Source organism: Pleurodeles waltl, chromosome 9 (assembly GCF_031143425.1).
Source record: "Pleurodeles waltl isolate 20211129_DDA chromosome 9, aPleWal1.hap1.20221129, whole genome shotgun sequence".
Lineage (NCBI taxonomy): Eukaryota > Metazoa > Chordata > Amphibia > Caudata > Salamandridae > Pleurodeles > Pleurodeles waltl.
The window spans coordinates 978,320,925-978,776,392 of record NC_090448.1 but is presented as its reverse complement, the minus strand read 5'-3'; the positions used below and the strand labels follow the sequence as shown (position 1 = coordinate 978,776,392).

Genomic DNA, 455,468 nt, shown 5'->3' with positions numbered 1-455,468 from the left:
ACCTTTCATGAAGGCCAATCCATCACCTTGACTACGTTTTACGCACCCCCTCACATCCTTATAAAGAAGAGGAGAAACTACCTACTGGACCCAAAAAGTGTTGGCGTTCTACCTTGATTATCCAAAAAAGTTCAGGGTAGATGATCAATTGTTTGTTGGTTATGTGGGTGCAAAGAAATGTTGGGCAGTGCAGAAGCGGACTATCTCCTGATAGGTTGCACTCTGCTTTAAGATCTGCTTTAAGATTTGCTAGGCACTGGACAAAAAGCAACCCCCAGAGGGCTTGCATGCTCATTCCACTAGAGCTACAATGGCAACCACTCTATTAGCACGTGGAGTTCCAGTCCTTGATATAGGTCAGGCGGCAACGTGGGCATCTTTGCACACGTTCACCAAACACTACTGTCTGGACATCAGGTCCGTAGGGATGGATACTTTGCCCGTTCTTTCCTGCAGGACTTTCTAGTGTGATCTTGGTTTGCTGGCCCGCCTCAGGTGATGGTATTGCTTTGGTATCTATTTACAGGTTTGGAATCTGCAACTAGATGTCTGTATCAGATGAACAATTTAAGCACCTTTGGTAGCACCTTATCTGGTAGAGACATATTGTAGTTGTAGATTCTGTACTGACCCCCCCCACCCTTCCCGCAAACTGATTTCTAAGGCCAGGGACTCCCCTTTCAGGGCCTTAGTTTTGACACACCCGTAGTCAAGTGTGCATCATGCCTCTGAGCTTCTGGCGTGGAAAGTCGTGAAAAGAAACTGACGTGGGCGTCAGGTGGTGCCTCTATAGGAACTGCAACATCATATCCAGCGTGGTCACCGCCGGATGCAGAGTCAATCAACGCCACTGATCGACTTTGCTCAGAAAATTCTCCGGTTCAAGCTGACGCCTGGGGAAAATTCACAGGTAAGGAATCTGCAACTAGAAGGTGTCTCTACCAGATAAGGTGCTACCGAAGGTAAATAATTTCATTCAGAGCATTCCAGACTGCTGGGCAAGTCAGCAGAGGCTATCTCTCCATCTTTGGTGGAACACTGTTGCAATGGTTTTGGTAAAGATAGTAAATATTGTCCAATGGAAGCGATATTTCTTGTGCCTGCTTTACAAATTCTTTTGTTTTCTGAAAACAATTTTTCAAGGGGGTGGGGGATTATTTTTGGAAAACAAAAAGGTGCCCCTCAAATGCAGGGATTGAATTTCCTGTTAATGACATTGTAGGTTTTCCCTACCTGGGAGCTCCATGGCAGTTGTGGGTGGGGGAAACAAGGGATCGGCATCCAAACCTAAACAGAGAGGGGAAAGAATTACTGCGATGTGGCAGCTTAGTGGCAGACTGGCCACAGGGTTAGACTTTTTTGTCAGTGGAGCCAGCGGAGGCACCATTGGTGCAAATCCAGTGCTTCTACCATCTCTACCTAGAGCAGGGGAACTATGTGTTTGATGGCGAGGAAGAACAACCAATTTACAGTGGTCCTCCCCTTCTGCCAAAATCTACATGACCCTCTGAGATTGGATTAATGTGTCTTCTCCCATAGATTGGTAACTGGTTGATGCAAAGAGATTTGAACGATATTCTTCTAGCAGCTGAGTCAGTGCAAGGCTTGAGAACTAGATGATGTGGTGGCATTTGCTTGGTTTTGGCACTTAACTAGGTGCAGCAGTCTGGGTTTGTTGTAATTGGCTGATTGGGTGTTTATAGAGATCCGTGTATTATCTAATGGAATAGTAGAGGTGTGAGAACAGAAATTTTGTGGCCAGGACCCTGTGGAAGAGTCCCAGGTATGTGAAGATCCTGCAGAGGATAGAAAGCACTTTTGATCACTGAATTAACCTGAGATTATAGTGAGAGTTTAGAGTTCATGATAATCCCAAGGTTCTTTTTTTAGGAGACATTATGAGGAGTGGCAGACAGTGTTATATTTTCCATACTCCATGCTTCATTGGCAAGGACTTATGTTTTTGAGTCATACATTTTTGAAGTGTTCAGCATCATGTAGTTATGTAGCATCCGACATCTACAATATCTACAGCCGGCAAGCATTGGCTGAGTCTTGGCAAGATTAGGTCTGATTATTTTTCCACCTGTAGGATGACATGGATAGGATGACATGGATGTCTTCAGCTTAGTTACAGCAAGTAGTTTAAAGTACAAGTTACTTACCTTCATACCTTCGGTAACGACCATGGAATATGAAGCACCCTCCTCCATAGCCACGCTAGGAGGAGAGAGCATACCAGTGTCAGGGGAGGTGGCTAGACCACTGGCATCACCCAAATCCTGCACCCAGTTCATTTGGGAGTCAAGCTGGTATTTTAAAGGGTCCAGCGTCCCCTCCATACTCTCCCCGTATCCATACCCACAAGAATAAGGGTCTGGATCAACCCTGGGCCCAGGAGAGCCCACAGAGAATGGAATCCGGGTAATCGGGTATGAGGATGGGATCAACGTCGATTGTGGGCCCAACCGATGTCAGGAGCGTCGACGTCTGACCCGACGCTGGGGAAGGTCGCCATGGCACGACCGGTGTCGGGACGGATCTGCGATTGGATCTGGAGGGGCCCTCTGGAGCCGTGGCCGAAGCCGATGACTTTGAACCCGAGGGAGCCCCAAACGACTCACCTGTGCCCGAAGGCGGGTCGGACTGCTAAAAAATTACGCTGATGGCCTTGTAAAATTCTTTAAGTTGGGCAGGAGTGGCTCGGGCTCAGTCGGGGAAGCGCGGAGCCAACCCAGATGAAGGTTCCATTGATGGAGGCCTAGAGCGTTGACGCTCTTCCCACTTCGCATCATCCGATCGACGGGGTAAAGTCGAAGAATGCTTGTCCTTCTTCGACTTCTTCTTTTTGTGACCCGAATGTCCCGATGACTTGGAGGACGAGGAGTGGTGGTGAGTCCGGGGCCGGTCTCAAGACCTTCCTTTCAAACGAGACCATGAGCGCGGCGGAGTCGAGTGTTGGGCCGCCATGAGCTTTAGGTACCGCTCCCTCAAAGCTTTCAGGTTCATGGCCCGACACTCGGAGCACGACTTTGGGTTGTGATCGCACTCCAGGCATCAAAGACACACCAGGTACGGATCCGTCACTGACATAGTTTAGTGACAGGAATCGCAGGGCTTGAATCCGGTCTTGCGGGCCATCCCTTGACGCATCCACAAACTCATCCAAAACTTCCACAAAAGTGTTGACGTAGTAAAAAAATGACTGAGGTAGCTCAGAGGTACTGCTCGAAGAAAAGTCTCTGGATCCAGTCTGACGCCTGGGGAAATTCAAAGGTAAGGAATCTGCAACTAGAAGTCTCTCAGATAGAGTTGACAAACTCTAAGGCCCATATTTATACTTTTTTTAGCGCCGCACTTGTGCCGGTTTTTGACGCTAAAACGGCGCAAACTTACAAACTACAATTGTATTTTGCAAGTTTGCGCCGCTTTTGCATAAAAAAAATGACGCAAATGCGGCGCTAAAAAGTATAAATATGGGCCTAAGTGTTCGTACAGATTAAAAATAACAATAATACAAATTACAAAGAAGGGGGAATCCTTGAACCTTGAGAGATGCCTACCTTGTGTGTGGGTGGTACACAGAAATGTCATGGCATCATGATTTATACTCTGCTAGGTAGGTCTTAATCCAGTTAACGGCAGTTCTTAGGATCCCAGTGTCACTCACCCTTTGCAACAGCATTGGAGGTGAAAGGCAGGTTGAGAAGAAAAAGGGCTGCAGCATCATTAGTCTACTGTGTTTTTCAGGTCACTCCAGTTTGCAATTTGAGGACAATCAGTGCCTCATCTGGGACAGAAATGTATTTATCTTCTTTGAATTAGTTTTCATCTAGAAAATTAAAGATTGGATGAAGATGACCTGTTTCTGGTTGCTCCAAGGGTTAAAAAAAAAAAGAAAAAAGTATATAAATATTTTTTGGTTTTATTCCTAGAGCAACCATCACGTGGTCATCTACCTAGGTCTCTCTCCAGAACATGTCGAGACATCATGCAAAGCTTGCCTCAACTTCTATTCCATTTAAACCGAGGTTCTGGAAGGAAAGAAGGTGGGCATATCACAAAATGCAGAGACAAGTCTTGTTGGAGATGCGCAACATTTTCAGAGCCAAAGGTATGATGGCTGCTGAGGAAGAAGATGCTGGTCCTTCCAGCAATTCCAGTGGGCCAAGAAGAAGATCCAGAGGTGGTGTTCTCTGAGCCCTCAGACACGGAGGAAGAAGTCAAGTTCCTTGATCCAGTTACAAGCACATGCCAGCTTCAGGGCTGAAGGCAAAGTCAGCGCCATATGCACATACTAAACATCAAGATCAGTCTTGAGCCCATAAGCACACATCAACTGAGACGGAGCACTGCTCCCACAAGTGTTGGGCATCAAGCCTGGAAATGGCACAAACATGCAGGCTCCACATCTCCAGCTGGGTTGCCCAATTTATGGGAGGCTTAGTCAGTGCAGTGTAAGGCCCCACCTAAGGGCCATATACTGTAGGTCCCAGACGTTTGCAGCTTGTTTTTGTTCAAAGAAGTTTGAGTCCCAACACATATTGTGATTCTATCTTTAGTCCACAATGCACCAGTACACTGGCTCCATCTAAACTGGTTTTCCCCTCAGCGGGTAAGTAGCGTAAGTGGCGTGCAGTGTCTAAGACAAAGTGTGCTATGCATAATGAAGGGAGTAAAGGACATTGCAAATAACATCTGTAATCATGTCTGGCTTCCGGGAAGGAGGGTGGGTGCATGCGAATCTACAGCCCTCCATGCTATGAACAGATAGTTGCATAGCAAGTAACATTTTCCATTAGTAGCTGTAGATACACAGGCTCTGCATAGACTGTGAAGTAGCCCCTCTACAAAGTTGTCCTCAGTCAATTATGGTTTAGGAAAGTGCCCCCTCCACTTTGTGTCTGGTATTGATGCTAACTTGACTGAGTGTGTGCTGGGATCCTGCTAACCAGGCTCCAGCACCATTGTTCTTTCCCTAAACGTAACCATTGTTTCCACAATTTGCACACCCCTGTCACACTGCTAAGCCCCTTGTAAAAGGTACCAGTGGTACCAAGTGCTCTGTGGCCGGGAGGGTACCTAAGGGCTGCAGCATGTATTATGACACCCTAAAGGACCCCTCACCAAACACATGCACACTGCCATTGCAGATTGTATGTGTTGGTAGGGAGAAATGTCAACATGGCATCCCTCCCAGGGTGCCATGCCTACAGACCATTGCCTGTGGCATAGGTAAGTCACCCCTCTAGCAGGTTTTACAGCCATTAGGCAGGGTGCACTGTACCACAGCTGAGGGCATAGCTGCATGAGAAATATGCCCCTACAGTGTCTAAGTCCATTCTTAGACCTTGTGAGTGCAGTGTGGCCATATTAAGAACATGGGCTGGGAGTTCGTCATTCTGAACTCCACAGCTCCATTATGTCTTCACTTAAGGCTGGGAGGTTTGGTATCAAACGTCTCAGCACAATAAACCCACACTGATGCCAGTGTTGGATTTATTTCAAAATGCACAAAGAGGGCATCTTAGATATGCCCCCTGTATTTTACCCAACCCTTTAGTGCAGGGCTGACCAGTCTGTGTCAGCTTGCCACTAACAGACCAGTTTCTGACCCCATGGGGAGATAGCCTTTGTGCTCTATGAAGTCAGGAACAAAGCCTGCTGTGGGTGGAGGTGCTTCACACCTCCCCCCTGCAGGAAATGCAACATTTGGTGGTGAGCCTCAAAGGCTCAGGCCTCCTGTTACAGTGACCCAGGGCACTCCAGCTAGTGGAAATGCCCGCTCCCAGACCAAGTCCCACTTTTGGCGGCAGGTCAGGTGGGAAAATTAGGTAAAACAAGAAGGAGTGGCCACTGCAGCTAGGACCACCCCTAACGTGTCCAGAGCTGAAGTGGCCCCCTCCTTGTAGAATCCTCCATCGTGTTTTGGAGGAGAAGGACCAATAGGATAGAAATGTGCCCTTCCCAAAGCGAGTGGGCACAGGAAATGGGTAGCCACCCTCAGGGACAGTAGCTATTGGCTACTGCCCTATGACCCCTGTAAAACCCCTAAATCTCATATTTAGGTGCACTCCTGAAACTTTCTCACCAGATTCCTGGTGACCACAAGAACAAAGAAAGAAGAACTGCAAAGACGACCTCAGCTGTGAAGACTCCAGACAACAACTCACTTGGCCCCAGTCCTACTGGCTTGCCTGCATCTTCAATATTCCTGCTACAACGAGGTAATGCATCCTGCAGCACCAGCGACCTCTACAAAAACCCAGAGGACAGCGGCCCTGTCCAGAAGAAACCTTCCAAAAGGACTCCAGAACTGCCCTGGATCCGCGAGATGTGCCCACTCTGCACCAGACTCCCATTGCCCGAGTCCAGGTGGCCCACCGGCCCAGAGAAGGTCTCCGGGTGATTCAGACCTCAAGTCCACCCTGGGTTGACTCCTCCTGGCCACCACGCCTGAATCCAGAGGACCACCCCTGACTACGACCAGCTCTGATGAAGATTCCTGATGCCCAAAGGTACCCCTGCATCGGCAGCCGCCAGGCCTTGGGGAATCCAACTGACCATCCAGCAACGTCCCATAGGCACCTCTCCTACTTGTCCAGCCTTTGGTTTTCCAGACTCTACCCCCTGGACCCAGCCTGCAGCATTTTTGTGACCTCTGGGGTTCCCCCATTGAAAAGCATTGGGCACCAGAAGCTGTGTTTGCCCCCTGCACCTGGCCACCCCGTGCCGCTGAGGGTGCATGTTTGGTGTCGACCTGTGCCCCCCACCAGTGCTGACCCAAACCCCCCAGGCCCGTGACCTGAAACCAGCGGGACTTACCTGCAATTCATTTTCTTCCAAGTGCCCTCAGTCCTCATAAGATTCCATTGAAAACCCAACACCAACTTTGACCTCTGCAACCGACCGGCCCGGTGTTGCTGATGGTGCACTTTTGGGGTCAACTTGAACTTTGACCTGTGGACGTCCTAACCCCCGAAGATTGGGATCGTATGCCGAGTACTTACCTGTTAAATGTGTTATTACTTTTCCTCCCCTAGGACTGCATTGATTCCTGTGAAAAACTGCAGTGTCAACTTTTTAAATTGAAAAGTGTTCCTTACTTGTAAACTGCTTTATGTGCAAAACTCAAACAAAGCACATTTGATACATATGTCTGGTACCTACTTACAACTGTACTTACCTGCAACAAAGACCTTTTGGTCCTAGTAATAAAGTAAGAAAATATATTTTGGTATATAAAAACACTGGCCTGGAGTTAGTCATTGAGTCTGTTCCTCATTTCTTGACTGTGTGTGTACAACAAATGCTTTGCACTACCATTTGATAAACCTAACTGCTCGACCACACTACCACAAAAGAGAGCATTATTATTATCTACTTTAGCCTCTGGGGAACCCCTGGACTCTGTGCACACTATGCCTCGTTTTGGTTTAGTATATACAGAGACAGCTTCCTACATATGGCACCTGCTTGGTGCTCCTCTCCAGGTCACAGGGCAGCTTCAGGACCTAGCATGGTCAAGTACAGGCCTAGGACTCTGTGTTCATGCCTAAATTAGCATGACGTTAGAGCCAAAAAGAAAAGTCAGGATACCAGATACACAGTCAGGGACTTGAGGCAGGTACTGGATATCAAAGGGCATGGGCTGGGCACACTGTAAGATGCAGGCCATGAGTCGCCTGAGGCACCAAATATCTTCAATGAGGAGGATATCTTCGGTGCCAAGGGAGAGGAGGCAGGCCCATTGAGTTTTGCCTCAATGTAAGAGCATGCAAGCACGTAGGTGCTGTGCATTGAGGCCTTGATATCAGCGCATGAGGATAAACAGGCCTTTGCTCAAAAGCCCACGGGCCCTAAGACAAACATCCTACCCAGGGCCCATAGTCTTCCTTACATGGTAAAGGGGCAAACCTACATGATTCAACTTTGAAAACCTCCACAGACTGAGACAGAGCACACCTCCTGAGGGAGTCTGGTATCGAGCCCCAAGACATGCCTCGAAAGGCATTGTCCGTTGGATCCAGCTACAGAAACTGAATCCAAGAGTCTTCTTGGACTTCTAGCATGCGCAGTGAAAGGTGCTGAGCTAGGTCAAACTGTCAATGCCACCTCAACAAAGAGGAACCAACAAACCTGCCTTGGATCTGAAATAGACTCTGTGACTGCCATCCAGGCGTGACCTCAGGGAACACTCAACTTAGATGTCAGACTCTTGCAAGAGAATGATCACCCTGCATCTCCTGGAGACCCACTACGCTAAACATGGGATGATTTTCATAGATCCATCTACAGGGAAGATCCTCCACATGCCCTCTTCACCAGAGGACCCAAATACACTATTCCAAATTCCTAAATAGGGGAGGCTTTCTTTGAGGAACAGCTACAATATGAGCCAGCCACTCACTCATTCCAAAGATGATTAGGGACAAGGCCACTAGCACACCTCCAGTATACCTCTGTCACTAAGGTTCCTACACATCCATCTCACCAATCTCCACAGTCCCCTCCATATTTCGTCCACACAGATTCTGATCAGGAAAGCCCATATCCAACTGGGGACCCCTATTTTGAACCTGTATCTCTCGGGGGAAAACCACCACATTGCCCCTCAAGATGATCCAGACCTGGGCTCCTATTTAGTTAAGGCTTCCCCTCCTAATGACACTACTGCATACCACTTGGTAATACAGAGGGCTGCACAGCATCATAACGTGAAGATGCTTGTAGTACAGGAGGAGGCTGATTTAGAATTGAGATCCTCTGTAAAACTTAGAGGTCGTGCAGTATGTCCCAATTCTTAGTGGTATGCTAAAAAACAAAACAGATAAGGAAAACATTAAGGACCCTGTAAAAGCAAAAGTTGTTAATTCCCCGGGTTGAGAAAAAGTTCAAAGCGTCACCGGATGACCCTGTCTAAATCAAGGGCCATATCATACCAGGCTCGTCAATGTTCTATATGGAAAGAAAACTAGCCTCAGCACAGACAGCAGATAGTCTTCCCCAGAAAAGGAGAGCAAAAGGATAAATACAGCAGGTAGGCGTGTGGTAGTGGGGCCCACCACACAATTGAGGATTGCAAGTTCTGCCAGCTTGCTTTTCCAATACGATCACCACCAATGGGAGAAAATGGGGGAGTTGTTCAAGTACCTCACTGACCTCTATTGTAAAAGTAGCCAGAAACTAGCAGGCGAGGGTAAGGTAATTTCCAACACAAACCACGTGTGCACTGTTTACTGCAGACACTGCCTCTCAGGAACTCAGTACAAATATACCCCCACAGCACCATGCATGACTGAGAAGAGAAAACTAGCTTCAGCACTGGGGGTTGGGTGAAATATTCTGTTCTGCCGGTGGAATTTTCTGATTCCGTTCTGTCAAAATTCTGCCAATCGCTGCTTTATGGATTTGTTTCTCGCATGTGACTCTAGAACGGTAAATTGGCGAGCAAATTTTGGCATACCCTAGCACAATTTTCAGTGGCAAGATTTTTCCAATGTGGGTGGTCACAACTGTTTGTGGTCAGAAGGCTGTCACTCAAGTAGAAATGTGGCAGCAAAATCAACTAATGTGGTTGTGCCCCCTGACGCATCATGCAGTGCCGTCTGTGCTGATCTGTCTGCGTAGAACATGCTCTCAGCACTAAATCACAGTGCAACATGCCTATTTGCGCCTATTGGTGGGACTCTGCGTTAATCTCACAGAGTTTTTATGTAACTCCACAGAGGTGTCCCAGAGCTTTTTTCCCCCATGACAGTGTGGCAATGAAGTTTTGTCCTTGTGTTTCGTAATGCCCCAAAATAATGCATCTCTCTAGGTAATCCTGGACCTTAAGCCTTTGAAACACTACATCTTGTCAGAACATCCACAACCTGCAGGCAACATCATGTTGGGGCCCTTTGGTGCGGATATGTGATAATGTCTTTCCTTATCTTGACGACTGACTGATAAAGAGCAGAAGCAGGGAACAGTTTCCTAACACCCACTCAGACAGCAGTGTCTTTGCTCCATGGGCTAGGGCTCACCATCAATGCCACAAGGTGTCACATTCAGCCCATCACGTCATGCCGTTTGGGGTTTGGTTCTAAATGCTGTCACAGGGAAATCATACTCAAACCAGTAGAGGGTAATGGCATTCCGAAAGCTGCTGCCTCTGTTTTCAGGCAGGATGTCCTCTCACCTACGAACACTGATCAGGTTGTTGGTGGTGACAGCTTCATGTACCGCAATATACCAATGTACAGTTGCACCCACTGGTACAGTGTGTGGCAATGCAGTGGTCACAGGAAGTAATCGTGAGGATCTAATAATGGTAAAGGCCAAGACTTGGCACAATCTCCTTTGGTGAAACAGCAATAACTTGATATTTGATAGGCTTTTTCTTGGTCTATTTCCACATTACACCATCGCCACAGATGGTGCTTCATTCCTTGGTTGGAGAGTACACTGTCATTGCATGACTGCACAGGGTACCTTAGAGGGGGTTAGAGTAGGGAAAAAATGAACGAGTTACTTTCCCTCTGTAACACATTATGTGGTAGAGACAATATCTAGCTGCATATTCCTTACCTTTCAATTTCCTAGGCGACAGACTGGATCTTGCAACTTTTGTATTAGTAGTACCCCTGCACGCTTTTGGGTGGCTTTTTGGTTCTGCGCAGCGCCCTTGCACCGGAAGTGACGTTGCGATCACCTATGTGAGTGCTGCCCAGGTGCAAGGACGTCGGTTACTTTTCATGACTTTCCACCCCAGGAGCGCAGAGCCATGAAGTGAACTGAAAAGTGTGTATCCAAACTAGGGCCCTGAAAGAGGAACAATCCTAACCCTAGAAATCTGTCCACAGAGCAGGAAGGCATGGGAGGTTTGTAAGGAATCTGCAGCTAGAAATTGTCTCTACCAGATAATGTGTTACCGAAAGTAAGTAACTTGTTTTTCTAGCTGCAGATTCCTTACCTTTGAATAGATACCCAAGCCATACGATCTTGGCAGTGGGCTGCGGACAAATTGACTGTACTAAAAAGTCCTGCAGGATCGAATGGACAAAATGCCTATCTCACAGACCTCACTGTCCAGGCAGTAATGGCAGAGATACCCACGTTGCTGTCTGATCATGGTCGCAGCTTTTTCTCTGGTGGAATGGGCTCATAAGCCCTCAGGTGGCTGCTTTTTAGTCTGGGCATAGCAGATGTTGACACTGAGAACAACCCAGCTTGAAATGGTTAATTTCTATACTGCATGGCCTTTTTCAGCTCCTACATATCCTACAAAGAGTTGGTCGTCCACCGGGAACTCTTTTGTGCGGTCAAGGTAGAACGACAATGCTCTTTTTGGGTCCAGATGGTGGAGTTGCTTCTCTTCTTTAGAGGGACGTGGAGGAGCTTAAAAAGTGGACAGAGTGACAGATTGTCCCAAATTTAATGGGTCACCACCTTAAGTAGAAAAGATGCCTGGGTGCGAAACACCATCTTGTCTGGGAATATCGTAAGATACGGTGGCTTGAATGATAGAGCCTGCAACTATCTCATCCTCCAGGCAGATGTTATTGCCACCAGAAAGGCTGTCTTGATGGTAAGCAGCCAGAGAGGACAACTTTGTAGTGGCTCAAAGAGAGCACACATGAGGTACGTGAGAACCAGGTTCAGATCCTACTGAGGCATGATAGAAGGTGAAGGGAAAACATATTTACAAGCTTTTCAGAAACCTATTTACAGTACGGGACTTAAAGAGGGTTGGTCAGACAGCCACGGGAAGGTGGACCGAGCAGAGACAGAACCCTTGCAAGTACCCAGAGCGCTGCTGGGCAAGTGTAAGAATGGAGAGAAGAATATCAGAAAGAGAGGCAGAAAGAGGGTCGATAGACTTCTCTGTACAATAGTTTACAACTTTTTGGCAACAGCAGGCATTTGCCATTTCGGTTTGCCGTTTCCTGGCCGCCAAAATAACTTTACAGACTTCAGGAGGAAGGTCAAAAGCTATCAACTCGCTGCTCAATCTCCAGGCAAGGAGGCAAAAAGTTGACAGGTTCAGGTGGAGGACCCTCCCCGCTGCTGCAACAGAATATCCTCCCAAAGGGGCAGCCTGATCGGAGGTTTGATGCTCATTTTCAGAAGCTCGGGATACCAGACTCTCTGTGCCCAGTCCGGAGGCACAAGAATGACTTGACTTGGGCCTGGTCGTTCCTGATCTTCTTGAGAACTCTAGGCAGAAGTGGTATGGGTGGAAAAGTGTATAGTAGGCCTGAGCTCCACTCGAGACAAAAAGTGTCTCAGAGTGATAGCTGCATTGGAAACTCCAATGCACAATACTGTTAACATTGCGCGTCCTCTTCAGAGGCCAACAGATCTAACCAAGGCTATCCCTACTGCTTAAAAAGTCCTTGTGCCACCTCCGAATGGAGACACCAGCTGTGATCTGCTAGGCATTGACAGCTGAGTTTGTCCGCCGTGGATTTCAGAGAACCTGCCAGGTGTTGAACCACCACGGTTATTCCCTACTGTTCCTGCCTTGTCCAGAGACGCAGGGCCTATTGACAAATGGTCCATGACCCCACCCCGCCCTGCTTGTTGTAGTACCACATGGAGGCGCTGTTGTCCGTGAAGACTTGCACTAACTTCCCCTTGAAAGAGGAAAGAAATGCTTTCTATGCTAGCCGAATCGCCCAGAGCTCAAGCAGGTTGATGTGGAGCCTGGAGACCAGAATACTCCGATCTCCACCTCTTCCAGAAGGCTGCCCCATCCCAGGAGGAGTGATGCATCTGTCACTACTGTCAGATCTGGATGGGGAAGGGAGAGAAGTCTGCCTTTGACCCAATCGCGGTTCGTAAGTTGAAGTTCCCTTTGAGATCTGGACCATGTCAGAGAGATTCCCCTGATGCTGCGCACACTGAAACTTCAGGTCCCACTGCAGAGCCCGCATATGCTATCTGGCATGATTCACCAGCACGATGCAGGAGGCCATGAGGCCCAGCAGCCCCAGAGTCATTCTCACCAAAATCAAGGATAGAGGCTCAAACATCGGTATCATAACCTGAATATCCTGGACTCGCTGCTCAGGAGGATAAACCAGAAACTGCACTGTGTCCAGAACAGCTCCAATGAAAAGGAGCATCTGAGAAGGAGTTAGGTGTGACGTAGGCATGTTTATAGTGAACACCAGCAAATGCAGGAGGCCCACCTTAGTCTGGAGGTGGAAGACCACAGTCTGGGGTGAGCCTGCCTTCAACAGCCAGTCGTGGTGGTGGGGGAAGATGGAGACCCCTAACCTGTGCAGATGAGCTGTGACCACCGCCATCACCTTGGTGAACACCCAAGTGGCGCTAGTAAGACCAGTAGGAAGCACAGTAAACTAAAGGTGCTTATGCCCAACCTTGAACCACAGGTAACACCTGTGGGCAGGCAGGATGGGGCTGTGAAAATATGCACCTTGCAAATCCAAAGCTACCAGCCAGTCTCCTTGGTCTAGGGCAGACAAGACCTGAGCCAAAGTGAGCATCCTGAATTTATCCTTTTTGAGGAAGAGATTGACAGTTCGCAGGTCTAGAATACAGTGAAGACCCTTGTTCTTTTTGGGAATCAGAAAGTAGCGGGAATATAAACCACTGCGTACTGCTGATATCAGAACTCTTTCTAGAGCTCCCTTGGCCAATAGAGCTGTAACTTCCTCTCAGAGCAGAAATAGATGATTCCCCCGCAGCCGTTCTTGAGTTGGCGGTATAGGGTGAGGGAAAGATGGGAAATTGAGGGTGTAGCCCCTCTGAATGATCTGCAAGACCCATTTGTCCGTTGTTATGGGCAGCCAGTGGGAGAGATGATGTTGGATTCTCCCTCCAACTGGCTCCCATGGTCTTGCAGACCCAGACTAGTAGGGCATAGAGGCTGCAGCTGCTGGGGGTGGATGCTGGCGGACGACTTCTGAGTACCAGAGCCACGGGTTGGAATGCACCACGTCCTCGCACAGCTTGGGAAGATTGCGCAGGACAGTGAATGGGAAATGGTTGGCACAGTGGCATGCCCCTTCCGTAGCCACGAAAGGCAGACTGGAGGGCGATGTGTCACTGAGAGGCCCAAGGACTTGGCCATAGCCGGAGAGTCCTTGAAAGGCTTGAGCACTGAGTCTGCCTTTTCTCTGAAGAGACGAGTCCCATCAAAGGGCACGTCCATGAGGTTGGCCTGGACATCACCCAAAAAGCCAGATGTTCTCAGCCAGGCGTGGCGCCGTAAGGCCACTATCAACAAAACCGCTCTGCCCAGCAAGTCAGTTACATAAAAAACACACCTAATAGTGAACTTTGTTGCATGCCTCCCATCTTCCACTGCTTGGGAGAGAATGGCACAGGCTCTCTCTGGGTCCTGTGGCAGCACTTGCGCAACGGTATCCTTGAAGCGCTCAAGCATACAGTCTGCCTGATTTTCAGAAGAGATGAGTCTCATCAGAGGGCATGCCCATGAGGTTAGCCTGGACATCACCCAAAAAGCCAGATGTTCTCAGCCAGGCGTGGTGCTGTATGGCCATCGTCGGTGAAACTGCTCTGCTCAGCAAGTCAGTTGTATCCAAACCACACCTAAAGGTGAACTTTGCTGCGTCCCTCCTGTTTTTCACTGCTTGGGTGAGGATGGCCCGTGCCTCCTCCGGGACCTGTGGCAGCACTTGCACATCCGTATCCCATAGTTTATGGGAGCAACAGCCCATAAGGCATGCAGTGTTCACTGACTGCAATGCCAAGCCGGTGGAAGAAAATATCTTCTTCACAAGTGTGTCCTGCCTCTTGGATTCCCTGTCGTGGGGAGAGGCAAGGAATGCACCTTGGGAAGTTGAGGCTTAGATTGCCAAGCTGTCAGGGTTGGGGTGTTGGCTGAGGAAACCAGAACACTCGAGGCAGCGCGATGGCAGCGGGCAATTGTCCCTTTTACAGGAACTCTTGTGCTGGGTTTGGACCAAGTGCCCAGCAGGACATCAGTTTGGCTGATGAAGCCCCAGGCTGAAACACTTCTGTCAAGAGGTTAGTCTTGACTGCCACAGAGGGAAGTTCAAGGACAAAGAACCTCTGCTGCCCTCTTCACCACCAATGCATAAGTCTCTCCCTCCTCCGTTGCTACAGTAGGTGGAGAGAGTAAACCAGTAGAGGTGTCCAGTCCACAGGCATCTCCCAGTTGCTCATACCAGTCCAAAGTTTCACTAGGGGTGGCTAACTGGTATTCTAAAGAGTCCAGGGACCACTCCCACTCTTCCCCCATGCCTGGCTGCTCCACAAAATGCTTAGACAATGACTTAGAGCCACTGGGTATTGCTAGAATTGGTGTTGATCAATGTCATATGGACTTTGAGTCGTCAGGGAAGAGAATAGGGCTGGTGGCACCGGTTGCGCAGGGAGCATCGTCATTGGGATCGGCACTGGAGAAGGTTGCATTCGCATGACCAGTGCTGATCTGGATCCGAAATCACACCCATGAGACTTCGTCAAGAGTTGTCGTCGTGGAACCTGATGGGGCCTCCTCTGACCCCATGGGGCCAGAACGTGCTCCGGTGGTGTTGGCCCACTTGAATACTTGGCGTATAACCTCGTAAAAATCCTTGATTTAAGCAGGGGTCGCTCTTGCTCCCAGGAAAGGGAGATGGGCGCAGAGTCAGATCTGGCAATGGCTCTGCAGAACTGTGCCTGGAACGCCAATGTTCCCCACTGGTCTTGTCAGCTGATGGACGAGGTGGAGTCTAAGGGGCTCATTATGACCCCAGCGGTAAAAACCGCCTACCGCCGCGGTGCCGGCCGCCAAAAGACCGTGGCCGCGGCTGCCAGCCGTCTTCCAAATTATGACTACAGCCGGATTTCTGCCAGAAGGATGGTGGAAATCCAGCTGTGGCCATGCCGGCGGATGGTGGTAAGGTGGCCAGCAGCAGCGCCACGGCAGTAGACCGTCGCCGGCCGTATTATGATAATAATACAGCCTGGCGGTGTTCTGCTGGCGGATGCTGGTGCTGGCAGCAGCGCCTCATCCCGGCTCCTGCCGGAGGACCTCCTGGATCCAGATAAGTGGGTGCTCCGACAGGGGAGGGGGTGGGGGGTGTTGTGTGTGGGTGTGGGTGTGTATGTCTGTGTGTGCGTGTATGCGGGTGTGTGTTGCTTGTTGTATGTGTGTGCATGTTTGGGGGTGTGCGTGCGTGTATGTTGAGTTGTGTGAATGCATGTCTGCGTGTATGTATGTATGTAAGTGTGTGTGGATGTGTGTGTGAATGGATGTATGCATGCGTGGATGAATGTTGGAATGGGCGTGTATATGCGTGTGTGCGTGTGTGAAGGGAGGGGCATATATGAAGGGGGGTCTGGAGAGGAAGGGGGAGTGGGGGAACCTGGAGAGGGGGAAGGGGGACGGGAAGACCCCTATCAGTGACAGGAAGGCATTCCCTGTCACTGATAGTGCCTACTGCTATGATTTTCGTGGCAGTAAGGATTCCACGAAAACCGTGGCGGTAGGCGGGGTCATAATCCCGCAGTTGGGCAAGTGACGGCCGATGTGGCGGTCGGTGTGGTACATTGGCAGTTTGGCTTCAGCCAAACCCCCAATGTCATAATATGGAGGAAAGTGCTGCCAGCCTGTTGGCCGTACTTTCCTCCATATTAACGCCGGGCTCATAATGACCCCCTAAGTCCATTTTTACTTCTTGTGCCTCTTCCTCGAATGTGATGAAGAGGACTTGGGGTTCCTGGACCGGTCGCGTGACCTACTTCTTGATTGGGACCAAGACCTCCTGGGAGTTGCGTAAGATGGCACCGACTACCGGGCCACAAGCACCTTCAGGGGCAGCTCTCTCAAAGCTTTTGGTGCCATGGCCCGGTAGTCCAAGTAAGACTTCGAGTGGTGGTCGTGCTCAAGACACCATATTCACACTAGGTGCAGGTCTGTTACTGACACAGCGCAGTGAGAGGCACCACACAACTTAAACCCTATTTTCCTAGATGACATTCTCGACCACACTTCACAAAAGTCAGTGTGCATGTGTAGCGCCCATACAGGTGACCATGACATCACTTCTGGCGCCAACGACACAGACGAACGAGTTACTTACCTTCGGTAACGACTTTTCTGGTGGATACATTAGCTACCTGTGGATTCCTCACCTAATGAATACTCCCATGGCGCCAGCATTTGACGGAAATCTTCTTCCCAGCTTCTGCACGTCGACGAGGACGTCACATTAGCCCACGCGACGCCGTCTGACGTCATACAGGCAATAAGAGGTCCTCGCCGACGTGCCGACGTCAGTACCAACATTTTTTACGTGCATGAGAACAATAACCCTTTGCAATGAGAGATCAAGGCAACATCTGATAACATTGTAAAGTACACAACATTTCCATGAAAAGGCCATAGATTTAATAGGACTCTTGTTTCTTTCTAAAACAAAACATTTATATATATCAAATCTGCATGTACGCAAGGAAATATATATATATACATGAACAAGTATCCATATATACAAAATCTATTACAGCCCCAAAGACCAAGAGGAGCACACTCAAGGATTACTTGGTTAGACCAGACAGGCAACGGGGAGGCGGGTGGGACCGTGAGGAATCCACAGGTAGCTAATGTATCCACCAGAAAAGTCGTTACCGAAGGTAAGTAACTCGTTCTTCTGATGGATACAACTACCTGTGGATTCCTCACCTAATGAATAGAGTCCCAAAGCAGTACCGCACTCGGTGGTGGGTACCTGTATGGTCAAACCAAGAAATCCTGCAGCACTGACCGTGCAAAATGGCCGTCCTTTCTGACTTCAGAGTCCAAGCAGTAGTGCTTCACAAAAGTGTGAAGGGTCGACCAAGTTGCGGCCTTGCAGATGTCGACCACAGGAACACCCCTAGCCAAAGCCGAAGTGGCCGACTTAGCCCTGGTGGAATTAGCTCTAATACCATCAGGAGGATCCTTCTTTGCTAAAGAGTAACAGATTTTAATGCAAAGAACAACCCACCTGGAGAGTGTTCTCTTGTGGACTGCCTTTCCTCTCCTCTTGCCCACGTATCCGATAAACAGCTGATCCTCCAGCCTGATATCCTTCATTCTGTCAATGTAGAAGCTTAACGCCCTCTTTGGGTCCAAGCGATGTAGTCTTTCTTACTCCTTTGAAGGATGAGGCGGAGGATAGAACGTGGACAAAGTGATTGTCTGGGCCAAATGGAAGGGTGAAACAACCTTCGGAAGGAAAGCAGCCTTGGTCCTCAACACCACCTTATCCGCATAAAAAGTTGTATAAGGGGGTTTTACTGATAAAGCCTGCAACTCACTCACTCTCCTTGCAGATGTTATGGCCACCAGGAAAACTGTTTTAATAACTAAATACCTTAAGGAGCAGGAATGCATAGGCTCAAAAGGGGACCCCATAAGGAAAGTCAGGACCAAGGACAAATCCCATTGTGGCATAACGAATGGTTTTGGAGGATATTTATTTAGAAGACCCTTCAAGAATCTACTAACAATAGGAGACTTAAACAGTGTTGGTTGGTCTGGCAGACAAATGAAGGCTGACAAGGCAGACAAGTAACCTTTAATAGTAGCCACTGCACAACCTTTCTGCGCTAGAGACAAAGCAAAAGATAAAACATCTGACAAATGAGCACGTAAGGGATCAATCTGTCTCTCTCCACACCATACCACAAATTTAGACCACCTATTAGCGTAGATAGTTTTAGTGGAGTGTCGCCTGGCCGCTAAGATAACATCCACTACATCAGGCGGGAGAGAGAAGGAACTCAGGTTGCCCCGTTCAATCTCCAGGCATGAAGGCGCAGGCTCTGGAGGTGGGGGTGGGGGTGTAAAACCTGCCCCTGCGACTGCGAGAGGAGGTCTGCCCTGAGAGGGAGACGGAGCGGAGGGCACACTGAGAGTTGGAGAAGATCGGAATACCATACCCTCCTTGGCCAATCCAGAGCTATTAAGATTACTTGGGCCCGGTCTTGGCGAATTTTCCTCAATACTCAAGGAATCAAGGGTATGGGGGGAAACGCGTAAAGCAACTGGTCGCACCAGATCCTCTGAAACGCGTCCCCCAAAGCCCCCTGCACTGGATACTGGAGACTGCAGTATAACGGACAGTGCGTGTTCTCCCGGGTGGCAAACAGATCTATCCGAGGAACCCCCCACAACTGGAAGATTAGACGGACTTGATCTGGATGGAAACGCCACTCGTGGTCGGCCGAGAAATGGCGACTGAGATTGTCCGCACGTACATTCAAGACTCCGGCCAGATGATTTGCTACCAAGCAAATCTGATGGTCCTTTGCCCAGGACCATAGTCGAAGAGCTTCTCTGCAGAGAAGGTACGACCCCACTCCTCCCTGTTTGCTTATATACCACATCGCGGTAGTATTGTCCGTCAGGACCTGAACCGACTGACTGCGAAGGGAAGGGAGGAAGGCCTTGAGAGCCAGACGTACAGCCCGCAACTCCAACAGATTGATATGAAAAATCTGTTCCTCTGGAGACCAAAGCCCTTTGATCTCCAGATCCCCCAGATGAGCTCCCCACCCTAGAGTGGAAGCATCCGTTATGACCGTGGTCACCGGTGGTGACTGCGCAAACGGCTTTCCTTGAGAAAGATTTTCGCCTGCAATCCACCACTTCAAGTCCGCAGCAGCATCTCTGGAGATTTTGACGGAACTTTCGAGATCTCCTTTGTGTTGAGACCACTGCCTTCGGAGGCACCACTGAAGAGCCACCATGTGCCAGCGAGCATGGGTGACCAACAGTATGCAGGAGGCAAACAGACCGAGCAGACGAAGGACCTTGAGGACTGGAATGACCGCTCCATTTCGAAACATTGGAACCAACTCCTGAATATCTCGAATCCGCTGAGGCGGAGGAAAGGCTCGATCCAATGTTGTATCCAGTACTGCCCCTATGAACAGGAGACGTTGAGAGGGCTCTAGGTGAGATTTGGGCACGTTCACCGAAAAGCCCAGGTCGAACAACAACAGGATTGTTGACTGTAGATGATGCGACGCAAGCTCCGGGGACTTGGCTTGGATCAATCAGTCGTCCAGGTAAGGGAATACTGCTATCCCCTTTCTCCTGAGCTCTGCCGCAACCACCGACATCACCTTCGTGAAGACTCAAGGTGCTGAAGTAAGATCAAATGGGAGGACCGCAAACTGATAGTGCTGCGACCCTACCACAAACCGGAGATACTTCCTGTGCGACTTAAGTATCGGGATATGAAAATAAGCATCCTGCAAGTCGACAGACACCATCCAATCTCCATTGTTCAACGCCAAAAGCACCTGAGCTAGGGTCAGCATCTTGAACTTTTCCTGCTTGAGGAACCAATTCAAGATCCTGAGGTCCAGAATTGGTCTCAATCGACCATCCTTCTTGGGAATCAGGAAGTATCTCGAGTAACAACCTTGACCCCTTTCCTGCTCTGGGACCAACTCCACCACGCCCTTTAAAAGGAGGACTTGAACTTCCTGTTCTAGCAACAGGAGATGTTCTTTTGAACAATACGATGGGCGGGGCGGGATGGGGGGCGGAAACTCCCGAAAGGGAAGGGTGTAGCCTTTCCCCACAATGCTGACAACCCAAGTGTCCGATGTAATAGTCTGCCACTTGTGAAGAAAGTGTCGTAACCTTCCCCCTACAGGAGAGGAGTGAGTTGGGACTGGTGGAAGCCTAAGGCTGCTTCCCCTGCTGCACCCCTCCAGAGGACGAGGAAGAGGCAGAGTGCTGCTGAGAGGCTCCCCTGGTGCGGATCCTACCTCTCCCTCTAATCGATCTAAAGGTGAGAGAAGAGGCAGGTTGCTGGTATCTCCCCCGAAAGGAAGAGGAGGAAGAACCCCATCCAAAACCACAAAACCTCCTAAAAAACCTAGAGGAGGAAGAAGAAGGGGCTTGCAGTCCCAGTGACTTGGCTGTGGCTCTGCTCTCTTTAAACCTTTCCAAGGCCGAATCCGCTTTGGCTCCAAACAGTTTGTCCCCATCAAACGGGAGGTCCAACAGGGTCGACTGCATGTCCGCAGAGAACCCTGAGTTGCGGAGCCAAGCCTGTCTCCTCGCCACCACAGCCGTGCCCATCGCCCTAGCCACCGAGTCGGTCGTATACAACCCAGACTGGATAATCTGGGTGGCGGCAGCCTGGGTATCCGAAACAATACCCAAAAGTCCTTGGGGAAGCTCCGTATACGAAGATGATATGTCGTCCATAAGAGCATGGATGTATCTCCCCAAAATGCAAGTCGCGTTGGTGGCCTTCAACGCCATACTGCAGGACGAAAAAATATTTTGGGATTGTGCATCCAACTTTTTGGAGTCCCTGTCCCCTGGTACCGTCGGGAAAGATCCAGGCGCTGATCTAGAAGAACAGGAGGCTTGCACCACCAAGCTCTCCGGAGTAGGATGTCTAGACAGAAAGCCAGGGTCAGATGGCGCAGCCCGATATCTCCTGGCCACAGCCCTAGGAACAGCCGAGGAAGATACTGGCTTCTTCCACACCTCTAACACCGGATCAAGCAAAGCCTCATTGAATGGCAAAAGAGGCTCCGCTGCAGTAGAAGCCGGATGTAGCACCTCAGTCAGCAAATTCTGTTTCGCCTCTGCCACCGGCAAAGGCAGTTCCAGAAAGTTAGCTGCCTTTCTTACCACAGCGTGAAAGGTAGCAGCCTCCTCCGTATACTCCCCTGGAGATGATAGGTCCCACTCAGGGGAAGTATCCAGCCCACTGGCTGTATCCAGACCATGAAGTCCATCACCAGAGTCCTCAATCTCTCCTTCCTCCAAGACTCGTTGGTATTCCTGCTCTTCCAAAAGACGGAGAGCACGCCTTCTAGAGTGCAGCCTTTCTTCGATACGCGGAGTCGACATGGCCTCCGCCGAAGTCGAGGATCGGCGCCGATCTCCGGATCCATCCGACGCCATGTCCGGCGCCACAGGCAGCTTCGGCGCCGAAGTAGGAGCCGGACAAAGAGAGTCGCGTCTTGGAGCTTCTGATGGTCCCGCCGGAGTCACAGGTCGAAATCCAGAAGTCGACGGGATGGAAACCTCCGGGGCCAAAACCTCTGGAGCCACCGGAGCGGCCACCGACGCCGACATCGGCGCCGAGCCCACATTCCCTAAAGGGAGAAAGGGCATAAAGGGTGTCGGCCGTAAAGGCGCCAAGGAAAAAGCCAACGGCCCCGACGGACCAACTGGAGCACCTCCTGGAGCCATCTGCTGAAAGATGGTATACATCGCATTAAAAAATGCGGTATTATCGGCTCCAGGGGCAGGAAAAGCTGGATACTGGGGTGCCTGGATCGAAGGCGACCCCGACGCCAGCCTCGACGTCTGCGACGCCGGAGAAAACACCTGAGGCTGCGTCACCTCAATCACTGAAGTCTGTCCAGGCGAAGTCGGTGACGCCGGAGAAGGCAACGGCGTCGAAGGATGTGGCTTGACCATGGGACTGACCTCCCAAGTCTTTCGACGCCGAGCCGAAGGCGACCTCGAACGAGACTCCTTGCTGGAATGACGCCGTGAATCCCTACGGCGCCAGGAGTCTCGATGAGACCTCGGCGAGGAGGACTTCTTGTGATGCCTTTTTTCCTTCCTCTTTGACTTCGCCATGAAGAGTTTAGCCTCTCGTTCTTTTAGGGCTTTTGGATTCATGTGTTGACATGAATCACATGTTGCGACGTCGTGATCTGAGCTTAAGCACCATAAACAGTCGGAGTGAGGATCAGTAACAGGCATCTTGCCCCCACACTCCCGACAGGGCTTGAAGCCCGACTTTCTCTGAGACATAATAACCGCAGAGAAAATTCACACAGCAGAAAATATATACTGTAACCACGAAAGTAACAGTAGCTCCTCGAAGATAACCGTTTCGAATGCACGGAAAAAAGGGAACTGACGTCGGCGAGGACCTCTTATTGCCTGTATGACGTCAGACGGCGTCGCGTGGGCTAATGTGACGTCCTCGTCGACGTGCAGAAGCTGGGAAGAAGATTTCCGTCGAATGCTGGCGCCATGGGAGTATTCATTAGGTGAGGAATCCACAGGTAGTTGTGTCCATCAGAAAATGCTGTGTGGAACTGAACGAAGCCACCCACTGCATGCAGGGGTACAGGTCACGCAAAATCTTCTGCATCCAGTCTGATGCCTGGACAATTCAAAGGTAATGAATCTGCAGCTAGAAGTTTTTATCAGATAACTGTTGTTTTACGAAATGATTTTATCCTATCAATGTTGTAAATGAGGGCCCTCTTCACATTAGCGTGTGAAGTGCTCTTTCTGCTACTGAGTGCGAACAGAACGGGGGAATTAGATTGTCTCGTTGAGGTAGAAAGGAGAGATCACCTTAGGTAGAAACTTTGGGTTAGGACCCTGTCAGCGTGATCAGAAAAAAATGGCTCTTTCAACATGAGAACTTGCATCTCGCCGACACGCCTGAGGGAAATGATTGTGACTAGAAACGTAACTTTCCAAGACAAAAATTGGAGAGAGCAAGAATGAAGGTGTCAAAAGGGGTCCCATGAGCCTAGTGAGGACTACACTGAGGCTCCAGGACACTACCTGGGAGTATCCTGAGAGGGATAACTCTCTTAAGTACATCCAGGAATGATTTAATGACAGGGACTTTTAACAAGATAAGTGTCCTCTGTTCTGTAAGTATGCTGCCAGTGCAGCCAGATATAAATGAATAATTGGGTAACCCATACCTGAGCATTGGAAGTAAAATGGGTAACAAAAAATGTCTTGCACTCTTGGCTTTAGCGGATCAATGTGTTTGGGAAGGCAGTAGTGGACAAACTTTTTCCACTCTGCTGCATAGCAGGCTTGAGTAATGGGGTGGCAAGCCTCTGTGAGGATGGACATACATTCACGGGGCAAACCGAGGTAACAAAACTGTAGGACTTCAGGAGGTTCTGGGGTTGGGATGCCCAAGTGTGCCCTGCTGTTGAATGAGACGGTCCGGCCTTTTGGGGAGCTTCTCATGCAGGACAACTCAAGGAGGTTGTAAACCACAGATGCATGGCCTATGTAGGGGCCACCAGGATGATGGTGAAGGAGTCTGTTGAAGCTTTCAAATCACATATGGAAGGAGTCGGAGAGGAGGAAAAGCATAGACGAATATCTCGGACCAGTTTATCCATAGTGCATTGCCCATGGACTGTGGGTGTAGGAGACTGGAGACGAAGCTTGGGCATTTGGTGTTTTCAGTGTTTGCGAGCAGATATATGTTAGAAACTGGCAAGGTCGGAAATGGGGGAGCAGGACTTTGGGGTGGAGTTCCCACTTGTGGCCTTGTTGCTGCATCCTGCTAAGCAGGTCTGGGAAGTTGTCGTCTGAACTCTGAAGTTATTCTGCCAGCAGGTGTATCTTGTGGTGGATCGCCCAAAGCTAAATGTCCTGCGTTAATGCCGAAAGTTGGGAGAAGTGTGTGCCCACTTGTTTTTGTAAGTAGTATATGTCAGTCGTTTGATCAGGGATGACTTGTGATGTATGTGGCAGTTGAAGGCCTTCAGAGCTACCTGAACTGCTAACAACTCCAGTTAGTTTATGCGGAGGGTCTGCTGAAAGGATGTCGACAAACCCTGAACAGTTATGTATGTAGATGTGCCCCCCCAGCCCTCGAGGGAGGTGTCCATGGTGATGGTCACTTGGGGAGCTGGGTATAGAAAAGGCCTGCCTACGACAGATTGTTTCTATTTGACCACTGCAGAGGGCAGTAAGTGCTGGCCCAAATCAACACTAGATCTTCCAATAGCCCTCCCCTTGTGACCACTGTGCTGCTAGGCACTCTTGGTGCGGATGGATGGGGAATAATAATGATGCAGGAGGCCATCATGCCGAAGAGGCACATCACTGTCCTCACTGTTTGCTGCTGATTTGGCTGAAAAAAAAGCAGCAGCAAAGGAAAGGTTTGGACTTGTGCAGGGAGGGATAAGCTTTCCCGGTCACTGAGTTCAGTATTAACCATAGGAAGGGTTATATTTGTAAGGGTTGGAGGTGGTATATGCCCACGTTGATGGTGAAACCCAGATCATGGAGATTTTGTCAGAGCGTGTTGCATATTTAAGTCATCACCCACAAGGTCAAAGCCCAGCTGTTGCTTGAGCAGCATGCCCCAACACTCCTCTGCATCCATCGTAACACCATCGGCACCAAGTGAATGCAATAGCGCAGGGATGAACACAAGGGAAAGGTGTTTGAGGACAACTGATAAACTAAAATAAGCTAAAATAAAAGGCTATAACAAGCGACCAAAATAATAAATGCGTAGAACAGCTAGCTTCCAGAGTTTCTCATTTGGACCTATAGAATGAGTAATCGAAGTTACAGCATTAGTATAGATGGCAGGAAGAGTAATTCTCAAAGGGGCACTGACAAATTCTAGCTACTGGGAGTTTAGCGCCCGCACAAGGTTAGGAGCAGGAGGAACAGGATCCAGCACCTTTTATACCAGCACACTGAAGGTTGAGCACCAAACTATGACTTCACTATGGTGCAAACATGCAAGAATATCACAAGGTTATACTCTGAACACACATTACAAATCACAACACACGTTGTGTAATAACCTGCGTATCTAGTAGATGCGTTCTCTCTACTAGTACACCGAAAGATTGCAGACAAATGTTTGTGTTTTCTCATCACACATTAGCACACAATTTGCACAGTAGTCAAGGACTCTTAAGAGTTTTGCAACATACACAATACACTCTTTTGAACAACCAAAGTAGCTGTGCAGCTTAAAATAGCGTTGCTGTCTAGAATGTTCAGCAACAATGTTGCCCAGCAGAGTTCTCTCCAGTGGCGAGAGATACAATGTTTCCTTTGATCCAATGTTCATGGCTGACGGACCAAGCAAATGAGACCAGCCTGTCCCAATGAGCATGGTGGCAGCCTAATATCCAAGCGGATGTGTTCTAAGTAGAGTAGCATTTTTCCTGAAGGAGATGAGCATCCGAAATCTGGAGCCTGGCAAAGGGGTGCACCAAGTCTGGATTCCTCGATATGAAGCATCGAATGCTCTGGAAGCAGGCTTCTTATAGTTTTGAGGCTCCAAAATGGTCACGTAGACTTTGATGTTTCACAAGAGTTCCGCCGGCCTCTTCATGTTGTTTTGGAAGGCTCACCAGTGTTGAGGCTCTATCAAAAGCCTTTGGGGACAATCTGAGGCACAAGTCATGCAAAGTAAGATCCCAGTAACAGCCACCCTGCCAGAGGCATAAAGGCCCACTCACCCCACTATACATGTGCATGGATTCGGATGTGGAAATAGGTGTCTTTTGTGTTGAAGGAGGCCAAGAAATCACCTTTCTGCAATAGTGGTTTGACGTCCTGGAGCGTGACGATATGGAAATGCTCCGACAGGATGTACTTGTTGAGGTGTCAGAGGTCTAGTATGGGCCCCAGGGACCCTGCTTTCTTGGGCATTAGAAAGAACAGTGAGCGCACCCCTTTACTGTGTTGTTGGGGCGCCACTGCCTCTATGACTCCCTTGAGCAAAGGTGCATTTACCTCCTTTGGTGTTGTGATGAAAGGGTGCGTTTTTGGTGGGGGAGGAATGTTTGATGGTGGGGTAGTTCGCTCTCGACAGTAACCCTGCTCTACAAGGGACAGTACCCATTGGTCTGCGGTGATGTTTCACCGTTGTGGAAGGAACCCCTGCAGACGTCCTCGACAGGATATGTGATTGGGGGACAGGGAGAGGGAGTCATTGCTGGGTGGAAGGCGGGGTGGCTCCCTTAGCCACTCCACCTCTACCCCTGTTTGGCATTATTTCCCCCATAGCCACCCCTGGAATATCCCGAGAGGCTTGTAGTTGGTGCTGCTGCCTCCGGTAGGAGGAGGCAGTCTTAGGGGAGGTAGTCTATGCTCCACCATGGAATTGTGATCAGCGAAAAGTGGCTTGGGGCAGTGGAAACTGAAGAGCACCTATTGCTTTGGTTGTAATCTGTGTCTTTTTTATTTTCTTCATCATCTGATCAACTTGAGGCCCAAAGAGGTGTTCTTCATCAAAGGGTATGTTGATCAGATGCTATTAGCCTTAGGATGCTTGAATTTATGCCTTTGGTGGCGGTGTCTGCCACATCAAGAGCACACCTGATGGTGGTGCTGGAGACTGTTTGTCCTTCAGCTACAAACTCCTGTGCCCGTTGCTTTCATTGGTTGAGGAGATGTTGGATGAGGTCCCCCATTTCATCCCAGAGGGCACAGTCAAATCTCAACAACCTTACAGAGTCAACAATACACCGGTGAGTTGCAGACTGTGAGGCAAATCCTTTTCGTGCAGCATCAATCTTTTTATTCTCATTTTCAGGTGTTGGGGCATCCCCAGTACCGTGAGCATTTGTCTGCTTACAGGCGGCGTGCACCAACAATGAGTCTGGTGGGAGTTGACTTCTAATGTAGGGTGGGTCACAGGGTGAGGGCTTGTGTTTTCTTTCAACCCTCTGGGTGACCACTCTGGCCTTGACTGGATCTTTGAAGACCTCTTGCATAGGCTTAAATATTACCCTAAGCATAGGCAAAAAGTGGGTTGCATGCTGGGTGTGGGAACGTGTTTCCAGCAGGAAGTCCTCCTCTTCTTGAATGGTATGTAGGTCCACCTTGTGAAAAGTGCCCCCCGTGGATTACCTTGTGCTAACCAGTGGCATTGTTGAGAAGGGAAGGTTTGACAGGGTAACGGTCAGGGTCCTTGTCACCTAGAGGGACAGCCCCCAAATCATCCCATGAGTCATTCAGAGGTTCCAGGTCATAGGGAGCATCATAAGGATTTAAGAGCTGAGGGCTCCACTCCTTATAGGAGAAAACTTCAGGGGAAGGAGACAGGGGCCCTTGTGGCGGTGGTGGTGGTGGTGGTGAAGGAGGAGGAAGAGGAGGAGGAAGGGATGTAGGAACAGGTCTTGGGGGCAGTGGACTGGTGCCCCAGTCTTGATGCTTCTTGAGCTTTGGAGTTGGAATGTTCCAATTCTAATTGCTCCTCAAAAGTCAACTTCCTCTTAAAAGGGAGAGTCTCCTGCACCTGTGGTGGAGGCTTTAAAGTGATTTTCCCCATCTGGGGATGAATGAACAATCTTGGCTGCCGAGAGTCCAGATCCTCCTGAAGGCATTGAAGAAATTGTAAGCTCCAGTCCTCGGAGTCTGCTGTGTACAGCAAACTGAGCGCCAAAGGATGTTCTGTTTTGAGGCCCTTTACAATGGCAACTGTTGTCTCGGCTTTGCGGTGTCCACTGTAGAACCCCCACAGTTTGTTGGTGAAGCTCTTGCGGTAGGCCAAGTCTTGCTTAGGGGCAGAGTCGAAGTCAGCGCCGAAGCCTCATATCTGTGCCAGCCATGGCTGTGAACAAATACAAACAGAATGTGGACCCAATCAAACATTCACCACCAGTCACACATCTGGGTTTAATCCATCAATTCTTTTGTTCACCATGCTACCCCAGTTTGGACCCAACCATATGCAAATCAGACTTGACCCTGTTACCCATGGAACAGTCCAGCCCGAACTGCCAGGCCAGGTCATACATAGACCAGAAACAAGCATCCTGGGACCGGTTTCAGGGTATCACCCTTCATCAGCCAGGCTAGCTTGAATCCAGCGGCATAGTGAGTCTGGGACCCACATCTAGGCATACCTGACGCACTTAGGATGAGAAAAGCAAACAAACACAAACGGTTGATGGTATGTGGAACTAAACAAACATTTACCCCCAGTCACATATCTGGGTTTAATCCATCAATGATTTTGCTCATCATACCACCCCAGTTTGGACCCAGCCATATGCAAATCAGTCTTGACCCTGTTCCCCATGGGAACAGTCCACCTCGATTTGCCAGGCCAGGTCCTCCCTCCCCACCACTGTGAGACAGTGGCAGCCCAGAAGGCTGTGTTCCCGATTGTGGGCTCGACACAGCCCCCAGAATGGCTGTGAGTGGCTTGATGTGAACTCGTACTCACAGTACCTATCTTCTGGTGCTGGCTTAGCATGGGCTGCACGTCTTGGACTTTGGGATCTGAGGGGGAATCAGGTTCCAGAATGAAGGATGTGACCTGTTCCACCTCAACCTGTCCTTCCACTTCTTCCTTTTCAACATCTTTCCTGGTGCATCATGAAAGTCCATGATCACAACGGTTCTGGAAGGTCTTTTTGGAGTGGAAGGCAAATGCAGCCAGAGGCCTTGTTATGCTCAGGGGACAGGCAGAGATTGCAACCTGCATATTGATCTGCCCACGAACGCTCGGAATGGCACTGTGAACAGTAGTGAAAGGGCATCTTTCCTTTATGGTACTTGCACTCTTAGCAGAGACTCGACAAAAGAGGCCTGAAAAGGACGAAACCCAGAGCAGGGCATTGATGAACCCAAAGATGCGGATCCAATGGAGGGAGCCGCAATGGAATAGAAAGAAAGAAATTTGGAGCACCAAAGGATTGTTCTAAGGCTACCAGGAATGCAGAACTCAAGTGGCCCGAATGAAGAGCCCACGTGGCACCAACTCAAAGCCTTGGCAAAGCACATCAGGCCCGGATGGCAGAGGAAAAGAAAGTATGGAGTTGATGCCCATGCGCAGTGTACTCCATGACTCTAACAACTGCGAAGAAGAACAAGTTGGAGTGCAGTAGTCTCTCCCCTGCATCTGCAGGCACCTAAAGCAATGACGACCGGCTGCTGGGATCTTCTGACATCCGGCTCCAGGAGAATTTCTAACACAAGTGGTGGGCCTGAGTGGTCCCCTTGGTCCTTTCTACCTGTTGTCCAACTTGGGAGACGGTGAGCCCTTGCCTCTCCTTGCAGGACAGTACCCCTCCCTGTGCATCATGACGTTTGCAGCAACCAAGGGTTGTTGACTCCTGCTCCAAGGGATCTTCAGGCTCCAAGTAGCCCTGGCTTCCAGCACTTCATCCTTGCAAGGACAGTCTCTTCTCTGCTGCTCCAGCGACATGGGACTCCTCTTAAGGCGTGCTGATTGGGCCTCATTGCAACTTACTGTGCCTGCTGCCAGTGGGTTGCCTGTGGGGGATGTGACTGCTTCAGCTGGCTCTCCCGACTGCTGAGGGTCAGCCCGGGCTCCCCTCCAAGGGTCGAGTCCCCTGGACCTTGCTGGTCCTCCTGACCACTGACCATCTGCGACCGACATGGGACATCATCTGCACGGCTCCAAGGACTTCTCTGCAACTCCTGGGCTCCACAGCTTATCTTCTTTTACACCCATCGACCTGGATCTTCATCCACAGAAGGGTGGGTAGTACCCCATGGACACTACTTTGTGTACTGGACTCTGTTCCCTTCTTTTTCAGGTGCTCTTCTTCCAGAATCCACCGTTGGGTTCCACAGGTCTGATCTTGGTCTTGCAATCCGCTTCTTTCCAAGTCCCCTTGTTAGTCTTTGGGAAGACCAGGTACTTACCTTTGCTGTCCTGGCCGCTGGGTTCACCTAGCTACTCACCTCTTAGGGTTCCAAGTTCTCCCAGTTCCCCTTTAACTACTCCACATCCTTGGGTGGGCGACTTCACTTCACATTCCACTATTTTAGTATATGGTTTGGCCCCCCCATATGGTCCTAACTATTTTTCACTAATTTTTGCCAATACTTGTTGTTCCTATATGCGTATTCCTAATAATTACTGTGTGTATATATAGTGTGTACTTACCTCCAGTTGGGGGACTGCCTAGAAGTAATCTAGTTCAGTGTTACTATAATAAAGTGCCTTTATTTTTGCAGCATTGTGTGGTTCCTTTCAGGTGTTAAAAGTTACTGTGCGACTGCTGTGGTATTGCAAGTGCTTTACACTCCTCCTAGAGAAGTCTTGGCTGCTCACCACAGCTACCATTAGAGAGCCACAGCTTCCTAGACACTGTCTTCATTCACTAATAGGGGTTGCCTGGACCAGGTATAAGGTATAAACACCACAGGTGTCCACCACACACCAGGCTAGCTTCCTATAAAGTCCACTTGGAGAGAGCCGACATGTGCCCTATTTACAAAGATATGATGCATTTCTGCTCTCCCTGAGCTAGTGCACTGTGTGCTGCCTATCGCCAATGCAGGAACCCTTCCGCCATGGTTCCTTTGTTAAGAGCAGGATTGTGTTTGTGAAAAAAGGGATGCCTTCCTTCACAAAAATCATCTTTAAAGACCTATTCCTCTTACTAGGTGTGCTGTAGAATGCAGCACACATGGAGAGAGTAACAAGAAGTTGTTTAAATATTTATTCTCTTTACCACTGGGTCTGGTATGTGCACCATGTTGACGCAATCCCCGGTTTACTGACTTCAGTAAATCAGAGATTGTCTCGAAAACCGTGGGTGAATGTGTGGGAATGCCCATACTCCACGCGTGTAAAGCCTCCCTGCCATAACGTAATGCAAGGCATGATGTCTTTTGTTACTTTGGGTTTACTAAAGCACGCAGTGCTACGCAGGGTGGCTTTGCGTGGCTTAGTAAATCGCACAATAAAGACTTAAGTTGCCTTGTGACAACTTTGGTCACACAACGGCAATGGAAGCCGTAAGTAAATCTGCCCCCAGGGGTCCCCAACGAACCTCCGAGCATGAAGGTGGAGGTTGGAATGGAGGTCTTGCCTCTCACACTGTGAGAGGACATCCACCCTGAGAGGTAGATAGACCAAGGAAAACAGGAAGTGGTGCAGAAATGCATGCTTCTCGACCAGTCTGGGACAATGAAGTTGCCTTGGGCCTGGTCCTAGTGAATCTTCCTCATAACTCGAGGAATCAAGGGAATGAAAGAAAAGGTAAATGAAGTGTAAAGCACCACCTCCATCGAAATGTGTCCCCCAAGCTCCCAGCAGTGGATACTGGATGGCACAGAACTGCGAGCAATGTTGAGTGGCAAAGAGGTCCACTCAACCCGACCCCTACAGGACAAAGATGTACTGGACCACTTCTGGATGGAGTTGCCTAGTGCTTAATTTGCACAATTAGATTTGCTGGCGCCAAAAGATTTCTCAGAATCCCACAGCCGGTGCTTCCGAATTTGGGGGTAAGCAAATACTAAGGCTGTGCAGTCTTGATTCCACTTCATGCTTCTGTCAACCACCCACTCCTTGCCAATTTATTTCAGTCTTGCAGGCTCTTTTTCTTCCCTCCTTTCTCTCTTTGTCACTGTTATTCTCTTTCTCCTTCTTTACCCTGTATGTGTTGTTCTCTCTCTTGCTCTGGGGGAAAGTCTTATGATGAAAAATAAGTGCTGTTCACTAAAAATAAATGTCGGTGGGCCCTACATACAACCACTGTTTTCAATTTAACACTGAAGATGCCACAAGTGGTCAACAAGATGTTAGCAAGACAGTTGGCTAGATGGTCGGTGACTAGCTAGATCTCATGATGGTGCCACCAAATCTATAGCCTCAGTGTTTCTCAACAGAGAAGAAAGTTAGTTACTTACCTGTAACTGTAGTTCTCCAATATTGGTATCTTTCATAGATTCACATGCTTGAATCATTCCCCGTCGTCGAAGTGGGAGTCCCACTGCACTATAATAAAGCAATGTGCATTACTATAATAGATTGACTTGCTTTGAACCATAGGTTTTATAGCTTATCTATGACCTTTTTAAAAAAGGACCAAACCACAAACTTTAGCCAATCAGGCCACAGCACCCTCTAGAACACCCCCAACAGAGGCTGATTCCCTCAGATTTTCATGCACAAATGTGAAATTAATAAGTCTTATGTCTGAGAGGAGCCTCTGAGGGGAGCCTGTAAGGGGAGGAGGACTGGTGGCATGTGAATCTATGGAAGATACCAATACTGGAGAATTACAGTTACAGGTAAGTAACTAATTTACTTTTTCAGTATTGGGTGTTTCATCGATTCACATGCTTAAATCAGAATAACAAACAATAAAGTACAAGAAGGACTCTCATATCATTGTAATATACATTTAGCGGATGGTGAGAAAAAAAAATGCTCACCTTATTTAAAAAGATGTCATAACGCTGCCTGTCCCACAGCTGCATCAGTCTTATGAGCTTAATCCAGGCAATAATGCTTCGTAAATGTGTGTCTGGTAGACCACGTTGCTGCTCTGCAGATATGCTGTATCTGTACTCCAGCAAAAAGAGCTGTAGATGTGGAAGCAGCTCTGGTGGAATAGGCTTTAACCTTGTCCTGCAACAGCTTTCCGGCTTGTGAATGGCAAAATTGTATAGTTGATGTAATCCATCTGGCAATGGTCTGCTTGATTACCGGAAGACCCTTCCTGATACCTCCATATGCCAGAAACTGTTGCTCTGCGTTCCGGATCCGACAGGTACTGTGTAAGTAAAACTTGAGGCATTGTTTGATGCAGAGAATTTTTCTGCAACTGTCTGAGGATTTGGAAAAAATGTTTGTAGATCCACTGGTTCATTCAGGTGGAAGTCTGATGACACTTTCGGAATAAACTTAGGGTTGGTTTGAAGTATAACACTGTCCGATGTAAAGTGAAGAAAAGGTTCTTAGATGGTAATAGCCTGAATGTCACTTACTCTTTTGGCAGATGTGAGAGTGACTAGAAGTGCTATTTTCCAATTAAGATACGTCAAATCTGCTTTAGATATTGGCTCAAATGGTTGTTTCATGAGCTGTCCTAGCACTACATTCAGGTACCACAATGGTGGGGTTTTCGTACAGGAGGAAAAGCCCTGAAGAGTCCTCTGAGAAACTGTTTCACAATGCGACTAGACCATAAAGAAGGTGCATTACCGGAATGTCTAAACCTGGAAATTGCTGTCAGGTACACCTTTAGTGATGAATGAGACAGTCCAGATCTTGCCTGGTGTAGCAGATATGGTAGGATTTGCTCTATAGGGAGGATGTTAGAGTCTACACACCAAAAGTGTAGGAAGCTGGCCTGTTGTGTGGTGAGCACCTATGGACTTATACCAGGTCCATGTATCCCCTATTAGTGAAGTGTAGGCAGTGTCTAGGAAGGCAGGGCTCTATAGAGGTAGTTGTGGATGAGCATCCAAGTATTATCTAGGAGACATGCAAAACGTACGCAATACCACTATAGTCACACAGCACTTACACCTGAAAGAACCACCCAGTGTTACAAAAGAACAAGTTACTTACCTTCGGTAACGCTTTTTCTGGTGGATACACTAGCTACCTGTGGATTCCTCACCTTATGAATTCATCCTTGCGTTAGCATCCGACGGAAAGTCTTCTTCCTATCTGTCCACGTCGACGAGGACGTCATAATGGCACGGCTCCACGTGACTCCGTCTGACGTCAACGTGCCAATAAGAGGTCCTCGTCGGCGTACTGACGTCAGTTTCACCTCATTTTTTACGTGCCTTTGAGGCGAACAGGTGAGAACCGACCCATCAAAAACGGTAAAGAATAACTTTTTCCATTGAACGCATATATTTACATAGATACATAAAATATATATATATATATATACATATAAACATATCTCCAGATAAGCAAAAATCAACCACTACAAGATAACTGTGAAATCAGGCAGGCAACAGGGAGGCGGGAGGGACTGTGAGGAATCCACAGGTAGCTAGTGTATCCACCAGAAAAAGCGTTACCGAAGGTAAGTAACTTGTTCTTCTGATGGATACAACTACCTGTGGATTCCTCACCTTATGAATAGAGTCCCAAAGCTGTACCGCACTCGGTGGTGGGTGCCCGCCTGATTACATCAAGAAATCTTGCAATACCGAGCGAGCAAAATGACCGTCCCTCCTCACTTCAGAGTCCAAACAATAATGTTTCACGAAGGTATGGAGGGACGCCCAAGTTGCTGCTTTGCATATGTCTACTAATGGAACTCCTCTCGCTAGGGCCGAGGAAGCCGACTTAGCTCTAGTAGAATGGGCCCTGATGCCTTCAGGAGGAACTTTCTTCGCCAGAGAGTAACACATTTTAATACACAGGATGACCCACCTGGAGATTGTTCGTTTCTGGACCGCTCTTCCCTTTCGCCGTCCAACATACCCTACGAACAGCTGATCATCCAGACGAAAGTCTTTTGTCCTCTCCAGGTAGAAACTCGGCGCCCTCTTAGGGTCCAGCCTATGGAGCCTCTCTTCATCTTTAGAGGGGTGGGGAGGAGGGTAGAACGAGGGAAGTGTAATAGACTGCCCTATATGAAAAGGAGTGACAATTTGTGGCAGAAAAGCCGCCCTGGTTTTCAACACCACTTTATCAGGGAAAAACATGGTAAAGGGAGGTTTAACAGAAAGGGCTTGAAGCTCCCCATCCCTTCTAGCAGATGTAATCGCAATCAAGAAAACAGTCTTTAAGACCAAGTATCTCAACGGACATGAATGCATGGGCTCGAAAGGCGAACCCATCAAAAACGTCAATACCAGATTTAAGTCCCACTGAGGCATGTGAAAGGGCATGGGAGGAAACTTATTAACTAAACCTTTAATAAATCTATTTACAATCGGAGATTTAAACAAAGAAGGTTGGTCCGGAAGGCAAAGAAAACCCGACAGAGCCGCCAAATAACCTTTAACCGTAGCTACCGTACAGCCTTTCTTTGCTAAATTTAGAGCAAACAAAAGAATATCTGAAAGGTGGGCCTTCGAGGGACACCAAACCACAAATTTTGCCCACCTACCGGCATAAATGATTTAGTGGAGTGTCGCCTGGACGATAGAATAACATCCACTACATCCGGTGGGAGAGAAAATGAACTCAGGATGCCCCGTTCAATCTCCAGGCATGAAGGTGCAGGCTCTGGATGTGGGGGTGTAGAACCTGTCCCTGCGACTGTGAGAGGAGGTCTGCCCTGAGCGGGAGACGGAGCGGAGGGCACTGAGAGAGTTGAAGCATGTCTGTATACCATACCCTTCTCGGCCAGTCCTGTGCCACCAAGATGACTTAGGCCCGGTCCTCACGAACCTTCCTCAGAACCCGAGGAATCAAGGGTATGGGGGGAAACGCGTAAAGCAACTGGCCGCTCCAGGACATCTGAAACGCATCCCCCAATGCTCCTTGCAACGGATACTGGAGGCTGCAGAACAACGGGCAATGCGCGTTCTCTCAAGTGGCGAATAAATCCACCTGAGGGGTACCCCACATCCCGAAGATGTAGAGGACCAGGTCTGGATGGAGACGCCACTCGTGATCTATCGAGAAGTGACGACTGAGACCGTCCGCACGTACATTCAGAACACCGGCCAAATGATTCGCTATTAAGCAAATCTGATGGTCCTGAGTCCAGGACCAAAGTCGCAGAGCTTCTCTGCAGAGAAGGTACGACCCTACTCCTCCCTGCTTGTTTATATACCACATCGCGGTAGTGTTGTTTGTTAAGATCTGAACTGACCGACCGCGAAGGGAAGGGAGGAAGGCCTTGAGCGCCAAACGTACTGCCCGCAATTCCAACAGATTGATATGCAACTTCTGTTCCGCTGGAGACCAATGACACTTGACCTCCAGGTCCCCCAGATGAGCTCCCCACCCTAGAGTGGAAGCATCCGATATCACTGTGGCCACCGGAGGTGGTAGTGAAAACGGTTTTCCTTGGGAAAGGTTGCCGTCCACTGTCCACCAATGAAGATCCGCTACAGCGTCCTTGGAGATCTTTATTGAATCCCTGAGATCTCCTTTGTGCTGGAACCACTGCCTGCGGAGGCACCACTGAAGAGCCCTCATATGCCAGCGAGCGTGAGTGACCAACAGAATGCAAGAAGCAAACAGACCTAGCAGGCGTAAGACCTTGAGGACTGGAACTGCCGTTCCAATTTGAAACAATGGAATCAGCGCCTGAATGTCCCGAACCCGCTGAGGCGGGGGTAGGCCCGAAACAATGTTGTGTCCAGTACTGCCCCTATGAACAGGAGGCATTGAGAGGGCTCCAGGTGGGATTTGGGCACATTTACAGAAAAACCCAGATCGAACAACAACTGGGTTGTCATTCGCAGATGAGACAACACAAGCTCTGGAGTCTTGGCTTTGATCAACCAATCATCCAGGTAGGGAAAAACCGCTACTTCCCTCCTTCTGAGATAAGCTGCAACAACCGCCATCACCTTCGTAAAAACCCGAGGTGCTGAAGTAAGTCCAAACGGAAGGACCGCAAACTGGTAGTGTTGCGTTCCGACCACAAACCGGAGATACTTCCTGTGCGACTTGATTATCGGAATATGAAAGTACGCATCCTGCAAGTCGACAGACACCATCCAGTCTCCTTTGTTAAACGCCAATAGCACCTGCGCTAGGGTCAGCATTTTGAATTTTTCCTGCATGAGGAACAAATTCTAAATCCACAAGTCTAGGATCGGCCTTAGACGACCATCCACTTTGGGAATCAGGAAATATCTTGAATAACACCCCTGACCCCTTTCCTGCAACGGCACCAACTCTATAGCGCCCTTTGACAACATCGCCATAACCTCCTGTTGCAATAACAGAAGATGGTCTTCTGAACAAAAGGGGGGACGGGGGGGAAGGGAGGAGGGAACTCCTGAAAGGGGAGAGCATAACCTTTTTCCACAATTCTTAAAACCAACGAGTCTGTTGTAATCGACTTCCACTTCTATAGAAAAAGACTCAATCTTCCCCCTACAGGAGAAGTATGGATGATAAAGTGGGGAAAACTAGGGCTGCTTCTGCTGTTGTCCACCGGAGGAGAAGGATGAAGATGACAGCTGCTGAGCTGGACCTCTGGCTCTACCCCTACCCGCCCTCTAAAGGCACAATAGGGCGGATTGGCAGGCTGCTGGGCGAAGGACAGCGACCTCTGAAAGGCAGAGCCACGAGTGAATCCCCGAAACCTGCGAAAAGGTCTATAAGATGTTGCAGCAGAGGTCTGTAAGCCTAAAGACTTAGCTGTCGCCCGACAGTCCTTAAACCGTTCAAGGGCAGAGTCCACCTTGTCTCCGAACAGCTTTTCCCCATCAAATGGTAGATCCATTAAGGTGGATTGAACATCCGAAGAAAAACCAAAGGACCTTAACCAGGCATGCCTCCTAGTAGCCACAGATGTTCCCATGGCCCTGGCTATCGAATCCGAAGTGTCCAGGCCAGATTGTATAATTTGTTGTGCAGCCACCTGTGCATCCATAAAAAGGGATCCAAACAACCTTTGCATCTCCTGTGGCAGATCCTTTGCCATTTCCTTAGCGGAGTCCATAAGGGCGTGGACGTACCTGCCCAGCACACAGGTAGAATTAGTAGCCTTAAGCGCCATACTACATGATGAAAAGATCTTCTTCGAAGACTGCTCCATCCTCTTGGACTCCCTATCAGTTGGGACTCCAGGGAATGTTCCATGAGCAGATTTCGCGGAGCAAGACGCCTGGACTACTAAGCTTTCCGTAGTTGGATGTCGTGACAGGAAAACCGGATCCCCAGGTGCGCCCCTATGTCTCCTCGCCACTGCCCTGTTCACTGCAGGAGTCGTTACAGGCTTCTTCCACAAGTCCAATATAGGCTCAGTTAAAGCCTCATTGAAAGGCAACAAAGGGTCAGCACTGGACGCAGAAGGATGCAGTACCTCTGTGAGCAGGTTAGTTTTCACCTCCGCCACAGACAAAGGCAAGTCCAGAAATTCTGCTGCCTTCCTTACCACTGTATGGAAGGAAGCGGCCTCTTTCGTAAACTCCCCCGGAGATGCAATGTCCCACTCCGGGGTAGTATCCAGACCACTTGCAGTGGCCAGACCCTGGAACTCATCCGAAGGCTCAATCTCACCTTCCTCCAGCTGTCTATATTCCTCCTCCTTCAAAAGTCTTAATGCCTTCCTACGAGACCGAAGATGAGTCTCTAGGGCCGGCGTCGATAAAGAGTCCATCGACGCCGACGACTTCGAACCTCGGAAAGGCCCAGGAAGAGATGGATGACTCCTAGTCTCACCCGGCGCCGGCACCGGTGCTGACACGGAGTCCAACGATGACCTCCGTGGAGTCGGTTGGCAGGAAGGCGATGGAGCCGGTCTGGAAGGAGACATCATCGACGTCGGATGGCACGGTGATGGAGTCGGCTGATGCGATGGTGGATCCACCGTCACAAGTGGTGAACTCCCACTAGGGGATACCCTCGGCGCCGATCCGACAGTCTCCGTAGGGCAAAAGGGCATGAATGGAGCCGCCTTGTACGGCGCCGGAGAGCCCAAATCAAACGCCAATGGCCCCGTGGGACCCGCCGGTGCACCAGCAGGGGCCATAGATTGAAACACGGCATACATTGCATTAAAAAATGCAGCTGGATCCGTCCCTGGAGCCGGGAAAGCCGGGTATTGCTGAGCAAAGGTCTGCTGTACATCAGGCTCCCTCGACGCCGGCGAAAATTGAGGGCTATGATGAACGACCTCAAAGACAGATGGCGCCGGCGACAACTCCGGACTCCTGGGCTGAGGCGTCACAGTAGGGCTCATCTCCCATGTCTCCTGGTGATGAGAAGACCGAGACCGAGACCTCGATCGGCTCCGCTCCGACCAGCGCCGAGAGTCATGACGGCGCCGAGAATCATGATGACGCCGCTCCTTATGCTTCTTGGGTGAAGCATGGGAGGAATCCTTTTTATGGCCCTTCTTCTTCGCTTTTGCTAGGAAAAGCTTCGCCTCACGCTCTTTCAGAGCTTTAGGATTCATGCTCTGGCACGAAGAGCATCCTTCAATATCATGCTCTGAACTAAGGCACCAAATACAATCCGAATGAGGGTCTGTCACTGACATCCGACCCCGCATTCTCTACACGGCTTGAAACCGGACATTTTTGGAGGCGACATTGTAACCACCAAAAAATGCTACAGTTATCAACGAGCCAGGAAGAAAAACCGTTGGCGTCGAAGGCATGGAAAAAAGGAAAACTGACGTCAGTACGCCGACGAGGACCTCTTATTGGCACGTTGACGTCAGACGGAGTCACGTGGAGCAGTGCCATTATGACGTCCTCGTCGACAGCTAGGAAGAAGACTTTCCATCGGATGCTGACGCAAGGACTAATTCATAAGGTGAGGAATCCACAGGTAGTTGTATTCATCAGAAAGAAAGATACTTTATTAGGGTACACAAATACTAGAATACTGAACAGGCAGTACCCCAACTGGAGGTAAGTATACACACTAATAGCATAGAGAGCAATAAGCATTGGTAAAAGGTATAGCAAATAGTGAGGACCCTAGGGGAGGGCCAAACCATATACTAAAAAAGTGGAATGTGCAAGGTAGTCTCCCACCCTAAGGAAATGGAATCGGTAGAAGGGAGCTGGAGGAACTAGGGGCCCCAAGAGGTGAGTACCAGAGTTACCCCCAGAGATCAGGAGAGCACAGGTAAGTACCTGGTTTTCCCCAAAACCAACGGAGGACCTTGGAAAAAGATTGTGCAAGACTCAACAAAGACTGGAAGAACCCAAAGGTGGATCCTGTCAAAAGAGAACCTGCAAAGGAGGGGGACCAAGCCCAGTTCGAGTTGGAGTGTCCAGTTGTGACAGAAGCCACTACCCACCCTTCTGTGGATGCAGGACCAGGTCGAAGTGGACGAAGGAGATCAGCAGTGTAGCACAGGAACTGAAGAGGAGTCCCAGAAGTGATGGAAGTGATATCCCACATCGGCGGTTGAGATGCAGTCAGTTAGTGTTGCTGGAAAACCATCAACAAGCCTTGATAAATGCAAGAGATGGAGAAGAAGGTTTGCAAGGCTGAAGAGGACCAGCAAGGTCCAGGGGACTCGACCCAGGGAGAGGAGTCCGGGGTGACCCTCAAAAGCTGAGAGAGTCACAAGAAGAAGAGGCAGCCCCCATAGGCAACCCACTGGCAGCAGGCACCGAAGACGCAGTGAGGCCCACTCAGCACACCTGAACAGGAGACCCATGTAGCTGGAGTAGCAGGCAGGAGACTGCTTTGCAGGAAGGAGTGCTGAAGGCCGGGGCTACACAGAGCCTCAAGATCCCCTTGAGGAGGAACAAACAAGCCTTGGTAGCTGCAAGAGTTGCGGTGCACAGGGGTACTGTCCTGCAAGGATAGGCAAGGGCTTACCTCCTCCCGAGTTGGACAGCTGGTAGAGAGGACCACTCCAGACCACCACCTGTGATGCAAGATCCATACAGCTCCGGAGTTCGTGCCTACGGATGAAGGGGAGTGACTCCTTCGCTCCAAGGGAGATTCCTTCTTACTTCTTGTGCAGGCTGAAGACTCGTCACCCTCAGAGGATGCATAGCTGGGGGAAACGTTGCAGTTGCTCAAAGGAGCCGGAAACGCAATGTTGCAGAGCGGAGTCGTCGCTGGAGTTGCAGATTGTCGGTTCCTGGAGGGTCCAGTTGCAGTCCCAGCAGCCAGAAGATGAAGTAAACGATGCAGAGGAGTCCTGCTGGAATCTTGCACGTCAAATCTGAGGACCCCCCCAAGAGGGAGACCCAAAATATCCCAGGAAGGGAGATTGGTCAGCTAGCAAGGTGACCACCTATCAGGAGGGGGCTGTGACATCACCTACCTGACCTGGCCAGTCAGATGCTCCCAGGGGCCTCTGCCCACCTTGGATTCAAGATGGCAGAATCGAGTGGCCACCTGGAAGAGCTCTGGGCAGCACCCCTTTCCTCTGTCCACCTTCACGCCAGAGCAGGGACCGGGGGTTCCTGGACTGGTGCAAACTGGTTTGCGCACGAAGAGCACCAAATGTGCCCTTTAAAGCATACCGGTGGCTTGGGGGGGGCTACGCCTAACAAGCGATGTAACACCTATTTCCAAAGGAGAGGGAGTTCCCTCCATCTCCCACAGGAAATCCTTTGTTCTGCCTTCCTCTGCCTGAGCTGGTCAAGCAGCAGAAGGGTAGAACCCTGTCTGAGGGCTGTCAGCAGCGAAAGCTACCTGGAAACTCCCAGAAGACTGGTAGGAGCAATGCTGGGTGTCCTTTAAAGAGCCCCCAGAGTGCATGGAATCATACAATCAATACTGGCAACAGTATTGGGGTATGACTCCGACATGTTTGACACCAAACATGCCCAGGTTCGGAGTTACCATTATGTAGCTGGACACTGTGTCCAGTACGTGGGTAAAATGGCTTCCCCGCACTTATGAAGTCCAGTGTAGTGAATCTGGAGTTTGTAGGGACACCTCTGATCATGCAGGGGTGCCCTCACACACAAGTACCTGCACCCTGCCTCTGGGCTAGGAGGGCCTACCATTGGGGTGACTTATAGTGACCTGGTGCAGTGACTTGTAGTGAAAGGTGGGGCATACACCTTTTCACACAGGCTGCAATGGCAGGCCTGCAGACACATTTTGCATGGGCTCCCATGGGTGGCACAATACATGCTGCAGCCCATGGGGAACCCCTGGTGTCCTACTGCCCTGGTTACCTAAGTACCATATACTAGGGACTTATATGGGGGCACCAGTATGACAATTGTGGGTGTGCAAAGTCCTAAGCAACCAAATTTAGAGGGAGAGAGCACAATCAGTGGGGTCCTGGTTAGCAGGATCACAGTCAAAACATACTGACAGCAGGCGAAAAATGTGGGGGTAACCATGCCAAAAAGAGGGTACTTTCCTACAAAAAGCAGAAGCTTTTCCACTTAAATTTATAAGTTCTGATTGTTGTGTCCGCTATTGCTTTGGCAAGAATTTCCCTGCAGTCTGATGGAATATCTATCATGGAGAATTCCTTTAACTCAGGATGCAGGCCAATAAGTGTATTGATGTCGGGTCTGGGTGCTGGATCTAGCTGTGGTTCATGGTTAACAACTCTGGTGTTGTCTTGAGTTGGACATGGGATTGTTTTGAGGGGAGCAGGAGTTCAGTGAGACAGAATTGTCTGGGCCACTTGGTGGCTATGAGGAGAAGACAGCAAGGTTCTCTCTTCAATCTGTTGAGTACCTTTGGGATCAATGGGATCGTGGGAAAACGTAGGCAAAGATTCCTGACCAACTCATTGAAAACGCATTCCCCCACAACCTCTTTTGGGGATGCCAACTTGCAAAGAATGGGTATTTCTTGTTCTCCCTTAAGCGAATAGATCTAAGTTTGGTTTGCGCCACTGGTGGAAGAGTTCGTCCAAAACTTGCTGATTTAGTTCCCATTCATGGTACGAAACGGTGGTCCTGCGAGTCTGCGAGGAGGTTGGACACTCCTGGTACATGTCCTACTTCAAGCGATATTTGATGTTGAAGCGCCCATTTCCATACGTCCTGTGCCTGAGCAGATAATGCTGGTGAGCATTTTCCTCCTTGCTTGTTGAGACAGAACATACTGGTGGTATTGTCTCTGCGTATGAGGACCGATGATTTTTTTATCCTGGGGAGAAACAACTTCAGTGCTAAGGCAATAGCCCTGAGCTCCAGTGGATTGATGTAAAGTTTTGTTGCATCTGGGCTCCACTTGCCACTGAGTTGTAGGTCCTCGAGGTGGGCACCCCAACCTTCTAGTGAAGTATCTGTTGTTATGATAAAGTTGGGAATTTGTTGTAGCTACGAGAGCCCTTTGGAATGATTTGAAGCTTGTGTCCACCGAGACATGGCTGTTTTCATTGTTGTTGTTATCTGGAACAGGTCCTCAAGTGAACCTTGTGCTTAGAGCCATTGTTTGTCCAGTTCTTCCTGAAATGAGCGCATATGCAATTGGCAATCTGGGACAAGAGGGTTGCAAGAAGAGATCATTCCTATCAATGATTTGTAGATCTGAACAGGAACAGACTTTCTTGTGGATAGTCTGTAAGCTAGTTGTTGAATCTTCCTCATTCTGTCTTGGGAAGGAAAGGCATTGTTTTTTTTTTACTGTGTCTAGAACATCCCCCAAGAATGCTAACCTTGTTGTGGGTTGTAAGTGAGATTTCTGGGGTTGGCAGATGGACGTGGCTTAATGATGCAGAGAAGCTTTTATGAGCTAATTGTTCAAGTATGGAAAAACTTGGATTCCTTGTTGTCTGAGATGAGCTGCTACTAGGGCCAGCATCTTGGTAAAAACTCTGGGGGCTGATTTTAGTCTGAATGGGAGGACCTTGAATTGTAAATGGGTACTGGCTACCTGAAAGCGGAGGACTTTGTGTTTTTTGGATGTATTGGGACATGGAAGTATGCATCTTGGAGATCCAGTGACATCATATGATCTTCCTTGTTCAGAAGGTGTAATATATAGCTTGACACGTCGCCATGCGAAAAGATTGTTTAGGTCGAGAATGGGACGTCAATCCCCTGAGGGTTTCTTGATGAGAAAGAAACGGGAGAAGAATCCCAGTCCCTTCTGAATTTTCGGAACATGTTCTATTGCTCCTTTTTATATCATGGTAGATATCTCCTTGAGGAGCTATTTTAAGCGAGAGAGAGGTGGTCCTTATGGTGGGGTGTTTGGAGGTTTTTGGAGGAATTCCAGGGTGTGTCCTCTGGAGATCACATCTAGAACCCACTTGTCTGATGTCATTGTGGACCACTGGTGGAAATGGTGTGTAATGCGACCACCAATCCGGGATGTTGGAGAGTGTGGGGTAGTCGGCACCAAAATGTGGTCACTGTTTTCTGCTTGTATCTCTGCCTTGGACAGACAATTTTCCTCTGGTGGAGTGCTTATATGCAGCCACTGGTGTTTCCTCTGGTGGAGTGCTTATATGCAGCCACTGGTGGTTGCCCCTATTGCTGCTGCTGAAGAGACTACGGGCGTTATTGTGTCTGGCCTGACTGATACTGTCTGTAGGATTGGTAACCACCTCTAAAAGATTAAGCAGTGGAACTTCAAAACATTTGGCTGCGCTCTCCATTGAATTATAGAAACCGCCAATGTCCTCTGGCAGAGAATCTACTAGTTCCGCCACTGGTTGGGGTGAAGTAGGGATGAAGTAGTGATCCCACTCATTGGGTTCTGATGTAAAGTCTCTTATTTCTCCCTCTTCTCTGTCTTTGTCAGTAGATGGAGCATCGTCAGCAGGGGGCTGAGGTAAAGTACTTGTTAACTCTGGTACAGTGGTTGCAGGTGTCTCAATTACTCCTATGGGTCTTAGCAACAGTGTAGGGGTTTGCAACAATTGCACAGGTTGTGGTGCTTGTGGCATAGGTGTTGCAGGAGCAGATGGTGGAAATCTGCGACAATAGTCTTGGAGCATACTTTGTAAATTAGTTACTAGTGACATAGGCATTGATCCAGATGGCTCTTCTTGGTCTTGCATTGAATATTCCTGATGGTATGGTTTTGCGTGTTCCCTAGCAGACTAATAGTCTTCCTGATATTCTTCTTCCTCATCTTCAAAGTCCTGGCATTCTACCTGTAGCTGGGATGGACAACTAGCTACTCCAAAGGGAACTCTGTCATCGGAGTCTTCATTCTCATCCAAAAAGGTGTGCAGATGGATAGGGCAACACCTTACTTGGAGAGGTGTGAATTGGCAGGATCGTAGATGAAGACGACTTATCCTTTACCGACATTAAAGACAATGGAGGAAATGTTATCTTTGTAGGTGTTTTTCTCCTAATTTTGATTTTTCCATCGTCGGTGTTCTGTTGGTCGACTAAAAGGTCATTGGCGATTGGATCATCAACAGTTGCATCGTCAATTTTATCATCAGTGGTGCCTTCGTCGACGGGGTCGTTGATGGTATCATCGTCGACAAGCTCATCATTGTCGACTGTATCATAGTCGACGAGTCCTTCGTCAACTGTATCATCGTTGATGAGTCCATCGTCAATGGTACCATCGTTGAACACGGCGTCAACGGGATCTTTGTGGTCGATGGTAAGTTGAGGAAGGAGGTTGCCGACAGTGTATTTGTCAACTGGCCATTCGGTATCCTTGTTGAAATAATAGTCATCGATGACAGTGGTGATGACGAGATTATCATTGGAGAAGCTGCTGTTGTAAAGGTCGATGTAGCCGCTGTTGTTACTGTAGATGCGGTTGTCGACGAGCGTGTTGTCAACGAGGGTATATTTTCTTGACTTTAGTCATCAACAACACAGATTGTGAAGTTTCCTTTGGAAGTGTTTCTTTCAGGTAAGGAGTAGTAGGCTCGGAGTGAGTCTTTTCTGAGGCAATTCTTTCTTTCTTGGAGGATGAAGGAAGGTCCTCCTGCCTCTTTTCGTGCCCAGCAGCACTATGCTTTGATTTTTTAATGACCTTTGCAGGTGGTTCTGAGGTGATTTTACCCAGATTTAGATCTATTAAGGGAAGATGAAGTCTGTGAAGAGTCATCACTATCCTCCTCATAATGGACACTCTCTAGTCTCTAGCTTTTGTAGCCACATCAAAAGTCTACCTTCCCTGTTTTTTAGGGTCTTTTGAGAAAAGGTGCAACACATTTTACAGTCTCTTACCTTATGCTCTGGATAGAGGCAGTATATGCATTCTTTATGTGGATTATCCGAATGAAGTCTCTTCTTCCCACAGGTGTCACAGGCTCTGAAAAGTCCTTTCTTTGTGAGTCGGGACATAGTGTCCAGTCAAAAACCGTAGAAAGCAGAAGAAATGGTGATGTTTGGAAATAAATTCCTTTGAAAAAGCTGAGAGGAAACAAGTAATCTGAGCAGAGCTCAAGGAGACTCGCATCACACGATGTGTGGTAGAATATCTGAGGGAATCAGCCTCTGTTGGGAGTGGTCTAGATGGTGCTGTGGCCTGATTGGCTAAGGTTTGGTCTTAAAAAGGACATAGGCAGGCTGTAAAACCTACGGTTCAAAGCTAGTCTATCTACTATAGTAATGCACATTGCTTTATTATAGTACCATCGGACTTCCAGTTGGATGACGGGGAATGATGCAAGCATGTGAATCTATGAAAGATCCAATACTGGAGAAGGTCCCCCCCCACCCTCCTGTTTGTCGATGTACCACATCGCAGTTGTATTCTTTGTTAAGATCTGTACTGACTGATAGCCAAGAAACGCAGGGAAGGCTTTGATAACTAACCAAACTGCCTCAGTTCAAGCATTTTGATTTGCAGCACCTGCTCTTCTGGAAACCAGAGACCTCTGATCTCCAGTTCCTTCAGATGAGCACCCCAACTGAGGGAGGATGCATCTGTCACCACCATGGTCACAACTGGTGGAGGGTAGAAGTACCTCGCTTGGGACAGGTGCTCCTCCACTGACCAGCAGAAGATGTCCATCACAGTGTCCCTGGAGACCGTGATGTAGTCTGACAGATCTTCCTTGTGCTGGATCTACTACCTACGGAGGCACCACGGGAGAGTCCTCATGTGCCATCTTGCACATGAGACTGTAAGGAAGCCAGTAGATCCAGCATGCAAAAAAAACATCAGGACTGGAATTCGAGCTCCCTCACGAAACATCTGAATCATATCATGTATGTACCAGACCCGGTAGGAGGGAAAACTTGAAGTAACGTCATGTCCAGAATGCTGTCCTGTACTGCCCCTATGAACATGAAGAACTGAGGGGGCTCTGGACAAGATTTGCGTATGTTGATTGAGAACCCAAATTTTAACAGCAGGGAGGCTTCTGTCTACAGGTGATCAACACTACTTCAAGCTGGCATGAAGCAGCCTGTTATCTTGGTACAGGAATTCAGAGATCCCCAACTTTCTCAGATGAGATGCAGCACCCACATCACCATGATAAAGACTCAAGGTGCCACTGTCAACCAAAATGGGAGGACTGCGTAGTTGTAATGAATGGATATTACCACAAAATGCAAGTACTTCCTATGAGACTGCAGGACAGGTATGAGGAATTATGCATTCTGAAAATCTAGGGACGTCACACAAACTTTGAGCGCTTGCAGACCCTGAGCAAGGGACATCATCTTGAACTCTTCCTTGGAAAGGTACATGCTCAAGACCCTGAGGTCTAGGATTGGGTGGTTGTACTTCTTGGGAACCAAATTGTAGCACCTCTGCCTGATGTAGCGCTCTGGAACCAACTCCCCTGCTTCTCTCTGCAGAAGGGCTGCTACCTCTTGTTGAAAGATGGAAATGTGGTCCTCTGAACGAAGGGACCTGGGGAAGGGTCTGCTAGACAGGAAGGACATACACCCTTTCTATAATGTGTAGTACTTTGTAATGGCCCTCCAAGCCTGCAGAAAGGAAGATACCCTTCGGATTTACAGGTGGCGCGGGGAGGACAAGGAAGAGGAGAGTTGCTAGGCCTTTTTCCCTTTGGGCCTTTGTACTGCTGAAGAAACTGTTTAGGGTGTTGGATGGGCAGGGGTTGGCAAAAAGGGAAATGCCTTGTAATAGCCCAGAAACTATCTATATTATTTGTGTTAGTCCCAGGCCGAAAACACCAGTTCCGGGAATTATGCAGTATCTCTGTCTGCCTAGAATTAGCCTTTTCCCCGAACAGATGAGAACCCTCATATAGCATATCCATGGGACTGACCTGGTTGTCACCAGAAAAAATAGAGGACCTTAACCAAGCATGTCTCCTTAGGGCTACTAAGTAGCTTATGGCCCTGGCCATGGAATTAACTGTGTACAGGCTGGCCCTGCTAATCTGCCTGGAGGCATTTTGTGCATCCCTAACCACTTTCTGGAAAGCAACAATTTAAATGGTCAGATAGGAGCGGCACCACCATGCTTGCCATTTCCCACAGTGTGGAGGTTTATCTCATCAATAAGCATGAGGCATTTATACAATGTGAGGCCAGAATACCAACCGAAAACACCTTTTTCTGCGATAACCTACATTTTCTTAGGTTCCCTATGGCGGCACAGCGGCGAATGCTCCTAGGTTCTGTCTGGAACACGAGGATGCTTGAACCACAAAGCTTTTGGGTGACGCATGCGTCAACAAGAAGTCTGGTTCTCTTGGTGGCAGGTTATATTGGCAGGTATTCAGTGTTCTCACTGATAGGGAATATCTCAGCTTGTCCCAAATTGCTTTGATTGGATCAAGCATGGCATCATTGAATGGTCGCACAGGTTTGGATAGTGCTAAAGTGGTCTCCAATATCACTATCAGAATACTAGATTTTGCCTGTACGGTAGGGAGCGGTAACTTTAGCATGTCTTTTTTTTTAAACGTCATTGAAGGAGGATACCTCAGGAGATGTCGGCCCTGAAGTGCACTTCATCTCTGTTTCCAGAGAGGTGTTGAGACCGTTGGCATTTTGAAGCACCTAATAGTTTGCAGTGTCTGATGGTGGAGGGAATAGCAAACAACATACTTCTCAGGGTGACGCAAAATAATTGTTTTTTAAGAAAAACATTTCTGAACAATAGAAAGGTGACAAGGTCCTGGTATTTCGGGTCCTTGAAAGTGTAGATGAAAACTACACGTCACTGCACTGCATTTTGGGCTCTTGAAACATGCTGCACCTTTAAAGTGGCAACAACAAATTACTTTTATGTGTGGTTTAAATTTCTCTATCCAAATTATGCGTTTTCTTTTTATTGTGAAAGAATTCAAACTTTGTTTTAATCTCGCTAAAGGTTTACCAGTCCTTTTATCTCTAATAGCTGTTTTATAAATAAACAAGGTGAAAAATATTAAATAATTTTTCTGAAAGTGTTCTTTATGAATTATGTGTTTCTCTGATCTCACCCATTGGTGTATATATTCAGTTTTCATTAATTAAATGAAGATTATATGATGGAGAAACCAAGGTGGCTATCAGGGACTGGTAGTTTAACTGATTTGGAGACAGGCTCAAAGATTACTCTGTCACAATAATATCACAGACACGTTTGGCGATTATCCATGAGACGTCTAAAGGGATACAGACCTGTGTTAGACTCTGCTTCCTTTACCAGCTTATTCTGGACCAAAGTGAGGGGACAGAAGTGTTATGCAGTGCAGATGCCTAACCTTCAAAACGTTTATTTCCCTCCATATTTTTGACAGACAAGAAAAATTGCATTAAAGAAGCACTTGATGTCTGTATGTATTTAATCTTTTGCTACACCAGTCGATACAAATTCAAAACTAAATCATGAAAACAAGCATTTTATGAAAACAAAACACGCTATTTGCATTTGAAAGACTGTAAAGCTGATAGTCTAGGCTTGCATAAATGCAATAATTATGCACTAGTTAATCTGCTTTAAAACAGACTGGCTTAGCTTACAAGGCAGCACGTAGGGCCAGGCTCAGTGAGTTGACTGCAAGACGGTCTATTAGCCCTGTGGAGCCTTTGTTATTCTGCACTTCCCCTGAAGGCAGAGAGATGCAGGGCTAACGACCTAGAAATTACAAGAAAACATAAGCAGAGACGAATCAAACATTACATGCCTGTAAAACTATCATTAAAAAAACTTAACACTAAAATAATTCATTGTGGAACTAAAAGCATGTTTCAGTCCTCAGGAAAAAAGCCCTGTGCTGCCCTGAGGCACCTTTGGTTTGATGGAGCTCTGTATCCCCTATGAATGCTGTGAGAGTTGCCAGAAGGAGGAAGATCATTGGAACTTCATTTAGTGTTGTCTAACCTCCGAGCTCCACTATGTGTTCTTGCCGTCCCACAATAGTCCCATCACATCAAGGGGAAGCATAGGCCTCTCATACCATCTCACAACCGTTGGGCATCTAACAAACTAATTGTACTGTACCATTGTGTAGTCCAAAATCTGACATTCAGAAGTCGGCATTGTTTATCAAATAGAATGTAGCCGGCAACTGGGCCATCTTTCCTTATTAATCAATATTTGGCATGGTTTGGGACCTGTGTTTTGATTGGAAGGGCTCCCTGTGAAACCAAGCAATCTTCACACAAGGTTTTGAAATGGATCTGGAACGGTGTCCTATCTCCAAATATCTTTTGCTACATTTCACCTGCCTGAAAAATACAAGGTCAGAGAGATGGGGAGTGCAGTTTTATTTACCGCTCCTAGTCTCCGACGCCACAAGACAAAGACACATGTGTGCATTACTAAAGCACGCCTTTGGCACAAATATAGGATTGATGAGCATAACGGTGGAATATGGTTTTGCTGTACAATTTAGAGATCAACTGCAGCCTCATCTTCTGTGTAAACTCGTGCAGGAATATTATGGAGCATCATTACAAAGGGCACTTTCTCTGTTTAGATCCCAGCTGCCTTTAAATAATAAGGCACAGTAGTCTTCTGTACAATTAAGTATCAACTTCCTGCAAAGAATTGTTCTGAAAAGTGCTTCTCAACTTTGGTATAGTAGTTTCCAAGTTGCTTAACATCCAGTCTATGAGGGATGACAACATTCTTTCATAGTCCCAAGTGGGTGCTGGTATGTAATGTGAATGAAGAACTGTGAAAACGAGACAGGTGAGAGCTAAGACTGGCTGATGACTGGCATCAGATGGTTCTCTCAACCTCCCTTTGTGGTCCTTTCAGGGTGTTGCCTGGTCCATTCCAAATCTTGCCAGCAGGCAGAGATGGTCAGATGAACAGAAGGGGTTAGGAAGGCCAACAGCTGCCCAGAGGTCTTCTTCAGAGAGGAGCGAGAGGCGTCCGATTAACCTGAGTGCTCCATTACGGTAGGGCCTGCGACCTACAAGTAAAAACAGAAATGAAGGATTTTAACAAGAACAATGGAGTGACAAAAGTCTTGTAAGAGCATGCAAGTAATTTACTCTGTAGAAGCAGACATACCATGCACAGGGTAAAGAAAGAAGAGCATAGATGGGACCTGCTTGGAATGCACATTGTGGGAGTCTGCTCTGCAGCTATCCATGGTCCTTCTGAAGACTGTGCTAGGTGTTATACCAATTTAATGGCAAAAACCAGGTACCAAGGCCATGTAAACTACGGGCCAGGGTTGTGAAAGTGTTCTCTTTGGGCTAGATGAATATGTCCCCAGTGAGTTAGACACTTCACAAACAAGCTCCTCAATGAAGAATTTATACTGAAGCCCAAGCTTCTGCCTTATCACAAGGTGGTGATACCTTACGTTGAAACCATTAATGGTTAAAGATCTCATGGAGCGACTTATAGCTCTATTGCGATAGACCTTTTGCTCTATCCCGAGGAGGAGGTGATGCCTTTCATAGAAAGCGGAAATGTTTAAAGATTCCATGGACAGATAAAAACATCCCCAAACCTATGTGTACTGACTTATAATAAGAAGCAGCTTACTGAACTACTTTTGGGCCATATGCTTCGACCCAAGCCCTTGGAGCAGGTCAAGTACACACTCAGCAAGAAGAAAGAAGAATATTATTCGAGCTCAGTGACGCTAAGTCTAAAAACTTAAAGATAGTTGGTTAAAGCATTTACCTGTTGGAACAAGATCTAAATGCACTGGCTTTCTACTTTTTCTCTGTATCTCACTAAAGAGGAAGGTGTAAATGAAATCTATGTTCAGATATGTTAGCAACAACGTGGTTTGTGGATTTAAGTTACCAGCATCAGCACTAAAGCAGTTCAGTAGAGTTCTTCAGAGTTTGCATGTGCTTGCAACAATCATAATTCCAACTCCATTGTGTACGACATTGTTAGACAAAAACTTGTGTGCATCCTGACACCAATGGCCAAAACCAATATAAACTTAAGGCATGCTTCTTAGGTCACGTGCCGTATTTTGGCAAGGGGCTCCCACGCAGGATGGCAAGGGGCTCCCACGTTGGATGGGCAGGGGTTGGCAAAAAGGGAAATGCCTTGTAATAGCCCAGAAACTATCTATATTATTTGTGTTAGTCCCAGGCCGAAAACACCAGTTCCGGGAATTATGCAGTATCTCTGTCTGCCTAGAATTAGCCTTTTCCCCGAACAGATGAGAACCCTCATATAGCATATCCATGGGACTGACCTGGTTGTCACCAGAAAAAATAGAGGACCTTAACCAAGCATGTCTCCTTAGGGCTACTAAGTAGCTTATGGCCCTGGCCATGGAATTAACTGTGTACAGGCTGGCCCTGCTAATCTGCCTGGAGGCATTTTGTGCATCCCTAACCACTTTCTGGAAAGCAACAATTTAAATGGTCAGATAGGAGCGGCACCACCATGCTTGCCATTTCCCACAGTGTGGAGGTTTATCTCATCAATAAGCATGAGGCATTTATACAATGTGAGGCCAGAATACCAACCGAAAACACCTTTTTCTGCGATAACCTACATTTTCTTAGGTTCCCTATGGCGGCACAGCGGCGAATGCTCCTAGGTTCTGTCTGGAACACGAGGATGCTTGAACCACAAAGCTTTTGGGTGACGCATGCGTCAACAAGAAGTCTGGTTCTCTTGGTGGCAGGTTATATTGGCAGGTATTCAGTGTTCTCACTGATAGGGAATATCTCAGCTTGTCCCAAATTGCTTTGATTGGATCAAGCATGGCATCATTGAATGGTCGCACAGGTTTGGATAGTGCTAAAGTGGTCTCCAATATCACTATCAGAATACTAGATTTTGCCTGTACGGTAGGGAGCGGTAACTTTAGCATGTCTTTTTTTTTAAACGTCATTGAAGGAGGATACCTCAGGAGATGTCGGCCCTGAAGTGCACTTCATCTCTGTTTCCAGAGAGGTGTTGAGACCGTTGGCATTTTGAAGCACCTAATAGTTTGCAGTGTCTGATGGTGGAGGGAATAGCAAACAACATACTTCTCAGGGTGACGCAAAATAATTGTTTTTTAAGAAAAACATTTCTGAACAATAGAAAGGTGACAAGGTCCTGGTATTTCGGGTCCTTGAAAGTGTAGATGAAAACTACACGTCACTGCACTGCATTTTGGGCTCTTGAAACATGCTGCACCTTTAAAGTGGCAACAACAAATTACTTTTATGTGTGGTTTAAATTTCTCTATCCAAATTATGCGTTTTCTTTTTATTGTGAAAGAATTCAAACTTTGTTTTAATCTCGCTAAAGGTTTACCAGTCCTTTTATCTCTAATAGCTGTTTTATAAATAAACAAGGTGAAAAATATTAAATAATTTTTCTGAAAGTGTTCTTTATGAATTATGTGTTTCTCTGATCTCACCCATTGGTGTATATATTCAGTTTTCATTAATTAAATGAAGATTATATGATGGAGAAACCAAGGTGGCTATCAGGGACTGGTAGTTTAACTGATTTGGAGACAGGCTCAAAGATTACTCTGTCACAATAATATCACAGACACGTTTGGCGATTATCCATGAGACGTCTAAAGGGATACAGACCTGTGTTAGACTCTGCTTCCTTTACCAGCTTATTCTGGACCAAAGTGAGGGGACAGAAGTGTTATGCAGTGCAGATGCCTAACCTTCAAAACGTTTATTTCCCTCCATATTTTTGACAGACAAGAAAAATTGCATTAAAGAAGCACTTGATGTCTGTATGTATTTAATCTTTTGCTACACCAGTCGATACAAATTCAAAACTAAATCATGAAAACAAGCATTTTATGAAAACAAAACACGCTATTTGCATTTGAAAGACTGTAAAGCTGATAGTCTAGGCTTGCATAAATGCAATAATTATGCACTAGTTAATCTGCTTTAAAACAGACTGGCTTAGCTTACAAGGCAGCACGTAGGGCCAGGCTCAGTGAGTTGACTGCAAGACGGTCTATTAGCCCTGTGGAGCCTTTGTTATTCTGCACTTCCCCTGAAGGCAGAGAGATGCAGGGCTAACGACCTAGAAATTACAAGAAAACATAAGCAGAGACGAATCAAACATTACATGCCTGTAAAACTATCATTAAAAAAACTTAACACTAAAATAATTCATTGTGGAACTAAAAGCATGTTTCAGTCCTCAGGAAAAAAGCCCTGTGCTGCCCTGAGGCACCTTTGGTTTGATGGAGCTCTGTATCCCCTATGAATGCTGTGAGAGTTGCCAGAAGGAGGAAGATCATTGGAACTTCATTTAGTGTTGTCTAACCTCCGAGCTCCACTATGTGTTCTTGCCGTCCCACAATAGTCCCATCACATCAAGGGGAAGCATAGGCCTCTCATACCATCTCACAACCGTTGGGCATCTAACAAACTAATTGTACTGTACCATTGTGTAGTCCAAAATCTGACATTCAGAAGTCGGCATTGTTTATCAAATAGAATGTAGCCGGCAACTGGGCCATCTTTCCTTATTAATCAATATTTGGCATGGTTTGGGACCTGTGTTTTGATTGGAAGGGCTCCCTGTGAAACCAAGCAATCTTCACACAAGGTTTTGAAATGGATCTGGAACGGTGTCCTATCTCCAAATATCTTTTGCTACATTTCACCTGCCTGAAAAATACAAGGTCAGAGAGATGGGGAGTGCAGTTTTATTTACCGCTCCTAGTCTCCGACGCCACAAGACAAAGACACATGTGTGCATTACTAAAGCACGCCTTTGGCACAAATATAGGATTGATGAGCATAACGGTGGAATATGGTTTTGCTGTACAATTTAGAGATCAACTGCAGCCTCATCTTCTGTGTAAACTCGTGCAGGAATATTATGGAGCATCATTACAAAGGGCACTTTCTCTGTTTAGATCCCAGCTGCCTTTAAATAATAAGGCACAGTAGTCTTCTGTACAATTAAGTATCAACTTCCTGCAAAGAATTGTTCTGAAAAGTGCTTCTCAACTTTGGTATAGTAGTTTCCAAGTTGCTTAACATCCAGTCTATGAGGGATGACAACATTCTTTCATAGTCCCAAGTGGGTGCTGGTATGTAATGTGAATGAAGAACTGTGAAAACGAGACAGGTGAGAGCTAAGACTGGCTGATGACTGGCATCAGATGGTTCTCTCAACCTCCCTTTGTGGTCCTTTCAGGGTGTTGCCTGGTCCATTCCAAATCTTGCCAGCAGGCAGAGATGGTCAGATGAACAGAAGGGGTTAGGAAGGCCAACAGCTGCCCAGAGGTCTTCTTCAGAGAGGAGCGAGAGGCGTCCGATTAACCTGAGTGCTCCATTACGGTAGGGCCTGCGACCTACAAGTAAAAACAGAAATGAAGGATTTTAACAAGAACAATGGAGTGACAAAAGTCTTGTAAGAGCATGCAAGTAATTTACTCTGTAGAAGCAGACATACCATGCACAGGGTAAAGAAAGAAGAGCATAGATGGGACCTGCTTGGAATGCACATTGTGGGAGTCTGCTCTGCAGCTATCCATGGTCCTTCTGAAGACTGTGCTAGGTGTTATACCAATTTAATGGCAAAAACCAGGTACCAAGGCCATGTAAACTACGGGCCAGGGTTGTGAAAGTGTTCTCTTTGGGCTAGATGAATATGTCCCCAGTGAGTTAGACACTTCACAAACAAGCTCCTCAATGAAGAATTTATACTGAAGCCCAAGCTTCTGCCTTATCACAAGGTGGTGATACCTTACGTTGAAACCATTAATGGTTAAAGATCTCATGGAGCGACTTATAGCTCTATTGCGATAGACCTTTTGCTCTATCCCGAGGAGGAGGTGATGCCTTTCATAGAAAGCGGAAATGTTTAAAGATTCCATGGACAGATAAAAACATCCCCAAACCTATGTGTACTGACTTATAATAAGAAGCAGCTTACTGAACTACTTTTGGGCCATATGCTTCGACCCAAGCCCTTGGAGCAGGTCAAGTACACACTCAGCAAGAAGAAAGAAGAATATTATTCGAGCTCAGTGACGCTAAGTCTAAAAACTTAAAGATAGTTGGTTAAAGCATTTACCTGTTGGAACAAGATCTAAATGCACTGGCTTTCTACTTTTTCTCTGTATCTCACTAAAGAGGAAGGTGTAAATGAAATCTATGTTCAGATATGTTAGCAACAACGTGGTTTGTGGATTTAAGTTACCAGCATCAGCACTAAAGCAGTTCAGTAGAGTTCTTCAGAGTTTGCATGTGCTTGCAACAATCATAATTCCAACTCCATTGTGTACGACATTGTTAGACAAAAACTTGTGTGCATCCTGACACCAATGGCCAAAACCAATATAAACTTAAGGCATGCTTCTTAGGTCACGTGCCGTATTTTGGCAAGGGGCTCCCACGCAGGATGGCAAGGGGCTCCCACGTTGGATGGGCAGGGGTTGGCAAAAAGGGAAATGCCTTGTAATAGCCCAGAAACTATCTATATTATTTGTGTTAGTCCCAGGCCGAAAACACCAGTTCCGGGAATTATGCAGTATCTCTGTCTGCCTAGAATTAGCCTTTTCCCCGAACAGATGAGAACCCTCATATAGCATATCCATGGGACTGACCTGGTTGTCACCAGAAAAAATAGAGGACCTTAACCAAGCATGTCTCCTTAGGGCTACTAAGTAGCTTATGGCCCTGGCCATGGAATTAACTGTGTACAGGCTGGCCCTGCTAATCTGCCTGGAGGCATTTTGTGCATCCCTAACCACTTTCTGGAAAGCAACAATTTAAATGGTCAGATAGGAGCGGCACCACCATGCTTGCCATTTCCCACAGTGTGGAGGTTTATCTCATCAATAAGCATGAGGCATTTATACAATGTGAGGCCAGAATACCAACCGAAAACACCTTTTTCTGCGATAACCTACATTTTCTTAGGTTCCCTATGGCGGCACAGCGGCGAATGCTCCTAGGTTCTGTCTGGAACACGAGGATGCTTGAACCACAAAGCTTTTGGGTGACGCATGCGTCAACAAGAAGTCTGGTTCTCTTGGTGGCAGGTTATATTGGCAGGTATTCAGTGTTCTCACTGATAGGGAATATCTCAGCTTGTCCCAAATTGCTTTGATTGGATCAAGCATGGCATCATTGAATGGTCGCACAGGTTTGGATAGTGCTAAAGTGGTCTCCAATATCACTATCAGAATACTAGATTTTGCCTGTACGGTAGGGAGCGGTAACTTTAGCATGTCTTTTTTTTTAAACGTCATTGAAGGAGGATACCTCAGGAGATGTCGGCCCTGAAGTGCACTTCATCTCTGTTTCCAGAGAGGTGTTGAGACCGTTGGCATTTTGAAGCACCTAATAGTTTGCAGTGTCTGATGGTGGAGGGAATAGCAAACAACATACTTCTCAGGGTGACGCAAAATAATTGTTTTTTAAGAAAAACATTTCTGAACAATAGAAAGGTGACAAGGTCCTGGTATTTCGGGTCCTTGAAAGTGTAGATGAAAACTACACGTCACTGCACTGCATTTTGGGCTCTTGAAACATGCTGCACCTTTAAAGTGGCAACAACAAATTACTTTTATGTGTGGTTTAAATTTCTCTATCCAAATTATGCGTTTTCTTTTTATTGTGAAAGAATTCAAACTTTGTTTTAATCTCGCTAAAGGTTTACCAGTCCTTTTATCTCTAATAGCTGTTTTATAAATAAACAAGGTGAAAAATATTAAATAATTTTTCTGAAAGTGTTCTTTATGAATTATGTGTTTCTCTGATCTCACCCATTGGTGTATATATTCAGTTTTCATTAATTAAATGAAGATTATATGATGGAGAAACCAAGGTGGCTATCAGGGACTGGTAGTTTAACTGATTTGGAGACAGGCTCAAAGATTACTCTGTCACAATAATATCACAGACACGTTTGGCGATTATCCATGAGACGTCTAAAGGGATACAGACCTGTGTTAGACTCTGCTTCCTTTACCAGCTTATTCTGGACCAAAGTGAGGGGACAGAAGTGTTATGCAGTGCAGATGCCTAACCTTCAAAACGTTTATTTCCCTCCATATTTTTGACAGACAAGAAAAATTGCATTAAAGAAGCACTTGATGTCTGTATGTATTTAATCTTTTGCTACACCAGTCGATACAAATTCAAAACTAAATCATGAAAACAAGCATTTTATGAAAACAAAACACGCTATTTGCATTTGAAAGACTGTAAAGCTGATAGTCTAGGCTTGCATAAATGCAATAATTATGCACTAGTTAATCTGCTTTAAAACAGACTGGCTTAGCTTACAAGGCAGCACGTAGGGCCAGGCTCAGTGAGTTGACTGCAAGACGGTCTATTAGCCCTGTGGAGCCTTTGTTATTCTGCACTTCCCCTGAAGGCAGAGAGATGCAGGGCTAACGACCTAGAAATTACAAGAAAACATAAGCAGAGACGAATCAAACATTACATGCCTGTAAAACTATCATTAAAAAAACTTAACACTAAAATAATTCATTGTGGAACTAAAAGCATGTTTCAGTCCTCAGGAAAAAAGCCCTGTGCTGCCCTGAGGCACCTTTGGTTTGATGGAGCTCTGTATCCCCTATGAATGCTGTGAGAGTTGCCAGAAGGAGGAAGATCATTGGAACTTCATTTAGTGTTGTCTAACCTCCGAGCTCCACTATGTGTTCTTGCCGTCCCACAATAGTCCCATCACATCAAGGGGAAGCATAGGCCTCTCATACCATCTCACAACCGTTGGGCATCTAACAAACTAATTGTACTGTACCATTGTGTAGTCCAAAATCTGACATTCAGAAGTCGGCATTGTTTATCAAATAGAATGTAGCCGGCAACTGGGCCATCTTTCCTTATTAATCAATATTTGGCATGGTTTGGGACCTGTGTTTTGATTGGAAGGGCTCCCTGTGAAACCAAGCAATCTTCACACAAGGTTTTGAAATGGATCTGGAACGGTGTCCTATCTCCAAATATCTTTTGCTACATTTCACCTGCCTGAAAAATACAAGGTCAGAGAGATGGGGAGTGCAGTTTTATTTACCGCTCCTAGTCTCCGACGCCACAAGACAAAGACACATGTGTGCATTACTAAAGCACGCCTTTGGCACAAATATAGGATTGATGAGCATAACGGTGGAATATGGTTTTGCTGTACAATTTAGAGATCAACTGCAGCCTCATCTTCTGTGTAAACTCGTGCAGGAATATTATGGAGCATCATTACAAAGGGCACTTTCTCTGTTTAGATCCCAGCTGCCTTTAAATAATAAGGCACAGTAGTCTTCTGTACAATTAAGTATCAACTTCCTGCAAAGAATTGTTCTGAAAAGTGCTTCTCAACTTTGGTATAGTAGTTTTCAAGTTGCTTAACATCCAGTCTATGAGGGATGACAACATTCTTTCATAGTCCCAAGTGGGTGCTGGTATGTAATGTGAATGAAGAACTGTGAAAACGAGACAGGTGAGAGCTAAGACTGGCTGATGACTGGCATCAGATGGTTCTCTCAACCTCCCTTTGTGGTCCTTTCAGGGTGTTGCCTGGTCCATTCCAAATCTTGCCAGCAGGCAGAGATGGTCAGATGAACAGAAGGGGTTAGGAAGGCCAACAGCTGCCCAGAGGTCTTCTTCAGAGAGGAGCGAGAGGCGTCCGATTAACCTGAGTGCTCCATTACGGTAGGGCCTGCGACCTACAAGTAAAAACAGAAATGAAGGATTTTAACAAGAACAATGGAGTGACAAAAGTCTTGTAAGAGCATGCAAGTAATTTACTCTGTAGAAGCAGACATACCATGCACAGGGTAAAGAAAGAAGAGCATAGATGGGACCTGCTTGGAATGCACATTGTGGGAGTCTGCTCTGCAGCTATCCATGGTCCTTCTGAAGACTGTGCTAGGTGTTATACCAATTTAATGGCAAAAACCAGGTACCAAGGCCATGTAAACTACGGGCCAGGGTTGTGAAAGTGTTCTCTTTGGGCTAGATGAATATGTCCCCAGTGAGTTAGACACTTCACAAACAAGCTCCTCAATGAAGAATTTATACTGAAGCCCAAGCTTCTGCCTTATCACAAGGTGGTGATACCTTACGTTGAAACCATTAATGGTTAAAGATCTCATGGAGCGACTTATAGCTCTATTGCGATAGACCTTTTGCTCTATCCCGAGGAGGAGGTGATGCCTTTCATAGAAAGCGGAAATGTTTAAAGATTCCATGGACAGATAAAAACATCCCCAAACCTATGTGTACTGACTTATAATAAGAAGCAGCTTACTGAACTACTTTTGGGCCATATGCTTCGACCCAAGCCCTTGGAGCAGGTCAAGTACACACTCAGCAAGAAGAAAGAAGAATATTATTCGAGCTCAGTGACGCTAAGTCTAAAAACTTAAAGATAGTTGGTTAAAGCATTTACCTGTTGGAACAAGATCTAAATGCACTGGCTTTCTACTTTTTCTCTGTATCTCACTAAAGAGGAAGGTGTAAATGAAATCTATGTTCAGATATGTTAGCAACAACGTGGTTTGTGGATTTAAGTTACCAGCATCAGCACTAAAGCAGTTCAGTAGAGTTCTTCAGAGTTTGCATGTGCTTGCAACAATCATAATTCCAACTCCATTGTGTACGACATTGTTAGACAAAAACTTGTGTGCATCCTGACACCAATGGCCAAAACCAATATAAACTTAAGGCATGCTTCTTAGGTCACGTGCCGTATTTTGGCAAGGGGCTCCCACGCAGGCTTACATGCATCATAACTCACACAAAAATGATTAACAGAACATATTTTTTTAAAGCAAACAAATCGTATAAACTTTAAGGTGCATAAAGTGATACATGAAAGTGCTACCAAACTGTGAAAATGTGTCTCATATCCATATTTAGAAAAATGTAGATTTCTGAAATATCTTTTTTCTAAACGTGGATATGTTAACAATCTGGCATAGACCCAGCTCTCCGGGAAGAGTTTGCAGAACCCTGCACTAGTCTCTTAAATTTACAAACTGGTTTAATAATACTTAAGAGTCAGGGAGGCAAACTGACACATCTCAGTTAAATGTAAATTAAAAAGGTACAATGTTCCACAGAACACAACAGAAATCCACTAGGCACTTCGCAAACCAGAAGCAAAAACTCTCACACATCCATTAGGATGTCATTCTTTATCATAGGGTATGCTCTTCGTCAGACTGACGCTGCAATGTCTGACGGGCTCCTCAGGGGGGCTCTTTGCCAGAGATCTTTATCTAGTAGTGAGTGCCGTGATCAGAGGACAATATGAGTAAATTTAGACCTACAGTCAGGAAGAAAGGATTAAAATTGGCTAAAGAACCTCACAAATCTAAATTTTATTGATCGTCAAGGGTTTTGGTCAAGGTTACAAAATGTACTGGGTTGGAAATAATGTTCCACCACTCAACCAAAATATATAAAGGTGAGAAAGAAAACTTTCTTCAATCACCATAGAAGGTCAACATGTTTCATGCCTAAGGTGTCCTTACGGATCAGATGCCAACCTGGGACTGACTTTGCCTAATTAAGGGTGAGAGTCCACAGCGGGGAACCTACCCTCCGGCCGCATTTCCCAAATGGGTTGGCACTATCCCATGGAGCACCGTCCCTAATAGAGGATGGCACACATCTACTTAGTTTATTAAGTGCGTGGCTCTAAAAGTAGGTTTAATTTTTTTATACCTCCAGTATACATTTTTGCATTTAGCACAGCGTAGGATTCAAGTGGTTTGTTTTTGGTTCTGATGAAATGCCATCTGAGGCATTGGCTATTTTAACTGTGTCATCTGCTAGAACGTTAGCTCATTTCCCACACAGAATTCTATTTACAAACCTCCTTATCAAGAGGAGCTGGAGAAGATGTTGAGATTCCTCAATTGGCTTTTTGAGGCTGCCGAAACAATTGCGAATCTGCCTCACTCTAATCAAGAATATAGGCAGGAGCAGTGTCAGCTGCCTTATTCTTCATTTTTATTAAGAACAGATTCGCTGTAGCAGCAGCTGGATTCTTCATCATTAGCAGTGTCTCATCCCATACATGGTCTAGGAAAGAGATCGTTCTCACACCCCTACAAGATTTCTGCTTATAGTTGAATAGGAAGCAAGATTTCTATAAAGCAGAGACAGGTACAAGGAACTTCTGATAAGCTTTCTCCAATAGAGCATAAAATATGCCCAAATGATGCAACGGACAAACATCTGCTTCACTTTTGCAGTGATCATATATTGTAGATATTTTACTAATGCCAGCATCTTGAATTAAATCTCCTTCACATTGACTATCGCTGAGTCTGAATCATCGCAGTCACTATCAGCATCACTGTTTTCCATCCTTCATGATGACTTCAGTGAACTGATGTTGCCGATTTTGGTGGGCGATCATTTGCAACCTACTGTTTTTGGAGTGATGGTGTAAACTGGATGGTTAAGTCGCAGCACTAATTCTGGATATGGAGAAGCTATGCCTGGGAGGTGGGCCTGGAGTGGTGTGGGGGTTTAATGTATGGTTCAAGGCAAAGGGGTAACATCTGATAAATGCCATGCTTGGTCATGTGGTCAATAACTCAAGCAGTATTTGTACCAGAGACAACAGAGGCGTAAAACCCCTGAGCATGATGCAGTCATATCAAAGGAATCTCTGCATGGCATCCACACTTGGCTGCATACATACGTTTAGCCTCTTAATCCTCATCCAATAAATCTAAACACTGGATGTGTAAATCAGCTGGTGTCATAGCTCCTACATCTTCCAACTAGTCATAACCTTCGCTAAAGAAGGATTCTATTTGATCCAGGTCTGTCATCTCATCTATGTAATCAACTTTCTGCCCCAATGATGCACACTGCAAAATCTTCTTTGGGTGCAGCAGTTACACTGGCAACACTAGTGGAGGGTTGTAATTGAAGGCAATAATTAAATTAAGATACTGATAATACCAAAGAAACAAGATGAGTTGGTGCTTAAAAACTGGAGAAGGTTACAAAAAATCCATCATCATTATTATAAATGTAGTCAAATAGACCATCAAAGGTGGGAAGTCTGTCAGTATTAAGATAAATTTCATTAATGAGGGCACTTTCTTTGTCAACGAGCAGAAAAACACCACAGACTACAGCATCATAGACCACGTTGTGGTGACCATCGCTAGATGTTTTGTCGATAGAGTGCTGACTGTTGTCTACGACATTGCTGACAAATGGGTCAATGGATGCTTGGTTGTTGGAATCAGCTTTGCTGGATGGTCTTTCATTGACAGGCTGCAGGACTGACCAGCCAGTGGCTTTGTTGACTTTGTTAAATCTGTCACATACAACACCGTTGCTTTAGACAACCTCATAGTGGGCATAGTCTTTGAACTGACAGAACCAACAAAGAAGACATTGTAAATTTCTTCTGCAACAATTTGGGGCTAGGAGACACTGACCATTTGTTTTTTTCCTGGCACTCTTTCTGCCTGTCCCTTCCACGCTGACAACTGATAAGACGTCTGACTCTTAACAGCATGGTCAGAGGTTTCCTTAAGAGTAGGAGTCCTAGGCTGAGGCAGTTTAACTGCCCTTGATTGCACTCCTGAGGTGGATTGCCAGAGCCAACCTTCCTTTCTTCTCCTGCTGTGTCTTTGTGAAGAGGGTCTTGCACGTTTCTGTAAGAAAGTTTGTTTGGTCATTGCCAGCATACCGGCAGTCAAGACTATGGCAAGAGGATCACAAATGTAAATCTTCCTCTTTCAAGGCCTTAAACAGAGATTGTTCCTCTGAAGCTTCTACCTCCGAGTCTTGAAATTGAAAGAAAAAAAGAACACTCCTTCACTACCAGAAAGCAGAGCTAAAGCCAACAAGTTGACATTTAAGTGAAAAACACTGCAGAAGCTCACATAGAGACATAACTCAAGGGGATTTGCTATTAATGCACATGCTGCAGAAAATGTGGCATTTGGAAGCTTTTGTCAGGTAAACAGCTGCTGGTCCTGGTGCCTGACTGGCTGATGTTTGGGGCATACAATTCAGTAGAATAGTTTTATGTAGAATATGGCTGTTTTAAATGTCATTAAGTGTAATGGTACACTCATATGCTATCATCGAGTTGGCAGCTTGACGACGGAGAGTAATTCAAGCATGCAAATCCATGGAATATTCAATGCAGAAGAATAAAAGGTTACTCGGAATGGTGCCCAAATCAGTCCTAAATCTCTCTTAAGCAACTGTGACATAAAATGTTAGATCACAAAGCGCACGTCTCTTGCAGCACTGGATTTACCTTTGCACTGACAGATAGCTTGTCCAGGACAGGTACTTGCTGGATGAAAATTCACCAAACAAGAAACACAAGTCCTGTGAGAATCAGTCTGTGTGAAGAAACCACTGTGCTGTATTCTAAAAGCACGCAAGAAGAGTGTCAACCACCTTTTAAGCTAACTGAGAATGTGAAATAAACCACAAAAAAGGAGAGGAAACAGAGAGAGAGAGACAACGCATAGGAGGAATTTCCATGCAATAGAAATTTGCTGACATGGCCGGTGCACATGTGGAGGCTACTGGCACTGGACCTCTTTGCAAAGTGTTAAACTGAAAACATAATTTGAAGTCGCTTTTTTGATCCTGCTGGCAAAGGATGCACTCCCCATACGATGGGAATGAGAGACAGCAAACCTACAAAAGGGCTTTTCAGTTACAAATAAAAAATGTTTTATTAGTACACTCTTCTCACCTCTTGAAGGTGAAAAATGTAGAGAAAAACATGAAGTAAAAGTACCCTTTACAAGCAAGAATCTCATTATGAGCTCCACCGTATTAAGGTGCCCCACGAGGAAAAAACAATACATAATGTATTCATGGAACACTATCTTTAATGGTATCACTACATTTTAAGAGTGGAGTCTACTGGAAGAAATGTAAACTCTATGTAATTGGTCTGGGGTCTTGCTTGAGGTTACTGGATACTCAAGGTATGTGCATCTATGAAATATCCACTTCTGAAGTAGCTACATTTAGGCACCTGGGAAAGTGCACTAGACTGCTGCATTCCAACAGATGGTCTTTCATAAAAATAGAGAAATTTGCGGTGAAGTTTCAAGATTTGGATGTAAAAATAGATATTTTGTTGGGCTACTGTATGCAGCCAGTTTCTCTTCGGAAAGGACACTAGTACCTGGACCAATTTCCCAACACATCTGGCATCCTTGCTAAACTTGCAATGAATGAACAAGTTACTTACCTTCGGTAATGCATTATCTGCTAAAGAAAATATCTAGCAGTTTCCTTACCTTTGAATATCCCAAGCGTCAGACTGGATCCGGAAACTTTTGCGTGAGCAGTACCCCTGTGTGACGTCAGGTGGCTTTTTTTGGTTCCGTGTGCTGTCCTCAGTGTCGCTGGCACTGGAAGTGATGTCGAAGTCACCTATTCAGGAGGATAGTTACTTTTCATTACTTTCTTCGCCAGGAGTGCAGAGTCAAGAAGGGAACTGACGAATGTGTGTCTAAACTAGGACCCTGAAAGGGAAACAACTCCAGCCCTAGAAATCTGTCTTGATTGTAAGCAACCAGAGGGGACAATTTTATAGTGCTAAAAGGGAGCACATATGTAGTGAGAACCAAGTTCAGATCCCGCTGAGGCATAATGAAGGGCAAGGGGGGAAAGATATGTCAAGCCCTTTCAGAAACTGCCACAGAGGGGAGTTCTAGGTCAAGGACCTACACTGCCACTCTTCACCACCACTGCATAAGATGCTCCCTCCTCCATAGCCATGGTGGTGGAGAGTAAACCAGTATCTGGAGAGGTGTCCAGTTCACTGGCGTCTCCCAGTTACTCATACCAGTCAAATAATTAATTAGGTGTGTACAACTGGTTTTCTAAAGGGTCCAGTGACCTCTCGCACTCTTCCCCCATGCTTGTTTACATCACAAAAAGCAATGAGTTAGAGTCACTGGGCCCTGTCCGCGCCATTCTGACTCTGAGTCATCGGGGATGAGAATGTAGCTGGGGCCACCAGTGGATGCCGGAAGCATTATGATTGGTGCTGGAGAAGGTCACGTTGGCATGATTGGTGATGATCTGAAATCGGATCCATGGGACCCCATGTGAGCCGAGGCCAGAGCCGATGGCACAGAACCTGATGGGGCCTCTTCTGACCCCACAGGGCCCAAAGGCGCTCTGGAGGGGTCAGCCTGCTCGAATACTCAGTGCATGGCCTAGTAAAAATCCTTTATTTGAGCAGGGGTCACTCCAGCTCCTGGAAATGGGGGGAGGTATGGAGTAAGACTTGCAATCGCTCCGCAGAACCATGCATGGAACGCTAATGTTTCCCACGCGTTGCTACCTCTGACAGACAAGATTAAGTCGAAATCAGTTAAGACTTCTTCTTGTGCCTCTTCTCTGAGTGTCCCAAGGACCTCGAGTATGATGAAGATGACTTGAGGCTCCTGGAGCGGTCCTGCGACCTTCTGCTCAATCGGGACCAAGACACCCTAGGAGTCGCGCGAGATGGCATTGACTGGTGGCCTGCAAGCAGCTTTAGGGACCGCTCCCTCAAAGTTTTTGGTGCCATTGCTGGGCAGTCCGAGCACGACTTCGAGTCACGTACGTTTTAGCTCCGCATTTGCAGCATTTTCTTTTATGCAAAAGCGGCGTAAACCTACAAAATATCATTGTATTTTGTAAGTTTGCACTGCCTTTGCGTCACAAAATGATGCAAATGTGGCGCTAAAAAGGTATAAATATGGGCCTAGGTGTGAGATATGGTGCGGTGACAGGTGCACGCGGCTTAAACTCTACCCTCTTAGATGACATTCTCAACACACTTCACAAAACATATTTGACAAAATGTAGAAAAAAGTCTGTCGAAAAGAGAAAGAGGGGTCGCTCCACTCTGGATCAGCACTAACTTATGCAGAAAGAAAAAAACTAACACCTGCGTGCCTATATATGTGTCCCCGACATCACTTTTGGTGACAACTACGACAACCCGCAAAACTGAATTAAGCCATCTGACAGCCCGCACTTTTGCACTGTTCATGCAAAAGTTTCAAGATCCAGTCTCACACCGGGGAAGTTCAAAGGTAAGGGATCTGCAGCTAGAAGTCTCTATCAGATAAATAAAATAAATAAGTCTGGAATGTGTAAAGCATGGCAAATCACCTGTGAAGGTCTCAAGGGGCTGAATTGTAGGCACAGGAAGATTAAGTGATTTGCCCTGAATCACAGAATGTTGAGCAGACGCCAAGACTTGAACCTGGTTCCCCCGGCTCCAAAGTTGACAGTTCAGACGGTTGCACCATATCCTCTCCTTTTTGTTTGGTTTAGTTCCTCATCATGCTTGCTAAGCTTTCTCTGACCTTCACACTTACTTCATTTAGACTTCTTTCACTTCAGTTCCACTTCACTGGTGCCCCCTTGACTTACATATGCATGTTTCCATCCTAACACTAACCTTGCTTGTAATATTTATTCCTCTGGAACCTTACTTGCTGGATTTCACTTTTCCTTTCTCCCTTGAATTCTCCTGCCTAAGAACTATAAAATCCTTGCATCATGTTCTATTCCTAGGCTTTTGCCATTTTCAAATTCTCACACTTTCCCTTTTCCCCTCTTCTTAAACTTGTCTGCTTGGTTTTGCTGCCATCAACAACACAAACCTTTTGATTGTTCCTTGACAGCAATTTTTTTATATGTCCCGACTTCTCCGTATTAATTTTCCTTCTTTCTTGTTTTTACACTCTGTAAGGAAATGCCTCCTTGGCATGGTTACCCCCTGACTTTTTGCCTTTGCTGATGCCAAGTTATGATTTGAAAGAGTGCTGAGGCCTGCTAACCAGGCCCCAGCACCAGTGTTCTTTCCCTAAAACTGTACTTTTGTTTCCACAGCTGGCACACCCTGGCATCCCGGTAAGTCCCTTGTAACTGGTACCCCTGGTACCAAGGGCCCTGATGCCAGGGAAGGTCTCGAAGGGCTGCAGCATGTCTTATGCCACCCTGGGGACCCCTCACTCAGCACAGACACACTGCTTACCAGCTTGTGTGTGCTGGTGAGGAGAAAATGACTAAGTTGACATGGCACTCCCCTCAGGGTGCCATGCCAACCTCACACTGCCCATGGCATAGATAAGTCACCCCTCTAGCAGGCCTTACAGCCCTAAGGCAGGGTGCACTATACCATAGGTGAGGGCATCAGTGCATGAGCACTATGCCCCTACAGTGTCTAAGCAAAACCTTAGACATAGTAAGTGCAGGGTAGCCATAAGAGTATTTGGTCTGGGAGTCTGTCATACATGAACTCCACAGCACCATAATGGCTACACTGAAAACTGGGAAGTTTGGTATCAAACTTCTCAGCACAATAAATGCACACTGATGCCAGTGTACATTTTATTGTGAAATACACCCCAGAAGGCATCTTAGAGATGCCCCCTGAAAACATACCCGACTTCCAGTGTGGACTGACTAGTTTTTCCAGCCTGCCACACACATGACATGTTGCTGGCAACATGGGGAGAGTGCCTTTGTCACTCTGTGGCTAGTAACAAAGCCTGTACTGGGTGGAGGTGCTTCTCACCTCCCCCTACAGGAACTGAAACACCTGGAAGTGAGCCTCAAAGGCTCACCCCCTTTACTACAGCGCCACAGGGCATCCCAGCTAGTGGAGATGCCCGCCCACTCCGGCCACAGCCCCACTTTTGGCGGCAAGGCCAGAGGAGATAATGAGAAAAACAAGGAGGAGTCACTGGCCAGTCAGGACAACCCCTAAGGTGTCCTGAGCTGAGGTGACTCTGACTTTTAGAAATCCTCCATCTTGCAGATGGAGGATTCCCCCAATAGGATTAGGGATGTGCCCCCCTCCCCTCAGGGAGGAGGCACAAAGAGGGTGTAGCCACCCTCAGGGCTAGTAGCCATTGGCTACTAACACCCCAGACCTAAACACACCCCTAAATTGAGTATTTAGGGGCCCCCAGAACCTAGGAAAACAGATTCCTGCAACCTAAGACGAAGAAGGACTGCTGACCTGAAGCCCTGCAGAGAAGACAGAGACACCAACTGCTTTGGCCCCAGCCCTACCAGCCTGTCTCCCCACTTCGAGAGAAACTACAACAGCGACGTGCTCCCCAGGGTCCAGCGACCTCTGAAGCCTCAGAGGACTACCCTGCATCTAAAAGGACCAAGAACTCCCGAGGACAGCGGCCCTGTTCCAAAGAAACTACAACTTGCAACAAAGAAACAACTTTTAAAGGACTGCACGTTTCCCGCCGCAAGCGTGAGACTTTCCACTCTGCACCCGACGCCCCTGGCTCGACCTGCGGAGAAACAACACTACAGGGAGGACTCTCCGGCGACTGGGACCCTGTGAGTAGCCAGAGTTGACCCCTCTGAGCCCCCCAGCGACGCCTGCAGAGGGAATCCAGAGGCTCCCCCTGACCGCGACTGCCTGCTTCCAAGAACCCGACGCCTGATAAAGACACTGCACCCGCAGCCCCCAGGACCTGAAAGATCCGACCTCCAGTGCAAGAGCGACCCCCAGGTGGCCCTCTCCCTTGCCCAGGTGGTGGCTACCCCGAAGCACCCCCCCTTGCCTGCCTGCTTCGCTGAAGAGACCCATGGGTCTCCCATAGAAATCTATTGCAAACCTGACGCCTGTTTGCACTATGCACCCGGCTGCCCCCGTGCCGCTGAGGATGTACTTATTGTGCTGACTTGTGTCCCCCCCCCCCCGGGTGCCCTACAAAACCCCCCTGGTCTGCCCTCCGAAGTCGCAGGTTCCCCCCCCCCCCTTCTCCATTGAAGCCTATGCGTTTTGGGCACCACTTTGACGTCTGCACCTGACCAGCCCTGAGCTGCTGGTGTGGTAACTTTGGGGTTGCCCTGAACCCCCAACGGTGGGCTACTTTGGACCCAACTTTGAACCCTGTAGGTGGTTTACTTACCTGCAAAACTAACAAATACTTACCTCCCCCAGGAACTGTTGAAATTTGCAGTGTCCAGTTTTAAAATAGCTTATTGCCATTTTTGCCAAAACTGTACATGCTATTTTGCTGATTCAAAGTTCCTATGATACCTGAGTGAAGTACCTTTCATTTGAAGTATTGATTGTAAATCTTGAACCTGTGGTTCTTAAAATAAACTAAGAAAATATATTTTTCTATATAAAAACCTATTGGCCTAGAATTGTCTTTGAGTGTGTGTTCCTCATTTATTGCCTGTGTGTGTACAACAAATGCTTAACACTACCCTCTGACAAGCCTACTGCTCGACCACACTATCACAAAATAGAGCATTAGAATGATCTCTTTTTGCCACTATCTTATCTCTAAGGGGAACCCTTGGACTCTGTGCATGCTATTTCTTACTTTCAAATAGTACATACAGAGCAAACTTCCTACACACTCACTTCTAGGCTTTCCATCATTGAAACACTTTTTTGGGCATTTTAAGGCAAAGAATCAAGCAGCCAAAGACTTTGACAGGTTGGTGTACCCTTTAAACAGAACGTTCAGCCCTGAATATTTCCCAAAATAAGCTTCACTTTTCCCCCCTTTTGTTTCTCAAGTTCCTACACTATTCCATCTGCTCAGATGAGCAGTGTTACAAATCATATTGACTCACTCTTCTTCACTTGCTAAAAGAATTGAACAAAATACCATTTTTAGAGGCATTTGATCTAACGAATGTCTTACATAGTTCATTTATTCTCGAAAATGTTGACACAAGTAGTTGAACTTTGACAGGGTCTGTAAAATATCAGGCATGGAATGTAACCCCTTCCTCTCCGAAAATGATAACTGAAGCTCTGCATCTATGGTTCTCAACCTCACAGTCGCATCCAAAGCTGTATTAATGCACACACTAACCTCCTTGGATCACATCGTGGAAGGGCTCAGCGGAAAAGAATATGTAGTCTACAGTAGCACCAAATCCCATGGGCATGGTAGTGACCTCTGCACGACCTTTAGCTGGCAGGAAGTGATTGTACACAGATGTCAGGCTTAAGCCATGCTGTATAGTACCAGGTGCCCTGCAGATCACAGGAAAGAGGATTTACTAATATAATAGATTAATAAAACCACAGGCAACACAATCAGTTTCAATGTAATCAAGTGCAGAGATGGGACACGTGGCCTTAGTGGTCAACATCTTTCATTGCCAAGAATATCAATTACCTCAGTGACGATCCTTCGGAATCTGGAGTATTAACTTTTGTTACACGCTGTGACCAGTCTTCTGGAGGCACTGAAAAACAGTATTAATTAGTGTCTGAACACCAAAGAAGATAAGATTAATCCATCATCCCTCAAAATAATAACAAGTGGTACGTAGTAAAATCAGCTCTTTCATAGAACGCAAGCAGAATAAAACGCAGGAGCACACAGAAAAGATGCAATAGTTATTTACCTGTAATCCTCGTTCTCTTCCGATGGAAGCTTTATTGTAGACATAATGCACGGACATGCCCCGTTCACATGCGCGATCTCAGAACACATTTGATAAAACAAGTATTGCATTTATCATTTTTGAAAAGTCAACTTTTAAAAGCAAGAAAGCAACCGACAGTCTAAAGTATGCTATGTTGGCTCATTTCCATTAATTTTCTTTAAAAGCAATGTAAGCCACTATTTAAATCAAGGTGAAAAAAACACTTTCACAAATATTTGTTCCACCACGCCCTGCCAGTGACTATAATTCTAGTTCGATTTTTGCAGGAATCAAGAGTCCGGAGGTAAAAACAGCCACTGTCCCATAGACGAGGAGAGTTGTTTATGACTCTAATGAAGCTACTCCCGGAGGAGAGCTAGAATTACACATACTCTTTCCTTTTCTAGGGCATCTTTATTTCTAGTCATACGCAATGAGCAGAACAGCAAAGAAAATAAGTATTCTATCTTAAAAGATTTCCTGGTGTTGGCCCATACGGGACTACGACTTGGAATATGAAATAATGTCTCATAAGGGTATGCAAGGGCTTTTGAGTGGCAACTTTACATATACCGGAAAGGATCCTTTGCCTTAGTATTGCAGCAGTAGTTACTATGGCCCTCATTACAACTTTGGCGGTAAAAGCTGCTTACCGCTGTGCAGAAGACCGCCAACACATCGCCGCGGCCGCGGAATTCCGCACAGCTATTATGACCCACATTCGGAATCTGCCAAAATTCAGACACCCACACAAGTCCACCACACCAAAGGTCAGTGATAAACTGGCGAAAACAAAACCTCCACCGTCACGCCAACAGAAATACGCCTACACTATCACGACACACGAATCCACGCGGCGGTCTTTCAACCGTGGTATTCCATTGGCTGTACACACTGTTGCGCTCAAAATACACACACACATACAAAACACTACCACATTGGACAGTTCGAAATACACACACCTGATACACATACACACACCACTCCCACACACCCATTACAATATAAAAAACACACCCACATCATCCACAAACCCCTACTACCAAAAATTCAGAAAGAAGGCCAGAGAGAGACAGCACCAGCAAGAACAACAGCATCCACAGGCACACAACACCATCACCCACAGAACTTCCACGCACCTCACACAACACACCAATACATATCAGCACACTTATCACCACACACTCCACCCCACACATCACCTACACCCCCCATGGCGCGGCAAAGACACCCCAGGTTCTCGGAGGAGGAGCTCAGGGTCATGGTGGAGGAAATCGTCCGGATAGAGCCACAGCTATTCGGATCACAGGTGCAGCTCACCTCAATTGCAAGGAAGATGGAGCTATGGCGAAGAATAGTGGACAGGGTCAACGCAGTGGGATAGCACCCAAAAAATCGGGAGGACATCAGGAAGAGGTGGAACGACCTACGGGGGAAGGTGTGTTCCGTGGTCTCAAGACACCACCTGGCGGTTCAGAGGACTGGCGGCGGACCCCCACCTCCTCCCCCACAACTAACAACATGGGAGGAGCAGGTCTTGGTGATTCTGCATCCTGAGGGCCTTGCAGGAGTAGGTGGAGGAATGGACTCTGGTAAGACAAATCTTAACTATTACATCCCCCACCCTACCTGCATGCCAGCACATACCCCCACCCTCACCCTCACCCCCAGCACTCCAACTCCTCGCATATGTCCCAACATCACAAACCACCCATCCCAACACCAAGCCCTGCATGCAACAACAAAGCATGGACAACCATCACTAAAGCATGCCCACTGCACATACCCATACAACCCCCTAAACCATCATCACACAAGGTCCCACACAGGAATGCAAGCACTGGGTACACGGTCACCCACCAATTGCACACCATGACACAGACAGATGTAATAACCATCCTTTTATACCCCTGCAGGACCCCTACCCAACGTCACCGGACAGAAGGGTCTACACACGCCGGCGCTAGTGGACAGGACGCCCCGCTACAGGACCACCACAACAGCACCCCACCCCCTGCAGAGGGAGAACCACCCCGCAAACGGTCCCTGAGATCCAGGAACAAGACAGAGCTCAATGCCAAGACCCCCGCCAAGAAATGAGACCACCCTGATTGTCATCCTACTGCCCCACTTTGTCACCTTGTCCATACTTAAACTGCCCCAGCTCCACTTCCTATGCCCATATGGGCAATGCACCTATGAGACTAATAGACTGGACTCTGCCATGGACATTCCTCCGCCATCACCCCTCACCATTTTACTACCCCCTCCAATATTGAGCACTTAAATAAACACACTTAAAGCACAAACCAATCTGGAGTCTGTCTGTGCTTTCGAAATAGTGTATTAGCAATTACAGTGACAAAATGCTCTTTCAATTGTAATGTCAACATACCTATGCCACACAGCTCTAGTCCATGAGGAATCTAAGCAGATGTCCCACAGTGGGACCCACATCTGTGAAATCGTAAGGGAAAGTGACAACTCAGTGACCATACACTGGGTGAAAACGACAGACAGTAGAGAGGTAGTAGTGTGAAAGTACATGTAGTAGGCAGGTCTGTACTTTTACCTATGTCTCACTGGAAATATTGCTGGATCACTGAGTCTCTGTTGTTCATGTCTTCTTCCTCTGCTTCCTCGTCTTCACTGTCCACAGGCTCCACAGCTGCTACAACACCACCATCTTGACCATCCTCCTGCAGAAAAGGCACCTGTCGCAAAGCCAAGTTGTGAAGCATACAGCAGGCCACGATGATCTGGCACACCTTCTTTGGTGAGTAGAATAGGGATCCAGCTGTCATATGGAGGTACCGGAACCTGGCCTTCAGGAGGCCGAAGGTCCGCTCGATCACCCTCCTAGTTCGCCCATGGGCCTCATTGTAGCGTTCCTCTGCCCTTGTCCTGGGATTCCTCACTGGGGTCAGTAGCCATGACAGGTTGGGGTAACCAGAGTCACCTGCAAATGGCGAGGGACAACTGTTAGACACGCACTAACCTGGAGGGATATCCCCAGACTCAGACAACCATTCCCACTGTCTTGCTTCCAGGTGCTCACCTAATAGCCACACACGGTGCCTCTGGAGTTGACCCTTCACATAAGGGATGCTGCTATTCCGCAGGATGTAGGCGTCATGCTCTGAGCCAGGGAACATGGCATTCACATGGGAGATGTACTGGTCTGCTAAACATACCATCTGTACATTCATCGAATGATAACTCTTCCGGGTTCCGTACACCTGTTCACTCCTGTGGGGGGGGACCAAAGCCACATGGGTCCCATCAATGGCACCTATGATGTTGGGGATGTGTCCCAGGGCATAGAAATCACCTTTCACTGTAGGCAAATCCTCCACCTGAGGAAAAACAATGTAGCTCCGCATGTGTTTCAGAAGGGCAGACAACACTCTGAACAATACGTTGGGAAACATAGGCTGGGACATCCCTGATGCTATGGCCACTGTTGTTTGAAAAGACCCTCTTGCAAGGAAATGGAGCACTGACAGCACCTGCACTTGAGGGGGGATTCCTGTGGGATGGCGGATTGCTGACATCAGGTCTGGCTCCAACTGGATACACAGTTCCTGGATTGTGGCATGGTCAAGCCTGTATGTGATAATCACATGTCGCTCCTCCAATGTCGACAGGTCCACCAACGGTCGGTACACCGGAGGATGCCTCCATCTCCTCACATGTCCCAGCGGACGGTGCCTATGAAGGACAACAGCGAGCACAGAGTCAAACAACTCAGAGGTACATACCCACAGTTTACACAGAACACCATTCAAACACAAAAGGTGGCCTGTATGTGTTTTGAGTCTAGGCCTAGGTATGTGTGACACAGTTGAAAATGAAGCCATGTGGGCCCCTGAAATGGCGGCTGCCTGACCTCTAAAGTGGGACAATGGGATGTGAGGTAACCGCGCTGGCGTTGTACACCGTCGCGGTAGGCGGTCGAAGACCACAGCGCAATGCTGCATTGGTTAACATTGGACCCTATTGGGTCCCAGGAGCCAATGATGATGTACGTCGGCGGTGACGGTACGCACCACCGCGGACGTCACCGCCATTTTCTATCTGTTCAATCACTCGATACCTGATCTTCGACAGGAGAGGACCTACACTACAAGTGCTGCTGTGACCTCAGTCTGGAAGAGACAATGGCTCGAGTGTCTGGGGAAAGGGCCCCTGCCTTCACATCAGAGGAGTTGGAGAAACTCGTGGATGGGGTCCTCCCCCAGTACACGCTACTCTACGGTCCTCCAGACACACAGGTAAGTACACAGGGAGCATGTTGTATGGGCTATGCCTGTGTGGAGAGGGCTGGATGTAAGAAGAAAGGGGGGAGAGTGCTGCGTGCATGGAAGACGGTGAATGCATGTGCCACATGGCAAGGGTAGAGATGGGGGCCAATCAGTTTGACGGTGCAGTTGGTAATAACTTCTCTTTTTCCCCTGAACTTTTCATGTAGGTCAGGGCCCACCAGAAAAAAGATATTTGGCGTGCCAACGCCAAGGATGTCCGGACCCTGGGGGTCTACCACAGACGGAGCACCCACTGCCGGAAAAGATGGGAGGACATTCGCTGCTGGAGCAAGAAGACGGCGGAGGCTCAGATGGGGATGGCCTCCCAACGTGGGAGGGGTGCCCGTCGTACTATGACCCCACTGATGTTCAGGATCCTGGCGGTGGCCTTCCCGGAGTTGGATGGGCGCTTGAGGGCATCACAGCAGCCACAAGGGGGTGAGTACACTCTCATTCTGCTGACTTTGCGCGCAGTGGAGGTGTCTGGGTGGAGGAGGTGGGCTGTGGGTTTCCCTAAGCCAGGAACAATTCCGTAGGCAAGGCCCCTCCGTAAGGCAGGCCATGTGGCACCCCACCTCTGTACAGTGACAACTACACCTAGTCATGCCCCTGTGTCATCTATGTGTGCAGATGTTGTCCATAGCCTTGTATGCATTTTCCCAGGAATTGAACAGTGGAGCCCAAGAGCGCGCCGTAGTGCAGGGGGCTTCTGTGTCTGTCGTGTCCGCCAACGGTAGCGGTAATGCATGCACCCAACATGTCTTTCTTCTGTCGTCCCCACCCTTTTTTTGGTCTCCCTGTTCTTGTGTGCATTAGCATCATCAGGCGGAGGAGCAGTGGCACCGGAGCACCAGGGGGCTGCATCCCACATGGACATGGAAGGCCATACTACGGAATCGGACTTTACCAGTGGGACGGAGGGCGAGGGGAGCTCCACGGCGGGGACAGGAGCTGACACCAGTGACACGGACTCGTCCTCTGATGGGAGCTCCCTTGTGGTGGCGGCAACATCTATGCCACCCCCATCTACAGGTACAGCCGCCACCCCCCCTTCCAGCACCGTCCTCGCAGCAGCCCCTCAGCCTTCGCCCCGTGCCCGCTCACCCGGGAGGGTGGGCATCACCTTCGCCCCAGGCACCTCAGGCCCTGCCCCAGTCACCCCTGCTGCCCTCAGTGAGGAGCCATTGACCTCCTCAGGTCCCTCACTGTTGGGCAGTCTACCATTCTGAATGCCATCCAGGGTGTAGAAAGGCAGTTGCAACAAACAAATGCATTCCTGGAGGGCATTCATTCTGGTCAGGCGGCCCTTCAGCGAGCTTTTCAGACTCTGGCCTCAGCACTGATGGCAGCCATTGTCCCTGTGTCTAGCCTCTCCCCTCCAACTTCCTCCACCCCGACCCAATCCCCTGTACCTCAGCCTATCCCAAGCACACCTACTGACCAGCATGCACACACGTCAACACACAAGGGAAGCTCAGGCAAACATAAGCACCACACACTCCACAGGCACTCACGCAAGCATCAGACACATGCAGACACACCACCATCCACTGCCTCCACTGTGTCCCCCTCCTCCTCGTCTCCCTCCTCCCTCCCAGTCTCGTCTACACCCACACCTGACACAAATACAACCACCTACCAACAGCACAATCCTTTGCTAGCACGACAAGACGGCTACACTTTGCGACGCTAATACAAAAGAGAACTGCACACACATATCCAAACTACCTATTCATCTCACACGCAACACATACCACGCAACCCCAGCACATCACATATCACCCTCTGCGCAACCTACACACACCACACAACACCTATGTCCCCACAAAGGCACCCCCGTTTCACCGATGAGGAGTTGCAGGTCATGGTTGAGGAAATAGTCAGGGTAGGGCCACAGCTGTTTGGAGCACAGGTCCAGCAGATATCCATTGCCAGGAAGATGGAGCTATGGTGGAGGATCGTGGACAGGGTAAATGCTGTTCGACTACATCCACGCACAATGGACGACATAATGAAGAGGTGGAACGACCTACGGGGGAAGGTGCGTTCCATTGCAGCAAGACACCAGCTCGCCATGACCGGCAGTGGACCCCCACCTACTCCCCCACAGCTGACAGCATGGGAGGAGTAAGTCTTGGCAATCCTGCATCCTGAGGGACTCACTGGAGTAGCTGGAGGGCTGGACACTGGTGAGTCAACATTTACTATCTATCACCCCCTCAATACCTGCATGCCACCACCACCCCTCACCCTGACACCCATCACCCCACTCCATCCCACACAGTGCACCAACACAATTAACAAACCAAAATGTCAAGCCCTGCATGCCATACCCACTGCATGCCATCCCCTCTGCAAGCACATCCCTTCCATTCCTGCATGTACACCCAGCACCAATGTATGCACAGCATGGAGAAATAACAATCCCACAATCCATCACCATACACAAACAAAGGTGGCAGGGCAACAGCAATAATATTGGGGAAGCTAGTGATGGAGAATATGTCACAGACATGTAGCATAATAAACCACTTACATCCCCACAGGTGCCCCAGCCAATCTCAGCAGCAAGGAGGTGCCATGGCTACCCAATCCCCCACCAGAAGATGCCCCCAATGATGACAGCAACTCTGGAGCTCTGGATCTGGATGAACTCCCTGGCACATCAGGGATCACTGGTCAGTCGGTCCACACCCAGTCCACTACAAAGACTCCCCCTCAGAATCCAACACCACAGCTGCCACCCAACGTCCCCAGACCTCTGTCCCCAGGACAGGTCAATCAGTAGTGTACCCACCTGTACCGTGACCCAGGAGGCACTCACTAATGTCCTGGGGGCTTACCAAGAATCCTAGGACAAGATAGGTCAGGTGATAAACATCATGCAGGAGAACCAGCAGCTGCAGAGGGAACACCACCAGGAGCTCAAGCAAGAATTGCAGGCCCTGAACACTACCATGGTCTCCATTGCAGGGGTTCTGAGTGATATGGCCAACATCATGAGGGACTACACAGTGCACCAGTGGACCCCTTCCACTAGCCAGTGTACTGGCCAGCCCTCCACATCTGCTGAGGCTAGTGGACAGGAGACCCTGCCATAGGACCCACAGGCCACCAGCACCCCGCCCCCTTGCGACCCAGACAGACACCAGAGGCAGTTGCCGAGACCAAGACCACCACTAAGAAATGAGCCCTTCCTGAATGTCCACCTTGTGTTCTACTGTGTCACCTTGTCCACTTTGAACTGCCATTTCTCCCCTTTCCATGGCCTCTTGGACAATGGACTTGGGCTAGAAACAGACTGTCCCACTACAATGGACTATTCCCAACCATCACCCCACTCTATTGCACTTTGCATTGTACACAAATTTGTTGTAAACACCCTTGGACACAACTTGAGTAATAGTGCTTTATCTGAAGGTAATGTACAATGTACTGAACTGTAATGAACTGCATGATCCTGTGTAAATGTCCAGTAATATGTAGATCCATCCTACAAATGTGTCTCAGCAGTCTGCATACATCACAGCATTACACAGTTGTAACCACAGCAGAATCTGCAATAAGGGAAGGCATGGGTGACAGCCAGGTGGGATGCAAAGGTAATGACTAGCATAATGCTACAGCCACACAACCCAACACTGAAATAGAGTAATGTTTAGTTCAACAGTCTTACCTGAGCGTTATTGGAAGTGCTGCTGGATCATATGTGTTCTGTTGTCCACATCCTCCTCCTATTCCTCCTCCTCACTGTCCTCAGTGTCCACTGCTGCCAGAGCTGCATTGTCACCTCCCTCCTTTTACGGCTAGGGCACATGCCATCTGAGGGCCAAATTGGGGAACATGCAGCACACAACAACAATCCTGCAGACCTGCTCAGGGGAGTAGCATAGGGATCCACCTGTCAGATGGAGGCACCTGAAACTAGTCTTCAGGAGCCCGAAGGTCCTTTCAACAATCCTCCTAGTATGCCCATGAGCAACACTGTACCTATTCTCAGTCCCTGTTCTTGGATTCCAGGACAGGTTTGGGTAGCCGGAGTCACCTGCAAAAAGTGAGGGACACACATAAGCCCTGCACAATGGCACGGGGCATGACTCCTGAAGGCATACACGGACATACATTGGGTGGGGCCTCAGTCCCACCTATAAGCCACATTCTGTGCCTTTGTTGTTGTGCCATCAGCTATGGGACACTGCTATTCCTCAGGACAAAGGCATCATGCACTGACCCAGGATACTTGGTAGCACTGTGGGAGATGAAAAAGTTACTTACCTTCGGTAATGCCTTTTCTGGTGGATACATTAACTACCTGTGGATTCCTCACCTAAAGAATTTTCCCCCACGCGCCAGCTTCGGCGAAAATTTTTCTTCTACCTCTGCACGTCGACGATGACATCACAATCGCCCGACTCCACGCGACGCCGTATGATGTCATCCAGGCAATAAGAAGCCCTCGTCGACGTGCTGACGTCAGTTATCACCATTTTTTACGTGCCTTTGAGGCGAACAGGCGAACATTGACCTTGGAGAGAAACATAATTACATCAAGCCAAATTTTTTTTTTTTTTTTTAAATATATTTATTGGTTTTATATTTCGAAATATGATACAAATTGTTCAGTTTGCAACCACAGGATAAACCAAAACAATGGTTAATTATCTAAGTCTTGAAACAAATACACACAACCCCTCTATGCACTTCACGGAACGCTTCTGGTCTTGCAATATCATTCCTGGCTGCACCCTCCCTAGGTTTATCCTTCACTGTTTATTTTATATAGGCATTCGTTTGAGACCTGTGTGAACCTTGCTTTACGTGCATGGGTTCCCTGAGTGTCTGAGGGAAGGGGCATCAGCTAGGTTAGTGTATACGAGTGGCTCCCCTGGTTTTCTGCTCCCCGCGCCGCGCTACCACTGTGGTGACATAGTCTTAGTGGGCATTTATTACTAGAGAGATGGGCGGATGTGATGCATGTGCACTGTGTTGTCTGGGTGTCTTATGAATTCTGTTCCCGTGATGAGGGGTGCAGGTGAATTTATGCTGTGGTTGTAGCGAATACGCGCGCCCCAATTTAAGGAGGCTTTTCATCGTTTTTGGCCTCCAGCTTTGTTACCATATCCTCCCATGTAGAGCAACCTGTGTGTTGCCGCCCTTCACGCACCATTCTTTTTAGTACCTGATATTCAGTGCGCGCCCAGCGTGTTATTAGAGAGTGCCAGGATTTCAGATCGGGAGCCATAGAGGCTTTCCAATGCATTGCTATTAACCTTTTATACATTAAAAAGGCCAGGTCTATAAATTTATGTAAATGTCTTTGTTTTTTTGGTCTCTTCCTAAGTCCCAACAGGCAGGACCCGGGGTCTGCTACCAGTGCCAGTCCCGTAAGCCCAGATACCTCCTCTACCACCTCCGCCCAGGCCGTTTGTATATTCGGGCAATCCCATACCATGTGGAAAAAGGATGCTGACTACATCAAGCAAAATTATATAGCAAAATTTATTGCAATAAGAGAAAATGAAACTAATGGCAAGAACACCCTCATGTAGAAACAAATATATATATTCAAGTTCAAACATGTTTCCTTTGAAAAATACCATACCATATATAGAAAGAAATACATATATACATGTCATCATTATATACAAATATACAAGAAAACGGTGCTCACCCAAGGAATTCGTGGTAAGACCAATCTGGCAATGGGGAGGTGGGTGTGACCATGAGGAATCCACAGGTAATTAATGTATCTACCAGAAAAGGCGGTACCGAAGGTAAGTAACTTGTTCTTCTGATGGATACACCTACCTGTGGATTCCTCACCTAAAAAATAGAGTCCCAAAGCAGTACTACCTCCGGATGTGGGTGCCTGAATAGTCAAACCAAGAAATCCTGCAGCACTGAGCGTGCAAAATGGCCCTCCCTCCTGACCTCAGAGTCCAAACAATAATGTTTGACAAAAGTATGGAGGGACGCCCAAGTTACCGCCTTGCAGATGTCAACCACAGAAACACCCCTAGCCAAGGCCAATGAAGCAGCCTTTGCTCTGGTGGAATGAGCTCGTAGCCCCACAGGTGGTTCTTTCTTTGCTAAGGAATAACAAAGTTTGATACAGAGAATGACCCACCTGGACAGTGTTCTCTTGTGGACTGCTCTGCCTCTCCTCTTCCCCACGTATCCAACGAAGAGCTGCTCGTCTTGTCTGAACTCCCTCGTCCTGTCGACAAAGAAGCTCAATGCTCTTCGTGGATCCAACCGGTGAAGCCTCTCTTCCTCTTTGGATGGATGAGGAAAAGGGTAAAAGGAAGAGAGAGTAATAGACTGCCCCAAGTGAAAGGGTGTAACAACCTTCGGGAGGAAAGCCGCCTTGGACCTTAACACCACTTTGTCTCTAAAAAAGGAAAGATAAGGGGACTCTACACTAAGAGCCTGGAGCTCACTCACTCTTCTGGCCTATGTTATGGCCACTAGAAACACAGTCTTTAAAACTAGGAAACGTAAAGAACAAGAGTGCATCGGCTCAAATGGCGAACCCATTAGAAATGTCAATACTAAATTAAGATCCCACTGTGGCATAACAAACGGAGTGGACGGAAACTTATTCGTGAGACCCTTAATGAACCTCAATACCAAAGGTGATTTAAACAGAGAGGGCTGGTCTGGGAGGCACAGAAAAGCCGATAGCGCTGATAAATAGCCCTTAACTGTGGCAACTGCACAACCCTTCTGTGCCAAGGAAAGAGCAAATAACAATATGTCAGACAAGTGAGCCTTCAAGGGATTAATTTGGCTCTCTCCACACCAACTGACAAATCTGGCCCTGCTGCTTCCATAGATCGATTTGGTGGAGTGTCGCCTGGCCGATAAAATAACATCCACCACTTCCGGCGGGAGAGAAAAGGAACTCAGATTGCCCCGTTCAATCTCCAGGCATAAAGGTGCAGGCTCTGGAGGTGGGGGTGTAGAACCTGCCCCTGCGACTGTGAGAGGAGGTCTGCCCTGTAAGGGACATGGAGCAGAGGACACAGAGAAAGTTGGAGAAGGTCTGAATACCACACCCTTCTTGGCCAATCCGGGGCTATTAAGATGACTTGGGCCCGGTCTTGACTGATCTTCCTCAGAACCCGAGGAATCATGGGGGGAAACACGTAAAGCAACTGACTCTTCCAGGACATCTGAAACGCGTCCCCCACAGCTCCTTGCACCGGATACTGGAGGCTGCAATACGACGGGCAGTACGTGTTCTCCTGAGTGGCAAACAGATTTATCTGCGGGTATCTCCACATCTGGAAGATGTAAAGAACCAGATCCGGATGAAGACGCCACTCGTGATCGATCGAGATGAGTCGGCTGAGAACATCCGCATGCACATTCAGAACTCCGGCCAAATGATTTGCTACCAAGCAAATCTTGTGGTCCTGAAGCCAGGACCAGAGTCGAAGAGCTTCTCTGCAGAGAAGATACGACCCCACCCCTCACTGCTTGTTTATATACCACATTGCAGTAGTGTTGTCTGTCAGGAACTGAACCGACTGACCGCGAAGGGAAGGGAGGAAGGCCTTGAGAGCCAGACGTATCGCCCGCAATTCCAACAGATTTATGTGAAACCTCTGTTCCACTGGAGACCTTTGATCTCCAGGTCCCCCAGATGAGCTACCCACCCTAGAGTGGAAGCATCTGTTACAACTGTGGCCACTGGCGGAGGCAGCGAGAACAGCCTTCCTTGCGACAGGTTGCCGATCGCACCCCACCTTCGAAGATCCGCTGCAGTGTCTCTGGAGATCGTGATCGAATCCTCGAGATCTCCTTTGTGTTGAAGCCACTGCCTGCGGACGCACCACTCAAGAGCCCTCATGTACCAGCGTGCATGAGTGACCAGCAGAATGCAAGAAGGGAACAGACCGAGCAGACGAAGGACCTTGATTACTGGAACTACCGCTCCATTTCGAAACATTGGAATCAACGCCTGAATGTCCTGAACCCGCTGGGGCGGAGGAAAGGCCTGATTCAATGTTGTGTCCAGTACTGCCCCTATAAACAGGAGGCGTTGAGAGGGCTCCAGGTGAGATTTGGGCACATTCACTGAGAATCCCAGGTCGAACAACAACTGAGTTGCTGACTGCAGGTGACACCGCAAGAGCTCTGGAGACTTGGCTTTGATCAACCATTCATCCAGATAAGGAAATACCGCTATCCCCCTTCTTCTGAGCTCTGCTGCAACCACCGCCATCACCTTTGTGAAGACTCGAGGTGCCGAAGTAAGACCAAACGGAAGAACCGCAAATAGATAGTGCTGCGACCCCACCACAAACCGGAGATACTTCCTGTGCGACTTGAGGATCGGAATGTGGAAGTACGCATCCTGCAAATCGACAAAAACCATCCAATCTCCTTCGTTCAACGCCAAAAGAACCTGTGACAGGGTCAGCATCTTGAACTTTTCCTGCTTGAGGAACCAATTCAAAATCCTCAGGTCCAAGATTGGACGTAACTGACCATCCTTTTTGGGGATCAGGAAGTACCTTAAATAGCAGCCTTGACCCCTCTCCTGCTCTGGAACCAACCCCACTGCGCCTTTCAACAAAAGGGACATTACCTCCGTTTGCTATAACAGAAGATGGTCGCCCGAACAGAAGGAGGGACGGGGAGGGAAGGGAGGAAGAAATTCCCGAAAGGGAAGAGCATACCCCTTCTTCACAATGCCAATGACCCAGGAGTCTGATGTTATAGACTGCCACATGGGATGACAGTGGGCAAGTCTCCCCCTACCGGAGACATGTGAGCAGGGTGGTGGAGGACTAAGGCTGCTTTCCCTCCTGCACCCCTCCTGAGGAAGAGGAAGAGGCAGAGTGCTGCTGGGTGGCTCCTCTAGTTCGTACTCTACCCATGCCCCTGAAGGATCTGTAAGGTAGGGTTCCTGCAGGTTGTTGTCCTGCCGCATAGAGCCTGCCACGAAAGGAGGTGCCACGACCAAAACCTCTAAATTTCCTAAAAGATCTAAAAGTAGAGGAAGTGGCTGCCTGAAGTCCCAACGACCTCGCCGTGGCTCTACTCTCTTTAAAGCGTTCAAGAGCAGAATAGGCTTTTGCCTCAAAAAGTTTATCTCTGTCAAATGGCAGGTCCAGGAGAGTAGTCTGTACATCCGGGGAGAAGCCTGATGAACGCAGCCAAGCCTGCCGCCTCGTCGCTATAGATGTACCCATAGCTCTTGCCACTGAATCCGAGGTGCCCAGCCCAGATTGAATCACCTGGGTCGCCGCCGCCTGAGCGTCCGACAATAGGTGCAATACCTCCTGTGGCAAACCAGAGTGACCCTTAGCCTCCTCCATAAGGGCATGAATATGCAATCGCATTGGTAGACATTAATGCCATGCTGCAAGAAGAAAAGGTATTTTTTGCTGCCTGGTCCATTTTCTTAGACTCCCTGTCCGCAGGGGCCCCGGGGAACGAACCAGGAGCTGAACAGGAGGAGCATGACGCCTGAACAACCAAACTCTCCGGAGTTGGATGCTTGGTGAGAAAGTCCGGATCACCTGGGGCCACACGATAGCGTCTCGCTACCGCCCTGTTGACAGCTGCCGAAGTCACTGGCTTCTTCCAGATGTCCTTAATGGGGACCAAAAGAGCCTCACTGAAGGGCAAGAGAGGCTCCGCCACCGCCGACGATGGATGCAGCACTTCAGTCAGAAGGTTTGTCTTCACCTCAGCAGCCGGAAGAGGAAGGTCTAAAAAGTCTGCAGCCTTCCTCACTACAGCATGAAATGAAGCAGCCTCCTCCGTATACTCCCCTGGGGAGGCCAGATCCCATTCAGGAGAAGTGCCCCGGCCACTTGCTGTATCTAAGCCTTGGAGGTCCCCCGAAGGCTCCATGATCTCACCTTCCTCTAAATGCTGCCTGCTATAGTCCTCTTCCTCCAGGAGTCGTAAAGCCAATCTCCTGGATCGGAGTCTGGACTCGTGCCCCGGCGTCGATAAGGCGAAGGCCGACACCGAAGATCTTCGTCTGCGCCGCTCCTCGGATCCATCCGATGCCGGACCCTCCGGCGCCAAAGACAACTTCACAGACGAGTGGATCTGTGGTGAATCCATCGGCGCCGGGACAGCAGACGTCGTCGGCGTCACAGGCCTTCTGGGCGACGCCAAGGGCATAGGCGCCGAAGCGGCTCCAGAAGGAAGAAAGGGCATAAAGGGTGTCGGCTTGTAAGGAGCCGCAGCACCCAAGTTAAAGGCCAAAGGACCTGACGGACCCGCATGCCCTCCATCAGGAGCCATGGTGGCAAAGATGTTAAACATTGCATTTAAAAATGCAGCTGGATCCGTACCCGGCGCCGGGAAAACTGGATAAGTCTGAGGAACCGGCACCGGAGGAGAAGCCGATGATGGACCAGGCATCTCCTGCTCCGGAGAAGCCGTCGGCTCCTGATGAGGCTCGACTTCAAACACCGACAGAGGAGACATCGGAGAAGCCGGAGTCGTCGGAGGTGGAGGCGTGACAGTCGGGCTAATCTCCCACGTCGCAGGAGCCGAGCTGATGGAGATCTGAATCGGTCCCTGCTCGATCGGCGCAGTGATTCGTGACGACGCCAAGAGTCCACATGGCGTTGATGAGTCTTCAAAGATCGCGAAGAAGACTCTCTCCGATGACGACTCGCCTTCCTCTTCTTTGGACGGGCCAGAAACAATTTTGCCTCTTGTTCCTTAAGTGCCTTAGGATTCATGTGTTGGCATGAGCCGCATGACTCGACACCATGGGCGGAACTAAGGCACCATAAACAATTATCATGGGGGTCCGTGACCGACATTCGACCCCTACACTGGCTACAAGGTTTAAAAACAGATTTTCTCGGCTGAGACATAGTTACACCGAAGTGAAACTGTAGCTTCCTGGTAGCCTCAAAGAAAAAACGTTACTCGAAGGCACGGAAAAAAGGGAATTGACGTCTGCACGTCGAGGAGGGCTTCTTATTGCCTGGATGACGTCATACGCGTCGCGTGGAGTCGGGCGATTGTGACGTCATCGTCGACGTGCAGAGCTAGAAGACAAATTTCCATTGAAGCTGGGGCGTGGGGGAAAATTCTTTAGGTGAGGAATCCACAGGTAGGTGTATCCATCAGAAGTACTGGTCAGCAAGGCACACCATCTGGGCATAGAATGAGTGGAAACTCTTCCTATTCCTGTACACCTGTTCATTGGCCCTGGGGGGGGGGATTAAGGCTGTATAGGTCCAGTGAACGGCCCCAATAACATGTGGTATATGTCTCATTGCATAGAATCCAGCCTTCACAATGGGTAAATCATCTACCTGGGGGAATGCGATGTAGCTGCACATGTGTTTGAGCAAGGCTGGCAAAACCCTTGCAAGCACAATAGAGAACATTGGCTGTGATATTCCTGCAGCCAAGCTCACGGTCACCTGAAAAGAGCCAGTTGCCAGGAAATGGAGCACTGAGGGTACCTGCACAAGAGAGAGTATTACTGTTGTGCAATGGATAGCAGGTAGCAGATCAGGCTCCAATTGTGCACACAGCCCTGTGATTGTGGCCTTCTCCAGACGACAGGTGAGTATGATGTGCCTGTCCTCCAGTGTAGCCAAGTCCACAAGTGGTCTGTACATGGGTGCTTGCCTCCTCCTCTTATTCCTCTGCAGTGGTTGGTACCTAAGGGACCCAAAATTAAGAAGGGAGTGGCAACAGGAACTATGAACGCACTACAGCAGTGTACACAGAGAATGCTTGTATGTTGGACACTGGAATTGTCTAGGTGAGTACATTCGACTACAATGACGCACTTATTAATCTGTGCATGTGTACTAGCTTTAGAAAATGGCAACCGCATGTCCTGTATGCAGGGACAATTAGAAATGTCCTCCCTCCGCTGGCGTCCGCGTCATGGTGGGAGGCGGCCTGCACCGCCATGCAATTCCTCATTGGCTAACATGGCTCTTTATGGAGTATGGGAACCAATGATGATCAACGCTGGCGGTGAAGGTGTTCACCGCCGTGGATGTGACTGCCATTTTGTTTCTACCACTTCACTTGATTCCTGACTTTCCACAGGACGACATCTCCACTGCGTGCGCTGCCATGACCTGTATCTGGAACCTGCCACAGCCCGTGCAACAGGGGAAAGGCTCGTGGATGGGGTCCTACCCCTATATGGGCAGTTGTATGGGTTTCCAGACCAACAGGTGAGTACACCATGGGTACGATGCATGCAACATAGCTGCATGGAGATGTGTGTGTGTGTGCTGGCAGTGTGTCATTTGGGGGGGGGGGGTATGGCTGGTGGCAGTGTTAATGCCGGGGTACGGGTCATGTGTGTGCCTGATGAGGGGCAAATGCAGTTTGTAGGCCATATGTGTGACAGGCTGGATTGTCTGGTTCATGGTGTCCCACTGCTTGTGTTTCCTCTGCAGGTCAGCGCCCATCAGAAGAAGGAGTTGTGGTATGCCATTGCCAAGGACGTGTGGACCCTGGGGGTCTATAGCAGGCGGAGCACCCACTGCAGGAAACAGTGGGAGGACCTGGGATGCTGGGCCCGGAAGACCGTGGAGGCCCAGCTGGGGACGGCCTCCCAACGAGGGATGGGTGCCCGTCGGAACCTGACCCCCCCTGATGGCCTGCATACTGGCAGTGGCCTAGCCAGAGCTCGAAGGGCACTTGAGGGCATCACAGCAGCCACAAGGGGGTGAGTATAGAGTGCTTGACAACCATCTCTGTTGCCTGGCATGGGATTTGGGTGCAGGGTATTAGTCAGTGGAGCCCCAATATGCCAGTTTAGACATTGCTGTGTGGTCCAGCTTAGGTTAATAGGGTGAAATGCATGTTTGTGATAGCTAGGTAGCTGGCTTTCCATGGCAGACAGGGCTTAGTTGGTCCCACTTGGTGTGTAGCTGGCAGTATTTGGCTCCTACCTGCTGTGGTACTTAGCCTATGGTATGCCAGTGTGGTCCATATTGCCCAATCTCAGTCTCAGTGTGTGACAGTGATGTGTATGCCATCTGTGCTGTTGGTGCTGTGATTGACCCTATACTCCCAATCGTTCTCCCCCCTCCCCCTCCTTTTGTCATCCTGTCCATGTGTGCATTAGCATCAACTGACGAGGGAGCAGGGGCACTGGCGAGTGAGGGAGCTGTAGCCCACGGGACACAGGAGACAGAATCCACCAAAGCCGAGGAGACTAGTGGAATGGAGGGCGAGGGGAGCACCACGGCGGGTACTCAAGCTGATACCACTGACTACGATTCCTCATCCGATGGGAGCTCCCTGGTGGTGGTGGACTTCTCTGGGACCACCCCAGCTACAGATTCTATTGCCACCCTGTACCAGCACCACCGTCGCAGTAGCCACCCACTGAGTTGCCTGTGCCTGCTCACCCAGGAGGGTGGGCATTTCCTTCACCCCAGGCACCTCAGGCCCTGCCCCAGTAAGCCCTGCTGCCCTCAGCGAGGAGGCTATTGACCTCCTGAGATCCATCTCTGTAGGTCAGTCAACTATAGTGAATGCCATCCAGGGGTTGGCATCCCAGATGCAGCAATGCAATGCCATTCAAGGTGGCTTGGTGGCCCTACAGAGATCATTTCAGACTCTGGCCCCTTCACTGACAGCAGCTAGTGTCACTGTTCCTTCCGTCCCCCCCTTCAACTACCACTTCCCAGTCCCAATCTCCTCATCCCCAACCCATCCCACGCACAAAGTCAGACAAGCATGCACACAAAACATCACACAAGACTCGCACAGACAAACACAGGCAGCACAATTCATTCCACAAGCACTCACACAGCCAACACACAGATACACACACAACATCTTCCACTGTCTCCACTGTCTCCCCCTACTCCTCCCTCACAGTCACATCCGCACTCACACCTGCGCGCAATGCATCAACAGTCCCTGAACCTGCCACCTACACAGCCTTGCCCACAGTCACCACAACAGCAGACCCGCAGACATGCACCCCACACACCACATGCGCAGTCACCATCACCATCACCACATGATGCACTTGCAGACACCACCACATCCATCCACACGTTCTGTTTGTCCTCCCCCACCCTGTCTGTTCCCCTCCCAAAGGCACACAAACGCTTGCACTCAGACCCCCAACAGCCATCCACCTCACACATGCACAGTATCCATGTACCTGCACTCAAGTCCCAGTGGGCAAGGAGCCCCCTCCAGAACCAGAGGGCAAGGAGCCCTCTCCATCAGCAGAGGGCAAGGACCCCCCCTCCAGAACCAGTGGGCAAGGAGCCAACTCCGTAACTAGTGGGCAAAGAGCCCCCTCCAGAACCAGTGGGCAAGGAGCCCCCTCAGTAACCAGTGGGCCAGGAGCCCCCTCAGAACCAGTGGGACAGGAGCCCCCTCCAGAACCAGTGGGCCAGGAGTGCACTCCCAAAGAGAAGAACGCCCCCTGAGGTGCCTGCCCTTTTCCAACATGGTGCCCCTGAACAGTGGAGTCCCGATGTTGTCAGGAATCAAGTTGGGGGTTGGACTTTACCCTGTGGGTATTAGAGTCTTTGAATTGGCCTTTGGCCCTGCATGTACCTATACAGTTGTGTATGTTTTTGGATTTTGAATTTTCATCCAACATGATTACAGTGGTTGGAACAGAGGTATGTGTCCTGACTTTATTTGCTCCTGGGTACTGTTACAGTCAATTTAATCTGAAGTTGGTTCTGGGTGTGTGGTGTGTGTTGTGCATGTGTGTCACTTTCCCCTCTCTCTCTCCCTCCTTTGTGTGCTAGGCGGCTGTACTCACTGTTGTTGTCTTCGTCGGCATTGGTGCTCCAAGACGGCCATGGCGTGGTACAGCATCGGGAAGACTTGCAGTTCTGGTTCTATGGCGGCCACTGACTCCTCTGTATCCCTGGAGGTGAGTGTCTCATTTTAACTGATGTGTTTCTGCCAGGCTTTTGGTGTCTTTGCTACCGCCCCAGAAAACCTGGTGGTGTGCTATGTCATAATATGGTGGGTGGATCTTTGTCTTCCGCCTGCCTGTAGGTGGCTACCGCCATGTTCAGTGGTTATACTGCACTGGCAGTTGGTGTGGTGCATTGGTTGTCTATGGGAGGGATCATCGCCATGGTCAATATCCGGCCTGGCAGTAACCTGACCACCAAGGTCCTATTGACCACTGTAGTGGGCACAGGGTCCAGGGGTTCCCCAGAGGCATAACAGAGGCTAAAGTAAATAATACTAATGGTCTCTTTTGTGGTAGTGTGGTTGAGCAGTTAGGCTTATAAGAGGGTAGTGCAAAGCATTTGTAGACACACACAGTCAAGAAATGAAGCACCTACTCAATGACTAACTCCATGCCAACTGTTTTTATATAGCAAACATATTTTTTGTTACTTTATTTCTAGAACCAAAAGATTCTCGTTGCAGGTAAGTACAGTTGTAAGTATGTATCAAGTATATGTATCAAATGTATTTTGTTTAGGTTTGGCACATGAAACAGTTTACAGGCAAGTAACACATTTCACTTTCAAAAGTTGACAGTGCAATTTTCATTACAGTCCTAGGAGAGGAAAAGTGTTAGTGCAGTTTTGGGTAAGTAATCGACTTACAGTTCCAGTCTCCAAGGGTTAGGATGTCCATTGGTCAATGTTCAAAATGATCCCAAACATACACCACCAGCAACACGGGGCAGGACGAGTGCAGGGGTCAAAGTTGGCGTTGGATTTAGAATAGGACCCTATAGAGACTGGGGGAACTTTGAAACAGATCTGCTGGTAAGTAGGTATCTGCGACTTTGGGGGGCAGAGCATGGGTGTTTAGGTGAGCACCAGTGGAGGGCCAAAGGTTCGTACCAAACACACACCCTCAGCGGCACAGGGGCGGCCGGGTGCAGGGTGCAAATACAGCGTCGGGCTCTGAATGCTATTCAATAGGGAGACCCCGGGGTCACGAAGATGCTACATGCTGGGTCCAGGTGGTCGCTTCAGGAAAACCAAAGGCTGGATAAGGAGGAGGGCCGCCTGCTGAACATTGCTGGGCCGTCGGTCGGATTCCCCAAGGCCAGGGGGCTGCGGGTGCAGGGGTACCTGTGGGCGTTCGGTATCTTCGTCCGGTGCTCTTGCGGTCAGGGGAGGGGGCTCTGGATTTAGGCTGCAGGCGTCATCGTGTTGGCCAGGAGGCGTCAACCCAGGTTGGATACAAGGTCGGAATTGCCTGGGGACCTCCTCTGGATGTGTGGGCCACCTGGACAGGGGCCGTGAGCTTCAGGTGCAGAGTGGGCAGGACTCGCAGATCCGGGCGGTTCTGGAGTCCTTCTTGGAGTTTCCTGTGGACAGGGCAGCTGTCCTCTGGAGCTCTTGGTCCTCTGGTGGGCAGGCAGCCCTCAGGGGGTTTGGAGAGGTCGCTGGTCCTGCAGGATGCATCACCTTTTTGAAGCAGAGTCCTTGAAGCTGGAGCCAAGTCAGTTGTCATCTGGAGGCTTCACTGCTGGAGGGTTGGCTTAGCAGTCCTTCTTCGTTCTTCTTGTCTTGAGGTCACCAGGAATCTAGTGAGCTAGGTTCAGTGGTGCCCTTAAATCCTAGATTTAGGAGTGTTACAGAGGTCATAGGGCAGTAGCCAATGGCTACTGTCCCTGAGGGTGGCTACACCCTTTCTTTGCCCACTCCCATAGGGGAGGGGGACACATTCCTAACCATATCGGTCCCTGTCATCCAAACCAAGATGGAGGATTACGCAGGGAGGGGATCACTTTAGCTTTGGACACCTGAGGCGTGGTCCTTGCTGAAATGGTCACTCCTCCCTGTTTTACCTAATTTTCCCGTCTGACTTGCTGCAAAAAGTGGGGCTTCGTCTGGGGGGGGGGGGGGGGGGGGGGGGGGCATCTCTACTGGCTGGAGTGCCCTGGGGTAATGTAACAGGAGGCCTGCCTTTGAGACTCACTGGCAAGTGTTGCAGTTCTTGCAGGGGGGAGGTGTGAAGCACCTCCACCCAGAGCAGACTTTTGTTTCTGACTCCAGAGAGTACAAAGGCCCTCACCCCATGGGGTCAGAAACTTGTATTTTATTGGCAGGCTGGCACAGACTGGTCAAACTTACACCAAAGGGGTTGGTTAAAATACAGGGGGCATCTGGCATCTCTAAGATGTGCTCTGGGTGAATTGTACAATAAATCCAACACTGGCCTCAGTGTGGGTTTATTGTGCTGAGAAGTTTGTGCCGCACCCCCCCGTTGAAAAATAAAAATCATTGGGTGCCCCTTCAGAATTATTTTACAAATATTTTGTAACGGTGCCAATGTTTAAATATGTCTAGACCTATTTAAACACTGCAGTTAAGTAATGTTACCTTTTAAAAAATCCAATAACATGCTTCTGCCTAAATAAAGGCCTCTTATCTGTATACTGCTTCTTTTGGCCAGAGTCTGGCACCCCTCTGGGATCACTTGAGGCCCCCCTGGGGGGCCCGCCCCCCATTTTGAAGACCTCAGCTGTAGGGGCATATTCCTCATGCAGCTATGGCCTCATCGATGGTATAGTGCACCCTGCCATAGGGCTGTAAGGCCTGCCAGAGGGGTGACTTACCTATGCCCCAGGCAGTGGTTGGTGGGCATGGCACCCTGAGAGAAATGCCATGTCGACTTTACTGTTTTCTCCCTACCAGCACTCACACTCTGTAATGGCAGTAAGCATGTGCTCAATGCGGGGACCCTTAGTGTGCCACAATACATGCCGCAACCCTTAGGGACCCTCCCTGGTCACAGAGCCCTTGCTACTACTGGTACCTTTTACAAGGGACTTAGCTATGTGCCAGGGGTGTGCCAATTGTGGGAACAAAGGCACAATTTAGGGAAAGAAAACTGGTGCTGGTGCCTGGTTAGCAGAATCCCAGCACACACTCAGTCAAGCCAGGAGGAAGGGAGAGGGAGAGGGAGAGAGAGAGAGTGTGTGTGTGTGTGTCTGTCTGTGTAACCATGCCAAAAGGGGCCCTTTCCTACACGTATTACATGTTCCATAGGCTATAATGGAATTTTAATATGGCAGGTGGGATATCCGGCACATTTGTGACAGAGTAACCCCCTCTGCCAAACTCTAAATCATACACTGTGTATTTTGCTCTTCAGGAACCTCACACTTTGGAATGAAATGTGTGTTAATCAAATACTAAAGAAATTAATAACTATGAGTCTATCAAATGCACATTCTTTAACATGTTTTATTCTGCAACTTTTTCATTCAAATATGATAAGCAATCGTATGTGAATGCATTAAAGTTATGTAATCATAAACAGAGCTTCTACAAGGTTACTGATTGCATGTTACCTTACACTGTTTAATAAATTAAAAATACATGAAGGTGCATCGTGCTACTTCATACTGATTATTTACTCTTGACAGTTTTCAACAGGCCTCTGATTAAATATTAAATAATGAGTGCAAAGAGTTAAAGAGTAGACCTTCATGGCCTTCATTGGCTGCCATATTGGCTAGGTTTATTCTTTGAAACACACTGCTGCTCTGTGACAGAAATAAAAGGATTGTTATTCAGACCGAGCACTGGACTCTTTCGTTCAGAGTAAGGTATTCAACTCTGCACCAATTTTGAAACTGAAAATAGGCTTGCTTTTATTAATCTTTCAGAACTAGCACGGTGGCCTGGAAGTAACAAACTAGGTTGGATGTTACTGCTAGAAAAACAATCACCATGTCAGAATATTTCCTACTGTTCACATTATTCATTTATTTTTTCACTGCATTAGTATTTATATTCGGTGTGGCCACAATTCACATTTGTGTGGACTAGGTAAGGCTTTTTTTTATAAGTAATCATTTTGCAATGCATCTTCTGTTTCTTAGTGCTCCATAAGTATGTGATGGATTTATTAATTAAAATTTGGGTTTTCACTAAGTGTCCTTGTCTTGTCTCACGGGACTGATTGTCAACCGAAAAATATTTTAGGCAAACTTTGCTCTGCGGGTTGTGTACTGGCTGCAGTCCGACTGATTTTCTGATTCAGGATGGCACATTGACTGAGTTCTTAGTGCTAGGGGGGAGAAAATTAAACTCTGTTGTTCAAGGAAACATATCCAGCAGACATGATGGCTGCAAGGAAATCTGCTTTGCAAGATAAAATGTTGTATGGTAGCCTTATGAACTGGCTCTAAAGCAGTACACATTAATTTTGAGAGCACTATATAAAGCTCCTTGGGAACTCTGATAAAGGATGTTTGTGAGGACACTTCCTATAGCCTGTAATGGCTGTAGGCTGCGGCGTTGCCTGGCCAAGTCGTTTCATCCTGAAGCATAAGTCAGGTCGATATACTTCTGGATGCACATGCAATTTGAAATCACAGGACGCCCGGATAGATAGTCACCTAGCCTCCTTTACGATGTCTATGCTTTTCTGTGCACAATTTAAGAGTCCAAACTACAAGAGTTAGAAGACAGGCTCAACAATAGAAGCATCTGAACCCCTCAAACTTGAGACCAGGTCTCTGGAGCAGTCTCATGTAAGGACTCTCAAAGATGTGTAGCAGGCCAGTGTTTCACCACAGACGCGCCATATTTGAATCATCCAAGCCTTGTCCCTTATCGACTTCATGATGACAACTGGGATCTGCAGAAATGCATAAACCAACATTTTTGACCGGTTCATCATGCCTATTCTCCACAAGCCTGTTTTGTAAAACCTTAAGGAATAGTTTGGGCATTTCCTGTATTCTGCCTTTTTGAACAAATCCATCTGGGGGAAATCCCCATTCATATTAGATGTCGTGCAGAACCAGGTCTTACCCACAATCATGATTTTCTTGAAAGATCTTGAGTCTGCCTTCGTGTTTTTAACTCTTGAAAGATGGGCTGTCATAATGTGAGGATCATTGTCAATCAACCACTTCCAGATAGTTTGTGCTGTGAGAGAGAAATCAGGATCAAATATCTCCCTGCTTGTACAGGTAATGCATTGTCACTGTGTTTTCTATGTGAACCAAAAGTGAATTCATACATCACTACAGTTTGTGAAGGTGCATAAAAGAAAAATCTTTCAAAAGGTTTTCGATCTGCACTACCATGTAAAGACTAGGCTGCAGCTTTTTGTGAGCCTTAACTTGCCCTTCCAGCTGCCCGAGAGTTGGCACCACTGTACCTCTAGACATTGTTGCAACGTCTCATACAAAATCGAGTGTGAGAGAATAGATGCTACGGACCAAAATGGAAAAGATAACTAAGGAGCAGTCAGATGCAATAGCGTTAGAAGTTTGCAACACTGCAGATGGACAGAAGAAAGTATCTCCTTCAAACTACACACTTTTGCTGACTTTGTAACTAGGGTACACAAAAAGTGATGGATGGAATGCTTGAATTAATCTCAGCTACTTGTAATTACTCAGGGCTGCATCCCAGTCCACTGTAATGTTACACACGATGACACCTCAGTTTGGACCCAGTTATATGCAAATCATTCTTGCGTCATTCGGAACAGTCCAGTCTGAACTGCTAAGACGAACACTGCCAACACTTTGGTAAGCTAAGCAGTATTTGCCATTTTAGTTAAGGTTACTTTCATGATCTACATTTCTTTGAAGTACTGCTTTATATTGTTTTTATGTTATGGACAACTACGGAAAGGGGATCCTTGCTACTCTATTTTACGTTTATGTCTATCAGTGAGGATATCTACAATGGAGAAGGACATGTTAATTGCAATGCTAATTCTACATGGTAGGTATACTCACTGAAGTCATAATCAACCCTCTCTCTCTGGTTGTCAATAGCACTATTAATATAATTTTATTCAGTAGCATTTTCATCTCCTATTTCATCACATATTGCCATTTGAAAGAACTGAGGCTGTGAGGCAAACGGCCAGTACAGTGCATGACCGGACACGGCAACTGCTGTCTCATTAAATACTATTTACAGTAAGAGCACTTTTGACTTGTGATTGCGGTTTATTGAGGATAATGTAGCATATTCTAACTGCTATATAAGGAAGTTTTTTTCTTTTTACATAGTAAATGTAGTAAAAGCTATCCTTTCTATCTATTCATGGAGGTATCACAAGAATGTGAACATTGAGGAGCTTACCTCCAACTACAGACTGACTATGTTAGATTAAAAATGAAGTGCTCCTGGGTTCCCCACAAGTAGGAGGTAATATTCTTTGTTTATGACTTCAGTGAGGATCCTATTAAGCAAAAATAAACATTTAGCTGGTACTGAGAGCTCTAAAAAAACAAACCAAAAGGTCTACAACTCATATCCCTCATGCATAATGTTCTATAGACCGAGCCAACCCGCCCCTCACAGGTTTACACATACTTCTTTCTGGACACACTAGGTGACCTCATCTGACTATCAATGAAAAGCGTTAGTGAGTAGCTGTTGACAACAGATGAGAGACTAGTGTACTGAAGTCGCCATCAATGTAAGTTTATTGTACCACTACCCAGATGTTATTGCCTACTCATGGCAATAAATTCCCAATTTCCGGGAGATTGTGTAAGCCATACACACACATTAAAAAAAAAAAATTGTATGTGTTTTCAACAATAATAAACAAAAAAAAGAGAAACACACGAGTAACAGTGGCATTTGTGCTATTTTCGGGAGTCCGGCCACACAGAATAGCACATTAACCGTTACACACAGCAGATCACTGTAACAATTGGTGCTGAAAGGTTGAATTGGTGCTGAAAGGTTGCAAATGATTGCCTAACAGGATATATACAGACAATCAGCATTAATAGCATGAAACTCACTACATATCTCATTCAAAAGATGGAGCCTCTACAACATTGCAAGTAGGTCTTGGAAATAAAGAGAAAGACTATGAATCAATGTGTTGAGAAACTTATATTGCTTTGTTCTAGAAACTGTCTCCAAATGTTTAGGCGTATCAGACGTAGAGTCAATGGTATGATCCAGAACATAGATGTTATGCCCACATTTGTAGCTGTTGCTAATGCACTTCTAGCAAGCATTTGACCAAATCAAAGGTACACAATATGTATGCAGTTTGAGATTTGCACTGCACAGGAAATATAAGAAAGCAGTGGTTTCGACGGCTCAAAGATTTTGCGGTTTCTAGGGAAGGCAAGATGGCGGCCGAGTGATTTGTCGTACTGTGCTCCCCCCCATTCCTCCCGACCTCCAGGATATGGATATGGATGCCCCACCCGCCCACGGTCCTGAACGTGTTGCCAGCTATGAGCGCTTTCAGGCCTAACTATCGGCGGGACGCAAGTTCATATCGGCTTTGGGGTTTTGTTGGCTTTTCAATGCGCCCAGCAGCGAGCGTGTTACATTGTTTCACTGCTCTGGTGAAGAGACGCGTAACACGGATGCGGTGAGAGGATCAAAGGCGGTCCCCGCTGGAGCTAGAGCCACTGGGAGGCAGGAGAGAGCCCATGGCTCTGGTGGTGCAGGAGAATGCAAGATGGTGAGAGCTTCCATACCGATGGCAGGTGAGCCTGACAAAATGAAGACAGCGGCTAGTGCAAAAGTAGTGAGTGCTCCCTTAGGGAAATACTTTAAAATGAAAGCACGCTCTGATCTGGCAGTAAAACATAATGAGAATACTGGCAATATTGCAGATACTGGTGGGACTGTGGAGTCAAGTGAGAATACACTGAGTGGTGACTTTTTGGTTGAGCGAGTGGACGGAGGGGTACACAAAGAGCCTCTATAAGCAGTAAAGAGTGGCCCTGCCCCATCCCTACACGCATAAATTTGCCCACTGAGGAAACAGCTGAAGTAGTATACGAGGAGGGCAGGAAATCTGAACCAAGTAGCGATTCCGCTTTATAGACACTTCGGCCCAGGTAGGGGCTCAGGTTCTGACTCAGGCCCTGGTTCAGGAATTATCACCAGTAAATATGGGCAAGAAATTACAGAAGGGCAAACAAATCTGGGGCAAAAGGGGGCTGACCCTGAAAATTGCTCAGGATACAGATCTGGGAGATACATTTTTCTCTCTATCAGACCAATCTAGCTGGACCAGTGATGAAGCTACTGAATCTAGGGAGGGGAGCAGTCCGACTTGGAAAACCTCCTGGGCCGAAGCTGGCTCTGAGACAACCATGCCGGGTGAGGATGAAGATGAGAACTCTGAATGGGGGAAAGGGCCAGGTCAACCTGAAAGTTTTAAAGCTTCCACAGTTAAAAAAAAAAAAAAAGATGAAGAAGAGAACTTCTTGCTCAGGCTCAAATGCCCATCAACTCGCCGCAAAAGCATCTAAAGCCTTACACAATGGAATTACTCCTCTGCGTCTGGGATTGGAGGCCTTGGCTCTCTGGTTGACTCTAACTGATATAGCCCAAATTTCCCTGGAGATGATACACCAGAGTATTATGGAGCATCGGGAGGAAACAAAGGCTGAGAGACGCAGAACACAACTAGCTTGCCGCAAAATGCAGGGAGCTATTCGACGGGTGGCTAAGACTTGCACCGAGACTGAGACCCATCTATCGAAATTGGAAGGTGGTTCCTCTGCGCAAGGGGAGATTAGAGAATCTTTGAGAAGCCAAATGGAGGATACTCATTGGAAACTGGCAGATCTTGAGAACAGAGCAAGGCAAAATAAACTTCGAGGCCTGGGTATTCCAGAAGGGGTGGAAGGGGCAGACCCTCGGAGATTTGTGGTGAATCTCTTTAAGGAAGCTTTTCCAGATCTAGCGCAATGGGATAGGGAAAAGGAAGTTCAGAGAGCCCATAGATTCCCCTTTAAACTGAAAAAAACAGATATGGAAGGAGGGAAATCCAGGGTTATATTGATATGCCTTCATAACTTCCTGGCAAGACTGGCGGTGTATGACCTTGCTCGTCCAGATCGCAAACATACTGCTTTAGGATGTGATTTTTTTTGTCAGGCCGGATTATTGTTATGCCACAGTGGAGAGAAGATGGAGGCTTAGACAATTAATCTCACCGTTGCAGAACCAGGGAGCTCAGGCCTTCTTGATGAACCCAGCCAAACTGAAAGTGATCGCTGGTGGCAGGACTCTTTTTTTTCTTTCAGAAGTAAAGGCTAAGGAGTTTCTGGACTCACTTTGACACTTCACCGAATCGGACAACGGGGGGTTATAAGGCTGCTATTACTGTGCTAGGTTTTCTCTGGCAATAGATGAGGGGTGGCAATATAGTTTTGATAATATGGTGTTAAGGAAGATGGGTTGTGGTTCAGGGGAGATAGGAGGGGGCACAAATTCATCAGGGGAAGGACCTGTTTGTTCCTGTGACTTCTAACAGGTGGAGGGGGTGGGGGGAGCTCAGGGGGCAAAAGCGTTGGGGGAGGGGTTGGTAGGGAGAAAAGGGAGGCAGCTGGGGAGGGTTGGGGGAAAGTCGGGGTCAAGGAAGGCCAAGGAGAATAACCACATGACGATTTATAGACAGGATGTTTTTATTGGGATTGTAGTAAAATGGGATGGCAAAAGACGTTGGATGATAAGCTGTTTGGGACAATAGACTATTGCTAAACTAGGGACTTTGGGACATCCAGAGGAAAGAATATGGCTCATAGGTTAAGAATATGCTCTGATGAATAACCCCCAAAAGAGAAAAAAGGTGGATGTGGCTATAAGAACAATGCAAGCTGATCTGGTCTGCCTACAAGAGACCCATATTCCCTGGGGGAGAGAGGAGGTATTGAGAGGGTTAGGAATGACACTTTTAGCCTGTACACAGCAGATGGGGGCAACACAGGGAGTGGCGATTTTGGCCAGAAGCTCTATATGTAGTCCACGTCCTTCGTTGGTAGATAAAGGCAGCCGTTTTGATCATTACAGAATGCCAAGCAGGCACAGCTAGATTTACCCCTTGCACCGTTTATGGCTCTAACTTTGATGAAGCTGAAGTACTTGATGCATTAAATTTAGAATTAGCCTCCTGGCCACTCCCTTTGGTAATTTGTGGGGATTTTAACATTCACCTTGAAGTCAACAAAGGGTTTACTGTGCCGGATAGATATTATGGACGCAAACCCAAGGTGTATAAGGCTCTGTGCGATTTGACACAAGGTCATGCCCTGGTGGAAGCATGGGGAAAACTCAAATCTTCGGACCCTGGTTATACAAACTACTCTTTCCCTTACAACAAGGTGGTACACCTTGATTATTTTTTTTATCTCATTAGCACTAATTTCTGGAGCAGAGATAGAATTTACCTCTAGAATTTTATCAGATCACAACCCATTGTGTCTGCCTATACCGCTGACTGGATTCTGTAGGTTGCGCCGTGTTTGGACATTTGATAAAAACTACTATGGGAGCCATCCTATGTATCCCATATGCGAACATGGCTGATTCCGTTTTTAGATGATAACAGATGATACTGCAGCTCCAGGAATGCAGGAGATGCATTAAAGGCTGGGATAAGAGGGGAGACTTTGAGCTTTGGCTTATAACTGCAGAAAGAGAGGGAGGCTGAGGTTAGGAGTCTAACTCAAGAGCTCATGCAGGCTGAGAGGAAACTGTTACAGAGCATAAAGAGGGGGGAAGAGGCCAGCTCTGCTGAAGCCAAGGTAACAATACTTAAGGCAAAGTCCAACCAGCACCTTAGCAAGGCAGTAGCAGAGAAGTACCAGATGTCTATGGCTATGCCACGAGTACGGGGAAACCACAGGTAAAATCTTAGTCAGGCGAGTTAGGCAGAAGGCCTTAGACAAGGATATATCAGAGATGGTGGACTCTCACGGGTGCAAGGTGGACAAGCCGGAAGAGATTATGAAAGTCTTTAGAGACTTTTATAAGAAGTTATACTCTGATGACGTACAACAACTAGCTGGGGGTTATGGGGGATCTGTGCAGTTCCTAAGTTACACTGTTAAGTGAATGTGTGATTGGACTTCCAAGTAGCCTCCTTACAAATGCCACTTATAAGCAGACTTCTAAGACATGCTGTAGTGGCTGCTTTTCCTCTGGTTGAGCAAGTTCTAGGCTTGCCTAGTAATGGGTTATTGGCTGATTCATAACATAGCATGATGCAAGATACTATCCATCTAGCTAAAGATTGCTTAGATGTGGCAAAATTAATACAAAGTTGGGATGTTTTTCTCAAATCTTTTGTCTTGTCCAAGCAGAATAGTAATATCCTTATAACATCTAAAGTGCAAAGCACTATCTGCGAGTGTTGAAGGATAGGGAAAAATGTGGGAAGAGTAATGGTTTGATTTAAATGAAAATCAAAAACCATCTTAGGGAGAACAGAAGGATGTGTTCTCTCGTAGGGGATTTCCATGTATAGTCATAAGCACTGAATAGTTCCGCGCGCCTGCGGGGACCCCGGAGCACTGATGTGAAGTATATTCTTAAGTGTAGATACCAGCCCTTTGAAAAGGGTCTGTCAAAACCACTTAAGAATAACACTGTGCAGCCTATGTGAACAGCTACACAGGTCAAATTGTTGAAAAGAAAACAGCTGTAGTGTAAATTCACGTTCAAACACCCATTTATTCTAGAAATGTAATAAAAAATACATTCTCATACTTCATTTACACCTTTCATGAGAATAAAACAATGCAGGACAGTGTAGCCCATAGGCTGCCATTATACAGAATGTAAATAAAGCTGTGCCTTTAAGAAAGTAAAGTCTTCCTGTATCCCATCATGCACAGCAAAAGGCAGTTGCCTCAGTTCTTTTTTCCGGCTCCTTTTGACAGGACCCTGAAGCATTGAGCTCCACCTCACAAAGCTTTTTTTGACAGAAAATTCAATTAAAACCTTTTGAATTTCAATTTCACTCGACGTTTTTAATATTGAGTGAACATTTGCTAACCTTTTCTGTCAAATTCTGACAGAAATTTAAGGTTTTTCTACTCTAAGAATGCCTTCACTTTTTGATAAATGTCCTTCTTGTGGCAGAAAAAAGGCTAAAACAGACCCACACCAGGTCTGTATAATTTGCCTTCCATCCAGCCACAAACCTGACTCCTGTGACATCTGTAGAACTTTCTCTAGAAGAACCCTTCGTGATAGAGAGAAAATTCGACTTCAGGCAAGAGAGGACAGGAGAAGAAGTGGTCAATCTGCCACAGAGCGAGGAGAAGCTCAGTCTTCTACCAGGGCTCACCCTGTTTCCTCTGCAACTTCTGCCAGACCTGCTCATAAACGGCATAGGTCTCCGACGACGTCGAGGGCATCGACGTCGAGGCCAGGAACGGCGCCAACATGCTCGCCGTCGAGGACCGGCTCGCCGTCGAGAAAGAGGCATCGCTCGACGTCGGCAGCCGTTTCGCCGTCGAGACGGCGTGGACACTTGCCTCCGAGAAGATCTTGGTCCGGGTCACCGTCGAAACGACGAGGACGATCGGCGTCGAGGGAGAGTGCTCGCCGTCGAAGACGGTCGCCGTCATCACATCGACGTCGAGAAAGATCGTCGTCGAGAGGATCTCTACGACGAGGGGAATCAACGGCAAGAGGCACCCGCCGTCACCGTACTTCGACGTCGAGGAGTGTGTTGACGTCGAGGAGACAGTCAAAGAGGCCTAGAAGGGTTTATACCACTTCAGAATCCTCGGCCTTGCTCATCCTACTTCCAGCTTCGCCTTAGCTGTCTCCTCAACAGCCGCCGTTGCCGCAGACACCAGTAACACCTACGGCTCCTCTTCCGGCTCCCCCCTTCAGAGTCTGTTCGGGTGACTCCAGCAGAATCCATAAGACATTCCAGGCATTCCTCTAGACGTTCATCTTCCTCTCGGCACCATCGACATGAGTCACTTCAGAGATCTTCACATTCAAGTCATAGACATTCCTCTTCGTCTACACGGGATTACTCTCCAACCCTCTCGGACTCACCGTCCCGAGAGTGTCCCCCATAGATGACGTGAATACCTTCCAAGAGGTTCTCGTGCGCGGGGCGACCAAACTAAATATCCCGCTGGCAGTACCCGCCCCATCGACCTCGGTGATTTTCGAGACTTTACACCAGAGAACTTCCTCAAGACCTTTACTTCCACTGGTCCCGGGTCTTCTTGAACCGGCAATGGATATTTTTCTGACACCTGCCACAACGAAATCTGCTCCTTCCAGGCTTATTAAAAAGTATCGCCCACCGGAACAAGACCCCCTATTCCTAAGGTTGGACCCAGTGCTGGACTCGGTGGTTATAGTAGCGGCAAAGAAATTACACTCTACATCTCCATCTTCCTCCTCGCCTCCGGACAAAGAGAGCAGAAAGATCGATGCCGCAGGCCGAAAAGTATGCTCTACCGCAGCTATCACAATGAAAGCAGCCAGTGCTACTGCTTTATTGGGAAGATATGATCGTGCTCTTTGGGACTCTATGCTACAGTTTGCGGAGCACCTACCCAAAGACAAAAGGGAAAATTTCTTGGAGGTCGTGGGTGAGGGTGCCATGGTTTCCAACCAGGTGATAAGCGCTGCTGCTGATTCTTCTGTGCTGTCGGCACATAACTACGCTCATGGGGTAGCTTTAAGACGACATGCTTGGTTGTGATTGACATCTCTCAAACCAGAGGCACAGCAGAGAATTCAGAATTTACCATTCTCAGGCTCCACCTTGTTCGGCTCTCATGCCGATGACGAGATGTCAAGAATGAAGTCTGAGCTAGACACTTTAAAAGCGGTAGGCATCGAATGCCCAAAGGAACAACGAAAAGTATTCCGTCCCTACCAGCGAAGGCTATTCACCCACAGGTATCAGACACCACACTGGATGTCCTCACGTCCCCAGCAGCAACAACAGCATCAAAGGGCCTTTTCGACACAGCGAAAATCGACAAGGGGTCGTTCCACGCCGCAAACTCAGGCAACTCGCCAGGCCCCCGCGTCTAAGCCCTGAATCTTCGCTTCCCCCTCCTCCGTTATCCACTCCGGTAGGGGAAGTATCTCAAATCATCTGGACGAGTGGCTACGCATCACATCAGACGCCTGGGTATTGAATATTGTGCGAAATGGTTACGCTCTCAGATTCATCAGTCCTCCTCAATCTGTTCCACCCAAACCAACCAGCCACCACCTCGAAGCTCTTCAGTTAGAAGTAGCAATCCTTTTACAAAAAAGAGCAATAGAGCCCGTCCCGATCAACCAACGCGGGAAAGGGATTTATTTGAGGTATTTCCTAGTGCCAAAGAAGGACAAACAAGAGTTTCGTCCCATTCTAGACCTAAGGACAGCAAACAAGTGGATTCGCAGAGAGAAATTCAGGATGCTATCCTTGCACCAAATTTACCCGCAACTGCGTCAGGGCGACTGGCTCTGCGCGATAGACCTTCGCGACGCTTATTTTCACATTCCGGTGAGCGAGAAACATCGAAAATTCCTAAGGTTCACCGTCGGCAAAAGTCATTACCAATTTGCTGTTCTACCCTTCGGCCTCAAATCAGCACGAGAACCTTTTCCAAATGCATGGCGGTGGTAGCCGCCCATTTGAGGAAGCATCGAATATTTGTCTACCCCTATCTAGACGATTGGCTCATAAAGGCCTCCAACTATCTAGAGGCTCAACAACATTTCAACTGGGCTCAACATCTGCTCCAAAATCTCGGTCTTCAAGTCAATCTTCTCAAGTCCACAGCAACGCCTGTTCAGAGGCTGCATTACTTAGGGGCCATTATAGATACCAATCAAGGAAAGGTGTTTCCTTCGGAGGAACGACGATTATCGATTCTCCAAAAGTGCAAACAACTGGAGAGAACACCACAAACCACTGCAAGAGTAATATCCTCTCTTCTGAGCTCGATGGCGTCTTGTATCCACCTCGTTCCCAATGCTCGCCTCCATATGAGACCCTTACAGGAGTGCCTGGAGGATCAATGGTGCCAACTGATGGACGATTGGGAGAGCAGAGTTCTTCTTTCTCCCCACGCCCTACAATCCCTCAAGTGGTGGTGTTCACCCAACAATCTCTTGGTGGGGATTCCTTTCCAGCAACAGCCTCCAGCTCAAACCATCGTAACAGACGCATCGCTACTCGGATGGGGAGCTCACATGGATCATCTTTGAGTCCAAGGCAAGTGGTCACAGAGAGAGAGTCTCTATGATATCAACCTGCTGGAGCTTCGCACAGTCCATCTTGCGCTCAAGGCCTTCCTACCTTCTCTGAAAATGGAAACTCTCCTCCTCCAGACGGACAACGTGGCCACCATGTATTACGTAAACAAACAAGGAGGCACCAGGTCCAGGATATTATCCAGAGAGGCTCAGACAATCTGGCATTGGCTTCTGGCCAGGAACCTGTCGTTAGTGGCAACTCACCTGCCGGGCAGGCAGAATGTTCAAGCGGATGCTCTCAGCCGCGTAATGGACGAGAACCACGAATGGGTATTACACAACGACGTCGTTCATTCCATTTTTGCTCTATGGGGTACCCCCTCTATAGACCTATTCGCAACCCCAGAAAACAAAAAATGCCGAAGCTTCGCCTCCAGATATTACCATCCAGGGACGCTGGGGAATGCCCTGTGGATAAGCTGGTCAGGAGCATTTCTTTACGCCTTTCCACTGCTTCCCCTGATACCGGCAGTCCTCCAGAAGCTATCCAATGCTCAATCCAAAATGATTCTAATTGCTCCAGAATGGCCACGCCAATGGTGGTTTCCAGACCTTCTTCACCGGTCACTCAAGCCACACATCAGACTGCCTCATCGTCCAGACCTTCTCACGAAGTTCCGAGGGCAGATATCTCATCCCAACCTCTCATCGCTGAGTTTGGCAGCATGGCTCCTGAGTTAGTGCAATATGGACACTTGAACCTACCTCAGGACTGTATGGAAATCCTAAGAGAAGCAAAGCGCCCTTCCACACGATCGGCTTATGCATGCAAGTGGAAAAGATTCTGTGTGTGGTGTTTGGACAACAATGTTGACCCGATATCCTGCGGAGAGGAAACTATCGTGCCATACTTGCTAAGTTTGGGAAAATCGGGTTTACAATTGACATCAATAAAAGTGCACTTGGCGGCTCTAACGGCATATAGAAAAAGCCCCTCTCAACCCTCCTTTTTTAGGATACCAATTATCAAGGACTTCCTGGAGGGCTTAAAAATGGTCTTCCCTCCCATTAGGAGACCATCTCCTCCTTGGGAACTGAATGTTGTCCTCTCGCGTCTGATACTACCTCAGTTCGAGCCAATACATAAAGCATCACTTCAACATCTCACGTGGAAAACTGCTTTTCTGGTTGCGATCACATCAGCGCGTAGGGTCAGCGAAATCCAGGCCCTTTGCGCTCAAGAACCCTACACGGTCTTTCATTCTGCGAAAGTAGTGATGAAGACGCATCCCAAATTTTTACCAAAAGTCGTTTCCGACTTTCATGTGAACCAAACCATTTCATTACCAACTTTCTTTCAAAATCCAACTACTCCTGCCGAGAGAACCCTGCATTCTCTGGATGTAAAGAGGGTTTTGAAATTTTACTTGGACAGGACAAAATGCTTGCGTAAATCACAGCAGCTCTTTGTTAACTATGGCCCAGTTAGAACAGGATTGGGCACGTCTAAGCAATCGTTATCCAGATGGATTGTTTCATGTATACTGTTGTGTTAACAGTTAGCGAACAAATCTCTTGGGGGCAGGCCAAAAGCCCATTCTACTAGAGGAAAGGCAGCTACTGCGGCCTTAATGAGAAATATTCCTTTGGCAGAGATATGCAAGGCAGCCACTTGGAAATCGGTCCATACCTTTACACAGCATTACTGCCTTGATACAGATGCTAGGGCAGATGCGCAGGTTGGACAGGCCTCGCTTAAGAATTTATTTGCATGATTCATGTTTTTTTCAATATTATTATGTCTACTCCGCCGCGGTTATGGGGATGGGCTTGCTAGTCTATTCAGTGCTTATGACTATGCATGGAAATCCCCTACGAGAGAAGGAATGGTTTCTTACCTGTAACTCCAGTTCTCTCGTAGGGGTATTTCCATGATAGTCATAAGCAACCCTCCCTCCTCCCCGGTGGAGTTGACATAGGAAAAGTTGTCATAGTAGTATCGATGTTGGTACTCCAACAAATGTTTTGTTCCTTCATGTCAGGTTACAAGCCTCCAAAAAGAACTGAGGCAACTGCCTTTTGCTGTGCATGATGGGATACAGGAAGACTTTACTTTCTTAAAGGCACAGCTTTATTTACATTCTGTATAATGGCAGCCTATGGGCTACACTGCCCTGCATTGTTTTATTCTCATGAAAGGTGTAAATGAAGTATGAGAATGTATTTTTTATTACATTTCTAGAATAAATGGGTGTTTGAACGTGAATTTACACTACAGCTGTTTTCTTTTCAACAATTTGGCCTGTGTAGCTGTTCACATAGGCTGCACAGTGTTATTCTTAAGTGGTTTTGACAGACCCTTTTCAAAGGGCTGGTATCTACACTTAAGAATATACTTCACATCAGTGCTCCGGGGTCCCTGCAGGCGCGCGGAACTATTCAGTGCTTATGACTATCATGGAAATACCCCTACGAGAGAACTGGAGTTACAGGTAAGAAACCATTCCTTCTCATCACTACTCTGTTAAAGTGAAAAACTGTGTATGGTTTAGTAATCAACATTGTTTGCAACTCACTCTCCTTTCTGAAGTTATAAATATTAAAAATGCTGTTTACCCAGATAATTGCTGCAAAGGATGTATATATTGGTTCAAAAGGTGAACCCATTACTTTAGAGCAGGGGCCTGTAGTGAAAGCTACTTCTGATCAGTGAAAATCATCATGAGCTACTGAATGAAGGCTAATGAACTTGTGCATTCTTACCAGACATCATCGCTCCCACCATATACAGGCTTCCTTAACTTTAAAAGGAAAATGCAACATCAAGATAATTTATTGATCCGCCCTTATCTGAAAATGAACTCAAGGCTGGGAGCTATTCTGAAAGTGTCAGTAAGCTACCAGTAGCTCGCGATTGACAGGTTCTCGTCACCTGATTTAGGTAGATCTGTAATCAACTCCCAGGATGGAGAGGTCTGTTGGAGAGGAACGCATACTTTTTTAGTCCTATGACTAATATTATAGAATATCTGTGTGCACAAGCTATACGGATATGAAAATATGCATCTTGTAATAAGTCTATCACAAACATACATCCCCCTTGTCTAAGCGGAGGGTAAATCTGATAGAGGGCTAGCAGTTATTTAAAAAAAAAAACTTTTTATGTACCTGAGATCTAGTGCAGGTTCTAAGTTTCTTTTGCTGACCTTTCTGAAGTAAACCCGCAGACGTTTTTGGCTTGTAGGCACATACTCTACGGATCTTTTTCTCAACAGAACAGATGTTTGTTTCATAAACATTGTTGAGTGTTTTCACATTGGTTTTAGTGGAATCAGAGGTGAATGAATTTGAAATGTAGATAATATCCGCATTCTACAATACTGACCACCCATTTGTCGTTAGTGATTAAAGTCCACTCTGCATTTGTCAAGGTACCGTCTTTGGCCACTAGAGTGGGCTACAGACAAACAAGTATTAAATGATCACTGCCTTGTACCCGATGGATGTTGTCCTCTAGAGGGGATTTTGCCTGAGCTATTCTTGCCTAGATGACTGAGGTTGATAACAGTATCTTTGATTCCCTGGATACCAGTGATGTTATTGCTATTATTGGTATACTGTCAATGTGGAGTTTGAACCATCCCTCCACTGGTAAAATCTGTGATCCCTTATCTATACTGAGATAAAGAATTGTTCTGCTCTAGGCCTACTGCTTTTTAAGTGTTCATTATCTGCACTTCTCAGTGTGCTAACCAAACAGCAGTGTTCCTGAAAACGGAAGGTTCATAATCTTGTTGTCGGTGCTTTGGAAGATTGCATTCCTTTATACATCTAGCTTTGACAGCGATCTAGAAGGGCAGTGGCACGTAGTGTCCTACCAACAGTGTCTATGTGTGTGCTTTCATGCTCTGGATAAGCTGGTATCTCTGTGGCTGATTCATGTCTTTTTCTGACTGATGTCACTATGAGCAAGTGTAGTTTAGGCTTTGATCTTGGAAACTATGGGTTGTATAGGTTTGTATTTCTTAAGTATCCTTGGAGTTGCAGCTTTAACTGTAGCACATGTCAAGAATTTCTAATGAACTTTTACAAGTAATCCTGGAACCAATGGTTGCAGAGTTTTAGAAGAAATTCTATTTTGCAAAATCTCCAAAATAACAAAAGCTGTATGTTGCAGCACGTCTAGAGGGATATTTAGTTTAGTGGCTCCTCTGACCGAGACTTCTTCGAAGGTTATAATGTCATCCATCAGAGATGTTTTAGTGGGAGAAGACGTAGGTGAAGTTGGAGTATATGAAGCGGTATTATCTGACGCAGTCAAAATTAGAGGTTTTGTTTGCCATCTGCGTCCTCTTTCTGGTAACTGATCTGAAGGTGGATTAGAAATTGGCCATTTCTTACTTATTGGAGAATTATGTCAACCTCAGCAGGAGGTTTAGGGGATGCAATTGTTCCAGCAATGAATTCTACAAAGGAATTATTGGCTGCAATGCCCTTAATGGCAAAGGATCTGGTTTATTTGCAGGTTTAAAAGTGGTCTTCAATATAGGTTTGTCCTTATTTTGTGGTGTCATCATGAGCAATGACATGGAGAACCTTTGTCTAGGAACACTCATCTGAGGTGAAGAAAATTGTGGAGTGTTGTAGTGCTATCAATGATTTCCGTGAAACAGCAGAAGGAGATGGAGAACTTTGTATGTTCTTTGACGTCGACAGTAAAGGTTATTGACGTCGACTTACTACAAGGCAAGCAATGCGTGGTCTTTGATGACAACGGTTTTCCACCACAAGATCCAGGACATCTATGACAGCTTTTTGTCACCTGACAAAGGAACCTCTGACCGACCCACCCGCCCAGACCATCCACGACTGGTCCACGTTCACCACAGAGGAAAAAGTCAACATCATGAACAGCACCCACTCCGGAGCCCCTCTCTTGAAGAAACCTTCGGCCGACCCATCAAAACTAAAGAATTTCCAGCCCCTCTCGCTGCTACCCAACCCCGCCAAAGTACTAGAGAAAGCAATCAACACACAACTATGGAATTTCATTGAGGCCAACAACTTCCTGGACAGCTCCCAGTCCGGCTTACGCAGCAATCACAGCATGGAGACAGCACTCCTGGCAGCCACTGATGACATCCGATTACTCCTAGACCACAGCCACACCGCAGCACCCATACTCCTCGACCTCTCAGCAGCTTTCGACACAGTCTCCCACAGCACTCTGCGCACCAGACTCCATGACATAGGAATCCGCAGAAGAGCCCTCGAATGGATCCACTCCTTCCTCTCCGGGAGAGGGTCAGGTGCCCGCCTTACACCTCCAGACCCACAGGAGTCAACTGCGGAGTACCCCAAGGATCCTCACTGAGTCCCACACTGTTCAACGTATACATGTCCCCTCTTGCTGCCATCGTCAGAAGCCACGGTATGAACATTGTGTCATATGCCGATAACACACAATTCATCATTTCTCTCACCGAAGATCCGGCCAAAAGGAACTTTCACGCAGGAATGGAAGACGTTGCCACATGGATGAGATAAAGCTGCCTCAGGCTCAACTCTGACAAGACGGAGCTCATCATCCACCTTCGCTTGGGACGACTCATGGTGGCCCACATCCCTCAGCACCCCCACCCTGCACCGACTGAGCACGCCCGCAACTTAGGAATCATCCTCAACTCCTTCCTATCCATGACCCACCAGGTAAACTCTGTCACCTCCTCCTGCTGAAACAGACTCCACAAACATGGGTGAGTAGCCACGCTTTACAAATACTGATTGATTGATTGTTTCAAAGTCAATATGTTTTGTTTCGAAATCAGCGTCAAGTGATGTCCGTGGCTTGATGTCAACTGATGTTTCTTTGATGGTGATCTCACCTCCTTTTCTGAGTGTCGTGACTGTGACCTCAAACCTTCTTCACGGCCGATGACCTCGATGTTGACACCAAAATCTTTTATACTGTTTATCCAGAATTAGGTTATTGGTGATGACATTTTTCGAACTTTCCAGCTTTAGATCTCCCTCTTTGGGAGTATGTGTAGGCAGGCTGTTTTTAGATGGAGCATGAGAAGTGGATTGCTCTATTTTTCTTAAGTTCTTCTTTTCTTCTCGTGTCTTTCAGGAAGCCCCTCAGCCTACCTTCCAGACCTCAAGAGTAAATATATTAATTGTAATGCATTGTAATGCAGATGTTACAGTCTTTTAGAGAAAGGTCTGTTCGAAGGCACACCACACAAACCTTGTGAAGGTCAAATACCACCTTCTTTCAGCCGCATGAAGGGCACTTCTGAAAAATAGAGGGCATGCTGAAGAAAATTCCTCTCAGGAAAATGGAAATGTCAATGTCACTCAACAAAACAGATGTATAAACACATGAAAGCTGAAAAAAATATATTAATTTGTTAGGACTGTGCTCCTAAGTGCATGCTCACATGAGCCAGAAATGAGGATGGAGCTTATCTGAGACAAACTGCCAGTATGGTGCACTATGGATAGAGTAGTCTCATGGATCCTTAAAGGGACAGTACACTTTTCAGCTGTTTTATAATATAAACTTATAAGGCTACATTTTATCTTTCAATTTCTTCATACATTTTCAACTTTCTGAACAATGCTGCTGCTGGTTCCACTTGGTGGCAGCGCAAAAGGTCCTATGTCCATCTCATTCCTTTACATTCCATAATGTCACAAAAAGCAAACCCCTCATCAATAAGTATTAGCCACTCACATATGTCACCATCACTGTAAGAAGGGAACGAGTAACCCTTCGTTACCATATTGGGGAAGTTAGCGGTCTAGTGCTGCACGCTTTAGCATGCCGAGATGCAAGGGCTGCTGCACATTTAAACTCGGCTCCCATGTGAGCATTCAAGATTCAGACCCCGGGGAGATGAGCATTAGATACAGAGCGGGAGTTTCACTTTGAGGAAGTAAGTGTCTTTTGAACATTGTTTACATCATGCTACAGATACCGTAAGATGAATCGATTCTAAAACTTTGCCAAATCTTTAGAGTGTGACTACAAGCACACACCCCTCCCGGAAGAGCTATGATGTGAGAGTCCAAATAAGACCGAGTAGGTTACACATGCACCATGTGTGTGCTGTTTGGTGTGTTTCACATGTTTACATGTTTGAAAGTGTTAAATGTAGTATGTCTTGTATTGTTCATTGTGAGAGTACTTTGGTCTCTCATTTCTGATATTCATGAGTGCCGTTTCCCACGAGTGGGGTGCAGGTTACAAATATGTAGCACCACACCCACCAACAACATATATAGCAGCTCCTTACAAATGAGGGCTATGATAACTATGCCTCTCTTGTATTTCCAAAGGTATCAATGACGGACACCATAAACGATAGGTATCATCTTATGGCACCACATTAGTTACGTGAATTGCACCATATCACTGGGCATGTATTATTTCACTTTCATTATAGATAGTCAAACTAGGAGTGGCACCAGGGAGTAAGGCTCCGAAACATGTAGACTAGGAAGTCAGGTATATTACATATCCCACTTCCGCAGCCCCCTTTTTAATCATACCGACTCCAAGAGATCTATTAAATCATTGGAATTACTAGGAGACAGGTATTTTTAAGTCACCCAAGACTCCGCCATTCCTATCTCTCCTGTGATTCACACTGACGGGACTACATCAGTGCTCCTACGTATCCCGTAGGTTGTAGCACGCCCGCTCCGTAGCAGAACGGGAAGAAACACAGTGATGAAGCATGCCACTAAGGGGTAACCCTGATTGGTGAGGGTTTTTCTAACAGGAAAATCCTTTTTCTTACCCATCCTGTGACAGTTCTTGTAGCTGGGCCTTTGTTGTAATTTTATAGGCTATAAGGAGGACAGATCCAGTTCCACAACCTCCTTCTCCCTCTTTGTTTTTGTATAAAACAAAGTTTTTCTTGTCACTAGTTTTCCTTTAATTACTTTTCTAAATTAAAATTGGCTGCCTTTAAAAAAAAAGTGCAATAAATATAAAGTGGCTAATGTACCAAAAATTGGCTTTTCTAGCAAAAAGCGTATATTTTTATTTTGTACAGAGCTCTGAGATTCCACATGTGGGTGGGATAATTCAGAGTTTAACATTATCAATGGAGCTCCCCGAGGAGAAGTGCACTTACAACCGAACAAACATGTTGAGCTGGGACAACCAAACCCATTTCACATGGTATTGGGCAAACAAGGCCTTCTAAAGCAGTGACAACTTGTGCAGAAGGCTTTGTTTTTTTAAGTGAATAGTTTCTTAGTCAAATTAAATTAACAACATGAATGCATTTCAAATCTAATACAGCACAGAAGCTAGATGTAGTAATATGCTTTGGACATGTCCCACCGAGATCATATTTCAATTAATGAAATAAAGAAGAAAAGCATTGCAATAATGATATAAAGTCTGTTTTAACTACAATAAAAAGGGGATGTGAATAATGCCTACAAACTCTGTTGCTGGCAATATGGATGGGCAAAGACCACTGATAACATAGAAGCCATCTCCTTACCAGGTTTAGCATCAGTCACTCCATCAAGACGAAGGAGATCAGGTGGGCGTTGGCAAGCAGCCTCACAAAACTGAAACTGAAGCAAAAAGTCTCGCCCGTACTTCAGCCGATCTGAGAACAGAGAACATATATTACAATAGCAGATTTTCTCATTATCATGCCAGATATGTAGATCATTACTTGTCCTCACAGCCAAACGAAAATACTAAAACATTTTTACTATTGCTCCAGGATCGATAAAAGAAGACTGTGGTCAGTCCACTGGCGACTCGTGAATGAAATTTCAGTACAGCCACAACTACAGTTCTGACAACATGTAACCAATAACTAAAGCATTTTTCTACATATATTTTACTCTCTGTGATTAATGAAAAAACAGAGTGAAGAAAGTATAATAGCACAGGGTGCCTTAACTTTAGACAGATTTGCAATCATTGCTTGAAAAAATGAGTGTATGCCCATGCCCATGCTCTAATGTGTATAGGCAGCATCAGTAGAAAGGAAAACAAGCATTTGCAATGTAATGGGCCTAGCATTAGATTGTGTTAGAGCTATTGACATTGTAAATTCATAACTGGACTTTGCCTGCCACATAAATTGGTCAACCCTCTCTCATAATTTCGTCTTTTCCTACCATATAATTCCAGTGGCCCTGCATATAACTAACGTTAAGGGCAAGAGGTCAGTTAGAAAGTCCTATTTTGCCTTAATACAACAATATGGTTGGAGATATTTATGTACTCTAATGTGTAACACCCCTACCAGCCCCCCAACAATATTTGTTTATAGGGACCATCTACTTAAGTATGTCACAAGAGGGTGTACGTCGAACTAGATGTCATTGAACAAAGAGACATTACAGAACGTTATTGTTGGAGATTTTGATGATGGAAGAATGGGTAGAAGAACACTGTCAATAAATGTAATGCAGTCCTACAGAGAAGTGTTACTGCTGTTCCACTTGAAGTGAGGAGTCCACACAAAGAGGTGCTAGTGTTATACTACCAGAAGTAGAGCAGCTGGGATCAAAAGTGATAGTAATGAGCTGTGAATAGTTAATCACCTCTGTTGAGAAGTCTCAATGTAATCCTGTAAAATGAACAGCAGTCCTTACGAGGAGTGCCAGGTTTTCTGAACTAACAGTGCTGCAACTTGCCAGTATTGTCCCAATTAAATGATTACAGCCACACTGAAAATCTGCAGTGCTGGCCAGTTAAAATTATCAGAGCCTTCCTTGCTGCAAAGATCAATACGGGTGCACATAACGTACACCCGCACTGCTGAGAACGTTAGTCCCCATTCATTAAAGGTATAGCAGGCAAAAGTGAGAAGTACCACTACTGACCTACAAAAACATGTGAAACCCTGCTGAGGAGTGCCGGTACCGTCATACTAAAGAAACTGCTGTGCCTCTGCTCTTACCGACAGCCTGCTGTCTATTAAAGCTGTGATGTTCAAGGGCAAATCACACTTTTTTCAAAGAAAAGAAATTGAAAAGCACTACGCACATCCATGTTGGCGCTCACCAATGGTGACGTACTTTGGAGTGCTCCTCAAAATGTTATCCCGGGCTAAAGTCCTCTATTTGCCTTAGGGAACTCCCGGAGCTCAGTCTCGTGGCCCAGGCCCTGCTCTGCCTCCTTCAGTGCGGATGTGCACTGCTGGCTGGACTGCATATCATGGCACCCAACCCAAATTTTTTAAAAATGAACATCCAGTTGACTACAAAAAGGTAAGCACAAAGCATGGGGACTCTGCGGGCATGGTGCGCGGCAGGTCCCCATGCAGACCGCTTCAGTCCGTGTGTGACAAAAGGGTGGGGGAAACTGGGCAAACAAGAGGAGGCGAGACCCCATCCTGCCACATGGTGCAAAGCTATTAAAAAAAAAAGCAGCACAGAAGTCATGCGCCCGATCAACCTTGCACGCTTATCTTGTAATGCCTGGAGAATGAGCAGGACAGAACAAAAGAAAGTCATGCAGCCTCCAGAAGTGGCACCCATGATTGAAGATGAAGCGAGGCAGCTGTGAAGCGACGCCATGTTGATGTTAACCAGAAAGTAACAATGGGGCATGTGCACAAAATAATTAATACTAGTTTTTAAAAAATGTCAGCAACATAGGAGGAGATGGGAGGGACTAATGCTGCAATAAAATGCAAGCAGCTCCTTCTTGAAACACCCATAGAGCTACCAGCCTGAAACACCCACAGCGTAAGAGGAACAACAAAGAAATTAAATTGTCCATCAAAGCAACAGATAAAGAAACAAAGCGGAACTATACAGTAGTTGGTCCCTGCTCTGAAAAAGAAAAAGGAGGGACAAAGAGTCAGAAATAAACACTAGTGAGCAAGGATTTCTAAAAGATACGGCAACTAGCAAATGAAATTGCTTTAAGCCTACCGTATAAGTATAGTTAAAAGTATATAAGAGGTCGTACGCTTACGCTTGACCTAAAAATGTACTTACCTATAACCCCGATTCTCCAAATCATTATCCCCGCTTGTGCGACAGGGAACCTCCAGAAATAATATTAATACAACTGAGTACATTTACACTTAATAACATTGTATTTCTTAGTTTGTATTATCTTATGAAAAAGGAATCCCAATACTTAACAAAACAACATAGAAATATGTAGCACAGTGTACTGCTTTCTTGCCACTGCACGCTACATCCATTAGCCAGATGGAGGCCTGTGGGTGGGAGCTTTCTTCCAAGCAAACATTAATATTCATTAAGCCAGCTACATCAGAACTGTAGATAATCTCCTAGCTGGTCGAGTGAGAGGTTTGGTAATTCCCAGTAGCAGCAGCTAAGGAGTGCATTCATTTTGCAGTTCCGTTATCTCCCCTATCATTTGTACTATGTCAAACAAGTGACCTCTAATTTGTGGGCATTTTCATGCTAAACGGAAGAACCCTGCAGAATTCAAACCACGTCTATTGCATAGTGAGGTTCTGGTGGAATCAATTTTATTTAATGAGTGTGCAGAGTAGTACAAACAATTAAAGAACTTATAATGAAGACGCTTGTGTCTGTTAATGCATATCAATTTCGTTTTGAAACAACATTATTACCAGAGGCTTGCCTTTAGGGTCTCATTTAAGTCGGTTTTCCATTGTTTAAACTCCTTACTTTCTACCAGGGGTCATAATCAATATAAATGCCATACAAGAGTGATATCCAGCCGAGACCTTGCGTACGAATCATGTGGAAGCAACTCTTATCAGCTCGTCTGGAAACGAAGGTTACCACACTGAGATGGCATGCAAACCTTGGTAGTATGCAAAGACGTCTGGAGCTGTAAAGTACAAGTGACTTACCTTCAGTAACAAAATATCTGGTTGAGAGATTTTCTAGTTGCAGATTCCTTACCTTAGAATATCCCCCAGGAGTCAGTCTGGATCCGGAGATTTTTCTTTGAGCAATACCCTTGCGCGTCGGTAGGTGGCGTCGGTCGACTCTGCAGGAGTCGTAGTCGCCGTGATGACATCGCGAGTAGTACATAGACGCCGCCTTCGGGCAGTGATGTCAGTTTCCCTTAACGACTTTCCACGCCAAAGCACAGAGCCACTAAGAACACTGAGATTGGTGTGCCAGAGCTAAGTAACTGAAGGGGGAATCCCTGTCCCTAGAAATCAGTTCGCAAGCGGGGAGGATTGGTGGTCAGTAAGGAATCTTCAACTGTAATATGTCTCTATCAGATATTTGGTTACAGAAGGTAAGTAACTTGTACATCTAATAGAGACTTGTAGTTGCAGATTCCTTACCTTAGAACAGATACCCAAGCAATGCCATCCTTGGAGGAGGGCTGCGAACCAAGATCATACTAGGAAGTCCTGCAGGACCGAACGACCAAAGTAGCCGTCCCGACGGACCTGACTGTCCAGGCAGTAGTGTTGAGCAAACGTGTGCAGGGACGCCCACGTAGCTGCCTGGCAGATACCAGGACAGGAACTCTGCATGCTAACGCAGTGGAAGCAACAGTTGCCCTGGTGGAATGAGCACGCAAGCCCTCAGGGGGTTGCTTCTTGGCCAAAGCGTAGCACGTTTTGATGCAAAGAACGAGAGCTGGTACGTTTTTGCACTGCCTTCCCTTTTTTCACACCCACATACCCGGCAATATTTAGTACGATTAAGATAAAACACCAACGCTCTTTTTGGGGCCAGACGGTGGAGTCTCTCCTCCTCATGAGAAGGATGTGGAGGTGCGTAGAAAGTAGGCAGGGTGATGGACTGGCCTACATGAAAAGGCGTAATCACCTTTGGAAGAAAGGAAGCCTTAGTGCGCAAAACCACTTTGTCAGGGTGCACAGACAAGTATGGAGGTTTAGACAAAAGGGCTTGAAGCTCACTCACCCTGCGAGCAGAGGTGATGGCAACAAGAAAGACAGTTTTGAAGGTGAGGAGCCGTAAGGGACAATTGTGCATCTGCTCAAAGGGAGTACACATTAAATAAGTAAGGACAAGATTGAGGTCCCACTGAGGCATGATAAATGGAGTGGGAGGAAATAAATGGGTGAGGCCTTTTAGGAATCTACTCACAATAGGAGATTTAAAAAGTGAGAGCTGATCAGGTAACCTAAGGAAGGCCGAATGGCAGATAAATACCCTTTAAGGGTGCCCAAAGCAAAGCCCTGCTGGGCCAAAGAAAGAATGAACAGAAGAACCTCAGATAGAGGGGCAGAGAGGAGATCAACAGATTTGTTGGTGCACCATGCCACAAATTTTTTCAACGACAGGTGTATACAGTTTTGGTGGAGGAATGCCTGGCTGCGAAGATAACATTGCAGACATCGGGCAGAAGATCAAAAGTCGTCAACTGTCGAGGCTCAATCTCCACACATGAAGGCGGAGGTTGGACAGGTTCGGGTGAAGGACTGTCCCCTGTTAGTGCAACAGAAGATCCGCCTGAAGAGGCAGTCTGAGTGGAGGATCGATGGACATACTCAATAGCTCTGGATACCAGACTCTCCGTGCCCGGTCCAGAGCCCCCAAGATGGTTGGGGCCCGGTCATTCCTGATCTTCTTGAGAACTCTGGGCAGAAGTGGTATAGGCAGAAAGGCGTAAAGGAGGCCGGCATTCCACTCAAGAAGAAAAGCGGCTCAGAGCAAGTGCCGCCTTGGAAACACCAACGTGCAAACCAGCTGACATTGCGCGTTCTATGCAGAGGTGAACAGATCTAACCAAGGCTCTCCCCACTGCAGAAAGAGACCTTGTGCCAACTCCGGATGGAGACGCCAGTAGTCAACGGCTGAGTTTGTCCACTCTGGCGTTGAGAGAACCCGCCAGATGTTGAACGGCCAGGGTAATGCCCTGATGTTCCAGCCATGTCCAGAGACATTGTGCCTCCTGACAAAGGGTCCAGGACCCTACTCCGCCCTGTTTGTTGCAGTACCACAAGGCGGTAGTATTGTCTGTGAACACCTGCATAAGATTGATAAGGAGCCCAGACTCCGCCTCTCCCATTTGGCCGACCCAAACCAAGAAGTGACGCATCTGTCACTATAGATAAATGTGGTTGGGGAAGGGAGAGAGATCTGCAGTGGACCCAATGTGGATTCGAAAGCCATCACTGCAGGTCTTTCGCAGTCCCCTCCGAGATCTGGACCCTGTCAGAGAGATTTCCCTGATGCTGTGCCCACTGGAACTTCAAGTCCCACTGCAGAGTCCCATATGCCATCTGGCATGTGTCACTAGCAGGATGCAGGAGGCCATGAGGCCCAGCAGCCTCAGAGTCAGTCTCACCGAAACTCAAGACAGAGGCCGAAAGATCGGAATCTGAATGTCTTGGACTCGCTTTTCAGGAGAATAAGCCCGAAACTGCACTGTGTGCAGAACAGCCCTGATGAAGGGCAGCGTCTGAGAGGGGGTCAGGTGTGACTTTGGCACATTTATAGTGAACCCCAGCGTGTGTAGGAGATTCACCATAGTCTGAAGGTGGAAGACGACTTTCTGGGGAGAGCCTGCCTTCACCAGCCAGTCATCGAGGTAGGGGAAGACTGATACCCCTAGCCTGCGCAGATGAGCTACAACCACTGCCATCACTTTTGTAAACACCCGAGGGGCGCTGGTAAGGCTGAAGGGGAGCACAGTAAAATGAAAGTGCTTGTGACCTACCATGAATCATAGGTAACGTCTGTGGGCAGGCAGGATGAGGATGTGGAAATAAGCGTCCTGCAAGTCCAACGCTACCCTGAGCCAGGGTGAGCATCTTCAATTTCTCCTTCTCAAGGAAGTAGTTTAGGCCCGAAGGTCTAGGATAGGACGTAAGCCCTTGGCCTTTTTCGGCACCAGAAAGTAGCGGGAATAGCAACCACAACCTACTTCGGGCACAGGGACATTCTCTATAGCTCCCTTGGCCAAGAGAGCTGCGACTTCCTGGTGGAGGAGTGCCAAATGATCCTCTGGAAGGTGACTGAAGGATGGAGCCATGGCTGGTGCAGCAGATTCAAAAGGGAGGGAGTAGCCCTTGCGAACGATCGGCAAAACCCACCTGTCTGTAGTGATGGATTCCCTGTGGGGCAGGTGATGGCGAATCCTGCCGCCAACCGGATGGGAGTGAAGGGACGGACTAGGAGGGTTTGGAGGCTGCAGCAGGGGCAGAGGTGGACTGGGCAGACCCCTGGGTCCCTGTCCCACGCCTACGTGGAATTACGCTCCCTCGGTCACGCAGAGGCTGGACAGCATGGGTTGCAGGGTGGCTGGGCAGAGGACGCGAAAGGAAGCCCCTTCCGTGGCCACAAAAGGGGTGAAAAGCGGACTGCGGGGAGTGAGGGGCAGAGGAAAGACCAAGGGACCGAGCCGTAGCCCAGGAATCCTTGAATCTCTCCAAGGCAGAGTCCGCTTTGTCTCCAAAGAGACGGGAGCCATCAAAGGGAATGTCCATGAGGGACTGTTGGGCATCCCCAGAAAAACCAGAAGATGGCAACCAGGAGTGGCATCTCAAGGCCACCGTCGTAGCAACGGATCTGCCCAGAGAGTCGGTCATGTCCCACCCACAATGGATTGTGAACTTCGCCACATCTCTCCCATCGTTCACAGCTTGGGAGACGATAGCACGGGCCTCCTCTGGTATCTGCGGCAGGACCTGTGTAACTGTATCCCAAAAGAGCGGGTATAGCGGCCTAAAAAGCATGTGGTGTTTACAGACCGAAGCGCGAGACTGGAGGAAGAAAACAACTTCTTACTGAACTGTTCCAGCCTTTTTGATTCCCTATCCGGGGGTGTGGAAGGGAATGCGCCTGAAGAAGAGGAAGCCTGGATGACAAGACTCTCAGGCGTGGGGTGTTGGGACAGGAATTTAGGGTCGTTTGGAGCGGGCCGATTATGGTGTGCGATAGTCCTATTCACAGGAGCCCCTATGTTGGGTTTGGACAAAATACCCAAAAGAACATCGGTGAGGGCTTCATTGAATGGCAAAAGGGGTTCGGATGTGGAAGTCCCTGGCTAAAGCACCTCCATCATGAGATTGGACCTGACCTCTACAGTAGGAAGCTCAAGGCCAAGAACCTCAGCTGCCCTACTGACCACCATACCATAAGTTTCTCCCTCCGCCGTAGCCACGGTAGAAGACTGAATGCCAGCATCTGGAGAAGTATCCAGACCACTGGTGTCGCCCAATTCCTGAGCCCAGTCCAAAGATGGGTCATCCTGGTACTCATAAGGGTTCAGGGACCCCTTCAATCCTTCCCCGAATTCGTACCCATAGGAAAAAGTGTCAGAATCTGACCTAGGGCGAATAGGCCCCATCGAAGACAAAGGCGGCGCCAGTTGACGCCGCTCCAACTCTGAGTCATCGGGCACTACCGATGTCAGGAGCGTCGACAATCGATTCCGGGGAAGGTCTCAATGGTGTGACCGGTGCCGGTGCGGATGCGCAAGCGGATCAGGAGGGGACCTCAGTGGCTGGTGCCGAAGCCGCCAGTGCGTAACTCGAAGGCTCCTCAATCGAACCCCTTGGGCCCGAAGGTGCTGTACCGGGGTCCGTCCACCCAAAGATGAGGCGCATGGCCTCACAGAATTCTTTAGGTTGGGCTGGGGTCGCTACGGGAAACTCAGGGAAGCACAGAGCGGACTCGGACACAGGCTCTGAGGATGGAGGCATTGACTGTCGATGCTCCTCCCGCATCGCGTCAGCTGAGGGACGGGGTGAAGTTGGAGAGCGATGGGACCTCTTTGTATTCTTCTTTTTCTTACCTGCACCCGAAGATTTCGAAGACGAAGAGTGGTAATGACTCTGCGCACGGTCTTGAGACCTTCCTTCTCGATGGAGACCGGGACATAAACGCGGAGTCGAGTGCCGGGCTACCATTAGTTTGAGGGACCACTCCCTCAAGGCCTTCGGGTGCATGGCCTGGCACTCGGAGCACGACTTCAGGTCGTGGTCGCGCTCGAGACACCACAAACCAGATACAGATTTGTCACCGACATCATGCGGTGACAGTCCTCGCAGAGCTTGAAACCGGTCTTCGGGGACAACCTCGACACACCAAATATCTCACGAAAACTCAACAAAACAGTCGAATTTGTTCAAAAAGAGACCAAGGTAGCTTTTCTCCGGATCAGTGTGTGGCGCGGAAAGAAAATAACTGACGTCACTGTGCAAAGGCGGCATCTATGTACTACTCCCGACGTCATCACGGCGACTACGACGCCAATGCCACCTGCGGAGTCGACCAACGCCACCTACTGACGTGCAAGGGTATTGCTCAAAGAAAAATCTCTGGATTGAGTCTGACGCCTGGGGGAAATTCAAAGGTAAGGAATCTGCAACTAGAAGTCTCTATCGGATACCTCTGTTTCCTTTGAAATGATCTGGAACCAAAAGCTCCCTCCTGGATACAGCTGGTCTAAGTGCTTGAGGTCAGTCTTCTCCAGACTACAACTTTATCTAGTGTGGGGGTGTAGGAAGTTGGCTCTGTATGTACTATTTCAAAGGAAGAAATAGCATGCACAGAGTCGAAGGGTTCCCCTTAGAGGTAAGATAGTGGCAAAAAGAGATAATTCTAATGCTCTATTTTGTGGTAGTGTGGTCGAGCAGCAGGCTTATCAGAGGGAAGTGTTAAGCATTTGTTGTACACACACAGGCAATAAATGAGGAACACACACTCAAAGACAATTCCAGGCCAATAGGTTTTTGTATAGGAAAATATATTTTCTTAGTTTATTTTAAGAACCACAGGTTCAAGATTTACAATCAATCCTTCAAATGAAAGGTACTTCACTTAGGTATCATATGCACTTTGAATCAGCAAAATAGCATATACAGTTTTGGCAAAAATGGCAATAAGCTATTTTAAAACTAGACAGTGCAAATTTCAACAGTTCCTGGGGGAGGTAAGTATTTGTTAGTTTTGCAGGTAAGTAAACCACCTACAGGGTTCAAAGTTGGGTCCAAGGCAGCCCATCGTTGGGGGTTCAGGGCAACCCCAAAGTTACCACACCAGCAGCTCAGGGCCAGTCAGGTGCAGAGGTCAAAGTGGTGCCCAAAACACATAGGCTTCAATGGAGAAGGGGTGCCCCGGTTCCAGTCTGCCAGCAGGTAGGTACCCGCGACTTCGGAGGGCAGACCAGGGGGGGTTTTGTAGGGCACTGGGGGGGACACAAGTAAGCATAAAAAGTACAGTTACAAAAAGTTTTACAGTTCCTGCAGGGGGAGGTGAGAAGCACCTCCTCCCAGTACAGGCTTTGTTACTAGCCACAGAGTGACAAAGGCACTCTCCCCATGTGGCCAGCAACATGTCTGGTGTGTGGCAGGCTGGCAAAACTAGTCAGCCCACACTGGAAGTCGGGTATGTTTTCAGAGGGCATCTCTAAGATGCCCTCTCGGGTGTATTTCACAATAAAATGTACACTGGCATCAGTGTGCATTTATTGTGCTGAGAAGTTTGATACCAAACTTCCCAGTTTTCAGTATAGCCATTATGGTGCTGTGGAGTTCGTGTATGACAGACTCCCAGACCATATACTCTTATGGCTACCCTGCACTTACAATGTCTAAGGTTTTGCTTAGACACTATAGGGGCATAGTGCTCATGCACCTATGCCCTCATAGGTATAGTGCACCCTGCCTTAGGGCTGTAAGGCATTCTAGAGGGGTGACTTATCTATGCCATAGGCAGTGTGAGGTTGGCATGGCACCCTGAGGGGAGTGCCATGTCGACTTAGTCATTTTCTCCCCACCAGCACACACAAGCTGGCAAGCAGTGTGTCTGTGCTGAGTGAGGGGTCCCCAGGGTGGCATAAGACATGCTGCAGCCCTTAGAGACCTTCCCTGGCACCAGGGCCCTTGGTACCAGGGGTACCAGTTACAAGGGACTTACCTGGATGCCAGGGTGTGCCAATTGTGGAAACAAAGGTACAGTTTTAGGGAAAGAACACTGGTGATGGGGCCTGGTTAGCAGGCCTCAGCACACTTTCAAATCGTAACTTGGCATCAGCAAAGGCAAAAAGTCAGGGGGTAACCATGCCAAGGAGGCATTTCCTTACAGGGGGGGATTGTCGAGTTGATGGTAAGGTGTGCAGCAGGGGAGTAAAGCTGCATCAGATCTGCTATACAGGCCATAAGCCAGCTAGACCACCTAACAGTGTATATGAGTAGGGTTGCCCTGGGCAAGAAGGTGGAGATGGCAGTGCTAAGTAAACAAATGATGCATATTTGCTACTTCTCAATATATGGGTGTGACACACTATTTTTACTGTCATATCATATATTGCATAGTGTGCTGGTGCGACATGATACTACATTTTTTAAATAAGGGACTTCATATCCACTTTTATTATACAATAACACAAGGGATTACCATTTTAGCCTGGAGTTTTTTCCTCCCCTAACCTACCTGATCAGCTTAGACAGCAACTAGAGGAAACACCTTTTATTGAGGGTGTTGAGAATGTTGGCGAACAGACAAAGAAATCTGTAAAGCACTATCACTTTAAGCAGGGAAATCCTGCTTACTATTGACAAACGCAGCTTTAAACTTCTGTCAACTTGGCTAATAAACTTGCCGAATGGCTGGCCCCAGTTATACCATATCAATAATTATTTTTCTCAATTAATAAAGACTCACAGATATTTGATCGAGCCCTCACAGTATAGTAGAGGGTATTAAAGGTCAGGTTAAGTTCTGGCTTTGGTTGGGGTAAACATTTCAGATTTGGACAATTTAATATGGATGCCAGAGACACTGTCAAAATGGTCTTACCTAAGGAATGATCTCTGGATTTCTTCCAAAGACCAGGATATCATCGGCACATAGTGACAAAAGTGCATGTTGAGCCAGGAAGGCAATGTTCTTAAACATAACCCCAGCGACTTCATGGCTATGGTAACAGGAGGAGTGAGAGGGGGAACCCCTTTAGTGTGCCCTGAAATGGTGGAAGGTATAGCCAATGTGTCATCCTCGGGCCAAGGGTTCAGTATACAGCAGCTCAGTCAAACATATGATGCTTGGTGTAGGAAGCTGGCTCTGTATATACTATTTCAAAGTAAGAAATAGTGTGCACAGAGTCCAAGGGTTCCCCTTAGAGGTAAGATAGTGGCAAAACAGATCATTCTAATGCTCTATTTTGTGGTAGTGTGGTCGAGCGATAGGCTTATCAGAGGGTAGTGTCAAGCGTTTGTTGTACACACACAGGCAATAAATGAGGAACACACACTCAAAGACTTACTCCAGGCCAATAGGTTTTTATATAGAAAAATATATTTTCTTAGTTTATTTTAAGAACTACAGGTTCAAGATTTTCAAGTAATACTTCAAATGAAAGGTATTTCACTCAGGTATTCTAGGAACTTTGAATAATCACAATATCATGTCCAGTTTTGACAAAAATGGCAATTAGCTATTTTAAAAGTGGACACTGTGCAAAAATCAACAGCTCCTGGGGGAGGTAAGTAATTGTTAAGTTCACAGGTAAGTAAAACATTTACAGGGTTCAAAGTTGGGTCCAAGGTAGCCCACCGTTGGGGGTTCAAGGCAACCCCAAAGTTACCACACCAGCAGCTCAGGACCGGTCAGGTGCAGAGGTCAAAGAGGTGCCCAAAACACATAGGCTTCAATGGAGAACAGGGGTGCCCCGGTTCCAGTCTGCCAGCAGGTAAGTACCCGTGTCCTCGGAGGGCAGACCAGGGGGGGTTTGTAGGGCACCGGGGGGGACATAAGCAGGCACAGAAAGTACACCCTCAGAGGCACAGGGGCGGCCGGGTGCAGAGTGCAAACAGGCGTCGGGTTTTGTATTGAAAGGAATGGGGAGACCCAGGGGTCTCTTCAACGATGCAGTCAGGCACATGGGGGGGCTCCTTGGGGTAGCCACCACCTGGGCTAGGCAGAGGGTCGCCTGGGGGTTGCTCCTGCACTGGAGTTCGGTTCCTTCAGGTCCTGGGGGCTGCGGGTGCAGTGTTGGTTCCAGGAGTCGGGTCCCTTGTTACAGGCAGTCGCGGTCAAGGGAAGCCTCTGGATTTCCTCTGCAGGCGTCGCTGTGGGGGCTCAGGGGGGTCAACTCTGGCTACTCACGGGCTCGCAGTCGCCGGGGAGTCCTCCCTGTAGTGTTGGTTTTCCGCAGGTCGAGCCAAGGGCATCGGGTGCAGAGTAGAAAGTCTCACGCTTCCGGCGGGAAACGAGAAGTCCTTAAAGTTGCTTCTTTGTTGCAAAGAAGTTGCAGGATGTTGAACAGGGCCCCTGTCCTCTGGAGTTTCTTGGTCCTTGGTTGCAGGGCAGTCCTCTGAGGCTTCAGAGGTCGCTGGTCCCTGTTGGATGCGTCGCTGTTGCAGTTTTCATTGAAGTAGGGAGACAAGCCGGTGGGGCTGGGGACAAATCAGTTGTCGTCTCCGTCTTCACTGCAGGGCTTCAGGTCAGCAGTCTTTCTTCTTCTTTAGGTTGCAGGAATCTATCTTCCTCGGTTCTGGGGGCCCCTAAATAGTGAATTTAGGGGTGTGTTTAGGTCTGGGAGGGCAGTAGCCAATGGCTACTGTCCTTGAGGGTGGCTGCACCCTCTTTGTGCCTCCTCCCTGAGGGGAGGGGGGCACATCCCTATTCCTATTGGGGGAATCCTCCAAAATCAAAATGGAGGATTTCTAAAGGCAGGGGTCACCTCAGCTCAGGACACCTTAGGGGCTGTCCTGACTGGTGGGTGACTCCTCCTCGTTTTTCTCATTATCTCCCCTGGACTTGCAGCAAAAAGTGGGGGCTGTGTCCAGGGGGCAGGCATCTCTACTAGCTGAAGTGCCCTCGGGCATTTTAACACGAAGCCTGAGCCTTTGAGGCTCACTGCTAGGTGTTACAGTTCCTGCAGGGGGGAGGTGTTAAGCACCTCCACCCAGAGCAGGCTTTTGTTTCTGTCCTCAGAGAGCACAAAGGCCCTCACCACATGGGGTCAGAAACTCATCTCTCAGCAGCAGGCGGCACAGACCAGTCAGTCCAGCACTGAACAATTGGGTAAAATACAAGGGTCATCTCTAAGATGCCCTCTGTGTGCATTTTTTAATAAATCAAACACTGGCATCAGTGTGGGTTTATTATTCTTGATACCAAACTTCCCAGTATTCAGTGTAGCCATTATGGAGCTGTGGAGTTCGTTTTTGACAAACTCCCAGACCATATACTTAATATGGCCTAACTGTACTTACAATGTCTAAGAAAAGACGTAGACACTGTAGGGGCATATTGCTCATGCAGCTATGCCCTCACCTGCGGTATAGTGCACCCTGCCTTAGGGCTGTAAGGCCTGCTAGAGGGGTGACTTACCTATGCCACAGGCAGTATTTTGTGTGCATGGCATCCTGAAGGGGGATGCCATGTCGACTTTGCCTTTTTCTCCCCACCAACACACAAAATCTGCAATGGCAGTGCACATGTGTTAGGTGAGGGGTCCCTTAGGGTGGCACAACATATGCTGCAGCCCTTAGGGACCTTCCCTGGTCACTGGGCCCTTGGTAACACTGGGGGTGACTTACCTATGCCACAGGCAGTATTTTGTGTGCATGGCATCCTGAAGGGGGATGCCATGTCGACTTTGCCCTTTTCTCCCCACCAACACACAAAATCTGCAATGGCAGTGCACATGTGTTAGGTGAGTAGTCCCTTAGGGTGGCACAACATATGCTGCAGCCCTTAGGGACCTTCCCTGGTCACTGGGCCCTTGGTAACACTGGTACCTTTTACAAGGGACTTATCTGTGTGCCAGGGGTGTGCCAATTGTGGAAACAATGGTACATTTTAGGTGAAAGAACACTGGTGCTGGGGCCTGGTTAGCAGGGTCCCAGCACACTTCTCAGTCAAGTCAGTATCAGGCAAAAAGTGTGTGTGTGGGGGGGGGGGTAACTGCAACAAGTAGCCATTTCCTTACACTTAGGCTAATGCCCCTCTTGCTTAGGACTGTGAATATGAAGGGCTATTTGAGTGAGTTGAAGGCCCTCTCTGCATGAAGAAAAAATGAGAGGGCTCTTATTTGTGGTCTGATCTGGTGTATCGAGGAAAACAGGGTGCACAGGTAGTCCATTAATGGCCGTCATAACCTCCCGGGCATCAATAGGCTATTGTATGCACAGCCTTTTATATACTGTGAGTGTTTCCCGCACTTTTGTAAACAATTCAATGGAACCCACACTAGTGATGAAGAATGAATTTATTAACAATTGTAATTTAGGCTTGAAAAGAATGTCTATGAAGGCACTGGATGAGAAAAGCCAGGTATATTGCTTTTTTATGAGTCCTGGTTATGCTATCATGACAACAACTGGAGAGTGCTCAGACAAAGATCAACGTGAGTATTCTATATCTGTCACCCATAGATTTGTCTCAGTGGAGGCAAGACAAGATTTGATCCACAAAAGGGTACTGTGTTTTGCGGAGTAATAGGAATAGGCTCTGTAAGCACCTCTCCTCTTGCGCCAAACATTCTTCAGCCCACATGAGTTCAGTATATGTCTCAGTGTCTTATCAGAGCCAGTATGGTTAGTCTCACACATATTATTGCTAATTAGCACAGGTTGGATGGGTAGGTTAAAATCACCTCTCCATATAATGTTTTGCGCATGTTGCTGTCTACAGAAAAATGACAGAGAATCAACATGCGGGGCATATGTGTTTATCAGGTTGAGATGAGTATTGTGTAGTGTTCTCTTCAGGAACTGTGGTCTGCCCAGAGTGGTCAAATACACAAAAGGAGGTTTAAAGCAGATGGAGCATTTTATTAAAATCAAATCATCACCAGAATACGTGCCAAGAGAAGCAAAGTATTATTTGAGCCAGTTAGAGGCAAAGTTGCATGGTGTCTACTTTCTCATGTGGGGTTCTTGTAGCACTGCCACTTTCATACCATGTCTCTCTAAATATGCTAGGATTGACCTTTTCTTGGGATTACCAAGACCCCTGATGGTGCCAAGGGAGGCAAAGTATTATTTGAGCCCCAGTTAGAAGCAAAGTTGCTTGGTGTCTGCTTTTTTATGTGGGGTTGTTGTAGCACTGCCACTTCTATACCATGAAAATAGTGGGAAAAGGCCCTTTTTAATATCTGCAACACAATGCCATAGAAAAAGGCTGCCCTTGACATAGACAGCATGAGAGGAAAAAACAGCCTGATAGGCTAACACTGAAAGCTTGAAAAAACAGGGACCCCAGAGAGACCCCTTCCCACAATGCCCTGCAGTGGCAGTTTGCCTGGGAGAGTCAATTTTTTTTTACATGATGCACAGGATGTTGTTGTTGTCTGACAACCAGGGAAGGGAGAGAGTGTTTATGACTATAGTGAATATCCTTACGATGCAGAACTATGGCTACAGGTATGCAACTTTTCTTTCTGACTCGTAGGATCTTCTTTGATAGTTATAAACTTAGAACAGAATGGCAAGCTAATAGAAAACTTTAAACTAGAATTCAGACCCAAGAGAGCAAGACAAACTATTTGAAAAGGTTTCATAATGTTTCTTATCCAAATCTAGACTCAGCTAGAGTATCAGTTTCTAGGCAGGAGTGTTTTGTGAAAGTGTGTAACAACCTCTAAGTAGCTGCCTTACAAAAGTACATTATAGGGACGTGCCTCATCTAAGCCGTGTAATGGCTGTGCCTCTTGTTGAGGTCATGGTTTATTCGCTATCTGATAACATAAAGAGATGCAAGAAACAATCCAGCTAACTATGGATTGTTTGGAAATTGCTAGACCTTGTCTTTTAGAGCCATAATTAAAAAATAAATGAGTAGAATTCCTTATGGATTTTGTTTTGTCTAAATAAAATCGACTGACCCTTTTAAGATCTAGGGATTGTAGTGCTTTCTCCACATAGGTAGGATTTGGAGGATTTGGAAAAAAGGTAGGTAGAATGATATATTCAGTAATATGAAAATTCTGATACCATTTTGGTTAAAAACTGTGAACGGTTCTACTGGAGAAAGAGCCTGCAATTCACTAACTATCTGAGCTGCGTTGATTACAGGTAGAAAGGTGTTTTTCAAGACAAGTGCTGTAGAGTGTCCTTATGTTAAGGTTCAAAAGGAGGACCCATTAGTTTCAACAACACTCAGGCCCTGATTATGAGTTTGGCGGGAGGAAAAACCCGTCTGCCAAACTCCTGAGGTCGGGTTACCGCATATGTGGCAGCCCCCGCAGCCCCTATTACGAGTATCCCATCATAACGGATGCTTTCACTCTAGGGTGGGGTGCTCATCTGGGGGATCTGGAGATCGAAGGCTTTTGTTCTCCAGTAGAACAGATGTTTCACATCAATCTGTTGGAATTGCAGGCGATACGTCTGGCTCTCAAGGCCCCTCCATTTGCGGTCAGTTGGTACAAGTCTTGACGGACAACACTACCGCAATGTGATACATCAACAAACAGGGAGGAGTAGGGTCATACCTTCATTGCAGAAAGGCTCTGTGGCTCTAATCCTGGGTTCAGGACCATCTGATTTGCATAGTAGCAAACCATTTGACCGGAGTTCTCAATGTACCTGCGGACAGTCTCAGCCAGCACTTTTTTCAGCCAATCACTAGTGGCGCCTCCATCCGGAGGTGGTTCTTCACGTCTTTGAGTGGTGGGGAACGCCTCAGATAGACCTGTTTGCCCCTCGTGAGAACACGCACTGCCCGTCGTTCTGCAGCCTCCAATATCCCATGCGGGGGGCATTGGTGGACGCATTTCAGCTGAGCTGGAAAAATCAGCTGCTTTACGCGTTTCCTCCCATACCCTTGATTCCTCAGGTTCTGAGGAAGATTCGTCAAGACCGGGCCCAAGTCATGGTAATGGCCCAGATTGGCCAAGAAGGGTGTGGTATACAGAACTTCTTCAACTCTCACTGTGCCCTCTGTTCCGTCTCCCTCACAGGGCAGACCTCCTCTTGCAATTGCAGTGGCAGGTTCTACACCCCACCTCCAGAGCCTACATCTACATGCCTGGAGATTGAACAGGGCAATCTGAGTTCTTTTTCTCTCCCTCCAGAAGTGATGGATGTTATTTTATCAGCCAGGAGACACTCCACTAAGTCTGTCTATGTTGGCAGATGGGCCAAATTTGTTAATTGGTGTTACGAGAGACACACACTGACCCGTTAACGGCCCATCTGTCGAATGTGTTACAGTTTGCTCTTTCCTTGGTGCAACAAGGTTGCACAGTAGCGACAGTGAAAAGCTGCATCACCTGGATCCGAAATGGGCCCTGATCTTCTACACAGAAAGGATGAAGGACTTCAGATCTGATGATCAGCTCTTCATTGGCTACATGGGCAAAAGGAAAGGGAAAAGCTGTCCTCAAGAGGTCACTATTAAGGTGGGTCACTCTTTGCATAGATATGTTATCCGGGGGTAAAGATGGATCCTCCTGCGGGCATTAGGTTCATTCCACCAGAGCTAAGTCTGCCACTTCGGCTTTAGCTAGAGGTGTGCCTATTGCTGACATTAGTAAAGCAGCAACTTGGGCTTCCCTCCACATTTTTGCAAAACATTATTGTTTAGACTTGGAAGTGTGGAGGGATGGTAATTTTGCCCGTTCTGTTTTGCAGGACTTCTTGGTTTGACCAGTCACGCACCCTCCTCTGAATGCTGGACTGCTTTGGGATTCTATTCATAAGGTGAGGAATCCACAGGTAGTTGTATCCATCAGAAGAACAAGTTACTTACCTTCGGTAACACTTTTTCTGATGGGTACAGTACCTACCTGTGGATTCCTCACAGTCCCACACACCTACCCGTTGCCTGACTGGTCATACCAAGAGTAATATTTTTATTTTATTTATTTATACAAATTTACATAAACCAACAACAACAGCCCAAAGAGCTCCAGATATAACACAAGGAGTCCATAAGTTTGTACACAAGAAAAGCCAGGATAACAAAAGAAAAAATCCAAGGAAACAGGGAACCCAGCGGGGTCGAAGCCCTAAGTTCAATACCATCCCATACACATGCCGATAGGAACAACATGAAGCACACCCCCAGCGGAAATCTAAATACAGAAGTACTTGGGGTATAAACTAACAACAATCACAACAGCAGAAGAATGGAGATGGCCAAACAGACACACACACAGCAGGATCGTCCACCAAACAGCGGGAGCAATACCCAATCCAAACAGTCATACACGTGACCTTGCACCCACCGCAAAGACTCTCAATTTAACCAGTGGATTCCAAAAAGGAGCGGAAAGGCGCCCAAATGCCTCTTGGGCGACAACGCGCCGGGGCCATCTCCCAAAAGATATACAGCTGCTCCTGACAGAATGCAGCATCTCGCAGCCAATCATCCTTCCGTGGAGCCCTGCCCCGCCCCCCAGCAGAGCGCAACTCCTCTTTTCACTAACAAGAGCAACATACCCACGAGGTGTCTCCACTCCGACGGCACCCCGTCCAGCAGGCCCAACAACGCCACCACAGGAGAGAAAGGCAGATTCAAGCCAGTCATGCCGGTTATCGCATGCATCACTTCACCCCAAAAGATGCGCACCTCAGCACAAGTCCATGGCAAGTGCAGAAAATCAGTGTCCGGGGCAAGGCAGCGTTCGCAGCGCGCATCGTCGCGCAACCCCATAGCGTGTAGACTGAGGGGGGTATAATACACTCTCATGTGCGCACAGCAGCTTCTCCACATAGCATCAGTAATCTCCTCCCCAGCATCCCTCTCCCATTTGACTCTAGCAGCCTCCACCACCGCCCGCTGCTGCTCCTGCATGCATCTATAGAGTTTGGTAATAAGCTGACGCGGGGACTGCGTGCGCCAAAGTAGCTCAAGCACCTGAAAAGTTTGAGGCATAGTCAGAAGATCAGTAAATCGCGCCCGAAGCATCGCGAATACCCGCAACAAATACAACCTATGCAAAACATTATCAACTCCATCACTTAGCGCCTCCTCTGGCGACCGCAAACGCTCATTCACAAACCAGTCCCCCAAACAGAGACAACCCGGAAGCAGAAAGAAAATCCCGCAATCGCACATCACTGGACATTCTTTCATTTGCAACATCCAGCACCGGCATCATAGGCGCAAAAGGCTCACATCCATCCGACTGACACAGCAGAGCGGCCCAAGCCCCAGAAGTGCACGCAACGGTGACCACACCTCTAGGGTGAGTCCGGGTCATACATCCAAGCACCCTTGGCAGCCGGTCCGGCCACACCGCATCACTCTCAGCCGCAAGATGGGGTAAATATCGCACCAGGCGGATCAAAGGTACTCAAAATGGGCCTGAGCACAGTAATAATACAATTCCAGATCAGGGGCGGCAAGCCCCCCTAGCTCAAACGGCAGCGGCAGCTTCTCCCATGCGATCCTGGGCTGCCCGCCTGCCCACACCAGCAGCACCAAAGCCGATCGAAGCCTCCGCAGGAAGCTCATGGGCAGCACCAGCGAAAGGTTAACAAAAAGATACAGAAATTTGGGTAAAAACCATCTTGGCAATGCCAATGTGCCCAATCAGCGAAAGCGGCAGGGAGCGCCACATCTCCCACCTGTCCTCCAACCTACCATAATTAGCAAGCCAAAGGGTCTCAACGTCACAACTGAGCCATATACCCAGATAGCGGACTGGGCCCTCCGATCACTCAACAGGATAACGCGACAAAGCGCGCCGTACTACTATTAAGAGGGAGCACCACCAACTTGGACCAGTTCATCACTATGCCGGAGAAGGTGCCGAAGCAGACAACCTCAGTGAGCAAAATATTCAAATTCACACTCAGCTCCCGCATATACAGCGCAATATCATCCGCGTACATTGAGACCAAAACCGGGCGCTGCCTAAACTGCAGCCCCCTGTGGTTTTGATGTTGCCGCAAATAGGCCGCGAGCGGCTCCATCGCAATAGCGAAAAGGAGCGGAGACGGAGGGCACCCCTGACGAGTGCCACTGGGAAGGGGTCCGATATGCATCTGTTCAACCGGAGCCTCGCCACCGGATCCGTATAAAACAAGCGGATCAATCCTATAAAGCGCGCACTCATACCAACCCTGCCCAGCAGCGCGAATAGATAGGGCCAGGACAAGGAATCAACCGCCTTTGTCGCATCCAAAAACACTGCAGCAGCCTCATCTCCCGCCGTGAGGCTACCCAGCACTGCAAAAAACGTGCGCAAATTGGGTGCCGTCGATCGCCCAGACACAAAACCAGACTGATCCGGGAGCACCAGCCGCGACATCAACGGCTGCAACCGGAGTGCAATCAACTTGGCCAAGATTTTATTGTCAACGTTAATCATGGAGAGCGGGCAGTACGAATCGCAGGTACAAGGATCCTTGCCTGGCTTAAGTATCGTGATCGGGGAGAGAGCCCGCTTCCAACGCCTCAGCATAGACCTCCAACAGGTAGGGAGCCAGGATATCGGAGTACTCCTTATAAAAGGCAGGAGTCAAGCCATCGAGGCCCGGAGCCTTATCACCAGACAGTCCACTAATTACTGCCTTGACCTCCTCCACCGAGAAGGGCACATCAAAATAGTCTCTATGCTTGTCATCAAACCAGAGCAGACTGATCTCAGCAAAATAAGCCTGCGCCATATCAAGGTTCGGTTCAGCAGGGGCCGAGTACAGGTCCTCAAAATACCGTGCAAAGACCTGCATAACCCCTGCCGTTCCAGCCACCCGCTGGCCCCCCTGCTCGTCTATTTCAGTGACATACCCACTCGCCCAAGGTTTGCGCAGCATGTTCGCCAGTGTACGACCCGCCCTGTCGCCCTCCCCATAGCGCCGGACCATGGCATATTTCCCCAGGAAACAAACCTCGCGATCAGAGGCCTCTTCATATTGGGAGACCGCATCCCGCAAAGCCGCCAACGTTTCACCAGCCTAGTCCGTCGCCAATTTCGCCTCCAACTCCACTATCTGAGACTCCAGCTCAGCTAATTCACGATGCAAGGCACGAAGCACGCCATGCTGCTTAGAGAGGCACACCCCTCGAATGAACACCTTGAAGGCCTCCCAGAGCGTTCCGACCTGTGGTTCTCAGCAAAGAAATGCAAAACGGCTTCCTGAACCTCCTCAAGAAACACTGCATCTCGAAGATGTCCCTGCGCAAGTGCCAAGCAAACGCAACCCCCGGAGTCCCAGGTATCGATGGCTGCAGTGTCACCGGAGAATGGTCCGAAAGGGTCCGGGCCAGATGCTCTACCGATTGCATCCACATCTCCACGTCCCTAGTCCCCAACCATCGGTCCAGGCGAGACCAGCTATTATGAACATAGTTAACGCACGTGCCCTCCCTCAGATCCCCATGCTTAGCTCTCCATAAATCAACCAAAGCGCCATCACTCATCACATTCTTCAGGGCAGCAGCAGCAGCAAAATGTGGAGGTCTAGTCGAGCTCTCCTGATCACTCTCTGGATCCAAGACCACATTGATCACAGCCCCACTGCCCAACGATTACACCAAGCGCCACACCTCACAGAAGAATCCTGGATCATCCACATTACTGTAAACTGAAACAACTGACAGGGCCTGTCCAGCAATGTCCCGGCCAGCAGCACATATCGCCCATTCGGATCCACTATCACACGATGCATATGCCATTGCAGCCCCTTGCGCAGCAGAATCGCCACTCCTCAAGCGTAGCTCGAAAACACCGCTCCATGACACTCTCCAATCCACCCCGCCCTCAGCCGTTTCAACGTATACCTAGAGTAATATTGATTGTGTTTATGATTGTATTATAGAAAATATGTTTTTTTTTAAAGAAGGAATGTTTATTAAATGATGTGCACACACATATTTATATATATATATATATATATATATATATATATATATATATATATATATGATTTTTGTAACTAAAAGATTTTTTATGTTTATATTTTAGTTGGCGCATGTTGTGCTTGTGATGTTGGTATTCACCCGTTCGCCTCGAAGCCACTGTAAAAAAGTGGTGAAACTGACATCAGCACGCCAGCAAGGTCTTCTTATGGTTCCGATGATGTCAGACTGCGTCGCGTGCGGAGCTGTACTATTATGACGTCCTCGTCGATGTGGAGACCTAGGAAAAGGGAAGGGCAACACCATTTCTCACTATGCTCAACGCCCATGAGTCTAATGTTATTAATTCCCACTCCAGGGGAAAATGTAACAACCTTCCCCCTACGGGCAGCCCATACTGGTGAAAGAGGAGAGAATTAGGTCTGTTTTTCCCTGACTGGTGTCCTGCAGAGGATGAAGGGGAGGAGGAAGGCTCCTGGGTGGCACCTCACATTCTAATTCTTCCACGACCTGTAGAGGGTGTTGGCAGGCTTTGGAGGTGGAGCTGCTATCTCCCAGGAAAGGAATGAACCTCGTCCAAACCCTCTGAACCTATGGAATGGTCTGTAGGTCATAGATGATGACTGCAGGCCCAAAGATTTCGCAGTGGCTCTGCTATCTTTGAATATTTCCAGGGCCGAGTCCGTCTTTGCACCAAACAGCCTGGCATAATCAAAAGGAAGGTCCACCAATGTACCCTGCATGTCCGAGGAAAAGCCAGAACCTCTGAGTGAAGCATGTCTCCTAGTAGCAATTGAAGTCCCCATGGCTCTAGCCACAGAGTCTGCAGTGTCCAGTCCAGGCTGCCGCTTGACTGTCCTGTAACAGTTCTGCAAAATGGCCCTGTACATCCTGCGGCAATTCAGGGACCACCTCTTTCGCTGTATCCATTAACGTATAAATGTATCTCCCCAGTACACAGGTTGCATTCAACAATTTTAAAGCCATGCTCCCAGAGGAGAAGTTCTTCTTTGCTGACTGCTCCATGAGCTTCGATTCCCTCTCCACAGGAGTTAATCATATTTCTTCAATATTTCCAGCAATCACAAAGAGAATGGCATATCAGACAGTCTAACATTGAAGTTATACAAGAAATTAACTTGGATTTAAGACATTCTACAATGTAGCAGGGAGTTGTTCAGCGTTTTTGCTACCTATAAAGATCCTACGAAGCAGAACTAGTATTAGAGATAGTATTAGAGATAAGTAACTAATTTATTCTCCAGCATTTGATCTTCCATATATTCACATGCTTGAATCAGATTATCAAGCAGTTCTTAACAATCATAATAATTTAAGAAAGGGCTCACCTTAACTGAAACAAGTTACAGAGGACCACCTGCTCCATTGCTTAGTTGGCTTCTGCACTCATGTAAAGGCAGTAGTGCTTTGTGAACATGTGCCTGTTCCTCCAGGTAGCTCTGCAGATATCCTGTTAAAGGCAAACCAATGTAGACTGCTGCTGTCGTAGTCATGCTCCTAGTCATGCTCCTGGTGGAATGCGCCCTCACATATTCCTGTGGTGGACACTTGGCCTTGTTGTGAAAGAAGTTGATCCAATCTGATGGGCTATTCCTTGAATGGACAAGGGTCGGCCTATCCTTGGATGGTCAAATGATACAAACCGCTAGTCAGAAGAGCGAATGTCTTTCATCTGTCTATGTAGAACTTATGAACCTGCACACATCAAGAGAGTGCAATTACTTTGCTGTTGTGGGATTTGGTAAAAAAAAAAAGCACTGCAGAATGATAGGCTTATTCAAACGGAAGTCAAAAGGGACCTTGGGTATAAGCTTCGGACTGGGCTGTCAGATGATTTTGTCCATACAGTAACAAAGAAAGCGTTCTTTCATCATAAATGCGTGTATTTCCCCTACTCTTTTTAAAAAAAAATGTTATTCAATGAATGCAATGTCAACAAAAATGTTTCCCCTATTCTTCACGCTGATGTAGGCACTAAGAGAAGGACTGTTTTCCAGGAAAGGAACTTTAAATGCGCTCAATGGATGGGCTCGAACAGAGGCAATATGAGCTGGCTCAGCTCAGTATTTAGTTCCCAGGGTACTAGTGGATCTCACACTGGGGGGAAAAGCTCTGAAAGTCCTTTAATAAATTGCTTTATGATTGGCTGTGAGCACAGAGTGTTTTAGTTGCTTTGCGTTCTCCCAAATCATGGGATTGCTATCAGGTGGATTCTTATTCATGAGAATTTTAGACCATTTTTAGACAAGCTCTGAAAATATGAAAGGTTTTTAGGGGGTTGGGAGGCTGTTATTGTTACTGCATGTATTCCTTTGGACCTGCTTTAGACAGAAAAATGCTTCCATTTGGCGTTAGAAGTTGCTGTGGCAACTGGTGCCCGGGTTACTTTTCTCTGTTGTGAGTTTCAGATGCCTCTACTCTAAGCCTTGAGGTCCCATGCCGTGAGGCTCGAAGACTGGAGGTCTGAGAATGCTCAGACTGTGCCAGGAGAGGAGTTTGGGATGCTTCTTCAATGGTATTGATAGGTGTACAGAGAATTTCAAGAGCTCCATGAACGAGAAATGACGAGGCCAGGCTGGGGCAATGAGAATCAAAATACAATGTCCGCCATAATTTTCCTCAGGACTCTAAGGATCAAGGAAAAGACAGGCACAAGCAAAGAAGATGGACCATTTGATCGAAACAACTTTGCCCTTATACACTGTTTGTCAAAACCTGCTGGTATTATACTGGTGTTTCGTGTTGTTCTGGGTGGCAAACAAGCCTAATGTGAGGCTACCCCATTTGTGGAAAACAAAATCATCTTGTTGTTTGTGGAGGACCTATTTGTAGCAGTCTGATAGTGTTCGAATGTGCAAGTCTGGCTGATCGTTTTGCTGTCCAAGGAGATGCTCTGCTGTAATATCCATGTAATGGGAGATGGTCAAGCAAGATCCAGAGTAACAACACCTCTTCTGACAGATGTCAGGATCTTGCTCGTCCTTGATTGGTGATGTAAAACATTGATGTTGTGTTGTCTGATTTTACGAGGACTGCTTGACCTGCCAGCCTTGGAAGGAATGCATTGAGACCTTGTCTTAGGCATGGAATTCCAGGATGTTGATGTGGAGCTTCTTTTCTGCAGCTGCCCATAGCCACTTGGTCGACATTCCTTGCATATGAGTTCTCCAGCCTTCCATGGAGGTATCTGTTGTGAGTACCACTCTATCTGGTGAAGGATGGAATGGAAGTCCTGCCTTGAAATACGTAGGGATCCGCCAACATACCAGCACTTTCTTTAAACATCTCGAGAGTGTGTTGTCCTACGTCCCACAAACTTGTTTCCACTGGCTCTCCTGTTCTTGTAGGATGGAGCTCATCTGGCACCTGTAATAGAGTATGAGACCTATGCATGATGACATCTGGCCTAGCAGAGATTTGTACTATCTGACTGTAAACCACTGTTTGACATAGAAGGTCTTTTGAAGGACTGAAGTTTTCTTAGTGTTTCTATCAAGGGGAAAACATTTCCCAGCTGTGTGCCCAGTATTGCCCCCAAGAACTGCACCTTTGCGTAAATTTCGGAGGATGACTTGTTCCTTGTTAGTACTAGTTCATGAAAAACAGAGATGCAGGCACACGTTGAAGCATTTGCCTTTTCCTTTGATAAAGCCTTGACAAGCCAGACACCCAAGTACTGGTATACTTGGTGACCATGTTGCCTCAGGTTAATTAGCAACTAACACTACGCACTTGGTAAAAATCTGAGGTGCTGATTTAAGGCTGAATTGTAGCTCCGTGAATTTGTAGTGCTGCCTCGCAATGGCAAAGCATAGGTATTTTTCTATGCTTTCAGTGTTATAGGATGTGGAAATAAGCATCTTGAAGATCCAGGGACATATGATAATCATTTTACTGGAGCATCAGGGGGACTTTCTGGACCTTTATCATGTGAACATTTTTGGTTCTTCTGAATCTTGCTCAGCTCTTTGAGGTCCTTAATGGACTGTTTCTTCTGCATGATAAAGAATCTGGAATAAAAACCCCTGATTGCTTTAGGATCTTGAAACCATCTCTGTAAGGAAATGCCTCCTTGGCATGGTTACCCCCTGACTTTTTGCCTTTGCTGATGCTATGTTTTGAATTGAAAGTGTGCTGAGGCCTGCTAACCAGGCCCCAGCACCAGTGTTCTTTCCCTAACCTGTACTTTTGTATCCACAATTGGCACACCCTGGCATCCAGATAAGTCCCTTGTAACTGGTACCCCTGGTACCAAGGGCCCTGATGCCAGGGAAGGTCTCTAAGGGCTGCAGCATATCTTATGCCACCCTGGGGACCCCTCACTCAGCACAGACACACTGCTTGCCAGCTTGTGTGTGCTGGTGAGGACAAAACGAGTAAGTCGACATGGCACTCCCCTCAGGGTGCCATGCCAACCTCACACTGCCTATGCAGTATAGATAAGTCACCCCTCTAGCAGGCCTTACAGCCCTAAGGCAGGGTGCACTATACCATAGGTGAGGGCACTAGTGCATGAGCACTGTGCCCCTACAGTGTCTAAGCCAAACCTTAGACATTGTAAGTGCAGGGTAGCCAAAGGGGATATGGTCTGGGAGTCTGTCAAACACGAACTCCACAGCACCATAATGGCTACACTGAAAACTGGGAAGTTTGGTATCAAACTTCTCAGCACAATAAATGCACACTGATGCCAGTGTACATTTTATTGTAAAATACACCCCAGAGGGCACCTTAGAGGTGCCCCCTGAAACTTTAACTAACTACCTGTGTAGGCTGACTGGTTCTAGCAGCCTGCCACACTCGAGACATGTTGCTGGCCCCATGGGGAGAGTACCTTTGTCACTCTGAGGCCAGTAACAAAGCCTGCACTGGGTGGAGATGCTAACACCTCCCCCAGGCAGGAGCTGTAACACCTGGCGGTGAGCCTCAAAGGCTCACCCCCTTTGTTCCAGCACCGCAGGGCACTCCAGCTAGTGGAGTTGCCCGCCCCCTCCGGCCACGGCCCCACTTTTGGCGGCAAGGCCGGAGGAAATATTGAGAATAACAAGGAGGAGTCACTGGCCAGTCAGGACAGCCCCTAAGGTGTCCTGAGCTGAAGTGGCTCTAACTTTTAGAAATCCTCCATCTTGCAGATGGAGGATTCCCCCAATAGGGATAGGATTGTGACCCCCTCCCCTTGGGAGGAGGCACAAAGAGGGTGTACCCACCCTCAGGGCTAGTAGCCATTGGCTACTAACCCCCCAGACCTAAACACGCCCTTAAATTTAGTATTTAAGGGCTTCCCTGAACCTAAGAATTTAGATTCCTGCAACTTACAAGAAGAAGAGGACTGCTGAGCTGAAAACCCCTGCAGAAGAAGAAAGAAGACACCAACTGCTTTGGCCCCAGTCCTACCGGCCTGTCTCATGCCTTCTAAAGAAACCTGCTCCAGCGACGCTTTCCCAAGGACCAGCGACCTCTGAATCCTCAGAGGACTGCCCTGCTTCAAGAAAGACTAGAAACTCCCAAGGACAGCGGCCCTGTTCCAAAAAGACTGCAACTTTGTTACAGAGGAGCAGATTTAAAGACCCCTGCAATCCCCACAAGAAGCGTGAGACTTGCAACACTGCACCCGGCGACCCCGACTCGACTGGTGGAGAAACAACGCTACAGGGAGGACCCTCCGGCGACTCCAAGACTGTGAGTAACCCCTGAGCCCCCACAGCGACGCCTGCAGAGGGAATCCCGAGGCTCCCCCTGACCGCGACTGCCTGACTCTAAAATCCCGACGGCTGGAAAAGACCCTGCACCCGCAGCCCCCAGCACCTGAAGGATCGGAACTCCAGTGCAGGAGTGACCCCCAGGAGGCCCTCTCCCTTGCCCAGGTGGTGGCTACCCAGAGGAGCCCCCCCCCCTTGCCTGCCTGCACCGTTGAAGAGACCCCTTGGTCTCCCATTGACTCTCATTGGAAACCCGACGCTTGTTTGCACACTGCACCCAGCCGCCCCGCGCTGCTGAGGGTGTACTTTTTGTGTGGACTTGTGTCCCCCCCGGTGCCCTACAAAACCCCCCTGGTCTGCCCTCCGAAGACGCGGGTACTTACCTGCTGGCAGACCGGAACCGGGGCACCCCCTTCTCTCCATTGAAGCCTATTTTGGGCACCACTTTGAACTCTGCACCTGACCGGCCCTGAGCTGCTGGTGTGGTGACTTTGGGGTTGCTCTGAACCCCCAACGGTGGGCTACCTTGGACCCCAATCTTAACCCCGTAGGTGGTGTACTTACCTGCAAAACCTAACAATACTTTACCTCCCCCAGGAACTGTGAAAATTGCAATGTGTCCACTTTTAAAACAGCTAAATGTGTTTTATGTAAAAAGTATATATGCTACTGTGATTATTCAAAGTTCCTAAAGTACTTACCTGCAATACCTTTCAAATGAGATATTACATGTAGAATTTGAACCTGTGGTTCTTAAAATAAACTAAGAAAATATATTTTTCTATACAAAAACCTATTGGCCTGGAATTGTTTCTGAGTGTGTGTTCCTCATTTATTGCCTGTGTGTATGTACAACAAATGCTTAACACTACTCCTTTGATAAGCCTACTGCTCGACCACACTACCACAAAATAGAGCATTAGTATTATCTCTTTTTGCCACTATCTTACCTCTAAGGGGAACCCTTGGACTCTGTGCATGCTATTCCTTACTTTGAAATAGCACATACAGAGCCAACTTCCTACATTGGTGGATCAGCGGTGGGGTACAAGACTTTGCATTTGCTGGACTACTCAGCCAATACCTGATCACACGACAAATTCCAAAAATTGTCATTAGAAATTGATTTTTGCAATTTGAACTATTTTTCTAAATTCTTAAAAGTCCTGCTAGGGCCTTGTGTTAGTCCCTGTTTAGCATTTCTTTTAGAGTTTAAAAGTTTTGTGAAAGTTTGAATTAGATTCTAGAACTAGTTTTAGATTCTTAAAAAGTATTCCAACTTTTAGAAGTATAATGTCTAGTACAGATGTGAATGTGGTGGTACTCGACACCACCCCTTACCTCCATCTTAAGATGAGGGAGCTAAGGTCACTCTGTAAATTAAAGAAAATAACAATGGGCCCCAGACCTTCCAAACTACAGCTCCAGGAGCTTTTGGCAGAGTTTGAAAGAGCCAACCCCTCTGAGGATGGCAACACAGAGGATGAAGATAGTGACTTGGAGGAAAGTTCCCCCCTACCAGTCCTATTTAGGGTGAACAGGGCCTCTCAAGCCCTGTCTCCAAACATAATAGTCAGAGATGCTGTTTCCCTCACAGGAGGGACCAACAACTCTGAAATCACTGAGGATAACTCCAGTGAAGAGGACATCCAGTTAGCCAGGATGGCCAAAAGATTGGCTTTGGAAAGACAGATCCTAGCCATAGAAAGGGAAAGACAAGAGATGGGCCTAGGACCCATCAATGGTGGCAGCAACATAACTAGGGTCAGAGATTCTCCTGACATGTTGAAAATCCCTAAAGGGATTGTAACTAAATATGAAGATGGTGATGACATCACCAAATGGTTCACAGCTTTTGAGAGGGCTTGTGTAACCAGAAAAGTGAACAAATCTCTCTGGGGTGCTCTCCTTTGGGAAATGTTCACAGGAAAGTGTAGGGATAGACTCCTCACACTCTCTGGAAAAGATGCAGAATCTTATGACCTCATGAAGGGTACCCTGATTGAGGGCTTTGGATTCTCCACTGAGGAGTATAGGATTAGATTCAGGGGGGCTCAAAAATCCTCAAGCCAGACCTGGGTTGACTTTGTAGACTACTCAGTAAAAACACTAGATGGTTGGATTCAAAGCAGTGGTGTGAGTAATTATGATGGGTTGTACAATTTATTTGTGAAAGAACACCTATTAAGTAATTGTTTCAATGCTAAACTGCATCAGCATCTGGTAGACCTAGGACCAATTTCTCCCCAAGAATTGGGAAAGAAGGCAGACCATTGGGTCAAGACTAAGGTGTCCAAGACTTCCACAGGGGGTGACCAAAAGAAAGGGGTCACAAAACCTCCCCAGGGAAAGGGTGGTGAGACAGCCAAAAACAAAAATAGTAAAGAGTCTTCTACAGGCTCCCAAAAACCTGCACAGGAGGGTTGGCCCAGAGCCTCTTCACAAAACAATTTTGGGTACAAGGGTAAAAACTTTGATCCCAAAAAGGCCTGGTGTCGTAGCTGTAATCAGCCTGGACACCAAACTGGAGACAAGGCCTGTCCCAAGAAAACAACCACTTCTAACTCCACTCCAGCTAACACTGGAATGGCTAGTCTCCAAGTGGGATCAACAGTGTGCCCAGAGCAAATCAGGTGTCACACTGAAGCTACATTAGTCTCTGAGGGTGGGGTGGATTTAGCCACACTGGCTGCCTGGCCTCCTAACATGCAAAAATACAGGCAGCAGCTCTTAATTAATGGGACAAGTGTAGAAGGCCTGAGGGATACAGGTGCCAGTGTCACAATGGTGACAGAGAAACTGGTTTCCCCTGGTCAATACCTGGCTGGACAAACTTATCCAGTCACCAATGCTGACAATCAAACTAAAGTACATCCCATGGCAATGGTAACTTTAGAGTGGGGAGGGGTCAATGGCCTGAAACAGGTGGTGGTCTCCTCAAATATCCCAGTAGACTGTTTGCTTGGAAATGACCTGGAGTCCTCAGCATGGGCTGAGGTAGAACTGAAAACCCATGCAGCCATGCTTGGTATCCCTGAACTGGTGTGTGTCAAGACAAGGGCACAGTGCAAGGCACAGGGTGAAAAAGTAGAGCTGGAGTCCGGAAAAAGGGCCCAGCCTACCAAGAGAAAAGGAAAGCCAGCTGGGAAACCAGCTGCAACACAACACCAAAAAGAGAACCTCTCTTCTCAGGAAGAGGTTCTGCCCTCTGAGGGAACTGAGCCTATGGAGTTGGAACCTTATCAGGTTGAGCTCTTAGGCCCAGGGGGACCCTCAAGGGAGCAGTTGTGTAAGGGGCAAGAAACCTGTCCCTCTCTTGAAGGCCTTAGGCAGCAAGCTGCTGAAGAGTCCAATGGCAAGAAAACTGGAACACATAGGGTCTATTGGGAAGATTGGCTCCTGTACACTAAGGCAAGAGATCCCAAACCTGGTGCCACTAGGAGAGTGGTAGTGCCTCCGGAGTTCAGAGAGTTTATTCTGACCTTAGCCCATGATATTCCCCTTGCTGGGCATTTGGGACAAACCGAGACGTGGGAGAGGTTAGTCAACCACTTCTACTGGCCCAACATGTCCCAGAAAGTTAAGGAGTTTTGTGTCTCCTGTACCACCTGTCAAGCCAGTGGTAAGACAGGTGGACATCCAAAGGCCCCCCTCATTCCACTTCCAGTGGTGGGGGTCCCCTTTGAAAGAGTGGGTGTGGACATAGTGGGTCCACTTGAACCTCCCACAGCCTCAGGAAATATGTACATCCTAGTAGTAGTGGATCATGCTACTAGGTATCCTGAAGCTATTCCCCTTAGGTCGACTACTGCCCCTGCAGTAGCCAAGGCCCTCATTGGTATCTTTGTCAGACACCACCTCCTTAGGGAAGCCCACTCTGGTAGAGGTACCAACTTCATGTCAGCATACCTGAAACACATGTGGAATGAGTGTGGAGTGACTTATAAATTCACTACACCCTATCATCCACAAACTAATGGCCTTGTTGAGAGATTCAACAAGACATTAAAGGGCATGATCATGGGGCTCCCAGAAAAACTCAAAAGGAGATGGGATGTCCTCTTGCCATGTCTGCTTTTCGCTTACAGAGAGGTGCCTCAGAAGGGAGTAGGGTTCTCACCCTTTGAACTTCTGTTTGGCCACCCTGTAAGGGGACCATTAGCTCTTGTTAAAGAAGGCTGGGAGAGACCTCTTCATGAGCCTAAACAAGACATAGTGGACTATGTACTTGGCCTTCGCTCAAGGATGGCAGAGTACATGGAAAAGGCAAGTAAAAACCTTGAGGCCAGCCAACAGCTCCAGAAGTTTTGGTATGACCAAAAGGCTGCAATGGTTGAATTTCAACCAGGGCAGAAAGTCTGGGTTTTGGAGCCTGTGGCTCCCAGGGCACTTCAGGACAAATGGAGTGGCCCTTACCCAGTGCTAGAGAAGAAGAGTCAGGTCACCTACCTGGTGGACCTAGGCACTAGCAGGAGCCCCAAGAGGGTGATCCATGTGAACCGCCTAAAACTCTTCCATGATAGGGCTGATGTGAATCTGTTGATGGTAACAGATGAGGACCAGGAAGCTGAGAGTGAGCCTCTCCCTGATCTCCTCTCATCAGACCCTAAAGATGGCTCAGTGGATGGAGTGATCTATTCAGACACCCTCTCTAGCTAACAGCAATCTGACTGTAGGAAGGTCCTGCAGCAGTATGCTGAGCTCTTTTCCCTAACCCCTGGTCAGACACACCTGTGTACCCATGATATGGACACAGGAGACAGCATGCCTGTCAAAAATAAAATATTCAGACAGTCTGACCAAGTTAAGGAAAGCATCAAGGTGGAAGTCCACAAGATGCTGGAATTGGGAGTAATTGAGCACTCTGACAGCCCCTGGGCTAGCCCAGTGGTCTTAGTCCCCAAACCTCACACCAAAGACGGAAAGAGAGAGATGAGGTTTTGTGTGGACTACAGAGGACTTAATTCTGTCACCAAGACAGATGCCCATCCCATTCCTAGAGCTGATGAGCTGATTGACAAATTAGGTGCTGCCAAATTCTTAAGTACCTTTGACTTGACAGCAGGGTACTGGCAAATCAAAATGGCACCTGGAGCAAAAGAAAAGACAGCATTCTCCACACCTGATGGGCATTATCAGTTCACTGTTATGCCCTTTGGTTTAAAGAATGCCCCTGCCACCTTCCAAAGGTTGGTGAATCAAGTCCTTGCTGGCTTGGAGTCCTTTAGTGCAGCTTATCTTGATGATATTGCTGTCTTTAGCTCCAACTGGCAGGATCACCTGGTTTTGAAGGCTCTGCAGTCAGCAGGCCTCTCTGTCAAGGCATCCAAATGCCAGATAGGGCAGGGAACTGTGGTTTACTTGGGACACCTTGTAGGTGGAGGCCAAGTTCAGCCACTCCAGCCTAAGATCCAGACTATTCTGGACTGGGCAGCTCCAAAAACCCAGACTCAAGTCAGGGCATTCCTTGGCTTGACTGGGTACTATAGGAGGTTTGTGAAGGGATATGGATCCATTCTGACAGCCCTCACAGAACTCACCTCCAAGAAAATGCCCAAGAAGGTAAACTGGACTGTAGAATGCCAACAGGCCTTTGACACCCTGAAACAAGCTATGTGCACAGCACCAGTTCTAAAAGCTCCAGATTACTCCAAGCAGTTCATTGTGCAGACAGATGCCTCTGAACATGGGATAGGGGCAGTTTTGTCCCAAACAAATGATGATGGCCTTGACCAGCCTGCTGCTTTCATTAGCAGGAGGTTACTCCCCAGGGAGCAGCGTTGGAGTGCCATTGAGAGTGAGGCCTTTGCTGTGGTTTGGTCCCTGAAGAAGTTGAGACCATACCTCTTTGGTACTCACTTTGTAGTTCAAGCTGACCACAGACCTCTCAGATGGCTGATGCAAATGAAAGGTGAAAATCCAAAACTGTTGAGGTGGTCCATCTCCCTACAGGAAATGGACTTTATAGTGGAACACAGACCTGGGACTGCCCATGCCAATGCAGATGGCCTTTCCAGGTTCTCCCACTTAGAAAATGAAGACTCTCTTGGGAAAGGTTAGTCTCATCCTCTTTCGTTTGGGGGGGGGGGGGGGGGGGGGGGGTTGTGTAAGGAAATGCCTCCTTGGCATGGTTACCCCCTGACTTTTTGCCTTTGCTGATGCTATGTTTTGAATTGAAAGTGTGCTGAGGCCTGCTAACCAGGCCCCAGCACCAGTGTTCTTTCCCTAACCGGTACTTTTGTATCCACAATTGGCACACCCTGGCATCCAGATAAGTCCCTTGTAACTGGTACCCCTGGTACCAAGGGCCCTGATGCCAGGGAAGGTCTCTAAGGGCTGCAGCATATCTTATGCCACCCTGGGGACCCCTCACTCAGCACAGACACACTGCTTGCCAGCTTGTGTGTGCTGGTGAGGACAAAACGAGTAAGTCGACATGGCACTCCCCTCAGGGTGCCATGCCAACCTCACACTGCCTATGCAGTATAGATAAGTCACCCCTCTAGCAGGCCTTACAGCCCTAAGGCAGGGTGCACTATACCATAGGTGAGGGCACTAGTGCATGAGCACTGTGCCCCTACAGTGTCTAAGCCAAACCTTAGACATTGTAAGTGCAGGGTAGCCATAAGAGTAAATGGTCTGGGAGTCTGTCAAACACGAATTCCACAGCACCATAATGGCTACACTGAAAACTGGGAAGTTTGGTATCAAACTTCTCAGCACAATAAATGCACACTGATGCCAGTGTACATTTTATTGTAACATACACCCCAGAGGGCACCTTAGAGGTGCCCCCTGAAACTTTAACCAACTACCTGTGTAGGCTGACTGGTTCTAGCAGCCTGCCACACTCGAGACATGTTGCTGGCCCCATGGGGAGAGTGCCTTTGTCACTCTGAAGCCAGTAACAAAGCCTGCACTGGGTGGAGATGCTAACACCTCCCCCAGGCAGGAGCTGTAACACCTGGCGGTGAGCCTCAAAGGCTCACCCCCTTTGTTCCAGCACCGCAGGGCACTCCAGCTAGTGGAGTTGCCCGCCCCCTCCGGCCACGGCCCCACTTTTGGCGGCAAGGCCGGAGGAAATAATGAGAATAACAAGGAGGAGTCACTGGCCAGTCAGGACAGCCCCTAAGGTGTCCTGAGCTGAAGTGGCTCTAACTTTTAGAAATCCTCCATCTTGCAGATGGAGGATTCCCCCAATAGGGATAGGATTGTGACCCCCTCCCCTTGGGAGGAGGCACAAAGAGGGTGTACCCACCCTCAGGGCTAGTAGCCATTGGCTACTAACCCCCCAGACCTAAACACGCCCTTAAATTTAGTATTTAAGGGCTTCCCTGAACCTAAGAATTTAGATTCCTGCAACTTACAAGAAGAAGAGGACTGCTGAGCTGAAAACCCCTGCAGAAGAAGAAAGAAGACACCAACTGCTTTGGCCCCAGTCCTACCGGCCTGTCTCCTGCCTTCTAAATAAACCTGCTCCAGCGACGCTTTCCCAAGGACCAGCGACCTCTGAATCCTCAGAGGACTTCCCTGCTTCAAGAAAGACTAGAAACTCCCGAGGACAGCGGCCCTGTTCCAAAAAGACTGCAACTTTGTTACAGAGGAGCAGATTTAAAGACCCCTGCAATCCCCGCAAGAAGCGTGAGACTTGCAACACTGCACCCGGCGACCCCGACTCGACTGGTGGAGAAACAAAGTTGTCCCCCCTGAGCCCCCACAGCGACGCCTGCAGAGGGAATCCAGAGGCTCCCCCTGACCGCGACTGCCTGACTCTAAAATCCTGACGGCTGGAAAAGACCCTGCACCCGCAGCCCCCAGCACCTGAAGGATCGGAACTCCAGTGCAGGAGGGACCCCCAGGAGGCCCTCTCCCTTGCCCAGGTGGTGGCTTCCCCGAGGAGCCCCCCCTTGCCTGCCTGCACCGCTGAAGAGACCCCTTGGTCTCCCATTGACTCCCATTGGAAACCCGACGCTTGTTTGCACACTGCACCCGGCCGCCCCCGCGCTGCTGAGGGTGTACTTTTTGTGTGGACTTGTGTCCCCCCCGGTGCCCTACAAAACCCCCCTGGTCTGCCCTCCGAAGACGCGGGTACTTACCTGCTGGCAGACCGGAACCGGGGCACCCCCTTCTCTCCATTGAAGCCTATGCGTTTTGGGCACCACTTTGAACTCTGCACCTGACCGGCCCTGAGCTGCTGGTGTGGTGACTTTGGGGTTGCTCTGAACCCCCAACGGTGGGTCACCTTGGACCCCAATCTTAACCCCATAGGTAGTGTACTTACCTGCAAAACCTAACAATACTTTACCTCCCCCAGGAACTGTGAAAATTGCAGTGTGTCCACTTTTAAAACAGCTAAATGTGTTTTATGTAAAAAGTATATATGCTACTGTGATTATTCAAAGTTCCTAAAGTACTTACCTGCAATACCTTTCAAATGAGATATTACATGTAGAATTTGAACCTGTGGTTCTTAAAATAAACTAAGAAAATATATTTTTCTATACAAAAACCTATTGGCCTGGAATTGTTTCTGAGTGTGTGTTCCTCATTTATTGCCTGTGTGTATGTACAACAAATGCTTAACACTACTCCTTTGATAAGCCTACTGCTCGACCACACTACCACAAAATAGAGCATTAGTATTATCTCTTTTTGCCACTATCTTACCTCTAAGGGGAACCCTTGGACTCTGTGCATGCTATTCCTTACTTTGAAATAGCACATACAGAGCCAACTTCCTACAATCTCTATCACTCCTTTGAGAAGGATGGAGAATTTCCTGTTTTAGCACCCGCAACTGAAAATTATGTTCCTTCTTGGGAGGGCAAATAGGCAGTTTTTGAAGAAGCTTTAAGATATGGCCTCTGCACAAAATCTGCATCACTCATTGGTTTGTTGTTATGGATTCCCATGTGGTGGCAAAAATTCACCCCATCCACTGAGCTGGGGAAGTTAGGGGGACAGCTGTAAAAGTCAGCTTAATTATGATGGTCTTGGGAGTGAGCTTGTGATGCACTCCTTTCTGGATAATAAGATCTGCCACACCCTTGTCTGTGTGATGTTTTAGGTGTCTAACCCTGATTATATCAGAGTTGTCTTAGAGAGTAATACGGGCACCCTTGACCTCGGTACTCACTAACGCCATTTCTACAGGTATGAGAACTATGTAAATCACAAAAATTTGAAAAGCCAAGGCAATGACAATGGAGGACCCTAGGGGAATTTGCCTTATCATACCCTTTTTGATATTCTGCAAGGTGTCATCAACTTGTCTGCCAAACAAAGTGACTCCATCAAATGCCATATCCAGTATCTTGGCTTGAGCTTCTGGGTGGAAAGATATGGATTGGAGCCACCCTTGACCTCTCAATACAGCTGCTTTCGAGAGTTGTCGAAAGCCTGCGGTTAAGACATCCATTGCAGCATCACCAATGGCCACTGAAGTTCTTTCACTATTGCTCTAGGTAATGTTCCTTTTGTCCCTTGGTATGCAGTCAACTAATGGCGAGATACCACAGCAAAATGGCCTTATGTTGCCACACTGGTTGCAGTCTTGATTGATGTTGCCGCCATGGTTCCAACTCTATGCCATTGACGAAGATCTGGTCATCGACGCTGTCAACGTCAAAGAGGATCTGTTCGTCAACAGAGTTAACAGTAATGACTGTTTCTTCCTGGACCCTGGTGAGTCCATTACCATAGGTGACAATGCAAGTGTTGCCAAAAATGTGGATTTTTCTTTGATGTGGACGATGAAGTAGGTGTAGACTGGGAGTCAGTCAGGAAGTCCAGAGAGCTTAATTCCCATACAGACTGCTGTGCTGGCTTATGGTCATCATGCCTGGAGCGCTGTTCTGAGAAAACGCCAGTCTTTTTTGTTTGTGACATTAGTTGCAGGCACTCTAGGATGAAATTCCAGCTCAGTAAAATCCAGGTTTCCTTTTTTTGAGCCGCCTGCATGGAACAGCTTGGATGAACACTTAAAAAAAATTACGCCCACAAGAGGGGGCACTCCTCTAAAAAGAAAGGTATTTTCCAATAGGAGGAGGGTCAACATCCTCTCTCTATCTTTTAGGGTTTTTGATGGAAAGTTTCTACAAATGTCACAGTGCGATGGTCTGAGCACTGAATAAGGGCAATAAATGCAATGCTGTGGGTCACCAGGGCAGAGTTTTTCTGAACACAAGAACAGGATACGACAAGACGTGTTTTCTCTCCGTCAGCCATGGTGACAGTTGTTGACAAATGAAGGGTTTCCCTGGCCCAGAAAAACGGAATTGTCCTAAAAAAACAACTGAAAGCTGAAAGTAGGGTTGGCTCAGTCCCACACTAGACCAGAAAAGTAACAGGATAACGTACTGAGAGGTTAGAGCACAGCTCTTTTTGTGGACTCTCATACCCACAACATGCTATAGAAAGTGAGTTATGGCAGTCTCTGAGGGGGAGCAGGAGGGCTGGCACCTCCACCCCATTGGCTGAAGTATGGGATGCTTCAAATGAGTGGATGTGCTACTAACCAAACACTGTTGTTGAAGCCTATGGCTGTTCGAACACGGTTTACTGCTATTTAAGATTACTGGGGATTTAAAGTTTGACAACAGGGAATGATTCAAGCATGTGAATACATTTAAGATCCAAGGCTGGTGAATAATTATTTGCTGTAGGGCCATAGATTCTGACACAGAGTCTCCACAACCACGAAACAGAATACTTTATCATCGACAAAAAGCTCTACGCAGACTACACTGGTGAAACTGATGCCAAAGTAGATGCCAAAAGACACAATGGCTTCAATAATACAGCTGATGTTGCTATCAATATGGTGGGCTATCTGAATGGTCTCTAGTTAAGCAGTGGTTAGGAAGGCATTCCTCCTTCTCTTAGAGATGATTTGATCTTCAGCTTGACTTTACACTTTTAATGGAGTGAGTGCCTTAGGGTGATGCAGCTGAAAAAAAAATCATGTTAGCTTGGGAGACTTTCCTCTAAGAGTTCTATATTTGCTTGCCTTGAAGTGTTTGCAATAATCAACATCACAGTGATCAGAGAAACTAAATAAAACACCCACCAGGAATTGCCCTCTAGATCAGTGCTAGTATCTGGCAAGCTTGCGGTTCCAGTTGGGGAGGTGGAGCAACTACAGAACAGAAACTCAGACGTGGACAAAATACAGGCATGAAATTATCAAACTGAACAAAAGGCACTGCTGTTAATAGCTTATGTTCTGAGGCTTGATGTCACAGTCATGTGCTCACTTGAACACTGCTCCCTCCAGACAGCAAACAATGCAGAACATAACAGGAACGTTACACCTTGTAGGCTCAGAGCCATGAGAATATTGTACTAAGAAATCTAAGGATCAGCTATATATAAAAAATGGTTTTATTGCTAGCTGAGGATATTAACAGTGTTCAAGATTATTGCATGTTCTACTTCAGGACGTATGACGTTAACTTAAGAAGTCAGGCATCTGTGTGAGATCTCATAATAAAGTCAACCGCACCCTCTGGTCAGTTCCGCAGCTAACCAGCCCGCAATCCCTCTTTTCCATGTCCCAGACAAAACACTCTGGTAATAAGGTTAAGGCAACTCTTCTGGTAATGTGACGTGATATGGGATTTGTAAATGAGCCTCAATGTTTAAAACAAAGTATGAAACCATCAATTTCTGCATAGAAAGTATCAGAAGTTCTGCATGTTGTCACTTACCAGTGTTAGTAGCCTTGAACTGTGAGACATACTGACAGCTCTCAGTGATCCCAAGTATACTGGGCCAGAGTGGACAGGGAAGCTTTTGCTGGAATGGCTGGTGGGAACAGTTTTCTTGTCCAGATACCTTAACACAAATGGCAGCAGTGAAAACCAAAGAATAAGGGGAAAGGAGGGAGGCACAGGAACTTATCAACAGCAAGGGGATGTCTGTGGATAAATGGATTGATGTGAATTGTTTCGGCATCAACCAGCATGCAGCAAGGAAATAGTCTAACATTTATTACTGTCGATGAACATCACAAGATACAGAACCTCTAAGCTTGCCACACACAGCTGTTGTCTTTAAAGCATGTAGGTTATTAGTAGGATGTGTCACCCTATATAGGTGATTTAGTGAAAACTTCTCATCTATAATTGACAGGGGTCAGGTTCTGGTCACCTTACACAGGAGTCGGAACTAATTCAGAACTTAATAAGAGAGTCTTGCCCCTAATATGAAGAGCTACTACATCATCAAGAAAGCAGGTTGACAGTATACACGTCTCCACACCTAGTCAGTTACACTGACAAAGTAATGAGTCCTTAGCAGTGAATGAGAGTACCAGTTTTAAGAAGTGAAGGAAAAAACAGTATTGTGATACCTGTTAAACACGACAGGGCTGGATACTTGCATGTTAATCAAAGAGATTGAAGTCAGCTGTCCAAAGTTTAGAGGATGATAATCAGTCACACTGATAAGCCTGGGTATGTGATGCTAATGAGGTGGACAACTTAAGTGATTGAGAGAAAAATGAGCGTCTGGAATGCTAACTTCTAGTACTGTAAAGCTATTCAGGGGGCACGGGGAAAAAATTTAGAATGTAGCCCTAGCTCTGCAATGTTAGACTATTAACTTGAGGTAGTACAAAACACTGAAAGTCACCAGTTATAGTTATAGTTATGTCATCAGTGACGTTATTAATGATGTCTTTGAACTTGACAAGAGATGTAACATGTGAGGTCATAAATAGAGAATAGCAAGGGCAGGATTTATAGTTACTTTCTGTGGTTTTTAGGGTTCACTGTATCCTTTGTTTTTTCCAGTGAAAACCATAAAGTAACAATATAAAGTAGTGTCACTTTTAGTAAGGCAGACCCCACTGGCTTTGACCAAGGGTCAGAACATCGAACTATAGAAAGCAGGCCTATTGGCTTTATTGGGGGTTAGCACATTATCATATATATAACAGACCTATTGGCTTTGTAAAAAATGCACTGCAATAACCATAATCCAATGCATTTCTTATTAACACACACATGGCAATGCTCAATACTATTAACTATCACAAAAATATTCAAATTACAATTTTCATTCAAGACAACCATAAACATGTTTGAGACTTTATTTAACACTCTTCAGGCCACACAATCCATGGGAGCAACTAGAAGGTGTGCTCACACTACAGCTGAAGACCATAAAGCTCCAGTTTGGAGTGCTTTGAAAATGTTGATAAGTGCTCCAGGGGGCATGCATCCAAGGACCCAGAAAACGTACACATACTTTTTCACACAATTCTGGGGGAGGGTTAGATTATATAGCCATTGAAATATTGAAATATTGTTACCAATATTTATACCAAAATATTGTAACCAAAGTCAAGTAACTTTTTATTCTGATTGACACATCTTCCCGCAGATTCCTCACTTTTTTGAATGAGCCCCAAAGCAATAACCTACAAGATGTCAGATTGAGCAGTGCTCCTTAACCAAGGACGTCATGCAGCACATCTCTGGTAGAGTACTCATCACAGCTTGTTTGTGCTGTGAGGCAGTAACGTTTAGCAAAAGTATGCAGGGATGACCAACTAGCTGCCCACCAGATGTCAACTGCCAGAACACCTCTGGTGAGGGCCATGGAAGCAGCCTTAGGCCTTATGGAGTAGGCATGAATGCCCATTGAAGGCTATTTTATGTCTAAGGTAGCAGATCTTGATAAAGAGGATAACCCCATGAGAAATGGTGTATTTGTCACGACATTGCTTTTCTTGGCACCAACAAAGTCCACAAAGAGCTGATCATGCTCTGTATTGTGTTGTGCAAGATCGATATAGTAGGTTACCACATGCCTGAGGTCCAATCTAAGCAGCCACTCTTTCTCAACAGTGGGATGAGGAAAAAAGATGGGAAAAGAACGAGTGATCCACTGGACTCTATGAAAGTAAAGTACCACCTTCGGTAGAAAGGATGACTAGATATGGGGGTCCAAGTTGACTGGTTAGAATACTACGAATGGTGGGAGGGCCTGAGCCCTAGGGGCTGAAGATATTGCTACCAATAGAAGTCTTTGCAATGAGATGTAGAGTAGGACAACTATGCATTTATTGGATGTAATCAGGAACCCATTTAAAAAATCAACACAAAATTCAAATCCAAATGAGGAACGAACAAAAATGAAACTTTCAGAAAATGTGCCACTAGTGGTGATCTCAACAAAGAAAACTGTTCAGAGAAACAAATAAAGGAAAATGGGACATCCAAATAACCATTTACTACAGCCACCAGATAGAGTGAATCACAGGAAATCAAAAATGCAAGAAAAGGATTCAGGCCTTGCCACTCGCATCACATGAACAGAAGTGTGCCAGTGAACTGCGTAAATGGATTTTGTAGCATGTTTCCTGGCAGCCACGATGATATCCACAACTACAGATGGTTGCCAGCTGATGACGCTCAAACTTCATATGTGCAGCTGCAGTGTTTGGGACTGGAGGGGGGGACCTGACCAACCCTGCTGCGAGAGCACACCTACCCTGTGAGAGACAGCAAGTAGTGGCTGAATCCTAAGTGTCAAAAGAGTGGTATATTAGGTCCTCACTGGCCAATCTGGGCTAATCGGAATTAGCTATGCATGATCTTCCTGCACCTTCCACCAGAGCTTCAACAGAAGCAGAAATAAGCCCAAAGGTAGAAATGAACGTGAAGGCCTCTCACAGAGAACCATTTAGAGGGGAATTGTATGGCACAAACATGACAATGCTCCCTTTTTTTGGGCTATGGATCCACATAAGAACAACCAAATCTGGAAAAGAATATCTCTGTAGCTCACACTTGTCCTCCTCCAGGGAGAGGTAACTTGGAGAATAACCCCTCTTGTTCAAAGTGCATGCAAGTTGCACTGCGACTGGAAAAATTCCATCACTGCACTCACTCTTAAGAGTCTCCCAACACAGGGTCGATGATCCCAACTCACCCTGTCTGTTAAGATAATGGAATCTAATTGTGGTATCCGAGAGAATATGAATGTCTCTCAACAGTTTGGAAAGGATGACGACCTTCATGGGAAGATGGACCATTTGCAACTCCAGCAGATTTAAGTGGAGTTGTTGCTCCAATAAGGACCAAAGGCATTAGACTGTCATGTTGCCCAGATGGGTGGCCCAGCCCAAGGAGCAGGCATCTGTGAAAATGGTATCCCACATCTGTGAACAGCTGAAGAAATATACCATGGAAAGGTTGGGTAGGCAAATTCAACAGTGGAGCCCCAGATGTACTGATTCAAAGATTTATACCAGAACAGAAGGGCTACTTTTGGGTTGGACTCTGCCATCTACTGTGTGGCACCAACAGGATGAACCAATCAATGTGCAGGGATTACACTGTAAATCTCAGGTAGCGTCTGTGGGTGGTATATTAAGAAGATGAAAAAAGGTGCCCCGGAGGTCCATAAATCCCAACAGGTCCCCCGTATTCAGGGCCAGGAAAACCTGGCATGGGGGCAAATTGTCCTGTACAATAAACAAGTTCAAATGGTAGAGTTACTGGATAGGTTTCAAAGTTCCATCTTTCTTGGGGACCAAGAAGAAAAGGGAAACAAATCCTGTGCACTTCTCTTCTCGATGTGCTGCCTCTTTGGCCCCTTTGTTTAGCAGGGCAATATGTTCATACTCATCAGGATATGTGCCAGAAAGATTGTCCTGAAAGAGATAAGGCAGCCCAGAGGGAAGAAGAATTCAGGTGGTGTGGATTAGCAGAATGACCCAAAGATTCATTATTATCGTTCCCCAGATTGTGGAAACATGGGAGACCATCCTCTCCAAAGAAGATGAAGGCTTAAGGGATGGGAGTGAAAGAGGTTCTGGGATGGCAGAGCTTACAGAAGGTGGTTGGGAGAGGATCTGCGACTGTTGTTAGAGAGGCATCAGCTTAAACCTCCCTTTCCGTGAAAGGAGAGGTACATCTGTAGGGGTGTTTGGAGCAACTTCACATGTTGGCACTGTCAAGTATCAAATATTGGCAAAACTTTCTAGAGTGCTGATTAAATTGTCGCACTGGGGAGGCTAGGCTCAGCTAGAAGCATTCAGGGCTGCCATTTTGTACAACTCTAAAGTAGCATTGGTTTTCTCAATGCCATCAAACAGCATAAACAAGTGGGTTTCCTGGACATCTCTCAAAAAGCCAATGGAATGCATCCATGCATACTGATAAAGAGTGTCAGCCGGGGCCATGAACTGGCCCTGGCCCACATCTGCAGAATCCAGGCAACAATTCGGAATCTATTTGGAGGCATCCAAACCAATGCTGACCAAGTTGTAAAATGGCTTTTTTCATGTGACGCAGGAGGGTGAAAACAGCTAAATTTGGCAGCTCTCACAGGATGTGGTCATAGTGTCATCCCCATGCGGAGGGCAGGGACGCCTTAAGCAAATACATTTCTTCCCATAGAGTCCAGCCTTTTTGACTTTCTATGTGGTGGAACGGTGAGAAGGCATTTGGGTTAAATTTTGAGGATGAAGCTTGGACCATGAGGCTTTCTGGGGAGGGGCGTAACAACAAGGACTTCAGGTCACACAACTTAAGTCTATGCCGCCCTGCTACTTGTTTGTGGACCGCCAGGCTCTAATGGTTCTGCTCCTTGGCTTACACCAAAGAGGGCACTTCTTCTGATGGAGGAGCAGAGGGTTAAGGGATTTCTTCTTCTAGTAAGGTACACAAGACACTTGAATTTTATCAATCAAGATAAGAGCCAGCATAAAATTTGTACGGAGGAAGGAGGTTTCACCCTCCGAGTCATCACCATCTGTACACCTATAATCCTTATCAGCCGCTGCCAGTGGCATTCCCCCACCGTGGATGATGCTGACTTCTACTGAACAGCGTTGAGAGCAGCGGACGAATATCTATGCCCGGAGCTGATGGTGGCTGGGGCTCCGAACTGATTGTTGAATGGCACTATGGACCGTCTCCCCACCCCCCAGGAATGACATGAAGTCTGCCATTATGGGTGATCTAGCTCTCATGAAATGCTTTGGCTACAAGATGTATGGAGGGTGCGTCACCCCCCAGGGCCGTACCTATTCATGTGTCACCCCAGCAACAGGGATGAATAGTTGCTTAGATAACTGCTTGGTGTCTGGTAGTGTGCTTCAGGATGTGGTTAATATTTCGTATCTGGTGCACTACCTATCAGATCATTCCCCCTTGATGAACTCTTACAGCATGGGTAGCAGGGCCCCCAGGGACCCGCTCCAGAAACTGAAGATGGAGGCATTGGCAGACTCTGTTTTTGCACACACTGTTTCTGAAGTGCTGCACTACTACTCTGAAGAGAACTGGGAAAGTATGAATGCAGTGGGCTGCCCTGAAGGTGGTCTTACAGGGGAGTGTATGAAAGTGATTTAAGGGGAAAAGCTGCAGCTTTCATGAATGCTGGATGTGCAGAAGAGTTTGGATGAACTGGAGGAGTGACTGCTGTGCAGCTGCAGTGGTTGGTGGAGTGTAAGGAATGTAAACAGGAATTAATGGAGATGTTGGACCGGCTAGACTAGTTTTTACACACCAGTTACTGGCAGTAACTCTGTATGGAGGGAGACAAGGCAGGCAGAGTGCTTGCTACACTCCTCTGCAGTGAGGCCCAGAGGATGCCTGTGGTTGGGGAGCGGGATGTGTGTGGAAGGGAGGTAGATACCCAACAAGACATTATAAAGATCTCTGAGACACATCTACAAAGAGTTAATGCTGTGCCCGCTGAGAGCACGCATGAGGCAGGGGAGGAATACTCATCAGGCTTGCGGATGGCCAGTGTTTTGCAAGAAGGTAGGGAACGGTTAGATGCACCCAACACCAGAGACGAAATCGTAGTGAAAGTTCTCAGCAAACTTCTGGCCTCCAGGATTCCAGAGTACCTGCCGTCGCTAATACACAAAGACCATTATGGCTTCATCCCATGCAGAAATACTCTGTGTAACCTGAGATGGCTTTCACTGGTCATGCATGCCCTGATTCTCTGGGATGATTACTATGCTTTAGTGCTGCGAGACACAGAGCAAGTGTTTGATTCGTTCAACTGGGAATTACTCTTGCAGGGCTACAGAAAGTGGGTATTGGGGAATCGTTCATCCAATGGGTGAAGCCGTTATACAATGGCCCGATGGAGAGGGTACAAATTGGCAGGACGTAGTCTCACCGCTTCCCCCTGTTTCGGATGACCAGATAGGGCTGCACTTTCTCGACGCTGCTATTCGCACTGGCGGTGAAGCCACTGGAATGCAGTCTGCAGTGCGTGCTACAGGGCTGGGGTGTCACTACAGGGAAGACCACACACATGTTCTCCTTGTACACAGATGACACCTTGGTGTATCTGCGTCAATCAGAATATTCAGTCCGCATCATGATGGCTGCCCTATTGGAATTCAGGTAGATCTTCAGGCTCTAAGTGAATCGAGCTAAAATTTAAATTGTTCCTCTTGGGTGCACTGTGGGGAGTGCCATTAAAGAAACTCCAGGTGTTGGGCCTCCCCTGGGAGAACTCCAGTGCAAGGTATCTTGGGATTAGGATAGCGAGAGAGGCTGGACCGTTCAAATCCCTGAATATCGGGAGAGTGCTGGAGGGCCTCAAACCCACAGTGAGATTCTGAAACACTCTCCGGCTGTCCTTGATGGGCAAATTGGAGCAGGTGAAGGTGATTATCTTACCCCGCTGTTTATACATTTTGCAGGGAGCCATGTTCAAAATCCCTAGAAGATATTTCACCATATTAGAGACGTTGAATGTGGAACTGCTCTGGGCATCACGGAGGAAGACAGTAAGCCTGACTACACTGAAACATACCTGGAAGCAGGGTGGGTTGGGAACTACTGTGCTTGTGGCTATACTACATTTGCCCAGCTGCAGAATGCTGTGCACTCGTTCGATGAAGGGGACAAATGGGAGCAACAGCTGCTTCTGGGAGCATGTAGAGAATTTGCTCTGACAGTAATGTTGAGTGCCAGAGTCTCAGACTCTGTCCTGTATATGGTTTGGCAGGTGTGTCGAGCCCGTGAGATGGCACTCCAGCAGGAGTTGTGGCCTGCTCCCTATGCGCCAGGCGTGTGCACCTGGGCACTACCCCAGTCGCAGAGATCACACAGACAATGTCCGTGGACCGGTGGGATGCTGGGGGTTGTGACACCTTCCGGGATCTGTATCCCAATAACAGATTTGTCAGCCTGGCTGATGCAGTGGCAACATTTAACTTGGGACCAGGACAATTTTTACATTTTGCCAATATAGCAGTCACATTGTATGGTATTTGGCTGACTTTTCTGGAAGCACGACAGAAGTCGCAGACTCTGGTGACACTGTTCAGTATGGCGGGGGTCAAAAGTTGATCTCTCATGTTTACAGGGTGCTGCAGAAGGACCTCCCGATGCGCCCCCCTGCCGGTCCAGGGAAGGTGGCAAGATGTACTCCGTGAACATCCCTCGGGTAATGAGTGGGAGGTCGTACACGAGGGAGTGAAGAGGACCTCTAACAACGCAAGATTCAAACTGCTACAATAACATTTGGTACACCAAGTGTATCTCACCCCAAACACATTACATGCTATTTACCCTAAGCAGGTGTCCTCCTGTCCATGCTGTTATACGACTGAGGCAGACTTTGTACATATGCTGTGGTTGTGCCCAGAGTAGGACACATACTGGCATGCAGTAAAGGGTAAATGCATCTGCGGGATGGACAGTGCCCAGAAATGTTAAACATTGCTTGCTTGGGATGATTCTGGTACGAAAGAGAGGAACACCCGTAGCAAAAAAATCCTTGTTATTGGGATTGGTGCTCACTAAGTGCAGGGTGGTTATCCGTTGTATGTTCCCAAGCCCTCCAGCGTTGGATGACTGGATGAGGGATATGGCTGAGTGGGCGGTGTCAGAAGAGAGTCACATGCAGAAATCTTGGAGAGACAGTAAGTTAGCAGATGATTTACAGGATTGGGCAGCAATGCTTGCTAAGCTACCTAAGACGCTGGATGCTAGGTCCCCGTGAGGAACAATTGTGGATTGTACATGAATGCAGCAGGGATACTACATAGACTGGTTACCAGACAGGGAATGTGTGAGTAAGGGTGGGGGGGGACAGACTATGAATGCAACATTTGGAGTGCTCTGCACTGATGATGCGTCAAGCATGTGTCTGGGTTCTCACTGGCTCCCCTTGACAGCCACTGTGACTATCTTATACTTTGTCTTATGCGGTTATTGAGGTAGAGCACAATGGCAGGGGAGATCTGGAGGACACATATATTGATGTAATATGTTGTGCCCTGGTTTATTTCATATGCCAATAAAAATATGTACCCAAATACAAATCCTTACCAGCCTTGACAATGGTGTGTTATTTGGATCCAAATAATGTTAGTATGTGGGCAAATCTCATGCTCTAGGAAGAGATTGTGCCAAGAGCACATCCTCACAACATGCTTTGATCTTTTCTTATGCCATTCTGAGGATTTCAACTGACTTTGAAAGGTTTGAGCGGAGCACAAAGGTTGGCATCTGGATTGGGGTTGTGGGCAGAGCCAACTAAATGGAAGACAGCTCCTTGGGTACAGACATCTTTTTAGGTGCTGAGGCTGGAGCCAGTGGAGTCGTAGAGTTGAGATGCATTACAGTAAGAGCAGCTGGAGACCCCCAAAGCTGCAAGTACAGGCTCACCCTTGAGGTTTGGTCCAGTAGGTACCACAGCAGACCTGAACAAATGTAATATAGTAGGGTCAGCCAGTGGAGTCAAGAATTACAGTCTCATCTTTTTCACTCTGGCATTGGCTCTGACGACCAGAAAATGCCCTGCATCGGGGAACTGCGTGGGACCCCTGAACCCCAGTAGTGGGCCAGTTTCCTCAAGGAAGAGATTTCTCCTTCCATGGCACTTTTTGTGGGGGGGGGGGTTTGTGGGAAGATCACTTGGGAGATGACTTTCTAAGTTAAGTGGCGAAGGGGGGCGCTTTGGCATGTCCGTGCAGAATTTGGCCAAAAACTGCTTGGCATCCCACTCCCTGATGCCGTTTGGATGCATCAGTGGATATGAGTTGCGCACCACAGAGACATGGTTGGATGTTGAGATATTTTTGGAGGAGACATCCGACCTAGTCTCTATGGAAAAGCTGAGGAACAGGGTGAAGTTTTAACTGAGAACACATGGCACCACATAGAGCAAATTGCAAATGTTTCTGGACCCAGCCTTGTGCTGTAGGATATTCATAAGGTGAGGATCCTGTATGAGGATTAGTGATAAGAAAGAATTACTTAGTTTAAAATAGAAACTGTACTAAATCAGGGTAGATAGTATTAGAATAAACAGTACCACAGTAAAATACAGGGGATGGGGGAACCAGAAAAGGCAACTCCTGTGATCAGTTTGATAGTCAGGAAAAGAGGAACTGGTTTTGGAGGTTTGGGACGTTCCTAAATGGTTCGGCTGATGGATGCTCCAAATTTCTTAAAGTGAAAGACTTTTCCGATTCTGGCTTTGGTAAGCCCCAACCAAAGTGGAAGGAGATAGGTCAGGGTGAAAAGAATATTTTATTTATATATAGTTGCTATAAAGCAACAAACAACATCCCTGCTCTTTGTCAATCAGACTGAATAACTCTTTGGGAGCATTCAGAGACATACTAGGCTATTCACAAAGATGAATTACACATGTGAGTAAATCTACATAGGTAATTTACTTTTACACTTTTAAGTAAATTTACTGTTTTTGGCTATTCATATCATCAGATTGTGAAATTCGTTCTAGGGTAGACTTACGCCTCTCTCCCCCTTGAAAAAGGTGGGGGAGGGGAGACTCAAACTTATGTGATTTATGAGTGTAAGTTACTTTAAAAAAAAAAAAAAAGAGACAGTGGTAAGTCCAGCACTATACAGAGCCAACCACTGGTAATGCAACCCTTTCACTCCCATAAAAAATAATGAACAAAAGAAGTTAGGAACTTAAACTAAATCCCCATAGGAAATAATGGTAAATTAAATTATACTGTTTTACATAGTTAAAAATATAAATAAATATAATTTAATGTTAAAAATGGTTTATAAAACAAGTATATATTTTTAATTTAATAAAAAATGTAATTACCTATTTTAACTGTAAGAATTAATGTAACAATAAAATATAATTAAATAACTTTTAATTAATTCTATACATCACTTTTAATAGGAAATTGGTTACTTACCTGTAACTTCAGTTCTCCAGCACTGGCATCCTTCATATATTTATATCCTTGAATCATTCCTCATCGTCAGGGTGGGAGTCCCTGGTAATCTTAAACAGCAGTAAACAGTGTTAAAATGTCCATTGGCCTCAACAACAGTGTTTGTTTATAGCAAAACCCACATCATTTGAAGCACTCCGAACTTCAGCCAAGGGATGGAATTGCCAGCTCTCCTACTCCCCTTAGAGACCACCATAGCTCAGACTTCATACCTAAAGCAGGAGAGAGGTATATAATAAATGAGCCTGTGAATGGGGAGGAGAGAGGGTCGCATGTGAATATATGAAAGATACCAATGATGGAGAACTGGAGCTACATGTAACTTATTTATTCTCCAGCATTAGATTTTTCATATATTCACATGCTTGAATCTCTATAGCAAGCAATACATACCAAGCATGTTAAATATAAGAAAGCAGGAAGCAGGTTCACCTTCACTGAAACAGAATATGAAGAAGCCTGTCCCACTGCTGAGTATGCTTCTGCATTCACATCAAGGTAGTAGTGCTTTGTGAAAGTGAGCCTGCCCCTCCAGGTAACTGCACAGCGGATGTCTTGCAAAGACACACCAGCGCAGAGTGCTGGAGTATTGCCATTCTCCTGATAGGACACCCTACGCCTTGTTATGGCAGGCTGATAGCTAAAGTGCTATTCCCTGTTTCGACAGCGGTTGGCCATTCCTTGGGTTACTGAAGGATACAAAGATCGAATGTCTTTCATCTTGTCCATGCATCAATGACTGCTGTTGAGGTTGTCGAGATTATCACTCTCACAATTTCCTTCTTGCCCTTTGGAAATGAGGTCCAAGAGTGCAAGATATCATGCCACAGCTGCCGGACATGTCGGCCCAGTACTGCTAATGTATTGACAGCTTTGACTGATGCTGCCGCCATGTCCACTATCCCTCCAGCCCAACTTTTCAATTCAACTGCCATCTCTGTCAGGAGGAGGTGATTGATGGTGTGATAGGGTTCTTTGATCTGCGTTGGGCTGTTAACGTTATAAGAGACTGGCTTTAGGTAACCAGTAACGCAGGTAGAATCCAGGGCCCTGTATTTTTTCTCCAGACGTCTTCAGACAAGCTGTAGTCCAGTACTGACTGTATGGATTTGTGTGGCTGTTCTTTAAAATCATATGGAAGGCACTGCAGCTCCACTGAAGCCATTGGAAGACTGAACTTTTTAGCAGCTTTCTCTATTATAGCATGAGAAGAGCTACGTCGTCTGAGGGCATTCACGTTGGGTGGAGAGTTTATTGCCTTCGTTGGCTAAGCTGTAGAAATGCCTTGCCAGATCACCTCCATCATCTCCCTGTTGAAATTCATCTTCTTCCTCCAAATCTGAATGCACAGAATACAATGAGTTTTCTTCCCTTGTATCTTTAGAAGTTAGTGCAACCAGTGGTTGTCTGACAACTCTGAGAGCCGTGCCCTTGGAGGTGAGTGCGACAGATGTGCTGTATGTTCTGATGGGGACGACGAAGGTATAGTAAGTGCTGTAGGGATCAAGGGTGGGACATGAATAGGTTGCAAACAATCTAACCTTTGAAAAGTGTCCATCATTTGTTACAACACTGACAAAAAATGCCACCAGCACCTGCATGAACTCTGGCTATCTACAATAACAGGGGGTTCATGTGAGAAAGGAGGTTTTTCAATTAGGAAGGTCTGTGGGTGATACTCATAGGCCTGATAATTGTCCTCTTCATACTCTGGGATTTAACACACATCCAGCTAAGTGGGACTGTAGGCAGACTCCGAGACATCTTGGTTGCTGAGTCTGCACCCAATTCAGAGTCCAAAATCTGGGTAGGTACGCTTGCTGTCACCTTTATGTGTGAAAAGGTAGCCTGCATGGAAAAATCCATTGTCGACAATGTTGTTGGCACTATTTCTAGGGATTTGTGGTCATCGGTGGTGTGATTGTTAATGGTGTACAAGGTAGAATGATAGATATCCTTGGAGTGTGGTCATCCACAATGATCCTCTCATAGTCATTGACGAGGCTTGCAGCATGGATGTCAAGGGAAGTCCGTCAACAACGACGTTTTTTTCTTTAATCTTGAGGACAGCAGTTGAGACAGGCCATCATTAGAACCAGATTTTTACACAATTTTTGAACAGATTGAATTTTGTCCTTTTTGGAGTGTTTGACAGAAAAATCTCAGAGGAGGTGGCTGCAGGCACTTTAGACTCTAAGACCAGCTACGAAAACTTTACAGGTTTACCTTTTTGCGCTGCCTTCGTGAAAGTGCTTGGTGGAGCACTTTTCATGGAATCATCCACAAATGGGGGGCCTTCCACTAGGCAGAGGGTATTTTTCTTCCTTTCCGAAACATACAGTGCCAACCTCTTCTCCCTGTCCTTTAGGCTTTTAGATGGAAATGTTTGACAAGTATCACACACCGAAGCGTTGTACACTGGATATTGTCAATAACTACATTGCTCATGTGGATCACTGGCATAGATCTTTTTCTGTCCACAGGTAGAGCAGAATTTGAAAATAGATATTTTCTCTTTGTTAGTGTCAGTCATGGTGACACCTGGCGTTTCTCTACCCCGGAAAATGGGGATTATCTGGGAAATTTACCCAAAAACAACATGTAGTACTCTGAAAGCTGAAGGCAGCTCTTGCGCAAGTCCAGGCTTGTCCAAAATGTAAGCAAGGTGAGGGCACTGAGAGGTGAGAGCAGAGCTCTCCTTGGGGTCTCCCTCACACACAACATGTGGTACAAATATGAGCTATGGTGGCCTCTAGGGGGATGTAGTAGAGCTCAAACTCCCACTTCATTGGCTGAAGTCCACTTTGCTTCAAATGAGAAGGATGTGCTACTAAATTAACACTGTTATAGAGACCGGTGACCATTTTAATACTGTTTATTGCTATTTAAAATTAACAGGGATTCCCAGCCTGACGGCGGGGAATGATTCAAGCATGTGAACATGTGAAAGATCTAATGCTGGAGAATTATTAATGCATAATTTTCTTTTGCTTGCTGTGGTGATTTATTTGCTCATTTAAACTTCAGAAAAATCATTTTAATTTAACATATTTACATTAATTAAATATGTAATTAAAAATTAAGTCAATAATGTGGCATCTCTTATTTTGGACTACAATTAAATAAATGTATAAAATTAATTTACAGTAACATTTAACCAAAATATTTGTAATAAACATTTTTAATATTTTGTTACTTTACCATGCAGTGATCCCAACCCAGGCTGTGGAGTTCCCTACGGTAATGTACATGGAAAATTTAAAAAGTGTATTTGACTGGAAAAAAATATTGAAATGTTTTATGATAAATATTAAAGTAAATTAAATGTATATATTTATTCTAAATGTAGAACTAAATAAACACTGATACAGAACTATTCACTTAATTTTGAAATATATTAATTCAGTAAACAGAATAAATTAAATACAAATTATTTAATGAAGTTTAAATGAAAAAAATCCCCACTTAAAGTAAAAAAATATTTTGCATTATGTATTATTAAATAAAAGTGATCTACAGAATGAATTGAAATTTAATTATATTTGTATGAAAGGTATAGCTACATTTATTTTTAAAATGCAAAAATGCTATAAAAATATTTTATCAACTAAATTAAAAATATGTACTTATTTTTTAACATTAAATCAGATTTGTATTTTGAACTATTTTAAGTAGTTTAATTTAACATTACTTCCTATAAGGTTTCATTTCAAGTCCATAACTCCACTGTTTTCTACAAGAGGGGGCAGCAATACCAGTTGTTGACCACATGTGGTGCTAGACTTACCTCAGCTCTGAGCTAGAGTAATTTGCTAATGTTTTGGGTCTTCTGTCAGGTGTGGGAACTATAAAAGTGCAATGGTTGAATAGCAATGGGCTTATTCTTTTGTGGGTGGGTCGACGTCTCTCCCTCAGCCCCTCCTACACCCTGTGTAAACCTCTACCCATCATTCCTAAGTATTTTCCATTTTCCAGCCACTCTCCTATATCCCTCCCATTTTTACTACTAAAACCTATACCACTGTGGGCCGAGATCTCCGCACATAAAAATATAGGAGAGGCGGAGGCATAAACTCTGCACAAAGGTTTATGAACAGCATTTAGTAGTACATTTTGTAGTACTACAAAACATTAAACAAAATGCAGTTTGTGACTAGCCCCCAGAAACTCTGCAAACTTGATAAGATGCTCAAAGGTTTGCAACTTAGAAGTCGCTACAGCAGAAGTAGCATTAATGTGTCTAGGAGTAATACAGGAGTTCTGACTAACTAAATACACTACAGATGTGTAGTGCATGCCTTGGCTAAAGGCCCATAGCCCCCCAGAGTTGATCAAGCTTAGGAAAAAGTATGAAAGTGAACAGAAAACTCACCTTCCATGCCGGCATGCCCTGGTAGCACAGCTTGCCGTTCTGAATGAAGGTGTAAAGAGGCGAGTTGGGTATGGAGTTCATGTCCCCGCAAAGGATGACAGGACAATAGGAGCCATGCTCTGTCCGTGCCAACTTGTCTATCTCTGCAAGAAGCAATGCAAGCTGGGCCAGCTTGATGTCCCCACGGCGAGGATTGTACAACAAGTGAGTGTTTGCCACACAGACAGAGCTTGCTGTTGCAATGCTTCCCTTCGGGCCTGAGTCTCCTGTTTGGCCAGGGGCTAGTGGCTGTAGTAAAAGCACAAGTGCGACATTGTCACGGTTAAGGAGGTCGATGCCAGGCCGAAAGAATTCCACCGGGCTGGCACACAGTAGACTGAATCGGTCTTGTTTATAGCAGGTGGCACAGCCATCCGTCTTCCTTCCTGTTCTTCGCTTATAAAAACATACGAAACCTGCAAAAAACACAAAGACAAACTAGGAAACTGATATCAGCATCAATGGCACAGGTTAAACATTCTTGTAAGACACACCATATTCTTTAGAAGGAACACTAGGAGAAGAGAATACGAGGCCCTCGCGCTGTAGAAGTTAATTACACGAGCAACCTTTGTTTCAGGAAAAAACAACCGCAAAGAAACCAGCCAAGGATTCTGTGGAAAACTTTGTACAGAGAGTAGCAATCTTCTAAAAGAGTACTCAGGCAGGAGTAATCTGATTGCCCTTAGATACAGACTAATGTAATCCACCGAATACTCTCAACTCACTCTGCAGGGGGAATCTTCTGAAAAACTTAAGACAGGAGAAAATGCTGGGAAAGATCCAGAAGTCCGTGAAGTCCCTTGGATTACTTTAGTCTACAGCATTGTACATGATGACCTCAATTAGTGAATGAGAATTTATGAAAGTCAGGGTCATCAATCTACAGCTTGTCTAATAAGATCAGGTTTGTGATATCTATTCCAGTGAGAAGACATGGGATATAATACAGATATGTTAACATGACCCTGAAACACAACAGTAAAAACAAATAAATATTCTTTCCATTTAAGTGCCAGCACAAATAGTATTAAGTCCACGGACCAGGAAAAAGGTGCCCTTACCTTTTATTTTTATCATCACATTTAGGCCAGAGCAGTGGGGCTGGAACAATTTGGGAGTGCTGCCATCAATATTACATCACCGACATCATACGGATGGTGACAAATGTTTCACACAACTAATAAGTGTTGCAAACGATCCATGTCCACTTAGCAGGTGAGTGGTAAGGGTGTGATATGTAGCTGGTGGTGCGTTTTGGAGCACACTGTTGCAAATATATTATTACATTGTGGGTTAGTAGTGCACTGTCTATTACAGACATCACATTTTCCCTTGAAATGGCCACTAAATTTGCATACATATTTACTGAGAAAACTATAAAGAACACAAAATATAGGGCCTCATAACGAACACAGCGGGAATTCCCGCTGTGTTCGGGCTGGCGGTCTTTCCATCGACCGCCAGCCTCCTGGAAAACCCGCCGGCCGTATAATGAACTCCCCGCCGGCCTGGTGTGGAACACGGCTGCAACACTGAGGGCAGCTCCATGAGGAGCTGCCGCCAATGTTGTTGTGCGGCGGGTGCAGCAGCACCCGTCGCGCATGTCACTGCCCGTAAATCGGGCAGTGACATGTGCGATAGGTGCCTGCATGGGGGCCCCTGCACTGCCCATGCAAAGTGCATGGGCAGTGCAGGGGCCCCCAGGGGTGCCCCGGTGCACCCCCTCCGCCAGCCTTTTCCTGGCGGGACATCCCGCCAGGAAAAGGCTGGCGGCATTTGAAACATTATCCGCAGGGTAGCGAAGCCACCCTGGCGGATGGTGTTTCCTCCCGGCGGCGGGAGCATGGCGGTGAGTGACGGCTGCCGCTCGCGACCGTCACCCTGTTCTTTATATGGCTGTTCGGCCCGCCATGCCGGCTGGCAGCTTTAGCCACCACTGCCGGCATGGCAGGCCGAACCGCCAAGTTCTAAATGAGGGCCATAATGTGTGGAAATCGGGTTTCAGCCAATAGTTATCATCTGTGCATCGTCAAGTAAAGTGACTTGATTAGGATTTTATCATATTATAATCTTTGTGTCGATTACATTTCAGAATTACAAAAATGTGCTTCATTTATGCTTTCTGAGCTACTGATATTTTTAGAAATATGTATACAGTTCATTTACAGGTACTTAAATGTTGTTGTGTGTTAGGGAAAAATTATGTCTTACAGTCCTCCTTTAATGCTCCCTGTGCCCCAACAAGATTGTACTCTGCAGTCCGGGAGCAAAAAGTGAACACCAATCTCTATGCTAAAAGTAGAAGCAGCAATTTGTCAGCAGACATATCCTGACATTTGACCTCTGCTTTTGAACGCACAACAAATGTGACAAGATAAAAACAAAATGTAAAGCCTTCTTACTCATTCACCTTTTTAACTCCAGTATGTTTTTTTTGGGGGGGTGGGTGGTGCAGCACCCACTCCTACTTGCAGAACTTATAGGTCAGAGCACTTGCATTATGCTTGAGCTACAGTGGATGTTTATTGCTACAGGTAATATCCTCAAAGAAAACATACACTGCATATTCTTAAGCTTAGAAAAGAATACAAAATGGTAACATCTGCTAATTAAGAAGAAACAATTGAGGATCTTTGACTTTGCTAAAGTATGGTTCTCGAATGCCTTTCCTATTTTAAAGTGTGTTTAAGTCTCAGCAATGTTACTTACATAAGCTGTGGCTGGATCTATGTGAGGCAGCTCTGTAAATACATGCCCGAGGGTAATGTCCTAAAAATAAAAAGGCTGCAGATTTTGCCTTAGTAAAACAAACCTCAGCAGCTCAGATGAACATGACTGGCAACCAGGTGACGTTAATGTGCAGAAGTCAATCCATCCACAGATTGTCTGCAAGGAAATAACTGGTCCTAGCTAAGCATACAGAAGGGATGTGGAAATCCGGACACTGCAAATGAGCAGTTACCACAGCAAGGCATTTTGTAAGCACATGTACAAAATATTACAAACAAAAATAGATCTCAAGGTTTGGAATATTGTTCCCAACAAAGCTGGATACAGTAGGTAATACAGGTATGTGAGAGAAGGCATCTTGTGCATCTAGTATTATCAAAACATAAGGTAGAGTATCTGGAAAGTGACTCTTTGATGTGTTCTCTTTTCACAAATGTGTTTCAAAGTGAAATTGTTTTATTGCTCCTTTTCTTAGGAAAGGACTTTCTGCTGAAAAAGAAGATGGTCTTCGGTAATGCTTGTGGATGTAATGTATTCATTGATGGTTTTGAGATAAATTGAACACTGTGCCCGAAAAACAAATCTCCAAAAATCCACGCAACTTTCAACCGAAGTGCAGTGGTAAAAGTGGCACTGTAGAGTAAGTGTTGGGTGAATGTGCCTTTGGAAGGATGTAACAGACTCTGAGCCTCCAGCAACCTCTAAAATACCAAAATTGGTCTAGAGACCGAGATGGGTGAAGTGTAAAAGAAAATTAAAACCTTGAGGAGCCCTTCACTGTTCAAGACCGACTGATCTAAGAATCTTTCCTCAGTTATAAAGATTCTTTCCTCAGTTAAGTAATAGCCATCTAATGTGAGCATTTTAAAAATCCTGTCTCTCCCTCTTCAAGCTGTGAGGGCAAAGCTACTATACTCACAATCTCTGGTTTAAGATGACCCTTCCATGTGTGTTTTATGTCCGCTGCTTCAGCAAAATGTGCCTCCATGCTGGCCCAACAGGTTGGTGAAGCCAGAAGTTTGCGGAGAGCAACAGATGAGGGTATTATGTAGAATGCAGCTGGGCACATGTCCACTGTTGCACCGCAATTCCGCTAGTCAAATTTCAGACCTCAAAGATATTCTCCTATTAAACAACAGGTTAGAGGAACAAGCCTCCCCACCTCTGAGACATGTGTTCATCAGTTTGTATCTTCTTACACTACTTTAGCCTCATGCAAATCTCAGTGTGCATCGAAAAAGCCAACTGATATTACTCCATCAGATCAAGTATCCCTAAACCCACCTGCTACCCTCTGCTGAAGAAAGAGAGGAACCTAGAAACGTGCTCAGAAATGCAATCTTGTATTGAAGAGAAATTCAAAAACTTTATGAAATGCTTCTACCAAAATGCAATGGGTGAACTGCTCCTGACTTGTTAGGAGTGTGCTTTCTTCCCTTAGATTTTGCCCTGAACGAATCTTTTGACTCAACATCAAAAGTAAAGCAAAACATCTGGCACTATTTTGAAAAACAAAGAAGCCTACTGAATATACAAGATCCCTTTGCCATATGGGCCCATGTAATGAAAACGCTGAGGCTAACAACTGAGTGTAATTGAAGGAGACACACACATGTAATGATTTTTCCACTAAGCTTTTTCTACTAATGTTCTTCTACGTTGTTATGAGCATGTCCTATGATTCCTTATAAAAGAGGAATATTGTCTTCATGGGAAGTATACTTCCCAAGTGCTGGCAGAAGTAACGTACAAGCTATCTTCGAGGATGACTGATTCAGCTGTAATGAGGCTAAGCCTATGATTCAAGGTAGCAATGACATCTCAAGTTACTCATCAGATTAGTTCCCGGTGTAGCCAACGTGGCAATAAAACCCTGCAGGGTTTTGATAGAGGGGTACACGTAGCTCAGCATGCCTGGCTTTAAACCAAAAGCTAACTAGAGGTGAATGTAGCCTTCTCTTGCTTGCAGAGAAACGTTTCCAGGCCTTATGTTCAAAATATTAAAATGAAAGCAGGAACAAACCATTCATGCTGCTAAAAAAAGGTAGGAGAAAATACAGATAATATAAAAAGAGACTAAGAGGGCAACTATTAAGATGTAAATAGACTTTTTAATCCGATGTTTAGAACTTCATGCTCTGGAAGAGCAAAGAGCAGACAAAGAGAGAAACAGACGTCACCCGTGGACACAATCAGCCTTGGAGTAACTTACCCAAAAAGCACTCAAGAGTGAAAAGTGCAGCGACAGCTCCTTTATTAGAGCGTCGGGGCGTTATTTGGCTACCCGCTCCCCGATTTTAATCTAAATATAGTTTACATATTTTAGTCCAGACGAGGGTGCTGTGCATTTTTTTTTTTTTTTTTATTGGCCACGACTGGTTGCTTAGTGATGAGTCCGTGGGGCTTAAAAATACCATACGGTCATCGACACACACTTCAAAGTGCGCATGTCAGGTTGGCCGACTGCCTTTTTGTGACCAGCCCGACATGCACAGATAACACTTACCAACTCCAACGGTATTTCACACAAGAACATTATTAGCACAGCGTTTTATTATATTATGCTCCATCATTCAGGGCTGGGTTTTTTTCAGCGTCTCCTTTCATTAATAGCCGAGGCTCCGCTTGCCTTATTATTTGTGGATTTTCTGTTCATAGTTTTTAACTATTTTTCTAGTGAGCAAGTAAGCAGTGCGGCCATCCCTTGAAGGCTGCTAAATTTAGGGCAATGAATACCTCGGGTTTCTCTCTGGGCACAAGGCAAGTCATTCATTAAAATTTGCCACGTGTCAGAATCAGAAGTTGGCTTTACTTTTCAGCTCAGAGCCAGCCTCAGACACTCGTCATCGTCAAAAAGTTCCATTGCAAAAAATAAAATGGCAATGATAGAGCAGGTTTCTGTCCTACTTTATTCCACAGCGTCAGCTTACTATCGTGTTTTTATCGCACGGTACTAGCCACTGCAGTGCCAAGTGTTCTCTCTGGGTTTGTCCGGGCCAAAAGGCAGCAATGTAACAACATTAATAGGCTAGGTCAGCTGCTGTGGAATACTGATTAAATGTAGCTTTGCTCGCTCGCAGCACAACACTCCCCACCACTTTCGAAAGTCACCGGCCACCACTGGAAAGTGGTCAGTCAGAGCAGGGTTTTGAGTCTGAAGACTTAACACAATAAAAAATAAATAAAGGTACAATTCTGAGCACATACATAGCAATGATTAATCATTGTAAACTTGTAAATCGGGAACGTAATCCTGTTGAAGATTTTTTGGGGGGATTTCCTCTGTATTTCCCCCTTTTCCACCTAAGACAGCTATATCGTGCATTTCTGTTAGGCATGTCTACCTTGTAATTTCTAGTAGAACTAGAAACCAGACTCAAGGAGCCTTTATGATGGTGATCAAGGAAACATTACTTTGCAACACCCAAAGGAAAAGATGAAACAGATTATATTTTGGAATTATTAGGGGAAACACTGACACTCAAAGTGCCTCTTAATGAAGACATGCACATAAAAGGCAATGGAGGTAGCAGCCAAAACAGATACGTTGTTGAGATAGAGAATGTTGCTGTGGTGCCATTCACTAGGAGCTCTAACAGACTTGAAGAACATGCCATGGACAAATGCATGCCAATAAGAGGATGCAGCATGCTCTTCAGCTATACTCAATGTACATTAAGGAGAAGCTGAATGGCCTCCAACTGCACTGTCTCCAATCTTCACGTCAACGAGGAGTTGCAGCAGGCCCCTTAACTCTTTTCAATGCATGTCAATGGATGTTGCACCATGACTCTTCACATGCATCCAATACAGATCAATGAAAAGCAGGACATTCCTTAAATTGCACTCTACAGACGTAAGATAGCATGTCACTCAAAATTCAGAATATATTAGTATGGATATGATGAATTATGATTATGAGCAAGGCTTCCCAATTCAAGCCAATTTGAGGTTTGAACAAGTCACCCAACAACGGTTAGTAAGAAGTTGCAAATGTGCAAGAACACACATCAAAAGTCTCCATTACCCATGCTTTCTAGGACTGGTTGCAGCTGATCATAGTAGTGATTCTCCTGCACTTCTTGGAGGCAAAGAATCTGCAAAAGAATCACAAAAGAATTCTCAGGCTTCAATCAAACTCTATTTCACTAGAATTTTCACAGTACAGTACAATTAACTGAACATAAATCACATTTACTGCAGGTGATACCAAATCACCTAATTCAGAAAATGTCAAATGTATTGAATAATTCTAAACATTTGGCCAGATTACTCAAAGAACTCCAATGCACTCCCCTTGTACAGACATTCTGACACGAGTATTAAAATATTCACCCTATCATTCCCAACCCTTCTTATGGTTCTGTGATCATCTACTGGCCACATATCACTCACTCTCATCCCAACAACCAATAGAAGCCGGTTAGATAGGGTTAACTGTACTCCAGCTTTCCACTGCTGAGCAAGATGTAGCTTTGCCACCAGTAGAGCAAAGAACACTAATAATCGTGTACCCAATTAATTCAGTATCTTCAAACAGTCTTAAGAGGGCCAGCTGCAGACCCAAAGCTAAAGCCTACGCTACCACCATAGACAATGTCACTGTATGTAGAAAGTTGTACCTGTGCCACATCTCCTGAATTCTGGTGAGCTACTCCAACCTATATTCCATAGTATTACTATTGCACAGTACACTCATTTAAAATATTTAAAACAAATTAAATGGAATGTGGCTCCCTACCTATCTCATGCTATCCTTTCTCCTCTGGGACATATATCTGTTTTCCACAGAATATCTGGGGCGCGCAGGACTACTATTGTATAAAATGTGCTTGGTAGACAATCAGACCAGCGATAATGGATTCTCAAGCAATCTTTATTCTGTCACATCTGTTCACCCACTGAAATGCATCCGGAGTACTTAGATTAGTTCTAAAAATGTTAGCGGTCGTTGGTGTTAGAAGCGACCCATGTTGAAAAGTCCACCAAGTTCCAAACTCACTCCATTCCAAAAGTTAGGCCTTTCCAAGGAGAAAAGAACTGTCAATTGAGTGTTGCCAGTTATTAGAGACACCGACTAAAATAATAAACACTGCAGGGCTATACACACATTGCTACTCCTGGGTTCTTGTTATCACACAGGAGGTTTATCGATCCATTTCCCATTTTGTTGAAATATTTTGTTTCAGTACACATATTTTGCACTGCAGAGATCATTTGAGAAACACCAATGTATTAGAAATAGCTACTCTACTTAACAGAAATGGTTGTAATTTTACCCACAAGGCCACCTCTTTTTTTGAGTTTCCAGAGCAGCAGTTTTAGACTAAGGGCCTCATTCTGACTTTGGCGGGCGGCGGAGGCCGCCCGCCAAAGTACCGGCGTCAGAATACCGCTGCGCGGTCAAAAGACCGCCGCAGTAATTCTGAGTTTCCCGCTGGGCTGGCGGGCGACCGCCAGAAGGCCGCCCGCCAGCCCAGCGGGAAACCCCCTTCCACGAGGATGCCGGCTCCGAATGGAGCCGGCGGAGTGGAAAGGGTGCGAAGGGTGCAGTTGCACCCGTCGCGATTTTCAGTGTCTGCTGTGCAGACACTGAAAATCTTGGTGGGGCCCTGTTAGGGGGCCCCTGCAGTGCCCATGCCATTGGCATGGGCACTGCAGGGGCCCCCAGGGGCCCCACGACACCCGTTACCGCCAACCAGGTTCTGGTGGTCAAAACCGCCAGAACCAGGCTAGCGGTAAGGGGGTCGGAATCCCCATGGCGGCGCTGCCTGCAGCGCCGCCATGGAGGATTCCTCAGGCCAGGGGAAAACCGGCGGGAAACCGCCGGTTTCCCTTTTCTGACCGCGGCTTTACCGCCGCGGTCAGAATAGGCCTGGATGCACCGCCAGCCTGTTGGCGGTGCATCCGCGGTCCCCGGCCCTGACGGTCCATGACCGCCAGGGTCGTAATGACCCCCTAAGTATGTAATACTTTGTTTTAGAAAAACAGTATCTTGTGCCGTTTAACCTTTTTTATTTTTCACCCTCCTATTATGTTCAAGCAACTGAAAAAAGTTATTTGTGACTGAAGATACTCAGTACATGAGTATCTTTAGCCAGTTCATAAACACTAAAGAGTACCACCTCCAGGGAGGCTTCCACTCTTAAAACACCATTTAACATTAACAAGGCATTTCAGTGAATATATAAAGAAATCCTCAAAAACTGGCAAATTTTCCTGCAGAAAGCACTTGGCAGTACTGCAGAGAAGTACTCAGAGAGTATAATAGTATGACAAGAGAGCACAAATGAAGCATCTAATTCACTTAATGCTCCAAGAGTAAAATACATCCACAGAAGAGTTGTTAGTCATTTACCATAACTCCTACTACCAAATAAACATATACTTACGTACCAAAGAAAAAAACTGAACACCCCTCCCAGGAACACTAAGGAACACGATTTCAAAAACAACATTATCCCACTGAAAGGCATATATAAACTTGAAAGTGAAATGAAAAATAAACAGTTTGATACAATTTCAGTAAGAAACAAATACAACTAAGCCTGGTTCCAAAACTAAGAATGGAAATTGTCCTAGCTATCGAAACAGAAAGAGTAAATTCTATTATGGACAGGGAGGTGAGAACTATGATGTAGTTTCTTCACTTTTTATTAACAGCAGCCATCTTGCTCAACAACAAAGACTTCATATCCCATAAACACAGGGAAAAAGTAAAGAAACAAATGTCCAGGGACTCCTTTATAGTCATCTGTCCCTGCTGATGCCTCCTCTTTCCACCTGCGACAGAAACCAGCTAAGGTACTACTCAGTCCTGTTTAGATCCATCCGATACTGAAGGGGGTGAAACAATATGTAAAATAATCTTAAGTCTGACTCTTTATAGTATACATGCATCATTTACAACCTGTCAATCTACAACAGTCAAGTTAAAAACCATAGATGAACCTGTGATTCAACCATCATGTACTGTTTGACAGACAAATATATGCATTTACCCACCTTTAGGAGAAAAACCTTCCTGTCCCACGGATGAGCATATCATTATGTACCGTTGGAAGAGGTAATCCTCACCTCTGTGTCCTGAATAGAATTGAAAATTTTCGTTACAATACTTAGGACATTTTTCATTTTATGTCAGGACCAGAGACAAGGATTATGCTAGTATAAAGGCTTGTCCACGACCAGTGATGCAACGTTGGGGACTGGTTTAAAGTAAAACCTCCTGAAGGTAGAGTCTGAAGACCAGACCGCCACATTGAAGATATCTTCCAAGCGAGCCCCCAGGAAATATGATTTAAGGCCATTACTCCTCTGACGGAATGAGCACCAAACACTTTAATATCAAAGCCAGCTTCCTGCATGGAAAGTAACACTGTCCAGGGTGAAAACGCTACCCATAATATCCAGTGCTCTGAAGTATGAGACTCCGCAACATGACAACAAACATAAGAGGATAGCCAATTTAGCCGAAATCTCCTTCCTTGAAAGATACTTATTGGATGGCTAAGACAAGAAGTGATTAATGACCTTGTTAACATCCCGCACGGATTAATAACGGGGCGCTGGAGAAAGGAATAGTCAAATGCCTCCTAGAAGTTTCCTTACCAAGGGTGTTCTCCTACCAGATGAACGACCACTGGTGCATGGCCTGCCGATATTGCTGACCTGAACGTTTTGATGGATCTATAGGCCAGCTCTCCAGAGGCCAGGGAAGAAAGAAAATTCAGGATATGGGCAATGTCTGTCCCCACAGGATCCAGGTGTCATTGGTGACACCAGCTCAACCATCGAGCCCTTGCCGATTTATACCTCTTGATGGTACTGTCAGCCCAGGCCTTGGAAAGAAGAGACTCAGCCTGGCTCCAAAGTCCTGGGACTTTCTGCCGTACACTGTAATCTTCCATGCCATAGAGATGCCTTTGTTACTAGATGATGACGATTGCCCTCCGGATCCAGGAGGAGGACCGGCAGGAGGAGTAGAAGGATTAGAACAGCCCAAGAAAGTTCCAGGAGAACCAGATACCAAACTTGAGCTTTCCATATCGGAGGCACTAGCACCATTTCAGACTGCTGTCTTCGTACTTGGGCCGAGAGGCACGTTATCATTGCGAACGGGTAAAAAGTGTACCCCTGCTCTAGATGCCAATCTTGGAGAAAAGCATCTGTGGCAATCACCCAGGATCCAGCCGCCAGCTGAAGTATCTGGGAAGGTGATGGTCCCGGTGAGATGCAAAGAGGTCCACTGATAATGGATCCCACCGGCTTGAAGGGCCTGAAAGACCAAGAGGTGCAGGAGCTAAAGACTTACATCTTGGAAGTGATGAAAGTGCCAATCGGCCACTCAACTGGATATGCCTGGGAGATGTTCTGCAGTGACAGAGACCTGTTTCTCAAGGCAATAGTCCCAGGACTTCTGGGCCAGGTCTGACAGGGTCTTCGAGTATGTACCCCCCAAGGGGTCTTTGTAACTGACTGCTGGCACATTGTCCATCTTGAGGACGATGCATGATTTAGTTTGTTTTTTGATCCAACACCGTATCGCGAAGGAGCCTGCCAACAGTTCTAGGCAGTTAATGTGTAAGGATTTTTCCTGAGATTACAATTTTCCTCCTGTGGAGCATTCCTCACACTGGGTGCCTCAAACAGAGCCACTGGCGTTGGATTCTACAGTTAGATCTGGAAGGGAGGCCAAAATTGCTCAACCGTACCATGCTTCCATGTGGGCCAGACACCACTGTATCTCTTCTAGAGCCTCCTCTGATAGTGGAACTATTTGAGAGTATGTGGGCCCTCACCAGCGGAGGATGACAAAAGTCCCATCGCTCTCGCCATCTGTTGTAGAGAGGTGTATGGTTTGGTCACTGTTCAACGCAGTTCATGTCTGATCTTGCTCATCTTCCTGGAAGGAAGGCTGAGAGTGGCAAGAACCAAGTCTCCCACAAAGCCCAGAACACTAGAGACTGAGTAGGAGAAAGGACCGACTTCTGTTGGTTGATAACAAAGCCTAGAGACTCAAGGAGGGACACTGCATTTGGAGATGTATCATGAGGTTCCGGGAGCACTGAACCATCAGAAGGATGTCGTCCAGATAGACAATGAGATGTATGCCACAAGCTCTGAGGTGTTCTACCACTGGACGCATTACCTTGGCAAAGCACCATGGCGCTGATGACAGGCCAAAGGTGAGGGTTGTGAACTCAAACGTTTGCCCCTGCCATTGAAACTGACAATGAGGAAGAAAGATCGAGATTGTCAAATATGCGTCTTTGAGATCGAGACACACCATCCAGTTGTTGGGTCAAACGAGGTCCCTCAGGTGGTGGATGCCCCCCATCTTGAAGTGGTGGCAAACCAGCCACTTGTTGAACTCCTTCAGACTGATGACCAGCCGTTGGCGGCCATCCCTTTTCTCTACCAAAAAGAGATTGCTGAGAAAAGCCAGCAGGAGAGGGGACGGCTGTATGATGGCAACTTTGGTAAGTAGTTCTGCCACCTTCGCATCTACCAACAAGGAGGTTGCGTCTGAAAATACCAGTGGGGTAGGATGTTCTCTTTGGGTGGGAGAGCCATAAAACTCTATATGGAAACCCTGCAGGGTTTGAGTACCCACGAGTCTGAGGTTATGGCCAACCAATCGTGGGCAAACCTCTGTAGTATGCCCCTCAGGTGTTGATGGGGAAAGGATTGGTCACTCTCCTTGTGTGAAACCTTGATTACCACCACCCCTGTGGGCACCTCTGGAACCCCAGTGTCTGGGGTAGCCTCTGGTGGGGTAAAAGTTTCCAAACTTTGAGGAGTCTTGGTACCGCCCTCTTCTACTGCCAGATCCTCTTCTGGAGGCTGGCGGTTGAGAGCAGCTGGCTGAGTGCCCCACTGCCACAGCCAGCCCTGTTAAAAACCCGGGATGTAAAAATACGTTAGATAGATGCCTTATCAAGTGAATTGAAAGTTGCCACGAACTTCCCAAGTTCCAGGTTGAACAGGTCACCAAAAAGCCCCCCTTGGGTGATGGGGCCAGCATCCGAGGTGGCACGTCCCCCAGTTTAGGATTTATCTTGATGAAAAGCATGCAATGCCTCTCAGTTGATATGGCACAGTTCACATTCCCCAAAAAGGTAATGGCACTCTGTTGGGGGAAGGGAGCGGATGATTTTCCACAGGTTGGAGCCCAGTTGGTCTAGGCACGAGATTCGTTATGTGGTCTAGTGCCAGAGGCTAGAACTGGTACAGAAAGGCTTTCTTTAGTCTATGAAAAGCACCCATATTCAATCAATCAATCAATCAGTGAATTTATAAAGCGCGCTATGTACCCGACAAGGTTTCGAGGCGCTGGGGAGGGGGGGGTACTGCTACCGTTCGAAGAGCCATGTCTTGAGGAGTCTCCTGAAGGTGAGGAGGTCCTGGGTCTGGCGTAGTGAGGTGGGGAGAGAGTTCCAGGTCTTGGCGGCGAAGAAGGAGAAGGATCTGCCGCCAGAGGTCTTGCGCTGGATTCGGGGGACGATGGCGAGGGCGAGGTTGGAAGAGCGGAGTTGACGTGTGGGGACGTAGAAGTTGAGTCTGGTGTTCAGGTAGGTGGGTCCGGTGTTGTGTAGTGCCTTGTGTGCGTGGGTGAGGAGTTTGAAGGTGATCCTTTTTTCCACGGGGAGCCAGTGGAGGTCCTTCAGGTAGGGGGAGATGTGACATCGGCGGGGTATGTCGAGGATCAGGCGGGCGGATGCGTTCTGGATGCGTTGGAGTCGTCTGATGTCTTTCGTTGGGATGCCTGTGTAGAGTGCGTTGCCGTAGTCAAGTCTGCTACTGACGAGGGCTTGAGTCACCGTCTTCCTGGTTCCTGTTGGAATCCACTTGAAGATCCTGCGGAGCATGCGGAGGGTGTTGAAACAAGAAGAGGAGACGGCGTTGATCTGTTTGGACATGGTGAGAGCAGAGTCGAGGACGAAGCCGAGGTTTCGAGCGTGGCTGGCTGGGGTGGGTGGGGGTCCGAGGGCGGTGGGCCACCAGGAGTCGTTCCAGGCCGAGGGGGTGCGTCCGAGGATGAGGACTTCCGTCTTGTCGGAGTTGAGCTTCAGGCGGCTGTTGCTCATCCACTCAGCGATAGATTTTAGTCCCTCGTGGAGGTTGGTTTTGGCGGTGAGCGGATCTTTGGTCAGGGAGAGGACGAGCTGGGTGTCGTCGGCGTAGGAGATGATGCTGAGGTTGTGTTGAAGGGCCAGTTGTGCGAGGGGGGCCATGTAGACGTTGAACAACGTTGGGCTAAGAGAGGAGCCTTGGGGGACGCCGCAGATGAGGTTGGTGGCTTTGGAGCGGAAGGGTGAGAGTCGGACTCTCTGGGTTCTGTCGGAGAGGAAGGATGAGATCCAGTTGAGGGCTTTGTCTTGGATGCCGGCTTCGTGGAGACGGGTTAGAAGGGTGCGGTGGCAGACTGTGTCGAAAGCGGCTGATAGGTCGAGGAGGATGAGGGCTGAGGTTTCGCCGTTGTCCATTTGTTGTCTGATGTCATCTGTGGCGGCGAGGAGTGCAGTCTCAGTGCTGTGGTTTCATCTGAATCCAGATTGAGAGGGGTCTAGGATGGAGTTGTCTTCTAGGAAGTGGGCGAGCTGTGCGTTGACGATCTTCTCGATGACTTTTGCTGGAAAAGGGAGGAGAGAGATCGGTCGGAAGTTTTTGATATCGTTGGGGTCAGCCTTGGGTTTCTTGAGGAGGGGTTGGATTTCTGCTTGCTTCCAGCTGTCCGGGAAGGTGGCGGTGTTGAAGGAGAGGTTGATGATCTTGCAGAGTTTGGGGGCGATGGTGGCGTCGGCTTTGTTGAATACGTGATGTGGACACGGGTCCGTGGGAGAGCCTGAGTGGATGGAATTCATGGTTGTTAGGGTTTCGGCGTCGTCTACTTGGGTCCAGGTGGTGAGGCGGCAGGCGTGGGAGGAGTCGTCGGGCATTCCCTTTTGCACTTAGGAGGCACTGGCAGCTGTGTAGGCGCCTGTAGTAAAGTCCATCTTTTGACACGGTCACCATCCCAATTTCTGCCTCGTTTCTGGTGCAATTTCAACTGAAAGTGCACTGGGTCCCTGTTAAACAAGCCCCCAGTGCCCAATCTCTTTCCCTCAAAACTGCACAGTCGTTTTTCCCTATTGGCAAACCTTTAGCTAACACTATAAGTCCCTAGTAAATGGTACCACTGGTACCTAGGGCATGGGTACTAAGGAAGGAACCTGAGAGCTGCAGCACGAATTGTGCCACCCTCAGGGACCCACTCACTAAATGCACAAGGTGCTGCTTTCGCAGGCTGTGTGTCAGTGCAGAACTGAAATGAAAACCTGGCATGGCACATAGCCTGTGTGCGCTGTCCCCTTTACATTGCATGCAATATATTTAAGTTACCCCTTTATCAGACCTTCCAGCCATAAAGGTAGGGTGCATTATATTACATGTGACGGCATACCTGCATGAGCAGATATGCCCCAGCTATGTATTTGTCAATTCTCAGACATAGTAAGTTAACAGGGAAGCCATTTTAAGTACATGTGTGGGTATTAGTCATTGCTAGTTCCCCAGCTACATGAAGGCTTCACTGGAGATAGGGACGTTTGGTATCAAACATCTCGTATTACTTAATAATTCTCTTTCCAAAAGAGTAGTACATAGCTCTTGGAAGCATGCTATAGTGAAACCGCTATTAAAAAAACCTTCTCTTGACCCAACAGTGTTGAAGAATTTTAGACCCATTTTCCTTTTGCCCACGCCCGCTTAAATTCTGGATGAATACATCAATTGGCAACTTTCTACCTTTTTAGAAGAGAATAGGTTGCTCCATCCCACTCAGATGGGCTTTAGAACTGGTCACAGCACGGAAACTGCATTAACTGCAGTTACGGAAGAGGCTAGAAAGAGGGTTGACCAGGGTCTTACTGATTATTATGCTGGACTTGAGCGCAGCTTTTGACACAGTAGACCACCAGGTATTGATCCAGAGAATGAGGGAGCTTGGAATTAAGGAACAGGCACTTGCCTGGTTTACTTCCTTCCTACAGGACAGGTCCTTTCAGATCCTAGATCGATCGTTCCTATCAAACAAACTACAGTGCAGGTGTGGTGTACATCAGGGCTCTGCCCTTAGTCCGACACTGTTTAACATTTATATGGCTCCCTTGGCCTCTTTGGTGGAATCATTTGGGTTAGCAATAGTGTCCTATGCTGATGACACCCAACTGGTGGTTTCCTTTTCTGCTAATGAGACCTCAGAAGGAGCCGCTTTGCTTACTTGTATGCAAGCGGTCTCAAGCTGGATGACTCAGAGTAAATTGCAACTAAATGAGGAGAAGACGGAAGTCATGATACTGGGCCCTGAACCAAGGCCTGGAATTTTTCGCACCTGTCCTTCGGCACTTAGTGAGTTCCCTCCTCCCAAAAAAGCACGTTAAGAGCCTGGGGATCAGTCTGGACCCCCTTCTCACGCTAGACCTGCAGGCTACGAACATATCTACTACTTGCTTTGCCTTACTGAAACTTCTTAGGAAGATTTTTGTTATTCTTCCTGCACTAGCTAGAAGAGTCATTGTGCAAGCTGTTATTCTTTCAAGGCTAGACTACGGGAATGGCCTTTTCCTAGGTTCCCCAGTATATGTTAAAAAGAAATTAGAAAGAGTTCAAAATGCTGCAGCTCGTTTATTACTGAACATCCTGAGAAGGTCTTCTGTGAAAGCTGGATTGGCTTCCTTGCACTGGTTGCCTGTTGTACAGCGGATCAAATTTAAGGCTCTATGTCATATCCACAGGTCTTTGCATGATGGAGGACCTATGCTCCTTAGGAACTTGGCCACTTTTTATAGGCCGAATAGAGATTTGAGATCCACTACTCTTGCTTTAGTAACCGTACCGAAAATAAAGAAAGCAAGATGGGGTGGGTCCTCTCTGATGTTTTTAGGAGCCAATTGTGGAACTTGCTGCCTCTTAATCTTCGGCTGATGGAGCAAGAACTGGAATTTCCAAAGGCCTTGAAAACTTGGTTATTCTAGGTCCAGTTGTTTTTATTCCTTTCTTGTTGCGTATCACTCTCATCCCCTCTGTGGTTAGGGTTTAGTAGCGCTGGGAAACCCGAGGGTAGCCATGCGCTCTATAAATTGTGTAACATAACATAACATAAACCCCCACTTTATCCAGTGATTAATTTATTAATACATGCACACCTTAGTGGTGTCCCCTGACAAACTAGGGCACCTTAGCGGTGCGCCCTAAGAACCTACCAGCTCCTAGCGTGGACTCTGACTGGTCAAAACCAGTGCAGCCATCTTAGACAGAGTTCTGGCCCCCGAGGTGAGAGCCAATGCTCTTGAGGGCTTAGAAGAAAAGCCTTCTTTGGGCAGAGGTGTGACCTCCTATCCCAGGCAGGATGGACATTCCAGAACGGGGAGCTTCAAAGGCCTTGCCACCTTTGTAATGCAACCCAGGTCTCTCCAGACACTGGAGATGACCAACCCCCCTGTCCTGACCCCACTTTTGGCATCAGCACAGGCGGTAAGATTAGTTAAATTAGGAAGAGTGCCCACTTCATGTCAGTCCCACCCCTGAGGTGGACGAGCTGAATTGGACACTACTTTTTAAATTCCTCCATATTGTTCAGAAGGAATTAGGCCACTAGGGTTAGGATTATGCCCACTTCACAACAGAAGTAGTCATGAAAAGGGTGTAGTCACCCTAAAGGTGAGTAACCCATTGGCTACCACCTGGCACTCCCTGTAGCACCCTAAATTTAGTATTTAGGTGGCACCCCTGAACCCTAGAACTCAGATTCCTGATGACCTAAGAAGAGCTGGACACTACTGAGTCGCACCAGCAGAGAAGACTACAGACACCAACTGACTTGGCCCCAGCCATACTGGCCTGTCTGCAGGCCTCAACCATCCTGCGCCAAAAGACGACCTGTCCTGCAGCCCAGCGACCTCAAAAGCTTTGAGAGGACTGACTCCCTTCGACAAAGATCAAGATCTCCTGAGAACCATGGACCTGTTCAAGAAGAAACCAACTTTAAAAGAAAAGAACTCTGCCCTGAGGAACCGCGAGATCGCCTCTGGATCCACCTCTGCAACCAATGCCCACAGCCCAAGTGGCCCACCGGTCCTGTGAAGCTTCCCCAGGGATTCTGAGTCCAAGCCCACCCGCCGGAAGTAGTCTCACAGCCCGCAGCCTCAAACCGATGATTCCCCCTAACCGCGACCTGCCTGGTAAGCTGGTCTCGATGCCAAAGGACACCCTTGCACCTGGAGCCCCTGGGCCTTGGGAAGCTGCACCGTCGGTGTCCCTACATCCCCTAACATCAGCAATTACGTGGGCAGCTGTGGGTTTTGTTCATTCTGCCTACTGCCTGAGCCTGCAGCCTTTTTCCAAAACTGATCTTGCATGGGGCGCCCAAAGCTGTGTTGGCACTCTGCACACGGCCGCCCATGTGCCGCTGAGGGTGTAAGTTTGGTGCTGCCTTATGGCCCCCACCCCATGCTTGCCTCAACCCCAGGAGATTGACCCCTGACACCACTTTACTCACCTGTGAGCAGTGCCTCTTTAGTTACCCCCAGTCTCCGTCGGTTAACATCGGGCACCCAATGCTGTGTTGGCACTCTGCTCCCGGTCGTCCCTGTGCCGCTGAGGGTGTAAGTTTGGTGCTGCCGTGTGGCCCCCTTTGTACTTACCTCAACCCCAGGAGCTCAACCCCTGATCCTGCTTTACTCAGCCGTGAGCAGAGCATCTTCGTTGACCCCTCAGTCTCAATTAGTTAACATTAGGCACCCAATTCCATATTAGACCGCTGCACTCGGCCGTCCCTGTGCCACTGTGGGTGCAGTCTTGGTACTGATTTGAACCTTGCCTGGGGTTGACCTAAAACCCTGATGACTGAACTGAAAAATTGCACTCAGTATTGATTTTTGAAACTGCAAAGTATTTATGCTTGAAAGTCTACTTACCTGATTACCAAGTTCTTGGGTTTGAAACACATATAAAAAGAAATTGTATTATTCTAAATTGGTCTTGTATTTATTCTTTGAGTGTGTGTCTCATTTATTGCCTCTGTGAGTACAACAAATGCTTAGCACCACCCTCTGATAAGCCTAACTGCTCGCCCACACTACCACAAAATAGAGCATTAGTCTCCCTGCACAGTGTACATCATTTTAGTGCACTACATAGACAGCCAGCTTCCTATGGCGTCCCTGGAGGTAGAGTGCTCTTCAGAATATCTTTCCTTGAAGAGAGGGGTTTGAAGCAGTGCTCTGCATATTCCAGGAGTTCCTGCTCCAGGGGAGCCACCGTCTGAGTGACTGCCTTCCAAATGGAGGCATGCACTATTTAGCAAAACTGGTCCTCCACTGCAAGGTAGATAATGTGTAGATGTCTCCTCAGTGTCACTCATGACTGACAAACTAGTGTGGTGGGGCACCAGCACACAGATGGTATCCTCGGATCCCCGGGAGTTAAGAGGGCAGTAGCAGGGCGGTGGGTGTTATCCAGCCATTTATAGTGTAGCCCAGAGGGCCCGTAGAAAGGGCAGGAAAAAAACCTGTAGGACACCAGCTTGCCCACTAGATTTACGGGGGCTAACGTTGTCTGACCCTGGTGTCCCACACATCTAAATTCCAGTAGACAACACTTATTTGGGCGCTGTGCGCTAATCTATATGGACCCCTGCAGTGGCATAAGTGCTCCAGGTGAGTGGGGCTAAGTGCGAGGGACCCACTGAAAAAGGATCGGGCCGGCCGAGCTGACTCAGTGAGTAGAGGGGATTGCACGCCAGTCTGGAGTCAAGACGCGCTCTGCGCGTGTTTCTGACGTCGCAGCACCCTCCAGGGGTCGGAGGCCCAGACCGTGGTAGCCCCAAGCGCTGATGCGCAATGAATGTGTGAGGAGCTGCTGCTGAAGAGCGACCAGCATTCCTGCAGCTGCGCTGTAAACAAATAGCACAGTTAAATATGCACAAGGAAGGTAAAAACCATGAAAATTTATGAAATAAACGGAAAGAAATGAGGTCAGGCAGAAGGCACTTATCTGGGCTGCTGGAGCACAAAGAAAGAAGAGGCATCATAAGGGACAGAGGACTATCAAGGGGTCCTTGAGTGTTGATTGGACAGTTGTTTCTTGACTTTATCCCTGGGTTTATGGGAAATTAAGTTTTTGTCGCTGATCAAAATGGCTGCTATTAATAAAAAGTGAAGAAAGTACAGTATAATCCTAGCCTCCGGTCCTGACACAGAATCCTATAATGCATTTGAGTTTTGTGCAAAACATTGAGGACTGCCTCAGTTACCTGGTATAATTAAAAGTCAAGATTAAGACAACAGTATTGGTTGAAAAACTTTGGATGTTTTGTCATGGATTTGTGACACTACAGTCAATAATGTAAAAACTGCACCTGCATCTGGAGTGCTGCCATACTTTCAAAAGAAAGAGTTGTGTTACACAGAAATCAATAAAGATCAGCATTTCCAAAGTTAGGGCACTCCGTTCTCCTTGTGGCCCAACTATCCCAACTGACTTTTAATTTCCTCCCCATAATATAGTATTAGATTATTTCACACAAATGTTCAAACAAAAACTAACACCTGACAATGTAAAACACCATTATGTATATTATATGCCAACACTACAATACCTGGTCCACAATTTGAACTTCTGTATGTCCAGTGTGCATGCACAGAATTCTGTACATGGACATTGGGGTCCTATTGTCCGAACATGCCTATTCGAACGTTAACAAAATGTTCTGAAAATCAGACATATTTTGACATATGCACAGGACACTCAAATTTTGCCTTACTCTGCTAAAGTGGCTGAACAGATGTACACCAAACCAAGAAGAGGCACCAAGTGACTGGAAGGCCACAGTGACATACAGATATGGAAGCCATCCATTCATCGATGTCTGAGTTATGCTACGAGAAAAATCTCAAATGTAAAATCAGATTTTAAACAGGAGTAAAAAAAAACAAGTATGGGATTTTTGACCAATCTATACCAAATTTGGCATGCTGTAAGATTACATATACATTTATTTTCCCAACGTTCGGGGCAGATTGGTCCGGAGTGGGTGGGTCAAACTCACTACTGATGTAAAGAACAAGTTACTTATCTTCATTAACACATTGGCCCTCATTATGATATTGGTGGTAAAACCCACCTACCACCGCGGCGACGGCCACCAAAAGACGGTCGCCGTGGCTACCATCTGTCTGCCGTATTATGATCACAGCCAGATTTCCGCCTTTCCCAGATTTCCGCCACAAGAGGGGCGGAAATCCGGCTGTGGCCATACTGGCGGATGGCGGTAAGGTGGCGCTTCTACCATCCGCAGCACCACGCCAATAGACCGCCGCCAGCCGTATTATGACAAATAATATGGCCTGGTGGAGTTCTGCTGGCAGGCACTGTTGGCGGTAGCAGCGCCCCATCCCGTATCCTACCGGAAGACGCCCTGGATCCAGGTAAGTCAGGTCTCCGACAGGGGAGGGCGGTGGGGGGTGTTGTGTGTGTTTGTGTGTGTGTGTGGGGGGGGTGTGAATGTATGTGTGAGTGTGTGCGTGAATTCCGGTGTGTGTTTAGTGTTGATTGCGTGTTTGTATGAATGTGTGTGGGTGCGTGTACATATGGAAGTGTGAGTGCGTGTATATATGGAAGTGTGAGTGCGTGTATGTATGTTTTGATGTGTGTGTGAATGGATGAATGCATGCATGTATGTATGTGTGAATGAGTGTGTGTCTGCGTGTGTGTGTGTGAATGGGGGGGCGTGGATGTAGGAGGGGGGTGTTTGGGGAGGTATGGGGGGGTGGGGTCCTCCTATTAGTGGCAGGGAAAGAATTCCGAGTCACTGACAAGGCCTACCGCCATGGTTTTCATGGCGTTAGTAGGCAGGGACATAATACCACCGGCAGCACAATGGCGGACGCCGGGCTGGAGATGGTTATCTCCAGCCCGGTGGCTGCTGCCATGGCAGTCAGAGTGGTACATTGGCGGGTTGGCCCCAGCCAACCCGCCAATGTCATAATGTGGCGGTAAGTACCGCCAGCCTGTTGGCGGTACTACCGCCACATTAACGCGGACCGCAGGGGTCATAATGACCCCCTTTATCTGGTAGAGACGCTATCTAGCTGCAGATTCCTTACCTTTGAATTTCCCCAGGCATCAGACTGGATCCGGAAACTATTGCTTGAGCAATACCCATGCGTGTGCTGTCAGGTGGCTCCAATCGGCTCTGCGTGGCGTCATCTGTATTGTTGCCACTGGAAGTGCGTCACGGTCACCTATATAGGTGCCACACAGGAAGGGGCATCAGTTACTTTAACCATGACTTTCCAAGCCAGGAGCACAGAGCCATTACAAGAACTGGCCCATATGTGTGTCCAAACTAGGGCCCTGAAAAGGGAGCACACTGACCCTTGCAAATGAGTCTGCAGATCGAGGAGGCAAGGGTGGGTGTAAGGAATCTGCAGCAAGAATCTATACCAGTTAACACATTACAGAAGGTAAGTAACTTGTTCATCTGATAAAGACTTCTAGCTGCAGATTCCTCACCTTTGAATAGGTACTCAAGCCATATCCTCCAGGCGGTGGGCTGCGGACAAATTTCCTAAACTAGAAAGTCCTGCAGGACCGAATGGGCAAAATTCCTGTCCCTGCGGACTAGACTTTCCAGGCAGTAGTGGTGGCAAACATGTGCAGGGATGCCCACGTTGCTGCCCTACAGATGTCCGGGCCTGGGACTCCACGAGCTAATGCCATGGTCGCAGCTTTTCCTCTGGTGGAATGGGCTTGTAAACCCTCAGAAGACTACTTTTTATCCAGGGAGTAGCAGATCTTTATACAGAGAACAACCCAGTTTGAAATGGTTTGCTTCTGTACTGCCCGGCCTTTCTTTCCACCAACATATCCCTCAAAGAGGTGGTCATCCACCTGGACATCTTATGTAAGGTCAAGGTAGAACTACAACACTCCTTTCAGGTCCAGTCGGAAGAGTCGCTCCTCTTCCTTAGAGGGATGCTGGGTGGCAAAGAAAGTGGGCAGGTGACAGTATGTCCCAAATGAAATGGGGTCACCACCTTTGGAAGGAAAGAGGCACAGGTGCGAAACACTACCTCGTCAGGAAATACTGTGAGATATGGAGGCCTAGATGACAAGACTTGTAGCTCACTAACCCTCCAGACAGATGTTATTGCCACTAAGAAGGCTGTCTTGATGGTCAGCAGCCAGAGGGGACAATTGTGTAGTGGCTCAAAGGGAGCATACATAAAGTATGTGAGAACTAGATTGAGAACTCACTGAGGCACAAGAAAGGGCATAGGGGAGACATATGTACAAGCCCTTTTAGAAATCTATTTACAATAGGGGACTTAAATAAAGAGGGTTGTTCAGGCAGCCGCAGAAAAGCGGTTCGAGCTGACAGATAGCCTTTAAGCGTGCCCAGAGCACAGCCCTGCTGGGAAAGAGACAGAATAAAAATAACCTCGCAGAAAGAGGATCTATAGATCTTTCTGTACAATATTTTACAAAAGTTTGCCCAAGGCAGGCAACTACTGTTTTGGTGGAGGAACGTTATAACATTACAGACTTCAGGAGGAAGGTTGAATGCTGTCAAGTGGTGCTGCTCAATCTCCACGCATGAAGTTAACAGGTTCAGGTGGATGACTCTCCCCTGCTGCTGTGACAAAAGATCCCCTGAGTGTGCAGCCTGATCAGAGAATTGATACTCTTTTTCAGAAGCTTAGGATACCAGACTTTCATTGCCCAAGGATTACTTGGGCCCAGTCGCTCTTGATCTTCTTTAGAACTCTGGGCAGGAGTGGTATTGGCGGAAAGGTGTACAGGAGGCCTGAGCTCCACTCGCAATAAAAGGCATTGCCAAGCGATTGCCACCTTGAAACTCCAACACGCAATACTGCTGACATTGTGCATTCTCTTTGGAGGCAAATAGATCTAAGGAAAGTTCTCCCCACTGCTGAAAGAGACCTTGCACCACCTCCAGCTTGAGATGCTGCTCGTGATCTGCTAGGCATCGACAGCTGAGTTTTTCTGCCCTGGCGTTCACAGAACCTGCCAAGTGTTGAACCACCAGGGTTATTCCCTGCTGTTCCAGCCATGTCCAGAGATGCAGGGCCCCTTGACAAAGGGTTCACAACCACGCCTTACCCTGCCTGTTGCAGTACCACACGGCGGTGGTGTTGTTCATGAACACCTGTACTAACTTCCTCTTGACAGAGGGAAGAAATGCTTTTAATGCTAGTGGGATCTCCCAAAGCACCAAAATGTTGATGTGGAGTCTGGATTCATGCCGGAGACCAGAGTCCTCTGATCCCTACCTCTCCCAGATGTCTGCCCCTTCCCAGAAGGGACGCATCTGTCACTACAATAAGGTCTGGTTGGGGAAGGGAGAGAAGTCTGCCTCTAACCCAATCGTGGTTCATAATCCACCACTGCAGGTCTGTTGCAGCTCCCACCGAGATCTGGACCATGTCGGAGAGATTTCCTTGATGCTGCGCCCACTGGAACTTCAGGTCCCACTGCAGAGCCTGCATATGCCATTTGGCGTGACTTACCAGCAGGATGCAGGAGGCCATGAGGACCAGCATCCTCAGAGTAAGTCTTACCGAAACCCAGGATAGGGGCTGAAACATCGATATCGTAGCCTGAATACCCTGTACTCGCTGCTTGAGAGAATAAGGCTGAAACTGCACCGTGCCCAGAACAGCTCCTATGAAAGAGAGTGTCTTAGAGGGAGTTGTGTCTGACTTTGGCATCTTTCTAGCAAATCATCAAATGCAGGAGGTTAGCTGTAGTCTGGAGGTGGGAGGCAACAGCCTGGGGTGACCCAGCCTTCAACAGCCAGTTGTCGAGCTACGAGAAAATTGAAACCCCTGACCTGCGCAGATGAGATGCGACCACCGCTATCACCTTGTTGAATGCCTGAGGGCACTTGTAAGGCCAAACGACAGTGAGCTGAACATTTTCTTGGTCTACCTTGAACTAACCCCTGTGGGACGGCAGGAGGGGAATATGAAAATATGCATCCTGTAAGTCCAGTGCTACCAACCAGTCTTCTAGGTCTAGGGTAGACAGCAGACAAGACCCGAGCCAATGTGAGCATCTTGAACTTCTTCTTGAGGAAGAGATTTACGGTCCATATGTCTAGAATAGGGGAAAGACTTTTGTTCTTTTTTGGTAACAGAAAGTAGTGACAATAAGAACCACTGCCTACTTCTGATATCATGGCTCCCTTTGCCAAGAGAGCCGTAAGTTCCTCTCGGAGTAGAGACAAATGATCCTCCACCAGCAGTTCGAAGGTTGGCGGTATTGTGGGAGGAAATGATCAGAAAGACAGGGCATAGCCCTTCCTGAAGATCTGCAGTACCCATGCACCCTATGTGATGGACTGTCAGTGGAGGAAAGGATGGTGAATTCTCTCTCCAACTGGGTAAACATGGGCATGAGAACCATACTAGGAGGGCTTATAGGCCGCTGCTGCCAGGGATTGGCTGACAGATTACTTCTGGCTTCCCTACCCTCTAGGTCTGAAGGCACTGCGCCCACGTCCCTGCATAGCTTAGGGTGGTTGCACAGGAAGGTGTTTGCCACAGGGCTGGTGCTGTGCCACGCACCTTCCTTAGCCACGAAAAGGGGCCCAAGGCAGACAGTGGACGAGGGGTCACTGAGAGGCCCAAAGACTTGGCCATAGCCCGAGAGTCCTTAAAGCGCTCTAGCGCTGAGACTGCCTTCTCGCCAAACAAGCGAGTCCCATTGAAGGGCATGTCCATCAGGTTTGCCTGGACATCCCCCAAAAAAGAAGATGTAGTTAAGGCCACTGTTGATGCAACCGCTCTGCCTCACGAGTCAGCCATATCCAGGCCACTCCAAATGCTGAACTTTGCTGCGTTCTTCCCATCTTTTACAGCTTGGAGGAGTATGGCCCAGGACCTCCTCGGGGACCTGAGTCAGCACTTGCACAACTGTATTCCAAATGTTATGTGAGAAATGGCCCAATAAGCACAAGGTGTTTACTGACCTCAGTGCCAGGCTGGTGGAAGAAAACGTATTCTTCCCAAGATGGTCCAGCCTCTTGGATTCCATGTCCAGGGGAGCGGAAGGGAATTAACTATGGGATGTAGAGGCTTGGACTACCAAGCTCTCAGGTGTGGGGGGTTGGCTGAGGAAACTAGGGTCGCCTGGCGCAGGGCGATGGCGGCGGGCGATCGTCCTATTTACAGGAGCCCCTGTGCTGGGCTTGGACCAAGTTCCCAGCAGGATGTCGAAAAGTGCTTTGCTAAAGGGCAGAAAGGATTCGGAAGTAGATGCCCTAGGTTGAAGCACTTCAGTCAAGATTTTGATTTTAATTGCCACTGAGGGCAGGTCGAGGTTGAGGGCCTCTGCTGCTACACGCACCACCATTGCATAGAAAGGTCAATCCTCCACAGCTATAGTGGGGGAGAGAATAAGCCAGTATCTGGAGAGATGCTTGCCGGTGTTGTCGACTGCCATGAGTCTGAGCATGACTTCGAGTCCTGGTCACACTCGAGGCACCAGAGACAAATCAGATGGGGGTCTGTAACCGAACATGGCGCAGTGACAGGTGGCACACGGTTTGAACTCTGCCTTCTTAGAGGTCATCCTCGACGTAAGAGGAAAAAATCTTGCTAACTGGTGCGGAAAGAAAAGTGATGTTACTTCTGGCCCCAACGATGCCACAAAGAGGTGAATGAGGTCACCCGATGGCATGTGCAGGGGTATTGCTCAAGCAAAAGTTTCAGGATCTAGTCTGACCCCTGGGGAAATTCAAAGGTAAGGAATCTGCAGCTGGAATTTTCTATCAGATATTAGTATTTTCTCTTAACCACAAAGACACAACTGATGTACAACATGTTCACACGTTTATCAGCTTTTATCGCTATATTTTATCACAAAATGAATCCATTTAACAAATTTTGATGTGCGGATGGATTTAAAGAGAGCAACTCGTGCTGCTGTTTGGGTACATTTGAGGTAAATATTTATTGCAATTGCCGCTTATTTACAAGAGGAATGTCAACAAGTGGTAATGGCATAATTTCTGGAATTTTGAATAACAAGTATAATACGAAATTTCCAAACTACACGAATTACGCCAGCCTAATTTAAACTTCGTCCAGGCCTAATATAAATACACATTTGACAGGTACTGGTGACACATGTAAAAAAGTTTAATTTAATTGGTCTCTGTGAACTATGGTAAATGATTCAATAGTTCAGTAAATATTTTTTTACTACAGCTGTGAAGCTGCTTTAGAAAAAAATAACGTTTCCTTGTTTACCACACATTTAAATGTTTTACCAAGTAACGGGAAGCAAGAAAATGGCGGTAGAATCTTAAATGGGATTGAGCATAGGGTGGCAGAGGATCTAGCAGACTGGAGGACATACACATAGATTCCGATATACCCTCTTCCCCATCTGACACATTATTGCAGTGAAGCGAAAGGGTACATTGACACTTTTGTGAGGGAAATGTGGTGTACACTAATGTAAACCCAGAATGGACTCCTCTCCCCACCCCTACGCACACCATCCGCCCAACAGCTGAAGATATCAAATTAGAAATGTCAGTAAGCTTGGAAGATAGGATAATGATACTTATACAGACCACAGAAAAGATGCCTCTTGCCCAATATTCCTCGAAACAAATGTATTTTATGTAATGTGAAGCACTTTTTCCCCGTGCACGACTGATGGTAATGTTCTCACTGTTCTCATATGTGGCAATTACTTTTTTTTTTTGTGACGGTGTTATGGGTGCTGGATAGTAAAATATTTAAAACCAATAAAAACAAGTTTTGATAATTGTTCTACGTACAACTTTCTCCTCCAGTCACATTAAAATTATATGTAATTGTAATTTTCTCAACGTTTTATTGCATAAGGATATGTTTGCCACGTTTGGGATGCATTAGTTTTCCCTTATTTTTGAGACACATGCTTGCAATAAAAAAAATGAAAACTGTCACCATTGCGCCAGCTCGCCATAGCAAGCCACAACGGTTGCCCTAATGCCCTAGAATAATCCATAGCACGCGCACTCACGCGTACACTTGTTCTCTTCACTATGAAGCGTCCTTATGGCGTCAAACTGATAAATGGGAGCAATGTCACACTTCTTGAAAGTTTAACTGGAGACGAGGACCACCTGAATTACGGTCGCCCATATCCAGCTCTCTGGCCAAATAATCTTTCTGAAACGATTTAATGCATTTTAACCGAAGCATTTTGTTTAGGAAGGCAACAAATACTGACTGCCACTGCTTCTCCTAATAGTTTACCTGCCTACATTTTTAAAAAAAACAGAGGCCACGCTAGTAAAACAACGGCAGGTGGCAACCCTACTTCAAATACTAAAGCCTATTACGACAAAGAGAGATACGTTTAGCTATTCGGACCTCACTAAACACCAGGCAGTCAATCGATTTATTAGAGACTGGCCCCATCTAGCGGTTCTTGCCTTTGGTGACATTACAAATCACACACAGAGAACACACATCAATTTCAGCTCTGATGTGCCAAGAAAGGACAGAACTAGTAATATGTAAATTAGTCCAAACCTGCTTCAAAGGAATCAGTCCAACTTAAACTGCTAGCAAACGGTCTCCTGCCACAAATGCGCCAGAAAGCAGTCCTGTTATCTCTTGTGGCCTCAGGGTTCTAGCTTAATATACAGTAAAGAGCAGCATGGATATATAGTGAAGATAAAAACTAATTTCATTACTTGAAAGCCTTCAGGAAATTCTAAAAACGATATTAAGTCCTGTCTCTGCAAAGAAATCACAGTTCTGGAATACTTTCCAAAACACCATAAGGGTGCATGTGTGTGATATTTGCATATTAAGTATTGGGACAGGAGCGGCTCGCGGTGCTTGGAGGGGGCGGTGTGCAAGAAATAAACATTAAAATAAATAAAATAAAAAATAAAACACTGCTTACCTCGTTCTTTGCACGCCCGCGCTACTCCTCTCCCGTCGTGCTGCTGCAGGCACAGGCTCCCACCCTGCCCTGCGGCCAATGCTGACACTGCTCAAAGCAGCGTCAGGATTGGCTGGAAGCGCCCAGTCTGGGCGCTCCCAGGCAGACTGGGAGCCTGTGCAGGCTCTCTCCAGGCTGGCAACTGTGTTGCCGGGCTGGAGACAGCATTCTGCGCATGTATGTTTAGCCAGCCCGAGACGGCTGGCCAAACATACATGCGCTGCTAGGGGGAGTGCTGAGCACTCCTCCTCGCTGCTCGTCACCTCCATGTCCCTGCCCCTTCAAAAGAAAAGGATATTAAACAAAGTTTATTATCCTTTTCGTTCAAAGGTTTGCAGCTGCCGCTGCTGACGGCAGGGCGACGCTCCTCCGCCCTAAAGGAGGAGCAGCCCTTGAATTGGGACAGGAGTGCCCTGGATGATGTACAGTTGTGTCCCCTGGCCTGCGCCCAAGCTGCGAGAATCTGTGATGTGTGGATTCTGGCCTTGCCGTACACCAGTGGTGAACAGTAATTTGAGCGGGGGAGGAGCGCACACATACACATTTACTCACACCATTGGTCAGCCAATGAAGAAGGCAGCAGTCCCTTTCCCACGACAGAGTGGGATGGGGTCAATGGGACTTCCTGACCCCCCACTCGCGGCACGCCCGGTTTAGAGGGGGTGGGGCAGGGTGGCACGCAGGGGGGTAGGAATTAAGGCTCCCAGCCTGTCCTGCAGCCATCCTGAAGCTGCTGAGCAGCGTCAGGATTGGCTGGGAGCGCCCAGCTAGGGTGCTCCCAAGCAGACTGCGAGCCGGTGCAGGCTCACTCCAGCCCGGCAACTATGTTGCCAGGCTGGAGAGATCCTACTGCACATACGGCCGGCCAAACATACATGCGCACATACATGCGCAGTGAGGGGGGTGCACAGTGCACTTCCCTCACTGCTCATCACCCCATGGCCTCGCCCCTTTCACAAGGAAGGGACAATAAACGTAGTCCCGTAGTTTATTGTCCCTTCCTTGTGAAAGGTTTGCAGCTTCTGCTGCTGGCGGAGGGGCAATGCTCCTCCGCCCAAAGAGAGAAGCCGCCACTGCCCCAATTTCTGGCGAGGTGTCAGTGATACCACTCGGCCCTGGACACTTCAGGCCTTAAAAATGAAGTGCCCTGGTCTGAAGTGATGTTCCCCCTCGTCATGAAGGAGAGGGCTTCAAGCACCTTTGACAAGCTGAGGAGGTCACGCCCATAGGGCTGTGAAATCCTCAGCCTGGCAAAGTTCAGCTCAGGCAGCCAAGAGCCTGCACTTTTAGCGCAAGTACAGCACCTGGCTGCCCGAGCTGAACAACAAGAGTACCCATCAGGCTGACTTTTGCTCAGCCTGACACACTGTTCTTGTTGGGAAAAACAGTGGGGCACCTCCGCCCATAAGAACAGGCTAAGGCTGCCGCACACTAATCTAATGTTTGCGAGTAAAGGTCTAGGCCTGTCTTTGACTACAATAGGTTATGGACTATCCTAAACCTGGAGGGTTGCACAAAGCAAGCCCTCATAATGAGAGGACTAGTGACCCTGTCACAGGCATCGCATGTGTAGATGGTGGTGGCAGCATAACATCTTCTGTAAATGATTATAGTGCCCAGCCTTATTACCCGAGTCACATGAATCCAAGGCTACTGGCCTATTCATCCAAAAGTTCAGCTGCTCACAGTGAAGCCAGAATCCTAGGTCTGAGACCCTGAGTGCCTAACAGCATGCTCGTATGCTAGTAAGCAGTACCTGTGTGGCTGAATGAGCTTCGAGTTCCATTTTGGAAGCTCCTGGCCATGTGCATAAGATTGGGATGGGGTTACTTTCCATACATTGCAGAAAGATATTACTGACATTCCTGAGGTGAGAGGGAAGTTAACCAGACAGTGAAGTGAGAAAAGCAGAGACAGGCCTATCGTTAGAAGTTGCCGGAACCCTTTCAATGTGGAGAGCTATTAATTGGTCTTCATGTACTGTCATTTGTTGCATGTTTAGAGGGTGAAGGGTGAGGATGGCAGTCTCTGTGGTCAAGACTCGGGGGTCCTTTGAAGGGAGCACACCTTCATCTCTTCCGAATCATTTTCAGCAGTGGTCATATTTAGCCAGGGTGCAGCCTGCTCACCCGTTTTGTACCTCCCTGGTGGGTGGTCCCCCTGAAGACTGCCCAACTGTGAACCGCATCACATGATAAAAACACTGGTAGCATGGTCTTGGCCAGGACACATGAAAGAGATACCAAGCCAAACTGTTTGGATGAAGGCATTTTTGGAATCCCCTTCCTGTCTGCAAAAATAAACATATAAAATTGGGAGTTGCTGACACACCAGTAGCTCCATTTCAGAGTTCTCTATGACAATGGATGAAGTACTCCACACAGTGCTCGAGGCCTTTTGTGCAATCAAGGGTTGGTATAGGTCTGACAGACAACTCCCCAGAAGTGAAGGATCTTCACCTCTAGTACTATCGGAAGTAGAAATTGCTGAATAGGTCCTGTGGATCAAGGTGTGCTGCCTTGGAAAGAGGAAAGGAAACAACAACTCTGCAGGGCGAGCTGCCCCAAGAAAGAACTGCCCTAATTGACCTCGGTGTAGGGGGTCAGTCTAAAAGAGACTCACCATCAAACATTTTTCTTAAACATTTTATGAGTTTTTGGTAACAGGCACAGCATAACATACATAGACATAATATCTGAAGTCTGACATCTCGGGACGAACAGTCCATCTCCCTCCCCAGAAAGGATCCTGTAAAATACCATGCTAGACAGGACACTGTTAGTTGGCTCTGACATCCTCCTCCCTTTGCATATACTACTGGGATCGCATTGCACCTGTCCCTTTTCAGTCCTCCAGGTCCCCATACGTCTTCCAATGGACTCCAGATTTTGTCGAATTTTCTCGAGCATCCCTGTGCTTGATATATTGATCTCTCCGCATGCATGCAACAATTCATATTACGGGCCCCTTGAGCTATGCGGGGTATTGTCCAGCTGCCCCACAACTGTATGATATCCCTCCTGGCCAAAATCAGCGCTACATTGCAGAATATGAGGGGATAACAGGGTACTGTCTGCTCCCCCCACATACTGAGACATACCACCTGCACATTTTATAAACTGGTTGTCCCATAATCCGTTCCATATGGCTCTGATAGTGATGTCTGTAGGCCTGCAATTTAGGGGAAACACAGCGGGTATGGACCCAGAGTGCCTAAGGGATTGCAACGACAGAGGCATCTATCTGTAGAGATCCTGCCTACCTTGTGTAATCTAGCTTGGGTGTGATATGCTCTGTGCAGTATCTTAAGCTGAATGTACCTCAACCCCACCCGAATTGCAATCGCCCTTGGGTATCCACATGCTGCCTCCCAATCCACATCCTCAATGACCCTACGTCATGCTTCCATCTATCTTTTAAGTTGTCCAGGGGCTGGATACTGTTCAGGGTAACTGTTTGGTAGACTCGATATATTGCCTTCTATACAGGGGGACATCAAGACCGTATATTCTAATGTGGTTTAGTCAGGTAGTTCTCCTAGGTGCTAGATTTATTTGACCAGAGCATGTTTCACCTGGAGATATCTAAATCTCTGAGAGTCCGTAGGCCGATCTGCTCACAGAGGTCTCCAAATGATAGTATACCCACCTAGCCCCACAAGCCTCCCAACTTAGATATGCCTATCAAATCCCATTGACAGAAACCTGTTAGGTTTTTCAAATTCACCAGAATATCAGAGTCCCACGGGGGGTCTCCAGGGTAATCGTCCCTTTGCAGCAGATTGCCTTTGTTGCACCTTTCCATATCTGAACAACTGTGGCTGTGGGTTTCTGCTGTTCCCGCGGGGTGCCCTGACTGTAAAGTGCCCTAGGATAACCTTTTTGTGGCAGAATTAGCTTTTCCATCATTAAAGCAGTGTCTCCCTGTTTGGCAAAGGCCCAGTCATTGATCAACATCAATTGTGCCACCCAAAAGTACATTTTGAGGTTGGGTAACGTAGTCCCTACCCCCTGCAAATTCACTCCACACCAGGCTGGATAGGGCAATTCTAGGATTGCTTCCATCCCAGAGCATTACCCTGGTTGCCTTTATCATCATCCAGAAAAAGGGCTCGGAGATTTTATATGGTGTGTTTTGTAATGCATAGAGGATTTTTGGTAGACATATAATTTTATAGAGTGCATCCCTCCCCAACATGGACATCAGCAACTTTCTCTAACTGGCCGCATCATTCTTATACTGAGTGAGGAATCTCCCCTAGTTCCTATTTATAAAGTCTATCAGGGACAAAGTGATAAAAATACCCAAGTACTGGAAACCCGACAACCCAACAGACAACCCGACAACGATCATTGTAGTGGGGAATTCCAGTCCTCGATAGGATTCCATCCAGTGGGAGAGAAAGCTACTGACTTGTGCCAGTTAGTTCTGATCCCGAGTAATTTCTGAATGTATTTAATATCTCCAGTACTCTTGGAATCTAGTGTAAGGTGTCTGCCAAAAAGAGCAGTACATCATCAGCGAAGACGGAGATTGTGTCCTCACATCCCTGATCCCTGCAATAGGGCGTCTTTCCTCACCCACTCTGCTAAAGCCTCGATGGCCAGGGTGAGGGGTAATCTGGCAGCCCTGCAGAGGGCACATTCTCAATACAAATTCTCGAGACATTGCCCCTTTTACTCATTCTCTAGCCAAGGGTACAGTGTTTAACAGCCGGATTCATGCAGTAAATGCTTGGCCAAAGCCCATTTTGTTAGGAACTGCTACTAGGTAGGGCCATACCACAAAGCACCTACTGCTGCCACAGCCTTCCAGATGACCACCCCTCGGCCAGCTACTGCTTGTATCCAGTGGGACGGCTACATGACGTAGGGCAGGATAGAGATGCCAACAGCCCTGTACCCTATGGACTGCGTGGGAGAAGAGAAGTGGGAGGGAGTGTACTGAACTTTATTACAAGCTATTCCACAAATCCTGGATACCCTCTAACACGGACAGAGTGGAATAGGTGTAAAGTGACTAAAGGGAGCAGACACATTTTGAAGCACCTAAGACTCACACCTTTGAACAGGGTATTCCCATGCAATTGTAGTATTTAATATTTCTGCTTTCTGTGTAATAAAGTACTTGTCTTTTTATAAAGAGAAGCACTGGACTGCATATTGTGTTGCGTAAACTATGACTTTGGCGTAGTTCTAAAAGGTTTGCTCCCCCACCCCCAATGGGTAACACAAGTGAACTCAGTTTAATGCACCAACGCTAAATGGTTATTGTAGCCCTGCAGAACCCTACCCATACATTGTTGAAATAGAGTTACTGCTCTTGGGTTATTAACAATCCCTATAAAGGGATCAGGAGCACCGTGGTAACAGAAACAAACCTATTTCATTTTCACAATATCACACACACTGCACTAAGAATAATAGACACTTTAAATAAAACCATTTATTACGACAGGAATAACTAGTTTCTCAGTAAATCTAAAACAACTACACATTATATTATAAAAACAGCAAGAAGGCACGCTGTAAACAACGAGAATAAAATGAACATTTCTAGAATAGTTATAATGTCATCTAAAACCTAACACCCTAAAACCTACTTTATACCGTAAACTGAGACACGCTGGATAGCAGAGCAACTTGCAGCCTAGAGTTTCTTAGGGAATAGCAACACACTGCATACCTTGTTGAAAGCAAAGACTGTAGTTATCAGTGGAGGCCTGAAGGCAGTATTCCTTGTGAAGAGCACACAAGTACTGCGTAGCAGCTTTCCTCCAGGATTTGGCTTTATCAGCACTGAGTGAGATGTAGCACCTTCAAAGTGTGCAGGCAATAGGTGAGAGTGTCTTCTGGCAGAAACCTGGGCAATAATCTGGGTGAAAGACCACTCAATTAAGAGGTCAAATGGAAGTCCTGGAATATTAAGGGGGTCATTATGAACACAGCGAGAATCCACACTGTGTTCATGCTGGCAGTCTAAACACGGACCACCAGTCCGTTGGGAGACCCCGCCGGCCGTATGAACAACATTCCGATGGGCCGGCATGCGGAAACAGTGTTTCTGCAAGCCGGCCAAGTGGAATGCTTGGCCTGGACATTGCTAACGGCTCCACATGGAGCTGTCGTCAATACCGCAGTGCGGCGGGTGCAGCAGCACCCGTCGCGCATATCAATGCCCGTAAATCGGGCAGAGACCTGCGTGACGGGGCTGTGCACGGGAGCCCTTGCACTGCCCATGCTAAGTGCATGGGCAGTGCAGTGGCCCCCAGGGGGGCCCCGGAGCACCCCTTCTGCCAGCCTTTCCCTGGCAAGGGAAACTGCCAGGGAATGGCTGGAGGAACACGGGTTCTTTATCCAATGGGCAGCGCTGCCCTGTCGGATAGAGTACTCCGCCATCGTCACCTGTGGCGTAATATGGTGGTCCAGACCGCTATGCCGGTAATTTCCACCCCCGCCAGCATGGCAGTCTGGACCGCCATGTTCATAATGGCCCCCTAAATCTTATCAGGGATCGGAATTTCTGACATACCAATGAAACGTCCATTCAAACAACACTATTTTGACTATGTATCTGTACTAGTTTTTATTTGACCTAGACTTGGAGTTACAGAATAAGTTACTTACCTGTAACTGTAGTTCTGCAGTATTGGAATATTTCATAGATTCACATGCTTGAATCATTCCTCGTTGTCAAAATGGGGGTGCCCGGTACCGTCAAAAAGTAGTGTCAATCTAGACATAAACATAGAGGCCCTAGGCCTTTCAGTTTAGTATTCTATCAAAGTCATTATTCAAAAATGACTAAACTTAACAGTCAACCAATCAGATGTCACCACCCTGTAGAACTCTCCTGAGAGAAGCTCCAGTTCCTCAGATTTTCAAGCACAAGTACTAAAAGGAAGAGTTGTACTGCAAGAGATAAAGGTGAGCTTCTCAGGGGAGGTGGTTGGTCGCATGTGAATCTATGAAAGATTATAATACTGGATAATTACAGTTACAGGTAATTAACTTATTCCTTACTCCAGTATTGGACCTTTCCTAGATTCACATGCTTGGATCAGATTAGATAGTAGTATTGAGCACATTGTGTACTACAACACATTTGTTTTGAAACAGCAAAATGTATATAATTTTGTAACTATATATTTATAAACATCTATACATATTTACTTTTCAAAATAGAGGATAAAATGTGCATAATAATGAAACAGTTGGTGGGTTGGAAGAAAATGGCTTACCTTTATTCAAACAGGTGGCGAAAACCAGCATGGCATACTGCTGCATCCTTCAGAAACTCTGCATCCAAGCAGTAGTGTTGAGTGAACGTATGAGCACTCTTCCAGGTCACTGCTCTGCAGATATCTGGTAATGAGACTCCAGCACATAGCAATAAATGCGGACATAGCCCTTGTGGAATGAGTCAGAACATTTGCCTGCAAAGGTCTGCCAGATTTTTGGTGACAATAGTATAGCTTTAGAGATCCATCTAGAAATACTTTGTTTAGTTAAAGGAAAGCCCTTTCTAGGTGCACTGCATGCTATGAAGAGCAGGTTGGATTTACAAAATGTTTTTGTTCAGTCCAGATACAATTTTAAACATCTTTTAATATCGAGAGAGTGCAATGCCCTTTCCCCTGATGTCTGAGGATTCAGGAAAAAAGACTTTAGAATTACAGGCTCCTCAAGATGAAAGTCCAACAGGACTTTAGGAATAATTTTAGGTTAGTGCGAATGTGAGGAAATGCCTCCTTGCCATGGTTACCCCCTAACCTTTTGCCTTTGCTGATGCTAAGTTATGATTTGAAGGTGTGCTGGGACCCTGCTAACCAGGCCACAGCACCAGTGTTCTTCCCTAAACTGTACCTTTGTCTCCACAATTGGCACAACCCTGGCACTCAGGTAAGTCCCTTGTAACTGGTACCCCTGGTACCAAGGGCCCTGATCCCAGGGAAGGTCTCTAAGGGCTGCAGCATGTCTTATGCAACCCTGGGGACCCCTCACACAGCACATGCACACTGCCTCACAACTTGTGTGTGCTGGTGGGGAGACAATTATTAAGTCGACATGGCACTACCCTCAGAGTGCCATGCCAACCTCACACTGCCTGTGGCATAGGTAAGTCAACCCTCTAGCAGGCCTTATAGCCCTAAGGCAGGGTGCACCATACCACAGGTGAGGGCATAAGTGCATGAGCACTATGCCCCTACAGTGCCTATGCAAAACCTTAGACATTGTAAGTGCAGGGCAGCCATAAGAGTATATGGTCTGGGAGTTTGTCAAACACAAACTCCACCGTTCCAATAATGGCTACACTGAAAACTGGGAAGTTTGGAACCAAACTTCTCAGCACAATAAATGCACACTGATGCCAGTGTGCAATTTATTGTAACATACACCCAGAGGGCATCTTAAAAATGCCCCCTGAATACCTACCCGACTTCTAGTGTAGGCTGACCAGTTCCTGCCAGCCTGCCACACACCAGACATGTTGCTGGCCACATGGGGAGAATGCCTTTGTCACTCTGTGGCCAGGAACAAAGCCTGTACTGGGTGGAGGTGCTTCTCACCTTCCCCTGCAGGAACTGTAACACCTGGCGGTGAGCCTCAAAGGCTCACCCCTTTTGTTACAGCGCCCCAGGGCATCCCTGCTAGTGGAGATGCCCGCCCCTCCGGCCACTGCCCCCACTTCTGGCGGCAAGGCTGGAGGAGATAATGAGAAAAACAAGGAGGAGTAACTCACCAGTCAGGACAGCCCCTAAGGTGTCCTGAGCTGAGGTGACCCTTGCCTTTAGAAATCCTCCATCTTAGTTTTGGAGGATTCCCCCAATAGGATTAGGGATGTGCCTCCCTCCCCACAGGGAGGAGGCACAAAGAGGGTGTAGCCACCCTCAAGGACAGTAGCTATTGTCCTCCCAGACCTAAACACACCCCTAAATTCAGAATTTAGAGGCTCCCCAGATCCCAGGAAATCAGATTCCTGAAACCTGAAGAAAGGAGGAGGACTGCTGACCTACAAGCCTGCAGAGAAGAAGGAAGACGACAACTGATTTGGCCCCAGCCCTACTGGCCTGTCTCCAACTTTGAAAACCTGCTCCAGCGACACATCTGACAGGGACCAGCGACCTCTGAAGCCTCAGAGGACTGTCCTTGACTACAGGACCAAGAAACTCCCGTGAACAGTGGCCCTGTTCAAAACCAGCTACCTCTTTGCAACAAAGAAGCAACTTCCAAGGACTTCACGTTTTCCACCGGAAGCGTGAGACTCTACACTCTGCACCCAACGCCCCCGGCTCGACCTGCAGAAAACCAACACCTCAGGGAGGACTCCCCGGCGACTGCGAGCCCGTGAGTAACCAGAGACGACCCCCCTGAGCCACCACAGCGACACCTGCAGAGAGAATCCAGAGGCTCCCCCTGACCGTGACTGCCTGTAACAAGGGACCCGATGCCTGGAACCAACACTGCACCCGCAGTCCTCAGGACCTGAAGGAACCGAACTTCGATGCAGGAGTAACCCCCCGGCGACCCTCTGCCTTGCCCAGGTGGTGGCTGTCCCGAGAAGCCCCCCCTGTGCTTGCCTGCACCGCTAGAGTGACCCCCGGGTCCCTCCATTGAAACCTATACAAAACCAGACGCCTGCTTTGCACACTGCACCCGGCCGCCCCTGTGCTGCTGAGGGTGTGTTTTGTGTGCCTACTCGTGTCCCCCCCAGTGCTCTACAAAACCCCCCTGGTCTGCCCCCCGAGGACGCAGGTACTTACCTGCTGGCAGACTGGAACCGGAGCACCCCTGTTCTACATAGGCGCCTATGTGTTTTGGGCACCACTTTGATCTCTGCACCTGACCGGCCCTGAGCTGCTGGTGTGGTAACTTTGGGGTTGCCTTGAACCCCCAACGGTGGGCTGCCTATGCCCCAGAACTGAGACTTGTAAGTGTTTTACTTAACTGCTAATCTAACCTTTACTTGCCTCCCCCAGGAACTGTTGACTTTTGCACTGTGTCCACTTTGAAAATAGCTTATTGCCATTTTTACAATGACTGTACATGATATTGTTTTCATTCAAAGTTCCTAAATTATCTAAGTGAAGTACCTTACATTTAAAGTATTAACTGTAAATCTGGAACCTGTGGTTCTTAAAATAAGATAAAAAAATATATTTTTCAATATAAAAACCTATTGGCCTGGAGTAAGTCTTTGAGTGTGTGTTCCTCATTTATTGCCTGGGTGTGTACAACAAATGCTTAACACTACCCTCTGATAAGCCTACTGCTCGACCACACTACCACAAAATAGAGCATTAGAATTATCTACTTATGCCACTATCTTGCCTCAAAGGGGAACCCTTGGACTCTGTGCACACTATTTCTTACTTTGAAATAGTATATACAGAGCCAACTTTCTACAGCGGAGTACAACTCTATTGTGTTTGAATTGAAGTAAAGGTTCCTGGGTAGTGAACGCTCAGTTGTCTAGCCGACATCTGAGCAAGAAGTAGAGCTACTTTCCAGGAAAGGAACTTTATATCCACTTTGTGGATAGGCTCAAAAGGTGGTTTCATTAGTTGTGAAAGAACTGTATTTGGCTGCCACTGCAGAGGAGGATTTGCTGGTGGGAATGCTTAGAATAACCCTTCAAGGAGCCTCATTGACCATAGAGATGGAGATTTCGGTGATTTCCTAAAACCAGAAATGGCTGCAAGATGCACTTTAATTGAGGAATGCAATAAACTTGACTGCACCAGATATAGTAAGTAGGGCAAAATCTGTTCTGGTGACAAAGAGATAGGATGAATATTTGATGTCTGGCACCATATGCAAAACCTTTTCCATTTTAAACGGTATGTTTTGTTAGTACTGTCTGCTCTTGCCTTGGCTAAAATCTCCCTACAGTCTGAGGGAGTGTTTAAGTGTCCGAATTTGTGGAACTCAGGAGCCAGGCTGCTAACCAAAGAGGCTTGGAGTCTGGATGTTGAACTTGACCCTAGTTCATCGTTAATAGTGATGGAATCGGTTTGAGTGGCATGTGCTGCTGCATTGGAAGAATAACAAGCTCCATAAACCACTGCTGACGTGGCCATGCTGGGGCTCTGAGTATTATTTTGCAATGCTCAGCCTTCATCTTTCTGATGGCTTTTGGAAGGAGAGGAAACAGATGAAAGTTGTAGGCAAAAATGCCTGACCATGCAATCAAAAATGCTTCCCCCAACAATCCCTACTGGGGATGCAAACTTACAAATAACTGGCATTTCGCGTTGTGAATGGTCACAAAGAGGTCGAGATTTGGCTTGCCCCATCGAAGGAAGATTCGATTCAGTGTGTGCTGGTCCAGTTCCCACTCATGGCAAGATGTTTTGAACCTGCCCAATGTGTCTCCTAAGTCATTTTGTTTCCCAGGTAGGTGTTCCGCCATTAGATGTATTTTGTGATTAATGCACGGTTTCCAGATTAGCTGAGCTTCCTGAGATCATAGGTAAGATCTGGTGCCGCCCTGTTTGTTTATATGTTGCATTGTTGTTGTGTTGTCTGTTCTGACGAGCACTGAGGTTTGTCGAATCCTGGGTTTGCTGAACTGGAGGCTTTGAAGGAACGCTCCCCACCCGTCCAAGGTAGCGTCTGTGGTTATCACCAGAGGTGAGGGTGGAGCCAGGAACGGTAGGCCGATTGACAGATTTACTGGCTGTGTCCACCAAGTTAGCAAATTGTCAATTGTCGAAGTGACTTGAATTATGTTGTCGAAGCTTCCCGTTGCCTGTGCCCATCAGGTATCCAGCTTTTCCTGAAGTGGACGTATGTGTAGTCATTAGTGTGGTATTAGATGGATGCAGGAAGACATCATGCCCAGAAGAGATTTGTAAAGGCGAACATCAAGTGACCTTCTTTTTTGTATTGTCTTTGCCAATTTGATCAACTTTTGCTGCCTCTCGTTTGTGGGGCATGCTTTGTAAGTTTGTGCCTAGCACTGCTCTCAAAAACGTTATCCGCTGTGACAGAGGGAGAGGTGGTTTTGTTGGATTCAGCGTGAGACCTATCTCGCTGAACAAGGATAAGCAGGCCAATGTGGGCCCTCTTGCTGACTGGTTGGAAGACGCCTTCACTAACCAGTCGGCGAGGTGGGGGGAAGACTTGATGTCGTTGCAGTCTGAGGAAGGCTGCTACCGGGGAAATGCATTTCAAAAAGATTAGTGGAAATACTTGAAACTGATAGTGGTTGCCAGCTACTGTAAAACTGAGGAACCTCCTGTGCTCTGGATGGATGGGAATATGAAAATATGTGCCTTGAAGGTCTAGCGATCCCACATGGTCTCTCCCATTGAGAAGCTGTAGAATATCTTACAATGTAACCATCTGAAAAGACTGTTTTTAAAGTATTTGTTAAGGTTCCTCAAATTCAGGATTGGTCTCCACAGCATTGACTCTTTCATATCAAGGAGAAAAGGGAGTAGAAACATTTCCCTTTCTGTGATAGGGGTACTCTTTCTTATAGCCCCTTTCTTGATCATGTTGTTGACTTCCCCTCTGAGAATGCATGGATGCTTTTGCAGAAAAGGTTGCATTGGTGTTGGGGGTGTTTTTTTTTATATAAATTCTAGTTTGTGTCCGAACTGGACTAGGTCCAAAACCCATTAATCTGATGTTATCTGCCTCCATCGATTTAGATGGTGTGTTATTCTGCCTGCTTTAGCAGGAATAGCGGGGGAAGTAGCCAGGGCATGGAATAGGTCATTGTCGATGGGTGGTGTCCTTGCCTTGTCGTCCAGATTTTCCTCTGGGGGGAGGTCTGATATATGCTGCGCCCATGGTGTTTGTCTTTGTTGATATTGGCTTCAAAATTGTTGGGTTGAAGAGGAATACAATGGAAAACAGTATTGCTGGTAACCCCCTCTATAAGGTACATGTTCTCTTCCTAGGGCTCCTCGAAAAGACAATTTTATATACTGCAGGGTGCCAAGCGACTTAGCAGTGTCAGTGTCCGTCTTAATTGCTTGGAGAACATCATCAACATGCTTTCCAAATAAAGGTTGTCAATTGCAGGGCAGTTCTAGTATTTTGGCTTGAACCTCGGACCTAAACGAGGCAGCTTTAAGTCAACCTTAACAGCGTAAAACTGTTGCTCCAGCTAGCTGTCTGAAACCAGAAGTAGCGATGTCCATCGCACAGTCGATGATTTCAGAAGATCTGCGTTCCCCATCTAGTAAATTCTTTTTTGCCTCTCCTTTGATGTCGTCTGGAAGTTTGTCCAGATAGGGAGCAATATCAAACCATAACTGCCTGTCGTATCTACTCAGCATGGCCAGTGAATTTGCCGTTCTGACTGTGAGTGCTGACATAGCTGAGAAATGCTTTCCTCTGCTGTCAAGTTGTCTGCCATCTTTATCCGGGGCTGCTGACAGAGGCGTTGAAGGATTCCTGGATTTCCTTTGAGCCGCTTGAGAGATGAATTAATCTGGGGGTGTGGCTAACAAGATGGCCGACCGGCAGCACTGAGCTAGTGCTCCCGGCCCCAGACTCAGACTCCTTAATAATCCTGCCTTTCTGAGGTCCGGAGGACCCAGCGAACCGTATGCGGAGGACGGGGGAGCTGGAGTGAGGCTACGCGAGGGGCAGAGGTGTCTGGAGCCGCCGCTGTGACTCTGGAATGGGAGGAGGTAGCTGACCTCACTCCCAAGATGGCCAGCACGACGGACAGAGTGCACTCAGCCCAGAGCGTGTGTGGGCCTAGTGCCGGCACACGGCGTTGGCGGCAGCGCTGGCAGTCTCCCGAACATGGAGGTGTTCCCGTATTGAGGAGCATTTGAGCCACTGGAGGAGACAGGCACTGGTGGCACGCGCCTGCTTGCAGGGTTGCATGGCCGGCCCCCTGCCTGCGGAGGATATCGGCTTCCGCCTGCCTACTTTCGGCAGGGAGCGGGGGCCACTACAGAGGGAGGACCGGCACTATTGAAGTGGATTGTGCTGCATGTGCCGGGAGGACCGAGGCGGTGGAGGTTGCAGTGAGCGACTCCTCCCTCTACCCCAACCTTCTGCCCTGCTGCGAGGGGGACAGCGTGGACGAGCTGCGCCCTTGGATGCATGGAGGCACCTGGGTGGGGGGCTCTCCAGCGGGAGACGCAGTCTGTGGGATGGTGGATTCGACCAGACTGCATGGAGTGATACTGGAGACAGAGAACCGATGGCTGCCTGAAGTGCCATCTGAGGATGATTTGAGACTGCAGGGTTGCATGTCTGCTGGGGGGCCTGCGCTACTTGACAGGAGCAACGATAGAAAGTACCAAACAGTGAGTACTCAGGAGACAATGACTGATGATCTATAGTTAATACGAACTGTGCTTGCCGGTTTTCCTTTCTGCTGTTATTATGCGCATGGTAGATGGCTGGAACGGGAGACCTTCCTGGCAGTGACTGCTGAAATTGCACTTGCCCGGTGAGTGCATTTATCTGGGGCCAGCTTTCGCATGCAAAAGTGAGGTGTGCACCTGGAGAGAAGTTCTCACTTGCTGCCTACTCCCCCCATAACCCAGTCATTTCAGATGCCTGTTTATTACTGATACGTTATGCACAATGCACCATAGGCAAAGACACAGCAGCAAAGGGTGACCAGCAATTCACGGCTCAGCATGCTGGAGGAGGGTCGCAGTGTGAAACCAGCGGGCCACCAGGGACTGTGTGGGAGTCCTCGGGGGCCCAGATCCTGATGGCCATTGAAGCTTCTGGGCAGGCGGTGCAGGCGCAGATCGCAGCTATAGCTGTGAATGTCAATTTGTTGAGAACGGACCTGAGAGCGGTAGGGGAGAGATCAGTGGCCACTGAGAAACAGGTGAACACCATGCAAACGGACCTAGATGCCCTAAAGGACACTGTGGCTACCCTAGAGGCCAAGACGTGTAATTTGAAGATGAGGATGAAATATGCGGAATGATGGTCCCGTAAGTGCAATCTGAGAGTTGTAGGATTCCCAGAGGTAGTGGAGGGCAACACCCCAGAAGTATTCTTGGAAGACTGGATCAAGAAGGCGTTGCCTGCAGCCCACTTGTCGTCCGTGTCTGTGTACAGAGGGCACATAGGGCCCTGGCCCCTCTGCGGCCACCTGGCGCACCCTCAAGGATGATCATTGCTAAGATCCTTAATTACAAAGACCGAGACACTATACTACAGGAAGTACGCAAACATGGCGACCCATCATATGAGAATCATGCTAAACGTTTTTTCTCCGACTACACGAGGGCTGTTCAGCTCCAAAGACAATCCTTCAGCTGAGTTAAACAAAAGTTGAAAGCATTGAGGTACACGTAAATGCTGCTATATCCTGCCAAGTTGAAAGTTCTGCAAGCTGGCCGCTCACACTTTTTCTAAAAGCCAGAAGCAGCATAGGATTGTCTGGAACTCAGAGGGGGTGAGCGACTCTCGACAACCCCCTCAGGAAGAGGCTGTGGGGACACCCTGGGGGTCGTAGACCACCCTGACCACTATACAGAGGAAAAGCAGATGACAACATCGTACCAGTTTGGTGCCAGAGTGATAGTACGCCCGGATAGCTCAGTTAGTCTGGCACAGCAGCGACAGGAACGGGAGGAGGTCAGGATGATGGTGGAGTCTGTCACCTCTGTGGCGTACTCGCTCAATGGGCCTCTACAGGGAGAAGAGGGCCCAGCCTTAGACCCAGAAGATACCCGCGCATGAAGTGAGCTCCAACTAAGGGATCAAGTGGCAGACGTGGCAGGCTGTTATGTGCTCCTTCATGGGAATCTAGATGGGATTGAACTCTGTATATTAAACGTATATGCCCCTAACTCGGATGATGATGAGTTCTTTAAGTACTTGGAGCAAGAATTACTGCCCTACGTTGATATGGCTATTTGTCTGAAAGTAGCCTTCTTTCAGCTTGGTTACCCCCACTTTTGCCTGTTTGTCAGTGTGTCTGACTGTGTTAACTGGGATCCTGCTAACCAGGACCCCAGTGATTATGCTCTCTCCATTCTAACTTGGTAACTTGTACCACTTTCACCACACATTTGGCATACTGGTACCCTCATGTAAGTCCCTAGTATATGGTACATAGGTACCCAGGGCATTGGGGTACCAGGGGATCCTATGGGCTGCAGCATGTACTATGCCACCCATGGGAGCCCATGCAAAATGTTATGCAGGCCTGCCATTGTGAAAGAGTGCATGCAGCCTTCTTCACCTTAGGTCACTGCATCAGGTCACTATAAGTCACCCCTATGGCAGGCCCTCTTAGCCCAGAGGGCAGCGTGCAAGTACCTGTGTGTGAGAGCACTCCTGCACTAGCAGAGGTGCCCCGACGAACTCCAGTGCCATTTATATGGACTTAGTGAGTGCAGGGGCCCCACTTTATGCATGTACTGGACATAGATCACTACCTATGTCCGGCTACATAATGCTAACTCTAAACCTAGGCATATTTGGTATCAAACATGCCGGAATCATACCTCAATACTGTCGCCAGTATTGGAAGTATGATTCCATGCACTCTGGGGGCTCCTTAGAGGACCCCCAGCATTGCTCCTACCAGTCTTCCATGGTTTTCCAGGCAGCCCCAGCAGCTGCCACCCCCAGACAGGTGTCTGCCCTCCTGCTGCTTGAACAGCTCAAGCCCAGGAAGGCAGAACAAAGAATTTCCTTTGGGAGAGGGGGGTAACACCCTCTCCCTTTGGGAATAGGTGTTACATGGCTTGGGAGAGGAAGCCTCCCAAGCCACTGATATGCTTTGAAAGGCACATTTGGTGCCTTCTGTGCATAAACCAGCCTACACTGGTTCTGGGCACTTCAGTCCCTGCTCTGGCACAAAACTGGACAATGGAAAGGGGAGTGACCACACCCCTGTCCATCACCACCCCAGGGGTGGTGCTTAGAGCTCCTCCAGTGGGTCTCTGGGTTCTGCCATCTTGAATCCAACATTGGCAGGGAACACTGGGAGCATCTGAGTGGCCAGGCCACAAAGGTGACATTAGAGGTCCCTCCTGATAGGTGGTCACCTGGCTAGGCGACCAATCCCCCTTTCAGGACTATTTAGGGTCTCTCTCTTGGGTGGGTCCTCAGATTTGGCTTGCAAGATTCCAGCAGGATTCCTCTGCAACCTCCACTTCGACTTCTAGCCACTGGAACCGCGAATGGACCCTCCATTGTTTCCACGTCTCCTTCCAGCTTCTGCAACATTTCCCCAGGTGTGCATGCTCTGAGGGCAGCAAGTCTTCAGTCTGCACGAGAAGAAAGAAGGAATCCCCATTGGCGTGAAGGAGTCACTCCCCTGCATCCGCAGGCACCTGCTGCAACAACGACAAGCTGCATGGATTTCCTCTCATCCTTAGCTGCGTGTATCCTGCATCACGGATGGTGGGCGGAAGTAGTCCTCTTGGTCCTCTCTGCCAGCTGTCCAACTTTGGTGAAGGTAAGCCCTTGCCTTCCCATGCACGACAGTAACCCCGTGCACTGCGTCTCTTGCAGCGGCCAAGGCTTGTTTGCATCTCTTCCAAAGGATCTTCAGGCTACGTGTAGCTCTAGCCCCCAGCACTCCTTCTGCGATGCACAGCCCTCTGCGTGGTTCTCCTGCGGTGTGGGACCGTTCTTCAGTTGTGCTTCGTGGGCTCTTCTGCAACTCCTGTGTCCCCTTCCTGTGGGTGCTGCCTTTGCTCCTGTGGACTCTCTGTGTTGCTGAGGGTCCCCTTTGACATTCCCTCCTGGGTTGAGTCCTCCTGGGCCTTGTTGGTCCCCGGCAGCGCCACTTTTCCACTAACCACGAAGTTGCCTTTGCCAAGGCTTATTGGTGGAATTCCTGCACAACACCCGTCTGCAATCTTCATTCCAGCGTGGGACATCTTCTGCATCTCTCAAGAGCTCTTCTCTGCCTCCATGGCTGCAGTGCTGACCTGTACTTCATCACCATCTACCAACTCCTGCAAGTATAGTTGGGTGGGTAGTAGCTCCTACTCCTCCTGCACTCCACTGTGACCCCTGGACTTGGTCCCCACTCGCCACAGGTCTTCCTCTCCAGGAATCCACCACTGGTTTCTTGCAGTTTTGTCTGGGTGTCTTCTTTTCTTCTTTTTCTTCCTTTTGGGCGGTTTGGGGAAATTCCACGGATTTTCCCCTGCTTTCCTGGTCGCTGCAGGGTACTGGGTTACTTAACTCTGTGGTTTTCTAATACTCCCAGCTCCCCTCTACACTTACCTAGGTGGGGTTCCTGGGTTCGCATTACATTTATTTAGTATATGGTTTGGGCTCCCCCGAGGGTCAATATTGTCTAACTACATTTGCACTGTTTTCTAACCTTTTCTATGCCTATCACTGTTTACTAGTGTATATAATTAGTGTATTACTTACCTCCTATTGGAGGGTTACCCTTCTAGTATTTTGTGGTATTGTATGACCAAAAATAAAGTACCTTTATTTTTGTACCACTGAGTGTTTTCTTTCATCAGTAAAAGTGCTGTGTGACTACAGTGGTTTTGCATGAGCTTTGAATGTCGCCTAGATAAGCCTTGGCTGCTCAACCACAACGACCTCTAGAGATCCTGGCTTCTAGACACTGCCTACACTTCACTAAAAGGGAATACCTGGACCTGCTATAAGGTGTAAGTACCTTGGGTACCCACCACATACCAGGCCAGCTTCCTACACTATTATATGGGCTGGAGACTTTAATTGCATCCTAAACGGCGCATTAGACAGATGTCCGCCTAAACAGGGCACAAAGCCCTGTAAAACTCTTAGACTTCCGGAAACTATGACTAGGCCGCGCTTTGTAGATGTGTGGAGGGAGCTACACCCTGCGTCCAAAACATACTCTTGTTACACACCTGTCCATGGAGCATATAGAAGGCTGGACAACATTCTAGTGGCAAATGATGGCACCTTGGATGTCTGGCGGGCAGCCTATCAGGTGAGATTCCTGTCGGATCATGCCCCCCTGGTGCTGGAGAGTGAGACCCGTGCTCCTAGACTGGCTATCCCCCTGTGGCGCCTACAGCCTGAGACACTTTGAGATCCTGAATATAGGGTAGATATACTGGCAGCGGTGCACTGATGAACAAGTTACTTACCTTTGGTAACGCTTTTTCTGGTGGATACACTGACTACCTGTGGATTCCTCACCTTATGAATTCGATCCTTGCGCCAGCATCCGACAGAAAGTCTTCTTCCTAGCTGTCTATGTCGACGAGGACGTCATAATGGCACGGCTCCGCGTGACTCCGTCTGACGTCAACGTGCCAATAAGAGGTCCTCGTCGGCATACAGACGTCAGTTTCACCTCCTTTTTTTCGTGCTCTTAAAGCAAACAGGAGTAAACCGACCATGAAAATTGAGAATTAATATAGAAAGATATACGCACACAAAAACCTTGTCCATTTAAATCATCCATTCTTATTGAGAGCTTAAATACATGAATATACAAAAATATACAGAGAAATATCAGTATATAGGTATAAATATATACACATTTATATACATACAAAAATATATATATAAATATAAGAATAAACATTAAACCAAAGACTGCAAGATAACTGTGTAATCAGGCAGGCAACGGGGAGGCGGGAGGGACCGTGAGGAATCCACAGGTAGTCAGTGTATCCACCAGAAAAAGCGTTACCGAAGGTAAGTAACTTGTTCTTCTGATGGATACAACTACCTGTAGATTCCTCACCTTATGAATAGAGTCCCAAGCAGTAAAGCACTCAGTGGTTGGTGCCTGCCTGATTACACTAAGAAATCTTGCAATACCGAGCGAGAAAAAAGACCGTCCCTCCTCACCTCAGAGTCTAAACAGTATTGTTTTACGAAAGTGTGGAGGGACGCCCAAGTTGCCGCTTTACATATATCTATCAATGGAACTCTCCTCGCCAGAGCCGAGGATGCAGATTTAGCTCTAGTAGAGTGGGCCCTGATACCTTCAGGAGGGACCTTTTTTGCCAAAGAGTAACAGATCTTGATACACAAGATGACCCACCTGGAGAGTGTCCTTTTCTGCACCGCTCTGCCCTTTTGCTGACCAGCATATCCAACAAACAGTTGCTCATCTAAACGAAAGTCCTTAGTCCTTTCGAGGTAAAAACTCAGGGCCCTCTTAGGGTCCAACCTATGGAGTCTCTCTTCTTCTTTAGATGGGTGGGAAGGAGGGTAAAAAGCAGGAAGAGTGATGTTTTGCCATATATGAAAAGGGGTGACAACTTTCGGTAGAAAAGCAGCCCTGGTTTTTAGAACCACTTTATCAGGGAAAAACATAGTGAAAGGAGGCTTAACGGAAAGTGCCTGAAGCTCTCCAATCCTCCTGGCAGAAGTAATTGCGATTAGGAAAACAGTCTTGAAGGCTAAATATCTCAATGGACCTGAATGCATGGGCTCAAAGGCGAACCCATTAAGAATGTTAAAACAAGATTTAAGTCCCAATGAGGCATGTGAAAAGGAGTAGGAGGAAAGCTATTCACCAAACCCTTAAGGAACCTATGTACAATGGGAGACTTGAATAAAGATGGCTGGTCCGGAAGGCAAAGAAACGCCGACAGAGCTGCCAAATAACCCTTAACTGTAGCTATAGCACAGCCTTTCTTCGCCAAACTAAGAACAAACAAAAGTACATCTGAAAGATGGGCCTTTAAAGGATCTTTTTGGTTCTCTCCACACCACAGCACAAATTTAGCCCACCTTCCGGCATAAATAGATTTAGTGGAGTGTCGCCTGGACGATAGTATAACATCCACTACATCCGGCGGGAGTGAAAAGGAACTCAGGTTGCCCCGTTCAATCTCCAGGCATGAAGGTGCAGGCTCTGGAGGTGGGGGTGTAAAACCTGCCCCTGCGATTGAGAGAGGAGATCTGCCCTGAGCGGGAGACGGAGCGGAGGGCACTGAGAGAGTTGAAGCAGGTCTGTATACCATACCCTTCTCGGCCAGTCCGGTGCTACCAAGATGACTTGGGCCCGGTCTTGACGAACCTTCCTCAAAACCCGAGGAATCAAGGGTATGGGGGGAAATGCGTAAAGTAACTGGCCGCTCCAAGACATCCGAAACGCGTCCCCCAACGCCCCTTGCATAGGATACTGGAGGCTGCCAAATAACGGGCAATGTGCGTTCTCCCGAGTGGCAAATAAATCCACCTGAGGAGTACCCCACATCTCGAAGATGTGGAGGACTAGATCCGGATGGAGACGCCACTCGTGATCTAATGAGAAGTGACGACTGAGAACGTCTGCACGTACATTCAACACTCCGGCCAAATGATTTGCCATCAAGCAAATCTGATGGTCCTGAGCCCAGGACCAGAGTCGGAGGGCTTCCCGGCAGAGAAGATACGACCCCACTCCTCCCTGCTTGTTTATATACCACATCGCAGTAGTGTTGTCCATCAGGATCTGAACTGACTGACCGCGAAGGGAAGGGAGGAAGGCCTTGAGCGCCAAACGTACCGCCCGCAATTCCAACAGATTGATATGCAACATCTGTTCTGCTGGAGACCAACGACCCTTGATCTCCAGGTCCCCCAGATGAGCTCCCCACCCTAGAGTGGAAGCATCCAAAATCATTGTGGCCACTGGAGGAGGCAGTGAAAACGGTTTTCCTTGGGAAAGATTGCCGTCCTCTGCGCACCAAAGAAGATCCGCTACAGCGTCCTTGGAGATCGTTATTGAATCCCTGAGATCCCCCTTGTGCTGGAACCACTGTCTGCGGAGGCACCACTGAAGAGCCCTCATATGCCAGCGAGCATGAGTGACCAACAGAATGCAAGAAGCAAACAGACCTAGCAGGCGTAAGACCTTGAGGACTGGAACTGCCGCTCCACTTTGAAACAAAGGAATTAGCGCCTGAATGTCCCATACCCGCTGAGGCGGGGGGTAGGCCCGAAACTTTGTCGTGTCCAGTACAGCCCCTATGAACAGGAAGCGTTGAGGACTCCAGGTGAGATTTGGGTACGTTCACCGAAAAGCCCAGATCGAACAACAACTGCGTTGTCATTCGCAGATGAGACAACACAATCTCTGGAGACTTGGCTTTGATCAACCAATCGTCCAGGTAGGGAAAAACCGCTACCTCCCTCTTTCTGAGATGTGCTGCAACAACTGCCATCACCTTTGTGAAGACCCGGGGTGCTGAAGTAAGATCAAACGGAAGGACCGCAAACTGGTAATGTTGCGATCCGACCACAAAACGGAGATACTTCCTGTGCGACTTGATTATGGGAACATGAAAGTACGCGTCCTGCAAGTCAACAGACACCATCCAGTCTCCTTAGTTCAACGCTAATAGCACCTGCACTAGGGTCAGCATTTTGAATCTTTCCTGCTTGAGGAACAAATTCAAAATCCTCAAGTCTAGAATCGGCCGCAACCGACCGTCCACCTTGGGAATCAGGAAATATCTTGAATAACACCCCTGACCCCTTTCCTGCAACGGTACCAACTCTATAGCGCCCTTTGCCAACATAGTTACAACCTCCTGTTGCAACAACAGAAGATGGTCTTCTGAACAAAAGGAGGGACGGGGGGGAAAAGGAGAAGGAAACTCCTGAAAGGGGAGAGAATAGCCCTTTTCCACAATTCCTAGCACCCATGAGTCTGTTGTAATTGACCTCCATTGTTGTAGAAAAAGACTCAGTCTTCCCCCTACAGGAGAAGTATGACTGATAAAGTGGGGAAAACTAGGGCTGCTTCTGCTGTTGTCCACCAGAGGAGGATGAAGAAGAAGAGAGCTGCTGGGCTGGACCTCCAGCCCTAGCCCTACCCCTACCCCGCCCTCTGAAGGCACGATAGGGCGGATTGGCAGGTTGCTGGGCATAAGATTGAGACCTTCGAAAGGCAGAGCCTCTAACAAATCCTCGAAACCTACGAAAAGGTCTGTACAATGTAGCAGAAGGGGCCTGCAAACCCAGGGACTTAGCTGTAGCCCGACAGTCCTTAAACCGTTCAAGGGCAGAGTCTGCCTTGTCCCCAAACAGCTTTTCCCCATCAAACGGAAGGTCCATTAAAGTGGATTGTACATCTGATGAGAAACCCGAAGATCTTAACCAGGCATGCCTTCTCGTAGCCACTGATGTTCCCATGGCCCTGGCAATAGAATCTGTGGTATCCAAGCCAGATTGTATAATCTGCTGTGCAGCAGCTTGTGCATCCAAGAAAAGGGATCCAAAAGATTTTGGCATCTCCTGTGGCAGATCTTTAGCCATCTCCTTAGCAGAGTCCATTAGGGCATGGATGTATCGGCCTAGCACACAGGTGGAATTGGTAGCTTTTAGGGCCATGCTGCAAGAGGAGAAAACTTTCTTCGAGGATTGCTCCATCCTCTTGGATTCTCTGTCCGTCGGAACACCTGGGAATGTACCGGGGGCAGACTTTGCAGAACATGATGCTTGAACCACCAAGCTCTCCGGAGTCGGGTGACGAGATAGAAAAACTGGATCTCCTGGGGCACTTCTAGGCCTTCTCGCCACTGCCCTGTTTACAGCAGGAGATGTCACCGGCTTTTTCCATAGGTCTATAATAGGCTCAGTCAAAAGGCAGCAAAGGGTCAGCGCTGGAGGAAGATGGATGAAGAACCTCTGTAAGCAGGTTAGTCTTTACTTCTGCTGTGGCCAAAGGCAAATCCAGGTAATCAGCTGCCTTCCTCAGCACGGCATGGAAGGAGGCGGCCTCCTCAGTAAACTCCCCCGGAGAAGCAATGTCCCAATCCGGGGAAGTATCCAAACCACTTGCAGTGGCAAGCCCCTGGAAGTCATCAGAAGGCTCTATCTCACCTTCCTCAAGCTTTCTGTATTCCTCTTCCTCCAGAAGCCTCAACGCCTTCCTTCGAGATCTAAGATGAGTTTCCAGAGCCGGCGTCGACAAGGACTCCATCTACGGCGACGATCTCAGACCCCGAACCGGTTCAGGAAGGCTCCTAGATTCAACCGGCATCGGAGCCGGCGCCGGCCCGAAGTCGGCAGATGACCTCCTCGAAGCCGAATGAACGGAAGGAGATGGAGCCGGTCTGGATGAGGCCATCAATGACGCCGGATGGCGCGGAGAAGGAGTCGGATGAGAAGCCGACGGATCCACGGTCCCAGGCGAAGGACTCCTGCCAGGGGAAACCCCCGGCGCCGGACTACCAGGCTCTGTAGGGCAGAAGGGCATGAATGGAGCAACCCTGTACGACGCCGGCGAGCCCAAATTGAATGCCAATGGCCCCGTGGGACCCACCGGTGCACCAGCAGGGGCCATGGATTGAAAAACAGCATACATCGCATTCAAAAATGCGGCCAAATCCGTCCCTGGATTCGGGAAAGCCGGGTACTGCTGTGCAGATGTCTGTTGAACATCAGGATCCCTCGGCGCCGGTGAAAAGTGAGTACTACCTTGAGTGACCTCATAGACTGAAGGCGCCGGTGACAACCCCAGACTCTCCGGCTGAGGCGTGACAGTTGGACTCATCTCCCACATCTTCTGGCGCTGTGACGAACGAGACCTCGACCGACTCCTCGATCGGCTCCGCTCCGAACGGCGCCGAGAGTCATGAAGGCGCCGAGAGTCATGATGACGCCGCTTCTTATGTTTTTTGGGAGAAGCATGGGAAGAAACCTTCTTGTGTTCCCTCTTCTTTGCCTTGGCTAAGAAGAGCTTCGCCTCGCGTTCTTTCAGAGCTTTCGGATTCATGCTCTGGCACAGAGAACAACATTCCACATCATGTTCGGAGCTTAAACACCAAATACAGTCCGAATGGGGGTCGGTCACTGACATCCGACCCCCGCATTCCATACACGGCTTAAAACCGGACTTCTTCGGAGGCGACATGGTAACTTTGAGAAATCATTACAGTTACCAACGGGCCAGGAAGAAAAACTGGTGGCGTCGAAGCACGGAAAAAGGAAAAACTGACGTCAGTACACCGACGAGGACCTCTTATTGGCACGTTGACGTCAGACAGAGTCATGCGGAGCCGTGCCATTATGACGTCCTCGTCGACGTAGACAGCTAGGAAGAAGACTTTCCGTCGGATGCTGGCGCAAGGATCGAATTCATAAGGTGAGGAATCCACAGGTAGTTGTATCCATCAGAACTGATATATTTGGGAGAACTGGAACACGGCGCAGACGCGCAGAGCGGAATTGTAGGCCCTAAAGGTAGTTATGCGAGGAGTGAGCCTTGGCAAGGTGTACGGTATTAGGAAGAAACTGGAGTGAGAGCTCATGCAACAGGAGGAGACCCTGACTCTGTTGCAGAATCAATAGGGGATAGCGACGCTGACGAAGTGGGACTCCTAAAGGTGCATAGGCGGCTAGAGGTCCTTTGGAATAGACTAGATAGCTATGTACACAAGGACTATAGGCAGCGGCTATACAGGGAGAGTGACCGATTGGGACGCATGTTGGCTTGGCTGCTCAAGCGCGAGAGACCCCCGCCATTGATCCGGTTGCTTTGTGGGCTGATTGGGGACATGATATTGGGGCAGACGCGGGTCAACTTAAAGTTACGAGACCACTTAAGGGGTGTATATGCCATGCCGAAGCAAGCAGACGGCTCACTGGTGGATGAATATCTGCCTAGACTCCAGCTCCTAAGGTTGACAGAGCCGCAGACTGGTGGGCTTGAGGGGGACATTCGGCAGAGTTCCAAGATTTTGTAAGGTGAACTGTCTGACCTATGTGAATTGAAAGGCTTTTGGTATCAGATTTGTCCTAACACACAACATTTATATAACCAAGTCAACTTTACAAACATTTCAAAATACAGTTCAGTAGCTGTGAAAGACCATTTGTTGTATTTCTGTGCAATGAAAAAAATATTTTAATAGGATGAAAAAAAAGTCAGAACACTTTACTTGGTGATGTGCAAATGATAACTGTTTTCTGAAACCCATTTTTCACAGATTATTGTTAATACACTATATAGTTTTATCAGTAAAACTTTAAGATAGTGGGAAGGTTTTTGGACATTTCTTGGAAATTTAGTAAATGACAGTGTGCTACCACATCATGCTTTAGTAATATATTTACTAAAAGTGAGTGTTTAAACATAAACTGAGAAACACTACTGCCCTGATGGCAAAACTATTAGTAAACTAAGAGGCAAGTCGTGCGGGGGCGTGGCCAAGGCGTCAAGATGGCGGTCGCACTTTTGTAGTGCTCAGGACCCCTCCGTCATCCGCCTCTCATAAAACCACCATCCGAGCACATCGACACCTTGAGCGCTCCCTTGAGGTTCCTCTATCCCGCCCCATTCGAAAGTGGCGAGTTTCCGACTCTCCCGGCCCCGCAGTGCCGAGGTTTTGGCTGCCTGGTGTTTGGCCGCTGCTGCCTCCAACCAAAATGGTGGCCGAGGGACGGACCTAAGGCGCGGCCCGCCGCAGCGGAAAGACGGCAGCCTGGACTGCCTGGAGGCCGGGCTGCGGACCCCGAGGTGGGGGAGGCACGGCCATGGCCGGCAGCCGCTGTGACTGGGAGAGCCTGAGGTAAGCCCCGGGCTGACGGCCGCCCTGTCCTCTAGTTCCCCTGACTCCCCCCCTTCCCTGTTGTGACCGAGGGGCGGGAAGGGGATCGGGGACGCTCCACGGGCCCGGGGCTGGGACACGAACTGTGCGGAGACCAGGCGATCCCGGGCCCTGATGCCGGGAGGACGCCCCGCCGCAGACCGCTAGAAAGACCGCATAATCGGGCGGGTGCCTGCTGGGGCGCCAAGACCCCTGCTGCTGCTGCTGTGGACTGGGATGCAGGGCTGAGGTGAGGTGCACCTAGGGCGGCCCCTGGGAGCCGGGTGAGGTGCCTCGTGTTCCGAGCCTGTGGGGGAGGGGATCGGCCGGTGGACGGAACCGGCGGGCTCGCTGCCCCCTCCTCCCCTGAGATACAAGACTCCGTGACAGCGAGGGAGGGCCCCCCAGCTGAGGCCCGGGAGAAGGAGATGGGGTGCAAGGCGATGGCTTAAAACTAACTGTGATCCAGGGCCTAGACATGGGACAACACATCGCTTCGAGATTTGGACAACCTGGGGCCAGGTCACAGTAACACGCTCCCCGCTGGTCTCCCCAGGAGGGGAAAAGAGGGAATGTCCTTTTTTCATCCTTCCCTTCTTTGTTGATGTAGGAAGTTGGCTCTGTATGTACTATTTCAAAGTAAGAAATAGCATGCACAGAGTCCAAGGGTTCCCCTTAGAGGTAAGATAGTGGCAAAAAGAGATAATTCTAATGCTCTATTTTGTGGTAGTGTGGTCGAGCAGTAGGCTTATCAGAGGGTAGTGTTAAACATTTGTTGTACACACACAGGCAATAAATGAGGAACACACACTCAAAGACAATTCCAGGCCAATAGGTTTTTGTATAGAAAAATATATTTTCTTAGTTTATTTTAAGAACCACAGGTTTAAGATTTACAAACAATACTTTAAATGAAAGGTACTTCACTTAGGAACTTTAGGAACTTTGAATTAGCAAACTAGCATATACAGTTTTCACACAAATGGCATATAGTTATTTTAAAACTAGACAGTCCAATTTTCAACAGTTCCTGGGGGAGGTAAGTGTTTGTTAGTTTTGCAGGTAAGTAAACCACCTACGGGGTTCAAAGTTGGGTCCAAGGTAGCCCACCGTTGGGGGTTCAGGGCAACCCCAAAGTTACCACACCAGCAGCTCAGGGCCGGTCAGGTGCAGAGGTCAAAGTGGTGCCCAAAACACATAGGCTTCAATGGAGAAGGGGGTGCCCTGGTTCCAGTCTGCCAGCAGGTAGGTACCCGCGACTTCGGAGGGCAGACCAGGGGGGGTTTTGTAGGGCACCGGGGGGGACACAAGTCAGCACAAAAAGTACACCCTCAGAGTCACAGGGGCGGCCGGGTGCAGTGTGCAAACAGGCGTCGGGTTCGCAATAGGTTTCAATGGAGACCAAGGGGTCTCTTCAGCGATGCAGGCAGGCAAGGGGGGGGGGGCTCCTCGGGGTAGCCCCCACCTGGGCAAGGGAGAGAGCCACCTGGGGGGTCGCTCCTGCACTGGAGGTCGGATCCTTCCGGTCCTGGGGGCTGCGGGTGCAGTGTCTTTACCAGAAGTCGGGTCTTTGAAGCAGGCAGTCGCGGTCAGGGGGAGCCTCGGGATTCCCTCTGCAGGCGTCGCTGTGTTGGGTGCTCAGGGGGGTCAACTCTGGCTACTCACGGTCTCGTAGTCGCCGGGGAGTCCTCCCTGTGGTGTTTGTTCTCCACAAGTCGAGCCGGGGGCGTCGGGTGCAGAGTGCTAAGTCTCACACTTCCGGCGGGAAACGTGTGTTGTTTCAAAGTTGCTTCTTTGTTGCAAAGTTGCAGTCTTTGTGGAGCAGAGACGCTGTCCTCGGGAGTTCTTGGTCCTTCTAGATGCAGGGTAGTCCTCTGAGGCTTCAGAGGTCGCTGGACCCTATGGAACGCGTCGCTGGAGCAGTGCCTTTAGAAGTGGGGAGACAGGCCGATAGAGCTGGGGCCAAAGCAGTTGGTGTCTCCATATTCTCTGCAGGTTTTTCAGCTCAGCAGTCCTTCTTCATCTTAGGTTGCAGGAATCTAGTTTCCTAGGTTCTGGGGAGCCCCTAAATACTGAATTTAGGGGTGTGTTTAGGTCTGGGAGGGCAGTAGGCAATGGCTACTGTCCTTGAGGGTGGCTACACCCTCTTTGTGCCCCCTCCCTGAGGGGAGGGGGGCACATCCCTATTCCTATTGGTGGAATCCTCCAAAATCAAGATGGAGGATTTCTAAAGGCAGGGGTCACCTCAGCTCAGGACACCTTAGGGGCTGTCATGACTGGTGGGTGACTCCTCCTTGTTTTTCTCATTATCTCCACTGGACTTGCCGCCAAAAGTGGGGGCTGTGTCCAGGGGGTGGGCATCTCCACTAGCTGGAGTGCCCTGGGGCATTGTAACACGAAGCCTGAGCCTTTGAGGCTCACTGCTAGGTGTTACAGTTCCTGCAGGGGGGAGGTGTGAAGCACCTCCACCCAAAGCAGGCTTTTGTTTCTCTCCTCAGAGAGCACAAAGGCCCTCACCACATGGGGTCAGAAACTCATCTCTCAGCAGCAGGCTGGCACAGACCAGTCAATCCTGCACTGAACAATTGGGTAAAATACAGGGGGCATCTCTAAGATGCCCTATGTGTGCATTTTTTAATAAATCCAACACTGGCATCAGTGTGGGTTTATTATTCTGAGAAGTTTGATACCAAACTTCCCAGTATTCAGTGTAGCCATTATGGAGCTGTGGAGTTTGTTTTTGACAGACTCCCAGACCATATACTCTTATGGCTACCCTGCACTTACAATGTCTAAGGTTTTGCTTAGACACTATAGGGGCATAGTGCTCATGCACCTATGCCCTCACCTGTGGTATAGTGCCTTAGGGCTGTAAGGCCTGTTAGAGGGGTGACTTACCTATGCCATAGGCAGTGTGAGGTTGGCATGGCACCCTGAGGGGAGTGCCATGTCGACTTAGTCATTTTCTCCCCACCAGCACACACAAGCTGGCAAGCAGTGTGTCTGTGCTGAGTGAGGGGTCCCTAGGGTGGCATAAGACATGCTGCAGCCCTTAGAGACCTTCCTTGGCATCAGGGCCCTTGGTACCAGGGGTACCAGTTACAAGGGACTTACCTGGGTGCCAGGGTTGTGCCAATTGTGGAGACAATGGTACATTTTAGGTGAAAGAACACTGGTGCTGGGGCCTGGTTAGCAGGTTCCCAGCACACTTCTCAGTCAAGTCAGCATCAGTATCAGGCAAAAAGTGGGGGGTAACTGCAACAGGGAGCCATTTCCTTACAGTTGACCTCCTCTCTTCCGGGCGCTACGCATCCTCACCAGCTGGACTTGGGAAGAGTCCCAGGATCATATCGAGGGGTAAAAGAAACACCGCCAGGGTAAGGGACATTGAGGGGAAAAGGCAACAACAAAAACAAAAACAGAAAGATAAAATAGACTCTGTAACACCCAGTTCCCCTAAACCCCTGGAACTATCTAATAGATTCATAATGTAGGATATACCACAGGAGAAATATACTAGATCCCCAAGGGTCTCCCATCTGGCCCTACACTAGGGCGAAATGAAACTTACCGACCACTGCGACCCTAGTGGGACTAGAACCGCACCCAACACCATGGGTAAAGACAAACCAACCAAACAAACAAACAACAGCACAAACTTGTATGGACCAATTCACCACAGGTGCAGCGGGCCCACAGTTGGAGGACCCAACCACAAATGGAGGTAATAACCCACAAACATCTGGCGGCGATCCTCCAGGCGATTCAGACCTCCCAGACAGCAGTCGAATCTAAAATAGGGGAGGTCGGAGTGGATGTCGCCCTGATCCGGCAGGATCTCCGTATTGCAGTGTCCCGAATCACAGAGGCCGAGTCCAGAATCTCCACGGCGGAAGATGAAATAACAACTCTCAAAGCCCAAATCTCAATGCTGACCAAACGCAACTCGGATCTACACAGGAGGGCCGAAGACGCCGAAAACAGATCTAGACGTAACAATCTTCGCCTGGTAGGTCTTCCCGAGGCCACTGCAGAATCGTCGCTGGCCACGTTCCTGGAGGATTGGTTCAGGTCCTGGTTGCCGGCAGACCACCTCACACCATGGTTCACAATCGAACGAGCCCACAGGTGGCTGCGCGCCAAGCCCCCGCCGGGTTCCCCACCCAGGCCGGTAATAATCCGCTTCTTCAACTTCTAAGACAGAGACCTGGTCCTGCAGGAAGCTCACTCTAGAGGAGACCTCCTCTGCAATGGAGTGAAAGTACTCCTTTTTCCGGATTACACATTCGAAGTACAGCAACAACGCAGCTCGTTCCTGGAAGTAAAACAAAAGCTAAGATCAAATGGACATCCAATATCGTCTCCTGTTTCCAGCTAGACTCCGGGTGATCTACAACAACAAAACCTACTTCTTTGAGCAGCCGACCGCAGCATGGACCTGGCTGACGGAAGAAACCCCACTGGACATACACAGACTAGGAACACGTCCACCGCTTAAAACAATGCCAGCTCACCAAAGAGGGCAACAACTTGTGCTCAGTCAGCCCACACGCTCTCGGAGACGAAGAGGAAGGCGTAGATCCAGTTCAGACTCCCCTCCCGGGGCTCATCGGTCAGAACCATGACACTCACAATCGATAGAGAATTCCAGAGCCACCCTGCCAAGCCAGAACCCACAGAACACAACCAAAGTCCAACTAGAGACACAGGAAGACTCTGACCTGTCCCGTAGTCCAACCCTGTGACTAAAAAGATGGAACCTACTTTGGGATAGAATCAAGACAATGAAAATAGGAGCGCCATGCCTAACTTGATTACACATCGAGTACTATATATTCATGCATGACACAATACTATGGAGGGGTCCACCTCCACCAATACCACAGCCTTACCAATTGAAAGCCACCTCACCGGTTTTAGAAGTGAGGGGTTATGTATATGGGCGACAGATGTGTAAGGAAATGCCTCCTTGGCATGGTTACCCCCTGACTTTTTGTATTTGCTGATGCCAAGTTATGATTTGAAAGTGTGCTGAGGCCTGCTAACCAGGCCACAGCACCAGTGTTCTTTCCCTAAAACTGTACCTTTGTTTCCACAATTGGCACACCCTGGCATCCAGGAAAGTCCCTTGTAACTGTTACCCCTGGTACCGAGGGCCCTGATGCCAGGGAAGGTCTCTAAGGGCTGCAGCATGTCTTATGCAACCCTGGGGACCCCTCACTCAGCACAGACACACTGCCTGCCAGCTTGTGTGTGCTGGTGGGGAGAAAATGACTAAGTCGACATGGCACTCCCCTCAGGGTGCCATGCCAACCTCACACAGCCTATGGCATAGGTAAGTCACCCCTATAGCATGCCTTACAGCCCTAAGGCAGAGTGCACTATATCATAGGTGAGGGCATAGGTGCATGAGCACTATGCCCCTACAGTGCCTAAGCAAAACCTTAGACATTGTAAGTGCAGGGTAGCCATAAGAGTATATGGTCTGGGAGTCTGTCATACACGAAATCCACAGCACCATAATGGCTACACTGAAAACTGGGAAGTTTGGTATCAAACTTCTCAGCACAATAAATGCACACTGATGCCAGTGTACATTTTATTGTGAAATACACCCCAGAGGGCATCTTAGAGATGCCCCCTGAAACCATACCCGACTTCCAGTGTGGGTTGACTAGTTTTGCCAGCCTGCCACACACCAGACATGTTGCTGGCCACATGGGTAGAGTGCATTTGTCACTCTGTGGCTAGTGACAATGCCTGTACTGGGTGGAGGTGCTTCTCACCTCCCCCTGCAGGAACTGTAACACCTGGCAGTGAGCCTCAAAGGCTCACCCCCTTTGTTACAGCGCCACAGGGCACTACAGCTAGTGGAGATGCGCGCCCCCTCCGGCCACGGACCCACTTTTGGCGGCAAGGCCGGAGGAGATAATGAGAAAAACAAGGAGGAGTCACTGGCCAGTCAGGACAACACCTAAGGTGTCCTGAGCTGAGGTGACTCTGACTTTTAGAAATCCTCCATCTTGCAGATGGAAGATTCCCCCAATAGGATTAGGGATGTGCCCCCTCCCCTCAGGAAGGAGGCACAAAGAGGGTGTAGCCACCCTCAGGGCTAGTAGCCATTGGCTACTAACCCCCCAGACCGAAACACACCCCTAAATTGAGTATTTAGGGGCCCCCAGAACCAAGCATGATAGATTCCTGCAACCTGAAAACAAAGAAGGACTGCTGACCTGAAAGCCCTGCAGAGAACACGAAGACACCAACTGCTTTGGCCCCAGCCCTACAGGCCTGCCTCCCCACTTCAAGAAAAACTGCAGCAGCGAAGCGTCCCCCAGGGTCCAGCGACCTCTGAAGCCTCAGAGGACTATCTTGCATCTAAAAGGACCAAGAACTCCCGAGGACAGCGGCTCTGCTCCAAAAAAGAAACAACTTTGCAACAAAGAAACAACTTTTAAAGGACTGCACGTTTCCCGACGGAAGCGTGAGACTTTCCACTCTGCACCCGACGCCCCCGGCTCGACCTGCGTAGAAACACTACAGGGAGGACTCCCCGGCGACTGCGATCCTGTGAGTAGCCAGAGTTGACCCCCCCTGAGCCCCCACAGCGACGTCTGCAGAGGAAATCCAGAGGCTCCCCCTGACCGCGACTGCCTGCTTCTAAGAACCCGACGCCTGGTAAAGACACTGCACCCGCAGCCCCCAGGACCTGAAGGATCCGACCTCCAGTGCAGAAGCGACCCCCAGGTGGCCTTCTCCCTTGCCCAGGTGGTGGCTACCCCGAGGAGCCCCCCCCCTTGCCTGCCTGCTTTGCTGAAGAGACCCCGGGTCTCCCATTGAACTCCATTGCAAACCCGATGCCTGTTTGCACTCTGCACCCGGCCGCCCCCGTGCCGCTGAGGGTGTACTTTTTGTGCTGACTTGTGTCTCCCCCGGTGCCCTACAAAACCCCCCTGATCTGCCCTCCGAAGTCACGGGTACCTAACTGCTGGCAGACTGGAACCGGGGCACCCCCTTCTCCATTGAAGCCTATGTGTTTTGGGCACCACTTTGACCTCTGCACCTGACCGGCCCTGAGCTGCTGGTGTGGTAACTTTGGGGTTGCCCTGAACCCCCAACGGTGGGCTACCTTGGACCCAACTTTGAACCCTGTAGGTGGTTTACTTACCTGCAAAACTAACAAATACTTACCTCCCCCAGGAACTGTTGAAATTTGCACTGTCTAGTTTTAAAATAGCTTATTGCCATTTTTGCCAGAACTGTACATGCTATTTTGCGGATTCAAAGTTCCTATGATACCTAAGTGAAATACCTTTCATTTAAAGTATTGATTGTAAATCTTGAACATGTGGTTCTTAAAATAAACTAAGAAAATATATTTTTCTATATAAAAACATATTGGCCTGGAATTGTCTTTTGAGTGTGTGTTCCTCATTTATTGCCTGTGTGTGTACAACAAATGCTTAACACTATCCTCTGATAAGCCTACTGCTCGACCAAACTACCACAAAATAGAGCATTAGATTTATCTCTTTTTGCCACTATCTTACCTCTAAGGGGAACCCTTGGACTCTGTGCATTCTATTTCTTAGTTTGAAATAGTACATACAGAGCCAACTTCCTACAAGATGCTTCTGGGGGGAAGTATGGGGAGGGGGAGGGAGTTGGGGGGCAAGGGGGTTCCGGCCTCGTTCCAAAGGCCAATGTTAGAATTGTTATGCAAATGCAAGGTTCATATTTGTTAATTGATACACAGGGCAGGATACTTAACGACACAATAGATATAACAGAGTCTGAGGATCGGCAACAGGGAGATCGAAAGACAAGTCCATCAGAATCTCACAAACTAATAGCTAAAGGCTGGCTCAACCACTGTAAAATTCCACCTAAAATCACGCACCCCCCATGAATCAAGTACAAATTATATCATGGAACGCCAACAGACTCCTAGATAAGATCAAACGTACTGCAGTGTTCACCTTCATACTTAGATACCGTCCATAAATACTCATGTTGCAGGAAACTCACCTTTTGGGGGATAAATGTCCATTCCTGGCCCGTCTGGGATTTGATAGAGTATATCACGCGGGATACACGCGGATCACAGGGAGTAGCCACATTACTGCATCGTACCTTCCCCATGACACACGTCCAAGTGTGGAGAGACAAACAGTGGCGGTATGTGGCCATTACTGGTAAGGTGGAAGGGGTCACATTTAACATAATAAGCGTCTACGCCCCCCCCCCCCCGGTCAGCTCAACCCTGCAGGCACTCACCAAACTACTCTCTGACCTACCCTCTGGGCACACTATATTAGGTGGCGACTTCAACGCAACCCCAGATCCGACCCTAGATGTGGACGGCCCACTCACCACATATAGACGTACACTGGCAACGGAAATTAATGGGTGGCTATCAGTTACGGGGCTCTGTGACGCCTGGCGGATATTGCATCCGAGGCAGAGACAATTCACCCACACTTCAGCAGCCCATGGCTCCCAATCCAGAATAGATCTGGTGCTTATTCCGAGCACAGATTGTACAACCCTCTCACACATCGAGATTCTAGCTAGAGGAATCTCTGACCATGCCCCTCTCCGGCTCACGCTAGGCCCGGCTCGCCCCCGGCGTCTCCCCATGTGGCGACTAAACACATGGTACCTCCAAGATGAACAATTTAAGGAACAATTACATCAGGCACAAGAAGAATACTTTCACCTAAACGAAGGTTCAGTTACCTCGGAGGGCATTCTATGGGCGGCTGGGAAGGCGGTAATACGAGGTATGGCTAAAAATCTGATACGTAATCAGGAACGCACCAAAACGCAACATATCACACAGCTAGAGCTTTGGGCAATAAACCTCGAAAGAGACAACGTAATAAGCCCAAGTGAGAAACTGACGCGACAACTCCTCCTAATCTGAAAGGAGATACGGGGTCAATCCCTGGAAGCTGCGAAACATATATGGAGGGCCAGCACTGGAAGGATCTATGGTTGGGGGGGACAAAACCGGGAAAATGTTATATTGGTTGATCTCCCGCAATCAGGCCTCCAAGATTGTCCCCGAAATTTACGACAAGGACGGTGTCCTAGTCATAGGACACACCGAAACCGCGAATGCTTTTGCCAACTATTATCACACACTGTACCAAGCATCTATACAAATAGATCTACATCAAATCCGTCAACTACTGGACGAGATCCCCCTCCCGCAGTTACCTACGGTAGAAGCACAGCTTTTAGAAGAACCCATTAAAGAGGAAGAAATTGGGACGGCGATCTCGACATTAAATGCCGGCAAGACGCCTGGTCCCGATGGGTTCCCCCCAGAATATTATAAGGCATTTAGAGAAGATCTGACCCCACGTCTACTGCGCCTTTTCGCAGAAATAGAAAAAGGTGGATCTTTCCTCCAGAACTAGATACTGCCATGATTGTAGTGCTCCCCAAAACCCAGCCCCCTTCACCACACTGCGCGGAATACAGACCAATATCATAGATTAATACAGAAATTAAAATTTTCGCCTCTATCCTTGCCAGTCGCATCAAAAGGGTCCTGCCGCAGCTAATCCATTCTGATCAATGTGGGTTTATGGCAACCCGCAGTACACAACACTGTATCCGCCGGCTACATGTAGCCTTGGCGGAGAGATGCCGGCTACCCCGAAACCTGGCCCTCTTGCTTATAGACTTCGAAAAGGCTTTTGATTCCTTCTCCTGGTGCTCCGATGGGCAGGCATAGGAAAACAATGTTGCCACCTGATTAAAGCATTATACACCAACCCCACGGCCTATGTACAGGTTAATGGGACCATATCCCACAGGTTCGACATTCACAGAGGTACACGACAGGAATGTCCCTTATCCCCTCTTTTGTTTACCCTGGCCATTGAGCCTCTGGCTCAGATGGTCAGGGCGGACTCAATATACCGAGGATGGAACTGGGGCCCATCTCATGAAGATAGGATAGCTCTATACGCAGACGATGTTCTGCTATATATGGAGGAACCTAGTATAATTGGACCAAGGAGCCTCTGCCTTCTACGGAAAAATATGAACAAATCTCAGGTCTCAGGATGAACTCCACCAAATCAATCCTGATCCCGCTCGCGAATACGCGTGATTGCTTTGATTGGTAAAATACAATACCCATACGCAGACTAAGTTTTAAATACCTAGGGATCTGGGTAACCCTTCTGCCTGAATTTACATGGGCTAAAAATCTATCTCCTCTGCTAACACGAATCAAAACGGACATGCAGAGATGGCAAACCCTGTCTTTAAATGTGATGGGGCGGGTGGCCTTATACAAAGTGATGATCTTACCAAGACTCCTATACATATTTCAAAATGTTCCCATCCTCATCCCTCACTCATGGTTCAAAAGTCTTTAAAGCATTACAGGAAGATTTTTATGGAGTGGCAATAGGCATCGAGTAGCGATACAACACTGCTGGAGAGGAATGTACAACGGAGGTTTGGGTGCACCAGACCCCTATCTATACTACTTGGCTACCCAAGTGATTCATGACTGGTTTAATGGGGACTGGGAAGACCCGGCGTACAATACAGAACTGACACTCCTGGGTTTTCCGCGGGTTCTTGACATGCTATACGGATCATCGCTTCCCCGTGATATGGAATAAACAACAGGGTGGTCTTCCTAGCGTGGCGGGCTGCGCTACGCTATACTCACTGGAATACCATTATCACTCTCCAGACTCCGTTATGGAGAGGGAAATGGCTATGCGCCTCGGCCACGCTGGAGGGATTTGCAACATGGGACCTAATAGGCATATCTCTGGTTGGGGATATATGGAAGGGGAGGGCCATGAAATCGTTCCAAGACCTACAAGCAGAGTTTCAATTAAATCAGGCACAGTTCTTTAGATACCTTCAACTAAGACACGCACTGAGAGTCCACTTACCCACCACAAGCCCCATACCTTAGCCATCTTCAGCACTAAATGGGAATCATGGGTCGGACCCCTAGAGGAAGCGGAATGGATGGAAGCCCTGATGGCACTCAAGGTATTGGCGATGTCGGCTAGGTTACGCATGATACAATTTTATTATTTATATGTGGCTTATCTGACACCATCCAAACTACACAAAATGGGAGCCTGCCCATCTGCCAAATGCCCAAGATGCCCGAATGAACCAGCAGATTTCTTCCATATGGTATGGACCTGCCAAATAATACAGAAATACTGGGGGAGGGTGGTCCGAGATATAGGAAGGGCCTTAGGTCAAGAAATAAAAAAATCAGCAAAGCTAATCCTACTGGGGTAATGGAGGAAATGGGAGGAACACGCGCTAAACGAGTGCTTACAGCTACAGCACTATTAGTCGCCAAGAGAGATATCGCTGCAACTTGGACTTCCCGAGAGGGCCCATCGATCCAGAAATGGAGAAATGGGGTGGACTGGTGTGCAAATCAGGTGAAACTGGTATTCGAATCTAGAGGGTGCCCACAAAAATTTGAAAAGATATGGGGACGATGGCTAGAATCACTGACATAAACCAGACACGTTATATGATAATTAAGGTTATATGGGGACATAACTGTTGCTAGATCCTTTGCTAGCCCCACAACCAAATCTTGTTGATTGCTAACAATGATACTAAAGCGCTAATGGGATTTTATAAATTTCATGTGTCCTTGCCTTGTACTCGAACCTTTTTTGTATATTTCTGAAAATAACAATAACAATTTATCCCCAAAAAAAAGGCAAGTCATGCATGGATCATGTGTACCCCATATGTGGCCTAGATTTATTATACATGGAGCAAACATTTAGGGCCTGATTGTGACCGCCGGGGCCAGGGTCGGCGGGAGCACCGCCAACAGGCTGGCGGTGCTCCTCAGGACATTCTGACCGCGGCGGTTCAGCCGCGGTCAGAACAGGAAAACCGGCGGTCTCCCGCCGGTTTTCCGCTGTCCTGCAGAATCCTCCATGGCGGCGCAGCTTGCTGCGCCGCCATGGGGATTCTGACACCCCATACCGCCATCCTGTTCCTGGCGGGTCGCCCGCCAGGAACAGGATGGCGGTATGGGGTGTAGTGGGGCCCCTGGGGGCCCCTGCAGTGCCCATGCCAATGGCATGGGCACTGCAGGGGCCCCCATAAGAGGGCCCCACTTTGTATTTCAGTGTCTGCTTTGCAGACACTGAAATACGCGACGGGTGCCACTGCACCCGTCGCACATACCCACTCCGCCGGCTCCATTCGGAGCCGGCTTCCTCGTGGGGAGGGGTTTCCCGCTGGGCTGGCGGGCGGCCTTCTGGCGGTCGCCCGCCAGCCCAGCGGGAAAGCCAGAATGGCCTCCGCGGTCTTTCGACCGTGGAGCGGCCATATGGCGGCTCCCTCCAGGCGGGCGGCAACCGCCGCCCGCGGGGGTCAGAATGACCCCCTTAGTGTATTTAATCAGACAAAAGAGGACTTTTTACAGCAGAAATACTGAACTCACATATTTGAAGATGCATTCATATGTGAGAATGAAGAAAAAGGTAACTGTAAAATACAGTATTTACCTAGGATCACACAATTTGAGACCCATTTTCAGGTCAAGTATATTACAGTTAAGTCGAGTAGATAATTCAGGCTACTCGATCTGCAGGTCTAGTAACATTTTTATGATCTTTTGAGGCTTGTGGAAGGCTTGGTGCATATGCCTGAGCTCCCAGCACTACTTAGTTGTGGCTCTAGTCTCCCAGAGGACACCCCTTTCGTGATCTCACAGGCGGCCTGGATATGGAAGCGGGCAGTCATCCAAGTGATATGAGGGGCAGCTGCACCTTCTCCCAGTCTGATGGCTGTGCCCCTCTGAGTGCATTGCTGATGCACTGGACTTTTCGAGATGGCGTGTGGGTCGGTTGTAACAGAGCAGGAGATTTATATCAGAATGGCTCCTTTGTAACCCTGGAGGAGGCTGAGACCCATATTGGATCTGGACAAGGACAATTCCTACATTATGCCAGTATATCGTGAACGGCTTCGGAGATTTCCCAGAGGAGCCCACCAATTCCCATCCGATGAGGGCGCTGCAGAATCCAGGCTCTGAACGAGGTGTCCTCTCCCCCCTGTATGCTGCCCTAAAAAGAGATAGACGTATCAGGGCGCGTGCAATGTGGGATGCAGACCTGGAGATGCCGCTTGCAGACGGGGAATGGAATAGGGCTTGTGCGCTGGTGCAGGATGGGTCCAGTAATGCCAGATTTAAATTGCCGCACTTTTACTATTTACATGGAGTGTACCTGACACCGCACCGCCTCCATACAATTTTCCCAGCACGGTCTGACTTTGTAAGTGCCGCGGTGCATTCCCAGCCACTTTTAGAAATGTCACATGGACGTGCAGGTTCTTACAGCCCTTTTGGAGTGCGAGTGCTAAAAAGTTTAAACAGCAGTGAAAGTGGAGTTAACAGTGCAGCACTGTTTGCTGGGTTTGTTGCCTCCTCCCAAAAAAGGTCACAAAATGGCATAACGGTTTGCACAGCTGGGGTTGCTACTTGCGAAAAGGCGCATTGCTATCCACTGGGCCTGCCCAACCCCCCGACCTGCGACAATTGGTTGACAGATCTCCTGGAGTGGGCAATGGTCACGGAATATCGACTCAGCAGGGTCCGGGTACACATGCATGCGGAGCGAGATTTGGAGACCTGGAGTGGTATGATTGAGCGATTGGGAAGGGAGGCCAAAGGCGGGGGTGCTGATGACCTGCTACTGAGAGCTCTTGTGAGTCTGACGAGGATGATTGTCCTCTCTGTGATATAGTCTATTGGCCTGCATGAGAGAATGGGGGTGAGGATTGGGATTGCTACATAAATAAAAGAAAAACAGAATAGAGCCAGGAAGTGGAATGAATGGATGACCTATGATGGCGGTTACGGATGCTTGACTGCACTCATTCTGTAATTATCCGAGCTGGATCAGGGGACGCAGGCTGGTGGCTCATTTGGGAGAGGTGCGTGACGTGGCTTCTTGATCGCCGTCCCATTGCCTCCTCCTGATTGGCTTAACTGCTACGTCAATTTGTGAGATGTCCCTATCACTGTCCCCGAGGGTACCTAGTGCCCCCGCTTTTTACTATCTGCTGTTGGGTCACTAGAGATTTCTGGATACCTCTCTCCATATGTGATTATGTGAGTATGCACTGCTAACTTGCCATTTTTGTTGTTGTTACTGCTTAATGTATTATACAGTGCTGTTGTGCTGTACCGTAAAAAATGTGAATAAGAAAATAAGTTACTTACCTGTAACTGTAGTTCTCCAGTATTGGAATCTTTCATAGAATCACATGCTTGAATCCTTCCTCGTCGTCGAGATGGGAGCCCCCGGTACATCAAAACAGCTATACATACAGGCTACTGCAATGAAAAAAGGCCTATAGGCTTTCACTTTAGTAGCCCATCCTTGTCACTATGAGTAAAAAGGACCAAAGCAAGGCCCAGCCAATCAGGCTTCCCCTTCCTCTAGAACCCTCCTGAGAGGAGCTCCCTTCCCTTAGATTTTCTCAAGCACGAGTGTAAGAGTATCTGAAGAAGACAGGAAAAGGTGAGCTTTCCAGGCGAGGAGGGGCGGCCGCATGTGAATATATGAAAGATTCCAATACTGGAGAACTACAGTTACAGGTAAGTAACTTATTTTCTTACTCCAGTATTGGAACTTTCATAGATTCACATGCTTGAATCAGAATAGCAAGCAGTAATGAAGCACATTGTATAGCATTAATCCATATGTATACTTGTTGATATTATATATATATATATATATATATATATATATATATATATATATATATATATATATATATATATATATATATATATTTCTACATCTATATACTTTGGAACATACATATATCAGCAAAATCTTTAAAGAAAAGGATTACATAGGAAAGAATAGCATATTAGATAAGCAATAAATAAGATAATAGAACATTACCCTAAGCAGGTAAAACAAGGAATATGAGAGCCGTAAAGGAAGGAAGAAACCTATGCAATGTGTGCAAATTAAACTGGGCTGGAGGGAAAAAGGAATAAAGAATTTACAACAGCTCACCGTTACTGGAAAAGATGCCGTAGCACCGCTTGTCCTACCGCCATATCACCTTCCTGAGTTTCCTCCAAACAGTAATGCCTTGCGAAAGTATGCACAGATTTCCACGTGGCTGCCCTGCAGATGTCCTGAATGGGTACTCCTGCAAAAAGTGCCATGGATGAAGCCATTTTCCTTGTAGAATGCACATGCGCTGGATTCTGCAAAGGTTTTCCTGCCACTGTATGACAATAGCTAATAGCAGAGGCTATCCACCTTGCAATTCCCTGTTTAGATAATGCTCGTCTCTTACGCGGAGCACTGAAAGCCACGAAAAGTTGGTTAGATTGCCTAAACTGTTTAGTTCTGTCCAGATAAAACTTCAGGCACCTCTGAACATCCAAAGAATGTAGAGCCTGCTCTGCTGGCGTCGATGGATTAGGAAAGTATGTTTTCAGTGTCACCAGTTGGTTTATATGAAAATCCAACAGGACCTTAGGTATGAATTTTGGATTTGTTCGCAAAATCACTCTATCCATTTTGAATTGTAAGAAAGGATCCTGGACAGTGAATGCCTGTATTTCGCTTATTCTTCTGGCTGAGGTGAGAGCGACAAGGAGAGAGACTTTACAGGATGGGAATTTCATGTCCGTTTTGTGGATTGGCTCAAACGGTAGTTTCATTAACTGAGACAAGACCAAATTAGGGTGCATGATGGAGGTGGAGGCCGTACCGGAGGAAAGGACCTGAATAGACCCTTACAAAACAGTTTTATGGCTCTCGTCGACCACAGAGGAGGCACAGTCTCTGTACGCCTATAACGGGAAATCGTTGCTAGGTGGACCTTAATCGAAGAAATAGCCAAATCCGATCTGCCCAGGAGTAGAAGATAAGGTAGTATCTGCTGCGGTGATAAAGAAAAGGGATGCACTTGAATCTGAGCACACCAAGAGCAAAATCTCTTCCACTTCCAATCTCTTCCACTTCAGACAAGGATGGCAAGGACGGCTCTGCAATCCGAAGGTATATCTAGATGCGCAAACTCATGGTGTTCAGGAGCCAGCCTGTCAAGTGAAGTGAATCCGGATCCGGGTGGAGAACTTGGCCCTCGTTCATCCTAAGCAGGGAGGGCATAACTGGTAGAGTGATGCTGCGGCTCTGCGAGAGGTGAAGAAGTTATGTATACCAAAACTGACGAGGCCATGCCGGAGCAATCAGAAGGAGCTTGCAGTGTTCGAACTTGATCTTCGCCGTCGAGATGGGCTCTTGGAACTCTTGGAATCAGGGGAGTGAGGAAAAGCGGAAGCATAAATTCCTGACCATGCCATGGAAAACGCATTCCTCCAAGAGCCCCGATGTGGATCCTGACTTGCGAAGAAACGGCATTTCGCATTCTGCGGGGTGGCGAAGAGATCCAGACTCGGTTTCCCCCATCGGGCAAAGACTTGATTCAAGACTCCTTGGTCCAATTCCCATTCGTGGTTGGACGACCGTGATCTGCTCAGGGAATCCGCAATGATGTTCTGTACGCCTGGGACATGTTCCACTTGAAGGTTTCGTTTGTGGCTGATAGACCATTCCCAAATGCGCTGAGATTCTCTCGATAAGAGCAGAGACCTGGTTCCTCCCTACTTGTTGATATAATGCATTGTCGTTGTGTTGTCTGTCCGGATGAGAACTGAGGAACCTCTTATTTTTGGGAGAAAAGTGCAATGCGCCAGTCGAACAGCCTTTAATTCGAGGTAATTCATGTGAAAGACCTTCTGATGTGGCTTCCATTTGCCCCTGACTTGTAGGTGCTGGAGGAAAGCACCCCATCCCTCGTGAGAAGCGTCCGTAGTTATCACCCAAGGTGCTTGTTGGGGAAGAAAAGAAAGCCCCTTCGCTATGTGAGACTCCTGAGTCCACCAAGCTAGAGATGGTATCACAGGCTTTGTTATCCTGATGATCTCGTCGAAAGACCCCATGGATTGTGTCCACTGAAGATCTAACTGCTCCTGTAGGGGCCTCATTTTTAGACGACAGAAAGGCAGCATAGGAATGCAGGAGGACATCATCCCTAACAGGGACTTGAAGAGGCGAACTGAAATGTACTTTCTTTTTTGTAAACGCCTTGCAAGGGATACAAGCTTTCTCTGTCTGTCCTTGGTAGGGGCTGTCCATTACTGCCCCTAAAAAAGGTCTCCTCTTTAAGGTATGGAATGCTGACTTTTCACGATTGATCGTTAGGCACAGGCTTGTGAACAGCTCAATACAAGCTCTCGTGGACTTCTGCGCCTGAGATCTGGGCCTGGCTTTGACCAGCCAATCGTCCAGGTTAGGGAAGACTTGATGGTTCTGCCTTCTGAGGAAAGCTGCTACTGGAGCCAAGCATTTGGTGAAGATCCTGGGGGCCGATTTCAGGCCGAAGGGCAAGACTTTGAACTGGAAATGGTCTCCGGCTACTGCAAATCTGAGATACCTTCTGTGGGAGGGATGAATAGGGATATGGAAATATGCGTCCTGCAAATCGAGGGTGGCTATGTAATCCCCCGAATTTAGAAAGGACAGAACTTCTGATAAGGTGATCATACGGAATGATTGTTTTTTTAGATAAGTGTTGAGGTCCCGGAGGTCTACAATCGGACGCCAACTTTTCTGCTTCTTTCGAACTAAGAAGATTCAGGAGTATTAACCCTTTCCTCTCTCATGATGTGGAACCCTCTCTATAGCTCCCTTGAGAAGCATGGACTCGACCTCCTGCTTGAGAAGATGCAAGTGCTTTACCTTTCAAGGAAGGGGAGGCTTCGTAGGAGGGTAGTGCAAGAACTCCAGGGTATGGCCAAACTGAATGAGATTTAGGACCCATTGGTCTGATGTTATCTTCTGCCAATTGTGAAAGTAGAAGGAAATCCTTCCCCCTAGTCTTGAGCCCAAGGGAAGGTTCGTAGGCGGAGACGATAGCAAGTCATTGTCTATGGCCTGTATCTTTTGGTTGTCTTCCGCCCTTTCCTCTCTTGAAGCTCTCGAATAAGCTGCCTGTGGAGGCATTCTCTGTTGAAACTGAGAACAAAAGGAATGGGATGCTGCAGAGACAGAGGGGTATCTATACTGCTCAAAACCTGCTCTGTACGATGAGTAGCCTCGGCCTCTAGCTACTCGAAAAGGCTGTCTTTTAAACTGCAGGGTGCCAAGGGACCTGTGTCTGTCTTGATTGACTGAAGCGCATCATCAATGTGCTTCCCGAATAGGGCTTCACCATCAAAAGGGAGGTTAAGAATTTTGTTTTGGACTTCGGGTCTAAAGGATGTCGCTCGAAGCCAACCCTGCCTTCTGAGAACCGCGGAACCTGCCATCTGACGGAAAGCCGTGGTGGCGATGTCCATAGCACAGTCTATGATTTCGGAAGAAGACCTCTCTCCTTCTTGCAAGACTTTCCAGGCTTCTAATTTAGAGTCTTCTGCCAGTTGATCCAAATAGGGTGCATTGTCAGCCCATAGCTGTCTATCATATCTGCCTATGATAGCCAGAGAATTAGAGGCCATTATAATAAGCGAAGCCATTAAAGAGAAACGTTTTCCTATATTATCTAATCTCCTACCCTCCTTGTCAGGTGGGGCAGAGATTGGTGCTGAAGGGTTCCCTGATCTGCACTGTGCCGCCTGAGCAATAACTGAGTCGGGTCTGGGATGGCCCCTGAGGCCGGCCGGAGAGTCTTCAGGCGCCTTATCATTTTTGTCAAGGCGAGGTAGATCCAGGATGACAGTGGCCAGGTTCTTCATCACTTTAATGCCCTCATTCCAGATATAGTCCACAATCGGCATAGATTTTACACTCTTTTGAAATGGTTCCTTAAAATCATACAAAAAGCAGTCTGTCTGCTTCGTGGGCATGGGTAACTCAAACCTTTCCGCACCTCTTTCAAGCAAGTTGTGGAAACTGCCAATGTCACCAGGAGGGGAATCCACAGGAACCGGAGAGGGCGAGGACGGAGTCGGAATTTGATAGTCGTCCCACTCTGTTATTGCATCCGGTAATTCTCCCTCCTCTCTGTCATCATCATCAGAAGAGGACAAATCCTGCGTAGGGATGGAAATTGGTGTCTGTGGCGATTCATGTGATGGCTGGACCCCTGGATGGACCAAAGTAGAAAGCACAGAGGGCGCAACAGAAGGCTGCTGAACTTCCAAGCCAGCTGGTGGAAACCGCCTTCTGTAGTCATCCAACATGAGTTGCAGATCAGCTATGAGCGATCCTGGCAAGGAAACCATCTGCTCCTGATAGGGATACTGGTGTGCCTGCGGGTTATAAGAGTGCGGATCATGCTGGGTGTCTTCCCCTAGATCCTGGCACTGGCATGTAGTTCTGATGGGCTATGAGCAACCCCAAAAGGTCCCTCATCATCTGAGTCCTCTTGTTCTAGTAAATGCGTAGGTACCAAGGCTGAAACCCTACTTGAAGATGTCACCAATTGCGAAAGGAAATCTGACTTCTTACGTGCTTTAGCCCTCGTCGACGGCATTGTCGACGGCAACATGGATGGCATCGTCGACGGGAACGTAGCTGGCAACGTTGTCGGCATCACCGACGGCATCGTCGACGGTATGAGCATCGTCAACAGAGATATCGCTAGAGAAATTCACGCAGACGAGGAAACCGACGACGGCAGAGTCAACGTCGACGGTCTCACCGGCGGTAGCATCGATGAAGGAGAGGCCATGGGCGAGGTAACTATAAACGCCGTCGACGAGGACGTCTTCGATGATGAAGGCCACATGGTCAGGGTAGAGGCAATAAATACAGTCCTTGTGTGGGTCCTCAAAGTGAAGCCTTTTCTTCCCACAGGTCTTACAGGCTCTGAAAAGGCTTTTCTTCTCTTTATCAGACATGGTGAATTATCTTCAAAATAGAGTTCCCTTAAGTAAAGTAAAAAGAAGACACCTTACTTGCTGTAGGAAATCCTTTTTCTGAGGAAAAATAGCAGAAATGAACTTCTCTGAACTGTTGACTGAGCAGAGCTCATTGGAGACTCCCTAGCACGACGTGCAGTAGCAAATCTGAGGGAAGGGAGCTCCTCTAAGGAGGGTTCTAGAGGGAGGGGAAGCCTGAGTGGCTGGGCCTTGCTTTGGTCCTTTTTACTCATAGTGATAAGGATAGGCTACTAAAGTGAAAGCCTTTAGGTCTTTTTTCATTGCAGTAGCCTGTATGTATAGCTGTTTTGATGTGCCAGGGGCTCCCATCTCGACGACGGGGAAGGATTCAAGCATGTGAATCTATGAAAGTTCCAATACTGGAGTAAACAAATTTACAAAAAACAAAACAAATGGATTAATTTGGTTTTCAAATGACCTGTGAGGCAGGCTGGAGCATAATCCAGGGCTTTGTACTTTTTATCAAGCCGTGGTAATACTGCTGCGACCGAGGCTGGATTGCGCATTACCTTCAGACCCTCTTCCTAAATATAATCAATAGTGGGCATGGTGCAAACAGTCTTTCTGAAAGGTTCTTTAAAATCATAAAGGATGCATTCCTTTTGCTTTGCTGGGATAGGAAGTCCAAATCTATGCCCTGACCTCTCATATATTTTGGAAGCCTCCTATATCTTCTGGCAGAGAGCCAACTGGTGTTGGTGAAGGAGATAAGGGTGTTGGTAGTACATAATCATCCCATTTGTCATGGAAATCCTGATGCTCCCTTTCCTCTCTCACCTCTTCAGATGATGTAGAGTTATCCAACTATCATCTGTGGAGAGTGTGGTAACTGGAGTAGAAGGCAAGTGTATTGCACATGCTGGGGTTGCAGGTGGAGGTAGAGATGGAGCGAGGCTGTTCTGAGATGGATCTGTAGCTGATGGAAATCTTTTCCTGTAATGCAACAGCATCATTTGTAGATCTGTCACTAACCCTAATAGGAGACATACCATTTAATCCTGAAATTGTTGTGGCTGTTTATAATGCATTGGGGGTCCATAAAATTGTTGTTCATATTCTTTTCCCACCTCATCAACATTAGAGTACTCCTTGCATTTAACGTTCAATTGTGAAGGACTAAGAGCAGCCCCAAAGAGACTGTCATCCTCTGAATCTTTATTCAGGAGGTGGCAGGGCAATAAAGAATGCACTTTACTTGGTGACGTGTGTGCCGGTGTGATTATCTTTCGTGGTTTTTGGTTCTTGGCCGGTTTGGTTGACACGGTCATCGACGATGGAATTTGGAGGAGTCCTATGTCCTTTGTCGAGGACTTGGTCATTGTCGACAGGCAGCTGACTGCAGACAGAGGCGCTGGTGGTGGTAATGTCGATGGGAGGGTTGTTGTCGACTGAAGTGTTCATGTTGACAGATGTCTTTTCGTTGGTATGAACCTTGTCGCCGACGGGAGCGTCGACGATGAAGTCCTTCTCAGTGACGACGAAATGGGTGTACTGGTGGCTGAAGACGCTGTCGTCGACGATGCAGATGCCGCCATAGACACAGTGACAGTGTTTGCTGTATATGTCGTTGATGCTGCCATCACTGCGTTTGTTGTCAATGGAACCGCTGTTGATGATTTTCTCGTCAACGGTGTCGTCAATGAGCCGTCCATCCGTGGAGCTGATGATGGCTTTCTGAAAGTGGGTTTGCCTTGGGGTGGAGGTGTTAGAAGCTCAGAGGTCGCTTTTTGAGGCCTCTTTTGTGATTTTGAAGCCATCTTCTCCTCCTTAATTCTGGAAGACAGGCCACTCGTCTGAGGAGACTTAGAGAGGCTGTGTCTGTGGGAATCCTACAATGACTTTTTTTGGACACCTTTTTTGATGGTTCATCAGAAAACCAAGCAGAGGACCCTCTTCTACTTCTTTTAATAGGCATCTTTTGTGAGGATTTAGAAGATGAATCACTCTCTTCCTCAGATAGAGGATTGTCTCTTGATTTAAGTTTCTGGAGCCATAGAAAGAGTCGCTCTTCACAGTCCTTAAAGTGTGACATATGTTGCAGTCCTTGGGTTTATGGTCAGGATAGAGGCAGTAAATGCAATCCTTGTAAGGGTCATCTATGTGAAGCCTCTTCTTTCTGCAAGTGCGACAGAATCTGAAGAGTCTTTCTTTAGGTGTATTTGACATGTTAAAATGTTAGTTTAGAACATCAAAAGCAGAAAATGCTAATACCCAGGGTAATTCTGTGAGATGTTGTTGAGAAAATCAGCCAATTAATCAGAAAAACCTGCTGAAGAGTTGTAACAGGGAAAAAACTGAGCAGAGCTCAGTGGAGACTCCCTAGCACGACATGAGGTAGAAAATCTGAGGGACTGGAGATTCTCCCAGGAGGGTTCTACAGGGTGATGACATCCGATTGGTTGACTGTTAAGTTTAGCCTTTTTTTAACAATTAATTTGATAGAGTATTAAACTAAAAGGTCTAAGCCTCTATGATTATGTCTAGATAGTCACAACTTTTTAAAGGCAACCAATACTGGAGTAAGTAGACTTGTGACCCAGACTAATGTCGCATCAGGTGTTATATCTATGTCATCAGTCAAATGACCTGACACTTTCACAGTTCTTAGAAAGATAAGGTCAGACAACATCTGCCTCAAATGGCAGGCATTACAACAATTCTGCATAAATGGAGAAAGATGGCTACCTTCATTATCTAAAATGGCAGCCTCCATGGTCTAAACTGGAAGCCTCCAAGGCCTAAAATGCTGACGGGACCTACCTGAAATAAAGTCACATGAGTCAGACCTTAGGGGTTTTCCCTCAATTGATTTTATTGTGCTCCTGGGTGTGGTGCTGAGTGCTGATCTCAAGTATTCCCACATTAAACTAACTGAGAAGCCTGTGACTATTCGTCATCACTAACACTGAGACTCGAATGATGAAGGGCTTGCAGGTTGCTAAGTTATAGTATGGCAGGCCCAAGAGCAGGGCACCAGGAATCTTCTTCATCTGTGGTCAGAAGGATGTCGTCTACCATGTGTAAGGTGGCAGTCTCTGTTCTGCAGTATGGTCTGAAGCCACACTGGTAGTCATAAAAGAGATGATTAGCACTAATGTGATCTTGGAGGTGAGCATAGAATGATTATACAATGATTTTCCAGACAAAGGATAAGTGAGCGATGGGCCGGTACTTCAAGAGAGTATCAGGTTCTAATGTAGGTTTACTTCAGAGTGAGAGGAACTGGCCTGTCTTGACAGCTTCTGATATGATGCTGTGAATGAGGCACTGACATTTGTAAACAGAGGTAAAACAAAATCCACCGAATGGAGTGTTCATGAAGGACTTTATAGGAAGTAGCTTTGACAGAGCTGAGTAAATTGGGAAGATCTGTGAAAGCTTTAAATGGTGACCACTGTCTATGAGAAGGGGATAGGCGTAAGAGAAGAAACAGGCCTAAGCCAAGTCCTTTCGATTTAATTAAATTTCTATATAGATATTTACTTACTCATAGAGGATTTCAGGCAGCCTTCTTCATCCATTGGTCAGTTTTGCGTCATCCACATTTTTTCGGCCACCCAATACAGCATACAACATGAGAGGCAATGGGTGAACCCACTTCAGTCAATGGCTAACTGCAAGTGATAGTAATCTGCTCTTCCACAAAGGGCACATCCACACCAAGTATTTTCCTTCAGTATGAGGGACTACAATAGCAAAGTGTGCTTTGAGAGAGCAAATATATTTTATATTATATTTTGCTTTTAGCAAATGGTGTGTATGTATATATATATATATATATATATATATATGTATTTATATAGATATAGATATATATGTGTATATATGGCGTGTTCACCTTACTCACTTCCCATGTGGCTCAATTCCACTTCAATGGCCACACGGAGCCCACAGATGAAGGCAGCGCGTTCAGGTTTAATGTCAGTACTTTTATTTACTATTTCATAAGAATGCGCGAGTGACCATTATTCATGCAGCATGACGACGCGTTTCGGTAGTAGCCTTCAACTGGTGATAAAAACAAAGTGCAAGTGAAGTTTAAAAAGAGGCTGAAAGCCCCTCCTGCATCCATGAACTCAAAGGACATATCAGGGACACATATATTCTTATAGTTGCATCAGCATCACAATTTAATCATTTACAGAGTTCTTTTAACAATGGCACTGGTTAGTTTTCATGAGTACAACCTCATTCCACTAACAGTGTGCATTATGAATAATTATAATCACAATACTCACACTATAATAATAATCATAATAATAAATCCCAGTATCAGTACTATACTGCTCTACTGTCTGCACCTTACTCTCCCCTTAATCAGTGCCATTATATTTCTATTTTATACTGCACAACAAATGGAAAAAAAACAGAAAATGAGGAAAGAGATAGAAAGAAGAGAAAGCAGCAAAATGGAAGAAGCACTGTCAGAAGAAAAAACAGGAGAAAAAGAAGAAAAGGGTTCGAGTAAATAAGGGTTTTAAGTACATTCTTCAAATATGCTTCAAAAAGTGACCGGTGCCTAATATAGAGTGCAACACAATAATGATCCTGGCTATATAGCAATCACTTCTAATATATTTTGCATCACTTATTACATATTGAGTCTTGTCTATAGAAACATAATCAATAATTCAAATCACAGGAACACCAACGAGACCCTCTTCCCAGTTGTTGGACCCCCATTCCTGAAGTTACAGATTTTATTTCATAATATGAGATTATCTCACTTCTTCAATTTATATTCACTCCATATCAATATCATATATATTTCACAAAGTCATCAGTACCTTAATTAAAGTGCAATAACAAAACTCTCTAATCATGAGATTATCCCAATCCTTTCATAATCTTTAATATCTTGAGGGTACAGATCTTTTTTTCCAAGTCTTTTCCGAAAGGTGACCAGTGCCCATTTCAAAGTGCAAATCAGTGGCGATCCTGGCTCTGTAACACTCACTGCTGATATATTTACACCACTTTTTGTCATCTTACGTCTATGCCATTGAATCATAATCAACAATTCAAACCACATAATCACCATAAAATCTTTGCAAAGCAGTCTCCTTCCCCCTGTTTTAACACCCACATTCCTAAGGTTCACTACAGCATGGATCCAATTTCATCCTCGAGTCCACACTGAATACAGCTGTTAACACAAACAGTCCATGAGTGGCACTCAAACACATGGAGTTCAGCATTATAATTTGAACCCCATGGAATCTCCGTTTTCATTAAGGTTATCCATTTGGATTCCGACTGCCTCAGGGAATGTTCACACTCTCCTCCTCTCGGTTTCTTATTGACATGGTGAATACCATAGTAGCATTTACCACCCGAGGTCTTCAGAATGGGACCCTGATCAGAAAGTTACTGAGTATCAGGTTAGCAAGATACGCCACCCCGTAGATAAAGAAGTGTGTACCCACTTGTGGGCAGAGTGCCCTGGAGGGCAAGGTAGCGGCCACTCCCCAAACTTTGCACCTTCTTTGCCAAGTACATGAAAGACCCCAAGAACGGGATCAACTGCTCTTGGCGAGCATGCAAGGATAAGCTCCTAGAGGTTTTGGGCCCCCTGACCAAAAATAATAGAATTGGCAGAACAGGCAAAACAATCAGGGTCACCCTTACCCACTGACATCGTTGTGGGCTGGGCACAGTGGGAGGTGTGCCTTTTAGACAATGCCAACTGCACCCTCTCTGCAGAGAGAAGGAGCTCCCCTACTGATTAAAATTGATCCCAAGCCGGGGAACTGTCATCATCAGAGGCAGGGCCAGTAGAACAAGGCAACCAATTCGGGGAACCATTTGTGAAGGAGCTTGGGAAATTCATAGCAACCATATCAGCGCTGGATAAAACCCAATCTTCCAATAAAAAGATCTTTCCGGGGAGGATTTTCTATGGGGCCAGAAGAGGCAGGGGTTGCTCCTCTGGTCGCCCCCTCCAACTAGGCCCCTCCAGAGGTCCGACCCACAGAAACAACGGGTGGAACGATGGCCAACAGAGCAGCTTCTTCCCCAACCGGGGAAGAGGCAGGTCCAACCCAGCAGCCAGAGGAGGAACTAACGCCCCGGAGCCTTAACAGTACCTTTCTTCTCCACAAAGACAGGAGGGAGGCTGACGTTATTCACTCACAAGTGGACTCAGATCACTTCGGACCCTTGGGTGCTAGAGACAGTGCTAAGATTTCACATAGAGTTCTATGGAACTCTGGTTCAAAAGGTAAGACCCAGTCCACTGTGCTTTTCAGAGCAGGACTCAGACCTGATCGACTCAGAAGTGCAAGAGTTACTCTCAAAGGCAGCTATCAGGAGATCAACCCTTCACCTTCGGGGGTTCCTCAGCAACCTTTTCCTAGTAGAAAAGGACAAGAGGTTCTGATAGGTAATAAATCTGAAAGTTTACAGCCACTTCAAGATGGAAGGAATACATCTTCTGAGAGACCTTCACCTTCAAAGGCGACTGGCTTGTTCCCTGGACCTCAAGGATGCCCACTTGATGGTCCTCATCTTTCCACCTCATTGCCACTTCCTGCAGTTCGAATGGAGGGATTAAATCTTTGAGTTTCAGTCACTGTCGTTGAGCCTTGCCTCTGTACCATGGTGCTTCACTAATCTCCTGAAGCCAGTGGTGGAAACATTGCGGATGTAGGGCGTCAGGGTTATTATGTACCTTGACGATATCCTATTGATGAACAAGTCTCGCAGCCAATTGATGGCCTACCTGATAATGACTATTGCGCTCCTACAGGTTCTCGGGTTTGTCATCAATGGCCAGAAATCGGAAATGATTCCCTCTCAGACCATGACATTCGTGGGCTTCCTAATAGACTCCAAATCGACTACATTGCGAATACCATAACAAAAGATCTTCAAGATCAAAAAGGAACTACTCAAGGTCCTCAAGATGGACAGGATCTCCCTAAGACAGCAAGGAAAGTTGGCCTGTTTTCATCTTCGATCAAAGCTATTTTTCCGAGTCCCCCCGCATTACGGGGACCTGCAATGCCTGAAAGCTACACATCTGCAGTGAGGCCTCACTTATTCAGAGCTGGTGAATCTGTTATTGGAAGCCAGACTGAAGCTTCAGTGGTGGATAGATCATATGGAGGTGTGGAACGGCCGAGTGCTCGTCTGATCTCTCCCGGACTTGATGGTAGAGTCGGATGCCAGCCGACTGGGCTGAGGGGCCAGGTGTGGCGAGATTTCTATGTGGGCATAAGAGGAGTTAGGCATGCACATCAACTGCCTGGAACTTCTTGCAGGTTTGTTTGCAATCAGATCCCTTACATGAGACAGGGTCTCACGCCATGTCCTACTGAGGATGGACAATACAACAACACAATACAACAACAGTCCAATATATCAACAGGCTGGGAGGTACCCATTCCAGAGACCTAGGGGAACTGGCCAAGGATTTTTGGCACTATTGCCTCCAACGTCAGATTTCAGTGATGGCGGAATACCTACCAGGATCCCAGAACAGGGTGGTGGACTAGAACTTCAGACTTAAAAGATTCAAGCAATTGGCAGCTGGATCCATTGATCTTTCAAGTCTTGATGGAACAGTGGGGCCCTTGCAATGGAGACCGCTTCGCTCCAGACTGAATGCTCAACTCCCCAAGTATTTCAGCTGGAGACCGGACCCAGGACAGCGGCAGTAGGCACCTTTCCCCAAGACAGGACGTCAGGGCACGCCTACATGTTTCCTCCCTTTCTGCTGATTCCCAAAGTGGCTGTTCAAGTTCGGTGACACACAGTGCCCTTGATTCTCACAATCCCTATTTGGAAGTTGCAAGCATGGTTCCCCACTCTTATGGAATTGTTGTGGATGGAGCTGCTGAAACTGCCATTGTCCCAAGGGATCCTCCGGGATCCCTCCGGCCACCTTCACTCTCAGGTGACTCAAGGTTATCTGACTCTCATGGATTGGAGGATTTCAGAAGCCGCTGGCAAGACAACAGACTTTCAGATGAGGCTAAAAAACCCATCAGACAAGCTTGGGCACCAGGTACGACCAAGAGATATAAATCGGTCTAGGCACGATGGACTAGATGGTGTGTGAAGAAAGACCTTGATCCTGTGTGGGCCACACCTATCTATATAGTCAATTTTCTCGCAGATCTCTCTAGCTCGGGTCTAGCATACTACACAGTGGATTCTTTCCGGTCAGCAAGTTCGAGAGGACATCTTCCCATCAATAATATCCCAGCGGCGGAACACTCATTGGTATGTAAACTGCTTAAAGGCATCAGAATGTCTAGGCCTTCGCAACGCTGATATTCTGGGCTGTGGGATGTCTTTAGAGTCCTGCATCTCCTTTCGGAATGGCAGGACAATCAATAATTATCCAGGAAGGAGATATCAGCCAAATTGGCCATGCTTTTATGCCTCACATCTTGCAAAAGGGTCTTAGATGTTGAGGCCCTGGATATCGCGGCAAGAGTCTTTACCCCAGAAAAGGTTACTTTCAACATATCCAGACGGACCAAAAGGAATACCAGGTCAGTATCTTCTTGTATGTTTGAAAGTCATCCTAAACTCTGTGTGGTAAGATACCTTAAGGCCTATGGAGGAAATGACGGCGGAAATAAGACCACTGGGGGAGAAGCAATTGCTGATTGCCATCAAGAAACCGTACAAGGTGGTTACTTCCCAGTCTATTGCCAGGTAGGTACGCTGGATCATGGCGGAGACTGGCATTGATATTAGTCTTTAGGGTGCGCACTCAACCAGGGGTGCCACAGCATCTAAGGCCATCAAGGTAGGTGGGGCTGGAAGATATTAAGGAAAGTTTCCCTCGCTTGGTTAACAAGACTGCTGGATTTTAGGCGACAGCACCACTAAGCGTGGGGGAAGTCTACTCCCACCCCATGTGACAGCTGTTGTCGTAATCCCTTCCAGCTAGCTAGCAGCACCTCACAAAAGGTAGAAGTGATTTGTGTCAGCCTATCGCTTGACACTCAAGACTCCTCAGAGAAGTCATGGTGGAGCGGATCTCATCCCTTTCTCTCAGTTATACAAGTCTCACACGTGCAAGGACAAAACAGGAGAAGGGGTTTGGTTCAATAGGTTTTATTGAAGCAACTGTGTTCTACTTAGAGGAGCATGAATTGCGATTATAAGAAAATTAAACACAACAAATGACAGCAGTTACCAAAAGAGAGAAACACAAGAAAAGTGCCACCATATTGTCATATTAATGTGCCTGATATTCCTACCTACACTACTGAATTCCTACATGAAAGCAAGTAGCAGTGTCAGCCCTAATCCGCCCTTCTGTTCCTGGGAAGGAAGCCAAACCCCCACATCTGTGCTGAGGTTGAGAAGAGATCTGTTAGTCTGCTGGGAGTCCTCCCATGCAGATGAAGTGGAACCAAAAGGTTTCGAAAGAAACTGCGATGTTGTGCATCACAGGATGGCAAACTGGCTGAAATGTCCCCTCTAAGATTTTGTGGGCAGTGTGATGTTTTATAATATCATATCTGTTGTTTTAAGAACTTGCCCTGACGTGACAACACATTTTTTTATCCGTGTAAGGTAGACAATGTTCCCTTTGGAACAGCAATACCCGGTAAACGTCGTGGACAGCCTTGCGTTGAGCACAAGATGAAAATGTCGTGCAAAGAAATGAATAACAGTTTCTGTAAGGTCTTCTTATGTCTACATGAAAGTTACTGAGCTTCTAGTGGTAAATAATATAAGCTTACAGGTAGTATATTCTTTCAGACACTCTCTTATACAGATAAAAATGCTTCTGATATGGTTGACCTTTATTCCTGAATAATGAGTACATTGTTTATTCCAAGTAATTCTCTTTATATGTATTGTTCAAAAAGATGATGTTGACAGGTCCTTGTCTCTCCTTCATTAAGAAGAATATGTTCTTGAATTACATCATATGAAATGAAGTGCTTAATATTCTACGTCTCCTTCCTAGGATCTGATTCAAAGACGGATTGAGGCTGCTTGAACTTAACTTCCAACAGTGAAGAAGAGGGCGGGCTGGATTGGTCACGCATACACATGGACATACGGACTGTGTTATCATTGATTTATGATTGTCATGGATATTTTCGCTTTGACTCATGGGAGGTGTAGTGTTCACAGTGTGTTTGTTTAACTTGACCTTTGAACCTGCTGTACATTAAAGTGAAGAAGGAAATGCATAATCCTCACCTTCATGTCCTTAATAGAACAGAACCTTTTCTTTACGTTAGCTAGGAAATTTTTCATTCCCTTGTGTTCTACCGCAGCTATCCAGAATGTTCTAAAGAACAACTAGAGTGTTAACAGTCTTACTTATGACAAAAGTGTGGCACACTTGAAGCCATACTCATTGAATCAAACTGGTACAACCTAAAACATTTAATTTAGAAAGGAACAAAATGGGGGGGGGAGGCATTTTGTCATAGAAATTATGGTTAGTGCTGTAGAAAGAAAAATTAGGACATGTTTTGAATGAGTTCTGAAATATCTTTCAAAGTCTGAACCTGTTCTTCAATTATTACAGCCTCAGCCTGCGCAGGTCTGGGACGTCAAATCTACCAGCCGGTACATAAATCCAAGAAATAAACCTCCTGGAAGCATGAGGAAGTCAAAGTTCACACTCGAGCTGAAATCAATTATAAGTTTTTTTTTCCCTGTGGAAGCAAAGGCCCCAATTATCAGAGTTATCAAAATAACTCGACTGTCCCTCTTAAAATAGCATGCATGTGTGTATGTAGCCCAATTGGGCTACATCGTGTGCTGAAGCCACCGGCAGAAGGCCTCGGGGTCAGGCAAAAGTGCCTGAACGACCGCAGGTCCAAAATAAATGGAATAAATTAAAGAGAAAAACTATACCACTCTAGAAGGTGCAACACGTACCTGAACGCGGTGCGAAGTGAAAAGAGCACAAGCCGAGCGCGCGTAATCGCAAATTACACAATGCATACAAATCAAAGTAAGGGTAAAAAGGGCACTTATCTCCGCTGCGGAGAAGCAAAGAAAGAGGAAGTTCTATGTTTCAACAGTATTTTGTAGTCTGTTCTGGACGATTATTGGTGGATTATTGAAGGGTGTGGTTCAAAACCTCATTGTAGTATGTTTTCTGTTTCTACTATATTTTTATTGGCTGCTGTGTTTTGGAGTAGTAAAATTGAGAAGCATAATCCTTGCCTTCGTGTGTGTCCTTAATAGAATCTAAAATTCTTAACGCAAAGCTAGAAAATGTTGTACTCCCTGGTGTTCAGCAGCTTACTATGTTCTAAAGAGCAACTAGAGAACTAAGATTCTGAATTTATGCCAAAAGTGTGACAGATCTGAAAGCCATCTTGATGGAATTAAAGTGGAAAACTTAAGGCATTTTCTACTGAGGATAGTGCAGTAAATAAGAAAATTAGGGAGCCAGGCCCTGCGTCCAAACCCCCACCGTGCATTGCAATCGACATCTTACTTAACATAAAAAAACACTAGCAATTCACTGAAAAAGAAAAGGTTACAGGGACATTACAGTTAGGAAATACAATTTAATAAACCTTAGAAATTCACTAAAAAACAAAGGTTACAGGGAGGTTATAGTTAGATTCAGATTATAGATGCACAAAACCATAGAAATTCAGTTGTTAGAGTTATTTCAAGTAACTATGACTTGTGCCCTAAGGTAACTATAACTTGCGCCCTTCTTCTGACATCTTCTATGACATCACTGATAATATCACTGCAACATTTTCAATAAAATTGTTGATGAGAAGACTGTCCATGGCGGGGGCACGAGTTATCGTTAACTTGGGGCATGATTTATAGTTTCTTGAGATAAGCATAACTATAACTTCTGAATTTCTATGTTTTTGTGTATGTAAAATCTGAACTATAACGTCCCTCTAACCTTTGTTTTTTCAGTATATTTATAAGTTTTTTTAAAATTCTATGCCCTAACTATAACGTACACGTAACCTTTGTTTTCTTCCAGTATCTATCTATCTATATAAATAAATACAAACACACAGAACAACTGACAAAGCCAAAAGGCTTTTTCAATACTTATTTTTTCTTTGTATTCACATAAATAGAGTTTTGTACCAACCGTCTTTCTTTTTTTGTGGCCTAAACATTATACATTAGTTTAGAACAGTGAAAAATATACGTTTGTATAACAAAGTACTGATATCTCAGCATGCACCTGGTCATATTTGAATAAGACATTTACATTCAGTCCTGTTTTAACTGCATTATATGTTTAAATATACTTTTCTGGTAGAGACAGTTAGAACTACAACTACCAGAATTCAAAGGAAAAAGAAGATTTTATGATCTCGAATTGAACATGAGATAAAAAGCTCTATTTGCATAAATGCCAGTTTCTGCACCGATTTGCAGATCAGCATTTAGAGAAACCCTGCGAAATCTAAAGTTCTTAGTTATGTTTTTTAAAGGCACGCTTTCTAAAACCATCCATCAAATTACACAGCCATGTGTGATTAGCTGATTCAGTCTAGTTTTTTTCTTTGTATTCTGGGACATATAATCCTGGTTTTACAAAGAAATAACTGACTCAAGCATGCAATAATGCTGGGACTTGGGAAATATGTCAGGGCTGAAATTCCATTATTTTTACCTTATCAATTAACACTGATGTTACTTCGCCCTGACAAGTTTCACAGCTCCATATGTTATAGCTACTCCAGCCAGGTTTGTTCTTTGCATCCTTTTAGTCTTGCTTACCCCGTTATAAAACCAGTACCCAAGACCCAAAATGCAAAGAAAAAACTTCCCCAGATCAGCAGATAGGCAAAGTGTGACATTCCAACTACTGACAGGATGTGGAAAGGGAGGCAGCTGAATGGAAAACCAGATCCATTGTGAAGATGAATGCCGTGTACACCTTAAAAAAAACAAGTAAAGGCACGTTCTATGATTTGTTTTCTATAAAACGGTAAATGTGATCCATCTTCAATATGTCAATAAACATTTAATTGAGATGGTTTCTCTGTATTGGTATTCTATGAAATCACATACAGCCACCTCGGACAACTTCTGTGTCTATCTATCTGATTTCGAATGGTTAAGTGGGGGCATAAAAGGAGGTGCTTCTAATTGGAATCAAATAGTTCAATCATTAAACTTCTGCAGCTTCAATGAGATTTGTATTGGAGTTAGGGGTTTGTCTAGCAAGCATTCTGAAATCATGTCTGCAAGTGAATCGATTTTGACATTGGAAAAAAGGAATATTAGAAGTTTATCATTTGTGCCGATAGAACGGGAAATGATGATGGTAGTAATCAAGTCTAAAAATTATAAATAATTTTGGGGGCTGGTAGCAAAGGGCTGCTGCAACTCTGCACCTGAACCACACTGGGTGTTTACAAATCAACTACGGGAGACAAGCACATTGATACCTTGCTTGTCAGGGACCCAAATATGAATCCTACTACGGAGGATCCACTCACATGACCTGATAAGTTCCTTAAAATGGCAGCTGATGCAGCATGTTTCATAAAGTGTGTCAAAAAGGGTACCAATATACTAAAACGGCACCCAGATTTTAGGGTGTCTCAACGTTAACCATTGTTCCAGGAAATATCATATGGTACAATGCCTTTGATCTGGGGTGAGGGGGAGCAGATACCTGACCCACTTCTATAAATAGGATTATTAGTCCTCTCCTGCTAATTCTTGCTAAACTGATCTACTTGATTGTGCACGGATGTTATATGCCAGACTGCTACTGGGGTATTAAAATAAATGGATCAAATTGAATATCTTGTTACCAGCGGAGCAGACCCGAATACAGTGCCCTGTATTTTAGCAGTCTGGTAAAGAAAGCACTTCACCTAACAACACTAAGGGGGTCATTCTGACCCTGGCGGTCAGTGTTAAAGCGGCGGCCAACCCGCCAACAGGCTGGCGGTCCAAAAAATGGAATTCTGACCCTGACGGGAACCGCCAACACAGGCCGCCGCTTTAACACTCCGACCGCCACGGCGGCACAAACAAACAGCGCGGCGGTCACCGCAAACAGCCAGGCGGCAGACAATGTACCGCCCACCCTATCACGACTCACCAATCCGCCACCTTTTCCGGGGCGGGAGCCCCGCCGATAAAAACACGGCGGAAACAGACATTCCCAATGGAAAACACTCACCTCGACACACTCCACGCGGAATCGGGACAGCATGGAACCGGAACTCCACATCCTCCCAGCCATTGCCTTCCTGCTCTCCTTCCAGGATCACGAACGTCGCCGCAGACGACAACGGTGAGTACTGCACCTACGACACAGGGGAGGGGGGAGGAGGAAAGGTTACGGGCACACACATAAGCCACACACCCACCCCCACCCTCACCCCCACCGAAATACCTACACACCAATGCAGATTAAAAAGTCAGAGTGACACCCCCAAAACAAAAAAAGCAAAGACAAAAGGCAATGATTGTAAAAATAGAACTATATTATAGCAAGAATTAAGTATAGCGAACTTAGCAATATATAAAGAATTATTACACATCTAGAACTATATATATATATACAAGTAGCAAAAGTCCGGCACAGTTTTGCAAAGTTCAAATGTCCATGGGCCAATGTGCAGCAACACATGGGCAAAGCCCACACACGAGATCGAGTCCATTGGAGAGAACACTGCTGGGGCATCACAAAAATCAAATACTGGCACTTCAGGGGGAAGGGAAGGGGGGGCACCTCAGCCACATGAGTCCACGACGCCAGATCCACGAAGGGCCTCCATGCCTACTGTGCCATCCTGGGGAGTGCAAAGCCACAGTCTCTCAAGTCTCTACAGTGGGTGGATTGCCCACTTTTCCATCCTGGGGGGTGCAAAGCCACAGTCCATCAGGTGGATTACAGAGTCCACTGGTCATGGAGGAGGCATGGTGGGCAGAGTGCCTCGTGAAGCCCTGCCCGACACAGAACCGGGCCTGCCAATGGGCCAGCGGTGCTTGACAGGAGGGCCCAGCGGAGCGGTGCTTGACAGGAGGGCCCAGCGGAGCGGTGCCTGTCTTGGCGGGGCCCTGTTCAGCGGTGCTCCTCACGGCGGGCCCTGTTCAGCGGTGCCTGTCTTGGCGGGGCCCTGTTCAGTGGTGCTCCTCACGGCGGGGCCCTGTTCAGCGGTGCCTGTCTTGGCGGGGCCCTCTTCAGTGGTGCTCCTCACGGCGGGGCCCTGTTCAGCGGTGCCTGTCTTGGCGGGGCCCTCTTCAGCGGTGCTCCTCACGGCGGGGCCCTGTTCAGCGGTGCCTGTCTTGGCGGGGCCCTCGGCCCTGTTCAGCGGTGCTTCTCACGGCGGGGCCCTGTTCAGCGGTGCCTGTCTTGGCGGGGCCCTGTTCAGCGGTGCCTGTCTTGGCGGGGCCCTGTTCAGCGGTGCTTCTCACGGCGGGGCCCTGTTCAGCGGTGCCTGTCTTGTGTTTCGAGTGAACCACACCTGTCCAATACTTCCCGCTCAGTCAGCATCGGACCTTTCCGTTGCAGGCCCTCCTGTGATGGAGTCCTGGGGCCCTGGGTCTCCTCCGATACCCCCGGAATGGGGCTGGTGGGGCCCTCATGGCGAGGTCGGCTGCTCCCTGCCTTTTGCGCTTTGCTGCCCTTGCCCTCCTTGGCAGACTCTCCGTGGCCCTTGGCTCCCTTACCCGATGTGGCAGGTGACGGTGCAAGGCTACCCTCCTTGGGGGCAGGCGTATCAGGCCTGTCGCGCCTGCCCCTCAGTTTTCTGCTCCTCTTCCCGGGGGGTGGGGGGGGGCTGGCTGTGCCTTTGCTGCTGGCCGATGTCCCTGCACAAGGAAAGGGCGGACTCCAAAAACCAGCCACGACGTTCTTGGGAGTTGCTGGGCTGGTGGTGGCTGAGGTGTTCTTGGAACTCTTACGAGATGGAGGGGGTGGGTCAGGTGAGGAAAAGAGGTCCAGTTTATAGAGGATTCGTTTTTTAGGAGCCATGGGAAGGGTAGCTGGAGTGGGTATGGGAGTGGAGGAAGAGGATGTGGTTGTAGGAGAGTCAAGTCTGGTGTCTTTGGGTGCAGGTGCTTGGGTTGGAGGCTGACGTGAGGTGGATGGCTGTTGGTTGGGTGCCTGCCTGCGTTTGTGTGGTTTGGAAGCGGGGGTGACAGACACACTGGGAGAGGACACAGGGGACGTGTACATGGCAGTGGGGGTGGTGACTGCACGTGTGCGGACTGGTGTGGAGGGTGTGCTGGTGATGGGTGTACTGGCTGATGGTGGTGTGCATGCAGGTGTGAGTGTAGACGTCACAGGGAGGGAGGAGGGAGACGAGGAGGTGGGGGACACAGAGGTGGTAGTGGCTGTTGGCATGTCTGCATCTGTATGTTGCTTGTGTGAATGCTTGTGTGTTCTGTGGTGCTTATGTCTGGATGAGCTTCCCTTGGGTGTTGAGGTGTGTGCAGGCTGGTCTGTAGGTGTGGATGGGATAGACAGAGGAACAGGGGAGTGGGACTGGGTGGAGGGAGTTAGAAGAGGGAGGCTGGAGACAGGGACAATCGCTGCCGTCAGTGCTGAGGCCAGAGCGTTGAACGATCGCTGCTGGGCAGCCTGACCCGAAAGAAGGCCCTCCAGGTATGCATTGCTTTGATGCACCTCCCTCTCCACACCCTGGATGGCATTCAAAAGGGTAGACTGCCCAACAATGATGGTCCTCAGGAGGTCAATGACCTCCTCACTGAGGGCAGCAGGGGTGACTGGGGCAGGGCCTGAGGTGCCTGGGGCGAAGGAGATGGCCGCCTTCCTGGCCGTGCGGGCACGGGCCGAAGGCCGAGGGGCTGCTGGGAGGGCGGAGCTGGTGCGCTGGGAGCTCCCATCCGAGGACGTGTCGGTGTCACTGACGTCTGCACGGGTCCCCGTGGTGGAGCCCCCCTCGCCCTCCGTCTCACTGGTCATGTCGGAGTCCGTTGCATGGCCCTCCGGGGCCATGTGAGATGCAGCTCCCTCTTGCGCCAATGCCACTTCTCCTCCGCCTGATGATGCTAATGCACACATTCACAGAAAAACAAAGAAAATGGGGGGGGGGGAGAAATAAAGACAAGTTGAGTGCATGCATTGGGGACACCGTTGGCGGAGAGGACAGACACAGAAGCCCCCTGCACTACGCTGCGCACTTGGGGTACACTACTCATTCCCTGGGACATGCCCTACAAGCCTATGGGCGACAACTGCCCACACAGAATACACAGGTCCATGAATAGCGTTACTAGGCACCCTACAGAGGTGGGGGGCGGGGGCACAGGACCATACCTCACGGAGGGGCCTAGCCTACAGAAATCGCCCTGGCCTAGGGATACCCACAGCCCTCCTCCCCCACCCAGGCACCTCCACTGCACGCAAATATAGCTGAATGTGCTGGTACTCACCCCCTTGTGTCTGCTGTGATGTCCTCAAGCGCCCATCTAAATCGGGGTAGGCCACCGCCAGGATCCGGGACATCAGGGGGGTCAAGGTACGACTGGCACCCCTCCTAGGTTGGGAGGCCATCCCCAGCAGAGCCTCGGCGGTCTTCCTGCTCCCGCGGCGGATGTCCTCCCACCTCTTGCGGCAGTGGGTGCCCCGTCTGTTGTGGACCCCCAGGGCCCGGACGTCCTTGGCGATGGCACGCCAAATATCGATCTTCTGATGGGCGCTGACCTATGTGACATGTACAGGGGGGGAAAAGAAACATCATGACTTTTCTGCATGCTCGATGTGAGTGGCCCCCCCTCCCCAAACTTGCCAGGCGGCACATGCTCTCATCTGTCGTGCCATGCATTCGTAATTCGCTCCCCTCCCCTCCATCGTACATCCACCCCACTCATCACAGGCATTGCCCACTATGCATTGGCCCCCGTGTACTCACCTGTTGGTCTGGAGGACCGTAGAGTAGCGCATACTGGGGGAGGACCCCGTGGACGAGCTTCTCCAGCTCTTCGGAACTGAAGGCGAGGGCCCTTTCCCCAGTCGCAGCAGCCATTGTCACTTCCAGACCGAGGTCACAGCAGCACTTGCAGTATAGGTCCTCTCCTGTGGATGCTCAGGTCTCGTGTGATTAAGCAGAGAGAAAATGGCGGTCACGCCCGCGGCGGTGCGTACCGCGACCGCCGGCGCACATCGTCATTGGCTCCTGAAACCCATAGGGTTCAATGTTAACCAATGCTGCTTTGCGCCGCGGTCTTCGACCGCCTACCGCCACGGCGTGCCACGCCAACGCAATGACCTCACTTCACATTGTCACACTTCACAGGTCAGGCAGCCGCCATTTCAAGGGCCCACATGGCTTAATTCCTACTGCGTCACACATGGCTAGGCCTTGCATCGACACTCATACAAGCTATTCAATCCAGAGAGATTCGTGTACTGTGCAGGCTGTGGGAACTTACCTGTGGGTTGATTGACTATGTGCTCCATGTTGTCCTTCCTAGGCACCGTCCGCTGGGACTTGCGAGGAGACGGAGGAATGTTCCCGTGTACAGACCGCTGGTGGACCTGTCGACAATGGAAGAACGACATGTCATACTCACCTACAGACTCAACAGTGCCACTATACAGGAACTGTGTGCCCAGCTGGAGCCACACCTGATGTCACCCATCCGCCAACCCACAGGGATTCCGCCTCTAGTGCAGGTGCTGTCAGTACTCCATTTTTTGGCTAGTGGATCATTTCAAACTACAGTGGCCATTTCATCTGGGATGTCTCAGCCTATGTTTTCAAGGGTATTGTCCAGAGTGTTGTCTGCCCTGATGAAATACATGCAGAGCTACATCATTTTCCCTGAGGTGGGTGACTTGCCTACAGTGAGGGTGATTTCTATGCCCTTGGACACATTCCCAATATAATTGGTGCCATTGATGGTACCCATGTGGCTTTGGTCCCCCCAAAAGACAATGAACAGGTGTACAGGAACCGAAAAAGTTATCATTCGATGAATGTCCAGGTGGTCTGTTTGGCTGACCAGTACATCTCCCATTTAAATGCCAAGTTCCCTGGGTCAGTGCATGACGCGTACGTCATGCGAAATAGCAGCATCCCTTATGTGATGGAACAGCTACAGAGACAGCGTGTGTGGCTAATTGGTGACTCTGGTTACCCCAACCTGCCTTGGCTATTGACCCAAGTGAGGAATCCCAGGACAAGGGCAGAGGAACGATACAATGAGGCCCATGGGCGTACTAGGAGGGTGATCGAGCGGACCTTCGGCCTCCTGAAGGCCAGGTTTAGGTGCCTGCATATGACAGGTGGATCCCTAATGTACGCACGAAAGAAGGTGTGCCAGATCATCGTGGCCTGCTGCATGCTTCACAACCTGGCTTTGCGACGCCAGGTGCCTTTCCTGCAGGAGGATGGTCCAGATGGTGGTGTTGTGGCCGCTGTGGAGCCTGCGGAGAGTGAAGAGGAGGAAGACGAAGAGGACGACACAGACAACAGGGACAGAGTGATACTGCAGTATTTCCAGTAACACACAGATAAGAATCTACTCCTGCATTTTATTATATCTGTAACAGTACTGGCTCTCTACTGTCTGACCTTTCACCCCAATGTATGGTAACTTAGTTGTGAATTTGCCTTCCTATTTCAGTGATCTGGTCCCCACGGAGTGCCCTCTGGTTTATTTCCCCATGGACTACCGCTGTGTGACACTGGTATGTTGTCATCACAATGTATTTGGACATTTTTGGGTGGTTATATCGAATACATTTGGTTTAAAAAAATAAATAGCAGACTCCAGATGGTTTTTGTGCAATAATTGTGTTTATTGAAGTGCAAAAATTGGTGTATAATTCAAAAAGGGTGATGGGTGATGGTGGAGGCATGTCCATGGCAGAGTCCAGACTCACGTTCGCACAGGTGCATTGTCCATATGCCTGTGGAAGGTGGAGCAGGGGCAGTTCAAGGTTGGACAGGGTGAACAAGTGGGACAGTGGGACGACATCCGGGGGGGTCCGTGCATGGCGGGGGTCTTGACATCCTACTCTGTCTTCTTCCTCGATCTCAGGCCTTTCTTGCGGGGTGGTTCATGTTCTGCAGGGGGTGGGGTCCGGGTGGCCCGTTGCTGTTGTGTCGGGGCCTCCTGACCACTAGCGCCGGCGGAGGTGGTGGGCTGTTCTTCCACCATGCTAGTGGCAGGGGCCCTTTGGGGGGCCACATGGTCCCGCAATGTGGTGACAATCTGGTTGAGTGCCACCACGATTGTACCCATTGCGGAACTGATGCTGCACAGTTCTTCCCGGAACCCCATGTACTGGCCCTCCTGCATGGCCTGGATCTCCTGGAACCTGGCCAGGACCGTCGCCATCGTCTCTTGGGAGTGGTGGTACGCTCCCATGATGGTGGTGAGGGCCTCTTGGACAGTGGGTTCCCTAGGCCTGTCCTCCCTCTGTCGCACAGCAGCCCTCCCAGTTCCCCTTTGTTCCTGGGCCTCTGTCCCCTGGACGGTGTGCCCACTACCACTGCCCCCAGGTCCCTGTTGTTGTTGGGGTGGTGGGTTGCCCTGGGTGCCCTGTAGTGGTAGACACACCGCTGCTTGACCTGTCCTGGAGACAGAGGCATGGGCCTGCTGGGTGGGTGCTGTGCTGGGGTTTCCAGAGGGGGGTAGGTCTGCTGGGGCCTGTGGCTGCCTGAGGGGAACCGACTGTCTAGAGGTCCCCGATGGTCCGGGCTGGTCATCAGGTTCTAGGTCGACAGAGCTGCTGTCATCACTGGGGGCCTGTTCTGGGGGTGGGATGAACATTTCTGGACCCTCCGGGCCGGTGTGTTGGCGTTCGGGCCCTGCAGGGGTAAAAGAGTATGGTTATTGCTTCTGTGTGTGCCATGGCGTGCGATTTGTGGGGGCCCTTGTCCCCCAGTGCTAGCATTCCCTTGTGGGAGGAGTTGTGAGGGTGGTTTGGGGGGGGGGGGGATGGGTATGTGCAGTGGTCATGCTTAGGTGATGGGTGTCCATGGTTTGTGTTGGCATTCAGGGGTTGGTGTTGGTTTGGGTGGGTTGTGCTGGTGAGACATTAGCAGGGAGGATATGTGCTGGGGGGTTGTGGGTGAGGGTGGGGGTGGGGGTTGGCATGCTGGTGGTTGGGGGGGGGTGAAGTAGTTGAGATTAGACTTACCAGAGTCCATTCCTCCGCCTACTCCAGCGAGGCCCTCAGGATGCAGGATGCTCAAGACCTCTTGCTCCCATGCTGTGAATTCGGGTGGAGTGGGTGGGGGTCCGCCGCCAGTCTTCTGCACAGCGATGTTGTGTCTTGACACCATCGTCCGCACCTTCCCCCGTAGGTCGTTCCAGCGCTTTCAGATGTCTTCCCGATTTCTGGGATGCTGTCCCACAGCGTTGACCCTGTCGACGATCCTTTGCCATAGCTCCGCCTTCCTGGCTATTGTGGTGTGCTGCACCTGTGTGGCGAAGAGCTGGGGCTCTACCCTAATTATTTCCTCCACCATGACCCTGAGTTCTTGGTCCGAGAACCTGGGGTGTCTTTGGGGTGCCATGGGGTGGTGTGGATGAGGTGTGGGGTGGTGTTTGTGGTGATGAGTGTAGTGGTGTGTGGTGTTTTGTGCGTAGATGTAGTGTGGGGGATGATGTTGGGTTCCTGTGTGTGTTGTGGTTTGCGTTCCCTGTGCTCTCTCTCTGTGTATTGCGCCTTGTCTCTAAATTTCGATTTGTGGGGGTTTGTGGGTGATGTGGGTGTGTGTTTTATATCGTATTGATTGTGTGGGAGTGGTGTTTGTATGTGTCTCAGGTGTGTGTATTTTGAATTATCCAATGTGGCTGTGTTTTGTAAAGGTGTGTGTATTTTGACCGCGGCGGTGTGTACCGCCAATGGGATACCGCGGTTGAAAGACCGCCGCGTGGATTCGTGGGTCGTAATGGCATGGGCGTATTTCTGTTGGCGTGACGGTGGAGGTTTGGTCATCTCCAGTTTATCGCTGACCGCTGATGTGGCGGCCTTCAGTGGCGGTCGGGTTTTTGGCGGTTTGGCAGTTGTGGGTCAGAATGACCCTGGCGGGTTACCGCGGCTGCGGCGGTGTTCTGGCGGTCTTCTGACCGGCGGTAACTGCCTTTTACCGCCAGGGTCAGAATGACCCCCTAAATCTGTACAATTGTATGGTAGACTAATATCCTGGGTTTGACTGTTACCGAAATCGTCTATGGGCAAAATTAGATAGAATATTTGTTGTGCAGGGCCACAGACGTTTGATAAGGATTCATGGGGAACAATAGCGGCAAGCAATGACCTAAATCAAGGCTATAGAACGGTTCCAATACTTTTAAATTTATACCTGGCAGATATGTAACCAACCAGGGCGGAAATTGCTACCAGGAAATGTTAGGTCACAGCCTGTCCTTAACAATCTAGGCAGATTATTTGGTTCTTTTGGACCTAACTTGAGTAGCCCTGCACTGGTCACTGAACATACTGTCTACCTATAAAACACATAATTGCCTAACTTTAACTTGAACAAAACTGAAATGATGGCGTTTGAAAAGAAATGTAATTAAATTTGTTCAATGAACGGCATCAAGGAGTATCAAACTAAAGAATATAATTACTTTGGAATGCTATACATTCAAGTTTGAATTGGGTTCCACAACTCACAGCTGTTGCTTCTAAAACTGAGGTTATCAAATCCAGGTTAAAATTCTCCATCTGTCACTGCAGTGGTCTGTCTTCAGTACCATTGCTAAGAGGCTTTTAGTACAAAGATATTTCATCTATTTCAATTCATTATTATGAGGTGACTTCTTAATTTGAGGAAATCCAATGCATAACCATTAAACAGGCTATAGCTAAACAAAGTGGCTGTGGACATGCTGACAAGTAAATTTGTGCTGCCATAGTTTTTTTTGAGGACAAAATATGGAAATCCTACTCACTATGTAGGTATCCGTGGCGCGAAGTAATCTCAAACCAGCAATACAGAGGCTACTTAAACTACTCAAATGAACTAAACTAGTACAGCTTTGAGTAATGTTTGGGACAATGACAAATTTAATAAGCTGGAAATAACAAAGGTTGATATCAGTGGACAAATGTAACCTAAGTGTTGCTGCGGAGGGTTAGGCACTGAAAGATTCAAAACCTTCCTGTACTGCTGCTGATAAGTACACAGGGGCTAAGCTCACAGAGATACTTATCAGCTCTAATGTAATGAGGGAGATGATACAAAAAAAACATCATGAGACTATGTATTCAGCAACTACCGTCACTGGCACTGATGACATCTTGGACTATAACCAGTGAGGGTAGTACACTTGATTGCCTTTGTAACTGTGATGCCCGGGGTAGCTAAGTCCAGGAGCGTTGGACTTACAGCAATGTTTTTTTCAAGGGTGGTCTAAAGGGCAATTTGACCTGTTTTATTGAATTTGCATTCAAATGCTGCACTGCATTATGATGATGTACAACCCTTTTAGTGTGGGCGATCTGCACTACCTTTGAAGAGGAGGAAAGGTTTATTACCTGTAATTCCAGTTCTCTCTCAGGGGAATCTCCATTGAAGTCACAAGCACTGAATAGTCCTGCCCATGTGCGGGAATCCCGGAGCACTTTTCCATAGTATGTCTTCTTAAGTGTAGATATTCGACACAGTAACACAATATCTGGCAGAGACTCTATGTAGTTGCAGATTCCTTACCTTTGAATTTCCCCAGGCGTTAGACTGGATACAGACACTTTTGCTCAAGCAGTACCCCTGCATGGGCCATCGGGTGGCTCTGTTTGGTTCTGCGTAGCATTGTTGGCATCATTGACGCCAATGTGATGTCGCGGTCACCTGTATAGGCGACACCCACTTGCACGGATGTCAGTTACTTTAATCACGACTTTCCAAGTCAGGAGCACAGAGCCATGAAAAGAACTAGTGCATATGTGTGTCCAAACTAGGGCCCTGATAGGGATCATCCTAACCCTAGCAAATGAGTCCACAGAGAGGGGAGGCATGGTGGGTGGAAGCAATCTGCAGCTAGATAGAGTCTATACCAAATAATGCATTACCAAAGGTAAGTAGCTTGTCCATCTGATAGAGACTTCTAGATGCAGATTCCTTACCTTTGAATAGATACCCAAGCCATATCCTCCTGGCCATGGGCTGCAGACAAACGTTCTAAAGTTCCAGTGGTTCCCAACCTGTGGGCCGGGGACCCCTGGGGGTCCTCAAAGCCTTCTCAGGGGGTCCGCGACTGCCTTGAAAATTAAATAATATTAACAGATTAGGTCCCTAGCTTTCAATAATGACTCAGTTGTGGGTCCCCGGATTCCAATCATGATTCAGTGGGGGTCCCTGGGTTCCAGTAATGATAAAATGGGGGTCCACAGAATTCAAAAGGTTGGGAACCACTGTTCTAAACTAAAAGGTCCTGCAGGCCTGACCAGGTGAAACAACAGTCTCTGTAGACCTGACTGTCCAGGCAGTAGTGTTTGGCAAACGCGTGTAGGGACGCCAACGTTGCTGCCTGACAGATGTCCAGGCCTGGGACTCCATGAGCTAACACCGTTATCACAGGCTTTCCTGTGGTGAAATAGGCTTTAAGCCCTCAGGAGGCTGCTTTTTAGCCATGGAGTAGCAGACCTTTAAACAGAGAACAACCCAGCACAAAATGGTTAATTTCTGTACTGCCTCACCTTTTATGCACCCACATTTCCCACATAGTTGGTCGTCCGCGCGGAACTCTTGTGTGGTCAAGGTAGAATGACAATGCTGTTTTTTGGTCCAGTCGGTGGAGTTGCTCCTCTTCCTTAGAACAATGTGGGGGAGCAAAGAAGATGGGCAGGGTGACCATTTGTCCCAAACGAAATGGGGTCACCACCTTTGGGAGGAAAGAAGCACAGGGGATAAGGGGGTCACCGAGAGGCTAAAGGACTTGGCTATAGCCCAAATGATAAAGGGCAAAGAGGGAAAAATATGTACAAGCCCTTAAACAATGAGGGTTGGTCAGGCAGCCGCAGAGAAGCAGATAAAGTAGTCGGATAGCCCTTAAGAGTGCCCAAAGCAGAGCCCTGCTGGGCAAGAGACAGAATGAAAAGAAGAATATCCGACAGAGAAGCAGAAAGAGAATCTAAAGATTTCTCTGTACAATATTTTACAAATCTATGCCAACGGCAGGCGTGTACCATTTTTATGGAGGAACGCATGGCTGCTAAAATGACATTACAGACTTCAGGAGGAAGGTCGAAGTCTGTCAACTGTTGCCAGTCAATCTCCAAGCATGAAGGTGCAGAGTTAACAGGTTCGGACTCTCCCCTCCCCTGCTGCTGCGACAGAAGATCCTCCCGAAGGAGCACCCTGATCAGAGGATCGATTGCTCATTTTCAGAAGCTTGGGTTACCAGAATCTCCTTGCCCAGTCTGGAGCAACAAGGATTACTTAGCCCCAGTCGTTATTGGGCAGGAGTGGTATAGGCGGAAAGGTGTACAGCAGGCCTGAGGTCCACTTGAGACAAAAAAGCGTGGCAGAGTGATAGCTGCCTAGGAAAATCCAACGCGCAATACTGATGACATTGCCTGTTCTCTTCTGAGGTGAACAGATCTAATCATGGCTCTCCCCACTGCTGAAAGAGTCCTTGCGCCACTTCCGTGTGGAGACACACTCGTGATTTGATAGGCATCGACGGCTGAGTTCGTCCACCCTGGCGTTCAGAGAACCTGCCAGGTCTTGAACTGCCAGGCTTATGGCCTGCTATTCCAGCCTTGCCCAGAGATGCAGGGCCTCTTGACAAAGGGTCATTGACCCCACCCTGCTTGTTGCAGTACCACTTGGCAATGGTGTTGTCCGCGAACACCTACACTAATCTAGTCAGATCCCCCAGAGCTCCAGCAGGTTGATGTGGAGCCCAGATTCAGCCGGAGACCAGATTCCTCTGGTTTCCACCTCTCCCAGATCTGTCACTACCGTTGTAATCCTCAAATCATATCCACTTTATGGAGGTATATAATACATGTCGTTGTTTTGATGTTATCAGTGTGCAACACAAGTGGCTTATCATGGCCTAACTGACTGAAGTTTGTGACTCGTACTGGAAGTCATTTGTAACACTAAGGGAGTTGAATTTGGAATATTTGGAAGATTTTTATATACCTCTTTACAGTGGATATGATTTGAGGATTACAATGGGATTTACCTGTATGAAATACTATGCCCTGTTGAAGTTCACATATGGTGAATGAAACGCATTGGCTGTTGGTTGTTATATAGAAGAAAATAAAGGATACATTGACAAAATTTGATTGGATGGTTTATCGTCTCTCCTGAAATACTGCTGGTGCCCTTCCAACTGATTTATATGGACCTTTTCTTGGTCGCACTTCGGGAGCAGTGGGTGCTTTCGCAAGGAGCACAACATTACAAAATATTTGGGACAAGGGGGAGGTGCGATTTACTTTTTTGGCTCTCTGCTCGGATTGGATGATATTGGCCCACTGCAGAATCTCCATATGTCAACTGGCATGATTTACCAGCAGGATGCAGGAGGCCATGAGGCCCAGCAGCCTCAGAGTCAGTCTCACTGAAACCCAGGATAGAGGCTGAAACATCAGTATCATAACCTGAATATCCTGGACTCACTGCTCGGAAGGGTAAACCTGAAACTGCACTTTGTCCATAATAGCTCCTATGAAAGAGAGTGTCTGAGAGGGAGTCGTGTGTGACCCCAGCCACTGCAGAAGGTTCGCCGTAGTCTGGAGGTAGGAGACAACTGCTTGGGACAAACTCTCCTTCAACAGCCAGTCGTTGAGGCAGAGGAAGACTGAAACCCCTAAACTGTGCAGATGAGCTGCAACCACCGCCATCACCTTGGTGAACAACCAAGGGGACCCTCTCGGACGGCAAGACCTGGGCCAACGTGAGCATCTTGAACGTCTCCTTCTTGAGGAAAAAAGTGAGAGTCCGTAGCTCTAGAATAGGGTTAAGATCCTTGTTCTTTCTGAAAGTAGCGGGAATAACAACCACTGCCTACTTCTGATATTGGGATCCTTTCTATGGTTCCCTTGGCCAAGAGAGCTGTAACTTCCTCTGAAAGCAGAGACAAATGATCCTCTGCTAGCCGTTCGAATGTTGACGGTATTGGGGTAGGAAAGGATTGGAAAGGCAGGGCATAGCCCGTCCAAAGGATCTGCAGTGCCCAAGCGTCCAATGTTATGGACTGCCAGTGGAGTAGATGATGTTGAATTATCCCTCCAATTGGGCAAAGATGGTCCTGCAGAAGAAAACTAGGAGGGCTTAGAGGCTGCAGGTGCCAGGGGCTGGGTGGCAGATGACTTCTGCCTTCCTGACCCTCTAGGTCTGATGGCACCGCACTCACGTCCTTGCACAGCTTGGGGAGCCTGCATAGAACTGTGGCTGGCAAAGGGCTGGCACAGTGGTACGCCCCTTCCGTGGCTATGAAAGGGGCGAAAGGTAGACGGTGGATAAGGGGGTCACCGAGAGGCTAAAGGACTTGGCCATAGCCCAAAAGTCTTTAAAGCGCTCCAGCGCCGAGTCTGCCTTTTCGCCAAACAAGTGAGTCCCATCGAAAGGCATGTCCATAAGGTTTGCCTGGACATCCCCCTGAAAGTCAGATGTTCTCACCAGGCATGGAACTGTAAGACAATTGATGATGCAACAGCTGTGCCTATCGAGTCAGTCGTATCAAGGCCACACCAAAAGGTGAACTTTACTGCTTAGGAATGTCCCAGGCCTACTCTGGGACCTGAGGCAGGACTTGCGCAACTGTATCCCAAATGGTGTGCGAGGAACGGCCCAAAAAGCACGAGGTGTTCATTAACCTCAGCACCGGGCTACTGGAAGAAAACATCTTCTTCCCAAGATGGTTCAGTCTCTTGGATTTGTTGTTCCGGTGAGTGGAAGGGAACACGCCATGGGAAGTTGACGCTTGGACTACCAAGCTCTCAGGAGTGGGGTGTTGGTTGAGTAAACTAGGGTCGCCCGGTGGAGTGCGATAGCAGTGGGCAATTGTCCTATTTACAGGAGCCCCTGTTCTGGGCTTGGACCAAGTTCCCAGTAGGACATCTGTAAGTGCCTTGTTAAAGGGCAGTAGGGGTTCGAAGTAGAAGCCCCAGGTTGAAGCACTTCAGTCAAGATGTTGGTCTTGACAGCTACTGAGGGCAGTCCGAGGTCGAGGAGCTCCGCTGACCTATGCACCACCATTACATAGGAAGCTCCCTCCTCCATAGCCACAGTGGGGGGAAAGAGTAAGCCACTATCTGGAGAGGTGTCCAGTCCACTGGCCTCTCCTAGTTCCTCATACCAGTCCAAAGATCTTTCTAACTGGTGTTCTTAAGGGTCCAGTGACCCCTTACAATCTTCACCCATGCCTGGCTGTGAAAAGAAAACTCAGGCAATGATCTGTCACCTGTGGGCATCACCTGCGCCGGAATCGGTGTTGTGCAAAGCCGTTCCGGCTCCATATCAGCGTAGATCACAATGGGGCTGGCGAAGCCAATGGGTGCCGGTGCCACCAGGAGCATCAGCGTCGGGACCAGCTGTGGAGAAGGTCGCTTGGAACACCCCAGCGCCAGTATGGATCTGGAGTCAGATCCATGAGACCTCATTGGAGGCGAGGCCGAAGCCGCTGGCACGGAACCTGATGGGGCCCTCCTCCAACCCCAAGGCACACCTGAGAGGTTGCCAACTTAAATACGCATGACCTCATAAAATTCTTCTATCTGAGCGGGTGTTGCTCCGGCTTCCGGAACAATAGTGCACAGAGTCGGACTGGAAAAAGTCTCCGTAGAACTGTGCCTGGAATGCAGATGTTCGGCACTTGTTGCATTGGCCAATGGATGAAGTGAAGTCACTTCTTTTTGTGCCTCTTCCCCGAGTGTCCTGAGGACCTCGAGTGTGATGGAGAGGACTTGGGGTTCCTGGAGCAGTCCTGCAACCTCCTTCTTGACTAGGACCGAGACCTCCGAGGAGACGATTGTGCCGGGGTCGTCAACTGCCGGGGATGCAAGCAGCTTCAGGGAACACTCCCTTAAAGCTTTCTGTACCAAGGCCCTGCAGTCCGAGAAGAACTTTGACTAGTGGTTGCGCTCGAGACACCAGAGGCAGACGAGGTGATAGGCGCCACACGGCTTAAATTCTGCTTTCTTGGATGACATCCTTGACACACCAACAAGAAAAAACTTTGACAAAAAGTGGAAAAAAAGCCTGTCAAAAAGCGACAGAGGGGTAGCTCTCCAGATGTGCGCTAACTGGCACGGAAAGAAAAGACCTGACATCCACGCGCCTTGGTGGCCCCCTATAAAGGTAACTGCGACGCCACATCCAATATCAACGATGTCATGCAGAACCGAACAGAGCCACCCGACAGCATGCGCAAGGGTATTGTTCAAGCAAAAGTCCCAGATCCAGTGCACGCCTGGGGAAATTCAAAGGTAAGGATTCTGCAGCTAGAAATCTCTACCGAATTATAATGCTTGGTAAGCGTGTGAACAGATCTCCATGTAGCCGCTTTTCAAATTTCAGCTTTAGGGACATTTCTCAATAAAGTGGCAGTGGTCACTCTCCCCCAGTAAAGTGAACTTTAGGTGTAGTGGACAAATTCTTAGTACTTTTTTTTTGGTAGCATAATAGTATACAAGATATTATTATAGGGTGATGAGCTGTTTGGAAAGGGCTACACCTAGACGGGCCGGACCATAGTTTACAAATAATTGGTCTGATTTACCTATGTCTCGTGTCTTGTCCAGATAAAACTTTAAGACTTGCCTAATGTCTAGGGAATGGAGAGTTCTTTTAGCAAGCGTGGAAGGATGCTGAAAGAAAGAAAGTAAGGAAATCGTCTGATTGACCTGAAAATCCTAAATGATTTTAGGACAGAATATTGGATGAGTCCTCATCATTACTTTGTTGGAGTGAAAAACGATGTATTGCTCGTGACGCCATCTTAGAAATGGGGTTTCTGGTTGGCTAGGTATGCACCTAAGCCAGGCAGAACCCAGCACTCTAGTCACAGCAAGTAAGTTACACACCAAAGATAACCTGTGCTCACCCCTTTGTTAGCTTGGCACAGAGCAGTCAGGATTATCCCCAGAGGCAATGTGTACAGCGTTTGCCCAAAACGCTCACACCAGTGACGCAATAAATACATAACAAAAGGGACTCCACAGGGGATTATATGCAGAAATATACTTCTTATATAGTAAAGAAATACCTTGATCAAAACCATCATAGATTACAAGTACTGTCCACTATACATGAACCATTACGCCTTATAAATCGATCATGGATACTTTGTGAACTTGGTAAGGATCATAAGCATTGTACATAAATCATAGATATTTTTCCTATTAGGCATGAATCCAAATGACAGGCATCAGTGGATAACTGGCAAGTAAGGCAAGCTAATAGGTTGCAAAGCAACATGCATCATACAAGTAGTACAAACAAGGCAAGTGAAACATTCATATGGCAGAACGACATTAATTAAATAACCAATAACAGCAATGCAAACAAGTTTAGAGAACACACAAATCACTATATACAGTCAGAAGGCACGGAGCTTGCCTGTGCTCCTACTATGGTAATTATGGTAGATTTCATGGGCCTCAGGGAAACCAGTATAGTTATCACCAAAGTATAGGCTGCAGGAGCACCTGCACGCCTACTCGTCAGGTTACGGTAACTGAGTCACCCATACACGGAGCTTCCTGGATTGAATTGAGTTCCTATGGCGATCGAGACCTCCGTGCCCCACAATGCACCAACTTGTCAATCACCCCGCAGATCCCCCAACAAACCCCTCCGGATATGGCCCAATGTATGAATAGAGGGTGGGAGGAATGCACATGATGGAGGACTGCAGGGAATCCCTTCTCTGGCCCTTGCATGCAGAATTCCCATGAGGCCGCTGCCAACGAGGTGCAGCAGCTGGAACAAGGGCAATCTTTCTCCTCGAATTGGGCAAGGGCGCCCAAGAGGGAATGCGGGTGGGCAGGCAGTGCTGCCTACCCAGCCCCTACGGTACCTGAAGGTTGGAGGCGGTCTCCATGACCCCTCCAAGCGGTTCTGACCAGACGTCAGCTCTAGTGGCACCTCCTCTCTTGGCAGTGTGCTCTGGAAAGAAGGTGGCTCGAGGACTTGGCATACGCAGCCTGTGCAGTGCGAGTCCAGAGGGCCAGAAGTAGAGGTGTAGCACCCAGCCTCGCAGGGCGCCCGGTGCTCTCTACTCGAGAAGCGTGTGGTGGCATTGGGCACAGGTGTTCCTTTTGGCACAAGTGTTCCTTCTGGCAAATGCTGATACGTGCTGGGGAGCACAAGAGTATATAGCGCTCCACAAGAGCTGAAGAGCAACTGCACGCTCACTACGTGCTAGGCCTGGATGAATGAAAAAGTGAATGATCACCACACTCTAATTTCAGAAATGACTGCGGGGGCCAGACTCACAGGCTTGCGGCCAAACCTGGGGCAGTAAGTCTCAGGAGAGCACTGGCAGGTACTATAGCAGAGCAGACAGCAGGCCAGCACATAAAGACAAGTCGTCTAAATGGCAATCCAACAGTGCCTAGTGAAACCAATGTCAGGCAGCAGCTGGCAGCATAGCAACAGGCAGGAACGTAATCGAGAGAGTCCTTTAGGCCACCCAGCAAGTAGCAGGCAGCAGGAAAACAGCAGAAGAGCCGTTGAGATGAGTCCTTTGAGCAGCGCAGCAGTCCTGGCAGAGGTTTAGTCCCAGTTCCAAAAGTGCTCTAAAAAATTGTTGTCAGAGCCCCTGTACTTATACTCAAAAATATCTTTGTTCAAGGGGTGACTTCAAAGGAACCTTTCAAGTGTAACACAACCCTTTTCCACCTAGCCCTGGCTCCAGACATCAGTAGGGGGGAAATCGCCCCTTTGCGTGATGGCAGGACACAGCCTATTGACATGTAAGGTGTGAACACCCTCTTCCAGCCTGGGAAGACTATCATTATGCAGATGGATGCAGATGCCTCTCCTGTCACACCCAGCCTTTCCTGCGTTGTGGCTGTCTGGAAAGTATGCAAAAAGTGTAACTATTACTCTTTCCTAAACGTGCATTGGAGTCAGGCTGCAAAGCACACAGAGTTAGGAGCACTGAGAAATGCCCATTTTCTAAAAGTGGCATTTCTAAAATAGTAATGTAAAATCCAACTACACCAGTAAGCAGGATGGTCACTACCATTCCAAACATACCAAACATACCAACAATCCTCATTTCAGATCAGACCTTATCAGTTAAAAATATATGAGGAAATTTCCAATTCTAATCTATGAGGAGAATCCCTCACAGTAGTGAAAAACAAAATAGGCTGTTTGGCACTACTAGGGCATGCAAACCAAAAGAATGTATGTCCTACCTTTCACATACAGAGCACCCTGCCCATAGGGCTACCAAGGGACTACCTTAGGGGTGACCTAGGTGCATTACAGAGGAGTCTAGGCCTTGGCAAGTAGTTGGAAATGCCAAGTCAATGTGGAAGTAAACTGCACACACAAGCACTGCAGTGGCAGGCCTAAGACAGGTTCAAAAGGCTACATCTGTGGGTGGCAATCAGCACTGCAAGCCCACGAGTAGTGTTTAATTTACAGGCCCTGGGTATATGGTATACCACTTTACAAGGGACTTACAGGTAAATTAAATATGCCAAACAGGTGTAAGCCAATCATACCAAGTTTTAGGGGAGAGAGCACATGCACTTTAGCACTTGTTAGCAGTGGTAAAGTGCACAGAGTTCTAAAGCCAACAAAAAGAGGGTCAGAAAAATAGGAGAAAGGCAAACAGTTTGGGGATAACCCTGCAGAAAGGGCCATTTCCAACAGAACACAAAGCCTGGAATTCCCTAACCTTATGCGCTGATGTGATAGCTTCGAGGAAAGCCGTTTCAATGAGACATGTTGCAAGGACGATATGTGAATGTGTTCAAAATGGGTCTTGCATGAGGCGTGAGAGAACTATATTGAGCTCTCAGGGAGGAGAAAGATGCCTTCTGGAGTAAAAAACTTTTTCAACCCTTCTAAGAAATCCTTAATAATAGGAATTTTGAAAAAAGAGGTTTGTAAGGGACATTTTCTGTAGGCAGTAAGAGCTGCCAAATGAACTTTTATAGAAGAGAATTGTGAGCCAGATTTTGCAAATGATGGAAGCACGAAAGAATGACATCTTCTTGGCAGGTTGGTGGGCCTACGTTCTTGTTAGAACAGCAAATGCAAAACCTCTTCCATTTGAATGAATGGGCTGAACGAGTTGACAGTCGTTTAGCCTCCTTGAGAATATTCATGCATTCTTCTGGAAGGTTCAGGTGTCCATACTGAATTAGCTCAGGAGCCATGCTGCCAAATTCAAAGAGGAGAGATTGGCATAACCATCTGGCCTCTGAATTTTGTGAGAAGATCCAGTCTGCAAAGCAGCTTAAGATGTGGATGCTCTGACCACCACTGACATGGCCACTCCGGAGCAATCAAGATCATTCTGGCTCTCGAGTAAGACAGTTTGATGAGGAGAAAAGGTTTCAATGCCAGGTGAACTGCACAGAGCTCGAAGAGATTGATGTGGTTGGTCATCTCTCTTGGAGACCATGCTCCCTGGATTTGGAGGTAACCCATGCTAGTAATGAGGTATCTGTTACTATACTCTGGGAAGGAACATCCTGAGCAAATTGCATCCCTTGAAGCAGATTTGTTGGAGAACACCACAATTTGATAGACTGTTTTGCATGGGGACAAAGTGTGATCCTGTCTGTCCAATTACCCGTGAGCTGGTCCCACTGATCCTCGAGACATTCCTGAAGAGGACGCATCTAGAGACGGGCATTCTAAGTTGGAAAGATAAATGAAGCCATCGAGCTGAGGAAAGATGACAGTGTTCTCACTGTGGGGTGAATGCTTTCATGAGAGAATGATACTTTAGAAGGATTGATAACAGTCTCTCCTTCGAAGGACACTCGCTTGCTCGACTGGTGTCAATGGAGGCCCCCTAATAACGCAGTGTCTGAACAGGGGTAGACATTGACCTACTGTGACTGATATGGAGTTCTAATCTTTGGAGGAGATCACTTATCCACTGGTAATGAACATGGGCTTCCTAAGCAGTGGACACCTTGATAAGCCAATCGTCAAGGTAAGGATAGATGAAAACTCAATGCTTCCTGAGGTGGGCAGCTACCACTGACATGCACTTCGAGAAAGTCTTAGGGGCTGATTTGAGGCTGAATGGAAGCAACTTTTTACTGGCAATGGTTGTGACCCACAATGAACCTCAAGAATTTGCGATGCTTCTTGGCTATTGCAATATCAAAGTATGCATCTTGGAGGTCTATCGAACAGAGCCAGCCTATCTGGTGTAACTGAGGATAGATCTGATGCAGTGATAGCATTCAAAACTTATCTTGTTGAATCCACTTGTTGGCTAGTTTCAAATCGAGAATGGGTCTGATCTCGTTTCTGGGACCTTTCTTTTTCACCAGAAAGTATCAGGATTAAATCCTTGTTCCCCATTGTTTGGGGGAAACAGTGTCCACTTCATGCTTCTGCAGAGGGATGTTGACTTCCGAGCGAGGCATCTGTAGATGGTGATTGGATGGTTTTGGTGGAATATTCGGAGGAGGATTAGTGAACCTGAGACAATTCCCATTCCGAACAATATTTAGAACCCAAGTGTCTTTTGTGATTGATTGCCACTCTCTCAGAAAATGGGAAATATTTCCCCCTACCAGAGTGGCTAACAAAAGAGGGTGAAGCCTTCTGTAGCCTTTTCCCCCTGAGAAGACTGTTGAGTGGGTCTCCCTCTGGGTCAGTGGTTCCCAATCTGTAGTCCGGGGATCCCTGAGGGTCCATAAAGCCTCATCAGAGGGTCCGAAACTGCTTAGAAAATTGAATAATATTAACAGATTAATAATGTGTTTATAAATAAAGTGGCTAAAAGTACAACTGAACATTTTAAAACATACTGTAAATGTCAAAGAATGTGCATTTGGAGGCTAAAATTTAATTTAGTGTCCTCAGATTGATTCATGGGAGCAGTGCAGGTGCCTTAAACAGTATGTAGTATGGATGATGTCTGGGTTCAATTGAATTTAGAAAAGCCTCAACCTTCCTATTAACATTATTATTATTATTTTTTTTTTTTGCAAATTAAATAAAATATGTTATCATCTGGGTATGTCTTTGATGAATGCTTGTTTCTATATTTTTTTTAGCATTGTTTTGCATTGAGAATGTTTAGACCGGGGTTCCCACTTCCAGTAATGACTCGGTGGAGGGATCCCTGGATTCCAGTGATGATTCAGTGGGGGTCCCTGGGTTCCAGTGATGATAAAGTGGGGGTCCACATAAATCAAACGGTTGGGGACCACTGCTCTAGGCTGTAGCCGCTGTTGTTGCTGGTAAGGTCTCTGCTGGGTTTGCTAGTGACCTTGGTACCAGTGACCGGGTTGAACCCTCTGGGGTAAAAACTCTGTTTGTAGGGCTTGTAGGGCCTCTGTTGTTCCTTTGGTTTTTCGTGGCTGACTGCCAAGGGTCTCCATTTTGGCCTTCATCTGGGTCATCTATGTGACTGCTGAAGAGTGTGGATCCAAAGAATGGAAGATTTAGGATCCACTGTTGGGATTCATGCTTGAGGGCCAAGAGACGGAGCATGAATGTCTTCGTAGTGCCACCCTGTGACAGTACTCATGGGCTGCTAGCAAAGATGAATCAGCAGCGGCACTGATGATCTGGTTGGAACCCATTAACCCCTAGTTTACAACCTCGAGGAAGTCCTCCCTTATTTTTCTGGAGAGGTCATCGGCAAACTTCTGCAAGGAATCCCATAAGGCCCTGTCGTACCTGTCAAGGAGAGCCGATGCACTTGCCGCATTCAAGGTGATAGCAGTTGCACTGCATACTTTGCGGTCCACTGAATCCACCTTCTTACTTTCCTTGTCTGGTGGTACAGTAGACAAAGGAGTTGTAGAACAATGTTTTTTAGCCACCAGGTTGGCCACAGAGTCAGGGGGCAGGCGAAGCAGAGAAAGAGTGGGTCCTGATTTGAAGGTCTGTAATTCTTTTGTAGCCTCGATGGAGCAGATTTAGATGAAGCTGGAGTAGGAGACAACTCCATTGCTGGTTCCAACAGACCCAGAACCAAAGGAAGGAAAAGCCTGGATCCTGGTCATTGGTGAAGCGTTTCAAATATGACCAATGTAGATGGTGTCAAAAACAACACTGGGATGTTTAACTTTGCAGCTACTCTCACCAGGACCTCCTGAAATGTATTGACATCATCCACTAGAGAAACCCATGGTTGTGGAGAGTCCAACAGCATTGAAGAGTATCTCCCTGCGCTGGAAGAGGAGGTGTGATAGTAGGTCGAATAGTGTCTTGACCTAAGTGATCTAGATCTAGAAGCATGATGATGGAGAGAGCATCTGGAGGATGGTCAAGACAAAGAGCACCAGGACCTGTGGTGATGCCTGGAGTGGCGCGATTGATGGTGAGTTCTTGAACACAATGGTCATGGAGAAAGTGGAGGAGGTGTTGGTGGTAGAGTAGATGGAGACAGCGGATTAGGAGAGTCTGGCAGCAGTATTTGAGAAGACGGAGAGTACACTGTGGAGTATTCAGAGTCTGGAGGTGATGAAATGAGTCTCAGGATGCCTAGATGTTCTCAAGGTCAACACACTCCTTGACTTCGACCTTCTCCTATGTCTCGAAGTCGACACACTCCTCGAAGCCGAACTCCTTGCGTGGCTTGAAGGTGTAGTCACCTTTAACATCGACCTACCCTGCCTCGATGTCAATCTTAGCCTCCTCTTCAACGTCGACCCAGCCCTCGGCGGAGAACAAGTTGGAGCTCTACCTTGTCTCGACTGTCTGTGCCATGGAGGTGAATTTTCTCCCTTTCCCTCAAGGTACGTCTAGCGAACGTCCTGCAGTGCTGGCATTTGTCAGGAACATGGCTCACAGGAAGGCATATGATGCAGATTTTGTGAGGGTTTGACATGGCCTTCTTTCTCCCAAAGGCAGAACACTTGTCAAGTAAAGGTGGCATCTTTTTGACTAAATATCACAAATGTTTGTCAGAAAAATAAAGGGGCAGTTGAAAATCATTAAATGAAACAGATGTCACAAAAATCTATAAGAGGATTTTGAAGAAAAAAAAGCCAAAAAGGTTGAGCTTAGTTCTCCAAGATTCTGATACCAGGAACAGGAATAAAAACGAAGTACCTGCCACCTGCTGGGTATGAAGGGATACTGGTGGTCTCTAGGCCCTTAAAAGCACGGATGTTGTTTTTACTCCCACATAACGGCAACCTACAGGGCTCCACTGTCCTTCTATCCTTCATCTCTCTACTTTGACAAAAATGGTTTGCTATGGAGATTTAAGCTTTCCATGAAAGTATTTGGCTTTAAATATATATAATATACATATATAAGTATGTATATATATATGAGTTTCTTTAAACGTTTGTAAGTACAATCTGAAGAATTTCGCCATTGGAGCCTTTCTTATAGGCTGCATTATATTATTATCTTAAGTGTTTCTACAGGCCTTCCTGAAGAAAGGTGAATATCTAGACTTAAAAAGACATACTACGGGAAAGTGCTCCGGGGCCCCCGCTCGTGGTCAGGGCTATTCAGTGCTTATATCTATCAATGGAGATCCCCTGAAAGAGAACATGAACATCATGCCCTTGCACAAGGGGCACGGGAGCCCACATGTCCTAACTTCAAGCTGCATAAGAAGAGCTTATCTTACAGGCAGAGATATTTGTTTTTCAATTTCAGTGATGTGCAGCATGCCATGTGCTCTGTTGTCATTGAAATTGAAATCAGCTGAGACTAAAGGCTGTTGTGGTTTGGTTCAATAGGCATGCTAGAGCGCAATCAGGGGTCTTTCATTCTTTTTCATGTCTTGCAATGTTAACGGACAAAGTGGGGTTTTTGATAGTAGACAGGCCCTCTTCCTACAAATAATCATAAAAAGTGATTGATCTTATTGTCTTCTGAACTTCTCTTTGAAATCAAATACAAAGCACATTTCTTCTACCAATGGGGTCGGTAAACTGAATGTTTTAGGAAGATCCCTTGAATAGAGCATGGTTGTTACTTATATTGTTGCAAAACAGTCCTTTAGCACAGGTTCCTGGCTTGCACTGTCAGCTGCAATGAAGGAAACCTACTCTGATGCAATAGGTCAGCTGGAGCTGTTCTCCTGACTATATATTGAATCTTCACTGTCCTGATCTTCATCTTCTTCCATATCATCATCCCTCTGTTGTTGACTACCCTCAACATGTTGCTGAATTTGAAACACAGCAACTCCTGATGAAAAAGAGAATGGTTTGGTGTAATGTGACAGAACAGGTGTTTGCACAAATGGCTGTGTTGCTTAAGGCACTGCTGACTGCAGAGCTTTGGGCAAAAGCTTTGATCACTGGATTCTGCACCACACACTATAAGCAAGACTTATACTGTTGTACGCTTGTCGTAACTGCTGAGGCAATGTAAAAAATTAGAAGGCACCTGTTGCTGGGGTTGGTGACATGAATATTCCTTATTATATTCAGCATGAGAATTCTATTTTCAACTGCTGCAGTTTACTAGCACAGCATTATCCTGATGCCTCTAGTTGCTCCTCTTCTGGACTGTCCGCCCCTCCTGTTCACCTTCAATAATGACTGGCTCCTGTACAAATCCATCAGGAGTTTTCAGTGTTATATTCCGCGAACACGTCATCCAGTAGACTGTATGGAGAGCAACCGTTGAGGAGTTCTGTGAAGTTGAAAATGTTGATGCAGAAAACAAGTGAACCAATTGCATCACAACTGATTAGCTAGCCGTCAACATTGGTATCAGAAATAAGTAATTGCACTGAACACCGTTCATTGGTTGTGTTTATTTCTGCACATCCAGATAAAATGACAGTCAATGTTGGTGCCCTCAGCAATGAAGCTTCTTTGAGGGAAGTAGCAGGCCTGTTAACTGATGAAGCAGCCAATGATATCACTGTCGATGGCACAGAGGCAGCGAAGGCAACTTATCTGACACAACTGATGAGATATCAGCAGTCGTCTTTTTTCTTAAACAGGAATTTTGTGTGAAAGAGGAGAGATTGGCCTCTTGTTAGGTTTTTTGACATGCTTGTGTGGAGTTGCTGACTCCTGTAAAGCAGAAATGTCATTTTGGCTTAGCATCTGATAGCTGGTAGGACTTATGTTTCATGATTTCCTGGAATGCTTACGTCTCTTCTGGTCACAGGCTAGTCTCCGGAGTGGGGGGAAGTGGGAATATGGAGGGTGGTAGCCATTTACTCTTCTAAAAGCACTAGAGATAGGCAGCAATTACTACCCTTAAGTGTCTCCTCTGAATATGTGACACACCGCAGGCTTTAAGATAATGATCCAGGCGAAAGTAGGATATGTGCTGAATGTGCATGTCCTCAATGTAATCATACACTTAATCCCAAGCACAGCTTTTTTTGAAGATGGACTGCTTATAAATATTATCAGTCATTTTTGGAGAAACTCCCCAAACAATGACAAGAACGTTCTGAAGAGAAGGGTGAAGGGTAATGCAGACCATTGCTTTCTCTCTCCAAATTTAAAACAAAAAACTCCTACAATTCAAGAACAATGCTGAGGTATGTAAGAAGATGCAGAGGATTCCCTCACACAGATGTGTGATAGTAAAGAACAAGTTACCTACCTTCGGTAACGACTTTTCTGGTGGATACATTAGCTACCTGTGGATTCCTCACCTAATGAATACTCCCATGGCGCCAGCATTCGCCGGAAATTTTCTTCCTAGCTTCTGCACATCGACGAGGAAGTCACATTAGCCCACGCGACGCCGTCTGACGTCATACAGGCAATAAGAGGTCCTCGCCGACGTGCCGACGTCAGTACCAACATATTTTACGTGCATGAGAACAATAACCCAATGCAATGAAAGAGCAAGGCAACATCCCATAATATTGTAAATCACACAGCATTGCAATAAAATGGCTATAGATTTAATATAACTCTTTTTTTTTTTTTTTAAACAAACAAATATATACTAATTATGTATATTACCAAAGATATATATATATATATATATATATATATATATATATACAAATATCCATATATACAAAATCTATTGCAGTCTTGAAGACCAATAGGAGCGCACTCAAGGATTACTTGGTAAGACATAAAAAGGCAACGGGGAGGCGGGTGGGACCGTGAGGAATCCACAGGTAGCTAATGTATCCACCAGAAAAGTCGTTACCGAAGGTAAGTAACTCGTTCTTCTGATGGATACAACTACCTGTGGATTCCTCACCTAATGAATAGAGTCCCAAAGCAGTACCACGCCCGGTGGTGGGTGCCTAAATGGTCAAACCAAGAAATCCCGCAGCACTGACCGTGCAAAATGGCCGTCCCTTCTGACCTCAGAGTCCAAACAGTAATGCTTCGCAAAAGTGTGAAGGGACGACCAAGTTGCGGCCTTGCAGATGTCAACCACAGGAACACCTCTGGCCAAGGCCGAAGTGGCGGACTTAGCTCTGGTGGAATGAGCTCTAATGCCATCAGGAGGATCCTTCTTTGCTAAAGAGTAACAGATTTTAATGCAAAGAACAACCCACCTGGAGAGTGTTCTCTTGTGGACTGCCTTTCCTCTCCTCTTGCCCACGTATCCGATGAACAGCTGATCCTCCAGCCTGAAGTCCTTCGTTCTATCAATGTAGAAGCTTAACGCCCTCTTTGGGTCCAAGCGATGTAGTCTCTCTTCCTCCTTTGAAGGATGAGGCGGAGGATAGAACGTGGACAAAGTAATTGTCTGGGCCAAATGGAAGGGTGAAACAACCTTTGGGAGGAAAGCAGCCTTGGTCCTCAACACCACCTTATCCCCATAAAAGTTTGTATAAGGGGGTTTTACCGATAAGGCCTGCAACTCACTCACTGTCCTTGCAGATGTTATAGCCACCAAGAAGACTGTCTTAATAACTAAATACCTTAAGGGGCAAGAATGCATAGGTTCAAAAGGGGACCCCATAAGGAAAGTCAGGACCAAGGACAAATCCCATTGAGGCATAACGAATGGTTTTGGAGGATATTTATTTAGAAGACCTTTCAAGAATCTGAGAACAATAGGGGATTTAAATAACGATGGTTGGTCTGGAAGACAAATAAAGGCTGACAAGGCAGACAAATAACCTTTAATGGTAGCCACTGCACAACCTTTCTGCGCTAGAGACAGAGCAAAAGACAAAACATCTGACAGATGAGCATATAAGGGATCAATCTGTCTCTCTCCACACCACATAACAAATTTAGACCACCTATTAGCGTAGATAGATTTAGTGGAGTGTCGCCTGGCCGCTAATATAACATCCACTACATCAGGCGGGAGAGAGAAGGAACTCAGGTTGCCCCGCTCAATCTCCAGGCATGTAGGTGCAGACTCTGGAGGTTGGGGTGTAAAACCTGCCCCTGCGACTGCGAGAGGAGGTCTGCCCTGAGAGGGAGACGGAGCGGAGGGCACAGTGAGAGTTGGAGAAGGTCGGAGTACCACACCCTCCTTGGCCAATCCGGAGCTATTAAGATGACTTGGGCCCGGTCTTGGCGAATCTTCCTCAACACCCGAGGAATCAAGGGTATGGGGGGAAACGCGTAAAGGAACTGGCCGCACCAGGTTATCTGAAACGCGTCCCCCAACGCTCCCTGCATCGGATACTGGAGGCTGCAGAATAACGGACAATGCGCGTTCTCCAGAGTGGCAAACAAATCTATCCGAGGAAACCCCCACATCTGGAAGATTAAACGGACTTGATCTGGATGGAGACGCCACTCGTGGTCGGCCGAGAAATGGCGACTGAGACTGTCCGCACGTACATTCAAGACCCCGGCCAGATGATTTGCTACCAAGCAAATCTGATGGTCCTTTGCCCAGGACCATAGTCGAAGAGCTTCTCTGCAGAGAAGGTACGACCCTACTCCTCCCTGTTTGTTTATGGACCACATCGCGGTAGTATTGTCCGTCAGGACCTGTACCGACTGACCACAAAGGGAAGGGAGGAAGGCCTTGAGAGCCAGACGTATAGCCCGCAACTCCAACAGATTGATATGAAAAATCTGTTCCTCTGGAGACCAAAGCCCTTTGATCTCCAGATCCCCCAGATGAGCTCCCCACCCTAGAGTGGAAGCATCCGTTATGACCGTGGTGACTGCGCGAACAGCTTTCCTTGTGAAAGATTGTTGCCTGCAATCCACCACTTGAAGTCCACAGCAGCATCTCCGGAGATCTTGACAGCACCTTCTAGATCTCCTTTGTGTTGAGACCACTGCCTTCGGAGGCACCACTGAAGAGCCCTCATATGCCAGCGAGCATGCGTGACCAACAGTATGCAGGAGGCAAACAGACCGAGCAGACGAAGGACCTTGAGGACTGGAACTACCGCTCCATTTCGAAACACTGAAACCAACTCCTGAATATCTTGAATCCGCTGAGGCGGAGGAAAGGCTCGATTCAATGTTGTATCCAGTACTGCCCCTATGAACAGGAGGCGCTGAGAGGGCTCCAGGTGAGATTTGGGCACGTTCACTGAAAAGCCCAGGTCGAACAACAACTGGGTTGTTGACTGCAGATGATGCGAGACAAGCTCCGGAGACTTGGCTTTGATCAACCAGTCATCCAAGTAAGGGAATACTGCTATCCCCTTCCTTCTGAGCTCTGCCGCAACCACTGACATCACCTTCGTGAAGACTCGAGGTGCTGAAGTAAGACCAAACGGGAGGACCGCAAACTGATAGTGCTGCGACCCTACCACAAACCGGAGATACTTCCTGTGCGACTTGAGTATCGGGATATGAAAATAAGCATCCTGCAAGTCGACAGACACCATCCAATCTTCTTTGTTCAACGCCAAAAGCACCTGAGCTAGGGTCAGCATCTTGAACTTTTCCTGTTTGAGGAACCAATTCAAGATCCTCAGATCCAGGATTGGTCTCAACCGACCATCCTTTTTGGGAATCAGGAAGTACCTTGAGTAACAACCTCGACCCCTTTCCTGCTCTGGAACTAACTCCACCGCGCCCTTTGAAAGGAGGACTTGAACCTCCTGTTCTAACAACAGGAGGTGTTCTTCTGAACAATAAGATGGGCGGGGCGGGATGGGGGGCGGAAACTCCCGAAAGGGAAGGGTGTAGCATTTTCCCACAATACTGATAACCCAAGTGTCCGATGTAATAGTCTCCCACTTGTGGAGAAAATGCCGTAACCTCCCCCCTACAGGAGAGGAGTGAGTGGGAAATGGTGGAAGCCTAAGGCTGCTTTCCCTGCTGCACCCCTCCAGAGGACGAGGAAGAGGCAGAGTGCTGCTGAGAGCCTCCTCTGGTGCGGGCCCTACCCCTCCCTCTAAATGATCTATACGAGAGGGAAGAGGTGGGTTGCTGGAATCTCCCCCGAAAGGAAGAGGAGGAAGAGCCACACCCAAATCCACGAAACCTCCTGAAAAATCTGGAGGAGGCAGAAGAAGAAGGGGCTTGCAGCCCTAATGATTTGGCTGTGGCCCTGCTTTCTTTAAATCTCTCCAAGGCCGAATCTGCTTTGGCTCCAAACAGTTTGTCCCCATCAAACGGGAGGTCCAACAGGGTCGACTGCACGTCCGCAGAAAACCCTGAGTTACGGAGCCAGGCCTGCTTCCTTGCCACCACAGCCGTGCCCATTGCCCTAGCCACCGAGTCGGTCGTGTCCAGCCCAGACTGGATAATCTGGGTTGCGGCAGCCTGGGCATCCGAGACAACATTCAAGAGTCCCTGGGGAAGCTACGTAAATGAAGTATCGTCCATGAGAGCATGGATGTATCTCCCCAGAATGCAAGTCGCGTTGGTGGCCTTCAACGCCAAACTACAAGAGGAAAATATCTTCTTGGATTGTGCATCCAGCTTTTTAGAGTCTCTGTCTCCTGGTACCGTCGGGAAAGATCCAGGCGCTGACCTAGAGGAACAGGAGGCTTGCACCACCAAGCTCTCCGGCGTAGGGTGTCTAGACAGAAAGCCAGGGTCAGATGGTGCAGCTCGATATCTCCTGGCCACAGCCCTATGAACAGCCGAGGAAGATACTGGCTTCTTCCACACCTCTAACACCGGATCAAGCAAAGCCTCATTAAATGGCAAAAGAGGCTCCGCTGCAGCAGAGGCCGGATGCAGTACCTCAGTCAGTAAATTCTGCTTCGCCTCTGCCACCGGCAAAGGCAGGTCCAGAAAGTTATCCGCCTTCCTCACCACAGCGTGAAAGGTAGCAGCCTCCTTCGTATATTCCCCTGGAGATGAAAGGTCCCACTCAGGGGAAGTATCCAGCCCACTGGCTGTATCCAGACCATGCAGTCCATCACCAGAGTCCTCAACCTCTCCTTCCTCCAAAACTCGTTGGTATTCCTGCTCTTCCAAAAGACGGAGAGCACGCCTCCTCAAATGTAGTCTTTCCTCGATACGCGGAGTCGACATGGCCTCCGCCGAAGATCTGTGCTGATCTCCAGAACCATCCGACGCCGCGTCCGGCGCCACAGGCAGCTTCGGCGCCGAGGAAGGAGCCGGACGAAGAAATCTTGGAGTCTCCGATGGACCCGCCGGAGTCACAGGACGAAATCCTGACGTTGACGGGATGGAAATCTCCGGGGCCAAAACCTCTGGAGCCACCGGAGCGGCCACCGGAGCGGCCACCGGCGCCGACACCGGCGCCGAGCCCACATTCCCTAAAGGGAGAAAGGGCATAAAGGGTGCCGGCCGTAGAGGGCCCCGAAGGAGCAGCCGGAGCACCTCCTGGAGCCATCTGTTGAAAGATGGTATACATCGCATTCAGAAGAACGAGTTACTTACCTTCGGTAACGACTTTTCTGGTGGATACATTAGCTACCTGTGGATTCCTCACCTCATGAATACTCCCATGGCGCCAGCATTCTACGGAAATCTTCTTACTAGTCTCTGCACGTCGACGAGGACGTCACTGTCTCGCACGCGACGCCGTCTGACGTCATACAGGCAATAAGAGGTCCTCGACGACGTGCGGACGTCAGTACCAATCATTTTTTACGTGCATGAGAACAACCAGGCAATGCAATGAAAGAACAAAGCAACATCCATTATATTGTAAAAATACACCACATTGTATGAATAACTGTAAATCTTTTTTATGTACATATATATATATATATATATATATATATATATATAAAACTCTTTCTTTTAAAAATATATACACACACCAAGTATATACATAAAGATATATACACATATACCCATATATATATATAAATATATTATATATATACATCTATTGCACCCTCAAAGATCAAGAGGAGCGCACTCAAGGATTACTTGGCAAGACCATAAAGGCAACGGGGAGGCGGGTGGGACCGTGAGGAATCCACAGGTAGCTAATGTATCCACCAGAAAAGTCGTTACCGAAGGTAAGTAACTCGTTCTTCTGATGGATACAACTACCTGTGGATTCCTCACCTCATGAATAGAGTCCCAAAGCAGTACCACGCCCGGCGGTGGGTGCCTAAATGGTCAAACCAAGAAATCCTGCAGCACTGACCGTGCAAAATGGCCGTCCCTTCTAACCTCAGAATCTAAACAGTAATGTTTTGCAAAAGTGTGAAGGGACGACCAAGTTGCGGCCTTGCAGATGTCGACCACAGGAACACCTCTGGCTAAGGCCGAAGTGGCCGACTTAGCTCTGGTGGAATGAGCTCTAATGCCCTCAGGAGGATCCTTCTTTGCCAAAAAGTAACATATTTTAATGCAAAGAACAACCCACCTGGATAGTGTTCTCTTGTGGACTGCCTTTCCTCTCCTCTTGCCCACGTATCCAATAAACAGCTGATCCTCCAGCCTGAAATCCTTTGTTCTATTGATAAAGAAGCTAACGCTCTCTTTGGATCCAGACGGTGCAGTCTTTCTTCCTCTTTGGAAGGATGAGGCGGAGGATAGAACGTGGACAAAGTAATTGCCTGAGCCAAATGGAAGGGTGAAACAACCTTCGGGAGGAAAGCAGCCTTGGTCCTCAACACCACCTTATCCCCATAAAAAGTTGTATAAGGGGGTTTTACTGATAAGGCCTGCAACTCACTCACTCTCCTTGCTGATGTTATAGCTATCAGGAAGACTGTTTTTAAAAACAAATACCTTAAGGGGCAAGAATGCATAGGTTCAAAAGGGGACCCCATAAGGAAAGTCAGGACTAAGGACAAATCCCATTGCGGCATAACGAATGGCTTTGGAGGATATTGATTTAGAAGACCTTTCAAGAATCTGATAACAATAGGGGATTTAAATAAAGATGGTTGGTCTGGAAGACATATGAAGGCTGACAAGGCCGATAAATAACCTTTAATGGTAGCCACTGCACAACCTTTCTGCGCCAGAGATAGAGCAAAAGACAAAACGTCCGATAGATGAGCTTGTAAAGGATCAATCTGCCTCTCTCCACACCACGCAACAAATTTAGACCACCTATTAGCGTAGATAGATTTAGTGGAGTGTCGCCTGGCCGCTAATATAACATCCACTACCTCAGGCGGGAGAGAGAAGGAACTCAGGTTGCCCCGTTCAATCTCCAGGCATGTAGGTGCGGACTCTGGAGGTTGGGGTGTAGAACCTGCCCCTGCGACTGCGAGAGGAGGTCTGCCCTGAAAGGGAGACGGAGCGGCGGGCACGTTGAGAGTTGGAGAAGGTCGGAGTACCACACCCTCCTTGGCCAATCCGGAGCTATTACGATTACTAGAGCCCGGTCTTGGCGAATCTTCCTCAATACTCGAGGAATCAAGGGTATGGGAGGAAACGCGTAAAGCAACTGGCCGCACCAGGTCATTTGAAACGCGTCCCCCAATGCTTCCTGCATCGGATACTGAAGGCTGCAGAACAACGGACAATGCGCGTTCTCTCGAGTGGCGAACAGATCTACCCGAGGAAACCCCCACTTCTGGAAGATTAAACGGACTTGATCTGGATGGAGACGCCACTCGTGGTCTGCCGAGAAGTGGCGACTGAGACTGTCCGCACGCACGTTCAAGACTCCGGCCAGATGGTTTGCTATCAAGCAAATCCGATGGTCCTTTGCCCAGGACCATAGTCGAAGAGCTCCTCTGCAGAGAAGGTACGACCCCACTCCTCCCTGCTTGTTTATGTACCACATCGTGGTAGTATTGTCCGTTAGGACCTGTACCGACTGACCACGAAGGGAAGGGAGGAAGGCCTTGAGAGCCGGACGTACAGCCCGTAACTCTAACAGATTGATGTGAAAAATCTGTTCCTCTGGAGACCAAAGACCTTTGATCTCCAGATCCCCCAGATGAGCTCCCCACCCTAGAGTGGAAGCATCCGTTATGACTGTGGCCACTGGTGGCGACTGCTGGAACGGTTTTCCTTGTGAAAGATTGTTGCTTGCAATCCACCACTTCAAATCCACAGCAGCATCTCTGGAGATCTTGACAGTACCCTCTAGATCCCCTCTGTGTTGAGACCACTGCCTTCGGAGGCACCACTGAAGAGCCCTCATGTGCCAGCGAGCATGCGTGACCAACAGAATGCAGGAGGCAAAAAGACCGAGCAGACGAAGGACCTTGAGGACTGGAACTACCGCTCCGTTTCGAAACATTGGAACCAAATCCTGAATATCTTGAATCCGCTGAGGCGGAGGAAAGGCCCGACCCAATGTCGTATCCAGTACTGCCCCTATGAACAGGAGGCGCTGAGAGGGCTCCAGGTGAGATTTGGGCTCGTTCACCGAAAAGCCCAGGTCGAACAACAACTGGGTTGTTGACTGCAGATGACGCAACACAAGCTCCGGGGACTTGGCTTTGATCAACCAATCGTCCAAGTAAGGGAATACTGCTATCCCCTTCCTTCTGAGCTCTGCCGCAACCACCGACATCACCTTCGTGAAGACTCGAGGTGCTGAAGTAAGACCAAACGGAAGGACCGCAAACTGGTAGTGTTGCGATCCCACCACAAACCGGAGATACTTCCTGTGTGACTTGAGTATCGGGATATGAAAGTAAGCATCCTGCAAGTCGACAGACACCATCCAGTCTTCCATGTTCAACGCCAAAAGCACCTGTGCTAGGGTCAGCATCTTGAACTTTTCCTGCTTGAGGAACCAATTCAAGATCCTCAGGTCCAGAATTGGTCTCAAACGACCATCCTTCTTGGGAATCAGGAAATACCTTGAGTAAACTCCTTGACCCCTTTCCTGCTCCGGGACCAACTCCACCGCGCCCTTTAAAAGGAGGACTTCTACCTCCTGTTCTAGCAACAGGAGGTGTTCTTGTGAACAATACGAAGGGCGGGGCGGGATGAGGGGCGGAAACTCCCGAAAGGGAAGGGTGTAGCCTTTTCCCACAACACTGAGAACCCAAGTGTCCGACGTAACAGTCTCCCATTTGGTGAGAAAATGCTGTAATCTTCCCCCTACAGGAGAGGAGTGAGTGGGAAATGGTGGAAGCCTAAGGCTGCTTCCCCTGCTGCACCCCGCCAGAGGATGAGGAAGAGGCAGAGTGCTGCTGAGAGGCTCCCCTGGTGCGGACCCTACCCCTCCCCCTAAAAGATCTATAGGGGTGGGAAGAGGCAGGTTGCTGATATCTTCCCCGAAAGGAAGAGGAGGAAGAGCCACGCCCAAATCCACGAAACCTCCTGAAGAATCTGGAAGAGGCCGTGGAAGAAGGAGCTTGGAGTCCCAACGACTTAGCCGTGGCCCTGCTCTCCTTAAAACGTTCCAAGGCCGAATCAGCCTTAGCCCCAAACAGTTTGTCCCCATCAAACGGGAGATCCAACAATGTGGACTGTACATCTGCCGAAAAGCCTGAGTTACGTAGCCAGGCCTGTCTCCTTTCCACCACAGTTGTGCCCATTGCTCTGGCTACCGAGTCGGTGGTATCCAGTCCCGTCTGGATAATTTGGGTCGCAGCAGCCTGGGCATCAGAGACAAGATCCAAAAGACCCTGGGGAAGCTCTGTAAACGAAGAGGAGATGTCATCCATCAGAGCATGAATATACCTCCCCAGGATACAGGTCGCATTAGTGGCTTTTAACGCCAGACTGCAGGACGAAAAAATCTTCTTCGACTGCGCCTCTAGCTTTTTTGAGTCTCTGTCCCCAGGCACCGTCGGGAAAGAACCAGGCGCTGATTTGGACGAACAGGAGGCCTGCACAACCAAGCTCTCCGGCGTAGGGTGCCTAGATAGGAAACCAGGATCAGTTGGAGCCGTCCGATACCTCCTGGCCACAGCTCTGTGAACTGCTGGGGAAGATGCCGGCTTCTTCCACACCTCTAAAACCGGATCCAGCAGAGCGTCATTAAAAGGTAATAGAGGCTCCGCCGCGGCTGAGGCCGGATGCAACACCTCTGTCAAAAGGTTTTGTTTCGCCTCCACCACCGGCAAAGGCAGGTCCAAAAAACTAGCTGCCTTCCGTACCACTGTATGAAAGGAAGCAGCTTCCTCGGTATATTCCCCCGGGGACGAAAGGTCCCACTCAGGGGAAGTGTCCAGCCCACTGGCCGACTCCAGTCCACGCAGCCCATCACCCGAGTCCTCTAGCTCTCCTTCCTCTAGGGCTCGTTGGTACTCCTGCTCCTCTAGTACCCGGAGAGCACGCCTCCTTGAATGCAGTCGTTGCTCAATCCGCGGAGTCGACAACACCTCCGCCGAAGTCGGAGATCGGCGCCGATCTTTCGAAGCCACCGACGCCGCATCCGGCGCCACAGGTAACTTCGGCGCCGACTGAAGAGCAGATGAAACGGATGGACCCACCGGAGTCACAGGCCGAAATCTCGACGTCGACGGGATGGAAATCCCTGGGGCCAATCCCTCCGAAGCCATCGGAGCGGCCACCGGCGCCGACACTGGCGCCGAGCCCACGTTCCCAAACGGGAGAAAGGGCATAAAGGGTGCCGGCCGAAGAGGCGCAGGATCACCCAAAGAAAAGGCCAAAGGCCCAGCCGGAGCACCCCCTGGAGCCATCTGTTGGAAGATGGCATACATCGCATTCAAGAATGCGGAACTATCGGCTCAAGGGGTGGGAAAAGCCGGATACTGGGGTGCCTGACTCGGAGGCGACCCCGACGTCGGCCTCGGCGTCTGCGCCGGAGAAAACACCTGAGGCTCCAATACCTCAATCACCGACGCCTGTCCAGGCGAAGTTGGAGACGTCGGAGAGAGCAACGGCGTCGAAGGATGCGGCGTCACCGTGGGGCTGACCTCCCATGTCCTCCGGCGCCGATCCGGAGACCTGGAACGAGCCTCCCTTGAATGACGCCGAGATTCTCTACGGCGCCGGGAGTCTCGATGACGCCGATGTCTTGGAGAAGACTTTTTCTTGTGATGCTTCTCCTTTGACTTGGCCATAAACAGCTTCGCCTCGCGTTCTTTAATGGCCTTCGGATTCATGTGCTGACACGAATCACAAGTCGAGACGTCGTGGTCGGAGCTCAAACACCAAAGGCAATCGGAATGAGGATCCGTTACCGACATCTTGCCTCCACACTCACGACAAGGCTTAAATCCAGACTTTCTCTGCGACATTATTTCCACAGAGAAAGAGTACGCAGCAAGATATACACTGTAACCGCAAGAGTAACAGTTGCTCCCTCGAAGATAACCGTTTCGAATGCACGGAAAAAAGGGAACTGACGTCCGCACGTCGTCGAGGACCTCTTATTGCCTGTATGACGTCAGACGGCGTCGCGTGCGAGACAGTGACGTCCTCGTCGACGTGCAGAGACTAGTAAGAAGATTTCCGTAGAAGGCTGGCGCCATGGGAGTATTCATGAGGTGAGGAATCCACAGGTAGTTGTATCCATCAGAAATGCGGTATTATCGGCTCCAGGGGCGGGAAAAGCTGGATACTGGGGTGCCTGGATTGAAGGCGACCCCGACGCCAGCCTCGACGTCCGCGACGCCGGAGACATCACAAGAGGCTGCATCACCTCAACCAGGCGAAGTCGGTGACGTCGGAGAGGGCAACGGCGTTGATGGATGTGGCGTGATCGTGGGACTGACCTCCCAAGTCTTCCGACGCCGAGCCGAAGGCGACCTCGAACGAGACTCCTTGCTGGAATGACGCCGTGAATCCCTACGGCGCCGGGAGTCTCGATGACGCCGATGAGACCTTGGCGAAGAAGACTTCTTATGATGTTTCTTCTCCTTTCTCTTCGACTTCGCCATGAATAGTTTAGCCTCACGTTCTTTCAGGGCCTTCGGATTCATGTGCTGACATGAATCACAAGTTGTGAGGTCGTGGTCGGAGCTTAAACACCATAGACAGTCGGAGTGAGGATCAGTAACGGACATCTTGCCGCCACACTCTCGACAGGGCTTGAAACCCGACTTCCTCTGAGACATTATTACCGCAGAGAAAATCCACGCAGCAGAAAATACACTGTAACTATGAAAGTAACAGTAGCTCCCTCGAAGATAACCGTTTCGAATGCACGGAAAAAAGGGAACTGACGTCGGCACGTCGGCGAGGACCTCTTATTGCCTGTATGACGTCAGACGGCATCGCATGGGCTAATGTGACATCCTCGTCGACGTGCAGAAGCTAGGAAGAAGATTTCCGTCGAATGCTGGCGCCATGGGAGTATTCATTAGGTGAGGAATCCACAGGTAGTTGTATCCATCAGAATCATTTATTTGGAGCCTTTGAGGGTTTAGAGCTCAAGCAGAATGTCCACAATTGGGGTGTAGGAGGCACAGGCTGCAAATAGTCTATGGGGGTCATTCTGACCCTGGTGGTAATTACCGCCATGGCAGAGGTCGGCGGTAGCACCGGTACAGCCGCGGCCAGAAGCGGAAAGCCGGCGGTGTACCGCCGACTTTCCGCTGCCCATGGGAATCCGCCATGGTAAAGAATATCCAAGCAGGTGAGTCTTTGAAAAATCCAGGGTTGGAGAACTGATTTTGCATTGGAGCTCGCATCCTGGAAATTTGATTAATTGTATATAAAGGACATCAAGGAACTATAACACAAGACAAATCTATACGCACAGTTGTTCAATATTGTGAGTTCAGATTTAAAACGGTATAAATAATGACAGAGGGTTATGTGTAATTACAAGAAACTGTACCACTACAGCTCTCTATTGTGAAGAAACAGATATTGTTGAGAATCTCTTAAATGGTACTTGGTGTGTTACATACATTTGAACTGCTATGTAACAATAATGTACTGCTACATGGTACACATTTGGTAAGCTCAATGATAAAATAAATCAAAATGCTACTAGCATCTTTGAAAATTACAGTGGTGCTATATTGCAATAGTAGTGACCATAAGAAGTAGGTATTTTGCTGATGCGACAGAGTTTTGTGCCTACACTATGATACATTCAACCTGTTCTTAACTAGCCAAACCAAGGAAGTAAATATGTGAATGCTAGCAGAGAACAATAGGATAAGCGGAGAACGCATCATATGCATAAGACTCATCACATGTTATACGATTCAAAACTTACATTTAGATTTAGCATTTTAAAAAGAGATCCCTAAAAATGACAGATTATTTAAGAAAAATAAAAAAGATTATGTCACTACTTCTTCTATTGATTCCTCATCTGTAATTAATATGTCACATTTTCATTAATTAACATTACAGCATGGCTTGCAGCACTAGCAGCTGGCAGCACTTGTTGGAGTGCTCTGGCGGCAGCCTCCTGCTCTGCTGTTACTCACAGACCGGGAGCACTGGGAAGCCCAGGTATTGGTTCCATGTGTGCCCAGAACTGTCATGAGTGTGCGTGGTGAGCCACGACCTCACAGGCCACCTCGTGCCAGGCCAACTCTCATAGGAGGTCTGCTGCGACGATGTCCAAGATGGAATCTGTCAGCCACAATATCTGAAGGTAGTATCAGAATGCTCGACACATGCCAGCAGCCAGACCACAGGGGATTTTCCCATGCTGCCTGAAGCACCAGCGTGAAGGAGGGGCACTGCAACACCAGTGACAAAAAACAGATGCCGCAAGGCGCCCGGAACCCACCCGGCAAAACGCACTTTCTGCTCCTTCTCGATTATCTGCTGACACTGCAGGCCAAGACCATCCAGCACACTGGCCCCTGGGGTCACCCTTCCACCAATCGGAGGCACACGCAGGGGAGGGGCACTGTGACACCCACTGCGGCCAAATGGGCCACGTAGGCCCAGTAGCACAAATGGAAGCCAGCAGACATGCCAGGCTCCCTTGCATTTAAGCCCTGAGGTCAAAGGCTGAGATCATGAGAGCACAGAACCGCGCTCATTCCTCTTTCTTGAACACCCAATAGGGATCCTCCCATCCTTCGTCTCTTGAGTCATCACTCTCCCCAACCCCGCACCCTCACCCCAACCTGAGACACCAGCAGAACTGACATCAGCAGCAGCATAACTGGGGCCATGGAGGCCTAGTGTTACAATGAGAGTCGGAGGACGAGCCGGGCTCACCCGCACACAAGCCCACGGCAAAGTTTGTGTGGTCCCCAGCACTGGACTGACATGGCCTGGGTCCTGGCCTGTTTGAGTGGGAGAGGACTGCTGGTGGGTGCCTTGTGAACTGGGGCTAAGCTCACAGCTTGGATTGTGGGGGCACCAGCGGTAAGCAGAGGCCCCCTCAGCTGGTGAGAAGTGAGGGGGTACCTGGCCTGCTACTCACCCTCTGAACTTTGCTGAAATCCAAGAGAGCCCCCCTCATTAGCAACTGGGCATAGATACGGGTTGCAGCTGAACCATATGAGACAACAATTTGAGACATTACTCGAACATTGATAGGACATCCTCCAGGAAGGGGGATGCAGGGGAAGGGCCTAAATCTTCTGCACGTGGACCCCAAGACACAGTCCTGGGCAATAAACTGGACCAGATCTTTAATGTAGTTAATGCCTTTCGGGAAGTGCTGGAGCTCAAAATCCACCAGGTGTCCCTCAACCTGGAGATCCTGTGCGATGACCACCGCAAACCCCCGGACAAAGTTAAACGTAACCTGGGAAAACCTCAAGGAGATTGGCCCGAGCGTCACCATGTTGCAGACCCAGATGTCCGACTTTACCAAGAACACATGGACTCTACACTGCAGAGCAGAGGGGTGCAGCCACGGCAACAACATCAGAGTGGTAGAGCTATCCAAAAAATGGGAGGGGAAGGACATGATCATGCACTTGGAGGGCTGACTATTGAGAAAGATAGCCCCCTGGAACTATCGTCTTTTTTTACACTCAAAAGGGTGCAGAGAGTGCCAGCACGGACCCCACAACCTGGAGCGCAGCTGCATCTGGTGGTGGCAGGATTACTTCACTACCGCTACAGAGACTATACACTGCAACAGGTCCTCGCAGCTGGGCGCGTTCAGGTGGGCAATGTCCAAGTAGCCATCCTCCCGGACTACACGATCACGGCCCAGCAGCACCGGGCTTTCTATCTGGCTGTCCAGAGGGAACTTCGAGATGCTGGTCTGAAAAACATGCTACTTTTCCTCCCCAAACTGAAGGTGACTGTTGACAGGGTCTTATTCTTCCATCATCCGGCAAGTGCCTGGGACTGACTGGAAAACTACAAGGCTGGTACTGATGTGACAGGATGGAACAAGTTGACCTGTCTAAAAAAAAGGTGCTGCAGGCGGAATAGAGACTATGTGAGGCCCCAGAGGCCCTCCAGAGCACAAGTGGAACACAACCAGGTGATGGTCGAAGACCTTTGTGAGGTACAGGACATGCGGAAGCTAAAAACGCCTAGGATCGTGGATAATTTGTAAAACTGATTAATGGAGTGGGGGCCTCTTGTGAAGCTACCCCCAAATAGCCATGTACTTTTATTAATGGGCCTGGAGCCTGGACTATGAGCGACATGGCATGAGAGGGGCACGCCACAGTGATAGGCGGGACTGGCACTCCCTGACTGGAGGATGGTAGGGACCTGGTGGGGCCTATCGATCTCCCCAGCACGAAACACATAGATAGTGGCAGGTGAGAACAGATACACCTTCCTCACGTGGAACATGCGCTGGGCTGGGCTCTGCCAGCAAACGCTATAAAATTCCGATGTTTTTCAAATGCAGGAGCGTAGATGTTGCCTTCCTGCAAGAGACTCACTTAGTGGCGCAGGAGAAATTTAAACTGAAAAGGCACTGGAGGGGGCAGCTGCACGTCACAAGCTACTCATCCTTTAAGAGAGGGGTAATGATATGGGTGCAACTGGGAACACCGTTTCAGCCCACCAGAATCCATTTGATAAAGAGGGTAGATATGTATTTGAACAGGGGCGAGTTAACAGAGGACTGCTGATGGTAGGGCAGTATCTATGCCCCAAATACAGGGCAGGCCTGGTTCCTGGAATCCCTGGCCCCAATTCGGTCTCTGGACGTCGGGACTCCAGTGATGATAAGGGGAGACTATAACTGTGTAATGGGTACAGATATGGAGCGGTCGGTCCCATGGCTGGCCGATTCGCCGAGCATATGTGCTGCCGGAGAGCTCTGTGACTGGTTGCAATGCTGGGATCTGGATGACAGCTGGAGGGCCAGGCACAAGGGGAGAAGGAAAGATTCATACTACTCTGCAGTGCACAACCTACACGTCCACCTGGACTAGACAGTGTGTTCCACGGAAATAGAAGGCCACATTACACAAATGGGTTAACTGGGGGGAGGACGTGAAGGCAGATTACTCTCTTGGTTGATCCAACTAGCTGAGAGGCCGCCCTCTCACACGCATCAAGGGACCGACGGGCACGTCGGTCCATGCCCAGCAGTAGATACTCAGAGTGTTTAGCCAACACTAGTGGGAGCTGTACTGTGATCATGGTCCTGCCCCGGCTAGTGTGATTTAGGAATTTTTGGACTGAGCGGCACTGATATGACTGATGGAGGTAGAGGGAGAGGCACTGAGAGAACCGGTGAATGAACCAGAAATAAGAGCAGCCATTAAGAAGCTGGCCAGAGGTATTTCGCCTGCAACAGATGGCCTGCCAGCTGAATTCCATCAAACGTATGTGTCTATCCTGGCCCCTAAAGTAGAAATTGGCGTAGCTGTACTCTGGGGCACTGGACTGCAGGTTACTCCTGGGCACTACCAGGGAGGCCCGTATAGTATCGGTCCCTAAGATGGCAGGTGACACTCTAGATGGGGCATCCTACAGGCCGCACACAATGCTGAACACCAATTAAAAGGTTCTGAACAAAGTGCTGGCCACTCGCCTGCTTCCCCACATGCAAGTACACCAGGACCTAAATGGTTTCATCTACCTGTGAAATACCTCCTATAACATTGTGAAACTGTTTTGGCGGGTCTTGGATGAAATGATGGACTCCCAATGTCCAGATGCAATCTTATTATCTGTCGACATGTGTAAAGCATTTGACACACTGCAGTGGAGATACCGGAGGGCTGTTATGCCCTCAAGGATGAACTTGGGGGCTAGATGGGACTATGGGGTCACACTTCTCCACTTAGGGGGGCAGGCAAGGGTGTGGATGGGCCGGTGTATATCAGAATTATTTATGGTCCACAGGGAGACCGGACAGGGGTGTTTCATCTCCCCATTGTTATTCACACTGACAGTGGAGCCCTTTGCCATCATATTCCAGTCCGAGAGCCAGGGCTGGGGTATTTCCCTTAAGGCAGGTGAACACATAATCTCCCTCAATGCAGATGATATGGTGCTTTACCTTTGAGGGGCAGACGGGGGAGGTCGGGTGCCATGAAGCATGGTCCGCCTGGAGGCGTTGGGGAGGGTCTCAGGCCCGTGCACACTGGTGCACACCTGCTCCTTTCTGGTGAGCCACGCGTTGGGCACCACCCGAGACAGTGATCCATGTGGGGATCAGGTGGGAACCAAGGGTACTCCCATACTTGGGATTTAGGCTTTATCACACAGACCCAGACATGCTGGCGGGCACTGTGGTGAGGGTGGGGGGGGGAGGCAAGGGGCGGGTCAGGGTTGGTTTGGGAGTGCCTCAGGGCACTGCACAGCAGTGTAGCCTTCTTGCAGACTCTGAAGATGCAAGTTATGGCCAGGATTGCCCTCACTAAAATGACTGTCCTCTCCCTAGTCCACCATTTCCCAGATAATCTCCTGATCGGGATCCCGGAGAAATAGTTCAAACTGCTTCATCAGCTACTATGAGAGCATGAGAGCTTAGCTGGGATGGAGGAAAGCATACAGTAGTGCTGTGTATCCTACAGTGCTGGACATAATGCGGTGGACTCAGCGTTTTCAAGTTTGAACTGTACTACCTGTCTGGGCAATTGCACTGACTTGCCCGATGGTGGTGGGTTGCAACATCAAAGAAATAGGTGAGTTCAGCGAACCGCGGAGAGGGAGCCTTCTGGTACTACTAAGGTGGGGCTAAACTTAGTCCCGTCCAGAAGCCCAAGCTCCTGGCCCTTGGCTGCAATGCTGAAGCTGAGCAGTGCGAAGGAGTAGCGGGATCTGCGGTATGCACTGCAATGCCACTGGTGGGACTGCCCACAAAGGGGTGGATACCTCAAGGCCAGACGCCTGACGAGCTGGCCAGAGGCAGGGATCGAAAGGCTCGAAGACCTTCATTCTGAAGGCACCCTTCACAGTTTAGACAGTAATGATGGACAGTACTCTGATAGTTGTGCAACTCCTGACATATGGAGCAGTAGTGTGTGCACTGTGGAGCTTGATAAGAGAGACAGGACCGCAGCCGAAGACAAACTATATGTTGTTGTTCACTTGCGGGGAAGGGCACTGGCTGATCTCCTGACTGTACAAAACACTGATAGCAGTGCCAAACTGCCTTTCAAGTATTCAGCTCTGATGGGAAGATGCCCAGGGCAAGGCCACTTAGGGACAAAAAGTGGGACCAGACACTAGAGCACAAGTACACAGTGATCAGAACCACAAAGTTGAAATATACGCTGTTCCATTACTCTCACATGACATATCTCACCTTCACAGGCTGAACATGAGCATGCAAGTATATATTCCCAGCTGCCCTCGATGTTCCCGGCCTGAAGCCAACTTTGTACACATGGTCTGAAGTTGCCCAATGGTAGCTCAGCTCTGGGTCTGAGGTACTGCTGAGCTCGAGCAGTTGCTCACGAGATGCAATTTGTGCACTGCCGAGATCTGCTTGCTGGGCCTGCATGCCCACCAAGTGACAGGAAAGTCAGGGAACTAGCTCTAGGTGCAGCCCGGGAAGTCCCCGTAAAGTCCTCCAAATATGAGGCGAAAGTGGGAGGTAGAAACCTGAGTGGCTGCTGAAGGAGCAGCTAGTCGGGTGGAGGAGGCACAGCAAAAGCACACAGAACACCAGGCCAAGTAGTGGAAGGCAGTCCCAGCCACATTCATAGAACTGGCTGACCAAGACAGCTCCCCTCCTGCTATCCCTCCACCAGAGTAAACGCACAGGGCAATAGAGATAACTTGCGCTGCACTCAAACACTGACGACACGCAGCCCAACACTGCTATGATAGCAGGATCACCACACATTTGAAAGAGGAGTGCTAAATGGTACACACGTGCAAAAGAGTGACCATGATAGACTCTCATTCTGCAAGAACTAGACTACAGTGCTGCACTGTTTTTAGTGTTGTTTTATTATTTGCAGCTCTTCAACCCACTATATATGTGAACATTACCACAGATCCATGACTGCGATATTTTTAGACACTACATGGATAGGGACACACCTAGCTTTGAGATGGAGCTTTTGTATGTTCTGATTATTTAAAGTCATAAATAAAAATGTTTTTAAAAAACTAACATGATTGCATATCAATTATAGTTGAAATGCCTCCATGTGATACCATCACTTTATTATAGCCATCACCTAAGCACTGCTATTTATGCATTACCATAACACAAAGCCTTACCATTTCCACTCACGCTTTTCCTAATCCTCAACACTTAGATAAGTACTGCAACAAAATGTGGTGGAATCCGACAAAAGGATGATGGTACAATAAGGTACAGTAAGCACAGTTAAGGGGTGCAACCATAAAAATAAAGTACACTGATGAGCAGGGGAACATGTTACTAATTGCTATCGTTCTTCAAGGCTGATAAGGTTGCAGTGAAACACCCGACAACCAGGAGAATGCTCACCAGGGGTTCGTGGTCTGCTGGGTTCTTCGTAACTCAAAACTGAAGAACACTACAAGAAATCATACCACTCCTAGGACCATATCAGCTACTTATTCAAAAAAGAGATAACAGACAGCAGAGAACAAGTGTAGCGATGTCACCCATTAACAGAGAAGGAATAGTTTCTTACCTGTAACTCCAGTTCTGTTGAATAGGAATCTTCATTGAAGTCATAAGCACTTGAATAGTTCTGCCCATGTGAGGGTATCCCGGAGCACTTCATTGTATAACATCTTCTTAAGTGTAGATATTTGCCTTATTTCAGGAAGGCCTTTAGAAATGCTTAAGAAAGAACATAATATGCAGCCTAGGCAAAAAGGCTACAGTGGAGCAATTCTTCAGACTGAACCTAGAATCGGGTCAAAGCACCCATATAAATGAATAATTTGAGATAAATGTTTTACAAAACAGATAAAATCTCCTTCACAAACCCTTTTCTGGAAAAGTGAGAGATGAAGAATAAAAAGACAATGTAACCCCATAGGCTGCTGTGAATGAAAAATAGTGATCATGCTATGCAGGGGGCAGTTGCTTCTGATCTTTTTGACGATAAGTGTCAGTGATAGGTAAATCCAATACTTTCCTCTGCTCTGTCCACCAGGGAGGAGGGGTTGCTTAAGACTTCAATGGAGATTTTCCCTAAGAGAGAACTGGAGTTACATGTAAGAAACTATTCCTTCTCTCGTAAGGGATCTCCACTGACACTCATAAGCTCTTGAATAGATTAGCAAGCCCATCCCTATAAATTGCGGTGGAAATAATGGAGGAGAGAAGGTAAGACTTGATTAGGCAAAACATTTCTGAGGGAGGCTTGGCCCACTTGAGAAACTGCTCTAGCATCCAAATCTAAAAAGTAATGCTTGGTGAATGTGTGACCAGATCTCCAGGTGGCTGCTTTACAAATGTCGGCAATAGGGACATTTTCCATCAATGGAGCAGTACCTGCTTTGCCTCTCGTAGAATGTGCCTTAGGCCTGGCCGACAAAGGCTTTTTGATAACATAAAAGTATGCATAGACTATCCAATGACTAAACCTGTTCGGACCGGGCCATATTTGATAAAAAGTTGGTCCGGCATGCGCAGTGAATGAAGAGTTCTCTCAGCCGGTGTTGAAGGATTCTGAAAGTAAGTCGGCAAAGATATTGTTTGATTGACATGGAAATCTGAAATCACTTTGGGAAGAAATTTCGGGTGAGTTCCTAGAACTACTTTATTAGAGTGAAAAACCATATAAGGTTCATTAACACAACACTTGGATTTCGCCAACCCTACAAGCTGATGTGATAGCCAAAAGGAAAGCGGTTTCCAAAAGAGATGCTGCAGGGATGCCTGATGAATGGGTTCAAAAGGATCCTGCATCAGATGTGAAAGGACTACTTTAAGCTTCTAGGGAGGAGAATTACACCTCACAGGAGGGAATATTTTTTTAAAACCTTCAAGGAAATCTCTTATTACTGGTATTTTGAAAAAAGGTCTGTGAAGGACATTTTCTGTAGGCAGTAAGAGCAGCCAAGTGGACCTTTATGGAGGAAAATTGTAAGCCAGATTTTGCCAAATAGAGGAGGTAGGGAAAAATAGCTTCTTCCTGGCAAGATACAGGGTCTATGTTCTTGGAAGAACACCAAATACAAAATCTCTCCCACTTGAAGGCATAAGATGTACGGGTTGACGGCTGCATAGCCTCCTTGAGAATGTCCATGCAGCCTTGTGGCAGATTCAAATGGCTATACTGTACTAGCGTAGGAACCATGCCGCCAAGATCAAAGAGGAGAGATTGGGATACACCATCAGACCTCCGAACTTCGAAGTAGATCTGGTTGGCATGGCAGCTTGAGATATGGACGCTGTGACCGGTGAAGGAGGTCCGTGAACAACCAGGGACATGGCCATTCCAGGGCTATAAGAATGAGCCTGGCTCTCAAGAGGGACAGCTTGAGGGATCGGAGGGACTGAAGGGATGACGTAGAGAAAAATTTGCATGACCAATCGATCCATAGGGCATTCCCCAGAGTCCCTGGTTGAAAGTACCCTGAGGCAAAGCCTTGACATTTCTTGTTTTCTGTGGTGGCGAACAGGTCAATGTGCGGAGAAGCCCCATAGTCTACAAATGTTGTGCACAACGTTGTCGTGAAGGACCCATTTGTGGTTTTCTTGCAGGGCCCTGCTGAGGGCATCTGTCTGGTTGGAAGTACCTTGAGGCAAAGTCTTGGCATTTAAAATTTCTGTGGGGGTGAACAGGTTGATGTGTGGAAAGTCTGAAAAGTACCCTGAGGCAAAGTCTTGACATTTCTTGTTTTCTGTGGTGGCGAACAGGTCAATGTGCGGAGAAGCCCCATAGTCTGAAAATGTTGTGAAGGACCCTTTCGTGGTTTTCTTGCAGGGCCCTGCCAAGGGCATCTGTCTGAACATTTTGCACACTTGAGAGGTGAGATGCTGTGATCAGCTGGTTTCTGGCTATGAGTCTTCTCGAAATTGTTTGGGCTTTGTGGGACCAAGGTCTGAATCTCGTTTCTCCCTGCTTGTTGAGGTAGTACATGGTGGTTGTATTTTAAATCTGAACCATCAGGGATTGGGTGTTGAATGATGGGCAAAACGCTTTGAGAGCTAGGTGGACTGCCCGCAGCTCAAAAAGGTTGATGTGATATGTCATTCCCTTCGGAGACCATTTGCCCTGAATTTGAAGATGATCCATGTGGGCTCCCCACCCCATTAATGATGTATCTGAGGGAATTCCCTGAAAGAGGTTGTCCGGAGAGCACCGCCACTTCAATTTGTTTTGCATGAAGGGAGAGAGTGATCCTGTCTTCCTAACTGCCCATTTCTGCGCCCTATTGGTCCTCTAGACATTCCTGAAGGGGACGCATGTGGAGGCATGCATTCGGAGTGAGGAAGATACAGGAGGCCATGGGCCAGAGTAGGGATGACACTTATCTCACTGTGGGATGAGAGGCTTTCGTTAGAGAGTGACATTTCTGACGGAACTATGAAAATCTCTCCTCCAAATGACATACTCTTGCCTGCATAGTGTTGATGGTAGCCCCTAATACTGCAGAGTCTGACTGGAGGGGAGATGGTCTTGCTATGGTTGATTTGAAGCCCTAACCTTTGCAGAACTGCATGTCCAGCTGTAATGCCTCAGAGCTTCTTGTGAAATTGACGGCTTGATTAACCAATCATCTAGATATGGATAGACGAAGATTCGGTTGCTCCTGAGATGAGCAGCTACCACTTCCATGCTCTTGGAGAAGGTTCTGGGAGCTAACCTGAGGCCAAATGGAAGGATCTGGGATTGATAATAGTCTTGCCCCATTACAAACCTCAAGAACTTGCGGTGTTTCATGTTGACAGGTATATTAAAGTACGCATCTTAGAGGTCTATGGAACACAGCAAATGTCCCGGCATAGTTAAGGATAGATAAGATGCAATGGCAGCATTCAAAACTTCTCTCTCCTAATCCATTTGTTGGCTACCTTTAAGTTGAGAATGGGTCTAAACTCGTTTTTGTCCTTTTTCTTTACCAGAAAGTATCTGGAGTAGATACCTGTACCCGGATGTTTGGGGAGATGACCTCCACCGCAAGCTTCTGCAGCAAGATGTTGACTTCTTTGCAAAGCATTGATAAATGATGGGTGGATGGTTTTGGTGGTATGGTTGTGGAGGGCTGATGAATCTCAGAGAATATCCATTTTGAACAATATTCAGCACCCAGGCATCTTTTGTTATTTTTTGCCACTCTGCCAGGAATTGTGAGATGCTTTCCCCTACCGGAGTGGATAATGGAAGGGGGCAAAGGGAAGATTCATTGTTTTGCCCCTGCTATGGTTTTACCCCTTTAGGCTTGTTGTTGGGAGGCTTGCCCTCTACATTGTCTCCTCTGTTGGTAAGGTCGCTGTTGTTGTGGTCTTTGGAGATGCTGTTACTAGTGAGGAGTTTTAACCCTCTGAGGGTGAAACTAGTGATGGTACAGCCTTATGACTTGGTTGGAAACCATGAGCCATTCATTAATGACTTCTAGGAAGTCCTGTCTCCTGTACCTGGGAAGATCATCCTTAAATTGCTGGATAGAGTCCCAGAATGCTCAATCATATCTACCCAGTAGGGCGGTGGCACTGGCCGCCTTCACAGAGGTTGCGGGTGTACTGCAAACCTTGCAACCCACAGAGTCTAGTTCTGGCTCTCTTTATCTAGAAGGACAGAAGAAGTTGGAGTGATTGTGGGATACCTGTTTGCTGCTAGAATCACTATTGAATCAGGGGGTGCATCTACTCTAAGGAATAGAGGGTCTTGTTCTGGTGGTCTATACTTTTTCTGCAACCTCAAAGGAGACGATTTTGTTGAGGAAGGTGTCCGAAAAAGCTCCATTGAGGGCTCCCATAGACCTGGCACCCATGGCAGCAGAGGTCATGTTGTGGATCGCTGGTGAAGCGTCTTGAAAATGACAGATGTGGAAGGTGTAGGGACCGACATCTGTATGTTAAGTTTTGCTGTACCCCTCACCAAAACCAGTGGTGATGTCATCCACCAGAGAGCTGCAAGGAGGAGAATCCGTTGGGGTTGAAGAGTATCAACCTGTAGATGATGAAGAAGTGGACGTTGTGTGTCTATGACAATGTCTTGATGAAGTAAAGTTTCGAGATTAGGAGCACCTGGAAGAGGAAGAGCGCCTAAAACCATGACTATGATGGTGTGATCAATGGTGCATTCTGGAGCGCGATCTAGGTCTTGGCATTGGTGGCGCCATTGTTAGAGGTGGAGATGGAAGTGGAGAACGAGGCAGAGGCAAACAAGTAGGATCCGGAGGAGGCGTTTCTGGTAGTACTATCAGTGAAGAAGGGGAATAAGCCCTCCTTTTTCTCCTTCTTTCTCTCCTCGACATCGAGATGGACTTCGACCTCTGACAATACCTCAACGGTGACCTCCGGCAAGTACTCAATGTTGATTTTCTCCTTTAACATCTTAACGTCGAGCCACTTCTTGGCGGCGACAGACTTCTCAAAGTCTATCTCACTATTCGGGTCATCGTCGTAAGAGTTGTACATTGTCTCAACATCAGTCTGAACCCTTTCCTCGATGGCGATCCAGTCCTCGATGGCGAGTAAGTCGGTGCCTTACCTGGTCTCGGGGTTGATTACCTCGACATCGACCGGGAAGAACGAGTTACTTACCTTCGGTAACGACTTTTCTGGTGGATACATTAGCTACCTGTGGATTCCTCACCTCATGAATACTCCCATGGCGCCAGCATTCTACGGAAATCTTCTTACTAGTCTCTGCACGTCGACGAGGACGTCACTGTCTCGCACGCGACGCCGTCTGACGTCATACAGGCAATAAGAGGTCCTCGACGACGTGCGGACGTCAGTACCAATCATTTTTTACGTGCATGAGAACAACCAGGCAATGCAATGAAAGAACAAAGCAACATCCATTATATTGTAAAAATACACCACATTGTATGAATAACTGTAAATCTTTTTTATGTACATATATATATATATATATATATATATATATATATATATATATATATATATATAAAACTCTTTCTTTTAAAAATATATACACACACCAAGTATATACATAAAGATATATACACATATACCTATATATATATATAAATATATTATATATATACATCTATTGCACCCTCAAAGATCAAGAGGAGCGCACTCAAGGATTACTTGGCAAGACCATAAAGGCAACGGGGAGGCGGGTGGGACCGTGAGGAATCCACAGGTAGCTAATGTATCCACCAGAAAAGTCGTTACCGAAGGTAAGTAACTCGTTCTTCTGATGGATACAACTACCTGTGGATTCCTCACCTCATGAATAGAGTCCCAAAGCAGTACCACGCCCGGCGGTGGGTGCCTAAATGGTCAAACCAAGAAATCCTGCAGCACTGACCGTGCAAAATGGCCGTCCCTTCTAACCTCAGAATCTAAACAGTAATGTTTTGCAAAAGTGTGAAGGGACGACCAAGTTGCGGCCTTGCAGATGTCGACCACAGGAACACCTCTGGCTAAGGCCGAAGTGGCCGACTTAGCTCTGGTGGAATGAGCTCTAATGCCCTCAGGAGGATCCTTCTTTGCCAAGAGTAACATATTTTAATGCAAAGAACAACCCACCTGGATAGTGTTCTCTTGTGGACTGCCTTTCCTCTCCTCTTGCCCACGTATCCAATAAACAGCTGATCCTCCAGCCTGAAATCCTTTGTTCTATTGATAAAGAAGCTCAACGCTCTCTTTGGATCCAGACGGTGCAGTCTTTCTTCCTCTTTGGAAGGATGAGGCGGAGGATAGAACGTGGACAAAGTAATTGCCTGAGCCAAATGGAAGGGTGAAACAACCTTCGGAAGGAAAGCAGCCTTGGTCCTCAACACCACCTTATCCCCATAAAAAGTTGTATAAGGGGGTTTTACTGATAAGGCCTGCAACTCACTCACTCTCCTTGCTGATGTTATAGCTATCAGGAAGACTGTTTTTAAAAACAAATACCTTAAGGGGCAAGAATGCATAGGTTCAAAAGGGGACCCCATAAGGAAAGTCAGGATTAAGGACAAATCCCATTGCGGCATAACGAATGGCTTTGGAGGATATTGATTTAGAAGACCTTTCAAGAATCTGATAACAATAGGGGATTTAAATAAAGATGGTTGGTCTGGAAGACATATGAAGGCTGACAAGGCCGATAAATAACCTTTAATGGTAGCCACTGCACAACCTTTCTGCGCCAGAGATAGAGCAAAAGACAAAACGTCCGATAGATGAGCTTGTAAAGGATCAATCTGCCTCTCTCCACACCACGCAACAAATTTAGACCACCTATTAGCGTAGATAGATTTAGTGGAGTGTCGCCTGGCCGCTAATATAACATCCACTACCTCAGGCGGGAGAGAGAAGGAACTCAGGTTGCCCCGTTCAATCTCCAGGCATGTAGGTGCAGACTCTGGAGGTTGGGGTGTAGAACCTGCCCCTGCGACTGCGAGAGGAGGTCTGCCCTGAAAGGGAGACGGAGCGGCGGGCACGTTGAGAGTTGGAGAAGGTCGGAGTACCACACCCTCCTTGGCCAATCCGGAGCTATTACGATTACTAGAGCCCGGTCTTGGCGAATCTTCCTCAATACTCGAGGAATCAAGGGTATGGGAGGAAACGCGTAAAGCAACTGGCCGCACCAGGTCATTTGAAACGCGTCCCCCAATGCTTCCTGCATCGGATACTGAAGGCTGCAGAACAACGGACAATGCGCGTTCTCTCGAGTGGCGAACAGATCTACCCGAGGAAACCCCCACTTCTGGAAGATTAAACGGACTTGATCTGGATGGAGACGCCACTCGTGGTCTGCCGAGAAGTGGCGACTGAGACTGTCCGCACGCACGTTCAAGACTCCGGCCAGATGGTTTGCTATCAAGCAAATCCGATGGTCCTTTGCCCAGGACCATAGTCGAAGAGCTTCTCTGCAGAGAAGGTACGACCCCACTCCTCCCTGCTTGTTTATGTACCACATCGTGGTAGTATTGTCCGTTAGGACCTGTACCGACTGACCACGAAGGGAAGGGAGGAAGGCCTTGAGAGCCAGACGTACAGCCCGTAACTCTAACAGATTGATGTGAAAAATCTGTTCCTCTGGAGACCAAAGACCTTTGATCTCCAGATCCCCCAGATGAGCTCCCCACCCTAGAGTGGAAGCATCCGTTATGACTGTGGCCACTGGTGGCGACTGCTGGAACGGTTTTCCTTGTGAAAGATTGTTGCTTGCAATCCACCACTTCAAATCCACAGCAGCATCTCTGGAGATCTTGACAGTACCCTCTAGATCCCCTCTGTGTTGAGACCACTGCCTTCGGAGGCACCACTGAAGAGCCCTCATGTGCCAGCGAGCATGCGTGACCAACAGAATGCAGGAGGCAAAAAGACCGAGCAGACGAAGGACCTTGAGGACTGGAACTACCGCTCCATTTCGAAACATTGGAACCAAATCCTGAATATCTTGAATCCGCTGAGGCGGAGGAAAGGCCCGACCCAATGTCGTATCCAGTACTGCCCCTATGAACAGGAGGCGCTGGGAGGGCTCCAGGTGAGATTTGGGCTCGTTCACCGAAAAGCCCAGGTCGAACAACAACTGGGTTGTTGACTGCAGATGACGCAACACAAGCTCCGGGGACTTGGCTTTGATCAACCAATCGTCCAAGTAAGGGAATACTGCTATCCCCTTCCTTCTGAGCTCTGCCGCAACCACCGACATCACCTTCGTGAAGACTCGAGGTGCTGAAGTAAGACCAAACGGAAGGACCGCAAACTGGTAGTGTTGCGATCCCACCACAAACCGGAGATACTTCCTGTGTGACTTGAGTATCGGGATATGAAAGTAAGCATCCTGCAAGTCGACAGACACCATCCAGTCTTCCATGTTCAACGCCAAAAGCACCTGTGCTAGGGTCAGCATCTTGAACTTTTCCTGCTTGAGGAACCAATTCAAGATCCTCAGGTCCAGAATTGGTCTCAAACGACCATCCTTCTTGGGAATCAGGAAATACCTTGAGTAAACTCCTTGACCCCTTTCCTGCTCCGGGACCAACTCCACCGCGCCCTTTAAAAGGAGGACTTCTACCTCCTGTTCTAGCAACAGGAGGTGTTCTTGTGAACAATACGAAGGGCGGGGCGGGATGAGGGGCGGAAACTCCCGAAAGGGAAGGGTGTAGCCTTTTCCCACAACACTGAGAACCCAAGTGTCCGACGTAACAGTCTCCCATTTGGTGAGAAAATGCTGTAATCTTCCCCCTACAGGAGAGGAGTGAGTGGGAAATGGTGGAAGCCTAAGGCTGCTTCCCCTGCTGCACCCCGCCAGAGGATGAGGAAGAGGCAGAGTGCTGCTGAGAGGCTCCCCTGGTGCGGACCCTACCCCTCCCCCTAAAAGATCTATAGGGATGGGAAGAGGCAGGTTGCTGATATCTTCCCCGAAAGGAAGAGGAGGAAGAGCCACGCCCAAATCCACGAAACCTCCTGAAGAATCTGGAAGAGGCCGTGGAAGAAGGAGCTTGGAGTCCCAACGACTTAGCCGTGGCCCTGCTCTCCTTAAAACGTTCCAAGGCCGAATCAGCCTTAGCCCCAAACAGTTTGTCCCCATCAAACGGGAGATCCAACAATGTGGACTGTACATCTGCCGAAAAGCCCGAGTTACGTAGCCAGGCCTGTCTCCTTTCCACCACAGTTGTGCCCATTGCTCTGGCTACCGAGTCGGTGGTATCCAGTCCCGTCTGGATAATTTGGGTCGCAGCAGCCTGGGCATCAGAGACAAGATCCAAAAGACCCTGGGGAAGCTCTGTAAACGAAGAGGAGATGTCATCCATCAGAGCATGAATATACCTCCCCAGGATACAGGTTGCATTAGTGGCTTTTAACGCCAGACTGCAGGACGAAAAAATCTTCTTCGACTGCGCCTCTAGCTTTTTTGAGTCTCTGTCCCCAGGCACCGTCGGGAAAGAACCAGGCGCTGATTTGGACGAACAGGAGGCCTGCACAACCAAGCTCTCCGGCGTAGGGTGCCTAGATAGGAAACCAGGATCAGTTGGAGCCGCCCGATACCTCCTGGCCACGGCTCTGTGAACTGCTGGGGAAGATGCCGGCTTCTTCCACACCTCTAAAACCGGATCCAGCAGAGCGTCATTAAAAGGTAATAGAGGCTCCGCCGCGGCTGAGGCCGGATGCAACACCTCTGTCAAAAGGTTTTGTTTCGCCTCCACCACCGGCAAAGGCAGGTCCAAAAAACTAGCTGCCTTCCGTACCACTGTATGAAAGGAAGCAGCTTCCTCGGTATATTCCCCCGGGGACGAAAGGTCCCACTCAGGGGAAGTGTCCAGCCCACTGGCCGACTCCAGTCCACGCAGCCCATCACCCGAGTCCTCTAGCTCTCCTTCCTCTAGGGCTCGTTGGTACTCCTGCTCCTCTAGTACCCGGAGAGCACGCCTCCTTGAATGCAGTCGTTGCTCAATCCGCGGAGTCGACAACACCTCCGCCGAAGTCGGAGATCGGCGCCGATCTTCCGAAGCCACCGACGCCGCATCCGGCGCCACAGGTAACTTCGGCGCCGACTGAAGAGCAGATGAAACGGATGGACCCACCGGAGTCACAGGCCGAAATCTCGACGTCGACGGGATGGAAATCCCTGGGGCCAATCCCTCCGAAGCCATCGGAGCGGCCACCGGCGCCGACACTGGCGCCGAGCCCACGTTCCCAAACGGGAGAAAGGGCATAAAGGGTGCCGGCCGAAGAGGCGCAGGATCACCCAAAGAAAAGGCCAAAGGCCCAGCCGGAGCACCCCCTGGAGCCATCTGTTGGAAGATGGCATACATCGCATTCAAGAATGCGGAACTATCGGCTCCAGGGGTGGGAAAAGCCGGATACTGGGGTGCCTGACTCGGAGGCGACCCCGACGCCGGCCTCGGCGTCTGCGCCGGAGAAAACACCTGAGGCTCCAATACCTCAATCACCGACGCCTGTCCAGGCGAAGTTGGAGACGTCGGAGAGAGCAACGGCGTCGAAGGATGCGGCGTCACCGTGGGGCTGACCTCCCATGTCCTCCGGCGCCGATCCGGAGACCTGGAACGAGCCTCCCTTGAATGACGCCGAGATTCTCTACGGCGCCGGGAGTCTCGATGACGCCGATGTCTTGGAGAAGACTTTTTCTTGTGATGCTTCTCCTTTGACTTGGCCATAAACAGCTTCGCCTCGCGTTCTTTAATGGCCTTCGGATTCATGTGCTGACACGAATCACAAGTCGAGACGTCGTGGTCGGAGCTCAAACACCAAAGGCAATCGGAATGAGGATCCGTCACCGACATCTTGCCTCCACACTCACGACAAGGCTTAAATCCAGACTTTCTCTGCGACATTATTTCCACAGAGAAAGAGTACGCAGCAAGATATACACTGTAACCGCAAGAGTAACAGTTGCTCCCTCGAAGATAACCGTTTCGAATGCACGGAAAAAAGGGAACTGACGTCCGCACGTCGTCGAGGACCTCTTATTGCCTGTATGACGTCAGACGGCGTCGCGTGCGAGACAGTGACGTCCTCGTCGACGTGCAGAGACTAGTAAGAAGATTTCCGTAGAATGCTGGCGCCATGGGAGTATTCATGAGGTGAGGAATCCACAGGTAGTTGTATCCATCAGAAATATGTCATTTTCAGGCTAGTACTCTCTTTGAGGACCTTCCACATCCCTCAGAGGCAGATGCAAGAGCGAGCCCTGGTAGAGGACTGAGCCTCCCCTCACTCTGAGGTCTCACCTTGAGACTGGACTTGCGGTCTGCGCTGTTCTTCTGTGCCAGGGAGGCAAATCTCCCTCTCTCTCAGGGTACAGAACGAAAACGTCTTGTAGTGAGGACACTGCTCTGGCTGATGACTTGAGAGAAGGCAGAGGATACACATGTTGTGAGGGTCCGTTTTAGCCTTCTTTCTCCCACAGGTAGGGCACTTGTCAAACAAGAAAGGCATAATAAATGGAAAAAATGCCTCAAATTCCTGTCACAAAAAGACTTAAAAAGAGAGAGACCAATGTAAGATGTTGAGTAAACCAATTTAAACCAAAATTCACAGGTGAACTTTGAAGAAAAAAAGGCTAAAAGGCAGAGCTCAGTGCTCCAGAATCTTGTCACCAGGTACCGGAAATAAGAACTGAAGCAACTGCCACCTACTGAGCATGATGGGATACTGGTGGTCTCTGCTGCCTTAAAGGCGCAGTCACTGTTTTTCACTCACATAGTCGCCTATGGGGCTACACTGTCTTTTTATTCTTCATCTCTCACTTTTCCAGAAAAGCGTTTGTGAAAGAGATATAAGCTGGTTTGAAAAAACATTTATCTCAAATTATACAGTTATATGGGTGCTTTGACCCTTTTCTAGGTTCAATATGAAGAATTGCATCACTGTAGACTTTTTACCTGGGCTGCATATTATGTTCTTTTTTAAGTGTTTCTACAGGCCTTGCCAAAGTAAGGCGAACGTCTACACTTAAGAGGATGTTATATAAAGAAGTGCTCCAGGATAACCGCACGTGGGAGGAACTATTCAAGTGCTTATGACTATCAATGGAAATCCTGTACAAGAGAAGCAATTAACCATCAGTGTCCCATGTCAGAGAGTATTTCGTCCCAGGTTCAGTCTGCTCCCTTCCAGGCCTGGGAGGGCATTCTGCCCAAATTCTAATACAGACTGTCAAACACATTCCAGAGAATAATCTGTAACTAAAGAATTGTTAGTTCCAAATATTAGAGCAGTCTTTTTAACTACCTATTAAAAGAAGCCAGTCAACTGCAAGTATTCATAGTGACCCTGAACCCTCCAGGTACAACAGAAGATCAGTAGTCAGAAATTAGTCCTTCTTACACATCTTACAAGTAAACACTTGAAGATTTCTACCCGATTACCCAATACATAGAAACACTGCCGCTGCTCCATACACAACAGATCTGCATTGTGTACAGGGCAATTCATAACAAATTTAAAAATGAAATAGCACTTATTGATAAGAACAATCATGTTTGAAAGTAGCAACACGAAGCAAAAACAAATTGTTCACTTTTGCTTGAAACGGTCATTTAGGTTCTGTTCGATGTACTGCTCTCTTATATCTAACTTGGGGTTGATACTGTTACAGTGCACATACCGAGCACATGACCATTACCAAGTATATCTTTGCTTGAGTTACCCATGATTCTTCTGTTGCGCCTACAATATCATTTGCCTCTAGTCTCAGATAACCTGAAAGAGGGTCAAGAAAGAGATACGAGTGGAAAACTACCACAAACAGACAAGCATTAACATTGGAATTAGAAAACTACTAAAACCATCTGCACTTTAAGTCGAAAGTCTTCTATAATGCCTTGATGACATCTGACATTTCCCACTAACACAACTATAGCACTAACTCATTAGGTCTTTGAAAATGTGCATCTTGCTCTTACACTAAACAAAATTAAGAAGGCTTCAGGAATTAAGTGCATGCGGGGAATGGGAGAAGCGAAAAACATAAAGGTAGCAAGTGGTGTTATAGATGCCAGGATATTCGAATTGAAAGGCCATTCTGTGGTGAAAAATATTTTACCGAATACAAAAGAAATAAATACCTACATTTTCACCATTACACCCCGGATAAAGAGGGTATTTAACATAATCTGACTGTCCAAGATCACATGCTTAATCAGACCTATCACAGCGTCAATGAACTAGGTAAGAGACTGGCCCGGTGGGTGGGTAATGTAATCAAATCATCTTTTCAAAGGCTTAAACATTTTGGGCTTGCATGTCAAAACAACAGCTATATGAACAGGTTGCCACGACTGCAGAGGGAAAGCAATTGGGATGTGGACAGCAAGGCTGTCATTACCATGATGCTCTATTACATGTTAATTTAGACACAGTGCACTACCATCATGCCTCAATAAGGTGTTGCTCAAGTGAGAAATGCAATGGAATGGATGATCTACATTAGCAATGTTATGGTGTGCAGTTTTTACATGCATGCCCCATATGCTAATGAATTGTATATGCAAGTACACTCATATTACCATAGGAAAGGCTTGGTAGAGAGGCAAACATGAAGAAGCACACTAGGTAGCAACTATGGGTTTACATGAAGACTTTTTCCAAAATCCATGTTGCATGATCAGTATGCCAGCAGTAGCATGACCTTGCATACTTGTACTCACGTCAGGATCCCAGTGCTGGAGCTCCTGTAAAATGTTCTGATAGCGATAGTCCCAGCTCAAGATGTCAGGGTGGCAATGAAGGTAAAGTTCTGGACTCTGTTGCACCAAGTCCTGGGCCAGGATGTTGTACGACATGACTGTGAACTCAAACTGAGTAACTCCCACAGGGTTCAGATCACAGGGTGTAAGAAGTGAAAAGTACTCCCAATCTCGCCATAAAATCTCTGAATGAAAGGAATACAGATGAAAATCAAAAGTCTTTCCCATGGACTGTCATCAAATTCTTGGATTGACAGTGCAACCATTTATTCCTATGCTAAAAGAATACAAGTTTGGATTGTTCTTTCACTGCGTCTCTAATAAAAAGTCTAGTATAGTTATAAAACCCTATGCAGCTCGCCCTGGAATTTGTACAATTAACTCTTCATTAAGATGTCTAGGACAGTTCTACTTTCCAGTATGCCTCCTCCTGAGAAGCAAACATCACTTTGCTCCTATTACAAAAAGACATGTAAGGCACTCCTTTCATGTCTTACCCTGAGATTATAAATTTTTCTATAAGAGGAAAACTTGGTTAGTGCAACTTTTTCTGATTTATACCCAATGCACCTTTGCAAAGATTCAAACTCATTTGTTCCAGAATGGACCTACCTTCTAATACATTAGACCTAGGGATCTTATTGTTTAACTTTATACCTGAAGTAACTGGATCTACTGTAGTCTTTCTTCACTTTGAATATTCTCTAACTACAAATATTCACTTTCCTTCTCACAGAGAGTGTAATCCATATTTGCTGCCTATCCCAATATGTTCTCCAAACAACTCTTTCTTTTGCTGTGGGGAAGACATGTTTTGCTTTTATAATTTAGCTAATATCCGATGATGATACTTTATTACCCACTGTCATACATGGGAATGGGACCTTTTGGTATTCACTAATGTATCCTCTTCATCTCATATTAACCTCTCCTCTCCTCCCCTCTTATAGGGATGAAGTAAACGTGCCCTAGAAGATCACTGCTCTTATCCCATGGTTAGAAAATTCTAGGACTAGGAGGCCTACGTTCTCTATATATCTCATGCAATATAAATTATGGAAAATAATCTAATCTCCTACAAAATCTATCCTTTTGCCTATCTCAGTTATCATTTACTGCCTGCACTGCAGGTTTTGGTCCTGTGGATGTGGGGTTGTTACTCTTAAGCATATTCTACAGCTGGCACTGAAGCCCATACTTTCCTTGATAAAGCAGTAATTACTCACCATGGTAAGGAATTGGCTCTGGCAGTGATTGCTCTAAACCATGAAGATTCCAATTAGGGCATGTAGATGTGTCCTCCAAATTTGCTGTGGTTGCCAAGCTCCACTCCAGTACAGCACTGTCTTCCTGCCAGCTGTGTCCAGATAAAGGAGAGAACTGAGCTGGGTAGTCCAAGACCCCAGGGGCAGCCAGTGGCCTCAGCATTGTGCGGTCCTTCTCTGGCTCCAGAAGCCCATTAGCAGAATCAGCATCAGCCAGAGGTGCTGGCAGCAGGGCACCAACTGGTCCATTTCGAAGAATGACAGGCTCTTCTACCTCTGCCAGACCCAGGGCTTGGCAGGAATGCAGTATTTGCCCTTGCGGCCAGCTTGTCCCTGTGGCTGTCCTCCCACACACCGAAGCCTCAAAGTCCTTAGAGTCTGGTTCCCGGCTGCCATCTCCTTCACCTATATACTGCTGTGGAAGTGATCTCTGCTCATCTCGAAGCGACGGGGGAGAGAGCACTCTGCTGCCCGACATCACGGAGCCCCCTTCATCCCCACAAGAGAGATCCTTTTCAGGTCCTGCATTCTGCTCACTCACAGTGGAAGTTCCTACACAAACAAAATAAAACAGTAGTAAAAACTGGTTAACCGTTAGATAGTAAGTGTCCATAAAGTAAAGGATACTTCTGAATGCCTGTTCCTGATCTTCACAGCTATGAAACAGTGGATCGAAAGAGAGAAACCTAATGGGGTTGCTGCTTATGTGATAACTGAGGGAACGGAAATTAAGATAGCAGAAATGAGAACCAACCTTTTTTATACTCTATAACCAGGCCTATATTTCCAACAGCCAGGGTGAATCAGACATAGGGGAGTCCATGCCCTCTGCCTCCACTTTGAGGCACATATCTAGATGGGCTGAGTTGCAGGGCACGTATGTAGCACACTACAAACCAGGTGGTCATAGGTAGGTACTGACAGGGATTCCTTTCACAGACAGAGCAACCACACTTGTCTTTCCTCTTATTTGGATCTGCTTCTCTCTGATACTCACAACTTCCAAGGTTCTCGCTCTTCCACTAATGAAGAGACGTGCCCTCAATAATAGATGCTAGATTAAACTGAACAGCAACTCAAAAATGTAATCAATTTGTATACTGGATAATGGATGTGTGTACATGTCAATAGTAATATGAAATCTTATACCAAAATTAAAAATATGGCAGACTTGATGACGTTGTAGAATCCTCAGCAAAAATGTAGCTTTTCCAAAAGAAATGTCCCAGTTTCATAAACTAAATCAAGCTTTTTATCCTAACCAGACTTTCTTATGGGACACAATGAAAACTACTATTTAAAGCCAGATTGCCATAGCAGCTCAAAAGGCAAGTGCTGCACAGGAAATACAAGAACATCAGAGATCTAGGGAGCAAAATCATTAGAAATCGCCAGCTGGGATTATTATGTGATATAAATGTAATCAATCAATTTGTAAAGCGCGCTACATCCCTGTGAGGGTTTCAAGGCGCAGGGGAGGAGGGGGGAGAGTGCTGCTACTGCACAAAGAGCCAAGTCTTGAGCAGTTTTCTGAAGGAAAGAAGGTCCTGGGTCTGTCGTAGATCCGGCGGGAGGGTGTTCCAGGTCTTGGTGGCGAGGTACGAGAATGATCTGCCGCCGGAAGATTTGCATCGGATGCGGGGGACGGAGGCGAGGGCGAGGTTAGCGGAGCGGAGATGCCGGGTGGGGGTGTAGAAGCTGAGTCTGTTGTTCAGGTATGATGGTCCGGTGTTGTGGAGTACTTGTGTGCGTGGGTAAGGAGTTTGAAGGTGATCCTCTTGTTGACGGGGAGCCAGTGAAGGTCTCTTAGGTGGGGGGTGATGTGGCAGTGGCGAGGGATGTTGAGGATGAGTCGGGCGAAGGCGTTTTGGATGCGTTGGAGGAGTATGGATGAGATACCGGTGTAGAGGGCGTTGCCGTAGTCGAGTCTGCTGCTGACGAGGGCCTGGGTTACTGTTTTTCTTGTTTCTGTTGGGATCCATTTGTAAACTCTGCGAAGCATGCAGAGGGTGTTGTAGCAGGAGGAGGAGATGGCGCTGACCTGCTTTGACATGGAGAGTGAGGAGTCGAGGGTGACGCCGAGGTTTTGTGCGCTGTCGGTGGGTGTCGGTGGGGGACCCAGCGTGGACGGCTACCATGAGTTGTCCCAGACGGAGGGGGTGCACCCAAGGATGAGGACCTCTGTTTTGTCCGAGTTCAATTTTAGCCGGCTGTCTCTCATCCAGTCGGCGATGGCTTTTAGTCCCTCGTGGAGGTTGGTTTTGGCGGTGTGTCGGTCCTTGGTGAGGGAGAGGATGAGTTGGGTGTCATCGGCGTAGGAGATGATGTTGAGGTTGTGCTGACGGGCCACTTGTGCGAGGGGGGCCATGTAGATGTTGAATAGCGTCGGGCTAAGGGATGAGCCCTGGGGTACGCCGCAGATGATGTTGAAGGCTTTGGATTGGTACAGGGGGAGGCGGACTCTTTGGGTTCTGCCGGCGAGGAAGGATGAGGTCCATTCGAGGGCCTGGTCCTGGATTCCTGCTGCGTGGAGGCGGGATTTTAGGGTGTGGTGACATACAGTGTCAAAGGCGGCTGATAGGTCTAGGAGGATGAGGGCTGATGTTTCTCCATTGTCGAGGTGGCTTCTGATGTCGTCTGTGGCGGCGAGGAGGGCAGTTTGGGTGCTGTGGTTGCGTCTGAAGCCGGACTGGGAGGGGTCGAGGATGTTGTTGTCTTCGAGGTACCGAGTGAGCTGAGTGTTGACGAATTTCTCGATGACATTTGCTGGGAAAGGGAGCAGAGCGATCGGCCGGAAGTTTTTCAAGTCCTTGGGGTCCGCCTTTGGTTTCTTGAGAAGGGCGTTGATTTCGGCGTGTTTCCAGCTGCCCGGGAATCTTGCAGTTTCGAAGGAGATGTTGATGGCTTTCCGTAGGTGTGGTGCGATGGCCGTGTCTGCTTTGTTGAAGATGTGGTGTGGGCAGGGGTCTAATGGTGATCGGGAGTGTATAGAGTTCATGGTCTTGCGGGTTTCGTGGTCGCTGATGTTGGCCCAAGAGGTCAGTCGGCTGGAGCGGGTGGAGTTCGTGGTGGGTGGGGTAGGAGCGTCCGGAGTGTGAGGGGAGTTGAAGCTGTTGTGGATGTCCGTGATTTTTTGGTGGAAGGCGGTTGCTAGGGTGTCGCATATTTCTTGGGAGGGGGTGAGGTCGTTGACGGTGGCGTTTGGGTTGGAGAGTTATTTTACGACGCTGAAAAGTTCTTTGCAGTCGTGGGCGTTGTTTTCTAGGCGGGTTTTGAAGGAGGATCTTTATGCTAGCCTGATGAGTTGGTGGTGTTTGCGTGTGGCATTCTTGAGTGCCGTATGGTTGTCTAGAGTGCGTTCGAGTAGCCATATTTGCTTGAGTTTTCGGCAGTGGCGTTTGGAGGCTTGGAGGTCGTCGGTGAACCAGGTGGCTTTTTTGTTGCTGTGGTTGTTGGAGGGTTTTCTGAGTGGAGCAAGGCGATCGGCGCAGTCGTTGATCCATAGCTTGAGGTTGTGTGCCGCGATGTCAGGGTCGGTGGGGTTGACGGACGGTTTCTGGGCTAGGGCGTTGGTTAGTTGAAGTTCGGTGACTTTGCCCCATCGGCGGCGTGGTGGTTGTTCGCTGAGGTAAAGTGGATGCAGTGGTGGTCGGTCCAGTAGAGTTTGGTGGTATGGTTGAAGGTGACGTGGTTGCTTGAGGAGAAGATGGGGTCATGGGTGTGACCGGCTGTGTGGGCGGGTGTGTTGACGAGCTGTGTGAAGCCGAGGTTGGCAAGGTTTTCGGTCAGGGTGGTGGAGTTGATGTCATTGTTGTTTTCGAGGTGAAAGTTCAGGTCCCCGAGGAGGATGTAGTCCGTGGAGGCGAGTGCGTGGTTGCTGGCCAGGTCGGCGATGGCGTTGCTGAAAGGTGCCCTGGGTCCTGGGGGTCTATAGATGAGTGTTCCTCTGAGCGTGGTGTTGGGGGTCGGTGCGGACTTGGAAGTGAAGGAGTTTGGCGGCGCTGAAGGAGTCCTCCAGGGTGGTTTTGACTTAGAGGGTGGCTTTGTGGACGATCGCTATGCCTCCTCCGGTTCTGTTGGTGCAGTCTCGGCGAGCGACTTTGTATCCGTTCAGGATGGCTATGGCGATGTTGGGTGCTGAGGAGTCGTTCCACCGCGGTTAGAAGGGCCACGTCTGGGGAGGTAGAGTCGAGCAGGTCCCAGACTTCGATGGCGTGCTTGCGTGCTGAGCGGGTGTTGAGGAGTATGCAACAGAAGTGGTTGGTCTTGATCCTGGGAGGTTTGTGGGCTCTGTTGCAGGTGAAGCAGCAGTTGTGGCAGGAGAAGGATCCGTGCGTGCTCTTTGGAGAGGCCTGGAAGCAGGTGGTGTCTCGGCTGGTGTTGAGTGCGCAGAGGGTGTCGGCGTTATAGCGAATGCTGAGGGGGTGGCTGTTGCCGGAGCCAAGGGTTCTGGCGCTGGGCGCGGTCCAGGCGCAGACGGACTTGCCTTTGGCGTGCCACCAGCGCGCCCGCTGTGCGGCCGTGCAGCAGATGCCATAAGCGGAGGGGAGGGTGGGAGTGACAACTGGGAGGAGGGAGGGCTTGTCGAATGGGAAGGCTGGGGGGGTGGGGCCACAGGGGATGCAGCGGCGGGAAAAAAGGCAACAACAGGCAATCTAAAACGGGGGGAGGCTGGAGGGGCCGCAGGGGATGCAGCGGCGGAAAAAAAAAGGTAAGGACAGGCAATCTAAAACGGGGGAAGGCAGGAGGGGCCGCAGGGGACACAGCAGCGGGGAAAGGGAGAAAAAGGAGTGGAGGTGGCGCGGAAGGCGGAGCGGGGAGCGACCTGCCTGCAGAAGCAGGGTCAAAGGTTGCTCCCTACTACCGCGCCGCGGCTGCCATAAGAGGAAGGGAGGGTGGGAGTGGCAGCTGGGAGGAGGGAGGGCTTGTCGAATGGGAAGGCTGGGGGGGTGGGACTGCAGGGGACACAGCGGCGGGAAAAAAAAGGCAAGGACAGGCAATCTAAAACGGGGGGGAGGCGGGAGGGGCTGCAGGGGACGCAGCGGTGGGAAAAAAAGGCAAGGATAGGCAAAATAAAATGGGGGGTGGCGGGAGGGGACGCAGTGGCGGGAAAAAAAGGCAAGGACAGGCAATCTAAAACGGGGGTAGGTGGGAGGTGACGCAGGGGCAGGAAAAAAAAGGCAAGGACAGGCAATCTAAAAGGGGGGGAAGTGGGAGGGGCCGCAGGGGATGCAGCGGCAGGGAAAGGGAGAAAAAGGAGTGGAGGTGGCACGGAAGGCGGAGCGGGGAGTGACCTGCCTGCAGAAGCAGGATCAAAGGTTGCTCCCTGCTACCGTGCCGCGGCTGCCATTAGAGGAGGGGAGGGTGGGAGTGGCAGCTGGGAGGAGGGAGGGTTTGTCGAATGGGAAGGCTGGGGGGGTGGGGCCGCAGGGGACGAAGCAGCGGGGAAAAAAGGCAAGGACAGGCAATCTAAAACAGGGGGGAGGGGCCGCAGGGGACGCAGCGGTGGGAAAAAAAGGCAAGGACAGGCAATCTAAAACGGGGGAGGCGGGAGGGACCACAGGGGGCGCAGCGGCGGGGAAAGAGAGAAAAAGGAGTGGAGGTGGCGCGGAAGGCAGAGCGGGGAGTGACCTGCCTGCAAAAGCAGTAATAATAATTTTTAAAAAATGTTTTTTTTTAAATAATAATTAATTTGTCCATTAAGATTTATTGCGGATTTCTCAATAAAAACAATTTGTACAACACAACTAGAAGCAGCACTACATTTTAGGATAAAAATCCCAAATCTTATAAGTACATAACATAACATAAAAGCCCAATAGTGATAGATGATAATACTAAAATCCATAAACTTTACTCTATTTTAAGCCACTCGACATAGAGGGGCTATATTAAAACAGTAGAAACCGGTTACAAACACATTACATTGTATTAGCATTGACTGCCATAAGGCCTTTTGTGCGTAGAAAAAGGCACACAACAAACTACATTGCAGTATATGTAGGGAATTAATCAAATAAAATTGCAAGTGGAAAAAATAGCAGTAATGGGAAAAGGATAATAAAATATGGACTGCAGTTGAATCACCTGAAAATAGTCAAAATAAGGTAAGACTTTCAGTAACGTTTCACACAAAGTTCCAAATTAATGAGTCAATGCGTTTCGAATCATAAAACTTACGGTGAGAAAGCTTCTTAGCAGTGAGAACGTAAAGGGACAGCAAAACACATCACAAAGGAGTAGGAAATAAGTGTGTGTGAATATAGGACAATTAAAAATGGAAATCTAAAAAATCACAACAATAACTTCATCTTGGAGGAAGATCTGGTTAATCTCGGACTTCTCAAGAAACATGTTTCCACACCCTGCCTTATTCCAATCTGTGATGCAGACCCTGCACACAACCTCAAATTCTGGTATTACACATAAGCATGACCGACACCGCCTGTTACTGCTGCAAAAAAATGAAGGTTCTCGATCAGGATAGATTAAAACATTATTTAGTCAATAATAACATCTTATTGGACAGGCAATCTGAATCAGCCAAGATTATTATTTTACATTGTGTTGTACACATCCTTTCTCACCCATACAACAAAACATTTTAACATTTAAACATTTGCATGAATACAGCATGTTCCAAGATACATTCTATTAAAGGTATTATTCAAAAATTCATATCATCATATAAAGTCCAAATGCACTTTATCCTTGTCGCTCACTCATTTGATGTGCCAAGGCACCCACTTTCCAATTTCAACATGTGGACTGATCTACTGATCGCATAGCAAACAATTCTGAAGGTACATGAACACCCAGATGTGGCCATACAATATAATCTAGATTTGTATCCTTTATATCCTTAAAGTATGTTGTCATGCTCCTGTGATCAAGTTTCGATGCATTTCAGCCTACATGCTAAAGCTTCCTCAGGACAGCAACAAGGTCAAGTGCCCATACACTCACTGTTACCAATGGGTATGCGCCTCCCAGAGGAGACCTGGCTGTTATACTGTGCAATAGTTGTAGGAAAGCACCCCTTTTGACATAGCCTCCATTTTTTGCCTGTTGTGGCTTTGACTGTTAATGCGCTGGGGCCCTGCTAAACAGGTGCCCAATGCCAGATCTCTTTCCCCAAAAAGTGCACAGTTGTTTTGCACAATTGGCAAACTCTTTAGCTACCACTGTATGTCCCTAATAAATGGTAACCCTGGTATCTAAGGCCTGGGGTACTAAGGAAGGTCTCTGAGGGCTGCAGCACCAATTGTGCCACCTTCAGGGACCACACACATAACCCACAAAGAGCTGCCATTGCAGACTGAATGTGGTGTTGCAGGCTAAATTAAAAACACAACCTCTCACACACCCGTGTGCCAGGCCCACTATCACTGCATGTGCCAGGTGTAAGTTACTCCTACAGCTGGGTGCCTCCAGGCACATGCGAGGGCATCGACGCATGAGCAGATATGACCCTGCTATGCCTCTGTCGATTCTGAGACATAGATAGTGCACAGGGAAGCCATTTTAAATGCATGTGCTGGACAGTGGTCAGTACAAGTTCCCCAGCTACATGATGGCTTCTCTGAATCCTGGGATGTTTGGTATCAAACATCTTGGAATAATAAGCCCTCACTGACCTCAGTGACTGTTTTATTTAAAAAATGCACACAGAGGGCACCTTAGAGATGCACCCTTGAAAACCTATCAGCTACTAGGGTGCTGACCGACTGCTTCTGACCGGTTCAGCCACTACAGATGCATTTCTGTCCCCCCAAGGTGAGAGCCAGTGCTCTCAAGGGCCTGAGCCAAGGGCCTGCTCTGGGCAGAGGTGTGACCTCCTCTCCCAGGCAGAACGGACATTCCAGGGCGCGGAGATTCAAAGGCTTTGTCACCCATGTAATGCGACCCAGGTCTTGTCAGATGATGGAGATGACCAACCCCCCTGTCCTGATATCACTTTTGGTGGCTGCACAGGTGGGAAAATGAATTAAATTAGGAGGACTGCCCACTTCATGCAAGTCCTACCCCTAAGGTGTACAAGCAGGAAGTGGACACTACTTTTTAAATTCCTTCATCTTGTTTGGAAGGAATTAGGCCACTAGGATTAGGGTTTTGCCCACTTCCCAGCAGAACTAGTCATAAGAAGTGTGTAGTCATACTCAGGGTGGTCGGCCCATTGGCTACTGCCTGTAACGCCGCTAAACTGAGTATTTAGTATACTAGATGAACCCTAGAACTCAGATGTTGACAACCTGAGACAACCCGGACAAGGAAGAGTTGCACCCACAGAAGAGGAAAAGAAGAAGCAGCTGACCTGGAAGCAGCCCCTCTGGCCTGCCTGCTGGCCTTGAAGGATACTGCACAAGAAGCCAACTCGTCCGGCCCTCAATAAAGACTCAAGTCTCCTGTGGGCACCAGACTTGCCCTGCAACAAGAAAACCACAAAGAAATGACTCTGCAGATGCTGGACCCCAGAAACCCGACACCAGAAGTGATCACTGCATCCAATGTATCGACTGCATCGACTGAGGTGAAGCCAACGGGTGTCCCCAGCAGCCCAGAGACCGAGTCACGTCTGGTCTCACCCAGCTTGGTCTCTTCCGAGACACCTGCAGCCTCTGCACGCAGGTCCCTTCTCCCACAGGCTTGTGGAGAGAAAAAATCTGACAGCTCCAGCAGCCACTGCAGCAGTGTCCCCTGACCCCAGCTGAGGTGGGTCATCGGTGCCAATGACATCCCCCGGCTCCCAAAAGCTCGAGTCCACCCTGGGTCACCCCTACCGGACTCCCCAATAACACCTGCAGTCTCACACAGGACCATCACACATACAGGACCCCCTGAGCGAGAGTGCTCCCGGATGAGAAAAACGGATGCCTAAAGAACCCCTGCATCAGTCGTCACTGGGCACAGGAGAAGAGGACCAAAGGTACGCTTACATCCCGAGCACTCCATATCTACTACCAACCTGCCTGTGTCCCCAATTGGCTTTCTAGTCAGAGCCTGCAGCCTGTCTTCACTAGGACCAAACTCCCATAGGAAACCAGTGGGCCTCAGACGCCTTACTGCAATTAGCTCCCTGAGGCTGGCTTTGTAAGTTGTTGTTAACCCAGTGTTTGTTGAATATTTGTTTTTCTCCATAGGATAACATTGAGAGAACTCAGAAAATTGCACTAAGGGACAGATGTACAAAGCCATTTCGCATTTCTTAACTGTCCGAATCGCTAGTTCCAGCCATTAAGAAATTAAAAATGGCCTTTTCAGATGTACAAAGTCCTTTAGGGAATCACAAATTGCAATTTCTGCACAATAGAAACTGCAATTTGCGATCCTCTGAATAGGAAATCACAAATAGGGATTACCTATTTGCGATTCCTATTTAGATGTACAAAGCATTTCCTAAATGCAAATTGGGCATTTAGGAAATGCAACTACCATAGACTTAGTCGATGGTAACCATATGCAATTTAAAAATAAGCACCACTATTTTTGGGGCGCATTTCGGGGGACCTTTTGCCCATAGCCATCCTTCGTTTTGCATTCCCCAAACAGAGATTTCCTAATAGGAAATCGGTATTTGGGACATGCAAAACCGGCCCATTGTCACAAACGGCACAGGATTTCTTATTTGTGGTATCTTAATAGCGATTCCTATTTGTACACAGCATTTTGCAATTCCTAAACAGCGATTTCTATGAAGTTGGTATTTAGGAAATGCAAAATTGCATCTACGTACATTTAGCCGTAAGTGTCCGTTTTGGAAACTGCAAAGAATTTATGCTTAAAAGTCTACTTACCTGATCAAGACGTTCTTGGGTTTGAAACAAACATAAAAAGAATTGTTATTTTTCTAAATTGGTCTCACATTTATTCATTGAGATTGTGTCTTATTTATTGCCTCTGTGAGTACAACAAATGCTTAGCACTATCCTCTGATAAGCCTAATTCTCGCCCACAATACCACAAATAGAGCATTAGTCCTATGTACTTTTGTCTCTACAATTCCAATTGCTGATCCTCTGGACTCTCTGCACTGTGTACTTCATTTTAGTGCACTATATAGAGAGCCAGCTTCCTACAACAGTCTATGTCCTCAGTGAAAATCTCATGTCCGCAGAGTGCTTTGAAAGAAAGTCGCTCCCCAGAATACTCACAGCGTCATGGTCAGACACCGACCATACCAATTCTGTGACTGTGTAGGCACTTGACACTGTTGTGATCATGGTTCTTGATCGACTATCAATTTTTTCTTATTTACTTATAATTCACTTAACCATTTTGTATGGTTGTTATATGTTGTTACACATACCAATCGATTACTAGGGAATTTAGCTCTTGCCTCAAGTAAACACTTTTGGGGTGTACGCCATTTTTTTTTTTAAGGCTCTTCAGTGGATTTTGCTAGGCTAGTGCCTGAGTTGTATCTCTTCAAGGAGGGTACCTGCATGCACCAATTTCTCGTCCTTCTTATAGCAATTCTTCCTAATCCTCAGGAATAGGCTAAGGGGTAAACTGACTCTAAGGTTAAGTTGGTAAAACATGAGTAGAGTAAAAAGGAATTTGTGTTGGTTTGTTTGCTTTACAATGTGGTGAAAATCTGGCCTTCCTGATGTTTTATAGTCAAATCCAGGATTTAATCTCTAGATTGGTGTAATTTATTGAGAACTTTGTATCTGCTGTTCTGGAACTGATTCATACATAGATTGTTATAAGATCTTCAACAATTCCCTTCCAGATCATTACTACAACATCAATATGTTTTCGCCATAAAGAGATATTTTCCTTAAACAGGTTATTTTTGTATATCCATTTTAATTTATACTGTGCTATACATAGTAAAGCTAGCTCTGGTGCAAAAGGGCATCTCATCTCTGTTCATTTTATCTGAATACTCATGGTTAAACCTGACAATGTCTTTGTCAGAAATATCTTCACCAGTTTCCGAATGAATTCAGTTGGGACTGGATGTGGACGAAGTCTGCTTTCCAAATACCATTCTAATGCCTCCAATGCAATGTTTTGGGTATGTTAGTATGAAGACTCTCCTCGTCCACGATTACCAAGATATCCTCATCTTTATTGTATTCTAGATTTTCAATCTGGTTGATCATGTCCATTGTATCCTTGACTTAAGATGGCACTTCCAGTATGAATGCCTTTAAGAAAACCCATGTGTATCTGCCACGAGGTTCCAAAATGTAACTGGCCCTTGATATTATGAGTTATCAGGGTGAAATTACAGGTTCTTTATGAATCTTTGGTAAGATATACAAAACCGGACATCTTGGATTTTCATTAACCTAATATATCACTTAAACTTTTAGGAGCATTGTCAATCAGTAATTTGATCTCAGCCTGGATTTCTTTTGGCTGGTCAAGATTGATTTTCTAGTAATGCTTATGTTACTCAATTGCCTTATAATTTCTATTTCATAGTTATACAGTTCTTGTTCCTCCTTTGTATACTGGTTAAATAATCATCTCACCGGATTCTTTATGACAATGGAGAGCTTCACATTACAGTCTTGAAAGATTCAATTTCATATATTTTCTAGTTTGCTCAAGTTTATCCAGTTCTTTGGGGACTGTTTTTCAAATGTAATATTTTTGACCAGCATCTTCTGGGAGTGGGTGGCAGAATTTGGAAGGTATCTTAAGAGTGGTGTAACTTGTTTCTTTCTTTTTTCTATCCAATTTACGAAAAAAGTGCATGAAATCGTATCTTTACAAAAAAACTGCAAGTTACATTCTCACAAGAGTAAAATCAGTTTTCTGAACTGGAACAAATAGTGCTTTTTCAAAAACTTGCTTTTTGTATTCATCCAATGTTTTGGCTGAAATGTTATGAATTGGAGTAAGGTCTCTGTTCCCCATCTGTATGTGTGTGCCTGAGAGTACTGATCTCGTCTGTCCCTCGGTTCTGCCACCACTTTCTATGCTCCTTCCTGACACTTTAACATAGAAAACCTCTGTCCGATGGATTGAATGAACTGATGTGTGCATCTGAATATGACTAAAAGGAGCTCTCTGAAAAGTTGATGAAGTGTCTTCTGCCTCTTCCCTGATATTGATTTAATTGTGGAGTGTTCTTTATTTTTTAACAGAAATTTTTCTTGTCAATAAGGGTAAGTTTTTCCCTAAACTGAAGCTTGATATCCCTTTGAAGGTTTTCCATTTTTGGCCATCACTGTTCATTTTAAAGGTGTGATTTCCTTCTCGATCTTAGTCACTAAAGCCTTCAGGCTGGAACTCAAGACTTGTGGAAGGATATCTTCATTCATGTCCTGCTGTGCAAACTTTAACCTCCCATGTGGTTTGGAATCAGACTATGGGGAGCAGCAACAATTGGGGGTTCTTAAGAACTTTTTGTGGAATGTCTTGCTGTACCTCTTGCATGGCCTAAAATCCAGACACAGACTTACTCCTCCTCTGTCACCCATCTTTTTCATCCACATGGCTTGCCACATTGTGGCTTACTCTCACTGTTCTGCTAAGTCCACTACTTACCATATTCTCAGACCATCTTCCACATTCTACTACTAGAGCACAGAGGTGTTGGAGGGATAATGAGGAACCTATGGGGCTCTAGCATTCCAGTGGAAACCTCACCCATCTCTTGCCCCCAGGGTGGGAAAAAATGCAACACACAACAAAGTGTTGTGTGGCAAGCATAGCAAGTGACTGGAACACTGACAAGAAATAACTAAGGGGCTGCACTTCCACCAACCTGATCTGTCATATCTGGAGGTTTCTGACACTCCAGTTGGCACTCCCCACTTCTACAGCTGCTCTCTGGTCCTCTGCAGCCTGTAACAAACCAGCAAAATAATGCAGCGGTAGTGTCTATTCCCCAAATCTAACTGCAGTTTTTAATTCGCCAATCAGGCAGGCAGCAAAGAGTACTGCTGGGACGATGCAAAGCAGGAGGAGGATGCAAAAGCTTGAGACTGTAGTTCCTCCATATCCCCAATTAGGAAGCTCCCACGCCAATTAAAGCAAAGCACCCAGTATCCCCGGCCCAGGAAAAAGCCAACACACGTCAGGGTTCCAAACAAGTTGTGCTAACCTCCGTGCACACAGTTAGATAGTTGGAACAACCTAACAGATCATTTCTATGCCTTCCTTAAATTATTAGCAAACAAGATTTTCATTTTTCACAAAAGAAACATCTTTACCTAATTTTATATCTTCTTTACAAGATCTCACCAATACTCCCCAGAGATTGATTCTGAGTATTTACATTGTAAAGCAGAAAAAGGGGTAAATAAAAAAAAAAATATCCTTATAGTTAATATCACAAAGAAAGTTAGGGAACTACCCTCATTCCAATATTAAAGCTCTTTAAAAGGTAATATTCTGGACCTAAATCTAAGACAACAAAGAGAAAGTGAATGTGGAATCACACACCAGTCAGGGTCCGAGTCTCTTCCAGGATTATTTTTATGCTGAAGGCTGTCAACGCCTAAAGTAGAGGTAATAATTACAGTTTTACTCCTACCCAAATAGAAGAGAAGGAATAGAATTAGTAAACATTCACGCACAGATAATGTGTGGTTCTAATAAATTTGAGAAGATTCTGGTGAACTACATAAAACATAGATAGGCCCTTTCAAAAACAACAATCTGTAAAGTCAAAACAGGGAAAATTAATAATTTGGAAATGACACAGCCTAAGAAATTAAAAACATCTTTAAAAATGACATCAGGAAGATTCCTCTCCAGGTACACATATGATTAAAATATCCCTACTAAATGCCAAACTCTTTACCCCAAATGACTATGATGCATTGGAACTATAAAAATAAAATATTCTTTCTGAGATGCCTAAAGCTATAAATGCTGCCCCAGGAGATAACACTGCAGGGTCTGATGGTCTTACTGCAAAAGTTCATCAAACTTACATTGACTTAATTTTCCCAAACTTAGATCTACTGGGCATATTCTACTAAAAAGGCAAAGCTATGGCTACCAGACTTTCATCATTCATTAACTGTGTCACCATAGAAACGTGTTTGCTGAGGGGAAAGATTATTAGTTGATAATACCAGACTCTTATGTCATGATATCATGAAAAAACAACAGATAATGGACGGAATACAAAGCAAATCAAACCTTCACCCGCAGTCAGAGATCTGGGTTTAATCCATCAGTTTTTTTGCTTGCCATGCCATTCCAGTTTGGACCCAGCCATACGCAAATCAGTCTTGACTCTGTTCCCCATGGGAAAAGTCCAACCCGAACTGCTAGGCCAGGCCTTGCCTGGACCAGAAACAAGCATCCTGGGACCGGTTTCAGGGTATCACCCTCCATCAGCCAGACTAGCTTGAATCTGGTGGCATAGCAAGCACGGGACCCATGTCTAGGCATACCCTTCCAACTTGAGGTGACAAATGCAAAAACAACAGATGATGGATGGAATGCAGAGCAAATCAAACATTCACCCCCAGTCACAGATCTGGGTTTAATCCATTCGTTTTTTTTGCTTGCCATGCCATTCCAGTTTGGACCCAGACATAGGGTGAATACCCTGAAACCGGTCCCAGGATGCTTGTTTCTGGTCCAGGGAGGACCTGGTCTGGCAGTTCGGGCTGGCCTTTTTCCAGGAGGAACAGGGTCAAGACTGATTTGCATGTGGCTGGATCTAAACTGGAATGGCATGGCGGGCAAAAAAACTGATGTATTAAACACAGATCTGTGACTGGGGGTGAATGTTTGATTTGTTCTGCATTCCGTCCATCAACTGTCTTTTTGCATGATATCATGAAAGCCAGTAAAATGGATGCCTTTAAGGTCGCTTTAACATTTAACACAGAAAAGTCTACAGGGAAAATTTCCTGAGTGATGTTCTTCCAAAATATAATTTGGGGCCGCAATTAATTAAAAGGTATAGTAACATTATATCACCAGACCAAAGCGAGTGTTAGAGTTAACAATGAAAAGTCAATTTTTTTTTCCCCTACACAGGTAAAACGAGTTCAATCGATTCAATCTTACACTGGATCTACAAGCTTTCCAACATCAGAGATTCCGCGGACATCAATGAGGTCACGAGCAATATCAAGCCCTTGAAAGTTGCTGTCTATGCAGACAATTTTATAGTAATTTCAAAGGTTGAAAAATCTCTCCAGGCTGTCATTAATGAAACTCTAAAATAGATTGAACCATTAAATATCCACTGGGCAAAGGGCATGACAAATTATTCAAAACTATTACAAACAAAATGCATAAAATACCTAGGATTGCTCTTTTCGCATGCCCTTTTCGATACTAGAAGTATCAATGAAAAACCCATTTGTCAAGAGGTCAATGACAACTGCCAAGTGGTTCCTAAAATGTCGCACTTGGTGGCCAGATTACAAGTCATCAACATGACAACACCCATTGTTACTTACACGTTACCAATGCTACCCTTCAACTATGACACTAAGGGCCAGATGTAGCAAAGGATTTGCGCGTCGCAAACGGCGATTTTGCTATGCAGAAATGCATATTGCGAGTCGGGACCGACTCGCAATATGCATTTCAGAATCGCAAATAGGAAGGGGTGTTCCCTTCCTATTTGCGATTCGGAGTGGCATGCAATACCATTTGCGACCGCATATGCGGTCGCAAAGGGTGTCGCAGTTACCATCCACTTCAAGTGGATGGTAACCCACTCGCAAATTGGAAGGGGTCCCCATGGGACCCCTTCCCCTTTGCGAATGGACCCAATACTATTTTTTCAGGGCAGGTAGTGGTCCGAGGGACCACTACCTGCCCTGAAAAAATACCAAAACTAAAGGTTTCGTTTTTTTTTTTTAAGTGCAGCTCGTTTTCCTTTAAGGAAAACGGGCTACACTTAAAAAAAAAAAAACTGCTTTATTGAGAAAGCAGTCACGAACATGGAGGTCAGCTGACGACAGAAGGCCTCCATGTTTGCGAGTGCCTAGACTCGCTATGGGGCCGCAATTTGCGACCCACCTCATTAATATTAATGAGGTGGGTCATTGCGACCCCATAGCGACTCGCAGACGGTGTCTGAGACACCGTACTGCATACCAATTTGCGAGTTGCAAATTGCGAGTCGCATGGACTCGCAATTTGCAACTCGCAAATTTTCTTTTTGCTACATCTGGCCCAAAGTCTCTAGGGAGTATACCAGTTCATCTCAAATTATGTATGGTGCACAATAAACTCAAGAATAGCAATTAAAAAGATTCAATTGAATAAAAGTATTGGAAGTATCAACTTTACTAACATTCATAAATAGCAAATTATTTTCATGGGAAGACAGGGAAACCACTGGTTTCTAAGTTAAAACTCTACAGCTCAAAGTCAACAATGGATGGGGTGACGAAGCAATTACACATCGCATACAAACCAGATGATCCACCTTTCTACCTCTGCAACCATGAAAACAATAATTACATATCACAGCAGAAAAACATTGACTCACAACCACCAAACACACATTCTGAATCTAGGCTCCTACCACTGTGGAACATGAATCATAAACTGAAAGCGGACGGCTCTATCTTCACTTGAAATCTAGGCAAAAAATGGCACTTTGCCTTGAATCCTATCTCTATGAGTGCCTTTTTAGGTTTCACCTGAGACAGCACATGTGCTATTTCTTGCAAGTCTTTTACAAAATAATCTAAAAAGGGGTTTAGTGCCCGCCTATGGCGTACCATTGGTAATCTTGCTCATCACTTTTTTTTTCTCTTCCTTGTCACTGGTAGGCTTGCTCGTCACTCCTTTCTTTAGCTTTGATTGGTCAGCAACAGCTGGTTTCATTTTGACGGTCTTGCTTGCTTCAGATGGATTTAGGAGGATTTTAGTTTTAGTTCTTTAGATTTGACACACAGGAAAACAAAGCATTGGCAGAGCTAATGACATGACTGCCATCTGCGGGGTTTCAACTTCAAGATGCAGCTCAACTGCTGCAAGAAGCAGAACGGAACACTCAGAATATCCCATCGTTGAATGGGAAAAAAAAAAACACACTGCACAAATATAAGCACTCTCCTGCCCTATTCAAAGTCTTTTTTTAATGCCTACAACGCACTCCATTTTCTGCCAAGAATGCCACTCATTTGCTGCATTGTAGCGCGGCGGCTGTACTTGTTGCAGTGAAATTTCGCCAGTTATTGAGAATTACGCCCACATATTTAGGGAAGCAAGAAAACAATGTAACACTGAATTATTAGTTGGTCAACTGAATGTTAGAATGAAAATCTGCATTCTTAATTTGAAGCATGATTTACAGGACACAATATCAAGCGATTAATTGGGGCAAAAGCAAAAACGTTGCCATTTTGCAATAATGTACACAGGACAGTTCATAGCAGTCAACCTCAATCACTCGTCTTTTCAAAGATGGTGGCTATGGTTCCAGAAGAGGCAGAGGCTTGGAAGACTCCAGTATTATTCCATAATTCTTTGCTCTCAAATCAAATCAAATCATAAATATTTATAAAAGCGCGCTACTCACCCGTGCGGGTCTCAAGGCGCTACAGTCAAGCACTCCCCTCTAAACCAGGCTGCATGCGTAAGGCCTTTTCCCTTTCAAACTCTTTTTTTTAAACTCCAAGTCCTAGGAATCCCAGAAGTCACTGTAAAAGCCCTGCTATTCATTTTAAGAATTTTTTTTCGGTTTCAGTGCCATTTTCAATTGCAGAGAGTATGTAAGGAGGGAATGGCTTTGCTTGTTAGCCCCCTCCATGCTCACAGATACCACTGCACAAAAAATAGAGAGGGTTGGGGAAACCCAAAAAATTATACTTCCTGCCCATGTGTATTGCTGGCGTCCAGGGCCTCTATGCTCCACCAGGCAGCCCAGCAGAGAGGCAGGGCTGAGCGGAAACTAGCATTGGCAAAGTTAATAAGTCTCATGTTTACAAGATCTATTGGCTTTATCAGTTTTTTTTTCATCATATTGCACAGCAGCGCAGCTACCATGCAACATGGCTAAAAGTAACGGAAATAAAAGCACAATGACGTGATCAACACTAGCCTTGTCACAACAATTTAATTTTCTTAACTTTAAGCCACATGGCTAAAAACACTGACAAAGCCAATAGATCTCGCATAAGATAGACCTCTAGGCCTTGCGTTTGCTTGTTTTCCAAAGCATTTAAACAACTTCATAAGGAATACAATTTCCAGGTTGGTGAATTTTTGTAACGTTCTTAAAAGCAAAGTATAGTTCATACAGAAAGGTAAACTAACAAATTCAACTGATATTATTAACTGATTAAATCCTATAAAGCTGTATAATGTTGCCTTCAGAATGTCAACGTCAAGACTACTACATTTAGATCTGATTTTAAAGACAAAGCTAAATACAACAATGATCTCTCCAAATTTAACTGTACACCACCATCAAAAGATAAGAGGCCTTTCATACTGGATCTTCCCCTTTAAATATAAGATCAAGGCTACAATCGCACAACCCAGGCATATGACACTACACAGTTCCGGGAAACATCCTTTATGCCGACTTTTTTATAACGAAGTCCTGGTTAACGAAAGCGGAACAACGCTTTCTTTAACCAAGACTTTGTTATTTTGTGCCTTAACCACGCATGTCCTGAACAACGAACATGCATGGTTAAGGTACAAACAAGGGAGTCGGCTGAGGAGGACGACGCAGATGACGAGGCGACGACTCAGGTAAGTGGGGGGTTTTAGGTTTTGGGGAGGGGGTGGGGCGTTTTTGGTTTTGGGGAGGGGGTGGGGGGGTCGGTGTTTTAGGTTTTGGGGTGGGGTTGGGGTGGTGGGGGGTTTTAGGTTTTGGGGTGGGGTTGGGGGGTGGGGCGTTTTTGGTTTTGGGGGGGTGGGGGGGTCGGGTTTTAGGTTTTGGGGTGGGGTTGGGGGGGTGGGGCGTTTTTGGTTTTGGGGAGGGGTCGGGGGTTTTAGGTTTTGGGGTGGGGTTGGGGGGGTGGGGCGTTTTTGGTTTTGGGGAGGGGGTGGGGGGCCGGGGTTTTAGGTTTTGGGGTGGGGTTGGGTGAGGCATGCAGGATCAATGGGTGCCTGTTACTAATGACTTTACCAGGAATGCCTTTACAACGAAATATCGTTGTTAAGGCATTCGTGGTAAAGGCATTAGTAGTAACAACGAGGTCGGTGTTCCGACCTCGTTGTTTAGGCACCCGTTGTTTTGTCAGTCGGCATTCCGTCGTACAACCCACAGTTCCCACTGAAATTTACAACAAACACACAAAATTGTCCTCCTTCCTTCCCCTTCCTGTAGACCATTCTTGTTTGCACGGTCAATCAGAACCTGGTGACTTAACTCTTAAGTTATTTGGATGGAAATCTGTAATAACATTGAGATGGGATTTGGCACACTATTCCAGAGGTCCTCAAATATTTAAAGTCTATCCTGTCATTATTCTGATTGGGATCTGAAGCCTATGAAAAATATACCTGCTCGCTTCAGCAGAACAAAATGCTCTTTCACACTGGAAGCAAGTTTGGAAACTCTCATAGCATCACGGTGGACATCGGTCCTTTTGATTCATAAGTGTGACATTGCGGTTCTGGAAACTCCAATTATTTATTCGTCAGTGAAAGGCCTCTATTGGATTCCCTAGATAAATGTTTGTAGCTTTCCAACCTTCTTGAGCATTTCCAGTCACATGACAGATGTTCTAATGTTGGCAGGAAAGCTGGAATTCAATTACCTCTTTAAAGCTAAAGTGCCATCTGGTGATGCCTCCGCCGCATCACATTTCACACACATAGATATGTGCTGACAGAATCTCTACCTTTTGTCTTCTACTCCTCTCAATCTGTTTCCCTGCTTTGCTGTTCCTATTTATCGGCTTGCAAGTGTTGTTTAACAGTTTTCGCCTTCACATTTTGTGTCCACTTACAAAAGGGTCAAACTTATAAAGAGTGGTCACATTCCAAGAAGCAATTTAAGTCAAACAGCTTATATCCAAACGTGACTGTGCCTTCAATATTTTTCTGTTGTTAGTGAGAGGAGTAATGGGACTGGTACCAGTTAAACATCCAACCACAACAATAAGCATATGAAAGCACAGTCGCCTTTAAGAAGGGTCTTCCGATATGCAGGAAAACGTCAATACCTTTTAATAACATTTTGATCCGTTTGAGGTAGAATACAATTTTCTTTTTGTTACAATGTACAGATTATGCGGTTGATGGATTATGTGGCAAATGCATACTAATGTCCAAAACACAGCACCTGCACAATCTTATAATTCCAGTGGTTTGGATTACAAATTGGCATTCACCAGTGCTTAGACTATATATGTTTCTTTACTCAGCAAAAGTCAACTACAGAGAGAAAGTATATGTTTCTAAAAAAAAAAATTATATGTCTTTATTTGATTTTTTTTCACAAGTAAATCACAACAATGTACAAAGGTTGTCATTGTTTACAGCATCTTGTACAGAGAACAGTGCAGGTAATATACAGCATTTTCAGGAGGAACTGTGTAGGGACTGTGGTGTGGATTTTGTGTGTATGTGAGGCTTGGGTGGGCACATCTGGGTGTTTTAGCCTGTCCTGAGGAGTCACCTATTGAGCATGGAGCACCCGGCCCTCAGGGTGGTCGGAGGTCAGGTTTGTCTTCCAATGCTTATAATAGTATATACCATCCTGTGACCAGCACGTTTCACCCTGTTTGTCGGTGGATCCACTGCAAAGTGTCATCCTCAGCTCTTGCTCCTCGCCTGAGGTCGCTTCTCCGTGGCCCACCGGCGACACTGCAGACGCATTCTAGTGCACAGCTATTGCATGATGATCCTTTGTGTAGTGAAATGTGTGTTTTTTCACCACTGACTTCGTGTTGCACCACTTTGCACCTGGATTAGCTGTCCAGTGTTTACCAGTTACAGACTACATTTTGTATCCAGTTTAGCCTTAGATTAATTCTGCCTATTGACTTTATTGTAGCATTAAACACTGCCATGTTAAAGCTGCTCGTAATTTTCAACATTGTAAACTGCGCATTCTGTCTTGTTTTCGTGCTCTTTCTCACCGAAGAGCTAGTACATAATATGGAGGAGTTAGTCAGTCAGCATGATATGGATGTACTAGACTGATGTTTATGGTACAGCAGGGAACGGCTTAGGCTTGGGAGAGACACCTTGGGAAACTGGCCAGTTCCAACCTGTTTCTTTCAACCGTGACCTGAACTATGTATGTTTGAAATGCGAAATGAGGGTTTTTTTCCGAGAAAGCTCCTTATGGTTTTTTAATATATAAAAAGACCCAGTCAGACAGTGAGAGGGTGAGTGGCCTCAATCAGGATTCTAGTTGTCGGATGCCTGATATCTTTACCGCGAGGGTGGAGATCTCTTTCGCAGTTGAACAGGTTTATCGTCTTGCTGGTATGAGAAAGATGCAGAACTTGGCAGGCCCTACGGTGATGCATTTTTACTTCATTATTTGCTTTGCATTGTAATATAAATACATATATTTGCTGTGTACATTGCAGTGGAGAACCATTTTGGTATATTTTCCTTTCATTGCTGTGACTATTTTTAAACATGTGCTTTCAACATGCTAATCTCCTTTTAGGAACCTCGTGGTGAAATAATAAAGGTCTTCTTTGAACTAAGAAGTGCTTCAAGAGATTTTTATCAGCTCGGTCATTGGCAAAAGCAAAACACCTGTGCAAGATTAATGAGTCTGTTCCCTGCTTTATCTGTCTTATTTATGCGAGGCATCGTCCCAGAAGGCATGTCTTGGGTGTTATGATGTGCTGCCTTCCCTTCAGCTGTGTGAGGTATTGTGCCTGTCCAGAAGGGGTGCAATGAACAAGTTACTTACCTTTGGTAACGCTTTTTCTGGTGGATACACTAGCTACCTGTGGATTCCTCACCTACTACTTTGGGGAAGAAAGACTCCCTGGACCTCAGCACCACCTTGTCCGCATGAAAGGACGTAAAAGGGGGATGAACACATAGAGCTTGAAGCTCACTTACACGCCAAGCAGACGTGATGGCCGTTAGAAAAACAGTCTTCAAAACTAATAGTCTTAATGAACAAGAATGTAAAGGTTCAAAAAGTGAACCCATTAAAAAGTTACAACTAAATTTAAATCCCACTGGGGCATAAGAAACGGAGTGGGAGGAAACCTATTAGTAAGCCCCTTCAAAAACCTTAATACTAAAGGGGACTTGAATAAGGAGGGTTCATCAGGTAGGCATAAAAAGGCTGAAAGAGTCGATAGATAGCCTTTGACAGTAGCAACTGCACAACCCTGCTGTGCCAAAGACAATACAAACAACAATATGTCCGACAAATGAGCCTTTAAAGGTTTAATTTGCTTCTCTCCACACCAAGCAAACAAAATTGCCCATCTGCCAGCATAGGTAGATTTGGTGGAGTGTCGCCTGGCCAATAAAATAACATCCACCACTGCCGGCGGGAGAGAAAAGGAACTCAGGTTTCCCCATTTCAATCTCCAGGCATGAGGGTGCAGGCTCTGGAGGTGGGGGTGTAGAACCTGCCCCTGTGACTGCAAGAGGGGGAATGCCCTGTGAGGGATACGGAGCAGTGGGCACAGTGAGAGTAGGAAAAGGTCTGTGTACAAAACCCTTTTTGGCCAATCCGGAGCTATTAAAATGACTTGGGCCCGGTCTTGGCAAATCTTCCTCAGAACCCGAGGAATCAAGGGTACGGGGGGAAACGCATAAAGCAACTGACCGTTCCAGGACATCTGAAACATGTTAGCAGGTGCAACGCTCCTTGCACCGGATACTGGAGGCTGCAGAACAACGGGCAGTGTGTGTTCTCCCGAGTGGCAAACAGATCTACCTGAGGAAATCCCCACATCCGGAAGATGTAAAAGATCAGGTCCAGATGGAGACGCCACTCGTGATCGGCTGAAACGGGCCGACTGAGACTGTCCGCACGCACGTTTAGAACTCCGGCCAGATGATTTGCTACTATGCAAATCCGATGGTCGTGAGCCAAGGACCAAAGCCGCAGAGCTTCTCTGCAGAGAAGGTACGGTCCTACTTCTCCCTGCTTGTTGACATACCACATCGCTGTAGTGTTGTCCTTCAGGACTTGTACCTACTGACCGCGAAGGGAAAAGAGGAAGGCCTTGAGAGCCAAACATATCGCCCACAATTCCAGCAGATTGATATGAAACATCTGCTCCACTGGAGACCAATGACCTTTGATCTCCAGGTCCCCCAGATGAGCTCCCCACCCTAGAGTGGAAGCATCTGTTATAACTGTGGCCACTGGTGGTGGGAGTGAAAACGGCCTTCCTTAGGAAAGGTTGCTTCCACAGCCCACCATTGTAGATCCGCTGCAGTGTCTCTGGAGATCTTTATCGACTCCTCGAGATCCCCTTTGTGCTGAAACCACTACCTGCGGAGACACCACTGAAGGGCCCTCATGTGCCAGCGTGCATGAGTGACCAACAGAATGCATGAAGCGAACAGACCGAGCAGACGAAGGACCTTGAGGACTGGAACAGCCGCTCCACTTTGAAACATTGGAATCAACGCCTGAATGTCCTGAATCCGCTGTGGCGGAGGAAAGGCCCGACCCAATGTTGTGTCCAGTACTACCCCTATGAACAGGAGGCCCTTGGATTGCTCTAGGTGAGACTTAGGTACATTTATCGAACAGCCCAGATCGAACAACAACTGGGTTGCCATCTGCAGGTGATGCAGCACGAGCTCTGGAGACTTGGTTTTGATCAACCAATCGTCCAGGTAAGGGAATACCGCAATTCCCTTCCTCCTGAGATGTGCTGCAACCACCGCCATCACCTTCGTGAAGACTCGAGGTGCTGAAGTAAGACCAAAAGGCAGGACAGCAAACTGGTAGTGTTGTGACCCCACCACAAACCGAAGATACTTCCTGTGCGACTTGAGAATGGGAATATGGAAATAAGCATCCTGCAAGTCGACAGACACCATCCAATCCTCCTTGTTCAGCGGCAAAAGTACCTGTGCTAGAGTCGGCATTTTGAATTTCTCCTGTTTGAGGAACCAATTCAAAATCCTCAGGTCCAGGATAGGTCTCAACCGACCATCCTTGTTGGGGATCAGGAAATATCTTGAATAACATCCCTGACCCCTTTTCTGCTCCGGAACCAACTGCACTGCACCTTTTGATAATAGGGATAGAACCTCCTGTTCCAACAACAGAAGATGGTCTTCTGAACAAAAAGAAAGACGGGGAGGGAAGGGAGGAGGAGTCTCCCGAAGGGCCTTTCCTCACAATACTGATGACCCAAGAGTCTGATGTGATCGACTCCCACATGCAATTAAAAACAGATAATCTTCCCCCTACAGGAGAGACATGGGATGCAATGGTGAGAGGACTAAGGTTGCTTCCCCTGCTGCACCCTCCCTGAGGAGGAGGAAGAGGCAGAGTGCTGCTGTTGGGTGGCCCCTCTAGTGCGGACTCTACCATACCCTCTAAAAGATCTGTAAGGCAGACTTGAGGGCTGTTGGCCTGCTTGCTGAGATCTTCCAGGAAAGGACGACCCTTGTCCAAATCCTCTAAATCGTCTAAACAACCTAAATAGGGTCGAATCAGTTTGCAGGCCCAAGGACTTCGCCGTTGCCCTACAGTCCTTGAAGCGCTCCAGCGCAGAATCAGATTTAACACCAAAAAGCTTTTCTCCATAAAAGGGCAGATCTAACAAAGTAGCTTGAACATCTGTAGAGAACCCAGACGATCGTAACCAAGCATGTCGTTTGGTGGCAATAGAGGTACCCATGGCTCTTGCAACCGAGTCCGTAGTGTCCAGTCCTGATTGTATGACCTGCGTTGCTGCAGCCTGGGCATCCGAGAGAAGTCCCAGCAAGTTCTGGGGCATTTCAGGCAGCAGAGACTTAGCCGCGTCCATAAGAGCATAAATGTATCTATCCAGGATGCAGGTTGCATTCGTCGACTTGAGAGCCATGCTGCATGATGAAAACACCTTCTTTGCCGACAGCTCCATTCTTTTGGACTCCCTGTCAGAAGGCACACCAGGGAAAGAGCCAGGAGCAGACCTCAATGAACATGACGCCTGCACTACAAGACTCTCCGGAGACGGATGTTTAGCAAGAAACCCTGGGTCCCCTGGAGCCGCTCTGTACCTCTGGGCTACAGATCTATTAACTGCCGGAGAAGAAACAGGCTTTCTCCACACATCCAAAATTGGGTCAGTGAGAGCCTCATTAAAAGGCAGCAACAGGTCTGCAACAGCGGAGGCTGGATGTAACACCTCTGTCAAAATATTGGTCTTGACCTCAGCTGAAGGAAGTGGGAGACCCAAGAAATCTGCAGCCTTCCTTACAACTGAATGAAACGAGACTGCCTCCTCGGTAAACTCCCCTGGTGAGGCTAAGTCCCACTCTCGGGAAGAGTCAAGCTCACTGGCAGAGTGTAACCCCTGAAAATCACCCAGGGGTTCCACAATTTCCCCTTCCTCCACAAGCTGTTTCCGGTACTCTCTTTCCTCCAATAGACTTAGGGCCTTCCTTCGGGAATGCAATCTGGCCTCCAGCCTAGGAGTCGATAAAGAGTTGACCGACGTCGAAGATTGGTGTGGAGTTGGTGGCATAATCCGATCTCCGGAACCATCCGACGCCGGCATTGGATCCATCGCGCTGTGGATGGCAGATCTTTCCCAACCGACGCCGTCGGACTCCGAGGTGACTCCATCGACACTCCCGCCGCCATCGGGACATACACCGGCATCGAAGGTCCTTCCACCGACGTCGACAGCACCTGCATAGCCGGCACCAGCGCCGGGGAAGTGCCCCCTGCAGGACAGAATGGCATAAATGGCGTCGGTCTGTAAGGGGCCGGAGCGACCAGAGAAAATGCCAAGGGACCAGTGGGGCCAGCCAGCGCACAACCTCCGGCGACATATTCTGAAATATGGCAAACATGGCATTAAGGAATGCCACTGGATCCGACCCTGGAGTAAGGAAGGCAGGATATCCTTGTGGAGCCGGCGCCGGATCTTGGACATCCGACTGCCCTGGAGAGAAGCGTGGACTCCGAGGTTCCATCACTTCAAAGACCGAATGTGAAGTCTGTGGAGTCAGAGGCTGGGGAGTCATCGTCGGGCTGACCTCCCACGACTTCTGGCGTCGAGTAGAAGGAGACCTCGACCTCGACCTCGAACTGCTTCTTCTGGAACGACGCCAGGAATCATGACGCCGCTTATGACTCTTCGCCAACTCCCCCGACGAAGATCTTTGCCGACTCCTTTCCTTCTCCTTTTCAGCCTTTGCTAAAAATAACTTGGCCTCCCGCTCCTTGAGAGCTTTTGGATCCATCTTCTGACACGACCCACACTCCTGTACGTCGTGGTCTGAACTCAGACACCAGAGGCAGTCGTTATGTGGGTCAGTGACTGACATACGACCTCCGCATTCTCTGCAAGGCTTAAATCCAGACTCCTTCGGAACAGACATTATCAGATAAACAAAAGTATCCCTTCAACAGCGATCGACCCAAGAGCTGGTAGAAATAACCATTATCGAAGGCACGGAAAAAAGGGAATTGACGTCAGCACCCCGGCGAGGACCTCTTATTGCCACAATGAAGTCAGACGGAGTCGCGTGGAGTTGGGCAATTGTGACGCCCTTGCCAACGTGCAGAGCTGGAAAGAAAATTTTCATCAAATGCTGCGCATTGGGGAGAATTCATTAGGTGAGGAATCCACAGGTAGTTGTATCCATCAGAAATTGCATACTGCCATGTCATATAGTAGAAGTCTGCCTATTCGATTCCGCACCTGGGACAGAGATGGGATGACTCAGCGAACAAGCTATGGAGGTGTGCTGGGGTGATATATGTGTGATGCACATAATTAAATTGTAATAATTTTAAGCGTGAATTCCTTGAGACTCAAGGAGTGTGCCCCTGGATCTTCAACCAATCAATTAATCAAACATTTATAGAGCACAGCAAATCACCCTGGAGGCGCTGGGAGCTGTATGCTGCTGCATTGAAGATGATCATTCGAACATCCAGGTCTTTAGTTCTCTTTTGACTTGCTGGAGTGACCTTGTGGTCCTGAGGTGCAGGGGTAGGTTGTTCCAAGATTTGGCTGACAGGTGCAAGAGGGGGTGTCCTCCGCTGTTGGCTCGACAGACCCGTGGGGTGTCTGCGAGGAAGAGGGAATCTGATCAGAGCGGTCTGGTCGGTTGGTGGAAGGTCAGGCGTTTGTTGATGTATCCTGGTCCTTCACTGTGCAGGACATTGTAGGCGTGGATTAGTATCTTGAACTGGCATCTCTTCTAAATTGGGGCCAGTGTAGTTTTTTGAGAAGGGGTGTGATGTGGGTCCTTCTGGAGAGGTCGAGTGCGAGTCTTGCCACTTAGTTCTATATTGTCTGGAGTCTCTTCAGGAGGCGTGCTGAGATTCCTCGTACAGCGTGTTTCAGTTGTCTCAGTCTGTGCCAGTCAGAGCAATTTGAAAGTCATGGCTCCATTTATCCTTCAGGTTGAGCAGTCGTGGTCCCACTGCCATGCCCTCCGCAGTGTACACATTCATTATGCAGTAATGACATGTCAGCAGGGTCAGTCTCAGGCTCTTTGTCTGTGTCCCCTCCTACGTTGCTCGACTACTTCATCTAAGCGCGGCACGGTCAAAAATTGTTCCACTGGTATGTCTTAGACATCCTGGAGGACTTCAAATGAGAGTTGTCCCATCCGCGAACAGCTGACCCAGTGTGACCACCAAGGCACTTTGCCACTGTAAGCAGTGTGCAGTGAGCCCGACCTTAGCAAAGGCTGCCAAGCACCACAGCAGTAGACCCAGTGAATATGCCTTTCCCTCACCGATGACGACGTAGCACGCCCAGAAGTACCAGGCCATCCAGAGCAAAAGTGGAATGCACTCTCCATGAGCAGACACCCTTAACACACCTCTGATGCCATTCTTGTTCGCCCCCGTGGCCAGAGGTAGCATGTCTTCAGCAACGCTTCACGGGCCAGCCACGTCATCAACCATTGCACCTGACTTGCCAGATAGAATAACTCATAATCCAGGGCCCTCAGACCTAGACCGCCAGGGGCAGGCACATTGTGTTCACTGCCAAGCAATGCCCACAGTCCAGACAAGTTCGGAGAGCCAGCTGGTCAGATCTTGGTACATCATACGCTGTAGCAGCAGCTGTACGTTAGCAAATATGTACAAAAGCCACAGCAGCGCTATCAACTTCGTCAGGACCACTTGTCCCATCAGGGAAAGTGCCAACAACCACCAGAACAATGAAGACACATGCAGCAACCGGACCACCCTGCACAGGCTACCACCATGAACATCTACCGGGTCCCTGTACACTTTAACCCCCAGGTATTGGAATGTGTGAATGGCAAGCCGAACTCCGAAAGGGCTCTGCCTCCGAAAGGGCAACCGCGCCCAGGTCAAACAGCGGAAAGAGACACAACTTTGTTACATTCATGTGCAGATCCAACAGCTCGCCAAACAGCTACAGCATCCGCCTGGTGGCAGCATCATAAGCATATCAAGGTGTCGTCTGAGTAGACGCATATATCATCAGTTTGTCTGTTCAGCTCCGCCCATGTTTTTCATTTAATATGCATGTTAATATTATGTGCATTATGTATGGCAACGGATCCATGGTGAGTGTGACAGTGGGAAGCCCTGCCAGGTGCCCCTGTGTATATGCCAGCATATTTTCCACTGGTCCCTGTACTCGCTGCCGATACTGACCCTTCTCTGGGGTCAGAGTATGATACAGATATCCAGGCTCTTAGATCATGGCCGAACCCTATCTGACCTAGGACTGCGAAAAAGTAAGTCCACAATATGCCGTGAAAGGTTATTTCCATGTCCACCGACCCCACCACGGTCAGCTGAGTCCGGCTGGCAGTCCGACCAGGATGTGGAATAACTGTTGTATGTTCATGGAAGTACTTCTTCTGGGGATGAAGGCACACTGGTTTGGGTTGACCGGAATTGGCAGACAAGTTAGGATTAAGTTCAGGTTGATTTTCCCTAGGATCCTGCAATCCAGATAGAGATGGAACAGGGGTCTATATGTGCTCCTGTCCACTGGGTCTCCCCCTCAGTTCGGGATCATGACAATGACTGCCTCCCAGGAGGTCTCCAGCAGAATGCCAGGGGTCCGCGCAGCCATCTAGATTTTGGCCATTCTATTAATCAGTTCTGTTTTGTTGCATTTATAAAATTCCACAGGAAGGTCATCATTGCCTGATGTCTTGCCCGTCACCAGCTGTTTGATTGACTGTTTTATCTCCCCAGGCCTCGAAAAATCATAAAAATGTTACTTGACCTGCTGTTTGAGTAACTTGAAAATCTACTCAACCTAACTGTAATGTACTTGATCCATAGACTGGTCTCAAATTGTGTGATCATTGGCAAATATTTTATCTTACAGTTGCCTTTTTCTTCATTCTCACATAAGTGCACCATCAAATATGTGAGTTCAGCATTTCTGCTGTACAAAACAAAACTATTTTGCTTGATTACATAGACTAAATGTTTGCTCCATGTGTAACAAGAATCAAGCCCACATATAAGGTACACATGATCCGCAACGGTCCTCTCAGTTTACTAATAGCATTGCTATCAGGGCAGGAGCAGGAGAGTTTCTCAGTTCATGTTAAAACGCCCACTTTTAATAAGTATATTGCTAAAGCATGATGTGGTGGCGCACTGTCATTTACAGACAGTAAATTTCCAAGAAATGGCCAAAACCCTTCCCACTACCTTGTAGCTTTACTGATAAAACTACATAGTGTATTAACAATAATCTGTGAAAAGTGGGTTTCAGAAAGCATATTTATCACTTGCACACCACCAAGTAGAGTGTTATGATTTGTTTTTCATCCTATTAAGATATTTTTCCATCACACAGAAGTACAAAAAATGGGCTTCCACAACTACTGAAATCCATTTTGAAATGTTTGTACAGGTGACTTATAAGCTATTTATAAGCTATTTAAATGTGTGTTAGGAAAAACATGATACCCTACAGCCTTTAATTTCACACTTCGTACAGCAAGTCAGACAGTTCACTTTACAAAATCCTGGAACTCTGCAGTCAGAGAAGGAAAGTAATTGTAAACTGACTTCTGACCTCTGTCTCTGAACACAGAGCAAATGTGACAAGATAAAAGCAAGATTTAAAGACATCTTTATAGTTCCTTCACTTTCTGACTGAACAGCACACTTAGGGCCATATGTACGAAAGCTTTTTCCCATAGACACAGAATGGGTAAAATCCTTTGGTACATCTGGCCCTTATTCTTTGTCAACTCACCAGAATAGGAGAGTAGGTCCTAAATATAGCTAGGCCTGATACAATCTGACTTGCCGTAGAAATTGGACGAGTAGATTTCTCAAGGCCTGCTTGCCCGCTGTGATAGGCTGCTCCAGACACCGACTGACCTCTGGGGTCAGTGTGGTCAGTGGGATGTCGTCCATGGACGCAGTCAGTTGCTCAGCTGACAATTCTATGGCCAGACCATACAGTGACTGGTAGTAGTCCGAGAACACCGCCACTATGTCATCTTGTCTGTAAACGTGGTGTTCGTCCGGATGTCGAATGGCCGCGACTGTGCTGTGGTCATCCTCTGTGCACAGCAGGCCTCCCAGCAGGAGCCCCCCTCAGTACCTGTCAGCGAGCCCGTCAACAGGTACCCTTGATAATCATGGAGGACTAGCCTAGACCGCACTTCTGCATGCTTCCGACAGAGACAAATTAAGATGCTGTGAGCCTCTCTCAGTGACTGCATGAATCTCCAGCCCGTGGAGCTCGCACTCTGTTTGGTCCAGCTGAGTACGTAGAACTGGGGCACCTCATTTGAGGTCTTAATGCAAACCCCTATGATGCACAACTGAAACGCATCCCACTGTCAGTGGCGATGAGGCTGTGTGTGTCCATGTTGTGCTCGAAGAAAAGGAGAATTTCTTTCTTTACTGTTCCACAAAATGTGGTGTCTTCCAGCACCGCACAGCTAATTCACCAGGAGGGGATGCGCATCCTTGTACTCCCCCACCAAAGGATAATCAGGATGGGATTATTGTCGGAATATGTCTTTCCAAGATATTCAGTGTTACGCTTCGCCCTAACCGGATGTTGGAAGGTAAGCAGTAGGTCTATTCTAGTATGTAATTTGAGTAAGTGGGAAGAGCGTGAATATTCACTGCTTGCCGGCTGTGTCTACCACCATGCATCCAACAGTTAGCAGTTGGACTGCCAGTCGCGCAGTTGCTCCACCACCTGGGCAGCAGTAGATATATGTTTCTAAACTTGATGACGATGATCTGTTTATGTTTGCACGGTCAGAAAAAAAGAATGTATAGCCTTCTAACAATGGATATGATCCTGCAGAAAATAGAAACACTATAATCTATATTTAAGAATGTAAGCTTCTACAGTATGTGTCAATGAACTAGGCAGAGTGTACGTTTCTATAGTCCATGATATTCACCTGCAGTTACGTTTCCCTAAAATCTGTCTGTTGTCATAATATCTTTGTGTAGTCTGTGGCATTTGCCTGTATTATGAGTGCTTCTTTTTCTATATATAGTTCATGAGTTTCACTTTAGCAGAATATATTCTTCTATGGTTAAATAAATGTAAATGTAGACAGTGAACATGTTTCTACAGTTATCTGTGTTAATTTACAAGCAAAATATATCAGCAGTCATTACACAATCTCTACATGTAAGTTATTAGCCATACAACTGTACGTCTTGAATCATCTCCTTATACGCCTATTATGAAGACATTAAGGGCCAGATGTATCAATTTTCCCAACAGTGATTCCCTTATTGAGTTTTTTTTTGTGAATCGCAATTAGGTAATTGTTAATTGAATGTATGAAACTCCAGAAGTTTCATTTAGCGATTCCCAACGGCTCGCAAATCGACCTACCTCATTAATATTCATGAGGTAGGTCGCAATTTGCGACCTATTGTGAATGGCTACAATCACAGGGATGGGGACCCGCTGGGCTCAGCAGACCACTATGTCTGTGAATGCTTTTAATTAAAGCAATCTTTTTTTTTTTTTTTTTAAATGTAACCCGTTTTCCTTAAAGGTAAATTAAAAGTTTTCTTTTCAGTTTTTAAGAGCAAGCAGTGGTCCACTGGACCACTGCCTGCTCTTAAAAAGTGTTTTCGCATGCATTCACAAAGGCGTCCCTTGGGGACCCCTTCCCATTTGCGAATGGGTTACCGCCTACTTAAAGTAGGTTGTAAAATACGAATGTTTTGAAACCGCATTTTGGTCACAAAACATTTCTACATACCACTGCGATTCGGTATCAGGAAGGGATGCTCTTGACACGCCCCTTCCTAATACTGAATCGGTGTGTAGTCACAATTACAATTTTCAATTCTGTAACAAGTTACTGAATCGCAAATTGGGATTCATACATACCAAAATGCATTTTTGCGAACGCAAGCGGGATCGCAAAAAAAGCATGATATATCTGGCCCTAAACCCCTCTCTCCTCAGATATCTTGCTTATGCTCTTAACTTACTCCATCCAGATGCTGACGCATCAAACCTCCACGGGTTGAAAACTCATCAATGTAACAGGCAATTAGAAGAGTCCAATCATTTTTTGTTCAGGTAAGGCCATTGGAATATGTAAGATTAATGCTGAACCAAACACATATGCTCCTCAATGGTGTATTGTGCTGATATTTAGTACACTTTTCTCATTGTATCTTTATTTGCACAGTGTGAGGACTTAAGCACTAAGCACTTTTGTTGCATATAAATTTCTAAAAATATTACAATTAAAATAATCATTTGCATCCGAGGAATCAACATCATATCCTATGCTGAAAACATTCAGCTCATACTCTAACTCTCTGACAAGACGCCACACACCCGGACCAATCTCTCCGCTTGCATGACCAAAGTCACCAGATAGATGAAAGCCAACTACCACAGGCTCAACAGAGGCAAGTCAGAAGTAGCGGTATTCGGCAATATTACCTCACGCAACTCACTTAGAGAATCTACATAGTGGCCTGCCGAGCTCAGAACCAAACTCTCCCTCGCAACCCACACAAAGAACCTTGGAATAGTAATCTGCAAATAATTCACCATGACCAGCGAAGCGAATGCAGTCTCAGTCACCTGCCTCCACACACTCATGATGCCCAAGAAGATGCACACATGGCTCCCCACCAGCACTTGCAGACCATCACCCAAAACCTCATCACCAGCAAAATGGACTATGGCAACACACTCTTATGCTGGAATCAAGGGCAATACTCAACTGACCAGGATAGTCCAGATCATACATAACTCAGCGGCTAGGCTCACCCCCAAACTGCCACCCCACACTCACATCACCTCGCACTTCAAAGAGATCCACTGGTTCCCAGTCCACAAATGAGCACTCTTCAAACTCCTCATGCACACTTAGAAAACCATACGCAACACTGGCCACACATACCTTAACAACTGCATAAATTTCCACAAACCTACCAGGCGCCTCTGCTCATCCAGACTCCTACTTGCTCTCCACACTCCCCGCATACTCTAGATCTAGCAGTCATGCCCTCTTCTACCTCACTCCTAAATCTTGGAACAACCTGACCCTGCACATCAGAGCCTCCTCCTAAGATCTTGAATTCTGCAAGAAACTGGAGATGGAGCTCTTCACCTAGCCCGACCCTGGCTTGGCCCATACAGCACTTGCTTCTGCACTAGGATACCCACAGGGGTGAGATGTGCATTATACAAATACAAATAACATACCATAACATTACATCAGAACTTTTTAGAAAAAAGTATTTGCATTCCATGACATAATAATACATTGATGGAAGTTATAACTGCTATGCAATGTTAATACCAGTTAAATCATACAATGGATATAAATATACAGCAAGGAACACTTGTTCTTCTACTACACACAGTGTGCATTGGATGAAACAAAAGACTTCAGTGGCTTAAGGTTACTAAGGTTTCCTTTCTGCCTCTATATTTAAACTTTATACTACACAATTTAATGAGACTGGGATTGTTGTACTGAAGATACATATACCGCCATATCTTTTGCTCTGACTACATGACATTAAAGCCAGTTTGAAGGACTTTATAAAGAACATTTTTCGCTACTTTAGAAACAAATTATAAGAATTATTTTTGCTGAAATACCGGGCCCTTTTTCTACACTTGCCTGGGTCTGAAAAAGTCCATTGGCAAGGGGAAAAACGTGTGGAGGATGGCAATTTATTGTGACTTCTGAAAAACACAAAGTAATCAATCATTACAACAAACCTACTCAGAAATGTACATACTTAATTTTACGCCCCCTTACTTTGTCTAATTTATTTGTGACTACGACCTGTATGACATTAATTGTAACTAAGTGGTTGAGATGTTTAAAACGGTATGGAACACTCACAAAGGAAACCCCAGTGTGGGATGTGATCTGTTACTGGAGGTGGGAACCCTAAAGGGATTTTAAAAATGGAACCTAATTGAGGGCGGCCTTGCACTTACCCAAAGGACTCATCGCCTCACAGACAAGACGCCACTGGGATGGGGTACATGGTTACGACAGGTGGTACGCCGTGAAGGCTTCCCCCTCCGGGACCACATTTGTATTACTTATTTAGGTGACATTCGCCAAAGTGGATCCTTGATGTCCTCTGAAGAGATGCAAGACCAATATGGTCTGTCGTATACTCAATTCTTTTGTTATCTTTCCCAGCGCCATGCACTGCTGGCCCACCTCCTAGCGTCCAAGCAGATTCCCGAGTATACCCTCCTTGAGGCGAAACTTCTGATGGGACGTTTGGGCAAGGGTGAAATTTCGACAATTTAATGCTCCATGATAATTAATGTACCAGATCTGTTCCTCCCTCTCCAGTGTGGATGGGAGAACTGGGTGGATGGGTTGGACGATGAGGATAAGCAGGAGGCATGCCTGGCCCTGAGAAACTAGCGATGTCCTTGCACCTACCGAAAGGCCAGATTAATTATCTCCATGCAACATACTGATCTCCTCAGCGACTACAGCGGATGGGCAATACAGACCAAACCATATGTCCATGATGCTTCACCCCCAATACGGATTTTAATCACATGATCTGGTCATGTCCAGCTTTAACAACCTTTTGGAGCAGGGTGAGTCATGAGCTCTCAGATGTGCTGGGTCATCAGATTGAGTTTGGACTTCGAGAGGCGGTCCTGGGCCTCCTTGAGGGATTTGGTGAATCACGTTCCGTACAAACATTTATAGGGGTGGCCTCATTAGTTGCTAAGGGAGATGGCAAGTTTAACTGGAAACATCCTAAACCTCCCACCATGATGGTATGGTAGAAGGGTGTTAATTGGTGAGCATGCCAAGAGCGGCCAATTTATGAGGCTCAGGGGTGTCCCCAGAAGCATGAGAAAATATGGGGTAAATGGTGTACTTAATGTGGATGGCCAATGTAAACTGTTTACTCGTGATGCAAGATTGTGATTATCTGATACTCTGGTTCAGAATGCCTTTGGTGCCTATCCGTAAATCTCAGTGGTGACTTGTTAAACACAATAAAAATGTGGTTATAAAAAAGGGACCTAATTGACATCAGCAAGCTGGGGGACGTGTGGGGCAAAAGGGGCCTAATCCTCAGGAATTTCTAAGTGAGTTCAGTCTAGCAGACACTGAGGCATTCGGACACCTACAATTACACCATGCCTTGGTGACCTATGTCCCGATGGATACCAATCCAAACAATGCATCACCACTTGAAGACAGGATTGTGTCAAAGGCAAACAAGCAAAGCCCTATCCCTCTCATATAACAAAAATGTATAAACAAAAGCTCTGAACACCTAGTAGAGTCTAAGGCAAAATGGGAGGAGGACTTGGGTGATTTCATGGATGGGGAGTAGGAAAAAGTGTGTGCTGCTTAACAGTGGTAGCCATACAATAAGATTTCCATCTGGTACAACTGAAGATCCTGCACAGGTTGTATCTCAATAGGACACTACTGGCCAGGATTAGTAATACTTCAAGTGATCACTGCCTACGCAGCTGTGCTCAGAAAGAAACTCTGAGCACAACTGAGGCTCATTTGCTCTAGGGATGAAGAATACCTGGAAGGAATTAATGGTATACAGAGGCAACTTTCAGCCAAGGAGGTGGTACCTGATGTGTGGGAAGTTGTAACAATACAGCGATAAACAAAAAAGCAAACATTTTACACAGGTTGGGTCTCGTGGTGCCCAGAAGAAATATTGTCCAGTGATGGGGCTCGGCAGTCATGCCAGATGTGCATCAATGGAAATGGACGTGAACTGATATTCAGTGACTGAAAAACAAGTTTATGAAAGCAGAGTGTGCCGAACAAATGGGAAAAGATTTGGCAACAATAGGCATCAATGCAGGAGGTGCCCTAATCTCAAAGAGGCTTGAAACCATGAGATGTTTGGGGGTGGAAAGGACTGTCTACGTGACTATATGATGAGGGTCAATTGCTATGTATAAAATACTCCTTATGTGTTACTGGTTTGCCATAACACAAGGATGCGCTGTGTATTTTTGTTTGTTGGAAATATTCAATGAAAAGATATAATTAAAAGTGTAACTATTTGAGATAGTAACAGGCTCCACATTTGGGTCTAGCACCACCAGCTATTCTTGACTTTGTAGGGGTGGTACTGGTAAGCGTGAATCTTTCTCCACAGGTCAATTTAGTAGGCATGTATTTGCTTCTGTAGTAAGAAAGAGGCACATATATCTATGAGTGTATGCTTTCACAGTGAGTGTCAATGACTAGTTAGAATGTATGTGTTTATAGTTTGTGATAGTCACCAGTAGTTAGAGTATCTGTGTTTCTATGAGATTTACAGGTACATAAAATGTTTCTACTGTCAATGATATTCACCTGTATTAAAAATGTATCCATTTCTATAATCCACAAAATACATTTATTTTAAGAGCATATGCTTCTGTAGTTGGGTACATTCAACTGAATGACAGATTATAGAGGTCCCACAGAACAAATAATGTACAGTCAAAATCTATACTTCTCTAGTCAACAACAATAATGTTATGTTAGACTGTATTTATTTCTCTGGTGATGACATTTACCTACAGTTTTGATGATTAGGTTTCTATAGTAAAGGACACAGGAATGGTGAGGATTGTAGAGTTTAGAGTACAAACGCAGTTACTTTTTCAAATGACTTGTCTGCCAGAGATGTTATTTGAATCTTGACTGCTCAAAATTATTTGTTATTGTTAGTACCACCACAAAGATTCTAGGAATTAGCATGAACTCGTCCACATTACTAAATGATCAGCAAAGGGACAACTCTACTTTTTGTTTGACCCTAGTTTGCAAACGGCATTTATCCAACCAGCTACCAGGTAAACGATAGACATGCACTTCAGAAAAGGCCAATAACCAAAACCAACCCTGTCATAGAACAATGGGGAGCAGCGGTCCCTTCATGCAAGAAACACAGACTAGAGGCATTCTACTGTGGAAATGGAGGATAACAAGAGATGACACCATCATGGATACCCAAAAGACCAAATAAGGGCACTCAAGAAAAAAGAAAAGGACCAGAGACGAATGCTCCTAAGAAGGGATAACAACCACAGGTTCCACCGCCAGCAAAAAAACAAAAATAATAATGATGGTCAAAGGTAACAGCTCCAGAGGAATGTCAAAGTCCAATGGTTAGTGATTGCAACACCTTTACTCTGCCAATGTAATGCCACAGTTCACAAAGTATGATGGACTGAGACCCACCTACAAATGCAATGGTTCAACATACCTTTGTGGTAGAGTGAAATGGCTATCAGGTTTAAGGTGATAATGAAAACAAAGCAAAAAAGAAATGCCAATTGGACAAGATAATTTGTGCTACAAAATCACTATACATCACATCAGCAGTCGCAGGAGACTAAAGGTGATCAGTCTAGAAAAGAACCACTGATCAATTATAACCCTTTCAAGGACAACCAATAATTAGGGGGGACCCCCAGTGATTAGCGCTCATCCTATCATATACATGACAATTATCAGGGATCTCCACCAAATAATAGGCAAATATCATAGGCAGTGCAAAAAACAAACTGCAATGACCTAGGTGGCCCTCGGGAAAAAGACCATTGAACGTAAGTCACCTATTCTACGGAATGCCAATCAATCACCAGAGTGGTCTTCCACACATGATGGTCAATGACTAAGTGAAACACATTCTGTAAATAGGGCACTGACCCTAGTTGAAAGGCCTTTCCCTCCAAAGAAAGGCAATTAACAAAAGAAACCCTAAAAAGAAAGGCAATTGTTGAGAGGTAAACCATTCAGAGAAATGACAATGCCACACTGACCAAGTCCTGCTTCAAATAAACGCCACTGGCCTACTGCAATCCTTTCCGAGCAAGGCTGATTATAAAAGGTGACCACTGCAGAGAACAGCTACTGGCTAAATTTGAACCTTCCAGAGAAGGGGGAATGCCAAGAGGTTACACTCATAGAAAGGTTATCAATAAGGTGCAACCCCTCTGGAACAAGAGCAATAAAAACAGTTCAACGTTTCGAAGAAATGGAATTGACCAAAGGAGATCTTTTTGTAGAAAAAAAGATTAACAGGGGTTATAACCTTAAAAAAATGTCTAATGAGAACCAAAGACCACTTCAAAGATAGCTGAACGATCTGAGAGGAACGCTATAGAGAACGACTAGGGGACAGGGAAAACGGAAAAGACCTATTGGCAAACACCACTGATGAAAGGTAATGGTCATAAAAAGTTAAATGGCCATAGGTGTCCCCTAGATGTATAGGCTATTGATCTAAAATGGCCAGTCCATAGAAATGCCAAATCAAAATGACCCCAACTGGGAAATGGCAATTGCACGGACAGTCACGTCAACAAATTGCCACTTTAAACACATCTATTAACTTTAAAAATATACACACAAAATCTACTGAACCTCGTTTTCTTATTTTTTTTTATTAGAAATCAAATATATATTTTAGATTCCTTTTTTCAAAATTATTGCATACTTAATTTTCATCATGTAATGCACTAATCCCGGATGAGTCAGTCAGCTGTATGGGGATACATGGGATGTGACTGACTCTCCCCCCACACTTTGACCCTTGCTGAAGGAGGAGTGATGTGTGAATTAATCTTCTGCAGCTCAGCCGGTCTTCCAGGGATGATGCTAACATGTGACTAACTACGCTCAGTTTTACTAATCTGTCAATCACTGTTCTAGCGCTAATAGTTTTCATTAGGCACATCTCCCACTTAATTTATCTTTAACCATCTCAACTGGCCTTTTACAAAGATTTATGACGCGTGACTATCCCTACTTCTGCCAGCCTTTCAGAATTAATGTTGACATTTGATAAAGAATGAAAGAGACCCAAAATCAGAAGACTAAAGGAGGGATGATAGAGGCCCCGGAGTACGGGGGAAAGAAAGAGGGTTGAAAGCAGTACAAATGGTAGGTTAAAAGAATAACAGCACCCCTAGATCACAGAACAGGAGGAGAGAGAGCCTTGGCTACAGAGGGAAGAGGAACGATGAGGCCAACAAACTGATGAGGAATGAGAGCCCAAAGGGGCGAGGGAGTTGGTGGGATATACCACATATCACAGGGGGAAGAGTTGGTATACGAAAACCCAGAGATGAGATGGATTGAAGAAAGATGCAAGAAACAGGAAAACTGGACGAAGAGGGGAAGGGATGAGAGAGATCCAGAGTCGCACGGGGATCGATTCAGAGCTGAAAGAGACCCCAAAGCATAGGGGGGATATCACAGATGATAGTTCAGAGAGCAGAATGGGAACGGAGGGTTGCAAAAGACACCAGGTCAATTGTGGGGGCTGGTGGGGGGGGGGGGGGGAGTACTGGGTATTCCACACAGTTTGTAACTTTTCACTCAGAAATTGTTCATGTATATTGTTTATGTTTGTATTTTGTCCTTCCTATAGTGCAGGTATTATAACAAAAGGTGGGAAGGGTGATTTTGGATTACATTTCAGTTTGTAGCTATATTATTTAAAAGGTATACATCTAGGGCCGATAGTAAAACAAAAAGTCTAGTGCAGTGATGCCATATGTTGGCTGGGACTATAAACGAGGAAAGTGGAGAATGCACTAAGGGGAAGGCCTACTGTCGAAAGAAATCATAAGTACCAGTAGAACTGAAGACAGGAAATGTGGTGAAAAGATAAAGTCTGCCTTAGTCTAGATCTATTTTACTCACAAACTGCCCTGCACATCTAAGTCAGGTTCCTAGCATGTAGCTCCTGCCCTGGGCCTTAATGACTCACCCCAGGATAGTCTTACATAGTCAACACTGACATGTTCCCCTCACAAAGGACCTTGTGCTCCGCAGACTTATCGCAAGGAGGCTCTTTACACATCAGGCCTTGCACCCGTAAACTGCTTCTTGAGCGTATCTATTCACAACAGGCCAGTGCCTTTGTAACCCCTGACTAATCACAAAGTGGCCATACATATAACAGGTCCTGAATGGCACAGGTTACTCTTAGGGCACCTCTACTACGGCATTCTTTGTTTGAGAAGGATACCGCAGTAAGTCTTCTTATAACATATGCAATACATTTAAACTTATATCATATCTACTCACAGGGAGCCTTGCCCTCTCCTACAAATTCATCCACGTTAAGCTCTACTCGTCGTAGGCCTTGAAATCCATGGGCAGATAGCAGAAAACGTCTACTCACTGCAGGCTCTACCTTACAACCCACAAAGTGATCTGAAGTTGGCTCCACTCATTGGTGTTTACCTGCTGGCCCTCCGTGGGGAGGAGGGCAATTTCTGTATTTGGTTTTCCTTGCTGTACATATAATTCCTCCCTGGTGATGCTGCCTGTCTTTGCTCTAAACTGACACTTCACAACTGAATGGAACCTTTCAGACTCTATTGTTTTTAAAACGTTCCTTAACATTCCACACTCAGCCTGATCTCACATAGAACAGCCAGCACGGCACAGGCAGCCAAGCAAGGAAATGACCATACAGGCATGGGTCGGATCAGAGTCACTCAGATCCCCAAATGAATCAAACCAGCCGATCAGAGGAGCAAGGCCATTGCTAGCAGGCACCGAGTGCTTGTGCTGGGGTTCGGAGTTGGAAGCAGGATATATGAAGCAGTGCAAGGAGCTTATCGTGTGGGCCGGGATACAACCAGCAGAAAACACCCAGGCGGTCACAGACAAACTGGACAAATCCAGTCAGCACGGAACATTGTAGAGGCAACTGTGCGCAAGCAAGGATGGGTTTTCTCTCAGAACGATTTCCCTTCATTTCGCAGATGAAAACAGTTGTCAGGGTAAAATCGCACACGGGGCCATTTATCCCCGACCTATATTTAGACACTTCACGCCGAGGAGTCTTTCAAAGACAGAGGATATTGTTTTTACTCTGAAATGTTTTAGATTATACACAAGCTGTACCCCTCTGCCCACCGCCCCCCCCCCCCCTCTATTTTTAAGCTACTTACTGTCTGAGCAACACCGGAACTGATGACAATAAAAGCTCTACAATGGATGGATGAGTGGACATTAATGTTAGAAATGTTAACAAATAGGATAAGCAGTAAAGGTTCTGGTTCTGTTTTTTTTATTTGATTTGTATTCAAGTTGTATAATGAAGAGCCGACGATAGAACTGTTCGTTGATCCTAACCAGAATAACAATTACTTAATTGAGTAACGTTTACCATCGAGGTTGAATTTACTTGTCATTTATGGCATGGAAACACAAAACTGCTCAAATACTTTATCAAACAGTGCATTACGACCATTGCAATGCAGTACAGTGAGGTAACCATAGCCATTATTTCCGATACTGATGATGGGGGCATGGGAACAGAAGTCTTATATGACAGCGTCGCCGCCTTTTGCCCAAGATCACTGCCAATTTAAACTTAAACTCTCAGAAATATGCAGAATAACAGCAGGTCACACATCTTGCCTTTCATTCTCCCATTACTCCGCTCCTGCGATTCGTCCTGAATACGTGGTACCCTAGTTTCCTCTTTTCTCATTTCTGACTACAACTTTGGCTTAGAACCTCCAACCCATTCATCTCATTGGCTCTATCTCCGCCCCACCTCTACGACTCTTCTTCCTTCTGCTCTACTTTGCACTGCACTGGTCTCCGTTTTTTTCTAGTTTCTATTCATTTATCCCCTCTATACATTCCGATATATGGAAGCACCTACAAAACATCTGTGGCACCAGGATGCAATCATTAGTTTGGGGGTTAGAAAGCGCTACTTGCCTCGCAAACTTCACTGTGCTTCGAAACTAGTTTACACGAGCGTAATACTTAGTAATAATTTTGACTGGGAAAAGGAAGAGAGTTGTAATACACTACTTGAAAGTTGCCAAGAGGTATCTGGCTTTGCCTGTCCTCTCTGTTCCTTGGTTCTAACACAACCCGAATCAGCACTCAGCCTACCAGCCAAGGGCTTCCTCTTCTACTGCACCCTCCCCCAGGCCCTCTGCCTCCTCTCCTCCCGCCCTCTTGACTACTAACTTGCCCCCCAACCCCCTAAGGTTGTTCCACACCTTACCCTGGCTCCACCCCCGCAGGGCCCTAGTCACGGGCAGCAGGATGTAGAACAGAATGCTCCCGATCATCCTCAGAGCTCGCGCTGCAAACTTTGCACCACGTGCTTCCGGTCCAACAATAACAACAACAACCTTCCCTTCCCTGTACAATGCCCGTCGGAACCGGAAGAAAGCATCTCCGTAGCAACCAGCAGCGCTACTTCTAGCCTTCATGGGTACAAAAGAAGGACTGCAGCGAGGTTGTAGTTATGGACACAGAAGAAGAGTTGGAGAGAAGTGTTTTTTCAGAGAATTAGTACCTCAGTAAATGGCTTGTTTTTAGGCCTGGCGCGGCTCGTTTTTAGGTATGGTTTAAACGTGTAGTAGGACCTCATGCGATTTAAAATGCGTACCTCATGTGATTTACATCATGCGATTTATATTTAAAAAAAAACAGTACTACGGCGAGGGAAGCTTGAGTACGTGTTTTGATTGGGCAGAAGTTGTGTGTTTCTACAACAAAAGTGCATCCTTCTCCATGCAAGTGTGGTTTGTTTATCCGATACGAAACTACGAAGTTTCCTAGGTTCAACCGTGATGTGCTGCTCCACGTGGTTGTTCGCTTTGAATTCTGAGACTGGTGGTACTGTTGTATAATGCAGTAAACAAAAACTACAAGTCCTAGATTAAAACAAAAAACCTGGACTCCTACGCATACATGCCAATAGGGTGACCAGACGTCCCGGTTTTCCCCGGACTGTCCCGGTTTTTAGACGCTTCTCTTTATTTTAAATAAATGTCCCGGTTTTTGGGACAAAGGTCAGATCGTTAAATACATGTCCTGGTTTTTGGGACAAAGGTCAGGTCATCTAGGGAAGCGTAAGTTAAAGGTATGCTCTCCTTTAAAAGACCTACAAAGTATTAAATAATTACAGTAATTTAGCTGTTACTGTCAGGCAACACAGTCCCCTATCTGCTCTCAGCAGAGAGACTGAGTGGGGAGCAGAGAGAGGTGGGTGGGGACAGGTTGGGGGTACAGGGTGGGAGGTCAAGCCATAGCTAATTTTATATGTGTAGTTGTCCTAAAGTAGACTCCAGGGCAGCTTCTTTAGTTATTTATAGGACTTATTGTGCACAAGGATCAGCATTACTTTCCTTCTTGCCAGTTCCTCATAACTGTCTAGAATTGAAAGTCCTTGATCACCTAACAACAAACCATGACAACAGAATGTTTCTATCCACAGAGCTGCCTAGTGCTCGCTCTCGCGCTAACCTGTTATTAACACATTATTAACATATTGATAGCAAATTCAGATTTTCCTAGCTTTAGTGAAGGAAAGACTATATTTTCTTAAAGACACAGAGGCGAGTATTATGCTTCCTTTTCTTGCTTTGATAACAATAGCAGCCAAGAAAAAAGCAACAACAAAAACTACATATCGATGAAACATTGAAAGAAGTGTCATATATGAAATCATAAAGGAACAATCAATATAAAGATCGTAAACCTAATAACTGTCTTAACTGCGAGCAACAAGCCCTCTTTTCTTGCGAGAGCGCGTCAAGGGAAACGGAACAATGGAATAATAACCAACACAATAGAAACCGCCAGCAATAGCGTAAAAAAAATATTTCACAAAGTCCAGAGCTGAAGGGGAAATACAATTCGGCTGATCCAGGATGGCAAAGGACGGCATCCATGTAGAGGAAAAGATGCAGAGGCGTCTTGAGGAAAGAGCTTGGTGGTGGAACGGACGTCCTCATGATGAATTAAGTGGTGCAGGGGAAACTGGCACTGAAATAGAAAAAGGGAGGGTTATGACAAAGCAGTGGGATAATACACGCCTCTGTGTCTTTAATAAAATCTAGACTTTCCTTCACTAAAGCTAGGAAAATCTGAATTTATTAAAAGACCGGAGGCTCCTATTATACTTGTTTAAAGCATATTAATAACAGAATCAGCAACATTTGAAATTGGTTTACAATAAAAAGTTCTAAAAGTGGAAACATTAGACCAGTCTGCCGATCTATGAATGTCCTCCAAACGAGCACCTGCCCAGAGGGCCGTAGAAGCCATAGCACCCCTGGCGGAATGTGCCCCAAACAAACTGGTGTCAATGCCCGCGAGGGCCATAACCTAACGAGCAAGGGTAGGAGAAGAGACCAATTTAAAAGGTTTCACAAAGGAAATCAACAACTGGGGAGAGGAGGACGTTCTTAAATCTGCAGTTTTTGCCATATAAACTTTCAAACAGTTTCCAATACAGAGTTTAGGATGTGACGGAAAGTAAGGATAGTGAACCATGGAAAGATTTGTTTTTGTTCTTCTATGAATTCTAAAAGACACCAGTGGGAGAGAACTGGACAGAGGATACATCTAAAGCCCTAACATCGGAAACACGTTTCAATGAAACTAAACATAGCAACATTGTTAACTTTGGCGAAAGGCATTTCAGAGAAAGAAATTAGTTATCTTGCCAAGAATTAAACAAATTCAAAACCAAATCGACATCCCATAAATGATTATATTTAGAAGCAGGAGGATTGGAAAATCTTACTCCCTTCAAAAGACGACATACCAAAGGATGTTCACCAACAGGTTTTCCATTCACTTGAATGTGTCCGGCAGAAATAGCAGATCTATAAGTATTCACTGTTGCCTTACCTTGGGAAGCTAGAGAGGCAAAAAAATTAATGACTAAAGTCACATCGGCTGAAGAGGAATTTGAAATCTTGTCCAAACACCAGCTACCCCAGACCAACCAGGCGGACTTGTAAGCTTTAGCTGTTCCCAGAGCCCAAGAGTGGCAGATGTACTGGGCAGCTTTTTCCGAAATTACAGGGGTTCTCCAGGCTATCCCGAAATCTTCCATGCTACCAAAGTTAATGTATGACTGAGAATCATGTCGTGAGCACCACCCTGTGGATTGAGAAGAAGATCGGGAAAGGTTGGAATTAAAACTGGGAAATCGACTGACAACTCCAGAACCCAAGGGAACCCAGGCTGAGTTTGCCAAAAGGGAGTTACTAGAACCAGGGAAGCTTGTTGATGACGAACCTGGGCTAAAACCCTGGCTATCATCATGAAAGGAGGAAAAGCGTAGTTGAGATGAAGAGACCAATCTTGGAGAAAAGCGCATGTAGCAAGAGCTTGAGGATCCGGTCTCCAACTGTAAAACTTGGGAAGGTGAGAATTCAATCAAGAAGTGAATAGATCCACTGTCTTGTCACTGAATTTCAAAGAAAGTTTGTTGAATACTGAAGGGTGAAGACGCTAGTCGCTGGAGTCCTTTAGATGTCGGGAGCACCAATCCACTATGGTGTTCAATTTGCCTGGAAGATATTGCGCCCTGACCGACAGTTTTCAAAGAAGGCAAAACTCCCAAAAACATTTGGCTAAATCTGCAAGAGGTTTTGATTTATTTCCTCCAAGATGATTGATGTATTTTACAGTGGAAATATTGTCCATCTTTAGAAGAATAAAACAACTTACCTTGTCCCTTGCGAAAGTCTGTAGTGCAAAGGAGCCTGCAAGCATCTGTAAGCAATTGATGTGCAGTGCAGACTCCTTCCCTGACCATACGCCCCCAGTCGAGACGTTGCCACATCTCGTGCCCTAACCTGTCCGACTTGCATCGGATTCTAATACTAGATCTGGGGCCAAAGAGAAAATTGCTCTTCCGTTCCATGCCTCCAAATAATCGAGCCACCACTGTAGCTCTGGCCGAGACTCCCGGTCTAGCTGGATTATATCCGAATAATGAAGACCTCTGCGAAGATGTTGAATCTTCAACCTCTGAAGGGCTCTGTAGTGTAACAGACCTAGAAATATGGCCTGGATAGTAGAGGCCAGGAGACCCACGATTCTTGCAAGAGACCGAAGGGAAATAACGGAAAGATGGAGGACTTGCCGAAGTTTGTGTTTTATACGACTCACTTTCTGTTGAGGGAGAGACAGTGATGTTGTTTTGGAATCTATAAGAAACCCCAGGAATTTTATTTGAGTTGAGGGAACAAGAGAAGACTTTTCCATATTGACTAGAAAACCTAGGGAATGGAAAAGATCAAGACAAATGTGCAGATGACCCAATAGGGTATCCTTGTTCTGGGCCATAATGAGAAAATCCTCTAGATAAATGATCAGTATTATTCCTTGAGCTCTTAGATGAGCTACTGGGTCAATTTGTGAGCCTTCCAGCCTAGCTGCCTCTGCTAAATCAAGGATTCTAGTCAGAGGACCCACCAAATCCAAAAGCCTGTCCTGACAAACAGACCAGGCCCTATCGCCCCCTTTTTAGGGTCCTTGCCATACTTAGAGAAAAATAACACCATATTAGGATCAATGGCGGGAGTGGAAGTGATATTTATGAGGAAGGGAGGGACGGGAGCATTCAGAATATCCAATGAATGTCTTAAATGGAGGGAAACATAATCCGCCATATGTTCAGACGGGAACCATTCTGTTGAATTCGGGTGGTGTATTAAAGTAGGGTCAAACATTGGTTCTCCTAATCTGTCAAGAACAGTAAAATTGTAATTATTGGGTGAATGATCCGAATCAGATAGAGACATTTTACACCTTTTCTCTAGAGGCCCTTGCCAGAGATTGTCAAAATCCTGGACATCATCGTCATCCACATCATCAAACTCCATATCATCATCCGTGTCCCTCAGTTGAGTAATGTTAAGATGCAAGGGACCCTTTTCCACCGTATTAACTTCCTTACGGGGGAAGGACCATAAAGTTGGGAAGCACCTTCAGCGCCAGAAATAGTTTGAGCCCTAGAGAGGGTACACTTCTTCCCTTTATTTAAATCAGAAACATTAGAATTTTGGGAAGCCAATTTTTAAAAAGAAATTTCCAATTTTTTGACATCTGTAGCATGGAAGCTGAAACAGCTTGCTGAACAGAATCTTGAATAAAAGTGCTCAAATTGGCGCGAAAATCCTGTAAATCCTAATCATTAATTACCTCAGAATTGTCCTTAGGCAGCCTTCTAAATATTTCAAATGATCAAAAAGAGGCCAGAAAGCTCACAAATAGAAAAAATCCAAATCAGTTTAAGAATAGTGAATAAACAAATAGGGAAAAAATGAACAAAAAGACTACACTAAAACCAAAGTAGTCAAGAAGGAGTTAAAAATACAATCTGGGTAGGGGGCATGGGCAAAGGGAGTGTACTAATTCCATAGACACTCCCAAACCTCAAAAGAGGCTGCACAGGGTGGGACACACTGGGCTGACTCCGCCTGAAAGAGGAAATCGAAACACAGGGAAAACTGATGAGGGACGCTCTGCAGAACCGCATCGCGAAACAAAGGCTCCAGAGAAAAGGACGCAGAGAAAACAGAATAAAGACGCGCTGCTGATCCGCATCGTCAACAAAGATGTTAGGTGTGTACCTCAGATTGTGACTGAAAAGGGAGAGAGACGAATGTTCTGGAAGAACGGTCGCCTCTCAAAATGATAAAAGAAAGAAACACTTGCACTTTCAACAAACCATACATTATACAGAAGTGTTCAGCAAGGCAAAAGCAAATGTAGACACACACACAACCACATTATTAAAATAGAAATAAACACATGAAAAATATGTAACTTTTCTTGACTGCGAGCAGCAAGAAAAGAGGGCTTGTTGCTCGCAGTTAAAACAGTTATTAGGTTTACGATCTTTCTATTGGTCGTTCCTTTATGACTTCATATATGACACTTCTTTCAATGTTTCATGGGATATGTAGTTCCTGTTGTTTTTTTCTTGGCTGCTATTGTTATTAAAGCAAGAAAAGGAAGCATAATAGGAGCCTCCGGTCTTGTAATAAAATTACAACATATCTCCCCCCTTTTCACTCTAACAAATATATGAATCGTTAAACTGATCATATTAAATAAGTCAAAGGACTATTTTAGATAATCACTTAAATATATTGGTATTTTCTTGAGTGTTTGAGGTCTTATCTCCCTAGAAGGAATCATAATACCCTCATTCCCTTTACTAGATTCAACCATACTACCCTCATTCCTTTCACTAAACTCATATCCATCACTACTACATTGACTCACCCGACATGGCTTCTCGCTCATTTGTGAGGTACTTTTGCCTCCTTGCTCGTCACGTTCAGCAAGTGCACAGAAAGGCACATTTTTACACCCTGAAACATATATCCACTGTACTCACTTCCCACATCTCCTCTGATTTTATTTTCATTGGGTCCAAACTTAGCCACTCTCCTATAGTTAAATTTTTTCCTGTTATCTAATAGTACATGCCACCAATGAAATTCTCTAACTTGAACTGGTCCTCTGAATTTATTTAACCCTTTCACAATTCGTCCTGGTTTCACCTTTACCCAATCATCAACTGGTCTAAGTTTGACCCTTTCCATTAATTCCCTTTTATTGTTCGTGAAATTTCTTTTTTCTGAATCAGTAGTAGCGACAGACATTTTTTGTGTCCCTTTCTCTTTACATGGTTTATAACCTACATCATCAGAATCTGCGGTATGCTTTTCCACCCCAATGAGTTCTCTCAACCAGGACGGAGTTAATTTAGAATTTGGTTTCCTGCCTATCATCAAGAAAAAAGGTGAAGTACCCGTGGTACTATTAACAGTGGTGCGATGCCCCCACACCACATCCACGGCCATGTTTTCCACACTCACTCTATTAATCAATGCTTGCTGTTTAGCACCCTTAACCATTCTGTTAGCTCTTTCCACCATTCCATTCGCCTGGGGATTATAAAGAGCTGTCCTAGAATGTTTCACACCACAAGATGACAAGAATTCCTTTATCTCATATGAGGTGAGTTGAGTGCCATTATCTGTCACCAAGTACACAGCAAACCCTTCTTCTTTAAGGACTTCAGATAGTACTCTCACCACAGATGATGTGGTTATTTCTGACATGAATTTTACCACTAACCACCTTGAATTGACATCTATCAAATCAAATGCAAATCTGAGCTCATGTTTGACACCATGCATGGGACCAATGAAATCCCCACATACTGTATGCCATACCTGTCTTGGATCTTTTATGTGGCCAAACACAGATTGTTTACCCACTTTTAACCTCTTTTCACTATGCATGCATATGTCACAGCTCTCTACCCATTGTCCCACATCTTTGTCCATACCCGGCCACCAGAAATCTTCTCTGAGTCTCCTCTTGGTCAACGTTTGCCCCAAGTGTTCCTCATGAGCAATATTGAATAGTTTTTTCCTTACTCCCAATGGAGGTATAAACTTATCACCTCATACCACTATGCTGTCTCCCACTATAGATAATTCATCTAACACCTTGCCATATGTCCATAAAGCCTTTGGTAGAGTGCTTTCTCTTCGTCCTCCACTTACTATCAACTAAATCACATCTCTCATGGCATACCATGGCCTGACTCCACACTTCTTTGTTTATTGCTCCTTACGACCATTGCACTACATCACCAACATTCGCAACAGCATCCTCACTGTCTCTTTTGTTCAAAGATTACTTATCAACCAGTTTCCAGTCTTGTGATAGATGTGAGAGACAGTCAGCTTGCACGTTTCTCCATCCTGGTTTGTATTCAACACTATAGTTGTACTCCTGAGACCTGGCTGCAAGCCTAGCTAGCCTGGCAGAACTTTTATTGGCTCCTCCTGGAGACAGCACCTTTACTAGTGGCTTGTGATCAGTACAAATCCTGAACTGGCTTCCTCATATGTATGTCCTGAAGTGTTCCATGCTCCATGTTGCTGCCAAAGCCTCCTTTTCTATCACAGAATAATTGCGTGCCATTGGTGTCAGCGATCGTGACGCAAATGCAACTGCTCTCACATTGGACCCATGAATCTGTGACAACACTGCCCCTACACCTGTGGCGCTGGCATCCACTGTGACAACTGTTTTTTTTTTTTTAACGTCAAATGGAACTAGGATGCCTGCTTCACATATCTCTTTCTTTATCAATTCAAAACTTTGTTCTTGTGGCACACTCTATACAAAGCTTACTCCTTTCCTCAACAAATTCTCAATACTTCAGTCTTTGATGCAAAATTCTTTACAAATTTGGAATAGTACTCAACCAAACCCAAAAACAATTTCAACTGGTCTTTGTTCTCAGGTGATGGTGCCAACTTGATAGCATCCATCAGGTCTCTCTTGGGTTTGACTCCATTGTGCGATAAGGTGTCACCCAAATACTCCACTTCCCTACCAAGGAATACACATTTTTATTTTCTTAAAGTTAAACCTGACCTCAAAATTTTATCTAAAACCAGCTTCAGCGTCAAATTGTGATTTTCCACTGTGTCTCTAAAAACCAAGATATCGTCCTGAAAGTAGACGAAATTTCAAATCCCCTTAAACAAATCATTCATCACTCTTTCGAAGAGACTTGCCGCTGTACATAGTCCAAACAACATCCTAGTAAATTGAAATGTGCCTTCCAGTGGTATGAATGTCGTTAATGCTTTAGATTCGGGATGCAACTTTATCTGATGGTAGGCATGCCTTATGTCTAGCTTCGAGAAAACTTCCCTCCTTTCAACATCAAAACAAGCTCTTTGATGTAGGGAAGAGGCAATCTGTCCATTACTACATTTTGATTAAGACTCAAGTCAACACAGAATCTGAGCTTGCCATCAGCTTTCCTTGTAATTACAACTGGAGATACCCAATTTGACACTTCCACCGGTTCTATCACCCCCACTATTCAACATCTCATCTATCAATGTTTTGACTTGTTCTCTGGCCAATATCGGTACTCTCCTAACTTTATTCTACAATGGAATTGCACCTTCCTTCACCTTAATCCTATGACAATAACCCCTCAATTTATCCATTGCTTCGCGGAATACTTCATTTGCATCCCTGAGAATGTTTTGCAAGATTACTTCCTCAACTACCAATATTTGAGTGTTTGCTTGGGCATTAATAATGATGTGAAGATCATACTGATGGATCCATTCTTGGATTGGTGGACCTGATTCTGCTACATAAACCTTTCCTTTCGTCCTTTTTCCTCCAAATTTAATTTCTGCAATCATTTACCCCATGATGTCTATCTTTTCTCCTTGATATCCTCCAGGATTTATATCTTTGGGCAGTAGTCTCCCTTGTGGCCATTCAGACATGAATAATTTCCTTGGAACTATTGTGTATAAGGACCCAGAATCCACAATGACCCCAATAGGTTTTCCACGAGCCTTAAATACAGCTTTTGGTCTTTGTTCTCTCGACCTCGGCATTTCTTTATCTTCAATAGCCAGTATTCTGTCTACCCTTCCATTCAGATCATTTGGGTTATCATCTCCATTCTCCTCCAACAGCGCCACTATGCTCCCTCTACTTGAATTTTGACACATCCTAGCAAAGTGTTCCTTCAGTCCGCATTTTTTACACTCCTTCCCAATCGCAAAGCAATACTACGCTTCAGACGTATGGTTGTAACTTCCACATCTCATACATCTTTTGTTTATACATTTATTTGTTGCTTCCCTTGCTGATTTGTTATTGATGTACTTTGCTTTTGTCGTGCTGGATGCATCTGTTCACTTGCCTATCACTGCCACTTCATCTCTTACTTTCTTTTCCATCGCTTTCATACAATATTCGGACTCTTCTACAACCTTCGCTATTTCAATAGCGTCTTTTAATGTGGGATTCTTTGTTGCCCACAACCTCTCCTGCATTTTATTACTTCTACATTGAACAATTAGTTGATCTTGCATCATCTCATCCGCCATTTGCGTAAACTGCCACTTGACCGACAGTTCCCTCAATCTTGAGATAAAATTGTCAATAGATTTCTCTTCTCTTTGAGGTTGAGTATAAAATTTGTGCCATCTCATAACTACATTTTGAGTTCTTGCAAACCTCACTTCAATTTTTTTCCGGGCATCTATATACACATCTATGTTTGCTTCTTCCCCTTGGACAGGAAGATCTGGTAAATATTTATAAATATGCTGACCCTATTTTCCTAAGGCATTTAATAATATAGCTTTTTTCCTGTTTGGATGAAATCTTTGACCATCCAATGCTTTCAGGTAATTGTCAAACATGTCTTGCCACTCCTTGCATTCTATCATTGGTTCTCCTGGTAGTGACAAGAAAGGCGGAGGTGCTGTAATTGTCGGAACATCAATTTTTTTAAATAAGTGCATTTGAATACATACTTGTATATACAATATGAAGAAGAAAAAAGTATATATATATATATATATATATATATATATATATATATATATATTTTAGTACCCACAGGATCCTTAAGTGACTGTATCTGTTAATCCTTCTTCGATTTCCATTTACAAGGGTTAGTCCTTCCTCGATTTCAGTTTATAAGGGCTTTTCCACTAATATCAAATCCATTCCTCCTCTTTCCCCTTTTTTTTACAAGCATATGCTGCTCTGACAAGAAACATTCAGAGGGACTTGTACTGCAACCAGGACAACAGTAACATTGCCAAACGTGAGTAATAGTGTGTAGATGACGCTTGTCTCCTACTGTGCCTCTATTAACATGTCAAGTGTTCGTTCCCTATCTTTGACATGTATAACATGTAGCGCGCGGCACCCGCTGTGTAACTGGTGGCTCGCACTCACTAATATCGTTGCGCTCCCAACACTGCTCTGCTGATAATCACTCACCTTTCACAGCACGGAAACAGTGCTTCTTTCTGAAATGTGAAGTGTCATCACAAAATCCGCTCCTACCTGGAGTTTGATTGATAAGCCATTGTTATAAATGTTGCCGATTTCAACGAAGCGATGATCCTGATCTTAGAGCACACATGTAGCTCAGTCACGCTGTGGCCTTGCCAAGGAACCAGCAACTCGTCGCCATAAATATGTCGTAAAGTAGACTCGGCGGGGAGATTCTTTCGTTATTTATAGGATTTATTCTGCACAAGGATCATCTTGACTTCCCTTCTTGCCAGTTCCTCATAACTGTCTAGAATCGAAAGTCCGCGATCACCTACCAACAAACCATGACAACAGAACGTTTCCATCCACAGAGCTGCCTAGTGCTCGCTCTCGCGCTAACCTCTTGGTAACACATTATTAACATATTGTTAGCAAATTACAACAGTAGTCTTGTAAATGAAATGTGTGTGTGTGTGTGTGTGTGTGTATATACATATATATATATATAAATATATATATATATAAACACATGTATAGTCACACATTCACAAAACTATGCAAAAAAACGGGACAGGCCAGATATAAAAGTGAGAGTAAAGTCTTTAGTCCTTCTTTTATGTCTGATATGTCCCGGTTTTTGCTCCTCAAATTCTGGTCACCCTAATGCCAATAGACCAGACTCAGGGTGGAGACGCCCTATTTTTTTAAAGCCAAAAATGGCTTTAGTTCGGCTGTCTCCCACCCGAAATTGTCTTTCCTTCAATGGAAGTCAATGGGGGAAATACAGGGGGTGATTCTGACCGCGGCGGACGGCGGTCGCCGCCCGCCAAGCGGTTCCCGCCGAAAGACCGCTCCGCGGTCAAAAGACCGCGGCGGTCATTCTGGCTTTCCCACTGGGCTGGCGGGCGACCGCCGAAAGTCCGCCCGCCAGCCCAGCGGGAAACACCCTTCCCACGAGGAAGCCGGCTCAGAATGGAGCCGGCGGAGTGGGAAGGTGCGACGGGTGCAGTTGCAGACACTGAAATTCTTTGTGGGGCCCTGTTACGGGGGCCCCTGCAGTGCCCATGCCATTGGCATGGGCACTGCAGGGGCCCCCAGGGGCCCCACGACACCCCATACCGCCATCCTGTTCATGGCGGGTGAACCGCCAGGAACAGGATGGCGGTATGGGCTGTCAGAATCCCCATGGCGGCGCAGCAAGCTGCGCCGCCATGGCGGATTCCCATGGGCAGCGGAAAGTCGGCGGTACACCGCCGGCTTTCCGCTTCTGGCCGCGGCTGTACCGCCGCGGTCAGAATGCCCGGCGGAGCACCGCCAGCCTGTTGGCGGTGCTACCGCCAACCTCCGCCATGGCGGTAATTACCGCCAGGGTCAGAATGACCCCCACATTCTCCCAATTATTTGTGGTAAGTAGAATGTTGCTTACATTATATTCTGTCAACCATTGTTTACATACCTTCTGGACTCGTGCAGAAGAACCTCTATGTTTGTACATGACTGAAATTCCGGAACGGCGTTTTGCAACAATTGTAATCCTGCTTTTGCTATGTTAGGATGCTCCAATAAATAGACATAACTTCCATTGTGGTTTGTGTACATTTCGTTCTTTACCCTACGGCATATTTGGTGATGAGCTAGAGGAATGCTATGAAATCCGGATGGCGCATCTAGACATTTTCATTTTATGTATAACTGATGGCGAGTGGACAAGTAGTATCTGAGTGGTAGCGACAGAGAAGAAGCGCTGCATACTCAGGAGAGCTTTGCTAATGACAACCTGTTGTGGAGCGACAGAGCCTTCGCGCCGCATAACAAGGAGGGTTTAGCCTGTTTTGGGAGCGACAGACAACGGAGCACTGCATACCCAGGAGGGTTTTGTTAACAGCCCACTATCAGCCTGACAGGAGGTGTGGTCTTCCTTTCTTCAGTGCATTTCACCAGCAGCCCCATACCGAAGCGGCAGTGCTGTGTGATGTTTAACCTATGACAAAATCCACTGCTCCATTTTGGGCTGTTCATTGTAACATTACAGTCTTTCAACAGTCTTAGGGATGCTTAGGTGCACTCTGTTATTGGCTGAGACTATTTGAGCATAATATTTCTGTAGAAGAAAACTGTGAAACCCACACTAGACTGGAAGTCTTCACGGTGGTACGCACACCTTAAGTTTATTTTAGTACTAGTTATATGGATACAGATTGCCTTCACGATGGTGATATGCACACCATTCATTTGTTTTACTTCAACAGTGATGTACACACCTTATTGAGGATTGGGAGAATTTTAAAATTCTAATTTATGTGCAAGCGTGGTTATAACAATTTTATGGTCTGTTCATAAATATTTTAATGTGCAGTATAAGTGTTAGTTAAGTGGCTTAAAATATGTAACTTTATTTTAAAATTTAAATATGTCTGTCACCTACGGTAATCCACCACCTCCGTTTCTTAGTAGTCCCAAACAACCACCCATGAAATGGGAAAATGGTTGAGACTTTTTAATAAATATTTATTACCCATTAATAGTGATACCTTTCTGGTGGCAAGGAAGAAAACGTTATTATTAAATTTAATGGGTACAGATGCAGAAGATGTGTTGGAACACTTACTGGCTTTTATGAGACTGGAAGCAGGTGATTATGTCTGTTTTACAGAAGCTTTAGATCACCTTAAAAAAGATTTAGTGAAGACCCTCATATTGTTATTGAAAGATATACTTTCTATAATAGACATCAGTTAATGGATGAATCTGTGGATTCTTATGTTTCCACCCTTTGTATTCTTGCAGCAGATTGTGCATTTGGAAAACAGGTTGATACATGTATTAGAGACCAGCTGATTATTTGATGTTCAAATAAAAAAAATGAAAGAGCAACTTCTATGTCAGCAAAATCCAACTTTAAAGGAAGCAACTGACATTGTTAAAAGTGTGGAACGTTCCATCCGCTCATTTAAAACTATTAATGTAGACAGTACATCATCAGGTTTAGCAGCTTTAACAATGAAAAATACAAAAACAACAGTGGAATTTAAAAATAAGGGTAATAAGCCACTGGTATTTTCGTCTAGTTCTAATAATAGAGTACAGTGTACTTGTTGCGAATGGGAAGTGTATAGTACCCAGTTTAAATCGTGCCCAGCAATCAAATCTTTTAAGTGTGGGAAACTAAGAAATTTTGGTACAGTATGTCAGAGCATTGTCAAAAGGGTGTTGAATGTACATTAAGAATATGTGGATGAAATGTCTGTTTCGGAGAATGTTGAGCTGTGCATTAAAGAACAAGCTGTTTATGATGAGGAAGTTGTAAAAAACTTGTAATTTTAATTTAGAGACTAATGCTGAAGTCAGGGACACTCATATTGTTGCCAGTAGTGAAGTAAAATGTATGGATGTGGATAAAGAACCATATTTACCACCTATATGTGAAATTGCCATCAAGGGCAGAGATTTAGAAGTAATGGCAGACTCAAGATCCCCATATATCATTATTTCAAATGTTTTCTTTCAGAAAAATTGGCAATACAAAAATGTAGAACCAACTGATGTGAGAGTTTTTGGTTTTGGAGGAAAGGAAATCAAAATGTTGGGGTATTTTGTAACTGAAATAAGCTTTAAGCATAAAAGTATTATTGGTAAAGTAAATGTTGCAGTAGATGGATTACAAGTTTTAGGTTGGACACATCAAAGAAAATTTTCTGTTATTCCCATTCCTAAAGTCAAAGTACAAGTGTGTTCAGCAGAAGATGAGGGTACAAAGTATTTTGGATGGGGATAATAATCTGGAAGGTGTTTTGGAAAAGGACAGTAGTTTATTCAGGAAACAACTTGGTATGGTGAAAGATTTTTCACATCAAATTCAACTTTAAAAATGCTGTTCTCATCAAAATAAATTGAGGCATATTCCTTTGGCTATTCAAAGGGTTTTCTCACAAATGCTAAAGGACATGTGTGAATAAGGGCTAATTGAGTCTGTGAATTCTTCCGAATGATGATCTCCCATTATACTTGTTAAACAAACATGGAGAGCTGAGAATTTGTACTAACCTGAGATCAGTAAATAAGCAAATTCTTATTGATTGTCCCTCAGGGCATCACTTTCTGGCATTCAAAATTCAAGTATCCAGAATCTTGACCCTATAGGGGCACACAATTAGTACTGTAATGCTGTTAAAAGATCTAGATAAATAGATACTTATGGTGATTGTTTTTCTCTGACTGGCTAGGTTTGCCATCCGTCAGTAAAAATTACCAGTCATTTGTTTATATTTTAAGATTAGACAAAGGCCTGAACATAATACTTAAACAGAACTTTATATAAAGTTATCTTTTAGTTTATTTTAATTTTCAGCCTTGGGACATTGCCAGCTCTAGAACACATTCAAAGTGCTAAATTCTTGTTTTCACTGTGTAAAGTATGGGCAGATAAGGAGAAATACTGGCTTTAGGTGATTTTATTTATTTTGTTTCCAACTGTGACATTAAAATAGTGGTCATGCAGGAAACAATGGCCACATGGCGACCCTACCAGGAGCACAGAGGGGAAGAGGTCAGTCATGAGGAATGTATTTCTGTTTTCCAGTCTCAGCACCCTCCCTTTTTTTCATCATTAACTTTAAATTTCAGAGAGCAGTTGTGTATTTGATGTCCGAAAGCAGTATAAGATGCTTAGGGCTACACTAATATACCCACATTTATAAATCTGACTTGATGGTATGGCTGTCGCAAGAACTTATATGATTTGAAAAAATCACAAGCTTTCACAGTATTACGGAGAGGGGTTTAAGCTCCACCCACATCTTAGTCCACCCTGTTTCTGGATTTAATTGGGCCGAAGTTGATTGTCTTCACTGAAAATACTGCTTGTATTGTACATATGGTTATGGCAAAACTTCTATTTAATGCAGCAGGACTGTGCAACTGTGGACTTGTTTTGCCTCTCTTAAGTTTCTAAGCTGTTTAAAATAAAGTGTGTGCTATCATAACCAAAATTGTACTGTCTTCCATTTTGGAATGATGTTACAATTCCCTACGTGAGCATTGTTCTGGTTGTTGTTGCTTTTACTCTAAAAAGAATTGAGAGCTTTACATGGGAAGACTGGAGATTTCCCAGTCTTTAAGATTAAGATTTACTTTAACAAGGAGTACCTAGCTGTTCCAGGCTGTTCCGTAAACAATGTTACAATTCTCTTCCCCTGAATAGTCTGTGGGAACCTCTTAATCCAATGTAATAGTATTATGAGGGAATTTTCAAATGTATTCTGTAATAAAATGTTTCTTGTTGCTTGTTTTTCATTGATGCATATCTTGAGAATCATTTATTTGTGTAGTAATATGTGACATCCTTTGTCTAAAGTCCTATACAAGATCCTGCATTTCCTCTGTTGATGGAAGCCTGATTTTCCCACTCCGATACACTCCTATAAGGCACATCTATGCTGGATTTATTATTGGATTTTACTGAATTCTTTGTACTTATGATCTGTAGTCTTTGCTGCTAAACTTATTTGTGAGATAATTTATGTATTTGCTTAAATAATCCTTTATATAAAACCTTAAACTTTGACCTGTGTCTGTCATGCCTATACTGGAGCCCACTGGTATTACAGACTGGCCTATTCAAGGAGCATCTAAAACAACATAAGGACTATACCACTCCCAGACTTTGGTGGGCTCCAAAAAGTTTAAGTGAAACAGGTTAGCGCCTATTTGGCTATAGAACTGATTACGGTACCTTCATGGTTCAGGTGGTTTCGCCCCAAGATTCAAATTGACACTGTCCCAAACTGATTCTGGTTCCTGAGGACGAGGTAGCGGTAATCCGGGGAAGGACGATGTGAGTATCACTGGAGACCTATGCGCATGTGAAGGGTGAATGATAAGTGAGCCTTACATGCAGTGTACGGTGGGATTTGTAGTAGGTGCATTGTGGTGGAATGCAGTGGACACATTTTGAATGTAATTACTATGTGGCACTAATTCTTGGACTTGTAGGGATGGTAGTTATTGCATTTCTGATGGTATAGTTTGATTTCTGACATATTTCATGTATATGGCCTAAAGTTGGAAGAGGGTACCTCTGATAGATTTGTTGAACTGCCTGATAAGGTGAGGTGTACTGTGACATGCTATCAGCTACACCAAAAATAGGGATGTAACATTCCCATTATTGCAAACATATTAATCAAGCTCAAAGGTAGTTCATTCCTTGGTATGCAGAAGTGAGCACGCTGACTACAGTGACTCCTGCAGGTCGAGGGTCTAATGGTGTGTGAAAGTAAGTAGTCGTCTTGGTATTGTAGAAGTTTCAGATTAGGCGAAGTTGACAGAACATTATTTATGGTAAAAAGAATTCAGGAGTGCTTGGCAGTATTTGTGTCCTTACGTCATTTGGTGTTGCATAGGAATTGGCCGGCAGAGGCTGAAACTGCGCTGTGATAGGGTAACCTTTGCCCAGGATGTGATTGCATTGGTAGGCAGATCATGAACACCATTGTGCAGAAAATGTGTGGGATGGAGGTAACGAGTGACTGAAACACTATTAAAATGGGAAACCCTTTTTCAAAAATAGAGAAAGATGTAAATAAGAAAGAGAAATTCCCACCTAAAGTTACTCCAGCTAGGGAAATGACGGCAAAGAAAGGGTTACACGAGTGCATGTGGCTTAGCCAGTGGCATGAATATACATCCAAAGATGGGAAATGTTCCAGACTGAGCAGGACTTTCCACATTCCCAGAATCGAAGATTTAAGACTGAGAATGTATGACATGAGACCTCAGCCTACGCCCACACAACTTGAGGTCCTGAATCATTGGGACAAGATGCGAACAAGAAAAAAAGGAAGAAGTGTGCTTTAAAATTCTGCAATAAGGCATATTCGTGGATAAATGCTCAGGATGATAAAAAGTAAAAAAAAAAAAAGGGAAGAGAGGAAATGATTGAGACAATTGGAGCTTCCTCGTTGGTAGAGGTCGAGGAGATAATGGAGGAAAAACATAGTGAGAAAAAGAAGTCTAAAGGCAAGGCAGAAGTAGGTAGTGAGAAGGAAGACACCTTCATAGACAAGCACCTTAGAATAAGACCACTCCCATATAATTCACCAAACCACACCAAGTCCTAAAGCACAAGTGGATGAATACGACCCAGACCTTGTACCCATTCCAGAAGTTAGTATGCCCCCAGGTTACTCACTGTTTTACTCCCTGCTCAAGCATTGACCCGTATAGCAATGGGTATTTTACACTCATCTGCAACCCTGAATGTTTCTCTTATTGCGACCAGTGTTAATACATCCCAGCATCAAACCCTTCAGAGCATCCCTCAGGACCTCACCAAGGTGTCCAGCATGATAGTGTCAGGCCCACCTCAGGGAGATGTTTTGAGAATCCCTGTGGCTTGAGGTCACACAGCCACTGCATCTTTACCAGTCAACCCACATTGTAGGGGATAGACCCCACAAACACTAAGGGGGTGATTCTGACCCCGGCAGTCCTTGACCGCCGGGGCCAGGGTCGGCGGGAGCACCGCCAACAGGCTGGCGGTGCCCCGCAGGGCATTCTGACCGCAGCGGTTTGGCCGCGGTCAGATGCGGAAAACCGGCGGTCTCCCGCCAGTTTTCCGCCGCCCTGGGAATCCCCCGTGGCGGCGCAGCTTGCTGCGCCGCCACGGGGGATTCTGACAGCCCATACCGCCATCCTGTTCCTGGCGGTTCTCCCGCCAGGAACAGGATGGCGGTATGGGTTGTCGTGGGGCCCCCGTAAGAGGGCCCCACTTTGTATTTCAGTGTCTGCATTGCAGACACTGAAATACGCGACGGGTGCCACTGCACCCGTTGCACCTTCCCACTCCGCCGGCTCAATTCTGAGCCGGCGTCCTCGTGGGAAGGGGGTTTTACACTGGGCTGGCAGGCGGCCTTTTGGCGGTCGCCCGCCAGCCCAGTGTAAAACTAAGAATAGCCGCAGCGGTCTAACGACCGCGGTGCGGTATTCTGGAGGGAGGAAGTCTGGCGGGCGGCCTCCGCCGCCCGCCAGACTTAGAATGAGGGCCTAAATGTCACCCAATTAAAGGCAGATTTTTATGGAATTGTTATAGACAATGTATGGATGGACTTCCTAGGACATTATTACGAGATTGAGTTACTTTACACGAGTAAGGAATCTGCAAGGGTAGTGTGAGAAGCACATGTGAATATGGAGAAAGTGGCAGACGAATATGGATTTGATTTGACACAAATAAAAAAGTGGCGAAAGAATGGCAGGATAATGATGGGCAACAAGGAATTAAAACTGTTGAAGCTGAGGGGGTTAAGAACGCATGTGAAGAAGTTGATTGGGAACATCAAGGACTGGAGTGAGACTAAGGAGTTCTGGGAGTTGTGGCCCGAAAAAGAGAGGGTCAAGGTGAAACAGGAAAAGGAAGTAATCAGGGAGGAAGAGGAAGAAGTTGCAGGGGAATTAGCACAGGAATACCCTTTAAAGGAAGGAAATGGAAGCACACATGTGTATGTCCTATGGTCTCAGACAGATTGTATCCATTTCACTATTTCTGCCTCAGTTTGAGGGAGAATCCTGTTAAGTGGTACATGCAGATAGATCAGGTAGTTACCATTTCAAAAGCTTTGTAGGAGGATTTGGACATGTTGTTCGAAGTGGTGGTTTAGAAGGACCTTTGGACAGAATGTAAGAGAGCAGTTGAATGGCTGATCAGAAACCCCACTAGATAAAAAGTTCAAATGCAACTTCCCCCTTGGTAAAGACCAAATACGATGCAATCCTAAACCACCTAAATACTAAGGTGCCCCAAAAGGAGAGATGAATTGGCCCAAAATCATCCGCACATCACCAAGACCCAAAGAATCTGTATACACAACTTTGAATGGCTAATGCAGGTGTACAGGTAGCACAGTAGTCTAACCAACCTGCTCAAGGATAACTTGGGAGGGTTTTTTGCCTCCTGCATGCAAGGGTCCAACCTGAAATTAACAGTCAAATTATACAAGGCCTTCTTTGTTGCACAGTAAATCCTTAGAGAAGATCCTGGGGTATGCAAAATATTTCTGTGATGCCACAGGCTAAACGTAAGGGATAGAAAGAAAGTTCATGATCACCCAGACCCAGTGGGTGTAGGACTGAGGGGAGAAAGGACTAAATTGCCCAAATTGACTTTGACCTCAGTGCAGGAATAAAGGGAGCCTCAATTGCACATGGATTAAATTTCCCGGGAATGGCAAGAGGTTGAGGATTTGTGCCCGGGAACAGTATAAGTGCTTTAAAGAAGGTTACCCCTTGTCACATTTGTTACACGATTGGGCACTAGAAGTGAAAATGAGAGATTCAGTGAGAACGTGTGGGACTTCAGAGGGAGAGAGTTTTGGTTGATTAAGTGTGCCAAGCCCCTAAAGATATCCCTTCGGCCAAATGCATTATTCTCTCAAACAAACCCTCACAGGTTGACTTCAAAAGCCATTTCACGAATAACACCAGTCAACAAGAACATGATAGAATAGGGCATTCTGAAGGACGTAATCTGGAGTCCATGTAGCTCTCCAATTATGGCTTTAAAAAAACAAATGCAAAGTGTAGAACAGTGCAGGATCTCTGAAATATTAACCAAATTATTGTTCCATGCTATCGTGTGGGACGGAACCATGCCGTGATCCTGTGCCGAATTCCCCCAGAAGCTAAATGGTCCGTGGTCGTTGATCTTTGTTAGGCATTCTTCTTGGTTCCCCTTCACGAAGAGAGCCAGTTTCTCTTCTTGTTTCGATTCCAAGAGAAGACACTTGTGGTGTTGAGCTCTTCAAGGGTACAAAGAGAGTCTGATCTATTTTAATCAGATACTTGAAAAAGAACCTAGGACCTCTGCAGTTGCCTTGTAGCTCAACCCTGATTCAGTATATTGATGATTCACTCATTGCATCAATGACAAGAAAAGCTTGTAAATAAGAAACAATTGTTGTGCTCACCCGCTTGGTTGAGAACATGCATAAGGTTTACCCAAGGAAACTGCATTACTGCCAGAAGTAGCTCATGTACCTGGGCCATCAGATTGAGAAGGTAATTGGGTGAGTGTCCCATGAATGCATCAAAATATTCCTTAAAAATGAAATTTCTGACCGCACAGAGAGAAGTACGAATGTTCTTGGGCATGGTTTGCTATTGCACAGTGGATCCCAAAGTTTTCCTTTGTGGCAGATCCTCTACTGAGGCTGATGCACACTGATTTCAGTGATCCCATACCAAAGGATGATGGAAGCATGGAAGCTTTCCTGGAGCTCAGAAATCTACTGTGCAGCGCACCTGCTCTTAGAATGCCTGACTAAAGCAAAGAGATTGTACTGTTTTGCCACAAACGAGATGGGTGTGCTTTGTTTGTGATGACGTAGATGCATGGAAATGTTAAGCGCCCCACAGGTTACTTTTCAGCTACCCTTAATTCCATAGCTAGAACATTGCCTGGTTGCCTTAAAGAGGTTGCAGTGGTAAGCCGTATCATTCAGCAAACTGAAGGAATAGTTTTAGGTAAATCACTCATTGTGATTGTCCCACATTCCATCGAAATTCTCCTGACCCGTGCCCACACGCAACATTTGACTAACAGCCACTTAATCCATTATGAGAGAATAATTTGTCTCTATTAAAAGGTGTAATACAATAAACCATGCTTCTGTGTTACCAACCCCAGAGGGAGATTTTGACAACAAGTGCTTGAGTGTTACAGAGTTGTGCACAAAGCCAACGTCTGCCACATTGGAAGTCACTCTTCCAGAATCTGACCATGCCTTGTTTGTTGATCGGTTTTGTTTTAGAGATCGATGATGTATTGTGAGAGCCACATATGCTGTGTGCACCCTGAGAAGGGTTGTGGAAGCCTCTTATCTTTGCCATGTATAGTCCGCACAGATAACAGAATTCATTGCCCTCACCAGAGCCTGTTGTACATCTAAAGGCTCACAAGTTACCATTTACACTTACTGCTAGTATGGATTTTGGGTTGTGCGTGACTTTCGGCAGTTATGTTCGTAAAGAGGATTTATGACTTCCACAGGGCCACCCCTTAGAAATGAATTGTATGTCTCCAATCTGTTGTAAGTCCTTAAATTGCCTAAATAAACTGCAGTGGTGAAATGTGCTGCACACAGGATTGGCAATGATTTCCTCACCAGAGGCAACTGCTTTGTGGATGAGATTGCCCAATATTGTCACTTGAGTCCAGTACCTTTCCCATGGATGAGCCGTGCAATGCTGAGGGAGAAGCTGTGTCCATTATGTTGTTTAAACACTGTACACCCATTCTACGAGCTAAGGGGGTTGCAACACACTGTCCCTGAAATTGAAAAGGTCAGATGGGAAAAGATGGGATGTGTAAAGGACACTAGTGTTATTTGGGTGTCCAGTGAGGGAAAAGTGTTCCTTCTGGATTCTACTCTACCTGCTATGGATGGATTAACACATGTTGGATGAGATGGAATGGTGTCAGTTTTGAAACAATTCTGCCATAACCTGCACTTTCAGTCGATGGCTGAGAATTTGTGCCAGTGTTGTCTAACTGTCAAGCACTAACCTGTTCGTCCCACGGAGACACAATGTTGACCAAGATGCTTGTTCCCAATTCCACCTAAACGTTGTGTGCCTCCCACTTAAATACACATGATCGGCACTGTAACGTCCCGGGGGAAAGGGGATGGATGAGAGAAGGAGAGAGAGAGACACTGGAGTCGCAGGGCTTGATCCGGACTCCTAGTAATGGTTCTTGAAGAGCTGGTCTTTCCTATGATAAATCACACATCAGTCAAATAACTAATATCTCATAACCCATGGATACTCTACTGTAAAACTATGATGTGCAAACTAGATGTACATGTTGAGGACCCCTTTCCCGCTTTTGATGGCTCTTGCTCTCTAGGAATTTTCAGAAACAATGTGGATTACTTGTAATTAAATAAGAGCCTTGAACCTCTTATACTGTCTATAACTACTCCCACTGTGATCCCAGATTAGTCCCTCGTCACCTCAATTAAGCCTACCTAGATGTTCCTTGACGTTCAGTAGATATCTTGCGTGTTTCACCTTGATGAGATTTCCCAAGATGCTGACTCACTCGACTCATAGACATTTACATAGGCAACAATGATAACAACAAACTTTCAGGGAATTAGATTTTCCAGATATTCATGGGTTAGACATTATACTGTGCTGGTATTGCGAGGAACGCAATTCAGTGTTTAAAAACCTAGGGTTAATATCAAGGATGACGGTTCACATTGTATTACTATGAAAACTGAGAGTTAATCAATAGCGTTCAGCTTCATGAAAAAAAGGCTTATCACTGTTACATCACAGCGTAATGTTGAGCACGGCAAAGATAAGCTTAAACTTTGTTTAAGCGGCAAACACAGAATGTTCGGCATCAACAGCGACAATTTGAAATAATGCTAATGCCGCTTTGAACTCAGTGATAATAAACGTAATCACAGTACATCATATCGCTAACAACAATAGTAATGCCACATTAAACTCAGCCATAATAAACATATTCACAGTATATTATTTTCATAATAACTGTTCAATAGAAACTCCTTAATGTGGTATAATGCAAACAACTACAATAAGCGTTATAGCTTGACAAGCGGCAAACATTCCAATGACCTTAAAAGCCCTTTTAGGCGCATCACATCCTGGAACATTTGCTTATCAAGTTTCAAGTCAGCAAGTGTCAATTTTTAGCAATAAATGTTCTTAAATCGCGCGCAGCTCGTTACCGCTTTTTTGAGGGTTAATTCCCTCGGTCTCTTCTTCTTCCAGAAGCGGCCTCCAAGATGCTAGACAGAACAGAACGTGAAGATCAAAATCGGCGAAGCAGAGATTCCTTCTCTGCAGCCAGTGACCTTTATAGCAAGCAATTCACTCAGGCCGGGTGTGGTGTAAATACCTGCTGCATCCAGCCACACCCAGTCTGAGTTAAAGGGAGCCACACCCAGTCTAAGTCATAGGGGTCTGGAGGCTTGTGCAACACATGTTCCAAAACAAGCAGTGGTGTCTTACAAACATTAGTTCCAACAAGCATTGGTCTCTGTAAACAAGCATTGGTCCCTGCAAAGGCAAATGATCAACTCAGAAGTTTTTTACTGGGGCAATTCTGGGTTTGCAAGCCCCATAGTACACTCCTCCCAAGGCCCTCTTAATTGGTTTTGATTTGTCGGGGTATCGATGGTGGAACTGACGAACCAGTCGGGTAGCATGTACATGTCCTACCAGTTCCCATGAGCGATTCCAGCCTATAACCTTTCCAGTCCAATAAATAATAAAATGTGTTACATATTTGTTTAGAGTCTAGTATGGCTCTGACCTCATACTCCAGTTGATTACTCACTAGGATTGGAAGAGCCTTTTTGGGCAATGGAGAGAATCTGCTACCGGTTTTAATAAGAATGCGTGGAACACTGGAGGAATTGGTAGATAAGTGGGAAGTTCTAGTTTCACTGCCACCTCGCTAATCCTTTTGATGATGGTAAAAGGACCCACAAACCTTGGATGAAACTTGCATGCACATTTCAAATGTAAGTGCTTAGTTTATAACCAATCCTTTTGTCCTTCTTCATACTTTGGTCCCTGATGTCTTTTTTTTGTCTGCATATTTTTTGTATGTTTGCTTTGCTAATTTTGATTGTCTTGCGCATTTTTTTGAATGTCACTCAATTGTTGTAAAAAGTCCTGTACTGCGAGAGTGGTTAACTGAGGTACTGCACTTAATTCCAACATTCAATGGTGATATCCATAAGTGCAGGAAAAAGGGGAATATTCAGTGGATACATGGATTACATTGTTATACACAAATTCGGCTGCCCACAAACACTCACCCCAATCCATTTCTGAGCTTAAGAGATAACAAAGTAAATATTGTAACTCTTTCAGTTTGTTCATCTGATTGTGGATGATGACTTGACATGTGGACATCCATATACAATTCCTGACAAAGACATTTCCAAAATTTGGACACAAATTATGTTCCTCAGTCAGACATGACTTCTGAAAGAAGACCATGTAAATGGACTATTGATTGGAGGAATACATAGGCTAATTGTATAGCGGTAGGTAAGACTTTTAGAGGAATAAAGTGTGCCATCTTGGTCAAATGATCTACCTCAACTAGAACTGTGGTGAACCCAGCTTCAGATTTTGGAATTTCTACTACGAAGTCTAAAGATACTGTGTGCCACGGCATAGGTGTTGTAGGTAAGGGTTGCAAAAGACCAGCAAGGGCTTGATGAGAACTCTTCCCGTAGGCACAGGTCACACATTTTGCTACAAAGGACTTTGGGGGTCATTCTGACCCTGGCGGTAAAAGGCTCTTACCGCCGGTCAGAAGACCGCCATCATCCCGCCGCGGCCGCGGTAAACCGCTACAGTCATTCTGACCCACAACTGCCAAACCGCCAAAAACCCGACATCCACTGAAGCCCGCCTCATCAGCGGTCAGCGATAAACTGGAGATGACCAAACCTCCACCGTCACGCCAACACAAACACGCCCATGCCATTACGACCCACGAATCCACGCGGCGGTCTTTCAACCGCGGTATTCCATTGGCGGTACACACCGCCGCGCTCAAAATACACACACCTTTACAAAACACAGCCACGTTGGACAATTCGAAATACACACCTGATACACATACACACACCACTCCCACACACCCATCACCATATAAAACACACACCCACATCACCCACAAACCCCCACAAATCGAAATTCAGAGACAAGGCGCAATACACAGAGAGAGAGCACAGGGAACGCAAACCACAACACACACAGGAACCCAACATCATCACCCACACCACATCTACGCACAAAACACCACACACCACCACACTCATCACCACAAACACCACCCCACACCTCATCCACACCACCCCATGGCACCCCAAAGACATCCCAGGTTCACGGACCAAGAACTCAGGGTCATGGTGGAGGAAATAATCAGGGTAGAGCCCCAGCTCTTCGGCACACAGGTGCAGCACATCACAATAGCCAGGAAGGCGGAGCTATGGCAAAGGATCGTCGACAGGGTCAACGCTGTGGGACAGCATCCCAGAAATCGGGAAGACATTCGAAAGCGCTGGAACGACCTACGGGGGAAGGTGCGGTCGATGGTGTCAAGATACAACATCGCTGTGCAGAAGATTGGCGGCTGACCCCCACCCACTCCACCCGAATTCACAGCATGGGAGCAAGAGGTCTTGAACATCCTGCATCCTGAGGGCCTCGCTGGAGTAGGCGGAGGAATGGACTCTGGTAAGTCTAATCTCAACTACTTCACCCCCCCCCAACCACCAGCATGCCAACCCACACCCCCACCCTCACCCCTAACCCCCAGCACACATACTCCCTGTTAATGTCTCACCAGCACAACCCACCCAACCCAACCCAACCCAAACCCCTGAATGCCAACACAAACCATGGACACCCATCACCTAAGCATGACCACTGCACATACCCATCCCCCCCCCACAAACCACCCTCACAACTCCTCCCACATGGGGCTGCCAGCACTGGGGGACAAGGGCACCCACAAATCGCACGCCACGGCACACACAAAACCAATAACCATATTCTTTTACCCCTGCAGGGCCCGAACGCCAACACACCGGCCAGGAGGGTCCAGATTTGTCCATCCCACCCCCAGAACAGGCCCCCAGTGATGACAGCAGCTCTGTCGACCTAGAACCTGATGACCAGCCCGGACCATCGGGGACCTCTGGACAGTCGGTTACCCTCAGTCAGCCCCAGGCCACAGCAGACCTACCCCCCTCAGGAAACACCAGCACAGCACCCACCCAGCAGGCCCATGCTTCTGTCTCCAGGACAGGTCAAGCAGCGGTGTGTCTACCAGTACAGGGCACCCAGGGTAACCCACAACCCCAACAACAACAGGGACCTGGGGGCACTGGTAGTGGGCACACCGTCCAGGGGACAGAGGCCCAGGAACAAAGAGGAACTGGGAGGGCTGCTGTGCGACAGAGGGAGGACAGGCCTAGGGAACCCACTGTCCAAGAGGCCCTCACCACCATCATGGGAGCGTACCACCACTCCCAAGAGACGATGGCGACGGTCCTGGCCAGGTTCCAGGAGATCCAGGCCATGCAGGAGGGCCAGTACATGGGGTTCTGGAAGGAACTGCGCAGCATCAGTTCCGCAATGGGTACAATCGTGGTGGCACTCAACCAGATTGTCACCACATTGCGGGACCATGTGGCCCCCCAAAGGGCCCCTGCCACTAGCATGGAGGAAGAACAGCCCACCACCTCCGCCGGCGCTAGTGGTCAGGAGGCCCCGACACAACAGCAACGGCCCTCCCGGACCCCACCCCCTGCAGAACAAGAACCACCCCGCAAGAAAGGCCTGAGATCGAGGAAGAAGACAGAGTAGGATGTCAAGACCCCCGCCATGCACGGAAACCCCCGGATGTCACCCCACTGTCCCACTTGTTTACCCTGTCCAACCTTGAACTGCCCCTGCTCCACCTTCCACAGGCATATGGACAATGGACCTGTAGGAACGACAGTCTGGACACTGCCATGGACATGCCTCCACCATCACCCTTTTTGAACTATACACCTATTTTAAAACTTCAATAAACACAATTATTGCACATTAACCAACTGGATTCTGCTATCTATTTATTTAAACCAAATGTATTCGATATAACCAACAAAACATTTCTAGTTACATTGTGATGACAACATACCAGTGTCACACAGCTGTAGTCCATGGGGAAAAAAACCAGAGGGCACTCCGTGGGGATCAGATCACTGAAATAGGAAGTGATATACACAACTAAGTTACCATACATTGGGGTGAAAGGTCAGACAGTAGAGAGCCACTACAGTTACAGATATAATACAATGCAGGAGTAGATTATTACCTGTGTGTCACTGGAAATACTGCAGTATCACTCTGTCCCTGTTGTCTGTGTCGTCCTCTTCGTCTTCCTCCTCTTCACTTTCCGCAGGCTCCACAGCGGCCACAACACCACCATCTGAACCATCCTCCTGCAGGAAAGGCACCTGGCGTCGCAAAGCCAGGTTGTGAAGCATGCAGCAGGCCACGATGATATGACACACCTTCCTTGGTGAGTACATTAGGGATCCACCAGTCATATGCAGGCACCTAAACCTGGCCTTCAGGAGGCCGAAGGTCCGCTCAATCACCCTCCTGGTACGCCCATGGGCCTCATTGTACCGTTCCTCTGCCCTGGTCCTGGGATTCCTCACTGGGGTCAATAGCCAAGGCAGGTTTGGGTAACCAGAGTCACCAATTAGCCACACACGGTGTCTCTGTAGCAGTTCCATCACATAAAGGATGCTGCTATTTCGCATGATGTACGCGTCATGCACTGACCCTGGGAACTTGGCATTTAAATGGGAGATGTACTGGTCAGCCAAACAGACCACCTGGACATTCATCGAATGATAATTTTTACGGTTCCTGTACACCTGCTCATCGTCTTTTGGGGGAACCAAAGCCACATGGGTACCATCAATGGCACCAATGATATTGGGAATGTGTCCAAGGGCATAGAAATCACCCTTCACTGTAGGCAAGTCACCCACCTCAGGGAAAATGATGTAGCTCCGCATGTATTTCATCAGGGCAGACAACACTCTGGACAACACCTTTGAAAACATAGGCTGAGACATCCCAGATGAAATGGCCACAGTAGTTTGAAATGATCCACTTGCCAAAAAATGCAGTACTGACAGCACCTGCACTAGAGGCGGAATCCCTGTGGGTTGGCGGATGGGTGACATCAGGTCTGGCTCCAGCTGGGCACACAGTTCCTGTATAGTGGCACGGTTGAGTCTGTAGGTGAGTATGACGTGTCTTTCTTCCATTGTCGACAGGTCCACCAGCGGTCTGTACACGGGAAGATTCCTCCGTCTCCTCGCAAGTCCCAGCGGACGATGCCTAGGAAGGACAACATAGAGCACAGAGTCAAGCAACCCACAGGTAAGTGCCCACAGCATGCCCAGTACACGAATCTCTCGGGATTGAATGGCTAGTATGATTGTCGGTGCAAGGCCTAGCCATGTGTGACGCAGTAGGAATGAAGCCATGTGGGCCCTTGAAATGGCGGCTGCCTGACCTGTGAAGTGTGACAATGTGAAGTGAGGTCATTGCGCAAGCGTGGCACACCGTGGCGGTAGGCGGTCGCAGTCCGCGGCGCAAAGCCGCATTGGACAACATTGAACCCTATGGGTTTCAGGAGCCAATGGCGGTGAGCGCCGGCGGTCGCGGTACGCACCGCCGTGGTACGCACCGCCGCGGCACACACCGCCGCGGCCGTAACCGCCATTTTCTCTCTGCTTGATCACACGAGACCTGAGCATCCACAGGAGAGGACCTATACTGCAAGTGCTGCTGTGGCCTCGGTCTGGAAGTGACAATGGCTGCTGCGACTGGGGAAAGGGCCCCCACCTTCAGTTCCGAGGAGTTGGAGAAGCTCGTGGACGGGGTCCTCCCCCAGTATGCGCTACTCTACGGGCCTCCAGACCAACAGGTGAGTACACGGGGGGGCAATGCATAGTGCCCAATGCCTGGGCTGAGTGGGGAGGATGTACGATGGAGGGGAGGGCAGCGAATGACGAATGCATGGCACGACAGATGAGAGCATGTGCCACATGGCAAGGTTGGGGAGGGGGGGCCACTCACATCGAGCATGCAGAAAAGTGATGATGTTTCTCTTCCCCCCCTGTACATGTCACATAGGTCAGCGCCCAGAAGAAGATTGACATTTGGCGTGCCATCGCCAAGGACGTCCGGGCCCTGGGGGTCCACACCAGAAGGGGCACCCACTGCCGCAAGAGGTGGGAGGACATCCGCCGCGGGAGCAGGAAGACCGCAGAGGCTCTGCTGGGGATGGCCTCCCAACCTAGGAGGGGTGCCAGTTGTACCTTGACCCCCCTGATGTCCCGGATCCTGGCGGTGGCCTACCCCGATTTAGATGGGCGCTTGAGGACATCACAGCAGACACAAGGGGGTGAGTACCAGCACATTCAGCTATTTTGCGCGCAGTGGAGGTGCCTGGGTGGGAGAGGAGGGCTGTGGGTATCCCTAGGCCAAGGCGATTTCTGTAGGATAGGCCCGTCCGTGAAGTATGGTCCTGTGACCCCGCACCCCACCTCTGTAGGGTGCCTAGTAACGCGATTCATGGACCAGTGTATACTGTGTGGGCAGTTGTCGCCCATAGGCTTGTAGGGCATGTCCCAGTGAATGAGTAGTGTACCCCAAGTGCGCAGCGTAGTGCAGGGGGCTTCTGTGTCTGTCCTCTCCGCCAACGGTGTCCCCAATGCATGCACTCAACTTGTCTTTATGTTTTCCACCCCCCCCATTTTCTTTGTTTTTCTGTGAATGTGTGCATTAGCATCATCAGGCGGAGGAGAAGTGGCATCGGCGCAAGAGGGAGCTGCATCTCACATGGCCCCGGAGGGCCATGCAACGGACTCCGACATGACCAGTGAGACGGAAGGCGAGGGGGGCTCCACCACGGGGACCCGTGGAGACGCCAGCGCCAGCGACACGTCCTCGGAAGGGAGCTCCCTTGCGGTGGTGGCAACATCCGTGCCCACCGATCCTACAGGTACAGCCGCCACCCAGCGCACCAGCTCCGCCCTCCCAGCAGCCCCTCGGCCTTCGGCCCGTGCCCGCAAGGCCAGGAAGCCGGCCATCTCCTTCGCCCCAGGCACCTCAGGCCCTGCCCCAGTCACCCCTGCTGCCCTCAGTGAGGAGGTCATTGACCTCCTGAGGACCATCATTGTTGGGCAGTCTACCCTTTTGAATGCCATCCAGGGTGTGGAGAGGGAGGTGCATCAAAGCAATGCATACCTGGAGGGCCTTCATTCGGGTCAGGCTGCCCAGCAGCGATCGTTCAACGCTCTGGCCTCAGCACTGACGGCAGCGATTGTCCCTGTCTCCAGCCTCCCTCTTCTGACTCCCTCCACCCAGTCCCACTCCCCTGTTCCTCTGTCTATCCCATCCACACCTACAGACCAGCCTGCACACACCTCAACACCCAAGGGCAGCTCATCCAGACATAAGCACCACAGAACACACAAGCATTCACACAAGCAACATACAGATGCAGACATGCCAACAGCCACTACCTCCTCTGTGTCCCCCACCTCCTCGTCTCCCTCCTCCCTCCCTGTGATGTCTCCACACACACCTGCAAGCACACCACCATCAGCCATTGCACCCATCACCAGCACACCCTCCACACCAGTCCGCACACGTGCAGTCACCACCCCCACTGCCATGTACACGCCCCCTGTGTCCTCTCCCAGTGTGTCTGTCACCCCCGCTTCCCATCCACACAAACGCAGGCAGGCACCCAAACAACAGCCATCCACCTCACGTCAGCCTCCTGCCCAAGCACCTGCACCCAAAGACACCAGACTTGACTCTCCTACAACCACATCCTCTTCCTCCATTCCCATACCCACTCCAGCCACCCTTCCATGGCTCCAAAGAAAATTTTCCTCTCTAAAGTGGACCTCTTTTCCTCACCTGACCCACCCCCTCCATCCCGTAAGAGTTCCACAAACACCTCAGCCACCACCAGCCCAGCAACTCCAAAGAACGTCGTGCCTGGTTTTTGGAGTCCGCCCTTTCCTTGGGCTGGGACATCGTCCAGCAGCAAAGGCACAGCCAGCCCACCCCCTGGGAAGAGGACCAAAAAACGGAAGGGCAGGCGTGACAGGCCTGATACGCCTGCCCCCAAGGAGGGTAGCCTTGCACCGTCACCTGCCACATCGTTTAAGGGAGCCAAGGGCCACAGACAGTCTGCCAAGGAGGGCAAGGGCAGCAAGGAGCAAAAGGCAGGGAGCAGCCGACCTGGCCATGAGGGCCCCACCAGCCCCATTCCGGGAGTATCGAAGGAGAGCCAGGGCCCCAGGACTCCATCACAGGAGGGCCCCGCAACGGAAAGGTCCGATGCAGACTGAACGGCAAGTATTGGCCAGGTGTGGTTCACTGGAAACACAAGACAGGCACCGCTGAACAGGGCCCCGCCGTGAGAAGCACCGCTGAACAGGGCCCCGCCGTGAGGAGCACCGCTGAACAGGGCCCCGCCGTGAGGAGCACCGCTGAACAGGGCCCCGCCGTGAGAAGCACCGCTGAACAGGGCCCCGCCGTGAGAAGCACCGCTGAACAGGGCCCCGCCGTGACCAGAACCGCTGAACAGGGCCCGCCGTGACCAGAACCGCTGAACAGGGCCCCGCCGTGAGAAGCACTGCTGAACAGGGCCCCACCGTGAGAAGCACCGCTGAACAGGGCCCCGCCGTGAGGAGCACCGCTGAACAGGGCCCTTCCTGTCAAGCACCGCTCCGCTGGGCCCTTCCTGTCAAGCACCGCTCCGCTCGGCCCTTCCTGTCAAGCACCGCTCCGCTGGGCCCTTCATCTCAAGCACCGCTCCGCTGGGCCCTTCCTGTCAAGCACCGCTCCGCTGGGCCCTTCATCTCAAGCACCGCTCCGCTGGGCCCTTCATCTCAAGCACCGCTCCGCTGGGCCCTTCCTGTCAAGCACCGCTCCGCTGGGCCCTTCATCTCAAGCACCGCTCCGCTGGGCCCTTCATCTCAAGCACCGCTCCGCTGGGACCTTCCTGTCAAGCACCGCTCCGCTGGGCCCTTCATCTCAAGCACCGCTCCGCTGGGCCCTTCCTGTCAAGCACCGCTCCGCTGGGCCCTTCCTGTCAAGCACCGCTCCGCTGGGCCCTTCATCTCAAGCACCGCTCCGCTGGGCCCTTCATCTCAAGCACCGCTCCTCTGGGCCCTTCCTGTCAAGCACCGCTCCGCTGGGCCCTTCCTGTCAAGCACCGCTCCGCTGGGCCCTTCATCTCAAGCACCGCTCCGCTGGGCCCTTCATCTCAAGCACCGCTCCGCTGGGCCCTTCCTGTCAAGCACCGCTCCGCTGGGCCCTTCATCTCAAGCACCGCTCCGCTGGGCCCTTCCTGTCAAGCACCGCTCTGCTGGGCCCTTCCTGTCAAGCACCGCTCCGCTGGGCCCTTCATCTCAAGCACCGCTCCGCTGGGCCCTTCCTGTCAAGCACCGCTCCGCTGGGCCCTTCCTGTCAAGCACCGCTGGCCCATTGGCAGTCCCGGTTCTGTGTTGGGCAGGCCTTCACGACGCACTCTGCCCACCATGCCTCCTCCATGACCAGTGGTCTCTGTAATCCACCTGATGGACTGTGGCTTTGCACTCCCCAGGATGTAACAGTGGGCAATCCACCCACTGTAGAGACTTGTGAGACTGTGGCTTTGCACTCCCCAGGATGCCACAGTGGGCAATCCACCCACTGTAGAGACTTGTGAGACTGTGGCTTTGCACTCCCCAGGATGGCACAGTGGGCAACCCACCCACTGTAGAGACTTGTGAGACTGTGGCTTTGCACTCCCCAGGATGGCACAGTGGGCAACCCACCCACTGTAGAGACTTGTGAGACTGTGGCTTTGCACTCCCCAGGATGGCACAGTGGGCAATCCACCCACTGTAGAGACTTGTGAGACTGTGGCTTTGCACTCCCCAGGATGGCACAGTGGGCATGGAGGCCCTTCGTGGATCTGGCGTCGTGGACTCATGTGGCTGAGGTGCCCCCCCTTCCCTTCCCCCTGAGGTGCCTGTCTTTTTATTTTAGTGATGCCCCAGCAGTGTTCTCTCCAATGGACTCGATCTCGTGTGTGGGCTTTGCCCATGTGTTGCTGCACATTGGCCCACGGACATTTGGACTTTGAATGACTGGGCCGGACTTTTGCTACTTGTATGGATAGAGTTCTAGATGTGTATTCATTCTTCATATATTGCTAAGGTCGCTATACTTTATTGTTGCAATAATATGGTTCTACTTTTACATTCATTGCCTTTTGTCTTTGTTTTTTAGGGGGGGTTGGGGTGTCACTCTGACTTTTTTTTATCTGCATAGGTGTGTAGGTATTTCGGTGGGGGTGAGGGTGGGGGTGGGTGTGTGGCGTATGTGTGTGCCCGTAACCTTTCCTCCTCCCCCCTCCCCTGTGTCGTAGGTGCAGTACTCACCGTTGTCGTCTGCGGCGAGGTTTGTGATCCTGGAAGAAGAGCAGGAAGGCAATGGCTGGGAGGATGTGGAGTTCGGGTTCCATGCTGTTCCGATTCCGCGTGGAGTGTGTCGAGGTAAGCGTTTTCCATTGGAGATGTCTGTTTCCGCCGTGTTTTTATCGGCGGGGCTCCCGCCCCGGAAAAGGTGGCGGATTGGTGGGTCGTGATAGGGTGGGCGGTACATTGTCTGCCGCCTGCCTGTTGGCGGTGACCGCCGCGCTGTTTGTTTGTACCGCCGTGGCGGTCGGAGTGTTAAAGCGGCGGCCTGTGTTGGCGGTTCCCGCCAGGGTCAGAATTCATATTTTTAGGCCGCCATCCTGTTGGCGGGTTGGCCGCCGCTTTTACACTGACCGCCAGGGTCAGAATGACCCCCTTTGCGTCGTTAGATATGTGTGGATGGCCACCAAAAGTGTCATTGAAGGATTTCTAGAGTCTCTTTCTCCCTTGGATGACAAGCAAGTTTATTAACTTGGAACCATGCACATGCTTTGTCTTGTAGTGTTTTTATGGGTAGGTATTACTTTTGTGCTACATACTTTAATACCCTACGGCTAGTAATGTCAGTAGTTTGGTGTTGCAGAGTTTTCTATGGCTCCCGTACTTTCTTATTCTCTAGCTGCACTTCTTGTAAGAAGTCTGAATCAAGTCTAGTGGCCCCAACTATCTTGCAGAGTCTGAAAGGCATGATGAGGTTCTCCTATAAAGTCAATATGGTCCGGAAAGCTGTTTTCCACGTGTCACCCTCCCAGACTCTCACAAGATGGCACACCCTTATCAAATCCAATTTTGTGTATATGCATGTTTTTTTTACCTGATCAATAAGGGTTGAACTCAAAGGTAACAAATATCTGTTTTTGATCGTAATCAATCGGAAAGCATTTCTTAAAACCAATAGACTTCTAGTAGTGGATTGTTATCACATTGTTAGAGGCTGTAGACAGGTATTTGTTTACATTTAATCTCACAAATTACCGTCATAGGCAAGGATTTTGGTGTTGGCCCCTACTCTGACAAACCCTGGAAGTTGTTGAGTGTGAGTGTACCATGGCAGCATTCATTTGGTAATGAATGATGACAAAACAATGACAGTTGTGTACGTATGCAATATGCTTGTTGTGCCAGTGTGTCCCCAGCCATGTGTGACACCATTGTGTAGCCCACATATGCATGTCACAGTAATTTAAAAAAATGACTTTGACATGTATATGCCTGCAGTGGTCCCGACCAACTATGCAGTGCCCACCCAACATACCCTGGCAATGCAGGGTCCCTACGTTCGAGTTTGGGGGGGGGGTGGTTGTGTTTTCTCTGTGGGTCGTGACAGCAGTGAAGGCAGATGTTGTCCAGTCATGTACAGTCGAAGACAGGGTGGAATAGGGAAAACAGGTACGTTTTCAACCCCTTTCCCTACACAAACTGCCAAGTCAGACATGGAGATCGGACCGCTAATTTTTGCTTGGCGGTAAGGCACATCCAAATCTCCATGGCAGGAATGGTATATGGGGTCTCACTGGCATCCACTTTTTCCTCTCCCTCCGTCGACGCAGGCAGTGTTTCTTGGTGGAGACGGCAGTTCGAATGCAGGCTTTCAGTCTATGGGAGTGCCAAGATCTAAATACGACGGGCAGACCATTAAGGCAGCAGACAGGTTTTCAGTCAAAAAGTCAACTGCAGGACCATTACCACCAAGATCTAAATCAGGCCCTATATGCCTTATTTGTTTACTGGGAAATGTTATGGCAGATTCCTTAGCTGTGATCTGTTCATATTAAAAGGTTATGACAAAGCAAGTAGACCTGCTTTACCTGTTCTGAAAATCATGTGGTAAAGTCAATATGCTATTAAGAGTGGATTGTTATTAGACAGTGCTAAAGCCTGTAGGCATTTTTCTGTTACACAGAATCTTATAGATTACTGTATGAGTCAAGGGTTTCGGTTTTGGTGACCAAGCCGAACAAACCTTAGGTACAGAATATTTGCTCAATATTAATCCTTATTAGACTCTATTCTGAGAGATTTTATATTGTTTTGACAACTGTAATTTCTTTAAATATAGTTGCAATTTTATTACAGTTTACCTGAAGGTTGCCCTGTGGGAAAGTGTATGCTGAAAACATTAGGTCTGAGTTGGTTCTGGTGACAAGCCAATGATATAGGTTATAGGCCTGATTGCTTGTTATGAAAAGGTCAGACAAAGGCCTAACGTATTTATTGTGAAAATCACATATAAAAGTCCAAAGGCATTTAGGAGTGCATTGTTATTAATCTATAATAAAGCTGACAGGTAGGAATTTTGTTATATGGAATCTCAGATATCATTGTATGAAAGGGTTTGGGTGTTGGGTACTCACCTTGACAAATCCTAGACTGTAATAAGTGTTGCTAGAATCTCTTTGGAAGGCCTGACGGGCTACGTTGTCTGTCCAGATCCTGTAATAAAATTAAATCATTAAATAAAATATCTACCCATCAATATAAATATATATACATGTAGGTACATAGAGGGTCTTTAGGTCTTCCTCTTCTGCCATTGGTCTGTCTAAGTGTTATTTACGCTCTGCTTCCATCCAGGATGGGGTGATGGTCCTGTCCACATTAGTCATTGGCTCACCTGACCTGAGAATGATCACATTTTTAAAAATAAGCTCTTCCTCAAAATATGAGCACTTCAGTGTCAGGCATGGTTGGCCTGTCCTTTGGTTAGATGTTAAATTTTCCTCTTTTATAGTTCGCTTTTCAATTTATTTCTTTGTTTCTGTTTATTTTATTTTTTCTTAAGAGGACAATACAGCTCCCAAGGCAGTGCTAACAAGGCCATTGCTTGCTGTTCATTTAATGTGCAGTATGCAGCATTCTGCATGGTCACTTCCGCTAAACCAGACACCACTATGAAATAGCTGTTGTCCAAAGTGTATCATTGTTTTACCATTCCAAGATGCAAACATGTTGGTTCTAAAAGTGGAGGCCATGCTGGAACTTTAAAACAATGACAGAACTATGTACACTACGACTTTAAGACGGACAAATGCGTATGTTTAAGTTCTTTATTGCATGCATGTGCCTACCATGTTTAGGCAGCAGCATATTTTCTTTTTTCTACTTGTGTTCTTTTAATTTATCTTGCTTATATTGTTGAGTTTGTGTGTGTTTCATTATGGTTGTGACAGAGGGCAAATGCTAGAATGGGTCAGCAGATGGATGAATGGAAATATGAGTGCAAAGATGAGTGACAGAGTTGCACATATGACGACTTATTGAGTGCCTAAATCGATCATTGACACAAAAGGCACTTTCATTCAAAAGCCAGACCTAGTGAAATTGACAATACTTCTTAGTTTATTTTACTGAAGAAAGACAATGCTATAACTCCACAAACAGAATACAGCCAGGTAATTATAACTGCACAACATATCAATGTTTCAGTTTAATTATATATATTTATTGACTATTTCAGGTTGGACATACCACTCAAATTATAGTCATTTGGAGGTGACACATTTTCACCCTACAAATAAGCAACATGTCTCTTATAGACTTCAATGAGCTCACACGCCCCAAAACCTTGCTGTCCCTTTATTGTGATGGAAATACTGTAGTCAGCCCTGGAGAGCATACGACCCAGTGTGGAGTTTACCATAGCGAGTTTCTGTTGCATTTGGATGTGGATTTAGATTTTTTTAGGCTCATCATACATGACAATAGTGTGTGCGCGGTTTAATTCTGACAAGTGACCTGAAATGTGACCCAGAGTTGGGCTCTGTGGTCTGGGGATGCACACCATATTCATGGTGTGACTAAGTACCTGTCAGCTTTTCAAGGCAAAAATTAGAGTTATGTTGATACAGCGTTGCCGAACCCATTGACAGGTCATGAAGATACCTCGGTGGATGTTCCTAAGATGGAATTTTGGAACACTAGTGCACTGGAAGGCACAATAGATAAATAACACTGGTCTGGACTAGATATAGTTTAAATACTACTTTACAAGGTAGTTGAGGGTAGCTTCCTCAAGGACATTCCTATAACAACTAAGACGTCGCATAATCGAAAGCACCACGGACCAGAGCGTTAGTCAGAACTGACTTGACTCAAAGATGACTGTAGAAGTGTAGAAGGTCGGCAAGTGTAGCCCTTACTTAAATTCTTAATTTTGAGGTGCAATGAGACAGCAACATTGGCCACTACAACTGATGCGGGCTGAATACCAGTTTGCAGAAGACTTGGCAGATCCTGCATAAGAAACCTTACCCCCAGTACTGGTAAAGCAGAGCCCAGGTAAAAGCAGAGTAAGCCTTCTTATAAAGAGGAGAGGTAAAACACTCAGCAGTAGTGCTAACAATCTTTATGCACAGGCCATGTTCAAAACTGGCAGAGCAAGCTGCCTTGCCACTCACAACCACGGAAACGGTAACACACAGCTGTAACAAAGGATGCTTTACTCAGAGAGGTTCAACAGTAGTACAATCCTCCCTCACATACAGAAAAGATACATGTCAGTGGCAACGGTACAATGGTACACACTACGAGTAATGAAAGCCTTGTAAACAGAGAACAGATGCAGCACATATGTCAACAATCTATTCCCCCTCAAAGAGAACCTGTTTTACCAAAGCAGCAGCTGAGCAAGTTTCTCTCATTTGCAAATAAATTGCAGGACATGCAAGAGCAGCACATGTTTCCATACATGTAGAATATGCAGCAGCCACACAGGCCTCCCAGACATGTATCAAGCATGGAATGGGCAGTTGCATGCTGCTTTAACGTAAGAAACAAGTACAAGTGCAAGTAATGTACAGTTGAAAAAGGTAACGCCCCAGTGAGGTGCCTCTATTCCACCTCTTACCCCCAACATTATTGTTAAATGTGTTAAATTTAATTTGTTAAAATTGTTTTATATTGCTAAGGCAGTTACCACCAGCAAAAAACATGTAGTTAATACCTGGGGAAAACCCAGAGTCTGCCCACTTTTTGCCTGGTCCCAATACATCAACTGGTAAAATGGGTGTACATTATACTTTTATTTCATAGTTTATATAATCATTTTTTTACCACTACCCAAGATGCTTTATTTGGTGTGGCAGGTCTAATGTTAAATAATGCATGGCAAAGGTTTCTCCACTGTTCCACTAGATGTGATCACCTACCCATACTTTTGGGAAGGGTTCAGAAAACTTGAGCCATGTACACACGTTCTGGGTATTCTGCTTACGTTTTTTGGGAAAGTGATAATCGAAAAAGTAACTTCAGTAGCTTAGCTATCCCATTCTGTTTTTAATATTAACAGCACTTCCTGCATTACCAACCCGTAAGTAGGCCATCTCTTGAAATAACATTGGTCAAAACACTGTGCTTCTCAACAAACAAGTGAGTCCTCTTAACAGGACCATAGCCTCTAGATCTGTGTACATACAGACGTGGTATGGATTGCAACATTTCAGACATGTATACCCTTCTCTTCTTAACTTAGCCACATTAAGTGAATGTGCTGGAAGTTTAATGGAATGCTACCGTTGTTACTCACCCTCCAACACACTACGTCTTACTCAGTGGCTTTCTGTACTTCCTGCTGCACCATGTACTGGTCCTACGGGGAAAGGGTCTGGCGCTGAACTCACAGAGTGCTCTTTCCTGGACCTGGGAGGAAGCGGGAATGAGGTTCTGGCCTGCAAGAGTCTGTCAGCCCTGCAGAAGTGGCCCCTTTTGCTCCCTTTGCTCCCTCACAACATTCTCTCATGCTGGGCAGCTAGGCAATTCTATGACAGGATCGGATAATCCGATTATGCTTCTCTTACTTTAGTGCATCAGCAAACACCAGCCAATGAAAACATTTCAACATGACCCATCCACCAATCAGATAGTGTCAGTCTCACAAATACAATGAACACCATGTCCAAGATCTTTGCTGCTCAGCAGCCAAGATATGTACTGCTCGATATTCCTAAATTTATACATGTCTAGGGGCCAGAATTTGATTTTGGTGGATGGAATACTCCGCCACAAATATGATGGGTATTCCATCCGCCGTATTACGACCCCAATAGGATATAATGGGATCGTAATATGGCAGCAGGATATCCGTCACATTTTTGGCAGAGTATTCCCCTCCACCAATATCTAAAGCAGGCCCTATGAGTTTAATTTGGCATTACGTTATTGTGTGTATGTTTGAAGGAGCATGACGCTGTGTACTTGTTGTGAGTCCTTTGACTGTACTTGAGCCACGGTGGGGTTGCAATACCACAGTGAGTATCTGGTATTAAATTTGCCTTTTTTTCTTTTGCCTTATTTTCAGTTTTCCTTTGTTTGACCAATCTGCAGTCCCATTGCTTAGGCGGATCAGGAGTGACGGAGCAAGGACTGCGTCAGCTGGCCTCCTCAAACGGATGCAGGCCATTTTCTGTTTCCACTGTGGGCCTGGGCAGCCAGCTGCAGCATTCCACTAGTGTGGGTGCAGAACTGGGCTCTTCCAGCTGATGTCCTCGTCTCCCATCTGTGTGTTGGTGCCCACCCGTGTACTGTATTTAGCTCCCTAAGGCCAAGAGACGGCACAGGTTTGTCTAAATTGTTGAGAAGGGCAAAGCCTTTGGGGGGGAACAAGCCACTCCCTCCACACTCCAACTAATTTCTTCTTCATCTACCTGATTTGGGCTCTCTCTCCTCTATTAACCCTTCTGGGCCTGGACACTAGAAGCTGTACAACACTTGTTGATGTAACAATGGTAGGGTATCAACCCTTTGATGACAATGATTATTTTGAATACTATGAAGAGTCTTCAGGCACACATTTTTAAGAACAGCTTGTGGAGATTCTTGACCATTCTGTTCAGGAATCCGTGAGCAGATCAATGATAATGGCACTCAGGCCCCTTACTAGACCCCTGAAAAAGTATGGCGAATGTCTCTAGGTGGAAGAACTGTTTGCACCTTACTTCCAGGTCAAGGTGTCTGATGATGGGCTGCCTTCCAAGGCCAAGGCTAAGTCCTCAAAATTGCTGCATTCTGAGGCCTTGGAGAGAATTTCTAACTCAATCAGGTTAGATCATGAGTATGCAGTTGGTGATGCCACAGGACCTCCGGGTTCTAAATCCCCGCCCAGGGCAGAAGGTAATGATGATTTAGACCACTACCAAGACAACGTCGGACCAGTGCCGATCAATTGAAAACGCAGTTTGCAAGCTGCTTCAGAGGGGCCAATCCTGGGGTGGCAGGAGGTATTATTGCACTTTGATGCAGATGAGATAGTCCATCCTCGTTCTTCTGACTGACTTCCCATTTCTGTGGTAGCTAAGTATGTTCACACTCATCCGAGAATGAGATTTTAGAAAGAGGCTAAGAACCGTCTGACAGCTGAATGCCCTCACCCCTTGCTTCCAGGGAAGGTGGCAGACACTCCGAAAGTGGACCCGAATATGGTCACATTTATCAGGAAGTTCACCAAGCATCCCATAAAGGGAATTGATCGCGCCTGATACTCTGCCGCAATAAATTGTTGAACATCTCTGGCCCTCTCACTAAAATTCTAGAATCAAGCCAAAGAGGAGGAGTCTTACATTGAGCCAGAGGTGCTGATAGGATGGGCCAAAACAGGCTGTCTGCTAACTGGGCAAAGTTAACTGTGCTACGTCAGTCGAGTGAAGCTGCTTAATATTATTAAGACTCAATCACAAACTTGCCTATTTGGTCTCTGCTGAAGCTGGTTCTGGAGCAAATGGACTTTTGTTTGGGGGTAATTTCATCAAAGACCTGGGCAAATTCATCAACACTTTCACTGCCCTAGACAAAGCACAGATTTCTCTCAAAAAGGTGTTTAACCCTGCCCTTTTTGGGCAGGCCAGGCGATTCAGAGGTCATTGTTACATCATTTGTACTTGTAAAGCACACTATCACCCGTGAGGGTATCATCCAGCCGAGGATATTGCCAAGTCTCTCACAGAGCTTTTGCCCCTGAGGTAGAGGATACTGGTTTGACAACATGACAGCATGAGAAGAGCCATGTTCTTCCCATCCAGATCAAGAGGAGGCAGAGGGCTATTCAGAAGAGGCACTTACAGAGACAGTGTCCAAAGAGCCACCAACCCTGTCTTTACAGAGTAGCGTTATTCCTAGTTTTTGGGGGCAGGATCCACATTTTCTTTCACAATAGTCAGGTGATTACCCAAGATCCTTGTGTGTTGGGTACGGTTCTGGGTTACAAGTTAGAATTCTATGGGTCTCCCTTCCAGGTTCTTTGTCCAAACAGCTGTGTTTTGCCCAACAAAAACAGTATTTTATAGACTCGGAGATTCACAAATTGTTGACCAAGGAGGTGATTTGTCTTTCGCAACCCCACACCAGAAGCATTGAGAGCACAATTGTTTTAGTGACCAAGAAAGATGGGGATTACAGACTGGTCTTAAATCTTTGTAGCTTCAATTCCTAGATTGTCTACAGGCATTTCAAGATGGAGTGGATCCATCTTTTGATGGATTTGCTTCAGGAACACGGTGAGTAGTGTGTCTCGACTTAAAAGACACCTATCTTTGTGTTCCTATGTTTCCTCCTCACAGGCGATTTCTCAGATTTCGATGGTGGAGGACGTTTCATGAGTTCTAAGTTCTTCTGTTCGGACTCTTGTCTGCCCTTTGGTGTTTCACCAAGCTAAACTGTCCAGTAGTTGAGTCTCTAATAGCAAATGATTTTCATCTTATCGTATACTTCAACGATTTCATCATTTTGGTGCAAGATTAGGCATAGTAATGTTGCATCTTTCTTGGACAATTCAACTACTTCAGGAGCTAGGTTTCATCATCAACGTGGTACAGTCAATCTTGGTGCTGAGCCAGTATGTGGAGTTTTGGGGATTCCAGGTGGATTCTGTGAATGTGTGGGTACGACTGCCCAGACAGAAGGAAAAATCCATCAAGAAAGAGTTGACATTTGTGTTATTCAGACAGACTGTGCCCGTGAGATCCATAGCCCTGGTTCTGGGTCTTTTAGCCTTGTTATTTCAGTTGAGATTTCCTGGTCCCTTACATTACAGGGCCCTTCAGAGATTGAAAATCATGCATCTCTGCAAGGGCTTGTCCTTTGTAGATAGAAGCCAGGATAAAGAAGGCCTGGTGGTTGGATCATATGGAGGCTTGGAATGGTCATATCATTTTCAGTCATCTACTAAAGACAGTGATACAAACCAATGCCAGCAGGTGGTGCTAGGGAGCAAGATGCAGTCCAGTTTTCACAGGGGGCAGGTGGTCCCAGACGGAACTTTATCTACACATAAATTGCCTAGAGTTGCAAGTGGGGTCATTTGCCATCAAGACCCTTTTGCCTCAACAGACCCAACTGTTGCATTCTTCCGCAGATGGACAATATTTCTGTAGATCAGTACATCAAACAGTTGGGCATGGCAAAGTCTTGCTTACTAGTGGAAACAGCAAAGGACTTTAGGCATTCCTGTCTGTATCACCATTTCTCAGTAATTGCGGAATACCTGCCTGTCCAGAAGAATGTAATTACAGATTGGAAGTCGAGATACCAGAGGGACAACAGCAATGGTGCTTGTGTCCCTGTATGTTCCAAATTCTCAATCATACTTGGAGTTCATGTTCCAGGGATATGTTTGTCTCTCAGCTCAACAAGCAGTAGGCAATATTTTTCAGTTGCAGACCAGACCCTTCGACACAGAGCACTGATACCTTTCTCCAGTCTTTGGGCACAAATGTGATGCTCCTGAGAGTGATGTCTCATCAGGCATTAGTGAGCAGAGTTGATTCTGGTGACTCCTTTGTGGAAAAGACAGGTCTCAAGGTTACCATAATGTCCGCTAGTGTGGGTAGGTCTAGTGCCCGCGACAGGAAAGGGCCTAAAAGGCAACACAGACATATCAATTTTTTTCCACTGAAACCTGACCCTATTTTTGCAATGATGATAGCTGTGGATTTTGGGCCTAGCTCAGCCGGCAACTAGGGAAACCCAGCAAACCTGCCCATTTTTTAATACTAAAGAACCAGGGGCGTCCAAAGGTGCATAACTGGTGTGGTGCTCACCAGATAATTTTACCCAGAAGCCGTCGCAAACCTAAAACTGTGACTAAAAACACACATTTTCCTCACATTTCTGTGAGAAAAACTTCTGATATGTGTGGATGCCACAAACTTCCTACCACGCAGCATTCCCACAAGCCTCCCAATAAAAATGGTACTTCACTTGTATGGTTAAGCTTTGTGCCTATGACAGGAAAGGGCTCAAATCACAACATGGACACATCACATTTTTCTAATGAAAACGGATCCTTCTTTGCAATGTGGGTAGCTGTGGATTTTAGACCCTAGCTCAGCCAGCAACTAGGGAAACCCAGCAAACCTTCCCATTTTTAATACTAGACAACCAGGGAAATCCAGATGTGCATAACTGGTGTGACCCTCACCAGATCACTTTACCCAGGAGCCTTTTCAAACCTCAAACTTTGACTGAAAACACACATTTTCCTCCCATTTCTGTGAGAAAAGCTTCTGAAATCTATGAAATCCACACATTTCCTACCACCCAGCATTTCCTCAAGTCTCCTGATAAAAATGGTACCTCAATTGTGTGGGAAAGCCTAGTGCCCGTGACAGGAAACGGCTTAAATCACAACATGGACACATCGCATTTTTCTACTAAAAACGGACTCTTTTTTGCAATGGTGATACCTGGGAATTTGGGGCTTTAGCTCAGCCAGCACCTAGGGAAACGTAGCAAACCTGCAGATTATTCACAACTAGACATGTAAGGCAATCCAGGGTGGGGTAGCTTTCTTGGCTCTCCCATGTTTTCTTAGAAGCCCTTGCAAGCCTCAAACTGTGACTAAAACACACATTGTCATCCCATTTCAGTGAGAAAAACGTCTAGAATCTGCAAGTAGCCACAAATTTCCTACCACTCAGCATTCCTCCAAGTCTCCTGAGAAAAACAGTACCTCACTTGTGTGCTTAGGCCTACTGCCCGTGACAGGAAACGGCCCAAAACACAACACAGACACATCACATTTTTCCACATTTTGCAATGTCGGTAGCTGTGGATTTCGGGCCGTAGCTCAGCCAGCAACTAGAGAAACCTAGCAAAGCTGCCTCTTTTTTAAATACTAGAAAAAGGGAAGTCCAGGGGTGTATGATTGGCATGGCTTGCACCAGATAATGTTACCCAGAAGCCTTTGCAAACCTCAAACTTTGACTAAAAACACACATTTTCCTAGCATTTCTGTGAGGAAAACGTCTGGAATCTGCTGGGAGGCACATAATTCTTACCACACAGCGATATCTCATTTGTCCTGATAAAAATACTGCCCCACTTGTGTGGCTGGGCCTAGTGCCCACGACAGGAACAGATCAAACCAAGGTCAATGAAAGTACCATGCAAGGACTCCCATTGAGCCTAGTTGATCCATGGATTGGCATTGCAATAAGTTAAAGCTTGTAGATAGGTATTTTGTTGCACGTAATCTCCCACATTACTATTGTACGCAAGGGTTTTAGTGTTGGGTACCCCTGTGACAAGCCCTCAGGGTAGAAGATTTGCACTTTGACAATCACTGTAATGTCCTTAGGAAGGCCCGTGACTGGATCGGCACCACTTGGCAGGGCAGGACTCACAAGTGACAGAGTCCAGAAGCTGCAGCAGGGTTGTTGGATGTCTTCGATGTCCCAGAGACTTCAGAACAGGAGGCAAGCCAGCAAGCCCTTAGAGTCACTTTGGTTCTGGGGAAGTGGAGATGCAGGTCCAGTCTTTCTCTCTCCCATGCGAGGAGGGCAACAGGTAGCAGGGCAGGCACAGCAAAGCAGGAGCCCAGCAAAGTCCAGCACACTCCAGCAGAGTGACAGTCCTTTCAGCAGCACAGCAGTCCTTCTTCCTGGCAGAATGTCCTCAGATACAGAAGTGTACTGATTTGGTGGTATCTGAGGTCCGGTACTTATACCCAGTTGTGCCTTTAAAGTGGGGAGACTTCAAAGAGAGGGGTTTGAAGTGCTCAAAGTCCCTGCCCTGGCTTCAGACTTACTACAGGGGGGCATGCAGCTATTTGTGTGGAGACAGACACAGCCCATTCAGGTGCAAGTGGCAGCTCCTCCTTCCCATCCTGACCAGGATGACCCATCAAGAGGTTAAATGCCCATCGGGATGTGGAGAGCCCATCAGACACACCTAAGCTCCCTTTGTGGGTGGCTGTCTAAAGGGAATACACACCGCTTAGCTGTCACCCACCCAGATGTGTATTCTATAGACAGGAAAAAGGCACTAGATTATATAAAGTAAGAAAATGCCAACTTTCTAAAAGTGCCATTTTCAGAATTACAATTTAAAATCTGACTTCACCATAAGTTGTGATTTTAAATTGTGATTTAAGAGACACCAAACGGGGGTCCCATCTATTCCCAACTTAAAATTATAATTATAAAATATTATAAGGCAATTCCACTGTTAACTATGGGAGAGAAAGGCCTTGCAGAAGTGAAAAACAAATGTAAGGGTTTTTAACTACTTTGCCATATACAACTTAAAAGTTCATGCTCAACTTTTTAAATACACTGCACCCTGCCCTTGGGGCTGTCCAGAGCCTACTTTAGTGGTGACTTGTATGTCTTATCTGTATTAAAAAGGAAGGTTTGGGCCTGTCAAGGTGGTTAACTTGCAAGGTCGACATGGCAGTTTTAAACTGCATACACAGGCTCTGTAATGGCAGGCCTGAGCAGTGTATGAAGGGCTACTGCAGGAGGTGACACAATCAGCTCTACAAGCCCACTAGTAGCATTTAATTTATAGGCCCTAGGCACAAGCAGTGCACTTTAACTAGGGACATATAAGTAAATTAAATTTGCCAATTGTGGATAAGTCACTGTAATTATGTTTTAGGAGAAGAGCACATGCACTTTAGCACTGGTCAGCAGTAGTAAAGTGCCCAGAGTCCTAAAGCCAGCAAAAACAAGGTTAGCAAAACAGGAGGTCAGAATGCAGAAAGTTAGGGGAAACAACATCAAGGATGCCAGGTCTATAAGACCTGACTTATTTATTGTGAAAAGCATGTTTTAAACCTGATGTAGTGTTTTTCCTCTGGTCTCAAATCTCAATCACTACCGTCTGATGATCGGGAGAGGTGTTCATCCTCAATGGGATTTTGGTGTTCCATAACTGGACGTGGTCAACATGTAAATTCAATATCAAGTAACATTTGAGAATTAAATATAAAGCACATTAGGCTTCACAACAAATACAGACAAGTATTAAAATGAAACTCCTGAAGGTTTATTAAAACTTTAAAAGCAATATCAATGGCAAAGAGTCTATCAACCATTTGTCATCTAAAAGCATGAAGCCCAGAATCAAATTAAAATCATGAAATAACAGAACAGAGTATGATGCATCTCAGTAAATACATCATAAATCAGAGATCAGTTTGATATAGTGTCACCTGCTAAAGATCTGGAGAACATCAAGACTCAGGCAACAGAGTGTCCTCTTCTAAAAACAAGGGGAAAATGAAACCAACACCCTTTGGGCGAACCTTATTTTATAAGATGAAATATAAAAAGACTACATTTTTGGTGTGAACTTGCAAAGGCCCAAAGAACCTAGCTAATCATATTACGAAAAAGAATGATATAGTTTGAAACCCCATTTGTCAGCACTATCCCACAGACCTATACAATACAGTTTCCATCCCAGGAACTTCTGTGACACCAACATCTTATGGTTAGTATAAATTCTTTGTCCAGCTAAGGTTACGTTCTCATGAAAAATTACATTGCGGTCCAAGTAAGTAAGGCCTTGAGAAAGCATTCACTTTTGCTAACACAGCATGAGAATGAAGCGTGAGAACAAAGCATTGTATTGCACAAGAGAATGACTTGTTTCAAAGCATTCTTTCTATTGTGTGCTGAGTACATAGTGCAGAAAGACAGAAAGATGATCAAGTACAAATGAAGATGGCTGCTAACTGCAACAACCATTTTAAAATTGAAGCCCATATTTTTCATGTTAAAATAAACAAAGTTTTTCTATAAAATATCTTGAATTCATTATGTTAATCACACTTTGTTAATACAATTATGCGGTTTCATTAGAACCGAGTCACTAACCCTGTCCCTAATGATTTTTTAAATCATTATAACACCACTTCACCATTTAAATCCCCTTTTATTACAGTTTTTCTGTTTTCAGCTTGTGCTTGACTTCTTACAATTCTTTCATCTTATCAAACAAGTTATTTTGGATCTCTACATTCTCAAAATCATGCTTTTCCTTTTTCTTTTGCTCATTACTGACATCTTCTTAGTACTCCCACAGTTCATCCATCCTTTCATCATAAGACATCTAACACGCAATACACAAATTAAAATGATTATTATATGGGTTAGTAGGTATCTTATTGTACCCTGGCCTAAGACACTAAACCATTCAAAAACCTTCGAAAATCCCTTACAAATGTTTCCAAACCAGGAACCAACTGTGTCTCAGGCTCCCGATTCTGCAAGAACCTTTAACTCATGCATGATACTACTAGTGTTAATAAAATAACTGTTGATCTGGTTGTTGATATTAGGCACATCCCTGCAGCATTGCTGAACCTTTAATGTTCTGCCTTTTGTTGCTCATGATAGATCTAACTCTAGCCTGTTTTGCATCACTATAGCTCTTACAGCTCTCAACTCCTTATTAATGCTTTTTAAGAGCATGTTGTGTGAGTAACAAATATGCCCACCAGCATAGACAATTTTCAAATCTTCACATCATTAAAAGCGACACCACCTGTAGGAATCGTGGCAACAAATAATATATCTTTTATCACTTGCCCAGCACTACCTCACAATCTTGTTATTCCTTTTACTAAAATAATGATAAGCACAAGGAAACACTAAGCATAAGTAGCAGCTACACACCCAGTGATGAGGAAGTTTAAAGTAGAAAGTTCTCCCATATACGTAATAGATCCTCTTAATATTGGGCTCTCGACGAGTCAGAATCGTGTTGTTTGCCAGAAAACTTTCCTGAGACACACTTCAACTTACTACTTAAGAAGTTTTACTTTGTCTCTTTTCTTGGATATACAAATTTTTCCCTTCTTTGCCTTCTCAAGACTAAGGGCCTGATTTATATATTATCGGTAATCATACTCCATCGCAACGGCGTCAGAGTATGCTTACCACCACTATAATGGTCTGCCCGCCGAATTTAGATGCCGGCCGACCTTTGGTGTAACCACAGTGGAGACTACTCCATCTCTGCCATGGTTAGACCCCTCTGACTGACCGACGGAGTAAGCACCATCGGAGGTTAACCCGTATGTCCGTCCACCTAAATTAGATTGACGGACATACAGGTCAGTTTTCAGTGCCCGTCACACCAGGAAAACCTTGTAGGTAAGGGGCTGTGAAAACAGTCTAACGCCCCCTCTCTGCGGGAGATAACTCCCATCGCAAGGAGGGCATTGTTTTTTATTTTCAAAAAGACAATCATGCTTCTGGATTTTCTGCTTGAAAATAAAAAACAAATTGCCATATGGCTCCGTCATGTTTGATGGAGTCATTTGTGAAAATTACAATGTATTCACAGGAACTGGTGAATACTAGAAATGTCCATCGGCCCGACGGACATTTCTGAATTTTGTAGGCATGGCTTCTGCCAGGGGGATGGAGTATTTTACTCAGTTGCCCTGGCTTAGGACGGCCTGATCGCCAAAATCAAAATTGGGACTTAAGTCTTAGATGCACCTTCAAATTGCCATACCCCCCTTTTCCTTTTCTAACTTAACTTTTTTCTTTTTCTTAGTCTTATCACTGAATCTCACCTTCTGCTCAATGAGCTCTTCTGCAAACCAAACTCTTTCTCAACTTTGCTTAAACAGCATGTACAATTTATTAATATCATGGTTACTATGGTTAATTTGCGTAGTGTATGCTGTGTATCTAGACGTAGTCCCTTCTTCAATTGAAGGGGAAACAAAGACCTAGCAAAAAGAACAGCTTCAAGAGGTACATAAAAAATCAGTAGGCACAGTTAAACATAACCTTGAAAGATAAAACAGATTTATAAACACAAAACATGATAAAGAATGGGTAAAAGGGATGTGAGGATACAGCACTCCCTCAGTAGTAGAACCTGGTAAAAATATGCAAATATATAATTTTTTGGCTTCCATAAGTTATGAATATTCATCTAATAACCTAAACTATATATTGTCCCAATAATTTCCAACAGAGTTACCTCTATGCAGTAACCTTATACCTAATTCCATTCTATCATCCCATAGAGATAGGTTATTTCTTTATTTTGTGTGAAGTATATCTAACAGAAGTGCTATATCCCATTAATAAACCAAGTATGAAAATCAATATCATAATCACTAAAGCTAATTTTACAATTTTGCAGCAAATCTATTTGACAATCACCATGTGTCTTCTACAAAACCACTAAGAAAATCGTAAATATAACCACTATATTTTATGGTACAAAATCAAAAGTCAATAAAATCTCAAAGTCCAATTAATAGTTTCAGTTCATATATTCAATGTTAATTTCGGAGCTAATATCTATTACTATCTTCACCTCAATACCTAAATCTTCAGGTGGATGCCTAAAGAAACCTAATGTCTTTGACTGGATACCTAAGTTACAAAATAAAATATAAACTTTCAGAATCTCAATTTGAATCTTGGTTCATTGTTTCGTCAGGAATTATTCAAGAATGATTATCTCAGCTTTTAATCAGTTCATGTTCATGTAGGCTCTTCAAAAATGAATTTGCAATCTTCCTTATCAGTTACTTGTGCATTAAGTGGTTCTGCTTGTTGGATATCAACTAGGTATGAAAATTCAGGACCTGCATACTTTGCATGCTGCTCACATTTATTCGTTACATGTTGATTTTATTTACTTATTTCTCTTGTATTTATATTCCATGCATTTACTATCTAGTATTACTAGTTGACCTATCTGGTTTATGGGTATAAGGGGATTTACAGACCTTTATGGCCAAGTGAGCCACGAGCTTGTGGCTCGTATGTATTTGTCATGTCTTGACACTTTCTTATTCCCTTTCGTTTGCCATATATTTAATTTGACATAGTTGGTAGACAATATCTGTGACATGGATCTATCTGGGGCAAACTTAGATTTCATTAATATTTGGATGTGTTTCAGTTTCAAATGCTTTTCAGCAAATACCGACTGTATGAGAGAGTATTCAAAACTTGTTTTCACGTTTAGATTCCTTTCCACAATTGTGACAATTGATGCCTGAAATTTGTTATTCTGTTCTGATCTGGGTATGTTACCAAATTTTTTCGTGTTTTCCACAATCTTTTTTATTCTCAAACTTCTTATAGGATGTTCTTAAGTGTCTTTGCTCACATATATATCTCTTTATATCATTAATTAACATCACGTGAGTGCCAGCTCACCACACTTATCACCAAGATAGGATTATAACTTTCTTCTCACTTTTCACATATTTTTCTCTTTAATTTTTTCTTCTCTTTAAGCTTGTTTTTTTCTTTAATTTAAAGAACGGCAACATGTACTCTTTCATCCTTCCTATCCATGGTTCTTCCGTAATCACTACCTTTCCTACGAATTTAACTCTTGGCTCTCATTGGGGAATCTGCTTTGAATCACACTTTTATAGTCATGGGCCTCATTGAGAGGGAGCACATCATACTCTGCACGACCTGCATGGACAGCATGCTTTCGATCTGGAAACATTTGTTGCATGGCATGTATTTTATCTTGCCCTTATATATTTCTTACAGCCTTGAGGAAGCCCCAGCCTACCCGCCTAAGGGGCGAAACACGTGTTGGCTGTTCCTCCATCGAACATGGCTACTTAACTTTCTTTCAATTCTGGCACTAGTTGATTGGACTGCTGTCTTGATGATTTCTGGAATTTAACTCCAGTTCTAAGACTGTCATAAAACAACTGGACTTTGTACCTATGGAATTGATTTCTCTTTATCCTACACAATAAACAACAATTACTTCAGCATTGTGCTTCACTTTCAAGTGATTTTTGAAGTGGGAACTCTCCTATAACTTGCTTGGCACTATTACTTTTGGGAGGCTTAGAGTCCAGGCCTTCCGGTTTAGAGTTCTCGCATTCGTTGTATAATCACGGCATTCTTTTGGAAGTCATCTGGCTGGACTCTCCTTTTTCCTCTCATACTTTGTTAAGCACCTTCAACCTCTTTGGTCTTTTGACTTTTGGTTGTTCATCAACACAATCACATTGGTGTTCTTGCTCTCCATTTTCAGGTTCTCCAACTCTTGGTACTCCTTGCAGTATTCTTTTACTTTTTCCTGCAACATTTGGCCAACATTCTTCATGATACATGCCATCACTTGGGATACTTACCACTGGTTCTGAATCACAGTGCTCACTTCTGTTTTCAGATCTGTTTTTGACCACTGCTGGTGTCCTTGCTTCATTTATCATAGGACCATTTCACCTCAATCATACTTGTCCCTTATAGCAGTCCAAGATTCACCAGGAACTTGAGAGGTGTGGATCTTGAGGCTTGATATTTGTCTCTTTCCATGGATGCAGTCGCTTGAGTATCTTTATTTCGATCTTGCCCTGCAGCTGTGGGACTTGATCACTGGGTCTGCTGACACACGTCTTGCATGAATTTGGTTGGTGAATCTTCTCCTTCAGGATACACACACCTGATTGGGATCTGACTCTGTGAATTGGTGGCTATTGTCACCGCTTATTCATCAGCTTGACTCAATCTCTTCAAATGTGTCACACAAGTCCACTGAGATAATCAGGCACAAATTACAATTGTGTTGGTCACAAGGATTATCTGGTGAGGGTCAATCCAACGAGGCTCCAAACAGTGCATCCACTCATGTCTCTTCACCAGGATCCAGGCTCCAGGATCGCGGTTGTGGCACTGTCCCTGCTCTGTTGATGTAGGCTGCCAAATCTAACTGCCAAAAGGTAGAATGCACCACATCAGCCAGTCCTCTGCAGTATTCAAGAACAGTATAATCTATGAAGTTTACGAGTGCAGCTGCAGGCACATATGGGATTCTTGTGGCTAATCCCATCAACACTTCTTGTGGGGAGAGTCCTGTTCTTTGTTTGGCCTTTGAGACTCATCAAGACAAGTGGGAGTACATTGGGCCAATTGAGCAAAGTAGTCCACTTTCGCTAGTCTGGATTGCAACTTGCTGTTGACTTGTTCTACCACTTCTGATACATTTGGTCTGTAACTACAGTGGAACTTGTGGTAGATCCCAAGAGGTACACAGAGCAACTCCTAGAAATTATGTTTGAAGTAGGTTTCTATTACAAAACAAACAGGCAACCTGAAACAAAGTATCAACTCACTCAACAACAATTTGGCTGCAGTGAGACTGTCGCCCCTTCTAGTCGGACATGCTTCAACCCAGCCTGGGAAAAGGTGTACTACAACCAGTATGTACCTTAGTCCCTGACAAACAGGCATTTTGACAAAGTCAACATGGATGTGAGTTAAAGGACCGTCTTACATTCCTATGTGACTCAAGGTCACAACGGTTTTCTTATTGGCATGTAATGCATCGCTGGGACAAACTCTCTGCCATGGATTAAACCTCGTGTTAAACCAGTATTTCTGCAATGTACTGATCAAGCCATCTCTCCGAACGTGGGTAGGCCCAAGGACATGTTGCACCAGAGTGGGCAGTAGTGAATCTGGCAACACTGGCCTCCCATCATTTGAAACCCGGATATTGCTCTCATCTCTGCCATAACCTACTCACACCCACCTTTCCTTCTTGCTGTTGGGTGCCTCACGTTGAATGTCTCTGAGCACATTGAGTGCATGAACAGTAGTCAATAACATGTTTGTCACACTACATTGAATGATCCTGACTCAAGAGGTCATATTTGATCACCTGGGTGGCATACCTGTTTCCTGATGTCATGTCATCAATGCTGTTGTCAGCAGTGCATTTCACAATGGCAATTTCTTTGGATAACTGAATTGCCTCAAGAAGATTGAAAATGCAAATCCCATTTTTCGGGGGATCTAGTGGACATCATAAAACCCTTTGTGAACACAACTATCCAAAATCATTGTCCATGCCAAGCCCATATTGGTTGTCAATATAAAGGGTAACTCTCAATTTCACAGCCACAGAACATGCTCTTGTTAGAGTAATTAATTCAGCCCCTTGTTCTGTGATTATATTGATCAAGTAGGATGATTTCACAATATCAAATGTGGTGCAGAGTGCATATACGCATCTCTGAGACAAGAGACATTCACTACCAAAGTCATTTCAGCCAGTTCAAGTGGTACATCCAGTATATTTGGTCTTGGTTTGGCACACAATTCTGTGTCATCTTCACTGTTGTGGTCAAAGTCAGCATCTTCATCATCTGAATGTGTAATTGCGAAAAGTGTTGCAGAGTTTAGGACATTACACCTATGAATTGTAATGTTTTCAGGAACTAGATTATTTGCTTATATCAGGTCAATCAGCTGTTTTCATGTGTTTAGTTTGAGTACGAGTCAGCATAATTTCAACAGAGAGGAGAAACCATTACAATAAGGGTATAGCCCTTTACAGTCCCCTCACTTTATTGTATTCTAACGCTCATAGCAGCAATAGATCTTATACTTCCGGGAAGTGGGACAGCCATGGGATCCAAAGCAGCTGAAAGTAAGCCCCTAGCTGTTTCACTTCTCCATGAGTCTGTTTCAACACAGACCATGTACACCTGTCACACTTGTGAAAGAAAAGGAAGCAGTCCTTATTATAGTATTGCATCTCTAGGGCTGGTTCTCTGCAGGGATTATTTCTGAGCTCTAGAAAAGCACTCATGTATTCTTCACTCCAGGGTACTGGATCGCTCACATCATTGCTAGTAAGCATCTGTAGAGGCTTTGCCACCAGGGAAATGTTTGGAATCTACTGTCGAGAGAGTTGCAAACCATTCTCAGGAACATCCTGACTTCTCTTTGTGTGGTGGATCGGTCCATTCTCAGGATCATGGAGATGTGTGCTTTGAACACCTTTCTCACTCCCTTCTCAATGTGATGTTCTGGTATAGGACCACTTGCTGACAGTACTGGAGGTTATGTGGAGATACCTTGTGCCCTTTTTCTGCTAAGTGATGTAATAGAGCAATTATGTCTACTAGAGAAAAGTTTGGACTCGATTGGTGACAGTAGCCAACTATTCCCCGGAACATCCTAAGTTTTCATTGTGTAGTGGGTTTGTCCATTCTGAGTATCGTAGAGATGCTTGCTTTGAACACATTTCTCACTGCCTTCTTAATGTCACATCCTGAGTATAGGACCTCTCTCTGAAAGTACTGGAGTTTAGGTAGGAATACCTTGTGCCCATTTTCTGCTTGCTGACAGGGCAATGATGTCTAGGTAGCAGCCTTCTTTTGTTTTAGACACCACCAATAAGTTGTCTGTATATTGTGTATGCACTGAATCACAGGGTTACTGCAAGGTCTCTAGATGATTTTTCTTCAGTATTTGATTAAAGATTGTGGGGCTTCTTGTATACCCCCAGGGGACCATACAACAAACTAGAATTATACCCAAAAATGTGAATGAGAAAAGAAACTGACTGTCCTTATGTAGGTGAATATGTCAATGACAGTGAATCATTCTCATACAATGGAATCTGGAAAAGAATCATGGCAGGATATGGTACCAAAGAAAAACATAGGATTACAATTTGACTAACCTACTTCAAATCCTGAACTGTCCTCAATTTTTTATTTGCTTTTTGGAGTTCCATCATAGGCAAGTTACAAGGACTGCCCTAGACATCCCTTAAAATGCCCTGGTCTATCTTCTGCTCAATTACAGGAGTTATTCCTGTGACTACTTCTTGAATGAGTTGATACTGAGATGTTCGGGTGGAGATTGCTTCTGATCTTATCTTTATTTTCATGGGTTTAATCATCTTAGTAGTCTAATGTCCTGGCCTGTAAAATCCCAAACTTCCTCCTTCACTGTGAGTTTTAAATCAGTAGGTAAGTCTTCTTTTGTCAAAACAGGGAACAAGCAGGCTTCTGAGTATTGCAATTAAAATTTAAGGTCAGCATCTGGATTGTGAATCTGAATTGCCACGCCACATGGTGTACAGAATATTGTGCAGTTCATCTTGCACAAAAGGTCCCTTGCGTAAAGTAATAGGACTTGTGTCACATATTATGAGCTTCTGGGTATTCTCAATCAGCCAGTTTTTACAGAGACATTTCCTGAAAGTTGATTTGTGATCTGATGATTAGAGATGTCTACAACTTGAATTTATTTTCAAGATAGAGGTTGTTTTGGTGCTTCCATCGGATGAACCATGGAGGCAGCAGCACCAGTAGCAATTAAAAATGATACTGGGTGGTCATTCACCTAACCTTCTACATATAGGCCACTCTGGTCTTCCTCTAAGTTTGCACCAAGAATGCAATGCTCCTCTCCCCTCAGGCACAGTTATTGAGATTGATTAGGGCCAGATTCAAAAGCACTCTCAGAAGTGGCAAAGAACCTGGGAACACTGTTATCAATTATCAATACTAACATTTGCATTTGAGTTATCAAACAAAACCTCTGTTGCCTCGAGGAACAATATTCTCTGTAGACAGTTACTCAACACCACCTTGAAAACGTACTCCCTGCATGTCCAGGTGCATATTCAAATCGGAATCCGAACCCAAGTCTACTGTGGCAGAACACCTCTGACAACTTCTCTGTGCCGACTTTGTCTGTGCCACCATGTACCTTTCCTTAATCTTTCTCTTATTGGTCTCCTTGGTATACCTACAGTACTTCACATTGTTCAGGATTTCATCCAACATATCTACTATCTGTCAACACATCACATTTTGCTATATCTGAGAACAAGCTCTAGGTGCAAACCAAGCATGAATGCAGAAATTAAACTCATTCCTTCACAGGCTGGGTCTTCTATTCCACTGTTCTGTCTGTAAATCTGCATCAACCTCCCATATTAAGCATGCTCTGATTTCTTTAGCTCCTGGGTTACCCTTTTAATTTTCAACCAATTTACCTCTTTCTTGGAAACTTTCAGTTTCAAGTGTTCATTCACCTCACTGTACTGTATCATAACATTTGGAGACAGACCATTTTGGGCTAGTCTAGCAGGCTCTTGTGCAGGCCAATTCACGACTCCTTTGTACTCCATTGGCAAATTCCTAGAGGTGATAACCTCAAACAACTTATTCCAATCTTCCCAAAACACACTTTACACCATCAAAATCCTTTGTATCTCTTTGTACCAATTTCATGGCTCCTCCCTCAGCTTGGGAAAGTTCTTATTGAATGAAAGAATATGAGATGGACTCCATGGAATGTGCATGTATGCTCCTCCATGCACTTTACTTAAGGGGAAGTTACCAGTACCTTCAGCGTGACTCACTCACACACACCCTCTTCAGTTCCACTTGCTGATTTTTTTCTTTTTTGCTTTGATCCCCTCTGTCTTTTGTCATTTAGCCTTTAACTTCTATAGGTTGTGTTGGAAATGGCCATCTCTACAGGGTCACCCCCAAATTATTTGCCTTCCTCCTCCTATTTTTGCTGGATGTTTGCTTGTTGGCCTTAGTACTCAATGCACTTTACCAGTTGCCTTTTTCTTTAATGCTCAGATGTGTGCCTTCAGGCTTGATACTTTCATTTCCTTTAGCTCCGTATAGGCAGGGGCATAGCTTAGTCAATAATGTGAGGGGGTGTCAATCTGAGATTTCCTAACAAGTAATGTGGTGTACCCATTTAAAATGGATTGGGTTTGGCCCGTCAGCCGGGTTAATGGGCATGGCTAGAAACATTAGTTCTGAGTTATTTAGAAAAGTAGGATTAGTAAGCACAGGGCCACACGGAGATAGTCTTTCATTCTTGATCTCCTCCAGACCAGTTCCTGTGCACATCAATATAGGGGAAGGAGGCCAAGGAGAACAGGCCTACCACCAGCACAGTCCTAACATGAGTAGACCAGGCTTGAGGCAGGAAGCAGTGAGAGCTGAGCAACTAGTAGCCCTTGAGTTCAGTCTTACAGATCTTCAAAGACTTCTGGTGAGCTCGGGATGGTGGATTCACTTAGACCCTCAGTTGCACTGACTCCTGATCCTCTAGTCCCCGACCCCACTGGTACTAACCCCACAGGAGGGGACAGAACCTGATACATAGGTAGTCTGGAATTTAGTAAATCATCTAATAATCATTATTCTTCATCATCATCTTATTCTGCATCCCTTTCTCTCTGCTGTTCATTAATCTGTCTCTCTTTCTTGTCTGCCATCACCTTTTTATTTTCTTTCACAATGGCAGGATAAACATCAACACCATCAATCGTACCTTCATGCCATGCTTGCTGATTTGAATTCCACATGTCCTTTTCCAGCTTCCAGAAATAAACAGCTCTATGGGTTTACAGATAGCTTCTGCCACAAACTGCAAATAAGTTAAAACCACAACAAATTTTAGTAAATGGACTACCACTTAGAAAAATACAACATTTGTGGTAATAAAATGTTTTTACAATGCTGCTTGTTACTGAAAGTTGAGAAAATAGTGATCTCAGCACAGCAAACCTTTTGTTGATGCAATTTTTAGAAGAAAAAAACACACATGCTTTCTTGCACAGAACTATGTTCTTATTTTCTTCCAAGAAATAGTGATATATTTTGGCTACTTTCTTGATTACTTCCAATCCACATAGTTTGGGTACCTTTAGAATCCCCAACATGTGGGGAAAATAAACGCGCATTTAGCCAAGATCATTCACTGTAAGTGGCTGTGACTTTAGCCTTCATTGGATCCTTTAAGGTGGATTGGGATGGGCTCTTCTGTATGACCTGAGCCTAAGGAAAATCCCCACAGCAGGCACTCACTTGACTGCAGATGGATTCAATACAAAGCAACCCCCCGGCGCCTGCCCTCCTTCAGCAGAAGTGTGCACATGTGCACCAGAGACCACAATAGTGTTTAGCAGGCAAGGCACACATGGTGTGATCCTGCTCGGTAGGCCTTGCAAAGGGCACACTACATTGGAGGGCATAGCCTCTCCCCTTGCCACCAGAAGCAGAAAAAGATCCTGCACTGAATGACAACTTATGCGACCTAGAGTAAGGTTCAATGCAAACGTGGGACACCTAGGGGAAGAGCTATTTGTAGCATGGGCCTGTATCCTTTAAAAGTAGTGGGGGGAGTGAAGTGGCCCACCAGTTCGCAAAAAAAAAAACACCCCCTTCCTCCAAAACCCTAAAGTAAACCACCCCTCCCATCAAAAGTCCAAATAGCACTAACTAAAACACACACACTACACTTACATGCACTACATATTTACATACATTACACACATGCATTACACACACATGCATCACACATTAAAATAAAAAGTACCCACGGGCTGTGCATCCTGCTCGAGTGCTTCTGCTCTCTGATAGGGGAAGATCTCCTCTAACCAATCCAGACGCTGCTCTCATTCTGTTAACCAACATGAAAGAAGTGCCTGGATTGGGTTGAGTGTCCTGGCTGGATGCTTTTTTAGGCCCTGGAGGTCTGTGCCTGGTCTCCACCCAGCTGTTTTAAGACAGTTGGGTGGAGAGCTCCAAAGTGTGCATGTCAATTTTGCCGCCAAAGTGACGTGCACTTTGGAGCATCCAGTCCAGGCACTGCTCCAGCCCTCTGCTGCCAGAAGCAGATTGAGTCCTCTGCTACCTCTGCTTCTGGCAGAAGAGGTCACACCCAGCATATCTCTGGGCTAGTGTGTGCTGTGGAGGAAGAAATAAAATGGCAGTTAAATCTTTTCATTGCCATTCTATTTCTTCCTGCTCGGCTCACAGTGGTGGGGGGAGGGGGGGCGGGGGGCACTCCCCCACCTTCAAAGGGAAACCCCCACTGGCTATTTGGTACGTTTCGCTCCAGACAGTCATCATCCTTTCAGAAGGGGGTGGTTTGGGAACTCAAACAGAGGCTATTGCCCTTATTCCCTGAGAGAGCACTCACTGGAGCAGTGTAAACTGCATCCGCTGCTCACTCCAGTTAAGAGATTCCCTTACTCATCGTACATCGTAACACTGCCCTCCTGTCTTTTGTGTAAAGTGTTGTGTGGTAGAAATAAAACACTAACTGGGCAATGTTTTTTTATCACTGGTAAATGTCTACTGAGGTCTGAATCCCGAACTCCACACCAACTTTTTGGTTAAGCCCTGGACTAGTCCATTGGTAAAAGGCTCTGATAGTCACAATCTGAGCCCTGTATATCTGCCCCGAGGCTCCTGATAAAAACCTACCAGACCCCCCATGAAAGCTTTTCACACTCCTTTGTCTTTAGAGTGATCACCCTCCTAAACCAATCAGCCTGAACTACCTTGGACACCTAAAAGTTTGAGATATATTGATTAGATGATTACTGCTGCGAAAATGCCTAAGTACTTTCCACATTCATGGCAACACTCCCAATTTAAACAAGTGACAATCAATTTTTTAAACAAAATTGTTTGATTTCTCCCACTTACAATATCCTCCACATCAATGAAAGCCAATAAGGAAATTATTTTCCTTCATTTACTTTTTAAATATCCCTCTGTTCTCCGTGTTGGTTTTTTGTCCCCTCCCCTCCCCAGCACATACGCATTCTCATATTTGTTTTCTCTCTCTCGCTTTCGTAATGTGACAGTATTATGTCACTATTTTGTGATTTTAACACATGTTAATACTGTCTGGGTAAAGGTTTCACCTCATTAGTCACAGTTTAGCACCTGGATACAGCAATCACCAACTGAAAGCTACCACTTAGATTTTGTAAAGAATCTGCCCTCGTGAGGTATCATAATTGGTGCTTGTTTTTAGTAGCATTTGATCAGTTTGAGCAGCAAACATTTTTCTGGTTCAACTCTGCAAATTATGCAGCAGATGGTGGGCTATGTGGCAAGCTAAGTAAATCCATAATTATACGGAAAACACCGAGGTAGCAGTCCCAGGGCCATGCCAACTGTACGTCTCAATTATCATTTTCACATTTAAAGGATTAATTGAGTTTAGGACTCACAGAAAGTGGAAAGATTTTGAAATGTTAAACAAGCCATGTTACCAGCCTTGGTTAACATATTTATAACATGCACTTTTTACTGACGCAAAATAAATAAAAATACACAACAAATATTAGTTTTTTTTAAAACATGTAATTTTTTATGACCAAACAGTAAATGCAAAAGCATTACTTAAAAAAAAGAAAAGCAGCACATTTTATTTATTCAGCAACGCACGCCGAAAACTACTGTTGAGAGGTAGTGTCTGTGCGAAAAATAGACACCATGGCAATAAAATAAGCTGCGGATGAAATCATCACCTTAGATGAAAAGATTTTGGTGACCTAATTTCATACCACCCCAAGCTATTCCTTACTGTACATGGGTAAGGACAGCAACTGATGTTAGAAAAACATCTAGTCATACACATAATACCAAAACACTTCTCACATAGGTCTTAATGCCATTTAAAATACTTCAGCTCGTGTTCGCACTGGGTTGTAGCAGGTTAAACTTCTCCTAATGTCCTTCCATGCTCTGTCAGGTGTGTGAAGAGCCATATAAATGTCACTAGAATTAAAACAGAATATGCTCTTGTGTATGCTTTGCACCATATCAGCCCTATTTGTCACGGACATCAACTCATGATAGTGTCAGAGGACATTAATGACATCACAGGGAGTGACATCATATGCCCTTCAACCGTAAATGGCCCAAAGGAAGTGGTGTCACATGATCATAACCCTTAAGACAGCACAATAAGTGACATTGGTGAAGTTCTGTAATAACTGCATGCTTAGAATAACACAACACAGCTAAATGGCCATTGTAGAAACCACCACGGTGATGACATGATCTTTGAACGTTTTGAAATGTAAGACCTAGGTGGTCATTCCAACCTTGGCGGTAAAAGCCGCTTACCGCTGTCAGAAGACCGCCAACATCCCGCCGTGGCCGCGGTAAACCGCCACGGTCATTCTGACCCACAACAGGCAAACCGCCAAAATACAGACATCCACAAAAGTCCGCCACACCAAAGGTCAGCGAGAAACTGGCGATGACCAAACCTCCACCGTCACGCTAACAGAAATACGCCCACACTATCACGACACACGAATCCACGCGGCGGTCTTTCAACCGCGGTATTCCATTGGCGGTACACACCGCCGCGCTCAAAATACACACACTCTTACTAAACACAGCCACATTGGACAATTCAAAATACACACACCTGAGACACATACACACACCACACCCACACACCCAATTAAATATAAAACACACACCCACATCACCCACAAACCTCCACTCCTAGAGAATCGGTACCACGCACAGAGAAATAGATATCCGAGCACCCAGACGCGCATATTACATTCACCCAGCAATATTACCACGCACTTCACACAACACACCAATACACATCACCACACTTAGCACCACACAATCCAACCCACACATCACCCACACCACCCCATGGCACCGCAAAGACACCCCAGGTTTTCTGAGGATGAACTCAGGGTCATGGTGGAGGCAATCGTACGGGTAGAGCCACAGCTCTTCGGAACACAGGTGCAGCACACCTCCATTGCCAGGAAGATGGAGCTATGGAGCAGAATAGTCGACAGGGTCAACGCTGTGGGACAGCACCCAAGAAATAGGGACGACATCAGGAAGTGGTGGAACGACCTACGGGGGAAGGTGCGTTCAATGGTATCCAGCCACAACATCGGGGTTCAGCGGACTGGCGGCGGTCCACCACCTCCTCCCCCAGAATTTACAACATGGGAGGAGCAGGTCTTGGCGATACTGCATCCTGAGGGCCTCGCAGGAGTATCTGGAGGAATGGACTCTGGTAAGTCTCATCTTCACTACTTCATCCCCCCCACCCCACCAGAATGCCAACTCATACCCCCACCCACACCCTCACCCCCATCACACCTACTCCTTGCAAATGTCTCACCATCACAACCCCCCCATCCCAACCCCAAGCCCTGCATGCGACCACAAAGCATGGACACCCATCACCAAAGCATGCCCACTGCACATCCCCATCCCCCCCCCAAACCACCGTCACAAAAGCCCCCACACAGGAATGCAAGCACTGGGGTACACGGGCACCCACCCATTGCATGCTATGGCACACACAGATGCAATAACCATCCCTTTATACCCCTGCAGGACCCGAACGCCACGTCACCGCGCAGGAGGGTCCACAAATGTCCACTCCACCCCCAGAAGAGGCCCACAGTGATGACAGCACCTCTGTTGACCTGGATCTAGATGACCAGCCCGGCCCATCGGGGACCTCGGGACAGTTGGTTCCCCTCAGACAGCCACAGGCCACAGCAGACCTTCCCCCCTCTGGGAACACAAGCACAGCACCCACCCAGCGGGCCCATACCTCTGTCCCCAGGACATGTCAATCAGCGGTTTGTCCACCACTACAGGGCACCCAGGTTAACCCACCACCCCAACACCAACAGGGACCTGGGGGCAGTGGTAGTGGGCACACGGTCCAGGGGACAGAGGCCCAGGGAAACAGGGGAACTGGGAGGGCTGCAGTGCGACGGGGGGGACAGGCCCAGGGAACCCACTCTCCACGAGTCCCTCTCCTCCATCATGGGAGCCTACCATCATTCCCAGGAGACGATGGCAACGGTACTGGCCAGGTTTCAGGAGATCCAGCTCCTGCAGGAGGAACAGTATTTGGGGTTCAGGGAGGAACTACGAACCATCAGTTCCGCCCTGGGCACCATTGTAGGGGCTCTGAATCTGGTAGTCACCACATTGCGGGACACTGTGGCACCACAAGGGGCCCCTGACACTAGCATGGACCAAGAACTGCCTACCACCTCTGCCGGCGCTAGTGGACAGGAGGCCCCGCCACAGGACCAACAGGCCACCAGCACCCCACCCCCTGCAGAAGGAGAACCACCCGCAAGCGGGCCCTGAGATCCAGAAAGAAGACAGAGTAAGATGCCAAGACCCCCGCCAGGAAAGGATACCTCCCTGATTGTCATCCCACTGTCCCACATTGTCACCCTGTCCATCCTTAAACTGCCCCTGCTCCACTTTCCACAGGCATTTGGACAATGCACCTGTGATACAAATAGTCTGGACTCTGCCATGGACAATCCTCCACCATCACCCCTCACCGATTTGCAACCACCCACCAATATAGGGCACTGTAATAAACACAGTTATTCCACAAAACAATCATGAGTCTGGCTGTGATTTAGAACAAATGTATTAGACATTAACGTGCCAAAATGCTTATTTACATTGTGATGCCAACATACCAATGTCACACAGCTGCAGTTCATGGGGAAACAAAGCAGATGTCACGCAGTGGGGCCCACATCTCTGAAATCGGAAGGGAAAGTCACAACTCAGTTACCATACACTGGGGGAAAAGGACAGACAGTAGAGAGGTAGTAGTGTTTAAGTATATGTAATATGCTGGTGTGTATTCTTACCTGTGTGTCATTGGAAATACTGCTGTATTACTGTGTTCCTGTTGTCTATGTCGTCTTCTTCGGCTTCCTCGTCTTCACTCTCCACAGGCTCCACAGCTGCTACAACACCACCATCTGGACCATCCTCCTGCAGAAAAGGCACCTGTCGTCGCAAAGCCAGGTTGTGAAGCATACAGCAGGCCACGATGATCTGACACACCTTCTTTGGTAAGTAGAATAGGGATCCACCTGTCATATGGAGGCACCTGAACCTGGCCTTCAGGAGCCCAAAGGTCCGCTCGATCACCCTCCTAGTTCTCCCATGGGCCTCATTGTGGCGTTCCTCTGCCCTTGTCCTGGGATTCCTCACTGGGGTCAGTAGCCATGACAGGTTGGGGTAACCAGAGTCACCAATTAGCCACACACGGTGCCTCTGGAGTTGAGCCATCACGTAAGGGATGCTGCTATTCCGCATGATGTACGCGTCATGCACTGAGCCAGGGAACTTGGCATTAACATGGGAGATGTACTGTTCTGCCAAACATACTATCTGCACATTCATCGAATAATAACTCTTCCTGTTTCTGTACACCTGTTCACTCCTGTGGGGGGGAACCAAAGCCACATGGGTCCCATCAATGGCACCTATGATGTTGGGGATATGTCCAAGGGCATAGAAATCACCCTTCACTGTAGGTAAATCCCCCACCTCAGGGAAAACGATGTAGCTGCGCATGTGGTTCAGCAGGGCAGACAACACTCTGGACAACACCTTGGAAAACATAGGTTGGGACATCCCTGATGCTTTGGCCACTGTTGTTTGAAATGACCCACTTGCAAGGAAATGGAGCACTGACAGCACCTGCACTAGAGGGGGGATCCCTGTGGGTTGGCGGATTGGTGACATCAGGTCTGGCTCAAGCTGGGCACACAGTTCATGAATAGTGGCTCGGTCAAGCCTGTATGTCAGTATGACATGTCTTTCCTCCTTTGTCGACAGGTCCACCAGCGGTCTGTACACAGGAAGATTCCGCCATCTCCTCGCATGTCCCAGCAGACGGTGCCTATGAAGGACAACAGCGAGCACAGAGTCAATCAACCCACAGGTACGTAACCACAACTTGCACATAACACGATTCTCACTCCATTGAATGCTTTGTATGAGTGTTGATGCAAGGCCTAGGTATGTGTGACGCAGTAAAAAGTAAGCCATGTGGGCCCCTGAAATGGCGGCTGCCTGACCTGTGAAGTGCGACAATGGGATGTGAGGTAAATGTACTGGCATGGCACACCGTGGCGGTAGGCGGTCGAAGACCGCGGCGCAAAGCAGCATTGGTTAACATTGAACCCTATGGGTCTCATGAGCCAATGACGATGTGCGCCGGCGGTCGCGGTACGCACCGCTGCGGCCGTGACCGCCATTTTCTATCTGCTTAATCACTCGATACCTGATCTTCGACAGGAGAGGACCTACACTGCAAGTGCTGCTGTGACCTCGGTCTGGAAGAGACAATGGCTCATGCGACTGGGGAAAGGGCCCCTGCCTTCACAGCTCAGGAGTTGGAGAAACTTGTGGATGGGGTCCTCCCCCAGTACGCGCTACTCTACGGTCCTCCAGACCAACAGGTTAGTACTGAGGGAGCATGCTTTATGGGCAATGCCTGTGATGAGCGGGGTGGATGAAAGATGGTGGGGAGGGGAGCGATTGAGGCATGCATCAAACGACGGTGAGAGCATGTGCCACATGGCAAGAGTAGGGATGGGGGGGCCACTCGCATTGAATATGCAGAAGGTGATGACTATTTTTCTCCCCTTGTACATTTCACATAGGTCAGCGCCCACCAGAAGATCGATATTTGGCGTGCCATCGCCAAGGACGTCCGGACCCTGGGGGTCCACCACAGACGGGGCACCCACTGCCGGAAGAGATGGGAGGACATCTGCCGCTGGAGCAGGAAGACGGCGGAGGCTCAGCTGGGGATGGCCTCCCAACGTGGGAGGGGTGCCAGTCGGACTTTGACCCCCCTGATGTCCCGGATCCTGGCGATGGCCTACCCCAATTTGGATGGGCGCGTGAGGACATCACAGCAGACACAAGGGGGTGAGTACACTCTCATTCTGTTGACTTTGCGCGCAGTGGAGGTGTCTGGGTGGGGGAGGAGGGCTGTGGGTATCCCTAGGCCAGGGCGATTTCTGTAGGCTAGGCCCCTCCGTAAGGCATGGCCCTGTGCCCCCGCCCCCCACCTCTGTAGGTTGCCTAGTACAGCTATTCATGGCCCTGTGTCATCTATGTGTGCAGATGTCGCCCATAGGCTTGTAGGCCATGTCCCACGGATTGAATAGTCGACCCCAAGTGCGCGGCTTAGTGCAGGGGGCTTCTGTGTCTGTCCTGTCCACCAACGGTGTCGCCAATGCATGCACTCAACATGTCTTTATTTCCCCCCCCCCCCTTTTTTGTGGTCTTCCTGTTCATGTGTGCATTAGCATCATCAGGCGGAGGAGATGTGGCATCAGAGCACAAGGGAGCTGCATCCCTCATGGCCATGGAGGGCCATGCAACGGACTCCGAATTCACCAGTGGGACAGAGGGCGAGGGGAGCTCCACAGCGGGGACTCGGGCAGACATCAGTGACACCGACTCATCCTCTGAAGCAAGCTCCCTTGTGGTGGAGGCAACATCTGTGCCCCCCGCAACAACAGGTACAGCCGCCACCCACTGCACCAGCACCGCCCTCCCAGCAGCCCCTAAGCGTTTGCCCCGTGCCTGCTCACCCAGGAAGGTGGGGCCCTGCCCCAGTCACCCCTGCTGCCCTCAGTGAGGAGGTCATTGACCTCCTGAGGACGCTCACTGTTGGGCAGTCTACCATTTTGAATGCCATCCAGGGTGTAGAAAGGGAGGTGCACCAGAGTGATGCATACCTGGAGGGCATTCATTCTGGTCAGGCTGCCCTTCAGCGATCGTTCCAGACTCTGGCCTCAGCACTGATGGCAGCCATTGTCCCTGTCTCTAGCCTCCCCCCTCTAACTTCCTCCACCCATACCCTATCACCTGTACCTCTGCCTATCCCAGGGACACCATCAGACCAGCCTGCACACACCTCAACACCCAAGGGAAGCTCAGGCAAACATAAGCACCACACATCACACAGGCATTCACCCAAGCAACATCCACATACAGACATACCAACACCCACTGCCTCCACTGTGTCCCCCTCCTCCTCGTCTCCCTCCTCCTCCCTCCCTGTCACGTCTCCACTCACACCTGCATGCACAACATCTTCAGCCACTACGTCCCTCAGCAGCACACACACCAAAACCCCCCGCACACGTGCAGTCACCACCCCCACTGCCATTTACACGTCCCCTGTGTCCTCTCCCAGTGTGTCTGTGACCCCCTCTTCCAAGATCCACAAACACAGACAGCCACCCACCCAACAGCCATCCACCTCACGACAGCCTCCAGCCCAAGCACCTGCACCCAAAGACACCAAACTTACAACTCCTACAACCACAACCTCTTCCTCCACTCCCATACCCACTACACCTACCCATCCCACTGCTCCTAAAAAGCTTTTCCTGTCCAAACTCAACCTCTTTCCCCCAACTCCCCCACCCCATCCATGTCATAGGACTACAGTCAGCACCTCAGCCACGACAAAACCGGCCCCTGTCATCACAGTCTGCCATGGACTGTGGAGTGCCCCACCCTCCAGGGCAGCCAGTTCGGTACGAAGCCAAGGCACGGGCAGCCCACCCCCGGAGAAACATCCCAAGATAGGCAGTGGCCGGCGCGCGAGGGTGAAAACACCAGGGACTAAAACTCCTACCATGGCTCCGGCAGGAAGTGTGGAGACAGCTGGCACACCGCCCAAGGTGGGGAAGGGCCACAGGCGATCAGGGAAGGCTGGGAAGGGCAGCACGCCCGACAACACCGCCATCAGCCCAGCTGGCCAGTAGGGCCCCGCCAGCCCCATCCCAGGTTGGCAGGAGGCCACCAACAGGCCCGGCACAGCTGCCCAGGAGGGCCCCGCCAGCCGTAGGACAGATGGGCAGGAGGGCCCCGCCAGCCACAGGACAGGTGGCAAATGACCTCCCCGCCATGGCCGGATCCGCTGCACTGGGCCCTTCATCTCAAGCACCGCTGAACTGGGCACCGCCGTCTCAAGTACCGCTGCACTGGGCCCTTCATCTCAAGCACCGCTGAACTGGGCACCGCCTTCTCAAGCACCGCTGCACTGGTCCCTTCATCTCAAGCACCGCTGAACTGGGCACCGCCGTCTCAAGTACCGCTGAACTGGGCCCTTCATCTCAAGCACCGCTGAACTGGGCACCGCCGTCTCAAGTACCGCTGAACTGGGCCCTTCATCTCAAGCACCGCTGAACTGGGCCGTTCATCTCAAGCACCGCTGAACTGGGCACCGCCGTCTCAAGTACCGCTGAACTGGGCCCTTCATCTCAAGCACCGCTGCACTGGGCCCTTCATCTCAAGCACCGCTGCACTGGGCCCTTCATCTCAAGTACCGCTGAACTGGGCCCTTCATCTCAAGCACCGCTGAACTGGGCCCTTCATCTCAAGCACCGCTGAACTGGGCCCTTCATCTCAAGCACCGCTGAACTGGGCACCGCCGTCTCAAGCACCGCTGCACTGGGCACCGCCGTCTCAAGTACTGCTGAACTGGGCCCTTCATCTCAAGCACCGCTGAACTGGGCCCTTCATCTCAAGCACCGCTGAACTGGGCACCGGCGTCTCAAGCACCGCTGCACTGGGCCCTTCATCTCAAGCACCGCTGAACTGGGCCCTTCATCTCAAGCACCGCTGAACTGGGCACCGCCGTCTCAAGTACCGCTGGCCCATGAGCGGCAGGGGCTGGCCCGCATCTGTGTCGGGCAGGGCTGCACGAAGCACTCTGGGCACCAGGCCCCCTCCAGAACCAGTGGAGACTGTTATCCACTTGTGAGAATGTGGCTTTGCACTCCCCAGGATGTAACAGTGGGCAGCCCACCCACTGTCTGGACTTGTGAGACTGTGGCTTTGCACTCCCCAGGATGTAACAGTGGGCAGCCCACCCACTGTCTGGACTTGTGAGACTGTGGCTTTGCACTCCCCAGGATTGAACAGTGGGCATGGAGGCCCCTTGTGGATCTGGCGTTGTTCACTCATCTGGCTGAGGTGCCCCCCCTTCCCTTCCCCCTGAGGTGCCTGTAGTTTTGCTATCTGATGCCCCTGCAGTGTTCTCTCCGTTGGAGTCAGGTATCCTGTGTGGGCTTTGCCCATGTGATTTGGGCCCAGTGGTCCACGAACAATGCCTGCTACAATGCTTGGACTTGTACATTTATGTATATAAGAGTTTTTGATGTGTATACATATTTTTTGGGCAGTAATACAATATATTCCAATGTTTAGAATCATTTCCTTTTGTATTTGCTTTCTTCCGGGGGGTTTGGGGGGTGTCACTCTGATGTGTTGCTATGCATTGATGTGTGTGTTGTAGTGGGTGAGGGTGGGTGTGTCGCGTATGTGTGTACCCGTAATAATTTCCCCTCCCCCCTCCCCTGTGTCATAGGTGCAGTACTCACCGTTGTCTTCTGCGCCGGCGTTCGTGCTCCTGGTAGAGGAGCAGGAACACTATCGCTGGGAGTATGTGGAGTTCGGGTTCCATGCTGTCCTGATTCCTCGTGGGCTGTATGGAGGTGAGCGTTTTCCCTTTGAAATGGCTGTTTCTGTCGTGTTTTTATCGGCGGGGCTACCGCCCCGGAAAAGGTGGCGGATTGGTAGGTTGTGATACAGTGGGCGGTACATTGTCTCCCGCCTGTCTGTTGCCGGTGACAGCCGCGCTGTTTGTTTGTACCGCCGTGGCGGGCGGTGTGTTGATGTGGTGGTCGCTGTTGGCGGTTTCCGCCAGGGTCGGAATTTCATTTTGTTTCCCGCCAGCCTGTTTGCGGTTTGCCCGCCGCTTTAACACTGACCGCCAGGGTTGGAATGACCACCCTAGTCTGTTGTTGGGAGTCAACCCTCTTCTAGGTGGGCTCAGGGACGATCCCCACCGATAATATTTTTTATAAAAATGGAGATAAATATTGTGTGAAAAGGCACAACTTCCACATACATTTTGTTAAAATGCCCTAGGCTCTGAAATGCCATTCATTCATATCCAAGTCTTTTTGGTGTGTCAAGACAGTGAAACCTAACGCTCTTGATGAGTTCATCCTATTCTTTTCAAAATGTGCTATGGATGTCTGGTTATGTTAAAATTCACCTCCCTTGTGTCAGAGCCAGCATTTGTTAGGGGTGCCCCTCACTTGTCATGGGTGCTCCTCATGCCAAAAATTAACTACAATATCATAATGCCAGAATTTTGCAATGAATGCCTTCATATACCTTGTGTAACTGTAATGCTAAATTACCACAAGGATGTCAGGGCCAGTATTTTCTCATGGTTTCCACCTCTCATGTGTCATGGGTTTGTTTGCTTATGCCATGAAGTATGTCCATTGACCTAGTGCCACAATTGTGCCATGGGTGCCCACTGGTTAACAGTATCCTCAAGTGTGCCAATGCCAGTATTTTTCCATGGGTGCCCATTGTGCCAAGAATTATCTCCAGCATTCTAGTACCAGTATTTTTCACACATGCCTGTCATGCTAACAATTGCCTCCAGTATAACAGAAGCGGTATTTTCTCATGGGTGCAATATAAGCTAAAAATTACCTTCAGCATGCCTGGGCAAGTGACAGACTAGCAAGCATAACACCACATTCTCACTTACGTTCACTTTAAATTCACTCACACATTCATTCTCACTTAAATTCCTTTATTCCTTCTCATTTGCGCTCATTTACTCTCACTCACTACCTTGCACTTGTTCTAACATACCCTCTCACTCATTCTTACTCGGACTCAATCATACTTACCCATACACCCTCACAATCACTCCGTAAGTCTCACTCACGCTCACTTATTGTCGCACACTCTCACTCACACATTTTCTCTCCTTCATTCACACTCAGTCTCGTTCACATTCACTCTCTCACTTATACTTTCTCTGTCATGCGCACTCACACTTATTTAATGCATCCTCATTCACTCCTCCTGACTCAGTCATACGCACTGACATTTGATCTCACTTATTCTCACTCACTACTTGTCACTGACTGCCACTTTCAATCACATACACAAACTCACACATACAGACACACTCACAACCACACACATTCACTTGCACACAAACACAATCTCACCCACAAGCACACACACCAGATACATTCAAAAACTTTTTTTACTTACATCTGCCACTGAGGGTATCGTTCCTGCTCCTGTTGCTCCACTGGTTGGATGACACTACCATTCACTATTAGTGTAATACAAACGGGCAGAAAACCAAGGTGCAGCCGGAAGCTCATTCACTACCTCTCTTCTTGGAACTAATTTTGCCACCTCTGAGATCAGGGGTCACAAAAGCAGTGTCAGGGGTCGCAAGGGGGCAAGCCAGGGGTGGCAACTGTAACCCTTGACCCCTAAATAATGTCCATGCTATTTGTACCTAATCAATCAAAATGGATGGTCAAATAATTTATAAACATCTATTCTGAAAACCTATTGTGGGTAATTCTACGCTCAAACTTTGCTACATGTGATACAATTTAACACTAGGGCCGTTTCTGAATCTCAAAATGAATGAAAAATGTTCTAGCTTACGCGTCAAGAATTTTCAATTCTATTAGGGACACGGAGGCGAGGATTATGCTGTCTCATTCTTTTACCGAACTTTCAAGAACAATACAGTAAAGAAAAAACGACATTTCCCATAAGTACATGTTTCCTGTCACATGTTCCAATCACATATCGTGACCTATTACAAAAAGAACTCTGACCCCCAACGTCATATCCTCTTTCTTTGTCCAAAAGATAATCCTGCAACCATTTGAAACAAACTTCCTCCGAATATGAAGAATACAAAACTTCTCTCTTGCTCTAGAGACTTAGACTCAATCCACTCTGGCAACAAGCCAACGATGCATCTTACGATGAAGAAGAAATCGAATAGATTTTCTCACCGACATATGAAAGGATCTCAAGAATTCTTCTGATCAGATTCTAGAAAAAACAAGAATATACAGTATAATAATACCTCCCATTGACAAATCTTTCCAGAATCAATTCTTTAAACATTTCTCTATCTAATTAAAGGGAGGCCATAATTCTTTTATATAAAATATACATTTGAATATAACCTCCAATAACCATATGGGTGGAATAATCCTCGCCTCCGTGTCCTTAATAGAATTGAAAATTCTTGACGCGTAAGCTAGAACATTTTTCATTCTATGTCAGGACCGGAGGCTCGGATTATGCTAGTTTAAAGCTGATTAATAACAATAGAGGCAACATCAACCACAGGTTTAAAATAAAACTTACGAAAAGTACCTTCAGAAGACCAATCGGCTGTCTTCATAATATTTTGCAAACTAGAGCCTAAACCAAAGGATTTGGAAGCCAGTGCTCCTCTCACCGAATGAGCTCCAAACTGATCGGTATTAATCCCTGCTTCACTCATGAGCCATTTAACCCATCGCGACAGAGTGGCTGAAGCGACTGGTTTAAAGGGGTTCTGTAAAGAAATTAATAGCTGGCCATTCATATTTTGTCTGAACTCCTCAGTGGCCGACTCATAGTCTTTCAAACATTGTACCACACATAACTTTGAATTATCCGGATACCAGCGATAGGATACTGACCTGCAATTAGTTTTGGTCCTTTTAGAAATGGAAAAAGTAACACCCTCAGGAGAATATACTCTACCAGATAAATCCAGGGCTTTGACATCCGAAACCCGTTTACAAGAAATCAAACAAAGTAACATAGTCAACTTCGCTGAGAGCTGTTTACGTGACAAAAACGTATTACTAGGCCAGGAATCAATACATTTTAATACAATGTTTACGTCCCATAATGTGGTATATTTGGCTTGAGGTGGATTAGAAAAACGTATACCTCTCAATAATTTACAGACCAGTGGATGTTCGCCAACTGGTTTACCGTCAATAGGCCTCTGTCCGGCCGATATAGCTGACCTGAAATTATTAACGGTCCTATAGGCTAGACCTGAGGAGGCTATCTCAGCTAAGAAATTAATTATCAAATCAACACTTGACTCCAAGGGATTGATATTCCTTCCATTACACCAACTAGTCCATCTGCGCCAAGCAGAAGCAAATCTCTTGTGGGTGCTAGAAGCCCAGGCTTGCTTGATAAAGTTTTTAGCTTGTTGCGAAATGCCTGGGGTTTCCCAATTTTTCCTGAAACCATCCATGCCATCAACGCAGGAGTCCTCGATGAGATCAGAGGATGTTGAAGGCCCTCCGGACTCAACAATAGGTCCTGACGAGGAGGGATGAGTAACGGCAGAGCACACGCTAACTGGAGCGCAATGGGGAACCAGGGCTGAGATCTCCAAACAGGAGTCACCAGGATTAAGTCTGCCTTCTGTCTCTGAATCTGAGACAGAACCCTGGGAATCAATACAAATAGAGGAAAGGCATATCCCCGAAATGGGGACCAATCCTGTATAAATGCATCCGTCGCTGAGGCCAGAGGGTCAGGCCTCCAGCTGAAGAATCTCGGAATCTGGGTATTGAGGCGAGAGGCAAAAAGATCCACCTCGCAAGGACCCCATTCCCGCATTATCTGTTGAAAGATAATAGGATCTAACCTCCAATCGCTGGTATCCGTCAGATACCTGGAGTTCCAGTCCGCAAAAGCGTTCTGAGCTCCCGGTAAATACTCCGCTACAATTACTAATCTGTGGTTCAAACAAAAATGCCAGAACTCCTTGGCTATCTCCGCTAGAACTCTGGATCTCGTTCCCCCTAACTTGTTGACAGACTCCACTGCTGATATATTGTCCATCCTTAGCAGGATGCAACAATCTGTCTTGAGGGGGGATAAGCTCTTTATCGCAAACGATCCTGCTAGAAGGTCTAAACAATTTATGTGAAGAGACCCTGGACAACGGGATCAAGGTTGAGTAACTTCAACCTTGCCTCAGATATTTGATTTTCAATCTTTGCAGAGCCCGATAGTGTAGTGGAGCTGGGAAGATTGCTTGAATGGATGAAGCCAACAGTCCCACCAATCGAGCAATGCTTCTTAAAGAGATAGTCGGCCTGGCTAGGACTGACCTCAATTCCCTCTTTATATTGCGAATCTTTAATGAGGGAAGAATCAGCTGAGCTTGGATCGAATCGATCTTGAAGCCCAAGAACTCTATTACTTGAGTTAGATTCAACAATGACTTCTGCGCATTGATAAGGAAACCCAATTCCTGTAAGAGATTGATTGTCCAATTCAAATGGGTCTGTAAAGTTGCTGGTTCCTGGGCCATCAATAGGATGTCATCCAGGTAAATAATCAAGCGAACCCTTTTGGTTCTCAAATACTCCACTACCGGTCTCAACAACTTCGTGAAGCACCATGGTGCTGAGGAGAGGCCGAAAGGGAGAGCTGTGAGCTCCAAACATTGAGCCTTCCATTGGAACTGGAGGAATCTCCTGTGTGGTGGAAAAATTGGAATTGAAAGGTAAGCGTCCTTCAGATCCAATCTTACCATCCAGTTTCCTTCTATTAAGATATCTCTTAGCATGTGAATCCCCTCCATCTTGAAGTGTCTGTACACAATCCAAGAATTAAAGTCTTTCAAGTTCAAAACCAGTCGATGGCCTCCTCCTTTTTTGTCTACGACAAAAATGGGGTTGCAAAATCCATCTGGGTGAGGGGTTGAAAAAATTACCGCACCTTTCTCTAATAGCGCTTGCACCTCTGTATCTATACATTTCTGACTTTCTAGGGAAAAATTCATTTGCAGAGGAGGGGCCAATTGGCGTGGAGTGCTGATAAACTCCAGATGAAATCCTGACACCGTCTGAAGCACCCAAGGATTCCCGGAAACCTTTCTCCAATTCTGCGCACACCGACCCACTCTTCCCCCAAGAATAACCTGAGAAGGATGAATGAGCCTTACCAGCATAGGATGCGTCCTGGATCGCTCCTTGTTGACCTCTGCGATGTCGTCTGCGGAATCTAGGTCTACACGTCTGGTCCGAGTGGGGTAGAAGGTGACATCCGATTGGTCACCTGACCAGCTACCTCGTCCTCTCGGATAATAATTTTGGGGACTGGCAAAGGAGCCCCGGCCGGACATTCGTCTACCATAACATCCGGTCCTGACAAAAAGGCCTCGTCTAAAAACTTTTTTAAGGGACAACTGTGCTTTGTCGAGGGTGGAAAAGGTGGAACAAATTGTTGCTAGTTCTTTAGTAAAAGAAGATCCAAAAAGGAGGCCCTCCGCAACTGGGCCTGCCTCAGATACTGCTAGATCCACCAGCTTTGGATCCATGTGCATGAGTATAGATTTTCTAGCACAGTTGGTATTGCCTAATTGGCATACTGCACGTTGAGCCCAACCTAGTAAGACATCTGTATCCACTGGTATACCTGATTCTTTTGACTCTGCCGCTAAATCCAGAATTTTAGTCAGAGGGCCTGACATGTCTAGCAGCTTATCCTGGCATGAACGCCATGATCTATCTAAACCCTTTTTAGGGTCTTTGGAAAACTTTTTCAGAAAGGTAACCATGGTCGGATCAATCTCTGGAGTATCAGCTACATTATTTTCTAAATCAGGTCTGGGGCATTCAGTCTTGAGGCGAGTACGAACTTCCTTATCATAACTTTTCCTAAGGTTATCGTGTACATACTGCGCCACTTCTGTGGATGGAAGTCAGTTAGAGGATCTAGGGTGAACGATTTCAGAGGGGTCGAAATCTAACAGTAGAGAAGTGGAATGCTTTTTTGCCTTCTTGCTGGGGATTGGCGCGGTCAGGTCATCAGAATCCTGATCAGAAGAGCCTCCTGAAGAGGAGGAATTATTCAAAGTGCTGTAATTATGCTCAGCAATATGCTTCTTGCGCAGTTTTGCAAAAACCTCTGCATGTATATCCTCAGAGGGATCTTCATTTGCAAGATTCTTAGTTTTAGCCTTAGCTTTGGAGGTAACTTGAGGGTTGATCCCTTCAGGGATAGTAGGGGACAAATCCGGCACCCAGCCTTGAGAGGGAGCATATTCCAGCAATTGCCCTGAAAAGGGGCCTAACGCTCTCACCAAGGGATCATTTACTGACTGTTGCACTCTAGTGTCGAGTGCCTCAACTAAATTAACCTCCAGTTGATTGTCAGTATCTTCAGGGTAGTACCCTGCATCCTGATCACTCCATTGCAATCAAAATTACAGTATCAAATATAAAAGGGGAAGTGAAAAAATCCCTCACAGGCAAGGCAATTACCAAAATTCAAGCCCTTAAATAGAGAGTGGAGGGAGCTGCCTGTAATTCACTCTAGGCAGAGCCTAATATTATTTTACAACCCAGCAGTACACTGTCTGGGCGTCAGGGACACACTTTCACAGCCTGCAAGGCACTTTCAAATTAAATTGCCCCAGCGCGCTAGATCCACAAGCCGATCCGGAGTAGAAACTACAGAGGACTGGATCGGCTCGTAAAACGTGCACGTCGGTCAAAATGTAATTGAAAATGAAGACAGACTGTCTTCCCGCTCCACAGAAAAATCAACAAACGGGCATTAACAAATACAAAGCAAATAAAGCGTGCGAAATCGCGACTCTAGGTCTTTTTTTAAACTATAACACCAAATATCAGTTACACTCATAAAATACACGAGAAAAGATAAAATGTCACTTATCTGCTGCGAAGCAGCAAAGAAAGAGGATATGACTTTGGGGGTCAGAGTTCTTATTGTAATAGGTCACGATATGTGATTGGAACATGTGACGGAAACATGTACTTATGGGAAATGTAGTTTTTTCTTTATTGTATTGTTACTGGCTGCTGTGAAAGTTCAGTAAAAGAAAGAGACAGCATAATCCGAGCCTCCGGTCCTGACATAGAATTGTAAGCAAAAAATGACTACTTTTATGATTCTGAGCTCTAATGTATGTCTTAGAGGGGCTGCCGTAGATGTTTAATAAGGAGAACACATTTGCGCGTTTGATTCGAGTCTATAAAAAATCTATTTGCACCTACAGTGAGGTAGGAGACAGAATACAGTTCCACTTTTTAACATCCTAAGTAGTTTGATGCATCCTGTCTGCAACAGGGATCCATTTTGAAAATACAAAATATGTAAAAATATAAGAATATAAGAAACTAAGGCCTAGATTTACAGATTGGTGGACAGGTTATTGCGTCACCAACATGACTGATATCCCATCCTCCTTATTGCAAGTGCATTAAATACTTTGACGCTTGCAGTAAACAGGATATCTGTCACATTTGTAGCAGAGCAGGCCATTGGCGAAATTTGAAATCAGGCCTACATGGTTGAAGCAAACCACATTCAACATGGTGATAGAGTCTTTCCCTTGTAGGCCATTGCAAAAGTAGGACTCCTTCCGTCTATTCCTTGGCTTCCAACATAAAACTGATTGAGCATGGTAAGGTTAAACGCACATGTTGAATATTGACTAATTGCAATATCTTTAATGTAATTTAAGAGATTAAGGGCCAGATGTACGAAAGTTTAGAGATTTGGTAATCAATCAAAACTTGGTGTCAAGCATTAAAATATGGTTTCACTGTGTACAGAAGTCTATTTTGTTACTTTGTTTTCCGAAGCAACCAAATACCAAATTGGTAACTTAGGGACTTCAAATTTGTAAACTGTTATTAGATATTTCATAATAGCAAACACCTATTTATATGTATCAATCAATCAGGGATTTATAGAGCCCACTACTCACCCGGTAGGGTCTCAAGGCGCTGCTGGGGGGGGGGAGCTATGTATGTATGAAGTATGTATGTATGAAGTGTTGCAAAGTGTGACTAGTTACAGAATGTCATTTTTGCATGTTCAATTTACCACCAAGCGGAATCAGGTGGTAATCAGGGGCACCATTTATAAACAGCCCCCAAATGCACCAGGCTCTTTCAGAATGGCTGCTTTGTATGTGTTAGTGAGGAGGATGAGATTTATTGCTGTTATGCAGAGGATGAGCTGGAGACAGGAAGAGTAGACCTATAAGAAATATAGATTAGTAATCTGGTCATTTTAGTGCTAATTGCCGATTTAAAACCACTTCAAGAAAGACCACTAAAGAAGAATAATGCAATCCCACTGCATATTCATGTACTCTATTCCCTACACCTCTTATCTTCTGGAAGTTACCAGGGAGTAATTGCTGTAACAGGGGGAGTTTCAGAAAGTGCCCTATTCCGCTTTTATGTTACATTTTTGAGTACATATTGTCAAAGATTAATGAGTATGTATTTTTTCCTAGCTTACAAGAGGAGTTACAACAGAATAAACTTTTGTATCGTATTGCCCAATTCCCCAATGCTATGGATTGTGTTGATGGGCTTAATATGGCAATACGCCCACCATCTACAAATAAGTTCAAATACCCCCTTCTTGCAAATAGCCACACACTGAAAAAAATTGTGTACTGCGCAGTGGCTCAGAGCCAGCAGTAGAAAAATAAAACAATATTTAACTATTGTTTTATTTTTCTGCTGCTGGCTGAGCCAGCCTGTGCAGGGAGAGGGGGGGCTGGGCCATGGGATGGGGAGGAGGGAGAAGGGAGTGAGTGAACTTAACTATGCATGTCTGTTTGGCTGGCCATTCTAGGCCGGCCAAACAGACATGCGCAGTTAGGTTTCTCCAATCCGGCTGTATTTGACAGCCAGATTGGAGAAACAGCACAGATTCCCTGTGCCTGAGAGAGCGACAAACCAGCCCGCTCAGGCCAATTCCTGTGCTGTTCTCATGCTTGGTAATAGCATGAGAGCAGCGCAGGGATTGCACTGGGAGTCTTTGGGACCAGGAAGCAGAGGAGCGTGAGCTGTCCGGCAGCACCACGTAAGTGTTTTTTATTATTTATTATTATTATTATTATTATTATTATTATTATTATTATTATTACTATTATTAAACTGCTCCCCATGAGCCCCTCCACCCCGCATGCTCAACTTGCGCTGCCTCCGTGCCCCCTCCATGCCCCCTCCACTGGCCCCACCACTTTTATTTTGTGTCGGCCGCCACTGGTGCTGCGTCATTCCTACTGAATTTATTTTTTCTAGCATTGTCTTCCAGACTTTATTTTTTATGTGACTACAGGACATTAAAAGAGCTTTTGCCTCACTGTGAGCCACAAATTCCTCCATCAGCACCTCCAGCTCCTTTTCACTAAATTTACGGTTTCTTTGTTTGGCTCATGCAATGATGTTTGTAAAAATGCAAAGAGGCACTCCTAAATAGCTTCTAACTTCCTTCTTGGAACAATGCCTGCCTTTCTCAGAGTTATAGAGGATTGAACAGAACATGTGTAAAAGCCATTTCTCAATGTGATGCCATTAAGCAGTTCCTGAATGTGACTTTCACTATTTGCGATTCATAAATACTGATTCACTATTCACCAAATTGGTATAAGGAAATCACAAGATTGTGAATGTGAATCATACCAATTCAATTCATAAGCTGAGGAAGTGTCATGATGATACATTGAGAATACTTCCAGTCAATATGCAACTCAAGCAAAAAAACTGAGGATATAGCCAGAGATGAAAAAGGGGTAAGATCTAACCTCCTCCCTGCCACCATTAATTAAACACTCAAGTTGAGATATTCTTCAATCTCTTAACCAATGAAGGCTTCCTCGATGCCAGAAAGCCTGTCACTCAGCAGGACCATTAGCTGTCCCACGTCAGGCACATATATTTAGGGATATGCTCTTTGAAAACTCAGATGCTGTAATGACCACTGCCATCATTAACTACCTGTTAGAGACTGGAACCTCTTCGTGTGAACTCAAAAATCTTACATAAAATGTATTTAATGGGTGCCTGGGACCTTACGGATCCTCCTATTGATCCATGGCCAATGGCCTACATTTAGGCAAACCCAATGAAAGATCTCTTCGCAATCAATCATTGGTACCCTTTTAACAATCAATCCTGCTGTTGGATTGACAAACTAGATTCTGTCCTAGCTGGAGTAATGAAGCAACACCAATAGCTATGTGTGAATAAAAAACTAGATGACTCAAAATGGGGTTGCAGTACAACTACTTGCTCTTTCAAATACTTTTGATATGGTTCATTATCCCAAACTCCTACAGCGTTTTGAGCACATAGGGGTTTAGAAATCTTTCCTTTCCTAGAGACCCCACCTTAAATCATTGACAGATCTCTTATCATTTAAATTTTTCCTTTAGTCTCCATACCATTCTGATTCATGGATGGTTTTCCCCAAAGCTCAACCATTGCTTCACTTCTGCTCAATGTTTACATTTGCACTTTTCTTAAGCTCATCCCTTGATTTGATCACAACTGCTACAGCAACACCAATAACATACAAATAATTCTAAATCTTGAATTTCGAAAATCAATTGCATCTTGATTCCTGTACCACAAATCCTACAAGCAATGTACTGAAGATACAACCGAATCATGTTGAAATATGAACTAAAACTTAGATAACAATCTTTGGCAAATGGACAAACTAGAACCCTTCAGCCATATGGCTTTAAATGCCAGGGCCACAGCAATCAACCCCACCAAAGTGAGGAACTTTGGTGTATTTAGGACACCAATCTCACATATATGTCTTAGGTAAATTAAATAAGGCTTCTAAAAGAGATACTTTACACAATATTCATGTAATCCAGAACACGATTCGAGAGCTGCTGATAGACTTACCTGGAGTAATCAATGTAAGTGATGACATTTGGATTCATACCAAAACTATCCCAGAGCACCATGCTCACCTAAAAAGGGTTCTTCAGCACATCCAAGAGTCTGGTCTGACTCCAAACAGAGATAAGTGTGAATTCTTGAAGTATAAATTGCAATTCTTCGGCTATGTGTTCTCGGAGGGAGTTGCACCGGATCCCGACAAAGTTACAGATATCAAGAATGCTCCGCAGCCCACCAACGTGACTGAAGTCCGCAGTTTTCTGGGCATGGTGAACTACTGCGGAAGGTTCATCAGCGACCTAACGTCGTGGTCCTGGGGTCCAGTCCATGAGGAGGCGTTCCAGGCGATTAAAGATGCCTTGTCAGCAGACACGACCCTGCGATATTTTGATCCCAGGAAAGGACAGGGCTAGGAGCTGTACTCCTCCAGAAACTACAAGGAGACGAATAGTCTCCAGTGGCATATGCAAGCAGATCATTAACAGACACGGAGCGAAGATATTCGCAGATCAAACAAGAAGCCATTGCTATACATTGGGGGTGCAAGCATTTTCATCTTTACATGTACGGCTACCCATTTACTTTAACGACTGACCATAAGCCACTGATCTCGCTTTTCAACGGCATGGCTTCTAAGCTACCGCCTCGCATCGAGAAGTGGATGCTACAACTGCAAGAATACAATTGCACGGTGGAGCATCGCCCTGGCCAAAACAATCCAGCTGATTATCTATCCAGACACCCGAGGCCAGCATCCTCCTCTGAAAAAAGTGAGGCACAGGACACGGAAGAATATGTGCGGTGCATAGTGGAAAGGTCCCAACCATGACCCATCTCAGTCAAGACCATTCAACAGGCCACTGCTAAGGACAAAAACCTGCACCGAGCTATCCGAGCAGTGGAAAATCAGGCATGGCACACCATGCGGAAACAGTGGTGTAACCTCACACCGGATGCACAAACCATTATGGAGGCTCTATACCGTGTCCGTCAAGAGTTGACTGTCAGTAATGAAGGATGTCTCATTCGAGGACATCAGCTGATGATTCCCTCATGTTTGACTGATAGGGCAGTTCATCTAGCTCATGCTGGCCATCAAGGCATGGTTAAGACAAAGAGTCAACTGAGAACTAAGGTGTGGTTCCCATGATGGACATAAAAGTTGAGGTGCTAGTACGTTCCTGCCGCTGGTGTCAGGTAACAGGAGAACCCAGTGTCCCGGTCCCAGTAGAAACCAAAGAACAACCCACAAAGCCGTGGGTTGCAGCCAGCCTTGATTTTGGGAGCCTTCCTGATGGAAAGCACATGATGGTAATAATTAATGGTTTCTCTCGGTACCCTGAAGTAGAGGTGGTACAGTCTTTAACAGCGAAGGACATGATACCCAAACTAGAAAAAATAATTGCAACTCATGAAGTGATACAAGAAGTGAGAACAGATAATGGTCCTCCATTGCAAGGGAAAGAGTTTGCTGAAAACCTTATGTCTCTTGGAATTAAACACAGGAAAGTAATGCCCAGATGGCCACAAGCTAACGGGAAAGTGGAAAGGTTTATGCGAATGCTAAACAAAGTAGTACGAATTGCTGTTATGAAACATGAAATCCCGGAGACTACCGTCAAACACCACACTCTACTACTGGGGAGGCCCGAGTCACCTGTCTATAGGTCAGATGGTCACAGATGTTATTCCCCACCATGACTCTTGGGCTCCAAAGACACTTGACCGAAACAAGGAGTATTTCAAATGAACGCCTTCCAATGACCATGCCAGTGTTCGGCGGCGATCCCACCTGTCAGACTTGCAAGTAGGAGATATAGTTCTCCTAAAAGACAGATTTCCAGGCAGCAAGTTCCGAGCAACGTATGAAGATTGCTCGTGGATTGTATCTCAGCTACAAGGATCATTGATAGTTTTACAGAGAGGGACAGAACAAGTTGCCTGGAACATTTCTCATTTCAAAAGGTTCTGGTCACCACCCTCTACCCCTGATGTAGATGTTATTGACAACCCCATCATGTCTGACAGCGATGACGTCTCGGATGATGATTTGGCGAGAGGTTCAGAGTCGATGGGTGCTCCTGAGACTGGCAGTTTGGAGTCCCCGGATCCTGAGAATAACTCAGATGCCAGGGGTAACACTGATTTGTCGCCATCCAAGAGAACTGTGGAGGCGCTGTACGAGTTGAGACGGAACCCCCGTCCCTCGTCTCGTTTACGAGATTATCTTCTCTGAACGTTTTTGCATTCTTGTTTTTGATACATTTTGAAGTGTGGTTTTTGTTTTGTGTTTTGGGAGGGGTGTAGTGTTGCGCCCGTGATGTCACGGGCGCTGCAGCACTACCAGTAATAAATGTTTAAGAGGGGCGTTGCGATGTCGACCCCTCTGTGTTGTGTTGTTTGGACGTGACCCAATGGTCACGTGGGTTTGCTTAATGAATTATTCTTCAAAGTTTGTTAAGCTTGATTCTATTTTGTAGCATTTTAGAATTAGAGTTTATGTAGCATTTCAAAACTCTGGTAAGGTTGAAAGCACTATGGGGGTGATTCTCACCCTGGCGGGCGGCGGAGGCCGCCCGTCAGAGTTCCCCCCACCAAAATACCGCTCCGCGGTCGCAAGACCGCTGAGGGTATTTTGGGTTTTGCACTGGGCTGGCGGGCGACCGCCAAAAGGCCGCCCGCCAGCCCAGTGCAAAACAGCCTTCCCACTAGGAAGCCGGCTCAGAATTGAGCCGGCGGAGTGGGAAGGTGCGACGGGTGCAGTGGCACCCGTCGCGTATTTCAGTGTCTGCAAAGCAGACACTGAAATACAAAGTGGGGCCCTCTTACGGGGGCCCCTGCAGTGCCCATGCAATTGGCATGGGCACTGCAGGGGCCCCCAGGGGCCCCAAGACACCCCATACCGCCATCCTCTGCCGCCAGGAACAGGATGGCGGTATGGGGTGTCAGAATCCCCATGGCGGCGCAGCGAGCTGCGCCGCCATGGAGGATTTTACAGGGCAGCGGAAAACCGTCAGGAGACCGCCGGTTTTCCCTTTCTGACCACGGCTGAACCGCCGCGGTCAGAATGCCCTGCGGGGCACCGCCAGCTTGTTGGCGGTGCTCCCGCCAACCCTGGCCCCGGCGGTCAGAATGACCCCCTATGACTTGTAAAGGGTTCCTGTACACCCATTCGTTGTGTATGTTTGAAAGGAAGTTGGATGCAGTGTGTCGTAGATGTGATACACAAGTAAGCTGAATGAGGATCGAGGACATGCTTCAAGCATGGTGCAGCTTATGTCATTCTGTTACTTATCGTGTTGTCGGGTTCAGGGAAGCGCCGGCTCCATTATTTTCCCGGCCTGCATAAGCAAGTTACACGCACACTGTTATTATTTCTTGGCGTGTACGGCTGCACGGGCGTGCTCTTGTTCTGCCTGGTAACCGCATGCACTGAGACCATGCCCGAGGGGCCGCATCACAATTACATATAATCAAGACTAACATAGTGTCTTTCAGCGATCTCTCATTAATCCATAAAAAAATCTTTTGAATTTCTTCATTCGGGGATAGCTGTATTCCATCACTAAATTAAAATGCAATGATGACAATTCTATGGCATTAGTACCAGGGACGGCTGGTGTTCTAGGGCTAAGGGGTTGCGCCCCTAGCCTTTTCTGGCCTCTCTAGTGAAGCATATATTTAATTACATGATGAAAGTAAAACATTTTCTGCACAACATTTTTCGAGTGAAAGTTGTGCACTTTGAAAAGCCACACTGCGCCTGCGTCAGTATGTGGCTGAAAGCTGCACAGTAGGGCTGACAGGAATTGCCCACGCAAAGCCCTTACTTTTCTCAGAACGCAGTGACGTCCCTGGCTTAACTCCTCCTCCACCAGAAGCCCTGATAGTAAACAGCCTGGAGCGTTTTTTGTTCAGCCCGGGTTTCTGAAAACTTCATGTCACTCCGATATTATACGTACCAGAGGTCACATTATATTAAAAGAATGTGGCATTGCGCAAAGAAAATCCCCTTTTCCTGCATTACAAGCAGTCTGTGGCAGAGAAATTGAATAAATACAATAAATAACTCCATCCAGGGCTCTCTGGGAGTGTGACCTGAAGACCTCAAGTCATAAATAATCCAAAGACATCCCTGCACACAAGTAATTTGGAGCTCTATCTTTTTTACAGACAATAAGAAAAAAATCTGTTCTCTCTGCTCTCCTCTCCCTTCACTGCCTCTGTAGGTGATTTCGTCTCTCAAAGGCAGTAATGGTTCCAGTAATTTATCATGGCTAGTTATGCTTGTTTTATTTCTTCTGCAGACTAATGACGTGATATGTCATATTAAACATGTAATCCGCAGCTCAAATAAAAGTGTACCTTTTATCACTGAAACTTCTTCATCCCAGCCGTCTAACATTCACTGACATAGAGCCCACTCTTTCCCCGATTCCTCACGCAGTAGAGGTGGATGCAAGCATGAGTAACTTGGTGTCTTGTCTTGGGTAATGGTAAGTGTTATGATGCTAATCTTATGGTATCTTTATGGTACTGAGACCCCTTGCCACACTAACCTCCCCCACTGTGATGCCCCAGGCCCTGGCTGCAAATCGCTGGCTCCTTTAAAAGTGGAGGTGCTGCATTTATTCCCTCATGACATTTATCCAAAAGACGAGCATGGTTCTTGTTCCCTTGCAAAACTGATCCAAATATTGGAATCAAGCACAAAGGGAGAAATATGTGCTTACAGTAAAGGCATGTATCTGCTGTATGGCCTGAAAACTGTCCCTATCATCATGCCCTTAGCATTAATGCCAAAAACATGAATTGATATGCAAACAATGAATATTAAAAAGTGATTTAGTTACTCTTATTTCACATGTTTTAATTAATGTTGCTTTCACCAAGAGAGTTAGCTGTTTCATCATGATCTGTTTCTGTCTTCCCTAGTGCACACTTTGATTCGTGCCAGGTGTTTATGAGGGGCTTTCATTGAAAGAGCTGGTGCTGAGGCTGAAGGTAAAGCAAAGTGCCTGTCAGTGTGTTGGTATCTTCACAAAGCACACAGAACAATGGTCACGTTTTCCAGTTACATTTGACATTTAGGGCCAGATTTATCATGAAGGCCTTTTGCGATTCGGAAATAGCGATTTTTAAGAAATCGCTATTTCCGACTCGCAAAATGGCATGTATCACATTTGCGAATTGGTAATAGCGATTTCTTAAAAATCGCAAATGCTATTACCGAATCGCAAATTGCGATACCGGCCCCATTCGCACCTATGGGCCTGTTTGCCCATGTCTGCAAACTTTTTGCATTTCCAAAATTGCGATTTCTTAACCAGAAATCGCAATTTTGTAAATGCAAAACCCCAGGGTGCTGGGGGCCTTAGGCCCCCTCTGCTGCACCCCAAAATTATTTTGTGGGACATGTAAGGTGCGCACATGCCAAAAGGGCATGTGTGCTTTACATGTACATTTTAAAAATGCATTTAAAATGCATTTTTAAATTTTTGCACATTATTAGCACCAGGTTCAACCTGGTGATAAATAGCGATTCCTAAATGCCCAAATCGCATTTAAGAATGGTTTCATACATGTGCTAAGAAATCGCATATAAGGAATCCTTATTTGCGATTTCTTATTTAGAGAGTCGCAATTTTCGACTCTCTAAACAGGGTCGCAATTTTAAGGAATCGCTATTTTAGCGATTGCTTAAAATTGCGTTCAGAATGTCTTTCTTACATTCTGAACTGGCTTTTTGCATTCGCAAACGGGCATTCGCACTGTTTGCGAACGCAAAAAACCTTGATACATCTGGCCCTTAGTGTAAATGTGTGTGAAGAGGATGCACAGAGGTCATAATATTTAGAAGGCAAAAGCAAAAGGAAATAAAGTGCTTATATGTGAATGAGTGCAATGTATGTTTGGGGTGGTAAAATGAGGGAGATGCAGGGAGTGCATTCAGGGAGAGTGAAAAGAGGGTGCTGAAAAGGAGAGAGGAGGTTGAAAATGTGCAGATGGATGAGATGTGAAGAGAAATAGGGCAAACACATCTAACATTAAAGAACAAATTACTGAAGGCCCTACTCCTTCCGCAGGCCTCAACTTTATTTAATTCATAGTCTCACAATTTAAGAATTGAAACATTTTCAATGTTAATTATTTATAACTAATCATTGTTGTTACTCATTTATCTTCCACAGCTAACAACCATTGACAAAGCCAACTGTACTGACAGGCTTCACGTGATGTCAATTGTTGTGTTATATTTCTGGATGTAGTAACATCTCATTTTGCATTTTCCCTTTCAGAGAGCCCCCACTTTTTTCATCCCACTTAAAGACCTGCCTGCACATATTTCTGTATGACTGGTTGCAGCCAGCAGTTGTGTGTGCTTCCTGATGCCTGGCTGGAACATATTCTTCCAAAGTTGATGCCGCATGGAGTGCAAGAGAGTGGGTAAACACACACTTTAAAGGGCCTGAAGTTGTTGCAGTGTACAATTCGCACATTAAAGTAAATGGTGAATGTATTAATGCAGTAAGATATGTGTTTAATATATCAAGACTATACAATCCCACTGCTTTATAAACCTTGCTTTCTCATTAAATTTATTTCCTTTCAAATGGACCACTTGTCAATCTTATTTCTATTTTTTTGGGCTGGAGGACCCACCCCGGACCCCACGTTTGTACACTGAGCTTGCTCGCTACATAAAAGTCGTAACCAGACTATTACGCCCCACCACTTTCAAATGTCACCAGCCGCCACTGAACAGTCCAAAGCAGGCTACTGCCATTCATGTAATATTAACCTCTGTAACGTCTTCTGTCAAAGATATTACTGTGTAATCAAAATAATCCAGCTCATTTGAGGAAGAAAATAGAAACAATGCACTTACAAATATTAGAAATTGAAATTATTGGTTTATTGCTCTTGCTTAGGGCAACTTTCAAATGATGTAATATTAGTAGCATCTTACTAACAGAGATATTTCCCATTATAATGATTATAATTTCAATAATGATAGTGCCTTTTTAGGTCTGGCTTGGCAGTCAAGCAGTCTACTGACCTATTGCTGCCAATGCTTTAAATCATACACTAGCCGGGGAGTATTTCTCTCTTACCTCTTGCCATTGACTGGTTGGTGTATCATTCCACTTCCTATGGTGCACTTGCATTATAATGCATGTAGGACTATTCTACATTTCTAACTACACTGAACCATTATGCATTAAATTAATTTTCCTGTGGATACATTGTGTGGAGAAAATAATCATTTATTGTTTTGTTTGTTCCACTGCAGCAGGCCTTTTTTAATTGTTTTAGTCTATACTCAAAATGCAAGCCAGACCTGTTGGCCTTGCTTAGGCAGATTCCAAATGGCTCTTTCTGATATGGGTGTGTGACTTTGTGATTACAACGCAGGTCACTTCTGTTGTTGTCTCTTCTATTCCCAACATAGACATTTGCAGGGCCAGAGTGGAAACCAAACTCATCACCGGGAAAAATGTTTAAACAGGCCCCAGGCGGCATGAGGCTACGGCTAGAATGGAGCCAAGAGGTCATGGCAGCTCTAAGAGTAGTCCCTGCTCTAAAAGTAAGTCCCTTAGCCTGCAGCCTCTCAGGACAACGCCAGTGTCAAAATGACCTGTTTGACTCTGGACAGTACCACACAGTGTTTAATTTTAAAAGAAAGAGCCAGGGGCCGAAGCTCTGCTGAGAAGCCGGGGACTGGTGCAATTAAAAGTCGGTGCGCTGAATACCAATGCTGGTAGTCTTCAACCCACTTCCAGACACTTCCTGGAGTGGTGGCTCCTCCGCAATGGCGATGAGCGTGGCCCCACTAGCTCAGAGCCAGCAGCAGAAAAATAAAATGATATTTAACTACTGTTTGATTTTTCTGCTTCTGGCTGAGCCAGCCTGTGCAGGATCAGGCGGGGCTGGGTCGTGGGAGCGGTGGGGAGGAGGGTGGGAGTGAGTGCACTTAACTGCGCTTGTCCGTTTGGCCAGCCGTTCCAGGCTTGCCAAACAGATATGCACAATTAGGTTTCTCCAACCAGGCTGTATTTGACAGCCGGGTTGGAGAAACAGCACAGACTCCCTGTGCCTGAGCGAGATGCACACCAGCCCACTCAGGTCAATCTCTGCGCTGCTCTCATGCTTGGTGGTAGCATGAGAGCAGTGTGGGGATTGCACAGGGTGTGTTTGGGACCAGGAAGCAGAGGAACAGAGGAGCGCGAGACAGCCGGCAGCACTAGGTAGGTGTTTTTTAATTATTTATTATTTTTATTAAACCAGCCCCCCCACCCTGTGCGCTCGACCCGCGTTGGCCCCGTACCTCACCACTTTTATTTTGTGTTAGCCGCCGCTGACTCCCTGTCCCTTTTTCTCACTCTTGCAGGTTCCAGATTTCTCACTTTGTGACGGTTTTGCCGTATTCCTCTTCCTCCGTCTTTCCTATCTGTGTTTTTCCCTCTCATATCTTTGAGGGGGAAAAACTGCTGGTGCCCCACCACCCAGCTCAAATTAAGCACTGGACTGCCACAAAACACTTGGTAACAATATTATTGATTACCCTGACAGTACAACATTAGTGGGAATGTTTAAGGCATGGAGGTGTTGCAGGAGGATGAGCGTTCCTGGCATATGATGGCAGTTACTATGGGGGGACGCCAATCATTGGGCCACATTTGGAACTGTGAGTAGCTTCAATTTTAAACTCACACATTGAGCACCATTGTTATGTCCAGATCTTAAATGTACTACAAATCACGCAGAATTAAGTGATACTCAATGCGAGCATGTGCCCTCTTGGTGATTCTTATGCACAACATTATAGATGAAGGTGAAGTTTAAGAAGTTTGATTCCTCCCACCTTTCAGACCAAAACAAGCAAACGATCTCTGAACTCAAAGCATTTTAATGCTGAGGAGAAAGCTGCAAAATGGTGCAAGCAACTGCAGCCTTGCAGAGCTCATAGCAGGCCGCGGGGACGCCTAAAGTTACCAAACTAAAGTTAGAAGCAAAAGCTGTCTGAAAAGAAACAAAATCAGCACTGCATTTGTGGCCAAATATAGGAAGGTCAATGCAAATACTGGATAAGGGGTTACCCTAGTGATGCTTAGACACATGACACATGAAACCAGTACTTTGTTTGTTAAACTACACAATATACCAAAATTACAAATACATTTTTCTTTTCAATTTGTCCAGAAATATCTCATTCTAAACTGTCCTTTCTCAGGAGGGATGTCCCTGTTTTCTGTTTTAAAATATCAGTATTCCTCTTTAAATGTCGAGCAATCCAGGGTAGTGTGTGAACACAGTGCTCCCTCATTCTGATGCAAATATTCCCCCTGAAAGTTAGCAAGTATGTGGATGTTCTAGAGGTGTCTGGGGTAATACCGCATACTTGGGACTATCAGGGAAGTAGCTGGGCATATGAGATTAAACCGGGCATAAGATGGCAGTAACTGTGCACGCGAGGCTGCACCTATGCATAGGAAGCTGTACCCATGATTGGAGCAAGGATGTGTGCTGCCTAGTAGAAAAGTAAATCCCAAGCCCCACTGGATCTTACCTTGGCATGCCCGGGTGCGTTCTGCCATCATATACTTGCCCAAACCTTCCAGGCTACATCAACAACTCTCGAATCACATGTTAAGCTATCATTATGCAGCATAGTAAAATGAACGCACTCTCTCATATATAGAAGAACTCGTGAGCATACATGCTAGTCGTTATTTAGACAAAATATTGGGAAAAATATTGTGTGGATTAAATATTGTGTGAAGTATATCGAGGACATGAAGGTAAGTTTCAATAGGGAACCATATTTTTACTATACACAACTCCACATATATGTATCTTGTCGAAATATATGTTCAAAGTCCATACATGTGGAATTAATAATTGTAAATCTATATTAACCTATTTCCATTTACATTCTCGATATTTTGGTCCTCTATATCTTTGACGCAATATTCTGTCCACTGTTAATTTTGTTACTGATATTCTGCCAGTGATCCCATGGATTAGAAATAATGTCCATATCAAGCCTGATTAAAAACAAAGGTATTGTGCCACTATTATAAACTAGACAATATGACAGCATTTCCATTAACAATAGGCAGGATAATAAGCAATGACCATATAAGGCAAGGTAAGCAATAATTTCTGAATTAGGCAGGATTTTAAGTAATGACCATATTGGAGCAGATTAACAACCAGGACCATACAAGCAAGGATATCAATAATGACTATATCAAGCACACTTAGAAAACACAATCATACCAAGCAGGATTAAGAATAAGCATTTTGGGCAGGATTAGAAATAGTGTGTCTAGTAAGATTGTAAATAAAGACACAATGAAAGGAGATGGTCAAGTATCACCATTTCAAGCAGTATGTATTAAAATATTGATCACCAAGCAAGATTACAAATTATGAACATATGAGGATTAGAAATGATGACCATATCAGGAATAAGGAATAAGGGCCATCGCTTGCAAGATAAGTGACAAGTCCTACATCAAACAGGGTTTGTAATATTTATCACCTGGCAAAATAAACAATAATAACATTTATTTAACATGCACCAGTGCACATGCAGAAGTACCACCACTATCTCTTCATATCAGGGAGAACTCGCAAAAATAACCATTTAAGGCAAGAGTATAAGTAACTGTCTGCTATGAATATAAATAGCACAATATCAGAAGGGCATAACAATCTTCATATCAGTGAGCTGGGCCCATAAAGAAACATTTGGCAGCGATATTAACAATATTGAGCATAACATAATGTGTTCCAAATATATTATTGATAATGGTTGAAGGTGGTTTCTCTCAGTGATGAGAAGTGGCTTTGGAATACATCACTGCTACTCAAGCCCTCGTGGTCACCAGCATTTCTGGCTTTCATGATGTGTGGTGTGGGATACCAATCATCCATCCTAATCATGCCCAGCATTGCTACTCCAAACCTTTATTGAAATCCGTACACAAACCATTATGTGTGACGTTAACATTAACAATAAAACAGGTCGAGCGGAGTTGCATGTCAGAATATAGAGTTTTAAATATCATGCTATGAATGTAACATAGCAAACATAATCAACAACGAATATCTTTCGACAGAGTAAATACACATGGGTAAGTATAGATTTATTATTCTCAATTTCACATCCACATACATATGTATTGTCTTAATGAATGTGGAAGGAAGTAGAGTAATCCTGTATTTACCTATAAATTGTTACTTAGTCAATATTGTGGTCATTGATCTTTTTACTGCGATATTTTGGTAGCATTATCTTTAAAACGTTATATTCTGGTAGCATTTCGCAGATCACTGGCACTGAAGTAGAACAAAGTGAGCCTGCACTTATCTCAGTTGTCCCTGGAAATCATTGAGCTAGGCATGCAGAGGGCATAATAGCAACCCCTTGCTTCCAAACCACACATTTCTTCACAATCATGACATGTATTTTTGTATCCTGCAACCCTTCTGGGAACAACACACCTTTCACTGTCACAAATCTTCATATCTTTGTGATTCAAATCAGAGAAATCAGATAAAGCCACAAGTCAACCAGTAATGGACTGACGCTCTGGTGCACCATACCAACCATCATACCTGGGTCCTTTGCTATCCACAACCTTTCTTCTTACTTTTTCTAGGGAGCATTCCTGGGGTTTTCCATCATCTCTGTTGCAAAATTGATGTAGTAGGCTCATAATGCACGCCCCTTCTTGGCTATTGCAGGGTAACAGATGCGCAGGTAAAATTTGGTGGAATGTACCATGATCTTATGGTGCTGGACAGGGGGACAGAGGTCTGGGACATTGACGCCACATCCATCTCTTCTGACCCTACGCTTCACTCTGCCTTGACGACATCTGGTCCTCTCTCCAAACACGTTGCCACCTTGACCTTGTTTCCAGGCATTGTGCTTTCCCTCTGCTTGAAGAGCATGCTTTGTGGCCTGCCCAAACCTCTTAAAGTCAGTGCTTAATTTGTGCTTGTTGCTTCCGGTGCTGAGCACCGGCACTTATTTTTGAGGGCCGGGGCTTATTCTTCTGCCTCAAGCACTTTCTGCGAGCAAAAGACACATTTGGGAAAGTCGGAGGAAGGGGAAAGAGAAAAAGCGTCGCAATGGGTGAAAGTAGAAAGCTGCAAGAGTGACCTGAGGGGCAGGAAGTGGCTTTATATGGATTGAAGAGACCCGAGGTGGCTTCAGGATTACCCTGCCTCAGCATTCTGTGTTTGCACATTTAATTGCAGCAGTCGCGTGTTTAAGAGGAGAGCTTTGGGCACCGGCACCTATTTATTTACAAATTAAGCATTGCTTAAATTCCATGTTGCAAGGGGACACTTCAGTGGTCTGTCCTTTGTTGTTTACTGTGGTGCTGGGAGGGGGGAGCTTCCGGAACTACGTGGAGCCAAGGATGGAATTATTGATTCAAACAGGAACATATGGATCAAATGCCAGCTCTCATGGACAGGCGGTAAGAGCTTCCCCATGATTGTTTGACAGAATATCACCAAAAATATTGCAGTGCAAAAATATCATGGAAAAATATTGAGCTTCAAAATATCGACGTTACATTCATTCACTGCAAATTAATAGAATATCGACTACAAAGATATCGTAGCCCAAAATATTGACCTTCCCACTAGACGAGTCAGGTCCTCTTCGTATTGTCATTCAGTGAATATCAACTTACCTGAGTGACGTTCTCTCAAGGCTTTACTGGATTTAGGTCGATCTTTTTCTAAGCTTTAAAAAAAGATTTAAACATGTTGGTCTTTCTACAGAGTGTATTCTGGTGCAGTACGTTGACAATTTACTTTTGGCATCTGTTACTTTAATTCCCTTCGTGGTTGATTCCCTCTACCTACTCACCACAAAGGTTCACAAGTCTATCTCGGAGAAAGTGCAAGTTTGCCTTCCCTGAGTGTAATACGATGGCCATGAAATCTCACCCGAGAAATGCCACCTGCCACTACAACAAATTGAAACCATCCATAAGTTGCCATGTTCTGTGCCCATCTACTAGGTATGAATTTTCTTGGGCATGGTTGGCTACTGTAGACAGCCGATCGTGGGCTTTGCCACTATAGCCAGTCCTTGCAAGATTATGCCAGAAAAGACACCCCTGAGCCTTTTCAGTGGTCTAAGGAGGACAAAAGTGGATTTGTACAAATAAAACAAGCCTTTATTTTTGGGTCTGCTTTGGGGCGTCCTGATTATGCTAAATTCCTTATCTGTATTATCTTGGACACAATGGAATTGCCTCTGGGGGAAGGACTGTTTTGGAGCAACATGGCGTCGGCGTCGGCGTAACTGCGTTCCCGCAGTCCCACCCACCAGGGGAGCCGAAGGTACAGCGGCCGCGGCGGAGCGCCCGAACAAGGGGCAGATTTAGGCCGAATTCGGCCCGTTTTTCTCTCCCGCAGTTTTGCCCACCGGGGGAGCCGAAGGTACAGCGGCCGCGGCGGAGCGGGCGAACAAGCGGCAGAACTAGGCCGAATTCGGCCCGTTTTTTTTCTCCCCCGCGCGGAGGAAGTGAGGAGCCTTTACTCTCGGGCTCCAGGCTGCATAGACTCAGCGGCGCTCGGGCAAGGATGCCGAGCACCGCATAAACATTGGAAACAGACTTCTATAAAGAAGCACGCGACCCCTCAGGCGGTATAGGGTTGAAAAGTCCTCCTGGAGACCCATAGTAGCAGTGGTAAGGATTAAGGCGCAAAGACGTTCAGGATCAAAACTCTGCTTTCACCTAGAGGAGAAGAGGGGTGAGCAGTGCTGAAGGACTGGGAAATCACCAGGAGAAAAACAAGAGAAAGCAGACAGGACGAGAGCCCGGTGAAAAGCAGGAGAAAGCAGACAGGA

At 46.9% G+C, this 455,468-nt stretch overlaps 1 protein-coding gene and 1 long non-coding RNA gene across 2 annotated transcripts; one reads left to right on the top strand and one right to left on the bottom strand.

Moving 5' to 3' along the window:
* Positions 1–54,030: 54,030 nt before the first annotated feature.
* Positions 54,031–360,778, bottom strand: ANGEL1 (angel homolog 1). The gene is made up of 10 exons (XM_069208434.1): positions 360,631–360,778; positions 318,078–318,668; positions 316,813–317,036; positions 175,700–175,769; positions 168,901–169,355; positions 154,021–154,147; positions 114,422–114,532; positions 71,440–71,509; positions 71,131–71,294; positions 54,031–59,970 (listed from the first exon to the last, which is right to left on the bottom strand). The coding sequence occupies exons 1-10, from the start codon at positions 360,695–360,697 to the stop codon at positions 59,810–59,812; spliced, it is 2,040 nt and encodes a 679-aa protein (XP_069064535.1). The 5' UTR covers positions 360,698–360,778; the 3' UTR covers positions 54,031–59,809.
* A 118-nt stretch (positions 360,779–360,896) lies between these two features.
* Positions 360,897–447,902, top strand: LOC138258756 (uncharacterized). Its single transcript, XR_011198552.1, has 3 exons — positions 360,897–360,972; positions 446,516–446,584; positions 447,880–447,902. It is a non-coding gene; the product is annotated as an uncharacterized lncRNA (long non-coding RNA).
* The last annotated feature ends 7,566 nt before the right edge of the window (positions 447,903–455,468 follow it).

Bases quoted from the DNA above. Each gene is read 5' to 3' on its own strand.
- ANGEL1 (XM_069208434.1), bottom strand. From the start codon at position 360,697: ATGATCGGGAGCATTCTGTTCTACATCCTGCTGCCCGTGACTAGGGCC. The intron at 318,669-360,630 runs GTAAGGTGTGGA...TTGTTTGTGTAG, and splicing joins CCTGCGGGGGTGGAGCCAGG to GAACTTCCACTGTGAGTGAG. The intron at 154,148-168,900 runs GTGAGTTTTCTG...ATTTGTGTTAAG, and splicing joins AGGGCATGCCGGCATGGAAG to GTATCTGGACAAGAAAACTG.